General features: G+C 40.8%; 3 protein-coding genes, 1 long non-coding RNA gene, 1 other non-coding gene and 1 pseudogene across 12 annotated transcripts; 5 read left to right on the top strand and 1 right to left on the bottom strand.

Moving 5' to 3' along the window:
* Positions 1-50,194: 50,194 nt before the first annotated feature.
* On the top strand, positions 50,195-113,045 carry TMTC4 (transmembrane O-mannosyltransferase targeting cadherins 4). 2 transcript variants are annotated; one of them, XM_054719921.1, is made up of 19 exons: positions 50,195-50,331; positions 51,120-51,229; positions 53,299-53,511; positions 57,282-57,397; positions 58,547-58,763; positions 65,155-65,242; positions 76,514-76,611; positions 82,433-82,525; positions 82,747-82,911; positions 83,716-83,918; positions 85,236-85,407; positions 85,500-85,631; positions 95,904-95,983; positions 96,856-96,963; positions 97,070-97,211; positions 104,068-104,182; positions 105,445-105,557; positions 110,600-110,669; positions 111,815-113,045. In XM_054719921.1, the coding sequence occupies exons 3-19, from the start codon at positions 53,353-53,355 to the stop codon at positions 111,961-111,963; spliced, it is 2,220 nt and encodes a 739-aa protein (XP_054575896.1). In that variant the 5' UTR covers positions 50,195-50,331; positions 51,120-51,229; positions 53,299-53,352; the 3' UTR covers positions 111,964-113,045. The 2 variants fall into 2 exon arrangements, with proteins under 2 accessions (XP_054575896.1, XP_054575895.1); XM_054719920.1 differs by lacking the exon at positions 51,120-51,229.
* Positions 57,632-57,733, top strand: LOC114232409 (U6 spliceosomal RNA). The gene has a single exon (XR_008556869.1). It is a non-coding gene; the product is annotated as a U6 spliceosomal RNA (small nuclear RNA).
* Positions 113,046-125,605: 12,560 nt separating the features above from the next.
* On the top strand, positions 125,606-176,977 carry GGACT (gamma-glutamylamine cyclotransferase). Of its 2 annotated transcripts, XM_054719918.1 has the most exons (5): positions 125,606-125,660; positions 129,740-129,902; positions 149,390-149,424; positions 152,682-152,807; positions 174,830-176,977. In XM_054719918.1, exons 4-5 carry the CDS (start codon positions 152,774-152,776, stop codon positions 175,300-175,302), a joined length of 507 nt encoding a protein of 168 aa, XP_054575893.1. In that variant the 5' UTR covers positions 125,606-125,660; positions 129,740-129,902; positions 149,390-149,424; positions 152,682-152,773; the 3' UTR covers positions 175,303-176,977. The 2 variants fall into 2 exon arrangements, with proteins under 2 accessions (XP_054575893.1, XP_054575894.1); XM_054719919.1 differs by lacking the exons at positions 125,606-125,660; positions 129,740-129,902; positions 149,390-149,424; positions 152,682-152,807 and adding an exon at positions 159,380-159,418.
* Positions 176,978-177,221: 244 nt separating this feature from the next.
* On the bottom strand, positions 177,222-558,803 carry PCCA (propionyl-CoA carboxylase subunit alpha). Of its 6 annotated transcripts, XM_054719912.1 has the most exons (25): positions 558,635-558,684; positions 540,384-540,486; positions 537,299-537,376; positions 528,292-528,339; positions 528,117-528,185; positions 498,917-499,030; positions 497,048-497,101; positions 450,105-450,236; positions 427,322-427,358; positions 404,031-404,109; positions 398,961-399,063; positions 395,650-395,744; positions 384,478-384,628; positions 354,412-354,555; positions 352,984-353,058; positions 348,787-348,855; positions 347,200-347,275; positions 332,657-332,767; positions 328,273-328,381; positions 306,456-306,558; positions 259,676-259,774; positions 238,572-238,625; positions 190,610-190,750; positions 179,787-179,864; positions 177,222-177,307 (listed from the first exon to the last, which is right to left on the bottom strand). In XM_054719912.1, the coding sequence occupies exons 3-25, from the start codon at positions 537,344-537,346 to the stop codon at positions 177,239-177,241; spliced, it is 2,058 nt and encodes a 685-aa protein (XP_054575887.1). In that variant the 5' UTR covers positions 537,347-537,376; positions 540,384-540,486; positions 558,635-558,684; the 3' UTR covers positions 177,222-177,238. The 6 variants fall into 6 exon arrangements, with proteins under 6 accessions (XP_054575887.1, XP_054575886.1, XP_054575888.1 ...); XM_054719911.1 differs by lacking the exon at positions 540,384-540,486 and having other exon boundaries at positions 558,635-558,803; XM_054719913.1 differs by lacking the exons at positions 540,384-540,486; positions 558,635-558,684 and adding an exon at positions 545,797-546,016.
* LOC129149962 (uncharacterized) lies at positions 208,110-212,736 on the top strand. Its single transcript, XR_008556765.1, has 2 exons — positions 208,110-208,366; positions 212,449-212,736. It is a non-coding gene; the product is annotated as an uncharacterized LOC129149962 (long non-coding RNA).
* On the top strand, positions 500,758-507,077 carry LOC129150076 (ras-related C3 botulinum toxin substrate 1-like; annotated as a pseudogene).
* Positions 558,804-576,716: the final 17,913 nt, after the last annotated feature.

The raw sequence follows: 576,716 nt of genomic DNA, 5'->3' as shown, positions 1-576,716 counted from the left end.
AGCATGACTCAGCCCAAATCCCCCCAGCCTGATGATGAAAATGCTGTGTAGAAAGGTTCCTGGAGTATCTAATACACACCTAGTCTCTCTCTCTCTATCTCTCTATCTCTATCTCTATCTCTATCTCTATCTCTATCTCTATCTCTATCTCTCTCTCAGAAAAAAAGGATCTGCTCTCACACGAGCTACTCCACACAGAGCCAGCCTGATTGTTCTGCATCACCTTTTGCTCACAAATTGATTATGTGTGATGCATTCTAGTCACTTCCAGATACAGCGGGTAAAGCTACAGCCGTCCTTCTACTGTGTGTAGCGACTTTCCCACTCTTCCATAAAATCTCACAGTTAGTGGCTTTCACAGTGAAACCAATCAATTCCTTTAGATGAAGTCTTCCATTCTTGGAAGGAGAGACCCCTTGATCATGTCACTCAAAGGTGCTATGAGTTGGCACATGTACAATGACAGGTTAGGAAAGCACTTAGAAAATAAACACACTGTGCCGATCTAAGAGCCCATGGTGTGTGCTTGGGTTCAATGCAACCCAACACATTTACTGAGACCTTACAATGTTCCTAGCATATTACCACAGAGGACAGTGTCCTGCCGTAGTACTCCCAGAACTGCTTAATTCAAACTAGCAAAAAAAAAAAAACACGTATTTTTGGTTTTAAGAGTGGATATGAAATTGTGAAATACACACCAAGAAGGCAGGTGGATTGAGGATATGTGTGGTAGTATCAGGACCACCATGTTACCCTCAGTAACATGGAAAGAAAGGAAATCTGTGATTGTGGCTCCTATTCCCAGGAAAGAGGAGGGATGGGCGCAATGATTCTGACTCTCTCACTCTTACATACGACTGCAGATTTGAAGCAACTGTTTCCAATCTAACACCATGATCCTAAGCTCTATTTAAATAGCAATTCTCACTGAATGTTTGTGTCCCCTGCAAAAAAAATTCATATGTTGAAATCCTAATCCTCAAGATGATGGTATTAGGAGGTGGGGCCTTTGAGGGGTGATTAGGTCACGAAGGTGGAGCTCTCACAATGGAATCAGTGCTCTTTCTCATGGGGAGACTAAAGAGGTATCTTGCCTCTCCCACCATGTGAGGTTGTAGCAAGACTGCCATCTGAAAGCAGGCTCCCACAGACACCAAATAGGCCAGCACCTTGATCTTGCACTTCTCAGCCTCCAGAGCGGAGAGAAATAAATATTTTTGTTTATGAGCCAGCAGTCTATGGGATTCTGTTACAGCAGCCTGGACACACTGAGCCTACTAAAGGCGGTGCTTACACTGCCAACCACCTAGATACCAAAGGCCAGCAGCAAGCTTTCCAAGGCACACCTCCACCACGCTCACTGAGAAAAATCAGATGTGAAGCACAGTCTAACTTTTGATACAGCACAAATATGCATGTATCCATATTGCTAGCACAGGCTATCTTGGAACCTAGAAGTGTAAAGGGACTGAGATAGTAGGGGACAAGCTAATGCCATATCTTCCAGGACAAATGCCTCTGGAAAGTTTTGTGTGGAAGTATGAGCCCTATCTCCAAATGCCAAGTAAACTGAGGAGATTAGGCATCAAATTCAAGGTTCCCAATTACTTTCACTACAAAGAAATATCATGCTGAGTGGGCAAAAGTGTTTTCTGTGAGCTGACCAATGTGGGTCATTTCCTCAATTCTCTTCCATTTGGACTATATCAGTGTCATCCAGTCGGTAGTGTGTGAACTAACTAAACCTTTAAATGCACGGGCAATGTACAGGCTGTCTTCTGTTCCTAGCAATCAACTCTAAATTCCTCATGAACTTCCCGTCTGCTGTTGCAGGGGGTCCTGAGGTACAAGAAACAGCAAGCCACTGGCATGAATGCACCAATAGCTCAAGGTTCTCAGCACAATGCGTGTCCCACAGGCCCCTAACTTTGGGGGAGTGCCATTTACCCCAGCATCGTAGCTAATTGACAGTCTGTCTGTGGAAGGGTCTTTGCTAGCACTGTCCTCTCAGCACGATTTTAGTTGATGGGATTCTGCAGATACTCATCTTTCACTTCCGGGCATGTCATCCTGCTAAATGAGGAAGCCGGACAACCTTTGGGGTCCCCTCAGGCTCCAGTGCAGAGGAACACATGTACTCTCACCTGACACAGCTCTGCCAGCCTTCTGAACAGCTGCTGTCCGGCAGCAGGAACAGCCTGAATGCCTGGCAACCCCCAGTAGCAGTGGACTCAGATCTCGTTGCCCCCATGCCACCCAGTGAAAGGTTCTATGACCTCTACGGCTTGAGCTCACTGGCAATGGAGATGAACACCTAGCGAGGAGGCAAAGGGCAGAGTGCTGATGTGGAAGCACCACCAAGGAAAATGAAAAACGATGTTTCACTGACCTTAGCCCAACCCTCTGTCCATGGTCTTGGAGAAGTTCCAAGCTTCCAGCCTTCAGAGGAAGCTCTGGCAGAACCCAAATGTGCTCTGTGTGCTCAGAAGTTCATCAAAGTCTCTCTCTCCTTCCAGCCCAGGCCCCATGGTGGAGGGGCAGGGGTACAGGGCGGTTCATGGATGAGAGCGCCAGGGAGTGAGGGAGAAGAGAGAATGAATGGAAAGTGGAGTGATGCCGAGCAGGGGCTGGACCTTTAAGAAGGCTGTACACACATGTCTTTCAATGCACAGGAGGGAGTGTACTAGTAGTGCAGGATTATGGGAGTCAAGGGAGAATAAGAAAGTCCCAGATGGGTAGCAGCCAGGAAGCTCATGCTTGCTCCTTTGCATCAACACTCAGCTGGATGATTTATTTACAATTGAAAAGGAAACAGAAGAAAGACTGAAACTGCTATCTTTGTGGCAGCTGTGTGTGAGGATGTGCGTGTGTGCATGTTTGAGGGGAGTGGGACAGGAGACTACAGGAAAGTGGGGGTGGGATGTTATTTGTCTTAAATAAGATAACTTTCAAATGTGCTTTGCGGGGGTAGGAGGGAATTTTTGTTTCATATTTGGATGATTTTCTTGCTTTCATAATTGTGAAATGCCAGCAGCTTCCTACCCAGATCCCATGCCTCATTGATATGACTTATGAGGGCTGCTGCCCCCCTTGCCTCCCACCCCAACCCACCCAGTTCCTGAAAAAAACTGTGTTAAGAGCAACAAGCATTGCCCAGCCAGTGTGGCTCAGAGATTGAGCGTTGACAATGAACCAGGAGGTCACAGTTGGATTCCAGTCAGGGAACAGGCCCAGGTTGGGAGGAGGGGGAATGCAGGAGGCAGCCGATCAATGATTCTCTCTTATTGCTGATGTTGCTATCTCTCTCTCCCTCTCCCTTCCTCACTGAAATCAATAAAAATACATTAAAAAAAAAAAAAGAGCAACAAGCATTAGAAAACCTAAAAAGAAATGTTGGCCAATACATAATGCTGTGAAAGTTGTGGTGATTAGCTAAATTCCCAGTCCTTACATAGGGTGTATTCACTGAAGTTTAGGCATGGGTCTAAAAATTGTTCTACGTGCCTTTCAGTAAAAATAACGATTAAGCATTCCACATCAGACATTGTGCTAGGTTCTAGATATATAATTGTAGACAAAAATGACTAGGGAGGGGCCTTTCCTTGTGTAGTCTGCAGTCTGGTAGAGGAGAATGACATTGTAAAAACCTTTTCTAATTTAAAATATGGATAAACGCTGAGAAGAAAAAGTGCAGACCACTTTGAGAAAGAATTATACGAGGACCAGGATAAATTATAGGGCCTTTTTGGCTAAGGTCTAAATGATGAGAAAAAGCCAGCCAGGCAGAGGATGTGGGAAGGGAAATCCTATCATGGGGCACAGCATGAAAGAGATTGACATATTTGAGGAAATGAAACAAAGGAAGAGTGGAAGGAGATAGAGACATAGAGGTAAGTAGAGGCCAGATTATATTGAGTCTTTTGGTCATGGTACCAGTTTTGTATTTTGAAAAAAGTTTTATAGTAAAAACTAATAATAATACTGGCAGACACCACCTTAACTTAATAAAGTTAACACGAGTACACAGTGGCATAATAGTTATCGTATGCCTCCTGATACGGTACACTGAGTAGGACTCAATATCATTTCTTTGGTATTCTTGCCAAAAAATGCTTAATGTGAATTAATCACTAAAAGCCATCAGACAACCTCAAAATGAGGGTCGTTCTACAAAACAAGGGGCCCATAATTTTCAAAAAATGTCAAGATCATGAAAGATCAAGAAAGATTGAGGAAATCTTCCAGATGAAAGGAAACTCAAAAACCACTTAACCGTGTGATCCTAACCCCTAGAAATGACATTAGTGGGACAACTGGTGACATTCAGCTACAGTCTGCATATTCTAGAATACTAATTCATTGATGTTAATTTTCTGATTTTGATGGTTGGACTATGGTTTTGTAAGATGTTACCACTTGGGGAAGCTGGGTGAAGAACATATAAGAATTATTTGTACTATTTTTACAACTTTTTCTAAGTCTGAAATTATCTCAAAATAAAAAGTTAAAAAATAAATTGAAAAAATGTATTAAAAATTTTTTTTTTACATTTCAGATTTCCTCCTAGGAATAATGAAAAGCCCTTGATGGGTTTTAATCTAGAGGATGTCTTGATCTAGTTCATGGCCTTAAACATCCGTCTCTGCACTCTCTGTGGGAAATGGGTTGGAGCAGGACCACGGGTTGGTGGTCAGGGTGGCAGGAGGTTTAAGCAAATGACTTCATCTCTCTGGTCCTATTTTCTCAGCTGTCAAATAAGAGTATCGAACTATCTGTATTTACCAAGACACATTAATGACTTACCTGCATTGGAGTCACCTGGGGCACTTCAAACATTCAGATCCCTGGGCCCTACTCCCTCAGGCCATTCTGCAAGAGGAATAAATGGTGGTGTCTCATTCAGCTCCAGCTGCCATACAAATACCATATACTGGGAGGCTTAAATAGCAGATATTTATGTATTTCTCACAGTTCCGAGGCTGGGAAGTCCAAGAATGTGCACACTCTGTTGTCCCTTCCTCTTCTTATAATGGCAACAGCCCTAATAATGAAGGCTAAATTAGGGTCCCACCTTCATTTAGCCTTAATTATTGCCTTAAAGGCCTTGTCTCAAAATACTGTCATATGGAGGGTTAGGGTTTCAACATATGAATGGTGGGGGGAGGCACTATTCAGTTGATAACACAAGGAGCCCAGGAACCTGTCATTTTGCATTAGAAAGTCTCCTGGATGATTCCAATGTCCTACAGGTTTGACATCTGCTGGCCCTGGGGTAGGGATTCTGTAACTCTCCACCTTCATTTCCACAATGAGTACCACTGGCCCCCTGTGGGCTGCTCTGCCTGGTAACTCATCTTTCTCACCAGCAGTGTTTTGCCAGAGCCCATAGTGTGGCTCCAAGCTCCTTCACCACCCTGCAGCTTACCAGCATGTGAACTTCAGCAGATCACTTGCCTTCTCTTGGCCTCAGCTTCCTCCAGTGAATAGTAAAGGGATTGCACAGAAGATTCTCAGCAAGATCCTTAAGCGCTCTAAAACTCTGATCCTTGATGGTAATATTCTAGGGACTTCTATTACGTCCAACCCAGAGTTTAGTAAAGAATTTTAAAAAAACACTCAGGATCCCTGACCCCATGCCAACCAAGAATATTCTACCTCCCAGGAAAATTTTTCCAACAAAGAATGTATTAGGGAAACCATAAAACAGAGTTTTCCTCTTGCTTTGAAGTCCTACATGTTTGCTGTCCCTACCATCAGTCAAAAATCCTTCTCTGTGTTCAGTTCCGGTCCCAAGTTTCTCTCTGGCTTCCTATGGCTCATGAATTTGTTGCCATATGCAATGGATGGTGCTTTCCACAACCACCCACAGCCCATAGTGATGGAGAGAGAACTTTGGAAAGATATTTAACCACTTTAACAGCATGGGTGAGTGATACCTAAGACCTACAGCCACTCATGTCAGAACACCAAGAGGGGTTGAGGAGGGAGAGAAGTTAATCTCTGCTTTGGCCACTCTAGTTAGCTTTGTCCAGCTTAAACATTACTTCTTCCAAGAAAGCCTTCTCTGAACCACTCCAGTCTACATGCTGTCCTCCCTCTGTACATTATTGTAGCACTCATGATTCCAGCCCATCGTCCATTCCCTCTTTTAAGCCCAGAGAGGCAGACATGTGAGTTTTGCACAAGACTGAATCCCTAGTGTCTTTTTTTTTTTTTAAAATACAACTATTTATTCTTTCCTCAGAAAGGACCTGGAGTTACAAACAATGTTTTTAACAAGGGGATCATTTAATTTTCACATTTCTCAATGGTAATTTTTAGCAACATTTTTAAAAGAGGAGACTTAGAATAAATATCAAAGCAACATGCCTAGCAATAGCTAACTCAAGGGGTAAAACTTATTAAGGTCAGCTGCATACATATGTCTCTATCAAACTGAAGCTAAGCTAACAGCATGTGATAATATCACGACTGTGTGAGTAGTGCTTCCTAAATCTGGTTTCTTTTTTTTTTTTTAATTTCTTTATTGATTAAGGTGTCACATATTTGTCCTCATCCCCCCACTCCCATCCCACATCCCTCCCCACGGATGCCCCAACCCCCTGTTGAACTCAACCGTTGGACAGGCTCATATGCATGCACACAAGTCCTTTGGTTGATCTATCCCCCCTCCCCGCAACCTCCCCTAACCTCCCTCTGAGGCCTGCTAGTCCGATCGATGCCTCCTTGTTTCTGGTTCTGTTCTTGTTCCTCAGTCTATGTTGTTCATCATTTCCCCTAGATGAGCGAGATCATGTGTCCCTAGATATATACTTACAAGAACTGAATGTGAGACGAGCAATAATAGTTATGCTGACAGGCAAATGAATCAGTCTGTAGTGAGTTTCTTTCTGGACCAACAGTTCTTTAGAGACCCAATTTCAATGTCCACCAGTTCCTTATGTGTACATGTCGGCACTGACCCCTCAGCTCTGGATGGTGGACAAATGGTAGTGTGCCTGGCCTAGAGTGAGTGCTCAGTAAATATTTGTGGGACCCATGAGTGGGCCATTTTCATCTCATGGACACTGCCGCCCACTGAGTTCTGTTTCAGGGAACATGTATTTATTTCTTGGTTCTAAGATAGACATGGTTCCTTCCTTTTTTTCTTTTTATCCCCAGCACCAACAAAGAGTCTGGTCCATTGTAAGCACTTCAATGCTTGAATGAATGAATGAATGAATGAATGAATAGCTGTGACTGAACTGGCATTTAGCACTGAAAGTAAAAACCTCAGGAGGAGGTTTAAGATGGAAATGAGAAAAGCAGGCACAAATCCCCATGCAACCACCCAGCTATCCTGGGGTGGTGAGGGCTTGATGGAAGCCCCAAGATGGAACTTCTTTCCGTTTATTAGATGACAGCTACAGCAGGTGCCCCTGGTACCACCTCAGCTTGGATTCCTGGCGCAGCTGTAGACAGCAGTTCCGTCACTGCCACTCTATTTACCGTCTGCCCAGGATCTTTACCTTCACCCTGCACCTCTCTCCCTCTCTCTGAGACCTGGGGAGGAGCCCATTCCATCCACTGCCATGCATAGCAGGGGAATCCTGGGAGGAGTCCCTGCCTCCTGGGGCAACCCAGCACCAGAGCCGCAGGACAGATGTTTCTCCAAGACCATCCTTGGGTGGACAGTTCGGCTGCAGCGCTTCAGAACGGCCTGAGTCCGGTCCCCCAGATCAGTGACCAGTCCAATAGTCCTCCCTTCTGGCTTTTTCTTCTTCCTCCTGTCACTCCCCCTGGCCTCTCACTTCTTTCTGACTTTGAAAAATGAGTACGTTTAGGCAGATGGAGGGGAGAGAGTGCACGCTAAGCAGAAAGAGAAGTAGAGTGAAGGCAAAAAGGAAGGGCGAGTAGAAAGACAAAAGGAGGAGGGAGATCATTGCTGCAATTACACTTGTGAATCAGGGTGAAGCTTGTAACCCAAATGGGTCAACAAACCATGGAACAGATGAACGCAGGTACCAGGCCACACTGGTCATCAAACGCAGTAAATGTGGCACGTGGGGCAGGGAAGAGGGAGACCATAAAATAGCCTGGGCACACGTGTGTGTGCGAGGCAGCCGCCCTGGCAGAGAAAGGCACCTACGCGGGCTCTCTCCTGTTTGATAACGTGAAGCTGCATCGCCAAAGCCATCCACAGCGAAGTCGCATCTCGTAGCTTTCCCATCAGTTCCAAATTGACTTGATCAGTTCTAAATAAGAGGACCATTGTGCCACCCTCAGGATGCATTTACTGGGACATAAATATGTAAGCAGTTCTATATTAGCATGAATTAGCCGCGGTAGCCTGTAAATGCCCAGCACAGCGCTGGGAAGCGTGATGGAATTGTGTATCTTCCCCTCCAGTAGGAGCAGTCCAGAATCATCCATAATGTAAAAGCGGAGCGTGCAGCTGGTAGCAGCAGGCTGGATCGCAGGAGATGGTTTCAACTTGTCTTTATGATCATGAAAAACCACCTTTCCATCCGGCCCCCAAAGCAAATACTGTGGTACAGCCCTGGGGGGGGAGCACAGGGTACAGAATCATAATACATAACAGTAAATAATGACCCCGCTTAGAGGCCCCAAAGCTGGACTCTTAGTTGATGTTAAACCCAAACTGATAGAGTCTAAAGGAGTGACAGAGTCTAAAGGAGTCTAAAGGCAGAGACGTAAAGCAGGTGCCACCCGACTGTCTGTGATGCTGATTCAGACACGGGAGATGAGCCCCGGCCATGAACAGGAAGCGGTGCCGCAGCTGGGGCAGCCCCAGGAAGGCGGCAGGCCCAGCGATGGCTCTGAAAAAGGGCCACCACAGAAGGAAAGCTTGTTTGAGGCTTTCGGCTCATCTCCTGGTCATAGAGCTTCCTCAGTGACTTAGAGCGGATCAGAGGAAAAGTGAGGGGAAAGTGGTGTCCTCAATTTAGCCTGTTGTTTTCCATTTCTCAACCACTACAGGCCTGGGATATGTGGGGGTTTTTGCCAATAGTTTTATTAAGGCCTGGCTGTGTGGCTCAGTGGTTGAGCATTGACCCATGAACCAAGAGGTCCCAGGTTTGATTCCCAGTCAGGGTACATGTCCGGATTGTGGGCTCCATTCCCAGTAGGGGGCGTGCGAGAGGCAGCCGAGGGATGTTTCTCATGTTTCCATCTCTCTATCCCTCTCCTTAAAGAAAAAAAAATAAAATAAATAAATAAATAACATTTTTAAAAATAGTTTTATTGAGATACGATTTACATCTTTTTAAAGTGTATAATGGGTTTTGGATTTATTAATTTTTAAAGATTTTATTTCTTTTTTTATTACTTTATTGATTTTTTACAGAGAGGAAGGGAGAGAGATAGAGAGCCAGAAACATCGATGAGAGAGAAACATCGATCAGCTGCCTCCTGCACACCCCCTACTGGGGATGTGCCTGCAACCAAGGTACATGCCCTTGACCGGAATCGAACCTGGGACCCTTCAGTCCGCAGGCCGACGCTCTATCCACTGAGCCAAACCGGTTTCGGCATGTTTAGTAATTTTTAAATTGTTTTATATATATAACAAAATCTGCCACTTTGGGTAGAATACATTTTTTACATAACAAAATTTACTATTTAACCATTTTTAGTGTACAATTTTTTGCCATTAAATACATTCAAACTGTGCAAAAAGGAAGGGAAACTAGAAAGAAAAAAAGGAAGAGGAAGAGCATTACTGCAGTTACAGGGTGCGATTCAGGGTGAAACTTGTAAGCCAAATGGGTCACCATCCATCTCCAGAACTTTTCATCCCCCCAAATATAAACTCTCTACTCATTAAGCAATAAGTCCCCATTCTGCCCTCTCCTCCTCACTCCTGGTAACTTCAAATCTATTTTCAGTCTCTATGAATTTGCCTATTGTAGATTTATTTTTTTTTGTAATGAAATCATACAATATTTGCTGTTTTGTATCCGGCTTATTTGACTTCGCATAATATCTTTGAGATTTATGCATGCTGTAGTATATATTAAAATGTAATCCCTTTTTGTGGCTGAATAACATTCCATGTATGCATGTGCCACATTTTCTAAATATATTCATTGTTGATGGATATTTTAATGGTTTCTACCTTTTGGCTATTGAGACTAATGCTGCTATGAACACTGGCCTGCAAATATGTGTTTGCGTCCCTCTTCAATTCTTTCGGGCACAAACATAAAAGTGCTGAGTTCATCCAGCTTTGTGAGGAACCAGCAAATGGCTTCCCATAGGAGCAGCACCATTCTACATTCCCACCAGCCATGTATGAGGGTTCTAAAACACTTCATATTTCTTCTTTAAACAAAATTTTTTTTATCTGTCCTATTAAGTGTGAAGGGATAGCTCATTATGGTTTTGACTTGCATTTCCCTAATGACTAGTGATGTTGAGCATCTTTTCACGTGCTTATTGGCCATTTGTACGTATCTTCTTTAGAGAAATGTTGTATTAGTTTGCTAGGACTGCCGTAGCAAAGTACTACAGACTGGGTATCTTAAACAGAAATTTGTTTTCTCACAGTTCTGGAAACGAAAAGTCTGAGTTCAAAGTGTTGGCAGGTTTGGTTTCTTCTGAGACTTCTCTCCTCGACTTGTAGCTGGTCGTCTTCTTCCTGTGTCTACACCTGGTCTTTCTTCTGTGTGCCTGTTTGTGTCCTGATCTCTTCTCATAAGGACACCAGCCCCATTGCATTAGGGCCCACCCCATTGACCTAATTTAACGTAATCACCCTTTTAAAGACCCTCTCTCCAAATACTGTCACATTTGGAGGTACGTATTAATTTGGAAGGGAAACTATTCTACTCGTAACAAATTGCCTATTTAAATCCTTTGCCCATTTTTTTTCAAATTGGGATGTACCCACTATGAGTTTTGATGTTGAATATGTAGTTTTATTTTGGAGGGTTGAAGGTCAGGAAAGAATGAGAGAGAGGAAGGGCGCCTTCACCGGTGGCTCAGTTGGTTGGAGCATTGATCTGTACACCAAAAAGTTTGCAGGTTTGATCCCTGGTCAGGGCACGTACAAGAGGCAACTGATTGATGTTTCTCTCTCACATTGATGTTTCTCTTTCTCTCTCTCTCTCTTTCTCTTTTTCTTCCTCTCTCTCTAAAATCAATAAACATATCCTCAGGTGAGGATTTTTTTTAAAAAGAGAGAGAGAAAGGTTATTACTAGGTGTTGTTTTTTTTAACATGTTGCATTTGATCGGGTCTAAGCACATGTACACTGTCCCAAGGACATGTGTGTCCATTTTTCTCTCTATAGAGCTCCAACCATACTATCTCTCACTAAAGTAATGCAATAATATCCATCAGAAGTAAACAAGAAGTCATATATGCCTAAATCATAGTAAACCTGTCCTCAAATGCCTGCTCGACTTAAAATTACTTGGCAGCAAGGGTTACTTCTTACTCAGCTTTGAGTCTGGCTCAGTGTTGGTTGGTAAGTCCTAGTCCTAAGCCTAAAAACATTTCCTCATGTAGTATTATTATCCCCTACCATAGATGAGGAAATAGGGGCTCAGAGGGATCAAGTGGCTTGGCCAAGGTTACACAGTAAGTGGCAGAAGGAAAAGGCCAACCTGGTTCTAGCCAACTCTTCTTTCCACTTTACTGTGATTCCTTTCTTCATAAAGGTGGAAATGAAATACAAGCGTGCTGTAAATGAGGAGCATTCATTCCAACGAGACTTCTGAGTGGGCTGAGCTCCTCTCCGAGAGGAAATTATTTAAAAGGTTTCATTGTCTCCATGGAAACTTTTTTCTCCCTTTCTTTACTCCCTAGCTTTTAAAATAAAAATAAGGCTTTGCTAAAATCAAAGGAGATCAATCCCTGGGTTTGACTCTGCCTACCAAAAGCTTAACGAAGTAAGGGGTCCTGAAGGAAGTTGTGCAATGTATTTTAAAAGTCTCCCATCTTCAGTGGTAGAAAAACAGCTATGTAAACAGGGCAAATTTCTCTATGTGCCTTCAGTTATGCACATTCACTGATGGGAATCCTCTCAGTATTGCTAGTACAAGTTAAAAATTATTGTCTAATCTCAGGTTTTATAATATCAATCAGAAAGGAATAAAGTGCTTTAATTCCTTTTGTACCTATGAATTAAATAGATGTTGCATTAATAGATAATGTAAGAATCAAAATTTTTTTCATGATAGTTCTAATAAAGACATGGGATCTTTTTTAAATGGGATGGGGGCAAAGGTTATGAAATGAAAGTTTCAATACACCTAGAAACTGAAAACAGCTCATGTTTATTCTTCTTGTAATTCTCAATCTAAGACAGTGATGAACAACATTCACAAATTATCCACGCTGATTTCAGCCCTCTGCTGGTGAGATGTTTGTTTTGCACACATCCAAGGCCTGGGCTCCTCTTGATAATAGACAAAGAAGCTTTTCAGACAAGTGACAGCCCAGCTCCACGGGCACTATCAGACAGCTGCCTCACAGACAGAAGGCGTCTGACCTCTTTATTTCTCCATGGTGGTAACTAGGGCCACGATGAAACCAATCGTCTCCCTCTTACGTCCTTTAATGAGGTTTAATGAGCAAGCTCTCCAATGGCTTCATTCACCATCGACCACCAGAACTGTTAAGACAAAGAAGAAATGTATCAAAGGAATTTTGCAAATAGCACATGTTCGTCCCTTGCTGAGATATTTATCTTTTGAGGAAGAACATACAGAGCCTTGTGGTAACTTATTTAATCATTAGAATTTGTTCATTCCATCTTTCTTCCCCAAAAGAAAAAACCGAATCACATATATAGAATGTGTCAGTGAAGTCTTTGTGTCATAAAGGAGTCTGTGATCAAGGGAGTCCCAGAACACCTTTTTATGTCTACATGTTTTTATTTTGTGCTTTATGATTGCAACATGCTAGTTGTTTCATGGGGCACAGCCCACCACAGCACATACTGGGTACGTTAGGAAAATGCATTATACCCTGAGCACCAGAACAAACTCCTAGTAGCATGTTCTCAACACTGAATGGTTGGGGTCATATATTCTGAACAGTTTTATAGTCTAATTCACACATAGCACTCTATGTATAGTTCTGGTGAGGGAATATTTGGGTGGGTTCAGTAACCAGTGGGATGAGATTGACCTCTCTAATCAGGTTGTACAATTTATTGCTCAGTGTTAGTTTCAAGCCTGGCTTATGTGTGGGCTTCTAAGAACAGGGAATCTAGAGCAATAGCACAAAATGGTTTGGGCTGGTTAGTCAGGCAATCTCATTATTCATTTTCTTACCCTACTTTCCCCTTTATCCCTGGTGTTCTGGTAAATATTCAAAACTGGCTCTCAAAAAAAAAAAAAAGCAGATATATAGGTACATACATTATCAATTTTGGTTTTAAGAGATGTGCAATACAATTTACAAATGATAATGAAGTATACTATATTTGTCTTTGTAAATTCCATATAGACATTTGCTTCTCACAGAATGCTTTCGTTAATTATTTTCCAAATTCTGATTCTATAGTCAACCCAGAGTTGCAACTGATAAATGAGTATAGTTTTGACAAGATGTTAGGGACTTTTTTTTTACCACTAAAGTGAAGGTATGTATCAAAGTTTCACTTGATCATTAATGGCCTGATCGACTCTTTTGCTGAATCAGATAATTTTCTAATGCTGGAAGAGTATTTCCTCACCTTTTTGTGCTATTCACAATGTAATGGCTACAGACATCACAATGTTCAAGTTTAACCTGAATTATTAATATTTTCTCCACTTTTAAGTCTAGACGGTCATTAAACCAATAAATCTGGCCCTAATTTGTAGCAGTTGTCAACTTTCATGGCATAAGGACTCCCACCATGGCAGATTTCAAGCTCCCAACTTGACATTGAATGTGACCTTGGAAAGAGATGCACAGAAGCATACCATTATATACTATTTGTATCATATAAATACAATAAGAAATGTAAGTGACCTCAAAAGGCTAGAGAGACAAGAAGGAGGAAGTGATGGGTATGTTTAATATAACTGATTGAATTATAAATGTCTACAACTTAGTTTTTAATAATGGTTGTATTTAACCACTAGTTCTCAAAAGTTTTGGAAATTTAACAATCAGCTTTTGCAAGCTGGTAGGAGCCAGTCCCAGCACACCACTACACCCAACCCCCGAAAGATTAGACTCCAACACCTGCGTTTGGGGGTGCTTCAACGGCAGGTAAGAGTATCTGATTAAAGGTGGCTAGACTCTGCCTCCAAGAGGGCCCACAGGTCTTTATTTATTTATGTCTTTAAAATGCCTGGAACGTGCTGAAAACATTAACGAGGCTCAGTAAACACTGTTGAATTGAATTTACTGCAATTTAGTTGTCATGTCACACATAGTGAGACGTCTCGATGCAGACCGATCAAGAGCTGACCGATCCAGGGCATTGGGTCAACGCTGTGAGGTTTTGGCCTTTTCCTTAGGGCTGGCCCGGCGGCTGCCACAGCCCCAAACACCACACCCTCAGAGTACGATGTGGAAGGAGGGAAGCAGCAGTAACCAGGCTATGAGGTATGCGTCCTTGAATGCTTTTCTGTTTTATCAAGTACATAGAACATGGTTTGTAATGAAAAACAGGTAAAGAAAATGAAGAAAGGGTGTCATTATGACAGTCAAATAATTTCCCTGGTTGCCTGCGAGGCCAGTCCAATGCTAAGAATCAAGTAGTATGAATATTTATTTCGGTTCAAGTATCTTCTTCTGAATGAAGTATAATCATTTCTCTAGAATTCTGTTCTTATTGAACTCCTTGAAGTTTTGCTTTAAAATAAAATAAATGATGATTCTTCCTGATTATGAAGTAATTACCTTTAGAAGAAAATCTAGAAAGGTGGTGTTTATGACAATTAGACTAAACAGGGTCTATATTAGATGATCACAAATCAGATTCTTAGCATAATAGACGTAACTACAAAAAAATCCTTTGTAAAAATCCCCCAGCCCGCAGAACATTCAAATAAAATACAGTAGATATAATAAAATTTCATAGGGAATGTGAGTGGTTCTTAGGAATACACTGTATATATTCCTGGGTTTTGATCCACATTGATATTAACAAAGAAAACAATTGAAAACCATTCACACTCAAAAATGTATTCACGCAACCCTCCGATACTTTGAGGAGCCTCTTCCACCTGATACTCTGAGAGCCCCCGGAAATAAACGCAGCTGACTTTGGGCTCCCAAGGCTCTCAGCCCAGATTCTAGTCACTGAAGAAGTTTAAGATTCTTTCCCACCTGTCACTGTCTAGACACTTCTGTGACAGAGAGAATCCCCGAGTTCAGGAAGAGGCAGCAAATGAAGTGTCAGAAGTAATAGTGTCTGGGGCTGAATCTTTTCAGACTCAGAAAAGAATAATAGGACTTTAAACTTCAACAGACCCTGGAGATTATCTTCTTCACTTATGTTCAAAACTATGTTTTCCATGGTCAGTTTATTCTGGAAAATGGTTTCATACAGATGAAATTGGTGGGAACTTGTGTACTGTGAAATCTCAAAACAAAAACACCACAACTATAATACCTAGCTTTTCTAAACAGAGTGTAACCACGGAACACCCTACCCCTTTTGTTTTGTAATGGAACAGATTTTTTAAATATTTTCATTTTAATTATGGTAAAATACATGTAACATAAAATTTTACCATTTTAACAATTTTTAAGTGTCAAGTTCAGTAGGGTCAAGTATATTCCTGTTGTTATACAACTGATCTCAAGAACTTTTTTATCTGACAAAACTGAAACTCTATATCCATTCATCAAAAACTCCCTATTGCTCTGGCTGGTTTGGCTCAGTGCACAGAGCATCGACCTCAGGTTAGATTCCAGTCAAGGGCACGTACCTCAGTTGTAGATCGGGAGGCAACCAATCAATGTGTCTCTCTCACATCAATGTTTCTCTCTCTCGGTCTCTCCCCTTCCCTTCCACTCTCTCTAAAAATCAATGGAAAAATATCCTCAGGTGAGGGTTAAAAAAAAACAAAAACTCCTTATTATCCCCTCTCTTCAGTCCCCTAGTAACCACATTCTATGTTCTGTGTCTGTGAATTTGACTACTCTAGGTACCTCATAGAAGTGGAATCACACACTATTTGTCTTTTTGTGACTGGCTTATTTCACTTAGTATAACATCAACAAGGTTTGTATATACCACATTTTCTTTATTCATTTGTCTGTCAATGGACATTTGGGTGGCTTCCACTTTGGTTATCTACACTAATAAAAGGGTAATATGCTAATTAGACTGGATAGACTGGACATCTTCTGGAAGTCCTTCTGGACAAAGCCATGGTGGTGGGGGCCAAGGTAGAGGCAGTTAGGGGCAATCAGGCCAGCAGGGGAGAGCAGTTAGGAGGCGATCAGGCAGGCAGGCAGAGTGATTAGGGGCGATCAGGCAGGCAGGCAGGCAGGTGAGCGGTTAGGAGCCAGCCATCCCGGATTGCGAGAGGGATGTCTGATTTTCGGTTTAGGCCCAATCCCTGCTGGTTTAGGCCCAATCCCTGAGAGATGCCCCCACCCACCCCCCGTGCATGAATTTTGTGCACCAGGCCTCTCTCTATATATAAAAGGCTAATATGCTAAGTGTCCAACCATTTGACCATTCGATCAGTAGCTATGACACGTACTAACCACCAGGGGACAGACACTCAATGCACAGGCATGAAAACATGGAACAGACTGATGAATCTCAGAGGGAAGGGGGGAGAGGGGAGGATGGGAAGTGATTAACCAAAGATCTTATATGCATACTAGAGGCCTGGTGCATGGATTTGTGCACCCGTGGGGTCCCTGTGGAGGCCTGGCCTGCAGCCTCCCACAATCCAGGACCCTTTGGGGGATGTCGGACTGCCAGTTTTGGCTCAATCCCCATAGGCCAGGCCAACGGACCCCACTGGTGCACAAATCCATGCACTGGGCCTCTAATTATGAATAATGCTACAGTGAGCATGAATGTGCAGACTCTGTTTTCAATTATTTTGGACATATATCTAGAAGTATGGACCATATGGTAATTCTATTTTTCATTTTTTGAGGAATTGTCCTACTATTTCCATAGCAGCTTCACCACTTTACATTCCCATTTTGCTTTCCCACCAGCAATGTGCAAGGGTGGAAACTCTTTTTAAAGAACATTTAACATGGGACAGAGTTTGAGAAACACGGTCTAGTCCAAATCCATCCTTTTGCAAATGAAGAAATGGAAGCCTAAGAAGTAAAAGATGTGTGCAATATGGTGAGTCATCCAGGGGCTCAGCAGGAAACAGTGACCATTAGTTGAAATTGTGGAGAGAGTTTGATGTAGGAATTACCAGTACTTACAGAGGTGTGGGTCATTAAGGGAACCCACCAGAGATAGGAAAAGCAGTGAGAAGCAATTACTACCCCTGAAGAGGCAGAGAGGAAATTATGTGATTCAGCCCAATGAAACCTAGCACCAGGAGGGTGGACACCAGCAGGAGCTGTGCTCATAGAGGACACAGTCACCTCAGAACTGAGACATGGATGTTACAGGGAAAGAATACCACAACCACTCTCTCCTTCAGCCACTGATCTCCCGCCAGTTTCTTCCATTGGCCAAACCCATCCAGAAGCCATGTGTCAGGAGGACCAATTGTATATGGTCAGTCCCCAGGGCCAGGAGGGGAGCAGAGAAGAGGAGGAAGAAAAGGGGGCAAGGAGAATGGGTATCAAGTAGAAAATTCATGGTGTCTGACACAGAGGGTGTCTTAGGTGGTTTCTATACCATTTACTGTTAAAAATTGAAAAATGTTCAGGACATTTGAAAAGCAAAAAAAATAAAAATAAAAATAAATAATACCAATAATTTCACCACCCACAGATATCTAAGTTAAGTTTCTTGTTTCCAATGTATAATGTGTGGTGAGACAATTTGATATATTAGTTGAGTTTGTCTTCACTGCTGTGCATCAGTAGCTCCAGAATGGCTCCCCAGGAGGCACAACGTGGCTGAACCAGCAGGCTGGGGACAGGCCCTTGACGTCACACTTGCTTACAGCACACTGGTTTCAATCAGATTGTATGTTTATTTGGGGGCTTTTTCTGGGGCTGTTGATAGAAGCTTTGTCTTTTTTGTCCTCAAGACATTTCTAGTATCTGCAGATACTAGAGAGGCTCACTGTTTTTATTTAGATGGCATGCTTACTTGGGGAGGGAGATGATGATTTATGTGGTAGGCAAAAGCTCCCCTACTCAATGCACCTCTTGACAATTCTGTGGAAGAGCTAATGCAGGGGTTCCTGGGGAATGGAGAGAATACCTCACATGTAAAAGGAAGATGCATTGTTGTAGCCAAAGGATGGTCTCTGTTAAATTGTGTTTTCCAAACGTTGCCATCATGATATGTCCTACCCCATGTGTTCTTTGTTACCTGAGCACTTCACCAGAATAGTAACTGGAAGTGACTCTTTGTGAGGCTAGGTCTTTTTTTTTTTTTTTAATTTTCATCTGAGGATATGCATTTATTAATTTGAGCGAGAGAGGTAGGAAGAGGGCGAGGGAGAGAAACACCGATATGACAGTGAAACATCCATCAGTTGACTCTTATACACGCCCAGACTGGGCATCCAACCTGGGACCTGGGTATGTGCCCTGACGAGGAATTGAACCCGTGACCTTTCGGTGTACCTGAGGATGCTCCAACCAACTGAGTTACACTGGCCAGTGACCAAGTCTAGATCTTTAAAATGCCACACACTCATGCCTTGCTGTCTTGGGAAGCTGGTGCTTGGAACCCAGGCACCATGCTGTGAGGAAGCCCATGTGGAGAGATTTTGTGCAAAGGACACACATGGGGGTTGAGCAAATAACCTAGCTGAGATCCTAGCTGATGGCCAGCACCAAACACAAAACATGTAACTGAGGAAGCCTCCAGATAATTCTATCTCCTAGCCTTCCAGTCTTCCCAGCTGAGGACTACACATTACAGAGCAAAGTCAAGCCATCCCTATTTTTCCCTGTCCAAATTCCTGATCCACAGAATCTGTGAACATAATAGAATGGTTATTTTATACCACTGAGTTTTGTAGTTTATTACAGGCAATAGTAACTGGAACAAATAATAATGAAAGCTATGTGTTTTAGTTACTGGATTCTTTCTTGTCCATTCCAAAGAAGCCTCTATGTTTTCTTTCCTTAGAAGACTTCTCTGGAACCCTACCACTCTTCTACAGACTACATCCTGAAGATGGAAAGGAGGAAATTGGTGCTTAGAAAAGAATGGGGGGGGAGAGAGGGGAAGGAGATAGAAGGAATAGAAAAAATACACACAAAAAAGGAGTGTCCCCTAAACTAAAGAACTAGAACAGGGGCAGAGACAGGAACTTACAGCTCACCACCAGGTTCCTCACCATGACCAAGGAAGGTGGCCAATCCTCAGGGAAAAAGGCTGCTGTTGCACATAGAGAGCCTGAACCCCAGACAAAGAGCAGAGCACTGGCAAAGACTTCTGTATCCTTGGTGATACAGAAGTAGCAGAACAAGCAATGGGCTTTGGCAATGGGCTTCTCAAGGGTAACCAGGACAGACCAAAAATCAGCTCCCAGGATAACTATCTCAATATATGACAGCACCAGGGTCTTGCTAGATAATGCCCCAAATAACTGAATGAACTCTTTGCCAAGCAGATAAGATAAGGACTTGGAGTTTAACTGAATTTGATATGAAGAAAATAAGTGTTCCATGACAGATTGCCAACCCCTCCAATTTGCAATTCATAGAAATTACATAGGCATAAAGTAAACAAATACATAGTCGTTGTTGAAAAGAAGGAAACTCTGGATGAACCAGAAATGTAAATAATCCCTTAAAGTTAGGAAGTAGGCAAGAATAAATTAGAGAGAAAAACTGCAACGCAAGATTAGGGTGGGAGAATTCTGTTATAAGCCTCAAGGATACACCAGACCAAGAGGAGGCAGCTCAGAGCCACCAAGGTGAGAGCAGCAGACAGGGCAACCCCAGAGCATCCACACTTCCTCCCTGGGCGTGGCAACAGGCAGCAGTGTGCAGGTTCTCACCTTCCACAAAGCAGTGGGTACAGGAACTCAGGGGGGTCAGTGTCCTGCTAAGCCTTGAAGACCAGCTGTGAGGTAGCCTGACATCACAGAAGCCTCTTCCATGCTCACTAAAGACAGTGTCGGGACAAGCCTCAGTGGCAATTCCCACCCCTCCTCAACCAGTCTACATAAACAGTTACAGCAGCTCTTGTAACAGGAAATTTTAACATTCAACTACATAGTTCAGAATCAAATTATTTGAAGAGAGCCAACACCATAAGACAGAGGAGGAAAAATAAGTGGGAAGGAGAAAGCTCCTAACTAAAGAAGCAGATTGAATTGTGCAATCACAGACAAGTTTTTTTTGTGTTTTTTTTAAGATACAACTATATCAAAGATTTAAGGAAATAATACAGCAGTCAAAAGAATAGAAAGAACCAATAAAAGCTATTGTTCATTAAAAGTATAATTGCTGAAATTGAAATCTTAATATGGTGGAAGAAAAAATAGAATGGGCACAGGTGAAGACTAAGTCTATTAGAAAATGGTGCCATGGAATTTGCCTAAAAGACAAAATTAAACGATTTATAGAATAAATCCAGTTCCATCATTCATATAATAGGAATTACATGAGAAGAACCTAGAGAAAATGAAAAGTAATTAAAAGTTAAAGAAATAATTGGGCCTGGCAGGTATGGTTCTGTGGTTGAGTGTTGACCTATGAACCAGGAGGTCACGGCTCGATTTCAAGTCAGGGCATATGCCCGGGTTGTGGGCTCAATCCCCTATTAGGGGGCATGCAGGAGGCAGCTGATCAATGATTCTAATCATTGAAGTGTCTGTTTCTCTCTCCCTCTCCCTTCCTCTCTAAAATCAATAAAAATATATTTTTAAAAAGAAATAATTGATTAGAAATGTACAGAACTGAAGTAAGACATAAAGTCTCTGAATTCATTGCCCTGTAGGTACATTTTTTAAATGATTTAGACACAGAAATAGAGAACAGTTGTGTCCATCTAGCTTAAATATTGGGACCAAGAATTAAAACCACCTATTTCAACATGACCTGATTTTTCCAGGAAATCCTTGCCCAGAAAGATAAAGCTGTAAATCAGTAAATACTTGCTGTTCACCTCAGGAAATTCCTGAAAACCAATTTGTCCAGGCAAACAGTTTACCCATCTGGGCAAACAATTGTCCTCTCTGGACAATAGTGTTTTCATATGAGCAAACAGCTCATTTGTCAAACAACAGTTTACATATCAATATTTGCTTAGAGCGTCACTGTGTCCACCAATCCTAAACTAGTATTTAGGAACTGTGCCCAATCCCAATCTGTATCTCACCTTCAAAGACATGCCTTAAATCACGTGAGCCCTAAACCCCAAATCCTACAAATATCCCCTGACCTTCTCCTTCTGAAACATTGCCAAGAGTCTCGCAAGGTTATGGTCTCCTTTACAGCAGTAGGTTTAATAAACTTAGCTTTGCTTTAGCAAAAGTTACTTTCAAAAAACATTTTGAGGAGTCAGCAGTTAAAAATCCTTAGAGAAACGTCATTAAAATAAAATAAACCCTAAAGCCTTCCAGGGGGAAATAAACTGGTTTTCTACAAAGGAAAAAAACTCTGGTTGGCCACCATCTTCTTGGCAATAGCAGTGGATACAAGACAGGGGAACAATTATCTTCAATATCCAAAGGAAAATACTAACTTTGAACTTAAAAGCATGTAGCCAAACAAACTATCGTTTACAACTGAGGTCAGTAAATATGGCTATTAGACCAGTCACCTATTTTTGTAAGTAAAAAAAAATTTTTGTTAATCCTCACCCAAGGATATTTTTTCCATTTGTTTTTAGAGAGAGTAGAAGGGAGGGAGGAGAGAGAGAGAAAGAGAAACATCTACATGAGAGAGATACATCCATTGGTTGCCTCTCATTGGTGCCTGACCGGGACTGGGGTTCAAACTCACAACCAAAGTACAGAACCAGGAATTGAACCCTTGACCCTTTGGTCTGCGGGCTGGCACTCTAACCACCGAGCAACTGGCCAGGGATATAAGTAAAATTTTATTAGCACACAGCCATGCCCATTCATTTATATGTTGTCATATATTTTGTCTATAGCTGCTTTTGCATTACAATAATAGAGCTGAATAGTTGCAACTGAGACCATATGGCCTGCAAGCCTAAAATAAAATACTTATTATTTTTACCATTTAAAAAAGTTTGCTGATACCTGATATAAAATAAAGACATCTACAGATATAAAATTTCATAAAATTTACTATCCAATGATCCTCCTTGGAAGAATCACTATGAGAATTATGGGGGCTTGCCGGAAACAAATCAGTTTCACTAAAAAGAGAGATGTTGACAGGAAGCCAGGAAGGCTGGTCAACAACCTTAATTGCTCTAACCACTCACCCTTTAGTTGAGACATTGTTAGCTGAAGCAGCCTCCACCCTTGTTTGTCCCATGTAAGTTTCTGTTATTTCCTGCCTAAGGGCTACATGTATATTTCTGTTTATCCTGGCTAAGATGTTTTCCCCAAAGCCTCAATAAAAGGGATGGCAGAGCCAGAGCAGTCAGTAGTTCTCCCACTAGAGGTGGACTACCGCCTGGCCCCCCATTTCGCCAAATTGAATTTCTTCAAGTCTCCTTTCATTTGTGTGCGGCCCTTCTCCAGAACCCGAACCCTGAACTGGAACCCTGGACCACGCGGGACGTGGAAAGGGATTCCTACAGGGGCTGGGAAAAGGAATGCTCCAGGAGAAGAGGTGAGATTTATAAAGCAACAAGCTACAAACACAGTAGTGAAATGTATTGTTACATTAAAATAAGTATTAAATATTTAAGTTTTAAATAAATTATCCTGTGCAGCGTGAAATTCCATGCAGGTAAGATTTCAGGTTGGAGGAACTAAAGGAACAATACATTCTTATCTTCTTGGTGCAAGTAAGGAGGGCAGAAGATAAAGATAATTCCAGACAAAGTTTATTATTTCTAGACCAGAGGCCCAGTGCATGAAAATTTATGCACTGGAGGGGGGTCCCTCAGCCCAGCCTGCTCCCTCTCACAGTTTGGGAGCCCTCAGGGGCGGGAGGCAACCTGGCAATCAGGGGAAAACGATGCCCCCATCACACCTCTGCTGCTGCCACTGCCAGCAGCGCAAGCTTTGGCCAGCCCTGGTTACCTGTGCCTCGGGCGGCCCTGGGAGGCTGGGCAGCTGCCATCTGAGGCTTGCCTGCACCTCGGCCTGGCCCTGGGCGACTGGGGGGTGAGGGCAGGTCCAGCCTCACTGTGCACCTGCCGCACCCCACCGCCCCCCACCCCCGGCTGGGCTGAAAGGACTGAGGGACTCCGGTGGAGCTGAGGGGGCTGGGTGCTGCCATCTTTGTGATGGTGTGATGGTCAATTTGCATATTCCCTCTTTATTAGATAGGATATGTCTAGATAATTATTCAGTCTAGACAATATTATGTATTTAAGGGTAAGCATTAAAAAATTGGGTGTAAGATACATACCTTTGCAAACTTACAGAAGCTAAACATGCAAAAATGAAAAAAACGAAATACGGATGAACCCAGCTAAAGGCAATGAGAAAGTATAGTAAGAAAAACAAATTAAGAGGACAGGAATAAATCCAAACATATCAGTGAATTCAATAGATGAGGCTCAGATACTTTTTTTAGTTCAACATTGTGTTGTTTATGAGCATACTTTGTGGCTGGCATTATTATAGGCACCAGAGACAGTTAGTGGCTCTCATGAACCTTATGTTTCAGTCAAGAAACAGACCATAAACCAATAAGTATCCTATATAATAAAAGCTTAATATGCTAAGTGTCCGGTCGTCTGTTCAACCAATCAAAGCATAATATGCTAATGATATGCTAAGGCCATTCAACCACTCGCTATGACGTGCACTGACCACCAGGGGACAGATGCTCCAATGCGTAGGCCAGCTTGCTGCTGGGGTCTGGCCAATCGGGACTGAGAAAGATGGGCCAGACACGCCCTAGAGCCCTCCCGCAGTCCCTCCCCAGCTGGCCAACCTCCCGTGTCTCTCTCCAACCCCAATCATGCACCGGGGTCCCTTGGCCTGACCTGCACCCTCTCACAATCTGGGACCCCTCGGGGGATGTCAAAGAGCCAGTTTCAGCCCAATCCCGCAGGGCAGGCTGAGGGACCCCACTGGTACATGATTTGTGCACCAGGCCTCTAGTCTATATATATAAAAAGCCAGCAACCAGAATGCCATAATGACTGGAATGACTGGTTGCTATGACGCCCACTGCAGCCAGTGAACTGGCCCAATGGGGGGGCGGGGCCAGCCAGCCTACCTCCTGAAGCCCCTCCCCCCAGCCAGCTCCACCCCTGATCAGCCCCACACACACCAATCAGGGGTGGGGCTGGCCGGCGAACCTTCCACAGCCCCTCCCCCAGTCACTGACCCCCGATCGGCCCCCTCCCACCCCATTCAGGGGCGGGATCTGATGGCCAATCGCCCGCGGCCCCTCCCCCCAGCTGGCCTGGCCCTGATTGGGCCCAATCAGGGCGGGCCGGCCAGCCAACCTCCCATCGTCTCCTCCTCCCAACAGGCCCAGCCTGATCTGCCCCGATTGGGGCCAGGCCGGTCAGACCCCACCCATGCACAAATTTGTGCACTGAGCATCTAGTGTAATATAATCTTTTAAAAAGAAAAAACTCAGAGTGCAGAGCTGAGAGTGATGTATGTTGGTGACTTTGGAGGCTACTATATGATTCCATTTATATAAAGTTCAGAAGCCAACTAGCCAGTGGTATGAGAAGTCGAGATAGCAGTTCCTGGGGTGCAGCAGGGTATGACTGGAAGGTGTCCAGGGGCCTCTGGAGTCTAATGATGGTTTGTTTCTTGATCTGGGTGCTGATTACACAGATGTGTTCACTTGGTAGAAATGCATGAACTATACAATGACACTTGGTTCACTTTTCTGTATGTCAGTTATAATTTAGTAACCTGATTATTAGCAATGTCAATATAGGTACCCCCTGTCCAAACTCACACCATCTGAATTCAGGAACCAAAGGGATTCAGGCATTAGATAAATCCCTCATTCTCTGAACTCTCACTACTCACATTCAAAACTCTAGATTTGGATAGTGAGGGGCACTTGTATTTACTATTAATCAGAAATTACATTCTTTGAAACTATTTAAACTTATGGTAAATATTTTTAAATACCAACTTTAAAATGTGCAATGGGAGAAGCAAATTTTTGAAAAGTTTTTTTATAGCAAAAACCTTTGAATATAACAGCCTTAATATACTTCTTTTGAAGTATATTGTTCAAGCAGACCAAAAACAAAACAAAATAGGCAAGCAAGAATACATAAGGTTTTAATATATTCACAATTAACAAGATTTTAAAAATTATCTTGTATGTATTCTCAAAGTAGATGTTCATTCTTTTAAACAGCAAATATTTTTTAAAATTCGCTCTATAACAAATCACACCAAGTTCAATACATTTCCAAAAATCAGTATCATACTGTCCCCATTCAATACCTATAATATAATTTTAACCCCCAAATATTTTTGCCTGAAATTTTAAAAACATACACCTGATATAAGGTATATAAATGTTGAATCACTATGTTGTATACCTGAGACTAATATAATGTATATCAACTATAATTAAAAATAAGTTTTTTAAAAATAAAAACATACACCAATTCTGCTCTTGAGTTAAGAGGACATTAAAATAGGAAGAAAATAATAATGTGTCATTTCTTACACTTCCCAAGTGATTGGAGTTTCCTTTAGGACTACTTGTACCTACCCCCAGCTGCCACATCTGCAGTATATTCTACCCTACACTGAGACTGCCCTCCCTCTGCCAGAAAGCTAAGAGTTCATTTTGTTCTTGGCTTTTATATTTTTCTTCAGTGAAAATTTTCTGATTTAAAAAAAAAAAAAAAAGCTTCTCTTTTTCATTCTTCTACTATAAGACTTTTGGATTTTAGCCCTAGCTGGTTTTGCTCAGTGGATAGAGTGTTGGTCTTCGGACTGAAGGGTCCTGGGTTCAATTCTGGTCAAGGGCACATGCCCAGGTTGCAGGCTCAATCCCCAATAGGGGGCGTGCAGGAGGCAGCCAATCAATGAGTCTGTCTCATCATTGATGTTTCTATCTCTCTCTCCCTCTCCCTTCCTCTCTGAAATCAATATTAATATTTTTTAAAGACTTTTGGATTTTAGATTTTGACTCTAGGAAGTAGCTAGTGTATATACATACATATATACATCTTAAAGGATAGAAATTTTAGGGTAGGCTGGAGATCATCAAAGGTTACAGTTTTTAGGGACGTCAGAGCTTGACATGCTCTGGAATTATGTATGGACTTTCCTTCTCCCCTTCCTCTTAGACTCCAGCCAGAGAGCTTTCTGCTTTAAGGGCTCATGTGACCACAATGGTTCCCCGACTCCCTACCTCCATAATCCAGAATAATCTCCCGATCTTCAAGTCACCTAATTATCAATTACAAATCTTAATTACATCTGCAAAGGCCTTTCTGCCATGAAATGTTATATACTTACAGGCTCCAGGACTGAGGGTTGAAATCTTTGGGGGGGGTCATTCTGTCTACCACCACCCAAATTTCCTTTGCTGTCAGGCAGATCCAGAATCTATTGTGCCCAGGGCAAGCCCTTTGTACTCAAGAATGCCTTTTATCTGCTAGACCAAGCTCTGGAATTCACCTCCCACCTTGATTCCTTAATCTGACCCATTGTCCTACCAGGAGCTCGGATCTCCTTGTGACACAAACACCTATTTGAGAAGCTGATTCTTGGGTCTATAGCTGTTAGCTGCCTCCCCAGGTGCTTGCTCAGAGGCTGGTGCTGTGCTACAATTGCACAGCACTCCAAAAACTGGCTACTCCAAAAATATCCTCTGTGTAGTGAATTGGTTTCCACCATGCCCTGTCCTACACACAGGATCACTGCTACAAGCAATTGCCAGAATCACACCTCAGCTTCCATCCTCTCCCCACTATGACCCCCAAAGAGACTCTCCCTTGCTATGCAGCTGGTGACAGAAGAGTATGAACAACAATGGGCTGTAACGTTGTGGGTCACCTGCGTAAGGCATAAATCAGGACCAGCTAGGTTTTCTGTTGGAAATCCAGTAAATATTTTTAATGAAATCAGATTTTGTAATTTGTAGGTGTAGGCTATATGTTCTCCTAAATCTTGCTTATTTGGAAACATTTCTCTCCCTCAAAGGAAGAAATATGTTCTAGTTCTCTTTTCTCTAAGCCCAGATAATATAAACAGCACCAAGAATTTATATAATAAAGGTTTTATATTTCCCACCTAACTCCTCATTTTTATTCGGCTCTCAACTCCTACTCAATGCGATTCCCTAAGGGAGTCTAACTTCTTACCCAATTCACATACACAATCCTGAAGCAAAGAATAGCACCAACTCTGTAATAAGAAAAAGGGACAGGAGGGCAAAGAAATCTGACCACACATAACCAAACATGCTCCTTGACACATCTAGTAGGTGGCTAGATAACTGATGTATCTCCCCTGCTTTGTCTTCCATCCCCCCGAGCCATGCATGTTTCCATACAACCAGACCACCCTGAGCCTGTACACACACACAGTGTGAGATAATTTGTAAGTGTTTGTTCTATGGTCCCTTTAAGAAGGGTTTGTTAACTTCATGTAAGTATCCATGAATCAGTCTACAAACTCAGGTGCAAAGAACAACCCCTCTCTTTATATACATCGATCTGATTTCAGATGCCAATGCTAGTTATGCAAGGCTGGTAGAAATGTAACCTCCATCACTTTCGAAGTTTCTAGCCGGATCCCTGGAGCTATCACAGGGTTATGGAAGCTAGCTGTGATTCTGTGATCAGTCCCCGCTGTTGCCATCCACAAGTGGGATCCCATCTGCCTAAATGACCTGTGTAGCCCAGCCAGTGTGGCTCAGTGGTCGAGCATCTACCTATGAACTGGGAGGTCACAGTTTGATTCCCGGTCAGGGCATATGCCTGGGTTGTGCAATCCCCAGTGTGGGGCATGCAGGAGGCAGCTGATCAATGATTCTCTCTCCTCATTGATGCTTCTATCTCTCTCTCCCTCTCCCTTCCTCTCTGAAGTCAATAAAAATATATTTTTTAAAAATAATTAATAAAAATAAATTACCTGTATAGCCACAGTCACTTCTCCCTTGGGTCCTTCAACATCCTCAGATGTTTATTGGAAGCAGTTAATCAGGACCTTCTTATTGGCACAGCACCCTCATCTAACACAACATGCAAATTTGGAAAGCAATAAACCCCGGATGCACTAACAACAATGCGATATCTCTACTCTGGAAGCAAGTCAGTCAGCCACAGGCCTTCTCTGAACAAGGAATGTCAGCATCTGTTATTATCTGTTAGAATAAAGAAAATAAAGGGAGAAGATTGGGCTGAAAAATCATAAATATCTCAAAATGTTATTTAGCGAATCAATGAAAATACAGCCTTTCTCACTCAAACATGAGTGTTCCAATTTATGCTCACATCCAACAGAAAAGAAAAAAAAAAATTAAAGAATTCCTGAAGTCCGGATGAGCCCCTGCCAATTTCAGTGATTCAAGTTTTTCTTCGCATCCTGAGCTAGAAGCGGGGAATCTACGCTATAGCTGCCAGGACAACTCTGCCCTTTGGGAGCCAAACAGGCTCTCTCCCTTCATGAAAAGTCTGCAGGTTATTTTAGCATCAGTGGACAAGAATGTAAAAGAGAAACTAGTTAGGGGTGGGTGTTTTTCTGCTAGTCACTGCAGGGTTGCATTCTTACTCTTCTCCAACAGAATGAATTACTCTTTCTTTTATTTCCACACATTGTGAAATTTGTAGGTACTTTTAGCACTTACTGTATTCTGCCTTCTCTGTGTGTAAATAAGCAAAGACCACACAGGTGAGCACAGGGGAAGGCTAGTTATTCAGAGCTTACATGGCAGGGAGGCAGCCACTATCACTTGCATTTCAGGGAGACTCAAAGGCAGGCAGGGGAGTGGGAGAGCTTTAGTGTGGAGAAAGGGAAGACTCCCTAACCCCCAGCCACATCCCCGCCTCTCTGCAGCCCGGTGGGTGAGAACTCCGCGTACCACACCACTCTAGGCTGAAATGATCCATTTCTGATGTCTGTAATCCCGACTGGCCTGTAAGTCTTTCCACAACAGGGGTCATGCCTCATGATTCATATGTGGATCTCCAGTGTTTAGTGTGTAGCCTTATGCCTAACACATAGCAGGTTCCCAAAAATGTTGGTGGGTCTAGCCCTGGCCAGGTGGCTCAGTTGGTTGGAGCATCGGCCTGTACACCAAAAGATTGCAGGTTTGATCCCTGGTCAGGGCATGTATGGGAGGCAACCAGTCGATGTTCCTCTCTCCCTCTCTCCCTCTCTCCTTCCCTCCCTTCACACTCTCTAAAAACTCAATATGAACATATCCTCGGGTGTGGATTTTAAAAAAAAAAAATGTTGGTGGGAATAAATCAACCCATGAATGATTAAACTAATTAAGGCACCATCCCTCAGTGGTTTAGTCTTCATTTTCCAAATACAAGATTTTTCCTGGGATCCCCACAGAGAGCTGCTGATATGGCGCAGCACCCTCATCTAACACAAAGAACATGGAAATTTGGGGAGCAATAAACCCCGGATGCACTAACAACAATGGTGATGTCTCTACTCCGGGATGGTACATTTAACTTGTGTTTAAATTAAAAGTGAGCGCCTTTGAGTATTTCCCAGTTCTTAGTACAAGGGCTCGTTATCTCAAGCAAAATGCAGTCTCAGATAACAGTGACAATAAAGCTACGTATTGTGTCTATAAGAAAAATGGTTTCAGTGATACCCTGGTTATATTGTCTTTATTGTTCAGAATATCTGAGCCTGAAAATTCAGAAGCAGAATGATTACTATATTGTAGGATCATGAAGAAGGACATCATTAATTTTTAAAATGTGCAGTAAACTCAGTCCTACCATTTTTGCTTTTGTTGTTGTTGTTTTATTTAATTTATTGGAGTGACATTGGTTCACAAAACCATACAGGTTTCAAGTGTACAACTCAACAAAACATCATCTGCATACTGCATCATGGGCCCATTGCCCCAAGCAAAGTCTTTTTCCCTCCCCTTTGCCTACTTCTACATATCTCCCCTACCCCGTTTCCCTGTGGCTGTCATCACACTGTTGTCTGTGTCTATAGGTTATGCGTATATGTTTTTGTTTTTTTGCTTAATCCCTCCTCCTCCTTTCATTCAATCCTCCAACCTCCCCTCCCCTCTGATGGCTGTCAGTCTGTTCCATGTATCCATGCCTCTTTCTATTTTGTTCATCGATTTAGTTCATTAGATTCCACATATAATGAGATCATATGGTATTTGTCTTTCTCTGACTGGCTTATTATGTGAAATAAGCGCTACTGTTGATTGTAACTGTTTAACAGCTCAATTCTCACAGCTCACTGCTCAGTTGGCATTAGGTGTTATCTAAATGCAATGCATGTCATTCAAGAACCTGTAAAAGAAAACAACACGGAACTCTGTTAACCTTGCTGTCATCACAGTGAGATCTCCCACCACCACCTCCCTCTCCACCCTGCCCCTTCCCTCCCCACCCCCACCACCCACCCCCCGCCAAACTCTCCCTTGAAGTTGAAAAGCTGAGGCTAAAAATGATCAAACACCAATTAAGCCATAATGACCTAAGAAGTATGCAAAATGATGACTTGGAAAGGATTGTCTGCTCCTGAAAGATAAATCATGAATCATGCAAGGGAAAGAAATATTAATTCCAGGTTAAAGTATGTGATTTCAGTGTGGCAGACCATAAGCAGGACCGAATTCATCATTGCTTCTTTCTGTTTCTGATTTCTGTCCATGGCACCCCATCTCCCCACACACCAAGACTCAGCACGTGGCATCAGCTTTGGTGCCTTCTCCCTCGCCCTCAGTGTTCGTTTCCACATTGTGCCAACACAGCCTCCCAAATTCCTCTCACTTGTGTCCCCATCCCTTACTTCCTGCTGTCACATCCTACAAACCTATGTTCAGCCTTTGGTAACTCAGGATTATTAAAGTACCTTCTAGCTGGCTTATTGCCTCCAGATTTCCTCCACTGTAGTTCATTTATTAATCCCCATCACTCATAGGCTTGATTCACAGTGGAAAAACTACGAGTGACATTCCATTCTCCAGAGAATAAGTCACTGATGCCTTGCCTGACATTTAAAGCCCTCTACACCTTTGCCCTGACTTACCTTTCTTCACTGACGTTAAAGTGAGCTCTTTCTGTTCCCCAGACACATTCCTACTATCTAAGGTGGGGCTCCCCAGGGGCCCTGACAGGAGGGTACCTCTGCAGGTGACTTAATGGGGAAGCTAGTCAGGGGAGGGAAAATCCCTAACCCAATTATACTGGTTTCTGTGTAAAGACATTTGGACACACCAAGAGACACCAGAGGGGCACACAGAAGAAAGACCACCTGAGGACACTGTGAGAAGGCAGCCCTCTGCAAGCCAAGAAGAGAGTTCTTAGGAGAAACCAAATTTGTGTAAGTCCCTTAGCCCCTCGCCCCGACTTACATGAATCAGCTCTCGTGGCTGCTCTAATTGGAACCACTCATGATTAGGCACCAATGCTGTGTTGTTCAATAGCAAGCCCCATGTGAATAAAGGCAGGACCCACAAGGGGAAATATAAAATGGGTGAGATGGAGTTGAAGGATTTATTAACAGTTTTATTGCCAAAGTTAAGAGCTGTAATCTTTTTCTACTTATTTAGAAATATATTGCTGCACTTTATGAAAATCCAATAACATTCTGGCAGGTATTATGAAGTGGCTGAATAATATTTGCTTAATTAGATTAATTGCCTGCTATAATTACCTAGATACTTTCTTCACTCTTATCTCCCTTCTTTTTTCTCAGCTCTTTCCTTCCAGAGTGTTTACCAGTGGGTGGTACATTCAAGATTGCTGGACACTGGGAGAGTAGGAGAGAGAAAGCAATTGCCAAGACGTTTGTTACCCTAGAGACATTTACCTAAGCTCCTCCCTTCTTTGTACCCCTTGGCCCCTGTGACCCACTTCCAAAGCAGCCAGCATCACCGCTGAGAGAGACATAAGGTTTGCTATGCAGTTGGAAACCAAGGTGGAACTGGTCTGAGGTGGAAGGGATGAGGATAGAAGTTACAGATGTGAAAAAAAAAAAAAAAAGGGAGAAAGTTATAGAAAACTAGAGGCCCGGTGCACAAATTTGTGCATATGTGGGGTCCGGCAAGCCCTGCCCCCTGATCGGGGTATAGGGACCCTTCAGGGCAGTGCCAGTTGGAGGGGGGGGAGAAGGGGCCCAGGCAGTTGACGGGCCAACCCTGCCCCCTGATCGGGGTGGGAGGGCCGATTGGGGGCAAAGCTGGCCAGGGGGGAGGGGGCCGAAGGAGTTTGGTCAGCTGGCCCCTGGTCCCAATCGGGGTGTAGGCAGCCTTCAGGGCAGGGCTGGCTGTGGGGAGGGGCTTCGGGCAGTTGGCTGGCCCTACCCCATGGTTGAACTCTGGGTTAAACTGGTCTAACTCCCAGTCCAGGGGACAATTTGCATATTAGCCCTTTATTATATAGGATGGGGCATAAAGGAGAGGAGATGCTTAGAGTGGAAGAGAAAGAGAAAATAAGAGTGTTGTGGGTTGAACTGTGTTGTCCTCCCCACCACCACCAAAAGCAAAACACACACACATTGAAGTCCTAACCCCCAGTACCTGTGAATAGGACCTTTGTGGGAAATACGGTCTTTGACAATGTAATCAAGTTTAAGATGAGTTCACACTGGAGTAGGGTGGGCCCTAATCCAACTGGTGTCCTAATAAGAAGAGGAGCATTTGGATACAGACAGCCACAGAGAGAAGACAGTCATGTGGAGACAGAGGCAGAGATTGGAATGATGCTGTCCCAAGCCAGGGAACTCCGGGCACTGCCAGAAGCTGGAAGAGGCACGGAAGGGTCCTCCACTAGAGGCTGCAGGAGGAAAATGCTCTTGTCAACACCTTGATTTCAGAGTTCTGGCCTCCATAACTACAAGAGAATACATATCTATCGTTTTTAAGCCATGCAGTTTGTGGTACACTGTTTCAGCAATTCTAGGAAACGAGGACAGTGTAAAGAGCAGAAGGAAGCCTCCAAAAGGGGTGACTGCTATGGTGCCTGATACATTGGGGGTGCTCAGAAAATGTTTGAATTAATAGACTAGAACAGTGATGGCAAACCTATGACACACGTGTCAGCACTGACACGCGTAGCCATTTCTGATGACACGTGGCCGCTGAGGCGGCCGCATGCCAAGGGTGAAACATTTGCTGCTCCTGAGGATGAAACATTTGCAAAATAATGTTTTTTCCTCAAAGTGACACACTACCCAAGTTATGCTCAGTTTTTTGGTGAAGTTTGACACACCAAGCTCAAAAGGTTGCCCATCACTGGACTAGAATGAGAGTTACTTCCATGTACACATGGTACTGAGAGCAGCAGTGAGAGAGGAAATAAAGTGGGGAACCGATATATCTTTCATCCCTTCGCCCTTGGCTAGCTAAGTGCCTTCCAAAACACAAGTGCTTAACAAATGTGTTGATTAACTGAGTAATTCATTTCCCCCATCGCCTAACACTTATTTAGAGATTCTGGGTGCACAGTTCTGCAGTGAGGTAATTTGTTTCTTGGAATTGGAATAGCGATTGGACAGAACAACAGGGCATCTCATCATGGACAGTTTATTTTTTTAATCTCCTCCTGGTGAACAAAGGACTGAGGGGGAGACCAGGAGACAGAAAAAGAGAAGGGGAGAGGACAGAAAAGGAGCAGAATGAGGAGTTCTTTCAGCTGTGAGTGCAGGAGAAGTTGTGGGTGTAGGTTCTGCATGGTTCATCAGTGGAGAAAATGTCACTCGTCACTGTCCTCCTTTGAGAGAGAACTGACCTTATTTGGAAGAATGCTGAGAACCTGGCTCAGCAGGCATAACATTTTCAGGGTGGGGGAAGATACTTTCAATGAAACCAGAGGAGGAATTTGGCTAGTTTGCCTCTTGAAAGAAAGAGAAGTGGTGATGGTGGCAGGGAGAACTAGAGATGGGGAGAGAATGGCTGAGGAGCCAGTAGAAGAGGGTGATGCTGGGATGAGCTGAAGGATAAACACAGTGGTGGGGCAAAATTAAACAAAATTTAAACAAAAGTTTAAACAAAATTAAACTTTTATGCCTAGAAGATTGGTTCAGGTATGTATTGCTCTCCAGCAACCCACCCTAAGTCTGGACTCACCTGGGCGTTTATTTTGGCCCACATGATGTGAACTGGGTCAGAAGACATCTAGGAGCTCAGTGGACATCTCCTTAGGCCAAATCCATAAATTCATTAGCTGTAATTTCCATATCCACATTATCACAGGTAGCTGAAACTACAAACTAGCTGGGTACTCAACTAGACTAGAATGTTCAAGATGGCTCACCTGCATGGCTGGCAGTGGATGCGGGCAGTTAGCTGGGAGTTTGGGTGGGCACATGTCATCTGGAGCTTCTCACATCATGGTGGCCAAGTTCAAGAGGAGATATCCCAAGGACCAGCATTCTGAGAGAGAGGAAGAAGAAGTTGCCAGTCCTCAAAGAAAAGGACTCCAGTTAATGTCCACTGCATTCTATTGGTTGAGCTGTTGTGGGCCAGCCCAGAATCAAAGGGAGGGGAAATGAACTCCACCTCCTAGTGGGGAGAATGGCAAACAACTGGTTGCCCTGTGTAACTAACCACAGGCAGCTGATGGAGCTGGAAAAAATGGGAATGTCTTCCATGCCCATGTTTGCTTTGCTTCAATATAAACTTATCTCTAATCTCTTTGGGGAATGTACATTGTTTAGGAAAGCTTTGTGTGTGTGGACTTTTTAAAAAATCCAAACAAATATTGACTTTTAGCTCTAGATTAATGTGAGATAAAATAAATAGAGCAGGAGTAGATGCAGAAAAATAGAGGCAGAAAAGACCATGAAAACACATGTCCAAATGGACATAAATACGATCTCTAACACTTATAAATAAATACATATATAAAGCAGTATTATCTTAAGTTACACAAATAGTCATTATGAATAAGAAAAATAGAAATATTTAAAATAGGGGATCTTAGCGAGTAGAACTGAACACAGAGGTGGTACAGAAACCATGAATTTTAAATTTTTTAAAAATAAATATTTTATTGATTTTTTACAGAGAGGAAGAGAGGGGGCTAGAGAGCTAGAAACATCGATGAGAGAAACATCGATCAGCTGCCTCTTGCACACCCCCTACTGGGGATGTGCCCGCAACCAAGGTACATGCCCTTGACCGGAATCGAACCTGGGACCCTTGAGTCCGAAGGCCGACGCTCTATCCACTGAGCCAAACCGGTCTCGGCCCCAGCTGCTTTTTTTAAAAAATATATATTTTATTGATTTTTTACAGAGAGGAAGAGAGAGGGATAGAGAGCTAGAAACATTGATGAGAGAGAAACATAGATCAGCTGCCTCCTGCACACTCCCTACTGGGGATGTGCCCGCAACCAAGGTACATGCCCTTGACCGGAACTGAACCTGGGACCTCTCAGTCTGCAGGCCGACGCTCTATCCACTGAGCCAAACCGGTTAGGGTGAATTTTAAATTTTCAAATACTTTACTGATAATATTTTTTAAACAAAATTAAACTTTTATGCCTAGAAGATTGGCAGAGATTAAATATACAGACAAAATCTATTTGGGCAAGGTATTGAGAAATAGGCTTCTGCAAACTGTTGCAGGAAACATAAATGGCTATGACCTTTCTAGAAATGTTTTTGGAATTTGCCTTAAGATAATCATTACCAAAATGTGAAAAATGTTGGCAAAAGATGTTCAGCATTGTTCATAATGATGAAAAATCAAGACACCTAAAGGCCCTAAATTATAGTACAGACAATGTGATAAACTCCAATGAACATAAGTGATTTCTAGATCTAGATTTAAGGAGCTGAAAAGGTGTCTGTGACAAATTATTGAGTAATGATGTTGATTGCAGAACATGCATTACTCTGAGAGAGAGGAAGAAGAAGTTGCCAGTCCTCCATCACTAGGAGGTGGAGTTCATTTCCCCTCCCTTTGATTCTGGGCTGGCCCACAACAGCTCAACCAATAGAATGCAGTGGACATTTTTAAAGAACAAAAATACAACGTAGTAAACTTAAAGATATTACTGGCTTTATTAAATTATTCATGAATTGGGCAGCATCTCATCTAGCAAATAGAAAGGAACTCTGAGGAGCTGTACAAAATGGAAGGTTTTTATAGGCTGAGGAAGTGTGGGACAAGGCAGTTAAAAGAGTGGATTATTTCAGGCAAGGTCACTTTCCTTTAGGGCAGCAATTTTCTTTTTTTCACTGACTTTTAAAGAGAAAAAGGATAGGGAGAGAAACATCGATTTGTTGTTCCAATTATTTATGCATTCATTAGTTGATTTTTGTATGTGCCCTGGCCGAGGATGGAACCCATGACCTTGGTGTATCAGGACAAGACTCTAACCAATTGAAGGGCAGCGATTTTCAACTGGTGTGCAGCACCCACAAGATGCACAGTGGTGTGCCTCAAGAAATTTTAAAACATGCTACCTGACTATTTAGTGAGGGGCACTGACCTCTTTTCCCTTAGATTGTCAATTAAAAAAATGACAACAATCAACACAACAGTAGCCATCCCATGTGAATAAATTCAAAGTATACTTATTTTTTTGGCAAGTCAACAAAAAGAAAAAAAAATATTTTTTTTGGTGTGCTGCAGAATTTTCGTAATTAGAATACCATGAAGAATAACACAAAGTGCGCTTTGGCAAATGCCAAGAGAAAATAAACAGAATGTGTGTCATCATCTGTTTTAAATGAAATTATTCTATCTAATTCTCTTGAATGTTTTTTCCAGAAATAAGAATAACACAATTCTAGGCAGCAAGCCAAAGTTTTCATATAAAGAAGGGAAAAAGGAAAGAGTCATCTACCTGGGGGTGACTTCTAGTAAGAAGAAAATCAGGCAAAAATGTCACTAAGTGCCTTGAAATTGGTTGAGCCATTTTATCAACCTGGGAGAAAACTGAGGTCATTATCACTTTTAATTTTGCTGATGTCTTGCTTGAGCTCTCACCTGCCCTATTTATCAGAAATTTCATTTATCTCCTTCTGGAAAGCTTCCTTATACCTGCCAAAAATCCAAAGTTTAATTACTCAGCCCCAAAGGACCAGGCAGAGGAACTCTAAGTTTTGCAGATCAAGCCCAGCACCATCTTTCTGAGCTACCACTATGCCGATGGATGCCCGGTTGGTTGTTATGGCTCTTGGTTTCAGATACAGGAGTGCCCTACACTTGGATCTTAAGGTTATATCACCTTTAGTTCAACCACATGCTCAGCCTTTTTTTTTTTTTTTCCAGCATGAAACTCTGCCAGACCAGTTAGATATAAGAAGGCAACAAATGCCCTGACTGGTTTGGCTCAGTGGGTAGAGCGTCGGCCTGCGGACTGAAGGGTCCCAGGTTCGATTCCGGTCAGGGGCATGTACCTTGGTTGCGGGCACATGCCCGGTAGGGGGTGTGCAGGAGGCGGCTGATAGATGTTTCTCTCTCATCGATGTTTCTGACTCTCTATCCCTCTCCCTTCCTCTCTGTAAAAAATCAATAAAATATATTTTTTTAAAAAGAAGAAGAAGAAGAAGAAGAAGGCAAGAAATATTTAAAGCTTGTGCTGAGCATAGTTCACCAGCCCGTCCCACTTGAGGCCTAGGTGACCTTTCCCATCAACTGACTTTAGCTGCGTCAAGGCCAGCTTGACTCATCAGAAAAGCCTCAAGAAAGTGGAATCTCAATGGTGAAAGAGTGGAAGGTGAATCTCATACCCTTTTCACACAAATCTACCCACCACCTAACTCAGGGCTTTGGAGCGAAACCTGTTAGGTTTCTGTTAAATTACCATGGGTAATGGTCCCCTAGTCATCTAACCTTTGTATCACTAAAAGGGGTGGTTAAAGTGACTCCCTTACCCACCCTGTCCCACCCCCAAAATCTCTACTCGAAAGAGACTTGCTGCAGAGGCTATACTAGACAAGTGCTAGCAACTTCTCTGCTATGAAATCCTAAATTCTGCCTAACTAGATATCGTATTAAAAAGCTTCCATTTAAACAGAAAAGGAGGGCAGTTGAAGCTGCCTGTATAACTTAAAATTCCATCCTCTGTTCATAATGTGTGCCAAGACCTACCTCCTTGAATCGGCCTTAATAATTCCAGGAACATGTTAGGCACCAAAACAGCTCATGAAAATGATTTCTCCCAAAATAGTAACGGAGTGACCTGAGACCTGCTCTGGAAATTAAGCTTTTTTCTTTCTTATCATTATAGCCAAGCATTCCTATGTGATCTACACCTTACTTTTTAATTAGACATACTTAGTATCTTCCTTTGTATTAATTATGTCAATCTATAGAGAGCTGACCTCAGCTGGATGACTACCATTGAAATACATGAGACATCAGTTGAGAGATGGGGAAGGCATGTGTCTGACACTGTTAAGAAAAAGTCCTTAAAACTTGAAAATAAGGCCAAAAAAAAAGTAGGTTAAGTAGGTGACGTTTTCTTTTACTGTCTTACTGGGTATACTAGTTTAAATAGTACCCCCACCCCAAATGTATGCCCTTCCCAGAACTTCAAAATGTGAATTTATTTGGAAATAGGGCCTTGGCAAAAGTAATTAGTTTAGATGAGGTCACACTGAAGAAAAGTGCACCCTAAATCCAACCGGACTGGTATCCTTGTATTGAAGACAGGGAAACAGACAGACACACAGGAAAGAAATGCCATGTGAACACAGAGGCAGAGATTAGAGTGCTGCGTCTACAAGGCCAGCAACAGCAAAAATTGCCGGCCACCACCGGAAGCTAGGGGAGAAGCATGGAGCAGATCGCCCGCACAGCCTCCAGAGGGCTGTCATTTGCCTGCTGTACTGACTCTTCGGTAAGAGCTCTGTGTCTGTAAAGTCCATGTTAACTTGTAAGCCTTATCCAGCAGAGATGTGAAAAATGTCTGTATGGTAAAAAGAATAATCCTAAAGGCTACAGTTTTATTGCCCTGTAGGTCAGCCTCCGACATGGTGTGGGAGGAAAGGTCTGTGGCTACCGTGGACCACCAGAAAGATGAACAAGTGTGTCCTAGAGCAAATTAAGCCTAATCCATTGCTAGAGGCAAAAATGATAAAACTGAAGCTGTCCTACTTCAGGCATATGTGAGAAGGCAGGGGTCTTTGGATAAAGCAAAGAGGGCTGGACATTGTGGAATGATTCATTCACAGGGGCTCCAGGAGTCAAAGCAGATCCAAGGGCATTAACCAGTTTTATTTCAAACTCAGCAAAGCTATATCAGAATGTCTTTTCTGGAGGTAATACCTATTCCTCTCATTTTATTGAACTAGTTTTATCATCTTTCTAGTTGAATAAAATATTTTTTATGCTAACATCTATGGGAGACATGTTTTCAGCTTTTTGAAAATGATTCTTTAACAGCAACCATAATTGTCAAGGTCAAGACATCCTTGTGAGGTTACCTTATTCAGTGTCTGAATACAGAAAAGAATTCCTTTCTCAGTACACTTGTCGTTGGCTTGTTCAGCCTGTCCTTGAAGACTTTACTTGATGGGGAATTCATGGTTGCTTATTTAAGGTAGCCTGTTCCATTTTACATATTTACTATTAGAAAGTTAGTTCTTAGACTGAGGCAAATCTCCTTCCAACTCGTACCCGTTAGTTTTAATTGTGCTTAATCGAGCACAGAATGTGACTGCCCTTGGGATAGTTAAGATCATACCCGCCTTGGTATTTTCTCCCCCAGGCTAACCATACTTAGATCCCTATGCACACTAGAGTATTCCTCATAGATAGTGGTATTGAATTTGAAAAATCAAATTAAATTCAACACACTTTTTATTTATTTATTTTTATTTTTTTTTATTTTTAGTTTCAACTGTATTAAGCCCCGGGGACATAGAAAGGGAATCAGATACCATTTATATCATAGTGAAAGAAACAATTCTCTGAAAGGAAATTAAAAAGTTAGAAAGATTTTCACAGCTTTGTGGGATCCACGGAGGACCCAAGGGCAGGCATTCGGAATTCTACATCGAGATTAGAGACAGTGCTCCTTGAACTGGGTCCTAAGGGTAAGTGGGAAGCACTCAGGCGGTCAAAGTAGAAAGAAAAAGATATGAACCAAAAAGCCAGGCAAAAGGTAGGTAAACGTATGAACAAAAAGCCAAAGAAAATTTCTTAATCACAAGGTACTAGCATGCCCTTCAAATTCCATGAGAATTACAACAATGTAAGTATAATTTATTTTTTTAAATGATAATTATGGAAGAACAGCTTATTATTAAAAATAGTAGGCAGGTGGGTATTGGTCTGCACGAAGATCATAAAACTTGAGCTAAATAGCAAGAATTTGTCAACCCAAGGAAAAGGAGGATATTAGGAAGATTTTGTATTTTGAAGGAGAAAAACAGAAGTTTGAACAAACAGTAATTAGATGGGAGGCTACCTTGGGTAACGATTCAGAACATTGGGATCTGGTGTCATGTTGCCCAGTGCCAATTCCAGCTCTGCCCTTGATTTATGCATGACCTTGAGCAAGCTGCTTAACATCTCTTAAGATCCAACTTCCTCATCTATAAAATCAATAGTAATAGCACACCCCAAGGGGTCATTAGGGTCATATAAAATAATCCATGAAAGAAAGCATGTATCACATGCCTGACACGAAGCTATCAGTTAAGGGGAACTATTTTACTTCCTCTTCTAACATCATGCTGGTTTCCTCAGTTGTTTCAGGACTTAAAGTTTAGATTCAAATATAACTATATAGGCTCCATAAGCCTGTTTGCTTAATTTATTATAAAACACCTAGTATTGAAAATGCACATTAAAATGAAAATTTATAGAAATACTATATAAAATATAATGTTTTAAGATTAAGCAACTAAAACCATTTAGCATTTCTCTCCAAAATCTTTTATATATTTATACCAAAAAAAATCTACACTTGACAAATATTGATTGACCTACAGTAGTTCTCAAGAGCTCTTGAGAAATCTGGGAATTCTAAAAATAGAGATGATCACAAACCTGCTTGATTCCAGTTCAGGGAACATGCCTGGATTGCAGGTTCGATCCCCAGAAGGGGGCAGGACATGCAGGAGGCATCCAATCAATGATTCTCTCTAATAGATGTTTCTATCTCTCCCTCTCCCTTCCTCTCCTTCTCAAAAATCAACATTTTTTTAAAAAAAGAAAGTAGTTAGCTAATTAAAGGATAGAGTAGATAGCTAACTTGTTGAACTTTGGTGAATCAATGATAATGTAAAATGTTTCTGAAAAAGTAAACAATACATGAATGGGAGGTTTATGTTCTTTAGTATCATTAACTTTAGCTCAAGGGGGGAAAAGTATCTATTCTAACCTGTACTGTGAATTACATTTTCTTCTTAGCTCTTCAGACACCATGATCCATATAATATGCATATATTTTTTTTCTCTTTTATCTTCAACCTCTTTCTCTCTTCTGATTCTTAATTCTCAGCATACAAACAAAATCTTTCATTTGTTACAAATAAAATCCCCCCTTGACACTTTATCCCTTCCAAGTGCCATCAGCTAAAACACACTGATGGCTATCTATCCAACATCCCCTCCTCTCAATAGGACCTCCAAATTGTCAAACATGAACAATCCCCTCCTCATGTGACTTAGGGAAAGAAGACTGCATACAGTAAACCCTGATGATCAAACTCTGTTTATGCCAAACTGTCCACTTGTCCACATCCCCCGAAAGCCTCTTCCTTCTGTATTTGCTGCCCTGTAAGTGGCCCCATTGGTTAAAAATCGATGTGGAAATCATTCCAGGTTTCTCTTTATACTTCACTCCCTACACATAATCAACCACTAAGCATTGTCAACTGTAATTACTAAATATTTCCCAAATTCCCTTCTTTTTATCCCCAAATATTTAATTTCACAAGTAGCCCTTCTCCCGTGCACTACCATAATTATCTGCTTAGAATCTCCCTGCCTCTAATCTTACTCCATTCCAATCCATTGTTTGCATTGCTGCTGGAGTGGTCTTTCTAAAAACATTTCCTGTTTCTTTATCTTTCCATTGTGTTTCATTACCTTTACCCCCTAAAAGCACTGAAAGCTTTAAATTTTGCTTCTTCCTACTTATATCAGTCAGAATAAACTACAATATGCTGCAGTAACAAACAATCCCAAAATATCAGTGGCTCACCCGACAAAAATATGTGTATTTTTCTGTGCTACAGGTCACCATATGTTGGAAGAGAACTGTCCACTTTGGTTTCTCGAGGACCCAAGCTAATGGAGACTTTACATTGACATATGTTTTCAAGATCATCACAGCTGTAGAAATGACATGTGCTACATTCAATCTGACTCTTACATCTTCCATCCAAAAATGACACATGTCTCTTCTGCTCACATTTCATTGGCCAAAACAAGACACATGGGCTATCCCTAACTGCAAAGAGGATGGAGAAAAGTAATCCTACCATGTGTCTGGGAAGCAAAGAGCTAGAAAAATTTGGCAAGTAATACTAATGACCAGTGCATTATCCATTCATACTCACCTGTCTCCAATTCCTCATGCATGGCCTGCACAATAGGCCAACCAAAATGTATTATACATTTTCATGTCTCTATATTTTTGTTCAGTCCAATTCATTTGCTTAGGATACCCTCCGAATTTATCTGATTTTTCAATAACTATTAATCTTTCAAGAACTAACATAGGTATGCTCTCTTTTAGAAAACTATCCCTTCATCTAAAATTTCTCAAACCATCTGTGGTGAAGACATAAGTTTTTATTTCTAGTCCATCCTGGACCAATACTTTTTAAAAGTACAGTAAAAATAAATAACAAGAAACATATAATTTAAACAAAGACACAGAAATACACAAGCCCAAATAATTAATCAATTCCCCAGGCATTATCAAAAAGCTACAAAGTTTCTAATGACTCATAATGTGTGTACTGATTTCATTGCAGATTGCAGACCAGTAAGAAACATTTCATGGATTGGCATGGCCCAGGAACCATGCTTCTGAGTAGTACTGCTCTGACACACTCCTATTTTCCTCCCTTCTTCACTCTTACCTGCTGGGCCTTGGGCACATTCACAAATCCCTAAACAGCTACATACACTGAGTGGCCAGATTATTATGAGCTCTGAACGCATAATAATCTGGCACGGTGCATGAATTCGTGCTTGGGTGGGTCCAGCCAGCCTGGCCAGGGGGCGGGGACATGGGCAGTTGGCCGGCCTGCCTGCTGGTCGAACTCCTGGTGGAGGGGACAATTCGCATATTAGCCTTTTATTATATAGGATATACACTGAGTGGCCATATTATTATGCATTCAGAGATCATAATAATCTGGCCACTCAGTGTATATAAAAGGCTAATATGCAAAGTGACCCCTCCAGAGTTTGACCAAGAGACCGGGAGTTCAATCACTCGTTATGATGTGTGCTGACCACTAGGAGGCCCTGATTGCCAGCCAGGCCTAGGGACCCTACCCATGCAAGAATTTCATTCACCAGGCCTCTAGTTCCTCTATGAGATACTCACTAAGCCTGGTTGCAATTGTTGGTTTATTTGTCTATTTCCTTTATGCTTCTAGGCCTGTATGCCTAAGGGCATGAGCTGTTGAGCTCTGAAACTTTGGTATCCAAAAGAGTGACCAGCAGATAGCTGGCATTCAGAAAAAAAAAAAAATTTTTTTTTTGAATGAATAAAGTAAATAAATAATTAGCCCACCATTTAAGTAAGTCCCATTTAATATAGACAAGGGCATTACTGGAGTTGAATCAACAAAGTAGACAATTTTATTCAAGCTTAAGATTTAAAAGTAAAAGTGATTCATTAAATAACACGTTTTAAATATTTAGGAAATACAATTTGCCATAAGTGACATTGAAAGAAATTGCAGAGAATTTATTTGTGGGAAAAGAGGATTGTGTTTATTATATTTTACTGAAGAGCACAGAAAGGTCAAGGTAAAAAAATGTGGAACTGTTGCAAATAAGTTAGTAGGTAAATACATTTGAATATCTGAGAAGTTTCAATCTGTGGATAAACCATTATTAAAGTATATGATTACCTATAGGATGTAGTACAATGTGGTACAAGTCTTATTACGCTACTAGAGGCCCGGTGCATGAAATTTGTGCATGGGTGGGGTCCCTCAGGGTGGCCTGTGGGGGGCGGCCCCCAGCCTCACAGCCCTGCAGCCCCACCTGGCACCCCATTTGGCCTGGTGCTGCCCGCTCACTGGCACCGCCCCCACCACCACCACTGGTTGCCGTCTATGGGGCGACCTACAGGGCAATCAGGGCCCCGCTTGCACCCGCCTTGACCTGGCACCACCCGCTCACCTGTTCCACCATCTGCTGCAGTCCCATTGGGGCCGGCAGCACCTCCACTGCCGCCTGCTGCCAGCACCACATCGACGATGTGTGCCATGTTCCGCACCGCCCCCTGGTGGTTAGCATACATCATAGCGAGCGGTCGAACTCCCAGTTGGTCAAACTCCCACCTGAGGGGACAATTTGCATATTAGGCTTTTATTATATAGGATTAGCTGCCCACAAATACTTCCTCCACTCACTTCTCAGGTGGCTCCACTCTCTGCCTTATAACTCTCCTATTGGTGGTACCTTGCTTTAGCTGTGGCAGGTATTAAGTGCATGTATGTTACTTGGGGAGTGGGGGATGGGGGGAGGGCAGGCTAAGTGGGTAAGAATGAATGTCTTTCTTCCATCTCAGTAGCGATGTCAAAAGTTGTTGGAAAAAGATGAGCCATTTTGAGCCTTTGGGAAGGAGGTAAGTACTTTCATCTGTTTGCAGATTTTGGTGGGGTGCTTGAAATATTTTGGCTTCTGGGAAGTCTTGGGTCTCTAAAATGTGTACAGCCAGTCCGGTGTGGCTCAGTAGGTGAGTGTTGACCTATGAACCAGATCACAGTTCAATTCCCAGTCAAGGCACATGCCCAGGTTTTGGACTTGGTCCCCAGTAGGGGGTGTGAGGAGGCAGCTGATCAATGATTCTGTCTCATCGATGTTTCTATCTCTCCCTCTTCCTTCCTCTCTGAAATCAATAAAAATATATTTTTAAATGAGAAATAGAGATGATATGTATCTTTAAAGATTAAAAATAAATTAAAAAATTGTGCAAATGGGGTGCACTGCAATTTGTGTGACTAGAGTCCTCCGGAGTGACGCAGGGCACAGCTGTCACAGTGTACATGGCACCCCTTGATGCATCTACTGATGTGATCCCCTTGACCCTGGGAAGAGCGTAAGTATAAGCCGGGGGAGTGGGGGGGGAGAGGCTGATGGGGGGCTGAATTTCCTTCTTGCTTGCCACCCCAGTTAGAAGTTCCAGCCCAGGAACAGTGTGTGCACTGGAGAGCAGCAACAGCCCTCATGGTATGCCAATCAGAGACTAAACAGTGACAGCTGGGCAAGGGACCCACAAAACCTGTCCTCAAAAAATTATGTACACGCCCTCCAAAAGGCTCAAATGGCTCATCTCCCTCCAACAACTCTGACACCTGCTGCTGAGAAAAAGGGACAAGGTATGAGGGGGAAAAGACAATATTTACTATCTTCTCAGTTCCATTTCGCTCCAGCCCAAATATCAACCTCATTAAGCACTTTAGGTTTCTTTATTATTTTCTCAATTACAGTTGACATACAATATTATATTAGATTCAGGTGTACAACATAGAAATTAGACATTTATATAACTTACAAAGTGAACACCCTGATAAGTCTAGTATCCATCTGACACCGTACATAGTTATTACAATACTAAAGGCCTGGTGCACAGATTTGTGCACCCGTGGGGTCCCTCATCCTGGCCTGCGGGGATTGGGCCAAAACCACTCTCTGACATCCCCCGAGGGGTTCAAGATTGCAAGAGGGCACAGGCCAGGCTGAGGGACCCCATCGGTGCACAATCAGGGCCAGGGAGGGGCCATGGAAGGACTCCAGGGCGTGTCCGGCCCATCTTGCCCAGTCCTGATCAGCCAGACCCTAGCAGCAAGCTAACCTACTGGTCGGAGTGTCTGCCCCCCGGTGGTCAGTGTGCGTCATAGCGACTGGTCGAACCGTCAGACACTTAGCATGTTAGGCTTTTATTATATAGGATTACAGACTCTATTCCCTATGCTGGACTTTACATCCTCGTGACTGTTTTTATAACTAACAATTTGTACATCTTAATCCCTTCACCTTTTTCACCCATCCTCCCAAGCCCTCTCCCAACTGTCAACTATCAATTTGTATCTATGAGTTTATTCATTGTTGCATCATTTACAATAGCCAAGATATGGAAGCAACCTAAACTTCCTTCGACAGAGAACATATGGTGCTATATGAAATGGAATATTTATTCTGCCATAAAAAGAATGAAATCTTGCCATTTGCAGCAACAGCAACAAGGGTGGACCTAGAGGGTATTATGCTAAGTGAAATAAGTCAGACAGAGAAAGATAAATACCATATGATTTCACTTGTAGGTGAGATCTAAAAAACAAAAGATCAGGTTCTTTACACCTCCAGCTACATCCCTCAGTTGTACACCCAGTCTTGGCTCCACTAAGAAACGCCCTGACCACTTGACCCTGGACCTCTGAGCCTCTTTTTCTTCGTCTGTAGAATGAGGATAATGATATTCACTTTAAAGAGTTTTTGTGAGAATTTTTAAAATAATATGTGCAAATGGTTTAGCACAGTGCCTGACATATACTCAGTGCTCAAAAAGCCTGCTTTCTGTGTGTCTGGTGACCCCAGGGCTCCTGTCCAAGCCAAGGGGTGAGGGCTAGTACATCAACCAGCAGCAAGGAGATATTCTCTACATCTTATACTTATTAAACCATGAGACTGTGAAAGGCGGGATCAGCACCAGGTTTACCTTTGTATTTTCCACAGAGCCTGTCCCTATGCTTGGCACATACACTGAGTGGCCAGATTATTATGCATGCGTTCAGAGATCATAATAATCTGGCCACTCAGTGTAGTATGTTATCGTTTTGATCCTGGCTGGCTCAGCACTTACAGAACAGAATACCACTCTATTGTTAGGAGATTCTAATTCTAACTCCGGCATTGCCAGTGACATGCAGTGTGACTTTCAGAAATGAACTGTCCTCAGAAAGACATTCTGAATGCCTGCTCTGCGGAGGGCATGGCAACTGCAGGGGGTACAGTTAAGACGGACATGGTCCTTGCCTCTGTGGAGCTCTAATGATGGAGCTAGACTTTATACAATGGTTAGCACATGGTTAGTTTGTTGCAATTGTGATAAGAACTATGAAAGTATAGAGAGAGGAACCTGCGGGTGCTTGGAGAAATAATTCCAAGGGAAGGCTTTTCTGAGAAGTTTACCTTTGAGCAGAGACCTGAAGGATGAATTAGAGTTAGGAAGGAGTCGCGGAGGAGAGCAGGAGGGAATGCTGCAGGTGTATATGAAAAGCTCAGGATGGAAAGGAGCCCACGCTGTGGGACCATAACAGGCCAAGGTGGCTGAGCTTAGGCAACAAAGCTGACAGGGGCATGAGATGGTTCAGGAGCAATAGGCAAGGGGCCAGGGCACGGAGCAGCATCCGGGCCTTCAATCTAAGAGCAATGGAGAGCAGAGGTGTGCCAGCAGGGGCCACAGTGAGAGTGGATCGTCCTGGGATCAGGAAATAAGGAGGGCATTATCTGTAGAAAATTGAAAGACAATAGTAAAACTCAATAGAACTTATATTCACCATGAACTGCTAATTCTAGCAATGTCAATCAGTAGTATACTAGTAAAAATGTTTAGGCATTGGTCCTCTTGGGAAAATAAAGGTATATATGGTCACCGATATAAAGGATATTTAGCACAATATACACATAATGATAAAATGTGCAAATACCTTTTATTGCAAATTCATATAGTTGGTGGATTCTCATGGAATGCTTGTGTTAGTTTTTGCCCAGGGCTTGTACCTGTATCCAGCGGATGCCTGTAATTCAACCAGGCCTGATTTCACAAATGGAATTGCATCTCCATCTGCTCTTTTCCCGAACAACCTTATTGTCATTCAATATATGTGATCTGTTAAACTATTTCTCGACCTTGTACAGATTAAACCCATTAAACTAAACTCTTTTCGTTTCAGCACTAAGCATAACACATGCTAAGTATGATCTACATTATTAACATTTTCTCTATCACCTTCTTAAGTCTATAGAGACAAAGAGCAAAGCAAATCAAAGCTGAGTCATAATGTTTGTCAATTTCCGTGGTGTAAATAATCCCACGGTGGCCCATTGCACTCCACCAATGGGACATCCCTGAATGTGGTTTAGGCAGGCACAGGCAGCACAGCACTGTACGTAGAGCTGAACGTGGAAAGAAGTGGACAGACTTGACAGACATTTAGCAAGCAGAACCTTGGTGGTTTGTCAGGTGCCAAGGGTACACCCATCACTAGCACAGGGAAGAGGAGCAAGAAGTGAAAGCACGCGATTCCTTTCTGGATGTGTTCTACCTGAGATGGTTGTGTGACACAACCACGTGGAGAAGCTGAATAGGAAACTAGATACATGGGCCTGGAGGTCAGAGAAGTAAGGGCCAGACTCATAAATTCGGGACATATTGATTTAAATCTTGGCATTAAATCATGCAGGGGAAAGGTGTGGCGTGCAAGGAATGGGCGGAGACCTTTAACATATGTCATCTGGAGGTCATGGAGAAGCAGATAAGCCAAGGACACGGGGGGAGCAGGAGGGCAGAGTACCGCTATCACCAAAAGAAGTGCGCGTGTTAAGGAGGAAGAATGAATTTCGCTGAGAGGTCAGGTAACCTGAGGAAGGAGAGTGTCCTCTGGATTTGGTAATTGTTGGTGTTACTGGAGGCAGTTTCGGTGGAGTGTGAAACCAAGACGTGAAAGGGAGCTGGGAGACTAGAAGAATGTGGGCAGGCAGCTCTTTCAACAACTTGGGCTGAGAGTAGGAGAGAGGCAGGGTGGCATGGGAACGGTGCGCGAGGTCCGGGAAGGCTGGGGACTGATTCAATGCTGTCGATAACACAGATTCAGTCAAGAAAGAGGTAGAGGTTGATGTTAGCATGGATTCGGTGATACTGGAAAAACTGCGGGGTAGATTGGAATCTGCGCTTTAAAGAGTAGGTTGGTAGGTTTGGAGGTGGAAAGTGGACACAGTTTCTCTTTTTCTTGAAGCAGGAGACAAAGTAATCTGAGAATAGGGGTCATGGCGGGGGGAGGGGGGGGGCAGAGTGGCAATCCTGTTGGGACTGGAAGTTTAGGGCCAAGTGACGATTCGTGAATGAAGACGGATGGCAGATTTCGCCAGAGCAGGGTTCCTGGGTCAGCAGGAGAATGAAGACCCTGGGACCTTGGGTGAGGAGCTGCTATAAACAAAAACAAAAGCCGCAAGGCCTTGGATGGAAGAAGGCAGTTTCCGGTCAGTTCTGAGAGGCAGAAAGTGGAGACACACATTGTAAGTAACTCCTCCCTGACAGTAAGAAGTCTAGAGTTCTGGTGGTTCCGATCCAGCTCCTTTTCCTGCAGGGAGGCTGCAAGAAGCTCGGGAGAAGACAGGAAAGGACGCGGCGCTGGCCGACGACAGGGAACAGCACGCGCCTCCCGTCTCCCGCAGCCCGCCGCACCCGGCCGGGTGGGACCGCCCCTTCCCGCCCCTTCCCGCCCCGGCCCGCCGGGACTCCACTACCACAACTTCGCTCCCTCCTTTCCCGCCCAGTCGTCCAGTCCCTGCGCTTCCTTCGCCGCCGACAGCCCTTCGGGCTTGACGTCCCGGGTGCACCAGCCAATGGGCTGAAGAGGGACGGCTGCAGCGGTGAAAGTGACGGCAGAAGCAGCCAATGGCCGCAAGGAGGGGGCGGACCGAGCAGGAGTGGGAGAGTGAGCGCCCGCACGCGTGGGGAGCTGCGGGAGGTGCGGGCGGCGGGCGGCGCGCGGCGCGGGAGGGGGGCGCGGCGGGGCGGCCCCTCCCCCCTGCCCAGCTCTGGGCGGGCGACCAAAGCGGCGGGAGTTTCCGCGCCTGGGAGGGAGATGCGGCTGCCGCCCGGGCTCCTTGCAGGTAACGCGCGGGGCGGCTCCTGCAGGGCCGAGTGGGGCGGAGCACGCCGCGGGGCGAGCAGAGTTGGGTGCGGAGTGGACGCAGGGTCCCCGCTCCGCGGCGCCCGAAGCTTCGCCCGCCGGCCCGGTCCCCGCGGCGGGTCTGCTGGAGGAGTTGGCTCCGGGACCGCGATTGCGACCGGGGGTCACGGGTTCGCGGGCCCCGGGCGCCCCGGTGTAAGCAGCACGCGGGACAAAGGGCTCGGCGCGGAGGGTGCGCGCTCCCCTTGCCCACGCCCCGCGCGCGTTTCGGCTCCTGAGTTCCCTTCACGCGGTGCCGTGGTCACCCCGCCTGCTCCGGCGGCGCGGGCGCCCCCTCATCGTGGGGGGTACCGGGAGCCTGCGGCACCTGGCCTCGGGGACCCGCGCCTGGCCGCGGCGCCGGCGAGGGCTGAGCGCAGCCTGGCCGCTTGGCCGTCTGCCCGGGGTTAAAGGCGGCTCCCCTGCAGCGCAGCGAGTGATCACTGCTCCTCGGTGGCTGCGGAGCGGAGCGGCTGGGAGCCGCGTGCCACTGCCGGGGGCCACCCCGCCGTCACTCCTTGCGCAGGCTTGGAGTTTGGGGAAGCCGAGCAGGTGGCCCAGCAAAGAAGTGGGAACCTTGGATACTACGGGAGGGAAGCTGCTAAGAGGCGGGGAGCCAGGCAGAATGGAGACATGCCGAAGGCAGGAACTGGGCATTCCAGGTTCTCCGAGGGCCCTGCAGGAGAAGAGGAGGGGGAGACCCACTCAGCTTTCTTGTTGACTCCCCAGGATCCGGCCCTGGCCCAACAGGGCACCCCAGATGTTAGGGTCCACATCATGCCTTAATCTTCTGTTGCCTGCGCACCAAAAGATTAGTCTGTTACAATCTGAGGCAACAGGTGAGGCCCCACAATTAGTTAAAGAAGCACAAATTATTTTCTGATTCAGTATTCTTCCCGTGAGGCTATTTGACCACCTTTTGTGAAATCATATTCAAATATGTGGGGCTAAAGTAGATACCACCAAAGCCATCTGTCATGTTCACAGCTCTGTGGTGCATTTAAAACTGGGAAGTATTTGCTTTCTTCCACGTTAACTTTTGAAATCAAAGACTACTTGATTATCTCCATATTAAATCATGGGATCTTTCTAACTATTCAGTCTGGTTTATGTATCTATCTTAAGTAGTAGGAGTAATTTGTTTAGCTGAAATGTAGACAACAATGAATGGTTGGGGCCTGCATGAGGACCTGTATTGCGTTTGCAGCTGTAATTTGGAGTTGAGCAATAGTTTATCCTTTCCTTGGAAAAGAAAGAAAAGGCAGCAGCAGGTAGCAGCTGGAATTCCCCCAGCACCTGCAGAGAGCATGCGTTCTATCAGGCGGGGAAGCTCCAGGGACCAGCAAGCAGTGAGAGATGCAGAGCCTTTTGTCTCTGGATTGGAAATCTGAGAAGGCCATCAGATGATGAGTCCTGTTGACTGTTGGGTCTCTCTTGACATTCACGCAGAAGCCTATCAAAAAAGATGTCTTTGACCTCAGAGGGCCTCTGTGGCTGACTTCTTATTGATTCCATAATCTGGGCGATTCCCTGGGAGACCCGGAAACAAATGCAATCAAACGGCCTTCCCAGTCCAGGGGCCTGGGATTCTCCTCTGTCTCAGCATGAAAGGATGGGGGCAGGTCCCTTAACTAGGAAAGACAAGGGCCTTGGTACCAATAATTTTCAAAAGAAAGCAGTTGTGTGCCTGTGCTTGCACCCACCTTGAAGAAGGTACTTGTAATGACGGTAACCATCCCTGGGCATTTATTAAAGCCAGTGTTTCTAAGCTCTAGGTGGATGTCCTGGTTAACCCTCCTGACAACCATGTAAGGTCAGCACAGTATCACCCTCACTTTAGAGGTGAGGAAACTGAGGCCCAGAGAGGTTAGGAACTTGCCCAAAATGGAACCCAAGCAGTCTGACCCAAACATGGTTCTGGTAAATGCAAAAGAACGGACCTATTCAGGGTGTGGTGGGAATGGGGACAGATAACACGTGATTTGGGGAGGTAGTTTGATATTGGTTTGGGTGAATTCCAAGGCAGGATGCTCTCGCTGCTGGGAGGTTACTACGCTCTGCAGAGTCCCACAGGAAGTGGACGCTGAGAGGATAGGTGGCATCCTCCAGGCCAGAGGACTAAGTGGCAAGGCTGAGACAGACATTTCTGGCTTTAACATTTTGCCTGTTTGAAAGAAAAGGTAAAAATAAATGTGTATTTTTAACTTGACCCCTTCACAGGTATTGAAGGTCATAGCCTCACCTAGAATCACTTCCCCTCCTCTTTTTGATACCGCTCAGCCCTTTCTGGAATAAGGTATTACCTCAAACCAGTCAGTCTACAACATTCTCTCCTTCCTCTGTCGTCCGTGTGTGAACCACTGACCTGGCCATCTGTGTGCCCTGCCTCGCTATCTCTATTAAACTCCTCTCCCAGATTTTCATCTAACTGGCCTGAGTTCTCAGAATCCCAGTCATGTTTCATGCCCCCCCCCCCCATCCCCCACATACAATGTGATAAGACCAAACCGTGAATATTTATTGATTTTTCTTGATTGGATGCTAAGATGGTAACTAATTTTTTTAATTTTGTAAACTGATTACACGGCTGTAAAAAAGTTATTTCCAATAGGAGGTTGATAAGTATAGGAGTCCATTACATCAGTGTTTCTCACAGATAATCCAGCATCGGAAACTCAGGGGTTTCCGTTTGCTAGGCTGCAGTTGGGCCCAGGAGAATCCGAATGTGTCCCAGGTGACTTTTCTGCCCACCAGAAGTTTGAAAACTGCAACTTAAACTTTCTAATGAGTGCATGCTCTAGAATTGCAGCATAGTGGCTGTCTAACTCTTACTCAAGGTATGTCCACTGTGGAAGCATTCCTAACAGTGCACTGATAAATAATTATATCACTGTTATTTTTCTCGCAGATTTCTAACCAGCATAATGCTGGAGCCGGAGACTGACAGCCTGCAGTTTTCAAAATGGCCGAGCTGGAGGCCGATTTGGAGCACATCATTCCATCCTCTGTCCCTCCTTTCTGGGCTAAGTTAGTCGTGGGATTTGTTTCCCTCCTGTGTTTCGCACGTAGCTATGATGGAGAGTTTGTCTTTGATGACTCTGAAGCTATTGTTAACAATAAGGTTCGTATCTTAATTCCTTCCTGATAAACTTACGTTAACCACTTGCCTATGTCTCAGTAATCATCTAAGTTTGTGTTGAATTATTTTCTATTAAACTTGGGTTAATGCCTGGGCTCCAATTGTACTCTGGATTCCCCATCTCTTTTAGATAGTGTCTCCTGGATTTAGGGCCCCTTTTATTGCTGGCAGCAGGGTCTCCAACCCCTGCCTCCCCTCGGGCTCTACCCTCCCCATATACCCTCTGTGATGTGAGGCCACAGGCCTCCCACATGTACCAGAGATGCTGTTATTCTAAGATTTCAAGGCAAGCGTGTTGTAGGGCATTGCAGACAGAGTATTTCAGGGTTTGTGATAAATCTCCCGAACTCTAGGGCAGAACTGTTCCAGGAAAAAAGAAAATCACACATATGCTGCAGTGATCATCCACCAAAAGGTACATCCTCAGCAGCAGGCAGCGAGCTGGCTTCTTTGTCCTTCGATGATAGCATCAGGACAGCTGCTGACAGCTGCTGGAGGGTGGGGAGCGCTGCAGTTCCTGCTCATTTCGTGTTCAGAGACTCAAATTTGCAGAGTCAGCAAAATCCCAGCACTTCTGCTCACCAGTGGGTGCTACATCGGTCCAGGGAAAGTGCTATCTCTTTCCCTTGCTACCTAGGGATAGGGAAGAAGATATAAGGTTGTGGGAAGGAAAGAAAAAGATTTCAGCGAGCTTAAAGAAAACCAGAACAAGTGAGTCGGAAGCAGGCAAGGGCCTAGAGGAGAAAGACCATGGAAATGGCCCAGGTTAGAGTCCTGTGACAATCTAGTTACTCAGCAGATGTTTTATGTGTATGCCTTCACCAATGAAGAGGGTTTGAAGGAATATACTAGTTTTTCTCTCTAGTAGGTGCAATTGTAGCAACTCTTTGTACCACTGTTTTTTAATGCTCTTAAATTTTTGCAGTCATGGATTCAACCAAATGTGGGAAAATTCATTATCACATTGAAAATATTGGGGAAAATTGTCTGTGGGACAAACATTCTTTTCCAGGAGGGGTGGGAGGAATGACTGTTTTGCATATATTTTATTTTAATGCGTTGCAACTGATTTTCTCTGTTTTGATGGCACAAACGACAGCATTGTTGATGCTTGTTTTTAATTCAAGTTCTTCATTTGTAGTTTTCCTCAATTCACCCAGCAGTTACTGCAGATGTTTCTATTTCAGTTCTCTTTAAAGCCAGGCTTAAAGGAAAAAGAAGGACGTTTGTAGCCCTAAGCAACTATGTATGTCACACTCGTGGCTTAATAGCTATAGAATTCCTAACAAGGATCCGAGGGTATGACTTGACTTTAAAATATTTATTCTTCATTTTATTGAGAGTTTCTTGACTCTTCCACTTTTGTTAAGTGGAAGGTATTTAAGGTGTTAACTTATATGGGGGAGAACTTCGATAAGCAAGGCCGGGACAGCTTGAGCTCTGTCGGATGTAGGATGCCCTGGGGGGTGGCTGTAGTTCTCTTTCCTTCTGGGTGGGGAAAGGCAGATGAAGCCACGTCGAGGCTCTACGGCACATTGTCTTGGCAGTGTTTTCTAGAGCATCACACTGCCCCTCTGTCAGCTTGCTAGCCGTCCCTTTTTTCTTTCGTGTTTCATGAAAGGCTCTTCTCCATTCATTGGCACCGTGCCTACCGTAATGTGCAGCAGGCTGTTACCGGGTGTTATTGGTGTTAAAGGCTGCTTTCCAGATGCGTCCTTGCAGTGTCGAGTTGCCTTCTTTCATTGAGATGATGATTTTCTCTGAGACGTGAAGTTAGCAGGAATTTCAGACATAACACGTCTTTTCCATAAATCCTTATCAGGAAAAATTTGCCTTCCTGTAGCGCGCCCTGCGTGTGTCGGCTACACCTAATCAAATATTTAGAGCTTCGTTGGTGTTTATTTACTGCTCAAGGGGAAGACAAGAGCCTCTGCCCCTTTCACAACCGGACAGGTGCTTCTGGGACAGTGCAAAAGGAGATGGACTCCAGTTTCGGAACTGAGTGGACTCAGTTGGTGGGTGGACTACAGGGCCTTCCAGAAATATCTGACCGACTCAGAGAGGGTGTTGGTACACTCAAGGCCTCTGAAGCTGACACCCAATGGAAGAGAACTGCCGCCTCAGAGTAGGTATCAGGTGACCAACCTTGTATCTCTTGCCTCTTCTCAAGCCTGTCCCTTTGAGCCAGCAAGCCCTTAAGTAGCCAGGACTCACTGAGCTCCACTGTGTGCCATGGACACTGGGGGCTCCCTGGACCAGCCACGATTTGACACACTTCCTCTGTTTGGGGCATTCCCCGCCTTCTGGTTGTCAGACGCTACAAAGACTGTCCAGTTCAGATACAGACACAGGCGTCGGCTCTCCTGTCAGGGGTACCACCTGTTGGAGTGAGGAGCTAGTCTTGCTCAGAGGTGGGGTCTGGAGGCGCCCAGGCAGCCTCAGGGAGGGGCCAGCGGTGGGAATTGTGGGTGTGCTTCTGGCTGCACAGTCCTGACCTGGTTTCCCAGCCCACCTGGGAGTCCGGGAACCTTGCACTAACTTTAAAGCCTTCCCTTTTTGCTCACGTTAATCAGAGTTGATTTTGGTTACTGCACAGTCTTGACTGATAATATCATGCGGTGCTCAGAACATCGTGATTTCTAGTCCCTAAAATATTCCTGTGTAATTATGCTTTAAAGAGAAAATTAATATCCAGTTTTGTTACTCCACAGTAGCCTGTCTGCCTTCCTTCTTGTTGGACACAGTTTAAACAATCTAGTTTCATATTTAAATGTAAAAAAAAAGAAAAAGATGTATTTTTAAGCATCTGTAGTATAGTACCAAATTACTTTAGTAGCAAGATAGGTATAATTTTTTAAATTACTTAGTGATATTTATCTTTAAAAATTATGTGGAAGTTGTTTTTCCTTTAATATTACTATCTGCTTAGCTCCTGACTAAAAATGAGAAACTTAAAAAAAAAATACATGTTTGTCCACACTCATGAGAGAGGGTAATAGTGATCTCATTTAGCTATATGGTCCATTCATTCATTCAGCATAGATTAAGCATCTTCCATGTACCCCCAGCAAACACCAATGTGCCCCAGGCCTCTCAGAGCCCCAGGCCAGCGGGGCAGACAGATAATAGTCACTAGACTATAAATCGCCAGTGTGCCAGGTGCTCTGAGGATGGGTGCAAGATGCCCAGGACCCACAGAAGGGAAATTGCATCAGCTTAGAAAGGTCATAGCTCAATGGCTGAGATAAGAATGGCAGGAGGAGCTGAGTTGTGAAGAGTTGAGGAGTGACCAGCTGGATGGAAACCTGAACATGCAAAGCCTTTGAGTGGATGGTAGCAAGAGCTGTGTGGGGACCAGACGAAGGCCATTAGCAGATCACTGAGTCCAAGAGATGATCCTGCAGAGGCTGGTGGGAGCCAGAGCACCCGGACTGTGGCATCTCTGTCAAAACGTCAGCTTTGTCGGGGGAGAGGAGGAGCTGTAGCATTGTTTTAAGCTGAGGTGGGTAGAGCAACTCGATTTGCATTTTGGAAAGAGCAATGTGGAGAACGTGTCAGAGGGCCCAGGAGACCCGCCAGCAGGCCTGCCTGTGTCCTAGGTGAGTGATGATGGTGGCTCAGCCCAGGTGGTGGAGGCGTTGGAGAATAGAGGTATAGGGAACTTTAAAGAAGGGGACGCGGTGAGGGCTTAGCTCTGGGTTCAGGAGTCATGACTCCTTTGTCCTGAATGTCCTCTGGTTGTGTTCCTGCAGGACCTCCGAGCAGAAACGCCCCTTGGGGACCTGTGGCATCATGACTTCTGGGGCAGTCGGCTGAGCAGCAACACCAGCCACAAGTCCTACAGACCTCTCACCGTCCTGACTTTCAGGTGAGGTATGGCTGTGGGCTGCACGCGAGGGCCACCCACAGCTTGTGCATTATAATATACCAGGTTGCATGTGACAGGATTCCCGGGGTCTAGGAGTCAAGGGAATAGTTCCTAGGGAAGCATAAGCCACTCACCTCTATGGGCTTCCAAGAAGTACGTGATAATTCTAACTGTTAAGGAGTTGGGTCACAGGAAGACGGAGAGAGCCTGCCTGTGGAAACGTGATTGCAGGGCTTGCTTTGGCAGGAAAGGTGCTAAAAGTGGAACAAAAATACAGAGGTTAGCATGGCCCCTGTCAAGGATGACATGCACATGGGTGAAGTGTCTTATTTTTCACAGCTCTTGGAGGTTGGACCCTGTGCTAGTGCATACCTAGGAAACAATATGAGACAAGGCAACATGTGGCATCACATGAAATTGTCACTTTTTTTCCCACTACAAATAAAAGGCATCCATCTTCCTGCTGTTACCAAGTCAATAGGCAAAAAAAGAAAAAAGTTAAAAACAATCTCACTCTCCCCATTAATCAGGGAGCTGTTTGCATGAAAGAGATTTATTCACCACACAGAGTTTCTATTCATAGCCATTTCTTTGACGCATTAAATACTTGTCTATAGATCTCTCAAAGAAGCATGGAGATGATGAAATGGAACCACTGGTAATGGAAACGCAGTCAGAAATAAGAATCCCTGACAATGAAAAAGTGGTTCATTGTTCAGAAGGCTGGTAGAAAAACTGTAAAGTACTTTTTTTTTTTTTTTTTTTGAATAAGCAAGTTACATGACTATCTTATATCCAGGTTCCTGTGGGGTAGCCATGAGTAATGTGTGATCAATTTTTTTTTTCAGTCTTGCCTTTTTTGCACTTAAAAAATTCCTCTCGCTTTCCCTCTCCACGTATTTTCTGTCCCACTCCTCTGAGATCCCCTTGTCGTCTATTTCCCCCTCTGCAGCTAATTGTTCTTGCCTTCTCTCCAATTTTCTTAGCTTAGCGGCATTGTTTATCTGGGTGTTACTGTAACCAACATTGCACAAAGTCTTTCTCTTCTCCTTTTAATATTTTTACTCACCAGCCTTTTCCTTTAGATGGCTTGCATTTTACTTCAGGTGCTTCTGCGCACCTGGTGTGAGCACCCTTCCTTTGCTACAGGATTAACTACTATTTGTCGGGAGGCTTCCACCCCGTGAGTTTCCACGTGGTCAACATCCTCCTGCACGCCGGCATCTCGGTCCTCATGGTGGATGTCTTCTCGGTGCTGTTTGGCGGCCTGCAGTACACCAGCAGAGGCCGGAGGTTAAACCTGGCCCCCAGGTCATCCTTGCTGGCCGCTCTGCTGTTTGCTGTGCACCCGGTGCACACTGAGTGTGTGAGTATCACCCACCCGCGGCCTCTGCACGTGTGTCGGTGTGTTTCCTAAAGCAGGCTTCCTTTAAATGCTCGTAGGGCTGTGGTGGTGCCCTGCCAGGCGTTTGAGACCATTGAACGCAGGTCCAGCAGGTCTCTCTTACGGAAAAATGCAGAGTCCCCAATTGACGAAGACTTTATAATGGCAGCATGGTTTGCTCGCTGGTGATGCTCTCAGGTTCCCTCCTATACCCACGCTGTGAAGGTATGCATGTTGCATGTTGCCTGGCTTTGGGGTATACAAGCTAGAGGCCAGGATTACCTTTCTCCATTTTCCTGTGTTAGCTGAGAGGTGTATAGTTTGCAAAAGACTTCCTCGTACTGTCGCGATTGTCACAAAAACTCTGTGGGATCAGATGGGGCAGCATCACAGTTTCACTTTACAGAAGAGGAACTGGCCTGGGAGAACAGGTAAAGGACTTCTCCCAGGGCAGTCATGTGGCTGCCGATGTAGGAATAGAACTGGGAACCTGGTTGTCCCAGGTCTGTGCAGAGACGCTGCCGCCATACTCTTGAGTTGAACTAGAAAGTGGGTCCCCAAGTCCTGCTGTGAAATTACTCACGAATTCTCCCCACCTTCCTTCTCCTCTCCTTGGCGCCCCCTGCATTATTCTCTTCCCCTGGACATGTGGTTTGGCAGCTCCTGATGGGCCTGACCCGCTGTCCTGTGGGCCGTGCCTTGATTCCACTGAGCTGCTGCTGAGTATATTTGGTACAAACCATACGGGGTTTTCAGAAACCACGCTACCCCCACCTCCATGGGAACCCTTTGAAAAAGTAAATCATCAATGTTTGCTGAGGTAAAATATTTAATTTTAATCATTCATTCTGTGAGCATGAAGTACCTCATATAAAATACTACATGTACTTTATTACTTCTCCACAACTGATTTCTGCATTCAATGTGTTATTTAAATACCTACACGTTAACCAAGTGCTTTGAGCATCTTGGAATTAAGTTTCAAAATATTGAGCAGAATTCCTGCCTTTAGCGTCTGATTTTATAAATTTTCTTAAACTACCTATTCTTTGGCATTAAGAGGATTGTGGAATTGTTCTTTCAATGTTCTTCTAATATCTACTTTAAAGCTTTAAAAAATTCTCATAATTTTTTACTTCAGCAAATTCAGAGGACTTAATGTATTGGCAAGCTGGGAACTGCTGCAAGCTATACATTGTGTTCAAATTAGAATTTGTTTCTGTCCTAGTTCTCTTTATGGTCTAAGTGTTTGTTGGGATTCAGAAATAGTGTACACATTAATCAGAAATAAGGGAATTTCTGGCAGAAGTACTGATTTGGTACTTATCTGATGTTGTGTGATCTTAAAAGCAAAATCAAACATTTGAATTATTAACCAAAGAAGTTTTTCTAAAACTCTGATTTTAAATATTGAGAAGTTAGTTTATAAACAAGTTTGAAATGCCAACAAGTATAACTGGATGTGCACACACCTCCCCAGATAAATGCCCTCCGGGGATGTTACCACCAAAATTCTACATTTGCGATATTTAAAAATAAGCCCAAAGAAGTCTAGCTTTAGGAGAAAGGGGAGTATCTGAAAAAATTTCTTAATGTCTCCCACCCTTCCATTCTGTGAAAGTCATTCGAATTCATAATGCAAGGAAAAGTTTAGGGTCATTAGAAATTAGCATTCCCAAGACAGATAATTTATATATTCACCTTTCATTGTTTTGACAAATAGTCAGTATTCAGTTTCCTCTTATCTTCATCTCCCTGTTTATTTTCTCCTCTACATGTAACCCAGCTTTAAAGTGAGCATAAAGCAGGACTACCCCAAGGATCAGATGGAGGGAGAGCTCCTCAGCGGGTTCCAGGCCAGGACCGAGGAAGCCGCCCTGTGCTGTGGGCGGGGGCCTGGGCACAGCATCCTCACCTCCCACCCCCGCTGCGCATTGACCTGGGATGAGGATTGAGGATTTGGGAGTAATTGTGCTGCTTCTGTTTACGTTTATTAAGGGAAAGTAGTGGCAGTGTAGGCCCCTCCAGTGTTAGTGCTGTACTAGTAAATGTCCCTATATTAACTTCGATGTGCTTTGTGTCTTGACATGAATATTGAGGATGTTTTTGCACACTGAAAATAAGAACCTGCATTTTCTGTGCCCTGGCTGGGTGACTCGGTTGGAGCATCGTTCCATGCACCAAAGGGTTGTGTGTTCGTTTCCCAGACAGGGCACATACCTAGGTTGTGGGTTCCATCCTTGGGGCGCATGTGGGAGGCAACTGATGGATGTTTCCCCCACATTGGTGTTTCCCTCTCCCTCCCTTCCTCTCTCTATAAAAATCAATAAAAAACATATCCTTGGTTGAGGATTTTTTTAAAAAAAGAGCCTACATTTTCCAGTCTTTGGGGTGATCAGCCATCCACTTTGCTTAAGACTAAGGGGGTTATGGAATAGCCGTAGGCAACCTGAGATCGGTCAGTCACACCCTACAGACTTCCTATCTCATGGTCTCCAGTTGGTAGTAAAATAATTGTAATCCTTTTGGTTGTTGTTTTATTTTATTTTTAAAGTTTTTATTGTTGAAAGTATTACATGTGCTCCCTCTTTCCCCCCATTGACCCCTTCTAGCCCACCCCCGCCCCAGCCCTTCACCACCCTATTATCTGTGTCCATGGGTTATCCATATATGCATACATGTAATCAGTTTTATTTTGCTTTCCAATTCATATGAATGTCTCTTATTTTCAACTATGCCACCCCAAATCACTCTGGGGTATTTGTAGATGGTAAGGGCTCCAACACACTAGTCACCAGAAGAGGGAGGGGAGCTAAGGGAGGAGGTTCCCCAGTTCCTTGTCTCTTTGGAGACCAGGAAGCAGTCCTGGGGGTTCCCTGAGGACACGGTGCAATTGTAAGTTTTCGTTTTCTTCAGAGCATTGATGAAGATGTCAAGTTGCTTGAATTTGGGTATCAGAGAGGGATGCTCAGGCCTCCTTAATCTGCCCATTCAATAAACCCAGAGCTTAACGCTGAAAGAGGTGGGTGGGGAAACATTCCCCTGTCACCTTCTCCTAATTCCTCCCTGCGGCCCCTGTGCACATTGTTCCTAGTGGGGAAAAAAGTGAGCCACCTGCTTTAAGGATTTGGGAGGGTTGTGGGGAGGGGGGATGGTTGGCAGTGATTCCTCTAGAGAACTGTGGGGGAGGAAGAAATTTTAGTCTAGGTTTTTTCAGCTGGTCTAATAATTAAATCAACATGAGACAGATTAACAAGAGAAAATAACCAAATTTAATTACCTATGTATGTATGGGAGCCCCACATACATGAGAAAGTCAGAGATCCCACATACATGAAGATTCAGAGACAGAAAAGGGAAAATGAGGTATAGAAGGCATCCTGCACCAAGGAATGATAGGAGATGCCTTGGGGTATAGGAGAGGGGGAGGGAGAGAAATTTGCAGTCTGATAAGAGCAGATGTTCAGTAATTAGAAGTTTGCCCTGCCCTATAGGTAGTTCATGAAAAGTTATTTCTGGTAATAAGTCATTAAGGGCAAGGCCCCCAATTTAGATTTTTGGATAGTTAAGGGAAGAGCAAAAATTTCTCCTGAGCCCACAGGGTCTCAGCTGCCTTCAGCTCAAAATAGCAGGCCAAAATGGTGCACCGTGGGGAAATTTGTTCTGAACCCCTTCACAATCCTGATATGAATGTTTCAGGTTATTTGTAAGAAAAAAATAGCCTTTGTAAAGAACTTTGCCTGAAAATATGTTATGCAAAAATCAGAAAGGAAGAGTCAAGTCTCTGTACTCATGCCCGTTTCCCAGTTAGATGTGGTGCCTGCTTGGATAGCCTCTTACAATCTTGTCTGTGAAATCTCTTTAATATGTGAAAAATTTACTGTAAGGACTAAATACTCTTCTTACTTTAAAACAATTGCCATAGTGTTTTAAAAGCCGTTTTTCTTTATGTCAAACCATGTAATGTATATTGCGTAAAACTTGGTAGCGTCTTCACCAGCCAGCCAAAGGAAGAATATTTGTTTTAAAAAATAAGTGATGTGTAAAGTTCACATTAGTGAACCTGCATCAAGAGTTCAAGACCAGAATGCATAGTTGCCCTTAGCATTTCATATCTAATCTGTGTAGCGGGAAACTCCTACTAAAAGGTTAGTCTTTTACTGTCCCTAGGTAACAAGTGGTTGGTTGTTTTGGCCCCTGTTCTTGGATTTATCCAAACCGCTTCCTTCCCCTCCACTCCTTTCAAGGAACCTTTTTCTCTGAACCCCCTTCCCAAACCCTCCATGATCTGAGGACCCCTTTTGGATAAGCTCCTCTGGGTTGACTTTGCTTGTTTTATTCTCTCTAAGGAATTAGGGTTCCGGGCCATCCTCAGGCTCTGTAGATAGCCACAGCTGGAAGATGCCCTCCTTTCTCTCCCATCTCTCTCCTGGCGGCAGGCCCACAGGACCAGCTGCTCCATCCCTCACTCACCAAGGTGCTCTGGAGCCCCTGCCTGCCTCACCCTCAGCTGCTGTGTCCTGTTTTCATTCCTTTCTGCTCCTCACATTGACAGAAGCACAATTTGGGATTCATGCGGGAAACTAACCTTTTGCACTCGGATGTCGAGTATGACTCGACACGGTTAGCATCGGTAGCAGGAATCGAGAAAAAAGCAAGCGAGTGCAAAGGGTTAACAGTGAGCCAGGACCTACTGTGTGCTCTGCTCGGTTTCACTGCATTCCTGTTTTACTACATCCCTCATTGAGTGAGCTACAGGCCAGACTGTTCAAGAACTCTCATTGCATATTTACTTCACTCGTGACGTGATTGCACAGTTTAACCCTCTGGCATGCCGGCATAGTCATTCAGACCTGTGGAGCCTTAGTCCTTAGCTTCCTTCTTGGATGTGGGTGGCATTCACAGGTTGGAGTCATCAACCCTTTCAGTCTTCTCAGAGACTTTGGGACACCCCAGGCTGCCACGTGCACCTGCATCGGGAGTTCAAGATCAGAATGTGTAATTGCCCTCAGCTTTCATAGCTAACTAGTGTGGCGGGCAACTCGCAAAAGGCTTTCTTTATAGCTATTGCTTATACACACACTCGTGGTATATATGTAAATATAGTAATTTCATGTTCATTGTATGTTATCTTATTTCCATTTATAGAATAGTCTTTATTCTGTATCTCATATATCATATATGCCCTTTAAGAAAAGGTGAACTTACCAGTCATTAAAGTGATACCTAAAGAATCACTTTGATAAATGTCACATCCAGGCGCTAGTTAGTAAAGAATGCCACATAAACTAGCCCAATACTCATGGGTGGAATTCTGCGTCTTTCATTGCCACGAAACATTTGGAGAACACTAATTGAAGTAATCAGCCTGAAAGAAATGAAACGCGAATTGCATATTGCTTCATTGTCACTAATATAAAGAAGGGAAGGACAGTCGGCAGATGTAGAAAATGGGGGGAGGAATGGTAGAAATGTTATTCTGTTTTTGTCTTGTCGATTGCCTTTGAAGCATTCTTTCCAGATTAACCCACTTCATGTGGTCTGAAGGGAGGAAAAGGTGGCAGAGGCAGCTTTGAGTAATTATTCCTGTCTTTTTCTATCTGCCTGATGACTCTTAACCCTTATTTCCCACCTTCTCTTCATGTTTTGAATCAAATTTTCTTTTTTAAGTATCATTCCCTTTCAGCTGATAGCATTTTCCACGTGACAGTCCACTTTGGAGACATCAGAAGCACAGGTCTCTGCCGCCCTTGGGGACAGGGTGCTAAAGAACAGGGCTTCTGCTGCGTACATGCATCGCTGACTGTGTCCAGCCCACACAATAGCCATCAGTGGATTCAAAGCAATCCGACTTTCTCTTAGAAACAGTTAACTCAAGTCCTAGACCAAAAGCATAAGAAAACCAATCTACACTAATAAAAGAGTAAGATGCAAATTGACCATACCTTTGTGACACCCACCAGCCAATCAGGAGTGAGTATGCAAATTAACCCAACAAATCTGGCAGGTTAATTTGCATATGCCGGTGCTGAGCGGCCAGGGGCGGGGCAGCAGGTGTTCCACACAGCCCCAGCCACTCCGGGCCTCTGGGCAGCGTGGGAAGGCGGAAAGACGGCTCCAGGCCGGAGCGAAGGTGGTGCCAGCAGTGAGGAGAAGGAAGGCCTGTTCTTGCATGAATCTTTGTGCATCGGGCCTCTAGTTCTAAGATAAGACCACAGGCTGTTGCAGGTACGCAGATTATTTTAATAGAGATGGCAGAGTCTAATAAGGTTTTTGTTTTCTATTTCTAAGGAATTTGTATTTCCTAGGTTTAGGATTTGTCAAAAAAGAATTTTTTCTAATGTAAATTTCTTTTTCTTCCCCTTCTTTTAAGGTTGCTGGTGTTGTGGGCCGTGCAGACCTCCTGGGTGCCCTGTTCTTTCTGTTATCCTTCCTGGGCTACTGTAGAGCGTTTAGAGAAAGTAAGCGTGATGTTTGTCTTCTTAATTTTGAGATGGGAAATTATTTGCTTATATAAGGTCATCCCTTTGAGGGAATGTGGGGAAAAGGTGTATGCCCTCTGTAGGTGTCTTGTTTCACTCCATTGCTTTTTTAATAACTCAGAGTTTGTACATCAGTCGTCACACAGGAGCAGCCTGCTGTGCGGCGAGACCAAGAGCTTCTGCCCTAGGCACTGAAGCAGTTGTGATTGATTTTTGTGATTTTATTTCCAGCAAAATTGTAGGAGAAAAAATGCTTTTGGTTCTTTTTTATTAAAACCTCATGGAAGGGAAAAAAAAAATAGAAAAATGCTGAAATGGATAGCTATGCACCTGGAGTGTGAGGTTCTTTTTTTTTTCATTGGAGCATTATTAATACTTACAAAGTCTGTTGACTTTTCTCAAAGACAACTCTAAAGTTTCAGGAAGTACCATTTTATTAATTTTAACATATCTTCCTTTAAAGTAACTACTTTCTATTCTGAGTAGATTTCAAAGACATCAGAAGTGCTTTTTGAAGGAAGTATTAAATGTTGATAGTTTTAACATATGTCGGGCACATTATTTAGGAGGTATAATAAAACCTCCCTTTAATTCTAAAGATTGTTCTTATGAAATAATGGAAAAATTATCAGGACACTAAAAATTCTATCAAGTGAATTGATACATTTATTAGTCTCCTTTAATTGAATATTCTCACAGAATGGTGAAAAAATAAAGACATTGTATATTGTTTTCCTGGGTCCTTTTACAAATCTTTTTTCTGTTCCAATTTATATACATATATTTTCTGATATATGTGTCTGTTTTTAATTCATATGTAAATTATAAAATTATATCTGAGAGCCATTCAGACAAAAGAGAAATTTTTTTTTTTAATAAAGCCTTTGGAAATGTAATACCACAGGTAAAAGTGCTTAATGTGTGATGCGTTTTCAATTAATACTTTGATTCATGAAAAATTAGTCAAGCATGTTTCAGTATTAATGGAACTATCTTAACTCTTAACAGCAACATAACCTTTCTTTTTTCAGTTCAGGAGCATTCTTTTCACATTTATGACATTTTTACTTTAAAATTGGAAGGAGACTTTATAAAGAGATTTGTTATAGGCCTTTCATGTTAAGGATGCAGATGTTTTCGAGAAAGCTAACCTGGGAATATTTAGTGTGTGCACTCCAACAACAGTGGTTGATGTGGCTTCGGCGGAAACCCTTTTAGGAATATGAATAGGTTTTCATTTGGTTGAAGCGACTTAGAACAGTTAGGAGACAGATGGATGGGTAAGGAAGCCTTTGAAGAAGCCTTCCTGATGGCCTCGTGTCTACAGGAAGGCCCGACCTTCCCGGGCTTTGGTGTTCTGTTCACTTGAACCCTCCTTAGGAAAAGGAAAGAGTGGATTAAATGGAGCCTTTGGACCCACCTCCAGACGGGTGTGGCCCCTCGCAGTCACCGACAGCTTCTTTAGTCTTTGGAAAATAGAAATCTGTAGGAGGTTGTCCCTCTACAGGCATCCAGGCCTCAGGGTCTTGACCCTGGAAGTTATTTTTGGCCACAGACTTTTGCTTCCTTTCTGTCCTCTGACTGTGGCCTCTTGCCCACGCAGGCATTGAGTTAAACTGTCTCAGAATGATTTCTTCTTGGACGTTTAAAGTGGGCTGGGTGCTCAAGCTGCACTCTCCATCCTTGTGAGTTGGTTTTCGCTGCTGCTTTCAGTTCCCACCCATTGTTTTCACAGACGGTGCTGGAATGATTCAAATCTGCCTCCCAAGCTTGTTGCGGGTCTGGAGGTGCAGAACAACGGGGACTCTGGAGAGAGGAACTTACACTCAGTTACTAGCTTATTTGGAGGAAGTCCTGTGTCCTACACACAAGGCAGTTCTCTGTCCCCTCCCCAAGAAGGTTCTGTGTCCTGAGCCCCACCCGCTGTAACCTCAGGATTGAGCAGACCAGATGCCCAGCCCTGTCCCTTGCTCTACTCAGGCGGCACCACTGGAACAGCCCCTCCACGCTGCCGGCCGCTGCCCTGTCCTCTCCTGTCCGCAGCTCCCAAACCCCTCTTTGTCTCAGCGCTGATGAAGTTGGGTGGAGCCTTTCCTCGTCTCTGTTGACACAGGCGCTGTGTGTTCAGCCTCTCTTCTGTGTGTCAGATCCTCCGTACTCCTTTTTAAACGTGCTAAAATAGAAACTACTTCTGCCCTGGCCGGCGTGGCTCAGTGGTTAGAGCGTTGGCCTGCACACCAGAGGGTCTTGGGTTCCATTTCTAGTCAAGGGCAAGTACCTGGGTTGCAGGTTCCATCCCTGGCCCTGGTGTTTGGGAGGCAACCAATCGATTTTCTCTCTCTCGCCCCCTTCCCCCGCCTTTCCACTCTCCAAAAGTCCATGGGGAAAAATATTCTCAGGTGAGGATTTTAAAAAAACACAGCTTTTTTGTTTATAGAGAATTAACTTTCTGGGATAATTTTTAAACATCATGTTAATGTCCAACTTCACAAATATGATGGCCGAGTCTTGTTTAAGAGGAGCAAACTTTTCACAAACTAGTAATAGCTTTACAGAGGAGAAACAGTGAGAGCTCCGTGCAAAAATAATTCTGGTTAAGGAATTCATGATGAGACACTTCTGGTTCTGTTCTAAAATGGCACACAGGATTATCAGGGTTGGTCATTCATTCTTTCACCAACAATGAATCAAACAGGAGGGCATCCTTTGTAGCAGGCCCTGGGTCAGGCACACAAAAACTAGAAGGACACAGCCCTGCCCTTGAAGGACGTAGAGCCTGGCATAGTTTGACTAAAATAAAGCTTCCATTATTCAGATTGCTCAGGGAACAGAATATTCTGGTTTCCCATACTACCCTGTCAACTTTTTCCTCCCTGTAGCCTCCTCACCGCAGGTACTCAGTAGGTATCCCCTTCTTTTCGTGGTGTGTTTATGCAGAATTGATGACTGTGACCTCTGTACTGCTAATTTCTTTGTTTGCCCTGGGATGTACAATTTATTATTTTATTGAGATATAATTGACCTATAACGTTGTATTCGTTTTAGGTGTACATCATAATGCTTTGATATATGTATATATTACAAAATGTTCACCATAATAAGTCTAGTTGATATCCATTACCCCACATAGCTATACCTTTTTTTTTTTATATAAGAACTTTTAAGATTTACTCTCTTAGCAACTTTCAGATATACAATACAGTATTAACTGCCGTCACCATGGTGTACATTACACCCCAGGACTTATCTATAATAATAAAAGGGTAATATGCTAATTAGACCGACATCCTTCCGGACAAAGCCAGGGCCGGAGGGAAGCCAGCCCAGGTCCCAGGTGCCTGTTGGTGGCCAGAGGGAGGTTGCCTGGGTCCTGGGTGCCAGAGGGAAGCTGGTGCCGGTAGCTGGGGGAAGGAAGGCCTACTCTTGCATGAATTTTCGTCATCGGGCCTCTAGTTTATTTTATAACTGGCTGTTTGTACCTTTTCACCACCTTCATCCACCCCATCTCCCACCCCACCTCTGGCAACTACTACTCTGTTCTCTCTATGAGTTTGGTGTGTATGTTTTTTTAGACCCCCTCATAAAAGTGAGATCATACAGTATTTGCTTTTCTCTGTCTGACTTATTTCAGTTAGCATAATGCCTTTCAAGGTCTGTTGAGTTGCAAATGACAAGATTTCCTTTTTTATGGCTAGATAATATTCCATTGTGCACATGTGCCACATTTTCTTTATGCATGGTCTGTCAATGGACACTTAGATTATTTCCATATCTTGACGATTGTAAATAATACTGCGGTGAACATGGTGCATGTGTCCTCTCGAGATAGTGATTTTGTTTCCTTTGGGTAAATACCATGAAGTACAATTGCTGGATCATATGGTAATTCATTTTATATTACTAATTTTTTTCATTTACTCTCTATTAAATTTCTTGATACTAATGGACATTGGGTGTGTATATTTTCATCTGGACTTTGAGATATCTCAAACAATAGTCACACATTTTTATTTTCCCCCATCGAGTCAGTGTGGACTGTAAAAAACACTGGGGGAGGAGGGGGGGATAAACACGTCATGGCAATGAGGAATCCTTGGGCCAATTGCTCGTGTTGTCCACATGTTTGCAAGTATTCCACTGGGACCCAAAGCTCTTCTGTGGTGGAAGGTCAGCCCAGCATTTATTGAATACAAATACTAATGCTATTTATGATTTAAATTTATGTTTAAAGTGACCTGGTCTTTGTTCTTCTTGGAACTGAACATAAATTCAAAGAAAGGTCTAACATTAGTTGCATATAAACTTGAAGTTCAAGAAAGGTTTTTGCAGAGAAACAGATTTAATATTTTTTTATAAGGAAACAAAATATTGAGTACTCTAAAATTAATGATGGAACTAGTTCAAAAGCTCTTTCAGAGGATATATATTTTTTTGATAACCTCATTAGCTTTCTTTATAGATGCGATGTCTGTATTATAAACCTTGGGACAATTTTTAACTGCCTGAGTTTAACAACAAGCCATTCTGTACTAACCTCCAGAATCCTGGGGTTTTTATAAAATGAAAAAAATCTGCACACATAACATTTGCCCTTTTGTGGGTGTGTGCTTAAATTGAGTATCTCTAAGCAAGATCTTTTGAAACAGAATCCTTTTTCAAAAAAAAAAAAAAAAAGAAGTTTCCTTATAAAGGAAGCATACATTTTCTCATAAAAAGAAAAAACACTAAGTCAGATGAAGTCGATGGTGCACTAGTTACTATTTCTGAATGCCCAAAACAAAAAGTTTTATTCTTATGATATGACATCTTTTCAATATTTATCTCTCTCTTAAAACCTCATACTTCGAAAAAAAAAAAAAAACCCCTCATACTTCGGATTGGGAACATAATCTCTCTGCGTGATAAACTTGCTAGAATGACCAAAACAATTTTTCAAAATTGATACCTTAAAATACATGTTTCATGGAAGTGAGAACTATGAAGAGAAATTTAATCAGTCTCACTTATAGTGGGGAGGAGGGAATCTTTTCGGGGGTGGGGGGCAATGAATTTGCTACATAACTAGAACAACCATTTTAAATTCTAATCCATTGTAAAAGACCAGATCTTAAATCTCAGTTGTTTTAAATTCTTAAACTTTATTTGCTAATTGCTTTCCTTATCATAGTTCAGGCAGCTGAAATAGAGTAACTCTAACTCTTGAGCTATCATTTCCTCATATTTTTGTTCTGATTTAAGACATCTCTTTTTCTTTGACTTAGAATCGTGCTAGCTTTAAAAAAAAAAAATAGGTCAGTTGAGTAAGTCACATAGTGTAGGCCTCTTGTTTTTGGATTTGGGGTCCTTGCCAACTGAATTGTGACAGCAGTATTCATGTGTGTTCTCTTTCCTCGGCCCTCGTGTTCCTTTGGTTTCTGCATGTCTCGATTTCCCCGGAATGGCCCTGTATTTTAGCACGGCAGTGCCTGTCTTCTTTCATTCTCTGGGGGGAAGCACTGCTTAGTTGGCTCCAACTTTTGGACAGAGAATCTGATGCTCATTGTGTCGCTCTGGCAAAGAGAGTCGGGGCCACCTGTCAGGGTGGCGTGGTTCCCACACGCAACACGACGTGCCAGTTTCAAGGCGGCGGAGATGCCAGGCATTGAGTGGTGAAGAGGGTAGCTGGTATAATGCGATGCTTTTTCTGAAAGATCTTCCCACTGGAAAATAGTGCCAAATCCGAGGCACGTGCTTCATTAAATGGATCACATCTGTTGGCACTTGTGGGTGTTAGCACTGACAAGTATCTTTCCATTAGTGAGTGCATTTTTGTGTTCCGCCCCCTCCCCCCCGCCCCGTGCTCCCTGTACTTCATTAATCTTTGCCTCCATTTACCTAAGTGGTTGAATTATCTTAGATGGTAGAGACATATACAGAAACAAGGAAAATGTTTTCTAGGCCTGTCTCTATTAAATTCTGGATCATAAACTGTTGATGTTTCCTATGCTGCATGATTATCTTAGAGCAAGTTGTCTTCTTAAGTGATGGGAGATGTCTCGTGGTGTAAAAAGAGCTTGTGGTTTTTTTCTCTTCTCCTGGGTACTAAAACTGTAGCAGACTGAATGGAGGTGAGATGGAGAATGCTGTCAAGCAATGCACCAGTTAGAATTCCCTATTTGGGGGAGATTTATTTTAATAAAAATATTCATAAATGCAACTACTGGAGACCACATCTGCCTCTCAGGATTTATTTTTACTGTTTTTACAGTTACTTCCAAATTTAAAATTAAAATAGTCCATTTTTCTTATGCCTTTTTAATATTCCTTATCTAATTTTTTTAAATTGATTTTTTTTAAAAAGAATCACACAATGAAGAATTTAATTTTCCATTGTGAAGAGTTTCAAAGACTAAATTAAAAGTGGAAAGACTTGACTTTGGGCTGTATTCGTTTACATTAAACAAATTGTTAACTTTTTGATATTAAATTACCAAAACGTTAAACTGCTTAACAAATATAATTAAATAAGACTTCCGGTAGACATGAAAATAAATGAAAGTACTGATTGGACAGATATTTATGGAGTGCCAACCATACACAAGGTGGCCTACCACTATCTGTTTCAATTGTTTTATTAAAATGCTCAAGTTTGGTTTGCATTAGTCACTAAATAAGAACATAGTCACAAAAACAGTCCAAATTCATCAAGATTATGCTGTATATTGACAATTAGTCACCTTGTATATTAGCATTCATCACTTTGACAAATAAAGACTCAAACAAAATCTTACTTTGGGGAAATCCCTGGGTAAAACGATACCACAGCAGGTTGTATTGCCAGAAGTCCACTAGGCTGGGTGGTCCTCAAACTCAGGACCAGCTTCCCAGTAGATTGTTTAATCTTTATGTGTCCTTTCTTGTTCACCGCCTTACTGGAAACACTTGCCATGGGTTATCATGCACATACCTGCCACACATCTGTAAAGAGACCCTTTTGACTTATATAACATAGTTGATAAATATTACTTAAGTTTCCAGTTCAGATTCTGGAAAAACTGAAGTGCATGTGAATGCTTAGTCTTACGACTCCTGATAAAATATCAAATGGCTAATCTGGGGGGCAAAGAGTTGGATTCAAATAGGCAAAATCATTTCACATGTCCTGTTTTCAAAGGCAGGCTTGGAATACAGACATAGCCCTGTGCCAGTCATTTCATCTCTGAGCTGGTCTTTGATCACCTGATGTGGACAGTGCTGTGCAGTAGAAAGGCATGAGCCATACATGTAATTTAAAAGTTTGTGCTGGTCACATTATAAAAAGAAATAGGTGAGATGAATTTGAACAATACATTTTATTTAGCCCAATGACTGATTTCAACATGTAATCAGTGTAAAAGTTTTATGAAATATTTTACAGACTTTTTTATACTGAGCTCTTCAGTATCAGGTGAGTGTTTTACAGCTAAAACACGTCAGTAGTAACCAGGTGAATTTCAGGCGCTCATTAACGCTAATGCCCATGCTTCTGGGCAGCGGTGGTCTAAGTGGTTTTCTGAATGTGAAGCCATCACTGGTTTATAACTGAACACTGAAATTCTGTCTTTGATCTGATATTGTCACTGTTGAGATGTGACCTCAATATTTAATAATCACTGAAATTGAAGAAACATCCAGAAAGAGACAGTTGTCTGCATATTTTCACTCTAAGAAAGAATATGCTAACAGCCAAAAGTTTAAAAAAGGGAATGGGCTGTTACCATACAAAGTTAATACCCACCCATCTCCAAGTTACTGAAGGGAAGGCCAGGTGGCCCCCTGCTGGAAGCATTATGGAAAGGAGTCCAACATTTCCATCACTGCAAAACCTCGAAGAAGTACTGCTCCAACTTTTACTTCCTACGTTGTGGTTTTGTGATTTGTGGGCTTATTGCCCCTTTCGGTAGATAGTGAACAGCTATTTCATTCATTGACCACTTGTTGCCTGTTCAGGGGCAGGCAAGCTTTAGCTCAATCAGGATCACCTGGAGGCCTGGTTAAAAGGCCAGTTGCTAGGCTCCACCCTCCCGTTTCTGATTCTGCAGATCTGGGTGGGGCCTGAGCATCTGTTTCGAACAGGATCCAAGGGCAGGTCCATGGACCACACATTGTGAGTAGCACTGGTTTAGGGCAAAGATCCCATTTCTTTTCCCCTGTCTCCAGGACATTTGTCAAAATCTGAGATGTTTTGTTTGTCACAGCTGAAGGCTGGGAATGTTACTGGCATCTAATGGGGAGAACTAGGAGTCCTACTAAACATCCTGCAATGCACAGGGTAGCCTGCACAAGGAATTAACCAGCCCAAATAGTAGTGCTGAGGTTGGGAGACCCCTGTCTTGGGGAAAATGAAGAAAATCAAGTATTTGTAATAAACTGTGTGAAGAATGAAGGGATAGGTTGTGGTAAGGGCAGTGTAGAATGCTGCAGCTGATGTAGGGTGTCAACCAGGGGCACAGAGGTACAGATGCTGCTCTCAGGGGCACCAGACATGCACACAGTAGGCCCATTTGCTGTTTTAACTGTGGAGTAAAACTGGTGAATTGAGAAAGGACGCTACCTGGGAGGGCATGGATGAGGTTTCACAGCGTAAGTGACATTTGACAGCTATATAAAATGGCTTGGGTTTTGCCAGGGGCATTGTAGCCAAGGAGAACTGATCATGGGGGCCCCCAAAAAGCTAGAGAGGTTTTATGTGGCCAGGTCACAAAGCCTTAAATGCCATTATTCTCAGGAGGGTCACCTTCATCCAGTAGGCACTAGGATAAAGGCTTAAAACAAGAGTGTTCAATGAGGCTTTGCTGCTGGTCCGTTGGCCTTGTGGAGAACCTTAAAAGTGCCTCAGCTATACTAGTCAGATAAGATTGTTTTCTATTATATCTATTCTGCCTCTTTGTACATTAAGCCTGGAAATTTTATATACAGAGATTCTGAAGAAAAGATGGAAAGTTCAGAAAATATTAGCCCATGCATCCTTTCTGCTTGATTCCCGAATGTCTCCTGCTACTGGAGCCTGTTTGTGAATGAGAACATTTCTCAATGAGCCGACAGGGCCTCCAGCAGCCTGCCAATGCCAGAGTGGGTGTCGGTCACTCGAGGGTTAGTCCTGCTCGCAGTTCGCTCAGCTGGGTGGAGACCCTCCTCGTCTAGACACTGGAATGTGTGCGGCTAGGAGGGCCTCCCACTCCAGAGCCCATGGCTGTTCCTGGACAGGAAGCCTGGGTATCCGTTAGGACTTCCGTCCTGGGGCTTTGCTGATTGGGTCTTAAACATTCACAGGACTTCTTAATATCACTTCACTCAGAATCTACATCATGACACACACCCATGCCAAATACACTTGGGTTGGTTTTAGTATCTCTCTTCTCTCTCTCCTTCCTCCTTCCCTCTCTCCCCACACACTTAATTGTTGGTTTCATGATCAAGCAGTTTAATGAAAACCAAAGTGTATCTTTTCACTGCATGATGAGCTGGGCACATTTTTCTTTTTTTCTTTTTTTATATATTTTATTGATTTTTTACAGAGAGGAAGGGAGAGGGATAGAAAGCTAGAAACATCGATGAGAGAGAAACATCGACCAGCTGCCTCCTGCACACCCACTACCGGGGATGTGCCCGCAACCAAGGTACATGCCCTTGACCGGAATCGAACCTGGGACCTTTCAGTCCGCAGGCCGATGCTCTATCCACTGAGCCAAACCGGTTTTGGCTGGGCACATTTTTCTGACCAGGTGATGAGCAGCTGCGGCCGGAACCACTGCCTCATGGCCCCCTGAAAATCCGCCTCCCTGGAACCGGGGCAGGTTTGCTGATTCATGTGCAGCAAACGTGTATTGAATGCTTTTTGTGGCCCCACTCTATACCAAGTGGTTTTTTTAGATGTATGGTTTTTAATGCATGCACACAGTTAAGAAAATTTTAAAGATAAGAAAAGGTTATACTATGAAAAGTAAGACTTCCTCCTCTACCCAAATTTTCCTACTTAAAATTATTCAATATAGTTGGTTTCTTGTGTGTTTTCCAGAGATATGTTTTGCATTTGCAAGCATATTTATGTAATTTTTAACATGGGTGTCCAGATATTTCTATCTAAAATTTCCCTCTCAAATGAGGAATATACAGTTAATGTTGCCCCCATTTTATAGGTGATGTCACTGAGACGGTGAGTATAAGTAACTTGCTCCGGGTCACATAGTAGATGCAGAGCTGGAATTTAGACCAGAAGCTCTGGTTTTAAGCAAAACTAAACCAAGATTCAAGGACACACAGGCAAGCTAACCTCGTCCTCCACGCAGGTTCATTTTGCCCCACCGCAACGCTGTGTCTTTTTAGGTGTTTGTTCACTGTCTGTCTAGATGAGGAGGTGAAGGCCTCAGCAAGGAAGAATAGAGATGACCACCACCCTTATCCTCTCCTCTCCTTCCAAGCAGTTCAGCTCTGGCCCCCAGATTGCAGATGCCACCCACCAAACAGTGTCTAGCCAGGCACACCCTCCTCAGAAGGCAATTTAGGGACCAGGGCTTATTACTCAAGCTCAGCCCCACTCAAGCTTCCTACTGCAGCCTTCGCATTTCTGGTGATGTTTTTTCTTCCTGGTGATGCCCGAGTTCCCATGCAGGATGGCAGCCCAGGCTGACCTGTGCCTTTATCTGCCCCGGGTGCGAGGTGGGTGCCAGCCCTCAGTCAGTGGTCCTGCGTTGTCACAGGTCTGAGCCATTCCACACCCCCTAATGCTCAGAGCCCAGACTTCCAGCGCAGCAGTAGCAGAGACTCAGAGCTGCTCAGGCATTCCCATCACTCCTGCCGTTGACAGCAGCTGTGACTGCTGAGGCCCTTATGCATCCAGGTGCAGTGCTCCCGCTCTCAGTGGGAGTTCTCAACATAACTTGTCAGAATGGCCTATTAGGTGATCAGTAGGTTGGGGAGAAGGAACTTACCCCATGGGGACTGTGAGATGAGAGTCTTTGTGGCCAGGACTTTGTTACAATGCCTCCCAAAGGCTCTGGGCACCTGCTAGGGTTCACCTTGAGAGGGGACGTGTGTACATTTAGAGGGTGTCGCCTCATCAGGAATTCAGGGGTCTAACACACACAGCGACAGAGAAATGCTGTCAGAGACCAAACTCCGGTTTTAAATTGTGGCAATTTGAGGTGCATGCTTCGAATTTTTGTTCCTAGTGCTAATAAAACCGAGCTGGGTTGCATGGCTTTTATGTTTGTCATTTCTCTCAATTGGCAGGTAACAAGGAAGGGACCCATTCTACATTCTGGGTGTTGCTGAGCATCCTTCTGGGCGCTGTGGCCATGCTGTGCAAGGAGCAGGGGATCACTGTGCTGGTAAGACCTGCTCTGAACGCACCCTTCCCCCTCCTGTAGAGACAGAGCGAGCCGGCCCTGCCTGTGTGACCTCCTCTATTGCACCCCATTGCCGGCCTACAGTGGTAGACATTTCTGGACCAATTACTTGTGCTCTCACAATCCTGGTGTTGCATCAGGGAATGAACTGTCTCAGCTGACGATCATTAGCGACTGGTGGGAATGGAGAGTGGGAGGTTCTTAAAGAGTGGTGATTAGTCCTCTTAAAGAGGTCCCATGGAAAAAGGTGGGTTTTCTTGGGTGCTTTCATATTTGTGCAGTCCTAAATGCAACAGTGGGCTAACCCCATTAGTGCTTCTGGTCCTGGTTAAAGAAGTACTGAGTGTAGATCACGTTATATTTGGCTTCCATTGGAAATGTGAAAGGAGAGGAGAGGGCCTTTTGAGGAGGAGAGGCACGCACCTCCGATGGTTGATTTGAATTGAAGCCCCTAGAAGGGAGAGGCATTGAAATCCACTTTCCTTTTTTCTCTATTCTAACCAGTGTTCTGCCTTACATTATTAGAGGGAAATCTAGAAATTAGAGATGTGAGCAGAGGTAGAGAAATGGAAAACAAAGGTGTGGGGTGTGAATGGCCCATGTAGGAATACCTTGGGGAAGAAAGGGCATTCAGAGCTATTTGGGGATTGACACAAGTCAAGGCAAAGATGAGTGGTTTTATTGGACTTCGTCCATAATGGTAAGGTTAGCTATCTACAAGATGGTGTAGAAGGAATTACTGTGCCAACATCCTTGAATTTCAGGAATTACTTTTTATTTTTTTTATTTTTATTTTTATTTTTATTTTTTTTAGGAATTACTTTTTAAAAGTGTGCTCTAAGCCAGTGTTTCTCAACTTTGCTATTATTGACATTTAGGGCTGGATCTTTTTTCTTTCCTTTTTTTTAAGTCTTTTTATTATTAATATATGTATATATATATGTATGTGTGTGTGTGTTTGCTATCTATAATAATCCTATCTAATAAAAGAGTAATATGCAAATTGACCATCACTCCAACACACAAGATGGCTGCCCCCATGTGGTCAAAGATGGCTGCCCCCATGTGAACATAAGTTGGCCAGCAGGGGAGGACATTTGGGAGGGACCAGGCCTGCAAGGGAGGGCAGTTGTGGGCGATCAGGCCAGCAGGGGAGGGCAGTTGGGAGGGACCAGGCCTGCAAGGGAGGGCAGTTGGGGGCGATCAAGCCTGCAGGGGAGGGCAGTTAGGGGTGACCAGGCCAGCAGAGGAGAGAAGTTGGGGGCGACCGGGCCTGCAGGGAAGGGCAGTTAGGGATGACCAGGCCGTCAGGGGAGGGCAGTTAGGGGCAATCAGGCTGGCAGGGGAGCAGTTAGACATCAATCAGGCTGGCAGGGGAGTGGTTAGGGGGTGATCAGGCTGGCAGGCAGAAGCAGATAGGGGCAATCAGGAAGGCAGGCAGGCGAGCAGTTGGGAGCCAGCAGTCCTGGATTGTGAGAGGGATGTCCGACTGCCCGTTTAGGCCCGATCCTACCGAGCAGTCGGACATCCCTCAAGTGGTCCCAGATTAGAGAGGGTGCAGGCTGGGCTGAATTTCGTGCACTGGGCCTCTAATAAAAGTATAATAAGCTAATTAGACTGAACAGCCGAACAACCTTCTGGATGAAGCTGGGGCTGTGAGGGCCGAACCGCTTGCACGAATTTCATGCATTGGGCCTTTAGTGTGTGTGTGTGTGTGTGTGTGTGTGTGTGTGTGTACTAGAGGCCTGGTGCATGAAATTTATGCACAGGGGGAGGGGAGCCCTCAGCCCAGCCTGCACCCTCTCCAATCTGGGACCCCACAATCCAGGACTGCTGGCTCCCAACTGCTCGCCTGCTTGCCTTCCTGATTGCCCCTAACCACTTCCACCGGCCAGCCTGATCATCCCCTAACCACTCCCCTGCCAGCCTGATTGATGCCTAATTGCTCCCCTGCCAGCCTGTTTGCCCCTAACTGCCCTCCCCTGCCGGCCTGATCACCCCTAACTGTCCTTCCCTGCAGGCCTGGTCACCCCTAACTGCCCTCCCTTGCAGGACTGGTCCCCCCCCCCCAACTGCCCTCCCCTGCAGGCCTGGTCTCCCAAAACTACCCTACCCTGCAGGCCTGGTCCCCCCCAACTGCTCTCCCCTGTAGGCCTGGGTCCCCCCCAACTTCCCTTCCCTGAAGGCCCGGCCACCCCCAACTTCTCTCCTCTGCCGGCCTGGTCAGGCTTGATCGCCCCCAGCTGCCCTTCCTGCAGGCTTGATCGCCCCCAGCTGCCCTTCCCTGCAGGCTTGATCGCCCCCAGCTGCCCTTCCTTGCAGGCCTGGTCCCTCCCAACTGCCCTTCCCTGCTGGCCATCTTGTGGCAGCCATCTTATGTCCACATGGGGGCAGCCATGTGGTGTGTTGGAGTGATGGTCAATTTGCATATTATTCTTTTATTAGATAGGGTAGAGGCCTGGCACAGGTGGGGGCCGGCTGGTTTGCCTTGAAGGGTGTCCCAGATCAGGGTGGGGGTTCCCTTGGGGCCTGGGGCGGCCTGGGCGAGGGGTCTGTGGTGGTTTGCAGGCTGGCCATGCCCCCCGGTGACCCAAGCGGAGGCCCTGGTATCTGGGATTTATTTATCTTCTATAATTGAAATTTTGTAGTCTTGAGCAAAGGCCAGGCAGCCAGGGTGGGCAGGAAGCTTGGCTTCCTCCATCACCGGGGCAACCCAAGCCTCCAGCTCTCTCCAGCTCCGTGGCTGCTGCCATATTTATTGGGTTAATTTGCATACTCGCTTCTGATTGGCTGGTGGGTGTGGCTTGTGGGTGTAGCGGAGGTACGGTCAATTTACATGTTTCTCTTTTATTAGATAGGATATATTCTTATTGATTTCAGAGAAGAAGGGAAAGGGAGAAAGAGAGATAGAAATATCAATGATGAGAAATAATCATTGATAGACTATCTCCTGCACACCCCCTATTGGGGATCGAGCCTGCAACCAGGGCATGTGCCCTGACCAGGAATCAAACCATGACCCCTGGTTCATAGGTCAATGTTCAACCACTGAGTCCTACTGGCCTGGCATGGGCTAGATCTTTTTTTTTTTGTTATTGTTAATCCTCACCCAAGGATATTTTCCCATCGATTTTTAGAGAGAGTGGAAGGGAGAGGGAGAGACAGAGAGAGAGAAACATTGATGTGAGAGATACATCGATTAGTTGCCTCCCGCATGCACCCCGACCAGGGACGGGGAATTGAGCCTGCAACCAAGGTGCATGCTCTTGACCAGAATCAAACCCATGACCCATCAGTCTGCGGGCTGACACTCTGTCCGCTGAACCAAACCAGCTAGGGCTAGATCTCTTGTCTTATGGAGGGCTGTCCTGTGCTCTGTAGGATGTTTAGCAGCATCCCTGGCCGCCAGTAGGACCCCCTCAGTGGTAACAACCGAAAATGTCTCCAACGTAGTCACGCATCCCCTGAGGGGCAAAATCATCCTCTTGGGAACCACCGCTCTGAACCTGTGCTCCTCCGGGTGTGGTTTGAGGCCCAGTAGCATCAGCATCACCTGGGACTTAATAGAAATTTAGGTTTCAGACCCCCACACCAGGACTGCTGCGTCAGAATCTCCACTTAGCAAGGACCCACGGTGATTCCCATTTACGTTTGAATTTATGTGAAGAAGGATACGGTGAAATTTAGCTATTTTCAAAAATTCGATAAGAACGTGGACATTTTTTTAAAATATATTTTATTGATTTTTTACAGAGAGGAAGAGAGAGGGATAGAGAGTTAGAAACATCGATGAGAGAGAAACCTCGATCAGCTGCCTCTTGCACACCCCCTACTGGGGATGTGCCCGCAACCAAGGTACATGCCCTTGACCGGAATCGAACCTGGGACCCTTGAGTCCGCAGGCCGACGCTCTATCCACTGAGCCAAACCGGTTTCGGCAAGAACGTGGACATTTTGAGGATGTGGACATTTTGAGGATACATTTAAGTGGGAAGGAGGAGGGAGGGCCAAACGTGTGTTTGGCTCAGTGCTCCTGACAGCGAGGCCCCGTCACCCCGTGGTGACTGCCCTACAGCTCACAGGCAGAAGCACCAACAGTGTGAAAAGACAGTGACGGCAGCCGCTCAACAGGGAGCTCTACCTCCTAGAAAACAGTCCACACGCAGGCAGAAATGGTCTCCTGTGACTCACTAAATCATGTGTCGCTTGGGTGAATGAAATCAGGGTTCTTGAAACGGTTAATCCAGCGCTGGCCCGTGTATTGGATAATGAATGGCTCCCAGCATTTCTGGGAGGGGGTTAAGTAGGAATGTCATCCTTGCCCTGAAAGCCATGAATCACCACTGGCTTCTGATGATTTATGATCTTTGCCACAAAAGTCCCGTATTAAAAAGACACAAGTCATTTAGGGGCGGTGTTGTCCAAATACACCGTGTGTATTCTGACCACTTTATCCAGATCGGGCAGCGACAACTGTGGGAAGTCCATTGAAGTGCAGACAATAGAATTCAAGGCTCATCTGGCCGTCAGCCTGTAACGAACTATAGGTATAATAGCTGCAGAAGCAGCCCTCACCTGCTAGAAAGAAACTGTCATGGTGGTATTGGAAGCTGTTAGCATAGGTGGAGCTACAGTATCTCGCTCTCAAAACCCAGTGGCACCACAGAATTGGCGTTTTTATCACTCACCTAGCCGTTGTGGACAGGGCTTCGCGTGGCAGAGGTGACTGCCCTCCGTACCGTGGCCCAGGCTGGCGGAGCCTCTGCCATCTTCAGTGAGTATCCTCATCGTCTCCATCACAGCCAGTGGGAAGGGGAAACCGAGTGGTGGAGGGTGTCCAGGTTTATAACCAAACCTCCAAGGTGGGGCGTTGTCACTTCTGCCCACATTCCATAGGCTGGCACTCAGTCCCATGACCACACGTAGCTGCAGGGGAGGCTGGGAAATGCATCCTGGCTGTGTGCTCGGCAGGAACAGAAAGCTGCACCTGACCCATGTGACTCGGTTGGTTGGAGCGTGCATCATCCTGTGCACCAAAAGGTTGCCAGTTCGATTCCTGGTCAGGGCACACACCTAGGTTGCGAGTTCAATCCCCAGTCAGGATGTGTGGGGGAGGCAACTGATCTATCTATCTATCTATCTATCCATCTCTTTATCTCTTTCCCCTTGCTCCCCACTTCCCCTCTCTCTAAAATCAGTAAAATATATCCTTGGGTGAGGATTGCAGAAAAGAAAAGAAGAATAGCAAGCTGGTGGACAGTTAGGAGTCTGAAGCTAAGGGATCTCCAACGGCCCATCAGAGACCCTTGTACATGTTCTGCTCCTGCTTCTGCTGCACTTGCTGAAGTCAGTCAGCACCTGGGGTTCCTGAGGTGTCATTACTTATGTGGCTGGGTTTCCGAGGTTGGTGGCTGCCTTTGTCTTCTGAGGCATAATAACTGCCCACATAACCACTCTGTTATATCAATTAAGGGGCCCTCTTAGTGTAAAAGAAATAAAAGGGGGAAAGGAACGACTTTTGAGGAGGTCCAAATTTCTAGTTATCCCAAACCTTACAGTATTCTAACATGCCGACTATGAAATTATGACTAACAGGTACACATTAGCTAATAAATTTGACATATTACTGTGAGCTAATTTCGTAGGAACAATGGTTGTTTTTCCAAGAGCTGAAGAAGTCTTCCGTAATCACCTAATCCACTACATTCCTTACCTAGATTTACCAATATAATCGTGCAGTATAATTGCTACCTAATCAGAGTTAGGCACTCGCATCATTGATTGCCTTGTTTTGCCTCCTTAGGGCTTAAATGCGGTCTTTGACATCTTGGTGATAGGCAAATTAAATGTTCTGGAAATTGTCCAGAAGGCACTGCACAAGGACAAGTCATTAGAGGTGAGTGTGTACTTTTTGTCTCCAGCCCTGACATGGAAAATGTCAAGTACCAGCTGATTTAAAATGCCATTTTCAAAGTCCTCCCTGCGAGTCTGAATTCTAAAATAGCCAGCCTTTTGAAGCGCAGTGTCAGCACAGTTCGGGTAGAATTGCTGCACAATTGTCCCTGGCTGGGCCACCCTTCTGTTTGTGACATCAGGGGCTTTGCGGTGTCTTTGCAGAACATTGGCGTGCTCAGAAATGGGGGTCTCCTCTTCCGAATGACCCTCCTGGCTTCGGGGGGAGCCGGGGTGCTCTACGTGCGCTGGAAAATCATGGGCACCGGCCCGCCACCCTTCACCGAGGTGGACAACCCCGCCTCCTTTGCCGACAGCATGGTGGTCAGGGTGAGTTCTGCGTGGGTCCACCCAGGTCCCCGGTCCTTCACCCCCCCCTCCGCCTCTCACTCCCAGCACACCCACAGAATCCCTAATAAACGGAACCCCTCCGTGTTTGTTTGCCGCCGTGAAGGACACATTCCAGGGATGAAACCAGGCTTTTATCAGGCGATTGAGCAGGTGGGAGCCCCCTGTATTTCCATTCTAATCAAAACTGAGTGGTTCCTTCCAACGTCAGGTTTCTCGCCAGCCTCGTTAGTGTCTCCTAACCCCGAGACTTTCGTTATAAAGGAAATGGGCATGGCGGGGTTACGGTAAAATATAGCAATATCAGTGGTATCTTTAAAAGTCTAATGGTGTCGAGACTCTATTGCAAAGGTTGGCTTTATCTGAAGGCAAGGGGGTCAGGGCTTTCATAGAGCAGTGCGTTTCACAGAGACCGAAATCAAGAGGAACAGCATGGAATCCTGTTCTTACGTGGTTAGGCACCTGGGTGACCTCTGGGCCTCAGATTTCCTGGGTCACAGACTTCGGGCCTCACTACGCAAATGGGTCACAGACTGATCCGACATGGGATAACTGTACAGCAGAGTCTGGCGGCTACCCTGCATTTTTCTCTCTTAAAATCTCAATGCACTTCATAAATTGCACATTAGAGCCCCTCACCCACGGTCGAAAGTGGCAACATTTTACTTTCTGTAACTGCTCTCCTGGAAGAGAAGCCTGCGGATGCCTCCGAAGTGAAGTTAGGATACATACGTCTATTTTCAAGTTTAGTATGAAGTAAATGTTTGTTTTCCTTTTGACTGACAGGCCATAAACTATAATTACTACTATTCCTTGAATGCCTGGCTGCTGCTGTGCCCCTGGTGGCTGTGTTTTGATTGGTCAATGGGCTGCATCCCCCTCATTAAGTCCGCCGGTGACTGGAGGGTAATTGCACTGGCAGCACTCTGGTTCTGCCTAATTGGCCTGATATGCCAAGCCCTGTGCTCTGCAGACAGTCACAGGAGAAGGTAAGAGACAGCGCCGAGTTTTAACTTCCACCCTGGGTTAAGTCAGAAGCATTTTTGCTGAATCCATCACTGATCATTTTAACGATTTTGTGGAAGTAATGTCTGAGGACATTTACTTCCAGTGCATATTTATGACGAGGAGGAGTTCACCCATTCGGAATCCATCGCTGGCTTCAACTGGCGGGGAGTGAACTTGGAGGAGGGGGTATGGATGACTGCCTCATCTCGCCCTCCTCCCCTCCGCCTGAAGTACGTAGCATTTTGAGATCCTTTTCTCGGTAGGTGGTAAAGAGTAATTTATGGTCAGAACAGAGAGTGTAATTGATGTGTGTTGTGCCCGTTATTTCACAGTTCTCCTTCAGAAAACCCTGGTGGATGCCATAGTGATTCTTTCTGTTGCTTGGTACAAAATAAACTGCTGCCCCAAAGAGACTATTCTTTTCTCACCAAAAAAAAAAAAAAAAAGGGGGGGGGGGGGTGTTTATTGGGAATAAAATTGGAGGAAAAACAAATGTGTTTCGTGAGAAAGAAAACTATTTAAGATGATTTCCTTTATGTATAAGTATGGATTTAGATTAGTAATATCTCAAAATAAATTAAGGTTCAAGTTTACCTGTGTTTTAAATTGGTTCGTAATTCTAAAGGTCGACAAACTTTTGCCGCAGTTCACTTATACATGTGCAATTAGACTTTATTTTTAACATACTGTAGGCACAGGGTCCAGGAAGGAGCCAGCAAATTTGACCTAGTTTCCGAATTCATCCTCTCGTATCATATGCGACATTAGAAATGACAGCCTAAGTCCAGCCTTCTTCTGCTTGACTGAAGTTTGTGGGGTTGTAACCCCCAAAATGGTATTAGTTTATTTCAGATTTTATAAAGTTGAAGCTAATTAATTAGTATTATACCTCTTAAGTTTGTAGGGGGATTTTTTTTTTCCCCCTATATAAACTATGTTAGACTAATTGGGGCCAATATCGACTGGGCTACTCAGTACCTACATGGTTGGAGGTGTGTTAGGAGTAGGTGCATTAAGAAGGCCTCACAAATATAGTCATTCTAACCTCACTGTTATGAATCGTGTGACTTGTAAGTTTTATCCTTATGCTTGATGCGGAGTGCCTCTGTAAGATTTTTACATCTTCTTTTAATATTGCCAGGCTAAACCCTCTCTGCTGATGACAGCGTTTTGCTGCTGCCAATACCTTTTCTCAATGGATGGCATGGAAAAAAAAGATTTATTATTATTTTGACGTTGAGTAGCACATTTTCTTGAGATAGCTACACATAGCCATTTACGTACCTCTCATTTTCCAGGATCCTTACGCTGGGCCTGGGATTCCTCGTTATCCCGTTTCTTCCCGCAAGTAACCTGTTCTTCCGCGTGGGCTTCGTGGTGGCCGAGAGAGTGCTCTACCTGCCCAGTGCGGGCTACTGCATGCTGCTGACGCTCGGGTGCGGAGCTCTCAGCAAACATACACCGAGAAAGGTACTGGCCAGGAGGGTGCCCGTCGTCACCAGATGGTCGGGTGGTTGGACGGAGTTTCCTCCTGACATTTACCCTGTCTCTCTATTCTGCAGAGACTAATCGCTGCTCTCGTGCTGGGGATTCTGTTCATAAACACGCTGAGGTGCATACTTCGCAGCGGCGAGTGGCGGAGTGAAGAACAGCTCTTTAGAAGTGCCCTGTCTGTGTGCCCTCTCAATGCTAAGGTGTGTTGGCTGCCCTGTGTCTTTACAAAGACGTTACTAGGAAATGTTTTCAGTTCCATAGCTGAATAAGAAGAATGTTTGCCTTCATACAGAATCTAGCATAATTCTGGGTTTCTCTCTCTCTTTTTTTTTTTTGTTCTTTTGATAAAATGTATTAAAATTCCCCTGAGCCAAAATAATTCAAAAGAAGCTATTAGCCGAAACCAGTTTGGCTCAGTGGATAGAGCGTCGGTCTGCGGACTGAGGGGTCCCAGGTTCGATTCCAGTCAAGGGCATGTACATTGGTTGCGGGCACATCCCCGGTCGGGGGTGTGCAGGAGGCAGCTGGTCGATGTATCTCTCTCATCGATGTTTCTAGCTCTCTATCCCTCTCCCTTTCTCTCTGTGAAAAATCAATAAAATATATTTTTTTAAAAAAAAGAAGCTATTAAAACCAAGCAATGTCTGCCCTGGCCAGTATGACTCGGTTGGGCTTCGTCCCGTGCACCGAAAGGTTGCTGGTGTGATTCCCAGTCAGGGCACATGTCTAGGGGTGTTGTGGGTTCGATCTTCAGTAGGGGGAATGCGTGACACAGTTGATCTCACATCGATGTATTTTTCTCTCTCTCCCTTTTCCCTTCCTCTCTCTCTAAAAAAAAAAAATCGATAAAAATACATTTACAGAAAAGACAATGTCAGTGAAGCAAGGGATTACTTAAAGGAAGTGTTACTCATCTCGCTTTGAAGTGGTGGCAGGGGAACTAACACCGCACCTCCAGTCTGCGCTGGAGGCGGGCCACAGCTGAAACATGCAGAGCGCGCTTTCCAAAATACATGCTCCGGCCATAGCATCCACCAGCCTCCACGCCGTCATTGGAAGATGATGGTACCTACAAATGGACAAGAGTTTGGTTCAGGAAGTTTAAATGATGCTATGTGGTAGCACTAGTACACATTTGCGTCGCCTGTGGTTTCCCTGCTCGTGATTCCTTTTGTTAGGCTGGGGGAAAATAAATGTATGGACTTTAAAATGGGCAGTGTTTTTGTTGAAGCAGTCTGGAAGGAATTTTTCCACTTGGGTTCTTCCTGAATCCAAGCTCTTCGCTTCACCGGCTCTGCCGGCTTGGACAACACTAAACTTTTTTGAACTTTCAGTGCCCTTAGTAAAAGGGGCCGATAATGCCCGTCTGTCTCCTTCCTGAAACCTGGCATCTGACGTGGCCTCACAGGGTAGTGAGAACATAGCAGGTGCTCAGGAAATGCTGGCTTTCTTGGCTCATCTTAGTTTTGGTTGCCACATTCACTGACAAGAAGGGAATGTTACTTGCTCAAAGTGGGATACCAAGGGGTTAGGTTAGAAGGATGTCTGTTCATGGATATCATTATTATTAGTAAACTAGAGGCCCGATGCACGAAATTCATGCAAGGGCTCGGCCCTCACAGCCCCGGCTTCGTCTGGAAGGTTGTCCGGAAGTTTATGCGGGTGTCTTTCCGCTGTTCAGCCGTTCAGTAGATTTGCATATTATGCTTTCTATTAGTATAGACTAGAGGCCCGGTGCATGAAATTCGTGCACGGAGGGGGGGTTGTCCCTCAGCCCAGCCTATCCTTCTCAACTGCCCTCCCTTGCAGGCCGGGTGCCTCCCAACTGCCCTCTCCTGCTGGCCATCTTGTGGTGGCCATCTTGTGTCCACATGGGGGCAGGATCTTTGACCACATGGGGGCAGCTATATTGTGTGTTGCAGTGATGATCAACCTGCATATTACTCGTTTATTAGATAGGATAGAGGCCTGGTACAGGGGTGGGGGCCAGCTGGTTTGCCCTGAAGGGCGTCCCGGATCAGGTGGGGGTTCCCTTGGGGTGTGGGGCAGCCTGAGCGAGGGGCCTGTGGTGGTTTGCAGGCCAGCCACGCCCCCTGGCAACCCAAGCGGAGGCCCTGGTATCTGAAATTTATTTTCCTTCTACAACTGAAACTTAGTAGCCTGGAGTGGAGCCAAGCCTGGGGCTCCCTCCGAGGCCGGCAGCCATTTGTGTTGGGGTTATAATTGAAACTTTGTTGCCTTAAGCAGGTGGGCCTGGCCAGGGTGTGCGGAAAGCTTTGCTTCCCCTGTTGCCGGCGGCAACCCTGGCCTGCTCTCTCAAGCTCCATTCTGCCGCCATTTGTTTGAATTCGTTTACCTTCTATAATTGAAACTTTGTAGCTTGAGTGGAGGCTTAGGCCTGGCAAGGGCAGGCAGAAAGCTTGGCTTCCTCTGTTACCTAGGAAACCTTGCTCTCTGTGGCTTTAGCCATCTTGGTTTGGGTTAATTTCCATACTTGCTCTGATTGGATGGTGGGCGTGGCTTGTGGGTGTGTCGGAGGTATGGTCAATTTTCGTATTTGTCTATTATTAGATAGGATAAGGGTTCATTCTGCCTTGGGTCATCAGAATTGGATGCTCCAAATGAACCCTCAGGAGGTAGAAACAAAGAGCTCCCTGCAGCTCTCTCGTTTTTACATTCTCTACGAAAAAGCATTGATTTCAGGTAAAATTATATGAACAAATCTAATGAGAAGTTGACATCTTATTGTGATCTCAAAGCAAAGAATAGCATAAAAGGTACTGACTCCTTGTTTGTCTTTTTCTTGGATTAAAAAAACCCTGTTCATGTTTTATAGCTAAGAGACTTAGGTAAAAAAGTGAATTACTTCAAACTTAGCGTTAATTTGATTTGCTGGCCTACCCATTACTAAAAACAAATTGCCTGTGATTTAATTTTATGCATGTTAATAGATTTGCTTTATTTTTACTTTGGTATTTGAATAGCAGAAATTATGCCTTCTATTTATATAGTTCTTCCCTATAAGGAACACAGATTTCTTTGTAGTGGCTCTATCATTAATCTCCATTATATTCCCTCTAAGGTTTTTAGAGAGAGGATATTATTATTATTATTATTATTACTATTATTTTTACAAATGGGAGAAAGTGAGACATAGAAAATGGAACTGATGTTATCTAGCTTAGTGATCTGGGTGGCTAGATGGAGACCTGATATGATACAGTGCCCAAGCTACTCTAGTAAATGGGAGAGGGGAGAGATGGGACATGTGTGATTTGGAGCCTATCTATGTGTCCTAGTGACATGACTTCATATGTTGTAGGCCAGAAAACACAGGGTGTGTACACATGGGCACACACACAGTTATTCTATGTCTTCTTCAAAATGGACCTGGTGGTGGTAGTCCTTCCTAGGAACTTTTTTTAGTGATGCCATTCAGTCCGAGCAAAGGAGAGATTATATTTTACGTTTTCATTTTCCACTATAAATTGAAATGTTTATAAAATTGTCTTTACTTTCTTTTGTTTAGACTTCAGGGCAGAGCTCTCATTAGGAAGACACTGGTTTCCTTCAACTCCGTTACAGGAGATACAGTTTTTGCACTGGTATCTACTTTATGTTCATTGAATATTAAGTAAGCAGTGAACACCTGGCTCTAGATTAGATCCAGATTTACAAACAGGCTCATCTTTCTCAAAAGATTGCAATATCTAGGCAGGTTGTGCCAGTGCCTGGTCTGCGTTTGAATGATCCACCGTGCCTTTTGTATGGTACGCACTCAATATTAGTGGCTGAATTGAGCCAAATGGAAATTAAATTCCTTGAGCTTACTATGGTGAAATGCCAAGTATCTACTTATGTTGACAGTCATTTTTAGTGTTTTTTTTTAATGTATTTTATTGATTTTTTACAGAGAGGAAGGGAGAGGGATAGAGAGCCAGAAACATCAGTAAGAGAGAAACATCAGTAAGAGAGAAACATCAATCAGCTGCCTCCTGCACACTCCCTCCTGGGTATATGCCCGCAACCAAGGTACATGCCCTTGACCGGAATCGAACCTGGGACCCTTGAGTCCCCAGGCCAACGCTCTATCCACTGAGCCAAACCAGCTAGGGCTCATTTTTAGTTTTTAAGGCTTTAAAGTGTGTGTCACTTTGTATCAACTCTGGGGTACAATTCTAAACTCTTTTAATAATGAAAAGATCACATACCACAATGAGCTATTTCCTTTAAGGAGGGATCCAGGACAGATTATAGGACTTTCAAGTGCTTAAAAGATTTTAAATTTAACGTCAACCCTTGGCAGAATATTTGAAACGAACTTGTTTTGTTGCTGGTGTTAAAACTGCCTTCCGTTACTGTGGCTTTTACCTCCTTTACACTTACATGTCCTTGGGTTGCGGTTGGCTTTATCTTCGGGGGCTTCTGTGCTGGTTCGTTGCCTCAGCACAGGAATCACAAAGGCTGGAGGGAAAGCTCAAGTCTAAATAGGATTTTTCAATCTCTTACCTTCCCTGGAAACGGAAATCACTCATTCTTTAAACACTATTTTAAGTAAACGGTGTCCGGGTTATTTTGTTTTGTCTTTTTATAGTGGGTTATCTAGGCAGCTGTTTTCTGTTCAAATACTTCCCTTCACATAACTCAGAGGATAAGGCTGGCCCCTGGGCCAACCCGTGTGCCAATTCTTCCTTCTGAGCGCTGTCAGATTTTTAAGTCGTGCCACTGAAATGACTGCAGCCCGAATGCCCACAGGGCCCTCGTCCTCCCTTATCTCCCCGCCTGGCCTTGCAGGTGTCTAGCAGAGGGTGTCTGGCAGAACACTGTCTGTGCTGCAGAGGGCACTTGAACTCTTTGTTTGAGCTTTTTATTGAGAAAACAGAATTTCCCCGTAACAAAGGAAAGCAGCGGGAGCTCGGAGAGGAAGAGGTGGGGGTGTGCCTCAGAGCCCTCTTTGTATTCTGGGGACCGCGGGCGGGCGGGCGCATCCCTCCCAGGTTGGATTCTCCAGATTTGGCTCTTTTGTGTGTGGGACTGGAGGTGGAGTAACGTGTCTTGGCTGGGGTTGGGAGAGGCACAAAATCAAACCATGTAGAGCATACTTTTCAACAACTGGCCATGGCATTAACTAGCCTCCAAGCTATGATTTGAAGATGATTATACCTACGGATGGACAGTAAGTTGGGCCAGGAAGTTTAAATTATGCAGTGTGCTGTGCAGTAGTGCACATTTCCGTCACCCGTGGCATCCCTGCTTGTGATTTCTCTTGTTAGATGAGGTAAAAAGAAATGAATGGATGTTAGGATTGGCAGGTAAAAAAACAAATCTCTGTCACATATGTGCTTCAAGACCATCGCACCACTCCCCACCCTTTCAGAAATAATCAGTAGTTATGAAAATGTGCTCTGACTGTAGGTTAGGATTGCTGAGGCAGGATGTGCTCATGTTTTCAGAAGGGATTGGAAGTATTTGAATGTGAGCTACTTAATGTGTTTAAACCATTATTGTATATCAGTCTGCCATAACAACACACCACAGATTAAATGGCTTAAACAACAGAAATTTGTTTTTTCTCAGCCTCTGGAAGTTGCAAGTCCAAGACCAAGGTATCAGCAGGTTGATTTCTCCTGAGGCCTCTCTCCTGGGCTTGCAGACGGCCACCTCCTGGCTGTGCCTTCCCAAGGCCTGTCCTCTGTGTGCACGCACCACTGGTGTCTCTCTGTGTGTCCAAGTTTTCCCTTCTTGCAAGGACACCAGTCAGGTTGGGTTAGGCCCACCCTCAGAACCTCATGTTAACTCAGTGACGTTTTTTAAAAGACCCAGTCTCCAAATACAATCACATGGAGTTTAGGGCTTCAATATAGGACTTTGGAGGGAGAAGTGGGACACAATTCAGCCCTTAACACACGGAAATAAACATCATTTTACTTTAGGAAAAGTAATAGATGGTATGAATGAGTGGGTCTAGAAATGGCTTCATCTTTACCGAGCACCCTAATAAATGAGTGTGATATGGTAAGAAGAAGCACAGGCTTTGGATCCTGGATTCAAATCCAGAACCTCGAAGCAGTCCCTCAACTCGGAAGGGAGGGTGACAGCAGCTGCCTGTCCGGGATGCTGTGAAGAGGAGAGACTCTATGTGTCTATACGTGTGCGGTGCCAACCCCGCCCCTGCCTCACAGCCTCCTTCAGCACCGGCCCCCTGCTGGTGTTTCTGTTATTGTTATTAATCATACTTAGTACCCCTAATGGAATAAGTTTCTATAGCATCATCTCTTCTGAGATTGCTGTTGGCCCTTAATGTTGTAAGCCTCCAAAAGGAGCTTTAGGTGATCCGTAAGCACTTTTGATAATCATCCTCATCACTCCGCATTTCTGCTGCCCTGGTCTGAGTTCGGGTTCCCACTCCTTTCTTTGTAATGTGTTCTGAGCCCGTGGGCTCTTGAGAAAATGCCACAGGTTAGCCACCCTGGTGCCCTCACATTGAGATGACTGAGAATTTCCGGGAGGTTTGCAGCCGTGAGTCCTGTTTCTTCTAGTCTACTTTACAACCCAAATCATCAAAAATTCTCTTTTATAAGAAAATTTGAGGTAAAGTTCTCATAACATAAAATCAACCATTTTAGTTCTTCAGAAATTAAAAATAGAATTACCATATGATCCAGCAATTCCACTTCTGGGGAAATATGTAAAGACTAGAGGCCCGGTGCACGAAATTCGTGCACAGGGGAGGGTGTCCCTCAGCCCAGCTTGCACCCTCTCTAATATGGGACCCCTCGGGGGATGTCCAACAGCAGGATTAGGCCCGATTCCACAGGAATACATCCACAGGAAACGGGCCTAAACCTGCAGTTGGACATCCCTCTCACAATCCGGGACTGCTGGCTCCTAACCGCTCACCTACCTGCCTGATTGCCCCCTAGCTGCTTCCTTGCTGGGCTGATTGCCCCCTAACTGCTCCTCTGTGGGCCTGATTGCCCCCAAATACCCTCCCCTGCTGGCCTGATCACCCCCAAGGCTTTTATTAGTATAGATATGACCTTGCACAGAAAATTTTACTAACCCTGCTTTACAATAAGGGCTTGACTATTGAATCATTAGGACCAGACACCAAGATTTCCTTTCTTTGAATAGTGGAGGGAATACTTATCTTGTCTTTAAGTTGCCTGGAAATTAAAATGAGATAATGACTTAGAAAAGTATAAAAGCACCATATAAAGACAACTGTCTTTTTAATGAAGTGGCAAAATGAAAAACACTTTTTATTCTCCCCTTCCTTCCTTTACAGCTTTTATTTAAACTTTGAAATTTATAAAAATTTCACTCTAATTTTCATTTCTTTACATTCAACATTATTTTGTATTGGTTTCAGATTTTATATTAGTTACAGAATAGTGGTTAGACAATCATATACTTTACAAAGTGTTCCCCGATATTTCTAGTACCCGCCTGGCATCATACCATCATTACAACACTACTGACTATATTCCCTATTTAAGTGACAATGGGTTTACAGGTTCCTTGCAATCTTTCTTTTGTGTTTTTTGTCCTTCCTTTTCTTTCTCACTTCTTCCCTCATTTTCTTTATATAGTATCTCAATTGGCCATCAAAGCTCAGTGAAGGCACTGGGACACGCTTCATCCATTTTACAGACCAGGAAACTGAGGCCAATTCCAGTTGGCTGTGGAACTTGACTCAGCACACAGGAAGCCCTCAGAGCCATGCTCTTTGCGCTTCCTAAGGGGCAGCGGCCCAGCAAACAGAACAAACCTTCCAGTCAGGCTTCCCAGCCTCTTTCTCAAGCACCTCTTCATTGCGGATGCTCCACATTCTTTCCTCTCCCCCCGATTCTTTACTGCCCCCCCTTCTCCAAAGCAGGTGGAAGGCTTCCCACTCACTGCCTAGGCATGCTCTGCTATGGGGCAGGGTGTCACGAGCTTGCTTTTGGGTCAAGGCAGGAGCAGTAGTCACTGCCTCTGAAGTGTGAAGGCCGCCTGAGCGAGGCCCATTAGCACTGGGAGCTTCTCTGAATCATGTCAGTCAGTCCAGTACCCTGCAGTGCATTACCCCTCCACTGAGGTGGCACCACCCCTCAACCCCCGCCTCAGGGGTGAGGGTCCTTGTCCCTCTGCCAGGAGTCCTTCCATGCCCCTTGATCCCTGGCTGGGCCCACCCACGTCTTGGGGGCACTGCAGAACCTCTGTCTCTCTGCAGATGAGGCAGATCCCTGCCCTAGGTCTCCGCAAAGCTATGAATCTGTGGCTAGAGGCCTGGTCTGGGTCTCAGCAACCACATGCCTGCAATGTTCCCAGGGACCCCCGGGAGCGGCTGGGCGAGTCCTGCCACGGCCCCCCCCCCAGGGTGGCATTCTCCCCGGGACCCCCTGGAGCGGCTGGGCGAGTCCTGCCACGCCCCCCCCCCAGGGTGGCGATCTCCCCGGGGAGCGGCTGGCTGGGCCGGGCCACGCCCCCCCAGGGTGGCGATCGCCCCGGGGACCCCCTGGAGCGGCTGGCTTGGCCCGGCCACGCCCCCCCAGGGTGGCGATCGCCCCGGACCCCCGGGAGCGCCTGGCTCAGCCCGGCCACGCCCCCCCATATTTGATTTCTTTATATTTAACTTCTAAAGCTTTAATTAGAGAGCAGTCCAACTTGAATTAGCCAAGCTTAAGAGAGCACAGAGGCAATAGGTCAAACCAAAGAATAATTATTATATGATCTCTGAACACATAATAATCTGGCCACTCAGTGTTTATCCTATATAATAAAAAACTAATATGCAAATTGTCCCCTCAACCAGGAGTTCGACCAGCAGGCAGGCCGGCCAACTGCCCATGTCCCCTCCCCCTGGCCGGGCTGGCCAGACCCCACCCATGCACGAATTCATGCACCAGGCCTCTAATATATATATATACTAGTGGCCTGGTGCACGAAATTCGTGCATGGGCGGGGGGTGTTCCTCAGCCCAGCCTGCACCCTCTCCAATCTGGGACCCCTTGAAGGATGTCCTACTGCTGGTTTACAGGGATTGGACCTAAACCGGCAGTCAGACATCCCTCTCACAATCTGAGACTGCTGGCTCCAGCTGCTCGCCTGCCTGCCTGCCTGATTGCCCCTAACTACTCTGCCTGCCGGCCTGCTCGCCCCCAACTGTCCCCCGCTGCTGGCCTGCTCGCCCCCAAATGCCCCCCCCCCGCCAGCCTGATCACCCCCAACTGCCCACTGTGCCAGCCTGCTCACCCCCAACTGTCCCCCCTGCTGGCCTGCTCGCCCCCACCTTTCCTCCCCACTGGCCTGCTCCCCCTCCCCCTGTTGGCCTGCTCACTCCAAACTGCCCCCCCCCGCTGTCCTGATCACCTCCAACTGACCCCCAATGATGGCCTGCTCACCCCCAACTGGTCTGACCCCCAATGGCCCCTGCCACCCCATCCTGGCCTGATCACCCCCCGGTGACCCAAGGTCCCAGCCCCTCCTTTTTTTCTTTTTTTTCTTTTTTTATTTTTCAGCGCCTCCTTGAGCAAAGGCCAGGGCCAGCTGGAAGCAAGTATCTAGGATTTATTTATCTTCTATAATTGAAACTTTGTAACCTTGAGCGGAGGCCAGGGCCGGCCAGGGCAGGTGGGAAGCTTGGCTTCCTCCATCGCCTGGGCAACCCAAGCCTCCTGCTTGCTCCAGCTCCGTGGCTGGCCACCATCTTGGTTGGGTTAATTTGCATACTCGCTCCTGATTGACTGGTGGGCGTGGCTTGTGGCTGTAGCAGCGTGACCATTAATTTGCATGTTTCTCTTTTATTAGTGTGTGTGTGTGTATATATATGTATACTCACACACACACACACACACACACACAAACTGAGTGGGCAGGTTATTATGCGTTCAGAGATCATGATAATCTGACCACTCAGTGTATATACAATGTGGTGTATATATACAATGGAATATTATTCAGCCTTAAAAAGGAAGGGCATTCTGACAGATGCTACAACATGGGTGGACCTTGAGGACATAATGCTCAGTGAAATAAGCCAGTCACAAGAAGACAAATCCTATGTGATACCACTTATATGAGGTACCAAGAGAAGTCAAATTCATAAAAAAGAAAGTAGAATGGTGGTCGTACTAATGGGGGATGGGTATTTGAGAGAAGAGTGGGAGTCGAGGGTTTGTTTAGCAGTAAAACCAGCCCAGCTTCCTAATTTTTCAGTTTTCTCCAGTGAGTTCTTTAGTTAAACATCTTTATGTACTGGTATCATCTGCTTGTTATCTCCCTTTCTTCTACTCTTTTCTTACATGGTGGGGCAAGCCCCTGGCCAAGTCTGTAGGGTTTTAGCTAAAGTTCTGGTGCAGGGGGCGTGGGGGGTGGTTTTGTTTTAAATACCATTACCTTTTGTTTTCATTTAGAAGATATGATAGTTATCCCTACTCTGAAGAAAGAAGTCTATCAGCTAATGACCAAGTTTTTATCTCTATTTTCAGGTTCACTACAATGTTGGCAAAAACCTGGCTGATAAAGGCAATCAAACAGCTGCCATCAGATATTATAGGGAAGCTGTGAGGTACTGCAGGCATTCTGTCTCATTTATATATATGTACTAGAGGCCCGGTGCATGAAATTTCTGCACGGGAGGAGGTGATCCCTCAGCCCGGCCTGCACCCTCTCGTAATCCAGGACCCCTCGGGGGATGTCCGACTGCCGTTTCACAATCTGGGACCGCTGGCTCCTAACTGTTCACCTGCCTGCCTGCCTGATTGCCCCTAACCACTCACCTGCCTGCCTGATAACCCTTAACCACTCTGCCTACCTGCCTGATTGCCCTTAACCCCTCTGCCTGCCTTCCTGATCACCCCTAACCACTCACCTGCCTGCCTCATCGCCCCTAACCACTTGCCTGCCTGCCTGATCGCGCCTAACCACTCTGCCTGATTGCCCCTAAGCACTCTGCCTGCTTGCCTGATCGCACCTAACCACCTCTGCCTCAGCCCCTGCCGCAGCGGCTTCCGGAAGGTCGTTCGACTGTCCGGTCTAATTAGCATATCATGCTTTTATTATTATAGATTGTTTTAACTTTCTAAAGTTAAAAACCTGTCCCCTTACCCTAGCCAGTTTGGCTCAGTGGATAGAGCATCGGCCTGTGGACTGATGGGTCCTAGGTTCAATTCCAGTCAAGGGCACATGCCTGGGTTGTGGGCTTGATCCCCAGTGAGGGCCGTACAGGAGGCAGCCAATCAGTGATTCTCTCTCATCATTGATGTTTCTATCTCTCCCTTCCTCTCCCTTTCTCTCTAAAATCAATACAAATATATTAAAAGAAAACAAAAACCTGTCCCCTTCACGACCCCAACTTTAAGATACCCTTGCCAATTCCTGAGAGCTTAGTGAAGACCACTGAACATTAACAGATGGCTTGGTTTCTCTCTTCACTTTCAGATTAAATCCCAAGTATGTTCATGCCATGAATAATCTTGGAAATATTTTAAAAGAAAGGAATGAGCTACAGGAAGCGGAGGAGCTGCTGTCTTTGGCTGTACAAATACAGTAAGCATTGTTTTTAGAAGTCTGCTAGTGGCAAAGAAATGAGCTCCTGCCTTTTGGGGCCTGAGCCTTTCTTTTCCTTGTTTTCCTTTTCAAACTGCTCTTCCAGGCCAGACTTTGCTGCGGCGTGGATGAACTTGGGCATCGTGCAGAACAGCCTGAAACGGTTCGAAGCTGCCGAGCACAGCTACCGGACAGCAATCAGACACAGAAGAAAGTACCCCGACTGTTACTACAACCTCGGGCGTTTGGTAAGTGGCCTGTGACTGCAGAAGAAAAGTTTGTTTTTTTCTTTATTTGTAATAAAATGAGGATACTAATACCCCCTACTAGCATTCTCCACAAAGTTCTTTCACTTAGGTTTATCTCATTTGATGGCAGCTATTTGATTTCCTTATATTTAACTTCTAAAGCTTTAATTAGAGAGCAGTCCAACTTGAATTAGCCAAGCTTAAGAGAGCACAGAGGCAATAGGTCAAACCGAAGAATAAATTAGAATTTTTAAAGTCCCTTGTGCCTTGCACTCCTAGGGATAAGGTAACTTCCTGATAAACATTAGTTTCTCTGTTTTGAAATCACAAATAAATACTGAGATTTTAAAAAAACACAAACCTATAATGTGATTTCTTTGATTTTTTATTTTTATTGAATTTATTGGGGTGATATTGATTAATAAAATTATATAAGTTTCAGGTGTACAGTTCTATGATACATCATCTATATATTATATTGTGTGTTCACCACCCCAAATCAAGTATCCTTCCATCCCATTTATTCCCTCTTTACCCTCTTCTACCTATTCCACAGCCCCCTCACCCTCTGGTAATCGCCATATTGTTGCCTGTGTCTGTGGGATTTTTTTTTCTTTACTTAATCCCTTCACCTTTTCCACCAAGCCCCCTAACCCCCTTCCCCTCTGACAGCTATCAGTCTGTCTCAGTATCTATGAATCTGTTTCTATTTTGGTTGTTTATTTTATTCATTAGATTTCACATATACGTGAAATCATATGATACTTGTCTTTCTCAGACTGGCTTATTTCACTTAGCATAATGCTCTCCAAGTCCATCCATGCTGTAACAAAAGGTAAGATTCCCCCCCCCCCCTTTTTTTTTTTTTATGGCTGAGTAGTGTACCATTGTGTAAATGTGCCACAGCATTTTTATCCATTCATCTACAGGGGCACTTGAACTGCTTCCAAATCTTGGCTATTGTAAATAATGTTGCAGTGAACCCCTATTTTCATATATTCTTTCTAATTAGTGTTTCTGGTTTCTTGGGATATATTCCCAGAAGTGGAATTGCTGGGTCTTGAGGCAGTTGCGTTTTTAAATTTTTGAGGAAACTCCATACTGCTTTCCACGGGGGCTGCACCAACAGTACATGAGGGTCCCCTTTTCTCCACATCCTCGCCAATACTGGTTGTTTGTTGATTTATTGATGATAGCCGTTCTTGACAGGTGTGAGGTGATATCTCACTGTGGTTTTAATTTGCATTTCTCTGATGAGTAGTGATGTTGAGCATCTTTTCATATGTCTGTTGTTCTCTCTGGGGAGAGGGGCTGCAAGACAGTAAAACTTCAGCATAATCATGTAAGTAGAGACCAAAAAATTCAATCACACACAAAGCAGGTGGACCCTTGCAAAGTTAATTAAGTGAGAATAAGGGCTAGCTGAGGGACTGGCACAAATCGGGTGTTATCTGAATCCTTGCGTTGGTGGTTACTGCAGGGGTTACTGTCTCTATTTACTGTGTCTTTTAAACTAGTACTTGCATGACATATCATACTTGATTCCATATGAATTCCTTTTTCATTGTTATTTTTGGGGAAAGGGGGGGCTCTTTTTTCATTTCATTGCATGCAAATGATCTAAACCTACAGCCTTCTAGGTTATGCTTTAAAGCCCTAATACTGAAATAGTCTTATTCCTTACCCCTAGTAGCTGCCTGTCACTGCAATTCCTTGGGGTTTGGAAAATACAGGATTTAAGCTAAATGTGCCTTCTGTAAGAATTACATCCCAAGAAAGGAAGTTGGAATATAAAACATAGGTTTTTATCATGTGCTCCAGTGCTTGGAATTCATTCCCACTTCCGTGTAGAAGATCATGTGTACTATTAAATAGGCTGATACTTGTCCTGGCTGGTGTGGTTCAGTTGGTTGGAGCGTCATCCCATACACCAGAAGGTTGCAGGTTTGACTCCAGTTGAGGGCACATACCTAAGTTGTGGGTTAGATCCCCAGTCAACGCATGTGCAAGAGGCAACCCATCAATGTATCTCTCTCATATTGATGTTTCCCTCTTGCTCTCCCTTCCTCCCTCTCCGAAAATCAGTAGTAATAAAATAATTTAAATAGACTGAGACCTTTATTGCTCTCTGAGTATATTGTTTACTAATTATGCTGCCATGAGGTGATCTTCCTCTTTCCTTCTGCCAACTGTTCTTGCTTATTTAAAGATTTTGCTCTCCATTGTTGTTTAATTATCCAGCCTTTGCCTGCTTGACAGCTTAAAAGCATTAAGAGCTTAATCTTTTAACAGCTCAACCAACGCATTTATATATTGACAAATAAAATGAACAAAATAACTTAAAAGTTTCTTTTTAAAAAAAACCTCCTTAAAGTAAAGGCAAAAATAAAGGAATGGGACTATATCAAACTAAAAAGCTTCTGCACAGCAAAAGAAACAATAAAACAGAAAGACAGCCAACCAGACGGGAGATGATATTTGCAAGCAGTAGCTCCAGCAAAGGTTTAATCTCCATAAAGAACTCATAAAACTCAACACCAAGCGAACAAACAAGCCGATCAAAAAGTGGGAAGAGGACCTGGAAATACACCTTTTCCCAGAAGACACACGATATATGAAAAGATGTTCAACCTCACTGGTAATTAGGGAAATGCAAATCAAAACTACAATGAGATACCACCTCACACCTGTTAGAGCGGCCATTATCAACAAGACAAGCGATAACAGTGTTGGAGAGGTTGTGGGAAAAAAAGGAACCTTCATTCACTGCTGGTGGGAATGTAGATTGGTGCAAGCAGTCTGGCGATTCCTCAAAAAATTAAGAATAGAGCTACCATACGACCCAGTAATTCCTTTGCTGGGTATATACCCAAAACACTCAAAATCATGTATTCACAAAGATATATATAACCCTGTGTTCATTGCAACATTATTCATGGTGACCAAGAAATGGAAACAACCAAAGTGTCCTGTGATAGAGGACTGGATAAAGAAGATGTGGTAAATATATACAATGGAATACCACTCAGCCATAAGAAAGGATGAAATAGCACCCTTTGCAACCACATGGATGGACCTTGAGAACATTACGCTAAGTGACATAAGTCAGTCAGAAAAAGCTAAGAACTGAGTCATTTCACTCATATGTGGGATATAAAAGTGAAACTCATGAACACAAACAGCAGTGTGGTGATTGCCAGAGGGAAGGGGCTGGTGAGAGGAGATATTTGACTTTGGGTGGTGGGCTCATGGTGCAATATACAGATCTTGTAACATAGAGACCCACACCTGAAACCTATATGTTCATGTTGACCAATGTCACCCCAATCAATTTAAATGTTTTTAAAATCCTCTTTAGTCACTGTTTAGTAACAGGGGACAGAAATGTATTTTGATTTCTGGATCCAGATAAGAAAAGAATATAATGCTGTTCTCCTGTGAAACAGGAATTGGCAAGAGCTGGATTATTTGGGACATATTACTGATAATAGAGAACTATAACAATAGTGACTGGGGATATTTACTAGAGACATGTCCATTATGCAGGGACTAATTGCATCAGGCAGGATCCATTCAGGAAAATAGAAACCATTGCAAGTTAAGCAATTGTTAAAAGGCCAGAAGAACAAAAATGGAAAGGTGATATTAACTCAGAGAGTCAAGGGACACAAACGGGAGGAAGTGGTGCCACCAGAAGGTAAGAGCTCAGAGAAGGGGCCACCATCTCCGGAGCTACCACAGCCTCAAGAGCTGAGGTCATTAAGGCAGAACCACTGCTTCCTGCCGTGGCACTATGGAGGAAGGGACATAGGCACTTCAGAGATGCTGCCAAGAAATAGAAAGGAGAGAGAGTAGAGGGAAAGCACTGCTCCCCTCTTCCTACCAGCTGATAGTCACCTCTGACTCCTATTGGCAGAATCTTAACAAGGAGCCAAGGAGCAAAGGACCCTGGGAAATGTAGTATGGAGAGTATAGAAGGACAGGCATAGATCTAATAAATATATAACATGTGCATTACATATCCACTTTCTGGATGCATAGTTCTTGCTAAATTACCATTTGTCTCTGCTTTCCTTAAAGCGCTTGTTCACTTGGTATAGAAGCTATAAGAAGGATGAAGGTCAACACGAAATAAAAGTAAATTTCAGTCTGTTGTTATTCTTTAATAAATAGTAATAATAATCCTATCTAATAAAAGAGTAATATGCAAATTGACCATACCTCTGCTACACCCACAAGCCATGCCCACCAGCCAATCAGGAGCGAGTATGCAAATGAACCCAACCAAGATGGCTGTGGCCACAGAGAGAGCAGGAGGCTTGGGTTTCCCTGGCAATGGAGGAAGCCAAGCTTTCCACCTGCCCTGGCCTGCCTTGGCCTCCGCTTAAAGCTACAAAGTTTCAATTATAGAAGATAAATTAATCCCAACAAAAATGGCTGTGGCCACGGAGCGAGCAGGAGGCTTGGCTCTGCTCAAGGCTACAAAGTTTCAATTATAGAAGATAAATAAATCCCAGATACCAGGGCCTCCGCTTGGGTCGCCGGAGGGCATGGCCGGCCTGCAAACCACCACAGGCCGCTCGCCCAGGCCACCCCATGCCCCAAGGGAACCCCCACCCTGATCTGGGACACCCTTCAGGGCAAAGCAGCTGGCCCCCACCCGTGCACCAGGCCTTTATCCTATCTAATCCTCCTATCTAATAAAAGAATAATAGGCAAATTGACCATCACTCCAACACACAAGATGGCTGCCCCCATGTGGTCAAAGATGACTGACCCCATGTGGACACAAGATGGCTACCACAAGATGGCCAGCAGGGGAGGGCAGTTGGGAGGGACCAGGTCTGCAAGGGAGGGCAGTTGGGAGCGATCAAGCCTGCAGGGGAGGGCAGTTAGGGGTGACCAGGCCTGCAGAGGAGGGAAGTTGGGGGCGACCAGGCCTGCAGGGAATGGCAGCTGGGGGGGACCCAGGCCTGCAGGGAAGAGCAGTTGAGGGGGACCAGGCCTGCAGGGGAGCAGTTAGGCATCAATCAGGCTGGCAGGGGAGTGGTTAGTGGGTGATCAGGCTGGCAGGCAGAAGTTAGGGGCAATCAGGAAGGCAGGAAGGCAAGCAGTTGGGAGCCAGCAGTCCTGGATAGTGAAAGGGATGTCCGACTGCCCGTTTAGGCCCGGGATCGGGATCGGGCCTAAACGGGCAGTCAGACATCCCTCGAGGGGTCCCAGTTTGAGAGGGTGCAGGCTGGGCTGAGGGACACACCCCCACACCCCGTGCACGAATTTCGTGCACTGGGCCTCTAGTAATAGTAATAAATAGCAAAATATGTGAGGAATTGTATTGTTGCTTAAATGAAGTTACGCTGGTTTTCCTGGGTGTGTTAGAAAGAATGTCACCACAGATTTTGTCTACTAAAATGCATGTCATTTGCTGGAGAGAACTGACCAAGAAATCAATGGGAACATCAAATATAGAGAGACAATTAAATGTTGGAATAATTAGTAGTATAAATTATTTTAAGGTTTTGAACTTTTCATATCATTTCCTTATTTAAGGGATAAGATTCAGAAACTTGAGTTTCCAAGCCTCGTGGGAAATTCTGACAACCTCTTAAGCAAATGGGTATTTGTAAATGTTTTCATAGTTTATTATATCTCTTTTGCATAATATGCCACCTATTTGCGGTGTGGGTCACAGGGCAAGGCAAAATGTTTCTGTTTTCTAAGGAAAAGACAGACCTGACAGTAAGAAAACAGCCTTAAACTCTGATAAATTGTTATCATTTGTACTCTTTGCAGACTTAAAGGAACCAAGTTCATTCAGATGAGATGTGCATTTGAACTGAGTTAAAGAGGGCAAGAGGGTCACCTGCTAAAAAATCCATCCCTTTCTCCCTTGGCGCACTTTTGGTAACTGTGCCAATTGAGAGCCAGCCATTTTGTCTTCTGTTACCAATGTTAGACAACACTGCCTGTCAAAAGAAAGCAATAGCCCTAACCAGTTTGGCTCAGTGGATAGAGCATCGGCCTTCGGACTGAAGGGTCCCAGGTTCGATTCTGGTCAAGGGCATGTGCCTTGGTTGCGGGCACATCCCCAGTGGGGGGCGTGCAGGAGGCGGCTGATCGATGTTTCTCTCTCATCGATGTTTCTGGCTCTCTATCCCTCTCCCTTCCTCTCTGTAAAAAGTTAATAAAATATATTTTTTTTTTAAAGAAAGCAATAGATAATCCTCTCCTTTCTAAAGGAGGCTAGCAGGCTCCAAATGCCCAGGGGTTCTACAGCACCGCTTACGACTTTTCCAGGGAGATTACAAGTCTGGTCTACTCATCGTTTTTTATGAAGCTTAGATGTAGGCAGGAAGAGGCACACGGTGAAGTTGACACATTTAGCTTGTAATCACATTAAATATTTTGTTTACCCTTAACTAAAAACTTACCAAAGATGGATTATGTGAAGTCTTCCTAGAAAAGGACTAATGATTAGGTTTTTAACTTCTCTCTCATCACTAGCCTGAAATAGGATTTGACACCTGGAGCCACTAAGTTATGGGTTCCAGGTAAGATGTTGTAGGCTTGGGAGGTAGACCACCAGGTTCTAACCCGGCCCTACTATTTCTAGACGTATAACTTTGGAGATGTTACTTAATTACTCTGTGCCTCAGTTGCTTCATATGTAAAATGGGGATAGATATCTACTTCATTGGGATTGTTTTGAGTATTAAGTAAATTGATATGGAAAATTAGAAACTCAATCAATCCAGGTTAGATTTTATTTGATTTGGGGTTTGGTTTCAGTTATGTCTTAGAGAGACGAATAAAAATGTTGGAAAGTTGATTTTTCCGGTCCATGCTTTATTTTCAGTATGCAGATCTAAATCGTCACGTGGATGCGTTGAATGCATGGAGAAATGCCACTGTGCTGAAGCCAGAGCACAGCCTGGCTTGGAACAACATGATCATACTCCTTGATAACACAGGTACAGAAAGGTGAATTACATACATCCGGGGAGTCGTTTCCCGGGGCAGTACCACTGAGTAATTAGGAAATGTAGTTTATTGGGGAGGGTTTTCCTAGTGTGTGCTAGAGTTGTTGTCTTTAAAAATTATGGTGGGATTTAATATTTTGCACTACAAAATGTCTATTCTTCTAGAACATGGAGCTTCCTTTGATATATTAGAATATACATGTCTGGGGAAATGGTACTTGGCTTAAAATTGGTGTGGAGTCATGAAGGAAAATGTGTGCTAACCTCTCATTTCTCTGAAGCCCGTTCTCTGGCTAGGACGCTGGAGGTAACCAAAGTGAGCGGCAATGCGCTGGGCTTGTGCAACGGGCGGTGCTAGGTCCATGCTCTAAAGCTCATGGGCCGTTCTCAAAGCAGATGCCCTCAAACCTACACTCAGAGATTCTTACTTTATATATAATGCTAATAACGGCCTTGACGATCTAGTTCCTTAGCCCTTGGCAGACTTGATCCACTAGGACAGTGGTCGGCAAACTGCGGCTTTCGAGCCACATGCGGCTCACGAGCCGCGGTTTGCCGCTCTGTTGGCTGATGAGTTTGCCGACCACTGGGATAGGGGCTTAATCACAAGGAACAACAACAGCCTGTAATTATTGGAATCGAGAGTCTAGGTCAGTGGTCGGCAAACTCATTAGTCAACAGAGCGGCAAACCGCAGCTCGCGATCCGCATGGCTCGTGAGCCGCAGTTTGCCGACCACTGCACTAGGAGACACTCTGCTCCTCTAGTTTTAAAAATTCAAGCATCTCATAAGAAATGGTAGTTTTCATTTGGCAGACTCTGAAGCCAGTGAGTAGGCCATCTAATCAGTGTGGATAAGAGACACTCACTTGTTTCTAATGAAGGCATAGAACATGTCCTTCAGTATGACACATATCCCGTTATTAAAGTGTTCCTGCGATGTTCTGATTCCGCAGGCTTGTTTTCTCTGATTTGGGTATAATGGGTATCTGGGAGAAAATTAAAATTAGGTTTCATGCGAAATTTAATCAAAAGCCGTTTCTGTATTACGTCAGAATGGCACTGGGCTGCATTGGCTTTGCAACCGATAGGATCGTGTGTGTGTGTGTGTGTGTGTGTGTGTGTGTGTGTGTGTTACACATTTACATTGATTTTCTTAAGTAGTTTATTCATAATCATTGTGTCTAATGTACATAAACCCTGTTAGAGAGAGACCAAAATACTAGTACGTGTTTTTTCCTTTTTTACTCGCAGGCAATTTAGCCCAAGCTGAAGCAGTTGGAAGAGAGGCGCTGGAATTAATACCTAATGATCACTCTCTGATGTTCTCGTTGGCAAACGTACTGGGGAAGTCCCAGAAATACAAGGTGTGTGTAAACTGCAGGCCGTGATTTCTTGCAATTCATGCCAGCCTCTGACAGAAACCATAAACGTTACTTGGGCCCAGTTAAATTCGGAATTAGACCAAAACAGGGGTAGCAGTACACCAGTGTGGCTTGGTCAGTTGTGCTTCCTGGAGAAGTTGCCCCAAAAAAGGATTTGCAGGGTCAAACTCTGTGTTCTTTGTCATCGGAATTCACTACCATTGCTCAAATGTGGGCGGGGAGGAGAAGCCCAACAAGAGGTGCATCTTCGCAGATGCCCCGGCCTCGCCCTGGCGAGACGCTGTGAGCCGGCCCCTTGCAGTGGGGCTGGAGCTCTGGGTTTAGATGTGGGTGACGTCTTCCACACTGCAGGAAATAGCAGCCCATGGAGAATGCAGGACTGGTTCCTGCTGCTTCCAAGTGTTTCCTCATCGAGAGCTAAGTTATAGGTAATCTGCAAGGCCCTAGAAATTCCTGACCAATGAACAACCCAAGGTACTAATTTATCCGGGCTCTATCTACCTGGGTTGGCCAGGAGGAGACTGTGAATCCGAAAAGGTGTGTTGAAGAGGACTCCGTGTTGCTAATACTGGTGATCTCGAGCTTTAATTCTACCAGAATCACCAAGGGAGGGTGCTAGAATGCAGATGTCCACCGTCCTCCCCAATACGTGGTCGGCTGCGTAAGGTCAGGGGATTTGCATTGTTAACCGGCATCCTCGGTATCTAACACGGATGTGACAGAAAACACTTTCAGAAGCACTGCTTTAGTCCGTTCATGAGGGAGGTTTTTTTCTTTTAAAGTTGTGGGCCACATCTGATTTTAATCGCACTAGGCATCAAGGTGGTGATTAATTCATACTTGTCCTGTTATTTACCTCTCCTGTCCTGCTCATTAGGTATCATTGCCAGTATAATTTCCCATAACAACAGTAACATATTACTTGCATTTATCTCATTTTTGAATGTCAGGTTGTTTAATAGCTTCAATACCCATTTTAGCATTTCTAGATTTTACTCCAGAGATGACTTTTTGAAAGGGTTAAGTTTTATTTTTTACGGATCTATTTGTGTAGGGGTGGGGGTGCAGAAAGGAGGTGTGGTGTGTGTGTGTTCCCCTTCTAATGACCTTTCCAGCCATCTGTGTCAGCCTGGGGCATCTTGGGGGGGTGTCCAGGGACCACCCACAGCGAGTCTTCAAGATTCAGCTGAGGTGAGGAAACCGAAGATGAGATCTGAACGAAGAGGCTTGCTATGAACTCTTCAGGAGCTGCCCCAAGGAGGGATGGGGTGGCACACTATGAGCCGTGCGTCAGCCACCACGCCCTGGCTTCCTACATTTTTTAAATTCAAGATTTGGAATTTTAAACCCCTGTGTAGGGTTTTCTCCCACAGAAATGACACCTGTTGCTATTGGTCAGCCATTGCCACCTGTTCCTGCAGAGCCCCGGGTGGGAGCTCTGGAGAGGAGGCCGAGGTGGGGCTCGCGGGGTACACGGAGCCTGGCCTCCAGCTCGGCATGGTCCCCACCAGGACAGATGTCTGCTGCTCGTGCAACTCCCTTTCCACCTAAGCTCTTGCTGTTTCAGATTCTCATGAACTTTTGATGAATCTCTTTAGTGAGCCTGGAGCCTTTTTGAGGTCAGAGTCCTCAGTCCTATTCTTCCACCTCCATTGCTGCCCAGTGTGCTAATGGGCGTTTATTAAGCGCCCCAGTAGTAATTGTGAAATGGCTGAATGCGTCTCACATTTGGCTCTGAAACATTTAAGCTTCCAGAATCTCTGTTGAGACTTCGATGTGCAGAGTGAGTGTTCTCGTTATTATACCCCTGTGAGTACGGGACATCTGTTTATGCGAGCAGCCCCTTTTATCTAACAGCAGTCACTTAACCAGTCCTTAGTTTACTCATCTGTACAACAGAAATGGTGATAGGGAAAAATGCACAAGAAGGTAATTTATAACTATTGAATGGTATATATATATATATATATATACACACACACACACACACACAGACTAGTATATACAATAATTTTAATTAAATGAAATTCTAAGGATCATTAAAGCCAATTAGATTTGATATTACTTATTGCCATTTAATTTCCAATTTATGGCTAATGTACAGCAAAAATGTAAGAATAATGTTTTAGTGCTTAAAATATTGTCTCTCGATGTAATTCCTCTTTCTATATTGCCTGTTCCACAGATTATGTTTACAGAGCAGTTTCCCCAATTCCAGACATTTATGCCACATCTTCATGAATTTCTTTGGTCACATCTACATATTACTTTTTTTTTTAATATCTTTTACTTAATTATCTATTTAAATTTTTAACACAGATAAATGTATTAAAGTGGAAACATAGTATTGCTATAAATATAAGGTAACTGAAAATAAAATAATTTTTCTAAGTCTCAGGTAGGTACTATTGCTGGCCAGGGCTCTGATCCTGAGGTTTGCCTTCTTTTAGCTTCAAAGGGAGAGTAGCAGATGTTGAGGCTGCGGCCCCCAAATCACCACCAGACAGAGACTTCTGTGTGGGATGAACGGGAAGAAAGGAAGGCAGATTACAGGGAACTGCTCACTTCCTATGTGACTTGTGGTTTCATCTTAACTCTGCACTGCCTACATTAGGCCCTGGTTGGAGCAGGCTCCGGGATGTCCCTTGTGAAACTCTGGCCGTGGTTTAAGGGTGCTGCCCTGCCAGCCGCTGTGGCTGAACTGACCTCTGACTGCCCCGTCCGCTCCACCCAGATGTAAAGACCCTCGCTTGTTCCTTCGTAAGGCCTTTCTCTGTCTCACATGTTGCCCCAAACCTTTGTTAAGTCCATCTTGTCTAATGCACTTCAGAAAATAATATTCTTCTCCCTTTCTGTGGATGAAAAAATATCCCTGATTTAACATGTGAGTTTATTTACTTATTCCTTGGCACAAATCAGCATGTTACCTGGGTCTCTAAGCATCCACACACTTCCACAGAAGATCGGTTTTATAAGCAGTTCATTGCTCTCCGGAACAGGGCATTAATCTAAAAGATGAGCATTTCCTGGGCCTTGAATGCCCACAGGCGTTTGTAATCGAAACAGGCCTCCGGCCCAGGGCCCGCATACAGTCCCAGGGGCCAATGAAGCCTCCTTTTAAGGTTGCCCCAGTGCTGTCTGAGAGGGAGGGTGTCTGGCCCACACTCACCGTGCCCCCCAAACCTGCTCTTCCCCCCGGCACCTCTTTTGTCAACGTGCTATCATTTTCCTATCTTCCAGGCTCATTTTTTCCTCCCCCATCACCTCGCTCGTTTTCCTATTTTCCCATTCCTTCCCACCCAGCCTCCTCCTCATCCCTCGGGGTTCAGGCCCTGCCTCGCCAAGAGCAGCAGCCCCTAATGGGGCGTAAGCCCTGAGACCCTCCCTGTGCGCAGCACCCTGAACATTCCCAGACCTGACTTCGGCTCCACGCCATCTTGAATGGTGTCCACACTGATGGGCATTTGAGAGATTAGTTTAATCGGGCAATGAATCTAGCATCCTCCAACTCCTGACTTGATTTTTATCTCTGTCAGCTTTCTCTCGCTAGCACATTTGGCATGTCGTGGAGCATTTTAAACTAGACTCAGATTCCCTGGCTTTCCTATTTCTCAAATTTTAGGTTTTAAATGGGAATATTTGAAAATCATCAGAAACAGCACTGCTACTTAGAAACTGCTACAAATCTATACAATTCATTTTATTTTTCCCCCCGGTGTTCCTGAGAGAGCAGGAAAATCTTAGGCTTCCTTGAAGGAGTTGCAGCTTCTAAAACTTGGAATGTGGGCGCTGTGTCTGAGCTGAGCTCTGAGAGTGATGCTTGCTGACATCCCGTGTGCTGTTATTTTGAGTCTTTATCCGTCCCCCTTGGACGACATTTCTAAAATGCACACGTTCTTCTGCCACTTCCGTCGAGAAGGTGGTGGTTTCAGAGATGTCTGCCCAGCTTCCCAGCCTGTTCCTCAGGAGTGCCACGGGCCTTCATGGAGCAAGGGAACTAGACTGCTTACACTTCATAAAGTGCTAGGACCTGCAGTGGGAAGCCCACCTGGGAAAACCCGCCCAGGGCACAGATAGAAGGAGCAGGCCTGTCCCCACACCTCAGCTTTGTTTAAGGCCCTGACGAGAGCGCGCTGGGCGCTTTGGGAACAGGAGCAGGTGGCGGGAATGGCTGTCCCCGGCAGGTGTCAGTGGGAACCACCAGGCATCTTTATTTCTCCACATGTGGGTAGAAAGGGACCAGCCAGCCAGCCAGCCATGGCCAGGAATGATCAGGGAAGCAAACACTCGGCCGTGCTGCTTAGGACCCCGTTGGAAGTGAGTTCTACACGAGGGGAATGCACATCTATAGAAAGATCGGTTCACGCACATCAGGGGCATTTGGTCACGGTCATATACAACACTGCGACGGCCGAGGTGACAGGCGGCTGCCGAGATCTCCCTCATTCTCTCTGCTCATTCTTTCCAGCTGACGGGGCTGCTTCTGGGTTGTGGGCTGTTGGGGGAGATTAAAAGAGCCCCAACTCCTACCTTGAGTACCCTGGAAATGAGTTCCTTGATGCTGACTGAAAACGACACTTTCAAAAAAAGAAAAGAAAATGACACTTTCATAGGTGTCTTCAGCAGTCCAGCCCTTTTCAGTCTTTTGGCCTTCACTTGCCCTCCACTGCACCCCGAGCTGAGCTACTTGCCTGAAGTCCCAGAATTCCTGCCACTTCGTTAAGGCAGGTGGCAGAGCTCATTAGCATACTCATGTTCTCTCTTCAGCCACCGTCGCTTTCCATTGCTCCCACTCCACTAACCATGACCCTGTCACCTTTGCCCTGTCACACGCTTACCCGACTGTCCTTCCAAGCCTCTTCTCACCAGGGTGTGGCTGTGCTGGGCTTCCCAGTGTCCCTGGAAGAAGGATGAGGTGGTCCCAAAACAGGACATTAAGGGTTCGAAAACCATATGCAATAACAACACTATGCACTGGTTTTGTATTGTGTGCATTACCTTTTTATGTATTTCATTTTTTTTAGGAATCTGAAGCGTTATTCCTCAAAGCAATTAAAGCTCATCCAAATACCGCAAGTTACCATGGCAATTTGGGTAAGGAAACTTTTCAATTTGAATCATATGGGAAGTCTATGTAGTTTTGATGAAATGGGTGTATTTCTGTAAAACTGATATTAGAAGAGTAGTTTTTTCAAACCTAGCCTGTATCATCCTTTCAAAATGTGTGTTTTGTTTTGTTTTGTTTGTTTTGTTTTAAAGAAATCATTACACTAAAATGGGAGGTAAATAGTAGTCATATTTACAGATCTTAGTTATGTGACCAGAACAGCCCCCAAAATCATTCACTCTGATGATAAAACTCGGATTTTCTTTCTTTATGCAAAGGATTTTAGGAATGTTAAACAGATGTGCTGAGGAATTTTGCTCTCTGACTTACAGCCTTTTCCCGTCTTGCATAGTGGACCTTCCATTCTAGCCTGTCCTCCACTTTCTTATGTTCTCCTATGCCTCAGCTAGAAATGCATATGCAAAGATTTGTTCCCTAGAATTCCTTTCTTCCGTTATACATCTCAATAACTAAGGTTTTTTAGAGCACAGTAGGTTGATGTTTAGAATGCTCAATCATGTGACTATTTTTTTCACCAAATCCGTTCCCTACAGACTCTGTAGTCATGACCTATGCATAGTTGCTCTTCTGCCCATCTAGCAAATTGATTTTACCTGCAAAATCATTATAATCTTCAGACGCTTGCCATTCTAATAATTAGGTTTACATTAACTATCACTCTAGGGTCAGACCTTGATGTGAGTGCCCTTATTTTCAACTGGCAAAAAACAAGCTATTATTTGGGGGGAATCTTTATGTAAAGTAAATAGGGCTCTGAGCAATGAGGGAGCCCCGCCCTAGCTATTCAGCCTGGCTTCCTGGAAATTTCGTGGCAGGACTAAGAAACTTAATGCACCCTTCCTTTTACTTTTTATATAATAATGTTGCTCTAGGGAGACGGCTCATGCCTAGTGATACGAAGACCCCCAGGACTGACTGGGGGTGTTTCAACGGACAATCACGGGGGAGTGTGATTACAATAAATAAAGTTTGTGGTACAAGCAATATTATTTTAAACACTGATTTTTGAAAACAGTTTCAGAGGCTCTTCAATATTTCTTTGTAGAAGTGGTTGGGAACACTGCTAGGTATTCAGAGCGTGCCCAATGAAACGCATCTCTTGCTATTTCAGCTGTGCTCTATCATCGTTGGGGGCATCTAGACTTGGCCAAAAAACACTATGAAATCTCTCTGCAGCTTGACCCCACGGCACCAGGAACTAAAGAGAATTACGGTCTCCTACGACGAAAGCTGGAACAAATGCAAAAGAAAGATGTCTGATCCTTTTTCTTCCATTTGGCGTGTGTTTGTATGCATGAGGCCTATCACTAATATTATGTGGTTACATTTAAACATTTAAAAATCTTATGTGTTCTTATTCTGTTTTCTTTTTTCCTATGAAAACAAAGACATGCAAAAAGATGACAGCACCAGCAGTATACTCTTGAATACGTGATGTGGTTTTTGCATTGAAATTGTATTTTTTCAGACCATTCAAATATAAATCCCAAAATTTCCAGAATGAAGTCTTTTTTTAATTAAAAAGAAAAAGAGAAAAATATTGTCTCGAGCAACTTACATTAGAATAAACCCTGCCTTTGGGATGTGTTGTGTAGACTAGCACTTATTAAACATCGGCTGTGAACAGGAAATGACAAGCTGATTCCTACTATTTATATAAGTATCAAATGTGTCTGTATATTAGGCATTTTATTTAATGACAACAAAGGGTAAATTAAGATTTTTGGGTTTCTAAATCTTTTTTTAAAATAATATAGTATGAACTTCATGTGTAAGGAAATATATTTATGTGTACTTTTATGTTTTGAACAGGGCAAATAATTGAGTGAAGAATGGAAATGTTAACATCTAGTACATTTATATACTTTTTCCTTCATAGGAAGAAGTTCACTCCTGCAGTATTTTTTGGATTCTCCAACTCCTGTAGTTTCATAACACAGGAAATTGTGTAGCATTCTACATGAATTGTTACTATTAATAGAAAATCCAAGCTATGCTATAGGCAAAAGCAGGCAGCCTGGTGTCTTTATTTGTTATATCCAGTATTAAGAGGGCTACACATCTATGTAAGTTGCTTTTTTAATGTTTTTAGCTGTAAAGCAGTTTACCATCTGGCTTAAGGGAATCCCAGTCATCACTATATTCAGAAAACGCAAGATGTGTATTTTCTCTCAAAGGAAGCCACATTTGGGGAGTTTGTGGTATTTTTAAGAATTGGATTATTTTTCTATTTTATTTGCTCAGAATAATCATGTTTGTTTTATTTCATTCTTCTATGTATGTTGTTGACCTAATGATTTATGCAATCTCTGATTTCTTATGCAGTAAAATTATTGCACAAATCCTGTCTAGTATGTGGCTTCTATTTGGCTTTAGGGACCATTTAACAGAATCACATTTTTTTTTTTTACCCAGGTTCAGAGGACTGAGTGAATAGATCCCACATTGAGATGAATTTGATTCTCTACACTCTTTCTGGGGGTGCAGGTCCATGTAGTTTTGTATATCAGTAATTGTAACTTAAGATGGTTCCATTACATCAGAAATCAAAGTGCCGGTGATTGACATACATCAGAAAAGAAAGTGCTGTGTTTCAAACAGTTCTGAAATGGTCCCCAAAATAGCAGTAACAATTTATAGATCCGTTAGGGGCAGGAGCTGTCTTATTCTTGGTTAGGTTATAGTGCTTAACGTGGCAGATAACAGATACACTATATGCTTGTTGATTTTTTCTTTAAGCAAATTTCTTTAAAATAGTACTTCTCTTTTGAGAGTAAAGAAAAAAAATATTTCTTGTAAAAGCCCCTCTAGGATTCTTTTTTTCCCCTCTGATACTAAAACTTGAGTGTCAAATGAAGACGTGCAAATCTGGGACTCCAGCCCACCGAACAAACCCCCTTCGCTTTCCCCACTGTCTCCCGGGACTGCACTGCAGCTGTCCGTCTTCTTTCCAGAGAAAACAGTCATGAGTCTGATCGATATTTCAGGAAGTCTTTAACTCTGCAGATTGTGGAAGTGCATCATGCTGCCTCTCTTTTTCCCTTCCTTCTTTTTTAACTTTAAAGCAGCACCCTCTTCATTCCTTGGTTTCCTTCCTAAGGAAACTGAAGTGGAAAACTGTATCCCAGTCCCCCCCTTATTTGGCATCTTCTTAAATTGTAATGTTTTTGTTGCTTATCATCATCAAGGTGGGGTAAGGGAATATCAAAACAAACACGGGGGCCTGGGCCGGCATGGCTCAGAGGTTGAGCTTTGACCTATGAACCAGGAGGTCAAGATTCGATTCCCCGTCGGGGCACGTGCCCGGGTTGTGGGTGCGATCTCCAGTGGGGGCGTGCAGGAAGCAACCGATCAATGATTCTCATCGTTGATGTTTCTATCTCTCTCTCCCTTCCTCTCTGAAATTAATAAAAATTATGTTTTAAAAAACAGACATGGGGGGAGTTGCCAGTTGGGAAAATCTGAGATTCCTAATCGTCATCTTTCGCCTCCCTGATAGTGAGCATCATGAAACCCAGATGGTGATCTGGGGTGGTTCTTAGTTTGTTTAACAGGTGTTACTGCTACAACTCTTCCCTGTTTTAATGCAGTCTTACATTTATTTCTTAATGGATTTTGCATCTTGAGACCCATTATTCATTCCCCTGCCTGACCAAGTAGACAGTACTGAACTGCGGCAGTAATTCCACAGTCCTCATTCCTCTTTTTCTCCCCCTCGGGTGAGCTCCACCCCGGAATGTCCACACAAGTGTCTGTCTCTTTGATTAGTGTGCCTCCTCCCTCGGTGGCCTCTCTTAAACAGAGTACAGCTTTTCAAAGCCCTAGTCCATCTTAACCTCCATCCTACTAGATTTTAGATTAACATCAGCAATCTGAGACTGTTTCTCCTCTTCTGTCATTTTTTATTTGGAGATAATTATAGATTCACATGCAGTTGTAAGAAATAATAAAGAGATCTCATATACCCTGCACCCAGTTTCCCCCAATGGTAACATCTTGCATGACTGGAGTACATTACCACAGCCAGGCTCTTGACATTGATGCACCCACCAGCCTCATTCAGATGTCACCAGTCTTACACGAACTCATTTGCATGATTTGCTCTGTGTGGTTTTTATCACACGTATAGATTTGTGTGGTCACCACAGTGAAGATACAGAACAGTTCCATTACAAGGATCTCTCTCGAGCTACTCGCATGTTTCAACTTTTTTCAAAATACTTTCTTGAGCACTGACTGTACACTAGCAATGCGCTAGCTGCTGTGGATACAATGGAAAATGAAAACAGATGGACTGCCCAGCCGGGAATGGCTCAGTGATTGAGCATTGACCTACGAACCAGGAGGTTATGGTTCGATTCCCGGTCAGAGCACATGCCTGGGTTGCAGGCTTGATCCCCAGTGGGGGCATGCAGGAGGCAGCCAGCCAATCAGTGATTCTCATCATTGATGTTTCTATCTCTCCCTCTCCCTTTCTGAAATCAATAAAAAATATACAAAAAAATAAACAATAATAAGACAGGGGATTCCTGCCCTTGGGGAGCTCACAGTTTAGGTTACCTCAACCTTCTTGTATACCCCGGTGACGGTGACGCATGCTGGTGTAGGCATCTGGGACTAAGCTATTGTTAACAGGCCCCTCTCCAGGGGACTTCTCCGGAGTCGCTCATTCACATCGTTTCCATTTGCTGCTACCTGCCAAGTGTCGCAGGTTGTCAGGACATTTCTTTCCTTCTGTGTTGAAAATTCCCCCTCAGTTTGTAAATCTGGTTTTTTCCTGGAGGCAATGAAACAGAGAATCATCTCAATTTTTCTTGGTCAGTATCTGCTTCCTAAGAACAGATATTGGTTCAGCTGCCTTTGCCTTCTTCTTTTGACCTCCTATTGATGTAAAAACTTTGCTAGGCATCCAGGGAAAACAAAGAGTTCTGCTGAGACAAGAGCTGAGTAACCCTGATTTTCAATAAAGTGAGACATTTACTATTACTTGATTCATTCATAAATACCAAACGTTGATTATTACAGTCTCATTTTAAAACCCCTCACAGTCTTGTCTTAAATGGTCTCTCTCAGCTCTAAATTGTACCAAGAAGATATTAATTTGGTGATGGCCTCTTTCAGGATGACATTCCTCACAAAGTGCTGATCAGAGCTGATCTAGTTCAAAGCAGAAGGAGCAAAGGTCCCGTGTGGGCCAGTCTGGTTGCAGTGAAGCAGACGAGGAAAGAATGGTGGAGACGGGAACCCAGGGGATGCTAACAAATATTACAGGTCTTCACGTGTTCTTCTTTAAACTGATAGGAATCGCAGTTTATATTTACATGGGCTTTTTGAGAGGAACAGAATTGGAGCGGAGAGAGACTTCTTCTCCTTGGCAAATTTCTGCATCATTTGAAATAAATTTTCTTTCTAAATAAAGGAACATGTGTGACAGCACAGAGAAGTCTTTATTCAAGAGAGCCATGGATGTGTTTGTAATAAAGCTGTGATCAGGTTCCTGCTGGGAAAGAAACGCCATAAGGGAAACTCAGGTAACCAAGGTGTTTGCTAAATTGCTTTGCCCAACAGGCAAGAGAGACGCTGAGGAGACTCGGGCCCCAGAGCAATGCTGAGTGAAAAGAATAGGGGAGGCAGCATTTTTTTTCAGATTATTGGCTGAACTACTGGAGTACAGCAATACAGACTCTTCTCTGAAGCGTGTCTTTAAATCGTCAGTGAGTTCTGTGTGCTCTGTGACCCCCTCTTGGTGGGTGTCTGGAAATAGCTGGCATTTGGGTACACAAAGCTTGAATGTGCAATGAAAGCGTGTTACAACTGGATTTGAATCCCGTTCTTCCATTTACTAGTTGTATGAACTTAGGCAAGTGTAGTGGGTTGAACTGTGTCCTCCAAAATTTATGTCTACCTGGAAATAGGGTCTTTACAGATACAATTAGTTAAGGAGGTAGAGAGGAAATCATACTGGATTTAGGGTGGGCCCTAAATCCAATGACTGGTATCACATAAAATGAGAAGGCCATGGGAAGACGGAGGCAAAGATTGGACTAATGCTGCCACAAGCCAAAGAACACCAGGGAGCCACCGAAAATTGAAAGAGACCAGGAAGGATCCTCTACTAGAACCTTCCGAGGGAGGTGGGTCTTGCCCTCACCTTGACTTTGGACTTCTGGCCTCCAGAACATTTCGACATGAAGCCACCCAGTTTGTGGTATTTTATGGCAGACCTAGGAAACTAACACAGCAACTCATCTTCTCGTCCATAAAACAGGGTGTAATATGACCTTTTGCCCAGGATTACTGGGAAGTTTAAATGAGACGAGTTATATAAAGCCCTAGACCAGTGGTCGGCAAACTCATTAGTCAACAGAGCCAAATATCAACAGTACAACGATTGAAATTTCTTTTGAGAGCCAAATTTTTTAAACTTAAACTTCTTCTAATGCCACTTCTTCAAAATAGACTCGCCGAGGCCATGGTATTTTGTGGAAGAGCCACACTCAAGGGGCCAAAGAGCCGCATGTGGCTCACGAGCTGCAGTTTGCCGACCACGGCCCTAAACCACTGCTTGGCACATAATCTACATATACTGTATAATCTATATATATAATGGAAGAATATGCAAATTTGTCCAGGATGCCCTCACCATAATGACCAGCTGGAGTGGGTGGGCGTGGCTTAGTGCTGCACGATGGGGGGGGGGGGGATGTGAGGCTGCGTCAAATAAAATGCATTCACATGCCCTAAAGCACAAACATCCCAGCAGATAACTCAATGCAGGTTATTGTGTAATCACAATGATTACACAATAAACTTATTTTCACCGAAAAAAAAAATAACATCTTCACTTAAAGATGCCCCAGGAAGGCTGCTGAGGCTTTTGTCTGTCCCTTTCTACACCGAAGACGACAGGGTTCCAGGAGGAAGGGCTCCAGTTTCATTTTCTCAGCACCCAGCTAGGAGGCCTCTCTGGAGCGGCTCTCCCCTCCGAGCCTGCGCCCGGGAGCCCCAAAGGGAGGCGGAGCAAAGTGCTTTCCCTCCGGGACCCCACTCTCCCTGGGAGTCCGGTGCGGAGGGCGCTTTCCCTGGGAACCCGGAAATCCGCAGCCAGGCCTGGCAAGCTGCAGGAGGGCGACCTACCCATGCGGATGTGTACACTGGCGGAGGCCACGCAGCTGCCATAGTTGAAGTCATCCTCGATGGAGTGTAGAAATCCCTTTCCACGTCCCGCGTGGTCCAGAGTTCCGGTTCAGGGTTCGAGTTCTGGAGAAGGGCCGCACACAAATGAAAGGAGACTTGAAGAAATTCAATTTGGCGATATGGGGGGCCAGGCAGTAGTCCACCTCTAGTGGGAGAACTACTCACTGCTCTGGCCCTGCCATCCCTTTTATTGAGGCTTTGGGGAAAACATCTTAGCCAGGATAAACAGAAACTTACATGTAGCCCTTAGGCAGGAAATAACAGAAACTTACATGGGACAAACAAGGGTGGAGGCTGCTTCAGCTAACAATGTCTCAACTAAAGGGTGAGTGGTTAGAGCAATTAAGGTTGTTGACCAGCCTTCCTGGCTTCCTGTCAACATCTCTCTTTGAGTGAAACTGATTTGTTTCCGGCAATGGAGGAGCGGGGGTCGTGGGGATCGGAGTTGGCTATGCGGGCAATGGAACCCCAGCTCCCCGCCGAATGACTAGAGCACACGGACCTCAACGGTCCTCGGTCACTTCCTGAGCAGCAGTCAGCCCCAACCGGGGATCAAACCCGAAACCTAAGTAGGTGCCCTGACAGAATGGAACCAAACCTTTGCTGTGGCAGAGGAGCTCCGGCCCACAGCAGGGCCAGGGCAGCCAGAGGGGTTTTGTTGAGGGGCCCTGACAGGCAGCCCGCAGTGCAGTGGGTTAGAACCTCCTCCTGATACAGCAAGGTTGGGGGTTGGATCCCTGGTCAGGGCACAGACAAGAGCAACCAAAGAGAGCATGATAAGTGGAACAACACACTGGTGTTTCTCTCCCTTCCTCTCTCTAAAATTATCAATCAATAAAAATTAAAATTAAAAATAAACCCTCTGGCTTGCAGAGTTGCTACAACAGAAAAAGAAGTCCCATCCCTTCCTGTTCATTCCACAAATACTTCCTATGCTCCTTCCATAATCACACTGGGGATGGGTGTTTGTTTGTTTGCTTTGGTTAAGCCTCACCTGAGCACATTTTTGCATTGATTTTTTTTTTTTTTTTTATTTTTTTTTTTACAGAGAGTGGAAGGGAGAGAGAAAGACAGAAACTAATGTGAGAGACATCAATTGGTTGCCTCTTGCTGAATCCCCAACCAGGGCCCCAGATTGAGCCTGCAACCCAGGTACGTGCCCTTGATCAGAATCCAACCTGGTACCCTTCAGTCTGCAGAAGCACTATCCACTGAACCAAACCAGCACTTTTTTCTTTTTAAGTCCTCCTCTAAGGATATGTTCTTTTCATTGATTCTAGAGAGAGAGGAAGGGAGAGGGAAAGAGAAAGAGAAACATCGATCAGTTGCCCCAGCAATCCGACAGGGATGGAACCCACAACCTGTGTATGTGCCCTCACCTGGAATCGAACCCATGACCCTTTGGTGCGTGGGAGGACACGCTAACTACTGATCCACACTGACCAGGGCCTGGAAGTACATTTAAAAATTTTTTTTCAGATCTTCCCTGGCCAGGTGGCTCAATTGGTTGGAGTCTCAACCTGTACACCGAAGGATTTCCTGTTGGATTCTAGATTAGGCCACATACTTAGGTTTAGGTTAGATCCCGGTGGGTCAGCAGGTGCAGAGGTAGCCTACGGGTATTTCTGTCACATGGATGTTTCTCTTTCTCAAAATCAATTTTAAAAACATCCTCAGGTGAGAATTAAAAAATATATATATATTAAAAATTTTTCAAAAATATTTTTTTCAGATCTAAAATTTTATTTGGTTCTTTTTTAATTTTATTTTTCATTTACAGTTCACATTTAATATCTTATCCTATATAATAAAACCCTAATATTCAAATTGACCAAACTGTGCAATGACTGGTTGCTATGAACTGACCACCAGGGGGCAGATGCTCAACATAGGAACTGCCCCTGGTGGTCAGTGCGCTCCCACAGGGGAAGCGCCGCTCAGCCAGAAGCCAGGCTCACGGCTGGTGAGTACAGGGGCGGTGGCAGGAGCCTTCACGGCAGCACTAAGGAGCAGCGAGCTGAGCGGTAGGGAGCAGCAAGCAAGTGGGCGGTAAGGAGTGAGGGGTCCCAGACTGCAAGAGGGCACAGGCCGGGCTGAGGAACACCCCCTCCTGTGCACGAATTTTGTGCACCGGGCCTCTAGTATTCAATAAAAAAATGATAACCCTCACTTTTCATGAGGTTTTTATCCTGTAATTAACAACCCAGAAATAACTTCAGATTTAAATAGTGATCACTTATGTTCTGAGTCTGATTAGTTCAGGAAGTACTTTAAAACTGTTACACTGTTGCCTGACCGGTTTGGCTCAGTGGATAGAGCGTCGGCCTGTGGACTGAAGGGTCCGGGTTCAATTCTGGTCAGGGGCATGTACCTTGGTTGTGGGCACATCTCCAGTAGGGGGTGTGCAGGAGGCAGCTGATCAATGTTTCTCTCTCATCCATGTTTCTAACTATCCCTCTCCCTTCCTTTCTGTAAAAAATCAATAAAATATATTAAAAAAAAAAAAAAAAAGAACCCCATGGTCGCCTTAGCATGGGCTCAGTTTAAAAAAACAAAAAAACAACAAAACAAAACAAAAAACTGTTACACTGTTTATCAAAACTGGCTTGGACATCCTGCATTTCCAGTCATTTTATTTTTAAACTAGTGGCCCGGTGTACGAAATTCGTGCATGGGCAGGGGGTATTCCTCAGCCCAGCCTGCACCCTCTCCGATCTGGGACCCCTCGAAGGATGTCCGGATGTCCTACTGCCGGTTTACAGGGATAGGGCCTAAACCGGCAGTCGGACATCCCTCTCACAATCCTGGACTGCTGGCTCCAGCCGCTCACCTGCCTGCCTGATTGCCCCTAACCACTGCTGCCTGCCAGCCTGCTCACCCCCAAACGCTCCCCCGCCAGACTGATCACCCCCAACTGCCCACCTGCTGGCCTGCTCGCCCCCAACTGCCCCCCTTGCTTGCCCCCACCTTCCCTCCCCACTGGCCTGCTCACCCCCAACTGGCCCCCCTGCTGGTCTGCTCACCTCCAATGGCCCCTGCCATCCCATCCTGGCCTGATCACCCCCCGGCGACCCAAGTTCCCAGCCCCTCCTTTTTTTCTTTTTCTTTTCTTTTTTTCAGTGCCTCCTTGAGCGGAGACCAGGGCCGGCTGGAAGCAAGTATCTAGGATTTATTTATCTTCTATAATTGAAATTTTGTAGCCTTGAGCAGAGGCCAGGGCCAGCCAGGAAGCTTGGCTTCCTCCATTGCCAGGGGCAACCCAAGCCTCCTGCTTGCTCCAGCTCTGTGGCTGCTGCCATCTTGGTTGGGTTAATTTGCATACTCTCTCCTGATTGGCTGGTGGGTGTGGCTTGGTGTAGCAGAGTGATGGTTAATTTGCATGTTTCTCTTTTATTAGTGTAGATATGTGGCATTTTTTAAGGACCAATAAAGCTTTCTGCTTCCTACTTGTGATAAGTGTTTGAGAAAATGTTTTCCCTGTAGATTCAAATTGAACTTTTACTCATTATTTAAAAACAGTTTTGTCTCAGCAGTTACATTTTGATAGCATTAATTTTGATGAATAGACTTGAGATTTGTCTTGAGGAATATCAAAATGCTCATTTCTAGAGCTTTGGGATCAAGTATGTGGATGATAGCGTTTACGCTATCACAGTCCTGATATACAGAATCTGCCAACATCAGCAAACAAGGTGATAAGGAGGACAGAGCAGAGACCAGGAGGGAGAGATCTATCTTAGGGCCAACTTCACAGGCATAGGTCATTTTTTTTTTAAGCTTCAACAATTCAATTAAATACAAACACTTCCAATCCTGTCTTTAGTTACCAGGAACCTGAGATGAGTCAATTACTCTATGCTTCAGTTGCTTCTAATAAAAATAATGGTAGTGGTTGTTGCTTTTGTTCTTAATTTCTCCTCTATGAAATGTGAGGGTTGGACTAAACCAGTGGTCTTTAAACATCATTAGGTGCTTAACCTTTATTTTTTTTTAACTAAATCTTATACAGAAGTACACTTTAAAAAGGTATAAAAGTGAGCTGCTTTAAATGCTTATGTAAATCCTCATTAAAAAATCTGTATGTGCCCTAGCCAGTTTTGCTCAATGGATAGAGTGTTGGCTTGCGGACTGAAAGGTCCAGGGTTTGATTCCAGTCAAGAGCACGTACCTCGATTGCAGGCTTGATCCTCCGCCCTGGTCAGGGTGCTTGTGGGAGGCAGCCAATCTGATGTGTCTCTCTCACGTCATTGTTTCTTGTTTCCCCCGCTCCCTTCCACTCTCTGAAAAATCAATGGAAAAATATCCTCGGGTGAGGATTAACAACAATAAAAATCTGTTGTGAAACGTAAGAATGTTTGAAATTCTGACTGTTGTGTAAGTAATAAAATACGTTGAATGTTTCTAGTCCTGACGGGGCCTAATAAGGTAAAGTACCTCGGACTGGAGAAGTAAAATTCTGCTCTGCCATTCTTCAGGGTGAAACCGCAGAGAATGGGAGGTGAATAGGAAACCACATGTCTCCCACAGACACACTGATGTCATAATGTGTCAAAGAATCCCCTCTGCTTTCTTACTGAGAAACCCCGTTCTGGAAAAGCATTGACCATCAGAAGCGTTGCTGTTTGAAACCATCAGTAAGAAGGAAACATCCACTCTACCTGGAGGGTCCCAGTCACTTTGACACAAACAAGCAGGCTAGGTTTCCAGGCCAGATACAGAGCTTCATGTAAAGGGTTTCTGGACATACCTGTCCACATCCTTCATAACTTCTAGTCTCCAAGGACAGGACACGGCCCTGGGTCCGTCCTGCAGTGCAGACCTGATGTTGACCCTCTGCCCTCTTTCGCCTCAAGCCTTTGAAACACTTTCCTTTAAATTCCACTGAACCTTCCCCCCACCCACCCCAGTCTCTGAACTATCTGTTTGGTGAGGCATCCCAGGGTTCCTCAGTCTCCCCGCTGTAATAAGCCAATAGACTGACTGTCCAATGACAGCTGTGTGCTAGAGGTCTCAGATTGGGCTGAGACAGGCCACATGCTAGTCACGACCTTGGTCAAGCCATCTAACCTCTTTACCTCACCTGGAAAGTGGAGGAAATTCTCTACCTGGCCTTTACTACGTGGGAGTAAGGATCGTGTGATCATGTATACAAAAGCTCTTCGTGGACGGAACTTCATTGGACCTAGCACTTTTAACAAAGAGGTTCAAATGTAAGAGAAATTGTTAGTCCAGATGACTACATTTCAGCATGTACTACCCAGCGTCCCTGTTTTAACCCTTAGGTTAAAGCGCTCAGGTTTTCAGGTGCACCCGGATATGCATTCAAATATTGACAATCCTGATGATGGCAGTGTGCCCTTGAGTGGGTTATTGAGCCCCTTGGAGCCATATCATATGTAGAATGGGAGTGATAATATCTGCTTCATACTATTGTTCGAAGGACAGAATGAAAATGTGCAGTGCTAAGGCATATAAGAATATTTCGTAAGTACTAATTTCCTACACTGACAGTTCACAGGAATCAAGCTACATTTCACTGTAGGTCTACATTTTTTAGGCACCAGGTAAGCAATATTTCCTTTAGAAAGTTACTGTTTGGAGAGCAGGACCAAATCACTTGATCCTAGTGTTAAGAAGAATAGTAGCAGCAATGTTACCGGGTTAGAGTTTGGATTTGCCTTTTTGCAATGTAATTAGCTTTGTTCATGGTGGATGGCATCTTTGGTCAGATTCCTTTTTCTGGGAGTTCTTACAATTGTGCTCCTATTCCTGATTAAAGATTTATTCACCAAAACTAATAAAACAATCTTATCTAGCACTTCACTTGATTCTTTCCTTGTTATTCCTAAAATTTACAGAAGATGGGCAAGAATAGCGGAGACCATCTCATCTGTAATTGCTTGGGAAGTTTCACAGACGTTTTAGAAGAGATGCTGAATATCTTTCGTGGAGAAAAGGGTCAATGCCTTAATTTTAAATATCGGAGAGCAGTTCACATAATCTTTGAAACATTAATTCCAGAGGTACTAGACTGAATTTGATGTGAATGAACTTATTAGCTTCATGAGGTTGGTTTTTGTCTACTCATTCATTTCTTTGCCATGGATATTGTTTAGCAGTAAGACCTGTTGTATTAAGTAAAATAACTTGGCAAGGTTATGAAAAATAACCCTGCTGCTTTCAAATTGAACAATTTTTTTAGAACTAGGTTTAGAAATGGAAGCAAGGAATCCAATTATTTGCATACTTTATTTTTTGTACTTTTTGCGCACATATTTTCTAAATTAGCCTCTATTTCATGGATCCCATGTTTAACTGTAAAGCCTTTCTGTTAAGTTTGTATTGATTTACACAGGGTAAAGGATCAAAAAGTAAACCAATTAAACATTATTGAATACCTATTCTGTGCACCATGGTGGCAAGGGCAGTGCACTGTATTTAGTCAAATAGAAATTAGGCATCTACCTTCTGACACCATGGTCTGGAAAACAGAATTTGGCAGTTTCCTGCTGAGATTTAGGTAACAAAAATGGCCAAACTAGATGATTCCAGTTAAAGATCATTTGCTAGCTTAAATTATTTCGGTTGATAAAGGAAATGTTTGTTGAGTTTTGAAAGCAGGCATATCATTTACCAGCTGCAGAACCCTGAGCCTGGAGGATGTGGGAGATTGTAGATGGCAGAGCAATGGACCACGGTGAGCAGGAAAAGAGGGGGCGGTGGGTGAAATCTTTTTCAGGGAGTGACTCACCTGTACCATTCGGATGCAATCTGACAACCTCGATGAATCAACTCGGTAACTAACCCCTCCAGAGCAGTTGGCTCACCAGGGCTCCTGTGTAACCCACCAACCCTAAACTGACAAGCCAAGGACTCTTCTAAGCTGACTGAAAACTTTTCTTGAGAAACTGTGCCTTTCGCCTTGATGAGGGGAGTCCCCACCCCTGTGTTTGCCGGGCAGCCGTGTTTGCTGTGGCCGTGCCCTTGTGTGTGCCCATACACGCGTAAATCCTGTGGGATCTAGGTCCTGCTCCAGACTACCCCAACTAGAATCTGCACTTTTTAAATTTTATTTTTTCAATCACAGCTTATATTCACTATTATTTTGCATTTAGGATCTGCATTTTTAAACAAGATCTACAGTTGACTCATATAGACAATACAGTTTGAGAGTAACTGGAGCAAATCTTCAATAAACCATGGTTCTCAAACTTGAAGCACTCATTAAAATGCGCACACCTGCCCCAACCCCCCCCCCGCCCCCCCAGCTGCTGGTTCAGAAAGTCTGGGGTGTAGCCTGAGATTTTGCATTTCTTTGTTCAGTAGCTGAAGCTACTGTTCTGGGACCACATTTTGAAAACCACTACTTTGAACTAGTTGGCTATGAGGTTTTTTTGACAGTTAACTGGTGACTTCATTCCACAGAAGCTGGTCTATGCGTGTGTTGGTGTGTAGCTGATGTGGTGTATTCCCGCCCCCCTACCCCCCGCCAGGCGCTCTGGGTCCCCCAGGGAGTGAGGCAGGCCGGGAGCGCCCGGGTGGGGTGTCAGAGCGAGCTTACCTGTCTGCCCCGGCGCCTCCCGTGTGCGCTGCCCAAGCGCAAGGCACACAGCGGCGTGGCCGGAGCGGGGTGGTACCGCGTCCCGCCTCCAGGGGGCGCCGCCGGGGGCGGCCTCGCGGGGCGGCGGGTCAGTCTCCCCCGGAGGTTTCCGCTCGGCTGCCCGGCCCGCGCTCCCCGCGGGCGCCGCGCTCTGCAGCAGGTGAGGGTCGGGCTGGGGCCGAGCCGAGGGCCCGGAGCTGCCCCGCCTGTCTGCGCAGGGGACCCGGGGACTCGGGCCGGACGTCCCTGCGCGGCGTGCAGCTCCGGGGCCGCGTCCCGGCCCGGCCCGCGGGGTGGGGGAGGTGGGGAAGGAGGAGGGGGCGGGCCGGCTGGGCCGGGACCGGGCGGTTGGGCTCGTTCGGTGGAGGCGGGCGCCGCTGCCAGAAACGGGACCTGCCTGCAGGTGTGCACGGCTGTTGCTAATAAGGGAGAAGGGACTACTTCATGAATAAGGCTTAACACTTTCCGGGATTTGTTTTAATGTTCTTTTATTTATTTTTTTAAAATATATTTTTATTGACTTCGGAGAGGAAGGGAGAGAGAAACATCAATGAGAGAGAGAATCCTTGATCGGCTGCCTCCTGCACGCCCCCTACTGGGGGCCGAGCCCACAACCCAGGCATGTGCCCTTGGCCGGGAATCGAACCAGTGACCTCCTGGCTCTTAAGTCGATGCTCAACCACTGAGCCATGCTGGCTGGGCTGGAATTGTCTTTAATTTTAGAGATTCGTGTTTGTGAAGAGACCAAAAGCTACAAAAGAAATAGAAAAACTTCCGGCATTTGCCAGTTTTTGAGCTTAGTTTTTCCTTTGGAGCCGTTGGTGACACTTAGGAAGTTTTGGAGCCGTTTGTTTCTCTTACCGCCTTGATTACGCAATATGGTTGTTGCTGGTTCACTCTGTTCACCAAAGATAACACAATCGCACTGGAAACCCTAATTAGGGGCACAGTTCACGCCAAGCTGACTTTGTTCATATTGAACTGATAAGAAAATTCCTGGTTGCCCTTTTTTAAAAGCAGGTTATTCATTTGGCTTCATGTCCCGGGGAGAAATCATGTATTAGAAACTAAGGGGTATCTCTAAGTCAGTTGGGTTGACCCATGTAAAGTGTAGGTCTGAATCACGCATGTACATATGCACTTTTTCCTTCAGTTGAAGACTGTTCTCCCCAATCTCACACAATTTACTGAAATGCTACTATGAAGAGCTCCTGTAGTTGGCCCTCATTTCCCCCAAATGCTGTTTTCTTGAACCGACTCCCAGGAGAAACTAGAAACTCCGAAGCACACTACCTGGCGGAGAGCATTGTATTTCAAAAGTGGAGTTGGCAAAGTTAAAATTTCTAATTGGTGGGTTTTTGTTTGGACACATTTTGGACCAGCTGACCTTGCTAACAAGGGCCCTCACTATTAACACTGGTCCTAGAGAGGGCGGTTATTCCTGCTGGCCTTGGGTAAAGGGCAGCAGGAAGTAGAATGGAACACAGGCAGAAACTGAAACTGTTTATGTGTTTAAATTACCTGCTCATTTTTCTCTTCATTTGATCTAGTAAGATCTCTCAAAAGTCCTAACCTGCGTCAGCTGTCCCAAGTGGAGTCATTGAAAGGCTTTGCACCCACATTAGCCAGGGCTTTTCGGAGTGGGTAGGGCGCCCTGCAGGCTGGCATGATGCAGGCAGCCGTGTTTGCAGAGGGACCCATCTCAAGCAGAGGTGACAGTAGGAGGACAAAAGCAAGTGATCTTAGCCAGGTGCAAACTTTAGTCATTAGAGATTTCATTAAGAGAGCATTGGTTAAACGTGACCAGCATCTTGCTTACCAGGGACCCATTCTTTAATTGAGGGTCTCTCTCTTGTCAGCGAAACTGCTCAGGGCAAGAAAGCCTTGTTTAGGTTGGACCTGAGAGCTGTGTAAGATGATATTATTGTAGCCCTCCAGTGGGTGTACAGAAGAGAGCTGGTTACTGGAAGTTTCCGGGTTTGTATGGCATTATGAGGTAACAGACATGGTAAATAGCTGAAGTGCTGAGAAGGATGGAATGCCTGCCAAAGAGGCAGGTTGCTGTTGGAGCCCAACGATGAATTCTCTCGCTGGAGGATTTGGGGAAGGTCACATCTGGACCTTGAGCAGAGAGTAGAATTTTTTTAAAAATATATTTTATTGATTTTTTACAAAGAGGAAGGGAGAGCGATAGAGAGTTAGAAACATCAATGAGAGAGAAACATCGATCAGCTGCCTCCTGCACACTCCCCACTGGGGATGTGCTCACAACTAAGGTACATGCCCTTGACCGGAATTGAACCTGGGACCCTTCAGTCCGAAGACCGACGCTCTATCCACTGAGCCAAACCGGTTAGGGCGAGAGTAGAATTTTTATAGGCAGAGGAGTGTAATGTTGCATTCCTGATGGTAGACACCATGAGCAAAGATAAGAAGTTTAAAATGTAACTATGTTCAGAGATATGGGAGCAAATGATATGTTGAGGTTGGACCCAGTGTAAGAAGGAGTGGGGTCGGGTGAGAGGCGTGCCTGGAGAGAAAGGCTGTGTGGCGATAAACTTTTTTTTTTTTTTTAATCAAGGTTTTGGTTTATTTTTCTTTTTAATTAAAGCAAACAAAAGCAGAGGGAATGATATAATGAACTTCAATATATCCATCAAATAGATTTAACAATTTGTTAAAACAATTGCTTTATTTATTTATTTTTTTGCTGTTGTTGCAGCAGTTTAAATTTCAGACAACACAATATTTCACCCTAGATAGTGCAATAGGCACCCCCCAAAAAAGGGGCATTTTTTTATATTACTACTAGAGGCCCCATGCACGAAGATTTGTGCAAGAATAGGCCTTCCTTCGCTCCGGCCTGGAGCCGCCTTCTGCCTCTCGCCTTGTCACGTCAATTTGCATATTCCCTCCTTATTGGCAGTGGGCACCGCCATCTTTGTCGTGGAGTTACAGTCCATTTGCATATTCAGTCTTTATTAGATAGGATACCATTGTCACTTCCTAATCAAATTAACAATAATTCCTTGTTGTTTTCGAAAACCCAGTCCCCAGTCAAATTTCCTTGATTGCCTCAGAAATGCACTTATTCTTACTGTTGGTTTGTGTGAACTGGAGTCCAAACATGGGCCAAATGTGGTATTGTGTTGAGTATCGTCTTTTTAAATCTAGGACCAGGGGTTTGGCAAACGTTTTCTTAAAAGGGCCAGGTGCTAACTCTCTTAGGTTTTGCAGGCCATGTGATCTCTGTTGCAACTAACTACTCAGCGTCTTGTCCTGCAAAGGCAGCCATAGATGATATGTACATGAATCACTGGTAGGCTGGGCCATAGTTTGCCAACCATTGTCTAAAGCAGAGGTTTTCAACCAGTGTACCGCAAGAGTTTTTAAAACACACAGTACCTGACTGTTTAGTCAGGGATACTAACCTCTTTTCCCTTAGATTGTCAAAAATGACCACAGCCAATACAACAATAGCTGTCTGGTGTGAATGAATCAAAATTATACCTTTTTTTTTTTTTTGGTCAGATGGGTAAAAATATATTTTCTGATGTGTCGCAGAATTTTAGTAATGAGTTTGTGTGTGCCATGAGATGAAAAAGGTTGGAAATCGCTGGCCTAACACAGTGCCTGTGAGTTTCTTTAATGCCAGTAGTTTGTTGGTGTCACCTGGTCGCCTATAGATGCCTCACATTCTGGATTTATTCACCTTTTTGTATAGTATGGTTTAGCTTGCTCCTCTAGCTCCTGTATTTTCTGTTAGCCGGACGTTAGACCGAAAGGCTTAAGTTCAGGTTCATCATTTTTGGCAGACGTAGTTTGAATTTTTTTTAAATATACATTTATGACCTTAAAAGAGTTGGAAACCCTCATTCAGGAGGCTCGTTTCTTCTGCATTAGTCTTTGCCCGGTGACTGAGAATACACTTTTTCCTTTCTCTTCTTGTTTTCCGTTCTTGAAGGAGAGGCGATAGCTGCCATTTCTCAAGGAGGCTGAGAGAACTTTGAACCCCTCTGCTGGGTCAGCGGGAACTTGCCTTCTTCAGGGCATCCTGTGGCCTCTCGGGCAGCCAAACCACATTTTGTCATTGAGTGGAAGTAACTTCCTTCCTTTGGCCCCCATCCAAGGCCTAGAATGCCTTCCAGCGGGGGCTGGGTGATTTGATTTTGTTTTTAAGCCCCTTGTCACATAAACAACGTTCCTCACCCACCCTCCTCTTCACCTCACCCCCAGCAGGACTGAGAACGGGATCCCTGGCTTCTGGTTATGCCCTAAGGTGGGAGTACGTATCCTGGGGTCCTGTTTGGAAGGATTCTGAAGTCAAAAGCTTTTCAGACTCTCAGGCTTAATATGTCGCTGGATCCCAGGGTCACACGGTTTTGAAGAAACAAGCTTACAGGTGAGAATTGTTTTTCCTCTGTTCTTTAGTGTCTGTTGCTCTTTAATTCCAGAGCACCAGAGAAAGTATGTTGACAAATACTGTGAGGAGGGAGTCCTTGTCTTTTTGTCACTTAAGACCAGGAGGGGAAACTGTTCGTCTCTGTACCCATTTTTCCAGACACCGCCATGGGGGCGTGGTCTTTTTCTTATTGGTTTGTAAGAATTCTTTATATACTGAGAATGCTAATTTTTGTCATATAATATGTTACAGCTGTTTTCCCCATTTTTTAAAACTTTGTTTACAGTACTTATGCTCTGCAGAAAATTTTAATTTTATATAGGGAAAAAATAAAATCTCTTTACAGTTTACTTGCTTTGTGTTTTGCTTAGAAAGATAATAACCATTTCAAGGTTATTTAAAAAAATTTTTGCTTTAACACAGATAAATGAACATGTAATGAGAGCTTAAGAACATGTGATTCTGAAAAAGAATAACATTAAAGGGGGCTTTTTCTACCAGATAATATCATATTAAATGGATTAAATATTAACATTAAGATAGACCCTACATTGATAAGTATTGAAGTTGGGGGGTGGGTGTTTGGGGGAATCATTATATCATTATTTTTATATGTACTTGACTTCTCATAATAAAGTTTTCTTAAAAAAAAAAAAAGAAGAATAGTAGGGTAAAACTGTCTTTGCCCCATTGGTTCATATTCAGCAACTATTAATTGTCTGTATGCTAAAGGGTATTGTGTTAATAAATGCACAAGATCTTGGAACTTATATTTCTCACTTAGGAGACAGATATTGTCATGGTTAAGGGGACCGACTCTTTGGTCAGACTCCTGGTTTTAATCCTGGTTCTGCCATTTATTAGCGGGGTGATTTTCAACTTTTTTGTTTTAAAAAATGGGCATAACAGTCATGTCCACCTGATAAGGTTGTTGGGAGAATTGACTAAGAAAACCCATGAGAAATTCCTTACATAGTACTTGGCGTTCAGTACATACTCAATACATGTAAACTCTGAAAAGGAGAAGAATGCAAATAGCAGGGACTAAGGTGGAGAGGGGTTGGTGCTGAGGGACTCTATGTAGTAGGGTCATGACCTCACATGGGTTGGTTAAGTGGGGTCCGGAGAGAGGAGATTTGGAAGGCCGCATATTCTAATGGAATGAAGTGCCCTTCACCGGGGCAGCAGAGAAAGGGCACGCGCACAGGCCTAAGGACTGGGAGACGCGCATCTGATTTTGCGTTGGGTTCCCGGTGCTGCTGGATCTCACTGCCTGGAAGGAAGGCATCAGCGGGGCTGAGTCCCACCCTGAGGCCCTGGAGGAGAATCTGTTTTCTGGAGCTTTCTGCGCGCATTCCTTGGTTCATTGCCCTCCACCTTGAAAGGTAGACATCTCGCATCCCTCTGAGCCCTCCAAGGCGGTCACAGCTCGCTCCCTGCTCGGAGCCAGGAAAGCTTCTCTGCTCTTAAGGACTCGTGGTCAGATTGGGCCCATGTGGATAATCCAGGATCATTTCTGCATCCCAAGGCCATTGGCTTTAATCACATCTGAAAAGTCCCTTGTGCGTTGCACGGTCACATGTTCACAAGTTTTGGGGATTAGGACGTGGACATCTCTAGGGAGGGAGGGGCCTGTATTCATTCACCCCGCCTCCTGATGCATTAGCTGCTGCAGGATCAGGACAGCTTTCCAGGCATTTGGGGCCGTCAGATGCGTTACTCCCAGGTGCTCATCGCTGTCAGAGCCTGTTTCCACTGCTCCTCCACACTGGGGCGGTGGCTCTGCTCTAGACGCTTTGGGCCCCTCCTTCCTCAACATTAATAACACTTCGGAGGGACAGGAGTCATTGGCTCCCCAGGTGAAATGTCACCCGTTCTTCAGAGCTCGGCTGATGGGCTGTCAGAAACCTTCATGGATTCCCTCCTGTGCCCCCGTCCTCCCCACGGGTCACACCTGTCTCCGCACCCTGATGGGGCTTTGCTGCTGCAGTTGCTTTACCTTTTCGTTCTTTCTGTTGTTCTTACCCATGTAATAGTTTTTGCATGCTAGCCTGACACAGTGTTGGACTATTTTAAACGCAATTCAGACTGAAATGTTTAGCATTTTCTCATCTATTAATGCTGATTACATGAGAACCAGGACTTCCTCAGTTTGATTCCCCAGTAGTGCCTTCCACAGAATGGGCAGCCAGTCAGAAAGAGCTCACTGCCGTCAGTGGGGGGTGTTTTATGGAACTCTGACATTTTGAGTTATGCCGGAGTAAATTGGAGAGGTACTTCGCACATCATGCTGTACCCTTGTCCATTTGTTCAGATTACTACATCTGCTTTTTAACTTTTTGAGTGTTTAGCTCTTCCTGTTGTCATCTCTACTTAGGAGCATGCAGCAAAGTTAATGAAAAGTATTAATATTCCTACAGCTCATGATGGTTTTACTAACTTATGAGCATTGAATGAGGTCTGAAAAGCATTCTTTAAGCCCCTTATTTCTTAGTAGAATCACAATTGCCTGCTTTGAATTACTCTTTCTCTCTTGATTTGGTTTTCTATAAAGTTAGATGCAGATTATAAAAAACATAATGAAAACCATGAGGGGGGATTAGTATAAGTTTTGACGTTTCCAGAAAGTCACGTAAATGAAATTATATAGTATGAAACCTTTGAGACTGGCTTTTTTCACTCAGATGTGTGTATCCTTTCTTATTCCCAAATGATATTCCATCTTACAGACGTACCACAATTTGTGTATCCAGTCATTGTTGGAAGACATTGGATTCTTTACCGTTTGGGGGGATTATGAATAGAGCTGCTATAAACATTTTTATATGGGTTTTTATTTGGTCAAAAGTTTCCATCTTTTGGGGCAGATCTCGGGAGTGGGATGGCTTGGTCATCTGGTAAATGTCTGTTTAACTTTATAAGAAACTACCAAACTGTTTTCCAGTGTGGCTGTGCCCTGTCATTTGTATCCCCATCCAGAATGTATGGGAGTTCTAGTTGCTCCGTATCCTTGTCAGCACTTGATATTGTTGTGGTTTTTTTTTTAAATTTGAGCTATCCTAATAGGTATGTTGGTTTTATTTTTTCATTATTTTATTTCAGTTTTTTAAATATTATAAAAAATCAATTCTAATAATTCTTTAATAAATTACTGAATTAAGCTTATTTTATGTACCTGTTATAAAAATAAATATTTCTGTTTTGGGAGATAGTCTACATTTAAAAATAGTAAGTATTCTATATTGGGAAAAAAGTTAAAAGCAGAATATGTAGATAGGACTCTTTCTTAAATCTCATCATTGATACATAGTATATGGCAAAGGATTCCAGAATAGTATCTGAATACATGATGCATTTTGCAGTAATTCATTCATTATAAGCATCTTATGCATGTCCCATTCCTATTTTGCCATTAGTAACCAATAGTTAATTGCTTCATGCTAGGTTAGCTTAACTGGTGACTCATTAGTTACAGGAGAATAAATGATCTAAGCAGAGAATAATTTCTTTGAATGCCTTTTAACTCTAGGGAGCACCGTTGTAATGCTAAAGCGGACTGCTCCCATGTGTCTGCGGCAGTAGTAAAAGCTTGTATTTGAATAATTTAGGGACCATGGTCCCTGGTCACTATTGCTTGAAAGTGTGAAGTTGACTACGGGCTTAATTACCAAAATGTCACTGCTAATGTTGTCGTCCCTCCTGCCTAGCGTTAGATGGAATTCTGAAAGTCTCGGTGCCCAAGGTCATTACTTCGGGAGGGACTGTCTTTAAACTCAAGTCTCACCCACTAGTGGCTATGCTGTGAGCTTCTGGTCGGTGGTATTACGTTTAAAAGCAGAGTAGAAATTACTGTCATGTCATTAGGAGGATGGTGTGCATACAGGGTTTTCTTTGTCACTAGGATCTCTCTGTTTTTTGCTTGCGAACAGTTGCTGAAGGGTTAAACCTGTTGAGAGACCTTCCTTTGTAACATAGAGGCCTTAGAAAGAAAGCCTGAGCTTGACCAAGAAAGGAAGATTGAGGACAAATTCTCCAATGGGCTTGAGGTTGTGGTCTGAAGCCTCACAGGCCAAGTACTAGGAAAATCTGTTTCCACATGTAAAGTAATAGGATAGGTTTCTGTGGTTAAGTCATTTTTTATTTAAAACTAACATATTAATTGACCTTTACATCAGTTAGGACTGGAATAAATAAAAAACAGTGAAGGCTTAGAAAGGATGTTACTTCCATTGGACCCAAGTATTGTTTTGTTTAAAAAGTTATGGGTGTACTATGCCCTGGCCAGTGTGCTCAGTGGTTAGAGCGTCGGCCCATGCACCGAAGGGTCACGGGTTCAATTCCTGGTCAAAGGCACTCACATATCCCCACTCTGGTTGGGGTGCATGCAGGAGGCAACCAATCAATGTGTGTCTTTCACATCAGTGTTGCTCGCTCTCTCTCCCTCCCCTCTCCTCCCCCTTCTTCCCTCCCTCCCACTCTCTAAAAATCAATGGGAAAAAAATCTTCAGGTGAGGATTAACAACAACAACAAAGTTATGGATGTCCTTTAAACTTTATGCTTGTTAATATTAATAAAGTTTTATAAATATGCATGTATATTTTGGGGGGCTGGGTTGGAGGAAGGAATAATAGAAATGTATTGGGGCCTTAAATCCATGGTTTTAGAATACCAGACTAATACACCTGCTGCCCCCTGGTGGCAGCATATTAAACAGTGCAGTTCAGAGGTTAAGGAATTCTAGAGAGTTAAGGCGGTCCATTCATTAAGAGGATCATAGAGGGAGCCGGAGATGGTTTCTCTTTCCAGTTCTTCTCATAATTACTAACTGTATTATCTTAAATTGCTTGGTTAAGGTCTATATTTCACTTTCTTTGACTGTAAAGTGTAATTTGTAAAGTTCCTTCCAGCTTTAACAACTTATAATTTTCCAATGATAATAGCAAATATTATATAGTGAAAGATGTCAAGTTCCACGTTTTCTTTTAGCAGGTGAATCCTGCTATAAGTCCCAGATAATTATTCAAGTAGCAGGCGTAAGTCCTGAAGCTTGACATGGATTGGGCTCTATCTGTAACAGTCCACAATTGATCAGCTTGAGGACCCTGCATTATTACGACAGCTTACCAATTACATCATTTAACAGATAATTTTCTCATGTTTAACTGTGATAAATCATAACATAAAATTTACCATCTTAACTATTAAAGTATATCATTTATCAGATAATTTTCTCATGTTTAACTGTGATAAATCATAACATAAAATTTACCATCTTAACTATTTAAATGCAGTTAAGTATATTCACATTGTTGTACAACAGAACTCTGAAACAATTTCATCTTGCAAAACTGAAACTCTTTACCCATTGTTACACAGTCACTCCCCATTTCTCCTCCCCCAGGTCCTGGCGCCCACCATCTACTTCTGTCTCTATGAATGTGACTGCGCTAGGTACCTCATACAAGTGGGATCATACAGTATTTTTTATTTTTTTTTGCGACTGGCTTATTTCACTCAGCATAATTAATGTCCCCAAGGCTCATCCACTTTGTAGCATGTGTCAGAATTTCCTTCCTGTCTGACTGAATATTGTATACTAGAGGCCTGGTGCATGAAAATTCATGCACTGGAGTGGGGGGGGGGGTTCCCTCAGCCTGGCCTGCCCCCTCTCACAGTCCAGGAGGTGACCCGGTGATCAGGGGAAGGTGACACCCCCATCACACCTCTGCTGCTGCCACTGCTGGCAGCACAAGCCTCGGGCAGCTGCCATCCGAGGCTTGCCTGTGCCTCGGACCAGCCCTAGGTGGCTGGGGGGCTGAGGGGACTGGGTGCCGCCATCTTGTGGCTGTGGGCACCACCATCTTTGAGGGCGTGACAGTCAATTAGCATATTCCCTCCTTATTGGCTGTGGGCGCTGCCATCTTTGTGAGGTTGTGATGGTCAATTAGCATATTCCCTCTTTATTAGATAGGAATAGATACCACATTTTGTTTATCCAACACTCGGGTTGCTTCCACCTCTTGGTTACTGTGAATAATGCTGCAATCAACTGTGGGTGAGCTACATCATCTTTAGTGTGCAGTGTTTAGTAATGCAGAGAGGGTTATACAACTTTTTCTATGCACAAGAGATTAAACTTCATTACAAAGAATACCATTTAATTATTCTAAATAGGATATGGCTTTTTCTAGGGATCACTAAGTTAAAAAGGAACTAACATTTACTGGACACAAGCTATATGCCAGGCACTTACCTCTCTGTAATACCTTCTGTTGTTTTTTTTCCTTACAATAATTCCGTGATTTCCCCTTCTTTCAAAGGGGGATTAACATTTATTAAAGTCACTGTGTGCCAGGATTTTTATATACATTATAATAGCAATCACTGACGTGGCATTATTATCCTCAGGTCATGTAATGAGGCTCAGGGATGAAATACCTCGAACACAGTCACCCAGCTAAAAGGTGGCCAGGTTTTACCTGAGAATCATGAACTGTATGTCTACTTCAGACATATAGGTTCTTCAGTCTACACCATGCTTTTTCCTGCCTCCAGGCATAACACTACACACCTGCAATCTGAAGGATATTGAAATAATATCAAGAAATTATACTGCCAGAGGGTTTTGCAGGGTTTGCTGCCTGAAAACAACTGAGAGCTATTAGGCAGTTATCTTGTTTTAAAACAGCTTCTCAAGTTGTGAAGTATTGGGGCTGTGATTTTTTTTTTTCCAGTTTTATCTAACAAGTACTTCCCCAGCTAGCCTATCGGTAGTTACACGTGCAAAGGGAAGTTGTTCACATTGTCAGGCGTGCTGAAGCAGACCAGGCCTCACAGTTGTAACTCATCCTCTTGCCGGTCAGCGCTGTGATCTTTGGTCATGACGTCTAGAGGAGACTCTATTTCCTTCCTGAAATCTCCCCTTTTTTGGAAGTCCAACATGAACACAGTTACTTTAAAGAATGATGTTTTCACAGAGATTTTGGATTTTTAATTTCAGGTGTGTCGTTAACAAGCCAATCTAAACAAGAGTAACTGTGAATTTGGGGAGCAATGGGCAGAGGGTCCAAAGATTGGGGATACTGTTGGTGGAAGTGAACAAGCCATGGCTTGTGAAATATTATATGTAACCAAAAAGTATTCCAGATTTACTTCACTCGTGTCTTTTCCTTGCATCATTATGCTCAAAATTAAAAACAGACATAAAAAGCATCTTTTAAACCTATGTGATTCCTGAGACTGCACCCGCCTGGGGGTGTAGGTGAGTCATGCTGGAAGGTGTGGCCGGGCCTCTGGGCCCATCTCCCCATGAAGACCCGGCTTCCACTCCATCGGGGCACAGCACGGAGCATCTACAGCCCTGTGCTGTGTTATGCTGGCGACACCAGGTGTTGAAAGTAAAAAATGTAATTTATTCCACATGTTTCTAATGGTTATTCTTGTTGCTCAATACTGATGCTTAAGCTAGACCTTGAATCATAAGAAAGTAACCATATAATGCTCTTAGGAAAATTGTATTCAGTGATATTGTTTAGGGAACAGTCTCATAGTTGCATACAATAATGGCAAAATTTAAAGGGTTAGTATGTACAAAACTTGGAAAGGGCCACCATTAGTTATTCTAAGATTTTTTTATTATTATCTTTGTTTTTAGGTGTTTTGTTTTCCTTTTTGTATAGCTTGAATACTGGAAGCATTTTTTTTAAAAAAAAAAACACAAGATACAGGTTTGTACACATGTTAAATCTTTAATATTTGGAAAATTTGCTTTTCTGGTTAATTGAACTTAACGTATAAATGAAGATTAAACAAAAATACTTTCTAGAAAATCATGTGAACATGAATTAGTGTACCTTCCCTGTTTTTACAGTACACAGAGCATAATGAATCCTCTGTAATCCAAAATTAATAATTTTCAGTAGCATCATTGTGGAAATGAAAGACCTTATTGACAATAGGCAAGACATGGAAATAACTTCAGTGTCTGTCAAGAGATGAAAGATAAAGAAAATGTTTGTGTGTGTGTGTGTGTGTGTGTGTGTATGTATGTATATATATGTGTATACACACACTAGAGGCCCGGTGCACGAAATTCGTGCACTTGGAGGGGGGGGTCCCTCAGCCCGGCCTACGCCCTCTTGCGGTCTTTGAGCCCTTAGGGGATTTCCAGCTGATGGCTTAGGCCTGCTCCCCACAGGCCTTAGTGCTGCTGTGGAGGTGGGAGAGGCTCCTGCCACCGCCACTGCACTCGCCAGCCGTGAGCCTCTTCAGGACTTCTGGCTGGTTCAGGACTTCTGTGGGAGTGCACTGACCACCAGGGGAAAGCTCCTGCATTGGGCGTCTGCCCCCTGGTGGTCAGTGAGCATCACAGCGGCTGGTTGTTCCACCATTAGGTCGATTTGCATATTAGCCTTTTATTATATAGGAGGATATATATATATATATATATATATATATAATATCCCATTATATATATATCTACTTATATATTATGCTTTTATCCATATATAAAATTCACAAGTGATGACCATGGGAATATACATAAATAGTATCCAGCTATAAAAAGAAGGAAATCATGCCATTTGCAATAGCATGGATGAACCTGGAGGAAGTTATTCTAAGTGAAATAAGCAAGACACAGAAAGACAAGGAGAGCAGGACCTTGGATAATGTCAGTTCATTATAATCATGATGAGAAAAAAAAGTGATTCCCAGCCGGGGCCTCTGTCTGTGTGGAGTTGCACGTTCCCCCATGTCTGTGTGGGTTTCTCCGGGTACTCCGGTTCCTCCCGCATGCCAAAGCTATGCACACGAGGTGAACTGGCCTGCCCACATCGACCCAGTCTGAGGGAGTGGGGGGTGGGTGAGTGCCCTGCAATAGAAGGGCATCCTGTCCGGGGGGGGGTGCCTGCCTTGTGCCCTGAGCTGCGGGATAGGTTCCACCCACCGTGACCCTGAACTGGGCTGGAAAAGAACTTTCTTACTTGTTTTTATTAATCTTAAATGATGAATAACTCAAACTAATGTCAATGTTCAATGTTAGAAGTGTTTTGGGTCTTTACTTAGAAGTTTGGTCATGTTTTTGTGGTGTTTTGCAAGAATTTTTAGCATATGCAGTGCCTGGCTATTTAGTCACATGTACTGACCTCTTTTTCCTTAGATTGTCAAATTTAAAGAATGATAACAGCCAACACAATAGCTGTATGGTGTGAGTGAATCAAAATTATACCTATTTTTTGTCAGGTTGGCAAAAAATATATATTTTTTGGTGTGCTGCAGAATTTTAGTCATTAGTTTTTGTGCCATGAGTTGAAAAAGGTTGAAAATCACTGGCCTGTGGTAAAATTGGTTTCATTACACATCATTTCGCTTACAGTTGCAGTTTCCAAGAGCCTGTCAGTGATACTAAGTGAGGACTTACTGTACGGGATAATGTCACTTAATGTGTGGGCTCCAAAGAGTGGAAGTCACAGAAACAGAAGTAGAATAGTGATGGGGGGGCGGGGCAATGGTAAATGTTGGTGAAAGGGCATACAATTTCAGTTACAAGATGAGTAAATTCTGGGGATCTAAAGTACAGACAGATGGTGACTATCCTATATAATAAAAGGGTAATATGCAAATTGTCCCCTCGACCAGGAGTTCGACCAGAGTTCAACCAGGGGGCAGGCCTGGCCTGCCAACCACCTGGGGCCCCTCCCCCCAACTGGCCCCACCCCCAATCAGCCCCACACACCCCAGTAGGGGGCGGGGCCGGCCGGCCAACCTCTCATGTCCCCTCCCTCCCACCTGCCCCGATCGGGGAGGGCCAGCACGACCCCACCTGTGCACAAATTCTTAAAATTTTCTGAGAGTACCTCTTAAGCAAATATACACAGAAGGTAACGAGGTGAGGTGATGGATGTGTTAACTTGATTGTGGTAATTTCACAATGCATATACACATCAAATCATCACATTGTACACCTTAAATAGATGCAGATTTTGTGAATTACACCTCAGTAAAGCTGGGAAAGGAAAACTGAAAGCCTTCCCGGAATGGGAAACGCTCGCTGGGAAGTCTGTGGTTTCCCAAGAGGTAGGTCACCAGCATCACCTTGAGAGCTTTTTAAAAGGTTGTGTTTTAGTTCAAGTCGAGGTTTCTGCCCCCTGACTTCAGACTTACTAAAGCCACCCCAATAAAGTCCCCCCCCCCGACCCCCACAGGAAGGGGAGGCTCAGGAATAAAAATGTTCACATTCCTCCTGTGTTTCAGGAGCTCAGCTGGGTTTGGAAGCCCCAGCTGCAAGATCCAGTCCACTCCCTGGCCTGAGCCGACAGCCGCACTCACCCTGCTGGCCCAGCCTCCCCACTATCCCTCCTCACCCCTGCAGCCATGTTCTGGCTCCCAGGGGCTCCCCCATCCACCCAGTTCCCTGCCCTTCCCACCTGTGCCCCAGCTCCCAACCCAGTTCCTGCCTGGAATGCCATCTCTCCCACCCCCTTCCCTCTTCTCGCCGGGGTGACCTTTACCTTCAGGGTCAGTTCAGAGCCCAAATCACACACAAGCAGAATTCATCTCTTCATGACGACACTGTACAAGCACCTTCACTTGGTCACCCAATACAGCATATTCAAGTAGTATATCTTATCTTTTTTAAAAGATTTTTTTTATTTTAGAGTTTTTTATTGAGGTGACATTCCCATAACACATAATGTTGTACAACCACCACCTCCATCTAGTCCCAGAACATTTTATCATCCCAAAAGAAAACCCCAAACACATTAAGCAGTCACTCCCCCATCCTCACTCCCCGCAGCCCCTGGCAGCCACCAGTCCGCTTTCCATTTCTGTGGACGTACCTGTTCTAGGTATTTCAAATCAATGGAATCAAACGTGTGACCTTTTGTGTCTGGCTTCTTTCACTGGGATGCTTTCCAGGCTCATCATGTTGCATCATAGATCATATGATCACATTAGGTGTAGTTTCCTAGGGCTGCCATAACCAGTACCACAGACTGGGGGCTTAAACAGCAACCACACCAGAAGTGTATCTTCTCACAGTTCTGGAGGCAGGAAGTCCTGATCAAGGTGGGGGCAGGTTTAGCTTCTTCTGAGGCCTCTCTCCTTGGCTTGCAGATGGCCACCTTCTCGCTGTGTCCTCACATGGCCTGTCGGTGCTAATGGACCCATGGTGTCTCAGTGTGTCCAGATTTCCTCTGACACCCGTCAGATTGGCTCACCCTGAAGACATTATTTTATTTTATTTTATTTATTTTTGTTACTCTTCACCAAGGATTTTTTTAAAAAAATTTTATTGTTTAAAGTATTACATATGTCTCCTTTTTCCCCCATTGACCTCTCCCCGGCCAACCCCACCCTCCAGCACATGCCCTCACCCCCCTAGTGTCTGTGTCCTATGGTTATGCTCATATGCATGCATACAAGTCCTTTGGTTGATCTCTTATCCCCCACCACCAGCCTCCCCTGCTTTCCCTCTGAGGTTGGACGGTCTGTTTGATGCTTCTCTGTCTCTGGATCTATTTTTGTTCATCAGTTTATGTTGTTGATTATATTCCATAAAGGAGATCATGTGAGAGGGTTTTTTTCCCATGGATTTTTAGAGAGAGTGGAAGGGTGAGGGAGAAACAGAGAGAGAGAGAGACAAAATTAATGTGAGAGAGAGACATCGATTGGTTGCCTCCTGCATGTGTCACAACTGGGGCACCTGGGGCCAGAGAGGGATTGAGTCTGCAACTGAGGTATGTGCCCTTGACTGGAATTAACCCTGAGATCCTTCAGTCCGCAGGCTGAAGCTCTAACCACTGAGCGAAACTGGCTAGGGCTGAAGACTTCGTTTTAACTTAATGACTCTTTTAAAGACTCTATCTCCAAATATAGTCACATTCTTAGGTGCTGGGGGTTAGGGCTTTAACATGTGGATTTTTGAGGGGTCACAGTTCAGCGCCTTACGATTAGGATATCTTGTTTACAGCTCCATCTGTACACCATTGTCCACCGCAGAGTTCTCCGAGCACATGCTCTGGCTTCCTCCTGGACATTGCAGCTTGCAGAACTTCCATAATTTCTTATAAGGCCGGTCCAGTGGTGATGAATTCTCTCAGCTTTTGTTTGGGAAAGTCTTTATCTTTCCTTCTTTTCTGAAGAATAATTTTGGGGGATGAGGCAGTCTTCATTGGGAGGTTTTTATTTTCCTCTCTTTTAGCACTTTGACTATTATTCCAGTCAACTCTGACCCATAAGGTTTCTGCTGAGAAAGCCACTGATGGCCTAATGGGCATTCCTTGGTGGATTACCCTTTTGTTCTTTCTTGATGCTTTTAGGATTCTCTCTTTGTCTTTGATTTTTTGACAGTTTTATTATAATATGTCTTAAAGAATATCTTGGGGATTGAAATAATAGAGTGATCTATTAGCTTCATGAACTTGGATGTCCAACTTTCTTCCCAGGTCTGGGAGTTTCTCAGCCTTTATTTCTTTAAATAAGTTTTCTGTGCACTTCATATATTGGTTCTTTTGATGGTGTCCCATAATTCATATAGGCTTTCTTCACTCTTTTCAATTTGTTTTTCTTCTTATGACTGGGTTATTTCAAAGTTCCTATCTTTTAACTCTGTTTCACTGAGCATCAATAGCAGAATAAATCAAACAGAAGATTTTCTCTATTGCATTTTTTTCCATTTCATTCATTGACTTCTTTAGCTCCAGAATTTAGTTCTTTTTTATGATTTCTGTTACTTAAAATTCTCATTTTTTTGTATGTGATTGTTTTCCTGATTTCAGTGAATTGCCTTTCTGCATTTTCTTGTAACTCATTAAGTTTCCTCATAACAGCTATTTTTGATTCTTTATTCGGTGAACCTTAGATCTCTGTGTGTTTGAGTTTGGTTACGGGGAGAGTATTGTGATCCTTTGGTGATGTCATGTTTCCTTGATTTTTCATGATCCTTGGAGTTTGCATTGCAGTTTTCACATCTGAAGTAGCAGTCACTTCCTCCAAACTTTATTAACTGCCTTCAGGAGAGAGGTACCTGCCATCAGTCCTGCTAGAGATTCTGAAGCCTTCTCACCCTTGTGTGAATACACCTACTCCATGCTCTGCTTCCTCTGGGCAGACTTCTGAAGCTCGGTATGTTTTCTCTCAGTCTTACCGTGCACCTGGCAGGCCAATGATAGCCTCTCGCTTGTTTTCAAGAAGGTGATGCAATAGCTCAAGCTTGTGGTTTCTCCCTGGCCTGCTTCCTGCGTGTGCTTCCTAGCCGTCCACCAAATCCTGCTCTCAGGAGCACACGCAGGGAGCAAGCCACAGAGCGGGGGAGGTGTGAGTGAAACACACGGGATGCTGGGAGTGCTGCAGGCCATCTGAGGGATCCTCGGGGGACGCTTCGCCAGTGGCGTTTGGGCTGGCTTCTGATGGAGTCCACAGTGCAGTCCCACAAAGTCTCTCTTCTCCATGAGTGACTTCAAATCAGGGTGCTCCGGTGTTTTGAATTTCCAGTGTACAGGTGTTGCATTATTTTGTTAAGTCTGTCCATATTTCAGGTTTTTTGGTACTGTTGTAAATGAGATTTTAAAAAAATTTCAAGATCTAGTTTTTCTCTGCTAGTATATAAAAATGTAATTGGTTCTTATATATCGACTTTATATCTTCAGACCTTGCTAAATTCATTTATTAGTTACAGTAGTTGTTTTTTTTTGTCGATTCTTTAGGATTTTCTATGCAATCATATCAACTACAAACAAAGATAATTTTATTTCTTCTTTTTTTTAATATATATTTTTGTTGATTTCTGAGAGGAAGGGAGAGGGAGAGAGAGATAGAAACATCCATGAAGAGAGAAAATCATGGATTGGCTGCCTCCTGCAACCCCCTACTGGGGATTAAGCCCACAACCCGGGCATGTGCCCTGACTGGGAATCGAACCGTGACCCCTTGGTTCATAGATGGACGCTCAACCACTGAGCCACACTGGCCGGGCTAATTTTATTTCTTCTTAAAGTGCATTCCGTTTATTCTTTTTCTTCTTTTACCACCTGGCTAAACTTCAATTTCCAACATTGAGTAGATGTGGGAGAGTGGACATCCCTGCCTTGTGTCCAATCTTAAGGAGGAAGTCTTTGATTACTCACCATTAAAAAGGATGTTAGCCTGGTAAAGGGGGCCAAATATATGGTGACAGATTTGATTTTGGGTGGTAAACATACAATGCTGAGGATATATTGTAGAATTATACACTTGAGACCTATATAATACAGACCTATATTATAGAATGATACACTTGAGACCTATATAATTTTATTAATCCATGTCACTTCAACAAATTTAATTTTAAAAAAGGATGTTAGTATATGTCTTTCATAGGTGTCCTTTGTCAGATTGAGGAAGTTCTCATTCACAGTTTGATGAGAATTTTGATCATAATTTTGTTGAATTTTGCCAAATACTTGCTCTGCATCTATTTAGATCATCATAAGGTTTTTCTGTTTTAACCTGTTTATATAATGGTTCATTGGTTGACTTTCAAATACTAAACTAACCTTGCATTGCAGGGATGAAGCATTCCTTGGCAATGATGGTATTATCTTTTTTATATTGCTGGACTTTTTTTGCTGGTATTTGTTTAAGATTTTTGCGTTTATGTTCATAAGAGGTATTAGCCAGTAGTTTTCTTTTCTATGAATGTCTATTTGGTTTTGTTATCAATACTATTGGCCCCATAAAAGGAGTTGAGAAGTGTTCCTTCCTCTTTTATCTGGAAAATTTTATTTAATAATTGTACTTTTTCTTCCATAAATGTTTGGTAGAATTCACCAACAAAGCCATCTACTTCTATGCCAGGGTTTTAATTATGAGTAAAAGTTCATAACTAGATATACAGCTATTTAGGTTACTATTTTTTTCTATAGTGAGCTTTGGTAGTTTGTGTATTTTAAGAAATTTTTCCATTTCATCTAAGTTCTAAAATTTATTGCTATAAAATTGTTCACTGTATCCCCTTAGTAGCCTTCTAATGTCTGTAATATATATAGTGATGTTCCCTCTTGGATTTCTTATATTATTAATTAATATTTTATCTCTTTTTTTTTTCTTGGTGGGAGTGGGAAGATCTATAAAAGTAGTGAGAATAGTTCAGTTGTTCCTATCTATCACCCAGATTCAATAATTACCAAGATTTTGCCACATGTACCTCATTAATTTTTTTATTTACTAAAGTACTTTAAAGTCTCAAATGGTATGGTATTTCATAAACCCTAGATACATCCATATGCATCTATAAAAAATAAGATACATCCATATGCATTTCTTATGGAATCATAATGCTATGATTCATACCTAAAAAAATGTCAGGTTTCCTGGTATCATCCTTTACCTAGACATACCTATAAGGTTTTCCTGATTGCCTCAGAAACGTCATTCTTCAGTTGACATATTCAAATCAGAGTCCACAGGTCTGCACATTACCCAGGGCCCTTAGGTATCTTCTGTCTCTTCAGCTAAGGGAAATCACCATCACTTTCTTTCTTTCTTTTTTTTTTTTTTAAGTCTCCCATGGAATGCCCTTTTTGCTTCCAGTTGGTTTCATTTAATTGCTTTTCATTTAAAATTTCATTAATTATTTTTCATTTAAATTTTATTTAATATTTTCTGTGATTGGAGATTCTTCCATTTGAGAATGACTGTTATGACCTGGAGCCTTCTGCAGCCCCGGGGAATCTGCCTGCACTCCCATGCCCTGGGGGAGCGAGGAGGGGTGGCCACTTCCCTCTCGAAGCCCCTGAATATCCTGCTTCTCTGTCCAGCTCAGGCCAGGCCACTCCTATGAAGCCTTTGATCTCCCTCACCTGCAAATGCCATTAAGTTTTAGGGAGCCCTTCATTCTGTGTCTTCCTCTTGTTCACTGTAGTTTCATGCGTGTAAGCCTTTTTCTCACAAAGGTGTTGTCTACTCTCTTACTGTGGGTTTTTACATTTTAATGTACATTTACCAACGTATGAGCTGTAACAGAAAAGGGAAGTCATATAGCTGATGGATTTTCTACCAGGAACACACCATGGGACCAGCAGCTAGATCCGGGTGGCCATGCCCGTCAGGCATTGCTTTCCTCCTGGGGAGGTGGGGGGCGGGGACCACTGCCCTGCTGTCAGCGCAGAGGTCAGTGCGGCTGTTGTGCGCCTTCATGTGATACAGTCACAGAGGAGGCAGTTTGTCTGACTTGGCTTGGCTGGTGAGGCTCATCCAGGCTGTTACGTGTAGTTGTTCATTTGTTCTTGCTGGATTTCCCACAGTATTACAGTTTACTAGACCATTTTACTGTTGAAGGGCATTTGGGTAGTACAGTGGTCGGCAAACTGCGGCTCGTGAGCCACATGTGGCTCTTTGGCCCTTTGAGTGTGGCTCTTCCACAAAATACCACGTATCCTAATTAAGTTAATAACAATGTACCTACCTATATAGTTTAAGTTTAAAAAACTTGGCTCTCAAAAGAAATTTCAATTGTTGTACTGTTGATATTTGGCTCTGTTGACTAACGAGTTTGCCAACCCCTGGGGTAGTATGTCGTTTTGTGCCGTTCGAGTGTGCTGATCGGGACCATCTTACCGTGTCTTTCTGGTGCAGCTGTGTCCCCGTTCTGTGGAGCCTCTGCCTGCAGTGGAGGTGCTGGGTCACGGGGTAAACACAGGCTCAGCTTTCATCGACATTGCCAACGGTCTTCCACTGAGGTCGCAGGAGATAATTTTTTAAATAATAAATTTTACCATGTCACTTCCCAGGCTTACTTAATACCCCTCAACGACCGCCATCACACAAAGCTGAAATCCGGAGTCCCTAGTGACCTGGGCCCAGCCCCCCTCTCTTGCCTCTTCCCCAGTTCTCATGGCCTCCGGCTCTGGCTCCGGCTCCCAGGGTCAGACCACCTTCTCCTCCCCTGCCCATCCCCTGCCCCGGGCCGGCCTGTTTCCTGTTCTCCTGGCGGGCTCTGCTGCTGGGGTAGCGCTCTCCTTCAGGACACAGGATACCCTCTTCCCCATGCCTGTCTCACTGGCCTCCTTCCGGTGTCTTGTCTTTTAATGTATTTGTCTCCCCGATTAGACTGCAGCCTTTTAGATCAGGGACCGTTGTCTTGTTTATATTCATGTCCCTGGCACTTAGCATGATGCCTGACCCACCACAGATGCTCAAATGGTACTGAGTGGGCGAGTGAATGAATAACCTTTCAACTGGCCTGGAATTACTGAACTCTGGCAGATAAGAGTAACATAATCTTGGTGGCTGGTGAATCACTCCTTGCTTTACAAACACTTCAAATCTGGCTTGGGTCTTTAAAGTTGTAAAGAGAAGATCTTAAAAGCACAGCCCCTGCTATGTGGCAGACAGGTGGGTAGTAGCAGTACTTTCACATTGTCCCCTGGCCGTTTGCTGTGAAAGCCGGCGAGAGCGGCAGTGTTTTCTACCACCTAGAACCTCTGTGTTCTCCTCCTAGTTGACCGCAGTGTGTGCTGGGGGAAGGTATGTGGATTTTGGATTAAGCCTTGACATTTTTTTTTTAATTTAATTTTTAAATTTATCTTTATTGTTGAAAGTATTATAAATGTTCCCCTTTTTTCCTTCCATGTACCCCCTCCACGCCCCCTTCAAACCCCTCTTTCTCCCCCCCATCCCCGCACCCCTGACCCGGCCATTCCATTTAATAGCTGTGCTATTTTACATAACTCCTGAGCCTTGGTTTCCCATGTGTGAAATGGGACAATAACACCTGCCTTTCAGGGCTGCGGAAGGATCGAAGAGAATGTATCAGTTCCCAGAAACCCACTGACAGCCCCATACAACTCATTTTCTTCCTCTCTCCTGGGGAAATAGGAGAAATTAACAAACTGGGCTCAAGCCAGTTTCCACTTGGTCCACATGTGTCTGTGCGCCATCCCATCTACCAGAGATATCTGGGCGGGGCTGGGTTGCATTCACAGCTCCCCCTGCCCTAGAGAGGAGGGGTTGGCCTTGCAGCCTCGCTGGCGAGCAGGCCAGAGGTCAAGGGTCCTGTGGGGAGGAAAGGGACCGGCACCTCCAGAGCTTGCTCTCTCGCCCACAGGGAGGCACGGGTCTGGGAAGCCTCCCCTTTCCTTCTTGGGAGGAGGTGTAGCCCTCCTGGGCGAGGCTGGCCTTCCCGAAGCCTGGCGAGCCAGGGACCAGCTCCGTGGAGAACTGTCTCTACTCCAAGATGGGGCCGAGATAAATTCCTTAACTCAAAAATAATTGAAATCATTGCTGTATTAAAACAATGCTCAGTTTGCATGCATTTTGAAGGACCATGTCCTTTGGGCCGCTGCGGCACGGTGGGTCCTCTTCTCCCCACCAGAAAGGCTCTGGGGTGGAGAGGAACCGCCTCCCTCCTCCCCTGCTGTTCTGCACCAGGTTCACGCTGGGCTGGGCGGTCAGGACCAGTGAAGAGTTGCAGTTGTGAGGGGTCTCAGCTAGGAGTTTGCCTAACCCTTAATGATGGGGTGGTTTGTGAAGCATGGTCCTCTTGGGTGGGGGGCCTCTATTTTCTTCTTTGGGGGGAACTCCTGAGATATTAGCAGACTGTGAATACCAGCTCTTTATTATGATTGAAAGAACACTATAAGCTAAAAAAAAAAAAAAAAGTCTCATAATGAAAACCAAAGCCAGTGTCCTGTTGCTTTCAAGTAAGTCTGAAAAAGTGTTTAAACTGAATGGAGCAGCATCTATTCTCTGATGATCACAAGGGATTTTTTTTTATTTTAACAGGGATTTTGCTCTCCCGGGAGTGGACTGTGTGTTGGCTTTTAAGTGCTTTTTAAGAGCTTTTTAAGAGCCAAGTATAGACCAACCTGTGCTTTTTAGTAATATTTAGGGTCCTGGGATCCAGCCCCAAGCCCTAGAGAGAACCCTGAGGATCACCTCCAGGGCCCGGCTCTCAGTGTAATACATACATTTAAAGCAGGATTTGGGGGGTCGGGGAGAGGATATAGTGTATAAAAGGGTTGGATTCACTTAGTTCAGTGATTCCAGTTCCCCTCGAAGCCCCTTTGACTCCCACACAACATATTTTTCTAGAAGTTTTGGCATCAAAGAATTCTGACTGCTGTCAGCAAACAGTGACCAGCTGTGTTTAGTACTCGTAGGGATGTGAGTAAATGGATTCACTAAAGTGTTTAAAGCATATTCAATAACATGCTCTTAATTTCTTCTCCTACTCGCCTCTTCTAATTCAGAGTTTTCACTAATCTCACAGCTATTTTTATTGAGTTTTACGTGGGGATAATTAGAAAAGCACTAAAAGATTTGGATGCTTTGGGGACAGGTAATTAATCAAAAAACCCATCAGGCTTATTTTGTGTTCTGTGTTTTGGGTGTGTTTTTCTTTAAGTTTCCTTCAAAAAAATGTTTTAAAATGGGTGTGTGCACATGTATGTGCGTGTTGGGGTGATTCTCTGCTGGCACTAATGGAGGTAGTTAACCTTTCTAGGTTTGCATTCCTTCTGCCTACCTGACATTCTCCAGGTAACAACATTTTTGCTGTTTAATAATATTTTTGGCAAAAGGAAATTCTGAAGGTAAATCTGTTATTGCTACCAAAAGAATTGAGCCCTGACTTGGAGAGCCCACTGGAAATGGGGTTTGGATTATATCATGTTACTGGGCCATGGGCAGGCAGGGAAGCGGGGTGAGGGGCATTAACAGCAGCAGGTGAGGCCCCTGGGCTGGTGGTTTCTGAGTGCTCAGGGTTCCTGTTATAGTGCAGGCGGTGTTCCAGGACATCTAGCAGTTGGATTTGGCAGCCATTCTCTCAGTCTTCTTGCTGACTGATGCATTCTGTCCCCAGTCACTGGGGGAGGCCCTTGGTTGGCTCTCCTGGGGACCTGGGCCCCAGTGGAGCCAAGCCCACCACACCTTCCATCTCCTGCCACCTGCTGTGCCCTTGCCACACTTGGCCTGGACAAGGCAGCCTGAGGTCAGCAGTGGATTGGCTTTGACCTCTGACCCCTTGGCTCTCTGTCCTGTGCTCTCTCTGGGAGACTTGTTCCTCCAAAGCTATGAAATACTATATTAGAGAGAGGGGGCCTGGGCCCAGGCCTAGCTAGGGGCTTCACCTGCATTTATAGCTGTTTTATTATCACTTTGGGGTAGGCCTGACTTCTAAGATGGTTATCGAAGAGTTGTTTAAACAGGTATATGTTCTCCTCTTTCTAAAATATTTAGCTAGCAAACTACCTAGAAGGGAATGGCTCAGTGTGATATTTTTAAATTATTATTCTGTGATGCTTCTAGTTTAAATTTAAGTTGTGTTCCCAAACTCCTTATTTCTCACCCAAGTAAACAAAACAGTTAAATAAAAGCCATTTTAAGTTAATATAACCTTAAAATGTTCCTGAAAAACAAAACCTTTTAAATAATATACTATGCCCGGCTGGCATGGCTCAGTGGTTGAGCATCGACCTATAAACTAGGAAGTTGTGGTTTCATTTCTGGTCAGGGCCCATGCCTGAGTTATGGCTTGATCCCCAGTGTGGGGTGTGCAGGAGGCAGCTAATCAGTGATTCTCTCATCATTGATGTTTCTGTCTGTCTCTCTCTTCCTCTCTGGAACCAATAAAAATCCTCCTATATAATAAAAGGCTAATATGCAAATTGTCCCCTCGGGAGTTCGACTGACCGGGAGTTCAACCTCTCACTATGACATGCGCTGACCACCAGGGGGCAGCGCGGAATGAAGGAAGGCCCTGGCTAGCAGCCAGGGGAAGGAAGACCCCGATTGGCCCTGATTGCCAGCCAGGTCTAGGGACCCTACCTGTGCACGAATTTCATGCACCAGGCCTCTAGTATATAAATAATACACTAGGATAGTCATTACCTTTCCCTCCATTGCTTACTGTCTGAGTTGTCACCAAGAGAAAAAAAAAATTACCATTTGGAGGCATACAAGGTAGAATGGGAGTTACCTGCCTTCAACCAAACCCGATGGCCCTTCCGATGCCCATCAGAATGGACTGCGGTTTTTGACAACATGCAGATTCTTAGCTCTCTCCTTTGACTGGGGTCTTGTTCCAAACAGAAAAAATATATTTTGAACAACTGCCAGCAAGCCATTTAAAAGCTGCACTCTCCTCTAGCAGGCTTGCAAAAATACTCTAAAAGGCAAGTCGCTTGCTGCATTTCTTAGTAGCCAACCTCGGAAGCCTCTGCGTGGTCAGACAGGCCCTGGGTGGGTGCTGACAGCTGGTGAGGCCCAAATACTATTCCCAGTCCTTGCCCCTCGGAGGGCCCTGCACCCTCAATCACACCAGGACTGCTCTCCCTTTCTGCTGCCTCCTCCCAGGACCCCAGGCAGCAGTTACAGACAGGTCTGTCCGCTTGTTTCACTGCATGTTGGGTTCCAGAAAGTGAATGAGTTTAAGGGAGGCCACCACAAATCTGCGTCAGAAATACTTTGGAACTATTTGGATGTTTGGAAAAATGCTGAATAAAAGATACGTGTTTGCTCTTGATTATGGACTGTGAAGTATTTTGAACTCAGATAAGAATATAAACCAGTAATAATAATTCCAGACTGAGTGGCCTACAAATTGCCTTCTTCCCATGACCTCATTTAATTTTTTTTAGATTAACTTTCTTTGAGGTATAATTTACATGCGAGAAAATTCACCCATGAAGTGCACAGGTTAGTGATTTTGACAAAAGAGAAGAACATTTCCATCTTCCTGCCCCCACTGATCTGGGTCTGTCCCTAGAGGTTAGTTTTGCAGGTTCTACATGGCCTTTCATCTCTGTAAGGTAAATGCATGCTGACCACTGCCCCTGCTCCCAGCGAGGCAGGGGCCAGGGCAGGGAATAGCTGGCCCCGGGGGAGCCTCAGGGTCCGGAGCACTGGGCTCTCTCCCTCGACCTTGCCGAGGCGAGTGGGCGTCTGAAGGAAATGGGGGCAGAGCCCGATTCCCGGAGATTTATACCCAGAGCAGTATTTGAACTTGTGTTTTTTTGTGACAAAGAGAAATGGAGAAATTCCAGACTGAAGGCCTGCAGGGTCTCTCTGGGAATTTGGACTGAGAGGAAGAACCACTTGCTTTACTGTAGCAGGTATTAAGTGCCTGCTGCATGCACGGAGCTGTGCTAGACATGGAAGATGTGAAGAGGAGGTTCAACCCCCACCCTGAGCTCGTGGTTTGAGAAACAGTTTAGAGAGAAATGCAGGGTCCCTTGTTCAGAAAGCAGAAAGAGTGCAGGCATAAGGCACGAAGTAAGTTTTCCCCTTTCTTCTGTGGTCTCTCTCTCTTGACTTGTCATGGTGTTTTGTTTTTTTTTTTTTAGTTGCTATTTTATTTTTTTAAAGAAGAATGGTGTCAGGCACCTGTTTCTTTTATAAAAACCAACAAACACTTTTATTGATTTCTGAGAGAGGAAGGCAGAGGGAGGGAGAGAGAGAAAATCATTGATTGGCTATCTCCTGTATATCCCCTACTGGGGATCAAGCCCACAACCTGGGCATGTGCCCTTAACCGGAATCGAACCCAGGACCCTTCAGTCCACAGACTGACGTTCTATCCACTGAGCCAAACCAGCTAGGGCTATTATCATTTATATTTTGTCATTTTACCATTGTTTATTATATTAAATTCTTAGTATTGAGCTTATCATTCATATTTATAATTGTACAATGTCCATTTTAAATTTAAATGCAAACATAGGAGTATTTAACTCATGTGGAATCACAGAAATGATATTTCATAACTTGTGCATGCATATGTCTTTTATTCTTACCAGAACTAGAAACTCTGCTCAGAACACTCTCAACTGTATTTCACCTCTTGACATATGTACATTCTACCAACACTGCCCACCCTCAGCTCCTGACGATGGAGCAAAGACTGGGAGGAAGAGAAACGCGAGGTACTCTGAGCCCTCTTGCCCTCTGTGTCATCATCCTCACTGTGTGTGGCGTCTGGTACACAGGAAGATAGGGTAGGCTTTGTGGTTGTTACTGTTTCTTAGAACTCCATTGCCTTCTCCTGCATTCAGAGCAAGTTCTGCTTGGAGTGGAAAGTGTGGCCTCTCCGGCGGACCCAGTCAGAGATGTGAGACGTTACCTTGTCCTCACTGAATCCCATCCATTGTGGGTCCCCCAGGGTTCCATGCTCTGGGCACCGAGAATGGGTATGCCTGTAGGGCTGCACGGACCTCCCCTGCTCACTGGAGTGCGCTCTAGTGTCATCAGGCTCCGCTTACACAGGTACAATCATTAGGAATTCCAGCACTGTGGCCGCTTTAGACTGCGGATTCCCCAGCCCACTGCCCTGGCGTTGGTTTGGTGCCCAGTAAGTACCCGAAATGCCTTCTCGAGGAAGATGCAAATGGAACCTGGTGTGGGCAGTGGCCCAAGCTGCCCTCTGGTGGCTGGAAGTTGTTCCGGCCTGAGTTTTGGGCGGGAGGTAATCAGGAGCGTCCCCCTCCTGGAGCTGAGAGCTCATTTTGTAGGGCAGGAAGGCGGTGTGAAGGCAGACACACCTGTGGAAGTCACCTCACCTCTGTCTCAGATCCCCATCTGTACAATGGGGAGAAGCTAGGGAGTGAGGAGATCTCGGAGTTGTGTTCTTGAAAATACAAGTGAGACATATGGCATGGGCCAGGCACACAGTAAGTGCTCTCAGCCACAGGTGGCCAGCAGGTAAAGTCTTGTTCCCGAAGCCTCACCCACAGGGCAGGGAGGCTTTTCGTGATGACGACTCTTGCACCTCTTCTCTGGGCCTCAGACCTGCTGTCGGGCCCCGTGCTGTCTCCACAGCATTCCACTCTGACTGGTGGTTCCAGGCCCCGGCGCTTCCTGCTGGGAGCCGTGGGAGCTGGCTGCACCTCCGCTCCCAGCTGTGCCTGGTATTTGGAGCCGTGGCCCTGGCAGGCCTGGCCAGGTCACCATCCTCCGTTTCCATAGAACCCTTTCCCTGACTCAGTGTTTGGGAATTTTCCTGCTGGTCCTTCCCAGATGATCAGAGAGGGCCTGCGGGCTGGTCATCTCCCTTGTCGATCACTGTGTTTTTAAAATGACAACACAATTACCATGAAGTGGTGTGGCAGTAAAATTTCTTCTTTTAAAAATTTCTGGCATGGCCCAAGAGTAAAACCCCACAGGATGGGCGAAGAGGCAGCATGCAGAGGACCAAGTGAGGCCGGGAGACCCTGCGGGGCCCGTTTGTTTGCAGGGTCCCGTGAAGGGGGAGTTTAGGGAGTGATGGGAGTAGAGGCCCTCACTTCTTGATTTCAAAGCTGCCGCCATTTCACCGGAGCTGCTTGGTTAATGTAAGGAAGGTGTTTGCCATAAACATCTCCGGGGTATTCAGCAGGGTTGGCTGGGCAGGAAGCGCTTGTCATTGCTATAAAGCAACTAGCAAGCCAGAGAGTGAAAGCATCGCAGTGCCCACAGGACGCGACGGAGCCCTGCCTGGCCGTCCCCCGCCCGCCCCTCCGAGGGGAGAGGGACGTGACCTTAGAGCGCTTCATGCTCGCAGGCCGAGCTCCAGTTTAAAGTTCAAGGCATTTTGTTTTTTCACCTGTTTCCTACAGTTCTAAGAAACTTCTGAGGAATTAATGTGTAACTATATCAGACACACAGGCGTTTTCTCAGGGGAAAATAATGTTACAGTAGGAAGGGAGAGAAGTGGCTACTTGACTGAGATGTGAGGTTTCTGTAAAATAAAAATCCTCTTTAGAGCAGTCATGCACGGCGTCATCTGTGCTTTTACTGAGATCCAGCCACACTTAGTAACGTCTGCTGTGGCCTCGGAAGGACCAGGGCAGCCGTTGGCTCCACTGAAACTGGTCCTCATCTGTGACAGGGGGCCCCTCACAAATTCGGTGGGACAGGGCTCTGCTGGAGCCGACTTTTACGGAAGATGTTGAACGATGAGAGCTAATTTATACAGCAAGTGGCGGAAGGACAGGTAAGAGGGAGCTTCTGGCAGGTCTTTGGGCAGGTGCTTGTGCTCGGGAACAGTCCATCGTCCAGCCAGTGGAGTGCACAGCAGGCTCCTTGGAGGCCTTAACTTCAGGCGACCCCAATCCAGTCAAACAGTCTTAACTTGACAACAGGCAGGAAGCATTGTTAGTGGTTTGATGTTTTGTTTTGTTTTATATATTTTATTGATTTTTTACAGAGAGGAAGGGAGAGGGATAGAAAGTTAGAAACATCGATGAGAGAGAAACATTGATCAGCTGCCTCCTGCACACCCCCTACTGGGATATGCCCGCAACCAAGGTACATGCCCTTGACCGGAATCGAACCTGGGACCCTTGAGTCCGCAGGCCGACGCTCTATCCACTGAGCCAAACAGGGTAGGGCTAGTGGTTTGATGTTTTATCGCTTGGAGAAAACAGTTTGAAGTGATTACATACAGCTTTTACTAACATTTCTTCATATCATTAAATTTTAATACAGACAGGATGAATATTTTATGGAGACACCTTTTTTTAAAGGTTGTTTTCATAGTAGAAGCTGGTGTCCATGTAAATCCTTTTGCAAATTGGTTTAAGAAGAGTTAAATACTAGCTCTTTTCTTGTTTGGTTTACTTGGTATGTGTGTGTTTCTAAATGTGGTCTAGGCATATGCAGTCGTTGTAATTTGTAAACTAGCACAATGAACTCTTAAATTAAATCCTGCCTTTTACACTCTTACCACCAGGTGGCTTAGATTTTTCCTGCTCGATTTTTTTTTCTAACAATTATGCGAAGGACTTGTAATCACTTTCAATTTCTGCTTAAGTGATGAAATATGAAACTGTAGGTGGACTGTGTTTCAAGAAAGAAAACTGCTGAATAAGTGACAGGCATTTCAAGCAGTGCCAGGCCAGATGGACATTTTCATGAGTGTTTTTGTTTTCTTAAATATTGACAATGTTAAACTAGCCAAATTTTGCTGAAGTGAAACTTTTTTAGACCCTGAGCCTGTTCCACCTCTGTGCTGACTCCTGGATGGCCACATTATTCCAGACCAGCTGGGTTGGGCTTTTTGATTCCCAAGTGGCCTCCCACTCAATACTTTATAGGTTGGTAAAGTTGTTTATAGAGATGCTGCTTGAATTCCTTTAGAATCAACTCTAAAACCCAAGAGGAAAATTGCTAAATAGAATGTTAATTAATGTCTCACGTCTTAATGATGAGGTACTAGAGGGAAATCGTGCGTGGGGGATGGTGACATAACAGGGTGGGCAGTGCTTTTAGACAGCACCATCTGGCAGTAACTGTACCCACCCCCATGTTCCCGAAGCACCCTGAGAATGGTGGGTCTTGTCCCATGAACACAGAACCCACCAGTTTCTTCGCCAGGACTTCATGGGCTGCTCAGCTCCTATGCATTCCAGTTTGCCCTTCAATTCTCTAATTTATTAACTTTGACAAGTAACCTCTTGCTTGTACATGATTTTATTCACAATTCGTTTTTCTGATTCAAAGTGAACATGACTGCCTTAATCCTCTAATGGGAATTAATTGCTTGTTTCAGTGTTTAACTCTGATCCTTTCTCAATCCCCACGGGATAAGTTTCTTCCTGAAGGATCTGTGTTTGTTGTTCTGAACACAATCAGAAAGGTAATGATGTTTTTCTTGTGAAAGGAGCCAGAAGTGCAGAATATTAATTTTATTTTTTTATTACATAAGTAACTATTCTCAAACTAATATAAAGGATTCAATTCAACAGATAAAAAGTAGAAAATTATATTTTGGTCATTCTAGTACGCTAAATTATTTCCTAGAAAAGGAGTTTAATTTTTATTGCCAGGCTTTCATTTATGAAAATAAGCTGCCATCTTCTTCAAGAAGAAAGTTGCTGAACTGATTTTCTGCGGAGTCGCAATTACCATCCTATGGCCCAACCATGATCATTTCTATGTAATATCACCTTCCTAGGTGTTTTTGGCTCTGAAAAATCATTAAAGCCACAACCAATACTTGATATGGCTTGATCCCCTCTTCCATTTATTATGTAGAATATTCCTTTTTGTTTTATTTTTTAAGGGGCTTTATGAGAAAAATATAAGCTAACACATGTTTTCATATGATTTTGATAAAGGAAGAAGTTGGGGTAGAGAACTTAGGAGGGGACACGGTCAAGGGGAAGAGACTATTATTCATTGGGTGCTGCAGCCTGGCCTACAGTCGGCAGTCAATAGGGATTAGTTGTTATAGAGATAGGGGGAACCCAGTTTAAATAGCAGGAATAGAAGCTCAGAGTTGAAATAGTTTTCCCAAAGACTGACAGTTGCTAACTAAGGGTGGAGATGAGAATTTGATTTAGGCCTTTCATACATTGTGTCCTTAAATGTTCATCTATACAACACCAAGGCTGCCCTGCCTGGTCTCTACTTCCCATTAAAGTGGAGATGGAACCACTATTGTGGTGCACTCTTCAGTTTGTTCCAGAAAATCCCAAATGACTCACCTACAGCTATTTCTATCCAGTATTTATTAAATCAAACTCTTGCATTTTATCCAAGACTATGACCATAACCCAGTGCCATAGAAGGAACTACATGGCAGAAGGGGACAGGGTTGAAGACACAGTAACGTGTGAGCCTCAGAAGGTAGCATCCCCTTCTGCAGTGGCAGTACCACCCCGTGTAGCCTGGCCTAGGGGCATGGTGATCAGGAGGGTCCTGATGTGCTCCTGGCCCGAATGACACAGCACATTCTGAGTTAGCCCTGGCTTCAGTTCTGAGAGGATCTAGCCAATATGATAGACTTTCAACATGTTCTATTGGTTGTGACACAGCGGCCCTTGAAAACTGTGTGAACATGACAGACAAGGAAGATGAGTATAGGGAGATATGGAACTTAAAAAAAAAAAAAGGAAAGAAAAACTAAACCCAAATGTAACAGAAGAAGGAAATAATAGGTATTAGAGCAGAGATGAACAATAGAGAAAACAACAAAATTGGCAAACTTTTAATTAGATTAACCAAGATAAAAATAGGGAAGATACAAATAAATATAAAATCAGAAATGAAAGAGGGGAATGACAATCCATTTCACAGAAATAAAGAGGTTTATGAGAGTACAGTGAACAATTGAATGCCAACAAATTGAATAACCTGGATGAAAAGGATAAATTCCTAGAAACACACAAACTACGAAGACTAAATAATGGTGAAATAGAAAATCTGAGCAGACCTTTAACTGGTAAAGAGGTTGACTCAGTAATAAAAAACCTCCCAACAAAGAAAATTCTAGAACCAAATGGCTTCACTGGTGAATTCTACCAAACATGTAAAGAGAATCCACACCAGTCCTCTTCAGATTCTTCCCCAAAATTGAAGAGGATGGAACACTCAGCATTACCCTGATACCAAAGCCAGACAAAGACACTATAAGAAAACTACAAACTCATATCCCTGACAAGATTGATGCGAGAATTCTAAACAAAATACTAACAGAATTTAACAACACATTACAAGGATTATATACCAAGACCAGTAGGATTTATTCCTGGGATTCAAGGATGGTTCAAAATAGGAAAATCAGTGTAATACACACTGCACTAACAGAATGAGGTTGGAAAAAACCACACAATCTTCACAATTGATACAGAAAAACATGACAAGGTTCAACACCATTTCATGAAAAAACATTTAAACTATATAGAAAAAGCCCATGGCTAACATCATATTCAATGGTGAGAGAAAAACCTTTTCCTTTAAGACAAGGATGTTTGCTTTTACCACCTTTATTCAACATGGTACTAGAAGACATACCTGGGAAAACCAGGCAGAAAAAAGTAATAAAAGACACCCAAACTGGAAAAAAAAGAAGTGAAATTATCTCTGTTCACATAATCTTATATATAGATACCCTAACATTTCCACAAGAAAACTATTAGAACTATTAAAGAGCAAATTCAGCAAAGTCACAGGACACAAAATCAGTGCACAAAAATCAGTTGCATTTCTTTATATTAACATTGAACAATCTGAAAAAATAAAATGCTTAGGAATAAACTTAACTAAGTAGATAAAAGATTTATACTCTGAAAACTACAAAACATTGCTGAAAGAAATTCAATAAATGGAATAGCATCTTATGTTCATGGATTGAAAGACTTAATATTAATTCTTATCAAAATTCCCAACTGCATTTTTGTTTGCAGAAATATAAAAATCCAACCTGAAGTTCATCAGCAATTTCAAGGGACTCCAAATAAGCAAAGCAATCTTGAAAATGGACAACAAAGTTGGAGATCTCATACTTCCTGATTTCAAAACTTACTGCAAAATTACAGCAACCAAAACAGTGTAGTACTGACATAAAGACAAATATATAGACCAATGGAAGACAGCCCAGAAATAACCCCTTGGAATATTGCCAAATGATTTTTTACTAAGGTGTCAAGACCAATGGGGAAAAGACAGTGTTTTCAACAATTGGAAAACTGGATAGCCACATGCAAAAGAATGAAGTTGGACCCCTTGCATTATACCATATACAAAATTGAATTCAAAATGGATCAAAGACCTAAATGTAAGAGCTAAAACTACAAAACTCAGGTGAAAACATAGGGCAAAACCTTCATGACATTGGATTTGGCAATGATATCTTTGATATGACAGCAAAATCATAGACAACAAAGGTAAAAATAAGTTGAATGACATCAAAATTACAGCAAAGGATACAAATCAACAGAGTAAAATGGCAATTTACAGAATGGGAAAAACACTTGCAAATCATATATATATGTAAGAGGTTAATATCCAGAACATACAGAGGACACCTAGAACTCAACAATCAAAAATAATCTAATTAAAAATGGGTAAGGATTTGAATAGACATTTCTCCAAGATGGATACGCAAATGGCCAATAAGCACATGAAAAAGATACTCAACATAACTAACCATTATGAAAATGCAAATCAAAACCACAATAAGATACTACCACCTCACACCAGATAGGATAGCCATTATTCTATTAAAAAAAAAAAAAAAAAAAGAAGTGCTGGCAAGGATGTGGCGAGATTGGAACTCTTGTGTACTATAGGTGAGAATGCAAAATGGTGCTGCTATTATGGAAAACAGTGTAGAGGTTTCTCAAAAACTTAAACATAGAAATACCATATGATCTATCAATCCCAATTCTGTGTATACTAGTATACCCAAAAGAATTGAAAGCAGGAGCTTGAATATGTACACTGAGTGGCCAGTTTATTATGACCACCTGACATTTGTAGGCAAATTAGCCGTACACTGCATCGTATGGGATATGGAAGCCGAAGACCTGTTCGAACACCTTTGCTGTCTGCAGTTACCAAGATAAAAATGTCTCCAATTCGCACAGGAACACAAGGATTGGACAGTCGAGCATTGGAAAAAAGTCATGTGGTCCGATGAATCATGTTTCCAGTTGCATCATGCAGATGACAGAGTGAGAATTTCGTGGAAACATCATGAAAGCATGCACCCCACATGCATGAGTACAACCCTTCAAGCTGGTGGGGGCAGTGTTATGGTTTGGGGCATGTTTTCCTGGCATGATTTGGGCCCTTTAATTCGTGTGGAACAACGTCTGAATAACACAACATACCTAAGTATCGTTGCTGATCAAGTTCATCCTATCACATTGATGGCGTATCCCAATGGAGGTGGCTTCTTCCAACAAGACAATGCGCCATGCCACGGTGCTCATATTGTGCAGAAGTGGTTTCAAGAACATGAGGGAGACTTCACCTTGCTTAGGTGGCCCCCACAATCACCAGATCTCAATCCAATTGAGCATTTTTGGGACGAAGTTAAAAGAGCCATCAGGCAGCTGGTTCCACAACCATCAAATCTCACAGAACTGGAGAGTGCTATTCATCAGGCATGGTGTCAGATTCCTCGTACCACCTTTCAACATCTCGTGGAGTCAATGCCAAGAAGAATTGCCGCAGTACTGAAGGCAAAAGGTGGCCCAACGAAGCACTGATGGGGTGGTCATAATAATCTGGCCACTCAGTGTATTTATATGCTCATGTTCATAGCAGCACTATTTGCAATAGGTGGAAGCAATTACAGTAAGTGGAAGCAACCCCCATGTCCATTGATGGATGAACAAAATGTGGTATAGAAAATCAATGGCATCTTATTCAGCCTTAAATAATGTAGGGAGGAAATTCCATCACATGCTACAACATGGATGAACCTTGAAAACATTATGCTAAGTGAAATAAGCCACAAAAAGACAAATATTGTATGATTTTAATATTGTATGATTGTATGATTTTGGTACCTAAGTAGTCAAACTCATAGAAACAGTAACATGGGTGGGCTGGGGAAGGAAAATGGGGAGTTACTGCTTAATGGGTACAGAGTTTCAGTTTTGCAAAGCAAAAGGAGTTCTGGAGATGGATGATGGTTGTATAACAATGTGAATGCACTTAAAACTACTGAAGTGAACACTTAAAAAATGGGGACTTCTGAGCAAGATGCTGGAACAGGGAAATGCTGTGCTCACTTCCTATAACCACATCAAAATTACAACTATATTATAGAACAACCATCCTTGAGAACCACCTGAAGACTAGCTGAGCAGACGTAATATAACTAAGGACATAAGGAAGAAACCACGATGAGACTGGTAGGAGGCAGGGAGAAAAGAAACAGGCAGGTCCCACACTCACGATTTGGCGATTGAGAATCAGGAGGAATAGCTTAGCTATGAACGTCCCCCTTGAAGAGCGAGGGGTCTTAGCCTCACACCCAGCCTGGGATACCAGTGCCAACATGATGAGTCCCCATAATATCTGCCTGTGAAAACCAGTGAGATTGTATCCGAGTGAGATGGAGGATTACTGGAGTCCCAGGCATTTCTCTTGAGGGGCCTGCACAGGGACTCACTTGCTCACAAACTCCCAGCACATGGGCAACAGCTCAAAAAGCACCAGGGACATATAGAGAAGAAGTGAATCAACTGGATTCAGACTGGAGAGGGAGGAGTCAGGTCAGCTCTCTCCAGAGACAGAAGCACTGGCACCATTGCTCCTTCATTGAGCCCATCCCCATGCAGCTGGCAGGCACAGGTGGGTGCCAAATCTGAGCTCTCCCATTAACCTGGCTAGCACTGTTCACCCTGCCCTGGTGATTCCCTAAGACCCGGCCCGCACATCTCACACACCTGGCCCAATTCGCTTCCAGAAGCTTTTCCACACAAGGGGCCCGCCTTGATGCAGAGTTTCCTAAACTAAAGGACCACAAACCCTAAACAAGCAGCAGCAGGCCTTGATGTGCGCTTTACCCCTTGCTAAGTTGCCTTAAGCCCAGCACAAGTGGTGACTGGACTCAGCTTCCATTGTATCGCCCATCAAATGGCCCCAAGTCTGTGATAACTGCAGCCAGTGTTGGTTTGGAATGTAACTTCAACTAAGCAGCCACAAGCCCAGCGGCACAAGTTGTGTCTGGCCTTGACTCACATTGTCATGCCCACCAAAGGGTCCCAAGCCTGGCACTAGTAGCAGCTGGCTCTGGTTCATAGGATAGCTTCTACCAAGTGCCTCTAAGCCCAGCACAAGTGGCAACCAATGGCAGATCATATTGTAGTTCCCACCAGGCAGCCTCCAGCAGGGCACTAATGGAGGCTGACCTTGGCTTGCAACAGATCCCCTCCCAAGAGTCTCCAAAACAACACACCTGATGGCCAGATCTAAACCACACCAGAGCACCACCCAACCAAATCCACAAATGATACACCCAAAGGGCAGACTTGGTTAGCACCAGAACTCCTCGAAAGTGACGCCCTATTCATGGGATCAGCCCCACACAACAGTTTTATCCACTGTAGTCACAGCCAACCCTCACAGTCAGGCTGAATGTCAAGCCCACCCACTGATGTGTCAACAATCAAAGCTCAACTACAAAAGGATGGCACACACAACCCACCCAACGGACACTCCTGGAGCACCTGGCTCAGGTGAGAAAGGAAACTGTACCATTGGGACTCACAGGACTATTACATAAGGTCATTCTGCAAAGACTGGGAGAAGTGGCAAATCTACCTAAGTCGTAGAAACAAACAGGGAGTCAGCCAAAATGAGACAAAGAAACATGTCCCAAATGAAAGAACAGGACAAAACTCCAGAAAAAGAACTAAACGAAATGGTGACAAGCAATCTACCAGATACAGAGTTCAAAACAGTGGTTATAAGGATGCTCAATGAATGTAGGGAAGATTAGATTAACTCAGAACTTATACAAAGAGATAGAAACCAGTCAGAAATGAAGAATACATTAGAGGGAATCAGCAGAGGACTAAATCAGTGGACTTGATGGAAAACAAGGTAGGGGAAAACATCTAATAGGAAGAGCAAAAGATATTTAAAAAATGAGATAGTTTAAGAGATGTCTGGGACAACAAGTGTAACAACATTCTCATCATAGGATTAATGGAAGGAGGGGATAGACAGCAAGGGATTGAAAGCCAATTTAAAGAAATAATGCTTAAAAACTTCCCTAACCTGGTGAAGGAAAAAAACATACAGTCCCAAACAAGATGAACCCAAAGAGGCCCACACCAATACAGATCATAATTAAAATGCCAAAGGTTAAAGACAGAGAATAGAATCTTAAAAATAGCAAGAGAAAAAGCAGTTAGTTATGTACAAGAGAGACCCCATAACATAATCAGTTGGTTTCTTAACACAAATTTTGCAGCCTGGAAGGGAGTGGCATGAAACATGTAAAGTGATGAAGAGCAAAGACCTACAACCAAGATTACTGTAACCTACCGGGCTGTCATTAAAAATCAAAGAGAGAGAAGAGTTTCCCAGACAAGAAAAAACTAAAGGAGTTCATGACCACTAAACCAGTATAACACAAAATATTAATGGGACTTCTTTAGAAAAGATCAGAAACACAAGAAAATATAGGAAAGAAAAAATTCTAACAAGGCAATTAATAAAAAGAGGGAGTCAATCAACAATCAAGCTAATACAAAAATTAAAAGGCAAAAAAGTAGGAAGATCATGTGCACTCAATAAATTGAGGGATAGAGAAGACAAAATCAACAAGGAAAGAGAAGCCTTAAATGACACATTAGATCAGATGGACTTAATTGATATTTTTAGAGCACTTTATCCCAAAGCAGCAGATTATACATTGTTTTCAAGTGCACATAGAACATTTTCCAAGATAGACTACATGTAAGGCTACAAAACAAGTCTCAATAAACTTAAGAAGACTAAAATAATATCAAGTATCTTCTTCAAACACAATGGCAGGAAACTGGAAATCAGTAGCAAGAAGAAAATTGAAAAACATAAAAACACATGGAGGCCAAATAATATGCTATTCAATAATAATAAATGAGTTAACAGTGAGATCAAGGAAGAAGTCAAAAGATACCTTGAGACAAATGAAAATGAAAACACAGTACCCAAAATCTATGGGACAAAGCCAAAACATTCCTAAGAGGGAAATGTATAGCAATATAGGCCTCCAAGAAACAAAAATCTCAATCTAACCTTACACCTAAAGAAACCAGAAAGAGCCCTAGCTGGTTTGGTTCAGTGGATAGAGCTTCAGCCTGCAGACTGAAGGGTCCTGGGTTCAATTCCAGTCAAGGGCATATGCCTGGTTGTGGGCTCGATCCCCAGTGGGGACCGTGTGGGAGGCAGCCGGTCAATGATTCTCTCTCATCATTGATGTTTCTGTCTCTCCCTCTCCCTTCCTCTCTGAATCAATATATGTATATATATATATATACTAGAGGTACAGTGCTCGGAATTCATGCACGGGGGGGGGGGGGGGGGGGTGTCCCTCAGCCCAGCCTGCACCCTCTCCAATCTGGGACCCCTCGAGGGATGTCCAACTGCCCGTTTAGGCCCGATCCCTGGGGAAGCGGGCCTAAACAGGCAGTCGGACATCCCTCTCACAATCCAGGACTGCTGGCTCCCAACTGCTCGCCTGCCTGCCTTCCTGATTGCCCCTAACCACTTCTTCCTGCCAGCCTGATCACCCCTAACCACTCCCCTGCCAGCCTGATTGATGCCTAACTGCTCCCCTGCCAGCCTGTTTGCCCCTAACTGCCCTCCCCTGCAGGCTTGGTCACCCCTAACTGCCCTCCCCTGCAGGCCTGGTCCCTCCCAACTACTCTCCCCTGCAGGCCTGGGTTCCCCCTAACTGCCCTTCCCTGCAAACTTCCCTCCTCACCCCTAACTGCCCTCCCCTGCAGGCTTGATCGCCCACAACTGCCCTCCCTTGCAGGCCTGGTCCCTCCCAACTGCCCTCCCCTACTGGCCATCTTGTGTTGGCCATCTTGTGTCCACATGGGGGCAGGATCTTTGACCACATGGGGGCAGCCATCTTGTGTGTTGGAGTGATAGTCAATTTGCATATTACTATTTTATTAGATAGGATAGAGGCCTGGTGCACGGGTGAGGGCTGGCTGGTTTGTCCTGAAGGGTGTCCCAGATCAGGGTAGAGGTTCCCTTGGGGCGTGGGGCGGCCTGGGCGAGGGGCCTGTGGTGGTTTGCAGGCTGGCCATGCCCCCCAGCGACCCAAGCGGAGGCCCTGGTATCTGGGTTTTATTTATCTTCTACAATTAAAACTTTGTAGCCTGGAGTGAAGCCTCCTGCTTGCTCTGTGGCGGCAGCCATTTCTGTTGGGTTTTATTTATCTTCTATAATTGAAACTTTGTAGCCTTAAGCGGAGGCTTGGGCCAGCCAGGGTGTGTGGAAAGCTTGGCTTCCTCCATCGCTGGGGGCAACCCTAGCCTCCTGCTCTCTCCAGCTCCGTGGCTGCCGCCATTTCTGTTTGGATTTATTTATCTTCTATAATTGAAACTTTGTAGCCTAGAGTGGAGGCCTCGGCTGGCCAGGGTGTGCGGAAAGCTTGGCTTCCTCCATCGCCAGGGAAACCCAAGCCTCCCTCCTGCTTGCTCAGTGGCTGCAGCCATCTTGGTTGGGGTTGATTTGCATACTCACTCCTGATTGGCTGGTGGGCGTGGCTTGTGGGTAAGGAAGGAAATAATAAAGATCAGAGCATAAAAATAAAGGAGAGTCTTAAAAATTTCAACAGGAAAGATCAATGAAACAAAGAACTGGTTCTTTGAAAAGAAACAAAATTGATAAACCTTTAGCCAGACTCATCAAGAAAAAAAAGGGGGCCCAAATAAATAAAAGGAGAAATGAAGGAGAAATGACAACGGACATCACAGACACAAAAGTGTATAAGGAAATACTACAAACAATTACATGCCAACAAATTGGACAGCCTGGAAGTAATGGATACATTCTTAGAAACATACAATCTCTCAAGACTGAATCAAGAAGAACAGTAAATTTGAACAGATTACTGATTTCTATTCCATTAAAAGTTATCAAAAACCTCCTAACAAACAAAAGTCCTGGACCAAATGGCTTTACAGGTGAATTTTACCAAATGTTCAAAGAATTAACACCTATTCTTCTCAAACTATTCGAAAAAAATTCAAGAGGAGGGAAGACTCCCAACCTCGTTTTACAAAGCCAGCATTACCCTAATTCCAAAACCAAATAAAGACACTATAAAGAAAGAAAATTACAGGCCAATATTCCTGATGAATGTAGATGCAAAAATCCTCAACAAAATATTAGCAAACTGGATCCAGCAATACATTAAAAAGATCATACACCATGATCAAGTGGAACTTATTCCTGGGATGCAAGACTGGTTCAATATTTGCAAATCAATGAATGTGATATACCACATAAAGGATAAAAACCATATGGTCATATCAACAGATGCAAAAAAATTTTTTTTTACAAAATCCAACATCCATTTATGATAAAACTCTCAACAAAGTGGGGATAGAGGGACTATACCTCAACATAATAAAGGTCATGTATGACAAACCCACAGCTAACATCATATTCAACAGTGAAAAGCTGAAAGCTTTTTCTTTAGGATCAGGAATAAGAAAAGGATTCCACTTTTACCACTTTTATTAAGCATAGTACTGGAAGTCCTAGCCATATAAGAAAAAGATATAAAAAGAATCTATATTAGAGAGAAAGAAGTAATACTGTCATTATTTGATGATAATGATACTATATATAGAGAACCCTAAACAATCCACAAAAAAGCTATTAGAACTAATAAATGAATTCAGTAAAGTATCAGTATATAACGTTAATATTCAGAAATTTGTTGTATTTTTATACACCAATAACAAATGTTCAGAAAGTGAAATTAAGCAAACAATCCCATTTACAGTTGCATCTAAAACTCCACAAAAAACCTAGGAATAAATTTAACCAAGGAGGTTAACCCAGAAAACTGTAAGATATTGAAGTAAGAAATTGAAGAAGATACAAATACTGGTAAATAGAAGCATAAACCGTGATCATGGATAGGAAGAATTAACATCATTAAAATATCCATACTACCCAAAGCAATCTACAGTTTCAATGCAATTCCTATGAAAATACCAATGGCATTTTTCTAGAACTGGAATAAATACTCCTCAAATTTATGTCACCACAAAAGACCCGGAATAGCCAAAGAAATCTTGAGAAAGAAGAACAAAGTTGGAGGTATCACACTACTTGATATCAAACTACTATACTACATGGCTCTAGTAATCAAAACAGCATGGTACTGACATAAAAACAGACACACAGATCAATGAAACAGAATAGAGAACCCCAAATTAAACCAATGCCTATATGATCAGTTAATCTATGACAAATGAGCAAGAACCTACAATGGGGTAAAGACAGTATTCAATAATGGTGTTGGGAAAATTGGACAGATACTGGAATGAAATTAGACCACCTTCTCATGCCATATACAAGAATAAACTCAAAATGGATTAATGATGTAAATATAAGACTTGAAACCACAAAATTCTTAGAAGAAAACATGGACAATAAATAAAATCTCTGACATTTCTCTTAGCAATATTTTTTATGTATCTCCTTGTGCAAGGGAAACAAAAGAAAAAATAAACAAATGGAACTACATCAAACTAAAAAGTTTTTGCATAACAAAGCCATCAACAAAATGAAATGGAAGAATGTATTTGCCAGTGATACATACAGTAAGGGGTTATTATCCAAAATATATAAGGAACTCATACAACTTAATACCAAAAAGATAATCCAATTAAAAAATGGGCAAAGGACCTGAATAAACATTTCTCCAAAGAGGACATACAGATGGTCAATAGACATGAAAAGATGCTCAACATCACTAATCATCAGGAAAATGCAAATTAAAACCACAAGACATCACCTCACACCTGCCAGAATGGCTATCATTAATAAATCAGTAAAAACAAGTGTTGGTAAGGATGTGAAGAAAAGGCTGCCCTTGTGCACTGTTGGTAGGACTGTACGTTGGTGTAACCACTGTGGAAAACAATACAGAGCCCTATGGAAGGGTGGGTGCTATAGTGGAGGGCTCCCCAGGGAATAGACTCAGGTTCCTTTATCCCTGCTAATGCCCTAGATGCTATTCCAATGACTTGGAAAGACAAAAGATAGGAGAGGGCAACAAAATTCTAGAAGGTAGAAAACAGAACTAAGTGGTTACTGACTTAGCAGCTTGGAGAAGCCAGAAACCTACATTCCTAAATGGTCAGAAGCTAGCCAGCTGATGCCGGGAGTGCAGAGAAGCATGACTCATGAGCCATGCGTGTGGAAAAACATTAGGGCAGGAAAGGAAGAGAGGCTGAGTCTGAGCAGAGGACAGGTGGGGGTTACTGTCCAGAGAGGCTGAGCAAAAGGCTTGGTATTGGGAACTCCAAGCCCAGCTGAGGGTGGGGGTGAGGGGCCACCTTGAATATGGGATCAAGGAAAAGTCTGCATATCTACAGATTGTTATCTGGGGGCCCCTCAAAACCTGTCTCCAGAACCCTCACACAAGGCCTGCCAACCATCAGGCTCCCTCCCCTCACACAGAGCTTCAGTTTCCTATATAGTGTCAGTTTTTGTGTTTGTTTTTAAATCTTCACCCAAGGATATGTTTATTGATTTTTGTAGAGAGAGGAAGGTGCGGGGGTGGGGGACGAGTGGGCAGAGAGAGAGAGAATCATCAATGTGAGAAAGAAACATTGGTCAATTGCCTCCCGGACGTGCCTGACTAGGAATCAAACCTGCAGCCTTTCTGGTGTACAGGGCGATGCTCCAACCAACTCAACCACCCAGCTGGGACTGGTGTCTCACTTTTCAATATGAAAGGCTAGGCAAGGATTATGAGACCTTTGAAGAAAACCTTTTCAAGAAGCATACCAAAACAAAAGAGGAATTTAAGAGAAATAGAGACATTGGAGGGAAAGATGAAAACTTAAACAAAAACTCATAAGATCTTCCCAAAGATGATGAGAGATGGTATTATGCTGTGAATGAACAGGTGTTAACAAAGTGAGAGAACAAGAAAAAGACTTTAGAAATAAATAGGATAAAAATACTTAAAATTTGAGGAGAATTAGAAGATAAAGTAGAATATAAAGAGCAAGTTGGAAGATTAATCCAGGTTATGCGAAATCTGAGTACTAGAGATCCAGAAAAAGAACAAGAAGGAAGACTAGGGCCCGGCCTGTGTGGCTCAGTGGTTGAGCATCAACCTATGAACCAGGAGGTCATGGTTCGATTCCCAGTCAGGGCACATGCCCGGGTTGCAGTCTCAATCCCCAGTGTGGGGTGTGCAGGAGGCAGCTGATCAATGTTTCTCTCTCATCACTAATGTTTCTCTCTCTTTCCCCCTCTCCTTTTCTCTCTGAAATCAATAAAAACATATTTTTAAAAATGAATAAGGAAGGCTAGGGAAGAAAATTCTCCACGATCCAAGATAATGAGTTTTCAGGTGGAAATTCTTGGCACAATGAATGGAACAAAACAAAACAAAATATATGAAGACACATCCTTATAGAATCTCAGAATCCCAGGGATAGAGGAAGACCTGAGAACCTCCAGATAGAAGCTCAAGTCCTATACAAAGGACTGTGGATCCCAGTTTCACAGGACTTCTCAGCAAGAACTTGAACGATTAGAAGACACAGGAAATGCCTTCACAGTTCTGAAGTTACTTATTTGTGGAGTTCTCTGCCCAGCCACACTGTTAATCAAGGGTGTGAAATAATAAGCCTCAGTGAAGTGAGAAAGCCAACCAAGAAGGGGCCCTGGGGCCCAGGGAAACCCAGGGTGGCATGAGGGATGCCCGATGGTAGCAGTACCCAGGCTGGAGCAGCACAGCTTCCAGGAGCCAAGGCTGCAGGGACAAATGAACTATGGGTGGTCAAGGCTGAAAGGATTCTTACAGGGCTTTCGGAAAATGTGAGGCCAAATTACTGTCAGAGAAACTTGAGTGAAGGCGGGGTGGGGGGGGGGCGGGTTGCGGGGAGAGACAAGAGCTAAAGCTATTTTTCCAAGAAAAACAAAAAGTTGTCCAAGGAAGGAAATTAATCATAGTACACTATGTGCCTTATCTGAGAACAGTGTTTACATAGTTCTAATGCTGAATATGGATTTGACCAAAATTGAGATGTGAGTCTATTGGAGGAATGCGGGGCAGAGACCACGTGGGTTTGGGGCGTGGGTAGAGAGAGCTTCTTTAGCAATAATAACCCGCAAATGTGGAATGCAGGCTTACCAAATGTGCAGGAACCACAGCAGTCCTCTGAAGCAGGCAGATAGTATTCCTTTTAGAGCCGAGGAAGCCCAGGCTCACAGAGGTAGAGTGGTTTGCCTAAAGTCACAGTTTAAAACTGCTAGAGCCAGGATTTCAACCCAGGCAGGTTGGTTCTAAAGCCTGCACTTTAAAATGATTTGCTCACCTGCTTTGGGGTACAAAGGCAAGACATGATTTAAAACATCAAGAAGTAACAATATAAATAACTATCAATCCTACCTAATAAAAGAGTAACATGCAAATTGACCCTAACTCCGCTACACCCACAAACCATCCCACAAGCCACGCCCACCAGCCAATCAGGAGTGAATATGCAAATAAACCCAACCAAGATGGCTACGGCCACAGAGAGCAGGAGGGAGGCTTGGGTTTCCCAGGCAATGGAGGAAGCCAGCTTTCTGCCTGCCCTTGCCAGCCTAGGCCTCCACTCAAGGCTACAAAGTTTCAATTATAGAAGGTGAATTAACCCCAACAGAAATGGCTGCCGGCCACGGAGCGAGCAGGAGGCTTGGCTCTGCTCCAGGCTACAAAGTTTCAGTTGTAGAAGGTAAATAAATTCCAGATACCAGGGCCTCCGCTTGGGTCGCCAGGGGGCGTGGCTGGCCTGCAAACCACCACAGGCCCCTCGCTCAGGCCACCCCACGCCCCAAGGGAACCCCCATCCTGATCCGGGACACTCTTCAGGGCAAACCAGCCGGCCCCCACCCGTATACCAGGCCTCTATCCTATCTAATAAAAGAGTGATATGCAGATTGACCATCACTCCAACACACAATATAGCTGCCCCCATGTGGTCAAAGATCCTGCCCCCATGTGGACACAAGATGGCCACCACAAGATGGCCAGCAGGGGAGGGCAGTTGGGAGGCACCTGGCCTGCAAGGGAGAGCAGTTGGAGGTGATCAAGCCTGCAGGGGAGGGCAGTTAGGGGTGACCAGGCCGGCAGAGGAGGGAAGTTGGGGGCAAACAGGCTGGCAGGGGAGCAGTTAGACATCAATCAGGCTGGCATGGGAGTAGTTAGGGGGGTGATCAGGCTGGCAGGCAGAAGCGTTTAGGGGCAATCAGGAAGGCAGGCAGGCAAGCAGTTGGGAGCCAGCAGTCCTGGATTGTGAGAGGGATGTCCGACTGCCCGTGGGATCGGGCCTAAGCGGGCAGTCGGACATCCCTTGAGGGTCCCAGATTGGAGAGGGTGCAGGCTGGGCTAAGGGACACCCCCCAACCCCCGTGCACGAATTTCGTGCACCGGGCCTCTAGTCCTATATAATAAAAGGCTAATACGCAAATTGACCAAACAGTGGAATAACCGGTTGCTATCATGTTCACTGAGCACCAGGGGACAGACGCTCAATGCAGGAACTGCCCCCTGGTGGTCAATGTGCTCCCACAGGGTGAGCACCACTCAGCCAGAAGCCCGGGCTCATAGCTGGCAAGTGCAGCGGTGGTGGCGGGAGCCTCTCCCACCTCTGCTGCACTGCGAGAGGGTGCAGGCCGGGCTGCCCCCCCCCCCCCCAATTCAGTGCACGAATGTCGTGCACCAGGCCTCTAGTATGGAGATAAATATTAAATGCAGCAGCTAAAAGGCTTAAATGTGTTGTCTCAAGGTAGTAAATGGTAGGGAATTTCATTTTTTGTGAGAAGTTATTTGACTTTTACACTATGGACATATGGTACTTTTAAGAATTTAAGGAGCCCTGACTGGCGTGGCTCAGTTGGTAGGAGCTAAGTCCTATGCACTGCAAGGTCATGGGTTCAATTCCCCGTCATCACATACCCAAGTTGTGGGTTTGATTCCAGTTGGGGTGTGTACAGGAGGCAACCAATCGATGTTTCTCTCACACTGACAGTTCTCTCTCCTCTCTCACTTCCTCTCTCTCCAAAATTAAAAAAACAAAAACATGTCCTCGGGTGATGATTAAAAATATATGATAATAGTAATAAAATGTTACCGAAAGGGGGGAAGCTAGAGCACCAGTGATGGGAGGGTGGGTCTCCCGTTTTGACTGGTTTGCCCCGTATGCAGCCTGAGTCGTCTTCACCAATTTGAGACTCGGCTCCGTAGGACTCGATGGTTTCCAGGTTCTCCCCCAGCTCCTCACATTCTGGCAGTGAACAAGACGAGCAGTGATTTGGAGAACAGGTAGCATAAAGAGAGCCAATGAGGGTAATGTGACAGAACTGAAGGATTGGATAGGTGCTGCTTCAGGTCAGCTGTTCAGGGAGGCGTCTAAAGGGCCCGGAACCGAGTGGGCAAGTAGTGACTGCAAAGGCCCAGGGTGGGCGGGCGTCATTCCAAGGGCGGCTGGAGGGAGATGAGGGGCAAAAGGCAGCTGCACCAACAGGGCCATGGAGTTTGCAGCGAGATGGACCGTGACTGCGATGGGTACGGGCTGGAGGGAACAGAGAAGCGGGCCCTTTAGGGAGCTGGGGGACAGTGGTGACGGGGGTGAGAAACTCCCGCTCCTGGGTGCGTCCTGGAGGAGTAAACAGATTGAGCTACAAGACGGGATGCCAGTGTGGGAGACAGAAGTCAGGGATGGCTCCTTCCCGCTCTGATCCAAGCCCACCCTCCTTTCCAGATCGCTCCTCAGGCCGCCTCTCCATACACAGTCCCGCCACCCTGTCTGCCCTTCCTCCGGTCTCCTGTCCTCCCACCATTCTCCACGCAGCAGTCCTGCCACCTGCAGCTCCAAAGCTTCTGTGCACCTGTGCCTCCCTCCTCTCTGCACTTCAGTTCCAGGCTCTGCCTGACTCACTTCTTGACTTTCCATGCTTGAGGCAGGCCTCCCCCTCAAGTCCCACAAGCCTAATCTGTCCTTCCGCCTTGTCAGAGTAACCAGCCCGGAGCTCCCATCAGGCCCCGGTCCTGCTTGAGGTGTCCCAGTGTTGTCAAATGCCTGGACTGCATGTGCCTGCCAGCCCTGTTTTCCCCACGGCCACACCTTTCCAAGCACAATTTCCGGAACCCCATGGGACTCCCGACATTCCACAGGCTGGTGACAGAACAAGGCAGTAGAGGGGGGTGAGTGGGTGGGCAAAAGTCCCATTGGGAATGTCCTTCCTCCCTGAAGAGGCAGGGAGACTGGGATGAGACCCCAGACCAGGCCTTGTTGGCTGAGAAGAAAGCACAAGACCTATGAACTAAGCGTGGCTTCTCCAAGGGCCACTTGCCACGCGATGCATGTCCAGGGGGTGACCCCTCCAGGTGTTTCTGGCTGGTTGTAGCTGCCGCTGGCAGATGGACACATCCTTTGTTTTCCTGCACAGGGCGCCTCGTTTCCGAAGCCTGCACAGCACCGGGCAAGTAGGGCAGGGAAATGCCAGGCTTTGATGAGGGGCCCACCCGGCTCAACTCTGACTTATTTCCATTCCTGTCTGAGTCATTTTTACACAAATTACTTTTGTCAATTACATAACAGTCTGTGGCCCAGGCCCAGGCAAGCAGTAAGTACTTACCTTCACCCCGGAGCCAAGGTCGCTGCGTGAGTCACGGTGAGTCACAGGGAAGCATCATTGCCCTCCAGGACCTTGAAAAAGGCACAGGAAGCTGCTTGTTACAGGGCTGCTGGGTCATGCTGTCAGGACGAGGATGTAAAGTCAGTGCTGCCACCTGAATTCTCTCTTGTAGCCCATCACCGGTGACTATCTTATACACACACACGCACTTTTATTTATCATTACTCGTATTTTTTTCTGTGATATATATTGTGTGCTTTTTAAAGTCCTATTAAAATGATTAAAAGTGGCCCTACCTGGCTTGGCTCAGTGAATTAAGTGTTGGCCTGCGGACTGAAAGGTCCCGGGTTCGATTCTGGTCAGGGGCACATGCCTGGGTTGCAGGCTCAATCCCTAGTGTGGGTGTGCAGGAGGCAGCCGATCAATGATTCTCTCTCATCATTGATGTTTCTCTCTCTCTCTCCTTCTCCCTTCCTCTCTGAAATCAACAAAAATATATTTAAATAAACAAATAAAATGATTAAAAATGAACTGCTCTGGAAAACTGCAGTTCTCAGGGCTCGATCCCAGGACAGGCTCCATCTGGCAAGTGTGTTCTCACGATGAGTGCCTTTCCTCAGAAAATGACTAACGGGTTGAGGTGTCTCCTGGAAACTCAGGCCACCACAGGGTGGTCAAGAGCAGTGGGCTCTGGGCTGTGCTGGGGTTGGGAACAGCTGCTCCAGCGGGAACCAAAGTATTTACTCTCTGGCCTTTGCAGGCAAGCTTCCAACCCCAACTGAGACCAAAGCCTTGCCGGTCTCTGGCACGTGTGCCGACAGCCTGCCTCCTTTCTCCTCCGCAGGCCTCTGCCCGATGGCCGACGTGTTCGTGTACGGGACCCTGAAGCGAGGCCAGCCCAACCACAAGGTCCTGCTGGACGGCACCAACGGCTGCGCCACCTTCCAGGGCCGGGGCCACACGGTGGAGCCGTACCCGCTGGTGATCGCTGGGGAACACAACATTCCGCGGCTGCTGCACCTGCCGGGGCGCGGCCACCACGTGCTCGGGGAGGTCTACACTGTGGACGAGCGGATGCTGCGCTTCCTAGACGAGTTCGAAGGCTGCCCCGACATGTACCAGCGCAGGCGGGTGCGCGTCGCGGTGCTCGAGTGGGAGGGCGCCCCCCAGGAGCCCCCCGCCGCTGAAAGGAGCCTGCAGTGCTTCGTGTACAGCACGGCCACCTACCCGCCCGAGTGGGCCCAGCTCCCGTACCTCGACAGTTACGACTCGCAGGGGGCGCACGGGCTCCGCTATAATCCACGGGAAAACAGATAAACGCCGAGGAATGCCCTCTAGCCAGGGGACAGACACACAGCCCTGAGGATGGTAAGATTACCTCAGTTTGGTCTGCACGCACTGAATGCAAAAGCCTAATGATGTCCTTTTAAACAAATATTTGTGAAACTCAATCTGTGGAAAAAGAAATTCTCTCTTTTGGTGTCAGCCAATTTCCTAGATAATTTTGACATACCAATAATAAGATTGTGCCCTGAAATCTGTCCATCCAATACTGCTTTATTGCTTGCTGCTTAAAGAGCATTAGGTGTTTGAATGTACTGGGTAAGAAAAATTTAGGCTTTTAATTCCCCTAAATGGCATTTCAGGAACTCATATGTTATCATCCTTTTCTTTCTTCTTTGTCTGCTTTGCTTTAATCTGAAGATGACATTTAAAATGAATGTGAAGACTTTGTGTTGCAGCTAGATTTTAGCAGCCCTACTCTATTGATTCTGACCTGTATAGCACCAAGAAAAAAAAAATGCTGAGCTGATCTTGGATGTCTCAGTGTAATAAATAATAAAAGAAACTCAAGAAAACCATGCTGCATTTTAGAGTAGTTTTGGAGAACATACAACATTGTTCTTCACAATTTTCAGATCAAGCTTATTAAAGAGACTATTAAAGATGATCATTTAAAATTAAACTAGTTTTTTTAGAAAATCAAATATAAAAGTATTGGTGCCATTTTTGGCCCTTTTCTTGGCCCTTATTTGGTAGAAGGTTCTTTTCCTTCTAATCTAGCAAAATAATGAGCACCCGCTTGCTGGCAGACACAGCTGAACACCCTGATTTCAGATGGAAGCTCCCCCAAGCCCAGTGCCCAGCGGCAAGCACTGTCCCTGCTTCTGAGGGAGCGGCATTTGGGGGTGGGCCTTTGGAGAAGAACCAACACATTAGCAATTTGTTCTTCAGGCCTGACAGAAAGCGTAGCTTCCAAATACAAACAGCACTTAAAATAATTTTAGTGAGGCACGAAGTAGCAATTACTACCCACCTCCACCTCGTGATCTGTCAGCGTAGATTCAGATCAGTGCGCGACTGCCTCTGCTTGCTTACCAGCAAAGTGTGAAATGTATTCCAAGAACTTCAGAACCGAATGAAAATGCAGCTGCTGATCTCAGAAACCTCGTCTCCTCTGGGAGAGCTCACTCACTCTTCAACTTAATGGTAGACTGTGATCACTAACTGCATCTGGCACAAAAACATGATCATTATTTTTAGCCCCTTTTTCCTGATTGGAAACTTGCTTCACAAAGACACAAAAAGGCAAGGATGGGTATCAGCTGATGAGTTTGTGGCAGCCCCACCCACTGCAGTTGGGGTGAGGGGGTTCTGGGGGGAAGAGGGGCCCTGTGAGTCATCTCTCCTTAAGGTGACGTCCAGGGATCCAGCAGATCCAGTACTTACCCATTAGAGCCATGCAGGGGGATTTCCATGATCATCATCAGTGCTGTAGGAAGTTACAAGTAACCACAAACAGGAGTCCTCAACCAGGATGAGCAGGCATCCAGATTATAGGGTGGCAAATGCTAATCTACTAAAACTGAAGACAAAGAGCTGGGATTTATATAAATATTTTAAAGGATCACAATGAAATGCTAGTATTTAAAGTCCACGGGCACGTTGTCTTCATTCAAAAAAAGGGCAAACTAATATTTAGACAAACGCTCAATTTTATTGATTTAACTTTGACACTAGGAAATCTCATAGCAGAAGTACAAATCATATGTACAAGTATTTATAACAGTAAAAATTTCCATTGGTGATTTTTTTGGCAGAATGTTGGTTTTGACTATATGTGGAATAAATATGACCATGTAAAATCTGCTGCACAGGGGTGTTCCCGCAAAATGCTTGAATAAATTGAGTGAAAGAATAATAATACAAATGGCTAATTAAACTGGGTGATGGCTGAAAGGCTATAAATACTTCACTGCAGTTCCACGAGCAGATCTCCTTCTCCAACTGTGTCCCCAGCTTTACAATGCACCGATTTCACCTTGAATAAAAATTAAAAAAAAAGAAGGGGGTAAGAATGATTAACTAGACCAGGAGGGAGCAATGTTGTTATCGTTTCTGGAAGTGGAGAGACGGCCTGACGGGCTGGGAGCACAGGTAGGACTCCAGGATCGCACAGTCAGAGGGGACCTCGTGCTGAGGGACGGCCTCGTGCAGGGCCCTGACTCACCACCTTGCCCTCCCCTGGTGCTCCTGTCCTTGTCCTTAAGTCGCTGGTGCAAGGGAATTTCCGCTGGCTGGCCCTTGCCCTGGGTGCACACAGGGGTCTAGGCAGCACCCTAAGAGCCACTAGTGTTGATCCTGGATAAGCTCTCAACACCCAGTCCTCCACAATCTCTGTTGTTTTAGGTTGCAGAAATGTTCTCTTTGAGTTAATGGTATACTTAGTTTAGTGTAACAACAACAACAAGCCCAAAACAAAAGATAATTATACAAGAATCCAAACAGGTACTAATTCACAGGAGAAACTCCCTAGCCTGATCAGAAACCTCCTTCTGAAGGGAAATGACATGCTCAGAAGCCGTGGGCTGCACTGATAGTACTTGGCGGTGTGACATGGAACAAGCACTGAGCTCCCACGATGTTGCTAGTGTGCCCTTTCATTCTACTCATTTCCCCCAATTTTAATCAGGTTTGCTTTCCCAAGTTGTGTTCAGATCTCAAATAAGAGGGCAACGGGTTGAACTTCGATTACTAGACTAAAGAACTTGCTTCTTTGTGAACCTTTTCTCTGGGAGGAAAAATGGCCCCCAGGTAGGAACCACCAGCCCCTGGGCTCCCCAGGGCCTGGTGCTCTGGGCTGGGGGTCTAGCTAATCCTGGTGCCCTGCTGGGGGGCGGAGGGAAACGGGATGAGCAGGAAGCAATGCAGCTAATAGGGGTCAGGCCACAGACAAATTCGCCCAGAGCCCAGTGACACCCTGAGAGCAGCCCTGGGCTGCTGACCAGGGAGCAGCTGAGCCTTCACGGTGACGCCCAGGCCACAAGGACGTAAAACACACTGACAGACACGAGCCCCTGCTCCTTCAGGGAGCTGTGACCAAGTTCATTTCTGCGTTAGTACCTCAGTCCATCAATACAGGCCCTTGACATGCATCTGACAGATTCTGCTTCCCCCCAAATGAGGGCAGGTTCTCGTCACAGATGGAAATCTCATGGTGCTAATGCAGTGTCAGTGTTAATCTCAAGAAACAAACGTAACAGTTTCACAAGAGCAGAAACCAATATTTTCTTGTTCACCTTATAAAAAATTATCATGTAGCCCTAGCTGGTGTAGCTCAGTGGATAGAGCATCGGCCTGCGGACTGAAGGGTCCCAGGTTCGATTCCCATCAAGGGCACATGCCTGGGTTGTGGGCTCAATCCCCAGTAGGGGGCGTGCAGGAGGAGGCAGCCGATCAATGATTCTCTTTCATCATTGATGTTTCTAATTCTCTCTCCCTTCTCCCGCTCTGAAACCAATAAAAATATATGTTTTTAAAAAGTAATCATGTAGAAAGCATGATTCCTTTTAAAAAAAGCCACAAATCATGCCTTTCTCCTCTTCCAAAACCATGGAGATGGGACAGCTGTATGCAGCCCCCTCTAGCCTGGCCTCGCCCTCCCACCGGGATGGACTGGAGTCCTCAGCACGTTCTCTGAGCATCAGTTCATTTCTCTTTGGGTGACAAATGGAAGCTGTGTCCCCCTGATGCTGATTTCACTGTGAGCTGACAGCACCTCCATGGTCCGCAGGTGAGGCCACAGTGCAGGACGTGGCCGCCTGCCCCGCCGTCATCACCGCCCTGCCCCCCTCGCTCCAGAACTTTACCCAAATTGTCCTTCACACAGGATCATTCTGCTACAAATGGTGTCTTCATAGTCACAGAAAGGATAATGAGGTTATTGCTTTAAAGGCCTTTTCTATTTTCTTCAAGGAGAAAATACATTTAAGAAGTTTTTACTCTTAATAAATTTCAGTACTAATACATCATCTCCTTTTTCTCCCTAAATCATTACATCCCACATGTGTACATGGGGCTTTTAGCTCCTCTTGATCTAAAATTGAATTGTTCTCTTTGTGGAGAAATTATCTTGAAGAGTTACATTAATTTTTGCAATCTCTAAAACCATTTCCTGCTGTGTCGCCTAAGTCTCAGATAACTAACTGCCTCCAAGACAGATGTAAACATTAAAAATTAAAGACCCCTTAATTTGAAAGACATTAAGGTGAAGAACAATTGTTCCTTGACTATCTGAACACTATACAGACTCTCTTGGAAGGCCTGCTCTCCACAAGCCAAGGACACACCGATCCAGGGAGGAAAGAGCTCCAATCTAATGTCCCTCATCTGCGGGAGGGCTGGGTGGGAAGAGATCACGCCTGTGGTCCCTTTCAGGCCTAATCGTCCAAGATTCAAAGGTGGAAGTTCTGCTTCCTGTCACAGAGCTGACAAGAGCTGGCAGGAACTTGGGGACATACCTTGCCAGTTTTCCCAGCTGTCATACTGTTCTGCATTTTCATGGCTTCAATCACACATATTTCCTGACCTTCTGATACCTGGAAAATGAATAAAAATGGACAGAAGTTTTAGCAGCATTCTAATTTTACAACAGTGTTCAAGAGTGAAGCCGTTAAGAAATTCTTCGTCCAACATGCTAAAATTTTATCCAAACCGTAACAACAACCTCAGATATATACTTCAAATCCCAAATCCCTCTTTGGGGGATAGCAGAGAAAGCCATGCCTGGGAATGAGAGATATGGCAAACAGGCATGCTTTCCACTCACACGCAATCAATTGGTAAATCTACAGAGAGAAAGACCTGTGGTTCCAGAGGCTGAGGAAAAGGGGAATGACTGCTGATGGGTGGGTACACAGCTTCCTTTGGGAGGTGGTGAAAATGTTCTTGGACTGACTGTGGTGATGGTTACACAACTCGGTGAATAAACCAAAACCACTCAAGTGCATACTTTTAAAGGAATGAATTATATGTGCATTTTATCTCAGTAAAGCTGGTATCAAAAAAATGGAGTTTCTCTCTACAGACCTGGGGAGCTGGGAACAACAGCCAAACATCCGGGCCCCGGGGACCATGGTCCCAAACCTCACAGGGCAGGGAATGACTTCTAGAGCTGTGCCCATTCCTTGCCGGGACACTGGGAGCTCCCACTGGCCTGGGCTCCAGGGCTCAAGCTTGGTATGGTGATGTTTGCCTGCTGTTATGTGGGAAATCCAGGCCGAGCTGGGTATAAACGCCCTGGGTTTAACCTGGGTCTTCCACCCAGGATTCAACTGTAACTAAAAGCCATTCTGTTTTTTTCTCTGCCCTTGATGGGTAAGCACCAATGGGCTGGGCTGGGTTTTCTCCTATCTTTGTGAAAAACAACCTCCCAGTCTTTGAAATGGGAGAGTCCCACTTCCTAGGACAACCGACGATGTAGGGGGCTGGTGGGCATCTGGTGTGGGGCTCCTGGGCTCTCACACCACTGCAGCTGTGCTTGCCCAGCGTTGCAGAAGTGCCTGGAGAATGTTCTTTCCTGAAATCCCCAGATGATCTCCAAGCCCTGTCCGGCCCCCCGTGGGGCACAAGCTGTCTTGCTGGCAGGCGGCACTGCCTGAGCCCTATGCATGCATTCCTTTCCTCCGCTGATCAGGTGGTGGGCAGCTTTTTTCTGGCACAGAAACGTAGGAAGAGAGGGGATGCCAAGCTTCGGTGCTGGCACGGAGGAGAGACTGTGCTGCAGAGCTGGGCATGAAGCACTGTGCTCGCTGCCCTTTTTGATTCATTTTCACCTGGCATCTGCATTCCATGGAGAGGAAGAATCAACTCGAGAGGGCTGTTCTTTCAAACTTAGTGTTCTTCAAAACGCAGAGGAAGAGAAGTGAGGGCAGCTCAAAGACAAGGCGGATGCCCAGGCAGGGTGTCAACAGCTACCCCTCAAGTTGTCATTTCAGAGCCTTGGGATCAGGCAAGATGGGGGAAGGGCAAGTTCCCCCAGAGGAGTACCTGCCATGTAGCTCCACACAAAGAGCCCTGGTGGACCCAGCCCAAGGCTTCTGAGACCCAGGCTGAGCGTCAGAGCTGACCTCAGGACACAGCACTCCAACCCAAGGACTGGGCATTCCAACAGGGCTCAGGGGGTTTGGGGAAATGGATCTGAAATTCAACAATGAGAATTCCATCCAAAAATTAGCAGTCAGCTCTCCCCCTTAGGGCTCTGGTAGCTCTTTCCTCCACAGATGGACTAGTGCCCACACCCCATGGAACCCCCGCCTCCACACACACACACACACACACACACATACACACACACACACACACACACACACACACACACACACAGACACGCTCCACCAGCCAGGCTTCCTCAGTTGGCTTGCTCAGAACCCCCTTCTCCCTGTCCCGGGCCTCATGGGCTTCTCTTAGGCGGACACAACCTTGCTCCTCTGCTGCTTGGCATCTGCTGGCCAGAGTGCCCCTCACTGCTTCTTAGAGAACTTCAAGTAAGTGATTTCACAGTTAATGCAAATATGAAAAAAGAAATGAACCAGGAGATTTCCAAAAGTTACCCCAAGGGTAGGCTGGCCTAGGCCAATCTGACAACAATGCCCTAGGAAACTTGTGGAAGGACAGCTGGGCCTGGGCCACAGCCACACTCAGGTTAGATCAGGGCCTGCTGGAGCCCGGGGGCAGCGGAGACAGAAAGTCTATGGGGCCCACTAACAGTCTTTCTTAGCTGGCCCTGGATGCTTGCAGCCGTGATGTGTACAAGTAGCTACAAGTGGTAGGTCCCCAATTGTTTACCAGAAAAACAAAACCTCTGACGTAGCCAGAGGTAATCAGGACGGGGGGAAGTCCCAAATTTGCAACACCCGCTTCGCTCTGATTGTCTGATTGCCTGGCTCTGGCAATTTGATTAACAGGACTTCACAGAGAGCGCCGACTCTGCCGCGACTGCCCTTCTGCCCTCCCACAGCCAGCGCTGTCCTGGCTGGCACAATTCCACCCCACAGCTTCCTCTTCACTCCTGGTTTCTCTCCCCAGTGTTTGCTGGTCTCCACCTATATTACTGAGCTGTAGATGGAAATTGAAGTAATTCATCTCTCTCTGTGTTCACGTAATCTGCTGTGTAGTCTGTTTTCACTCATTTGTCCCTAAAAGAGAGAACTCTTGGAAGTTGTTTCTTCACCCCTCAGAATGGTGAGAGATGTTTCGGTCAATAGAATCATTTTATACCTGCACATGTGAACTTGATCTCAATGCGTTACTTCATTCCTCAAAAATCCAAGTTGGGTAAGAAATGTGGTACAAACCACATAGCAAAGAATGCAGACGGGGCTGTAAGGAGAGGTTCCAGTCCAACAACACCGAGAGGGCATTCCCAGGCCTCTCACCTCAGCAACCTGGAAGCCTCCTTGTGCAGAGGTACCTCCCCCACCCCCCCCCCCCCCCCCCCCCGCACTCGGGAAGGCTGGTGTACCTTGTGGATTTCCCCGCTGCTCGGAAAGCCGGGCATTAATTGTGTGAGCACAGGGGCCATGTAAAGTCAGTTTCCACCCCACAGCTCACATGTGAGGGCCCCGCTCCTGAAGGAGCTGTGTGCGCACACTTCCCTAACACTTTTGTGAATCATCTGATAAAGACTTAATGATTATGACAGGATGTCTCCAACGTTGGGCTTACAAAATGGTCACAAGCCCCGCAAGTCTTTTTGATCAACCTAGTCAGCATGATGTACTTCTCCGCTCCCTGTCTAATTGCTGTAAAGTTTGGAGGCCTGAATCCTATATCTTTCACCCGGCTTATTGCGTCCTCTCCTTTGACACGGGGTCAAGGTTCACATTCGCATCTGATTATGGGCGCGCACTCATTAGGCAGGAGCCGGCCTTGCTGCCGCACGAGTGAGTGAGCTGGAGAGAGGACTCGGCCCAAGTCCGGGGCAGATTTCAGCCCGCTCAGGAGGCCTGGATGTCGCCGGCCTGCTCTGTGCCGAAGAGCTTCAGACATCTCCAGCTGATGATTAATTGTGAGTGATGGGAAATAAAATCCAGTAAAGCCAGCTGCTTGCCATGGTCGGCAAAATGACTCTAATGGATATAGGCTGCCAATTTTCCAGTTTTACTGGCAAGTCTTCCAAGTGTAATTAAGGGAAGTTATAAATGATATGGAAATCTATCAAGTTCCATTTATTTTCAGAGGACTCTTTCCCCCAGAGACTTTTATCTTCAATTAAAGCTCCCAATAGCCTTCTACCAAGTTCCTTTCACTTCTTCCCCAAAGATTAAAAGACACACAACCTTCTGCTGCACATGTCGCTCTTGGAAAACATGTTAAGACTGGGACACGTTCGGCAACTTGTGTTATTCAGACAGCAAGTGCAGGAAGAAAGCTCAAAAGAAGTGCAGGAAGAGAAAGGGAAGAGAAAGGGTGAGAGACCTGCACCAAACATAAAAGGAAGCCCCCAAAAGTACAGACTTGAAAGCTGTGCTCAATACCAGATATTCATCACAAGGTGGGGTAGCTCACTAATGTTATTTGATTTGGAATAAAGGCATGAAAATGATGGCAAAGGCCTAAAATTGGAGATGTAAAGGATGACTGCACAGTATTCCATTTCTCAATTTCATCCTTCAGAGCCACAAAATGGGGGCGATACAGTGACGGGATGAGGTTTACAGTAACAGCTGTGGTCTTCCCACACGAGGGAGGCCCTTCTAATGGGCTGAGGTCTGTTTAGAACAGACGGGGAGCAACAAAACACGGTTCCCTATTAGGAGTGTGCCGTCACATTTCTGATAAAGAAAACGATTCTGGCCCAGGGTCGGATTTCCTTTAAGACGGTCCCTCCCCTCTTTTGTGGTCCCAAACCAGGGCCAGTGTTAAAAGTGTGATCCTTTAAATATAGGCAGGAGGTCAGAAACGGTGGAGGGGCTTTCCCCTGGAAGCCCACTCTCCAGCAACTGTAAAGAATGCATAGGAAACTGTGCCAGTGGCATATGGCTTTCTACTGTGCTAAACATTCATACAAGAGACAGGTTCATCAGTCATTGGAGTATCTGGATAAAAAATTAGCTCCTGATGGATGGTATTTTGAGCTTACCTGCTGCTAGTACATTACCAGAGAAACACAGGTTTTGAAACCCACATGACATTAGAAACTGCAGACCATGAAATACGACACATGCAGGAGCACATAATGTACGCCAGATTATACAAAATAATAAATAAGCTATTTAAGCCCTCTGCCTAAAATTGGGCCCGCTGCAAGGAACCCTGGGTCATTTCTACGCAGGCCAATTAATGCACAGCATCTGCTGTATAGAAGCAGGGCACGAAGCACTTCCGAATGATTTCAGCAATTAAAAGAAAACTGTTTCCTGCCTGTTCAGACAGCAACTGTTTCAATGCAAGAGTGAGCACCAAATCACCGCGTGCAGCTGAAAAATTAAGTCCCCTTTTTGGGGAAGAGGGTGGGTGGGAGGAAGAATTTTTATGGAAAAGGGAGCCTTCTTTTGTTGTCCTACATTCTGTGTTTTTCTGCCAAATTAGACAGAAGGCTCGGAGGGCTTACCGGCCCGCTGCAGTCTCCCCTTCTGCTGCACTGGGCCCCCCGAAAGCACGGATCAATATCAACCCTGCTGACGACTCCACAAAAGTGAAAATCCTTCAATTACATTTTTAAAGGCAGTTCTACTTAGAACACAGGTGCCTGAATGCAATGCATTTTAAAGCCCTTAGATCTGAGGAAAGACGCAGTTAGCCACAGGAAAAAGGCATCTCAGCTTTGGTTAAAAGGCACTGCTAGAATCTGATTGTAATAACTTCCTCTTTCTGAGCTGGTAAGATAGGCTGGTAAATATCCCCTGACGAAGAAATGTGCATTCACATCCCAACATCTTCATGTAAAGAGGGAGGGAGAAGACACCCAGGGAGGTTGTGCAGTATTTAAGCAATAACGGAATGAACCATCGTCAAATTACAAAGAAAGAGAAGGCAGGTGACGGCAATGCCTCCAAACCCCTTATCTCCCTCCAATCTGAGGTCTCCTCTAACGGGTTTGTGCACCAGCCACCTGACTCAGGAGGGCACGAGCAGGAGAAGTAACATACTCCACCAAAGCAGATGGCTCGGAGGGCCTGCAGGCCCCCACCTCTGCCCATGCTCCCCGGGCTCCCGCTGGGGCAGCCCCCCTGGAATGGTGCAGTGGGTCTCAAAGCAGGGAGCTGAAAGGCTTGGGGAAAGAATACAGAGTTGTGGCCAATATTAAACATGTCCAGTTTTTCTTAAAATTCCTTAAAATGAAGAAAAATATTACACCCTACTGCCCTTTAAGTTAGCTCAAAACTAGAGCCAACGCCTCTCGTAACAAAGAGAACTAGTGAAAATTGATGTCACTTACAATATCTTTAAGAAATCAGTCTGGATCCACTATCTCTGTGAAGTGTGCTGTTTTAAAGGATTCGGAGAAATTTTTTTTTTTTTTGCAAAAGGGTGAGGAAGGATATTTTGAAACTTGGTCCAGTTGAGAACTTTTATCTTCAAAAATGTTTAAAGCAAAGCTAACAAACATCTCCTATAATCCCAAACAGGTCATTCCTAGAAAAATTCAATCAAATGCCAAATTTGCAGAAGACTCTCCTATAATATTTAATTTGTTGATTAATCTATAAAAATATTTTCTTATATTGATAATTATCATTACGTTGTAAAAATTCCCAAATTTTTTACTCCAACAATAATTGTCCCTAATGTTTAAAAGTAAATGCTACCTGGAAAAGATTAAAAGGCCACATTCAGGACAGTGGTTACCTGAATCCAACTGGAAAGAACACAGGGCAAATTCACTGCATAAGCAGTGTTTTAGTGTTAAATAAAATGGAAAGCAAATGTGGTAAATTAGGCAAGCAGAGAGCATGCTATTGTTTATAACTTTCTGTATGTTCATACTATTTCATAACAAAGTATAAAAGTGTTAAATACTGAATTATGAATCTACATGTGCTTTGAAATACAATCTGAGGTTCGGATGAAAAATTGGCACCTTATCAAATAAACTGCTTGAATAACTACTGCTATAAAATATGTAAATTTAATTATTGCAATTATTTCCTGATTGTAAATCAAGGTATCCAAAAACTGGAAAATCTATCAAACAGCCAGGTCAGGTCCTCTGCCAGGGAAAGATGCGATTACTGATACTGGGCTGCATGGGGTACACAAGTCACTGCCAGGCAAACACACATCAGGAGGGCCCAAGCCAACCCTTTTCATCGGGAATACCTAAGCGCAGAGGAGGTTTCAAATCCTGCTTACTCAAGACATGAAAAATAAAGGTCTTGCACCAAGTTTATTAGCGATTTCTCCAAGATCAGCTGTAAGCTCAACTGCAGGTGGTTTAGGGACAAAGAGGAGGTGTGACTCTCATGCTCACCCATCCACCTGCTCGGGTGCTCTCCCCTGAAGGAGCACATGCAAAGGAGGAAAAAAAATCAGGGTGAAATCTGGGTGATGCTCCCATTAATGACCCTAAGTTTGATGTTTTCATTGGTACACTTTATACTACACCGATGTGGTTTTTTGGCCTAAGTCACTGTTTATGAGAACAACAATCACAATTACCTGCTACTGAATATCAGTCCTGCTATAAAGCACATCGTCCTCATCTTGGCCCCCCAGATATTCCATCTGTCTCACTAACACTGGACTGGCTAAGTGGCAGGAAAAACCAGCAACAGGTAATTGATGTCAATCTACCATTTTACCTGGTCTCACAAACTAATAAATCAAAAGTAATAATTAAGAAAGAAAGAAACATAAATGGTATACAGCTTGCTTCTGGGTCATGTCCCACTAAACTTTGGATGTATTAAATAAGATAAATATTTCTGACACAAATCTGAGATGACTGCAAAATCTAAACATAACTAGAACAAATCTTAATTAAATGCAATATTAAAATATCCCATTGGGTTGCCTCATGGTTATTTTTATTTTTTGTTTTCTTTCTGATATCAAAAGGCTAACAAAACAAATGTGCTCATGATGACTTTATTTTTATACTTCAAAGTCAAATGAAAACTGTGCAAAAATTTCAACAGCTAGAAGTCTAATGCTGGAAAAAGAATGTATTCAGCCATTATTCTGAAAGAATATATATTTAATATTTTTGTTCAAGAATATCATAAAGATAGAAATGAAAATAGTGAAAACATGTTATTAAAAATGCTAACTTTGATTATAGAAGTGCCCCCAGGTTATGATAGTGTTAAATGTACAGAAAAATGGCTATTTTTCAAAATGAAATGAAAATCAGTCCTTAAAAATATTTTCACAACTCTTATCAAAAAAGCATATAAGACAGGCGTATAAAAGTCATCTGATCACTTGTTTTCTGGATTAAACGTGTGATTCTAGACTTTTATGACCCAGTTCTGCTTAGTTTCTAATTGGTTTGTTTGTATATATGCATTTTACTGTTTATTAACTAGCATCACCGCCCTGCATGTTCAAAAAGGCTATTACATAACCATTTAAAAAGATGTCACTACCAGACTTAATGCTAAATAGTACACAGCAGACACTGGAAAGTATTAGGAACTTTTGCTGTCTGAACCTACTGGCAGCGTGCAGAGTGAGAGCTGGCTTCTTCAGCCCACTCTCTGCTTCTCAACTGCCACCCAAAGCATCCTGTCCTGAGATTTTTCTCTTAACTTTGTCCAAATTGCTTACTTCACAACCGAGATTTGTTATTTATTATTTATGTGACACTTTTGTGGAACACATTATTGCCAGGCTCCCCAGTCTAAGATTTGTGAAGTTTTATTTCAGCTAAATGTAAAAATTACAGATAACTGGAATTTAACCTACACAAAACATTTCAAAGAAAAGAGAATACTTGTAGGCCGAGTTGTTTTTTCAGTTCCTTGTTTTCCTTGAAAATACACAGATGATTGATTCCATTCTCTTCCTATTGATAAAAGTGGGACCTTGGCTCAGCTATTGTTATTGCTGAGAACAGCACAACATGCCCTGCAGTGTTACAATAATTTTAAACCTCAAAACTTAAAAGGTACAAGTATTATTTTCCTACAGCGGCCTTGAGTAAGTGGCTTGCCCTTGGTCCAAGGGAAGTTTCTTGTGTTTTAATTACACGAGGCAGATTTAACTATATGAGTAGTAAGAGCTGACAAATAAACGTCTCGCCCTGCATTTGGTTTAGGTATTAGCGTTTTGGGACATTTTTCACAAATAGTAACTCAAGAGTGAACACTATTTTATCAAAACATAATGTCACAAAATATAAAAGGAAGTTCTGCCAGAGCCAGAAGTGGCTCTGGGAGGTGGAGAGAAATAAAAAGAAAGCATTTGCTCTCCCAGCCCAGCCTAGGCACATGCGCACAAAGAGCATTTATACGGAAGGTGAAGGATACAGAGATGGGGAGTCAGTCCACTGAGGGTATACCCCCCCAGCCATGTCCTCTGACTTTAAAGGAATACGTTCTCAAATTAAGCCATTCTTGAATACCCACATTTAATGACTGGTGGTGGTTTTCAATATCTGAGCTACCCCAATGAACCAAAAACGAATACACATTGTTCCATTTGACTAAATGCCCTGCTTTCCCACATTAAATTATTAACCAGGAAATGAAAAGCATGAGCCTAAACCCTTCTGATAGCTGGAGAAGCCAGAGGAGGAGGGAGCAGTTGTTGGAAGCAAGAAGGCTGCACGCTGCCTGTGCTCCACCCCAGCACTGCCCCAGCCAGGAGGCCGGAGCACGTGGGGGAGCAGGCCTGCCACCTGCACGGCCCTCCACGCTCAGCAGGAGCCACCTCCCGCCTCTCAGGTTTTGACTCAGGTGTTGGAAAAGTAAGGATTGCCATTAAACACTCATTTTTTAAAAAGCACAAATGTGATTTCACGATTAAAACCACACAATTAGGACTGACAAGCTCAGTATACAGCCCATGTGGCTTCCAGAAAAAAGCTTAAGAAGGAAGATGAAAAAAACAACCACCACCACTCACATTGTTTACCTATGGCAGATTCCACTGACGGTGCTGATGGTGAGTGTGAGTGCACACAGCTTACTGCCAAGGCCGGGGACTGTCTCCTTAGAACCTAACCCTTTAGGATGAAGAAATACAAAGCAAGCCCCTCCCTATATTCATCACATATATATGATTTTAAAGTATCATCTCTCCCAAATCTTTCCAGGAATGTCAATGTTTCCTAAATAAATGTAATGATTCAGAGCTCCTTAGCCTCTTTTATGATTTTCTAGAAAAGCTGATCATTCCATTTCTATATCATCAGGTAAAACAACTGTTGTCAGTTTTCCAACTTCATGTGTCAATTTCAGGGCTAATCATTTCAATAACTGAAACTGATTATTTTTCTTAATATTAATTTATTATAAATTCTTTTCTAGTATCCAATGACAACTAAGTGAGTTTTTCCTCAATGTTATTTTGTTAATAAAGAAATACAGAAGCAGTTTTAATGTAATTTTTACGGGAAAATATATAAACCCCTGTGACTTAACTGAGTCACAAAATGGAATTACCATCTCATTCATGAAAGACTATCATGTTTGGCCCTTACTGATGGTGGCACATAAACAAAAATGCAAGTATTAGCATGCCCCCTAGAAACCTTCTGGTTAAATCTTTGTTTTCTTTTTACTTTTACTGTTAATAATTTCTAACCATGCTTTCAGAAAATGCATGGATCCCACCAATTTGTCCACAGCACACCATCGTGAGACCGAATGTGTGAGGAAATATTAAGAGAGCTTTGATTTGTGCCTTCATGTCACAAAATTGAAATGAAACACTTAGAATGGGGATTCTAAGTTTTATTTATCAAGTTAGGGAAGCGCTCTGGTGCTACATGATTACAGAGTTAACTTTCCTTAGTTCCCTCCCCTTTTTCTCCATAAACTATGCCAAAAATTCCCCATCGGAAGGATTATAGTTTGCTATGAGTTTTCTTCAGGGATGCTTAACGCACAGAGAGCTAAGAGAGTAAATAGAAATTTTAAGTAGGATACTTCTGAAACTCCAAATTTGCCTAATAACTGAATGAATTAGGCCTTATTTCGGTTCCAGTTCCAGATCATTTGAGGGGAGGGGCACTCAGATACTGTTACTAATCTGATTCAAATGGGAACAGTTGGGCAAAATATGCACAAAAGCTACTTTGCTGTTTTGTGGGCGGTAGTATGACTCGAGAAAGACCTGCACCGGACGTAGCCACGCTTCAGTCGGCCCCCGCCCCACAGGCAGGCATGCTCCTTACCATGTCCCCAGGCTTGACCGAGACGGCCACCACCATGCCAGGCATCGGGGAGCGAAGAGTGCTGCTTGTATCCTCAGCCACTTTTTCCAGCATAAATCTGTTCAATTCTGCGGCGAGTTTGGTTAAGATATGCACCTTGTACTTAAGGAAAAACAACATAAGTGAGCTTAAATGATGAACGCTTTTCTCAAAAGTAGCATTCATTCAAAACCAGCTTTTACCTTTTAAATTTAAATGATAATACCTTCAAAGTCACAGGCTTTTTAATTATTGTACATAAAAACAAAGTAAATTAATCTGTTTCTGGCATATGTTATGAGCCACTTATTTAAGAGATTTCTTGAAATAAGAACTCCTCTGTAATTAATTAGTGATAAATAGTCATCATTTTGTTACATGAAGAAAACATCTGAACACTTTATAAAGGAAACTGAGCATTTTCTGTTTTCCCTTCACCGCTTACAAAACTTATCCCAATTAACGCCAGTTCCGTGAGCTGGGTCAGCCAAAGGGAAAAAGGGGCGACTGTGAGCACACACCAGTAGATGGCAGCAGACTGCTGTCTCTAACGCCCCACTCCCTCAAGGGGGCTGCTGTTCTACGTATCAATAACTTAAGACAAAGGGTTTCATTGTTCACTTTGGGCAAAACAATACTTAAAATTCAATTTTTTTCTAGTGACATAAAATGTTATATTCACGACTGAAAATGTTAGCCTTTCTTTTTAGGCACGGCATTATGTAGACTTTCTGTAATAAGGTGGTTAGGATAGATACAGATGAAATATGATGAGAATATCTTCTGTATTAAGGGATAATATAACAAGAGTTTAAAACCATTGAAAGAAAATGATATGCACAGCCAAGTATTTTAACGGCGCCGTTTGTAGGTGGCTCACAAACAATTAGGGGTGCACCAAAGGCAGTTCAAACAGGACATTTCTGGTGGAGAGAATTTCTGCCCAGCAGGAAAAATCCTGGATCTCTGTGAATAAACAGGTGAGCCTCAGTTTGGTCTACGTAAACAGAAACAAGATAAAATGGTGGGGGGACGTGTTCGTCGGTGAAGTGGGAAGGGCCACCTGAAGATTCTTGGATCCCTCCCAGATCGCATTCCCCCCGGGGAGACAGATTGCAGCATCCAGGCGGCCCCATTTTGTTCAAAAAAGCTGCTGTAACCTAAAGCCTCCTGTGGGCATCATGATGGCAGGGATGCAAAAGCAAAATAGAATTCCCCCTTTAATTCGGTGCAGGGTTGGCGGAAATCTTTAAGTGTGCTCTTTGCGGGCCTATTTAAAGAGGGGGGGAGGGTGGGGGAGGGCCCCAAGGAAGCGCTTTGATGGCCTAAGTCAGAGCAGATGAACGGCACTGTGACAGGTTGAAGAATAACATCTTTTGCATGTTTCTTTACTCCTGAGTGTGTGTTTTGCAATCAAGACATACAAGTGTCTGCCAGCTTCTGAAGGATATGATCCTTAAGTGAAATTACAGTGCAAATAAAAGCTTTTTTGCTCCTATTAAAATTCATCTGAATCATAAGTGGCAAGGGAAAAAGCGAGAAGAGTGCGCTCTGCTGTCAGCCTAATAAACATTCCAGGCAGAGAGGGACTATTTATCAACGAGGAATTGTACCTCCAAGTCCTTCATTACAGGAGAGAAAGAGAGGGGAGAATATAATTGTACCAAATTGCACAGCTTTAGTGTCTGTGCTGTCTGCCTTAGAAAGGAAGTCCAACATTAGAAGCACCATCAACAAAAAGTTCCTCTTCTAGCTGGCTGCACCCTGGCGGCTCCTCCCCAGGGAGTGATCAGCATTGGGCCCAGTTCTCTGGTTTTCAGTGCAGCATGCAGATCTGTTTTTTTTTTGGTGGGTTTTGGTACACAACTTGGCTTCAAAATGTAAGCACTAAATTCAGGGAAAGTATCTTTCTACACTGAAAATAAAGAATTTATCACATTTCACAACAGTGGATACCCTTAAAAACTAATTTTAGCTACTAGTATATTACAAACAAGCCTTAATATAAATAAAGAGCTAAGACTGTCCCAAGCTCCATTTTGCCCCAGAAATGACAAGATCCTGACTAAAACTGGATCCTCTTACTATTTTTATAATTTTCCTATCTTTCAGATTCCTTTCTCTGTAGGACTCCTGCTTTGCTTGGAAAGAGATGTAAAAAAGCCACAAAACTTGGGGCCTTTAGATGAGGTCTTTGTTATTGATGAGATGTTCCTTTTCCTTTTGTATTTGTTTATTGTTCTTAAAATCTGTTTGGGGATAAGTGACTTATTGTAATCACAGGCAAAAAAAAAAAAAAAAAAATAACAACGGGGTAAATGCCTCAGGAGAGGCCTGGCTGCAAATAGTTGGCTTAGAAATGACCTCTCTGAATATGAAAGGAGGAGGCATCGGGGAGGTTCTCTTTTTAAGATTACCTTTGATGTTGTCCTGACCCCTTGAGCATGCCCATGCAAACACGCCTTCTTAAAACAACCTCTTGGCTCGCCCGTGCGGCGTGCAGGGGGTGCTTGCCAGGACGGGATCTAAGTGGAGTGCAGCATATGGGCCCATCAGAATGAATTGCCGGGTGAGAACCGTGAAAGGTTTTTGATGCCCCAGAAAAGAAGTCATTTAAGAATGTACACTCGGGCTTTCAAAGTTTATGATCAAAACTGCTATTTATTGGTTTCCCTGAATTCTTAGGGGGCACGGGCAGAGCAGCCAAGTAATTGAGAGATTTCAGGAAAATGCCCTATGACGCGTGCAGTGCAGCCTGGCTTTACGCGAGGCATTTCAATATTCCTAATGGGCTCTGTAAAATGTCCCTGGAGAGTGTGGATTTTAAGCCGTTGTTATTGTTTTCAAGCAGAAAAACCACGAACTTGATGCTTTGGGAGTAAAAGTCCCTGATTGTAGAAGGCTAGTGGACAGCACGGAGAAGCGCAATCCTAGTAGCAGCAGAGGGGATCACCCTGCAAGGTCATGAGGATCGTCTGCCTGAGGGATTAGGAGCTGCTTGCTGGTTCAGTAGCTTCGGGTCATCAGCAGACGGAACCTCACTCTGGGTTTTGGGAGGTACTCTCCAAACCACAGTCAAATTAATACGTTCTTGAAAAAAACACCTCACCGGGTAAGTAGAACAGGTGCTCCCCAGCTTAGCCTGGCCAGACTCCTCAGTCCACACACACAATAAGGGGAGGGACCAAGGTCTTACCTCATGATCTAATTATGGTAAAATAACCCAAGCCCAGGTCTCTAAGCAAATTAATTTTATGGTGTCTACAATGGTAAACCATGTCTAACAAGAAAATTTCTCCCAAAAAGTTCAAAAGAAAGAGAGAAAAAGGGATCACACCAGACATGAAAGGACCAGGAAGAAAACTATAAGAGATGGACAATGAAAATGAACATAATAGAATTGTTTTTAAAAATTAACATACAGCTCTTAACATGAAACCTGATAAAAAATAAAAAGGAAAAGATGGGAGCCCAGAGCTGTGGTTGTTGGGGGAGGAGGGAGCCAATCATGGTTTGGGTTAACAAAAACACCCTGCAAGTGGGCACGCCCACCTCTGCCATTCACAAAACAGTCTGGGACACAAGCAGCCCTCACTAGGGATGCACCCCACTCAGATGTCACACAAAACACCATCTTGCTGGTGTCTGCATTCGTTTAGTGTGTGTAGCTCCTTATGGAGTTTAAATCCATGTGCTTCTCTCGAAGGCCTCCAGCTTCACAGCGAGTTTACATATCCCACGTTCTCAGGTGTCTGTATGATTTAGGGGTCTGTGGGCTCCTGGCAAGATGAGTGCTGTTGGTTTGCTTTACCTATTTTTTTCAGTTGTGATTTTTAAGCCTTTAGCTGCATTGCTCTTAAAGTAACACAGCTCCAGTTTCCATTTCTACGCCATTCTCCCAACAAGGAGGATATATGAATGAACCGTATTGCTTTTTCATGTCAACTGGGGGCCATCTCAGCCAACACTGCACCAGAGTAAACACTGAACCTTAAGTGAGGAACCTTTACTGTGGATTATTTTACATCAATTGTCCTAACGTCCTGAAGCATTAGCCATATACTCCTGTCCAACGGCCCTCACTTACTTAGTGAGGTGGCAGGTCCATTTCTTCAAATACAGGACTCTTCTTATTCAAAGTTCTGTACCTTCTGGTCCCAAGGGTCTCCAACATTAAGATGTGTCTTCACTTTCAGAGTGGGGCACTGAGAGCCAGCACTCAAATATGCCCCTAAAGTCTACTTTCCTGACTTGAGCTACAGAAAAACCGCCAGTGTTTTTAAAGAAACCGAAAGGACTAGCTGCAAAAATGATGTATCTTTTAAAACAACAGCATGCTAGAAAAAGAGAAAACCACTAATGCAAATTAAAACCCTTAGGTGGCATCAGAAATGTAATCCAAACTTGTTTTGTTTTTCTTGCCTACGTTCCCTGTGAGATACACAATGAACACTTGAGGAAAACCATAGCAAGGGTCCAAAGCCAGGCAAAACGCATTCCCCTCTACTTTAGTATTAGACCCGACCCAACCCAACCCGCCGAAATCTCCACAAAACAATACTGGAGACACAGACTTAAAGCCTGAGGTGTCCTGACGGAGGTACAACCCAGGTGAAGGCACCGCCTACAGCTGCCGGCGCCGGAGCAGCCGGTTAGCACAGAGCCGTGACAACTCCATCGGCACAGTCTCAAGGTAGCTGTCAATCAGGATGCATCATTTAATCCAACAGCACTCGGAGGACTTTCTCCGACAGCCCACAGGACGGCATATCTACAGCTCTATTTATACCAGCGCCCAGTGGTGTTTACAATGCTGTTGTAATTAGAAAAGATGCAACAGGCAGCAATATTATTGAGATTTCCATTTTGCAGTATTGCCCTGTAAAGTGTGATCTTGCTTCACAGAGTCATGCTAAATGACAAAAGGCTATTTTCTTCAATCTCCTCGCTCAGACAGCACTTCATTTGCAGCTATCTATAATTAGATTAATGGTGTACTGCAGTACAAAGCAGGCCCACTTCACATCAGATAGCATATGAATTAGGACAAACACTTATTTCAATTCCAGGCAGAGAAAGCAATGACTGGGGTATTTAGCATACCCTTTATGGTGGAATGAGATGTTAATTGTGTACCATTACCTCTAAACTGCTTGCTTGTTGTATAAATCACTGTGTTAATTGATGCAGAGATAGAAATGTAGCCACAGGCAAGAAAGCAAAGGAATGAGGGTTGAAGATGGTGGATAAAGGATTATCGAGTAAAACCATATGGAGATGAGGTTCCTTTGAAACCTTTCCTTTCTGCCCCTGAGCAGGGTTTCTGAAAAGTACAGAAAAACTTGCGGTAGTGGAAAAGAAATTTTAATTTTTCACATTCCTTTTAAAAACACAAATTTCTTTTTAAAGTTGCTGGCTGTCAGAATTCCAAGTAAGAGTTATGTGAAATTAATCTAAATGTACACTTATGAAAACGTGGAATGTGCAGTTTTCAAATAGTCAGAACTCCCTATCTGGGTTTTGGGCTCATGGGTTAATAAGTAACACTTGTAAACTACCTGAAGCGGACGTTTCTGACCCACCCACAGGGCTAAATAAATAAATAAATAAATAAGGAGAAGCATCTATGCAGGCTGTGAATCCAACAGAACAGAACCATGTCACTTGCCACTGAAATAGCCATTTTAACACTGTCACCAAAACACTCAAATCTGACTACTGCAGTTCATGATTTCACATCGGTAGGAGATCTTCTTTTTTTAAAACTAGCAAAAAGTAAACAAAAGCATATGTAATAATTTAAAAGTTTCGGTCTTACTGCAAAAACGCTATTCTTCCTGTTTCAAACATTCTATTCAGCACTCCACAGCTCTTATTGGGGTAATATGAGGTCTCAAAGGCACAAATATAGAAACCAAATGCTACAAAGTCCAACTGTTAAAGATCCATAAAGAAACATGTTCTTCAGAATTTCATAAATCAATTGCATGTGCCCGATGTATGTGTTCACAATCTCTTTAATGGCAAAGCAACAGTAAGGTGCAAATTACTGCTGTGCATTTTTTCACAAATTCAGCTGCTTAGTAATTAGCACTGTTATAACAAAATTTTACACAGAGAACAAATGCAGCGGGTCAGTTAATAGTGCACATTCTCAACTTCAGAGTAACAGTTCATATATGTGCACATTTGAGAACCCCTTTGTATCGTTTAGCCTTGTGAAATCCAAATACCGTATTAACTTGCAAGACAATAAAACAATGTCCCAAGAAACTAGATGTCTGGTTCAAGTTATCACCACTGAAACCTGGGGAAAAAAGTCTAGAGCTCCTTTGTTGATGGCAACAGTCTACCTTTCACGATACAGAGTAGCCATGTCTGACTGCAAAACTGGGAACACCTGTATTGCTACTGGAAAACCAACAAGCTAAGGTTTAGGTCCTTATGCTAAAAACTATTTTTTTAAAAAACAACTGTGAAGAAACATCAAGGACTCTTGCAATGGAAACAAATGCCAGGCAAATAGTGTGAACTACCCTGAAATAACGCCTCCCAAGCATGCAGCGAGGTGACATCATGGAAATGCATGAAGGAAAAGACCCGGAGCAGTGTTCAGGCCTGCTCCCAATCATTAATCGCTTGTTTAAACTAGGGCAGCACAGCCCGCAGCAAAATGCTCAAACGCCCCTCATGTGCGGGTCAGCGATGCTGGTGTTAACAGGAGAAAATATATGGTTACTGATATTGCATCCCAGTTCCTCAGCATTTGCTCCCTTTAATTGAAAGGCAGTTAAACACAAAGTAAATCATTCAGTTAGCTTAGCTGTTTAATGACATATAATTGATAATGTCAATATGTTGCAGTGACATAATGCATCACTTTCAACACTAGCTCACTTACATTTATGAATCAATCTATAGTCAAGGTTTTATTTTTTTTACTGCTGAGTTGGTTCTTGAACTTCAGTCTTGCTGGGCCAGTCAATGTACCACAAGGAACAACAATCTCATTAAGGCCAGTTTTCCAGGGAAGAATCGCAAAAATCAGGGTGGGAAGAAAATTACAAAACACACACCAAAAAACAGCAAAAAAACATGAAACCCATTTCAGCACCTCAACTTTCAAAATGCTTGCTACAAAAGAGAAGGTTTTCTTAGAGAAAAGGAGAACTACCTTAAAGCTAATATCAAAACCTGTGACGGAATGAGTTAATTTGTGTGTATCTCTGGCTTGTTCCCAGAGACAATTTTCCCTGGAGAAAAACATATGGGAATGTTTGTCAATAATACAAAATTCGAATCCAATTTTTAAAAGTTTTGTTCTTTAATCAGAAACACAGGGTCTTTCCAACTCGTAATGTCCTAAGAAGCTTTTCTTTTTTTAACAATGGCGCTGAAAATTGCAAATTAAACATTAAGCCCAATACTTAATAGGGTTAATATCCTCAGTTGTGCTCCACTGAGGTCACTTTCCTTGTTATTTGCATCACTGTGTCTGTGCCTTAAGACAGACCCAGAAAAGATGGAACAAAAGACGCTGTGGTACAGGAAGCCAGCCCCCCTCCACCTGCGGGAACGAGTGCGCTGAGGGCAAGCCCTCGGTGGGGTCTGGAGGAGCGATCTGTTAATGGGGCCACTTCCCCAGTGCTTGGCGCTGTGGGGATGCCGCGTGCAGGTGTGCCATGATAAAGGGACCCAGCCTCTGCTTTGCCCAGGTGCCCACAAGCTGTCTAACAAGCAGGTACAAAGGTAATTTGCTGGAATAAGTGGCACTTTTGCACACACAAAGGCAAGTCCATTGACAATGCACTGTACGGAACTCACAAAATAGACCATGTGTGTTCTGTTTGATCAGGAGTCTCCGTGACACATGACAATAATGAGTCATTTCTTTCCTTTTTACACCAGAAAAATATTACAGATCTTTAAAAGCCTTGTATTCAAGTACATAACAATACCAACATCTGTTAACAGCACAGGCTGTTTCTATTCTGTATCCTGGATTGTTTTATGTAATTAGGAGTTTATAAGGTACTTGGTAAGAAGGTACCTTTTTAAAGCACTATGTAATTTGGGGTACAATGAAGTGTTCTCTTGAAAATCTATAATTAGGGCAGTATCAGCTTACGGAAAAGTACAGAAAATGTTATAAAAACACAATTATGTAAATAAGCACATAGGTAGGAAAGTGTACCGTTTCACTATGGTCTCCATCCCACTTTTTTCCTATTTGAATTGTTCTTTGCTCATCTCAAGTTAAGGTTATGCTGTGTATAGGGTGCAGAATAAGTGAGCACTGGGAAAATGACGGGGAGGTTGGCCTTTCCCTGAAAGTCCTTTTGTCTTGAGTTGGAACACCAGGCTGGGAAGTGTGCCAGTGCCAGGGACTCATCAACACACCTTTGACCTTATATGGTTTTTCAATAAAATAATTTTGCTATTATGAATTCACTAAAGAAATTCAGAATCTAGTATGTCAAGATGTTGGCTTGTATTTTTCAGAAATTCAGAAACAAAAATATATAAAGACAAAGGAGACAAAAGTAGAATTGATACTAATACTGTGGAGTAAACTGTTGGTTGAGAAGATCAAAGGGGAAAACAACTAATGAGGATCATAGTAGGCCACCTCAAAATATTCCACTTTGGCTGTAAGGATTGTTTGAGTTGAAAGCAATTAGTACTCTAATAGCGGGGCATAACCTTCCTGTCTAAAAGCAGGGCATAATTTCCTTTGTAAAGTTAGCTCTCTCTACCTTACCAGGATGAGAGCCATCCCAGTGCCAAGAAGAGAACTACTCTAGAGATCACTGTTAGCTTGCATAACGAACCTTATCCTATCTAATAAAAGAGTAATATGCAAATTGACCATCACTCCAACATACAAGATGGCTGCCCCCATGTGGTCAAAGATGACTGCCCCCATGTGGACACAAGATGGCCGCCACAAGATGGCAGCAGGGGAGGGCAGTTGGGAGGGACCAGGCCTGCAAGGGAGGGCAGTTGGGGGCGATCAAGCCTGCAGGGGAGGGCAGTTGGGGGGGACCAGGCCTGCAGAGGAGGGCAGTTGGGGGTGACCAGGCCTGCAGGGGAGGGCAGTTAGGGGTGACCAGGCCTGCAGGGGAGGGCAGTTAGGGGTGACCAGGCTTGCAGGGGAAGGCAGTTAGGGGTAACCAGGTCTTCAGGGGAGGGCAGTTAGGGGTGACCAGGCCTTCAGGGAAGGGCAGTTAGGGGCAATCAGGCTGGCAGGGGAGCAGTTAGGCATCAATCAGGCTGGCAGGCAGAAGCGGTTAGGGGCAATCAGGAAGGCAGGCAGGCGAGCAGTTGGGAGCCAGTAGTCCTGGATTGTGAGAGGGATCCCAGATTGGAGAGGGTGCAGGCAAGGGCTGAGGGACACACCCCTCCATGCTCGAATTTCATGCACCGGGCCTCTAGTTACTAAATATCCCTTATTTATCATACATTCCAAGTTACTTCCCCACAACTTACTCCCACCCCAGAATCCCCTCCTCTTCCTAGTCCTCTTCTCCATATTTTATTGCCCTTTGTAAAATGATATATAGCTCTGAGTTCTAACTGCCTCCATAGGTCACATTTCTTTGTGAACTCCCATATATAAATACATAATATAATCTGTTTTTTCTCTCTTGTTAATCTGGCTTTGTCAGTTTAATTCGAAAGGCTCCAGGCACCGAATCTAAGAGGATAGATGAGAAAGTTTTCCTTCCCTACACAACCCAACAGCCATCGGTCCAAAGTCCTGGGAATGATTCACTATCAGGAAATTGGAGCAATTTTGTAGTTTAGAAATATGACACATCTTGGTAGTTTAACCTGAACTGCTAAATGGACTTCTGGCATGCAGCATATAGTACATTATACAGAACATACAGTACTGGAGGGTAAATGAGACCTGTAAACCCACATGGTCAATCTAGGGAAGTAGGGATATGGCCATCATGTCGGACACAGCAAGGGAGAGTGAAAAGCACAAGTTTTTAAAGCCAAATGACATGAGTTTGACATCCTAACAGATGTCACCTTTTGGCCAACTGATCTAACTTCTTAGAACAAATATCTTCATTTCTAAAATCAAGATAGTACATGTATCAAATGATTGGGGGATTAAATTGACAAAGACGTGCAAAGTAGCAAGTACCTCACTGCATAGATTTACCAAATATGATTTCCTGTCTCCTTCCCAAACATCTCTAATTGTCCAAAAAGAGACAGTAGTGAATTTTTTTAAATTGCATAAGACATCTCATATTAGTAACTTCTAATGGTTATAGTTCTAGCTTTATGGTTCTACATTTGGGAGCAAACAGATTAAATCTTCCAAACACCACATCTCGCTCTAAAATAAAAGAAGGGTTCTGATATTAAGAGAACTTCTAGATCAGGCAGTGCTGGACTCTGTGGGTATCTCTTCCTTAGACACATAAAGAGATGCACAGTGAATCAGAGAAACAGTTTGCTTTATTCATTCAAAAACCACTTATCAAGCATATCTGGGCAATATAAGAATACAAAATAAATAGGAAAAAAATAGTTCCTGACCTCAATCACCATAATTTAGCCAGAGAGAAAAAAACCCCACATGAATGACATGATATAAATATAAATATATGAGTCCTACAAAGGATGTAATCAATATGAGATAGGCTCTTGGTTTTAGTCCCTCTTTTAAAGAAACCCTCCCAGGTTGGAAGGCAGGTGAGAATAGTAATTAGCATCTGAAATCATATATGTAGACTTCTAACTCCATCACTTGGGAATTTGGGAAAGTTATTTAAACTTTCCATGTCTCAGATACCTTATTTATAAATTGTGGATGATAATAGTGCCAACTTTAAAAGGTTGCTATGAGAATTAAGTGAATTCTTATATGAGGAATGCTCAGAACACATATTAAATGCCAAATTAGTATTTAATAGCCATTCTTGCTATTGTTTATGTTGTTTTTGTTATTATCAATAATATACATGTCTACAAATAGAGCAGAAATTAAGTGAAAGGAAAAAATACCCGTTTTTCATACTTGAATCTGGTCAGAACACTCTGGCCACCAAATGTGTGAGCATTTTCCTCATACCAAACAATTCTCCAGCTTTCTTTGGACACCAACTGGGTGTTCTGCAATTCAATTCCGTTCCGACACTACTTGGGGATAGGCTAAGGACTCGGTCCCACATAACTGCCCTCCACTTCCGATGCCAATCGCCAGTCCAGATTGCCACCTGTGCTTCTCACTGGCTGGCTATGAACAGGAGGTTCGCACAAACCCCTCCTCAGGCTTGATACTTTGTTAGAATGGTTTATACAACCCAGAAGACAGTTTACTTACTAGATTACATGTCTCAGATAAAAGGATACAACCCAGGAACAGCTGGAGAGAAGAGATGCACAGGGCATGGCATGGAAGAAGGGGTGCAGAGCTGCCATGCCACCTCCCAGCAACTCCACATGTTCACCAACCCAGGAGCTCTCCACACACCTTCAGGCAGAGTTTCTTATGGAGGCTCATTTGTAGGCATGGTTATTAAATTACTGGCCATTAGTTATTAACTGAACCTCCAGTCCCTCTCCACTTCCTGGATGGGGTTGAAAGTTCCAACCTTTTAACCACTTGGGTGGTTCCCTGACAACTAGCCCTTCATCCTTAGAAGCTTCCCAAGAGTTAACTCATTAACATAAGCTCAGGTGTGGTTGAAAGGGGCTTCCTTTTACCTTAATCACTCATCTCACTTAGGAAATTCCAAGGGTTTTAGGAGCTCTGTAACAGGAATGGGACAAAGACCAAATATATATATTTCTTATTATAAACCACAACAATATCTCAAGTCAAAATTCAGACACCAGAAATCTTGGCAGTTCCCTGATAAGACTGTCCTGTTTAGGTCTAGAATATATATATATATTCTCCTATATAATAAAAGGCTAATATGCAAATTGACCTAACGGTGGAACAAACAGTTGCTATGACACACACTGACCACCAGGGGACAGACCCACAGGGGGAACGCTGCTCAGCCAGGAGCCGGGCTCACGGCAGTTGCACATCCCCCAAGGGCTCCTGGACTGTGAGAGGGCACAGGCCGGGCTGAGGGGCTCCCCTCCCCTGAATGCATGAATTTTGTGCACCGGGCCTCTAATCCTATCTAATAAAAGAGTAATAGGCAAATTAACCATCACTCTACTACACCCACAAGCCACACCCACCAGCCAATCAGGAGCGAATATGCAAATAAACCCAACCAAGATTGCTACAGCCACAGAGAGCAGGAGGGAGGCTTGGGTTTCCCCGGCAATGGAGGAAGCCAAGCTTTCCGCCTGCCCTTGCCAGCCTAGGCATCCACTCAAGGCTACAAAGTTTCAATGATAGAAGATACATAAATCCAAACAGAAATGGTGGCAGCCACGGAGCTGGAAAGAGCAGGAGGCTAGGGTTGCTCGGGGCAATGGAGGAAGCCAAGCTTTCCGCACACCCTGGCCAGCTCAGGCCTCCACTTAAGGCTACAAAGTTTCAATTATAGAAGATACATAAATCCCAACAGAAATGGCTGCCGCCACAGAGCAGGCAGAAGGCTTGGCTCTGCTCCAGGCTACAAAGTTTCAATTGTAGAAGATAAATAAACCCCAGATACCAGGGCCTCCGCTTGGGTCGCCAGGGGGCGTGGCTGGCCTGCAAACCACCACAGGCCCCTCACCCAGGCCGATCCACACCCCAAGGGAACCCCCATCCTGATCTGAGACATCCTTCAGGGCAAACCAGTTGGCCCCCATCCATGCACCAGGCCTCTATCCTATCTAATAAAAGAGTAATATGCATATTGACCATCACTCCAACATACAAGATGGCTGCCCCCATGTGGTCAAAGATCCTTCCCCCATGTGGACACAAGATGGCCACCACAAGATGGCCAGTAGGGGAGGGCAGTTGGGAGGGACCAGGCCTGCAAGAGAGGGCAGTTGTGGGTGATCAGGCCAGCAGGGGAGGGCAGTTGGGAGGGACCAGGCCTGCAAGGGAGGGCTGTTGGGGGTGACCAAGCTGGCAGAGGAGGGAAGTTGGGGGTAACCAGACCTGCAGGGAAGGGCAGTTGGGGGGACCAGGCCTGCAGGGGAGGGCAGTTAGGGGCAAACAGGCTGGCAGGGGAGCAGTTAGGCATCAATCAGGCTGGCAGGGGAGTGGTTAGGGGTGATCAGGCTGGCAGGCAGAAGTGGTTAGGGGCAATCAGGAAGGCAGGCAGGAGAGCAGTTTGGAGCTAGCAGTCCTGGATTGTGAGAGGGATGTCCAACTGCCTGTTTAGGCCCGATCCTACTGGGATCAGGCCTAAACAAGCAGTCGGACATTCCTCGAGGTGGGATCGGGCCTAAACAGGCAGTCGGACATCCCTTGAGGGGTCCCAGATTGGAGAGGGTGCAGGCTGGGCTGAGGGACCCACCCACACGTGCATGAATTTCGTGCACCAGCCCTCTAGTATATATATATATTATTGATTTCAGAGAGGAAGGGAGAGAGATAGAGAGAGATAGAAACATCAATGATGAGAAAGAACCATTGATCACCTGCCTTCTGTACGCCCCACAATGGGGATCAAGTCCGCTGCATCCTGGGCATGTGCCCCCACCGGGAATCGAACCGTGACCTACTGGTTTGTGGGTCGACGCTCACCCACTGAGCCATGCTGGCTGGGCCGAAAGAATCATCTTCAATGTATCTTTTGCATATCTTCAGTTATGTGCATTTCACGTTTCAAAGTTTTGGAAGTGTTTTGGTATCTCTGGTTACTCTGGCATTAATTTTTCTTTGACCCCTTTGTTGCTGTCCCTGAATCAGATCACGTACATTAGGGTGAGATTAGGGAACATAGATTAAAGGCCTCTCCTGTTCCATAAGTAACCATCTGATACAAGGGTTCTCTTTAAATGTTTAGAGTTTAGATGACCTAAAACCAACCATAACTGCTCAATATCTGGGCAACTGGGGGAGTATTCACTTGATCTCTTGGCTTATTAAAAACTATGGGGGAGCTCAAAAGTCGCAGAAAAGTTGGCAAGGTAACTTCAAGTGGAATGCATATGCTATTATACAAATTGATTAATTACAAATCTCTTGTAAAGACACAATTAGAAATATATCCCAAGGAGAATTCTAGACTCAACAAATGATAACAAATATAAATGCTAGATCACTTTGGCCTTTGGTCTGGCATCTGCAAGAGGAAATTATACACTAAACAAGTTTAAGTTTTATTTGACTTTAAACTTTTCTACAATCTTATTCAAATATGGAGGGTCTGATAACTGCATTCATTTTAAAATGAATCGCTTCAATCTGAAAAAGTTCCCAAAAGAAAATATATTGAACCAAAACTATTTATCTCCTCTCCTGGATAGGGGGAACCCATTCTTGCCAAATGTCTTAACGTCTATTAAGTTTAGAGCTAGAGTGATCTGAGGAGGGGTCTCAAATATTGTCTATCTTATCTCTAAAAAAAAAAAAAAAAAAAAAAAAAGAATCTGTTATTCCTTCCTCCAAATGACAGAAACATGATTTAATTGAATACTTCTTCAAAACTCTATATTAGATATTCATAAGTTAGAGAGGACAAAATCCTAGTCCAAGCAACCTATGAATCAGAAACACACAAAATATTTTTTCTTTGTTTCTTCTGTGTTGTTTGGAAAATTGTCATCTGTAAAAGAAAAATACTGTTTAGTTAATGTCAAATATAGTTAATATTTGTTTACATCCGGAAGTACAACAAAGTTCCCATGGTCTTTGATCTTGTTTCTGTCACTCAACACAATGGACAAATATATCTCTTTGTGGCAAAATACTCTGCAGCAAAGGTGGCAATGAGCACCAGTCTATCTTAGAAACACTGGCAACCAGGCTCTTTATCATGAGAAGGATGATACTGTCCTAACAAGAAAATCTGTCCTGTGGCATATTACAGGCTTGCCTATTATCCTGACAATAGATGCATGTCGCCACCCCAGCAAGAAGAGGCAAAAGCAGATAAATATGAAAGTGCCACTGCTGAAGACTGAGATTCAGTGAGCTAGTATGAGGAGCCCACAAACCTGGCAGTTTCTCTTAGGGAAAAATTTACGTGGTCTTGAAAACCTCAAAGAATTCTTCCAAAATTTTCTTTTTACCTGGACAACACTGAAATTCAGATAGAGGTTCATAATCCTTTTCTTGCTCACATTATCACTAATGTTGACCTTGCAAAAATGTCCTCATAGATGGAAGAATAAAGGAAATGACTTGGCATGCATTTAATTTGAAGATTCTTGGAGAATTACAGGTTTCTTGACAAGAGCCCAGACAAGTCTTGGCCACTCTGATCATATCTGCTACCTCATGACTGGGTAAGTCAGCACGCGTGGAAACTAAAATAAAAAGTTTAAGTGTCAAAGAGGATAGACAGGCTACAGTGCTTTACCATTCTATAATTTTCACTTCTTATTCAAGCCACGAATGGCAGGCTTCTCGATTATGTACTTCAAAGCCAAATTCAGGTTAATTTTTCATTTCCTTTGTACATTTTTCTTATTTTTATTTTCATAAATTATATACTCCACAATGAGAAGTGACATAATTTTTTGCAAAGATGGTTTCATCTTGTATGAGAAGGAAATTAATTTCCAGTGCAATAAAATAAATTGTACATCCTGATGACAAAACTTCCGTGACTATTGATTACTTGACTTTTCCCAAGAATGCCCCACTTTTATGCTATTTTTGGCTGTGTTAATCAGGGGAGAAAGGACTGTGGAATGAGAAACAGGAGACCCCGCACATCCTGAGAGACAAGACGTTCTACTCCCAGCATCCTGTGAGATCTCATGCCCTTGGGTTTCCAGGTGGGATCCCAGGATCTGAGAGCTCAAGCCCAGAACTCTAACTGTAGTTTCCTGAACACACCATGCAGTTTCGTGGCTCCATGGCTGTGTTCACAGCGTTGTGTCCTTCTGGCATACCCACCCCACTCCCTTTCCTTGGCTGACTCATATCATTCCTGAAGTTACAGGGGAGGTGTCATCGTGTCAGAGGCCTTCCCAGAGCTCCCAGGTTACTGGCTCTCATGGCACTGTGGCTGTCTGAATGTTTTTGTTTATTTTTTAAAATATATTTTATTCATTTTTTACAGAGAGGAAGGGAGAGGGAGAAAGGGTTAGAAACATTGATGAGAGAGAAACATCAATCAGCTGCCTCCTGCACACTCCCTACTGGGGATGTGCCCACAACCAAGGTACATGCCCTTGACCAGAATCGAACCTGGGACCCTTGAGTCCACAGGCCGATGCTCCATCCACTGAGCCAAACCAGTTAGGGCTGTCTGAATGTTTTAACATCTACCATCTTATATTGAAATTACCAGCTTAAGTACCTATTTCCTTTACCAGACAAATAGAAAAAGAAAAATAGCAATTTTACAGTGGAAAACCCTGACAAACGGCACTTTAATCAAGTAAGCAAAGTAGTGTCACCAGTAACGGGACAAACAGAAACATGTGCCTCCTGAGATCTAGTGAGAAGGACACAACAGCACTTCTGTGATATACCTGCCTAAGTGTATATCTTAATTCGATTATGAGGAACCGCCAGACAAACCTAAGTTGAAGGACAATTGACAAAATAAACGGCCTGTCTTAAAAATATAAAGGCTGTGATCAACAAAGAAAGACTGAAAAACTGTTCTAGACCACAGGAGACCGCAAGGACATGAAAACCAAAGGGAATATGTGATTCTGAATTAGGGTCTGGACCGGGAAAAACAATTTTTTTCTTTTGCTATAAAAGGTATTAGTAGGAAAATCAGCAAAATTGGAAAGGTTTGTAGATTAGTCAATAGTACTATATCACTGTTAACTCCCTGCACTGTGGTTACATAAAAGAATGTTGTGGTGTTGTCTTTAGGAAATACATGCTTAAATATTGTTAGCAACTTTCTGCAATGGTTCACAGAAAAATAATTAGAGAGTAAAGAGAGAGAGAAAAAACACAATAAACTAACCATAATAAAATGTTAACATTTGGGGAATTGGTGAAATTATATGGACATTCTTCATACTATTTTTACAACTTTTATATAAGTTTTAAGTTACATCAAGATAAGTTTAAAATTTTTAATTATAAAACCTAAAGGAAAAGGTCCTTTTAGATAAGAATAATAAAGTACGGGTTTTGAAATGTGTCCACTATGCTCAGGGTAGATGAGAAAATCTAAAGTAATTACTTTTAAAGTGAAATCAGTGGTTACACAGAGTGCTAATTGGAAGTTGGCACAATTCCAGGTTACCGACACTATCTCCCAAATTAACCCAACAAACTGGTCAGCAGAGCAGTAGGAGGTATTTTCTTCATTGTGTTGTCATAAATGAGAAGCAAGAGCACTGCATATAATGCCAAGCTACCTACCTGCTTTACAAATAAATATTTTTCACACAGGCTTTACAAACTAAAAGACCCACCTCCACCTTAAAGGCAATCATCCTACAAGTACCCTACACAAAACATAAGGGACAATACATTGTACTAGGATTATAATTTGCAGTCTACTGATGCTCTCTGCCAGCAGCGGTATCATCTCTGTGGGGCTGGTCATTACAGAGATATGGCATCTCTATGACAAGATTAGGTTAACTGTGTGAGAAGAATAAGACTTGTGCCTGTCCATCATCAGGAAGTTGAGCACGATATTTGGGGAACATGCACACACAGAGGTAAGTCATGGGACCAGGCATAACGTGGAGGCTAGTGAGGGATGTGGGAACTGCAAGGGATCACAAGGGAGCTCTCTATAAAGGCTCCATGGCATGAAAGGAATTAACTTACTGGCCCACAGGAGATACTTACAGGAAAGCAGATTTCAACCCAACACAGAAAACAACTTCTAACAGAGCTCTCCACCAATAGAACAGGTGGCCTTGTGAAGTAGTGAGCCTCTTACCTGAATATATTCAAGCACACCTAAGATATACTCTCCAAGTACTACAAGGACGCAAGTTTCTTACATCATCTAGGTTCAATCTAGAAACAACGAAAGTCCGTTTTCTCAATGGCAGCATCCCTGGCCTCTATCCACTAGATATCATAGCACTCCCCACTCCGTTTTGGCAGCCAAAAATGTCTCCAGTTTTGCCTCAGCTGAGGCACTCCTACCAGCAAACTCCTCTGAATCTATGTGTTAAGTGAAATACTACAGTATTTCAGAGGGCCTAAGGTAGCCAGAGAAGGACTTTTGGAGAAGGTAAGATTTGAGATAAGTCTTGGAGTAAAACAAGTCTGAAGAAGGGTGGAGGAAACAGTAAGCTTTCTTTGCGTAGGGATGGTATGAGTCCAGATGTGGAGGAAGTGGGAAAGAACAGGCTATAGCGAGATCATTGGGAAGCCAGTTGGCTAAGCAGAAGGGTTCAATAGTAGATATGGCTAGAAGTATTTGTTAAGTTGTAACGTGTTGAAGGAATTTCCAATCAAAGTAAAAGTTGCTTAGGTTGGCATCTCCACCTATCCAAGCCATAGGAAAGTTAATGTTGAATGAAAACATGAAAGATACAATGTTCTGGGAGAATGGTGGGGTGCTGCAGAGTTAGGCAATATACCATAGTACCTACTCCTCCATTTTCAGAAATGAAAGTTTGCTTTCTTATCTGCCAATGTTCTTTCTATCTGAATGACGCATCTGACTCGTATTTTCAAGTCTACTTTAAAGAGAGGCTGAAAGTATGTGTGTAGGGGCAGGGGGTATAGTACTCCCAAGCACTGAACTAAAATGCATCATATTTCCTGAAAAATGGTAGAATGTTAACATTCTTCAATAGTCAAGCAACACACACATGCAAAGAAGGTGGGAATTTGCAATCGTGTGGATGACCAGCACTTCAGCCTCGATTCTGTTTGGTTCTATATTTCCAAATCCGGACCTCAAGAGGGTTTCTCAAGTCACGCTTGAGTATGAGAGAACTGGGCTGCAGCATGACGGTGGCAGAGTTTGGTCAGGGCTAGTGTTAGCCTTGAGAACCAAGCTAGTTTTAGAGGTTCGATTCTCCTCTTGGTGTGGGCTCAGAAGTACCTAGAAAAGCTCTGGAAGGACTCGGGCTCGGAGGCTCTGTTGGACTCTTGAAGGCTCTACCAAGGACACTTGTAGTGCACTTCCAGTGGAGAGGCATTGGCTGGCCTGGCAGTGCAGCGAGGCGGGCAATTCACACCCTATGTCCATCCAAGAGGCTCCGGAAGTCTGAGAACGCCAGGGATTCCCCCGGTGGTTAGAAGCTGAGGTTGGCTGGCCCCTTCGTTTGTGCGCACTCAACACCTTTCTGCTGATTCCACTCTCTTGCTGTTTAGAAAAATAACAATCTATTTGAGCAGTTATTGAGGAACAGGAGACTACAGGTTTTCTGTAAGAAACATACCGAACCACTTCCTCGCCAAGCAAATGAACCTTTTCTAATTCTTCCCTGCATTCCAAAAAACGTCTGCAATGGCACTTCCCATTGACCTCGGCCTGGCTCTTTTTGGGGTATAATCCCCATTACTATCTAGAATCATCTACTGTTGCCACTTTATCTTTCAGGAGGATGCGAAGCCACTCTATTCACTTTTAAAATGTAGGCTCACATGGTGCCTGAGGTTCCAACAGTAGGCACTCAAATAGGCCAAGACACTGCAGGTCCCCTCAATAACACAGGTCCCTCCTCCTGTCCCTGCAGGGGTGGGTGGGCAGAGGAAGGAGTGAGACCCAGCCATCAGCTCCTCTACCTGGGCTATGGGAGCAGCATGAATGCACTGGCACATTCACCCCATGGAACACTCCACAGTGACACAGGATGGACAAACAAACAAACAAACAAAATTTAGGCTCACATTCAAAATAGAATATTTTTATTTTTAAAAATGGAGAAAAAGAGACCAAAATATTTACATTTAGAGGAGATTTAAAATAAAAGCATTACAAATGCAAATGAGTTTGTACAAATGAAGAGCTTTCAATCCAGGCTTCCTGCTGAGCCAGCCACAAACCGGCAGCACCTTCTGCCGAGCATCTCCCATTAAATGGAGAAGCTTTCTGGGGGCTAAGAGAAAGTTATTAAGAGTGTGAGCTTTGGCTATTATTTCACAATTGAGTTACCCTCTATCCCAAGGGCAACATTTTGCAGCTGTTTGCAGTGAGTCAGTACTTTCTTTTCATTCTCTGCTTTTTAAATTCTTTTTCTCTTCTATTTGGGTAAATTACCCTTTACATTTTTGCCTGTGACTAGAGGCATAAGAACAAAGTTTGAGTCTGCCTTTTAAAAGGCAAAAGTGAAAACAGCAGTCGTGATGTTAATTCATTGAAATGAAAGTTACAAAATGATCAACAGATAAGGCATACACAAAATAAGCAGCAATGCTACTTCGAGGTGACTGAAAACACTTTTCAGGGGGCGTTTAGTGGTTATGTTTACACTTAGTCTCATAGCATACATTTCTGTCCCCTAGAATTAGCAATATTTGTCAAAGATATTTAGTACTCTTGACTTGGGGTGGCGAATACACAGTACAGTGTAGAGATGATGGGTTGTAGATTTGTGCACCTGAAACCTGTATAATCTTGTTAACCAGTGTCACCCCGATAAATTCAATAAAAAGGGAGAAAATTCTTGGTATAATCTACGCCATGCTACAAATTAGACCCATCCCAAGAGTGAGTGTTTCTCACATGCTTGCGATTGTACAGACCCATGGTTGTCAAAGCAGGGTCCCTGGACTGAGCAGCATCAGGGGGAACCTGTTAGAAATGCATATTTTCGGGTCCTACCCCAGATTCAAGGAATCAGGATTCTGAGGGAGGGCCAGGTGTCCTTGTTCTAAGAAGCCCTTCGGGGGATTCTGACACTCAGGTTTGTAGTGGCTCAGAAGGCTCCCGGGCTAGGTGTTGGAATCTACTTCCTGTGTGCTCTCTTCGTCTCACTCTCTTCCCCAGTAAAACTGAGAAATTATGGTAACTAATCTTATAGAAGGGCTGTGAGGAAGAAGGTCGTTAATAAACATGTTTATAGTGGCTGCCTGGGATGGCGGTGGGAGCAGTGGTTGTCTGCAAGCAGGTGGAAAGGAACTTTGGAGTGATGGAAATGTTCTAAAACTGAACTGTAGTGATGGTTGCATGACGATAAATTTACTAAAAATAATAGAAGTATAATTTACAAGGGGCGAATGTGATTGTCTATAAAATATACTTTAATAAAACATACAAAGGTTTAGAAGAGTGCCTAATCAGTTAATCCACTCTTACCAGTTAAGCCATTCAAACAGGTATCAAATCGCACTTTCTAAAAGAAACTAATCTCCAAAGTGTGAGGGTCTTATTCTCCTTTGATGTCTTGAGTGGAATCTGTGCTGTTAGTAACTCAAAAATAAATTAGGCCTACGGCTATCATTATTATGAAGATTTTACAGATGGAAAATGATATCCCATAGAGTACAGTAATACATCAATGGCAAAAAGGTATGTAACCAATTCAGTTACGTCACTCCCTAGATTTAACTTTCCTTTTAGAAAATGTCGGATGTGTATATTTGCTCCCATTCATAATAGCAGGCTTCATTAGTGCCATCTCCATTTCAATGAGCAATGAGGCATCATACACTGCATTGACTATGATACTGGCAAGAACAGTGATACAAGGCAAAATACAGAAAAAGATAGAGGTGGCCTTGAAACCCATATTTTAGTGCCAGATTTTATATGTAAATAGGTATTTAATAAAATTCATTGATTTTGCTGACAATTGACAATGTTGAACTTTCCCTGAGCTCTGTCCTTCAGGAAAACAGAGATGATTGCAGAATCCGTCGCTCTTCTGTGTCTGGTCAATGGCTAAAGGGAGGAAGCCACTCGCCCGTTATGACTTAGACAAGACTGTCCACTCTTCCTCGTGAATCCCACACGACTCAGGATCACTCCCCTTGTGTACCTGCCTCTATAAAACCCAAGCCCCTCCTTTTGAGCCCTTCCTCATTAACAACTGTTCTCCTTCTTGCAATGGCCTGGATAAAATATCTCCTCAACTGTCCAGGGCATTTTGTTTTTGACACAATAAATATAATGAACAAGTCTGGCTGGCCTTTCTATCCGCTCTTGGCTAACAATGTTACTTTAAACTGCAGGTATTACTCCTAGAGTACACGAAGGAGGGGTAAAATTAGTTTGCACGTACAACTACCTACAACTGATCACGTAGGGCAGAGGTGGACACTCTGTTTTCTATAAAGGGCCAGATAAATAGTAAGTATTTTCGGTTTCGCATGTCATATGGTGTCTGTCACTACTCAGCTCTGCCACAGTAGTGTGAAAGCAGCCACAGATAAAACATAATTGAATGGGTGTGATTGTATTCCAATAAAACTTTATTTACAAAGCAAGTGCTGGGCTGTTGTTTACCCCTGAACTAGAGCACTGTCTCTCAAAGGTATTCCAAAGAACACTACTTTTAGGGCTTATTAATAGGTCCTAGAAAAACAAGAAGATGGGGGATAAAAAGGTGTCCCGTGATAAAACAGATTTGGGAAAATTGGGAAACAGGTTTCCTCACTACAGTCCTTCTCAGCAATTTTAAAATGCTAATATGCACTGTAAATCTCCATGAGATAACCCTTGCAATATTTTTCAAAAACTCAAATCAGAGTTACTGTTTCTTTCTTTTTTTTTTAATATGTATTTTATTGAGTTTTTACAGAGAGGAAGGGAGAGGACTAGAGAGTTAGAAACATTAATGAGATTGATCAGCTGCCTCCTGCACACCCCCCACTGGGGTGTGACGGCAACCAAGGTACATGCCCCTGACCGGAATCGAACCCGGGACCCTTCAGTCTGCAGACCGATGCTCTATCCACTGAGCCAAACTGGTCAGGGCCAGAGTTACTGTTCCTTAAAAGTAGTTTTTAATTGATAGAATTAGTTAACTAACATATTTTTTTAATTTTAACTATATTTTAAAAGTACCTACGTATTTGAAACATCTGGGTGGGGTCACCTTTCTAAAATGTATTACAAAATTCATAAAAGACATGATTTAGCTTATTCTAGTTGAAACAGGTCCTCATAAGTAACCTGGACCTGTATTTCCTATAAGATCATAGTTTTCTGGTGTTTTTGTGTTTTTAATTAGTAAAGACTAAGAAGTCCTGATTCAACCTTCAAAGTTTGTTTCTAAAACAAATTAGTATCCTAATACGTATCATTTTAACCTTTTTTCATGTCAATACAGTTCATATTGCATTTTTCCATGTTAATAAACACTGACCTAATCATAATTTTAATGGCTTTATATTAATATTCTACCATATGGAATACCATAATTTCTTTAATCAAACTCCTGTTGATGGACAGTCTGGCAGTTTTTAATTATTTTGCTAATATAAACAACACTGTGGTAAATATCACGGACATATATCTTCGGGAACTCATCCAATTAATTCCCATGGTGGACTTGTCTCAGTCCTTTCCCACTGAAGTCATCCTAGGTGGCAGTATATATAGCCTCATATAAGCCCCACCTCTATCCCTGGTGCTGGCTGATGGAACTAGAGGGCAGCAAACCTGGATTATGCAGTGACCACAAAACAACTAGATAAAGTGGGCCAGTTAATCGGGGGAAACGGAGACATATGTAAAACTTTAGACAATAAAGAAAAAAAGAAAAAAATGGGCCAGTCAAGCTTTCCTCTCTTGGGAATGAGGCAATTTCCAGCGAGAGCATGACTTGGAGAATGGCTGATAGGTGTCAATGTGAAGTCCTCAGGTACAGGGCAGACCGCAGCCTGTAGAGGAAGTGAAAGCCAGGGGAGAATGGAGGTGCCCAGACCTGTCAGTGGTGGTGCCCGGAGTGAGCATCCAAGAGCTGCTCTCTATGGGCCTCCGGGTCACGGCTGCACCATCAGAGAGCCCTGAGGTTAAGTCCTGTTTCTGGGACTGGCTATGTACCTGGGAAGATGACTTAATATCTGTACATCTCCAGTCCTTCATCTCAAAAATACAAACAGTAACAATATTTACTTCGTGAGCTTAAATGAGAAGATAATCTAAAATGCTTCACACATATTAAGTGCTCAATATATATATTAGCTCTCATAATTTTATGGTATTATTATTATCATCTGAGTCACCTTGGATCCAAAAACCACCGTTCCTCTCCCTCTGCCTGTAGTTCTCCGACCCCTGCTACCTTTTGGTGACATCACCCACTTCTACTCAAAGTCTACATATGCCTGAATATCTATAGGAAGAAAAAGAAAAATGCAAACATCTCACTGATCTCAATAACCTCAGGCTTTTATCCCTAGGAGAGTAAACAGAATGTTTAGAAGATGGGAGTGCAGGAGTGATCACAATACATCAAACGCTTTAGGTGTGTGTTGATGAGCTCTTCTATTTCTTCCTTAGGAGTTTTCTATTTGGGGAGGACATAATCCCATAAAGCATCTGAGTACTTTCCTTAGGATGGGTCAAAGTGCCAGGGGTTTCAGGAGGACGTCGATCAGTTCCTGCAGACCACTGTGTAGTTGCTAATGACTTAAAATAGGGCCACAGTTCTTACAGTTTCAGCATTAGGATCATAAACACAAACGACCACCTGAGACCACAGAGGACCGGATATGAGCTACTTATAGTAAAACTAAGCCAGAGACAAGAATAGCAGGAAAGCTGCCTATTTTCTTGTAGTGAGGTCCTTTGAAGTAAACTATTTATTAAACATTATATTACAGTGCCTGAAACAAAAATCTTTGAAGGCACTTATCCTACTCTGCACAGTGGCCCACTGCTAACGAGTTGCTTCCTTTTCCTCTTAGGTTTTGTTTTTTCATTTGTGAAACCTGGATTGTTTTCCTCCATCTATGAAACTAGCTGGCACAAAGCTCTACTTCTGGCAATCATGGTGATCAATAGAAAGAGCATTAAAAACATATACCAATCCATCACTTTCTCATCATCACTACATAAGAAAATGTGCTATTAAAAGTTGCTATATAAATAAGTTCAACAACTTCTTCAAATACTAGGTTACAGGAAATGACAAAATAAAAGAACTAGTAATGACAAGAACTCAAACAATAGGATGCATGCTTTGTTTCAGCTAGCATTCTTCTACTTATCAATTCATAAATCCCTTAGGTATTCCAATAACAGGCACATCTTAAAGAAATGTTCCAGAGAAGAGCAAAAGGGCAATATAGTTTGTTTCTCTAAAGCAATCATTAAAGTAAGAGTCTTCAACCTGGAGCAGGAGCAGTGAGAGGAACTCGCAGTAGGCCAGCACCTGGATAATGTCTCCAATGATATGGCAGACCCTGGCCAGCTCACAAAAGGTGCCAGGCTCAGTGTGTGCAGAGAGGAGAAAGGACAGCGGCATTGCTGGACATAGGACTTGGTCTGTCTCCATGTGGCTGGGAACGGCAGGAAGCTTTTTAAAATCTAGAAATACATCAAAGGGCTAATGCAGATTAAGCTCTGCTCCTTTTTTTCTAAAAGGCTCACTCTTGTTCCTAATATAAAGACTTAGATGGTATTTCTTTAGATCATAAAGCAAGTTGTACTTTTAATGATGGATTAAAAATTATAAAAGTGAAAAATGGCTTGTTCTTACCATTCTTTTCTTTCTTTCTTTTTTTTTTTAAAGTGATGAATGCAGGAAAAGACAAGTCTAGGCCAAATTCATCTCTTGCTGACCTTCAGGGGTATTGAGTAAGCCAAGTATGATGTTAGTACAAAGTCAAATTTGGATAATGTAATCACTTTTTGTTAATTCCAGCATTAGAAACATTAGATAATAGAATAGCACCTAATGTATGTAACTTTAAAAAGAGTAGGAAACTTCACTCCAAAAAAGTGAAAGGTAAAATAAACTTATGTGAAAACTGGTATTTTGAAATAGAAAAGCTTGCTAATGTCAACAGAGTAACTATTACTAAATCGATGAACACTTTCACAAAGGAAAAAGGAGTCCACTGGGCTCCTTAAGTAGACTAGACCCTCAAACCTTCCTACATCTGCACTCGTCCTTGCAGACCGTCCCTCCAGCCTAGAGAGGTAGCTTTCTTCCTGGCCGCCAGGAGCCACTACACCTGAACCCTGGACCCGTTCTTTCTCCCGGACCCTGCTTCATCTTTTTCTCCTTTCCATACGCGCCTTCTCTTCAGCCTAAAAACAGGCGTGAGTCATTCCCAGTGAGAAAACAAATTCTCCCTCGACTCCACATCCCTTCTGGTTCTCCTGCCTTCCCTCCCACCGCCCGGTCCTTGGTCTCCATGACCACACTTCCGTGCCCACCAAGCCTGCTGCAGGGCAGCCGTCCTCCCCACCACTGCACCCAGCCGACATCCATGTTAGCTACCGCAGGGAAAAGGACTGTTTCAGAAAGGTTCCTATTAGAATGAAGAAAGAGAACAAGTCACACAGAGTGAGTCAGACGCTCGAGATCTAAATTAGATGCCCTTAGGAAACAGCTGTGGCCACTAGAAAGCTCCCAGGATCATGTCCCATGAAGGTAAACAACTTCACTCCTGGGTGCAACACTAGTTAAATTTATTTTGAGGTTACTCTGTGCCAGGAACTATACTAAGTGCCATGTATGCATTCTCTCATTTAATTCTCACAACAGCAGTAATGTAGGTGGTATTACTCTCATGTGACAGACCAGGAAACTAGGCTTAGAGAGAGTTAAGTGAGACTAAGATCAAATAGACAATAAATGTCTGCCTCACTTTAAAGCATGTGCCCTTAGTCATTACCCTAAAAAGGCTATTAAAAATAGCCTTTACTTGTACAATAGTTTTTATATTTAAGCAAAATTAAGTGGAAGATACAAAATTTTCTATATACCCCTTACCTCCACACATACACAACCTCCCCCGTTATCAACATGTAAATTACTTTTTATATAAATAACTGAAGTAATAACTATAAAACCCAAAAAGAAATTCAATAAAGGAAGCAAGATCTTTACATTTGTGGAAAGAGACTTAAGACCAAAAAAAGGGGGGGGCTCTTATTTTTTAAAAGGGAGAATAAAGTGACAAACGTCAGAATACACAGTTTGCATCCTCCCTCTTATCCAATTTCCTCCCCCATCCCAACCAGCACTCAGCATCCTCGGTTTGCTATGAGGAGCTAAGCAAGGTTATTTTGTGGACATATGAATTCGTGCTCACGACACTGCGTACACCAGCTGGCTGCCATTGGATGCGTATTTGTGATTTACACTTTTGTCCTATTGAACTTGGTCCATTTTCCCAGCACCTAGAACATTGTTTGGCACATTGTATGCTCCCAACAGATACTTGTTGAATGAATGAAAGAAGGAATGCATAAAGGAATGAGTAAATGGATCACAACTTCATGTCTATGCAAAATAGTAATGGTGCATAAACAAGGGCTTTTCCTCCCCGGCTTCTGCTAATTTTGAACTAGTGACTTGAAAATATGCTGAACATGTTTTTCCTTCTACACAACATTAGTGCTAATTAAATACAGTGTCAGTTATTATATCCCTTACAAACACACGTAGGCGGTCTACAGGATTAATACTAAATGACTATGGAATTAAAGCACTAGTATTTGAAGCTTTGACAAATATTTTCACTACCTGAGTTTCCAAAGCAAAATGTCAGTTCATAAGCAACAAGAGGAAACTGCCCAATAATATGCAAATTATTATTTGGTTTTAAATCTCAAAATGCTATAAGATGCCTATTAAAAAATTATACAAACAGCATTAACTTTCTCGATGCTGATTATTTCTTTTTCTCTCTTTATGTAATGACCTTCCTGCACAGTATGTGCTAGCATAAAAAAATAAAAAGCCTAGGGGAATGAAAGGAACTGCTTGCTTAATATCAAAACATTTGATTTGAGAAAGGAGGGGACAACAATGTAGTAGAAAACATGCAATAATTAAAATGATGTGCTTTGTTTTTTCATTAAGGCTATATTTGCTTAAAAAAACACACAACTAATACATAGTTTTGGCTAATTTTGCATTAATTATGAGCTCTAGAGAAGAGGACTCTTAATAGAGAGTATTTAAAACAAGCCCCTTCTTTACACCCACTGGATGGCTAGAATTTAAAAGATCGACACCAGATGTTAACTAGATTTATTGCAGTGAACACTTTGCAATATGTACAGATATTGAACTATTAGGTTGTACACCTGAAATTAATATAATGTTATATGTCAATTATACTCCCATTTAAAAAAGGGATAATAACATGTTGATGAAAATATAGAAAAATTAAACCACTCACACATTGCTGAGTGGGAATGTAAAATGGTATAGCTTCTTTGGAAAGCAGTCTGGAAGTTTTCTATAAAGTTAAACATAGAGTTGCCATATGACTCGGAAATCCTACATGTAGGTAAGGAAAAAAGAAAATATATGTCCACACAAAAATATATACAATAATGTTCAATGGCAGCATTATTTATAATAGCTAAAAAAATAGAAACAACTCAAATGTCCATAGTGAAGAAAGGATAAACAAACTGTGGTATATCCATACAATGGAATAATATTTGGCAAAAAACAACAACAAAAAATGAAGTACTGATGCTACAAGATAGAGGAAACTTTGAAAACATGATGCTAAGTGAAAGAAGCCAGTCACAAAAGATCACATATTGTGTTTTTGTTTCTAGGAAATGTTCAGAATATATATAAAGACAGAAAATAGATGAGTAGCTGGCAGGTTTGAAGGAAAATGGGGAGTGACCACTAATGGGTACAATGCTGCTTTGAGGGTGTGTGTGATGAAAATGCTCTAAAACTAACTGTGGTAATGGCTGCACAGCTCTGCACGGACACCATTGAATTGTACACTGTATATGGGTGACTTGTGTGAAATGTGAAGTTTAACCCAATAAAGTTGCTTTTTGAAAAGATCGTAGAGGCAGCCATTTGAAAATTCTCTATGAATCAAGCAGTTAAAGTACTCTGGCCACTGGCAAAAGGTAAAAATGGGAAGTATAAATATGCAAAAATACCTACAAGACCAACAACAAAAATAACAATGTTGCAATAAATTTAAGGATATTACTTCCATGGGCTAATACTCAGCATTATATAGTAGGCAGGATGCTAATTATTCCAGTCAAAAATAACTATTTTTTCATACATAAAAGAAAAATGTGAGTTTTTAACTTAGAAATTCTACTTAAAAAATCAAATTAACTTATTTGCATTTGAAATTGAAGAACAAAAGAGGTTTCCTTTCTAACAGTTTCGACCTATTTTAGACAGATATTTATTAAATATTTATTAAAATGCTTTGGCTCGAAATAATACTATAGACACCAGAAAGAAAACAAATATGAGCAATTCAATTCTATACCTTCTGTTCAATAAAACTCGCTTCTTCGTGGCAGGTGGTACAGAGAACTCTACCCAGGGGGTTAATCAAAATTCCCTTAGAATAATTGGAAAGCATCTGCATTCGCCCCCCACCCCCAGAAACCACAAAAAGTCACAGTAAGCAGAACATATAATCTTGATTATTAGCACTGAGCCTGTGGCAGCACAATGTGCTGCCCCCAGAAATTAAGTGACAGGACACAGTATCATTGTGTGATAAGCCAGTGATGTCTCCCCAAACGAGACTGGAAAAACTCAAGGAAATCAAAAGATAGACAATGATAATAAGTTGCACGTGTGATGTTTTGCTGCTGTTGTGAAGCAAACTGTACACACATTGTGACAAATGTAATCATTCTCAGAGCAGGATGGTGCTGGGAAAGACCTCAGGGGTCACTGACCCCAACCTTTCATTCTACAACAAAGAAAAGGGGGGCTTAGGAAGGTCACACAACCAGTTTAAAGCATTACTGGGACTAGAAATGAGATCTTCCAGGTTCTTGGGACGAAATATTTTTCCTGTCTGGGTATAAGCACTACAGCGGGAGTTACCTAAGAAAAGGAAAATCCTTAGGAACTTCTGAGAGCTCCGCTTGTGAAACTCCACAGAGACGTGCTGTCACTAACCATCTGTGGAAGTCCACGACCAGAGAGTTTGGGGACACTGGCACTTCCAATCGAATGCCCCGCGTGCCAGCCTCAGGGAGGCAGGACCACAGTTCTCTCTAGTTTGGGTCTGGAGCTGGCGCTTAGGCGGTGCGGCTGACCAGCTGCAGGGGTCCTGCTGAGGGAAGACAAGGGGCGGAGGCTCAGAAGAGGGAGGCAAGGAGGTGACGCGGGAGGTGCTCTTGTCTCACCAGGTTTCCCTGGGCACAGGTTACCACACACACCGGACTAGTTTGGGGAGCATTTTGACTAACTAGCTTCCTAATTATTCTGATGCCACCATTCAGCCAATGTTCTGGAGAGAAGACTTAAAGACTTGGTCCCTGGAAGCACGTTCCTCACTCCAAGTTAATAAAGGCAAGCTCTGGTTTGGACGACAGTCTGTGAGCTTAGTTACTGTCCGTTGGTTCCCTTGGATCTGATTATTTCCAGGTTGTTTGTGTATTAATCATCTTTTTTCTTTTTTTTAAATTTTCTGTATCTTATACTGTTTTGACATCTTCGGCGCTTACAGACCTGGGGAAAGACTGCCTCTCCTAGGGCTTGTAAAGACAGGGAAGAGCTTACTTGGGAGCTCAGCTTTAGTAGTTAAGCTAAACACCCCCTTTATCGAGCTCACACACCACGCCACGATTTCTCTTGCCCTGATCTTTTCAGGGCCAGGCACCAGACACCTAGAGGCCTTCCCTCCAGCCCAGTGATGGGCAACCTTTTGAGCTTGGTGTGTCAAACTTCGCCAAAAAACTGAGCATAACTCGGGTAGTGTGTCACTTCGAGGAAAAAACATTATTTCGCAAATGTTTCATCCTCAGGAGCAGCAAATGTTCCATCCTCGGCATGCGGCCGCCTCAGCGGCCGCGTGTCATCAGAAATGGCTACACGTGTCAGTGCTGACACGCGTGTCATAGGTTCGCCATCACTGCTCCAGCCCAAAGCCCACCGACATTAATCAAACTTGACAATCCTACCCTGCCATACCCTGCCTTTCCTTCGGAAACCCCAAATAAAGCTACTGCCTACGCTTTTGTCTTGCTCCTTTTTGCCTCCTGATCAGCCCAGGTGCTTTCCCCGTGGCCTTGCACGGCACGGGGTGCCCCCTTTTCTTGGGAAATGTAAGCAAGTCTTTCAGTTGGCACCCACTCACCTCCATACATTAAAATCCTGCAGGTACACTTCAGGACCCCTGCAAAGTGAAGACCACATCTGCAGACCACATAGTGGGGATCCCTGAGAGTGAGGACAGGAAGCTGCTGCCTGGGCACCGTTCTTACCGCCTCAGAACCCTGCCTTCGAACCACAAGAGCAGCTGGGAGACACAGGCTTTATCAAAGGCTCAGACACGCCGTGTGTACACAAGGGGCACACAGATGTATTTATACAGGTTTATTGTCAACACACTGACAAACTGATACAATAATAGCTAATTGATGATGATATTCTGAGTGGCTGTGGAATGAACAGAGATGATCCAACAAGAAAACCCTTCTGATGGGCGAGCTTGAACTGTAAAAAGAGTGTCCTTTCTTCAAAAAGGAAATTTAAATATAATCAAGAATATATAAAAAAAAACCATAAAGGAAGTCCTTTGGATCATAACTGCAAACAATGAGTAAGGGAAAACTTTATTTATAGGAATGGTAAATTGGTCAAAATTTTGTGAAGACCCAAATGCACCCAAAGAGAGTTGTCAATATTAGGATTAAATAGTCAAATAATATACTCGACATACTCAACATATGGGGCCCAGTTCTTTCTCTAAAATGATCAAGATGCCTGTAGTTCTTTCAATTTACAAATTAAGGCTGGGTGAGGTCATCTAGAATGAACAGGGGCAATAGCTGCTTATCCACCGGACATGTAAGTTGGAGTATTAGAGCGCAGTGTGAAGGGTTGGGAGATGCTCACAGATATTTCTATGCCCTCCCATAATTATCATCTAGAGCACAACTCTCAACTTCGGCACTCTTGACATTTTGGGTTGGATAATACTTTTGTAGGGGCTGTCTTGTTTATTGTAGAATATTCAGAAGCAACCCTGGTGATGCTTGCCATAAACTTAAGGAAATCCACCCACTAGATTTCAGTAGCAGCCCACTGCTTGTAACAACCAAAATGTCTCCAGACATTCCAAATATTCCCTGGGGAGCAAAATCGCCCAGGCAAGAACCACTGGTCTGGACTTGCCACACTGCAAAACACACGTGGGGAAGCAGAGGAACCGAATCTTCAGCATCTGCCTGTTAGGTGGCTGGGCTCTGAGTTCAAGCACACCAGGAGGTTAACCCTCTCCCTGCCAGCTGCTCTCTGCCCGGCAGTCAGTGCCAATCAGGATGTGCAGAGGGCCAAGGGAAAACCTAAATCCAGCCACCAGATGCTGGTGTGAAGGAGCCAAGGTTTGTCCTGAGATCTGGGTATGAATCCTGTGGCTGCTCTTAATGGATGAGCTGCTCTGACAATGCTCTTCATTTCTGTTGGTTTACAATGGAGGCATTACCTCATCTCTAAAATGGGGGTTCTGCTGATGATGTCAAGGGGTGGTGAGGACTAAATGAGGTAACAAGCATAAAGCGTTGGGCATAATGTAGGGACTCAAAGAACACTGTCTTATTGGCCACCATTTTAAAGGTTGTTTACTGGGCAGCTGAGACAGGACAAGGGAGGTGCAGGCTCGGGACATGGAGGGATCTAAGGGTGACAGAACTTACTATTTCCCTGTCCTTACATTAGGCAGCGGTTCTATTTCAAACAAGGGCACTTAGCTGTTTCTCGTGTCCCTGATGCTTGGCAATTACCTAGGGCAGTGGTCGGCAAACCCATTAGTCAACAGAGCCAAATATCAAGAGTACAACGATTGAAATTTCTTTTGAGAGCCAAGTTTTTTAAACTTAAACTTCTTCTAATGCCACTTCTTCAAAATAGACTTGCCCAGGCCATGGTATTTTGTGGAAGAGCCACACTCAAGGGGCCAAAGAGCCGCATGTGGCTCGCGAGTCACAGTTTGCCGACCACGGACCTAGCGGAATTAACACTGACACCTTAGTAATTACCTTAGCTGTCCCCCACAAGCTTGAGAGCTTACACCATGCTGGCTTGGGAAGGCTATCTCTCCAAATGCATACCTGGGATACTGATTATTTGACTCTCGCATGCCTTGCCAGGCATCCTGCCATATACTTCCCATGCAAAGGGGGAAGTGCCACAAAATATTAAGGAGCTATGCAATCAAATGCACTGGGAAAAATAGGAAAACATTTATTTGCTGATGCCACTGTGATGTGATGCCTGTAACACACTCTATTTGATACATCTCAACCAGGGACAGGACTTTTACAAATTTGAGGAACAAATGGAAAGCAGCAGCTTCTGAGATAAGACTCAGGATGTGACGGTCTTTGGTAACCAGCACAGCTATTCCAATGGTAAAAAGGATCCAAATAAATGGTACCAATTGTCCTAAATTTCATGAAGGGACATCCATGCGATTCGGTTTCTCCTCCAATATGAGGAAGAGTAAGAAAGAGTGACCTGTACACACGCCCACAGAGCCAACGTTCCTAAAGCAAATGACACGTGAGGCCAGCTCAAGTTTGTTGTCACTTTCCCTGCACAAGGCATTTGAGTACGTAAGGGTGTGTATGACTTTGTAAGCTTCAGGCCACTGAGAAGAATCACATCTGATAAAGATATTTCATCTCTAGAACTATACTTATTAGTGACATGGGAAGGAAAACTCTGAAACTCCAACTGTTAATCCCCACCCCTGCGGCCATTTGAAATGTCCGGAGACAGCATTGGTTGTCACATCTGGAGAGACGCTCTGGCATCTTGTGGGAAGAGGCCAGGGATGCTGCTAAACACCCACAGTGCACAGAGCAGTCTCCTACCACAGAGAATTATCCAGTTCAAAATGTCATTATTGCTTAGGTTGAGAAATCTCACTGTAAGCCAAAAATAAATATTATCCATGTCTTGTGATGGGAGACTTGAAATAAATGAGACTAAATCTAAAATGCTGTGCAGTTGATAAACTTCAAAGATACAGTTGAGCCCTGGCTGGTATGGCTCAGTCGTTAGAGCATCAGCCTGCACACCGAAGGGTCGAGGGTTCGATTCCCGGTCTGCATCTATCTGGGTTGCAGGTTCAATCCCCGACCCTGGTTGGGGTGTGTGCAGGAGGCAACCAAGAGATGAATGTGTGTCTCTCCTTCGATGTCTGTCTGTCTCTTTCTCCCTCCTTCCCTCTCTAAAAATCAATGGAAAAAATATTCTCAGGTGAAGATTAACAACAACAAAAAGATACAGTTGATACATACTATAAATTTAATTATCTTTAGGTCCTATCATGTCTTTCCCTAGTTAAAAAAAAATTATGTGCCCTAGCTGGTTTGGCTCAGTGGATAGAGCGTCAGCCTGCAGACTGAAGGGTCCCAGGTTTGTTTCTGGTCAAGGGTACATTCCTGGGTTGCTGGCTTGATCCCCAGTGGGGTGGAGGGTTGGGGGCGTGCAGGAGGTAGCCGATCAATGATTTCTCTCATCATTGATGTTTCTATCTCTCCCTCTCCCTTCCTCTCTGAAATCAATTAAAAAAATAATGTATTTTGAACATTTACTCTAATCAATTAATTAGTTCAAATAATCAAATGCTTTCCCCATCCTCTCATTATATGAAGAAACATTCAGAACACTGTTCCTAGACTTGACTCACACCATCAGGAATGTAATGTATTTTGGTATCCATTTCTTACACCAGATACTAATTCTATGTTAAGTGCCAAAATATATTCCAAAACATAGTCCCTGGTGTATTTTAAACTGATTTCTTATAAATGCAGATACCAGGCCTCACCTCAGACTTTGGGAATCAGCCTCACTGGGAACGGAGCCTGGGAATTTGCATTTTCACGGGATTTCCAGGTGAATCCCATACATGCTTATGTTTGAGAACCACTGACAGCTTTTTTTTTTTTTTTTTTGCTTCTACGAGAAAAGAGCTGCCATTTCCACATCACACTCTCCATAAGTTAAATAGCAACAATCAAATAATCCATACATACTGGATCAGCAGTATGTGTCCTGCACCACAGGGGCCAGACGTGGCCTTCCCGAACTAATATCACTTCAAAGCGAGGCTGGTAGAGCACAGAAGGCCCGTTAGAGCCATCATAAAATGTCCTCCATCAGAAGTATTTTGACTTTCAAACGCAACACACCCAAGTCTTCCCACTCAAGACTGTTCTTGGTGAATATCCTTCTTCTTCAAGGAAGCAGATATTCTTTGCTGCCACACAATGCAGACTTAAACGTGTGTTTTATATTTAACATTCAATGACAAATAACACGTTAAGTGTGTGTGTGTGTGGGGGGGGGGGGATGTCCATAACCGTAGAATGAACAAAAATTAGACTTTCCAAATAAAAGAGAAATATTTTCCCTCTGAATTTCTCTGTAGATTGAGCACTAAGTGGGATCTCAATGCATACTGCAATTTCAGGTGAGAGCATGTCTCCAAGCAGAAAGGGGAGGAAAAAAACAGGGCAAATGAAGCAAAAGGAGAGTGTGTTTTCGGGGTGCTATAATAACAGTGGAGCTATCGCATGCCTACTATTTTCAGGCCTTTTTTCAAATATTTTCTTATTTAACCCACACCACTTTCATAAAAGTAGCTATTCTACTGACGAGAAAACTATGACCAGAGAAGTTAAGTAACTTGTTCCAGTTCACAAAACTAGTAAAAGTGGGAGATCTGAGATTCAAACGCAGGGAAGCAAACTTTAGTTAGAATTCCTTCCCCTATCCCCACCCACCCAATATTCACTAACATCCTGGTAGTGGTTGATGAACATATCACTCACTAATCACAAATATTTGAAATGGACATTTCAAAGAGTGTGGTGTGTCTAATTTTTTACAACTAAATCTAAGGTGCTGTATGGCTTATTTATCTTAGAAATTAAATGGACTGGTTTGGCTCAGTGGATAGAACGTCGGCCTGCGGCCTGAAGGGTCCCGGATTTGATTCTGGTCAAGAGCACATGCCCGGGTTGCAGGCTCGATCCCGAGTGGGGGACATGCAGGAGGCAGCCAATCAATGATTCTTTCTCACCATTGATGTTTCTATGTCTCTCTCCCTCTCCCTTCCTCCCTAAAATCAATAAAAATATATTAAAAGAAAAGGAAATTGAATGGACTCAAATAAGCTTTCTAAAACCCTAAAGCGTCAGACAAACGTAAGGCATTCTGTTATTCATTAAAATTAATTTGATTTGGAGGATCTTTGGCAGATGGCAGCAGGATTTTCAGACACTTTGAAATAATTAGTGACACCCTAGGATACTGTGAAACCATGATTGAGGTTACACTAAATTGGCTACCAATAGCCACATATAATATAAATTATTTGGACAATAGGTAATGCTATGTAACTGATTATATGAGAGAGGCGAGGAGCCTCCCCCTTAGATGTGGCCATTTCCCAGGGGTCCATTCTGGGCTTGTCCTCTCCTTCACTGTCCCCTTGAGCAATCTCATCTATTGAAGGACTTCAGACCTCCCCTCTACATGTTGATAAAGCATCAACTTACATTCTTAATATTAGTCTTATTCCTGATCTTTAGACTAAAAATTTCCTTTACATCATAAATGTTTCTTTGACATTTCAAACTTAAAATAGTAAAAAATCCAACTCATTATCTATTCTACCTTTTTTCTGGTGTAATCCTCAGGTCATTGCATCAGTTATCACATGTAGAAACCTCAGAATCATCTTGAAGTCTGCCTAATACATACAGCCAAACTCTGGATCCTCAAGAGGAGCCTCTCAAATGTAGCTTTTTCTTTATTTGCCTGTTCCCACACATTCTCTTTAAAATCAAAACAAAACAAACCTCGGGTGATGCTGACACTCTTTTCAAATCCTGCAGTGTCCGGGGAATAAAGGCCAGTCTCCCTAGCCTGGTCCTGCAACATCTAGCTCCTGTGGTTCTAGTTTTCTCTCTCAGGTCAATCCTGGCCACCTGCCTGCCACCCTCACCAGTCAACTTGCCTTTCCTTGAACATCTGGGCAACCATGACTCTGTATCTTCATTTATTTTATTCCCTTCACTTTCTCTACCATTTCTACCTAAAAAATGCTATCTCAGGGCCTTTGCTATTCCCCTCTATCTGAAATTCCTGTTCCTGTTGCAACTCTCTTCATCTTTAAAGTCTTAGTGTGGTCTATATTTCCTCCCTCCCTCCCTTCCATTCACTCCTTCACGAGGGGGCTTTTCATAGTCCCCCACTTCCTTTCTCCAGGCCCAGAATACCTCTATTATCACTCTTACCACACTGATATTTTTATATCCTTAGTTGACAGTGAGCTCATTGCTGGCAGGGATATCATTTTCTTTTTGAACTGCCAGAACTCAATGACTAGCGCATAATAGATTATCAATCTACTGTAAGATGGAACACTACCATCTTACATGTAGTAAGATGTAATGTACAGGTAAGATAAGATGTAATGTATGGTGACTACCATGACTACAAATAAATGTTAGGCTTTATGCTCATTAAAGAATTATAATGTCTAATAAGATATGAAATGCAGAATATCAATCAGAGATCTATGGTCTATACTTTACCTACTGATAACAGTTTTTGTATCAGAAAATGAAAAAGAGCCCTAACCGGTTTGGCTCAGTGGATAGAGCGTCGGCCTGTGGACTCAAGGGTCCCAGGTTCCATTCCGGTCAAGGGCATGTACCTTAGTTGCGGGCACATCCCCAATAGGGGATGTGCAGGAGGCAGCTGATGGATGTTTCTCTCCCATCGATGTTTCTAACTCTCTATCCCTCTCCCTTCCTCTCTGTAAAAAATCAATAAAATATATTTTTTTAAAAAGAAAAGAAAATGAAAAAGAGTAAAGCTAATAGATCTGCAATGTTCTCTACTGCCATATCAGCCTGTGCATAACCCACCTGGGCACTAACCCATGTACTCATGATACTGGTTTGTCAATGTTGACCCACAGCCGGTATGTTATTTAAGGGTAGAGACCAAGTTACGTTCATCTAGCACACCTACAGCATGTAGTGGAGCCAGCAGTCATGACTTCTTTTTAAATTTTTGTTCAAGATGCATTATGCCTGGGATATTAATAATTGCACTTTCATGGCATATACAGCATGCTAATTTTAAAAGACTATAAAGCAATTAGTTATATTCCAAAAGTCTGTTCTTATGTTGGTTACATGGTACACAGAACATGTTTCCATAAAAATAATGTTCAAGATTAAGATTGCTTTTTAAAGCCCATTTCATAAAATCTTATTTTGCCCACATTTTGGCAGAAATTGTGCATATTTTGGAAAAGTGCAGGATGGGATACTATAGATTGACTTTTTTCTTAGCATTAGAAAATGAATCCAAAGAACAGAGAGACTTCATCCACCCTGGACAAACTCTAGCCTGTGGCCACCACCTGCTTTCTGTGGCTGGATGGGAAAGGTCGGGAATAAGGAGAGGTTTACCCAATAGGGGGGAGTCCTGTGCATATGGGATGGAAGTGGCCATCTGATGAAGACTCTGGGCCCTATGTCAGACACTTCCCATCCCCCTCCCTTTTCCTCATCCAAAGAAATCAGGACCAGTGCAGGTTGGGTGTGGTGGGCAAGTCCCAAGGGGAATTCAGCCAGCCAGATGCTCTGCCAAGGGGTAGGCACATGTGGAAAGCCTAAGCCAGCAGGACTCCTTGCGGCTGCAAAGGCAAGAAATTCCAATAAGCCATCATGTCACTCCTGCAACACCACTAATACAGAGAAAGGGATAGGACAGAGACGGGAGGAAAGGCAAAGGAACATCAGAGATGAGTCAGACATGGAAACAGACGAAATGCTCATGGATTTTAAAGTACAGAATACCGAGGTCCTCTGGAAGTTTGTGTTTGAAAAAAATACTAACAAAAAATGCATGATATCACTTACTGCTCAAAAGACTATTGATAAAGGAAAACAATAATAACAAACCCAGTTCTTTTCATTTTCCAATTATTTGGATTTCAAACAAATGGGAGTTTACGCTATTAAATTTCCATATCCAAAAGTGGGTTTTCGGAAGAAGCAAAACCTTTTGATGATGTTTATATATCTATACTAGTAAATATGAATGATGCAAAATTTGAGTCCTATGATATCAGATGACAAGATACAGCCCCAACTTCAGCTCTTGCTAATTAAACGAATCAATTAAGAGACTGCAGTTGCAACTGTGTAGCTGCTGTTCTATAGTAGCAATAACAACTCCACGGGGAGGTCTTGTACTGCATTAAAATGCTGTCCTCCACAACTCCATCTGATATTATTAGAAACAGTTATTTGTGTCTTGCTGTCATATTAGTAGCAAAGGCAAATTATGGAAATATGCAGACCAGAATGGTCCCAGTATGAGATCAGGTTGGGTTTTCAGCCTCCAAGGGAACAACTGCTGAAATTCCAAAGTTCCCCAAAGTTCTCTAATGGAACTGATAAATCTATCAGCACAGCATCCACTTAGAATCTAGGTAAGGGTCACATATTTACATACTTTCCTGCTAAGTTGATACAATTCAACTAGATGAATTATCATATTAAGTTTACCCTCCTGAGTTAAACTGATGGAGTTCAAAATTGTTTTCGATGGTTGTCATTAATCGCTGTTACTTCGTAAATGCTTACTTTGAAATCTAATTGTGCTAGTGTATCAAGGGTCATATTAATAACATTCTTAATGGTAAATCTTCGTAAAACATGTTTATTCTACTGATATTATCACTCCAGCTTTCGGGGCTAATAACAAGTAAAGTATATTTATTACCAATAAAAACTTAATTTAAAATGTATACTTTGAGATTTAAATTAGCTTTAAGAAATTCAGCATGATTTGGTTTCATTAAGATCTCTGGCTAAGCTTCAGAGACATATAATTTGATAGTTCCTCAAGAGTCCTTGGGTAAGTGCCAACAGCACAGCTCTGAAGAAGCTGTTCGATGTAGTCTAAGCTTATTTTCTTTTTCAGGCAATATGCATTGTTTCTACAAGAAAAAAAAAGTCTTCCTGAGATACGTTTGGCGTAATAGTACTGTGCTTTAAAAATAATGGTACTTTAAAAATGAAATATAAACAATAGAATAAAATGTTAACTTTTGCATTCTTTATTTTTTTTAAATAAATCTTTATTGTTCAGATTATTACAGGTGTTCCTCTTTTTTCCCCCCATAGCTCCCCTTACCTGATTCCCCACTCCACGTCATGCCCTTACCCCCTGCCACCGTCTTCATCCATAGGTGTAAGATTTTTGTCCAGTCTCTTCCCGCACCCTTCACAACCCCTTCCCCCGGAGAATTGTCAGTCCACTCCCTTTCTATGTCCCTGATTCTATTATATTCATCAGTCCATTCTGTTCATCAGATTTTTTATTCACTTGACTTTTAGATTCACTTGTTGGTAGGTATATATTTGTTGTCATTTTGTTGTTCATAATTTTTATCTTTACCTTTTTCTTCTTTTTCCTCTTCTTTTTTTTTTTTTTAATATATTTTATTGATTTTTTACAGAGAGGAAGGGAGAGGGATAGAGAGCTAGAAACATCGACGAGAGAGCAACATCAATGAGAGAGCAACATCCACCAGCTGCCTCCTGCACACCCCCTACTGGGGATGTGCCCGCAACCAGCTGCTCCTGCACACCCCCTACTGGGGATGTGCCCGCAACCAACATGCCCTTGACCAGAATCGAACCCGGGACCCCCGAGTCTGCAGGCCGACGCTCTATCCACTGAGCCAAACAGGTCAGGGCCTTTTTCCTCTTCTTAAAGAATACCCTTCAGCATTTCATATAATCCTGGTTTGGTGGTGATGAACTCCTTTAGCTTTTTCTTGTCTGTGCAGCTCTTTATCTGACCTTCAATTCTGAATGATAGCTTTGCTGGGTAGAGTAATCGTGGTTGTAGGTTCTTGCTGTTCATCACTTTGAATATTTCTTGCCACTCCCTTCTGGCCTGCATAGTTTCTGTTGAGAAATCAGCTGACAGTTGTATGGGTACTCCCTTGTAGGTAACTAACTGTTTTTCTCTTGCTGCTTTCAAGATTCTCTCTTTGTCTTTTGCTCTTGGCATTTTAATTATGATGTGTCTTGGTGTGGTCCTCTTTGGATTCCTCTTGTTTGGGATTCTCTGCACTTCCTGGACTTGTAAGTCTATTTCTTTCACCAGGTAGGGGAAGTTTTCTGTCATTATTTCTTCTAATAGGTTTTCAACATTTTGCTCTCTCTCTTCTTCTGGAACCCCAATAATTCAGATGTTGGTACGCTTAAAGTTGTCCCAGAGGCTCCTTACACTACCTTCATATTTTTGGATTCTTTTTTTCTTTTTGTTTTTCTGCTTGGGTGTTTTTTGTTTCCTCCATATTTCAGATCTTTGGTTTGATTCTTGGGGTCCTTTGATCTACAGTTGAATTTCTGTATATTCTTTATTTCAGACAGTGCATGCTTAATTTCTGACTGGTCCTTTTCCATTTTTTTTGGCATTCTCATTAAGGTCCTTGAAGGTCTCACTAAGCTCCTAGGAGGTCTCATCAAGTTTCTCGGCAGTTTTTAGAAGATTCTTGAATATCCTTATAAATGTGGTTTTGAACTCTATGTCCAGTAGTTTGCTTTCCTCCATTTCTTTCATTCATGACATGTTTCTTTGTCTCCACATTTTGCTGCTTCCCTGTGTTGATGGAGTGGAAGAATTGCTGTGCTGGAGACACGCTTATGGGGCAAGACTTGCTTCAGTGGGGCTTTGGTGCTCACTGAGTCTGCTCTTGAATGTGTCACTTATGGGTGTGAGTAGTTGAAATCTGGTGTCATCTCACACTGACCACTAGATACACTAGCTTCTGGATCTCCAATGGGGTGCAGGTCAGCTACTGTCTGAGGCCACCCAGCAGGAGCTACAGTGAGAACTACAGTTTTCTCCTCTTTGCTTGGGGTTTGGAGGTTTTGGAGCTGTTTGACCAGAGCTGCAGTTTGTTAGGTTAAGCTGCGATAGGGCAGGCCATTTATATGCAAAAGCCGCTGTGTGGAGCTTGGGTGGGTTTGTAGATTGTGCAGGGCGGGGTCTAAGGGAGTCACTAGGCTAGGGCGTGGCAAACAGCCATGGCCGCCAGTCAGCCATCTCTGTGTCTCCGCATTTCCAAGTCCCCGTGTCCCGCGCCACAGCGCAGTAAACAATGATTGCTGGGCGCACCTCTGTAAGAAAGCCACACTCACTTTCCGACCCAATGGCAGACAGTCCAGCTTCTCCCCGTAGGAGTTTGGGTCCCCAGCGTCTCCCCAGAAACTGGAGTTCAGAGTAATCGGGAGCTTGTATCCCTTCGGGTTGAAAAAAGCAGCGCACCCAGTCACCCACCGCCAGCCTGATTCGCGCGCCTCCGTACCTCAGCTTTTCAGTGCTTGTGCACGTCTCAATGCTCTTTTCTCTTTCCTTCTAGTTGTAGAACTTCCACTCAGCCAGCTTTCCCGTGGTTCTGGGTGATAGACGTTTTGTCTTTTAGTTGTAGTTTTGAAATTGTTGTGCGAGGCAGCAGTTTAGGTGTTTACCTATGCCCCATCTTGGTTTTTCAACTTTTGCATTCTTTAAATAACAAAATATGCATCCTTTTTGTGAAGCACAGTTTAGGTAAGGAATTCTGGTTAAGTAAAAACACTGGACTGCTTCCATTTTGTTTGTTTGTGTGTGTGTGTGTGTGTGTGTGTGTGTGTGGTGTGTGTGTGAGCTTATATTATACTATCCGATGTACACAAGCTCATAGCTTCACCAAAAACATGGAACAAAACAAAACTAACAAAACCCAGACAACTTACATTGAAATAAATGTAGGTTTTGGAAAAATTCTGACATATAGTAGTTTACCAAGTAAGTGTGTATTATAGACTAAACATTTGGGTCCCACAAAATGCATATGCTGAAGCCCTGAGCCCCTATGTGATGGCATTTGGAGGTGGGGCCTTTGGGGGGTGATAAGGTTTACATGAGGACATGAGTGTGGGGCCCTCATAGTGGGATTATTGCCCTTGTAAAAGAGGAAGAAAGATGAAACTGTTTGTAAGGATAACAGCTACAAGGTGGCCAACTGCAAGCCAGTAAGAGAACCCTCACCAGGAATCTGCTGCCACTTTGATCTTGAACTTAGCCTACAGAACTGTAGAAAATAAATGCCTGTTGTTTAAACCACCCAGTCTATGGTATTTTGTCATAGCATCCTGAGCTGACTAAGACAGTTGTTCTCAGCAGTTACTACAAAGAGCTCCCTGAATTATACAATAAAGCAGTGTGTTTTTTAAGGCCCTCTGACGGTTAACAGCTTGACTTAAAGTCAGAGAGACCTGATTTTGCATTCTGATTATACCAGCTATTAGCATAGCTGAGTCATATGCTCACTATTGTGTTCCAAAATTTAGGCATAGGCTTCATGGGTGTTTCAGCATGTTTTGAGTTTGGACTTCATAATACCAATCACATAGGTGATGATAACAAGTATAAAAATTCTTTGAAAAATAAATGAAAGTACTCAAATCAGGTATATTACATATTAAGGTACAGACTTACGGAAGAGTGTCCTGTTTATCAAATATATTTTAAGTATGTCTGAGTACTTTTTAAATTTTCATAAATGTCAAATATGCTTTTATGCCTATATAAATTGTGTACCTGATTAAACAGTGTCATCCAAAAATTCATGTCCACCCAGAATTTTAGAGTGTGACCTTATTTGGAAATACTGTCTTCACAGACGTAATTACTTGATATTGTAATTCATGTCTATATTCTCACAAAGACAAATGTGTATTGGGGAGTCTTGCCTTTACCATGTGACGAGCTACTGCTATTCCTGACCCGTGAGTCCTGGAAATTGAATCTATATAGATCATTTGGACTGAAGCAGCACATGCTAGCTAGAAATCACTCTATATTTGTTGTAACAGTCCCACTATCTCAAAACCCTTTCTTTCCCTCTTCCAGACTGATCTAATATTTCTAATAATACACATAGAAAAATACACTGTAACAAACTACACTGGCCCTCTGAAGTCTATATTGTAAAATTTTAGAATAATTATTCTATAAATTGACATTCCTTCTCTATGTAAACTATATAAACAAAGTGGACATAGACACTTAGGGATTTGTTAACAAGTAACCTATCATTTACTAGAGGAGGAGTGTAGTGTTAAATACATAAAATTCTCCTTTCCTCTTTTCCTTTGTGTTCAGGTGACTTTTTGTTGGCTGTTTAGGTGGTGTACTAGTATATATATGTGTGTGATTTTTTTGTAGTATGTTTCAGGTGACTGAATATATATATATTTTTTGTAGTATGTTTCAGGTGACTGAATATATATATATATATATATATATATATATATATATATATATTTGTGTGTGTGTGTGTGTGTGTGTGTGTGTGTGTTTTTCTTCTAGTACATTTTCGATGCCTGAGTGCATAAAAGGAATAAAGGTAAAAAACATTTGCTGATGGGATGAGCACTGATCTGAGAGCTGAGAAATGTAAGTACCCTTCTTTGCTCTACCACCACCTAGATATGCAACCTTAAGTAAAACAAGTTACCTTTTTATTTCTTTTTTTCCACATCAAACCCCTACAAAGATCTTTTCTGACGCATTGTTTCCTTATCTGAGGAAGAGGACTAATCCAAGGTCCCAAACCTCCCCTACTTTTTTCTTTTTCTTCATTTGTTTCTATATTTGCTTTCTTCACATTTCCTTTTCACATCCAATATTTTGGTCCCATGCTTGTCAGCTTCATTTGACAAATATGTACTGAATGCTTGCTATACACTAAAGCCCTGTTCTGAGCATTAGGTATAGAGTGATTAATAAAACATACAGAAAGACCTATGCTCATGGGGCTTATTTCATTCAAGTGGGGGAGACAGATAATAAATAAGTTTTTAAAAGTAAAATATATCAAATAGTCATAACGCTAAAAAAGGATAAAGTGGAGGGAAGAAGAAATAAAATGTGGGAGAGAGTGGTCATAAGTTTAAAGAGTGTCGTCACAAGGAGGAGGTGGCTGATGTGTAAAGGCTTGAAGAAAGGGAGGGAACCTATTATGCATATCTGGGGCAGATAGTCTTGGCAGAGAAAAGACAAATGAGATTACACTGAGGCATGTGCCCAGCAGGCTTGAAGAATAGCAACAAGGCCAACTGATCTGCTTCATATTTTAAAAGGATCAGTTTAATGCTATCGTAATAATAGATTGAACAGTGGTGAAGGTGGGAGGACTTTGGCTGCTGCAATAATTCAGAAAAGAGATGATGAAGGCAGTGGAAGAAAGACATAAATCAAGAAAAATGCAAGGTTTTAGTTCAAGTTGACATTTTCTGAGATAAAAAAAAAATTGCAGGAGAAACTGTGAGTTTCTTTTTGCAGGTTGTATGGAGCAAGAACTTAGTTTTCAATACATGAACACTGAGTAGTAACCTATTAGAATCCAATGAGAGAGATCAAGTAGCAGAGATAGCTTAGCATGATCCCTTAGCTAGGAACAGGAAAACTGCCACATGATATAATTCTAGGTAACCATTTAAAAGAATGACATAGATCTTTATGTAATGACATAGATCTAAAGAAGGACATAGATGATTTCTGGAAGAACATATCTATTGTTAATAACAAATACCTCTAGGAGGGAGGTGGAGAAGGGTATAGTAGGGGTAAATGGTGATGAACAGAGACTTGGGGTGGTGAACACACAATACAGTGTATCGATGATGTGTTGTAGAATTGTGCACCTGAAACCTATATAATTTTGTTAACTAGTGTCACCCCATTAAATTCAATTAAAAGGAAAAAAATAAAAATATATAAACAATAAATTAAAAATGAAAAAGTATGCATTACTTTCTTAATAAGAAAAACAAGAAACCACAAATCTTAGGTGCAAGACTTAAAACTTACATTACATAGAGCAAGTATATATACATATACTATTATACATAAACTTTACTACACCTCTACAGGATATATAAACTATAAATTCACATTATTATTAACATCCTTCCTACTTCAATGGCTGCAAAATCACTACTTTTTAAAAAATCCAAGCCACAGGCCTCTCCTCTGATATCCTCAATAAACTCACAGAGCTAATGGAAACATTCCAAAGTGAATTTAGAACCTGAACAAAGTACCCAAAGCACATGAACAGACATTTTAAAGATTATAAATGATACCTAGTAAATGAATACATGGAGAAATACTAAAATATAACAGCCATAAACAGAGATATGCTAATTAAAATAAGGTACCTTTTATAATAGTAAAATTATTTTGAAAATTATATCTAATACTATTAATAATACATGAAATTAAAGTAAAAAGTAATAACTGTAAAGTAAACTCTTTTCACCTGATAAGAGTTAAATAATTTTGAAAATTATAACTAATACTAGAGTGCAAAGTGATCCTATCTAATAAAAGAGTAATATGCAAATTGACCATCACTCCAACACACAAGATGGCCGCCCCCATGTGGTCAAAGATGGCTGCTCCATGTGGACACAAGATGGCTGCCACAAGATGGCCAGCAGGGGAGGGCAGTTGGGGGCAATCAGGCCTGCAGGGGAGGGCAGTTGGGGGTGACCAAGCCTGCAGGGGAGGACAGTTTGGGGGGACCCAGGCTTGCAAGGGAGGGCAGTTGGGGGGGACCAGGCCTGCATAGGAGGGCAGTTAGGGGTGACCACACTGGCAAGGGAGGGCAGTTTGGGGTTACCGGGGCAGCAGGGGAGGGCAGTTAGGGGCAATCGGGCTGGCAGGGGAGCAGTTAGGCGTTGATCAGGCTGGCAGGAGAGTGGTTAGGGGGTGATCAGGCAGGCAGGCAGAAGTGGTTAGGGGCAATCAGGCAGGCAGGCAGGTGAGCGGTTGGGAGCCAGCAGTCCTGGATTGTGAGAGGGATGTCCGAGTGCCCATTTAGGCCCCATCCCAGCGGGTCCCAGATTGGAGAGGGTGCAGGCTGGGCTGAGGGACACACACACTCCTGCATGAATTTCATGCACTGGGCCTCTAGTATTTTTATAAATATGATGGGTGCCTTTTAGAAGAGATATGAAATCACTGGCACTAACCCATAAAAATATTCATGGTTTTGACTCAACTTAAAAAAAATGTATCTTATACATTTTTGAAAATACTTTATAAATATTTTAAAATAATTCAAAATGTCAAAAAAGCAAACATATGAAGTTGTTCATTAGGACACCAATCATAATAGCAAAAATGAAAGGTAACTAAAATACTAAGCAATGGGATTCATGGAAAGTAAAATATGTCACATCCACTTATCAGAATGTTAACTACAGCTTCATTAAAACAATGCTGATATTTTATAGCAATATGAAAAATTATTAATAGGATCACAAGTGAAAAAAATTAAGATACAAATACTATGGTTCAATCTCATTAGAAATGTGGACTTGAAATGGCCTAATGTAGAAAGGTAGGTGGAAAAGTAAGCAAAAAATCCCACCAATGTCACTATTTTCTAAAGCATCTTTATATATGTTCTTATTTTTATGATGATAATATTCAGTAGAAAAATAAAGCACTTGAAATACCCAACAAACTGCAATATTTTTTAAAAACTATTTTCTCCTTAAGAAATTGCTAAAAATAGTCTATCATGGAAATTTCTCTAACACATTAAAGAACCCATTTCTTATACAAAGACATCTCATTTAATAGCAAAATAAAATCATGATGAAGCCAAGTTCAAATACCTGGGCTAAAAATAGTTGAACACATTTTTTCCCTCTGAAAATCAGGAGAATACACAGGGTAATAATTCTTTCATACTTACCACTGTACCGAGAAATTGAATGCTCATGTTTCCACCTGCTTCTCGTGAAAGACACTGGGGAAAAAAAGAGATATAAAATGAACTCACATCCACACAAAAATGTGTACCTGAATGCTCATAGCAGCATTATTCCCAACAGCCAAATAACTCAAGTGACCATCGAATGATAGATAAAACAAATTAGCAATGGAATATTATTTGGCCATAAAAAGGAGTGAAGTGCTGATACATGCTACAACAGAAACCAAGCACAAAGGATCACATATTATATTATTCCATTTGACATGAAATGTCCAGAATAGGCATATCTATAGAGACAGGAAATACACTGATGCATTTTGGCCATTCTTTGCAGAAGACTCTCAGCTGCATTTCCAGGTTGTCAATAACTCTGGCCCCAGCTAGCACAGGTTGCAGATTTTCTCTTAGTTTGTTGCCTAAGAATATGCCAAATATCATATTTGGCATTTTCACCAGAGCAAATTATTTTATACCACCTTGTCAAGGAAAGTACTAGAATAAATTTTTGATGACCCAAGAAGTAGAGGGGGAGAAAGTGAAAACTGGAGCTTCATAAACTTGTTGGCACTTAAGAACAAAAGCAATGAATATGTACATAAACTTTGGTATGTCCTATTAAAAATACACACAACATGCTTCCAACTCTAGAGCCGGAGGCCAAGTGGCAGAGATTGCCAATGCCAAGTCTGAGTGGTTAGAAAAAGTAGTAGATTCCAGGGTGCATTAGATAAGTTTGTCCAGGAAAGGGAACCTATCCTCAGGCTTCTTTGACCTGTTCAAGCAAAAGCCAGACCTGGTGCTTCTTTCTATGAGACATCTTTGGAGGAATCATCTGACAAAACTTCAAGAAGTGGCTGATACCTTGGTGCCTAAGTAACAGATACAATAGGAATTCTTTGCAATGTCCCATGTGAAACATTTTGTCAGACCCAAACTCGAGAAACAAGCCCACACTGAATCAAGGAAGAAAAGTTTAGAGAAAAAGACCTACATGTCTATCTCCCAATACTACACTGTCTTGATACTGCTGTTTCATAGTCTTGAAATCAGATTGTATAAATCTTCCAACTTTGGCTCTTGTGATTTGTCAAATAATAGAATTTTTTGGTAGTAGAAAAAAAACCATAAAATTTACTATTTTAACTATTTTTAAATATAAAGTTCAATAGTGGTAAGTATATTTACATTGCTATGAAACAGATCTCAAAACTTTTTCATCTTGCAAATTTAACACACTATACCCATTAAATAACATCTTCCCTCCCCTCACCCACATCCCCCTGCCCCCAGACCCTGGTAATTACCATTATACTTTGTGTTTCTATGAATTTAACTACTTTAGATATCTTATAGAAGTAGGTTCAGTATTTGTCTTTTTGTATCTGACTTATTTCACTTACCATAATGTCAAGGTTCATCCATGGTTGTAGCATTTGACAGGATTTTTTTTTCCTTTTCAAGGTTGAATAATATGCCATTTTATGTACACACCACAGTTTGTTTATACACTTATCCATGGATGAACTATTGTGCATATGCTGCAATGAATATGGCTGTGCAAATACCAGTATCTCCTAGCGATCCTACTTTCAATTCTTTTGAATATACACCTAGAAATGGGATTACTGGGTCATATGGATGCACTATTTTTTTAAGAAGAAACCCCCCCATACTGTTTTCCATACCAGTTGCACTAATTACAAGTCCAACAATAGTGTACAAAGGTTCCGATTTCTCTATGTTCTCACCAACACTTGTTCGTTAGTAGCCATCCTAATGGGTGTGAGGTGGTATCTCATTGTAGTTCTGACTTGCACTTCTCAGATGACTAGCATGCTAAGCATCTATTTATATGCTTGTTGTCCATTTGTACAAGATCACTGGAGAAATGCCCATTCAAGTCCTTTGGCTATTTTTTAATTAGGTTAGGTTTTTTTTGTTAAGTTTAGGAATTCCTTATATATTCTGGATATTAACTCCTCATCAGATATATAATTTGTAAATATTTTCTCCCATTCAATAGGATGCCTTTTCACTGTTAATTATATCCTTTGATGCACAACATTTTTAAGTTTGTTGTCATCCCATCTGTCTCTTGTTGCCTATGACTTTGGTGTTATCCAACAAAATCATTCTTAAGTCCAATGTCAAGAAGCTTTCTGCTTACATTCTCTTCTAGGAGTTTTATATTTAGGCCTTTAATCCACTTTGAGTTAATTTTTATATATAGTGTAAGATGTGTCCAATTTTATTCTTTTATATGTGGCAGATTCATCGTTTTAGAAGAAAAACCTAGCATATATGACTATCACATTTGTTTCCAACTCCCATTTGTCCTCTGCGTTAAAGACTCAGTTAATTGTTAACTGAACATCAACACCTGGATAGCTAATGCACATATTAAATATACCAAATCCACACAGAATTCTTGATTTGTCTTCCCAAGCTGCACCTCCCTGAGGTTTCCCATCTCAGTAAATATTACTATTCATTCATCTGTTGTTCACCCTTAATTCTTTAACTTTCTTTACATCCAGTATCTAATCCAACTGTCAATCTTTTGTGCCTTCCCTCCTAAATATATGTCAAATCAGTTCACTTTTTACCATCTCCACTGCTACCACCTTTATCTAAGTCAAGGGTTGGAAAACTCTTTCTGCAAAGAGCCATATACTAAACATTTTAGGCTTTTTAAGCCCAAAGGCAAAATTGAGGATATTATGTAGCTACTTAGATAACAAGAGAAAAAACCAATTTCACAATTTTTTGTAACATTCAAAATATAACTAAGCACAATTTTTCTGTAATACTTCAATGTCACTCTTTAATGAGATTTTACATATTTCATCTTCAAAAATGTCTCTTTCCACAGACATTACTGCCAAATACCAACATCGATCCACAGGCATGTGCTTTTACTTGAACATACTTGGCAATTGGAAAGGCATTTACAGAATTTTGTTAGATTCTTTTCTTGATATTTGCCTTTAGCATAACATTATACTGCAGTTTAATCACTTCCAATTAAAGGTTAGGAATTGTACAGTTAAATGGATTTTTAAATACAGACATTTCCCCTGCTTTTGCATTGAGGTTTAAAAGATGCTGCTGGAACTGTGGTGGTTGAGGGTGCTTCTTGTTCAGAAAAATTTTAATCTTGGTCCTGAGCACACAAAAAATATCCTAATAAATTTTCCCACTGCTAAGCCACCGAACTGCTGTGTGATAGGGAAAAGCAGGGCAGTAAGATTCTACTTCCAACAAAAATTGCAAAAGCAGCCATAGACAAGATAAACAGGAATGAACGTGGCCATGTTCTGGTAAAACTGTATCTATGGACTGAAATTTGAATCTCATATGCTTTTCATGGGTCATAAAACATTACTTTTCTTTTAACTTTTTCCAACCACTGAAAAGGGAATAAGCACTCAACTTTTGAGCCTTGCAATAACGGGCAGTGAGCTGGACTTCTGGTCTATACCATTATCAGCACCTCTTCTGGGAAGACTGCAATGGTCACATAAACAATTTCTCTGCCTCCACCACTGGTCCCCTGTGGTTCATCCTCCTCACAGCAGTAATTTTAAATCACATTATATTATTCTTCTATTCAAAACTCTTCTAAAGCTTCACATAGAAACTGGAAAAAAACCCACAAAATTCTTTGGCCTACCAAAATGCTATATCACCTGGTCCCTGCCTATTTTATTTTAATTAATTTATTTAATAAATCTTTATTGTTCAGTTTATTACAGTTGTTCCTCTTCCCCCCCCCCATAGCCCCTCTCCACCCAGTTCCCACCCCACCCCATGCCCTTACCCCCCATCCTTGTCCATAGGTGTAAGATTTTTGTCCAATCTCTTCCTGCACCCCCAAACCCCCTTCCCCCTGAGAATTGTCAGTCCACTCCCTTTCTATGCCCATGATTATATTCACATTTATTCTGTTCATCAGATTTTTGATTCACTTGATTTTTAATTCACTTGTTGACAGATATGTATTTGCTGTCATTTTGTTGTTCATAATTTTTATCTTTACCTTTTTCCTCTTCTTAAAGAATACCCTTCAGCATTTCATATAATACTGATTTGGTGGTGATGAACTCCTTTAGCTTTTTCTTGTCTGTGCAGCTCTTTATCTGACCTTCAATTCTGAATGATAGCTTTGCTGGGTAGAGTAATCGTGGTTGTAGGTTCTTGCTGTTCATCACTTTGAATATTTCTTGCCACTCCCTTCTGGCCTGCATAGTTTCTGTTGAGAAATCAGCTGACAGTTGTATGGGTACTCCCTTGTAGGTAACTAACTGTTTTTCTCTTGCTGCTTTCAAGATTCTCTCTTTGTCTTTTGCTCTTGGCATTTTAATTATGATGTGTCTTGGTGTGGTCCTCTTTGGATTCCTCTTGTTTGGGATTCTCTGCACTTCCTGGACTTGTAAGTCTATTTCTTTCACCAGGTAGGGGAAGTTTTCTGTCATTATTTCTTCAAATAGTTCTTCAATATCTTGCTCTCTCTCTTCTTCTGGCACCACCATAATTTGGATGTTGGTATGCTCAAGTTTGTCCCAGAGGCTCCTTACACTATCTTTATATTTTAGGATTTTTTTTCTTTTTGTTTTTCTGCTTGGGTGTTTTTTGCTTCTTCATATTTCAAATCTTTGACTTTATTCTTGGGATCCTCTAGTCTATTGTTGGATCTCTGTATATTATTCTTTATTTCAGTGTATGCTTAATATCTGACTGGTCCTTTTTCATATCCTTGAGGGTCTCACTAAGTTTCTCGGAGGTTTCTAGAAGATTATTGAGTAATCTTATAACCGTGGTTTTGAACTCTATATCCAGTAGTTTGCTTTCCTCCATTTCTATCACTTGTGACATGTTTCTTTGTCTCCGTATTTTGGCTGCTTCCCTGTGTTGATAGAGTGGCCTTGTGCGGTATGTGTCCTATAGGTCCCAGTGGCTCAGCCTCCCCAATTACCTGAGGTGGACACTCTTGGTGCACCCCTTTGTGGGCTGGGTGCACAGTCTTGTTGTAGTTAAGCCTTGATTGCTGTTGATATCATTGGGAGGAATTGACCTCCAGGCCAATTGGCTGTGAGGACCAGCTGTGTCTACAATGGGAGAACTGCTGTGCTGGAGACACCCTTATGGGGCAGGGTTTGCTTCAGTGGGGCTTTGGTGCTCACTGAGTCTGCCCCTTGAGTGTATCGCTTATGGATATGAAGAGTTGTAATCCGGTATAGTCTCACACTGACCACTGGGTACACTGGCTCTTGGATCTCCAAGGAGGTGCAAAGTCAGCCACTGCGTGAAGCCACCCAGCAGGAGCTACAGAGAGATCTGCAGATTCCTCCTTTTGTGTGGGGTTTGGAAGTGCCCAGATGAGGCCCAGCTGTGAAGCAATGCAGGCTGCCGCTACAGGGCCTTAGGCCTTCTTTTGGACGCTCTGGAGCTCTCTGACCCAGCTACAGTTTGTTAGGTTTTAGGTTGCAAGAGGGACAGGCTATTCATATTCAAAAGCCGCTGCTCACAGCTTGGGTGGGGTTGTAAACTGGGTGGGGCAGGGTCTCAGGGAATCACCAGGGTGGAGCAAACAGCAATGGCTGCCAGTCCGCCCTGCCCCAGAGAGGTCCCTGGGTCTCTGTGTCCCTCAGCCCCATGCAGCAACAATGATCCCTGTGAGCACATCTGAGAGAAAGCTGCCCTTGCATTCCTGCCCGATGCCAGACAGTCCAGTTTCTCCCCATATGAATCTGGGTCCCCAGATTCTCAACAGGAACTGGAGTTCAGAGCAATCGGGAGCTTGTCATTCCCTCCTGATTGAAAAAACAACAGCGCACCCAGTCGCCAGACTGGTTTGCATGCCTCCGTACCTTCGCACCTCCTACCAGTCTCAATGCGGTTTTTTCTTTTCTTCTAGTTGTAGAACTTCCACTCAACCAGGTTTCCCTTGGTTCTGGATGATACTTGTTTTGTATATTAGTTGGAGTTTTGATGTGGTTGTGAGAGGCAGCAAGTACATGTGTTTACCTATGCTGCCATCTTGGTTGTTCTCCCTGCCTATCTTTTTCCACTCTCCTAACTATACTCAAGACATTGGCCTTCCTTCTGATCTCCACACAAACCAAGTTTTTTTCCTGTCTCAGGGCCTTTGTACTTCCCATTCCTTCTACTTGGGACTTTCCCCCCTAGATTTTTGCATAGCTGCCTTCCTCTCCTTAACCTTTTGCACTCGGATGTTGAGTGTGACTTGACATGGTTAGCATCGGTAGCAGCTCGTATGTCAAATTGTATTGAATGTATCAATAATTTGAAATATAAAAAAATCCAAATAAATAAGTTTGTATGAAAAGAAACTCCAGTTTTTTATTCTACTGCCGCGCTTTGTTAAATCTGGGGTATTTAAAAAATTAAATCCCGAGTAGAATAAAGGAATCAAGAAAAAAGCAAGCGAGTGCAAAGGGTTAAAGGTCTCAAATCAATATTCAGACAGGACTTCCTACTCACCCTAGCTAAAGCTATCTCCTCTAGTCATTTTCTAGGAATTATCCTGTTTTATAGTCTTCATCAACCTTTTTAGTACTCATATTACCTTTTTTACATATTTAAATGTTTGGTATCTACACCCCTCCTGTTGCCACATAAGTCTTGGTCACTGCTGTATCTCCAGAGTCAATAGCAGCGATTTCCAACCGCCATGCCAAAAGAATTTTTAAGACATGCAATTAGTCAGGGCACTGACCTCTTTTCCCTTAGATTGAAAAAAAAAAAAAATTGACAACAGACAACACAATAGTAGCTGTCTGGTGTGAATGAATCAAAATTATACCTATTTTTTTTGTCCAGCTGGTGTGGCTCAGTTGGTTGGAACATTGTCCATACACTAAAAGGTAGCGGGTTTAACTATCAGTCAAGGCACATATCCAGGTTGTGGGTTGGATCCCTAGTCAGGGCATGTGGGGGAGGCAACCAACTGATGTTTCTCTCTCCCCCTCCTCTCTCTCTAAAATCAAAGGGAAAAAAAAATATTTTTTGGTGTGCTGCAGAATTTTAGTAATTACTTTATGTGCACCATGAGATTAAAAAGGTTAAAAATTTCTGGTCTGGAATACTGTCTAGGTCATATTTGACATTACTTTCTATGTAAGAGACACTAAAAATATAAATAGTTCATTTTCCTTACCCTACAGGGATTAGACTGATACCCAGGAGAATAAAATTTTATAATACATAAAACAGTAGGTTTTAAAAGTTATATTTTAACATTAAAAACACAATTAAATTGTATCAATGAATATGGAAACCATAGATATAAGTACCAATAAGTTGCCCTTAGCTTTACATTCAGTTTAAAGCAGGATACAATTACATACATTACTAGTGGCCCGGTGCACGAAATTCATGCACGGGGGGGTGGGGGTGGGGGGGGGGAATGTGTCCCTCAGCCCGGCCTCACCCTCTCCAATCTGGGACCCCTCAGGGGATGTCCGACTGCAGGTTTAGGCCCAATCACCGTGGGAGCGGGCCTAAACCAGCAGTCGGACATCCCTCTCGCTATCCGGGACCGCTGGCTCCTAACCACTCACCTGCCAGCCTGCTTGCCCCCAACTGCCACCCCCCCTTGCCGGCCTGGTCGCCCCCAACTGCCCCCTGCCAGCCTGTTCGCCCCCAACTGCCCCCCCTGCCGGCCTGCTCGACCCTCAACTCCCCCCCACCAGCCTGCTCGCCTCCAACTGACACCCCCTGGCCTGATCACCCCCAACTGCTGGCCTGCTTGCCCCCAACTGCCCCTCCTGCTGGCCTGCTCATCCCCAACTGCCTCCCCTTCCAGCCTGCTCGCCCCCAACTGCCCCCCCTCCACCAGCCTGCTCGCCCCCAATTGACTCCCCCACTGGCCTGCTGGACCCCAACTGTCCCCCGCCAGCATGCTCGCCCCCAACTGTCCCCTCGCCAGCCTGCTTGCCACCAACTCCCTGCCAGCCTGCTCACCCCCAATTGACTCCCCCACTGGCCTGCTCGACCCCAACTGCCCCCCGCCAGCCTGTTTGCCCCCAACTAACCCCTGCCGGCCTGCTCACCCCCAACTCCTCCCCACCAGCCTGCTCGCCCCCAACTGACACCCCCTGGCCTGATCACCCCCACTGCCGGCCTGCTTGCCCCCAACTGCCCGCCCCTGCTGGCCTGCTCATCCCCAACTGCCTCCCCTTCCAGCCTGCTTGCCCCCAACTGCCCCCCTGCCAGCCTGCTCACCCACAACTACCCCCCACCCCCCTGCAGCTGGTCTGATCACCTCCAACTGCCCTCCCCTCCTGGCCTGATTGCCCCTAACCACCTCTGCCTCAGCCCCATCTCCATGGCTTTGTCCGGAAAGGCTTCCGGTCTAATTAGCATATTACCCTTTTATTAGTATAGATGGCTATCAGCTTCCCCCCCACACACACACACACACCACACTACTGGAATCTATATACTTGAAAAGGGAGAGAGGGAGAGAAGGGGAGAGGGAGAGAGGGAGAGAGGGAGAAAAGGGGTGAGGGAGAGAAGGAGAGATCCCAAAACCTAACATATCTCAGCAATAAGGACTGATGTAATAGAAAATAGGAAAACAAAATTTCATTCAAAACTGGAATTTGCTGTTATATAGGAAACAGGAACATACATGTTTTCCATAGTCTAGGATTAAGAACAAAGTACTCAAATGCCTACAATAAATCTGAAGCATGCCAAAACAAATACGAACTGACCATTTGATAAGCTAATAGCAAAAAGTAAAATAATGTAAAAATTAAGGCTTATATTTTCACGAAATATACTTCATCCTTACTAAAATATTTTCTCCAAATATTTTACCCTTTTTTTCTACTTTAAGTGGCATTTCATAGCTAGATAAACGTTTCCTTCTTTTCTTATTTTGATAGTCTGCTCCAACGGCTACAAAATATACTGCCGCTTTTCTTTAAAGAAAATAATTTTTTAGAAGACTTTGTTAAGATAATAATTTTAACATTTGTTAAATTATTCACATAATAAAAGCCTTAATTTTTACATTATTTTACTTTTTGCTATTAGCTTATCACATGTTAAATCAATTCATATAAAATTAGCAAAGTTGCTCACTGAAAAAAAAAGCAAAAGCATTCACACACAAAAAACAAATGTTCTAAAAATATCTCCCGAAGATAATAAAATCAGAGGCAATTTCACCTTTTAAAGAGTAATCTCACTGAACAGTAAGAGGAAGAAATAGTAATAGTTTTCTTTTTCCCCTCACTGATTTCCAACCTGATAATACGTTGTAAAGGCCATTACTATGGGATTTGTCTTATCGGTCTCCAGTGCAGCTGCTGGTATTATTTTCCATGTTTACTACAATCAGTGTTTACACTATTCAAAATTCTCTTCTTCTGGCAGCTACTAAAGATCATTTCTCGTTAACAGATAGATGTGTGGGGTGGGGAGGGATTCAGAAAGACATTTTCCTATTATATTAAACATTTAAAAGCAATGCCAAATCATAAAACAAATGCCACCAGAGACAAGAAAACTGCTAGGACTACATTACAAAAGCAGGTAGATTTGCATCAAAATTAAATTTTAAATTATAGTTGTACTTACATCCCAGCTGTTAAATTGTGATGCAAGTTTTTGAAGCCTAGTGAAAGGAGTTATTTCTGTTCTACTGGTGGGCTTGTTTCAAAGATGTGTAACTGTAATTGATGTTTTCAGGAACATGAAAAGATGGTTAATAATTACTCTTTCATTTCCTACTTCTTTAGAAAAAAATACCAACCCCTGCGTATTCTAAGTTATATATTTATGTATCCTATACATTCTAAATGGATGGTTTCATATTGCATTGATGTTTCCAGAGTAATCACATGCATACAGGACAAAATAACAGCTAATTCCTTCTAAAGGGGTAGAGGTAGGGAGAAGTATCTAAAAAACATGGAAAACATTTCTTTTGGAACTAAAAACGTCAGATGATTACTTTCAAATCAAAAGCATAAGCCACTTTAATATTCTAATTAAAATACTTTAACTTCTATACATATTTACTAGGATTAAAACTAGTTCTCAGCGATTATGGGAGTTATTTTAAAAGCTGAAAAAAGGAAATAGCTTATTTTTAACTTCACTTTTTCTTTCAAGTGATGTGAAAATCAATTCATTTTCTTCAAACACAGAAAATTATGCTTAAATTTTAAAAATCTATTCAAATTCTGTGTGGACAAGCATTTGCAAATGTATCACAGATAGTTATGCAGTCTGAAAGCACAGTAACATCTCTTCTATCATATTTATGTTCTTACAGAATATTCCTTATTGGCCCACTGAGCATTTTAAGTTATCATGTTATAGAACCTATGTAGCACTGCAACCAATTCACAAGTAACCCATTTAATCTGGTATTCTGTAGTAAATAACATGAGGTTCCTGGGACACTATTCCAAATTTGTCTGCTTTAACATAGAAAATTAGTTCCACTTAGTTGAATATCAAAGACCTATTCAGTGTAGAATGCAATCGTGCTGTAATCAGCTTTGTACTGTTATATATAATAAAATTATCTTCTCTTGAAAATATTTAAACAAGAATATGAGAAATAAAAAGAAAACAGGCTTCAAAGGTACACCATGAATAGCTTCACAGCACACAAATGCAGAAATTGTTAGACCTTAGCAGGATCTCAAGATATTTTCAAAAGTAGTTAGCTACTCTTCAGGCCTGTGGACAACCTGCTGTGAGCAGGTGGATGGAAGAAATCATTCCACACAAAGAAACAGGCCAATAGCAGTTAGTCGGCTCTGCTTGCAAATGTTCAAACAACATGACTACGCAAAGTGAAAATCTAGTGTGTAAAATGCCAATAAGAAACAATATATTAAACCTGAGCAGACAAATTATGTTGTAAGAAATGAAAACTATTTGAGTTATTCAAAGTAAAATTGAAGAGCCTTTCAAGTGTAAAAAAAAATTACTTCGCAGGAATAGTCACAGTAATTAAAAAAAAAGTTATATTCATTCAGCACGCTCCACACTATGAAGGTGCTAGGGTATATGAAGAAAACAGCGAGCTCAACACGTACAGAACACAGCAAATCACTCTTCTGTTTCAAAATAAGTGTAATTCATCTACTTCTAATTTTAAAAGATAAAAACCAAAACTGTAATAACACATGAGGAAGCACTAAAAAAAAACAAAAAAATTTCTCATCTAGTTGACAATCTTTTAAAATTTTAATTTAGAAGCTTAACAAAAATTAGTACCATTTAAAAAAAATGGAATGATTTCCTGCATATAGTATATAATTTAAGTGTTGGGAAGGAAATAAAAAGATACGTTGTGTGAAACTATTACTAAATTAGATTTTCTATTTTATTTAATTTTAGTTAATTTAAATACAGAAGCAGTGTAATATATTTTTCTGTTAAACAAAACTTCATTTTTAGGTAGGACTACATTTTACCTTTAAGTTTTCCATTATGTAAGCTACTAGAGGCCCGGTGCACGAAATTCGTGCACTGGCAGGGTGTCACTCAGCCCAGCCTGTACCCCCTCCAATTTGGGACCCCTCAGGGGATGTGGGATCGAGTCGGATATCCCTCTCACAACCCAGGATTGCTGGCTCCTAACTGCTCACCTGCCTGCCTGCCTGATTGCCCCTAACTGCTCCCCTGCTGGCCCGATCACCCCCAACTGCCTTCCTCTGTTGGCCCAATTGCCCCCAACTGCCCTCCCCTGCTGGCCCGATTGCCCCCAGCTGCCCTCCCTGCCAGCCTGGTCATCCCCAAATGCCCTCCCCTGCTGGCCCAATGGCCCCCAACTCCCCTCCCCTGCCAGCCTGGTCGCTTCCAACTGCCCTCCCCTGATCTTGTAATGACATGGGGGTGGCCTTCTTGTGATGATGTGGGGGCACCCATTTTGTGATGACATGGGGGTGGCCATCTTGTGACAACATGTGGTGTCCATCTTGTGATGATGCAAGGGCGAGACACCACCTAGGCTTTTATTAGTATAGATTGTTGTTGTATACATGTCAGTCACATGTGTCAATTCTGGTATCACATTAATCATTTTTATATTGTTTCATGGATATGTTGAGTTAAATGAAATGAATTAGTAAAATTAATTTCACTTGTTTTTACTTTTTTTTTTATCCTCACCCAAGGATATTATTTTTCCATTGATTTTTAGAGTGGAAGGAAATGGGGGGAGGAGAGAGGGGAAGGGAGAGAGAGAGAGAGGGAGAGGGAGAAGGAGTGGGATACATCTACATGAGAGAAACACATTGACTGGTTGCCTCCTTGACCCGAATTGAACCCTCAACACTTTGGTCCATGGGCTGATGCTCTAACCACTGAGCACCCAGCCAGGGCTGTTCTTACTTTCTTAATGTGGCTACTAAGAAACTTAAAAATTGCATATTTGGCTCATATTAGATTTCTATTAGAAATGCTATTTTATTCCACAACTTTTTAAATTGCTAATTTGGAAATCAGAATATATTTTTCCACAAAATAATGAGAGATTATTTTTATTTCTCAGCCTAGGCCATTAAGATCTATCTAATAAGCATAATTACTAATGGACTCTACATTTGTAATGAAAATAGTTAAAAAGTTATTGTAAATGGGTAAAAAAAAAAAAAGTAAAATTTTATCATTTTATTTTCTTTGAATGATGATATTTGAGGAAAACTTGTTTTAATTATTAGATAAAGAGCTAGACAAAAAGTTATAAAAATTCTGAAGAGTACCTAAGTGTCTTCAAGATGTTTCAATGTTTCTATCCCCAGTTCTTTATTATCAACTAGAGGCCTGGTGCACGAAATTCGTACATGGGGGGGTGTCCCTCAGCCCGGCCTGCACCCTCTCATAATCCAGGACCTCTGGCTCCTAACCAGTCACCTGCCTGCCTGCCTGATTGCCCCTAACCACTCACCTGCCTGCCTGTCTGATCACCCCTAACCACCTCTGCCTCAGCCCCTGCTGCGTGACTTCATCCAGAATGACGTCCGGAAGGTCATTTGGCTGTCCAGTCTAATTAGCATATTACACTTTTATTATTATAGATAGATTACTTTATTTCAAAATATATGACCCTCCTCCTTTCAAACAGATGCTTCACTGCCTCTATACTTGAAGTTACTAACAATTATTAGTGACCCTGGGTGAGAGAGGGTATAAACAATGTGTGCACAAGCCTCTGAGCAAGAGAAATCAGAAATAGCCTGAGGTGGGCCTTTCTTTACACCTATCACCTAATGAAAGCAAGTAGGAAAGACATTAACTCAACTGGAAAAGAACACACTTTGATAAGATCCTTCAGTGAGCAGGTCCCTGGGAGCCCTCTTGTTTTTCTTTGCTGTCACAGAAACTACAGTGATTCTGCATCTGCAGAGATCAAACAGCCATGTCATCTAGTAGAGTACTGTATATGCAAATGTTGAGAGATCAGGAATTAGAAAGAACTGATAAAATGGCCAAGAAGGCCATCTTATGAACCTGGCTTAATTCGGTGAAGGCTTAGAAGAAATAAAATCTAAATCTTAAAATCAAGGTATGGATAAAACAGATTTATTTGTGAAATTACAAAATACAGGGTGACTACCCATTCATCCTGTCATCCACAGTTATTGAGTCTCTACATGTGCTAAGAATTCAGCCAGGCAGTGAGAATTCAAGGTCAAATCAAAACTAAAATAGGTGGTTTAAAACAATTAAAATAAGTTAGTAACCTATAAAATTAATTATCCAAATGATGGTACATGCCCAAATACAATTTCTTTTTAAAGAAATTAATGGGTAATATTAGTCTTATAAAGTTTAATAATAAAAAAAACCAGGAAAATAATTAGACAATGGGATCTGATTGAATGAATAGACAGCAAATTCCTAAAGCAAAGGTATTCCCCAAGAATTTCATTATCTAATCAGATAAAGATATTAAGTGTTACTACGTATGTAGTCACAGGAATTCAGCAATAAAACAAAATATTTACTTATTCTTAAGTATGATTCTAGACTAGGATCCCTGGTAAAACATGCTAAGAAACTGTGAAACCAGGAATCACCCATCTTTCACTTGAAGAGATTATGAAAGAAGTTAAAAAGGGAAATAATCCAATCAGAGGAAAATAAGTTTCACTCATATGTGGAATCCAATGAACAAAATAAACTAACAAACACAATAGAAGCAGACTCATAGAACAGACTGATAGTTGTCAGAGGGGAGGAGTGTTGCAGGGCTGGGTGAAATAGGTGAAGGGATTAAGCAAAAACAAACAAATAAAAACACACACACACACACACACACACACACACACACACACACTCAAACACAGACAATAATATGGCAATTACCAGAGGGAAAGCGGGGTGGGAGGTAGAAGAGGTAAAGAGGGGTTAAATGGTGATGGAAGGAGACTTGATTTGGGGTGGTGAACATACAATATGACATACAGATAATGTATTGCAGAATTGTACACCTGAAATCGATATAATTTTATTAACCAATGTCACCCTCAATAAATTCAATAAAAAGAAAGGGAGAGATGGAGGAGTTGAATTCTGGTTGAACACTTGAAGCTATGTGAAAGGGGTTTCATGAGAATCACTTGGCTTTCCATGTATCTCCTGGATTTTGAGGGACACATAGAGAAGATAAGCAATCCTTTAGGTGACAGAACAAGAAGAGTAGATTTGGTGAGGCAAGGATCTAGTAGTATAACTATTTCTGTGGCTCACATGTTGGTCCTGCAGAAGAGATCCAGGCTGGGGCACTATGAGAGACCCTGCCCAACAACAACACCTGGAAGGATAAAAAGCAGGATGCTGGGGCAGCTGGAAAAGACAGCACAGGCATTAAGGGTTCTGCAGGTGAGGCATTCCCCCAAATCTACAAAAGTGTCCACTAGCCAGCTTGGGACATTTGTCAAGCCCTAAAAGAATGAACAACAGATTACATCTCCCAGGGTCAACATAGTTCTTCCTGCTGTGCACCTCTCATCTTTACCCCATACTGCAACTTTGAAGTGATCCCAGATAGAGGTAAGATGTGGGAGAGGATACAAAGAAAGAAAGAAGAAAGCACCTCCCTCATCTTCCCTATAAAAACTTCTTCATCTAGAAGCTTTACCAGTTTTGACATTATAATGAACTAGAATTTTAAACACACTCGCTCCCAAATAGACTATTGCTTGCTTATAACCTGATAGCAAGTTTACACACTGAGAATTATGCATAATATTATACAGGGGAGGAAAAAAATAAGTTAAGACAATGGGTTTAAAAGAACAATTATAAGAAAGTTGCTTCTATTTGTACTAAAAAAGTTCCATTTATGCAATGAATTGGCTAGACTATAAAACAGATGGGGAAGGGCAAATATTGGGAAGTACTCTGAATGCTTTTTCAATAACTAAATAAATCCTGTTCCAGTATGAGATACCACTCCATGCCCATTAAAATAACTATCATAAAAACAACAACAACCAGAAAATTACAAGTGCTGGGGAAAATGTGGAGAAATTGAAATTCTTGTGCATAGCTGGTGGGAATGTAAAATGGTGCTGCTGCTATGGAAAACAGTATGGTGGTTCTTTAAAAAATTAAACTAGAATTACTATATGAACCAGCAATTCCACTTCTGGGTATATACCCAGAAGAAAACTAGGGACTCGTATTTGTACAGCCATGTTCATAACAGTATTATTCACAATAGCCCAAAAGTTGAAACAACCCAAATGTCCATTGACAGATGAATGGATAAAAAAATTATGGTATATACATGCAATGGAATATTATGCAGCCTTAAAAAGGAAGAAAGTTCTGATACGTGCTAGCACATGGATAATCCTTAAAGACATTATGCTACGAGAAACAAGCCAGTCACAAAAGGACAAATACTACATGATTTCATTTATATGAGGTTCCTAGAGTAGTCAGATTCATAGAGACAGAAGTAGAATGGTGGTTGCCAGGGGCTGGGGAGAGTAGGGGGTAGAAGGTAATTGTTTAGCATTACTTTCCTCTGCACAAAGTTTCAACGGTATCGCCACTGATAAGTGAAAAGCACAGACTCTTTAACCTTTCATTCATAACTTGGCTCCTCCAATCTATTTCCCATGCTTATTAGCTCACATTACTTCCCTACCTGCACGCTTCCCAATCCCATTTCACGAACATGCTTTCCTAAGTTGTATCTCAACTATCATCTGATACCCTTGTTTTGCAAAACATAAACTTTTTAAGTAGTAAGGATTCCCTAAAGATAAATGAAAAATGAGAGAGAGTGATTGGCAGAGAATTTGTGAAAGCAGAATTTCATATAAATGGGAAAATCATCATTTTGCTTATATTTAATTGAGAAACACTTCATAGAAAACAACAGCCTTTTAAAGAATATTGGGGCTGGAAAGGTGAGAAGGTAGCTAGCAAGTAAGTGGCAGAAAAACATGACTCTAAGTAGTGCTGGCACAACTGGTTATCCATTTTAAAAAGTAAAACTGGATCTTATAGCATAAACAAGAATCAATCCCAGAGAGATTAATTGTGAAAAAAAGCACAATTTAAAAGATTTATAAGAAAATATAAGCAACATCTTTATGAGCTTGAGAGTAGAAGAGGGTTTTTTAATCCAATACAAAATACACAAACCATAAAGGAAAAGAGTGAAAATTCTGATATTAAATCTGTGATTTAAAACTTCACTTGGATAATTTAAAAAGGTAAAAACACAAACTAAAAACTGGGAAAAGTTTTTTGAAACACATATAAATAACAAAGGATCACAATTCACACTATATAAAGAACTTTTATGAATCAATAAGGAAAAGACACTTCAATATTTAAAAATAAGCAAAAACCATGAACAGGCATCTTGCAGAAGACAAAATAGGACTGTCAATAAATATATTTTAAATGCTCACTGTCATTAACAGTCAGGGAAATATACGTTAAAACCACAAAGAGATACCATTTAAATCCACTAGTCAGGAAAAACTTAAGTAAGTCTAGATATCAAGGTTCACTAGGATATGAAGAGCAATTGTTAAGGGCACAGATTTCTGGGTTCAAATTCTGGCTTTTTCATTTATCACAGAATGCCATAGGAGAGCAATTTATCTCCTACATGTCTCAGTTTCCCCAACTACAAAATGAGGAAAAACACCAGCACATGTGTAAAATACATTATTATTAATATCATCATCACTACATTGTGCCCTTGACCGGAATCGAACCCAGGACCCTACAGTCTTCAGGCTGACACTATCCACTGAGCTAACCCAGCTAGGGCTCCCTTTTTAATCTAGATGGTGGGAAAACAGGTTCATTGCATTAGTCTTTAGCTTTTGCACTCGCTTTTTTTCTTGATTCCTTTATTCTAATGCTAACCGTGTCGAGTCACACTCGACATCCGAGTGCAAAAGGTTAATACATATTGCTTTGTGTACATAAAGCATTTAATAATAAAAAGATTAAATGTCTGTGCAAAAATCCAGGAAAAAAGAACAGCAGTTATTACTGTAAAATCGCTTGAAATACCTGTGGTAATATCCATCCTATTGTTCTCCAAATTTACCATAAACAAGTACAAGAGAAATCCAAATGCACTGTAGTAGTAGCTCTGTAGTTAATCTGCTTAAAGGTACTGAGCCCAGGAGGTCAGCATAGAGCTGTGGTCAGCAAACTGCGGCTCTTTGGCCCCTTGAGTGTGGCTTTTCCACAAAATACCATGGCCTGGGCGAGTCTATTTTGAAGAAGTGGCATTAGAAGAAGTTTAAATTTTAAAAATTTGGCTCTCAAAAGAAATTTCAATCGTTGTATTGTTGATATTTGGCTCTGTTGACTAATGAGTTTGCCGACCACTGGCATAGAGGAAAAAAGGAGTTAGGAATGAACCTTGAAGATCTGCCTATGCTTAAGGGCAGGTGGAAGAGAAATAAACAAAAAGCACTTTGAAGCCACCAAAAACTATAGGAAAGAACTATTCCTATAGTTCTTTCTCCTATGGTTCTTATAAATCTACGAAAGGCCTGGTGCACGAAATTTGTGCACAGGTGGGGTTCCTAGGCCTGGCCAGGGATCAGGGCCTATCAGGACCATCTCGCCCAGTCCCAATTGGGGCCGGGCCGGCTGGGGCCTGCCAGCTGCCACATGGGGCCTACTGGGCGGGGCCAGAGGGATGGGGGGAGGGACCAGGGAAGGTTGGCTGGCCATGGGAGGTTGGCTGTGGGAGCGCACTAACCACCAGGGGGCAGTTCCTGCATTGAGCATCTGCCCCCTGGTGGTCAGTGCATGCCATAGCAACTGGTTGTTCCAGTGGCTTAGGCTTTTATATATATAGATTTGTCATACAATGCTCTTTATTCTGACTGGTAACATTTTTCAGACAAAATGATTTTCCAACTGTTCCTCTAACTGTTAGAGTCTAACATCTCCTAAGTTCTCTCTTTGCCTCCAGTCTCATTATTCTTCAATCTACTCTCCACAATGCAAAAAAAAAAAAAAAAAAAAAGCTCTTTCTAAATTCCAATTCTGTTCATACCATCACTCTTTAGTGGCAATTCTTCCATGGGTCCCACTGGCTAAGGATAAAGCAGAGTGAACACTATAATTAACAAGGCTTCAAATGACTTGGCCTCCTACTTACCACACTTTTGCTCATCATTTGCCAGCTCAATCTCTGATTACAAAGTTTTAAAGTGGTGGTTCTCAAATTGTGGACCCTGGATCAGCAGGATCAGCATTCCCTAGGAACTTATTAGAAATGCACACCTAGGCCAGACCTACTAAATCGGAATAACTCTGTGGGTCAGTTTAATAGTTTAAGTTTAAACAAGTCTTCTAGTTGGTTTTGAAGCACACTAAAGTTTGAGCATCATTGGCTTAAAGCATGAATGAAAGGTAAATTTCAAGAACTCTACTGGAAATAAAGGTATTATTTCAAGAACTCTATGGGAAAATTGGAAAGTACTCTTGGCATATTGGTTAGAAGCATAGAGTCTGGGGTCACACTACCAGGATTCAAACTTCTGCTCAGCTTCTTCCTGCTTTGTAATCACGGAGCAGTTCTTTAGCTTGCCTCAGCACAGGGTAATGTTTAGGAGCACAGGTCCTCAGTAAGACTGCTTGGATTTATGGTAAATCCTGGCTCTACCTTCATTACCTGTGGGTCCTTGAACAAGTCATTTGACTTTCTCTGAGCCTCAGTTACTTCACTTAATGAAAAAGTATAAATAATAGTACTTACTTCATGCAATTTTTGTGAAGATGAAAAGAGTTAGTACTGTGCTTAGAACTGAACCTGATACATAATAGGCACTATGTGTTATTATTCTGATGATAATTGTTAGTAATTTCATAGGGGCCTTGTTATTTTTTGGGAGATAAAAAGAGTCAACTAATGCCCACAGAAAGTAAATAAAATGTACCTGTTCTGATAAGGAACAATTTTCCTTACTTGACTTTTTAGGTACATGACTTTTTTTTTTTTTTTCAGTATAGCATTCACTTCCCCCAGTTTATTTCCTTCCAATGAGAGAGCACTGAGCTAGAAGCAATGACCTCTCCAAAAAGTCAAGGGGTCTGCCTTGAAGCGTTATTTATTTCACATTAACTTTTTTCTTAAACAAAAACTTACAAGAATAAAAATGAATTTACTGAACCATATTCCTATAGTCCAAAAAATACTTCTGGGGATTATTGTAAATACATATCCAGTGTTAATTTAGCTGGAAGCTCTACTTGTAAAAGTGACATTAAGATACATATCCACATAGTCTTGAGAAGGATGCTGAAAATATCATGATACAAAGATCTGGACAAGAGAACTTTGTGTGTCTCTCTACTCACTACAGAGAGGCCAGACTATGTCCCCCAGCCAAATCACAGGGAGGCCTGAGCCACAGCACCTTCGGTGCAGAGCATAGTCTATGGAACATAAACAAGCATAACAAAACCATGCATTCAGAAGACACACTAACTAGATCTAAGTGATGCAAAATTATGCAGTGATTTTTTTCAAGGGTCCAAAGCATTTAACATCATATTTAGAATATGAGAGAAAATATACTGGGACAGGTCATAAAACCAAATTTTAAATATGGGGCTCATTACTGAGAATTTACTGTTCCTTTGAATCAAACAGGTTGAACCTGGCTTGGAAATTAGTTTAGTCATCAACTATTTAGCAGGGGTTCTGGAATCCTCTGCTGCACAGTCTCTAATAGAGATAGAGGGACATATGAGCCTGGTGTAGAGCAGTCTCTATCTGTGATTTTCTTTATTTCTTTAGGTTTTAAAAATCTATTTCCTGTGTAAAATCAAGTTAAGAATATGTCAAAACACTTTCATAAAAAAAAAAAGATTGGGAATTTAATGCTATGGAGGGATTATGATTTTTACTTGCATGTGACAGCCACATGTTCTATTGTGTTTGTTGGTGTGTTTTTTTTCTTTCTTGGAACTCTAAACCTCAACTATGAGGTGAGCTGAAGGAATTTGGTAGAATCTCTTTTCACAGCTTCCTACTTTAAAATGGAGGTCACAGAATACAAAGAACATTTAATCAACCCTGGTTTTCAAGACATCTCCTCAATGCAATAAATTTTATATTGGGGGTAAAAGAAAGGTTAACAAATTAAGATTACTCAATTTTTAAAAGGTATCAACGTGCTATGGCAAGTAAACATCACATTTCTGATAATCTGATACTACACATTTCAATTACACAGAAAAGGAAGGTAATGAAATCAGTCATCTTTTACAACTGAAAATCCACAATGGCAAAGAAAACTACTAATCTAATATTTTTAGAAAAGCATGCAGAATGCGTTATCTATAACAAAATATAATACACTAACCTTCCTGAGTTGTCTGAAAAAAGAAAGCAGTGTTTTCTCTGAATAAGAATTAACTCAAGATTCTCTAAAATAAGAAAAACTGTTTCCAACCATAAAATGTACACGATAGATAAAATGCAGCTTTTCCCTAGCATGTCTGTAAGTATTAACCACACAGACCTTGAGAAGGATCTCTGACATAATACGGTCCTCTAGGTAAATCATCAGAACACTTACCTGTATCGTCCTCTGAGTGCCATCAACGTTGACAGACAATAAGGGTGAAGCCAGGTTCCATGTGCTGGTCACATTTAGTTTCGACCCATCAACTTCCACCTGTTGTGACACCAAATAAGACTGTTACCAGGAAGAAAGACAGAAAACTGATCTCAAGTTCATTGCTACATGCAAAGCAGCAGCCATTTTAAACAGATGGCTCCCAAACAACCTGTCATGTTTACTGCTCCCACCATGAAAGACAGGGTCCAACAGTGTCTTCTCAGCCATCTCTGGGGAGAGGTGAAGGGCCTGAGCACAGCTGCCTTTGGGTACTGAGGTTTCAAGTAATTTCCAGTAAGTAACAAACAGCCTTCTAACTCTAAACCTATCCGGACATGCTACATTTACTGCAATTAGACAAGTAATGCTTATAAATTCCAGTGACATTTTGCAACCCACACAACAGGGCCTGCATATAATATCCTCTCCAAGGACCAAGAAAGAACTTTTCTGTGTTAATTTTAATGAAGGACTATGTATTGTTATCTTAATTAAACAGAAGCTTTAATTAGGTAAAATTCTTTGGTACTGAGAATTAAAAGTCCATTTTGAACTTTGTAAGTTCTGTCATATTTTTGCTGATCATCAAGTTATCAGTCATGAAGATACAAAAAAAACCCATGATCTTTTAAAACAGATATTCTTAAGAGAAAAATTTTAACTTTCAAATAAATAACATAAAAGCAACTGAAAGAAAAATAAATAAAAGCTAATTTAAAAATGAAAGTACTATTAGTTATTTCTTCCTTTTTACTCACTCATTCCCTAACTCTTAAATGAGCTAAAAATGAGATTAAAAAAAAAAAAACATTATTATTTTAAGTCTACAGTAAACAACCTAACAAAGAGATATTTAAGTTTGTTGAAGTTTCAAAATAAACCTTTAGCAAAGCCAAGATATATGATGCCTAAAAATTCCCACACTCACTTAATTCTCTTGAAAGACACTCACTGATTAAAGAAAACACAGACTTTATACTGTATTTGTTTGAATAAGTACTTATATATGTATATTTTCTCTATAATGTGGTCATAAAATATAGAAACAAAGATATGCTACTGACTATGTAATGAAATATCAATAGGACATATATGGGGTAGGCAAAAATAGGTTTACAGTTGTTCATCTGGAAAAAAATACAATCTCTCTATATAAAAGCCTAAGCAACCTTTAGTCTGAATGACCGAAACGACCAGTTGCTATGACGCAAACTGACCACCAGGGGGCAGATGCTCAGTGTGCTCCCACAGCCAACCTCCCACGGCCAGCCAACCTCCCCCTGGCCAGCAAACCTCCAGCAGTCCCTCTCCCCGTCCCTCCTGCCCGATCTGGCAGGCCCTGCTGGCAGCTGGCAGGCCCCAACCGGCCCAAACCAGATCAGGACTGGGCAAGATGGCCCTGATAGGCCCTGATTGCTGGCCAGGCCTAGGGAATTTCGTGCACCGGGCCTCTAGTAGTTAATAAATAATAATACAAGAATAAACTTTCATGTACTCACAACTGTAAACCTACTTTTGCCCACTCCTGTACTATCCACTACTTGTGTTTTCAGATTTAGTGGTCTCCCTGTATATACAGTATCATTTAATAACTGGGGGTGGCGGGGGGGAGAAACAAAGAAACAAAAAAACACACACACAAAAAAAAACACAATGGCTTTGGAATGAGACTGACCTGAGTCTCACTTGATATATTTTTAAATTTTATTCTTGAATTACAGTTCATATTCAATATTATTTTGTATTAATAACTATGTATGGTGCCAGGTGGGTATTTGAAATATGGGGGGGACCACTTTGTAAAGTATATGAGTGTCTAACCACTACGCTGTACACTTGAGTCTCACTTGATAGATGTTTTACTAGGTTAGAGTTGTTTACTAAAGCTGGAGTATAACCAGCCTGAGCTTTAGTTTCCAAACTATAATAATAGTAAAAATATCTGTCCAACTATAAAAATTAAGTAAGTTAACATATGAAAGTCTCTACCAATATACCTGTCATGGTAGTTCCTAAATATTTTCTTCCTTCCCCTGTCTCTAATGGTTTTACTACCCCACCCTTAAGTAAGTTTCAAAAATAAGGTCAGATAATCATACTCTCTCATACATTAATTACTATTAAAACATATGATAAAGATCTGAGAAGAAGAAAGACTTGTAGTTTTGATTAAAGCAGCACTAATACATGTTAAATGATCCTATTTCGCCCCTCTCCCCAAATTAAATATCTCCTTATAATGAAAGGTTTCCAAAAGAAACTCTCAACAGACAGAGGTTAGAAACAGTAAGTGCTAAAAGAATCTAGATGCTATAAAAAAAGAATTCTGAATAATTATTAAAAATCTGTATTTGATACTAATTTCAAATCCAAAGGGTTAACAATGAAACTGCAATTGCCATCTTTAGGGGATATGAAGGGGAAAAACAACAACAACTAATCTACTCAAATCATGTTAGAGGAAGAACAAATTTACTACAACCTGAAATAAAACATTTTTATGACTGTTCAAACAAAATGTGCTATATCCATACAAGAGAATATTATTTAGCAATGAAATGAAATGTTGATACATGCTACAACATAAATGAACCTGAAAACATAATACTGAGAGAAGCCAGTCACAGAGGACCACAGTTATATAGTTCCATTTATATGAAATGTCCAGAAGAGAAAATCTATAGAGCCAGGAAGTGGGGGAGAGTGGTGGAAATGGATGGGGGGTTGAGGGTGGCAAATATGGGTAATGGGCCTTATTGGGCATTATAAAAATGTTCTAAAATTGACTGTGGTGAGAGTTACACAACTCTGAATATACAAGCCAATGAATTGTACAATTTAATGGACAAATGGTAAGGCCTGTGAATTATCCTATCTAATAAAGAGAGAATATGCTAATTGACCATCATGCCCTCACAAAGATGGCAGTACCCACAGCCAATAAGGAGGGAATATGCTAATTGACTGCCATGCCCTCAAAGATGGCAGCACTCACAGCCACAAGATGGCGGCACCCAATGCCTTCAGCCCCGCTGGGGCAGCAGGCGTGCGGCACAGCCGGGCCCGCCCCCAGGCGGGTCCAGCCGCTCTGCGGGGCTGCCTCCCTCAGCCTCCCAGCCCCCCAGGGCTGGCCCAAGGCGCAGGCAAGCCTCGGATGTCAGCTGTCCAGCCACCCAGGGCTGCCCAAGGCTCAGGTAACCAGGGCAGGCCGAGGCTTGTGCTGCCGACAGTGGCAGCAGGAGAGGTGTGATGGGGGCATCGCCTTCACCTAATCTCCAGGTCACCTCCCCCACCTGAGGGCTCCTGGACTGTGAGAGGGGGCAGGCCGGGCTGAGGGACCACCCCCTGCTTCAGTATATGAATTTTCATGCACCAGGCCTCTAGTATTTTAATAAAGCTATTTAAGAAGTAAGTAACAAAAAAATAGGGGAAGGAATGCTATTCTTTCAAAAATTAGAAGCAGAACTTTTGTGATAAATTAAAGATGACCTAAAAATGGATATATATGCATATAAAATGTTCATAAATTAGAAGAGTTTTAGTATTATTAAATGTTATCTCCTAAATTGATCTATATAGTCAGTGTAACCAATTTTTAAAATCTAGCAGGCTTTGTTTTTTCAGTAGAAATTGATAAGTTGATTCCAATTTATATATAGAATATTGAAGAATTTTGAAAAACAAGCAAAGGTACAGTAATCAAGACACTGATGTAAGAATAGACATATTTATTAATAGAACAAAACTGAGAGTTCAGAAACCCACACATAAATGGCTAGTTGATTTTCCCCAAAAAGTGCCAAGTTAGTAAATGTGGAAATATAGTTTGTCAACATATTGAACATCTATAGCAAAAAAAAGAAAACCCCACACCATCAAAAAAAAATTCAAAACTATTAAAATTAAATGTAAAACCTAAAACTTCAGAAAGAAAACATGAGAAAAAATCTTTATGTATGACCTAGGGCCAAGCAAAGATTTCTTAGGACACAAAAAATAAAAATCTAACAAGAAAAAGTAGATGAACTGGAATTTATCAAAATTATAAATTTCTGTTTGAAAGACACATAAGAAAAGGAAAATCAAGCCATAAATTAGGAGAAAATATCTGCAGAATACATTTCTGATAAAGGACTTATATCCAAAATACACAAGCAACTCTCACTTATAACTCAATAAGAAAAACAACTAAGTTTTTTTAATGGGCAATAAATTTTATCAGAGACTTCACCAAAGGAGAAAAATAAATGACAAGCACATCACTGACTGATCATTAAGAAAAGGCAAATTAAAACTGTAATGAAATTGCACTACATAGCCATTAGAATGGCTAAAATGAAAAAGTGATAAAAATACTAAGAGCTGATAAAGATGTGGAACAATTAGAATTTTCATTTATTGTTGGAAGAATGAAAAATAGTAGACCCACTTCAGAAAACTCCAGAAAAGTGAAAAGATATATACATACAAAGAACTACACATGAATGCATAGAGATTCATTTATGATAGCAGAATATATATCAGAATGTTACGTCAGCCACAAACTGAAATAAAAAAAGCCCAATAAACTGACTAATGGATAACCAAATAAAGTATATCTATATAATGAAAAAGTAATTAGCAATAATCATCTCAAAGGCGTTACACTAAGGGTAGGAGAATAACTTTGACTACTAGTAAGAAGAACTATGAGGGAAGATTATGGGGTGATGGAAGTGTTCTAAATCTTGATTTTGGTGGTGATCACACAGCGATATATTTTTGTCAAAACTCAATCAAACCATCAATTAAAAAGAGTAAATTTTATATAAATCATACATCAAATATGACTTTAAAAATTGAAAGACAGGGAGAAAAAATCTACCTCTTTAAAAATTGAAAATAGTATTTTGAACTACATTTGATAGATCTTTCCTTCCTGAAAAACTGAGTTCTCTCCCTGCATCCTCTGCTATTGAATGGATAGATGTAAATGTTAACTTGGCAAGTAGGACACAAGGAAAGTTCCTTCCAGACAGAAATGTGAAAATTAAAAGAGGCCCTTTTCAGGCGCCCGTGTATTACATGAAGGAAAGATAGCAGGAAAGATAAAGATATCAGAGATCAAAGTCCTTCCTCATTCCTCTTCTGCATGGACCTTGGGAACAGACAGTGCAGTGTAGAGAGATGGGTGAAAATATTCCAACAGGTAACAAGTATGTACTCTAAAAACATACAGGCTGGAGGACTTCTTCTGGAAAACAATCTAGGAAAAGCTATAGGCTCTAGTAAAGCCCATTACTAGTTTTCATGGCATTCCTAATGTGGTGTCTGGTGTCATAGCAATAGTGCACCATTGGTGAGGCTAGATATCATGGTAGGAACCCAGAAGTCCCTACCTGTCCTAGTAGGATGACTAGAGAAGGTCTAAGTCAGAACAAAGACCATGTATTACACAGGGGACTCCGTGACTGTAAGCAGCAAACAGTAACCAGGACTGTGGGTAGCAGAAGCCTCTTCAATGACAAACAGGATGAATCATTACTCAGCAGTCACCAGTCCACATTCTCCTTGTGAGGACAGTGTGGGTCTGAGTTATCTTTACCTCCATAGTTATGAGGGAAATCTGACCACCTCCCCAAAGGCCCCTTTGACTTGCACCCAGAGGCTACACCTTAGTGGAAGCTGGAGGAAGGGGAAGAGGCCTGAAGCACTGTGGCACCTGAGACTGTTTAAACCAAGAGTCCAAGATTCTGTTTATCGCCAAGTTTCCCCCCCTTGCCCCAACTACAGGTAGAGGGCTTATGAGAAGATTACATCTGATAGAAAATAAACATTTCCTTGTACACCTGGTAAGTAATGAGTATAATTTTGCAACTTCACTATATAATTGAAGAAAGGAAACTATTATAGTTCCAAATCATAAACTATGAAACATATATGCAAATTTTAATGAGGAAAGAGAACATGCTGGAAGCCATCATATGCCTTCTCAGGCCTCAAGCACTAAACAGATTTCTCAAAAAAACATAATTTTGAACAGCAGATGCAATTATTCTATTGAATCTATCATTCAATGTGTGAAATCTAGATGTAAGTAAAAGCCATATTAGAGGTAGAAAATGGTTCTTTGAGCCACATTTTAATACCATAGAAAGGTAGGGGCAAAATTAACAGAAGAATTCTTGTTACTATATCTCACATATTGTTCACACCTAATTTTTTACCCAAGAGTGACTGAAGCAATAGATGTAAAGTAGCATTTCCTTATTCTCACACAGAACATGCCACTCTATCTTTTCAATGCCAAAAGCAAATGGGAAATGAAACCTAGCATAAAGAAAATAACATATTTAGTGAGAGGTCATTCAGGTAACAAGCTTAACAAGGAAAAGCTGCAGGTTACCCATGCTTACACCCAACCATCTACCCTAATGCAACATAAACAATAATCAGAATAACCAATATTAGATCTTTGCATACTAATTGCAAAAAATTATTTTTATAAAGAGAAAATGGTAAATTAAGAGCATATAACACAAGAACTACTCAAAGAAACACAGGAAGAGTTCGGATAAATAATTCTACAAAGTCTCAAAGACATCCATAGGAAATGTGACCCCTCTTTTAAAAAAAAATGAGCTCAAAGAAGAAAAACAAAGGTTCAAAGAAGAGATTATACAACAACAGAAGGAAATGAAAATCAAGCTGGTAGAACCCAGGGAAGAAAAAAAAAAAGAAGAAAATAACATTATAAAGATAAAAGCCATGTTAAGAAACAACCAAAAATAGAATGTTACTAAAAAGACAAGCACAAGGAGAAATCATATAAAACAAAACAGAAAAGACCAACAATATAAAAGAAATTTATAGAGAAGACAATAGATATGAAGAAGGGAGAAATGGAATCCAAAGAAAATGCAAAAGTCTTATTCAAAAAGGCTTTTAAAAATAGATATAAATTCAAAGATATGAAATGTAAAACTTTTCAAAATAAATAAAAGCTTGAAGATATAGAATGATGTTTATGGAACTTTAAGAATAAAGAAAAATTATGTGGGTATTTTGACAAAGATAAGAATTCATGCACAAGCAAGAAACAAACCTCAGGTCAACCTAATTTCTCAAGAGCAACATGATCACAGAAGACCACAAAGTCATGTGGTCTCAAAACTAAAAATAAAGAATGCTGTCCCCCAATTTTATACCCAGCCATCATGCTCTTAAAATACACAGAATATAAATATAAATGTAGCATGCAAGAACTTAGTGCCCCTTCTTTAAAAATGAGGCATCTCTATACATACTAACATGAAACGATTCCAAAGAATAGTGTTTACAGAAAAAAAACACAGAAACAAAAACAAAAAAAACCAAACCTGCATGTTTGTTTTTAAAGGCATCAACTATCTCGGAACTAAGAGGAGCAGAGGGGCTGAGGGAAAGGGATGAAATGGAGACTTGCTTATCAATGCAAACCCATTTATATATTTTTTTAATTTTGCCCTGCCCACATACCATATTATATATTTAAAAATTTTAGCCCTGGACAGTTTGTCTCAGTGGTTAGAGCATCAGCCTGCAATCAAAGGTTGAGAGTTCGATTCCTGGTCAAAGGCACATACTAGTACTTTGGCTTCAGGGTCCCTAGCCCCTGTAGGAACACATGTGGGAGGCAACCAATTGATGTGTGTGTGTGTGTCCCTCCCTTTCTCTCTCTCTAGAAATCAATGGAAAAAATATTCTTGGTTGAGAAAAGAAATAAATACATATATACATTCATACATAAAATAAAAATTTTAAAGTGAGGATAAGTATAAGTAGTAATTTCCTCTCTCATTGTAGCATGCAATCAATACCTACTTTAGACCTTTCAATAATAGGCACACAATAAAAGGTTGCTATTCTTTCAAATTTTCCTTTTGGCTAACAGAAAAATATTTATTTCAATTTGTCTGGTCATAGATTTACTGATATCATCTAGGGGACCCATTTTTGCAATTTATTTCAAATCATCTCTCTTTCTCAACCCTCTTTTTTATCTGAAAATGGGGAGCCTGAACCAGCAATGCTGAATGAAAACCTCTTCTATATCTAAATTCTATGATTTTATGGTTACAAAGCCCTTTTATTTAAGCTATATTTAGTCAGTTAATTGTGAATATGTCATAATCCAATATTAGAAAGGGATATTTTGTTTTGCTCAAACACCCATTCAGGGTTGAAAGTTTTCAAGATCTTTCCTTTAACAATAAAAGCTAACAAAATAAATAAAATTCAATGTGAGAATAAAAAGAAAAATAGACCACAAGTGAAGTAACAAATGACAAATTACTCTGGGCTCAAATAAAATTTCACACCTGAAAAGGCAGATAATATTGTAGAAATGTTCCAGCACTATGAAAACACTAGAATATTTTAGATTATTTTAAATTCTATCTTTTTTAAAAAAATCAAAAGATACAACATTTCTGTTTAGAAAGTAACATAAAGACTTTATGTCTTTAAATTGACCTGGGAGTCAAAGTACACCAACTTTACATGAATTATCACCTACCAATGACCCACACTGTGGCAGATGACCTCCTCTTTCTTGAAACTGAAGCCATCAGTCCTCTTATTTCCTTGCATGGACCATCCTCCTCCCTTGACTTCTCTCTCACACTGACTACTTCCCTTCTGTTTTCAAGCATGGACAGAACCTCGTATTTTCACTGCATGTGCACTTGAACCACTATGCTCTGAAACTACCGAGCCATTTCTCTCCTTTTCTCTGACAGGTTCTAGAACAAATGCGCTATACCTATGTTCTTACCACATATCTTTCCCCTTCTATAACCTTCTACAATCTAGCTGCTAAAAGTATATTCTAAAAGGTCACAAGTCTATTTCAGGAATTTTTATATTCTCTTAACCCTCATTATTCTTTACTTCTCAGCAGGAAGGCAAAACTCTCTGAGGCACTGAGCTTTAAGCTAAGATGTAGAGTGAGGATGAATTAGAGGTGACATAATCAGCTTTCTATTTTTAAATGATAACTCTAGCTACAGTTTAGAAAATGAATTAGATAAAACAAAAATAAAAATTATGGTGACCAGGCCTTAATTATTGGAGAGTAACATAACCTAAGGAAGTAAAGTGGGAAGTGGGAATACAGCAGTTAAGATATGAAATAGTCACCAAGGAAAAAAGAGAAGAGTGAGCTCACCAGAAAACATCTAAACTGCTACACAATCAATGCTGATGGCTCAGCTGCAGCGGGACATGATGCCCATGTGTTATGATATAAACCCACCCCTGGTATATGACTTCCCCACAAATGCTCAACCACTTTGTGTGATGTAGCCATAAAGAGATGGGGAGGCTGAGTTCATCTGAGTTTGGGCTTGATGGAAGAATGAAAGGGGTTGAGAAAGTAAGATTATTTGTAAGTGAATGCAGGGAACCTAAGATGGATAAAGGAGGAAAACAGGAGTGGAGCTCTGCGGATGGAGAGAAAATATGAGGACTTGTGCATGGAGTCAGAGACAGACCATAAACTGGTTGCTAGTCTTCAGATGCAGGGGAGGGACCCTAAAGGTTGCCAAGAGGAAGGCGAGGTAGTGATGTAGAACAATGGTGTGAACTTCAAAGTCCGAGGGTTTTACAAGAGCAAGGTGAACAGTGGTCTAGAATGACACCAGGAGAAAAACGATCCCACCTCCCTTCTCTGTTGATGACAAAGCAAGAGCGATACAGAGGGCACCAGTGGAAAGGGTTGAGAGGAAATAAATTGTATCAAATCACAGGAAATCGATTTAGGAGTAATGGATGACTGGGGAGGCTTTCAAAAGCCCAACTCTCCATCATCACCACCACAGCCTTAAGCCCAACCTGCCATCAACTCACCCGGACTACTTACTACCATAGACTAGTCTTGCCACATAGAGTCTTCCACGTCTCCAAAGCGTTTTCTCACTACAGGCAGAGTAAACTTTTGTAACCACAATGCTTATCATTTATAAGCTCGGGGATAAAGGGAAATAAAGAAAATTTGACCAATGGAGTTCCTGCCTGCTTTTAAAAAATGTAAAGAAGTGGCTTCTCCCCGGACCCCGGCGCGTGCAGATGGCGGGAGCCGTGCTCGGAGCAGCGCCCCCCCCCCCCCCCGCCCCACCCCGCCCCGCGGATAGGGGGCGCCTAGGGCCCCGGAGCGGCCACAGGGGCAGCGACAGCAGCTGCTGGGGAAGCAGTGGGCGCCCTGGCCCAGGCGGCGCAGCCAAGAAAAGCAGAAAGTGAATTGCAAGCCCAAGAACCAGGATGAACAGGAAATCCCTTTCCATCTCCGGGAGCCTGAGGAGCCGCCAGGAAATGAAAACCCCGTCAGTAACAAGAGGAGGAAGAAAGAGGCCCGGGCGGCCTTCAGAAAGACGGTGGAGGAGGCAAGGGGAGTGGATCCAGACAGCGCGGTCTCCAAGTTCAAGCAGAAGTGGGAGTCCGACCGGGCCTGCATCCAGCGCACGGAGCAGGAGGCCCAGCACGTGCTGTTCCTCAGCAAAAACCAGGCCGACCGGCAGCCCGAGGCGCAGGTGGCTCCCAAGAAGGAGTCGGAGGGTAAGTGTTCCAGAAGCGGCGGCGCGATCAAGCCCGGAAGGAAAGAGGAAAAGGCCGCGGAGAGGCTGAAGCAGGAGCTGCTCGGAGACACCGTGAAGTTCGGGGAGGTCGCCTGCAGCCCCCCCCGAGCTGACCGCCACGCCCAGGAAGAGCGTGAGCGCGGGCCAGCCTGGCAAGAAATCACTGATGCTGGCGATGCTTTCGAGCCCCGGCGGTGTGTCCCGGCCTCCACCCACCTCCATGGCCCGACAGCGGATCCTGGCGGAGGAGAGCGGGCTGTGCGGGCCTACAGGGCGATAAGGAAGCGGCAGCAGCTGGGCCTCAGTCAGACCACCTCCCTCCCAGGAGGAAGCCAGAGACCGGCCTTTGAGAGACTAGGGTTCCTGCACTGGGTGGGGGTGAGGGGCATGGGGTCCCCAGATCAAAGTCCTTTCCCTGGACGCACCCCGGACATAGCCTGGTGCACCAGGCCCAGAGTTCGGGAAAGGGCTCCAGTCTTCGCTCTCATTGTTTCCTCCCTAAAAACCACTCTTTCAAGCGAGACCATCCGCCAGGCCCCTGTCCCCCGGGACATCACTGTGCTACGCCAGCGCCTGGCTGAGTCACAGCCAGTCACAGCGGCACTGTTCCCAGGCCTGGCGGCGCCCTCGGCTGCTGAGCACACACAGGTCCAGGCTGAGACAACCGCGGGCCAATCCCATGACCCCATCCCTAAGTGCCAACTGACTGTGGACGCCGTGGCCTCGGGTCCTGGGGTTCACCAGAGCAGCACAGCCGGACTTGAGGCAGGAGGGGGCCAGTGCACGGGGCTGGGGAGGAGCGGGGGCAGGACCCACGAGGGGTGGTCGGCATCTACCCCGCCGGCTCCTAGATGCCGGCTCCGGTGCCAGTTAAGTCCCCACAGAGGCAGCTGGAGTCCATGCAAGCCTTGGGTCTGAGGTGGGGACCAATGACAGCACCACACCAAGGGGCGTGGGCAGCAGGAAGCATTTCTCACCGGAAAGCCATGCTTGGGGGAGAGCCGCCCGGGCAGTTGGCAGTCCTCCAAACAAGACCTGGTATCTTTCGACACTGATCTGACTTGGGTTCCCAGCTCTCAGATGCCAGGTGCTCTCTCCCTGCCTGATATGGAGTCATTTCTGTCAGAGACCACTGATCCCTCTGGTGGGGGGGTGGTACTCAGAGACCAACATCTGGGTTCTAGGAATGCTCACTGATGCTGAGATGTCATTGTTTCTCAACCATTTTTGAAGACAGGCCTTAGAAATATAATTTTAAAAATGTATATATATGTAACTTTAAAGTTCTGAATTTGTATTGATACTTGCTATTAAATTTTAATATTTTAAGTTTAAAAAATGTAAACTTCAAAAAGATGTGTATACGGCAACCTTTAGTATGAGGACATCATGTGTCTCAACATCCTGTAAATGTTTAAAGATTATATTTTATTTAAAGTATTGCTATTATATGTTTGAATTAATCAGAACAAGGCAGTAATAGGTAGAATTCATGAAATTCATCTCAACATGCTCTATTTTCTAACAACTTCCCCCCAGCTTAACCAAAGAGATGGGTTTTATTGAAAATTATTCATAATACTATTATTTATGATGCTTAAAACGACACTTCAAAGATATGATTTCTTTTCCTCATTTCAAAAATCATTTCCTCACATTTAATAATCTACCTGTAACTTTGCATTCCATTAAAAGCATTTAACTGCATTTGTGGTACAAATAATGTTAATGTGGAACATTTTCCATGAGTTGTTTGGAACATTCAATTTTCCTATCTACGTAATCAGAAGGGGAAGAGAAAGTGCACACCCTAAATTAATTTGACATTTGAGAGAGATTACTTACATCCTTTACCATTAAAAACAAAAAAAGCACTTCCCCAGCAATACCTCATGACAATAAAAATATTACAGCTTCTACTGCAATAGGCACCTGCAAAACGTTTTTTTCAAGATGAGAAATGTAAAACTTAGAAAACAAAATATTTGCCAAAAAAGCATTTCCAAAAATAATATGAATTTGGGAAGATTCAGGCAGCAAGAGGTGTTTCTGATTCACCATAGAAGTTGTCTTTTTTGTCATACTCAAATTTTAAATTCTTTTTTTGTCATCAAATGTTAAGAAGATTAGCATTGTGCAGAATTAAATCTAAGATAAAAATCAAGGTATTCAGTATTTGAAAAAGACTTTGATCATATATCTTGCTTCTATTTTTGCAAACAATGTGAAGGGGGAAAAGGTTTGTTAATTAAACTATAACTAATTCTCAGAAGGGAATAACTAGTTCCTGCCCCTTTAATAGGCTTTCACAGTGTAACTTAAAAATAATCACTCAGCACAAAAAGTGGAAAAAAATCTGCAATTTTCTCATTTGACTGTTAGGCTGGAAAGGATCCTAGAAATAATATACTCTGACCCAAACCTCTCCTCCTATTTTAGATATTTGGAAATTAAAGAACCATGCAAATGATGTAAGTTATAGAAGCAATTATCTTGCAATTCTCCTCAGAGCATTTCCCCTAAGTCCAGGTGTCAAAAGCAAAAGTAACAAACGTAATCTAAATACTAAGATATAGCACTTGTATTCAGTAGACACACTGCATATTTATACCTTGAAAGGAAAGATTTTCCTAGAGATAAAGATGTTTGTTGTTTCTTTTTGGATCTTATCTCTAACTACTGACAACAACAACAAAAATGATTATTAAATAGTATATCAAATATATGAGGTATATCCACATTCCCCAGTAACAAAATGCAGTTAATTAAATTGGGATATTACCACTGTTTAACATTATTATAGTTCACTGACTGCTACATAAACTCCTGCTGGATATGTGAAACACAAATATATATATTTTTAATTCTATAAGAGGTTGAGAATAAGAAGCTTATAATTTTCTTATTGTTTAGATTTAAAGACTCTGCTAAGTTACTTGCTCCACCACTTGCTTCTCAGGTAAAACACGACAAAATTAACACAAACATTTTTTTATTCTGTGATGATAATTAATGATTCTTAACATTTTAATATGAACTAGAACTGTCTTATATCTTAATATAATAAAAAAGCACAGGTATGCTTCATCCTGCTCTTCTATTTGCTAAAATAATTTACTATTCCAAAATATAGTTATGTACCTCTAATACCCTTTCAGAGGGAAATGAGATGCTTGTTCTCTGAAAACAAAAGGAGACAACCATTTTTCCTAAGTTTCTTCTTTATCACTATCTCCTTGGAAACAATCTTTTATTTTTCTCCCAAATATATAAAAATAACAAAAACATCAAGAAGAATTATACATAATAATGATGACCTGTTAATCTGTCACAAAAAGATTATATTAAATATGCATGTGCTATAAATGTAATTAAATTTATCTCAAAGGATGTGAATTGCAAAAACAAATTTTAGGTACTGATCTACAATCAGCCAGGCTGACTAGTTTCTGTTTAATTATCACCTCATTAATTGATCAGAAACAACATTAATTTCAGTTGTATGTGGTTTTTCTTAAATCTTACATTATGTTGCCAACAGTTTAATTATAGTAGTAGTTTCTTTTGGACTGGTGTGCTAAGGTCATTCTCCGCAGATAATACTGTAAATTATATCAGCTTAATGAATAACTCCAGATAGATGAGTTTAGCATAAGGAGCAACTTAAGCTGCCTTTACGTCTACCAAGCCTGCCAAATCATGGTGGAATCCTGTGCTTTCTATGTAGTGTTGTCATCAATAGAGTAATTGTATTTGAACCTCAGCTCCACAAATTAGCTAACCATTCATGTCTCAGATTCCTCATATGTAAAATATATGCTCACAGAATAGTAGTGAGGAATAAATTAAACACTTAGACTAACTAGTACCTGGCACATAGTAAGTCCTCAATAAATGCTTGTTGTTGGTAGTTCAACTTAGTGATACTATGCACTCCTCCCACAGTATCGACTATTCTCTATCTACTTTTCTTCTTTTTCAAAAATACCTACTTTTATTTGCTCTTCCATTTTCTTGTGCTCCATTAAAACATCCTCCATTATTTATCCTTTTAATTCCATCTGATTCCTATTTGCTCCTCTTTTTGCTTTTCATATATATTTGGCTACCACATGTGTCTCCCATTAAAATCCCATTTTACCTAAGCTGGTGGCTCACCACCACAGAACCCACACATGATCAGGCTATAGGTCATTTACAATAATGTCCAAGTCCTCCCTCTTTCTAAATTACCATATACTGCAATTGTAAGATGCTATTTCCTATTCCCACCTCCCTTATATTATCTATCTTTAACTTTTTAGCATTTTAGTACTATCCTTAGGCACAGAAAATTTGCCCCAAAAGCCCATTTCTCCTGCCATCCAAAGGTTATCTAGCAGGTCTGTACTCTTTTCTCAGTCTGTGGCCATCATTGGCATTATTTCCAATGCACATACTAAGATATGTATTATCTTTTTTCTACATTGCAATACCAATAACATATTTGACAATTTTATACTTATATTTTAAACTTGTGGTGGCAAATTTACTCCCCTTAAATCCTCTCATGAATTATAAATCCAATAACAAAATGTTTTTAAGCATGAATAATAAAAGTTATGGTTTTTTGCTATTATGGTTTAGCTCAGTTTCTTTGATAGATAAAGGTGAGATATGGGAATTGATGCCCAAAACTACTCATCAAGTCCATCCAGTGAATAAACTAGCAAACATCCTATTACTCTGTAAGTATCAACCATATCTGAAGGAAGACACTGGTAAAATTTAATTACCCATTAAGTTGATCATAATAAATAATGCACTTGGAAAGAATCAATGGCACAGCTTATTAGCTCTATAAACTAGGGGCATAATCTTACTACTAATAATAAGTAAGGTTAACTGAGTTACCAGTATTTTTTCATTGCTCCTAACAGAAAATAGAAAAATGGTGCAATCAGTTTCTATTATTAGAATGAATGGTCATGGAAAGTATTTTTATTTTGTTCCTTTTCTGTGAAATAACTTCAAATATACATAAAAATTGCAGCAATAGTACATCAAGCTCAGATTTGCAAGTTGTTAGCAATTTTGGCCCGTAAAGAATAAGTGTTATGATGTCTCAATGCCCCTTAATATTTTAGCATGTATGCCCAAGTACAAGGACACTCTGTACTGTTCAACCAGCAAATTAGGAAGTTAATATCGATCCAATATTATCATCGAATCCACAAGCCCTATTCAAATATCGCCAATTGCCCCGATAATGCCCTTTATGGCATGTCCAGGGTCTAATTTTTACTCCAGCATTTAGTTGTCGCATCTCTCTGGTCTCTGTCCCTCTGCAACAGTGCCTTAAATTGGCCTTGTCTTTCACGACCTTGACATTTTTTAAGAGTATACACCATTATCTTGTAGAGAGTCCCTCCATTTGGGAGAATGCTTCCTCATGATTATGCATTTTTACCAGGAATACTAAAGCAGTGATTCTGTGCTTTTTAAGCATCATACCAGGTGGCACATGATGTTCCCAGTGAAGTGGCTTTGTCATGGCTAAGATGATTTCTGCCAATTTGCCCACTGTAACGTTAAGCACTAATACATCTAAATCTGTTTCTACGTATATCTACCTATAAAAAACATGAGTTCACACTGATCCCTCTGATTTCAATCCAACACCACAAGGTACAGTTTAGCCTCCCCCCATTCTATATTTGTATCTCTTTTCTTTGACACTGAGAAACTGCCTTCCATTATACAACCTAACTAACAAGTTTGCTGCTTCTTTCTTTTTCAGTTTGTCTAATAGATCTATAGATATGTATATGTCATCTTCCCTAATTATGCCACAATACTTCAAAGAATATATATTAGAAAAAGAATATGATAAGTGTTTTACCTTAAAAAAAGTCAACTGACTTGTCACTATGTGAAATTAAAAAAAAAAAAAAAGGTTTCTCCTTAGAGAAAAAAAGGAACAGTATACCAGATGAACAGTGACACAGGTCAGAGAACTTAGGACAATGAAAGATCTTCAGCAACACAACAAATTTTTTAAAAGAGCACCAACTGCCCAGCTGGCATGGCTCAGTAGTTGAGTGTCGACCTATGAACCAGGAGGTCATGGTTCAATTCCCAGTCAAGGCATCTGCCTGGGTTGCTGGGCTCGATCCCCAGTGTGGGGCGTGCAGGAGGCAGCCAATCAATGCTCTCATCATTCATGTTTCTGTCTTTCTTTCTCTATCCCTTCCTCTCTGAAATCAATAAAAAAAATTTTTCAAAGAGCACCAATTTGTATGATGTGTGGTATGTGCCTTAAATTACTCCAGAAAATTTTTAAAAAGTAAGCAAGGATATATTAAACAAAAACAGCACATGGTACTCATTGTACTATTCTCTAAATTTGATATATACTTCATAGTAAAAAATTAAAGAATATAGATTATCAGGTCAGGCCTACTATTTGGGCAGTCTTACTTGATTCTGAAGAATTCCAGTCCATATTGTCAGTTAATCATCAAGTCAGTATGGCCACAGTGAGGGAAGGGCTACAGACTGATTCATACCACAAGTAGAGCTAACAAAAGCTGGTTCATTCTAAAAGATACTACATTCACTAAGTTTTGCTTGCTTGGCCCTTTCTCCTCCCACTATTGCTGAAATCTATATCCCCAAGTTCTGTTATCAACTACTGAGCCAAATACAAACTCTTTTATCATACTTTTCCTACTTAGCAGCCCATCCAAATAGAAAACCTTCCCGGAGCCCTATTGCCAATCAGCTACAATTCTATTTACTTTCACTGACCATTTAAAAATGTGGCTTTATCACACCTTTCAAGTTTTCTCAGCTCAAAATCTTTCTTGGCTTCTTGTTGCTTAATAAATGAAACTTCTCATGTGGCCCTTAAGGTCTTTGGCACTAATGGCCTCAATCTAACAACCTGTCATTCCAATTTTTCTTCCCTTTTTCTCTTCCATTCAACAAATATGCATACGCCCTATTCCCTAAACTTTGCTCTTACTATTTTCTAAACTTGGCATAGTCAATTCGGTCTAGTTGACTGTTACCATCTATTCCTCATTACCTCCTACAGGTGCTATTTACTTTGTGAAGTTTGCTCTTAACTTTCTGCTTCATCTGCCTTTCGTCCTCCATACCTGCCTAAACCCCTAGTCCTTTGCTATGTTGGATAGTGTCTTTTCTGTCTTTGACTTTCTATAAAATTTTGTATATCTATGCATTAATTAAATTATGCCTTATATTCCAATCAGTGTAACACCTCCCAACTATACCAGAAGCTCATAAGGGCAGGTTGGTGCCCTACTCCTTTAACGTCCCTCATGAAGTCCCTCAGTGCTTTGATGTTGAAGATTGGTGGATCTTTGGTAAATAACTATTATATTAAAAAATAAAGCCCAGCCTGGCTGGCATGGCTCATGGTTAAGCATCCACCTATGAACCAGGAGGTCAAGGCTCAATTCCCGGTCAGGGCATATGCCAGGTTGCGGGCTTGATTCCCAGAGGGGGGCATGCAGGAGGCAGCCAATCAATGATTCTCTCTCATCATTGATGTTTCTGTCTCTCTCTCCCTCTGCTTTCCTCTATGAAATCAATAAAAATATATTTAAAGGAGCTTAGGTGCATGAAAAAAAGTCTAATTAAATGAGAGAAAAATCTAACTTTTATTTATTTAATAGCTACAAAGCTATCAAAGCTGTATTTTTAACTTAAATATCATAATGTAAAGTAGATAAAACCATGATGACTCACTGTCATATTCTTAATGCACGTTATTCAGATAAGTGGCTTTTATTTTAGATTAGAGGCCTGGTGCACAAATTCATGCACCAGTGGGGTCCCTAGGCCTGGCCTGCGGGATCAGGCCAAAACTGGCTCTCTGACATCCCCTGCAGGGTCTGGATTGCGAGAGGGTGCAGGTGAGGCCAAGGGGCCCCACCAGTGCACAATTGGGGCCAGGGAGGGACACAGAAGGTTGGCCGGCCAGGGCGGGACCATAGGAGGGCTCCAGAGCATGTCCAGCCCGTCTTGCTCAGTCCCAATCAGCCAGACCCCAGCAGCAAGCTAACCTACCAGTCAGAGCGTCTGCCCCCTGGTGGTCAGTGCATGTCACAGCGAGCGGTTGAGCAGCCTTAGCATATTATGTTTTGATTGGTTGAATGGACAACCAGATGACCGGACACTTAGCATATTAGGCTTTTACTATATAGGATTGTTGACCACTGACAACATAGTTCTAATTCAGAATTCCCCAAAACAGATTTTGATAAGGCTAATAAATTAACTATTAAGCAAAAATATTTTAGTCTTAATGCCCCATAAATTGTTGATAATATTTGTATTTAAAAATCCATATGTCCTCATAATGGAAGATTAAAGTTATTTCAACTACACAAAAAGCTCCATTAAGCACTTGTGTGATACAAAATCTATACATGCTCTGGTATATTAGAAATGGACACCCACTCACACAAACACACCCAAGCATATTTAACATAGAATATTTAAAGAAAAAGAATTTTAAAACAAATTAAAATTATATTCCATTTTAGGGTTTCATTTTTATTTATACACACATACAAAAATATCTATTCAAATTGTTAGATAAATCCTTTTAATTCTGATGACTTTGAACAAAGTGTTCTATTATTTATAAAACTATACTCCCAAATTAAAAGGAGAATACGGCTGGTATTTTCCCAGGAACCTGGAAAAAGGGTTTGACCAATATATCAGTTTTGGTAGCAGTTACTAGAAATAATACACCTACCAGTTTATTACCAAACTGATAGCCAACAAAGAAAGGAATGAGTGGAAAATTACTGGGAATAGTACAAAAAATTAATGAGCAAACTACATTCATTCCTAAAGACCTTCAGAGATACAAACTGAAAAGGAAATGGTGAAATTGTTTTTATATTTTACCTAGTGGCCTGATGCACAAATGAAGATTTGTGCAAGAATGGGCCTTCATTCCCCTGGCTGCCAACACCGCCTTCGCTCTGGCCAAAGCAGCCTTTCTGCTTGGGCCCAGAGCCACCTTTCTGCCTTCCCATGCTGCCCAGAGGCCTGGAGCCGCTGGGGTATTGCAGAATGCCTGCATCGTCACCATGGCGATGACGCAAGTGTCTCGCCCCATCCCCAGCCACTCCTCCCGTGCCTGTGTATGCAAATTAACCCACCATCTTTGTTGGGTTAATTTGCATACCCACTCCTGATTGGCTGGTGGGTGTCTGAAGGTACAGTCAATTAGCATGTTACTCTTTTATTATGTAGACTAGAGGCCTGGTGCATGAATTTGTGCACCAGTGGGATCCCTTGGCCTGGCCTGCAGGATCAGGCCAAAATGGGCTATCCAACATCCCCTGAGGGGTCCCAGATTGCGAGAGGGTGCAGGCCAGGCTGAAGGACCCCACTGGTGTATGACTGGGACCAGGGAGGGACACAGGAGGTTGGCCAACCGAGGAGGGACCTCGGGGAGGGGAGACCAGGGGGGCGGCTCCAGGGTGTGTCCGGCCTATCTTGTTCAGTCCTGATCAGCCAGGCCCCAGCAGCAAGCTAACCTCCTGATCGGAACATCTGCCCCCTGCTGGTCTTAGCGAGTGGTTGAGCAGCCTTAGCATATCATTAGCATATTACACCTTGATTGGTTGAACAGATGAATGGATGAACAGACACTTAGCATATTAAGCTTTTATTATATAGGATTCCTTAAAAAGCTATTTTAAAAATCTAAAAAATGTCAAGCAATGCTCCTTTGAAATAAGGATCAACTCAAATCAATTCTCAGGACAGACTAAAAGCACGGTAAAAGAAGCAATAATCTGAAAAATTACCTTGGTTTCTCAACCTCTCACTAGCCAAGGATCCACATTTAAACACTTTCTAAAATGTTTACTATTACTTGATTGTAATAAATATCAAGGGGCTTGGATCAACAGTGGTGTACAAAATTTACATGAACTATTCATCTATGTAAAAACCTATAGACAGAAGTGTTACAGTAACTGTTTTCAGCCCCTACCTTTCAAGCAAAAGCCTCTAGCAAGCATCTTTGTAGATACTCCTTTGCAAAAGGAACCTTTGATTGAATGAAACAAGACTCAACTCCATTTTTAACACAGGTAATTGTACATTATTTGGGGGTAGGGAGAATACCAAAAACACAAAGAAATACCTACGTGAGTAAACATAAGCTAAACAATACAGTCATGCCCTCTCCTAACTTACCAAATGAAAACATTTTCTTTATGGAAAGTATTTCTAATGAAGAAAAATACATCATTACCTCTAGCACAAAAAAGCTAAGATCAGTTATGACACAACACCTAAAACTGTTAACACTTTTGTGAGGGGTGGTCTGCAAATAGTTAAAACAGGCACAATGATCCATCTAGTGACTAAAAATCCCACCTTAGAGTCCTCCCTGTCAATTAAGGAGGCGTCTTTAGAAAGCTCCTATTAAAATCCACATTAGAAATTAGCTCATTTGTACAAAGCACACAGATTACTTTACTAGCTTATGCAGCTCTCACTTTAGATGAGTCATTTTTGATAAAAGGAACTAAAATTTTTTTTAAAGGTACTAAGAAGGAAATGACAGGTATAAAAAAAAAGCTCATATCAGTAATGGGTGAGGTCAAAGCATATTAAACAAACAAAACAATAACCCTTCTGTAATGGAAAATTTCAAACACAGAAACAGTAAGAACAGCTTATATATCCACCTCCCATGTTCAAACCTTATCCACTTAAGCCAATCTTGTTTCATCTATATTCCTACTGATTTGCCCACATACTCCAAGACTATTTGGAAGCAAATCCTAGACTTACTGTTTCATCCATAAATTCGATAGTTTAACCTAAAGTACTACAACATGGATCAAGCTTTTGGTAACAAAGTTAAAAAATAATAATAATTGAATTATCAGTAATAGTTATCTTCTTTTTATTCTACACATGTACTTTGGTTTCTTTGAGTCCTAGGAGGGGTTGGAGAGGTAGAAAGTGGGCGATGGAGCAGATAGCTGTGAAAGATTACCTGAAAAACAATCAGGTAGAATAAAGCATATTATGCTTTCTATAATTTCTATTCATTGAAGGATGAGGTCAGAATGAAGTGTTCCTGTTAGTCTGGGTCACAAAAGTAATTCAAGATGCATATAAAAATGCTTATTATCATTCAAGTTCTCAAACCCATTCAACCATTCAGCCCTTTGCTTTCTGATAAGACTGCCAACAACTATGCCAATTAGTGTCAATTGCAATGTTAGATTTCCTAACATCTGCACCTGCCTACCAGTTAGTGTAGTGGGCAGAAAAAAAGTGACTGATGGTTACAAGTTTCAGACACACTAAACGCTGTTTCTGTGTTAACATTTTCCAAGTCAACAAATTTACCAACTGGTTGTTAAAAAAAAAAAAAACCAACACACACACACATTTTGCAAATTATTTTCTATAGATAATTTCTTCTTTTTTGGGGGGTGAGGAGAGCAGGTTGAGTTATTGTAAACTAGAGCAGTACATAATACATTTTAAAGCTTATAAGTTTTATAACTAGGAATAATACATAAGAAATTTAGTGAATTATATCTTACTTCAAGGTTTCACAAATGCTAAATTTATGCATTCATTTAGACACATGATTAACTTTTAAAAAGCCACCTATTCATATTTTGAAAATTTCCTCACTGGAAATAAGATTTTTGATTAAAATTTCTTTTAGAATTTTCAAATAAAAAATTAAAGTACACATAAAAGAACAAAGTATATTTAACATGGAAGAAATCATGAACACCTGAGAATCTGATATTAACTATGTATTTTCATATTAATTAAAGTATATATTTCATTTTTACTTTTTAAAGTTTAAATAATTATTCATAATTAAAAACATGCACTACTGTTGAAATATCCAGAACAAAATATAATCACTAATTTATCCTCAGATGAAAACGCTTCATTTTGGCTTATTATAATTAGTAGCAACATGGTGTTTTTTAAATTTCACAATTGAAGCAAATTGCATGTAAATAAAAGCTACTGGAAGTAATATAGTGGTTAAAAACAGTGCATTACTAAAGAGAAATAAAAATTGCATGTCAATATCTAAAAGTATGGAAGATGTATATAATGTAGTACCTTCTATCTAGTGCCATTATTTAAATTGCTACTTTTCCTCAACAATCTATTCTCTGGCTCTAGCAAGTAGGATAAATGGTAATTTTACCTGCCAAATTTGGCACAAAAAAGGACAAGCAACTTCATTAACAGAACAATGCTTTCAATATCATTTTTTTCTTTTCCACTCAGTGCCAAATAGAACAATTCAAATCAAGAAATCTAAGCAAAATTACCTCCTCTTGTTGAAGTTTTACATGCTTGAATAAGCAAATAATATAGACAGAATGCTAGCAAGAACATCCTTTCTGTAAATCAGTATATGTCTTCTATTGTAGCTCAATTCAAAGCTCAACAGAAAGGAAACACCTCACCACTGAAGTACAGTTCTCGATGTGTATGTAGTTCAGTGTGGTATGAATATATGCTAATTTAAAACTCAATGGGATAGACTAATCCTAAAAGACTTGATTTGGATTAAACTTTTGGTTAAAATCCATTAATGCACCTAAACCACTAATGTGGAATGACTCAAAACAATTCTTTCTTTCAATCTTTGATACGTGAAAATAATGGAAAACAACACCCAGATGAGCAAACTTGCCAATCACCACTGCTCTCACATTTCCTCTGTGTTTTTAATATCTGGCTATAAAGAAAATCATAAATTCTTCGAAACCCTGTTTCAAATCTGATCATAAAAACATTAAGCAACAACTCTTCTATTAATCCCACTGAACCTGTATGATGAAAGGGATACATTTAAGCCATTTCTAAGTAATCATTACTAGATTTTTAAAGCTAAACATCAGCATTTTCTTTTGGGGGAAGGGGTCCAATTGGGTGAACTTGGTAAGCACTCACAAGATTTTCTATGGTTATTTACAAAAACGGATTGTACTAAATTTAAAATATATTTTTACTAGAGGCCCGGTACATGAAATTCATGCACTGGGGGGTGGGAGGGGAGGGTGTCTCTCAGCCCGGCCTGTGCCCTCTTGCAGTCCAGGACCCCTCGGCCCTCTCGCAGTCTTGGACCCCTCGCTCCTTACCACCTGCCTGCAGCAGAGGCGGGAGAGGCTCCCGCCACCACCACTGCGCTCACCAGATGTGAGCCCGGCTTCTGGCTGAGCGACACTCCCCCTTTGGGAGCACACTGACTACCAGGGGACAGCTCCTGCATTGAGTGTCTGCCCCTGGTGGTCAGTGTGCATCATAGCGACCAGTCATTCTGCCGTTCAGTCATTTTGCATATTATGCTTTTATTATATAGGACTAGAGGCCCGGTGCACAAAGTTTGTGCATGGTGCGGGGGTGTCCCACAGCACACCCTGCACCCTCTCCAATCTGGGACCCTTTGGGCAGTCAGACATCCCTCTCACAATCCAGGACTGCTGGCTCCCAACCGCTTGCCTGCCTGCTTGCCTGATTGCCCCTAACCGCTTCTGCCTGCCAGCATGATCACCTCATAACCACTCCCCTGCAAGCCTGATCAATGCCTAACTGCTCCCCTGCCGGCCCGATTGCCCCTAACTGTCCTCCCCTGCCCTCCTGGTAACCCCTAACTGCCCTCCCTTGCCAGCCTGGTCGCCCCAACTGCCCTCCCCTGCAGGCCTGGTCACCCCTAACTGTCCTCCCCTGCAGGCCTGGTCACACCCAACTGTCCTCCCCTGCTGGCCTGGTCGCCCCCAACTGCCCTCCCCTGCAGGCCTGGTCCCCTTAAACTGCCCTCTCCTGCAGGCCTGGTTCCCCCCAACTGCCCTCCCCTGCAGGCGTGGTCCCTTCCAACTGCCCTCCCCTGCAGGCCTGGTTGCCCCCAACTGCCCTCCCCTGCAGACCTGGTCCCCCAAAATTGCCCTCCCCTACTGTCCCAGTCACCCCTAACTGCCCTCCCCTGCCAGCCTGGTCCCCCCTAACTGCTCTCCCCTGCTGGCCTGGTTCCCCCAACTGCCCTTCTCTGTAGGCCTGATTGCCCCCAATTGCCCTCCTTGCAGGCCAATTGCCCTCAACTACCTTCGCTTGCGGGCCTGGTTCCCCCTAACTGCCCTCCCCTGCAAGCCTGGTCCCCCCAACTTCCCTCTCCTGCAGGCCTGGTCCCCCCCAAATGCCCTCCTCTGGCGGCTCGGTCACCCCTAACGGCCCTCCCCTGCTGGCCTGACTGCCCACAACTGCCCTCCCCTGCAGGCCATCTTGTGTGTTGGAGTGATGGTCAATTTGCATATTACTCTTCTATTAGATAGGATTGATTTTAGAGAGGAAGGGAGGAGAGATAGAAACACCAAAGATGAGAATCATTGATCGGCTGCCTCCTGCATGCCCCCTACAGGGAAGATCGAGCTCACATGTACCCTGACTGGGAATCGAATTGGGACCTCCTGGTTCATAGGTGGACGCTCAACCACTGAGCCACACTGTCCTGGCAGATTGTGCTAAATTTAGTCTCCAGCTGGTTTCCTCACTCTTGTTCCAAATGATAACCATACATAAACATTGTCAGCAGTTTTAATAAAAAGCTAAGTAACAAAATGGGGCAATTAGTAACATATGCCCACCACATGTAAGAATGATAAATATGACTAAGAGCAAATACATCCATGCAGAGCCATGCCCAGTCATTTGCACTAAATTTTAAACTTTGAAGCAATGCCTACTTTTTTTTTTTTTTAGATTTAAATACTGAGTTAGAAACAAATGACATGGCTTATTTTATAATTTCCCACTTAGACATAAAATATCTTGACAAAAAAAGAAAACAACTGAATCAGAATAGAAACTCCAGGAATAGTAATATGCAGATTATGGATGCCCTTGGTTCTCTTTTCTGTTGCCTTTTTGCCACTTGTTCAGAAAAATGAATCTAAATCAGTGAAAGGGAACATGCACTGAGGGCCTAACATCAATCAGGTATTTTAATAAACATTAAATTTACTGCATCCTCAGAGCAATCCAACATAGAGATGTTAACTATATTTTATGGATGACAAATCTGAGGCTTAGAGAAGTTAAAATAACTTCTCAAGGTTCCACAGCTAGCAAGGTAGCATATCCAAACCCAGGTTGGTCTACTAACACCTCAACTGAACCAATTTAGGTATTTGTTAAGTTCATTTGGAGGGAAAGGCCAATAGCAAGGGTCGATATTTTATTGCAAAGAACAGTCATTATAATATTGGTGTGGTGATTCCATGATGCCTGGAGTTTTTAACAGTAGAGTGTCTATAGATAAGGGAAAGGCTCTAATGGAGAAGGGACAGATGCCCCAAAACACTGGATCCCTTCAGCCCTGCACCGTAACAGTGTAGGCGCACCCTACGGTGGGGTAAGGAGGAACTGCGGGTTCATGGGCTCGCAAACCACAGCAGGGGTCTGAGGTGGGAGGTGGGAGGGGAAGGGGACAGCAGTATTGGTCCACTAGTCTCACTTGATAACATTTCCCAAAGTGAATCACCTAGAGGTAAAGATTACCCCCATAACTGCTCTGCAAACACTGTGTTGTAGCCTCAAATAACACATCAAAAAATAAATAATACATTTTAACCAAAGAGTATCAGAATCTTAAAATACTAATCGCTACTGACAAGTCTTGTCAATGTATTTGTGTATATTTTATTTTGTCTTAATTTTAAAACTTTCCATGAATTTTTCATACAATGGGAAAGAACTGTTTGCAAAGTAAAAGCTAATTTAGATTCTTTTAAAAAACAAAATGGCTATATTTAAGAGGGAAGAGACATTGTCTCTCAAGTGCCTACTACATGCCAGCCCCTATACCAGAGCTCATTTGACTTTTACAAAAGCCCTGGGGAATATTAACCCTATTTACAGATGAGGAAAACAAAGGCTCAGAAGAAACAGTGAACTTCTACTGGTTTCACAGTCAGCAGTTTCAGGGCTGGTATTTAAATTCAAGTCCATCTGATTTACAGCCTTTTCCTATATACCACTATTTATATAAAATACTACTACTGCAGTGGCTGAGAGAGATTAAGTAACTTTCCAGTTACATAACTGGTAAGTGACTGGTAAGGGTTATCTTCGTTCAAAACTGTTTTTTAACATACAATGTGATGGCCTTGGCCAGCTTTGCTCAGTGGTTAGAGCATCTGCCCATGGACGAAAGGGGTCACAGGTTCCATTCTGGTGAAGGGCACATACCTGGGTTGCAGGCTCAATCCCTCCATCCCCACCCCAATCTTGGATCTGGGCATGTGCCAATCAATATGTCTCTCTCACATCTCTCTCTCTTTCTCTCTCCCCCCCCCCACTCCTCCCCTCTAAAAAAAATCCTCATGTGAGGGTTAAAAACAAAAAAATACAATGTGACATCATTGTTTCTCTACTACCCCTTACCTAGTCCCAAACTAAAGCTGTTAGTAAATGCTGGCAGTTAATTTTTTAAAAAAATAAGTTTTTATTGATTTTAGAGGGAGAGGAAGGGGGAAGGGGGAGGGGAAGAGCGACAGAGAGAGAGAGAGAGAAACATCGATGTGAGAGAAAAACATTGATCAGATTCCTCCCATATGCACTCCAAACCCAAAACCTGGGCATATGCCCTGACCAGGAATTGAACCAGCGACCTCTCAGTGCATGGGAAAACAAACACTCAAGCAACTGAACCACACTGGCCAGAACCTGAGAGTTAATTTTTACAACTAAACATAATGGATAAAGAATATGATTGCCTATGTCCCTACAGTCAATGTAATTGATGCTTCTTTTTAATAAGATGGCCCAGTTTGCAGAACAAAAAAAATGTGATAAATGTAATCCTATATAATAAAAGCCTAATATGCTAAGTGTCTGACCATTAGTTCAACCAGTCACTATGATGCACACTGACCACCAGGGGGCAGACGCTCCAACCTGTAGGTTAGGCTGCTGCTGGGGTCTGGCCGATCAGGATTGGGCGAGACAGGCCGGACACACCCTGGAGCCCTCCCGTGGTCCCTTCCCGGCAGCCAACCTCCCCCAGTCCCTCCCTAGCCCTGATTGTGCACCGGTGCAGTCCCTCTGCTTGGCCTGCGGTGATCGGGCTGAAACCGGCTCTCTGACATCCCCCAAGGGGTCCTGGATTGTGAGAGGATGCAGGCCAGCCTGAGGGACCCCACCAGTGCACAAATACATGCACTGGGCCTCTACTATCGCTCTATCTATCTATCTAGCTACACTAATAAAAGAGTAAAATGCTAATTGACTGTACCTTTGCTACACCCACAGCCAATCAGAGCGAGTATGCAAATTAATCCAACAAAGATGGTGGTTAATTTGCATACACTGAGAGAGGGAGGAGTGAAGACTGAAGAAAGCTGAAAGCAAGGCGGCTGCGCAGGCGGGGTGGGCGGCGGTGGCGGCAGCGGACGGGGCGGGGCTGGCAGTGTGCGCGGGGCCACGGCGGCGGCTAGCGGGGCGCACAGTGGTGGCTGCGGCGAGCGCGGCCTCAGCGGCGGCTAGCAGGGCACACAGTGGTGGCTGTGGTGGCCTCGGCGGCAATGGGCGGGGCGGGGCAGGTGGTGTGCATGGCGGCAGCTGTGCACGGGGCTGTGGCGGCTGTGCACAGGGCCACAGCGGCAGCTGCGGTGAGAGCGGCTGCGGCGGCCTCGGTGGCCACTTGCGGGCCGTGCAGCGGTGGCTGTGGCGCACATGGCTGTGGCGGCCTTGGCTCCGCCCGCGAAGCCCTGTTCTTGCAGGAATCTTCCTGCAACAGGCCCCTAGTATATATATAAAAGCCTAAGCAACTGTTACGACTGGTTGACCGAACAACCAGTTGCTATGATGCGCACTGACCACCAAGGGGCAGACGCTCAACACAGGAGCTGCCCTCTAGTGGTCAGTGCACTCCCACAGCCAACCTTCCCTGGCTGGCCAACCTCCCGCAGTCCCTGCCCCGGGGCCAGCCCAGATCGGGACTGGGCAAGATGGTTCCGATTGGCCCTGATCTCCAACCAGGCTGAGGGACCCCACCCATGCACCAGGCCTCTAGTGTTATATAATTACTTCAAATATTAGATATAAGGTTCCCTAACAAGTTGTCTTGAAAATTAATATAAAAGAAAAATCACAAATGTTCTGTCCTTTGTATTTGAGATTTCATATTTTATCAAGATTTTTAGGGTGTATGCAAGAATTAAAATTCCCAATTCCACAGAATTTTACTAAAAGGCATCATCATTCAAGAATACTTTAAATAAATCAGATTTTTTAAATTACTAAATTTACTTAAATTTAATAAAATACTCATTAGTCACATGTCCGTAATTCTCCTAACGCTAGGATTTCTACAAAATAGCCACCAGTTCCAAAACAATATAATCAAGAACTCAGAGATCAATTCTCAACAATATATTGGCCCTTTCAATTGAATCCTTATCTGATTTAGTGTTAACACTGCTCAAAAATATTTTTAAAAATCTGTTTTTATTAAGCCTTTCTTTATCCTTTTTTCATATCTTCAATGGTAATATAACTCTGACTACTGCATTTTAGAAATTGGCACAGTTATGTAGAACAGGGTCTGGTGAGTAAGATGAAAAAGATCAGTTGTGGCTAAGCAACAGGCAGAAAGACAAGCCTGAGATTCTACAGATTCTTGGATGGAATACTGAAATAAGACACCAGAAGAATTTGTGATACATATTACTATGTATTTTTCATTGTGACCTGTGGCTTTGGGACAATTTTAAGCTTCAAGAGTCTAAATTAACTTTGTCTTTCAAAAAAAAGGAAAGTGTAGTAAGTAAAGAGTACTTAGCGTTTTTTACACAAATCAGGATGTTAGAGCAAGAGAAACTTTTAGAGATGCAAACCTGTGCCCAAGAGTGAACATCCCAAAACCCCCTGAAGCATTTCATCTTTAAATACAATGAATGACTAGGATTCTGGAAGGGATCACAACCCCCTGAAATGTAATTAGAATTGTGAGCACAGAAGATAAAAGCTGCCTTGATGATAAAGACGGCCAGACCCCAGACACAATAACTGGCAAAGAGAAGAGCATTATATTCAGGGTAAATTCAAGGAGCTATTCTAATGAAATGTGAAGGTTTAGAGGTAATTTTTTTAAACCCCAAATATTAGTAGTAGAATACATTTTATAAATATATAATTTTACTATAGAGAATATATTTTCATATTTTCAACATATTTATTGAAGGCATACCACAAGTCATGCACTGGAGGCAGAGGAAAGCAAAACACAGTATTAGTTGATTTATGGCAACCTTGTTGGTTGATTTTCTCTTGTTTCAGTGGTTAATATTATAAGCTCTGCAACAACCACCCTATTAACATAGTCAGTTACCGGTTTTTACCATATATTGGCATTCCTATTTCGGGTATGGAGAAGTATTCCACAAGTATGCCATTTTTTGGTTCATGCCTCTCATAAGCAAAATATGCAAACAAATAGCTGCTCTGATGTCCGACCGAGTGAGATCTATTGCACAGACCTCTGACTTCCACCAATAACCAACAATGATACAAAAGGAACCTCAGTGAAGAAAGTGATGTTTTCTTAATAATAACAGTTGTGTAAACATAAGGTCTTCTCAGTTAAAGGGAAACCGACATCAAAAAGCAGTAAAACATAGAACCTTAAACCCCTCTTTCTTTGAAGAAACCTGTTTGAAGCGAGGTGTTTCTAGTTATGGGTGAATGAAATGAGAATTCAGCCGCAACAAACGGACATCCAGTCATATGAAGGACTAATTAAATCCATCTGAGAAGCTGCATCTAAAACTGCCTCACACATTTCAAAGGAAAGCACTGGTCTGCCTTTTGCGAAGACATCAAAACCTTCAGTCACGAATACCATACATGGAGGCTCAACAGCGATGTTATTTTTATGGACTACGAAGCTCCATAAAAGTAATGTGAAGAGTTTACACTATTTCATTAGTGAAAAGTTAGGGTTAAGGCAGAGCATTTTTACTTCTCACTATCTGAAATTTCTTTCTGGCTTCAACTCCAGTTTAATATAGATCTACAATACCTTAAAATAAAAAAAGGGAAAAAAGAAAAAAACGGGAGATGTGTCACTATTTAAAGTGTTTCATATATTTGTTGAGTGGAAGTGATTTTTTAAAATAATAAAATAATTAGCCATGGTTGCACAGTTAACTTTTTCCTGATGTAAAAGCCTGGATTTTGATATTTAGTTAGGATTCTTGAGTAGTTAATAAAAACCAGCAGGAGTTCAAAACTTTGAACATACTGATTTTACAAAAATATTCCATTGAACAGTCATTATTTAGACAATGAAGTGATAAAGCAAAGTTATATTAAGGATTTGGAATATCATCCCAACAGAATAAAGTAGCCTTGGTAGCTATCTACCAAGCCTTTCTAACTTCTTGTAATTGGTTCTGGTGAGCTCATATAATCATACTAGAGGCCTGGTGCACTAATTTGTGCACTAGTGGGGTCCTTCGGCCTGGCCTGTGGGATCGGGCTAAAATTGGCTCTCCAACATCCCCTGAAGGGTCTCAGATTGCAAGAGGGCACAGGCCAGGCCGAGGGACCCCATCGGTGCACGATCGGGGCCAGGGAGGGACGCGGGAGGTTGGACAGCCAGGGAGGGACCGTGGGAGGGCTCCAGGGCATGTCAGGTCCGTCTCACTCAATCCCGATCAGCCAGACCCCAGCAGCAAGCTAACCTACTGTTGGAGCATCTGCCGCCCTGGTGGACAGTGCACATTATAGTGACTGGTTGACTGTCTGCCCCCTCGTGGTCAGTGTACATCATAGCAAGCAGTTGAGCAGCCTTAGCATATCATTAGCATACTAGAGGTCCGTTGCACAAAGATTCATGCAATAGGCCTTCCTTCCCCTGGCTGCCAGCACCAGTTTTCCTCCGGCACCTGGGACCCAGGCCTTTGCTCCAGCCGGAGTGGAGAAGCCAAGCCTCTTCAGTCTTCAGTCTTCGCTCCGTGCCTGCATATGCAAATTAACCCACCATCTTTGTTGGGTTAAATTGCATGCTCACTCCTGATTGGCTGGTGGGTGTCGTGGAGGTATGTTCAATTTGTGTATTTCTCTTTTATTACTGTAGATTATGCTTTGATTGGTGGAACGGCTGACGGGCAGACTGGACACTTAGCATATTAGGCTTTTATTATATAGGATTGAGCAATCACACTTTTCCTTTTTTTCTTTAAAGATTTTTTAATTGATTTTTTAGAGACAGAAACACTGATCAGCTGTCTACTGCACACCCCCTACTGGGGATGGAACCTACAACTGAGCATGTGCCCTGACCAGGAATTGAATCAGCAAACTTTCAGTGCATGGGACAATGCCCAACCAACTGAGCCAAACTGGCCAGGGTTTAAGGAACACTATTAGATGTGACAGTAGGCGACAAGCTTCCTAAATAGGGGAAATTCAATACTTCAACTTTTTTTTTGTAATATGTACAGAGGGAAAACTAATACCATCCATACTGTTGCTAAATTTAGAGTTTCTTCCCATTGCAGAGAGCTCAATAAAAAGAGAACTAGCCATCAGGAGACCCGGGACTTTTGGTTTTGCTCTCTTTATTTACCAAGCAACCTTGGGTGAGTCACTCAATCTCTCAGGCCTAATGTGCTCAACTTTTCAATGAGGACTTGGCTTAAAGGAGCCAAATTCTTATAAGTCCTGAAAACAGTTCCTTAAAAAATTAAAAATAGAACTAACATATGATCCAGCAATTTCACTTCTGGGTATTTATCTGAAGGAAATGAAAACACTAACTTGAAAAGATACAAGCACCCCCCTCCCCCCATGTTCACTGCAGCATATTTACAATAGCCAAGATATGAAAGCAATCTAAGTATCCATTAATGGATGAATGGAGAGAGAGAGAGAGAGAGAGAGAGAGAGAGAGAGAGAGAGACAGAGAGAGAGAGAGAGAGAGAAATTATTATTCAGCCATAAAAAAGGAAATGTTGCATGGATGGAACCTGAGGGCATTATGCTAAGTAAAATAAGTCAGAGAGAAAAGACAAATATCATATATAATCTCACTTATATGTGGAATATAAATAAATGAACGGATAAATATATAAAAACAAGTTCATAGATACAGAGAATAGATTGCTGGTTAGCGAGGGTGGAGGTGGGTAAATGAGAGAAGGGGAGTCTCAAAAGGTACAACTTCCAGTTATAAAATAAACAAACCGTGGGGATATAATGTAGAGCATGGTGACTATCCTATATAATAAAGAGGTAATATGCAAATTGACCCTCACACCCTCACAAGATGGCTGCTTACGACCAGGCCAGCAGGGGGGTTAGTGAGAGAGAACCAAACGACTGAACAGCAGGCTGTGTGGGGCGACCAGGCCGGCAGGCGGGGGTTAGTGAGGGACGACCAAACGACTGAACAAGCAGGCTGCGTGGGGCAACCAGGCCGGCAGGGGGGTTAGTGAGGGACGACCAAACGACTGAACAAGCAGGCTGCGTGGGGTGACCAGGCCAGCAGGGGGGTTAGTGAGGGATGACCAAACAACTGAACAAGCAGGCTGCGTGGAGGGACCAGGCCAGCAGGGGGGGGTGCAGTGGGGGCAACCAGGCTAGCAGGGGGGGCAGTTAGGGGCGACTAGGTCGGCAGGGGGGGGGGGGGATAGTTGGGGTGACCAGACTGGGAGAGGGGGCAGTGAGGGGCGACGAGGCCGACAGGAGGAGCAGTTAGGGGTGACCAGGCAGGCAGGCAGGTGAGTGATTAGGAGCCAGCGGTCCAGGATTGTGAGAGGGATGTCCGACTGCCAGTTTAGGCCCAATACTGGCAGTCAGACATCCCTGAGGGGTCCCAGATTGGAGAGGGTGCAGGCTGGGCTGAGGGACACCCCCCCCCCTCCATGTACAAATTTTGTGCACTGTGCCTCTAGTGGTTAATAATATTATATTGCATATGTGAAAGTTGCTAAGAGAATAATCTTAAAGTTCTCATCACAAGAAAAAAAGTTGTAACTGTGGTGACAAATGTTAACCAGACTTATGGTGATCATTTTGTAATATATACAAACATTGAATCATCATACTGTATACCTGAAACTAATGTTATATGTCACTTATTCCTCACTTAAAATTTAAATAAAAACAAAACAAAATGTATACTCAATCCAGAATTATTTAAATTTAAGGAGTGAAGGTATGCAGAGAAAAGAAGTGTTGTCCATGGGAATAGGGAGGAAAGCAGTCACTGCACAGTGACCCGGCAGAGGCAGAGCTGGCCTGCTGAGCAGCATGGCCCTTTACACCAGCCTGAGGTATATAAGCCAAACCATGTCCTGATTGTCGCTGCATCTTAGTACACACACACTGAGGACAGGCAGGCTACTTTATTACAAGTCTCTGAACTTTAAGAATAGTCACAATGATTTCCTGAACAGCAGTAAGAAATTGTATGAAATATTATGCATCTCTGAAATCTCACCTTCCACCTGACTTCTTTAGGTCTCAGGTTGGCCATTATTTCCACCCTAAAAGCCTTCCACAACCACCTCCATGTCCAGGTTAGGACTCCCCAAGCTGTTTTCTGCAGTGCCTGCCCCTCCCTGTCATCACTCACCTACTGTACTTGACTGACACAGCCTTTGTCCTTGTCACCCTAAGAGATGACAAATTCTATGAAGAGTCAGATATTATCTCTCTTGATTACCATAAGTTCTTCAGGACCTGTGTTGTAGGATGTACTCAATAAACAGCCATTAAACTATAATACAACTGAAATGATAACTGTGTAATGGCTATAAATCTATCAAAATTCATCTAATGGTTGAGTAACTCAGCAAAGGTACTTCGACAGTTTGCTTCACTGTTCATTTTATTTATACATAAGTTTAAGGGGCCAATAAATATCATGCCAAATGCATAAAATGTTTTTTAAATAAAATTTATGGTAGAAATTTTATCAGTGCCGATAACAGAGTACTATACTACTGTGAATATTTTATAATGGTTTATAAGATTGAACTGATTCAACCCTAATATCTGGTGTCAATATTTTTTTAAATATTTTTATTAATTTCAGAGAGGAAGGGAGAGGGAGAGAGACATAGAAACATCAATGATGAGAGAGAATCATTGATTGTTGCCTCCTGCATGCTCCCCACTGGGGATCCAGCCCATGACCTGGTCATGTGCCCTTGACCAGAATCGAACCCGGGACCTTTCAGTCCACAGGCCAATGCTCTATCCACTGAGCAAAACCAGCCAGGGCTCTGGTGTCAATATTTAAAGCTTTATTCTAAATAAAATTCTTCAGAAGGTGGCTGAAACGAGCGGATTACTAAAATCACTTGAAGGCTTAATTATAGTATTTGCCAACTCTAATATGGTAACAAACAATACCATTTAGTGTGTTTCATTTCTGAAGTAACTGAATTTTACAACCTATTTTTTTCTTCATTTAGTCTCGAAACAAGTTACTTGACTCTTGAGCACAACATGACTGAGTCATTCAAGAGCGTACAGGTGCAACTGTGCACCCAATTAGACAAGCAATTTTCCAGATTGCATGGCCAGGAGCCTCACCTTTTTAGGAAAACTCAGACCTAGGGTTCAAAAGTGCAGTACCATGCCCACTGAAGAGAACTGCATTTTAAAAATAAACAAATCAAGCTGTGCAACATTACTCTTCAGACTTGATTTTTCTACAACCTCACTTAACTGACCCCCTCCTATCAGACATCAAGCTGATTTGACCGAGTTTGCTTTGAAAGGATATTCTTTAGCTTGAGGTAATGTCATCACATTGGAAAGTAAGTTACTTTTGGACCTTCTTCCTTCAATCAAGTGTAGGGGAGAATAACTCCATTCCACAGTGATGACTTAGGAGCCATGAAAATCACTATGAATTCTGAGACCCCGAGCAATACTTTTGGAGGAAGCTCTTATTACCTTTGCTATTAGTAAGACATACACCTCTCTATCTCCTCTATATAGTAATCTCTCCGGTACTTTATACACCTAAGGAAGGGAAAATGAGAGGCTGTGTGGGAGGGTCTCTCCAAATCTGTTCTTACCCAATTTCCTTTCTCACTCACTCATTGTACAGTTCTTTTTTTGCTTTTTCTAGTTTCTTAATTTAGATAAATGTCTAAACATAGATAACTAAGTGATTGCCAACAACTACCTCCAAGTTCAGAGTGCTAATTAAAGGAGTTCCAGTAATTGCACTTATAAAGGGTGAGGCAAAAGTAGGTTTACAGTTGTGAGTACGCAAAGCACAAAGTTTATTCTTGCATTATTACTTACTAATTATTGTTTTATTTTCCAAACAAACATATTTTTGCCCACCCTGTATGAGTAATCCCAGAGCTCTTCATTCAATGAGCCAGCTGTTCATCTCACTACTTCCCTAGATCGCATAGGCCTTGCAGAAGTTTCTTGGTAGGTGATTAAAATCCCATTATTTCAGCAGTCCCACGTCTTCCAGACCCTTCCGCTGCAGTTTTGAAATCTCTTTTTTGCAGATTTTTTAAAAGAATAGAATACATATATATAGAATTCAAGATTCAAAAAGTACTAAAGAGACTTCTAGTATAAGGGCCGCATCCTTCTCTCTCACTCTTGTCATGGGGTCAGCCATCCAGCTCCCCAATTGAAAAGCAGTTATGGTTGTTTCTTGTGGCTCCTTCCAAGCATAAATACATACATCCTTTTTTACACAGGTGCATGTACATTTCTTTTGTCACTTCATAAATCAGCACAGAGAATGCTCAGATCCTTTTTAATGACTACACAGAGATTCGATGTTATGGTTGTACCACATTTATTTAATTCTCCCATTGTGCTGGGCATGTCCGCTGTTTCCAATCTTCTGCAATTATAAACAATACTGCCATGAACATTCTTGTACATCTCCTACATGTGAACATATCTGATAGGATAATCCCATTTTGTCAAATTGTTCTCCATGGAGGCTGTATAATTTATACTCCCACCAATAATGTATAAGGGCCTATTTTTCTACAACCTTATAAAGTTAGGAAATTATCAAATTTTTTATCTTTGCCAAAACATAGGTGGAAAATGGTACATTAACTTGAATTTCTCTGTGTGCTTTATCACAATTTTGCATGTGTGCAGAAGCCATTTATATGTCCTTTGCTGTAAACAGTCTTTGAACATTTTTTCACCTGGGTAGTTGGTCTTGTTCATATTGATTGTAAGAGTTCTTTATATACTAAGAACATTCCCTCCCCGCGCCCCCCCCCCCCCCCGACTAAAATGAGCTGCAAATTTTCCCTCTAGCCTGTTGGCTTTACTTACAATGGTTTTATATTTCTTGAAGAAAAAATTAACTTTTTAAAATCAATTACCTGGACTTATTTTCTGAGTAATTTTTTCTCAAATGGAAAAATAATTTAACCAAGAAAACACATGTTTTAGCCAACAGGAAAATAGTTCATGTTAATACATTGTTATGTTTTTCTGTTAAAAAAAATCATCAACAGAAAATACTTTCCTCAAATAGGATAATATTTCTGTTGCTTTGTTTAGTAAACTTTTTTAAAATGGTGGGATTGGTAAAGAGTGTAAGTAAAAAAATTAACCAAACAGAAAAGTAGTTTATGCTGAGGGGTGGGAACATCCGGGAAGAGGTCAATGGGGGGAAAAGGAGACATATGTAATATTTTAAACAATAAAGAATTTTTTTAAGTAGTTTACATGATCGTAACAGTTAATGGCTGTCAAAAGGGAAAAAGGTTTTAAATAAAAAATATTTTGCATGACTTAAAAACTTCAATTTTCTACTGTTTATCACATACTATAAGGCCATTTTCTAAATACAATTGCAGTCCTTTATTATAAGCCCCTAATAGTATTATGGTATTCATTTTTTAAATATGTTTTTATTTATTTTTAGAGAGAGAAAGAGAAGAAGGGAGAGTGAGACACAAATTAGCTGCCTCCCACACACCCGCTCCTAGGGATTCTGGTCCCTGACTGGGAACGGAACTTGCGACCTTTCAGTGCATGGGACCACGCTCAACCAGCTGAGCCACACCAGCCGGGGCTACGGTATTCATTTTTAAAGGCTATTTTTCTTTTCTTTTCTTTTGTTAATCCTCACCTGAGGATATTTTTTCCATTGATCTTTTAGAGAGAGTGGAAAAGAAAGGGAAAGACAGAGATAAACATTGATGTGAGATAAACACCTCAATTGGTTGCCTCTTGCATGTACCCTGACCAGGGCCCAGGCCTGGGAGGTGCCTGCAACCAAGGCACCTACCCTTGACCAGAATCGAACCCGGGACTCTTTGGTCTGCAGGCCGACACTCTATCCACTGAGTCAAATCAGCTAGTGCAAAAATATTCTTTTCTTTACCTGTCAGCCTACTATTTAGCCATACATTTTAACAAAAAGCTTACATTAGATATAAATGTAATAGTGAGCTGACTTTATTTGCTGAACTCCTTTTCATGTTCAAGAATAAGAGTGTATTCTAAAAACTGACCAGAGAGGCAAAAGGACAGATGTAATAATATTGTATTTTTTTCTAGGCATTTGAAAATTATTTCTTTAAAAGAACCAAAACTCTTAGTCTCTATAAAATGTCCAGTAACTACAAATGTGATAAAAAAAACAGATTATGATGTAAAATGCAGGTATGAACTAATATTAAAAATACATTTAAGACTTTAGTTTACATGAGTATTTGGAAACAATGAAAATGTTATTTGGTACATGAGATTATTTACTGATAGGTGCTGAGTTCATTTAATTCTTAATTTTTATGAAATGTTATATAAAAATACTTATATAGCTCTACTTAATACCACATTTTTCAAGCGCTATCTAAATATGAAAACAAATTGCTGGAATGTCTCCTTATTCAAGAAATCTAGAACAAAATACATAGAGTAGAACAAATGAGAAAGGGTTGGCTATATTTGAGAAAGAAAACCTCAAACAATGCATATATAATTATTCCTTATTATGCACCCATATGTAATTATTATTTTTCATCCTATGTTCATCACCATATTCTTTCTTTAAGAAGAAAAATATAGGGTGGTAATTTCAACGATATGAATACTACAAAACATTTCCTTCCCTTCACCACAGGCATCTAAAGATGAGACAGTTTTACCTCAACCAAAATGAACATTATTAAGAAAACAAAATGAAAGCACAAACTCTTTTAGATGCAAAATCTTATCTATCTCAAACCTTGTATTGCTCTAAAAATTACTTGTGTAAAACTGTAACATCACTGCTAAAGTCAGTATTTTGAATTTTAACACTAATTTGAAAAATAGATTAATATCTACACAGGTAGTAAGATACTAAAAATGCTTTCTAACATCTACTCTAATTGTGTACTTTTAAAAAGTGGGTACAGCCCTAGCCAGTTTGGCTCAGTGGATAGAGGGTTGGCCTGCAGACTGAAGGGTCCCAGGTTTGATTCCCGTCAAGGGCACATGCCCGGGTTACGGGCTCGATCCCCAGTAGGGGGCGTGCAGGAGGCAGCCAATCAATGATTCTCTCTCATCAATGATGTTTCTATCTCTCTCTCCTTCTCTCTTCCTCTCAGAAATCAATAAAAAAATATATTTTTAAAAAATCGGTACATTGTGTACATAATATTGTGTACATTTTTTGTGATTTATTCATGTTCTTGCAATGCCTTCCATGATTCCACTAAACAGTATGACTTTCAACATATCACGAAGAAAATTCTTGTTATCATGTAACAAAGTATTCTGGTTAGAAATAAATGTATTATTCCTTGTAATAACAATGATTTATCCACAGAATGGCAGAGCTAATTTCCCATGACAGTGATACTATTTCTCAGAATTTTGTCTAGCAAAACTACTTTGTAAAGTTAGATGCAAAGAGGTACTAACTAGTTCATGGGCCTGAGAATCACACCGACCTGGGTTTCATTTTATATTTTACTAGGGGCCCAATGCATGAATTCATGCACCTTGAAAGGCTGTGGTGGGCAAAGGGGCAGGTCTCAGCCCATCACTTGTGCCCCCCCACTCCGGCCCTTCCCACCGTGGCCCCCGGTCCCCTGTCTGCCGGCAGCCCCACTCCCACTGCCACCGCTCCCATACGCTGATGGCGCCGACCCCACTCGCACCCACTGACGGCGCAGAGCGATTGGGGCTGGCACCAGCAGCGGGTGCGAGCAGCAGCTGCTGTCCCGATCGCCCCTTAGGAGCAGGGGGAGGTGAAGAAGCCCTCAGGGGCAATCAGGGCCAGCAGCTGCCACTGACATCCACTGATGGCACCTAGCGATTGGGACCAGCGCCGGGCACCGGCTGTGGGTGTGAGCGGGGTCGACATTGGCAGCAGGTGCGAGCGGGGCCCTCGCCGGCAGCAGGTGCAAGAGGAGACTGCCGGCCCCAATCGCCCCTCAGGAGCAGAGGGAGGTGGAGAAGCCCTAAGGGGCGATCGGGGCCAGCAGCCACTGCTCGCACCCACTGCTGGCACCAAGTGATCAGGGCTGGTGCCGGGGACTGACAGTGGGTGCTAGTGGGGATGGCACCAGCAGCAGGTGCGAGTGCCAGGTGGGACTATGGCGCGTGGGAGCAAAGAATTTTCAGTTACCCCCAGAGGCTCGCCCTGATGACAGCAACTGGCGCCCCGCCTTGGTCTGGTGCCCCCGCTCACCTGCTCCACCATCCTGCCACGGCCAATGCCCGCCATGTTCTGCACACATCTGCACACATTCTAGTGGTCAGCACACATCATAGCAACTGGTTGTTTGGTTGTTCCACCATTCGCTCTATTTGCATATTAGAGTTTTATATATATAGACACTCACAAGCTATGTGACTTCAGCTCTCTTACTTAGTCTTTTTTAACCTCAATTTCCAAACTCATCTGTAAACTGGGACATAATGTTTATGAATTCCTTACCACAGTGCCTGGGCAAGGCACATATTTAATCAAACAGACCAAAGTAATCTATTGCTTTGTGAAAATAATTTTGAGTAAGCTAAAATAAGGATCAAAAACAACAATGCAACTAAAACAAGACAGGGAAATCCTCTTCTCACTCTACTGTTTAAAACAATTAAAAATAAAATTAAGGATGCACCCTGGCCAGGTGGCTCAACTGGTTGGAGTGTAGGCCCATATACCAAAAGGTTGTGAGTTCAATTTCTGGTTAAGGCACATACCTAGTTTGCAGGTTGGATCTCTGGATGGGGTCCATACAGGAGGCAACTGATTGATGTCTCTCTCTCACATCAATGTTTCTCTCTCTCTCTTCCTAAAAATCAATAAAAGTAAAAAAAAAAACCCATATCATCAGGTGAGGATTAAAAATAAGAAGAAATTATTTATCTATAGAAAATATCTCTGATTTTTCAACAAACTATGTCTTCTTATAAGAGTTTTATTATTTTACCTCTTATTTTTTTAATTTTTTAAAATGATTTTGAGAGAGGGAGAGAGATAAAGAGATAGAAAAATTATGAGGAACATCATCGATTGGCTGCCTCCTGCACGGCCCCTACTGGATCAAGCTTGCAACCAAGGTACATGCCCTTGACTGGAATCCAACCTGGAACCCTTCAGTCCACAGGCTGATGCTCTATCCACTGAGCCAAACTGGCTAGGGCGACCTCTTAAATTTAAATATTTTATCCATTTGGGGTTAATTTTGGTATATAAATTCATTTTTTATATGCAGCTACCCAGTTGTTCCACCAACAGTTGTTGAAAACACTATTCTTCTCCTCATTGATTTTATCTTGGCACCTTTATGAAAAATCACTTAATTTTTATGCAAGTACTATACTGACTTAATTACATGATAGTTTTCTAGTAAGTTTTGAAAGGGGTAAGTGTGAGTTCTCCAAATTTGTTCTTTTTTTTCAGGATTGTTTTGGCCGTTCTGGGTTCCTTAAGTTTCATATTAATTTTAGTACCAGCTTGTCAATTTTTGACAAAAATAAAGTTTGTATTCTGATAAGAACTGCACAGAATCTGTACACTAATTTGGAAAGTAATGCCATCGTAACAGTATTAAGTTTTTCAATTTATAAATGTAAGATGCTTTCTCTTTATTTAATTTTATTTAATTTTTTCAAGAGTCTGTAGTTTTCACAGTATAAGTTTTGCCATTCCTTTGTTAAATTTATTCTAAGTATTTTATTCTTTTGATGCTCTTGTTTATGGGATTTTAATAATCTTATTTTTGGATTTTTTTACTGCAAGTAAATAAAAATAGAATTTATTTATTTAGTATCCTGTACCTTTGCTAAACCTATTCATAAGTGTAATAACTTCTCAGTGAATTTATTAAGATTTTCTATATATAACATGTGACTTGCAAAGTGCTTTTCATAATTTTTACTAATTATAGTTGGTTTGCTGCACAGAACTGCCTTTTAAGAAGTGGATCTCTGCCATTTAACTTTTAGTATAAATTTTATCAATACATAACTTACTTGAAATTGGAAAATGAAAAGACTGTAATTTAAAACTGCAAGAAAGTTTTACAACTATCAAAAAGTTAGTTTTTCGGAGATTCCAAAATGGTGGTGGAGTAAGTGGAAGCTACACTGACACTCTCCCAGGACCAAACTGGAAATACAACTAAAATATAGAAAAACCACCCTGAAAAATCAGCTGGAAACTAGCCAGAGAGAACCTTGATAACCAAGGGTGGAAAGTGGAGACCGTATAAAGACTGGTAGGAAGGGCGGAGGCATGAAAGGGCTGGCCGGGCTCCCACTGACAGCATCGAAGTTCCAGAGGGATATTTCAGCTGTGGGTGATTCCCACTGAGAATTCTGGGCTCTAAACCCCAAACTGGGCTTCCCGGCCCAGAGCATCAGAACTGAGAAAGGTGCCTGTGAAAAGCAGCAGCGTTGCGGTCGGTCTGGAGAGATGTCTGGAAATGCAGGCACCTTTTCTTATGCTTATTGGCCATTTGTATATCTATCTTCTTTGGGAAAATATCTATTCAAGTCCTTTTAAAATGGGTTGTGTGTTTATTTGTTTTGCTATTGAGTTGTTGGAATCCTTTATATATTCTGGATAATATTCCTTGTCAGATATACACAAACTAGAGGCCCGGTGCACGAATTTGTGCATGGGTGGGGTTCCCTCTGGGTGGACTGCAGGGGTCGAACCAAAACCCACAGTCCAACACCGCCCACAGTTCCCACCTGCCACTCCTGCTCATCCCAGCCCCACTGCGCCTGCCTCAGGCTCGCACCCAATCAGTCCCAATCGGGAGAGGCTCGTGCTGCCATAACAGTGCTCAACAGCCATGAACCCTGCATCTGGAACCCTCCCAAAGGGAGTGGCCTGCAGGATCAGGTTGAAACTGGCTCTCCGACATCCCCTGAGGGGTCCTGGATTGCAAGAGGGCACAGGCCAGGCTGAGGGACCCCACCAGTGCACGATCAGATGGGGGAGGGACTGAGGGAGGGCTCCAGGGTGTATCCAGCCCATCTCACTCAGTCCCTATTGGCCAGACCCCAGCAGCAAGATAACCTACTGAATGGAGCATCTGCCCCTTGGTGGTCAGTGCACATCATAGCAAGTGGTTAAGAGCGGCCTTAGCATATTATTAGCATATTACGCTTCGATTGGTTGAACAGTCTACTGGTCACCGGACGACTGGACACTTAGCATATTAGGCTTTTATTATATAGGATATTTTCTCCTACTCCATGGATTGCATTTTCATTCTGTTGATTGTGTCCTTTGATGCACAAAAGTTTTACATTTTGATGTAGTCTAATTTATCTTTTTTTCTTTTGTTGACTGTGCTTTTAATGTCATATTCAAGAAATGATCATCAAATCCAATGTCATAAAGCTTTTCTCATGTTTCCCTCCAAAAGTTTTATAGTTTTAGCTCTTACATTTAAGTCTCTTTTATTTTTAAAAAAAATCTTTATTGTTGAAAGTATTACAGATGTCCCACATTTTCCCCCATTAACCCCCTCCACCCTGCTCCCACATCCTCCCAAGTACATTTAGGTCTTTAATACATGTTTAGTTAATTTTATATTTGCTTTAAGGTAGGGTCCAACTTCATTTTTCCTTTGTTTTATTTTATTTTTATTGACTGATTGATTTATACATACTTAATCCCTTCTCCTTTTCCACCCAGCCCAGCACACCCCCTCTCATAGTCCTATTTGTTTAAAAGACTCCTTTCCCATTGAATGGCTTTGGCATTCCTATCAAAATCATTTGACCATATAACGAAGGGTTTATTTCTGGGCTTTCAAGTCTACTCCATTGGTCTATGCATCTGTCTTATGCCAGTATAACACTATTTTAATTACTGTAGTTTTGTTTTAAGTTTTGAAATCAGGAAGTATGAGCTCTCCAACTTTGTTCTTTTTCAGAATTGTTTTGGCTATTTGGGGTCCCTTGAGATTCCATATGAATCACAGGATGGATTTTTATATTTCTGCAAAACTCCAAGGGATTTTGATAAGGATTGCACTAAATCTGTAGATCACTTTAGGTAGTATTGACATCATACCAACATTAAAAGTCTTCCCATCTATGATCATAAAATGGCTTTCCATTTATATGTGTCTTCTTTAATTTCTTTCAGCAAAATTTTGTAGTTCCTAGTGTAATATAGTTTCCAGTGTACAAGTTTTTCTCCTCCATAGTTAAGTTTATTTCTAAGTATCTTATTCTTTTTTATGCTATTGTAAATTAAATTGTTTTTTGTATTTTTTAAGTCTTATATAAATGGTATCATCCAGTACTTATGTTTTCACAATTTTCTTTTCCACTATTATTATGGTACATATATACATAATAAAAGTGTAACGACATGTAACGAAACAACAGACAGCACCTTCAGGATAGCTCTCATCTCTGGGGAGGAAGAGGGCAGAAATGGGATGATGTACAGAAGGGATTTAGCTGTTATCTATAATTTTTTTTCTTTTTTAATAGGAAACCATAGTAAAAGATTTGTATATTCGCCATACTTTCCTAATTTGATATATCTTACAACTAAATGTTCTAATTAGATAAAAGAAGTGTGAAAACATGTGGTATCTGAAGCATTACTGTGGGCTAATAAGCAAATATGACTTTGCCTGGACTACCTCTGGGGTCATTAACCTAGACTGTCACCTCTAGGCTAATTCATTTTCTCTTGGTGTGGCAGTAGGTAATCTAGAAAACCAAGTAAACAGTCACAGTTCTCACCTCTAAGACGCTAAAAGCGGGGGTTCTACACTATTAAAATCTTCATACCAATGAGCCTTTACTTGCTCCACACAATTCAACTTGACTCCTTTCATAATACATAAATATGCTTTAGGAAAAAAGAAATATACTATCAGGAGTACGCTCTTTTCATTAGGTTTAATGCTTCTGATAATAGCTAAGCCAATAAATATGGGAAGTAGATTTTGATAATATATAACAAGGTGGATATTTTCCGGGGAAATTTTTCATGCATTAATTTTGATGTTTTTAAAACAGCCCTACTTTCTTCATGAGCTAAAAAATGAAACAGGAGATAACAATTCAAAGACACCACTTGAACTGTCAGGCCAATGGCCTCTAGTTTTCCAACATGGAATCTAAACAAGCACAGAGAAATAACAGTTCAAAGAAGTAACCAGAGCAGTTTTCTTATTAAGCCAAGGCACGGCTTAGAAAAATACAGTGTTAGGATATCAGATTACCACTACAGTGGTTACCACTACAGTGGTGACTCACAAATTATGCTAAAGTCTACCTTTTTGAAAAGTTAACCTTCCCGAAGGAAAATGCTACATAATAATATTAGTAGTCTCTACTACACAACATAATTTGCCACTCAACCTGATGTATGGTTATCTGTCCACTTACAAAACTATTCTTTAAAACAATCACATGGAAAGAAGGAATGTAAAGAATCACATAAGTTCCTCACAAAATATATCATAAGACAACTGTTTACTTCCATCACAGCTTTCATTTTCAGAGAGTTGAGTGAAACATCTTTTAGTAACAAATGCTTTAGTAGTTTTAGCATACAGAATGAGTCACAGAGTTTAAACAAAACCAAGGAGACTGCCCTTAATTCACGAAGTAACCTCATTTACTTGTGATGCCACCACATAAGGACGTCAGCTTCTCCAGTGTAGCAGCTTAGCACTTATCTAGCACACAGCCGGTACAGTCTGGCCTAAGTACTTGTTGAATAAATGAATTCTCATTAATTCTTGACTTCCGGCATTTTTTAGCTGGGATCAAGAAACTGCCGTGCACCTAAAACCTCAGCAGGTCTTATTTCAGTGAAATTGTATTATTATGATTTTCATATCCTGTTTAAATCTTTTGACAAAAAGTCATTTTCCCCAAAAACAAAATGACATTTCAATGCAGCTTAGCCATGAGAAAAGGAATGTAAATTAATATAGTATTTATTGTGCTAACTATATAGTAGTTTCTGGGTTCATGTTGAAACTAAAAAAGGACACAAGCGAAAATAGAAACTTCATGGGTTTTTTTCTGGCAATCTCAAAAACAGAATTTAAGCATATTACTTATACCACAGTACAAACACTAAATCTTATTGTAACATTATTCAGTACAGACAAGAATTAAACTAAAGCAGTTTTGTCATGGATATCATCCTAGGGTTTTAAGTTCTTCAAAACAAAAGGAATGTCATCATAAGGTAAATTTAGCCTCAAGAATGTCTCACAACATGAAATCTCAAGAAAATGTTATATGAGGCTTCAGATTATTATTTTAAAAGAATGGTGACCTACCACAGCTATCATACATTTGGAATTATAATTAAAGATACTCTTCTCTATTGCAAAGCCAAAAGTATCTCAATAACAAAAGAAAAAATGAATCAGGTGTCAAGAGGTGGGTTTAGAATGCGACTAAATCTAGGAATGTTATTTCCTAATTACCATCAGAGAAAAAAAATTTCCATTTACATTCAGCTTCCTAAAGAAGATGAAACAAATACAAAGCTATGTTATAGATTCAAAAGATGTAAGTCACTGCAGAAGTTAAAAATTGTTTCAAATATTCATAGATAATTTCAAAATTATACCACCCCCAAAAAAGAAACTTACCGAGAACATTTTCCCATTGTTTGATGCTACAACAGTATGAACTTCATCATTCAGTTTTACTGAAAGCTCCCAGTTAGCCACTTGTGGTTTAACAATAGGCACTCTGAAGTAGAAAGAAAAGAAAAACACTTAATAATTTCATATTTTTATTTCTCAGTAAACTGATTTTCTTTTGAGATTAAGTGTACAGAGTAAAATTCCCAAAGACCGTATTTCAGAACATTTTATTTTAAAGGTTCTATTCTTGAAAAAAACTAGAGAGATTAAAAAACAAACAAACACTAAAAAAAAAAAAACCTCATACACAGACACTCCAAGGACAACAGCAGTCATTCTGGGATAATTGTGGTTCCATCATCTATTTGAAGTACCCTCATCTAGTCTATGAATTTCAGTGGCTTTATTTGTGACAGTCCTTCAAAGATTAACCTTCCTTAAACAATATTCATTTCTTTTCAATATCTGGTTACTGTCCAAGACTGTTTTTAAAATACTACAATGCTAGACCTTTCTTTTTTTTTTTTTACTGAGTTTGCAAAAACAAAACAAAACAAAACTGTACATAATTAGCATATACACTTTGGTGAGTTGGGACATATTTATTCGCTCATGTTACCATCACCACAATCAAGGTAATAAACATTCCCATCACCTCCAAAACCTTCCTTTTGTGTTTGTTTGTTTTTTCATTTATTTGTTTTGATAAGAATACAACATCACTAATGCTTGTCTTAACACAGAGATTTTTTTCTTGTGCATGATCAATGTTACATGGTCCAGAAAAATTGAATGAAGCAGCCGGAAATAAAAACATTTTTAGAATACAAATATTTGGCACATTTATTTTATTTTTTGTTAATCCTCACCAGAGGATATTTTTAGAGAGAGTGGAAGGGAGGAGGAGAGAGAGAGAAACAGCAATGTGAGAGAGACACATCAACTGGTTGCCTCCCGCATGAGCCTAGACCAGGGCCAGAGATCAAACCTGAAACCCAGGTTCAATGCATGGGTCTCCACTCTAACCACTGAGCAAAACAACCAGGGCCCACACATTTTTTTAAATTTACAACATTTTAATGATTTCTGAGTTAAACTAATTTAAATATTGTATGTTTACATTATTTGTAGTTGTGAAGTAATATGTACTAAATACTAAATATGTAGTATCCAGACTCTGGCTTAAATCCTAGTTCTGAAAACATGTTGCAAGCTATATTTTAATTTAACCCCCCATACCAACCAATTTCAAAAGTATTTTCTGTGTATTTGATTTTTTTAAAAAGTTATAGTCACAAAAACTTTGAATATAATCAAATCATTTCTAGACATATGTTTAATGGAGAATAATTAATCACTAAGGTAAATATTTGTATTTGACCCACTACTTATTTCCTAAAGATGAAAAAATGTTTTCAATACTATAAGAGTGAAAATTAAAGTGAAATATGCATCAGAAAAACCAGTAATAATGCATATGAAGGCCTGGAAGAGTCTTTTTGGCACTTTGAAGAAGACTGTTTCAGAACAGAGCATCACACTTGAGAACTGGAAAGAACAACAGGGGAGCATGCAAGAGGGAGAGAAGGAGGGGAGAGAGAAAAGAAGGCATGGCCCAGAGAGAAGGAAAGGGAGGACAGTCCTTCTGTGCTCCAATTCCACTCTATTCCAAGGGGCATTTTTTTGTTTATGTCTGTTTCCCCTATAGGCCTGTGAGCTTCTCAAAGACCAAGATCATGCCTTATTTTTATATATCCCAAAGCATGCACAGGATAAGCCCTGTCACTCAAGGGACACAGCATGAACTACTGAAGAAGAGTGAACCTTTGTTAGGGGCAGGAGGGAGAAACAGAACAGTGGAGACTAGTTATAAGAAATATTAATCATGCTCTGTTAACTGTGATTGTTTTGTTCTGATTAAAGAAAGCACATTCTAACCTGGCTGGGAATTGTACATCCAGGGACCTGGGTATTAACCTGGAAATACAGTCCATTCTCCTTATCTGAGAATTGCCTATCATCATGAAAAGATTAACAAACTTGTTGCTGAAACAATGGGCGTTGCCTGCCTTTAGCAATCCCTCAGCCCTCATTGCCTATAATCTGTAGCCATTTTACCCAATTTTATTCCTTTTGCATACCCATTGTTACTCCTTTTGCCTATTTCCTTCCAGATATAATCTTTGTCCTTCTACCCAATATAAGCAGTTGGCTTAAAGGGGAGAGAGGGGATGAAAAGCAGACTTTCATGGATGACCTAATGTTCTCCCATACTTCTGGCATTATTGGAATAAATGTTCATACATGAGTCAACCCTATCTCTGCTTAACTGACTCAACTAGTGACAGGCAGCCCGGACCATTTATTGTCTGATCTCACCTTGAGCTCCCAGATTACAACCTGGCTGCATTTGGACTGCGTAGATGACCTCACTAGACTTCTCTTAGTTCACCTTCAACTGGGGTTATCACCCTGACCTCTCAGGGGTATTACAGAACAGGGCAATGTGGCTTTCTGAAATCTTTGCAGTCCTGATAATTAGGTTACTCTCCTACTCCAAATTGTTCCAAGACTTTCTACTTCAGCTCAGGTTAAATCTTAACTTACTACCATTCAAGTTCCTTAAAATAAGACCCCACTCTTTGTACCTATTTCTGATTACTCTCTGATTTGATTGAGCCAAGTGCTTAAACTGCTTCACAAACCAAACCAAACCAAGCCAAGTTAAGAGGAGCAAGAGAAATAAGCACAGAGGTTAAAAACTCACTCTGGTGACTTCCAGCTTGCCATTTATTAGTTTGACCTAGAGCAAACTATTCAAGTCTCAGTTTCCTTATCCTATATAATAAAGAGGTAATATGCAAATCGACCATCGTTCCAACACAAGATGGCCGCCCCCATGTGGACACAAGATGGCTGCCACAAGATAGCCAGCAGGGGAGAGCAGTTGTGGGTGATCAGGCCAGCTGGGGAGGGCAGTTAGGGGTGACTGGGCCAGCAGGGGTGGGTAGTTGGGGGTGACCAGGCCTGCAGGGGAGGACAGTTGGGGGGGAACCAGGCCTGCAGGGGAGGGCAGTTGGGGGGGGATCAGGCCAGCAGGGGAGGGCAGTTGGGGGGGATCAGGCCAGTAGGGGAGGGCAGTTGGGGTGACCAGGCCAACAGGGGAGGGCAGTTAGAGGTGACCAGGCAGGCAGGGGAGGGCAGTTAGGGGCAATCAGGCTGTCAGGGGAGGGCAATTGGGGAAGACCAGGCCAGCAGGGAAGGGCAGTTAGGGTTGACTGGGCCAGCAGGGGAGGGCAGTTGGGGGCAACCAGGTCAGCAGGGGAGGGCAGTTAGGGGCAATCGGGCCGGCAGGAGAGCAGTTAGGCATCGATCAGGGTGGCAGGGGAGTGTTTAGGGGGTGATCAGGCTGGCAGGCAGAAGCAGTTAGGGGCAATCAGGCAGGCAGGCAGGTGAGCGGTTGGGAGCCAGCAGTCCTGGATTATGAGAGGGGTCCCAGATTGGAGAAGGTGCAGGCTGGGCTGAGGGACACCCTCCCCTCCCCCCATGCACCAATTTCATGCACTGGGCCTCTGGTGTATAAAATAAGGATAATCATATTATCTGCATCAAAATGATGTATTGAGGATTAAATAATGTGTGTAAATGTTAACTTTTATTGTTATCATTAGTCCCAACTCTAGGCCTATTCTCTTATTTTACCTCATAACTGAAATCCCTTTAAGGAAACTGAATTCCTCTCTCTGCTTCTCAAACAGACTGTCTAAAAGAATTTCTCTCATAAACTGTTCCCTAATTATAGTATACACTTCAGTGATCTCCCTTGTACTTAACCTATATTATATGCTTGATATTTTCATAATTTAGTGGCCCAATGGAGGTAATTCTTTCAAGTAAATGTGGAGACACTTTAGTTATGATGCAACAAGCCTCTGTTTCCAGAGGAGTAAGGAAGTTGTTGATCTTGACATCCTGTTGGAACCCAAAAAGCATTTTCCCACAGAAAGTGATCTTACAGCTGGTGGGGAGATGGAGTTGCCTCTCTTCGGAACCTAACTACTATTTATTTTTCCATTCTTTTATTTTGATCCACATCTGTTTCGTATATGTTATAACCTCCCCAAGAGGGAACTTGCAGCACGGGCTCTTGAGTTAAAATGCTGAGGTCTCATCTCAGCCCATTCTCTTCCTAGAAATGGCCCCAGGAACTCAGTCAATCCTTTTGAACCCAAATTTCCACAATTGTAAAATATGGATCAGAGCAAAGTTGGGAGCGGGAGGGTGGTAATAGAGGAAAACTGTTGTTTCTTCTCAGCACAAAAGCCCTGAAGTGGCACTTTTCTAAAAATTTCTTTCAAGGTGACATGTTAGTAAGATATAGGAAAGAGGTTCCACTGTGAACGCAAAATCTTGAGCTACCAAGAAAAGATCATCAATGTGGAATCTCTTTATGAATTTGATCTTCCACAAACAAAATTTGCTGAGTCCTTCTGGCTTTACATTCGTTTCAAAGTACTTTTGTTTGTAAATAGAATGGATGGGTTTGGGCATGTATGTCATGTCCAATATAAATACCAATAAACTTTAATACACTATAAATAAAAATAATAACACATACCAACCTAAAAGTACATATGCTCTATTTCTGCAAAATTATTGAAACTACATTAACAACAATTGATAGCAATTCTACTGTTTATAATGGTAATTATTATGTAAAGTTATATTTCAAATTTTAAAAAAGAATTACATTTATCTAATAAATCCAAACTAGTCTCAGAGATGATTTTTATAAAAGACTCTGAAAAGAAGGAGCAAAACTCATGGAGCTTCATGCAGCTCTTCATGGCAATAACACACAGAAACTAGCCTCCTTTCCTGAAGTATCTAAGGGAGAGCAGCTACCACCTGATCAAAAATTTCATCTGTACAACTTATTAGTTACTTGCAAAGCTGATATAATTTAAGCTACTACTACTTCAAAACACAACCTCCTCCCTCCCAAAAAAAGGGAAAAGGAATTCACATAAACAGCTGCTCACAAAGCAAATCAAATAATAGCTCTCACCCAGACCTGTCTACTTTGATTATCATCAACCAGCCAGAAAGAATATGCTCAATAAAACTAAATTTTTCTACATTTTATGACAAAAACTGTCAGTTGATTGTCACAAATGCTAATGCTAATACATTTAGCTTATTGAAATATTTTAATCAAAAAAGTACTAATGCAAATACACTGTTTTAACATGTCATTTTTTTAAAGCAGATTTTATGTAAACATAACTATCAGGATCTTTAGTTAGCTGGGATTATAAGCATCTCAAAACCATATTATCAGACACTCAGAAAAGCTGGTTTCAACTGTGCTATTACCTATTTAGGAGTGAAATACTGAGTTAAAACAATGTTAGTGGTCAAAGAATCATTAAGCAATCCTTCATCATAACTTTCACAGTGGGTGGTCTGTAAAATGATCAAGAATAATATGCTGCATTCCATAGCCACAGAGGTCAGCTTCTGCATACAAATCTTTGCAGGAAGAAAAAGGCCTTCAGAAAAGTGGGCCATTCATCTGAACGAAGTTCAGAGAATTTCCAGCACGGTGAAAAGCTATGTTATGCAAGCACATAGATGTATTCAGTGGGGGTAGACAGAACCAGCTCCATGGAGACTACAAAGGAGCCCTCCCATGGCTCATGAATAAGTCGAGGAAATGATCAGAAAAAAAAAGAGAGAGATGTTTAGACAGATGGCCCACTTTAAATGCCTGAGACAGGGCATAAGCAATTTTAATGAAACTTTAGATCTAGCATATGAATTGTTTCTTATTTCCTCCAGGAAAAAAAAAAATCTAAAGAAGACAAAAATTCAGCAATTCACTGAAAAACCCACTTTTAAGCAAGTTGGGATGGCGAAAGAGTCACAAATACAAGTTTTATTAATGCAATAAATTCATACACAATTTTTCACAGAGCCATCAGCTATCAAAATGAATATAAAAAGCACAGAATGAGCAGATTAAAGGAATTTTAAACAGAAGTCTACTGCCAAACCAAACAAAAATCTAAGCCTTATTATGTGAGAACTTACAACACTCCAACATTAAAGTTTATCATTGCTGAAGAAAGATAAAAGCAGCATTTCCAGAGAACCTCTTCAAAGCTAGAAATTGTGACAGTGGAGGAATGGAATTCTGCCTGCACACAATTTAAAATGTGTACATTCAAATACATACGTCCTTGTAGAACAGCGTATGTCTCAAAATAGTGTCTAGAAATAGGGAACACACCCACATTTGGTGTCATTAGCATTACAAATTACTACACAAATAACTGAATCTAGAAATGAATAATAATCTTCTCATAATTATATATATGTTCCTATTATGCACACCCTATCCCCTTCTTCCACCAAGGTTCTCAGTTTAAACTTTGGACACAACCGGTCAGGAAATGCAAGGCTGTATAGCTATCACCCTGCAGTTCTTAGTGTCTGACTGATCACTGACCTCAAAAGCTATGTGACTATCCTCCCTGTGTCTCAGTTTCCTTATCAGTTAGACAAAGATAATAAAAATACCTGACATGTTGATTAAATGAGATAAAAGGAATATAATGTTTAGACTAGTGCTTAACACAAAAATGCTAAAAAAGAGTTACCATTGTTATAATTTGGTGCAATATCTGAAATACTTTATTATTTCAACAACCCTGTTTTTTTTAATATTAATATACAATTTACACACAGTGAAATCCACAAAATCTTAAGTTCTACCACTTACCTTTCCAGTGGAAATGCCCCCTCCCCCAAACAGTTCAACTATCAATTAGACCAGCAATTTTCAACCAGTATGCAGCAATATATGGTGTACTGCAATTAATTTTAAAATGTGTAATAACTGACTATTAGTCAGGGGCACTGACCTCTTTACCCTTAGGTTGTCAAATAAAAAAATGACAATAGCCAATACAACAATAGCTGTCCGGTGTGAATGAATCAAAATTATATATATTTTTTGTCAGATTGGCAAAAAATATATTTTTTGGTGTGCCACAAAATTTTAGTAATTAGTTTACATGTACCAATAGATGAAAAAAGGTTAAAAATTGCTGAATTAGACTAAAGCTTCATATAAACAGGCTCTAAAATTATGTGACTCTTATGAGTGGTATTTTGGTTTGTGTGGTTTTTTGCCCAATATAATGTTTTTTTGTTTATTTTTTATAAATATATTTTTATTTATTTCAGAGAGGAAGGGAGAGGGAGAGAGTGATAGAAACATCAATGATGAGAATCACTGATCAGCTCCCTCCTGCACGTCCCATGCTGGGGACCAAGCCCATAAGCCGGGCATGTGCCCTGACTGGGAATCGAACCGTGACCTCCTGGTTTATAGGTCAATGCTCAACCACTGAACAACACTGGCTGGGCCCATTATAATGTTTTTGAGGCTCATTCATATTGAATAGTCCATTCTGTTTTTATTGCTGAGTGGTGCTCTATTGAACAAACACATCAGTTCATCCTTCTGTTGAAGAAATTTAGGTTGTTTCCAGTTATGGGCTCTTATGAACTTTCTTTGTACAAGTCTTTTTTGAGGACATATGTTTTCTCGTGGGTAAAAAATATATAGAGAGAAAGAAAACACTAAAAAAATCTGTACTTACACTAGCAATGGAATTTGCTCCATATCCTTGCCACCATTTGGTGTTAATCTTTCTACTTCTAGCCAGACTAGTGGCTGAGAAACCATATCTCATAGTTTATTGTGCATTTTCTTTATGACTAATAATGTTAAGCACCTCAACATTAGTGTTTATCGTCCAATTTTTTTCAAGTTTTTGCCCATTTTTCATTAGGATGTTGGCCTTATTATTATTGATTTGGGTGAGTTATTTATTTTGGATAGAAAGCCTTTGTCAGAATTATTTATTCTGTGGCTTATTTTCTTTTAAATGTCTTACTATTAATTTTCTTTAAAATGTCTTACCTTCAGCAGTTGTTGTTTTTTAAATTAATGGACTCAATTTTTTAGAGAAGTTTTAGGTTTTGAGAAAAATAGAGCAGTAAGTACAGACAGCATATATATATATATATATATATATATATATATATATATATACACACATACATACATACACACACACACACACACACACACACACACACACACACACACACTAGAGGCCCAGTGCACGAAATTCGTGGATGGGGGGCGGTGTCCCTCAGCCCAGCATGCACCCTCTCCAATCTGGGAACCCTCAAGGGATGTCCGACTGCCCGTTTAGGCCTAAACGGGCAGTCGGACATCCCTCTCACAATCAGGACTGCTGGCTCCCAAATGCTCGCCTGCCTGCCTTCCTGATTGCCCCTAACCACTTCTGCCTGCCAGCCTGATCACTCCCTAACCACTTCCCTGCCAGCCTGATTCATGCCTAACTGCTCCCCTGCCAGCCTGTTTGCCCCTAACTGCCCTCCCCTGCAGACCTGGTCCCCACCAACTGCTCTCCCTGGCAGGCCTGGGTCCCCCCCAACTGCCCTCCCCTGCTGGCCTGATCGCCCACAACTACCCTCCCTTGCAGGCCTGGTCCCTCCCAACTGCCCTCCCCTGCTGGCCATCTTATGGCAGCCATCTTGTGTCCACATGGGGGCAGCCATCTTTGACCACATGGAGGCAGCCATCTTGTGTGTTGGAGTGATGGTCAATTTGCATATTACTCTTTTATTAGATAGGAGATATATATATATATATATATATATATATATATATATATAAAATTAACTGAAGTCCACAGTTTATATAGGGTTCACTCTGTGCTGTACATTCTACAAGTTTGAACAAATGTATAATGACATGTATCCACCATTAAGATAACATATAGAATAAGTTCACTGCCCTAAAAAAATCCCATGCTCCACCTACTCAACTTGATCTCCCTCCCCCCACCCCCAAATCCACTGCAAACACTGATCTTTACTGTTTCCATAGTTTTGCCTTTTCAAGAATGTCACAGCTAGAATCATACAAAATGTACCCTTTCCAGACTGGCTTCTTTCATTTACCATTATTGATAATATTTGTTTCCTTACTGGTATAACTAAAGTCCAAATTTTAGAAATTAAAATTAGCCCTAACCGGTTTGGCTCAGTGGATAGAGCATCGTCCTGCGGACTGAAGGGTCCCAGGTTCGATTCCGGTCAAAGGCATGTACCTTGGTTTCAGGCACATCCCCAGAGGGGGTGTGCAGGAGGCAGCTGATCGATGTTTCTCTCTCATTGATGTTTCTAACTCTCTATTCCTCTCCCTTCCTCTCTGTAAAAAATCAATAAAATATATTTAAAAATAAAATAAAATAAGACATCATTATGTCTTCTAGCATGATAGAGTCTTATTTAAGAATATTTCTTCTCATAATTATAAACTATATTTATATGACTGTTCCAATTTTAGTGACATAAATAACCCTTGCAAGTAGAGATGTAAAGAGCTTCTGGCAGGTAGAAGGGGTACACATGTGTGAACCAGTATTCTTCCCTCTTTTCTTCTCTGCCTTTGAATATAATGTAATGCTAAAATAGCACAGAGAAGTCCCAGTTTCTGTAAAACTGGCAGTTTAGTTTATTCCCAACTAACCCTTCTCCAATTATATACTCTGGAGAAGATATACAACATATAAGAACTTTAAAAAATTGTAAACAGCCCATTGACATAAAATTCATATATCATAAATTTAACCCAGGGTACAATTCAATGGGTTTTAGTATATTCACAGAATTTTGTACCTATCACTGCAAGCATTTCAAAAATATATTCAAAATCCTAAAAAAGGAAACTTTGGACCAATTAGCATCACTCCACATTCCCCCTCCAATTTCTATAGCTCTGCACAACCACTAATGCGCTTTCTATTTCTATAGAATTGCTTATTTCTAGCCATTTCATATAAATTGAATCATAAAATTTCTGGTCTATTGTGACTGCCTACTTCACTTAGCATAATGTTTTCAAATTTTATCCATTTTCTATAAAGAATCAATACTTATTTATTATTAATCCTCACCACAGGATATTTTTCCAATGATTTCAGAGAGTGGAAGGGAGGGGGGAGAGACAGAGAGAAACATCGATGTGAGAGAGACACATTCGGATTGGTTGCCTCCCACACACACCCGGACCAGGGCCAGGGGTTAAGCCTGCAACTGAGGTATGTGCCCTTGACCAGAATCGAACCCGAGGGCCTTCTAAGGGTCGATGCTCTATCCATTGAGCCAAACTGGCTATGGCTACATTTATTTTTTAATTAATGAATAATATTCCATTCTATAAAGATACCAAGTTTTATTTAATATTATACCTATCCATTGGGCATTTCATAGACCTTAGTGCTGTTACCACTTTTGGCTTATTGTGAAAAATGCCACTCAGAATATTTGTATGCAACTTTTTTGTGGACATATGACTTCACTTCCTTTAGGTATATACCTAGGAGTGGAATAGCTGGGTCACGTTGTAATGTCTTAAATTTTGAGGAATTGTCAAATTACTTACAGGTTTGCAGTATTTTAGTCATAAAAATCCCTCCAGGAATGTATGAAGACTCCAATTTCTGTATATTCTCACCAACACTGTTATTTTCTATCTTTTTTATTATGGCCATCCTGGTAGGTGTGAAGTGGTATCTCACCGTGGTTTTGATTTTCATTTTCCTAATGACTAGTGATGTTGAGCATCTTTTCATGGACTTGTTGGCTATTTGTATATCTTATTTGGAAACTTTTCTACTCATGTATTTTGCCCATTTTTTAATTGGGTGTCTTTATTATTGACTTATGAGTTCTTTATATATTCTACAGAAAAAATCTATCAAATATATGATTTGCAAGTATTTTCTCCTTTTTTGTAGGTTGCCTTTTCACATTCCTGATATTATCTTTTAATTTATCTTTATTGTTGAAAGTATTACCGGTATTACCTTTTCTCCCTCCCCCTCATTGAAAATATGTGCAGAAGCTTCTTATTTTGACATAGTCCCTTTGTTTATTTTCTCCTTAGTTTCCCTTGCCTTACGAGATGTATTGACAAACATACTGCTACAAGAGATGTATGAGATTTTGATTTTAATAGTATGGAGTTTCTTCAAAAAATTAAAAATGGAACTGCCATTTGACCCAGTGATTCTACTTCTAGGAATATATCCTAAGAAACCTGAAACAGCAATCAGAAAGAATGTATGCACCCCTATGTTCATAGCAGCACAATTTACAATAGCTGATTGTGCCCATCAGTAAGATGAGTGGATAAAAATGCTGTGGTACATTTACATCATGGAATACTATGCAGCAGTAAAAAAGAAGGAACTCTTACTTTTTGAGATGGCATGGAGGGACCTAGAGAGTATTATGCTAAGTAAAATAAGCCAGTTAGAGAAAGACAAGTATAACATGATCGCACTCATATGTGGAATCTAATGAACAAAATAAACTAATGAACAAAATATATCCAGAAACATAGACATGTGGAACAGACTGTGGAATCTCAGAGGGAAGGCGGGGGTGGATGGGTAGGTGAGTGGGAAGAGAGCAACCAAGAACTTGTATACATATTGCATAACTCATGGGCACAGACAATAGGGTAGTGCAGGCTTACAGAGGTGGGGGGGGGGCAGGCTAAAAGACATCAGTGGGGGGTGGGACATATATAATACTTTCAACAATACACTGAGTGGCCAGATTATTATGATCTCTGAACGTATAATAATCTGGCCACTCAGTATATATATATATATATACACACACACACACACACACACACACACACACACACACACACACACACACACTAGAGGCCTATTGCATGAAGATTCGTGCAAGAATAGGCCTTCCTGCCCCTGGCTTCGCTCCCAGCCGCCCAGGAGCCTGCAAATCCTTGCTGCCAACTGTCCAGGACCCTGCAAGTCCTTGCTCCCGGCAGAGCACCGCTCCTGTAGCTACCTCCACCCCCCGCCCTCCCCCTCATAGCAGGCGTTCCACCTTGCCCAGCCGCTCTGCACCTGCATATGCAAATTAACCCATCTTTGTTGGGTTAATTTGCATACTCACTCCTGATTGGCTGGCTGGTGTTGTGGAGGTTCAGTCAGTTTAGATATTTCTCTTTTATTAGTGTAGATTAGAGGCCCAGTGCATGAATTTATGCATGGGTGGGGTCAGGCCAGCCTGGCCAGGGGGAGGGGACATGGGCGATTGGCCGGCCTGCCTGCTGGTTGAACTCCTGGTAGAAGGGACAATTTGCATATTAGCCTTTTATTATATAGGATATACACTAAGTGGCCAGATTATTATGCATTCAGAGATCATAATAATCTGGCCACTCAGTGTAATGATTTAATTTTAAAAATAAAATAAAATCTTCATCTATTATCAAAGTGTCAATTTCTACTTTTTGAGATTTCAGTTTTGGATCATATATTTGAAAACTGTAATTGGATACATATACAGCAGGTTCTTGAGTAATATTGCATTTCAGGTCATTTTGTTATAATGTTGATGAAAATAAATGATTCCCAGCTGGGGCCACTGTCTGTGTGAGTCTGAACGTTTTCCCCATGTCTGTGTGAGCTTTCTCAGAGGATTCCGGTTTCCTCCCACATCCCAAAGATGTGCACATGAAGTGAATTGGTGTGTCTAAACTGTCCCAATCAGAGTGAGTGTGAGTGTATATGAGCGCACCCTGTAAAGGATGGGATTCTGTTCATGGTTGATTACCATCTCGAAAACTGAGCTGCCCAAACAGACTCACCACCCACAACCCTGAACTGGATTAAGCCAGTTGGAAAATAATTATCTTGTTTCTTAATCTTTCCAAAATATATGTATACCTCACATTTATTTCAAAGTTTAATATTAAAAGTATATTGGGTATTTACTTAGAAATTTGCTGATGTTTCTGTGACCAGAAATATGTCATAGGAACTTAACTCTTGTTTATATCAGTCTAAGAAAAACTGGTTTTGTTATGTCATTTCTCTTGAAGTCAGTTTCCAAGAATCTACCAAGACATTGAGGATTTACTGTATGCTCATAACTGTTACAGCTTTCTGATGGATTGACTCTTTTATCATTATTAAATATACCTATTTGTCTCTTGTAACAATTTTGTCTTAAAATTTTGTCTGACAGTAGTATTAGTAATATTAGTATAAATATATTTGTCTGGTGTTTCTATAATTTTACTTTAAACCTATAGTGTCTTTAAATTTAACCTGTATCTACTGGAGAAAGCATATACTTTGTTCTTGTTTTTTACCCATTCTGCCAATATCTGTCCTTGATTAGTGTGCTTTATCCATATATACTAATATAATTACTCTCCAGGTTGGATTTACATTTGCCATTTTTATTTTTCTTTCTATATGTCATTATCTTTTTTGTTCTTCAACTCCCTCTATTAATGCCTTCTTTTCTTAAATAGACATTTTCTAGTGTATCATTTTAATTCACTTAATGTTTCATTTACTATTTTGTAAAGTAACCTTCTTAGTGGTTAACCTGAGGATTACAATTAGCACCTTATCTTTAAACACTCTAGTTTGGATTAATGCTAATTTATTGCAATAGCATACAAAGAATTTGCTTCAGTATAGCTCCATTTTTTCTGCCTTTATCTTTGTATTGTCAGACAAAGAATATCTGTGTATATTATATGCTTTAGATTTATAATTATTGAATTATTGTATTTAAATTATATCAGAAAAAAGATGTTACAAAACAAAAATACATTTATACTATATTTTATATTTACTAACGTAGTAATCTTTACTAGTGCTCTTTATTACCCATGTGTATTTGCTTCTGTTTAATGTCTTTTCATTTCATTCTGAAGTACTTTCTTTCATATCTTTTTTAATTGATTTTCGAGAGAAGACGGGGGAGAGAGAGAAACATCAATAAGAGAAGAAACATCCATTGGTTGCCTCCTGCACACACCCTGACAAGGAATCAAACCAGAAACCTGGGTATGTGCCCTGAACTGGAATCAAACCAGCCAAATTTTGGTGTACATGGCAACACTCCAACAAAGTGAGGCAGGGCCCTTTCATATTTCTTGAGGGGTAGAACGGCTAGCAACAAATTTACTCAGGTTTTATTTACCTGGGTATTTCTTAATGTCTACTTCATTTTGAAGAGATATTTTTGCTGGATATAGAATTTTTGATTGACATTCCCTCCCCCCAACCTCTGCCCCCAGTACTTTATATATGCAACCTATTCTCTTCTGGATTCTATGCAATCTGATAATATGTGAAAATCTTATTGAGGATCCCTTTTACATGATAAGCTATTTTTCTCTTGCTTTTAAGATTCTTGTTTTTGACAGTTTAACTCTGATGTATGTAGGTGTGGATCTCTTTGGACTTATCCTACTTGGAGTTTTCCAAGCTTCTCCACTGTGCAAATGAATGTTTTTCATAAATTTGGAATTTTCAGCCATGATTTCTTTAAATATTCTTTCTGTTCCTTTATCTTCTAGTCTCCTTCTGGGACTCACAGCATATATATGTTGATGCATTGATTGTATCCCACAGGTCTCTGAGGCTCTGTACATTTTTCCTTCTGTTCCCCATACTGAATAAATCAACTGACATACCTTCAAATTTGCTGATTATTTTTGCTGCCAGCTCAAATCTGCTGATGAGTCCCTGTAGTATACTTTTCATTATAGGCACTGTATTTTCATCTCTGGAATTCCTATTTGCTTTTTTCAGTCATTTCTACCTTTTTATTGCTATTTTCTATTTTACAATACATGATTACCATGCTGTCCTTTAATTCTTCATATCTGGTTTCCTTTAGCCCTTTGCACATGTTTTTAAGAGGTCAATGTCACTGAATACTGTGCAAAACATTTGGGGCTCCTCCTGGACAGTTTCTATTTACTTTTTATCTTTTGAACGGACCATACATTTAATATTTCTTTGCATGTCTTGTAACTTTTTATAAAAAACTGGACATTTTAATAATGTGACAAACCTGCAAATGATATTCCTTTCCCTCACCAGGACAACAACTTTGCCGTTTCCTCTAACTTTGCCTAATCTTCAGAGTTGATAATTATCTTTGTAATATCTTCTTACACCATTCTACCCTAAGCCTCCTAAAGGACAGGAACTGTTTTGCCATTATTCTAAGCCCAAGCATCTTATAATATGGAGTGCTATTTGTTATTTTTGGAGTGATCTAATAACTAACTCTGTAGGTAAAAAAAGCTATCATTAAACTGTATATTCAGGAATTTACTCTACTGAAAGAAAGTGACCTTTGTAAAATACATGGTTAAGAACATTAGTCCTGTAGACCAATGCTATCTAGATCCAGGACTATTAGTTTCATATGAGCACTCAAAATAAGAATTAGTCCAACACACTGCAGAAAACCAGAAATTACAAAGAACACTAAATCAAGGATCAGAGAATTGATATATATATCAATGTACACACACACATACACACACACACACACACACACACACACATATATACACATACATATATCTACTTTTAAAAGTTTCAAAAAAAGGTAAAATAAAAAGATGGTTTTATAAAAATAGGCAGCTTAATTCTGAGTTTATCCTATACATTAATGTGGGATTGTATAATAGTATATTAGGATATTTAAACAACTACTATGCTAATATCTTCTAAAATAACAATGCTTTCAAATAATATAGGTTACCAGTCTCTGCTGTTCCTTTTCTTATACATTTTTCTTATATTTCTTAGAATATCCTAAATTCTTAAAATTTATTCACAGAACAAATTTCACTGAAACTATTATTTGGGATAAAGATGAAAATGTACAAGTATAAATAGAAATTTAAATATATTCAATTAAAAGAATCAAGATCTAAATATATGCATTTCATCTTCTGTAATCTATCATTTTAATTTACTTACTTATTTTAAGGAAAAGGTAGATAAACACAATGCCCAAATCCATCTCCTAGAAGAGACTCTCAATCACACAACAGTACATTACTTCATCTTTAATCAGAGACATAAATCATTATGGTATACACACAAATAGAGAAAAAAGAATTATACTAAAAAATGAAGTAATGTCTTTAAAAGATAAAGTTTTTCCACTTGCTAATTCCATTACTCTTTTAAATTTTTACTTATCTCACTGACAAATCTCTCAAAACCACCTTTACTAGTAAGTCCTTTTTTGGAACAGGGCTACATATACAAATATACAAGTATTCTTCCACTGTCTACAGAAAATTTCCTTACACAGATCAGCTAACTTGGATTTTAATATTAATCTTTGAATTATGTAAATTAATCATTTGACATTTTATTCGGAATGTAGTGATAGTGTTGATTTAGTTTGATCCAAAAATCAAGAATTTCATTATCCTGTAAAATATATCCTGAGTTCAAAGTATTTAAGGGGGTTAAACAAAATGCAAACATTTAATGCAACATTAAGCATGTGAAATAAAAACTTGATTGCCTAAAGAAAGCATGCTATGCTGTTACCCTGGTGACAGGTTAAAAAAGGGATTGTGAGCTGAATAGCTGTATGATATGAAATTAAAATGTTTCACATTGAACAATCCAAAATGAATTGGGAAAGGTTAGAGTAGAGGAGAGAGAAATCAATTCTCCAATGGCAATGGTGAATGGGAAAGAAGTATGAATAGGATTTGCCAGTGGGGTGCAACAGCTGCCAAATATCCTGCAGCCAAAGAATTACAATAATACTGATGAAGTGTGCAAGAGCTTTTGGAGTCATTGCAGGGAACAGAGAAATTCTCCTGCAATAATGAGGCTATTTTGTCTTCCATTCAGCTCTTATCGTAGAATTAAAGAGATATATCTTAAAATGTAATATTTGGCAAAAACTGTATAAATATGACATTTCATCCACTTACTCACTATTTTGTGCTTAATCTCACATAGCTTTCTAAATCATCCAGGACAGTCTAATTAAATAAATGAAAATATCATAACAGATACTAAAAGTAAGGCAAGCATAAAGGAAATTAACTAAATTGATGTTTTCTCCCCTTTTGCTACTTTTACTGAATTTATTGCTCAAGTGAAAGTAGATATTTCCAGAGGCATAGTATGATTATGTATGTTTGTGAATATATGTCCTAAGTACTATTTTTTATTATACAGTCCGTTATTAAAACATCAACTTAATAGTTATAATGAAGTAGCTAACTTGAGAACAAATATGAAACAAGTATAATATAAAAGTTGTGTTTTAGTGTCACAGATGGTGAAAATGTGTTAATAATTTGATATATCCTTTTAAATTCAGAGACATTTAAGTAAAAGAGCCAATATGTAATTATAAAAATAATTGCCTTTACTTGGGAATTGTTTTCATATAGCTATTTTTTTGTTTCTTTTACAATTATATCTTTCAATGATTAAAATCATATTTCAAAACCTTAAATTTTTTCTTCTAATTGAAAACTTAATAATGGGTAAATAAATTATAAATCTAAAACCAGGAAAGGATACTTTTTTAACAGAAAAAAAAAAACACAAAACCAACACACAGATAATTTCATCTGTCAGGTAAAAGTCACTAAAAAATTGATTCTCCATTTTATCAGGAAGCCAGATGAGAAAAGAAAATGCAATACAAATGTAGACACAACGACTGCTATTCAAGTGAATATAATTTCCCATTATGCTACTGTGACTAAAAGAGTTAAACTGATGACAGGCTCTGTAGCCAGTCAAGATACTTGATATGTTCTACAAAGTATGAGCTCAAAGTGGTGATTACACACAGACTCCATACACCCAGAGTAATCCTCCACAAAGTGAATGCTTCATTTTTAAACCTTTCAGGCGGAAATATTTTCATCAGCATAACCGTAGCCTATAGTGAAGGTGTTCCTTTTCTTGAGTCTTTAACCTCTGCTCAAATACCAAGAGAAAAATAGAAGGCTAAAGTAGAAACCAGAAAGTAAAAGTGTCTGCCTCATGCAATTCAAATAGGAACTGAGCTGAAAAAAATTTCAGGAATTGTCCAATCAAACAGGGCCATTTCTCAGTGGAAACCGGAGTCAGAAGTTGAAACATTTGCACAAAGGCTTGTTCCACCTTGATACTTGATAGTAGCACTGGGACCAAAATCCTGACTCTTGACATCTCAATGCTGGTTCCACTGCACCATGTCAACCATTGTGAAATTTCAGGTGAAGAAGCCAAAAGAACCACAGAATGTATTTATTTAACATACACACATCTACTCATGTGTATGTGTTGTGTGTGTGCATGCAAGGCACACAAGTGAGAGAGGGAAAAGAAGAGGAGAGAGTAAAGGAAGGGAGGGAAGCAGAAAGAGAGAAGAGAGTGGGTGGTGAGAGAGGGGGAAAAGGGAAGAGATGGAGGGGGAGAGAAGGTCACGTCCCTCACTAACCCCCTGCCGGCCTGGTGGCCCCACGCAGCCTACTTGTTCAGTTGTTTGGTCATCCCTCTCTAACCCCCCTGCTGGCTTGGTCGTAGGCAGCCATCTTGTGAGGGTGTGAGGGTTAATGTGCCTATTACCTCTTTATTATATAGGATACCTGCATCAACATTTACTTTCAAGTACCTTAAAATAGATGAAAACAAAAACTGCCCACCTCACCTCAGCATGGCTTAACCCCCAGGACTGACATCTAAAAGGGAGTAGAGGTCTTAGTCTGAGCCACAACGCCTGCCAAATTCTCACACCATGCAAAGCAATGCAAAACAGCCCTCTACTAGGGAAGAGAGATTTGGCCACCAGACAGTCTACCACCAGGAAAGTGGCCCTGGCTCTCCCCAGAAGTGATAAATGAGTCAGACAGTTTAATAGGAAGATTAAATCATGGAATTAGAAAGTTTAACTGCTGAATCATAAGAAAGGGTGCAGGGCAATTTGCATAGTTACAAAACTTAAGGAAATAAAGCAACAGATGCATAAATACTAATGGGGAAGGAGGAAGTAGAGACACCTACAAAGGGCAGAGTGGCCCTCACTGTATCTGAGGAGCTTGGGATGGCAGAGGTGGACTAGAGTAAAGCAGAGGAGTAAAGCAAGCTTAGAAAAGTAAATCCTGACTTGTGAGCAATACTTGGCCTTCAGGAAAATAGGCTTTTTTAAGCAAAACTAAATAAAAGATTACTGAAAGGGGCAAAATTGTTTTCCTTACTATTTTTTCCTCCAATCATTAACTGTTAGTGACACAAATTATTATACCAAACCACAATGCCAACAAAATAATTTTAGCTTCAAGTAACATGAAGTGATTGCTTAACACAACTTTTAATGATGCATTTCTGTCAATAAAAGTGTTTAAGAACAGAACAGATAAAAAGAAAAATAACTCCATTGTAAGTCAGCATATGTTTACGTAAGATTTTAATTATGCTCGCCAAATTTGTTATAGTCATCCTAAGAAAAATTGCTATTGTATCTCACATTAACATTTTTTTCTAAAATGCACTGCTATCTTTTTGCTATCCAAATACTGTGGGTACATATTCTTAATGTCTTTTTCCAAGTCATAAATGATGAAAGAGTGAAACCCATAGAGAAATTGGGAAAATAAAATCAGCAGCCAAAACAAGCAACACAAAGGAAGGGCTGCAGGCCACTGGGTTTGGAAGCATAAACATTACAGGAGCACGCCCATGACAGAGCAATATGTAGCCACACCTGGAGGCTAACACTAGACTGGATTCCCAAGCCAATAATGAAAACATGATTCTGAAGCCAAAATGTGAGGATACAATCACCTTACATCAGCTTTGCTATCGGGGACCTCTTCTGTGAACAAACAAAAAGAAAGTCACTTTGTCTACACAAGATTATACTTTGTCAAAAGATCACTATAGCCCTGGCTGGCATAGCTCAGTGATTAGTGTTGGCCTGCACATGGGTTTGATTCCCAGTCTCAAGGGTATGTACCTGGGTTGCAGATTTGATCCCAAGAGTGCATGACTCAACTAATCAATGTGTCTTTCTCATATTGATGTCTCTCTACCTCCCCTTCCTTTCCTTATCCTCTCCCCTCCCCCCTCCCCTCTCCCCCTCTTCTCTCCCATTCACTCGGGGGGAGGAACACAATAAAAAAAATATCTTCAGGTGGGGATTAACAATAACAACAAAAAAGGCCAGTATATTTATCTAGATGTTATAGATCTCTGTTTTTATGGGTGGTACCAATTTTATAATAAACTGGCATACTAAATAAATGATAAGTTCAGTAGAAAAAAAATTAACCAAAAATAAAATAATTGCTTGTTATATAGGTAACATGTGCACAAGTATCTACATAACTAAGCTCTAGCCTATGTATTTTATTAGTATAATTTTTTGGAACTTCTAAAGTGTAATGAGTTCACCAGTAGTAGCAGGGGAGGAGGATTCTGGGATGATGGTGAAATAGGAATAATTATTGGGTTAAGGTATGGGGCACTGACTGTATACAGATGTAATTCTGTGACATCAACATCCATGCCCAGGCAACCACTTTGCCTTTCCTAGAAATTTCAAATAAAAGAAATCAAATATAGTCTTCTTTAGCTGGTTTCTTTTTCTTAGCATGATTTTATTTTTAGATTTATGTATGTTGATACATGTATAACATACTTTTTTCTTTTTTATTGTTAACCAGTATTCTATTGCATGGTTATACATTTATTTATCCACTCACCATTTAACGCAAATTATTCTAATGGTGTGTGGTAGTATAGTATTGGGGTTCTAACTGGGATTCATCTAATTATTGATGATATTAGACATCTTTTCATGAACTTACTTACCATTGATATAAATTCTTTGATAAAGAATCTAGGCCAAAATTTTTTAATTGGGTTGTTTGGCTTACCATTGAATCGTAACAATTATTTACATATTATATATTCAAGTCCTTTATTAGATAACTCTGAATACATTCTGCCATTTGCTATCTTGTTTTATAATTTTCTTGGTGGTGTCTTCTGAAGGGCAAAGAGAGAGATAGAAACATCAATGATGAGAGAGAATCATTGATCGGCTGCCTCCTGCACACCCCATACTGGGGATCAAGCCAGCAACCCGGGCATGTACCCTGAACAGGAATTGAACCATGACCTCCTGGTTCATAGGTTGAGCTGAACCACTGAGCAACACCGGCCGAACTCATATTAATATTTTTGAAACTAATAAGATTCATCCTAAATTTTATTACTATAATACTTCTCAAAACTTTTATCAAGATTTACAAAGTATGCCTTAGCCGGATTGGCTCAGTGGATAGAGCGTCAGCTCTCACCTGGTCAAGAGTATGTACCTGGGTTGCAGATTTGATCCTGTGAGTGCAGGAGGCAACCAATTGATGTGTCTCTCTCACATCAATGTTTCTCTCTCTGTGTCTCTACCCCTCCCCTTCCATTTGCTCTAAAAATCAATGGAAAAATATCTTCAGGTGAAGATTAAAAAAAACAAACAAACAAATAAACAAACAAAAAAGATTAACAAGGTAATAAAACAGAAATAATAAATACAAATTACTTGAACAGTCTTCCTGTAAGTTTTCAGAGTATTTTCTTACCTCTAATAAAGTCCAAATTAAAGGGGCAAACATCCTTTTTCTTTTTGAATTTAAAAAATTCATTTGAACCAAATTGAAGCAATACTATTTTTAAGCACTAAAACTTTATTATACTTCAAACACTCATAAGAATGTCTAGAATTGAGATTAGTTAGATCTTTAATTAGTAACTTCCTGTCTTTTAGATAATTAATATTTTTCTGTTCATGTCTTGTTTTAAATGATCTAACATACCTTGAATTTTCATGTTCTTGAAAATGTTGTGCTCTTAATTGGGATGCCACAAACAATGATGATGCTATTGCCAATAACTGGTTTCTCTCACTCTCTGTTAACTTGTGTCCTGAGGGAAATCAATCAAGCAATCAATCAAATACATAATGTCAACATCTATGCTTCATCTTTTAGAATTATGAATCATTCAAACAAGTATACTATCAAGCATCTCTTATGGAGCTAGTATTATTCCAGACATTGGAGCCTGCACGAGAAATGGGGGAAACAATATTATTCAAATGAGACCAAAAAAAATCCTGCTAACTAGAAGTTTATAGTCTAATTTCTAAAAGAAAGAAAAAAGGGATATTAAGCAGGCACAGAACGAAACAATTACAAATAAAAAACCATACTCAGATCTCTAGGAAAAACTTAAGGCTCTTCACATCTGCTTCTCCTTATCACTCCTCACCCAAATTTTACTTCTAAGTAGAGGATAAAGGAAAAGTAGAAAAGGAGTGTGGTTGGTCAATGACATTGGCTAGGGCATGTTTTGTAGTGTGAAGGATTAAAGGAAAATAAAGGTGTGACATTCTTGCATGAAGTCAGGGTTTGAATCCCAATCAACCAGCCCACCAATCTCTCGCTCTCTCTTCCCCTCTTTAGTTCCTAGCAGAATATAGTGGACCTGGCGACAGTGGTCTAGCCTAACAAGGCTTAGGAAGGCTCCCTAGTCTGGCTGAGTCTTGTGCAGCAGGGAAATCTGCTCTATTTGCACAAAAGTGTGTGAGTCAAGGCAGGATTCTATATTCCAGGGTCTGCAGGTTAAAATGTCCCCTAAGAGTTGTAATTTCACCACAATTTCTAACACTATTATTTACCACAGTACTTACTATACACAGATAATAGAGTATTAAATGGTACAGTATAGGCAATTTGAATGCTGAATCATCAACAAGAAGATGATACTTGTAAAATCCATAAAAGAAAAAACACTTGGTTATTTAAATTCATTTGAAAGAAATAAGGCAATTCAAACATTATGTTTAAAAAATCATTTAAAGTAGCAATGACTACAAGTATTCACCATTAGAATGCAGGTACTTTCCAGATCTGCAACACAATTTTCTATGTGGAGGAGCTTCATGAAACTCAAAGGTGCAGTATTTCATGAAACTGAAGGGAAGGGGAAGCTCCAGTGATGCCCCAGCATGCAGCAGTGATGCCCCAGCATGCAGCATCTGCCTATTTCCTCATTGTAAATTCTTTCTCCTGGGCTAATTACAAATTATCGACATTATATCAAAAAGGATGGATTAGGAAGAGATGTGCACAGTGGTTCTCTCAAGGCGTTTGGCAGCCCTAGAGCCTATGGAATAGGGTCCTTGGAAAGGTGTTTCAACAGTGTAAATGCTACCTTGTCCGTGAACCAGCTTTGATTCCCTAAATCAGAATTGGTTTCCTTTTTCCTCTACTCTTAAGACACTTTGCTTATATCTTTACTTAGCAATTATTTTAGCCTATCCTGTAATTAGTTCTTTACATGTTTATTTCTCTTGTGATGTAAGCTCAAGAGCACAAAAATGTATTATTTGTCTTTGAATTTCTTCTAGAGATTATATCTATTATTTGTTGAATGATTTTAATGACCGGATCTTTAAAGGCCACACGTCAGTTCATATATCATAGTACTTAAAGGTAAAGAAATACAAAGAGAAATATAATTAATGGTATTCTTCTTATATTGAATTAAATGTCTATAAAAATTTTACAACTTCTCAGGTGATTTTGACCATTTCTTTTGATGAGGCTGCCGATTTCAGTGTAGTAATTCAGCAGAGAAATAAATCCAAAATGTTCACTACAGCCCAACAGAAATTATAAGTCTTAAAATACTTTCTTTCTCTTTTTTTCTTTATTTCAGAATCAAAATACTTTCATCCCCATTTTCCATTTATTTTTTTTAATCAAAGGAAAAAACAGCTTTGCAACAATATAATAAAATAAACTGACATGAAGATCAAATTTTTTGTGTATCCTATTTTTAAACTTCACTCACAATCATTTCAAAGTTCAACCTAAGAACCTTTAGGAACACTGTCCTAGTCTACAAACAAACTTGGGATAGTAAACACCTATAATAAAAAATTTCTATGCAGTTATAAAAATGGGCACTTGCGTATGCATAGGCCTATGATAGCTGGACAGATGGGAAGCAGATGGGTAATCCCAAAGGGGCAAAGTGACCCTGCCTCAAACATATGGAGAAGATCCTGGATTAACTTCAGTTGCCACTTCCTGCTGCTCTTTCAGGCACATATATCAAACAATCAAAATGACACAGTTTAATACATTTAAAACCTGCTCTGGAGAAAAATGGGGGGAAAGAAACAGAGTAATCTGAAGATAAAGAACAAGAGATAGTAGCCATTCAGAGAAGAAAGAACTGACATGAAAATCACATGAGAAAATAAGAGGTAGACATGAAGAATGGTAAATATAGGTATGTACTTTAAAGTCCTTACAGGCAACATGACAACATACAGCATACTCTGAAACCTCTGTGATTTATGACTTTAAATCCTTCCAAAATTGAATGAGTACTAAAAGAAAAGTTGAAAGCTCTAAATTCAATTTCTGGTTTTATCATATTACTGTTTTTTCAGCCTTCATCTCTCTGTGCTTTGGCTTCCTCACATGTAAAATGAAAGCTGAAGTTAAAAATTGCTAAAGACCATTATAATAACTTATAAGAATTTAAAAATTATTTTCCTATCTTGCATAAGCATAATAAACACAATTATTGTGAAGTGCTGATAATTTCCTACCAAAAAAAGCAATGTAATATATTAAGTTTATCACAAAAAGTTACAATATTAGGTTCTAGGTAAATATCTGAGTTCCCTTAAAAATTTGGAACATTACTGCTAAATGTACAGCACAGAGTAATCAACTCCAATTAGAAATTTTAATTCCCCATTTTCTTCTCTATGTCATATATGCATATATAGAGAGACACACATGTAAATGTGTGCATTTATAAGAACCCATACACATATACAATATGTCTGTTCAAAAGGTTCCCTGAAGTATTGCCCTGCTGTCTCCTCTGCCTACTATTTCATGTCATATCACCTCCACAGATGGATTCACCAGGCAGACACAAAAGCATCTGAAAATCCTGATTGAACCTAGAATTTGTATAGTTGCTAGGGATACAATAAAAAGCAATAACATAAGTGGCTCCTGACTTCATGGTAGCAATAAATATTAATGAAATAATCATGCAAATATAAAACTGTAATATATTAAGATTGTATTTTATATTTATAAAAATTTTAAAGTTCAGAAAAAAGACTGATGATTCATTAGTCTTATTTCAGTTCCCAAATAAAAAACATTCCCCATTTCTCTTGGTACTAATGATAAAACCCTGCACCATTAAAGTTTTGGAAAGAACAATCAAAACAATAATCTCCATTTAGTCTTATGAAAATACGGTATTGTAAATTCTGAGGTAAGAAATTGCTTTGTAAATGTATTCAATAGTTCAACTACAGGAAGTTGACCTCAATCTAAATACATTTTCTAAAATGATTGAGACATTTTATCTAGTAAAAGACTTTAAATGGATATAAAGAACATGATATTTGTGAGAGAATATCTAATTTTCACATATCCCTAAGTTCATTAGAAATATATGTAGAGGCTTCTTGCTTTCACATGAATAACATTTCTATTAAGTCTCATGTAAGTCATGTTCTTTCTTAATATCATTTTAACTATGTTTTCAATGCTCACTAAATGGTTTTCTCTGTCTCGAACTTGATGAGCAATTTTCCTGCTACTTGGAAACACTCACTGATAACTATGCAGTACTGAATTTCACATTCCACTCATTATTTTACTCAAAACCAATTTTTCAGAATACAAACCATCATTTTCTTAGACATTTTCATTTTTATTAACAGGAATAGCAACTGGTATTCTGAAATTCTCAGCGCTAATTTTCATACATAATAGTGTTTAATTATTTTTTGTTTGTTTTTTGTTTGTTTGTTTGTTTAATTATTAAAGAACAGTTCCTGCAGAACTCTTCTGACTTGCAGAAATCAGAAAATCAGGTAAGCTAATTCTCTGCCTATATGTTTGCTTCAAAACTGGGCTAGTACACATTCCACATAGTTTAATTCTTCACTCAACAAAATTATAGATTACACATTTGTGAATTACTCAGGAATACTCAAAATTATAACTGTCAATAGCCTAGGATATTCTAAGTATGTTAACAAATCAAGTATAATATGGGCCAAAGACCTTAATTTCAAAATAGAAAAAAGTATACATTACAATAAGTAAAAAATAATAACTTTAATATTAAAATACTTCAATGCATACAAACCTTTAAAGCCATCAGGATATACATCAGAAAGAAATTTAGTGTTGATGTCTCCTTTTATAAAGCGTGAGTTGATTATTACCTCTCGAAGTAACGCAATATTATGTATAACACCTAAAAATAAAAGATCAGATTGAACTGGAGAACAGTAAGTCAGTTAAAATCTAATTCTTATTATCAGGAGAAATTTATCACCACTTTCCTATGATCTAGCAAGAACAATACAAATTTAATCATCTCGTTCACTTCAAGTAACAACAAAAAAAATCTGAACTTGAGGTAGCAGTAAAACTCTAAATGTAAATTTAAGAAGCTGGTAATTGCTAAGTCAATTCAATGGGGAAATAAATATCTTTTCAATAAGGGGTGGAACAATGAGATATCCATTTAGGAAAAAAGAAAACAGCCTCAACACTAACTCACACCATACACAAAAATTAACTCAAGTTGAATCACAAACTTAAAAATAAAACCTAAAAATGCAAAACATAGAAGAAAATATAGGAGAAAAATCACTTAGCATGAGGCAGGCAACAGATTCTTAGATAAGTACACAAAAACCATAAATCATGAAAATAATCAACATGTTGTATTTCATCAAAATTTAAGTCTGTTCTTCAAAGGATATAGTTAAGAAAATAAAATGGCAAGCCACAGACTGTGGTAAAATATTCGCAATACATATATTAGACAAAATCTTGTATCTGGAATATATAAAGAATGCTAACAATACAATAATAACTTGACAAACAAACCAAGATGAAAATAGAAGCAAAGATCTGAACAGACATTTCACAAAACATATACAAAAGGCCAGTAAGCACACACACAAAAAATGTTCAACATCTCTATTGCAAAAGAAACACAATAAGATATCACCAAACACTAATTTAAGTGGCTAAAGGTTGAGAGATGGTGAAGATGTGAGAAAAAAGAATGATCTGTCATACCCTGGGGTGGGGAATATAAGTTGATACATCTACTTTGGAACTGTTTGGCAGTTTCTTAAAAAGATAAACATTAATTCTCAAGTATTTACCCAACTTAAAATAAAACCATATGTCTGTACAAACACTTATGCACAAAGGTTAACAGTTTTATTTACAATAGTCAACAACTGGAAATTATCTAAATGTCCATCAATAGGTAAATGAATTTTTTAAATGTGGTTTGTCCATACCATGGAATTCTACACAGCAATAAAAAGAAATGAATCACTAATATGTACAAAGATAAATCTCAAAATTATGAATTCAACAAAACCAAAAATAATGCATACTATATGAGTATTTACATATATAAAAGCCTAAGCGACCATCCAACCATCTGACCAGTAGCTATGATGCACAATGACCACCAGGGAGCAGACGCTCCAACCGGTAACTATGATGTGCACTGACCACCAGGGGGCAGACACTCAACACAGGAGCTGCTAAGCTGTGGTGACTCAGCAGCTTCGGTTCTCGAGTGACGTGCCTGGAACCAGAGAGGAGGGAGCCTGATTCCGGGGTGCGTCACCCGAGAACCACCCTCTCGCAATCTGGGACCCCTCAGGGGATGTCGAAGAGCTGGTTTTGGCCCGATCCCTGCAGGCCAGGCCGAAATGACCCCAACTGTGCACGAATCTGTGCACTAGGCTTCTAGTATTAATATAAAATTTCAGAAAATGTAAAACAGCTTACAGTGACAGAAAGCAGATCATGTGACTACACTGGGGGAGGATTGAAGAGAAGATGGATTGCAAAGGCCCTAAGAAAGCTTTTGTATATTTTGGATATTAAACTTTTGTTGGAGCTACTATTTGCAAATATCACCTCCCATTTGATTGGCTGCCTCTCTGTTTTGTTGTCAGTTTCTTTTGCTGTGCAGTAGCTTTTTAGTTTGATATAGTCCCATTCATTTATTTTTGCCTTTATTTCCTTTGGCTTTGGGGTCAAGTTCATTAAATGTTCCCTATGACCAAGGTCCATAAGTTTGGTACCTATATTTTCTTCTATGTAACTTATTGTTTCAGATCTTATATTTAGGTCTTTGATCCATTTTGAATTGACTTTTGTACATGAGGACAAACTGTAATCTAGTTTCATTCCTTTGCATGTGGCTTTCCAATTTTCCCAGAACCATTTATTGAAGAGACTATCTTTACTCCATTGTGTTTCTGGCTCCTTTGTCAAAAATTATCTGTCCATATACATGTGGTTTTATAACTGGACTCTTTATTCTGTTCCATTGATCTATGTATCTGTTTCTCTGCCAATACCATGCTGTTTTGATTATTGTAGCTATGTAGTATAATTTGAAGTCAGGTAGCATGATACCTCCAGCTTTGTTCTTTTTTCTCAAGATTGATTTGAATCTTCACCTCTCCCAAGAAGATATACGAACAGTCAATAGATATATGAAAAGATGTTCAATATCACTAGCAATTAGGGAAATGCACATCAAAACTACAGTGAGATACCATCTCATATCTGTGAGTGGCCATACAAGACAAGCAATAACAAGTGTTGGAGAGGTTGTGGGAAAAAGGGAACCCTCATTCACTGCTGGTGGGAATGTAGACTGGTACAACCACTGTGGAAAGCAATTTGGCAATTCCTCAAAAAATTAAGAATAAAGTACCATATGACCCAGCAATCCTTCTGGGTATATACCTGAAAAACTCCAAATCATGTATTTGCAAAGATACATGCACCCCTATATTCATTGCAGCATTACTCACAGTAACCAAGACATGGAAACAACCAAAGTATCCAGCGATAGAGGACTTGATTAAAATAATGTGGTACATATGCACAATGGAATACCACTCAGCCATAAGGAAGGATGAAATATTGCCATTTGCAACAACATGGATGTACCTTGAGAATATTATGCTAAGTGAAATAAGTCAGTCAGGAAAAGCTAAGAACCATAATATGATTTCACTCATACGTGCGGTATAAAACTAAAACCCATGAACACAACAGTGTGATGGCTGCCAGAGGGAAGGGGGTAGGGGGAGAAGGAGGTCCTAATATATGGTGATAGGAGAAGATCTGACTTTGGGTGGTGGGCACACAGTGCAATATACAGATCTTATAACACAGAAACTCATACCTGAAACCTATATGATCATGTCGACCAATGTCACCCCAATAAATTTAATGTTAAAAAGCTATAATAAAAAAAGCATAATATGCTCATTAGACTGGACGTCCTTCTGGAAGACGCTGGGGCTGGGAGGGAAGCCTGGGTCCCGGGTGCCTGCCAGTGGCCAGAGGGAAGCCCGGGTCCTGGGTGCCGGAGGGAAGCTGGTGCCGTCAGCTGGGGGAAGGAAGGCCTACTCTTGCATAAATTTCGTGCATCGGGCCTCTAGTAAATAAATAAAATAAAATCAGCTTGTTGAGTTATGCAAGAAAAAAATAAATAAAGTAACTACTATGGGCATTTATAAAACAAAAGAAAACTTTTGGAGGTGAAAGAAATGTTCACTATCTTAATTGCGAACATTTGATGATTTCACGAACATATACATGAGAAGTTTATTATATATCAAGGAAAGAAGAGAAGGAGAATAAAGGAGGAGGAGGAAGAGGAGAAAAGCTTCTGATCTAGTAGGAAAAACTGATTTAATAGGAAAAACTAAGCCTAATACACAATGTCTACTACAAAGTAAATATAAACTACCACAAGAGGGACATGAATGATATTGGGATAGTTTTATGATATAGAAAAGCTTTATGAAAGGAGTACTTGATCTTGGTCATGTAGATTACAAAGTTATTAAGTAGGAATGAAAGGAACTGAAAAGAGGCAATTCAAATCTAGGGAAAACAGGCTTCCATAAGAGGAGCAGGGCAACTGAAACATAATAAAGCTAAAGTTGAAGCAAAACTGAGATTTGTTCATTCCTTCCAGCTTCTGTATAGTTCTAACCTGTACCATTATGCTGTGAAACAAACCTAGAAAGACTGACTCTTATCTTGCTATTCAAATCTTCTTGAGCCCTCACTTTTACAAAGATCATGTAAGCAAAGAATCTCTCAAGTTCAAGTACCAAGTCCATCTCTGGGTAAGCTATGTAAGCTCTCAAAGTTTCAGTTTGAGTTTCAGTTTCCTCATTTGTAAAATGGTGATAATAACTGAACCTATTTTGTATGATTGTCATGAGCTACAAATAGGATAATGCTGAATGCAATGTCTGCCACTCAAGAAGGTATATTATCTTTGTGCTCATTATTATCCTTTGATATGAGAATTATGAGAATGTAGAGCAGAAGGTAATATATAATTAATAAACATCAGACAGAAGTATTGCATCCTAAGCCCCAGCAGTGATCTACTTACCTAATTTCCAATTTCATACTCTGTAAGAATGAAGCTCCACAAATCTACATTGGTACCAATTTCTATCTTGAGGACATAGCAATCCTAAAATGAAGGGTCTCAACAAACTATGCCCTGCAGGTCAAATCGCCTACCACCTGTTTTTGTAAATAAAATTTTATTGGAACACAGCAGTGTTTACATATGGTTGTTTTCATGTTACAACAATGGAGACAAGTAGTTGCAACACAGACCATGTAATCCACAAAGTCTAAATATTTCATCTCTGGCTCTCTACCAAAAAAGTTTGCCAATATCTGCTATTAGGTTTTAACAATGTTGATATTCTGAGCAAATTAATCTACATCTATCAACATGTACATCTATCAACATTTATTCTACACCTACTACTCATGTCACAATAAGATATCACAGGAAGAAAAATAAGAGCAATTATACAGAACCTGTTTTTAGCGACTTTCAGTAACCAGTGATAGAATTTTTAAAAATTACAAGGAAAAAGGAGACTTAAAAATAAGAAAACTGTGCCCTGGCCAGGTGGCTTAGTTGGTTGGAGCATCATCCCATGCACCAAAAGGTTGTGGGTTCGGTCCCCAGTCAGGATGTGTACAGGAGGCAAATGATCAATGTTTTTCCCTCACATCAATGCTCCCCTCCCTTTTCCTTCCTCTCACTCTAAAATCAATAAAAACATATCCTTGGGTGAGGATTTAAAAAGAAAAGAAAAGATTCCCTGGCCAGTGTTCTCAGTGGTTAGCGCAATGAAGGGTCTTGGTCAAGGGTACATACTTGGATTGCAGGTTCGATCCCCAGCCTTGATCGGAGCGTGTACAGGAGGCAACCAATCAATGTTTCTCTCTCCCTCTCTCCCTTTCTCCCTTCTACTCTATCTAAACATTAATGGAAAAATATCCTTACGAGAGGATTAAAAAAAGGAAACTGATCCAGAGAGATTGGATAATTATCTAAAGTTAGTATAATATAAATTAAAATAATAATACGTTAAAAAAATTTAATATTGTGACAAACTGCTGTTTTCTCCTAAAATCTGCTTTTCATGTTTTTGACAGTAACAGTCTTAGCTGAACAAAAGACCACCCAGACACAGACTGAACTTGCCTGTCTACCTCATAGCTAGACATGACACACTAATTCCTCCACAAAGGACTGAAAGTTAAAGTGATGTATCCAAATCTGGCCTCACTTTCTTGAAAAAAGAATTGCTTGCTTGGACTTCCTTTCCTTCTCTCTTCCTGTGAGCTCCTGACATGGCTCGAACTCAGATTTGCCAATGTAGATGAAGCGGAGCAAGCAAGATGGGAATGTGCATGTGAGTATCGGTGTCTCCTGAAATGACCACAGAACACTAACTGGCCCCATCAGCATAAACTAGATAGAGTGTTACATGAGAAGTAAATAAATTTCTACCCCTTTCATACCACTGTATTTAGGAAACTTTGTTACAGAAGGTTACACCATACCCTAATCAGATGCATTAGGAAGAAGGCTGTATCTTTACAATATGACTTCTTATCTCTAAGGCAATCAATGTCAACAACTTAATACATACTTCTAGGCATTTCTCTATGCATCTCTTTATTATAAACCATACCAACAATCATTTGAAAAGTTCTGAGCATCTCTGTTCTCAGAAGATACTATGTGCATAAAATTTTATAAAATCCAATTTTCAATCTCTTCAAACTCCTTCAAAATACTTAGAAAAAGTCCCACAATTCAAATATTAATATCATTCCTTTAGCTACACAAATACTCCATGGAAGAAGTTATTACATACAATGATTTAATAAATATCTTTATAACACACACCCAGGAGAAATGCAGTTATCCTGACCTTGTTCTGAGGGCAATGACTGAGTCCACACTCAATCACTAATGTTTCTAAGGCCTTTGTAATTATTTATCTATTGGGAAAGTATTTGAAGGTATAAGAAATTTCAGGTGAAACCAATAAACCTAAGAAATCATTGCAAAATGTGACATCTTCCTATATTATTGGTGATATTTAGATAGAGAAAAATGAAGAGCAACTAAAGGCTATATGCTAGGGTGCTTAGAAAGACAAAAAGGCAACAAGAATTTAAAAATAAAAGATTCCTTGAAAGAGGTCAGGCTATCAAAGGGAAATGAATCCCTTCATTGTATATTTTACAAACAAACTAAAACCCTTTTGATGAAGAAAAGGGTGATAATTTGCCATAGAGACTTACATGCCTAGGAAATGAAAGGAGTTCCAGGAAAAGGAAAGTATTTCTGACTTACACTAATTTTCCTGGCTGGGAAAGAAAATAGAGAAAGATGTAGAAGGCCACAAACAGGGCAATATTAGGGAGGAACTTAAATTATATAAGACTTTTCATTGCTGTAAAGCAAATGTATACCACAAATATTTCTAACTAGAGGCTGAAAGGACCCATGGCCAAAGTGTCTGAGCAAAGTGAAAGAACAGTGTGCCTGAAGTTAGAGAGGGGCATTCTGGGTCTGATGGCCATACAAAATACAAAGATTTCACTTTACCTTGAGAGTGACCAGAATGGTTTAAATAGGGCAGATATGACTAGTTATACATTCCATGAATCACTCAAGTTTCTGCTGGAAAAGGGATTGGGGAGGGGCAAGAGTAAAGATGGGGGGAAACCATTAACTGACAATTGCAGGAGACAGGTTGAAAAGTGGCAAAGCCTCAGCCCACAGCTGGGATGCAGACAATACAGATGAAGAAAAGTAGCCAGATGTAAGAGACATTCAGGATGCAGACAGAGCTTGGTGACTTAGCGGCTGTCAAAAGTGAGGGAGATGAATCTGCACAGCACCCAAACTTCTGGCTCTACATGATAGAAGATGTCATTTACAAAAAAGGAACAGGTTGAGAGGAAAAGTTTGGGCAAGTTAAATTTGAGATGCCCATGAGATAAGATTGATGAAGTCTAAAGGATGAGTTCAGAAGAATGGGCAGATTAGAATGTACATACAGAAGGATACAGATGTCATGGAGGTGGACATGCATGCAAATGTATCCAAAACAAAGTGAGAAACAGAGAAAAGCAAAATAAATAAATAAATAAATTCATGTATAATTTACAGGAAAAGATTAAAGTTAGATCAAGGTATAGTTTTAATTTTATTTCTAAAAAACGGTGTTCTGCCCTAGCTGGTCTGGCACAGTGGATAGAGCGTCAGCCTACAGACCAAAGGGTCCTGGGTTCGATTTCGGTCAAGGGCATGTACCTTGGTTGCAGACTCCTCCCGGCCCAGGCCCTGGTCGGGGCGCATGCAAGAGGCAACCAATCGATGTGTTTCTCTCACATCGATGTTTCTCTCTGTCTTTCCCTCTCTCTTCCACTCTCCCTAAAAAATCAATAGAAAAATATCCTCAGGTGAGGATTAACAAACAAAAAAAAAAAAAAAGAAAGAAAGGTGTTCTCATGTACAGAATTCAGAATGTTTTTATTTATAAGCTTTTTTGCATAAGTAATGAACAACTTAGAAAGACAATCTAACTCGGGATTTTTATCCTTACATCATCCAGTTAAACAAAAATAATACTGTTCACTTGGTACATGTCATATTTAATTTTATCGGCTTTCTTGTTACAGCCTAGTATTGGTATAAATTTTCTTGCTCTCTGGGTGCCCAATACCCATATAGATTACATCAGGCTCTGTCTTCAGTAAAATACAACATAGCTTTCAGAAATAGTTAATGATAATGTGAACAAAAATGAGATTATTTTCTGATGTCCAGTGATCAATTTGTGACTGATGACATCCAAAAAATTAAAATGTATGCAATTTTATAGGGTAAATGATATGTTGTATTTTCATTCCAGATTTAAAGTTTAAAAAGTGCTTATTTTAGAGAGCATAACTCAAAAGAATTAAAAGCAAATATTAATTTACATATTGGATATCAAAGAACAGAGCCACTCAAGCACACAAAGTGAAGCATGGACTTCTAAAAAATCTTTCTACTTGAATAGTCAGTACAGCATGAAAATATATTCTTTTCTTTTGATAAAGGACGTTTCAGGAATATAATTAATATGCAAAAATATTTTCTCTTTAATATTCTCTGAATAAAATATTACATATTACTGCCCTAGCTGGTTAGCTCAGTTAGAGTGTCATCCAAATACACTTAGAGTGTGGGTTTGACCCCTGGTCAGGACACACACAAAGAATCAACCAGAATCAACCAATGAATGCATAAATAAGTGGAACAACAAATCAATGTTCCTCTCTCTCTGTGTCTCTCTATTTCTCTCTCTCTCTCTCTCTCTCTCTCTCTCTCTCTCTCTCTTTCTTTCTCTCCCTCCCTCCCTCCCTCCCTCCCTCCCCCATCCTGCCCCTTCCTCTCTAAAATCAATCAATAAACTTTTAAAAACTTTTTAAAAATTAAATATTACATCATCCCATACAAAATCAAACCATTATGTGTTTTTCTTTCCTAACAACTATAAGGTAAAACACTGGCTAACGTCAGACGACCAAAATCCAGATGCCTTAACTGCTCCCCAAACTACTATATATTAATTAATTCTAAAACCAAATGGGAATAAAAAAATTATTTTATACCTAAAAGCTCAAAGGACCAGGTAAGTGGAAAAAAATCATTGAACTGTTCAAAGATATCCCACATAGATGAAAGTTACCATTTTATACTTAGTTTACTTTCTTTCCATGTCCCAGGAAAGACAATCCCGTTTAAACTGGTCCTTGTTCAAACAATAAGCAGACGGTAGAGGTACTCTCTGAGACGTAGTCTATAATTTTAACAATATTATTAATCACATACTCATAAAAATTATGACTCTGAGTTTTGGACTGGGAATTGAGGATGACCTCTGCCAAAGGTCACGCGGTCCCATCTGCATGGGGAATCATGACCAGCACAGAGGAGGACCCCTAGGAGCAGCCTTCTCCTGACTACCTGCTGCTTCCAAAACACTGGCCAGACATTAGCTCCACACACTGCCAGGATCAAACAGAGGCAAAGCCACTGCTTACTGCATGGGACACAGAAGTTAACTTTCACTCATTTATTTTTGCTGTAAAGATTCTTTATTTTAACAAAAACTCACAATCAACTTGGGGTGGAGGGGAACATAATTAAACAACTAAACAGTTATCAAACTAGACAGTAAGTTGCCCTTCCTTTTCTGTCCTTCATAACGTATTTTTTAAACCTCTCTATCCTTTAGAATTAGTGAGATGAATGATATATAATTACAAATTGCAAATGCATCTGTTTTTATTCCTTACATGTTACCTTTGGAGAGAGGAGGGTGTATGCTCCTCTTCGCCTATTTTTAAAACTTTTTATTTTGAATAATTTCAAAATTATAGAACCTTCACAAAAGTAGGATATAAAGAATTACTGTATATCCTTTTCCCAGATTCTCCAAATGTTAACATTTTATCACACTTATTTGTTTTGTCATTCATTTTTCCTCCCTCCCTCTCTTTCTCTACACAGATTTTTTGGTGTTTTATTTTTTTTTTTGTTTTATTCTGAAACATTTAGGGCAATTTGCAGACAATATGCATTTAACCTCTAAATACTTTAGTGTATATTTCCTAAAACCAAAGTAAATCTCTTATGTAATCACAGTACAATGACCAAATCTGAAAATTAATATTGATAGCATCATTACCTAATCTAAAGGCCTTATTCAAATTCCATCAATTGTCCCATTTATGACCTTTACTACAAAAGAAAAAACAATTTTTTCTGGTCCAGGAACTAATCCAGGATGACACATTGCATTTAGTTGTCATGTGTCCTTAGTTTCCTTTGATCTAGATAAGTTGATCCACTTTTGTGTTCCTTGACCTTGACACTTTTGAAGAGTACAAGCCATTTATTTAGTACTCTGTCTTTCAATGTGGTTTGTCTGATGTTTTCTCCTGATTATACTCACATTATACATTTTTGAAAAGAATGTCACAGAAATGATGTGCTCTTTTTAGTGCATCATATCAAGAGGCACATGATGTTGATCTGTCTCATTACCAACGATGTTAATTTTGATCTTCTGAGTAAGTTGCTAGGTTTTTCCATTTTTAAATATACTATTTTCCTATTATACTTAACTAATTTTCACCCATTAACTTTAGCATCCATCACTAATGATTTTTACCTAAACAATTTGGGGTTTGCCAAGTGGTTTTTTTCTACACTTGTTAAAATTCTACTGTAAGGGAAGAACTGTGCCTTCTCCCTCAATTATCGTTTTCATCTATTTATACCTATAAGAACTCCTAGACTCTTATTTTATTCCATGGATTTTAATAAATTGCTAGCATTATTTATCTTCTTGCTGAAGTTTCCCCTGATTGGTCAGTGGGAGCCTCTTAAAGCTGGCTCCGGTATCTTTGCCGTATCATTTTTGCACACTTAATTACTTTCTTATACAAGATATTTTAGGCTCATCTTATACTCTTCCTGAAATCAGCCATGTTATCAATGAGTACTGATTCCATTCATGGGAGAATGGTATTTAGAAAACAAGATCTAGATGCCTGGTGTGCTCAATCAAGGGCAATTTGTCCCCCAAGGCATATATAGCAATGACTGGGAATGTCAGTTGTCATAACTGAGGAGATGCTACTGCCATTTAGTGAGTAGCGGCCAAGGATGTTGATAAATATCCTCTGATGCACAGGATAGGCCCCCACAACAAAGAAGTGTCTACCCCAAGATGTCAATAGTGCTAACATGGAAGAACCTGAGCTAGAAAATATATTTATATATGGGCATACACACATGCATGTTCACAAACATACACGTATACAATAACATATATTTATATACTTATTTTTCAATCTATGGCAAAAAACTAAGAATTCTATTTCATTTCAACACCATAAGGTTAATTCTAACCTTATCCATTTCCACATGTGTAACTCCTTTCTCTGACAGTGAGAAACTTGGCTCTTCTTATCCAAAACGTGTTTATTTCCTCAATCCCAGAATAGACGCAAACTGGTTTTCAGAACTCTAACCTATGAACTAGGAAAAACAAACCTCCTAACTAGAATTTAATATTTATTTATACAGATTTTATCTTTAGCTTATCAATCAAAATACTGTTAAAAGTTCTTTAGGTTAGCTGTTTTCTCTCTCCTTCAGCATGAGTATATGATTCATAGACTCCTGTCCATTTGCTTCTCTTTGTATTCCACTTGAGTTTTTTCCCTAAAACATTAATGATTTTACTTATTTTGAATATTACTATAGATCTAAAAGTCAGAATTATACAAAAATGTATAATCAAGGAAGTCTCTCCCTTTATGCCATGTATTTTGTTTCACGCCTCCCAATCATTTCCAGCAGATCCCAATCATTTCCAGCAGATCCTTCCTCGATCTCCTGTAGGTACATCATCTTATTAGTTCTGGTCTTGTGTGTATGTGTTTCCACAAATGAGCAGATGTATTTATTTTCCTAGTCATCCACCGATATCTATTCTCCCTTCCTTCCCCTAATAAAAGAAATGCTACTTTTTAGCTTAATATATGGCCATTTGATATCAACTACATTTCTCACCTTCCTAGCAGCTATGTATGACCTTATGATTCAGCACCAATAGGAGGGGAGCCTTCCTATTGGTTATGTTCTGAATTTAAAAAAAAAAAAAAAGTGCACATAACCTCCACTGCCCTGCCAGCTTCCTGCTGAGGCCAGATGATGGGCACAAACACAGCCACTTTGGACCCCAAAATGAAAACCATTTGCTGTGAATATAAGAATCACCTTAACAGCCCCTGACAACATCCTAGATTATTACACGGGAAAGAAATTAAACTGTATCTTTCTTAAGTCACTGTTTTTTATTCTCTTTGCTATAGTTGTTTTAACAATAACCTAATTTAGAAGATCCTTGGGTGGAAAGAAAATAGCACATCCTAGGAAATGAAAACAATAGTGAAGCAGGAAAAAGGAGGGCATGAGAGAAAGTAATAGAAATGAAACTACTGTGGCATCCACGCGAAAGGCAACAGGAAGACACTAAACGGGTTTTAATAGGGAAGTGATAATTGGGTTTACACTTTAAACAGTTTCTTCAGTCCATCCTGAGGAATGGGTTGGTGCAGGTAAAGAGCAGATACAGAGAACCGGTTCAGGAAGCTATGCGCCGGTCCATGATGTAGATAGTGGTAGCACAGGACAGCAGGGCCGAAAAGGAAAGAGAATTAGGAGTTCTTTTTGATCACGTGTACAGCCCCCTCGGAATACCTTCTTAGCCTAAGCACTCATCTTCTACAAGGTGTTTCCGGCACACTGCATCCGGAAAACCTGTTTCCTCAAGGATTAGAAGAGGTAGTACTCTGATATGTATACAACCCCATCTTTATGCTCATCCAAACACAACTAAACATATTTTAGGATGGGAAGATGGTTTAACTAATATGAGATTGCACTAACATTACTCTTCAAATTGCTTTTTTACTTTACCAGCACATATGGACATGCCTTCAAGTCATAGTTACCTAGTATTTCACAGTGAAGGTGCACAGTAAGTTACTCAATTCTTCATCCATTTGGTCAACACTCTGGTATGTCAGAATTTAGGCTACTACAAACAATGCTGTTGTAAATGTCCCTGTAAACATCATCTCACAATTCAGTTTTTTAACTCTCTAGGAAAGATTCCCAAAAACTGAACAAGTAGGTCAAAGGGTATGTACTTTTATTTTAACATCTAACGCCAGATTGTTTTTCCACAAGATAATAGCAAGTCACACTCCAAAGATGCCTGCGTGTGCCATCCTTTTATTTCACCTACACAGTAAGTTACCAGTTCATTAAAAAATGCTGCTACTCTAGGGTGTTGTTTGAAGGAATCACATAGTGAGGTACTCTCAACTGTCACCTATGAGCCCTAATGCAGTACTCACATTACTTTCAAAGGACCAAAAGGGAGTGGTGAGAAAAGTAAGATACCCTCCCCACCTTTGAATTCCCACTCTACTTTTTCACTCCACTATTAAGACATCTACCAATTTATATTATATTTATCTTTCTGTATTTTTCAAACCAAGTTTATTAGAAATTCCTTGACATAGACATAGTTATCACTCAGTCTTTCATTAATTCATTAAACAAATATGAATTAATCAGCTATCATGTGTCAGATACTGCTAAGCACTTGTACCGTAATTTACAAGTAAACAAGATAAACACCATTGCTGCCCTCATGTACCTAATATTCTTAGGGGATAATCCAACATTTAGCAATTAATTACACAATTGATTCTTCAATTAGTTATGATAAATGCTTTGGAGAAGCAATAGGACAAAGTGCAATGAAAGTTTATAATGCTGCACACAGTACTGAGAAGGACCTAAAAGGGGCTTTCAATATTGTTTATATATGGTCTTTCCTACATGATTCAGTCATAATTCTAAGTGAACTTATATTTCACACTTTAAATTTGATATTAAAGTCCATTATCCCGAAGCTGATGATAATTTATGTTGAGCTAAAGTAAAATGATCTTCTGATTACGAATGGAAAGTTGCTAATAACATTTAAAATGCAATTTACTCCTTAAGGGGAATAAGTGTAACTCTATTTTAATTCTTTAAGTGTAATGGCTGGTCCTAATGCAGTTAATCACTACATACCCTAAAGGCTTATAGAATCTCACTTTGTTAGATATTAGAACTATCCTGTATGCACATGAGGTAACAAAATTGTATTTCCTAGAAAATATTCTATAATTTGCTCTAGTTCATAGAAGCAAAGATCTCTTCTTTTCTGCTCTCACGTTAGTCAAATGTAGGCCACTATATTTTCTATCTCCACACATTTTCAAGTTTCATACTTCAAAAAACCAAAGACAATAATAATATATTATACAAATGTTATATTATACAAATCTGCTGTCAAACTGCACCCACCAGAAGTCTTCAGTATAAAGAACCATTTTACATATAAAAAACTGTATGTTCATCTAGGAAAGATCATAAATTAAGCTAGTAAATGAAACTTATGATCTAAGATATATATGTAAAGTATACGAGTGCTAAAAAAAATGAAATACTTATTCTTAATTAGTATGCCAGTTTAATTAATTCAAGCTTTTTTTATTCCACTTAAACAAATATTGTACCAAATTCACTAATTAGTAAATCTTCAAGCTATTTTCTAGAATTGCAGAGATAACAGGACCTAAAATGTTTGTTTTTACCTCGAATAACATAATTATCCAGTGCATCTTCCATTCTCTTCAGTGCTTCAGTTCTATCAGAACCATATGTGATTAGCTAAAAGCAAGCAAACAAAAAGATTTATATAGATATATAGACCAATCCATTGAACAACTCACCTCCCATAATATCCCATATTATCTTTCAAAACTTCACAGTGGTTCGGTTTATATTAAGTATATCAAGATTTTTCTAAGTAAATAAATATTAGAATCAAGCTATTTCAGACTTTTCTCCTACAGTTCACTATCACAGTAAAGAGTTATTTGAGATAAACAAAAATAAGCATAAACTTTTTTAAAGGAAAGAAAGCATCTGGGATAGTGGAAGATTAGGAAAGAGGTTTTCGTGTTCCCCATTTTTCTGTGGGTTCCAAGTTTGAAACCTTGAATAGCTAATATTTACAAATAGCATAATATAGAAGCAATGGGTTCTTGTACTAAAAAATTTACTGTCCCATATGACTTTGTGCTTATTTACATGTATCTTATACAAATTAGCAGTAAAACTGCACCTTAACTATTCATGAAAGAATTTTCTGATTATTACATTAGTCAATTTGTAGTTTGCATTTTAGTACATTCAACACATTTATATAATACATTTAGTACATTTTAGTATTTTCAATAGCCAGGATGAAAATTCATTTGCAGGCCACTTTTCTGAACAGATATGCATTCATCTAAAATGAAACTATATTCATTTAAATTGATCTGTAATATTTTAATGTGTTTTTTATTAAATAGCATTTCTCTAACAAACAAAATACCTAAAGTTCATTTAAACAATACAAGTGAAAAAAAAGGAAAACATGGTTTGTTTACTGCAACTACATTAAAAAGTCCCCCAAAATATGGAGAAAAACATCTTGAGAAAGAAGATTTATAATAAAGAAGCCATTCTTCAATACAAGTCTAAAAGTTTAGAAAAAATAGAATTTCCTCAATAAAACCCACAATTTTAACAACTGCGGTCAAAATTTTACATTTTATAAGATCTTCAAATTCTGAAGATTTTTAAAAATTTAAAGATTTAAGTGGAGCTAATTTATTCCAGAAAGTCAAATTTAAAAAAGACAGGTAGGCATAAAAGAAATCCTATACTCTTACATACAATTTAATTATGTGAAACCTACAAAATTTGTGATTTATAAAATTTGAAAAGGTAAAAAGTACTCTGACATACACAGCCTATCACCCAAACTTTGACATCACCTGCCATTCTTAGTTTTATCTCAGGCAATTTTCAGGAATGGCCAGAAAATACCTTAACTCCTTTTTTCACTGCAATAGGCTGGGTTGGTGTCACTGGTTAGATAAGTTTGTTATTGGCAGGTAGTAGTTTTATTTGAGTTGATGGGGGAAAAAGGGGTGTTGGAAACAAACATGATACTGAATTTCTCTCTTCAAAGAAAATCTGTTCTGCTTTCACTTTTCCATCAGTACACAAGTCCTTGTTTAATTATAATACCTGATTCAGATAAAGAACCAATTTCAAACTTCTTAATTAAATAGGACTATTGCCCTTCAGAATAAAATTGAAAGAAGCCATTAAAAAATAGAACTAACTTTGGAAATCATTGGATCATAGTAAATGCTAATATCACTTCCTGGTTGGATACCACTGTCAACCCGGACCTGGAAGACAGAAAAAAATCAAAGTAACTTCATATTGTACACATATGTTTCTAACAACAAATTTAATTTCCATGGAATAGACTGATAATTTCAATCTCGACATTTAGCTTCTGGAAAATAGAACAACAATATAGAAATATATAGAGGCCAAATTATCTTGGTCTGCCAATATTCAGTCATACATATTTTTATTTTCCCACTAAATGAAGAAACTAAGAAAAGGGGTTGGAGAGGGAAGCATTTCTACATCACTATCCTGCTATGCGTTTGTAGCTATTTGACGGTGTCTCCAACTGAAGCATAGCATGAACGATGCTCCCACTGCACCGTCTGAGAGTTCCAGTGAGGACCCCACTCAAGCCATGCAACAGGACTTGGGGGCTCAGCTCATCAGCCCCACAGGAAAGCTGGTCCTGAGCCTTTCATGTCTGCAACACTTTCCTTTGTTGTCTCACCCTCTCAACTGTAAAACACTTTTTTTCTCTTACTGTTAGTCCCCTGAGACTTTACTGTTTACACAGCTTTTTTCATGGCTTTGCGTTGTAAGGACACAGCCCCAATTAGAGTTCTGATTTTGTGATTTTCATGGGAGGGGGTGTGGAATAGTACAAGTTCAAAAAATTCTTTTGAAGAGCCTGATTGCTGTTAACCAGCCAACAAGTTAGTACATCGCTGATTCTTGTTTTCATCTCCCAGTTTGATATCAGCAATAAGGCGCAGAGGTTAGCCATGTAAAACTTTTTAAATGAGCAGTTGCTGAGGATGAAATAGTTATTAAATTATGGTGTCTAAGTTTAGGAATCTGAAGTATTTAAAAGCTAATCAAAATACTTAAGACTGTCAAGCATGTCCTAGGGGTCTTGAGGATGGAAGAATTTAATCGAAGCTGCAAGAACAGCAGGACTTTGATGCCCAACATTGTAAAGGGGTGGGAAGAGAGAAGCGGAAGCTCCTCACCTGTGGGAAGAAGCCTTCCTAATAAACAGCAGCTCATCTGTCTGCAGCAAGGCAGAAAAAGGTCAACTCAGCGGCTGTTAGGCCTTTAATATTTTAATTTAGGCAATTATCAAGGGACCACATGTAGAACCTCTTGTCTAGGATATCCACATGAGGGTATGATGATGGCTTTATTATACAGTGACATCAAAAGATAAAGCATAGTTTCATCCCCTTAAAAAAGTCACACTGTTATTATTCTCTTTGTAAGGTTTTAGAAGACAACATTATCACTAACCCAGAGTACTTTTATTCCTGTATTTGTAAAACACAAACATTTTCTTTGCATTCACATTCACATAGGAAAACCTTAATGTTAAATGAAAGTCAATCTGGGCACTTAAAAAATAAACTTGGCTTTCTATTTTCTGAAAACATACTTCAGGACATAAACTGAAGTTCTATGAAATTCACAAGCAGTGTTTATTAAAACTAGAAAAGAATTAACGGGGCAGCTGTGAAAGCAATAAAATTATAGTCTACCTTCTCCCCACATTTAAATAGCCCCAAAATGGCAACTGGTAATCAAGTTACATATCAGAAGACATCTCTGAACTTGCAATTTTTAAATTTGAGTGGCAAAAAGTTAAAGAGCTAATTTTACCACCATGTATTATTTAAAACCTTAGCACACTTGCTAAAGCTGTATTTAAAACTGAAATTGGTACAAGTTCTAAAACTTTTTACTTTAAACATATTCTATTATTTGCTACATAAAGTGCTATAAAGCCAGTGTGGAACTTTGATGTTCAATCCACTGAAAATTAAAAGGCAATAAAGAATATTTATTACATTCTCCTATAGTTCATAACTTAAAAGTTTAGTTGCCTTGAATAACAGCATCCTAAGAGTTAGGTCACCTAGGGCGCCCAAATATAATTTTGTCTTTGTTATTTATTAACATTATAATTACAGAAGGTTATGTCATTTTCCTTTAAAAATAAGTAGGGTAATATCAAAATGTATTACATATAATCAACACATATCTCTGTATAAGCAAATCAACATTACCAACAAAAAAAACTCCCACTTATAATTTACTGCTTTTGCATATTTTTTCAAATAATAATCAGCTTTCTAAAATGCCTAACAATGAATTAAAAGTCAAATCAAGTCTCCTTTCCTCCAAGTGAAACAAAGGCTCTACAAAAGAATATATTTTGCTTTTACACTAAAAGCTTTAAGAACAAAGTCAGATAAAATTATTCACAAATTTCTGAGCAGAACAAAATTGCAGTCTGCAAATAACAAATTTACAAAATATGGTGGCCAAAGATAAAAAGAAAGTCTTCATATTTGCCATATAAATAAATTTTAGGCCTAAAGAAGCATGTGAAAAGTACAAACCGTACGTTAACTCTGAAGTTTGTATTCTTATGACCAAAATGGTAAGAAACACAAAGGTTTCCTATGTTAAAAATGACTGATCTACTTTAAGAAGGCAAGAAGGGAAACACCCAAGCACCCATATAGGAGAGCCTCAAACCACTGCTCAGAAACCTCTGGCATCATTTAAATGTCTCTCCTCTGTACCAACAGTGGCCCCATCTCCCACCCTTCACTCCCGATTCACCTCTCCCCCTCAGCACAACTCCCAGCCCACCATGTCTACCTGACAAGTGACAGCCCAAGCTGATTAAATGCTTCCAAGGAAGGGGAATCGTGGGCCTCCATGACAGGCCAAAAGTGATCACCATGGAGATACATAATTACAGCTGTCAACGCATCTACTGTCCTGCTGACATCAATTTGATTGCTCCCAGCAATAATGATAGACAAAGCTTAGTGTGCACTCTCCCGCACCCAATCACTTTATCTATTCCTTGGTCCATTTAGCTGACATGCAACATTCACGCAAGCAAATAACAGCAGTAAGCAGAACATTTAAGGCATTTTAATTGTTTTTTCTTTCTATGGATGGCTCACAACCACAAATGTTATTACATAAAACTCCTGCTGCAGCATTAATTGAAGAAAGATTTGGAGGGACAAAGACCGTAGGGGGTATAGTTTGTCCATTATCACTTATACTTTCAACAGGTCTCACGTTCGAAAATTGCAAATTGCAAAAACTTGCGAGGGCAAAATGTTTGACATCCTGCTAGCTATTACAACATGGTGAAAACTTCTAACAACTAGAGTTATCATTAAGAATTCTTACTTAATACTTTTTGTTTGATTAAAAAAATGTTTAGATGTGTCCCCATAATACTTGTTTTCTCATCTGCTATTTAACATCACATAATGCCTGTTAAATCTTTACAATTTTTTTTCTGCCTTCAGGCTTTGAACACAGCATGGAGTCTTCGACCCTAGAAAGGGTCAAGTCCCTTTAGAAAGCACATGGGCAAAAACAATTTTAAAAGTGAAATAAATCATATATCCAATAACATCTTCAAATTTAGAATTCTTCCTGTAATCTTTCACCATCTTCATGCCAGTAATCAAACTGAATAATCATATTCACAGATGGTACAGCCTTGTCACACACCAGCTAACACCATGTCATATATATGTGCACTTATTACCTTGATTAAAAGAAAGGGTATGTCCTTGTTCTTTTTATGCAATAAAAACTATTTAATGAACTATTAAATATAGAAGAACTATGGAATAAAGTGGACAGTGATCAATTTTCTTTAACTGGTGTAAATAATATGTATTTAAAGTCAGTGACACACCAAAATGAGGTAGCTTGTTTTCCTTAATCCATTTCAATTAACAAGCTGATTTTGGGCCTGAATTTCCTGACATTTGACTATATAGGGAAGCTGGATTAGATTTATTGAAAAGGTTCTATTGTAACAGAAAAGTCATTTCCCATTCTTAGGATTCCGTGCTCTTATTAATTACAATTTTTGAAAGAATTGGGAACATTGTAAACTATTATTTATTTAGATTAGAAGTCAGATGTTTCCAGACTTCCCCTGTCAAATGGATTCTGACTTCCTGCACATTATAAAGTACAAAATATTTTTTTTAAAAAACCACACACAAAAAAAATTGTAATTCCCCATGAATTTCACTTGTCCTTCAATTTACACCCTTTGGTGTTGACATGCTTTAACATAAAAGTATGACATAAATCAAGATTTTTAAGCCCTCACTTGGTATTACAGTTTAATGACTTACACCAGGTAGATGTATTGGTTCTTGGTACTGAGACAATCTCCCAATAGACGGTAAACCAAAAGACTTGTAGGGGTCCTGGAAGTTCAAAGGAAAGGAAGCACAGTCTTTGAAATATAGATGAGCACAAGGTTAAATATTTACACAATGAAGAAGCATTTATAGGTCTATTTTTCCATACACAATACTTATCAAATCACAGATTTCAGAATATTACTGTCTTATACTCACTCTAGACAACTTAGAAGTGTAAAAATCAAACAGAACTGTAAACAGAATTTAGCTTAACCTTGATTATACATTATTAAAATTGGTAAAATTCCAACTTTTTATAAATCTTCTTAGAAGGCCTTGGGCAAAAATAAAATAACTTAGGTGCTACATCAAAACACACTCAAGTTCAGAACAACAAAAATAGTACAATAAAGATATTTGTTTTTCTCATCCTCAGAACAGCTCACATATGGTAAAATCTGATAATTTTGTTCTTTAAATAAAGACCTGAAAAGAAGCTTTGTACATGGTAGTAGATATGTGCTCAATTGTAAATACCTTAGAGCATCAGGATAAAAATTACATAAATTCAGTGTCATAACCAGAAGGAAGAATAACACTTAAAATATAATAAAAAAGCATGAACAATAACCAAGCCACAACGTATTTCTCAAGATCCTTAAACAACACTTCCAAACAACTTCTGTATTCTTAAACTCTGATACTGCTGGTTTATTTTTTATTTCAATAGACAGGCTTCATGTATAAAGTAAAAGACAGTACGTTTTCTTACATTCCAGTTTTAATAATTTGAAAATAGTATTTTCAGACATTGATTGCTTTATTATTTGACTTATAGTTATCTTTATAAAATAATGTAAAAGTACTGAACTGAGTGCTTATGAGTAAAATCCATAATTAAAATTATGAAGGAAAAGTTTTATCAAAAGCTTTGCAATTTAAATTGCAATTGTTACTTTCATGTAATCATAAGGGATGAAGTTTTTAGGAAAAAGAAACTTGGAAAAAATTTAAGTAACTATTGAATTAACAACTAATGTGTGCTCAGGGTAGGCTCTTAAAAATATGGAAATAAATGCTGCCGTTTATTTCAAATATGGTTTGAAACAAGCAAACAAACAAGCCCACGGTCCACTGAAGCACAAGAATATTAAATGCTTTGTTGCCCCTTAAACTGATTGGTAGCTATTTTTCCATCTAGGAAAAATACATGAAAATTAATTAATTCAAACCTTTTAAACTATTTTGAATTATGTCAAAATGATCTAACCTTATTTTCTGGTTCAATTCTGGATTACATAATCAAATATTTGACAAGGATTATAAAACCCTAACTTTACTTTGTTATTTAACTATACCTGGGGTCTCGTGACTCAGATACAACCACCCTCCTTCATCCCAACATCATTCATTTACCTCAGCATACACCCGACATTCAACTGCCCAGCCGTTGATGGGAATATCAGCTTGTTTGTGCCTGAGAGGGTAACCCTTGGCAACACGGATCATTTCTTGGACTAGGTCCAGGCCAGTAATGCATTCTGTGACAGGATGCTCAACCTGCAAGGCCAAGATCTGCCAGTCAATAGGTGTAGGAAAAGGTAAATAAACAGAAATAAGCAAGAACAAGCCCAATAATTTCTGGGTAAAATAATGTTAATTACATTTAATCATATTTGACTAAAAAACTGAGAGAATAAAATTAAAGAATAAACACAATAGCGTGCAAAGCATGATAAGAAACACTAACAACTAAAAAGTATTTGTAAACTATCTGTATCACTTTTCCCAGTTTTTACCTAGAAGTGGTCCAGCAATGTTTAACACTTTAAATTTCAGTTAATTCATAACCGAAAATTACATATTTAACTGCAGTCCTCAATGTGGCTGATAATCAACCTATTCTGCTACACTTAGCATGGCATCTACAGAGGCAGATTATGATTTTCCAAAGCACTAGTCTAGCCTAAGTCTCACCCACTTGCATGCTTTCACTAACCTGTCCTGACAGGCAACCCGATTAGCGTACTCTTACATCAATGCAGTGTAGCAGAAAGCAGCAGATGGATCCTGCAGGTTGTTTTCCCTCCAGACCTACGTGGGGAGTGCTTAGCATGCACAATAGCAAAACTGAGCCAGTGAAATCACTCTGCTCTCTCAGCAAATTGCTGGTAACTACCTTGGATGATGCTGTCATGGGGATCCCTGGCCTTCCACACTAACACATGGAATACACATGTACAAAAACATGCACTGACAGAGAGGGATACTAACAGGGATACACATCATTGTAAATCTGATCAATAGCTTACAAGTTCCTAAACTGAACTGAGCTAAAATAAAGCCACTTATGGCACCGTTAAAGAGCAGGTCATCTGTCGCTCACCTAAAGCCTTGAATAAGTTTGAAAATTTTAAATAGAACTTTGGCCACATCTGCTGCTTTGATATCAATTTATTTTCTCATAAAAATTAAGCATGTTCTAAACGTACTTCACAATAGTTTTTGGGTTTTTTTCATGATGCTATATTTCTGACACGGGAAAAGGTCAGTGAACAAACGAATTGTCTTCCCATCTTCAACTACACTAATTGAAGGACAGGATTTAGTCATTATAATAATCCTGAAGCTTATCATAAGCAAACAATGCCATGGTCTTAAAAAAAAAAAAGCTTTGTAAAAATAAACAGATGGCATCCATAATTAGCTCTGTGTGTGTTATGAGTTTGTTTACAGTTTCAACAACATTTTAAGACATTTTGACATAATTTTAATGACAAATCATCACTAAAATAAGCATCTAACCTTTGTAAAATAAATGCAGCACTAAATGAAGATCTTTTTAGATAGTATAAATATATATTTTTGAAAGCAAATTATGGTTTTATGAGAAATAAGATTCTATAGTATAAATAAGAAAAAATGTAAAGCCTCTATTATTGGTAGAAACAAATTTCATGTGAGAAAGCATCATTCCACTCTAAATATTCAAGAGGTGAACCTACTATGTGCCAAGGGCTTTATATCAATCCTACTGACACATCTGTTAAGTGAGAAAGTAATTTTAAAAGCTAAGTGAAAGTACATACTATACACTAGGCCAGTGGTCGGCAAACCACGGCTCGCGAGCCACATGCGGCTCTTTGGCCCCTTGAGTATGGCTCGGCGTTAGAACCACTTCTTCAAAATAGGCTCGCCCAGGCCGAAAACTGACTTCTGTGCATGGGCCACGAAGTTTCAATCGCACTGTTCGTACCCGCCCGCACGTGGTATTTTGTGGAAGAGCCATACTCAAGGGGCCAAAGAGCCGCATGTGGCTCGCGAGCCGCGGTTTGCCGACCACTGCACTAGGCAATTAAATATAAAATGAATGAGTGAATGAATGGACAGCAAATCGAGAGACATACCTATCACAAAGGATAGAGGTAGGGCTGGAATTTTTGTCCCTCCCAGCATGTTCTGACCTTCCTGATCTTCCTCATGGAAAATGTATGTAAAGCATGTAGTAAATATAATCAGCTAGATAATTATGTGCTGTTATCCTTTATAAAGCATATTATTATAAAAGTTTAAAGAACCAAATTAATTATAAGGCTCTGTTTTACCTTAGAAGGCCTCTTAATAACTATGTAGAAAAAAAAAGTACATTGGACCCATGAATGGAATACAAAAATGGATCCACTTTAACCCAACAGAGTTATATAACAGAAACATAACAACATTTTACAATCTAAATTAGTGAGCTGCAAGTATTTCAAAACAAAATAATTAAGTAGATAACAAATAATAATTGGATACTCAAAGCAAAATCATTAGTTACAAAATTTTTTTTAAATATCCACTTAGGTTCAAGTATTGGTAAAGTCTACAAAACATTCTAACATGTCTAAATTTTTCAGGTAACAGAAACATATCTTTTTAAAGTAAAACTTATCATTTTAAACCTTTTCTAAAGAAATTTTTCTAAATACATTTTAACTAGCCGATTTGGCTCAGTGGATGGAGCGTCAGCCTGCAGACTGGAGGGTCCTGGGTTCGATTCCAGTCAAGGGCACATGCCTGGGTTGTCGCTTGATCCCCAATAAGGAGTGTGCAGAAGGCAGCCAATCAATGATTCTCTCATATCATTGATGTTTCTATCTCTCTCTCCCTCTTCCTTCCTCTCTGAAATCAATAAATACATTTTAATACAATTCCAAAGTTATTAAACAGGACATGTGAAATATTTTCTGTACACCCTGTATTATTATTTTCAGGGATCTTATAAGTGCAACATAGTTTAGATAAACAATTTATAGCTCCCATCCCTGAGAACTTAAAAATAGTTTCCCTCTGCAAGTTCAACTCAACACCTAGACATCAGAACAGAGCAATATGAAGAAACAAAATGGCTCCCACGTCAAAATATTCAATAATAGTTTTTAAAATATCTTTCAAAAAGAAAGGAGGGAAGAAGGGAAAATTAATAGAAAGTGAAAGTGGCTAACTGGAACAAAAGGTTATAAAAAGAAAACAGAGTCAAAGATGGATGTCTAGTAAGCCAGCAAGTACAGCTTGTCCCACCTAGAAGAAGAAAAAAATCTAACTATAAAAATATGATGCTGATAAACATTTATTCTGAGAGCTATTATGTGTGTATGTTGGGGCTGGGTGGGTTCCTGTGTCACTTCTGCCTAGGCAACACTGAGTTAACCTAAGTTAAACAGGCTTTCTTTTTAAGAAAGATTACTCAAACTCAATCTGCCCTGGAACTCAACAAGAAAAAGATACTGTATAGTATTTATTTAACCACACACCTTCTTTTGCAGAGCATCTTTATGGGTTGAGAATTATATGGAACACACTTTCAGAAAAAAAAAATGTCTTAAACATTCAAAATATAAAACTGAATTTCCTTATTGTGAACCTTTCCTCACCAAACACATTTAAAATATATATATTTTATTGATATCAGAGAGGAAGGGAGACGGAGCTAGAAACATCACTGATGAGAGAGAATCGTTGATTGGCTGCCTCCTGCATGACCCACATGGGGGACTGAGCCCACAACCCAGGCATGTGCCCTGAACAAGAACCAAATCTGTGACCTCTTAGTTCATAGGTTGACACTCAAACCACTGAGCCATACTGGCCAGGCCAAACACATTTTTGAGAACCTGGTTCATACATAGTTTTATTACCCAACAGAAATGTGTTCTAATTCTAAGAAACATATGAATAAAGGGATCCACTAAATCAGTGGTTCTCAACCTTTCTAATGCCTCGACCCTTTAATACAGTTCCTCATGTTGTGGTGACCCCCAACCATAAAATTATTTTTGTTGCTACTTCATAACTGTAATTTTGCTACTGTTAATGAATCATAATGTAAATATCTATGTTTTCCGATGGTCTTAGGCTCTACAGCAGCGGTTCTCAACCTGTGGGTCGCAACAGGTTGAGAACCGCTAGCAGGGTCACCTAAGACCATCAGAAAACACAGATATTTACATTACGATTCATAACAGTAGCAAAATTACAGTTATGAAGTAGCAACAAAAATAATTTTATGGTTGGGGGTCACCACAACATGAGGAACTGTATTAAAGGGTCGCAGCATTAGAAAGGTTGAGAACCACTGCACTAGATAGTATGATTATACATCAAAGGTTAATATATTGACATTCTAGTACATAAATCTTGTGATTTAGTCAGCAAAAGTAAGATGAGAGAGAAAAATATCAATGTGAGAAAGAACAAATAAACAAAGAAGAGGAGGGAGGGTGTAAGGTAGGGTAGAGAGGTAGGAGTGGGAGGGGGGGATGAAGGGAGGGAGAAGAGAAGGACACATGAGAAGAAAATACAAAGGAGTAAGCCTTACAAAATTAGAATTTCTGAATCCTCAAAGGCAAATTACTGATTGGGATATATTCATCAAGGTATGCCATCCTGCAGGGTCTACTAATAGCTGATAAGTCAATTTGTACTGGCAATACCCCATCTCACCATGAATCATTTGTTCAAACAGATATAAACAACTACAATCACCAAATGCCATATTATGGGACATAATCATACTAAAGGACTAGAATGAGTAAGTATTCTACATGCTTACATTAGATGGTCACAATCAGCTAGCTGTTTATAGATCTATTTGCTATTTTAATTTAATTTTATCTTTTTCATCACCATCAAGTAGTCACTGTTGTCAGTGTTTGTGTCTAGACCGTTTGTCATTCCCTCTTACTAATCTGTTGCTTCAAATGTATTTCCCGAAAAATAAATAACTGAGCTTATCAAATGCAATGAGGTAAATTAGGTTTTGCTTCACCTCTGAGTTTTTTTTAATCCACATCCAAGGATATGTTTATTGATTTGAGGGAGGAAAAAACATCTATGTGAGAGAAACATTGCTCAGTTGCCTCCCTAACGCATCCCAACCAGGGATCAAACCCGCTACATAGTTATGTGCCTTGACAGGGAATGGAACTCACAACCGTTTTTGGCATATTGGACGATGCTCCAAATAACTGAGCCACCCGGCCAGGGTTCACCTCTGAGTTCTTAATCAAATTTCAATAGTAATGAATAATCTTTCTGGCACTGTGTTGTCATTTATCTGCCTCCATGATTAAATAAATATACTCATAAATTCTGCCACTGCTACTGTAAACTTTAGCCTTATTCCTCATTATATAGAAACTAGGGAGTATCTAAAACTAGTGAGTGAAAGTATAAAATATTTCCAGGATCTCAAAGTATCTCCATATAAAATACCTTATTAATGACAAAGGGAATAAATAGTAACTGCAGTGGAGAAATGTGAGACACACCATCTTAACCAAGCCAACGCCACCTGTAATGGGATAGACATCACCTGTCTCCTATGTGATGCTCATAGGTAGACAATAACATTTCTGAGGCATTCTTGCCAAAAATGCATAACCTGAATATAATGAGAAAACAGATAAATGTAAAATGAAGGACATTCTATAAAATAAATTGCCTGTGCTAATAAGAAGGGGAAAAAAGTAAAGGTCATAGTTGACAAAAAATGACTAAGAAATGTTCCAGATGGAGAGAAAGTAAAGAGATAGGAAAGGTAAATGGAATACAGGAACCTGAACCAAATTTTTTTTTCTTTTACTATAAAAAACTAATGAGATAATTGGTGAAATTTGAATACGATCCACAGATTAAATGACAGTAATATATCACTGTTAACATCTTAATTTTGGTAATGTAAAAGAATTTTCTTGATTTTAGGAAATAAAGACATATTTAGGAGACAGGAGCGCCAGGCTTAAAATTTACTCCGAAATGCTTCAGGTAAAGAAGACAGACGTAGATATATAGATACAGATATAGATATAAGAATAAAGCAAATGTAAATGCTATTGAAAGGTATTCAAACATGCTTTGTAATATTTTGAAATTTTGCAGTTTGCTGAAATGCACAATTCTGTATATCTGAAATAACTTCAAAATAAAAGTTCATAAAAAATTAAAGCAATGTCATTAGAGTTTTTGTTTTTATATTATAAAACATTTTAAATAAAGAAAACTGACTTAATCAACATTCTTTTCTCTTCAATCAAAATATTCCCATTGTATTAAATAATCAACAGCATGTAATTTGTTCAATATATTACCTCTGACTTAAATTTTTAAATATTTTATTGTGTTACTTACCTAGTAATTCCTAAAATTTTAATAAGTAACTTGGTAACAGACAAGTATTCCTCAAACGAAGCAGTATGTAATTGCATACTTAACTTCAAATGAAAATTAACATTGAGGGAAGTTTAAAAGAGGAAAGTCACAAAGAGTGTGGAGAGAAGTCATATTGATGAAATATGTGTTAATACAAACATTACAGAGGAGGGGAGGTGATAAAAAGTATTCAAAGTTCCTTAAATGGAGAGATATTTGGTTGCAATTGTCAAGTGGTGAGTGGTGGGCCAATTGCTTAGTCAAAACAGAAGCTGTCCCCAAAAGTGGAGTCCCATCGTGCATACCATAACCAACATCTCTGTACGGCACTAAAATTTACAAATCCCTTCATATGCGCAAACTTGTTTCTCAACACTCCATTGTCACTTTACAAAGATACAGGAGGCATAAAGTGAGTAAATATTAAGAAGTGCTAATATTTAATAATGTTATTTTAAGTTAATAAAATTTTAGGTAACATCTTTATTAAATACATCAAGTCTAAACTGACATAGTACAAAGAGTTAGTTGGTAAAAGCTATCTTTAGTAAGCAGAACTTGATTCAATTCAGCAAAGCAGCATAGGTGTAATTACCTGTTGAAATACGAGGAAACTGTCCTGTTATCCAAAATTGAGTTTCATACGGTATTTGGCATAACAGCTAGCTTTGTAGTTTGTTATTTCAGCCCAAAAGGATAACTGATGCCATTATTTTTGGTTCTGCTTTTTTGGTTCAGAGAGATTCTTTGTACAGAACAGAATCTAACACGTACCTATTAAAATTCTAAAGCATTACCTCCTGAGAATACAGGGTTTCAAAATAAAGATCTAAAGTTATTAGATTTTGATCCACAGAATTCAAAGATAAAAAGCATGTTGGGAAATTGGCCCCAACTCACCTTGAAAATAATGGCTATATTAAAGAGTGCCCATGCAACAGAACTAATTCTATTATATAAAGTTTCCCTGTTGACCCCAAAACAAATAATAAACTAAAGAAAAGATAAGGGAACTGTTATGGGCTGAATTGTGTGCTCTGCCACCGCCGCACCCCCCAATTCATATGTTGAAGTCCTCATCCCTAGTACTTTAGAATATAACTATATTTGGAGACAGGGTCTTTAAAGGGGCAATTAAATTAAAGTGAAGTGAACAGGGTGGGTCCTAATCCAATATGACCGGTATCCTTAGAAAACATCAGCACACAGACAACAGACAGTACAGAAAAAAGACTATGTGAAAACACAAAAAGACAGCCATCTGCAAGCCAAAGACAGAGGCCTCCAGTAGAAATCAATCCTGCCAAGACTTTAATTTTACACTTCTAGCCTCCACAACTGTGAGAAAAAAAATATCTGTCATTTAATCCATCCAGTCTGTGGTATGTCTTACAGCAGCCCTAGGAAACTAATACAGGAACAAATTTGAAAAATTAAAACTAGGTAAGAGTCCAGAACTCAAAAAACACCAAAATGGTTTACAATATGCTTTTTCTTTTATCCTCACCCAAGGATATGTTTATTGATTTTAGGGAGAGAGTAGGAGAAACATCGATCAGTTGCCTCCCAAACACACCCCAACCGAGAATCAAACCCTCAACCTAGGTATGTGCCCGAGGAATGGAACCCCACAAACTTTTGGTGTTCAGGACAATACTCCAACCAACTGAGTCACCAACCAGGGCTACAATATGCTTTAAAGCAAAAAACTAACTGAGAGTGCCTGACAAGTTTACCTATTCCGATCTGTATAATAAAAACTTCTTTCCTTCAACTTTCTAATAAGACTCAATAAATATTACGGAAAGTATAACATACCCTCCTTTGTATTCTCAGTTTCCTAGGAAATTTATGCCAAATATTCCAGATTATCCTAGATCTACTTAAATCCAGCCAGTCTAAGAACCCTGGCCTCTATGATTTTAAATATAATAAAAAAGTTCAAATTCAGCCCAGATCTATAATGTCCCTTCTGGAAAAAAATGGAATTTTAAAAATCAGTTAAAAATCCATTTCCCTACAATTTTTCCTATTTCCACCAATTATTCTCTCAATCACACACTCCAACTCCACAAAAGATCAAATTGTTTTAGTGTGGAAAGTCCTGAGTATTTTTTAATCTATAACTGTTCTGAGATTAGAATGTTCTATTTGTTTAGTTATAGTCACTTTGAAACCAGAATTTGAATTGCAATAATTCTTCATTTTTAAATTAATAAAATAACACAGAATTTACCCTTTTATCAATCAAGTTGATTAAAAAGAGCTTCTAAAATCCTTCTGAAATATAGTCATATATTATATAGAACCATCTCTGATGGGATGTGGAGATGTCTAGCCTCCAAAGAATTTCAACAATTCTATAGGACTTTTTCTTCCAATGAGGAGGAATATAGGGGCAACCTAGGGGTAGCAATCTGAATCTGTGCCAGGGACCGGTGTCCTAGTGCACATTCTTCTTCGCCTATAATTAAGTCGCTGCCCTTTCCTTAGGCAATAACCTGCTTTCCTAAAAACTCCCAGTTTACAAGGGCCACAAATCAGAGGAGAGGTCACTAGCACCACCCAGGCCAGGCCTTTAGCTGTAATCTTACTTCCCCATTCTAACTAACTTAGGTAGGGCTTCAAAAGCCCAAAAGTAAGGAAACAAAGAATTTAGAAATCCTATCTAATAAAGAGGGAATATACTAATTGACCCTCACACCATTGCAAAGATGGTGGCGCCCACGGCCAATAAGGAGGGAATATGCTAATAGACTGCCGCGCCCTCAAAGATGGCGGTGCCCATAGGCACAAGATGGCGGCGCCCAGTCCCTTCAGCCCCGCAGGGGCGGCAGGTGAATAGGCAGGCCCGGCCGCTCTGCACGTCTGCCTCCAGAGTCCCCTCAGCCCCCCAGCCGCCCAGGGCCAGCTCGAGGCGCAGGCAAGTCTCGGATGGTGGCTGCCCAGCCGCCCAGGGGCGCCCAAGGCTAAGGTAACCGGGGCCGGCCAAGGTTTGTGCTGCCTGCAGTGGCAGCAGCAGAGGTGTGATGGGGCGTCTCCTTCCCCTGATTGCCAGGTCGCCTCCCACCCTTGAGGACTCCCAGGCTGTGAGAGGGGGCAGGCCAGACAGAGGGACACCCCCCTCCAGTGCATGAATTTGCATGTACCAGGCCTCTAGTCCTATATAATAAGAGTAATATGCAAATTGACCATCACTCCAACACACAAGATGGCTGCCCCCATGTGGTCAAAGATGGCTGCCACCTTGTGGAAAAAAGATGGCCGCCACAAGATGGCCAGCAAGGGAGGGCAGTTGGGAGGGACCAGGCCTGCAAGGGAGGGCAGTTGGGGGAGATCAACCCTGCAGGGGAGGGCAGTTAGGGGTCACCAGGCTGGCAGAGGAGGGAAGTTGGGGGCGACCGGGCCTGAAGGGAAGGGCAGTTGGGGGGGACCCAGGTTTGCAGGGGAGAGAAGTTGAGGGGGACCAGTCCTGCAGGGGAGGGCAGTTGGGGGTACCAGGCCTGCAGGGGAGGGACAAACAGGCTGGCAGGGAAGCAGTTAGGCATCAATCAGGCTAGCAGGGGAGTGATTAGGGGGTGATCAGGCTGGCAGGCAGAAGCAGTTAGGGGCAATCAGGCAGGCAGGCAGGCAGGCTAGCAGTTGGGAGCCAGCAGTCCTGGATTGTGAGAGAGCAGTCGGACATCCCTGGAGTGGTCCCAGATTGGAGAGGGTGCAGGCTGGGCTGAGGGACCACCCCCTCCCCCCATGCACGAATTTCGTGCACCAGGCCTCTAGTATATATATCAGGAGTAATCTCATTGTATTAGTTGTTCAGGCTTTGGATCTTCGAATCCCCTGAGACAGCAGTGCTGCTCTAAATAAAGGGTTTTTCCTGAATCTCCGGGTACTCACTGTGTATTTTACAGTCACCTGGTAAATTCTGCAACATAATTTGGTCCCCTGACCAAGAAACACGCAGCCAAGTTGCCCCTTTGAAGCACCACTGTGCAAGAGCTGGCAGGTGGGCCCACTTGACCAAGCCCCCCAATGACGGGGCGGTGCGCCTCCAGTGCCTTACTCGGTCCCAGTCCTCTCTGGGTTCCCGCTCATGCCCCAGTGGACTCCAAGGAGGACAGGAAAGCCCTTTCTGGAACCAGACGTCTGACCAGTGACTTTTCCCCCGGGGACCAGTGTGAGTTCAGTCCTGTCTTTCGGGACAGAAGAAGTGGCTGGTCACCACTTAGAAAAAATATTTGCCCCAGTTCAGGGACTTTCCATGGGTGGAAGTCAAAGCTCAGACTGACTGGTGTGTGAATGTGAATGTAAGAGTCTGCAGGAAGCAAAAGTTACGTTGTGTTGTCCGGTGTCTCTGTTAACTGAGAGGGATTACACAGTTTAACTGCAAACATGGGGAGTAGTTCCTCTAAACCCACTGTCTTAGAATGTATCCTAAAGAATTTTAAGAAGGGCCCAGACTGCTGCCTGCAATGCAGACATCTCTTCGTGAAATCAGGGGCCCCCAACCTATGACCAAGGATGGGAAACAGAAATTCTAGGCCTAAGAGATACATTCTCCCAAAATAGCCCATTGGAAAGAATGCTGAGATTCTGGGGAGGGGCAGTTCCTGAACCAGGGACAGAATACATTGCTCTTGGTGTGAACTTTTAGTGTGTTGTGCACGCCGGTATCAGAGTGTTTGCTGATGTTTTGTGTCTCTTTGTTTAACCTGTTTCTTAGCTAGTGAGATTTCTGTCTGTATGACTATGATGTAATTCTGGCTATCTTTTAGGGACTTTAGTTTGCTCTTCCCTGGTTTATGAATATAGGGAACCCTCTGTGTAGACTTTGTGCCACTCAGAACCAAAGGTCATTTTGCTGTGCTGGGTTAAAATTTTAAGATTCTAAAACTAATTTGAAAGTGTAAAATTTTAAGGTTGCACATATGTTAACCCAGGGAAATTTAAACAAAGGCCAAACCAATAGCTAATTTCGTGCCTGCCTGTGACGTCACAAACCTGCACAGGCTGGCCGAAGCAGAACAGAAGCTGGCTATGGGGTAATCACAGCTTTACCACTTCTGCACCCTTGGGGGCAAGGCGGCAAGGGATGGGCAGGCAGTAGGCATGTCTTCCGAGTATTTTCTCTATAACATTCAAAGTATATTCTGTACTTCTGTGGCACTATTAGAATATAACAATTTATTAGCCAGATTGAAAAGGATTAATTCTGTAGTCAAGACCAAATCCTTAATGTTAAAACCCATTTAAGATTAGATAATCTTTAAATTGGGTATTTAACTGACAGATAACTTTGTGACATCTCAAGGGCCCTGAGGTGACACAAAGATCTACTCTCTCTCCCTCAAAGAAATATTCTTGAACTAAATTAGACCAATACAATATACTTGAAATTACTTAAGGAAGTAAGCTATGCAGGCTGGGTTAGACAACAAGATTAATGCTTCCATGATAATGGGCAGTTCTTGAATAAGGATGGACCGCATTCCAAGGGTGACTCCCAGGTCCTGGGGGCATATGACTCCCAGGCAGATTATTATGTCCTTTCTTTAAATATAGAAATATACACTGAGTGACCAGATTATTATGATCTCTAAACACATAATAATCTGGCCACTCAGTGCATATATATTTATATATATTAGAGGCCTGGTGCGTGAATTCGTGCATGGGTGGGTCCGGCCAGCCTGGCCAGGGGGAGGGGGGACATGGGTGGTTGGCCAGCCTGCCTGCTGGTCGAACTCCTGGTCGAGGGGACAATTTGCATATTAGCCTTTTATTACATAGGATATATACTGAGTGGCCAGATTATTATACGTTCAGAGATCATAATAACCTGGCCACTCAGTGTATATAAGGAGTAATCTCATCGTATAAGTTGTTCAGGCTTTGAATTTTCGAATCCCCTGAAGCAGCAGGCTGCTTTAAATAAGGAGTTTTTCCTGAATCTCCGGGTACTCGTTGTGTATTTTCCAGTCACCTGGTAAATTCTGCAACACCATGGCAAAAATAGATTCCTCCTTCACTGTAGCAATCACTTATAAGCAACTGTATAAAATCCAACAAAAGTGGGACAATTTAGCTCTCTGTTCTCATACATATGGAAAAGCCAGCTATGTTTGAGCATTTAATCCCATAAAATATTATTCTATTCTATTTGGGAGTTTTCTAACTTTTATAAACTTTGTAGATTATATAAAAGCTGCTTTCCCAAAACTGAAATCTAAAAATAACCTAGAATTGAAAATTAACAATTATACACGCACACACATACACACACAACAAAGGTATATTCAGGTCTCAACATACCATTTTTATACACTCACCTTAAAAATAATGACTACTAGTATATTCAAGACAAGCAGTGAAAGCTGCCCAGTTATTAATTTGTGGTTCAGAGTACCATCTGAAAAAAAACACACAAATTTATAACTGGGCCAAACTCAGAGGAAGAAAGAGTAAAAATAACAAGATATGCCAATGACACCGTCCTACTGAAAGTAGCAATGATCTGAATGACTTCTGATGAACTTTTTCCTGTCAGCCTTCTTCACTGTTTGATCTTCAAATCCATGCATTGTAATTAAAAATACGACGGTGTGGGTGATCTTAACTTTGGTCTCTAATGACACATCTTTGCCCTTGGTCATCTTTCCTAATTCTTTCATTGCTGCCCTACCTAGTCTCAGCCTTCTCTTGATTTCTTAATTGCAGTTTCTATTTGAATTGACCACTGAACCAAGTAAGCAATATCTTTAACAATTTTAATGTCCTAACTTAAGTAGTATATTTCTTCTGTAGTCATGGTTTTTGTCTCCTTGATATTCAGTACTCCTACAGTTCATTTCTAAAAATACATGTGATTTTATTATTCAAATGAGGTAAAAGCATTATTTTTAAAAAGAAGTAAAAATTAAAAGTAATTATATCAGCACACAAAATCCAACAGAATACCAAAAAGAAAATCACTACAATTAAAATTTATTCCAGGAGTATAAAAGAAATGTACCAAAATAGTCTGTGTTGTTAATAAATTAAAAGATAAAAGACATATTTTCCTTATCAATAGTAGTTGGTAGACAACTAGCAGTTCTGGCCACAATTATGGAGAAAGAAAAAATCTTACAAGCTTCTAGAGAAAAAAATTTTTATCAAATTATCAAGAATCAGAATACATCTCAACATCAATGGTATAAATTAAAAGAAAGCAAAACAAAGCATTCAAAATGCTAAAGAAAAATTTTTTCCAATTCAGAATTCTATACTCAAATTTTAGGGAGGAAAATAGGAGAAAACCTTTTAGGGAAAGATTTCTTAGGTATGATACCAAGAGCACAATCCATAAAAGAAAAACTTGGTAAACTGGGCTTCATCAAAATTAAAAAAAATTGTGCTTATAAAAAAACAAGCCACAGGTTGGGAGAAAATATTTACAATCATATATCTGCATCAAGAATGTAAAAAGAATTCATACAGTTCAATAATGATAAGACAAACCACTTTAAAAATGGGCAAAGGATGTAATTGGACATCTCAACTAAAGGAGATACATGACTGAACAATAATAACATGAAGCAAGATTTTATATCACTAAGCATTAGGGAAATGCAAATTAAAACCATAATAAAATAGTACTTGTATGCACTATGATTGCTATCATCAAAAATACAATAAACTACTGTTCAAGAGGATGTTGAAGTGCGAAAAAATAAGAACTCTTACACATTATTCATGAAAATGTAAAATGGTGCAGCCACTTTAAAAAATATTTTGACAGTTTCATAATTTACCATACAGCCAGCAATTCCACTTCAAGTATATATCCAAGAGAAATGAAATAATTTGTCCACACAAGACTTATGTCAGAACTAGAGGTCTGGTGCATGAAATTCGTACACGGGTACGGTCCCTAGGCCTGGCCGGTGATTGAAGAACGAGCGTCTGGCGTGGAAGGACAGGTCCCAGCCAACCTCTGGGCCCTGAGCAGCACCTGGGCCCCCGCAAACCCCCAAGTCCCCATGTGGAGATGCGGTGAGCATGGCTGGACGCCGAGGACTGGGGCACAGTGTGGACCTCTGGGCCGCCCAGCAGCGCTGCATGGAAGCTGGGCGGGCAGTATGCTCTCTTCCGGCCAGCCTTGCAGACCGGCTCCTGCGCAAACCCACGGGGAGCCCAACCGGCCCCTGCGGTCCCGGCTCACCCGGAAGAGGCCACTCAGGTGTGGAGCAGGCTCCTCGTGGGCGTGCATCACCTGAGCATGGGGGCTTCCCTGACTTGTGAGCCCTGGCGCCCCGGGGGGAAGATAGCAGGGGGAGTAAGAGTGAGCTCAGCAGACACCCCACATTCTTACCACACCTCCGTCCCCATCACTCCTGCCTCAGGTAGCCGGTGAGAGATCACAGCACACTGCCGACCCCCGCCATGTTCCGCACCACCCCCTGGTGGTCAGCACACATCATAGCGAGCAGTCGAACTCCCAGTCTCCCAGTCGAATGACCGCCGGAGAGGACAATTTGCATATTAGGCTTTTATTATATAGGATGTTCATAGCAGCATTATTCATAATAGCCAAAATTAGAAACAATTCAAATATTCACCAACCTGTGAGTGGATAAGTAAAACATGATATCCATGCAATGAAATAGTATTCAGCAATAAAAAAGAATGAACTACTGAAACACACTACAGTATAAATAAACCTAAAAAACATGCTAAGAAAAAGAAATCATTCACGAAATACCACACACTATGATTTAATTTACATAAAATGTCTAGAAAAGGCAAATCTTTAGAAACAGAACGTAAATTAATGGTTGCCTGGAATGGAGATAGAAAAAGAGAGTGACTATAAATGTGCAGAGGGATCTTTATGGGGTGATGGAAATGATCTACAATTGTATTCTGCTGTTAGTAGCACAGCCCTATAAATGTACGAAAACTCATTGAGTGACTTGTTGCCTAGTCTGTAAGGGCTGCTATAACAGAATCACATACATTGAGTGGCTTACAAATAACAGAAATTTATCTCTCATAGTTCTTGGAAGTACAAGATCAAGGTGCCAGCCGATTCAGGGTCTGGTGGAAGCCACTTCCTAGTTCATAGACATCAGTCCTCTTACTGTGTCCTCACCTGGTAGCAGAGGGATGGTTGTTCAATGGGGCCTCTTTTATAAGGGCACAAATCCCATTCATGAGGGTCATACCTTCATAACCTAATCACCACCCAAAGTCCCTACCCCTAAATATCATCACATAGGGGGGAGGAATTGTTGGGGGAGATATGTTTTAACATATGGATTTTGGAGAGAAGGGATATAAACATTTAGTTTACTGTATTTGTATCTTTAAAATGGGTGAATGTTATGAAATCCAAATTACACCACAATAAAAGCTTTTTTTCAACAATAAGTTAATACAGTTATTTCCATTTATTCAAATTCTCATGAAATTTAGCTCCTATGTACTTATTGGTTCTCAGGACGCTACTGAAAGATATACTCCAGGAAAAAAAAAAAGGAATAAACCAACTGTGTTTAAGACAAAAATCCAGGTCAAAAAAAGAAAAAATATTAACCAATGTCACCTCAATAATATGTATGCATGCATACAAGCATAACCCATGGACACACCCATGGACATAGACAGTAGGGGGTTGAGGGCATGTACTGGGGGGTGGGAGTGGTTGGGAGAGGTCAATGGGGGGAAAAGGAGACATAATGCTTTCAACAATAAAGAATTTAAATTTTAAAGGAAGGAAGGAAGGAAAGGGAAGGAAGGAAGGGAGGGAGGGAGGGAGGGAGGGAGGGAAATAATTCCAGGAAAAAAGAAATCCAAACAAGAAAAGTGAAGGTAATCCTTAAGACAAGAAAAGAGTACAACTCAGCTAGAAAGCCAAAATGCAAACGGAGACAGGCCAGACTATAGCAGATCAAAGGGAGCTAGGATTTCTACAGAATGGCGAGTGACAGAAAACTCAATGTATTCTAATATAATGAAATATAGGGCAAGTTTGTAGGTAAATCAGTGATAAACATATGAAAAACTAAGCCCCACCACCTCATAAAACTAAAACAAAATGGTGTAGGAAAGTAATCTTAGGTAACAACATGGACCACTGTAAACAGCATTCACACTGTGGTCATAATAAAATACAAACATTGAGCTAACCCCAAGCATGATAACAAAGTGGTAAGAGAACGGGAAGTGTGCATCTGTATAGTGAGTGTGGCAAGGCAGGCAATGACATATGTCCACTTTCACAAAGCAGGGGGGAGGAGGGGTTGGCTGATAGAAAAAAAAATAGAAAATCCAGGACCAATATAAATATACCTATTAAAAAGATATAAAAAATATTAAAAGAATCAACTAACATCCCTAAAATTGGTCACAGCCATGGAACCAGCTCCCCTGTGAGGGGAGGCCATCACTGTCCCTGCACAAAGGCAGAGACAGCTTTCTCCCGCCTTTTCCTCCAGCAGCAGTGCTGGCTGCTCCTGCACACAACTGAAGTTCCCCACATCAATTCAAAGAGCCTCTCTCTTCCAAATGATTTTCATTGCTCCTTTCTTTCTTTTCCTTTCTTTCTTTCTTTCTTTCATTTTTTTTCTTTTGTGTGAGTTTTGGTAGTTACTCAATAGTTGGTATTGGGTCAAGAAACCAGTAACATGTTAATTCAGTTGTTTCAGACCCCATAATTTTATACTCAAGTGAAAGTTCTTGAAATATAAGAATAACCTGATCAAACATCTAAGAATTAAAAGAATACATTACCCATTGATATCTTTCAAAAATAAGTCCTTGGTTTAAAATAATAATAATAAAACACAAAACCTAACCATGAGGTGAATCAAAATGAAGAACTGATTAACCTAGCACTGGTGACCATGAAAACAAGTTAAAATACAAAAGTCACATGAAAACACTGAGAGACTCATGCTTACAGAAAAGCAAGTAATGTAATAATGTAAAACTAACAATAAAAACAGCAAAAATGGAGACTTAGGGAGGAAAGATAGCAGGCTTAAATATAAATATGCCAATTTCCATTCATTTTTGCAAAAGGGAAACAATACATTCTTTCCCACTGGGATATGAAGAAATATCATGACAAAAATATAAGTGGTTTTTATAATAATTTTTTCTTATTAAGAACATCCTTTAGAAATTAATATCTCTGTGAAAAATTAGAAACGTTTATCTAATAGTCCAGTAAATCCATTTTAATTTCTTTTGTTAAATGTAAATAAAGTAAGCTAATTCAAAAACATCTTATGAGAAAATAAGAATAATGAGAAAGGAAGGAACTGTCTTCTTCAATGCTATATTATAATATATATATATGAAACCCTAATATGTAAATAGACGAACGGCGGAACAATCGAAAAACCGAACAACTGGTTGCTATGACGTGAGCTGACCACCAGGGGGCACGCACAGAACATGGCAGGCATGGACTATGGCAGGATGGTGGAGCAGGTGAGTGGGGGCGCTAGACCAAGGCAGGGCGCTGGTCACTGTCATCAGGGTGAGCCTCTGGTGGTTACTGAAAATTCTTCACTCCCGCACACCACGGTCCCACCAGGTGCTCGCACCCACTACCAGTGCTGGCCCCATTCGCACCCACTGTTGGCACCGGAGCCACCGCTCGCACCTGCTGCTGGCACCTGGCTCCAGTCCCGATCACTTGGTGCTGGCAGCGGTTGTGAGCAGCAGCTGCCAGCCCCAATTGCCCCTGAGGGCTTCTCCACCTCCCCCTGCTCCTGAGGGGCGATCAGGGCAGCATCCACCACTCGCACCTGCTGACGGTGCCGGCCCCACTCGCACCCCTGCTGGTGCCGGCTCCAATTGCTCCTCACCATCAGTGGGTGCAAGCGGGCCGACATCATCAGCTTGTGGGAGGGGTGGTGCCAGGAGCAGGGCCGCTGGCAGACAGGGGATCAGGGGCCGCAGTAGGAGGGGCCGGGCAGGGGCACAGAGGATGGGCCGAGACCTGCCCCTGTGCCCACCGCAGCTTCACAGCCCACAGTTCCTTTCAAGGTGTATGAATTCATGCACTGGGCCCCTAGTGTATAGATAAGATGTCTAAAACAGTATGGTACTAGCACATGAATGGGGAGGAGGGGAGAAGAAAGAAAGAAAACAGTCAAGTATATAAATCAGTATACATATGAGAATTCAGTGTATAATGAATGTGACTTGTAATTAGTGCAGAAAAAAATGATTATTCAGTAATGGTTGTGGCAATCAGGTAGTCATTTAAAAAATATATACCACATGAAGTGAAAATTTCACCAGGAAAAATAAAATAAGTACTAGAAGAAAACATAGAAGAAAAATATTTAATTTATCATAGGGTAGAAGAAGCCTAAGCACATCACAATATCGAAAATGAAAAGAGATTTAAAAATTCAACCACAAGATAAAAATAAAAAATTTCAGCATAGGAAGAAAAAAACAATATACAAAAACAAAAATATAGAAAATAGATAAGAGAATAACAGCTACAAATCATATCTGTTATGTTTTTATAACTATACTAGGGGCACATATTCATGCACCAGTGGGGTCCCTCGGCCTGGCCTGTGCTCTCTCACAATCCGGGACCACTCGAGGGATGTCAGAGAGCCCCCGGTCCCCACAGGCCATGCTAGACATATGTGTCTAGTATGCATATAAGATCTTTGGTTAATCTCTTCCTGCCCTCTTCCCTCCCCACTTCCCTCTGAGATTCATCAGTCTGTTCCATGTTTCCATGCCTGTGGTTTCCACTCCTGCATTGAGTGTCTGCCCCCTGGTGGTCAGTGCACGTCACAGCTACCGGCCGGCTGGTCGACTGGTCACTTACGCTTTATATATATGGATTTATTTGTTAATCCTATCAGGAAATATAGGCTTCTGGAAGAAACCAAATAAATGTATTGATAAAAATGTGGTAATGGAGAGTTACTTTTCCAATGCATCACTATTTTTTCAAGTATTTGTTTCTTTTATCAAGTATTACTAATTCTTATTATTATCATTCAATAAAATAAGAAACAAAGTTATTTATGCAAAATTATATTTTACTTAGTTCATTAAAATAGCATTTGAACAAAATCATATTTTGAGTAGAGTATCTCACCTTCTAGCTAACCATCTTTCATATGCAGAAAAAAGGGAACCGGTGAGATGTGTATGGGTGGACATATATGTGAGCTTCTACGACAGTAAGTGAATAGACTAAAGAAAATCACGTGGTAAAGGCACACAGAGGTCAAACTGAATGGTGCATTCAGGAAAAGGGGTCTCTCCTAACCAGTAAGGCTTTAGCAGGAAAGAAGGCTCCCAGGGGAGATTAAGGACACAGGGAAAAGGGACTATTGATGATGAAGTATTTGAATTTTATCTTTAAGCAACCAAAAAACCAGTGACTTTAAAAACTGACAACAAGCATTTAGGCTATTCTGATACATAAATTCTGATCAGACTAAGAAAAATAACCTGTCAATTGAACCAAGTATTCATATATCAAACCTGGTGACTTTCTCGGTGTTATATCTCTTTAAGGAGAAACTCCATTTATTATATCAAATTTTGAAACCTAGGGTCCTTATGGCATTGATTAAATTTAGTTTTAAATCCTAGCTCTAGAAATCACCCCCCCTCCACCACCACCACCACCCCCATCTCTTTCTACATACACACCAATACCATCCTCAGAGACCTAGCCTTTCCCTTGGATAATAAACAGTCCTCAAGGTAGCAAAAGACAGTAGCCTGGACCTAAGGCCCACACAGTGTGTATCCCTGGCAAGCTGAAGATGACATCTTGACCTAAGTTATAAGTTATGTTTCAGTCCCTAAGCCCTAAGGTGAAATGACCTCCTCATTACTTTCTCATGAAACCAGACAGAGGGACACCAGAACAGACCTCAGAGCTGTCCTCTAGACCTGAAGAAATGATTCATTACCCTTACCTCACCTCCACCATTCAGCTTCCAGCACACCCCAATCACTAACCCACAGTATCTTATGATTTTGCCCCGTATAATCTGCAACCTATACGCCACTGGGGAGTTGAGGCTTCTGAGCATTAGCTTCCTGCTCTCCTGGATGGCACCATTCATCAATAAAATAGCCAATCTTTCTCCACTGCAATTCTCAGTTTCTAGTGTTTGGCTCTGCTAGTGCCCGGAGGATGAACTCTTTCTGTTCTCTAACAATTGTGCTCTTAAGGAAATCCAGCAAAACATACTTCTCACATTTCTGTTACCAGAAAAAAAAAGTTTTAGTTCTGATTCTAGAAAAAGTGACAGTTCAATCAGGAAATTTTGAGGAGGTGAGAGGGGGGATTATAGCCCTCCAGTCTCAAACTGAAACACTAATTAGCGATAACATATATCTTACAAGATAAAGAACTTGGTGAATGTACCTTAAACATTATAATTTAAAGTGAGTAGCAAAATTTGAAAGAGATGATCTAGTAAAAGAAATTTTGAAATATTTAAATGATATCAGAAAGAAGTCTTTGAAATATGTAAGAACGGCTTTCTACACACTTTGAAATCCTAGATTCTTCTCTCATGCCTCCATTCAGTTCAGCCTCTGCCACCAAATATTCCCCAGCACACAAATACATTCTAAAAGTGCCAAAATTCATTTGTTTGGTAACGGAAAGGATTACTGTCACTAAAAGTAAATACAAAAAGGAAAAGAAATATTAAACATTAACTAGGAGACACAAATATATCAAAGTGTGATAGTAAATACAATAGAATTTAGTACTGGCAGATCTCATGAGATGAAATTCTTCGATTTAAATTTTTTCCTGAAATTTATTTATAATCTTTTTTGACGATATACAACGTAATTTCCTACCAAGCCATCCAAGATACAATACCTAAATGAAATTGACTGAATGAATAGAATTACTTGTTATAAAGATCAACTTTTGGTGGTCCTATATCAAAACAACAATGAGGCAAACTTGAAAATACTTATGGGCTGAGATAAATGAGCGAGAAACAAATTTTTTTTCTCTTTAAAAGCCACAAGAACATAGTAACAAAATGCCCTAAAAAAAGGACACTGGTTATTAATTCAATAAGTTCTGGTACAGTACCCAAACTAAACAAATTTAATACCTCTTTTGTCTGGAATAAAATACAAATGTTTTGTAGTCACTTCAAATTGCCTTCAGATTCATATTACAAGCTATTATTCTCATCATGGCATAATAAAGTCTCCATTTTAATCAAAAACATGATTTCCCAGCTAATTATCTAATTAGATAATTTAGTTATAAAGAAATACTTTTAATCAAAATTAAATTAATTTCAAAAAGGGTAAAATTCTGTAACTTCTGATGACATTCACAACAGAATATAGGTTAAATAAGGAATTCCAAAAGGAAGTATCATAAGTTTTAACCACTACTGAGTTAATACCTATATAAATTCTATAAATATTTATATTACTCTCAAAATGCATCTATATAATTTCTACCATAGTAAATTAAAAAATCAGTTCCATTATTTGATAGTTATACTTTATAATTACAATAGGGCAATGTTTTTAGTTTTGTACACATAACATAGATTAAAATGCTTGAGATATTCATATGAAAATGGTGGATGGTACTCAACCTTCACTCCAAACTCCTTCTAGGGTACTCCCTTATTCTACAGAAGACAATAGGATAAAAACTCTATTCCCAGACTCCCTTGCAGCTGAGGTTCTCAGTGCAACTGGAAGAGATTTTGGATGTGTCTATCAAACTCATATGCATGAGATTTGAAAGGGAAAAGTAAGGCAGCAGTGAGGCACAGGCCATGATTCTGCAGGTTTCCCACTGGCAAGAATGGGTGAGTTTAGGAGTTTTCTGAAACCATATTCCAACATGTAGTTACTAGTGTTTGTTGTTGGTTTGGGGTGAGGGGTGTTAAGACTCGGGGCACACATTTATCTAATCCACAGGTATAATGTACCTCTAAATCCATCCTCTTGGGACTTGTGCTCACAATTACTTGGGCCTAGGTAGCATTTAGGGATGGGCGTCTTTTAAAAAATATTATCAAAACACTAAGAACAGGTGTCCTCAATCTACGGCCCGCGGGCCACATGCGGGTGTTTTTGCCATTTTGTTTTTTTACTTCAAAATAAGATATGTGCAGTGTGCATAGGAATTTGTTCATAGTTTTTTTTAAACTATAGTCCGGCCCTCCAACGGTCTGAGGGACAGTGAACTGGCCCCCTGTTTAAAAAGTTTGAGGACCCCTGACTAAGAACATAGGAAGAAATTATCAGCCAAAATTCAACAAGGAGACATAAATCCAATACTCAACACCATTTTTACTTATAGGCATTTAACATTCCAGGAAAATACAACTACATATCTAAGCTATATTTCTGGTAGCATCGAGAAATTAAACGTACAACTAAACCACAAAGACCAGGGAAAGGACATTGATAAATCATCCTCGCTTTAAGTTGAGGCCATGAAGGAATGCAACCTCACGGTGAGTGAACTAGAATAAAACAAACTATTCTCTAGAACTGCAGCTGGCCTTTGTGTGCCCTCAGGAGTCCAAGGAACTTCACACTTAGAATACTGTACCCACAAATTACTACTGTTCACAGGCATGTGGCAGAAAAATTGAAAAATATCTACATGAAAGAATACATCATTCTAGTTTTCAATTTGTTAATAAGAACAATTTTTAAATAATTAGTATACAGTTAAAGATGAGAAGGCATACAAGGAACCAGACATCACAACCAAGAAGCAGCACAGACAACAGTTCCCACAAGTCATTAGGCTTCGGATACTGAAATGAACAGACACACACTACAAAACAAATAAGTAAATTATGTTCAAAGAAATAAAAGCTAAATTTAAAATTTTGGTTAGAAGATGAAAAGAGATAAGTTTGAAACATTTTTAAAGAACCAAATAAAAATTCTAGAACTGAAATATGAACAAATAAAACTAGAAATTAAATGGGTAGTTAAGTACAGCTCAAGAGATAGTAAAAAAGATAGATCAGAAGAAAATGTCCAAAAAAGATGAAAGATATCAAAGAGAGTAAGAAATACAAAAGATATATTAAGGTCTAACATAAAATTTTCTATATATAAATGACTGGAAATCAATAAGGAAGGGAAAGAGATTATGTCAAAAGTGATAATGGTGGAGAATTTTCCAAAAATATTTAAAGATATTAATCCATAGACTCAAGAAAGTCAATGAATTCCAAATACATATGTGCATTTATCAAAGAAAATCTTAAGAAGAAAGAGAAGTTCATAAATGCCATTAAAATATAAAAGTAACTAGAGGCCCGGTGCACAAAATTTGTGCACGGGTAGGGTTCCTAGGCCTCAATGGCGATCAGGGCCAATCTGTGTGGTGACCAGTGGGGCGATCGGGGGGGGCCCCTGCTGGCACCCACCTTGGCTGGCCTGGGGCCTGCAGGCTGGGGGCAGCTCCTGCATTGAGTGTCTGCCCCCTGCTGGTCAGTGCATGTCATAGCAACTGGTTGTTCTGCCATTCAGTCAATTTGCATATTAGGCTTTTATTATTTAGGATTATCTCCAAAGAAGCAGTTGGTAGAATTAGAGCTGAAGTCTCACCAGATATAACCAAAGACAGAAGAAGAATATCTTCAATGAGTTGATACAAAATACTGACAAACTAATTCCCAGAGTAAAAACAGCTTTCATGAATAAAGATAAATTAAAGTCACTAGCTGTCAACAAAGAGTTTACCACAAGCAAACCTGTGAAATAAGGAATATATTGGTCTCCGACTCTGGTTCCTGCTAATATTTGGTCTTTGATCCTGGTTCCTGACACGGAGTTTCTTATAATTTCTTGACTGAGCAGAGCACCTTCAGTGCTAATGAGATAATTCTTGGGCTCCTGGATGGAGGTTGGTCTCTAAAAAGACTAAGCCAAGATTAAAAGCTTGGAATTTTCCATCCCACATCCATCCTCCAGAGAAAAGGAGAAGGGTTGGAAAATGAGTTCATAATCGATTATGCCTAGGTGAGGAAGCCTCCATAAAAATTCTGGGTTGGGAAACGCATCCATGGCCAGAGGGTGGTACACTCCCATTGCATGGGGACAAAGCTCTGTGTTTGGGACTCTTCCACACCTTGCCCTATGGATCTCTGCACCTGGTTGATCATCTGTATCATTTATCATATCCTTTACTACATAATAAGCCAGCAAATGTAAATAAGTATTTCTCTGAGCTCTGTGAGTTGTTCTAGCAAACAATCAGACCTGAGGAGGAGGTAGTGGGAACCCCGATTTATAGCTAGTCAGTCAGAAGTACAGGTGAGAACCTAGAATTTGTGACTGGCATCTTCAGTCTTGTGCGATGAGGCCTTAAGTTGAGGGATCTGATGCTAACTCAAGGTAGATTCAATTTAACTGCATTGAACTTTAGTACAATCAGCTAGTGGCAGAGAATTGGCCAGTATGGGAGAACACCCATGCATTTGGTGGTCAGAATTATGAGTGTGGTAGTAACAGTAGAGAGTAAAGAAAAAAACCAGAGTATTTTCCTTACAAAACATTTAAAGAAATTTCCAGGAGTAAGTAAGGAGAAAAGAAAAAGGTTAAATAAGTGGGTAGAACTAAATGAATGCTAGCTATTTAAACTAAAAAGAGAATGTCCTGTGATGGATAATTGCACAGTTAACCAGGAGAGGGTTAAAAAAAATTAAAATACTCAAAGGTCCTTACACAGTCTGGTATGGCAGGTGAAAAGATACTGATTGATATCAAACTTTAATAAGATAAGGATGTATGCTATTACATATGTATAGGTCCTACCAAATGATTAGAAGAAGTATATATAACTCCCAAACTAATACAGGCACAAAATTAAATGATAAATATTGCAAAAGCAAACAAGAAGATGAAAAACTACAGAGTTGGAAGAAAAAGATAGCATTTTAAAGACTGTAAATTTAAACTCAAATATATCACAATTTACATTAACTTTCTATGGAGCAAATGGTTTGGAGATAAGATTTGGTTAAAAAAAAAATTACCCACTGCTTACAGTGACACATGTAAAATATCTGAATGTAGATAAGTAGAGAGTAAAAGGATGAAACAAGATATATCATGCAGAATATAACCACTGGGGCCGAAAATTATTTTGGGCCTAGACTATTAGGTTCCCCACCACTAGGAGAGGAACAGGACCACTGAAGAAATCTGCCTTTAAGATACAAAGAATGAGTTAAGACCAAGGCCAAAAAAGAACAACAGAAAACAATCCTTAACATATTCACCAATGATACCTCTGGTAAGAGGTTGATATCCAAAATTACTAAAGAACTTAATAAAACTCAATACCAAAACCACAAACAATTTAATTTAAAAATGGGCAAAAGACCTGAATAGACACTTCTCCAAAAAGGACATACATATGGACAAGAGACGTATGAAAAGATGCTCAACATCACTAATCATCAAAGAAGTGCAAATTAAAAATAAAATGAGATATCAACCTCAGATATCACCTGTCAAAATGGCTACCATCAATAAATCAACAAACAACAAGTGTTGGCGAGGATGTGGAGAAAAGGGAACCCTCCTTCCTGCACTGGGAATGCAGATTGGTGCAGTCACTATGGAAAGCAGTATGGAGTTACCTCAAAAAATTAAAAATGGAACTGCCTATGACCCAGCAATTCCACTTCCGGAAATATACCTGGAAAATAAAAAACCTCAAAACACTAATTCAAAAGAATATATGCACCTTTATATTCAATGCAGCATTCGTTACAATAGCCAAGATTTAGAAGCAGCCCAGTGCCCATAAGTAGATGAGTAGATAAAAAAAGCTGTGGTACATGTACACAATAGAATATACTACTCAGCTGTAAAAAAAGTGATCCCTATGGGTCTCCTGCCTGGAATGACTCAACTCCATCCCCAGCCACAGTAAAGTCCTAAGGAGAGTTGATACCATTTCCAGGCACAAGCACCACTTATCGCTCTCTCTACTATCCCACACCCCTTAACCTTCAGCCCGCAACCCTCACTCCTAGGCAACCGTTAATTTTCTGTCACTAGAGACCAGCAATTTTCAACTCATGTGCCATAAGAATTTTTAAAGCATGCAACACCTGACTATTTACTCAGAAGCACTGACCTCTTTTCCCTTAGATTGTCAAGTAAAAAAAAAAGGCAACAGTCAACACAATAATAGCCATGGTGTGAATGCCCTGTCTTGAACCATCCTATATAATAAAAAGGTAATATGCAAATTGACCATCACTCCAACACACAACATGGCCGCCCCGATGTGGTCAAAGATGGCTGCCCCCATGTGGACACAAGATGGCCACCACAAGATGGCCAGCAGGGGAGGGCAGTTGGGAGGGACCAGGCCTGCAAGGGGGGGCAGTTGGGGGCAATCAGGCCTTCAGGGGAGGGCAGTTAGGGATGACCAGGCCAGCAGGGGTGGGCAATTAGGGGTGGCCAGGCCTGCAGGGAAGGGCAGTTGGGGGGGACCAGGCCTGCAGGGAGGGCAGTTGGGGGGAACCAAGCCTGCAGGGGAGGGCAGTTGCGGGGGACCCAGGCCTGCAGGGGAGGGCAGTTGGGGGGGACCAAGCTGGCAGGGGAGGGCAGTTAGGGGCAATAGGGCCTGCAGGGGAGGGCAGTTGGGGGCGACCAGACCAGCAGGGGAGGGCAGTTAGGGGTGACCAGGCCTGCAGGGGATGGCAGTTGGGGGAGTGAACCAGGCCTGCAGGGAAGGGCAGCTGGGGGCGACCACACCAGCAGGGGAGGGCAGTTAGGGGTGACCAGGCCTGCATGGGATGGCAGTTGGGGGTGACCAGGCCAGCAGGGAGGGCAGTTAGGGGCAACTGGGCCGGTAGGGGAGAGCAGTTAGAGGTGACCAGGCTGGCAAAGGAGGGCAGTTAGGGTGACGGGGCCAGCAGGGGAGAGCCATTGGGGACGACCAGGCCTGAAGGGGAGGGCCATTGGGGGTGACCAGGCCTGAAGGGGAGGACAGTTAGGGGCGACCAGGCTGGTAGGGGAGGGCAGTTAGGGGCAATTGGGCTGGCAGGGGAGCAGTTAGGCATCGATCAGGCTGCCAGGGGAGTGGTTAGGAGGTGATCAGCCTGGCAGGCAGAAGTGGTTAGGGGCAATCAGGCAGGCAGGCAGGCAGGTGGGCGAGCGGTTGGGAGCCAGCAGTCCCGGATTGTAAGAGGGATGTCCGGCTGCCCGTTTAGGCCCGACCCACCGGGATCGGGTCTAAATGGGCAGTCGGACATCCCTAGAGGGGTCCCAGATTGGAGAGGGTGCAGGGTGGGCTGAGGGAAACACACACACACACACACACAACCCGTGCATGAATTTCATGCACCGGGCCTCTAGTAAATATATAGGACCTATAACAGAGTTGCATCTTACTAGTCACATCACATACATAGTTAGGTTCCGTCTGACTGGTTAATTCTTGGTATCAGAAATCCTTATATACAAGTATAGGCACCTGATTTTTTAAAAAGTAACTTTGGAGCACAAAGGGTAGGTAATTATTATTTTTTAAATAAATCAAAATTATACCTTTTTTGTTACATCAGCAAAAATATATATTTTTTGCTGTGCGGTAAAATTTTAGTAATTAGTTTATATGTGCTACTAGATTTTAAAAAAAGGTTGAAAATCGCTGCTATAGACCATATGTGTTTTATCTTTAAAAATTTTTTATTGTTAAATATAACATACAAAGAGAAAAGTATATACAACACATGTATGTACAGCTTAATGAATTATTGACACATGTGGTTTTGAATTATGTACTGGATTAAATCGTGTCTCCTGAAAACGTTTGTCTGCTCAGAACCTATGAATGTGACCTTATCTGGAAATGGGGTCTTGGCAGATGTAATGAAGTTAAAATGAGGTCATACTGGATTTGAGTGGGGCCTAAATCAATGACTAGTATCCTTACTAAAAAAGGGGGGTGGTCTTTGGACATAGAAACACAAGGGATAATGCCATGTGATGATTGGAGTTATGCTGCCAACAAGGCAAGGAATGCCAAAGTTTGTTGGCAGCTACTAAAAGCTAGGAGAGAAGCAGAGAACAGATTCTTCCTGAGAGCCCCCAGGAAGAAACCAACACCTTGATTTCAGACTTCTGGCCTCTTGAAACTTGAGAAAGTAAATTTCTATTGTTTCAGCCACCCTGTTTCTGATACTTTGTTACTAGAGCCCTAGCAAACTAATACAAACTGCAAAAAACTAGAAACAAACTAAATATCCACAAGTAAAAGAAGTAAAACAGATAAATAGTAGCATTTTCTTCAAAGGAGTACCATTTGGGTGTTACATAAAACAACAAGGTTGATTCTCCTAAGCATAATATTGAGAAAAGAAGCCAGGTACAAAAAAATTATCCTACATAATAAAAAGGTAATATGCAAATTGCATCACTCCACTACGCCCATGATTGGGCCAGCTGGAGGCGCGGGACTCAGGGTGGCCGATTGACTGGCGGGAGGAGCAGGGGGCGGGGACTCGCAAGTCCCCGCCCCCCGCTCCTCTCACCAGCCTAAACGCCCAGCGCTGTGGGAGGACCCATGGGGCCGGCAGAAGGCGCCGGTGGCAGAACTCAGGGTGGCCGATTGCATCGCTGCCGGCATCAGTTTTCCGCCAGCACCAGTTTTCCTCTGGCCACCTGCCAATCGGAGCGCCTCCAGCCAGCGCCATCGGCCACCCCGAGTCCCACCCCCAGCCTTTGGGAGGCGCTCCAATCGGCGGGTGGCCAGAGGAAATGGCGCCAGGTGACCGATGGCGCTGGCTGGAGGCGCTCCGATCCGCGGGTGGCCAGAGGAAAACTGGTGCTGGCGGAAAACTGGTGCTGGCAGCCAGGTGAAGGAAAGTCTGAAACTTCGTGCAACGGGCTTCTAGTGTAATATATGATCCCACTGATTTAAAGTTAAAAAAAAAAAGAAACAGGCAAAATTATTTATACTACTTAGGTGTGTACATTTCAAAGGAAGAACTACAGAGAAATGCAGGGAGGTGTTTAGAATAAGGTCAGAATAGTACACAGCTCTAGGAAAGGAGAAGGAGGAAGAGCTGAGAAGGGGAGAAGGGGGGGGAGGGGATGGGAGCAAGGCCAAAGTGCTCACAATTTTGTACTTCTAGACCCATATTATGCTTACATGGATTTTTATTTATAATAATTTGTTTAACTATTAGTTTGTATTTTAGGTAAGTTTCTCTATGTTTATTTATAGTTCACAATTTAAATAAAAGAAAAAGGAAAGTGTGAAGAAAATCAACCCAGAAGGAAGTATATCCCTAAAGTCAACAGCTGTAGGGGCAGCCACTAGATTTCTCAACCTTGTAACTGGCAGAAATGGCTGTTCTGGAAGCCAGGTTGGTGATGTTGTTCTGAGAGTCATTTTTAGAAGCTCATTCTAGGTGCCCTTCTTTCATTATCCCTTCCAAAGATGTGTAAGTACTTAATCCCTTTCTATTTATCATATCTAGAGTAGTTCATCGAGAGAGGTTCAATAAAAAATTTTTAAAAAGTAGAATTTCCCATATGAAGTATTAACAGTAACAAAACAGAAGGCTAGATCCTGGCCACCAAATTAACTTGACATTATCCATCATTCCTAACAGATGTCATAGCAAAGCATAAAAACTAAGTCTTTATTTAACATTTTCTGAAGTTGATTTTTAACTTTTATAAAATACAAAAAGGGGTAAGCGAGGAAGATTTAAGTATAGAGTCATGGAGAGGAATAAGAAACTGAGTTTTTGTTACCTGGAGTCTGGTATTCATTTCCAAGAAATAAAAATTCTTCTTTGAGTCCACAAGGAACTCTACGGTTCCAGCAGAAGAATACTTAACTGCTTTGGCAAGAGCTACAGCTTGCTCTCCCATTGCTCTCCGAGTCTCAGAATCCAGAAAAATGCTGCAAGTACAGAAAGAGTGAAATGTTTTAAACAAAAATCAAGTTATCTTTTGTGTACATTATATAAAAAAAGTCCTTAAAGTACACACAGATCTGATCATCTGTATCAATTTAAGATTTCATATTATATGCTTCACATATACTTATACTAGAGGCCCGGTGCAGAAAATTCGTACACTGGGGGGTGGGGGGGGAGATGGGACGCGGGGTCCCCTCAGCCCAGCCTGCACCCTCTCCAATCTGGGACCCCTCAGGGGATGTTTGACTGTTGGTTTAGGCCCAATCCCTGTCGGACATCCCTCTCACAATCCGGAACTGCTGGCTCCTAACCGCTCACCTGCCTGCCTGCCAAATTGCCCCTAACCGCTTCTGCCAGCCAGCCTGATCAGCCCCTAACCACTCCCCTGCCAGCCTGATTAACATCTAACTGCTCCCCTGCCAGCCTGATTGCCCCCAACTGCCCTCCACTGCTGGCCTGATCTCGCCCCAACTGCCCTCCCCTTCCAGCCTCATCTCACCCCCAACTGCCCTCCCCTGCCGGCATGATCTCGCCCCCAAATGACCTCCCCTGCCAGCCTGATGGCCCCCCAACTGCCCTCCCCTGCAGGCCTGATGGCCCCCAACTGCCCTCCCCTGCCAGCCTGGTTGCCCCCAACTGCCCTCTCCTGCCAGCCTGATCTCACCCCCAACTGCCCTCCCCTGCCAGCCTGATCTCCCCACAATGGCCCTCCCCTGCTGGCCTGATCTCACCTCCAATGGCCCTCCCCTGCCAGCCTGATCTCGCCCTCAACGGCCCTCCCCTGCAAGCCTGGTCCCCCCCCAACTGCCCTCCCCTGCTGGCCTGATGGCCCCCAATTTCCCTCCCCTGCAGGCCTGATGGCCCCCAACTGCCCTCCCCTGCCATCCTGATCTCACCCCCAATGGCCCTCCCCTGCCGGCCTGCCAGCCTGATCTCGCCCCCAACTGCCCTCCCCTGCCAGCCAATTTTGTTCTGATTGGTCGGTTTCTATGCCAGTCAGCGTGAAAAGCTCTGCCTCCTAGGCAGCCATTGGCTCCTCACAGTTCACCCAGATTTTGTTCTGATTGGTCAGTTTCTATGCCAGTCAGCGTGAAAAGCTCTGCCTCTTAGGCAGCCATTGGCTCCTCACAGTTCACCCAGATTTGGTTCTGATTAGTCGGTTTGTATGCCAGTCAGCATCTCTGGGCCTATCAACAGGGCCTGATCAGAAAGACAGGGCTGGTGGAGTCCTGGAGAGAAATGGAGTCATGGCTGCTGGCCAGGCCCGGAGAGAAAGAGAGAGGCAAGTGCTGATCAACAGCTGCCACAGCTACGGATGAGACCCTGCTTCTCTCTTCAGGCATCTCTCTGGGCCTGATTCACAGCCCCCTCAGCAGTCAGTGCTGGGTCACCGCACCTGCAGCCATAGCAGTCAGTACTGGGTCGCCACGGCACCCAGCTCTGACTGCAGGACTGACTTCTGGTTGGTCGAGCCTCCAGTCATTGTGGATGTGATGGACCCAGGGTTTTTATATATTAGGATGCTTACTGTATTAAGCACATATTTAAATAAATCAACTTGAGATTTTTATAAAGCATTTGAACATCCCACATTATATTGCAACTTCAATCAGTTTATAAAATATACAACTACTTCAGCTCAGTAATTTTCAATTAGTAAAATTTAACATATATATTCAGAATCATTTCAACCTAAGATTGGGAGAAAAATAAATTCTTGGAAACTAACATATACAATTGATCCTTGTTATTCATAGACTCCATATTTACAAATTTTCCTATTTGCTAAACGTTACTTCTAACCCCAAAAATTAATACTCCCAGCACTTTTGTGGTCATTCACAAACAAGCTCAGAGTAGCAAAAAAAGTTTGAGATTCCCAACATGTCCCAGCTGAAATCAAACAAGGTGACACTCTGCCCTCTTGTTTCAGCTCTCATACTGTAAACAACTATCCTTTTCACATTTTCTTTAGTGCCACTTTCTCATTTTTTTGGGGGGGGAGGGGAAGGCCTAGGATGATTTCACTGTTTAAAATGGCACCCAAGTTTTAAGCTGAAGTGCACTCTGGTGTTCCTAAGTCCAAGAAGGCTGTGATGTGCCTTATGGAGAAAACATGTTGGAAAAATGAGCTTCCTTCGGGCATGCATTTCAAAGCTGGGGGCCAGGACTGTGAGTTCCACAACAATGTGTCAACAATATACATTAAACAAGGTGTCTTTCAACAGAACACACATAAAACAATCCTGCCTAATAATAGACAAATATGCAAATTGACCATACCTCCAACACACCACAAGCCACTCCCACCATCCAATCAGAGCGAGTATGCAAATTAGCCCAACCAAGATGGCTACAGACACAGAGAGCAAGGTTTCCTAGGTAACAGAGGAAGCCAAGCTTTCCGCCTGCCCTTCCCAGGCCTAAGCCTCCACTCAAGCTACAAAGTTTCAATTATAGAAGGTAAACAAATTCAAACAGAAATGGCGGCAGAACGGAGCTTGAGAGAGCAGGCCAGGGTTGCCGGCAGCAACAGGGGAAGCAAAGCTTTCCGCACACCCTGGCCGGGCCCACCCGCTTAAGCTACAAAGTTTCAATTATAACCCCAACACAAAATGGCTGCCAGCCTCGGAGGGAGCCCCAGGCTTGGCTCCGCTCCAGGCTACAAAGTTTCAATTGTAGAAGGAAAATAAATTCCAGATACCAGGGCCTCCGCTTGGGTTGCCAGGGGGCGTGGCCGGCCTGCAAACCACCACAGGCCCCTCGCTCAGGCTGCCCCACGCTCAGGCTGCCCCACGCCCCAAGGGAACCCCACCCTGATCAGGAACACCCTTCAGGGCAAACCAGCTGGCCCCCACCCCTGTACCAGGCCTCTATCCTATCTAATAAAAGAGTAATATGCAGATTGATCATCACTGCAACACACAATATAGCTGCCCCCATGTGGTCAAAGATCCTGCCCCCGTGTGGACACAAGATGGCCACCACAAGATGGCCAGCAGGAGAGGGCAGTTGGGAGGCACCTGGCCTGCAAGGGAGGGCAGTTGAGAAGGACCAGGCCTGCAAGGGAGGGCAGTTGGAGGTGATCAACCCTGCAGGAGAGGGCAGTTAGGGGTGACCAGGCCGGCAGAGGAGGGAAGCTGGGGCAAACAGGCTGGCAGCAGAGTGGTTAGGGGGCGATCAGGCTGGCAGGCAGAAGCGGTTAGGGGCAATCAGGAAGGCAGGCAGGCAAGCAGCTGGGAGCCAGCAGTCCTGATTGTGAGAGGAATGTCCGACTGCCCGTTTAGGTCCGATTAGTCGGACATCCCTCGAGGGGTCCCAGATTGGAGAGGGTACAGGCTGGGCTGAGGGACAACCCCCCGCCGTGCACGAATTTCGTGCACCGGGCCTCTAGTATTATATATTAACCAGGTGGTGAAAATGTTGTAACTAGAAGCTCAAAGGCACCTAATCCTGTATTTCCCCTAGTAGCATTGCTTCAGCATTTACAGATTCATGTTTGCAGCAACTTTATGGAATATAATTACCACAAATAACAAAATTTGATTGTATATCTGATAAAACCTCAAAACTTTTGTTTTGTAATATCAAAATCACATTCCATCAGGAAAGTAAAGCTGAAATGTTTTCAATAAACCCTGAAAAGAATACTATTGAATAATTTTGCATTTGCATAAATCTTGCTTCTATACAAGATAGGCTCTGAGAAATAAAACACTGAATACTTTCCTATTCGTGTATTAAAACTGTTCTCCACTTGGGGTGGTGAACACACAATACAATATACAGATGCTGTAGTATAGAATTGTACACCCGAAACCTAAATAATTTTATTAATCGATGTCACCCCAATAAATTCAATAAAAAAATTTTTTTTAATTTTTTAACTGTTTTCAAATGAGTAAGATTAAGATGACATTTTATAAAATTTTTATTATGGAACAGTATAATTTATTTGCATGTACCTATTTTCGTCTGTAATAATAGCCACTCTTGTCTTACCTATGCTACATGTCCACTTTTCTACCAGGCCAATGTATTTATTTTTAGCAAATCCCAAATTAGGTATTATCTATAATAATAAAAGTATAATATGCTAATTAGACCAGACATCCTACCGGACATCCTTCCTTCTAGACAAAGCCGTGGCGGGCAGGGGCCAAGGCAGAGGCCCACAGCCGCCACCACAGCAGAAGCCGAGGCAGCTGCCATGGTGGTGGGGCCGAGCCCCTTGCACGAATTTTGTGCATCGGGCTTCTAGTCTATAATAATAAAAGCATAATATGCTAATTAGACCGGATGTACATCCAGATGACCTTCCGGACAAAGCCGGGGCTGTGAGGGAAGCCCGGGTCCTGGGTGCTAGAGGGAAGCCAGTGCCGGCAGCCAGAGGAAGGAAGGCCTACTCTTGCATGAATTTTGTGCATCAAACCTCTAGTTATTTATAAGAGGTGAATAAGATTCATAACACCTGAATCCAATGATTAATCCTAGCATCACTAAAAGGGAAAAAGTAGGAATTACACTTCTCACATGTGAAGTATTCTTGCTCTACCTCCCCCCGTCCCACCAATCCAGCCTGACTCTATTCTAGGTTCTAGCTCTAACCAGCAGTTTTTAAGAGATAGTGATATAACATGAATGTTCGGTAAAATACACTGTGGAGATGCATGCAGCTGAAACCAGAATGTGAAGAATAGGGCAGGAAAATGACCAGATCTTGGCTAAAAAGAAAGTGGGCATTACAAGTTAAGAGAATCTTAAAGATGTAAAAAAACAATCAAATGTAATGGCTGGTCCTTATTTGGACCCTGATTCCAAAAATTAACTGTAAAAAAATATTGATGAGATGATCAGGAGGATTTGAATATTAAGTTGATATTAAATGCTAGTAAGGAAGTTTTACTAATTTTTTGAAGTATGATTATGTTACAAAAAAGAATTTATCTCATAGAAACAGATATGGAAGTCTTTATGGATAAGATTAGAGGCCCAATGAACGAAATTCATGCAAGGGGCACGTCCCCGCCGCTACACCGTGGCTTTGTCCAGAAGGAAGGACATCTGGAAGTATGTGCAGTCTAATTAGCATATTATGTTTTTATTATCTACATTAATAAAAGAGAAATATGCAAATTGAACATACCTCCACCAGCCAATCAGGGGTGAGGATGCAAATCAACCCAACAAAGATGGCAGGTTAATTTGCATACACCGGTGCAGAGCAGCCGGGCAGGGCAGGATGCCTGCTATAAGGGGGAGGGTAGGGGGCGGAGGGAGCTATAGGAGCGGCGCTACGGCCGGAGTAAACACTGAAGGCTCTAGCCGGAGTGAAGGCGGAGGCGGAAGGCGGAAGGCGGAAGGCGGAAGGCGGCAGCCTGAGCAAAGGCCCCTCCCAGGTGCTAGAGGAAAACCAAGTGCTGGCAGCCAGGGGAAGGAAGGCCTATTTTTGCACGAATCTTCGTGCAACAGGCCTCTAGTTATAAATAGTTCTCCACTACCCTAACAGATATAGGCATAAAAGACATTTTAGCCCTAGCTGATTTGGTTCAATGGATAGAGCATCGGCCTGCGGACTGAAGGGTCCCAGGTTCAAATCCGGCCAAGGGCACATGCCTGGGTTGCGGGCTTGATCCCCAGGAGGGGACATGCAGGAGGCAGCCAATCAATGATTCTCTCTCATCATTGATGTTTCTACCTCTCCCTCTCCATTCCTCTCTAAAAGAAATAAAATATATTTTTTAAAAAAGACATTTTAGCAGTAAAATTAATGCAACCAAAAGAAAGAAACCCAACTAAAAATGAGTATCATAGCATTTGAAGAATCTCTAGTGCTGTTGAGTAAAACTATTTTTGTCCTGTCTGGTCTTGTCTTTTCCCTAATCATAAACTCCACTAGTGATACACAGAGTTATAAGCAACCTCATCACTACACTCAAAGCACAGTGCTCAATTCTCACTTTAAAAACTGAAAACTATATATTCCAATTATGTGAGTACTTCACAGTACACAAATAGATATCAAGACACTATTAATTATCAGTTCTGGTGTTTTTTTATTTGATTCCTACTGCTTTAAATTTTCCTCTATATTTTCTCTACATAGATTAGATGCTCATTTGAAAAGGATGGATGGATAGACAGATAACAAAAATCATGATTCAAGGTTTCAAGTTTGAGAAAAATTTTTATCTCAGGTAAGACCTGAGTGAGTTTTAAATAAAAAGAGAAAGTTAATTATATTGGAAGTAATATAACAGAAAACACAAAGTTGCAAAAAAGGAGTATCAGAGACTACTGTTATTTGACCAGTATCTATTGTCCCCTTCTTCCACATGACTAGAACTTTAGCTAAGCACATGGTTACTCAAGAAAAAAATATGAGAGAAACCAAAATGGCGGCACAGGTAAACACCTAAACTGCTGACTCGCACAACAATATCAAAACTACAACTAAAAGACAAAACGGACACCATCCAGAACCACAGGAAAGCTGGCTGAGTGGAAATTACACAACTAGAAGGAAAGAGGAAAGCACATTGAGACTCAGAGGAGCTGCAAAAGGCTGAGGTATGGAGACGTGCGCGTGTGGAGAGGATGGGCGGCTGACTGCACGGGCGGCTGAGTGCGCGGCTGGCTTTCTAAAGTGGGAGGGAGACGGAAGCTCCCGACTGCACTGAACTCCAGTCCCGGGCGAGAATCTGGGAATCCAAATTCATTTTGGGGGGAATCTAGACTGTCGGGAAAAGAGAAAGCACACTGAGACTCAGGGGAGCTGCGGAAGGCAGAGGTCCGGAAGTGCGCGCACGCAGAGAGGATTGACTGCTGAGTGCACGGGCGGCTGAGTGCGTGGCTGGCTTTCTAAAGCGGGAGAGAGACAGAAGCTCCCGACTGCACTGAACTCCAGTTCTGGGCGAGTTTCTGGGAAACCAGCCTCATTCGGGGAGAAACTGGACTCTCTGGCAGCGGGCGAAACTCAATGGCGGCTTTCTCTCAGAAGTGCTTGCAGCGATTACTGAGGGACACTGAGACCCAGGGGCCTCATAGGGCAGGGCTGATGGGAAGCGAAGGCTGTCTGCTCTGCCCTTAGACTCCGCCCCATCCAAGCTGAGAACAGAGGATTTTGCAAGTCTTCTCCCTTAAGGGTGTCTCCAGCATAAAAGTTCTCCCAGCGTAGACACAGCTGATCCTCACAGCCAATTGGCCTGGAGGTCAATTCCTCCCAGTGATACTAACAACAATCAAGACTTAACTACAACAAGGCTGTGCACACAGTCCACAAAGGGGTGCACCAAAAGTGTCCACCTCAGGTAACTGGGGGAGGCTGAGCCCCTGGGCCATATAGGACACCTACCAGACAAAGCTACTCTACCAACTCAGGGAAGCAGCGAAAATGCGGAGACAAAGAAACAGATGACAAATGAAAAAAATGGAGGAAAGCAAACTACTGGATATAGAGTTCAAAACCACAGTTATAAGGTTTTTCAAGAATTTCCTAGAAAAGGCCGATACATTTAGCGAGACCCTCGAGGATATGAAAAAGGACCAACTAGAAATTAAACATACACTGACTGAAATAAAAAATATTATATAGAGACCTAACAGCAGACTAGAGGACTGCAAAAATCAAGTCAAAGATTTGAAATACAAAGAAGCAAAAAACACTCAACTGGAAAAGAAAAAAGAATCCAAAAATTTGAAGATAGTGTAAGAAGCCTCTGGGACAACCTCAAGCATACCAACGTCCGAATTATAGGGGTGCCAGAAGAAGAGAGAGAGCAAGATACTTTAAAAATATTTGAAGAAATAATGACAGAGAACTTCTCCCACCTGGTGAAAGAAATAGACTTACAAGTCCAGGAAGTGCACAGAACCCCAAACAAAAGGAATCCAAAGAGGACCACACCAAGACACATCATAATTAAAATGTCAAGAGCAAAAGACAAAGAGAGAATATTAAAAGCAGCAAGAGGAAAACAGTCAATTACCTACAAGAAAGCACCCATACGATTGTCAGCTGATTTCTCTACAGAAACTATGCAGTCCAGATGGGAGTGGCAAGAAATATTCAAAGTGATGAATAGCAAGAACCTACAACCAGGATTACTCTACCCAGCAACACTGTCATTCAGAATTGAAGGTCAGATAAAGAGCTTCACAATAAGAAAAAGCTAAAGGAGTTCATCACCACCAAACCAGTATTATATGAAATGTTAAAAGGTATTCTTTAAGAAGAGGAAGAAGAAGAAAAAGGTAAAGATAAAAATTACGAATAATAAATACATGTCTATTAACAAGTAAATCTAAAAATCAAGTGAATAAAAAATCTGATGAACAGAATAAATTGGTGAATATAATAGAATCAGGGGCATAGAAAGGGAGTGGACTGACAAATCTCAGGGGGAAAGGGGTGTGGGGGGTGCAGGAAGAGACTGGACAAAAATCGTATACCTATGGATGAGGACAGTGCAGGGGAGGTAAGGGCAGAGGGTGGGGTGGGAACTGGGTGGAGAAGAGCTATGGGGGGGAAGAAAGAGGAACAATTGTAATAATCTGAACAATAAAGATTTATTAAATTTAAAAAAAAAGAAAAAAATATATTTCCCAGCTTTCCTAGCAAAGTGCCTAACATCAGATCACTGCCAAGTAATCAACACAGGCAGGTTCTAGGAACCTTCCTAAAGACACAACAGAGCATTCCTTTTGCCTTTTCTCCCCACTTCCTTCTTACATTCTGGTCCTGGGCCATCAGCTAAGGGCCACGCTCCATGTAGGCTGCAGTGGACAGTACTCTACAGCATGGTAGCTGGTTTCTAAGTGTGGTGTTCCAAGAAACAGGAAGTAGAAACTGGCAGTTTCAGGCCTGGGTACAGCCTCACTTTTATGTAGTCTACTAGAGGCCCGGTGCACTAAATTCGTGTACAGTGGGGTGGGGTGTCCCTCAGCCCAGCCTGCACCCTCTCCAATCTGGGACCCCTTGAGGGATGTCCGACAACCTGGGGGGATCGGGACTAAACAGGCGGTCGGACATCCCTCTCACAATCCAGGACTGATGGCTCCCAACTGCTTACCTGCCTCTGCCTGATTGCCCCTAACCACTTCTGCCTGTCAGCCTGATCACCCCCTAACCACTCCCCTGCCAGCCTGATTGAAGCCTAACTGCTCCCTGGTATGGCCCGATTGCCCCTAACTGCCTTCCCCTGCTGGCCTGGTCACCCCCAACTGCCCTCCCCTACAGGCATGGTCACCCCCAACTGCCCTCCCCTGCTGGCCCAGTCACTCCTAACTGCCCTCCTCTGCTGGCCTGGTCCCCTCCAAATGCCCTCCCCTGCTCTCCGGGTCCCCCCCAACTGCTCTCCCCTGCTGGCCTGGTCTCCTCCAACTGCCCTCCTCTGCTGGCCCAGTCACCCCTAACTGCCCTCCCTGCTGGCCTGATCACCCATAACTTCCCTCTCTACAGGCCTGGTCCCCACCAACTGCCCTCCCCTGCAGGCCTGGTCCCCCCAACTGCCCTCCCCTGCAGGCCTGGGTCCTGCCCAACTATCCTCCACTGCAGGCCTGGTCCCCCCACAACTGCTCTCCCCTGCAGGCCTGGTCCCCCCCAACTGCCCTCCCCTGCTGACCTGGTCTCCCCCAACTGCCCTCCTCTGCCAGCCCGGTCACCCATAACTGCCCTCCCTGCTTGCCTGATTGCCTATAACTGTTCTCCCCTGCAGGCTTGGTTCCCCCAAACTGCCCTCCCCTGCAGGACTAGTCCCCTCCAACTCCGCTCCCCTGCAGGCCTGGGTCCCCCCCAACTACCCTCCCTTGCTGGTCTGGTCTCCCCCAACTGCCCTCCTCTGCTGGCCTGGTCACCCCCAACTGCCCTCCTCTGCTGGCCTGGTCACCCCTAACTTCCCACAATTGCCTTCCCCTGCAGGCCATCTTGTGGCAGCCATCTTGTTTCCACATGGGGACAGCCATCTTTGACCACATGGGGGCGGCCATCTTGTGTCTTGGAGTGATGGTCAATTTGCATATTTCTCTTTTATTAGATAGGATTGGTCAACTAGTCACAGAGCACAGAATCAAGGGGAGGGAACATTGATGGCCCCAACTCCTCAACAAGAGAAGTAGCAAAGGATTTGGGACTCTATTTTAAAATACTATGCCATACCATATTTTAACAACTAATACAATTAAAGTGGAATTTGATTTTTACCATTACTCTGTGATTAAAAATTCATTCATATTCACACCTACTCTTTTCAGAAACTATACACCCTTTATATCAAGTCACACTGGCTAGGCTGATGAAAGCCACAACTGGCTATATTCCTTAGAGCCTGTTTACTAAAAATAGCAATGTACACTAACTGAGGGTTTTTAAGAACTAAAGTAACACCAGAATATATAGAAATACCAACCTGACACCAAATTAAAAATGAAGTTCCATGAAAGATGGCTTGGAAAAGTGTCCAAAGTAGTTCTGATAAATTATGGAATTTCTAAGAACCATGCCCAGGAGCCTTGTCATGGTAGGATAAATTCAAGAAATTCTGGATCAACCTAATTTTTTTATCCCTTTGATGGATACAATTTTTTGGTGATGTGTTTTCTAATTAAATTTACTGGGGTGACATTACTTTGCAAAACCATACAGGTTTCAAGTGTACAGCTCAATAAAATATCAACTTTGTGAAACCATCATCAACAGGAGAGCCTACAAGGCATATACCCCAGAAATTCCACATGCCCAGAAACACCCACAGGGTCTATATTACCTACAAGCCTGTGGGCATCACAGCTGGTTATCCAACCAACTTCCATCTCTAATAAAGCCCCAACTTATATTTCAAGTCTCTTACTTTCATGCACTGAAGTACTGAGAAAGGTCAGGTGGCAAAGTCTTAATTATAAAAATATAGGTTTTGCCATGACTATTAAAGCAAGTTTAGCCAATAAAATGAAAAGGAAATATATAAAAGCAGACTATTATAAATACTCATGGAGAGAGACCTACCTTGGCGCTTCTTCCACCACTTTCTGATTCCTTCGTTGAATTGAGCACTCTCTTTCATTGAGCCACAAAGCATTCCCATGTTTATCACCTAAAACCTGAAAAAGCAATACCATCTGAAAAATATATATAGCCATACCCACAGAGCATGTGTTAGTCCAGCTAACATTTTATCCATGCAACACCCCTTGGCTTTTAATACTCAAATCTCATAGAACATATTCATTCCTCTTTTAGTTAATGTTAATAGAAAAAAACTTTATATTTACAACCTCAAAACTCAAAACATTTTAATCAAAAACACTTGAGATAAAAATTCTCATATTACATTTTGAAAGCAGTGGGTAAACTATTAGCATCAATTATACAAATTTTGTGAAGGACACTGAGTGTCAATAAGGGGATAGATATTCTAAATGTCCTCATGCTTAGGAGACCCATGAGTGTTGTTACAAACATCTGTTATTAACAGGATTAACTGTCTGTTAATCAGGAAATGCTTTTCTATTTATACCCAATACAAGTCCGTTACTTATGTATGGATGCTTTTATTGTGTTTTATTTCTGGTATAGGAAACTAGTAAATGATCTGGGGTTAATATATAGCATACAATGATTTTTCCCATCCTATATAATAAAAGTGTAGTATGCAAATTTCCCCTGGACAGTGAGTTCTTCTGGGAGTTCGACCAGGGGGCAGGGCCGCCTGGGGGAAGGGAGGGAGCACCCGGCCAGCTGCTGCCAGCCACTAGGGACCCTACCAGTGCATAAATTTCATGCACTGGGCCTCTAGTTTGTAATAATGGAAAATAAGCTGGGATATCAGATAACAGTATACCCAGGGAAATTTTAATTCCTGACAACAATGAAAAAATTAATAAAAACGTGCCCCAAATACTGCAAAGGACATACTAGTACTTAAAAAAAACTCTGTTTAACAGAAATTCATATTTAACATGTATCTTATCAGCTAAATCTGGCAACCCTAAAACAGACTCTTTGTTAATGTTTTTGCATAGAATGTTTGATTTTTATGATTGGGATAATCTCTTTTCAGGATTAAAGAGGAAATGCTTATTACTGAATGCATATATTAAACAGAAGTAAAAGCTATTCTATAAACCAAAAAACTAAGCACCAATTTTAGTTCTAAACAGCTATGCAATCTCCCTGAATAAGTCATTCAGTTTCCTCATGCATTATAAATAGCAGCTAATATAATCTCAGTATTTCATATGGGTACTGAAAAATAAAACAAAAAAGGAGATCATCTTTATAACAGATACGGTAAACTATAAAATAAAGTTAATATGACTGCAAAGTTAATTTTTAGGAATAAAAATCAATCTATTTAAACCTCAAGAATGATTTCAAACAAAAGGAAAACATTGTAGTAATAAAATATCAACAAGGTGGAATTTTATTTCTTTCTATGGCTCTTAAAGATAGCTGCAATAAGTACATCTAAAATTACCACAAGAACCTCTTAAGAAATCTCTCAGCTTTAATTGCTGGTTCTCAGTTTTTACTATCTTGTTGAATGGTGGTATTTTATTGCAGTGTGTATCCCTTTCTCATCATTGTATGTTGGATGAATAGGTGTCACAGGCTGTCTTTAAATTCAGAGGGTCTCCCACTAGAATAACTGCCCTTAAGAGACTATATACAAGAAGTCTCAACCAGACCTGGACCAAGTCTATAGACAAGATCCTGGTCTTGGAAGGAAAGTGGGTATATTCTGCTTATGGAAAGGACACCATCATTGGGTGTAAGAGAATAAGTTGTGGTAGCTAATATCCAAAGATGGCCCACAACACAAATCACAGTATTCACATCCTGCACAATCCCATATGGCAATGTTCTAGGCAGACAACTAACTTGAAAAGTGTCACAAAAATGATTCTGTCCAGAAGACATACACATTACATATAACCGGCAAAGGACTCAAATAAAATAGATAAATAGTTCTAACCACTCAGTAATTTTTAAAAATCTAATTTAACCCTTTGCACTCGCTTGCTTTTTTCTTGATTCCTTTATTCTAATGCTAACCGTGTCGAGTCACACTCGACATCCGAGTGCAAAAGGTTTTTAAAGGGGAGAGAGGCAAGTATGAGACTTGAGCAGTAACTTCACAAAATAAGATATCCACCTGGTCATACACTTATAACAAGGTGCTCAATATCAGTCGTCATCAGGGAAATGCAAATTAAAACAGAGATACTGCTACATGTCTGCCAAAATGGCTAAATATCTAAAAATTTGAGAATACCAAGTGTTAGAAAGAATGGCAGCAATGGAAACTTTAATACTGTATATTGCTTGTGGAGTATACATTAGGACAACCACAGTATCTACTAGAACTAAGCATAACCTTACCATGTTATATACTGAGGAGAGTTATATAATGAGGAGAGGAATACCTCTCCTCAGTATATCCAAAAAAGAATGTATACGTCCATAAAAAGACATAGCATTTTATTCATAATATTAAAAAACTAGAAAAAAACATGATACACCAACAAGAAAATGGGTAAATTACAGGTTATTCAAACAACAGTACAGCACAGAGCAATTTTTTAAAAATGAATGATAAAATAGCCTCATGAAAGAATCTCAAAGAATGATGATGTGCAAAAGAAGCCAGGCACAACCAAGTATATATTGCCTGATTCCATTTATATAAAGTTTAAGAACAAACAAAAATAATCTATGGTATGAGATGTTAGAATACCTATTACTTTTGACGATCAGGAGCGGGATTGTCTTCTTTTTCTTCTATGTTTTATTTCAAAAAACCCATTTTGTTTTTGCAACCAACTCTTACAACCACTTTAACAGTTTCACTAAAATCTTAATTTAAGTAGCAAATTTGATTCCCTCATCTCTATACAACTAGCTCCTAGAAGAATGCCTATCACAGTGAGCCACACAGACATCTTGTCAACTGAAATGATACAGAAGTCCAGGTCAGGCACTTTTCTTTTTAAAATGCCCTAAAATGGCCTAATCTCAGACGACTGAATGAGTCTCTTAAGTGTAATATATTTGCCTGCCCAGAGATCTTGGGACAGCTTCTATCTGGAGCTGGGCTTTTATATCATTCCACATCCTGACATTTTGGCACTTTGACAAAAGCATACCAGATTCCAAACGTAGATTATCAATTTATGTACTTTCTCTATTTTATACTTATTCCAACATATCAGAACTATTCACAATCATTCTAACTGGAAGAAAGGATATGTTTCTAATAGGAATAAATGACATATTTAAAGTCATAATAATTAGAAATTATCTTAAAATGTACCAACCTGAATTTCTATATGACGAGGGTTATCAATAAATTTTTCTATTAGTAGTCTATCATCACCAAAACTAGAAGCAGCTTCTTGAGATGAAAACCTAAAACCATCCCTGTAAAGGAAAACAGAAGAACAGTCAAGCACACAAACAAAAAAATATAGCCCTTAATATAAAATAAAAATAATTAAATACTTATTTTGGCTTACCTCTGAACAAAGCAGGGGAAAACTCCCTTAGTGAACAAATAACTAAGTTAACTTTGGTTGAACTACAGCTCTTCCTCTTACTAGCTCTATAACCTTGGGTGAGTGATTTAGCTTCCCTGATCTTAGATTTTATATCTAAACAGGAATACTGGTACTTATTTCACCAACAGCTAAACCTGAGATTTTAATAAACCATACTAATCATATAAAGTTCCATTTCTTCAACCCTATTCCTATATAATAAAAGGCTAATATGCAATTTGATCCCTGGACCAGGAGTTCGACCAGGGGACGTGGCCAGCCAGCCAACCACCCAAAGCCCCTCCCCTAGTCACCCCCCCCCCCGCCCCATCGGCCCTGATGGGGTGGGCTGGCCAGACCCCACCCGTGCACGAATTCGTACACCAGGCCTCTAGTATACCATAATTCCACTAATAAAAAAATATAAAAGTACATATCCATTAGACTCAATAGTCAGATGCACACAAAAATGTAAATGACCTGGCCAACTGCACAGCTGGAGCAGAACTACAGACAACAGGAGGCTCCTCAAGAACATTTCCTGATATTTTAAATATACCTTTAAACACAATTGCCTCCCTCACAACCGTATAGACAGGGAATAGATGCAATGCAGCATGATATTAATAGCTGGTGACTGTAGAAGATAAATACATGGGGTTTTTTGGACTATTCTCTCAAATTTTGCATAGGTTTTACTTTTCCAGGATATAGAGAAATATTTAAAAAATGAAGAGCATGGCCCTAGCTGCTCTGGCTCAGCGGATAGTGTTGGCCCTCAGACTGAAGGGTCCCAAGTTTGATTCTTGTCAAGGGCATGTACCTTGGTTGTAGGCTAGATCCCTGGCCCTGATAGGGGTACATGCAGGAAGTAACCAATTAATGTGTCTCTCTCATATTGATGTTTCTCTCTCTGCCTCTCCCCAACCTTTCCACTCTTTCTAAAAGTCAATGGAAAAATATCCTCAGGTGAGGATTAACAAAAAACAAAAAAAAGCATATATCATTAAATCAAATAGTGTCATGCTTTTGTTAATCTCAACAAAGTTTCAGAGATGATTTATTTATCAAGTTGAAGAGAATAATATTTTAGGTAGAAAATTTGTGTATGTACTTTTGTGAATTGATGAGCATATTTAAAATCAATATGCCATTTACCAGCCAAAAAATGGTTAAATTATTTACCAAATGATGCCCAATATATGAATGAATACAGTGATCACTGAATTCTAAATTAAAATCCACAGGTCAACAGCAGCACAGCAAACCTCACTGCCAAGAAACTAGAGCAATCCTCAGCATAAAAGAATATGTTACTAACATTAGCTCTGGAAAAATAACTGATAAGAAATCTAAGAACCTATGAAAAATAAAGGCTTTCAGTGAAATTGCTATGTAAGTTAAGTGCCATACATACAAAAGGGAAAACAAGGAGAGAAAAAACTGAAGTTCATAAAATCCAAATTTCGTATAAAACCATTAAGTTGTGTTTAATATCTTTATTACATCAGTCTTTCCTACAAAGATGCTGCAGCAGACTGTCTTTTCCAAAGATGGTCACAGTGACCCCTCCCATTCCATGTGCTCTTCTAAGAATCTTGCTGTTCCCTCTTGAAGTGGAATCTAATTCCCCTCCTAGGGAATTTGGGCAGAAATATGGTGGAAGGGAACCTATGTGACTTCCGAGACTGGATTACAAACAGTGAAAGAGCTTCCTTCCATTTGTATCTGAAACGAGTGCCCTTGGACCACTGGGTCCCTATGTAAAAAGTCCAAGGCCACCACACTGTGAGGAAGCCCAAGCCACCCATGAAGTCTACTTGGCACACAGGAGTTACATTTAAAGCAAAAGAGATAGCTTCAACATCTGAACTTCAAAAGACAAATAAAATGGATTATGTGGTAAAAATGAAATTAAACATGCTCCTCCCCTTATACTTGCTTCCACCCACACAAAGCAACCAGCTAGCATGACTTCAAACATTTCACGTAGTTAACCAATGCTCAGTAATATACAGGTAAGTCCCCACTATCAAAAGGCATCAAGCCAGACAGAATTCCAGAGAGGCTAAGAACCAGACCCTTCAATTAAGCTTTCTTACTATTTTGAAGATAAAAGTCCTCACTCTGGCCTTAATCTCTCAGTCTTTCCCAAGAAATTTTCAATAAAGCGTTGTTGCAGCAAATGCATTTAATGCATATAAATCAATACTAAGACCAAGGAGAGAGTAAGAGCAAAAAAATAAGGTAAATAGTGACTACAAGTAAACCTTGAGTACCCTCATCCTCTGCATCAACTCACTCAGCAAATCCTGTTGCCTCTACTTTGAGAATTAAATTCTTCTCTTATCATCTCCACCATTACACTGATGAAAGCCACCACCACCATTTTTCTTGCATGGATTATTGCTAAAGTCTCCCAACTGATTTCCCAGATTTCAGAGTTCATGATTCTACTGTCCGTTAAGTCTATTTCAAGATAGCAACCAGTGATTCTTTTAAAACTTAAGCCACAAAATCTTGATAACTGATTAACCTGGATGATATATATATAAGTTCATTATATCTTCTACTTTTTTATATGTTTGAAATGTTTTATAATTTTTAAAAAGTAAATAATATCAGGAATTTGTTCAAGTTCCATTAAAGTGACTGCTTTACTCAAAATCCTCCAATGCTCCTTGTCATCTCACTAAGAATGCTCTACAACATCCTACATAATCTGCCCCCATTCCACCCAAAACCCCTTGACCCATCTCCTACTCCTCCTTCCCTCCCTCCAACACCTGGCCACCTTGCTGCTCCTGGATCTCTCAAGATATGTTCCCAGGTCAAGGCCTCTGCCCTTGTCTGGGTCCTTTCCTCCTTACTACAATATGAATTCTCAGTGGGAACAACCCTACATCTTGTTTAGAATGAGAATTTCCTCCAACCTTCTCCAGATCTCTTGAGTTCCTCCTTTATTTTTTACACTCCTTATCACCTTCCACAATAGTATGTGATTTACTTTGAATTTGTTTATTGTTTATCTCTTTCTATCAGTATAGGCTTTCTGGACCTTGTTTATGCCATGACCCCTTTTGCAGAATCATGCAGCATATGAACTTTCTGTCAAAATAAGGCGTAAAGTGATTTAAAACACATAAATAATGTACAGAATTGCACAGGAAATAAATTATATTAAAATACAGGTATCAAAATATTTTTAAAACAATTTTGGGATATAATGTATATGGTTCTTTATTCATCAATAAGCTCCAACAAGTCTAATAATCAGTATAACCTAGAAATATCTATAACTGTAATGTGTTAAGATAATACTGTATGTGATTTCCTAAATGGTGAAAAGCTCCAGACATACTACTACTACTATTATAGTTGGCCTATATTGGAGGAAACACTAAACTGCCATTAGATGATAATGAAAGAAATATGTGCTTTTATAAACTCATCCAGCTGCACGAACAGTCCCTGAATTCTACGAGACTTTGAATTCAAAGGTTAAGAATTCCTGAGCTAGTGTATAAACTGTATGGAGGAATTAATTACTTTGTTTGTTTCTGTTCATTGCTGTATTCCTGGAATGTTATTAAAACACAGTAGACTCTCAACAAATATTGCCATCCATGCAATGAGTTTATTCTTGCTGGGTAAGCTTAAGGTGGGAGAGGAGAATGTGATATTACATCAGTCAATATTAGGTATCAGTGACACTCTGAGAGTGAGACTGAGGTTTAAAGACCTGCATTTGTCATATATCATCACTCCACATCACAAGCCAATTACTTTCTGACACTTAACCAAAGACACAATGGTGTTCTGAGACACTTTTCTTTTAGCGTTAAAACTATCTAAGTCCACAATGTGGCATCTTCCCAAAAGATTTTAATGGCTAGTATATTGCCTCCTTGTTCACTTTAGAACTTAATTTCTGACTTAATGTTGTATTGGATGACTTTCATACCAACTACTCCAGATTGCTGTCTTGTAGAGATTTTGAGGAATGGGAAGGAAAAGAGAAAGAAAGGGAGAAAGCAAAATTAACAGCTTGGAAGACCAATTTACTTCTGGGTAAAGAGTAGAAAATGCAACAATAATTATTCAGTGATATTTTTTTTTACCCCCCCTCCAAAAAATGACATAAATCTCTCTTACTACCAATCCTGAAAATAAATAAGACTACAAATCTGAAGAGTCCCCTAAAACCTGCTCATATTAGACAGTTTTTCAAAAAGTTATTTTGTATAATCAATGCTTTGTGTTTTTTAATTACTGTTTTAAAAGATACTTTTAATTTCTGGAACTACTAATTAAAATGTCCTAAATTTACAATGGAGTGCACTGTAAAATGGACATACAGTAATTTCAAATCCAAAAAGAAATATATTTTACGCTATAGGAGTATAGAAGTATTTTACTACTTTTATAAACAAGGAAATGAAAGCAAGTACATACTGAGCAATAAACAAATGAAATTATGACACCTTTTAAATATATGGTTTAAATCTTTGGCTGCACTTAGAATTACACGATCAAATGTTAGTAACTTTTGCCTAGAAAATAGAATCATAACTGTAAATTTTAAAAGTAGACTGTAAAAATGAAAAGGTAATCCTTTGTTGATGTTTAATAAAGTAAAAACCTGTCTATAATAGAGTAATCATCATGAAAATGTAAGTAAGAAAGTTTCTGCATAATTCCAATTTTTCCCATCTAAAATTGGGAAAGAGCAAAAATTAGATGGTGATTGTAATTACTCCATTATGTTTTTGATATCTGTTTACTAGTCAGTTTAATAAAACTCTAGTAACTGTAATTTTCATCAAAAGTATATTTTGGACAGCATCTCACCTGGTCTCTTCATCATCCCAAGCGATTCGCATGCCTTTCCCACCACCACCTGCTGAGGCCTTGATCATGACAGGGTAGCCTAACAGCAGGGAAGAATTAGACAGAAGTTCAGACTTTGATCATTTGGATGCAGGAACATGACAACTGACCACATGTTCAATAACACAAGAGACAATAACTAATTTATTTAAAAATTCCTTTCTTTAGAGTCAGAAAGATAACACCCTATAATGATCTTGCACATATTTTTTAATGAGTGTGTTCATTTAAAAAAAAAGAGACTATCAATAAATATAACATTTTCACCAATAATGAAATCAAAAGCTAAGAAAACATAAATTATTTGACAATGAATTCCAAAACTGGGAGTAAATACAGTATTAACCAACCAGGGAGTAAATATAGTATTAACCAACCAAAGATAACGTGAAGCAACTTATATAGCATTAAGGAAACACACAAATACACACACATACACACTCATATGATTCCCCAAAACTGCTGCTTGGATGCATAACAAACTAAATTCCCTTGTTTCAAAAGTAATGATTTATAGTGCTTGAGGTATTTTTATCTGAAAAGTCACAGGAAACCCCTGCAGCTTTTAGCAGCAAGAACTGTCATGATGGTTTTGGGAAAAATCAAGCCCTGACTAGTATATTACAAAAGTTCCAGATCTTGCTGACATCAATTGAGAAGCTATTGCTCTAAATCCATTCATTCAACAGGGAATGCCTAGACTGGTGGGAATTAGTAAAATACAACATAAGGCCCCAAACAAAGGACATTTCCAGGTATAGTTTTATAAGAGAAAATAAAATCATAAAATTGTTGTTAGTTAGCAAGATTTAATATTTAGACTAGTTATTACAAAGTAAAATTTTTGACAGCATGAGTCATCTATAACAATTTATCAAGAGAAGTTGTAAAGTCTTGCTTAGAGGTTTTCTGAAAAACAAGGTGGAGATACTCATGTCTGAGGCCACTTGTTTAGGATTGTTTCTGAAAAAAGAAGAGGTCAGTAGTGAGCCTTTAAAGGACTCTTCCTGGCCTGTGATGCTCTAAGAGCACTGAACTCTCTCTATAGGATCTTGGAAAGGGAAGAGAGGGCCAAAGGTCATAGACCTTTGACCTCTAAACCATAAAACAGCACTCTTAACTTCAACTTAGTTAAAAAGGCACTTGATTCCTAAATGTTTCATAATTAATTTGATTTTTTAAATTCTGATGTTGGTTAATTCGATTTTTAAAATTCTGATGTTGGTTATAGCTTTATGCAGGAGTAGCACTTTAAAAGCAATGCTAAGTGTAGTGAGAAGAAGAAAGATTAACATACAGTTTTCACATTGGGAGCTTTATATTCTAGGATGAGGAAAAGTACCCAAATAATTCTATCATTAGGAATTCAGAAGAGAAAAGAATCACAGGAAGTTAAGAGAAAAGGAATTAGGAAAAGCATATTCTAGAAAGCCAAAAAGAAAATTAATATACCTTCATTCTCACATCACATCAGAGAGCCATAAAAAGAAAACAAAGTCCATTTGTACTTTCCCTGATGAAGTTATATTTGGTTAAGATGGTGTTCATTAAACTTCCTCATGAAAAATGTCATTTTTTGTTTGTAATTAGAAAATGATCACACTTTTATCTCCATTATCATAATTGCCAGTATGCAAACTGCCATCATCTCTTCCTAGGACTCCTGTAATAGCCCCCTATCAAACTCCCCATCATTAGAGGTGGTCCCATTAAATTACACACTGGTCAGTGAAATTCTTTAACAATATATTTAGCTTTACTTCTCTCTCCTGCCTAAAACATTAGGTGTTTACATTTTACTAAAAAAAACCAAAAAACTCAGTTGTATAATGAAATAGAAATTATGAACTCAAGGATAGAATCATAGAAGTTAGAGAAAGATGGACAAACATATACTTGTTGAATCAGAATACCAGAAAACGCTATGCTAGACTTGCCCAAGAAAGCGCAAAATAAATAAATAAATAAATAAATAAATAAATAAATAAATACTTAAAATATATTAATCTGAACATCAATTAATTTACCTATCAAACAAAATAAACTTCAACATCCTTTAAATAAAAATAACAAAATCCAAACATTCACAATGTCTACAATACAATAAAAAATTAAGAGACATGTGAAAAGGCAAAATGTGATCCACATCAGAAGGGAAATAGTCAACAAAAACAAACTCAGAAATAAAAAGACTTAAAACAGTTTTTACAAATACTATTACAAATTGCAGATATTACAAATACTGTCTGTATGATTTAAAGGATTTAAAGGAAAAATAATCATGATGAGGAATGAAGTAGAAAATATAGAACATTAAAATAAAATTTCTAGGTATAAAAATAAAATGGCTGAAAGGAAAAAAATCAACAATGTATATAAAGAATTATATGCACCATGACCAAGTGGGATATATTTCAGTTATGCAAGGCTAGTTCAACATTCAAAAGCCAATTAATATAATCCATCACTAAAGAAGAAAAGAAGACCATATAAGCAGATGCAGAAAAAGCATTTGACAAAATCCAACACCCAATGAGTTCATCAAACTAGGAATAGAAGGAAATTTCTTAGACTTCATAAAGAACATCTACAAAATACCTATAGCTAATCTCAGACTTAATGGTGAGAATCTAGATGCTATCCCACACAGGACGCAGCTCCACTTCAGGGAATTTGGCACGCCGGACACAGCTGCCTGGGATCCCTGACTCACAGCACATTCACACTAAGAGCCAGTGACCCCAATTGTTGGTGCATGCACACACAGGGACCCTGATTCTCAACGAGAAACCACACAAGGCAACAGAGACTCTGACACTCGATTCTTGGTGCAGACACAGGGAAACTCTGACTTCTGGCACATGCTAAGGATCTCATTTCCGGCACATACCAACAGTGTGGTGCAGACAGGGCCCCTGATTCTAAGCGTGCACACGAGACCACACGGAACACTGGGGATACTGACCCTGGGCAAGTCTGGTTCCCACCAACCAAAGGCAGCCATACGTCCTAGTGTCAGAGCACTTCAGTGAAACTCAGGTGGAGCGAAGTCCCCACAGCACACGGCCCAGGTCCACGCAAACGGAAGCTTGAGCTTTCTGGTGATAGCCAGAATGGGGAGATGAAATAACTCACAGAGGAAAGAAAATATGGAGTCGCCAAAAAAGGAAATTAGTGAAACTGAAGCTTGCAACATGACCGAAAAGGAGTTCAGAGTAATGGTCGTGGAATTTATACATCGGATGGATGAGAAAATCAACAACTTATGCAAGAATCAGGAAGAAATGAAAAGTGATATAGCTACAATCAAAAACACCATGGAAAGTTTCAACAGTAGACTACAAGAAGCAGAGGACCGAATTAGTGAGTTAGAAGATCAGGTACAGAAACAAGCTCAATCTGAACAGCAATTAGAGAAAAAAATTAAAAAGCAGGAGTAAAGCCTAAGGGAGCTTTGGGACAACATGAAACGAAGTAACATGCGTGTAATAGGGCTGCCAGAAGGACAAGAAGAGCAGCAGGGATTAGAAAATCTATTTGAAGAAATAATGACAGAAAACTTCCCAGATATGGGAAAGATAAAAGTTACGTAAGTACAGAGAGTCCCAAGCAGGATCAACCCCAAAAGACCCACACCAAGACATGTCATAATTTCAATGGCAAATATAAATGATAAAGAGAGAATCTTAAAGGCGGCAACAGAGAGACAGAGAGTTACCTACAAAGGAACACCCATCAGATTGTCAAATGATTACTCAACAGAAACACAACAAGCTAGAAATGAATAGAAGGAGGTATACAAAGTGTTGCAAAGCAAAGGACTGAATCCAAGAATACTATATCCAGCAAGACTATCAATCAAAATTGAAGGGGAAATCAGGAGCTTCGCAGACAAAAAAAAGGCTCAGGGGGGGTTTATCACCACCAAACCAGCAATGCAAGAAATGCTAAATGGAATACTGTAAAAAGAAGAAATAAACAGGTAAGAAGGAATAGACACAAAAATAGATATGACTACAAACAAATACCTTTCAGTAATAACTTTAAATGTAAACGGACTCAATGCTCCAATCAAAAGACATCGAGTGGCTGAATGGATAAAAAAACATGATCCATATATATGCTGTCTACAAGAGACCCACCTCAGAACAAGAGACTCACACAGATTGAAAGTGAAGGGATGGAAAAATATCTTTCAGGCAAATGGAAATGAAAAAAAAAGCTGGGGTAGCAATACTTATATCTGACAAAATAGACCTCAAAGTAAATGCCATAACAAGAGATAAGGAAGGCCACTTCATAATACTAAAGGGAGAAATCCAACAAGAAGAAATAGTTCTGGTAAACATATACGCACCCAATATAGGAGCACCCAAATACATAAAAAAACTCCTGGAGGATATCAAGGGAGAGATTAATAGCAATATAATCATAGTAGGAGGCTTTAATACCCCACTATCACCATTGGACAAATCCTCTAAACAAAAAATCAGCAAAGAAACATCAATCCTAAATGACTCACTAGACCAGATGGAATTAATTGACATCTTCAGAACATTTCACCCCAAAGCCACAGAATATACATTCTTCTCAAGTGCACATGGGTCATTTTCAAAGATAGACCATATGCTGGGTCACAGGCAAAGTCTCTTCAAATTCAAGAAGATAGAAATTATATCAAGCATCTTCTCAGATCACAGTGGCATAAAACTGGAAATCAACTACAATAAATACAATCCAAAGAAATCAAACACATGGAGACTAAACAGCATGCTATTAAACAAGGAATGGGTCACCAGAGAGATCAAGGAAGAAATAAAAAACATCACGGCAACAAATGACAATGAAAACACAACAATCCAAAATCTATGGGACACAGCGAAAGCAGTCTTGAGAGGGAAGTTCATAGCTCTACAAGCCTATTGCAAAAAACAAGAAACAATGGTAATAAATTACCTAACCCTACAACTCAAAGAGCTAGAAAAAGAGCAGCAAGAAAAGCCCAGTGTAACCAGAAGGAAGGAAATAACAAAGATCAGAGCGGAGATAAATGACATAGAGACCAAAGAAACAATACAAAAGATCAACAAAACCAAGAGCTGGTTCTTTGAAAGGATAAGATTGATGAACCTCTAGCCAGGCTCACCAAGAAGCAAAGAGAGAGGACCCAAATAAACAAAATCAGAAATGAAAGACGTGAAATAACAACAGACCCCGCTGAGATACAAAGGATTGTTACAAAATACTATAAACAACTCTATTCCAACAAACTGGACAACCTGGAGGAAATGGACATATTTCTAGAAAAATATAACCTTCCAAAAATCAATCAGGAAGAATCTAAACAGCTCAATAGGCCAGTAACTATGGACGAAATTGAAGCAGTCATCAAAAAGCTTCCAGCAAACAAAAGCCCAGGGCCTGACGGCTTCATAGGAGAGTTTTACCAAACATTCAAGGAAGAACTAAAACCTATCCTGCTCAGACTATTCCAAAAAATTCAAGAGGAAGGAACACTTCCAAGCTCCTTCTATGAAGCCAGCATCACCCTAATAACAAAACCAGATAAAGACAACACAATGAAAGAGAATTACAGACCAATATCCCTCATGAACATAGATGCCAAAATCCTCAACAAAATTCTAGCAAATCGGCTCCAGCAGTACATCAGAAAGATCATACACCATGACCAAGTAGGATTTATCCCAGGAATGCAAGGATGGTACAATATCCACAAATCAATAAACGTGATACATCACATAAACAAATTGAGAGATAAAAATCACATAGTCATATCAATTGATGCAGAAAAAGCATTTGACAAAATCCAACACCCTTTCTTGATAAAAACTCTCAACTAGGTGGGAATAGAAGGCTCATACCTCAACATAATAAAAGCTATATATGATAAACCCACAGCAAACATCATACTCAATGGACAAAAACTAAAAACATTTTCCCTAAGAACAGGAACAAAACAGGGATGCCCACTCTCACCACTCCTGTTTGACATAGTACTGGAAGTATTAGCCATTGCAATTAGACAAGAAGAAGAAATAAAAGGCATCCAAATTGGAAAAGAACAAGTAAAGCTGTCTTTATTTGCAGACAACATGATATTGTACATAAAAAATCCGAAAGACTCCGTCAAAAAACTAATAGACTTAATAAATGAATTTGGCAATGTAGCAGGATACAAAATTAACGCCAAGAAATCTATGGCCTTTCTATACACCAATAGTGAACTTACAGACAGAGAGACTAAAAAGGCAATCCCATTTACCATCGCACCAAAAAAATTAAGATACCTAGGAATAAACTTAACTAAGGAGGTAAAAGACCTATACACGGAAAACTACAGGACACTGAAAAAAGAGATAGAGGAAGACGTAAACAGATGGAAGAACATACCATGTTCATGGATTGGTAGAATCAACATCATTAAAATGTCCATACTACCCAAAGCAATCTATAGATTCAATGCACTCCCCATTAAAATACCATATTTCACAGACCTAGAAAGAACTCTCCAAAAATTCATCTGGAATAAAAAAAGACCCTGAATAGCCACAGCAATCCTAAGAAAGAAGAATAAAGTAGGAGAGATCTCAATACCAGATTTCAAGCTGTATTACAAAGCCACTATTCTCAAAACAGCCTGGTACTGGCACAAGAACAGACATATAGATCAATGGAACAGAATAGAGAATCCAAATATTGACCCAAACCACTATGCTCAATTAATATTTGACAAAGGAGGCATGAACATACAATGGAGTCAAGACAGTCTCTTCAATAAATGGTGTTGGGAAAATTGGACAGATACATGCAAAAAAATGAAGCTAGATCACCAACTTACGCCATACACAAAAATAAACTCAAAATTGATACAGCACTTAAACATAAGACGGGAAACCATAAAAATACTAGAGGAATCCACAGGCAGCAAAATCTCAGACATATGCCAAAAAACCTCCTCACCAATACTGCCCCTAGGGCAATGGAAGCTAAAGAGAAAATTAACAAATGGGACTACATCAAAATAAAAAGCTTTTTTACAGCAAAAGAAACTATCAACAAAACAACAAGAAAGCCCACTGCATGGGAGAACATATTTGCAAATGCTATCACTGATAAAGGTTTAATCTTCAACATCTACAGGCAGCTTATACAACTTAATAAAAGGAAGATAAATGATCCAATAAAAAAATGGGCAACGGACCTAAATAGAATCTTTTCAAAAGAAGACAGAAGGAAGGCCAAGAGACACATGAAAACATGCTCAATGTCACTAATTATCCGAGAGATGCAAATCAAAACAACAATGCGGTACCATCTCACACCTGTCAGAATGGCTATCATCAACAAATCAACAAACTACAAGTGTTGGCGAGGATGCGGAGAAAAAGGAACCCTCGTGCACTGCTGGTGGGAATGCAGACTAGTGCAGCCACTGTGGAGAACAGTATGGAGTTTCCTCGAAAAACTGAAAATGGAACTCCCATTTGACCCAGTAATCCCACTCCTGGGAATATATCCCAAGAAACTGGGAACACCAATAAGAAAGGATATATGCACCCCTAAGTTCATAGCAGCACAATTTACAATAGCTAAGATCTGGAAATAGCCTAGGTGCCCATCAACAGATGACTGGATCAGAAAACTATGGTACATCTACACAATGGAATATGATGCTGCCATAAAAAAGAAGGAATTCTTACCATTTGCAGCAACCTGGATGGAATTGGAGAACATTATGCTGAGTGAAATAAGCCAGTCAATGAAAGAAAAATACCACATGATCTCACTCATTTATGGATAATAAAGAACATTATAAACTTGAACAAAAAGATAGATACAGAGGCAGTAAAGCATCAAACAGTCTGTCAAATTACAGCAGGAAGGTTAGGGAGAGGTGGGGAAGATAAGAGATCAATCAAAGGACTTGTATGCATGCATATAAACATAACCAATGGACGCAAAACTCTGGGGAGTGAGGGCATATATGGGAGCGGGGTGGGGGGGCAATGGTAAGATATGTACACATATAATACCTTAATAAAAAAATTGAAAAATAAAAAAAAATTAATTAATTTAAAAAAAAAGAGGTAATATGCAAATTAACCCTCATGGCCTTACAAGTTGGCTGCCTATGACCAGGCCAGTAGGAAGGTTAGTGAGGGACGACCGAACGACTGAACAAGCAGGCTGCATGGGGCAACCAAACCAGCAAGGGGGTTAGTGAGGGACACCAAACATCTGAATAAGCAGGCTGCGTGGGGTGACAAGGCCAGCAGGGGGCTTAATGAGAGACGACCAAACGACTGAACAAGCAGGCTGTGTGGGGCGACCAGGCCAGCACGAGGGCAGTTGGGGGCGATTAGGCTGCTGGGGGGGCAGTGAGGGGCAACTAGGCCAACAGGGGGTGGGGGGGCAGTTGGGGGCAACCAGACCGGCAGAGGGGGGCAGTTGGGACAACCAGGCCAGTATGCGGGGGCCAGTTAGGAGCAACCAGGCCAGCAGGGAGGGGGAGGGGCAGTTAGGGGCAATCAGGCTGGCACACCTAGGCAGTGAGGGGCAATTAGGCTGGCGGGGGTGGGGAGGGGAACAGGCAGTTAGGGGCAACCAGGTAGGCAGGCAGGTGAGCGATTAGAAGCCAGCGGTCCAGGATTGTGAGAGGGATGTCCGACTGCCAGTTTAAGCCCAATCTCCGGCAGTCGGACATCCCCCAAGGGGTCCCGGATTGGAGTGGGTGCAGGCTGGGCTGAGGGGACACCCCCCCTCCCGTGCATGAATTTCATGCACCGGGCTCTAGGACTAAATAATAGACTTTCTAGAAGATAAGTAGGAGAAAAATCTAGGTGACCTTGAGTTTAGCAATAAATTTTTACATACAACACCAAAAGTGAAATCCATGAAAGAAAAACATTGATAAATTGAACTTTATTTGCAAAATATATCTGGTAAAGAACATGTATCTAAAATATACAGAGCTCTTAAAACTCAACAAAAAGAAAACAAACAACCCAATTTAAAAATGAGTAAAAGATTTGAATAGACAACAAAAAGATTTGAAGATATAAGATGGCAAATTAGCATATGAAAAGATGTTCAACATGATTTGTCATTAAGGAAACGAAAATTAAAACAAGATACTACTACATACCTTATTAGAATGCCTAGTATCCAGAACACTGACAATATCAAATGCTACTTACTGCTGGTAGGAATGCAAAATGACCTTACCTAAAGCTAAATAAATATAATTTTACCATATGACCCAGAGGTAGGTATATACTCAGTTGAGTTAAAAGTTTATGTCCACACAGAAACCTGCACACAAATGTTCATGACATCTTTATTCATAATCACCAAAAACTAGAAACAACCAGGATATCTTTCAAAAGGTGAAAGGATAAACACACTGTTGTATAACCATACAATGGGATTTTGCTGAACTAAAAAAAAAATACACATGAGCTATCAAGCTGTGAAAAGACATGGAGAAACCTTTAAATCCATCTTGCTAAGTTTAAAAGGGTAGGATTTTAACTACCGTATTTTCCAGCGTATAAGACACTGGGCGTATAAGATTTTCCTGGGTTAAAAAGTCATCTTATATGCCAGAAAATATGGTACCTGACACTCTATTCCTGAGAGAGACTTGGGCGAAAAGCCTATTTACTATTACTGTATTTTCCGGCGTATAAGACGACTTTTTAACCCAGGAAAATCTTATACGCCCAGTCGTCTTATACGCCGGAAAATACGGTATGTGACTTTCTGGAAAGGGTAAGACTATAGATATAATAAAAGAGCAGTGTGTGTCAGGGGTTGGGGGGGTTGAATAAGTGAAGCCCAAGGGAAACTATTTTATATGAAACTGTAATGATGGATACATGTCATTATGTATTTGTCAAAACTCATAAGTATACAACAGAAAGAGTGAACCTTAATTTAAACTAAGGACTATAGTTAATAATAATGTATCAATGTTGGTTCACTAATCTTAACAAATGCACCACATGAATGCAAGATGTTAATAATTGGAGAAACTTTGTAAAAGGCTGGGGTTGGGGGTATATATGGAACTCCATGTACTATCTGTTCAATTATTCTGTAAATATAAAACTGTGCTTTAAAAAATCAAGACTACTAATCATTTAAAGTAGAGGGGGGGGCAAACATTTGAAAAAAACAGTTCATAAAAGCATATTAATAAATAGTCATTAAGCATGTGGAAATATGCTCAATAATATTAGGTATTAAGGAACTAGAATTTTAAATCACAAGGAAATAAAACTACACATCCATTAGAATGACTTAATTTAAAGAGAAAAACAATATCAAGTGTTTTCCAAGGATGGAGTAACTGGAACGCTCAAACACTGCTACTGAAAATGTAAAATGAGGAAATGGACATTTTCAAAAGGAACAGAAATGTTCTATATATTAATTGTTGTTACATTTGTTAAAATTCATTAAGTTATGCACTTAAAATTGATGTATTTTATTATTCATAAAGAATTATTTTATAAAGCAGTCAAACAAAAAGAACAAATTGCCTATAAAGTAACAAAAATTAGATGGAGAGCTATGTCTTCAATAGCTACAGAACACAAAACAAAGATTTCAGGGCTACACTGATAGAAAACTACTATCAACCTGGATTTGCCTATACAGCAAAACTATCTTTCAAGAAAGAATGCAAAATAGGACTATCATGTAAACAAAAACCAAGTTAATTACCTGTAGAAATTTCTAAAGGGTAAATTCCAGAAGGAAAAAACAATAACACAAAAATAATCCTATTTTCAAAGCCAGAGATGAAAGAAGAAACAATGAACAAAGAAAATAAGCTTTGGGGTAAAGCTAAATAAACACTGGGTGCTTATATTCTAATAGAGGCCCAGTGCACGAATTTGTGCACAGGTGGGGTCCAACCGGCCTGGTCCCAATCGGCAAGGCCGGGCCTTTTGGGAGGAGGAGATGGCAGGAGGTTGGCTGGCCGACCCACCCCTGATCGGGACCCAATCAGGGCCCAGCCAGTTGTGGGGAGGGACTGTGGGCCGATCAGGATGGTGGGGGTCCATCAGGGGCTGGGCCAGCTGGGAGGAGGGACTGCAGGAGGTTGGCCGGCCAGCCCCACCCCCTATTGGGGTAGGGGGGGTAATCAGGGGTGGGGTCAGCTGGGAGGAGGGGCTGCGGGCCTATCAGGGTGGTGGGGGCCCATTGGGGGCAGGGCCGGCTGGGGGGAGGGGCTGCAGGAGGTTGGCCGGCCAGTCTCACCCCCTATTGGGGTAGGGGGGCAATCAGGGGCAGGGCCGACCAGGGGGAGGGGCTGCAGGCAGATCAGGGTGGGGCTGGCCAATCGGGGTTGGGGCCAGCCGAGGGGAAGGGCCGCAGGGGAGTTGGCCAGCCGCCCAGCCCTCAATTGGGGTGGGAGAGGCTGATCAGGGGTGGGGCCGCGGGAGGTTGGCTGAACCGGCCCCCCCATCTCCCCTCCGCCCCCCCCCATCAGGCTGGTTCACTGGCCACAGTGGGTGTCATAGCAACTGGTCATTCTGTTTTTTTATACATATAGATAGTAATATGTAATTAGTGAGGTAAATAAAGAAGGAAAATATTAGAAAAGGCATAAGGGATCAACAGGTAAACAGCATTATTTATTTCTTTGGTAGGAGAATAAATTTTATACTGAAATTTCAAATAAGTGAATGCTTAAAAACAGTTTAGATTAAGAGAACAGAAGATACCTGAAGAAATTATTCCACTTGAATTTTCTACAATAAACACTGAAAGAATAGAAATAGTGTGTAAAATTTCCGTCCCAGTGGAGAGGAATGGGAGGAGAAAATAGAATAAAAGAGAACAAAAGAGATTTAAAAACTATTCATTATAAAGAAACCAGGAATAGAGAGAAAACAAATATCCCCCAAAAATGGAACAAACTTAAAAAGCAGACAATATAAGTAAATAAAAAAACAGTAGTAAACACAATAAATGTACATGAATTAAACTCTCTGGATAAAAGACACTGCCAATCTGAATGGAAGAAAAAGAAATATATCAGTTCATATACTTACAAGAGATACACCTAAAACAACAGTTGATGGGTTGATTGAAAAGATGGAGGAACACACGGAAAAGAGCAAAATAAGTTGGTTTAGACATATTGATATCACATAAAATCAGATTTGAAAGAAAAAAAATCACTGCATTTTGATAAAAAGTAAACCTAGCCAAGACACATGACACAGTCATATTACCTATTAACTTACTTTAAGACTATATAGAGGCAAAATTTAACAAGCACAGAAAAAAATGGAAAATCCACTCATAAAAAATGAGAGATCAAATAGCAAAATGTCACTAGAAGATTTGAACATCCTGTTAGGAAGGTTTGACCTATTATTGGTCATTGATAAAACAGGGCATACAATAATTTGAGAATATATACTCTTTTCAGTCACACATGGAAGATGTATTTAAAGTGACTCGCCCTGGCTGGGTGGCTCAATTGGTTGGAGCAGTGTCCCATACACCAAAAAGATTGTAGGTTCAATTCCCAGTCAGGGCACATACCTACCTTGCAGATTGGATACCCAGCTGGGGCACATACAGGAGGCAAAAGAACAATGTTTCTCACATCAATATTTCTTTCTCTCTTCATCTCTCTCTCTAAAATCAATAAACGTATCCTCGGGTGAGGATTAACAAAATACATATCCTATATAATAAAAGGCTAATATGCAAATAGACCAAATGGCAGAACAATCAAACAACCAAACAACCAGTTGCTATGACGTGCGCTGACCACCAGGGGCGAGTGCAAAACATGGTGGCCATCAGCAGCAGGCAGCAGAGCGCAGAACACAGTGGGCGTCGGCCGCAGAGGGATGGTAGAGCAGGTGAGTGGGGGCACCAGACCAGGCAGGGCACCGGTTGCTCTCATTGGGGCGAGCCTCTGGTGGTTACTGAAAATTCTTTGCTCCCGCATGCCGCGGTCCCACCAGGCACTTGCACCTGTTGCCAACTCCAACCCCATTCACACCAGCTGCCGGCGCTGGAGCCACCACTTGCACCCACTGCTGGCGCCCAGTGCCAGCCCCGATTGCTCAGTGCCTTCAGTGGGTGCAAGCAGTGGCTGCCGGCCCCGATCGCCCCTCAGGGCTTCTCCACCTCCCCCTGCTCCTGAGGGGTGATAGGGGCCGGCAGCCACCTCTCATACTAGCTGCCTGCGACCGCCCTGCACGCACCCACAGCCAGCACCAGAGCCACTGCTCACACCCGCCGCCGGCACCCAGTGCCAGTCCTGATCGCTCGGCACCATCAGTGGGTGCAAGCAGCAGCTGCTGGCCCTGATCACCCCTGAGGGCTTCTCCACCTCCCCCTGCTCCTGAGGGGCAACTGGGCAGCAGCCACCACTCGCACCCACTGATGGCACTGATCCTGCTCATACCCATCAGCACATGGGAGCCGCGGCAGCGGGAGCAGGGCTGCTGGGAGACAGGGGACCAGGAGCCATGGCAGGAGGGACTGGGCAGGGGCATAGAGGATGGGCCGAGACCCGCCCCTGTGCCCACCGCAGCCTTATGGCCACAGTTCCTTTCAAGGTGCATGAATTGGTGCACTGGGCCCCTAGTCAACTTATAAAACAAGGTTCTCTGTCCAGATCACCAGTTTAGGTCATTCCCCTTTTCTATTATTGGTAATGGATAGTTGACTTCCTCTCTCAGCTTTCTGCTTAAGGTCTTGCCCCTTCCTAAGGGGAGCCTACACCCAATGGGTAGTTGATACAACTGGCCAATTTAAGACAACCATAAAAGACCAACAAATATTCAAAGCTTTCTATAGGATTAGCTAAATCCTTTGTTGAGTATGCATCTCAACCCAATTCAACTTCTCCTTTAGTCCAGTTTCCTTTGTTCCCTCACATTGTTGGTCCCAAGGGTATTTTCCCAATGAACTTCCAGAGTTTGCTTACAAGAGAATCCAAAGGATAGCAGAGGAATATATATGGAAGGCTATCATTACAGTGTTCTAAGCAAGAAACTAGTTTAAACAAAGAGAGAAGCAATAGAAATGGAGAGTTGATGAATTCATGATTTAAGTGATGGTAATGGTGCAAAAATTGCAAATCACATAATGAAATATAACACTGAACACTGAAACATGGAAAAAGCCTCACTGCTAATATCAAAAGTGAGACCTCTCTACTTCCTGCCTCTGTGATCTGTGACTATTGCAGATGCTAAAACCTCCATCAGGAAATAAGGCTCCAACAGAACAGAACTCCTTCCCATCCCACTACCTGACCAATGAGGAATAAACACTTAGGATGAACAAAAATAAATCTTTGTTGTTTAAGGTCAACAGGGTGGAATACTAGAGCTCTGATGAACTAATGATAATAGATTCAAATAAAAACTAGCACATTACTAAGAGTATTCCAAGGAAATATAATTCAGAATCTACTGGGAAATTTGGCTGCTGTGCAAGACTTTGCTACATTCAAAAGTTCCTTTTGAGACTACAAATAAGGAGATAGTTTAAATTCATGCACTATGGGGAAATGAATTCCATTACCAATACATTACCCATGCTGTGTTTATTTGGTCATAATTTTCTACTGATTTTATTGTTCTCTTTTAATTAAAATTAGTTATGTTAGTTTTATCATTATCAATTTAGTTTTGGTATACCCTTTGGATTAGCAGACTTAACACTGAGGTGATGTACATTTACTAGTACATCAATATTATCTGGGCTTTAATTATCCAATAAGTAGAATGTAAGCATGTATGTGTTGCACTCCAACTATGAATTATTTATATCTCTACTATGAAAGATATATATAATCTCTTCAAAAAAGTTCCTGTAGGTGATCCTTATTATCACTCAGTTTCTTCACTGGAAAATAAAAAAGAGCCTTTTGCAACAGAGTAATAAAGAAAGGTATATACCAATAAGAATACATAAATACAGTAATAAAACAAGAGAAAGATGATAGACTAAAAAGAACAAAAATAAACAAATAGTGGGAAAAAATATAATATGGTATAACACAGAAAGAGAAGTTGTGAAATTATGCTTAAAGCCAAAATGTGCATGTTGGAGTAATAAAAGAAAATTTAAGCAGCCAAATGACAGCTGAAAGAGAAAGGGGATAAAGAAAGAGAAAGGGGATACAGAACACACGTTCCCATCTCTCAGGGACTATCATTCTGACCTCAAATGACCACATTACTTAAATAATAGGAAAACAGCAAAATAAAGAACTCATTCTTTAATATAATTCACACACACACACACACACACACACACACACATACACATAAATAAATAAATAAATAAATAAATAAATAAATAAATACAAACACTTTAACACCATTTTTTTCAACATAGTTGTCCTTAATCATTTCTTATTAAATCTCCTTAGGCTATCAAAGATATCTTCTACTGAGGACTAAATTGGAAAATAAATTAACAGGATATGATTGTGAAAAGGGTATAAATTGTAATATTTTTCCATAGGTTTCTTCAATATGTCTTTAACCACAGTCATATACATGTGAAAATTTTTCTAAGCAGCATGAAATAAATAGAGGAAATAAAAGATTTCAGGGCATAGGCAAGTATTTTTATCCCTCTAAAATACTAACAATTTGTTCTTCTATATAAAAACAAAACAAAACAAAAAAACGCATGCCACTTTTGTTATTGATATACCATCCCAAAAGGAAAACAGCCAGGGCAGAGAAGAAAGGAGGTCCCTGTTCTTACACATTAATCAGACACAGAGTTGAGGCAGTCAGAAGACTAATATCAAGGAGAAACATAAAGGAGAACCTAACTTGCAAAACATGAGTGGTGTCACTACCATCGGTTAATGTCAAGGCAATAATGTTCAGTAAAAGACTCTCATACATTTGAATTTTAGAGTCCTAAAAAACTTCCATTAATCCAGCCTAATGAATCCAAGGACAGCCTACAGCAATTGAATAGCACTTGTCATTAAAACGCACATACTAAATTTACTTGAATGATCTTACTTTTTTAAAAATTATTATCTATGTGCTGAGAGTTTATCATGATATACTTAATATTCATGCTCTTCCCAGGTATCTCCATTACAAAACTACAGATTAAGGGGGGAGGAGGGCTTAAGAAAATTATTGTCAAATATTATCTACAAATGTTGTGAAAAAAATGTTTAAAATGTGTGATTATACTTAATTCACTTATAAACTTACACATATATTTCTATCTGAATTCATTCACTGAATAACCACTTGCTGAATACATATTATGTGATGATCATTATCTTAAATAATAGAAATACAAAGGAAACCAACACATGGGCAATTTTACTATAAAATATTAACTAAACAAATATAAAACTATCACTTGCAAAGAAAAAATAAATTATTTAATACAAGTATTCCCACACTATTTGAAGAGAAAAGCAATTCATCAAGATAATTCAATAAAAGGGGGAAGGAGTTACTTCTCAATCAAAGACCCAGGAACATTGCAATATAAGGAACACACTTTATGAGATGCTTCTCCAGTTTGATGTTATTTTTCTCCTTTCCTCTAAAAATTCTGAATCATTCACTTTTCCTTTTAATAAATAGTTACTTGAGAAAAAAATGTGTATTCTTCTCTTGTTGGGTGTTCTATATTCATATCTGTAAGGTCTAATTGGTTTTTAGTGTTGTTCAAGATCTCTATTTCCTTATTGATCTGCTCTGTGGATGTTCTCTCCATTATTTAAAGTGTGAAATTGAACTTTCCAACTGTTTTGTAGAACTGTCTATTCCTCATTTCAATTCTGTCAATGTTTACTTCATAGATTTTTGGTCTTTGCTGTTTGGTACATATATATTTATAATAGTATGTTTATAATAATCAGTACGTAATGTCTTCGTCTCTTTCAAAAGTTTTAAACTTAAAGTCTATTTTGTCTGATATTAATATAGCCACTCCAGCTCTCTTTTAGTTATTACTTGCATGGGATATTTCTTTCCATCCTTTCACTTTTAATTTATTTCTGTCTCTGAATCTATAGTGAGTTTCTTATTGACAGCATATAGTTGGATGATGTTTTTTTATGCTATCTGCCACAGTGAAATATCATTTCACACACACTTGGATGACGACAATACTAAGGAAGGAAGGAAGGAAGGAAGGAAGGAAGGAAGGAAGGAAGGAAGGAAGGAAGGAAGGGTATCAACTATTGGCAAGGATTTGAAAAAACTGAAACCCTACATTGTACATTGCGGGTAGTAATGTAAAATGGTTCAGCTGCCATAAAAAAAATAAATAAATAAACTGTGATGGTCCTTCAAAAAGTTAAATATAAAATTACCATATAACCAAGCACTTCTACAAAATGTTTAAAATGTTTAAAATATATACACTCACACACATATATATGTGAGTGTATATATATATACATTATATATATATACATATATATATATATATATAAAACAGAAAAAAATGAAAACAAATGTATGTACACTCATGTTCAGAGTTGCACTATTTCCAATAGTCTAGAAGTAGCAATGGCCCAAATGTCATTTCATAAGTGAATGAATAAACAAAATGCTATATATACATACATGGATTATTATTCAATCATAAAAAGGAATGAAGTGCTGATACATGGTAAAACAGGGATGAACTCTATGTGAAAAAAACTAGACATAGGTCACAGGTATGATTCCATTTATATGAAATAACCGGATTAGATAAATCCATAGAGACAAAAAGTAAATTAGTGGTTGCCAGGGACAAGGGAGATAAGTAGTGAATACTAATGGATACAGAGTTTCTTTGGGGGGCTAATAAAAATATTTAGAAATGCCTCTGGACGTGGGAGGAGGGGTGAGGGAAGAGTATGAGGATTAACTTGTAAGGAGGATGAGGGAACTCTCTGGAGTGGCAGTAATGTTCAATATGATGGTTGGGTTTTGGACTACACAGATGATACATGCAATGAAAAGCCATTAGAGGGTTTAAAAGATCAAACATATACCGACTTAAAATTTGTTTATGTTATTATATACAAACTTCTCCTTCAGATAACAAAATTTTATGGAAATATTGAATTCAGTTCTTGATATTTATGTTGAAGTATTTATTGGGATGCACACTAATAACTGCAATGTACTTTGAAATGCACCAAAATTAAGATGAATTAACAAATGAATAAATTAAGTGATAAAGCAAATCTAGCAAAAGATAAAAATAGTGGAATCTTGTGGTTGGGTATAGAGGTACACAATGTAAATTTCTTTCAAAATGTCTTATGGTTGAAATTTTTCAAAATAATATATTGAAGGAAAAGTTAACAAAGAAGAAAAATATCCAAAAGTCATAAATACTATGCAGTAGTTTAGAATATAGGTATGACGGAATGATCATGTGGCAATATTAGAGTATCTATCTTCTCTCAAAGACATAACATTTAAGCCAAGAGGTAACAAGGAGCCATTCATGTGAGGACATCAGCAAGAGTATTCCAGGCTCCCCTCCTCCTACAAAAAATAAACAAACAAAACATCTTATTCTATGGCCCTGAAGTTGGGTGTGTTCAAGAAAGCCAGTGTGACTGAAGTACAGTAAAAGGAAGGGAGTAGTATAAAATCAGATTGGAGAGAAGGAAGGTGCCAAATTAAAGATTTATAGTCAGGGTAAGGAATTTTTATTTTTATCTTAGTGCAATGAAAAGCCATTAGAGGGTTTAAAGAAGGGATGGGGTGAAATGAGATAAATGTGTCCCTATTATTTAGAGTTTTAAAATATCACACTGACTGCTATGTGAAGAATGGCTTTGAAGTGTTTAAGAAAAAGTACAGTCCCTGCAAGGACAATGGTAGTTTGGAAGAGAGTGTTAGTAGTAAAGATAGTGAGCAGTGAGTATGAGAGATATTTTGAGTGAAGAGTGGCAGTATCTATTGACAGACTGACAATACAATGACAGGAAGAAAGGCACTAGGATGGAACTTGGGTTTTAGTCACTGAGTGAATGAAGTGACATTTAATGAGATGTAGAAGCTATAGAAGAACCAGGTTTGGAGCCTGGTGGACCTGAGGATCAAAAAAATTTAAATTAGGCATGATTTGTGATTTTAGGAAAGACAGGCAAAAGAAAAGAATGAGAATAATCTGGAAGTTGTTAAAGGACAGGTTTTAGATTTACAATTTCTTTTCCTTTTAAGAAACAATTTTGGCTTAATTGTATTAAGGGCCTTTGATCCAGTAAAAAGATCAAACTTTAATGCAAATCAAGCTCACTGATTTCTGTTGTCTATCTCTGGGGTTAAAGATAAACTGAGGATCAAGAGTCCTGTATCTTTAAACTTAGAGAGGTCAAAGAAAAAAATCAGGAAAGAGAATGAGAAAGACAAGAAAGGCCAAAGAACAAGTACTTGGAAGTAACATATTAAGTCTTAACTGTCTCACACCCCGTCTTGAATTCCACATATAACATGCTTACCTGTTTTACAGTATTTTAAACAAAGTGGTGACTCACGTTTTAGCTATCATCCTTTAATCCCATTAGTTTAGCCAAAGTATAATGAAAAATCCATGCTTTTAGAGCTAAATAAACCTAAATTTAAAGCAGGCCCATCTCTCAGTAGTCCAGTGACCTTGAGCAAATTACTTACCATTTCTAATTCTTAGTTACTTAAATGTAAATGAAAATAATTAACCCAAGAATTAGCATTAGAAATAACATTCACAAAGTGCCTTCCACCGGGAAAGAATGCTCCATAAACAAGAGCTACTATTATGTAAAAGACACCTAATTCAACAATGCTCAATGCAGTTAGTTTCTTCCTTTGGCAGAATAGATTTACTTCTTTTCTTGTTTCCAGAAGAGAATTAAAGACATCAGAGAGAAGGGGCCATGTAAAAGATGACCAATTTCATTTTACCATGTAACACAGAAAGAAGGAAAATAGAGAAATTTACGAGTAGCTATGACACATGGACAATTCACAACTTGTTTAAAACTAGGAATATATTTCCCATGGAAGCAATGATCAATTCATCTCTTAAGATGAACTCACAAAGGCTCATCGAAATCATGTGTAGTTAAAATGTTATATATCTCAATGAAATCAGTAGAAAACAAAACTGATGAATCACCAAAACAATACAGGAAACCAAGAGTCTTTAATAATAAGTAATTTCATTTCTTTTGGAAGCTGGCCACTTGAGAAAAAAGGTTTTATGGGAGGTTTCCGTGGTAATTCAGGGAAATTCCAAAAGCTTTATAAAACTGATGACCCTGGTTCTTTATTATGTCTTATTTCACTTCAAACTGTATGGCTTCCCTTTCTTTCAGCATAAGCAAAACACTAGCACTCATATACTTAATAACCATGATTGCAATCATTTATTTTACAAATGGGAAGGATTAACTGGGGAAGAATTAGAAGACAGGAAAGAAGGAGTCATAAAAGATGCGCCCAAATATAAGTGCCCAAATATAAAGAAAAGAGCCTTAGATTGAATCAGTAGTGAAAATCTGAAAGGTGAGTAAACCACAGCATTAAATATTAAGGGAGGAAAACCAAGTTATGAGAATTGGTCAGAGTCCCATCATGACTCACTGGTTATTTTAAAGGTCACTGATTATTTTGAAAAAGTAGAAACAAGACATGAAAACAAGCAAACCAATCTGGAGCCTGCCATTTACACAAAGGAAATGCTCAAGAACTGAAGATTCATAATGTAAAATGTGGCACGTCAATGAAATTCAAGATTTTCTACTCATCCATTTTTATTTCTCCAAATTCCTCCAACTATTGCCCATTTTATGTAGATACTATTGTGATAATATTATATTATATCCATTATGTAGATAATAACAATAGTATCTAAACTAGAATTAGAAGATAACTTTTGAAATTGAAAAGTATACAATGGAATGACATGAAGTTATTTTAGGAAAGTCTCCTCAAAAGCCAGCAGGTATGCTGCATGCCTCTGAGGAATGCCAGTGATTTCAAACCATAGAGAGAAGCTTTTGATTGTCTGAAAAAAAAACCACACAAATCAGTTCCATGTTGTCCAACTTCTTCAGCAATCTAGCAGATCTTCCTGTGAAGTACTGAAATGCTCTTTGAAAATGATGAGCCTGAAGAAATGATTAGTGACGAGATGTTGTACTCAGATAAAATATGATTTTCTAGGGCCTACTCTTAAATCCAGGACCTGTATTATTAAGGAAAATGTTTTCAAAACAAACTACAACAAAGCACATGTAATTATGATCCAACGCCAAATAATTTAGCCAAACCCAACCAGAAACAAGATGCAACAAGCCAAATATCTTTTTAGATCACTGAAGAACCGATAAGCTCATCTGTCTCTATTATAAAGAAAATATCCTATATAATAAAAGCCTGATATGCAAATTGTTCGACCGCTTGCTATGATGTGTGCTGACCACCAGAGGGCGGCTCGGAACATGGCAGGCGTCAGCGATGCGGTGCTGGCAGCAGGCGGCAGTGGAGGCGCTGCTGGCCCTGATGGGCCCCGACGAGAGTGGGACTGCAGTGGGATGGTGGAGCAGATAAGCGGGTGGCGCCAGGCTACGGTGGGTGCAAGCGGAGGCCTGATTGCCCCACTGATCGTCCGGCAGACAGCAACCAGCAAATCAGGGCTGGGCCCCGAGCTGGAACAGGGAACTGAGGGTGGGTGGCGGCAACCAACCTCCCGCGGCACCTAGGCAGGGGGGTTGCAACCTCTCGCTGGCTACCTGGGGGTGGGAGTGACAAGGATGGAGGTGCAGTGAGAATGCGGGGTTTCTGCCGAGCTCGCTCTCACTCCCCCTGCTACGCTCCCTCGGGACGCCAGGGCTCGTGCTCCAGGGAAGCCCTCACACTCAGGTGCCGGGCACCCACGAGGAGCCCACCCTGAACCCACGCGGTCTTTTCCGGGTGAGCCAGGCCACAGCCGCCGGGACTGCAGCAGCTGGTCGGGCTCCCCGTGGGTTCGCGCAGAAGCCGGTCTGCAAGGCTGGCCGGGAGAGAGCGCGCTGCCTGCCCAGCTTCCATGCGTGCCACTGGGTGCCCCAGAGGCCCATGCTTTACCCTGTCTCACACCCCTGTGGCATCTGGCGTGCTCACCACATCTCTGCAGGGGGACTCGGGCGCCGTAACTCAGGCAGAGGGGGGCAGGTGGGGGCCCAGGGGCCAGGTGCTGCCCAGGGCCCAGAGGTCAACTGGGACCTGTCCTTCCACGCCAGATGCTCGTGTTTCAATCACCAGCCAGGCCTAGGTACTGCACCCATGCAGGAATTTCATGCACCAGACCACTAGTTCACTAATAAAAGTGGTCACTTTCAAACCATAAAGATATTTCTACAAATCACAACTATGTAAACTTTGCCAAATCAAATGCTCTCCAAATGAATAAAATAAGTCTAAATGATCAATCTTAATGAGAAAACAGAACTAAAGAAATGTTCATGTAGGAAGCTACAAAACTTGGCCCTATCAGTGTAGGAATGCTAAGAAGATGCTGTGAATTCCTGACTACCAAGTATTGTCTAATTTTATTTCATTGTCTTGCTAATCCATGATAGCAATGTACCCTCATACATTTCCTTAATTAGCTAAAATTGAAAATACAATAATTGTCATGAGCTCCAGTAATATTTTTTGAAAATACAGAGTTGAGAAACACTGCCCTGGTACAATTGTGCCTAAAACAGCCAAGTAAAATAGTCATTAAAATGTCCTTCAGTTTACCTTTCACTCCAATTTAGAATACTCAGTTCTAACTTCTCACATACTATTTTCTCTTTCCTAGCAAAATTGGTGATATTTAATATCTTAGGAAAAGCAAAAACTAGAAGAGCCTTGTTAAACATGATATCTTTGTTTTAACCATATACATCCTTAACTTTAAATAAGTTTCATTCAACTCCGTACATATAAATTTACATTACATTCAAGCTCAAGAATTCTTAAGACAATTCCTTCTTTTAATTAGTCAGTGATTTCATCTAATAAAAGAACTATAATTAAGGTCAAATTACTCTTTAAAGTTCACTTTAATAAATAGAATATGGTAATTCGGCAGATAAATTCTTCCCGGGTGACAACTAATCAGAAACCTAAACTATTAAAATATTATTTGTTCTATGGGAATTTCTTATTATTTACTCAGCCATATCTGCTAAAAGACATAGAAACTCTACCAAAGTTAATTTAAGAACTTACCAATTTCCCTTGCAATTCTGACAGCTTCATCTGCATCCTGTAAAAGCAGGAAATGAGACCCAACATTAATCCCATCAGCCATTGCACAATGTCTTTAGGGCAGTCATATATTGCACCACTGTCTCCTCTGATTCATTTAATGTTCAATTTTACAACCTTCTAACTCTTTTCATTCAGAGAAATGTAAAATTAATACCATAAGTGGAATGTAAATTTTACCTCATCATCATTATATTAAGAAACTCAAAGCAGTTTGAAATGAGCTGGCAGGAAGCACTACCAGAATTGCCAAATGATTTGGTGCAGTTGCTGAAGTTTAACGGCAGAATTTAGATGTTTACAATCAATACTAAGCCATAAATCAGATCATTAAAGCTTGTCCACAGCCAGCTTGTTTCTGTCTCTCTGATATTTATATGTCATGTTTTCCTAGATTCTGTCAGCAGGGGGAGTTGATTCTCTATTGTTAGGGAGAAGCTCAACAGATTTTCCAGAATTAAAAAGGTAAATTCCCAGTATCTATAGAAATTAACAATCGTCCCATTCTCCCCCACCCCCACATAAAAAAAAAATCCTTTAGAAATATCCATTACTTTTTCTTTCTTCTTTTTTATTTCATACCTTTTCACTATTTTATCTTTAAAAAACGAAAATTCAACATGAGGGGAAAACTTCCAAAAAGCCAAGAAAAGAAAATGCATTCCAAAACAGTACAAGGTAAGAGTTTATGAATGTAAGGATTAGTTACTGCTAAATATCAACTAATGCCACTGAAACGACAAAACCTTTCCTTGAATCTAAACCATTTCATTGATCATTAACGCTCATCTAACATGCCTCATATAGGGCATTCTTGAAACATTTCCCCATATAACAACAAAGAGAAAGCTGAAAAGAAGGTGTTATACATCCTCTTAGTAAATTTAACATTTTTTATAAATCAGTGACATAAACTAACTATCACAAGGAATGGCAGTAATTTTTTGAAACCACTAGCTGGTAAGCATGCCTGAATTTTTTAGAAAATAACTTTAAAATATTAAAGAAAAGGCATTTTTAAAGCTTTTAAGCGAATACTTTAAAAATGTAGAGTAACCAAGTCAGAATCCTTCCCCAAAAGGGGGAGAAAGGGATGTTTATAACTGGTTCATTTATGTCTAATAAAAAAAAATCTTCCTTAAAAGTCTTCAGTACCTAATAACATCCCCCTGAATAAGGAGGTTGGCAGGGGAAGTTGTCAGAAAAATTTAATTTCCTTTCATTAGCCAGTCTGCTCCACAAATAGGTGCTTGTTAAGTTCAAAGCAGTCCTGAAAGCGACATCAGTTTTAAGTCTTTTTTTTTACTCTAAGCAGTCACATCTGCTAATGAGATTTTCCAAAATAACAATTGTTTTCAAGTCAGAGATAAATCTATACCTCCCATTCTATGCCCTCGCCCCAAAAAAATCAAGGTTTACTGCCTTATTACACCTTGCTGTTTTTGCTGACCCTACATTCTCCAAATTTTAGCTTAAAGGGATAAAAATCATGAAAAGGGTCATTTAAGAATGTTAGTGGTTTCCACACATTGAGTTTGAAGGTTCTTTGTTGGAGCCAGTGACAGTTATTGGAGAATACTTCCCCTTAATAGCCTCTCTGTCAGGAAGTGTTAAACCTGCCAAATGCGGACAATTAGTGCCTCGCGAACAAAATACAGGAAGAGTGCTGGCCGATGGAGACTGGATTGTAAGAAGCAGAGGAAACTTTAAACAAGTCTTTTCTTTCAAAAGTGTAATAGTATATTTGCAAAAGATATTCTGTGAGAAAATCAACTGCTATCTAAAAAGTTCGTTACCTTGAGAAATAAGGCAGATGCTAAAAGATAATTCCTAGAATTCATTAGTTATATTTTAGCATTATTTACATATATACATATTATGAATGTCTGTGTATAAAAAGAGATATATGTTTACACATAGCAAATCTTCTAAAAATGCTTTAACTGCCACAAATCCAACACTTCTATAAACTGTCACACAAAAATCTTGTCTTTCAACTAATCACTACTGCTTTAAGATTTCCTACTACGAAAAGCAAATTCTAATAAATGAACTTTCAAGTGAAATCAAACTACCTTAAAAATTGATTTTTCACTTGTCATTCATTCATCCAAAAATGTTTTATTGAGGACATATTATAGACTGGACATTAAAAATCTATTATCAGTTTCAACAATAAACTATTAAATACACTCAGCTCCAATACGTTCTTCAGCACATTTAGTTTTATTATTGGGCTATATAAAACTAATTTCAAAGAAACAAAAAGCACCATGTAGCTCTAAATTCAATGACACTAATTGACATATCACACAGTATAACTTCCCTATACGGTTATAGGCAGAAAAAAATTTTTAATAAAAAATTTGAATCAATTTAAAAAAAGACCAAAAATCATCAGGAAATATGAGCATATAATTAAATATTAACTTTATATAAAATTAAATCTAAAAGGATAATATGTAAAATATGTTCAACTTTTGTTATAGTTATACAGAGAGATACAAATTGAAGCAACGAAAGGTACTTTTCATCTAAGTTTGTTAAGAGCAAGCAGTGATGACCTGAAGGTAAACAAGCAGCACACTCACTACTGATATAGTATAAAATGGGGCTATCTTTTTCAAAAGAAATTGTCAGTATCTATCAAAAACTTGAGGACATACGTCTTTCATCCCAGCAGTTTTGTTTTCTTATGTTACCCTAAACACACAAACACACACACACACACACACACACACACACACACACACACACACACACACACGAAGAGGTATGCAAACATTCATTATTTTCATTTTATTGGTGGTGTTCAGATTAGAAAAGAAAATGGGGGAGAGATTAACCAAGGAACTTATATGCATAGCCCAGGGACACAGACAATAGTCTGGTGAAGGCCTGAGGGGGGCAGGTCGGGGTGGAGGGGGTCAATAGGAAAAAAAAGGGGGGGGGGACATCTGTAATACTTTCAACAATAAAGATAAAATTTTAAAAAAAAAGAAAATCAGAAAAACAAGGCCTTCAATAGGGAACTGGTACCTTATTTCGTACATATATAAAATGGAATATTACACAGCCTTTAAAAGAATGAGATTGATCCAGGCATTCTTATTCATCTATTTACTCGTTGATTTAGTAAATATTTACTGCGCAAATACCACATGAAATAGTTGTTGCCCTTGTGAAACTTTCAGCCTTTTTCTTTGAGAGAAAAAGAGTAAACAAATTAATTTAGAATTGAAATAAATATTACATGGGAAAAAACAGTACTAAGGGAGAGAGTGAGAGGGGGGAACTTATATAAACTGCTCAGAAAGAGTCCTTCCTAAGTAAAATTCAAATTAAAACCTGGAGATAATAAATTCAGCATTCCTACAAAAACAATAGCTAGCCACCACACCAAGGGAAGATTTGGAAGAAAAGAACCTAGACAAAAGCAACAATATGTACAAAAACCCTAGATTATCCAGGCACTTAATATGTTCTAGAAATAAAAAAAGACCCAAGAGGTGAACTGAAGCACAGTAAGGAAATGGCAAGATAAACAGAGGTAGAATGCCTGGCCTGTTCTGGCAGGGACTTAAGGAATTTGGTAGAGTTCCAAAAGCCTTGGCTCTATATAGAGGAATGATGACTCAGGTTTAAGTTTTAAGAAGATAATTCTACAAGGGATTAAGAAGTATAAATTGGCCGAAACCGGTTTGGCTCAGTGGATAGAGCGTCGACCTGTGGACTCAAGGGTCCCAGGTTCAATTCCGGTCAAGGGCATGTACCTTGGTTTCGGGCACATCCCCAGTAGGGGGTGTGCAAGAGGCAGCTGATCGATGTTTCTCTCTCATCGATGTTTCTAACTCTCTATCCCTCTCTCTTCCTCTCTATAAAAAAATCAATAAAATATATTTTTTTTTAAAAAGAAGTATAAATTGGTAGTTATAAAATACTCACAGGGATGTAAAGTATCTCACAGTATAGGAAATACAGTCAATATTATAATCACTATGTCTGGTGCCAGGTGAGTACTAGATTTATTGGGGGAATCACTTTGTAATGTATATGTTTGTCTAAGCACTATGTCATATACCTGAAACTAATACAAAATAATGAATGAAAACTTTAATTGAAAATTAAAATTTTTAAATTAAGCAGAAATACATTTTAGTCAACCTGCAGATGCATAAATGAGGAATAAGTTTTGTTATTAAAGGAAAAAAGAAAATTCTAAATATATGCAAAATTTAATATGTATTGTAGAAGGGAAAGAAAGTTATCTGTAATATATATAGTATGACCATATCTACATGAAGACAGAAAAATACATTTGGATGCTCATAAAAACTTGCATTTGGGCACAAACAAAAAACTCAGCTTTAGTTACTACTTGAAAGTAGGATTGAGAGTTGAGGAAAGAAAGAACTTTTACTTATCCTTGTATAACCTTAGATACACATTAAAAACTTTTAGCATAAAGATCAAAATTTCATACTTCACACTACTTTCATAATTTAAAAATTAAATCAACCACACTTGAAGGTGTTGTCCAAATTATCTAATTAATGATTTCCAGGCAACAAATGTTATCAAAACAAACTAGTATTCCAAAAATCTGCTTAAACTTTCCATAGCTCCCCATTGCCTTAAAACCAAATTTAAACTTCTTATCCTGGTTTAAATACTTGATCCTGCCCGGGCCACCAGTTTCATCCCATCACTATCAACTTTGTACTTGACTCCCTACCTACCGCAAAGCCCAGGCATTCTCCCCAGCCTTTAAACATCCTACTAGGCTCCGCCAGAAACTCCCTTCTCTTCTACCTCCTTTCGCCAAACCAACTCTATTACTATATGCCATATTCTAGGACATGAAGACACAAGAGGGAAAAAGAAAGGCACCCTCCCAGCCCTCCTGCAATTTACAGTCTAGTGGAAAAGACAGACTTTAAATATGATTGCACAGCAACTAAAAAAAAAAAATCATTATTGAGATGCATGTTATACAGAAGTAGAGAGGGCTTATGACAGCAGGGGATCTCTAATTCAAAATCAGAGTTCCAGGACACTTCCCAGACATAGTGACTCTGAAAGGAGGCCTAAAGAATGAAAGTATGATGGAAGTCAGCATGGCTGGGCCTGAAGAATGAGCCTACAGCAGAGTTAAGCAGGCCTCACAGGCCACATTAAAGACTGAACTTCAGTCTAAAAGCAAGGAAATGAAGCCTCTCTCTGCCTGCATTTTGAAAAATTTTAGCATATAATATTATTACTATGTGTATTTCCTACTCTCTGTACTTCCCTATCCCATTAAAATGTAAGCTCCATAAAGGCAGAAATCTCTATCTAGTTAGTTCAGTGATATATTTCAAATGCCTAGAACGGTGCGCACAGCAGTTATTCAATAAACTGTTGTTAACTGAAAGGATGGAATGAAGGAATGAACAAATGAATAGTTTAGACAGAGGCAAGAGAATGTGAGTAGTCCCAGGTGGGAAGCAGTACTCTAAGTGAGAGAAAATTACAATTTTTCTCTTAAACTCAGGGGTGCATGCTTCAGGATTCACCTAATGTCACCTTATTTAGAAAGCCTTTCCAGTTCTTCTCCATCAGGTTGGATGCCATGCTGTGTGACCACATTACACTCTGTTCTTCAATTATGACAGCCCCTGTTACTCTTTTATATATATAGATATATCTTTATTGATTTTTCACAGAGAGGAAGGGAGAGGTATAGAGAGTTAGAAGCATCGATGAGAGAGAAACATCGATCAGCTGCCTCCTGCACACCCCTTACTGCGGATGTGCCCGCAACCAAGGTACATGCCCTTGACCGGAATCGAACCTGGGACCCTCCAGTCCGCAGGCGGGTGTGCTATCCACTGAGCAAAACCAGTTAGGGCAACCCCTGTTACTCTTAATCTCCATGAGAGCAATGACTAGCTCTGTCTCACTCTCTATTGAATTCCCAGAGCTTAGCAAATCAACACAATCAACACAATATTTGTTGAATGAATAAACTACCCATCAGCTACCACAGAAATAAGTCTGCTATGATAATGCAATCTCTTAAATGTTCTATTCCAATGCCAATGTTACAACTACTCTTCTCCAGAGCATCAATGTTATAAGTGAGTCAACTTATACTCACTTATAAGGAGATGTAGTGGCTTGTTCAAATTCACATATCTAATGATATACAGCAAGGAAGTACCACACAGTAGTTCAGGGCAGGGGCTCAAGAACCAGACAGACTTGGGTTTTGGCCTCAGTTTAGTTAGGTTTCACAGAACCTATTCTTAAAAATCATATAGCTAGGGATACCCTGCTGTTTTTAAATAAATATCGCATTAATTTAAACAATTAAATTTTACATGGCAATAAACGTTCAAGTTGAAGGGCTACAAGTTTAAGTTATACTAAAAAGTAATACAAAGCAGGTTCATTTCAATTTACAGATATGAAACTTTATTTAATAAAAATATGAATTAAGTATTAAACTTTATGTTATCAAATACACTTGATCTTTATTTATATAAAATACATTTCCTTGAAGCAAAGCATCATTCTTTCTTCACAAATCCAACTTGGCAATATATGAAGATAAAGCAAAACTCATTCTGTTTAACACTCTTATCTTTAGAGCATTCTTGAGATAGTTCTCAGAACTTTTAATTATATGATATGCAATCAGTATATGAAAATACTAAAGGGATTTATTTATTTTTTTAATATATTTAATTGATTTTTTACAGAGAGGGAGAGGGATAGAGAGTTAGAAACATCGCTGAGAGAGAAACATCGATCAGCTGCCTCCTGCACACCCCCGACTGGGGATGTGCCTGCAACCAAGGTACATGCCCTTGACCGGAATCGAACCTGGGACCCTTGAGTCCGCAGGCCGACGCTCTATCCACTGAGCCAAACCAGTTAGGGCCAAAAGGGATTTAAAAAGCAGGTTCTGTTCAAGTATTATTGAATTACATTCTATAATTTACTTAAAATTTTTTCTAACAGGTGGAATAATCCCCCTAAAAATGGAAGAAAATTATAATATAAAAATTTTAATAAAACAAAATTGATGCTACTGATTCCCTTAGATAATTTTCAATCAAAATGTTTAGAGTAGTTTTGGATTCATATCAAAAGTAATATAATTGAGCCCTAACCAGTTTGGCTCAGTGGATAGAGCGTCGGCTTGCGGACTCAAGGGTCCCAGGTTCGATTCCGGTCAAGGGCATGTACCTTGCTTGCGGGCACATCCCTTGTAGAGGGTGTGCAGGAGACAGCTGATCGATGTTTCTCTCTCATAGATGTTTCCAACTCTCTATTCTATCCCTCTACCTTCCCCTCTGTAAAAAAAATCAAAATATATATATATATATATATATATATATATATATAAAGTAATATAATTGAGAAAATACAGAAAAATGAAAAATGTATTAGCAATAAGATGGCTTCAAATCGGGAAGTAGAAAAAAGGAACAGTCCAGCAATATCACATGACTCTATTCTTCTAAACCAACAATTTTCAAACGCTGTTCCACAAGAATTTTTAAAACATGCAATACCCGACTATTTAGTCAGGGGCACTGAACTCTTTTCCCTTAGATTGTCAAATAGAAAAATGACAACAGCCAACACACAATAGCCATCTAGTGTGAATGAATAAAAAGAGTTTTTTGTCACATCAGCAAAAAACACACTTTTGGTGTGCCACAGAATTTTAGTAATTAGTTTATGAGTGCCATGAGATAAAAAAGATTAAAAATCACCATTCTAAATGATAAAAATCCTTGTGGTTCATTCTCTAATCCCAGTTTGTTTTGAAGGAAGACACACTTAGGGTCTGAAGTTATGGAACACTTTGGAACACGGACGAGGAAAGGGTTTCAGGAAAGTAATAAGATATACAATTCCAAAACAGCAGTTCAAGAAATGGAAAACGAGGAAAAAAAGCCAATGGAACCAGTAACCATTGCTTTTATTCCTCTATTTCAGCAACTTTTCATTGAGTGAGCTCTATCATCCAACCCAAGAACAAACAATAAAAAATTCTGTTTTACAGAGACATGATGAGAGGGATGGGTGATATTGCTATAACAAAATAAGTAGAGCACACACAAAAATATAAAAAGGAGCTCACAAAAATCGGGTGCATTTTCTGCAAGCCAAATATATTTGTAAACTCACCTGGGAGGCAGCAAACCCAGCAGCTAAGAGTAAAAGTGCTGGAGTCAGAAAACTGGGCCCCAACACTGGCTCTGTGACAGTGAATAGGTTACCTACCCATGTGCCACTCTGGGATTTGGTTTCCACATCTGTAAGATGGAGATAATAACTGTATCTATCTCACAGGGTTATTGAGAAGATGGAATTAGTTAAGGCTGAAACGTACCAGAACACTCAATTAAGATTGGCAATCTTAAATTGGGCAGGCCACCATCCCAAACTACCAAGATTGTTCCTTTCTAATCTTGGTAGTTTGGGGTGATGGCCTGCCTGGTCTTGGTTTTGTATCCTGTGGTCATCATTCATCTTCTGAACCCGTATAACATAGAACTAATACTAGCACTACAATACTGCAAAAAAAAAAAAATGTGCATGCATCTCCAGTGCACTTCACTGGTTCAGATGATCTGGGTCCTCATTATTGCTGGTGGGCAGGGAAGCAAAAGCTATAACAAAGACAGGCAAATTCAAATAGATCTCCTTGATGCTAAACAACTAGTTTATTTCCACAGTAATGTTAGTAACAAATACTGACTCTGCTGTCCATGATTCTGATCACACTTCTTTCTCATTATATACAGCCTACTTACCAACCCTGAATTTTGTATTTACTGGGTGAGAGTCCTGCTACTCATTCTAATGGGAAGCTACTTAGGAGTTTACTTTCCTCTGCTGGCTCTAGAACAAATCAGCAACTGTTTTTGCAAAATCAAATCAAATCATTATTTCAAGACACTATGGATAACTCTACCTATACACAAAAAAACATCTTCGAACTATTCTGCATTCATATGTAAAGTAAAGTAAAACTTTCCACAATCCCAGGTTCAGGAAATAGGTTCTAGCTGACTGTGTTTTCCAGATAACTGCAAGTCAAGCAGAAGACTTTGTTTTAATATATTTTTTAATCTTTCTAAAATTTACTATATGTTTCTACAATTGCAAAACAACACAGTAAATATAACCGATTTTTTTTCAAAACTATGAAGTCTTTGTGGCATCATCAGAAAAGTTATTCTTGGTTTAGCAGAGAAAAGGGATACTGTACTTTGTAATTACTAGGACACAGCTTTTCAATTTTTGTGGTTTTCTTTTTAATGATTTACTTCACACTAGTTTCTGTTCTTGTTATTCCGCTCTTTCAGCTAAAGCAAGAGCACCATTTTTAAAATCTGGCTAATTAGCTGTCCTGGCCAATTTGGGTCAGTGGTTACAGTGTTGGCTCTCGCACTGAAGGGTCTCGGGTTCAATTCCCAGTCAAGGGCATGTATCTCAGCTAAAAGCTCAATCTCTGGCTCTGGAAAGGCATGTGCAGGAGGTAACCAATAGATGTGTCACTCTCACATCAATGTTTCTCTCTTCCTTTTTCCCTCTTTCTCCACCCTCTCTTCCACTCTATCTAAAAACAATGGAAAAATATCCTCGGGTGAGTATTAAATAAATAAATAAATAAATAAATAAATAAATAAATAAAATAAGTAAAATAACATAAAATCTGGTGAATTGAGTGATAAAAATACTTACTACTTTAAACCTACACTTTACGAACCTCATTCAAATACATTACTATACTCTGCTCTGAGATGTAAATGGGTATTACTTTCTCTCTCAGGACAACAGGAACTCAAGACAAGTTTAATGAATTTCCCCCAAGATGATAAGCTGATAAGGATTACAATCAAATGCAACAATTTAATCATTAGTGACTCCTCCCTCTGCTTCACACCTGCCATCTAACAGATCACATGATCCAATAGATTCAATTTCTCCCATCATTCTCCACACCATCTACTTTGCTCCATCCTGATATATTATTTCAGGTCCCTTATCATTTCTTGCCTGGATTAAAGGAGGAGCACTCTAATTCATCTACCAACTTGCTCCTGTACATTTCCTGTATCACAAACCAAAGTAAGTTTTCCATTTCCACAACTGTATCATGTTAACTTTTCTATCATTTAACTTTTCTCCATTCAGAGGCTCCCAAAGCCACAAGAATAAACCTCCAAACCCAGTTGCACAACATTCAAGTCAGACATATCTGAATCCTAAATCTATCTCCAGCTCATTTACTACAGACCCTCACACTGCATCCCAGCAGTTTTCTAAAGCCCCCACGGTCCCTCAGCTCCAAGCTTTCACAATAAGATTATTTTCACTGACCATAGAGCTGTGTCTCCATCATCATCCTCACTTTTTAGCTAACTCATTACTACTCAAACTTCAAGTATCACTTAGATATCACTTCCATTGGAAGATCTGCCATGATATCCTGAATGCCCCCTTCTACATGGGCCCCATGCATTCTGAGTTTAGCGTTATTAAAACGTATTAAATTGCCCATCTATTTGTATGTAGGTCTCCCAGTGGAGACTTGAAATTCTTTGAAATCAGGGTCTGCAGCTTGTTATTCTTTGCCATACAAGTGGGATGGGATTCCCAAACCTGTCTTCCAATAGCTTCAGATGTACACTTTTCACTCTGCTCTCATATTCCAGAGATGGAGTTAGTAAGATGTTGAACAAAATAAAACTTGTTAAAGGCAAATACCTGATACCAGATGACTACTTGAGAAATACACTTTAAAACAACATGAGTTTCTCCCTAATGAAAAGGATGATTCAAGAACAAAACATAAGGAAAACCATTCCAGAAGACTCCTTAAGTACTGCACACCATGTTTGAGTTTTTTAAATTTTCCAATTATAGTTGACATTCAATATTTTATTTGTTTTAGGTATACAGCATAGTGGTGAGGCATTTATATAACTTACAAAGTGATCCCCCTGATAAGTCTAGTACCAACCTGGCACCATACATACTTATTTTAATACTAGAGGCGTGATGCATGAAATTCATGCACTCAGGGGGGTCCCTCAGCCTGGCCTACGCCCTCTTGCAGCCCGGGACCCCTCACTCCTTACTACCCACCTGCTGGCTCCTTACCGCTTGGCTTGCTGCTCCTTAGCGCTGCCACAGAGGTGGGAGAGGCTCCCGCCGCCACCACTGCACTCGCCAGCTATGAGCCCAACTCAGGGCTTCTGGCTAAGCGGCGCTCCCCCTGTGTGAGCGCACTGACCACCAGGGGGCAGCTCCTACATTGAGCGTCTGGCCCTTGGTGGTCAGTGTGCATCATAGCAACTGGTCATTCCACCATTGGGTCGATTTGCATATTGGTCTTTTATTATATAGGACTACAGGCCCGATGCACAAAATTCGTACAAGAGTAGGTCTTCCTTCCCCCAACTGCTGGCACCAGCTTCCATCTGGCACCTGGGACCCGGGCTTCCCTCAGGCCGCCAGCAGGCACCAGGGACCCGGGCTTCCCTCACAGCCCCTGCTTTGTCTGGTCTAATTAGCATATTATGCTTTAATTATTATAGATTATTGCACATGATTTTTAAAAGAGTGTGGTAAACCATCTCCATGTAACCTCCATAAAACATTCTAAATATTCAAATGAGGAAAAAAAATCTAAAGATAAATGTAACAAAATGAAGCCACATTAATTTGCTCAAGTTAGAGGTGAAAATTACTTGGTGAAAGAAAGTAGAATATAATATAGTTGCCAAGAAAAAGAATTTAATCTTAAGTATACCACAGGCTAATATTTTTAAACCCTAAGGATTTAAAACAGAAATGTCTATAAGTAGCACATACATTCTTCCAATGCAAAAGTATTGCTAATGTAGTTGCCAAAACCACAAGGTTTTCCAAAAATGTACACTGAATATCTGCATCAGCAAACCTCTACCTGCATAGATATCCTCAAAGGTTATCTTTTACCTAACAAATCTAAGTTACAAAATGTAAAAAGTAGTGTCATTCCAAATGAATATGGAATTACTACACAAGAAATCTCAATTAATAATCACATCTGAAAGAAAAAAATACCAATAGTCTCATATCGGAAATAGCAAACTGGAAATAAAACTAATATTCAAACTTAGAGAAACAAAAGGGTTAAAAACACTTTTAAATGCTTATTTGAAAACTATAACCTGCAAGTTCAATTGTGGCTTAAATTAAACCAGACAATAAGTGTTAAGCACTGTAAACCATAGTTAAAGTTAACACAGATAATGAAAACCTATCATTATTTGAAAATATAATAGGATCTTTAAAATCACCTAAAACACACAGGGAGATAAAATTGAAAAGATAACTATTTATTTTCTTCTACTTTTTCCTATTTTTCAAATTAAAAGCGGTTGCAAATATAGACTGTCAAATGCAACCTTCCTGAAAAAAAAACACAACCAAAATAACTTGTTGAACAGGCAAAACCAAGTGAATTGCCTACTACAGTAAAGGTTACCATCTCTTTGAGCTTCCACAGAAATCTGCTAATAGCTACAGTTCAAGGTCCTATATGCAAAAACTGCACTGCTCTGGGGATGCAAAGCACAGAATAGGGAATATAATCAATAATATTATAATAACTACATATGGTGCCAGGAGGGTTCTGGATATATCGGGGTAAACACTTTGTAAAGTATATAATTGTACACCTGAAACTAATAGAAAACAATAGTGAATGTATATTGCAATTTAAAGATAATATTTTTTTAAATGTAGCCTTTCTCTGATACCCACCTGACTCCCCATTCAGAAGCCTCCCCAACGATAATGATCAGAAAAATCTCACATTGGGTAGAACTCCAATTTCCCTTTCAGGAATTTTAGGAATGAGGAACATTTTAATTTCCCTTTTTTTAAAAACACATTTTTTATTGATTTCAGAAAGGAAAAGAGAGGGAGAAAGAGATAGAATCATCAATGATGAGAGAGAATCATTGATCTGCTGCCTCTCCATGCCCCCTACTGGGGATCAAGCCACAACCCAGGCATGTGCCCTTTCTGGGAATTGAACCATGACCTCCTGGTTCATAGGTTGATATTCAACCACTGAACCACACCGGCTGGAAGTTTGATTTTTTTAATATATGCTTGTAATATATATAACTTTATTGTTTGAGCTAGAAACATTGATTTGTTGTTCCACTTATTTATGCATTCACTAGAGGCCCAGTGCACAAAATTCGTGCACGGGAGTGGTGGGGATGTCCCTCAGCCCAGCCTGTGCCCTCTCCAATCTGGGACCCCTCGAGTAGGATCGGGCCTAAACGGGCAGTCGGACATCCTCTCACAATCCAGGACTGCTGGCTCCCAACTGCTCACCTGCCTGCCTTCCTGACTGCCCCTAACCGCTTCTGCCTGCTAGCCCAATCACCCCTAACCACTCCCCTGCCAGCCTGATTGATGCCTAACTGTTCCCCTACCAGCCTGTTTGCCCCTAACTGCCCTCCCCTGCAGGACTGGTCACCCCTAACTGCCCTCCCCTGCAGGCCTGGTCTCCCGCAAATGCTCTCCCCTGCAGGCCTGGGTCCCCCCCAACTGCCCTTCCCTGCACGCCCGGTCACCTCCAACTTCCCTCCTCTGCCGGCCTGGTCACCCCTAATTTCCCTCCCCCACAGGCTTGATCGCCCCCAACTGCCCTCCCTTGCAGGCCTGGTCCCTCCCAACTGTCCTCCCCTGCTGGCCATCTTGTGCTGGCCATCTTGTGTCCACAAGGTGGCAGCCATATTTGACCACATGGGGCAGCCATCTTGTATGTTGGAGTGATGGTCAATTTGCATATTACTCTTTTATTAGATAGGATAGAGGCCTGGTGCATGTGTGGGGGCCAGCTGGTTTGCCCTGAAGGGTGTCGGATCAGGGTGAGGGTTCCCTTGGGGCATGGAGTGGCCTGGGTGAGGGGCCTGTGGCGGTTTGCAGGCCAGCCATGCCCCCTGGCAACCCAAGCAAAGGCCCTGGTAGCTGGGATTTATTTATCTTCTATAATTGAAACTTTGTAGCCTTGAGCGGAGCCAAGCCTCCTGCTTGCTCTGTGGCCGCAGCCATTTTTGTGGGGATTTGTTTATCTTCTATAATTGAAACTTTGTAGCCTTGAGCAGAGGAGGCCAAGGCAGGCCAGGGCTACGGAAGCTTGGCTTCCTCCATTGCCGGGGAAACCCAAGCCTCCTGCTCGCTCCATGGCCGCAGCCATCTTGGTTGGGTTAATTTGCATACTTGCTACTGATTGGCTGGTGGGTGTGGCTTGTGGGTGTAGCAGAGTGATGGTTAATTTGCATATTACTCTTTTATTATATAGGCTTGGTTGATGCTTGTATTTGCCCTAACTGGGGATGGAACCAGCAATCTTAGCATATTAGGAAGACACTTTAACCAACTGAACTATCTAGACAGGGGAACCCTTTGATTTTCTGATCAGACTTAAAAACGTTTAGTATTAGAAGAAACCTTACTGATTATTAGCAAAAATTTCCTTGTAACAAAATATACTCAAAAATTTTTTGTTCTATGTACATATGCCAAAGTTCACATGGAAGAAGACAGGCATGCGACCTATACGTTCATCATAATGCTAGCTCCAGGAGCTAGTGAGTTCAGGTTTCATCAAATTAGTATCCAAATAGGGCAAAATTTGCCTAGCAACCCTTATTACAACCTTCAGAACTTCCCTCTCTGTCTTGACTTACTTTGTTCAAGGGAGTCTGAGTCTGGGAGAGATCTCCTCTCCAAATCACCACGGCACTACCCATTGCCAGGTGTGCAATTAGAGATGGCCAATTATTAGGTTACTCAAATTCATGTTCTTATCTTTCTAAATGACATAATTTCACTAGGGATCACTTAGAATTATAGCAAACTCTTTTTTTCTTTTAATTTTATTGTTGACAGTATTATAGATTTTCCAAATTTCCCCCCCCCCCTTTACCCACCTCCTCCTAGTAGACGCTTTTCTGTAAACCTTTGATATGAATGGTTCATTTGAGAAGCACCTTATAGAAAAAAAAAAAAGGAAGCAATATCTCAAATACCTAGTGTTCTGCTTTTTATTATTATTAAAATGAGGAAGCTTCAAAAAATAATTCAGATTCCAAAACTGTTTTATTACAGGGAAGACAAGTTCATAGGAAGAGGAAAGACATAGGAAAAGCCCAGTGAAAAATTCAAACTTTCTTAAACCAGGTCTTTATCCTGCTATTCCTTTCCATCCTATGCTCCTCCCTTTTCCTCTGTCCTGCTCCCTTTTTCTTCTGGCTGGCCAAAAACCCTCAAAGCATCATTTCCTTTTTAAATTAAGCCCTGTTAGAACAGGGCAAGCCTCTATGGCTGAATTAAAGCCTTGGTCTCATTCTGAACTGAGAGGCATTACCAAAGGTTTTCCAAAGCCTACACAAAACAGAAATTTACAGAGAAGTTGAAAATACTCAAGGAAAGTATAATCTGGGGTCCCTAGATTTCTATCAATTGACTCATATTTCTAGTAAGAACCTCACATAAAATATTAGATTAAAGAAGAGAATAGGAAGACCATGAGAGGGACTTTGATATTTCTAATTACAATGGAAATCAGAGACTTAGAAAAACTGTAAATGATGGACAAGGTCCCTGGCAGGCTACTACCAAAATCTTTCCACTGGAAATAGGTTATGCTAGCAAAGAAAGAATAAGTCCATTGGAAACTTCAGAGATGGGCTCTTTAATACCTTTAGACAGCACTTAGGAGTAGACCCGAAAGCATTTGTGACCCTGGCTCTCTCCTCACATTTTGTGAGCAGCCCTAAGCTAGAAATAGAAAATATCATAAACAAGCAAAACCTGGATGGAACTACCCACATTGTCAGATCTTCAAATCAAGTACCTATTTCCCATTTTACCCATTAACTCAAAAGAAGAAATTTCACTAATTATTAATACAAGTAGTACACTAGTAACCTTAAACCCTGCCATTGTTACACAAGCTTTCTCTCTGAGTCAACAAAGTGCTCAGATAATGTGTATCTCTGACACTCTTCACATTTCCCATGTCCCAGCCCACAACAGTCACCTTTGCACTTTTATTCAAGGAACATTCCTTCTTCCTATGAGACATTACATTCACTGACTTCATAAGAATCTACAGTACAAATAGAAACTCCAGATCAAATCCTCTACTAATGACCTCTTCCTTGAACATCCTGAGGACTCTGCCATTCTTCATCAAGATAGAATTAATTTAGATTCAGATTCATTACTACCCTTGTGACTAGATCAAGCCCAAATTGAAGATTTCAAGAAATCCAAATTTATTGTTAGAAAAACAAAACAATTATATTGGCAGAAATATTAGGGTTGACAAGCTCAAGGTTCATAATGATCTATTCAAACCACTACACAAACTTGCACAACTCTCTAAAATGAGAAGGTAAAGAAGGACTAAAATCCAAAAATTGACAGACGGCCTAATGAAGCAAAGATTTGTCATATATTGCTCAGTGTCTTTCAAGGCTGCAATCAAGGTGTGGGCCATAGTGCATTTTCCATTGGAGGCAAAACTGGGACAATTTTAAGCTCATTCCCATGGTTGACAAATTTATTTCCTTGTGGCTATAGGACAGTGGGCCCCATCTTTCTGCTGGCTCTTGGATGGAGATCAGATGCTGGGATCCTTCGGACACTTAGATCCTTAAAAACTGCCAGTAATTCGTTGCCATGTGGGATTCCTCAATATGGCTGCTTACTTCATCAAGCCAGTAATTAGAACCTGTTCTCTAGTCTCCTACGATGGAGTCTTATATGACTCCATCACCTTTTCATATAATATAAGCTAATTAAAAGAGTTATATGCTATCACCTTTTGCCATATGCTATTAGTTAGAGAAATATATCACAGGTTCTACCAAAACTAAAGAGGGAATTAAACAAAGTGTTGGATGCCTGGCAGCTCCTCAGAAAGTTAAACATAGAATTATCACATGACCCAACAATTACACTCCCACATATAGGTATACCTCATTTTATTGTGCTTTGCTTTACTGTGCTTCACAAATGTTGTGGTTGTTGTTGTTGTTTTTTTTAATTGAGGGCAAAACCCTCCACTAGCAAAAATATTACAACTCTTTATTGCGATATTCGTTTTATTTAAGTGGTCTGGAACCAAACGCACAATACTTCTAAGGTACGCCTGTACATAACCAAAAGAACTTACCGTAAAATAGGTATTCAAACAAATACTTGCCCACAAATGTTCATAGCAGCACTATTCACAATCACTAAAAATGGAAACAACTCAAATGTCTATCAACTACTGAATGCATTTTTTAAAAGGTGATATCATATATGAAATATTATTCAGCCATCAAAAGAAATAAAAGATTGATACATGCTATAAAATAGATCCTATTTTTTTTAAATCCTCACCTGAGAATATGTTTTCATTGATTTTAGAAAGAGGAAGGGAAAGAGGGAGAGAGAGAGGGAGAAGGGGAAACATCAATATGAGAGAGAAATATCAATCATTTCCCCCTCTCCCTCCGCCTTACATGCCCTGACCAGGGATCGAATCCACCACCTGGGTATGTGCCCTGACCATGAATCAAGCCTACAACCCTTCAATGCATGGGACAATGCTCCAGCCAACTGAGCCACACCAGCCAAGGCAATCCTGTATTCTTATTTGTTTACTTTTAACCCTATCTAAGTCCTTATTTTCATATATTTATAGTTATAGAATTTCTTTTGAATTTCTTTTTTCTAGATTCAAATTCTCTGGAGAAATTCTTTATATGCTTATCTATTTCCTCCATATTTTCCTCAAATTTCTTTATATATTAAAGTTATTTTATATTTCTTATCAGCCAACTCCAGAATCTACAGCTTATGTGGATCTATTTCTATTATCTGTTTTTCTTTTCAGTTGTGTTCCCTTTCTTTAGGTGTCTCATAAATGTGTACTGAATGACAAATAATGTGCATACAATGGTGATTTGTGTAAAATGTATCTTCTAGAATATTATTCATCTAACAAGTATTTAGAGCACTGACTATGTACCAGGCACCGTGTGCAAGTGGCACAGTAATAAACAGAGCACAATCAATCCCTGCCAGCAAAACAAGGAGCTTACAATCCACTGTAGGAAGTAGACATTTAATCTATCTTTAAAATAGCCAAAGGCCCCTTAAAATCTGAGCTCCCAACTTTCCTCTTACCTCTATAAATCTTACCTCTATTACCTCATCTCTGATTTCCTCTCCCTTGATCACTACTGAATGCATTTTTTAAAAGATGATATCATACTATGTAATATTATGTCACATGATTCTCATTATTTATTCAACATCAGGTACACTTCAACCTCAACACCGTTGCACCTGTTATTTTTTTCTGCCTAGTATACTTCACTCTTCTCCCTGATGATAGCCACATGACTTGCCCTGTCATTTCTTTAGATGGTACCCTCCAGCGGAAAGTTCCCTTTCCCCATTCTTTGTCTTATGTTTCACCATAGCATGTACATTTTATTCTTTGTTTATTATCTGTCTCCTTCTTCTACAGTGTAAGATCCATGAGGACAGAAAATTTTTTTATCTTTTTTGTTCATTTCTATATCCTCAGCACTTAAAAAAAAATGTTGGACAAATAGTATGCATTTGTTAAGTATTTCCTGAGTAGGTTAGTGAATGATTGATTGATTTTAAATGGACGGGTGAAGTGCAAGGTACTAAGGGAAAATACAGCAGAGGGCTTAATCTAACCTAGACAATAAAGGAATGCCTCTGTGAGGAATGTATGGTTAAGCCAAGACCTAAATAAGAAGTAGGAGACAATCAGGAACAAAGACAGAAGCAGAATCAACACACTTAAGACAGAATCAAGTACAGAAGATTCAAGAATCTAAAAGATGTCGCATATAATGGGTGCATACAGTGCAAAGGGTAAGCTTTTAAGAGAGAAACAAAGTCCAGCTATTTAAAAGATTTAAATGAGTAGCCATTCAAGAGCATTTAAACACAGCATATGATCCCACCTTTTGAAAGATCACTCAAGCTGTGGTGTCCAAAATTAATTGGAGACCAATTAGGAGGTTGATGAAGTAATCCAGAATAGATGATGGTAACTGGAACTTCGTGTTAGCATGAGGAAAAAAAGAAGTAAACGCATCAGAAAGATGTTTAAGTAAATTCTCTGTAGCTGTATTTATCTAGAATGACTCTAAGTACTGAGCTTGAGAAACAGAGTGAAAAATGCCAGCACTTTCACAGGCAAGAAAAAAGTGAATGAGAAGTTTACAGCAAGAGTCAGCAAACTTTCTGAATGGGCCACGTATTAAATATTTTAGGCTTTCTGGGCCATACGGTCTCTGCCACAATTACTCCATGAGCATGGCTGTGTTCCAGTAAAGCTTTATTTACAAAAACAGGTGTGCCTGGAGCCATGGTTTGCCAACCCCTGGTTAGAGAGAAATGATGAGGTCAGTTTTTAACTTGTTACTTTCAAGGTGCCTCATGGGCATCAAGTTGAACTATTTAAGAAGCAATTGAATATGCAGTTCTGAAGTTCAGAAGAGATATCTAGAAGAGATTTATAGGTTTGAGATTGGGGGGCGGGAATGGGCTGAGAGAGGTCAATGGGGGAAAAAGGAAATATATGTAATTCTTTCAACAATAAGGAATTAATAAATGAATGAATGAATAACTAAATGAATGAAGAAAAATATACTTCAGATTGCCCAGGGTGAGTTTGTACAATAAAAGAAAATGTCCTGCCCTAGCCCGTTTGGCTCAGTGGAGAGAGCATCGGCCAGCAGACAGAAGGGTCAAGTGTTCAATTCTGAGTCAAAGGCACATACCTCGGTTGCAGGCTTGATCCCCAGTCCCAGTCAGGGTGCGTGCGTGAGGCAACCAATCAATGTGTCTCTTTCATATCAATGTTTCTCTCTCTCTCTGTCTCTCCCCCTCCCTTCCACTCTCTCTAAAAATCAATGGAAAAATATTCTCAGGTTAGGATTAAAAAAGAAAAAAATGTCCTAACAGAACCCAGAATAAAACCAGCATTTAAGGAATAAAGATAGGAAGAATGATCAGCATGAAAACTAAAAAAGGAACATTCAAAGCAAGCCTAAAAATACAAAAACAAAACTAGAATTGAGTAAAGTGCCAGAAGGTGAATATTTCAAGAAGAAAGGTGTGACCAAGAGACTCAAATGCTTCAAAGAGATGGAGATAAGAATAGAATTAAAAATTATATACTGAGGCCCTGGCCAGGTAACTCAGTTGGTTAGAGCATCATCCCAATACACCAAGATTTCAGGTTTGATTCCCCAGTCAGGGCGCATACAAGGAGCAACCAATGAGTGCATAAATAAATGGAAAAACAAATTGATGTTTCTCTCTCTCTCTCTTCTCAAATCAATAAATTTTTTAAAAATGTAATATTATATACTGGATTTAGTGAGAGGGAGAGGTTGCTGGTAGCCTTTGCAAGAGAAATATAAGTGGGAATGAAGAAAGAAGCCAAACCAGTAAAGATTGTGTTTGGGGGTGGGGGGTGGGGTGCTGTGCTGAACAGATTAAGAAGTACAAATGACAGTTATAAAAAGTCACTGGGATGTAAAGTACAGCATAGGTAATATAGTTAATAATCTATAATAATAAAAGGGTAATATGTTCATTAGACCGGACGTCTTCTGGACATCCTTCCTGACAAAGCTGCGGCCCAGGGGAAGCCAGCCAGGGTCCCCAGTGCCTGAGGGTGGCCCGGGGGAAGCCAGCCGGGGTCTCGGGTGCCTGAGGGTGGCCTAGGGAAAGCCAGCCTGGGTCCTGGATGCCTGCAGGCAGCCAAAGGAGAGAAGCCCGGGTCCTGAGTGCTAGAGGAAAGCTAGTGCCAGCAGCTGGGGGAAGGAAGGCCTACTCTTGCATGAATTTTCATGCATCAGGCCTCTAGTTTTATATAATAAAAGCCTAATATGCTAAGTGTCTGGTTGCCCATTCAACCAATCAAAGTGTAATATGCTAATGATATGCTAAGGCTGCTCAACCACTCGCTATGACATGCACTGACTGCCAGGGGGCAGAGAGTTGACCGGTCAACCAGTCACTATGACATACACTGACGCTCTGACCAGTAGGTTAGCTTGCTGCTGGGGTCTGGCCGATCTGGATTGAACGAGACATTGAATCGGGCCAGACACGCCCTGGAGCCCTCCCGCGTCCCTCCCTGGCCCTGATCATGCACTGGTGGGGTCCCTTGGCCTGGCCTGCACCCTCTCGAAATCCAGAACCCCTCAGGGGATGTCAGAGAGCCGGTTTCAGCCCGATCCCGCAGGCCAGGCTGAGGGACCCCACTGGTGCATGAATTCGTGCACTGGGCCTCTAGTATTGTAATAACTCTGTATGATATCAGATCGGTACTAGAGATATAGGGGTGATCACTTCATAAATGCCTAATCATGTCATACACCTGAAATTAATATAATATTGTATGTCAACTGTATTTTAAAAATATTTTTAAAAAGATTAAGTAAGAAGTATAGAAATGAGGGTGAGGAGAATTCTTCTAAGACATGTTGGCTGTGAAATGGAAGAGAGAACTAAGATAACAACTGAAGAGAGACAAGGGTTATAATGTTCTATGAAGAGAAGGAACACATATTTCTTTCCATTAAATTGGAAACACAATCAAGGGATCATGGGTATCTCATGTATCACCACGTCCTTCCCACTTAGCCAGGGATCAGTACATTTCTTGAGTGACCGAGCATTTTTTATCTCAATTGTAAAGGAAAGGAGCTGAAAGACAAAGGAGAGCTTTAAGATACGGAACAGAGAAAATTTAATCAGTGAAGACTGTAGTCCCTAAAGGCTATAAGGGTTATGAAGAGAGAAGGGGGGAGGGAGGATGGATGAATAAAGATTTAAGTAAATATGAGCAAGAAGCTGAAAATATTTTTCTTCTTTAATTTTGTTTCAATTGCAGTTTACATTCAATATTATTTCATATTAGTTTCAGGTGTAAGCATAGTGGTTAGAAGGAAGCTAAAAATTTTATTAACCAGGGACCGAGCTTGCTAGCTATCCTGCAATGCATGAAATGATCCTGCACAAAGAACTCCCCAGTCCAAAAAGGAACAATAAGAAACACCGAGATGGAGACTTCTTTCAGACTAACTCCAGTCACAAGGTTAAAGTCTACATAGGGTTGGGGGTGGGGACAGGGAAATGGACATACTCCAATATCTGCATTCTGCCTTAGAAGCCTTCGCCTACAGAAGCTGCTTGCTAGTTAAGGAGTTATGTTTGGGATCTATAGTCATTCATAGTTATACTACTTTCCACCAGGAGCATATTTACACTGCACATTTTATGCATATGAACAGAAGCTCAATATTAAGATATACAGAACATCATAAGGTTTCAAATATTAAATATATACCACCATAAATAAAATCCAGAGATCTAACAGCACATTTTTAAATCACTAAGTTTTTTCCTGTGAAAGTATAAGCCAATATCGATCATTAAATACAATACTTAAGTGGCTTCTTCCTCTTTTTAACTTATGCCATTTAAAATAATTCAAGTGTAAACAACATTGACATTTTAGCTACACATGTATATTTATAAAAGCAAGAATTGCATTTTATCTTACACTGAGAACATGTGCTATAAAGACTAGAGTAAAATAGTTTCTCACCTTGACTACTCCATCAAAGCCAGGAATTGTGTTAACCTTTGCTTTCTTAGCTAGTAATTTGCTTTCAATCTTGTCACCCATAGCTTGAATAGCATGTGTGTCAGGTCCAATGAAAACGACATTTTCTGCTGCCTGTGGAGAAATAAAGTAGAAATTTGTAACAAAAACATTATGGTGCTTGATATGGAGTCACAATTTTTTAAATGAAAGACCTATATATAAACTTACTAATTATTTACATACCAAAAACAACTTGAAAGTAAGCATTTCAGCCAATATATTAAAATATATAATACTGTATTGTGTATAGTAAATGTGCACAAAGATATATGAAAGAAAAAGTTTAGGTCAAGAAAAAATAAAAGCAATAAGAACTCTTGTTTGATATTAACAGTATTCTTTGGAAAAGCAACTTCTATGGCATTATATTTATATACTAGAGGCCTGGTGCACAAATTCATGCATGAGAGGGGTCTCTCGGCCTGGCCAGCGATTGGGGCCGATCGGCGCCGTTTCTCCCAGTCTCGATCAGCGGTTGGAGGGAGGGACTGCAGGAGGTTGGCCAGCTGCAGGAGGTTGACTGTGGGAGCGCAATGACCACCTGCATTAAGTGTCTGCCCCCTGGTGGTCAGTGCATGTCATAGCTACTGGCCAGTTGTCTGGTCATAACGGTCACTTAGGCTTTTAGATAGATAGATAGATAGATAGATAGATAGATAGATAGATAGATAGATGATAGATAGATAGAACCCTATGACCCAATCTAAACAGTAAGTTTACTTTTTAAATGCCTTATAAATCTTTGTATTCTCAATATAGCACAATGCATAGTTCAACACAAATATCCATTTTAATTGAATATCAACTCTGGGCCAGGCTCTGCGCTAAATGTAGGGGATAATATAAATGAAAATCACAAGATATCAGCTAATTCAAGGGAATGTGAACAGATCACTAATTCCTCAGAGAAATAGAAAAAATACAAAATGTTTATATCCTTGTGACTACAAGAAAGAAGTCAAGAATACAGTGGGAATTTACCAGATGGAGTTATGGTTTCAATAAAAATTTCTCTGCATTGCCCTGGCCAGTTTGGCTCAGTGGATAGAGCATCGGCCTGTGGACTGAAGGGTCCCGGGTTCGATTCCGGTCAAGGGCATGTACTTTGGTTGCAGGCACATCCCCAGTAGGAGGTGTGCAGGAGGCGGCTGATCAATGTTTCTCTCTCATCAATGTTTCTAACTCTCTATCCCTCTCCCTTCCTCTCTGTAAAAAAATCAATAAAATAAAATAAAAAATTTCTCTGCATAAATACAGAAATGGATCCATTCTCTGTGTTTATCTATAATAATAAAAGCATAATATGCAAATCGACCAAACAGCAGAACAACTGTCTGGACAACCACGCTATGACACCCACTGGCACCAGGCCAGCCAAGGCAGGTGCAATGCGATTGGTCGGGGGCCCGGCCATCGCCTCATGATTGCCCTGCAGAGGGAGGCCCAGGCCACTGGCCAGCAGGGCAATCTATCAATCAGGGGGCCACACGATCACCCCAAAGAGGGAGGCCCAGGCCACCGACTGTTGGGCTGCAGCGGGTGGGAGGGTCCTCCCTCTGTGGGGATGATCCATTGTGGAGCCCTGGCCAGGTGGGCGGGCCTACCTCTTTGAGGTGATGGATCGCAAGGACATAGGCCAGGCTGAGGTACTTACCCCGCCCCCGCCCCCGAGTGCACAAATTTCATGCAACAGGCCTCTAGTATTATAATAAACAAAATGCTAATGAAGAAAATACTAATTAGGGAACAAAAAAATACTATATAATTAATGCCTTTATAGGGCATGGTTTAGAGAAGTAAAGGAGGGGTTTGCTGAGGTACAAAAATGAGGTCATTAGGTAAAGAATTGAGGTTCAATATGAAGAAGGAAGACTAAATTGTATGCTGGGCATCATTAGAGTAAGGTGCCTAACTGCTGGTTTTCCCATGACCTTCAGTCAGCATAAAGGATAAATAGAGCATTTTACATTTCATATTCTATCTATTGGCATTGCTGTCTGAAAGGACTCTTGGCTTAGGACAGAAGCTTCATTCTCCTGATGAGACTATTACCCAGAAAACCTACTGCAATGCAGTGTGTTACTCAGATCACTCTCTCAGCCATTATGGTCCAAGCAGATTAAATCCACCCTTAGGAGAAAGTAGAACAGAGAAGCAACAAAAGGAATATGAGGAGACAAATGTGTGGTAAATGAGATGACGACTTCAACTTTGCACAGGCTGAGTGCAGATGCCTATGAGGTAGTCAAGTGGCCATATTCAGGAGGCAGAGAGAGAAGGCTAGAGGTTATAAGTCCAGGCTGACATATGGATTTTTAAAGGCATCCAAAGTAGGAGGCAATTAAAAGTTGTACATAAAATCGTTCAGATAAAATGTGTACAAAAGCTAATGCCTTTAAATCAGAATGTATTCTTTCCCCCTCCAACCCTCCCCCCACCCCCGTCCAAAAGCAAGACACAAGAAAGAGGCATTTTTAGATTCTGAGTTTAAAGCATCTTTTTCTTTGTGTGACAATGAGGATAATAACCACCTTGCAAGTTTGATTGAAGGACTGAATAAAATAATAATGTAAAAATACCAAGCTGAGAGCCATACTTAGTTCTTGTCCCCTGTCCAGAAGTCCTAATAAAAAGAGAACACTAGAATAAGACAGTGAGGTTCGCTGGATCCCAAAATACATTATAGGAACCCAAATACCTACAATTGCCAGTGTCACAAATGGCAGAATGCTAGATAAGAAAACTTTCAGCCACAGAGGATGCTCCATCAAATGTTTGTGTAATTTTAATAGTAGAACCTTATCTTACAAGTCTGGTTGAAAGATTTTTTTTTTATTACAAAAAACAAACAAACACACACATAATATAAAACACCATGAAAAGCAGAGCTGCTCTGTAAGAGGGGAAGTGGTGGTAGGCCTACATCACCACATTCTCTGTGTCTCCATCCTGATAAGCTAGTCATTTTAGACCACAGCAATAATCATATTCATTCTTTTTATCCCAAATCTACAATCCACTAAATACTAAGTCATGAGAAAATAATCATGTTTCAACTATCAATTGTTTTACATATTCTCATTTGACAATCTAAAATGAAGGTATTTTTATTATAAATGCTGTTTTAAATACCACTATGACAGGCAGATATAATCAAGTAATCAGAATGCCTACACTGACAAAGAGTTGGAGAACATAAATGAGAACACCTAAAATACATTATGATTATACAGTAAAACTTCTGATTAACAAGAGCCCAAGGACTAGGAACCACTGATTTACCAGATTTTTCTCAAGCATTTTAATTGGAAGAAAATGACCCCCAAATGCAAAATTACCAGGGAAAAAAGCTCACATCAAGTATTTAGTGACTATTCTTTGTCCATTCAACACAATAAAAAATAGCTAGTAGTAAGCCAGGTAACTACTTGAATTCATGTTTCAATGAACTAACTTCCTATATATCTATATATTTTGGTAGTACTCCCTGTGTTAGCCTTTAAATGGAATTAAAGCAAAATTAAAAAGCAGTATCCTGCCCTGGTCAGGTAGCTCAGTTGGTTAGAGCATCATCCCAATACACCATGGTTGCTGGTTCAATCCCCAGTCAAGGCACATACAAGAAGCAATCAATGAACGCATAAGTAAGTGGAACAATAAATCAATGTTCCTCTCTCTGTCCAAAATTAATAAATTATTTTTTTAAAGTAGTATCCTAGCTGACTTCCATAATTCTTTGACCAAAAAAGCAAGGATGAGGTCAAAATAAGACAGTATGGTAATTGCAAAGTGATGGAGCATGTTTGAAAAGTCCTGAGTTCTTTACCCAATTCATTTGTGTGATTTAGAACTTAAGGCCAGAATTTACCCTCTAGTAACTTTTTGACACACTTCTGTTAATACTGTATCTTTTGTCATTCATCTAATTATACATTTACCTTAAGTACTAGTGAGTCTTTTTAACATGCCATAGCAATAAAATTTACTTCTAAAAATATACTTTTTAAGAATCTTTATAACTTTACCATAAATGATAAATATAATACCTGAATATAGATAAATGTCTTTCAGTCGTGAAAAATGTGGGCATTTTTTCATCATCATTGGAAAACAATTTAAGAAACTATGAAAAGCTGAAATTAAGATTTCTTTAATTTTCTAAATTCTGTGATTTTATGTTTCTGGTCTAATTTTAAAAGAAGAATGGGAAAAGAATGGGTTTTGAGAAGTATGTTAGGGAAATAATGAGATTTAATTTACAACTGTCTTTATGTTATAAATGAAAGACAAATAATCTTCATCTGTAAAAATTAAATGTGTGACACATAATTCATTCTTAGAAATACCAAAACAGTAAATTGTTTTACTATGAATATAGATTTTTTTTTAAAGTATACACTTTTTAGTCTCACCAAGAATTAATACTTGGATAACTGTAAAACCAGTGTCAAAAGGAGAGAGATAGCCATAGAAAACCTGCTGAACTGCCCAAAGGACCCAGACTCTGAACTTGAATGTATTCCCTGCTAAAAGAAAAAAGGGTTTCTGATAGAAAAGGTTAGTTCAAGAATTGGTGCAGCATGTGACATAAAAACACTGAATCAGAGAGAAAGCTTTCAAAATAATTATCTTAAAAAGTACATAGTTACAGATAGAAAGGGCTACCCATGAAATATGGTGAAACAATATGAGCATCAAAAAGAATAACAGAGATATTACAAGGTTAGTTCATTCTTTTCAGGACCTCAGAATAAATCTTTTCCTGCTATTGCTATCTCTATTGAACTTCTTGGACATGTATCACTGATTTTAAAACATAAATACCTCTTTTAAAAGCAACACAGAGGAAAATTAATTTCACATGTAAGACTATGCAAAATATCAAGGTAAAATACCATACAATGTTTTTATAAGAAAAAAAATAAGGACTAGAATAAAACCCATGGAGAAAAAAAAACACGCAAAGACATGCCAACACAATATCAAGATTTTTACCTATTTCAAAACAACTAAAAGACATTTTAAAATTATATAAAACATGAAATAACATAAATCAGAATTGGAAATGCTTAAAAGTGAGGTGACAGACCTCAGGATAGAATTAGAAATGAAAAAAATCATTTCAGAAATGATGACTAAATTAGAGGGAATATAAGAGTCAATAGAGAAAACAAATAATGCCTAAACAAGAAATAGAAAGTGAAAGGAGAAAACTATATACAAATTTAGATATAAAAAAATGAAGAATTTTTAAAATAGTCAAGAGAAAATGACAAACACTAAAGATAAACAAAAGCCACCCTTCATATAGATCAAAGGAGTCTTTGAAGAAAACTAAAGCAAAGAAAAATACAAAAACTATAATTCAAGAAAACTTTCTTAAAATTGAAAATACATATCTAAAGAGTATACTATAGCATACCTGAGAAATTCAACCCAGAATGACCATGATACATTCTAGTAATGTTATTTAAGAAAAAGGGATGAAGAAATATGACATGTTATTGTGTATACTTTTTAAATTATCATCTAATTTTGACAGCAATAATTCATGCCTAAAGAAAACTCCACTGAATAAGATATTCAAGAAAAGAAAGTATGAAACAAAGATTTTAAATCCAATAAGAACAAGTATAAAGGTCAGGGAAAATATAAGAAGCAAGAACTCATGACTTCTTTCTGAGGAACCTAATAGGACAGGTTTGCAAACTATGATCTGCAGGACACATCTGGCCTGCTACCTGTTTCTGTACAGTCCACAATCTAAGAATAAATTTTACATTTTTTATTGTTTTAAAAAAACAAATTTTTAGAAATACTATATAATGATATGTGACAATTATATAAAACTGAAAAACAGTTTTATTAAAGACCAGCCAGGCTCATTAGTTTAGATGTTGTATGACTACTTTCTCACCACCAGGATAAGACTGAGTACTTAATATGAGATCGTATGGCCTACAAAGACAAAAATATCTGCCCTTTGTCCACTCCTATACTACAGGATGAGCTTCAGGAAACCAAAATGACTAAAGACATCAACAGAAAGGGCCTGTGGTTACTTGTAGAATAAAAATTAATGAAGGCTAAGGAAAGAATACACTACATAATAGCTATATTTTCTGACAATATACAGATAGTACAACTATTTTTAAATGAGAAAAAAAGGAGATGATGTGTAAAACTTTAATTTTTTCAGTAATATTAGTATTTATATTGTCATTGTGAAATTGCTATGTGTGCACTTCAGATTAGATAAGTAGTTATGAATCAGAATTCTAAATAAGGAATAATGAAGATACAGAAGTAACAAAAAAGAATTTAAGTAAAAGTTCTGCTACATGCTAGAAAAAATCTTCTATTTTATTGATATAGCATGTTTATTATATATTAAACTTGTGTTATATAATTTGGGGTTAGGGTGAGCATTATTATATTACATATATTGAATATATTGACATTACATATTCTGTTAAGGTAACACATAGTTAACACAACACATGTTATCCTATGTAATAAAAGGGTAATATGCAAATCGACCTAATGGCGGAACGACCGGTCGCTATGATGCACACTGATCACCAGGGGGCAGACGCTCAACACAGGAGCTGCCCCCTGGTGGTTAGTGCACTCCCACAGGGGGAGCACCGCTCTTTGCTGGCGAGCGCAGGGGCGGTGGCACGGCACTAAGGATGGCTGACTGCTGGCTTAGGCCCACTCCCGTCAGTCGGACATCCCCCGAGGGCTCCTGGACTGCGAAAGGGTGCAGGCCAGGCTGAGGGACTCCCCTCACCCCAGGCCCTGAGTGCACGAATGTGGTGCACTAGGCCTCTAGTATGTAATAAACATATATAACATAAAATGTTTTTAAAAACCTGTTAATATACATATTTTTTTTCCTAGCCCCACAAACTAAAAAGGCCTAAAAACAATGGCCATCAGTAGCAATGACCATGCCTGGCACCCAACTGTGGTCTCTAAATACCATTAAAATAAACCAATGTATTTTGAAAAGATGGCTGATTAAAGGTCTGGAGCAGGAAACGTAAAACATGAGCCTAGAATAACTTGTCAGAACAGAGAGCAAGGAAGCTATAAAAGATTATGAGGGTCAAGTCAAAAAGACTATGAGCCAATGTCGACTCCACTGACCAAAGAGGGACAACTTGAACTTCACTAATAATTCCAGCAGATTTAAGCCCACAAAATAGGTTTAAATATATGCCTGCATAATGACACTTTTTAAAAGAACTAGTTAACTTTGAAGAATAAGGAATCAATTAATTACATCAAAAACTAGTAAATAAAAGTAAAGGGCTTTTTTTGACTTATTAAATAAATAGAAAATAGTGCATTCTCATGTTTGGCTGGGATGCCTCAGTAGACCATTATTTTGTACAAAGTGAAGTGGTAATGACTACTGCCACTATAGGTTACGGTGGAAGTACAAAAACGTCAGCTTCACAACCTTCACAGGATCACTACTTCCAAAACACTCCAATTTTGTTTTTTTAATGAGGCCCAAGAAGAGCTCATGAGGATGGTGGCAGAAGGGCTGGCTGAGGTAACACATAGTAAGGGATTCCCGTCTTACTAATTTTTGAAAAGAAAAAGGATCTTCCCAATGCCGTGAGCACTGTTGAAGGACTGACTGGCTTGCTGGCCAATCCACGATGAAACCAGAAATCAACGTACAGAATTCATCCTCCTCCTACTTTGCTTCTCTCCCTTTCACCACCTACACTTACCTCACCTGTGGCAAATTGTGCTCACTAAGCTTTTGGTCACAGGGTATAACACTATGTTTGTAAATGTGCCAGACCTAACCTGCGAACAGATTTCTTATTTAATGTAAACTGTTGTTTCTAATGAAGTCAATTCTGGTACTTCTATACAATGTTACTCACCTTTCCTTTTTTTTAAGTTACAAAAAAAAACACAAAACTTAGTTTAATACAAGGAAGGAATTTTAGGCAAGTTGGCACCTGGGCTCCAAAGAACTATTGTATAAAAGGGAAACCCTCCTTCTCTCATATTCTGAAATACTTGTGAAAACTATTTTAGTGGTTAGTTTTAATCTGCACTCAGTATTTGTTAAAATAATCACTGAAAATAAAAGAGAAAGAACATCTGGGCTTCCGGGCAAGATGGCAGCATAGGTAAACACGGTACTGCAATCGCCTCCTCCCACAAACACATCAAAATTACAACTAAACTACAGAACAATCATCATTCAGAACTGCCTGAAATCTGGCTGGATGGAAATCCTACAAGTAAGGAATTAAAGAAGCCACATGGAAAGTGGTAGGAGGGGCAGATATGTGGAACAGACTGGCCCCACACCCATATGTGGCAGATAAAAATTAGATGGAATATCTGGGCTACAGAGGTCCCCCGGAGTACTGAGGGGTCCCGCCCCCACACTAGGCTCCCCAGCTCAGGGTTCCACAGCCAACAAGAGAGGTCCCCTTAACTTCTGCCTGTAAAATCCAGCAGGGATTGAGACTGAGGGAGATGGAGGGCTGCTAGCCAGGCAATTCCTCTTAAAAGGTCAGTGCATGGACTTACTCTGATTCACTACCTTTGAGCTTCAGAATGGGGCAGCAGCTTGAAAGGCACCACAGACATACAGGAAGGAACTGAACTGTCCAGCATCCGGGCAAGAGCTAGGGGCAGCTTTCTCCCAGACAAAAAGTACTGGCAGAGGCCACTGTTCCTTTGAAGAGCCCTCCCCCAACAGATCAGGCAGGGGATGCCATATCTGAAACTCCATCAACCTGCTCACACTGTTTGCCCCACCCTGCTGATTCCCTGAGGCCCACCCAGGCTGTTTCCAGTGGCTTTTCCATATCAATGGCCTATCTTGGCTCATGCTTCAGACTTTCCTAAAATCTCTCAAACAAGTGGCATGGCCCGTGCTTCTCACTAAGCAGTCCCTGGCCTGACACTAGCAGCAGCAGCGTTGCTTCATAGCTTGGCCTCACCTCGGCACCTCCAAGCCCAGCCCAAGTAGTAGCCATCTACCGATAGCTTTGTAGCTCATGCCAGCTGGCCCCAGGCAGAGCACAGGTGGCAGGTGATAATGGCAGACACTTCCTGGGAGGTCCAGAGCCAATGTGCCCAGTGGGCAGATTCAGACCATGCCAAAGCATCACCACCCACCACCTCCACAAGTGACACACTCAAGGGGTGGACTCAGCAGGCACCAGTGCCCTGCTGAAGTAAGTCCTGTTCTGTGGGGTGGGAGCCTGCACAGATGTTACTCCACAGTGGTAAGAGGTCAGTGGTCACAGCTGGTCCTTGCAGCTGATCGGCCTGGGGTAAACCCCTCCCATTTACGTGCCAACAGCAAAAAAGACTCAGCTACAAGAAAAGGGTGTACACAGCCCACATGAGGGGACACACTTTGAGTGCCCATCTTGGAGGATCAGGGAAGCTGTGCCATTGTACCCTACAGAACACCTAATACAATAAGCCCCTCTAACTAAGCCTGGGAGACAGAACAGCTCTACCTAGTACACAGAAACAAAAACAGAGAGGCTGTCAAAATGAGGAGACAAAATATCCCAAATGACAGAACAGAACAAAACTCCATAAAAAGAACTAAACAAAATGGAGATAAGCAACCTACTAGATGCAGAGTTCAAAACACTGATTAGAAGTATGCTCAATGAACTTAATGAGAATCTCAACAGCATAAAAAGAACCAGTCAGAAATGAAGGATACACTAACTGAAATAAAGAATAATTTACCGGGAATCAACAATAGAGAAGCTGAAGTCCAGAATCAAATCAGCAAATCCTATCTAATAATAGACAAATATGCAAATTGACCATACCTCCGACACACCCACAAGCCATGCCCACAAGCCACGCCCATCATCCAATCAGAGCGAGTATGCAAATTAACCCAAACCAAGATGGCTACAGGCACAGAGAGCAAGGTTTCCTAGGTAACAGAGGAAGCCAAGCTTTCTGCCAGCCTTTGCAGGCCTAAGCCTCCACTCAAGCTACAAAGTTTCAATTATAGAAGGTAAACAAATTCAAACAAATGGCGGCAGAATGGAGCTTGAGAGAGCAGGCCAGGGTTGCCGCCAGCAACAGGGGAAGCAAAGCTTTCCACACACTCTGGCCGGGCCCACCCGCTTAAGGCAACAAAGTTTCAATTATAACCCCAACACAAATGGCTGCGGGCCTTGGAGGAAACAGCAGGCTTGGCTCTGCTCCAGGCTACAAAGTTTCAATTGTAGAAGGAAAATAAATTCCAGATACCAAGCCCTCCGCTTGGGTTGCCAGGGGGCGTGGCCCGCCTGCAAACCACCACAGGCCCCTCGCTCAGGCCGCTCCACACCCCAAGGGAACCCCCACCTGATCCGGGACGCCCTTCAGGGGAAACCAGCTGGCCCCCACCCCTGTACCAGGCCTCTATCCTATCTAATAAAAGAGTAATATGCAGATTGACCATCACTCCAACACACAATATAGCTGCCCCCATGTGGTCAAAGATCCTGCCCCCATGTGGATACAAGATGGCCACCACAAGATGGCCAGCAGGAGAGGGAAGTTGGGAGGCACCCGGCCTGCAAGGGAGGGCAGTTGAGAGGGACCAAGCCTGCAAGGGAGGGCAGTTGGAGGTGATCAACCCTGCAGGAGAGGGCAGTTAGGGGTGACCAGGCCGGCAGAGGAGGGAAGTTGGGGGCAAACAGACTGGCAGCAGAGTGGTTAGGGGGTGATCAGGCTGGCAGGCAGAAGAGGTTAGGGGCAATCAGGAAGGCATGCAGGCAAGCAGTTGGGAACCAGCAGTCCTGGATTGTGAGAGGGATGTCCAACTGCCCGTTTAGGCCCACCGGGATCGGGCCTAAATGGGCAGTCGGACATCCCTCAAAGGGTCCCATATTGGAGAGGGTACAGGCTGGGCTGAGGGACAACCCCCCTCCATGCACGAATTTCGTGCACCAGGCCTCTAGTATATATATAAAAGGTTAAGTTGACTCGTGCATATGCAATACATATAAAGCTCTCGCTGGCGCCAGTTGCACGCATGTGTTTCCATCTGTCATTGTTGATCATGAATTTGGTTGACACTTCTATTATAGAGAAAAGGTGAATAGCAATCTTAAAATATTCTAATTAATTTCCTTTAAATGTGCATGAATTCGTGCACCGAGCCACTAGTAAAGTATAACTGGAGTTGTAGTAGAGCTAAAATCAGAACCAGTGTCCAGAGTTTCCTTTCCATATTGGAGCAGAGTCCTGTAAGAATCAGGCTAGTTATAGTCCATTCGTCCATTGTGTGTGGGGGTCCACATAGCCATGAGCCACATAAGAGAATACCAGGAAGCCAAGCATGAGCCATGAGCCAAGCATGCCAAGAGGAGCCAAGGGAGCAAATTCCTGCCAGCCAGTGTGGCTCAGTGGTTGAGTGTCAACCTATGAACCAAGAGGTCACAGTTCAATTCCCAGTCAGGGTACATGCCCAGGTTGCAGGCTCAATCCCCGGTAGGGGGCATGCTGGAGGCAGCTAATCAATGATTCTCATCATTGATGTTTCTACCTCTCTCTCCCTCTCCCTTCCTCTTTGAAATCAATAAAAATATTTTTTCAAAAGAAAAGAAAGCAAACTCCTTTGTTTAAGGGATTATATATTCCCAAATGTCCATGCCCATTCTGGCCCCCAGGTATGATTGAGAGTAAGCACCTTCCCTATGTCACCCCCACTTTACTGGGCATGCGTCTATCTTCTCTTTGTTGAATTCCTCCCCCAGTATTTTGCGGGAAACGTGACTTATAATGATTGGCCTTCTTTTTGTTTCTTTTCCTGTTATTAATAATTAATTAATTACAACAGTATCAGTTCTATGCTTAAATTATAAATATAAAATTATAAAAGTTATTTTCATTTGTTTGGGATACTAATTGCAAGATCAATTGAAATTTAATGACATATAAACTATACTAGAGGCCTGTTGCACGAATTCGTGCACAGGTGGGGTCCAGCCGGCCTGCCCCCATCTGGGTCGGCCGAGAGGAGGGGCTATGGGTGTTTGGCGAGCCAGGGGGAGGGGCCGCAGGCGGTTGGCTGGCTGGTCCCGCCCCCTGGTCGAACTCCCAATTGAACTTCTGGTCAAGAGGACAATTTGCATCTAGGCTTTTATTATATAGGATTTAGTTATGGTACATTGCGTATGTTGTGAATTAGTTTAACCAAAGGTATCTATGTCTTTCTCATTCAATATTACCAATATCTGAATTTCATTCAGTCTAATGTATATTTTGTATTAAGTGTCTACTTGGCACAATACACTCAAGTAATATTATTAGTTCCAGATGATAGCCATATATAATATTTAAGGAATTAGAGTAGTGGTAACATTCCCTGTTGTAACAATTGGCAGAAGTCAAGTTTTTTAGTTAAGGAATATAGTTAAATTAGGGGCCCGGTGCACAGATTCGTGTATATTGAAAGGAAATTAATTAGAAGAAATACTTTAATATCACTATTCGCCCTTTCTCTGTAATAGAAGTGTCAACCAAATTCACGATCGACAATGACAGATCGAAACACATGCGTGCAATTGGCACTAGCAAGAGCTTTATATGTATCACGCGTGCACAAGTCAACTTAGCCTTATATATATATACTAGGGACTCAGTGCATGAATTCGTGCACCTTGAAAGGAACTGTGGGCTGCAAGGCTGCAGTGGGCATAGGGGCAGGTCTCAGCCCATCCTCCGCACCCCCTCCTGGCCCCTCCCGCTGTGGCCCCCGATCCCCTCTCTGCCTGCAGCCCCGCTCCTGCCACCACTGCTTCCAGGCACTGACAACACCGGCCCCGCTAGCACCCGCTGACAGCGCAGAACAATTGGGGCCAGAGCCAGCAGCAGGTAAGAGCGGGAACGGCGCTGTCAGTGGGTGTGAGCGGCGGCTGCTACCCCAATTACCCCTCAGGAGCATGGGGAGGTAGAGAAGCCCTCAGGGGCAACCGGGACCAGCAGCTGCCGCTTGCACCCACTGACAACGCCAAGTGATCAGGACCAGCACCAGGCGCTGGCAGCAGGTGAGAGCGGCAACTCCGGTGCTGGCCGCGGGTGCGAGCGGGGCCGGCGCTGGCAGTGGGTGCGAGTGCCTGGTGTGACTGTGGTGCACGGGAGCAAAGAATTTTCAGTAACCACCAGAGGCTTGCCCCGATGACAGTTACTGGCGCCCCGCCTTGGTCTGGCACCCGCTCACTGCTCCACCATCCCACCACGGCCGATGCCTGCCATGTTCTGCACTCTGCCACCTGCTGCCAACACCCAACATGTTCCACACATGCCCCCTGGTGGTCAGTGCACATCGTTGTGACTGGTTGTTCAGTTGTTTGATTGTTCAGTTGTTCCGCCATTCAGTCTATTTGCATATTAGTGTTTTATATATATAGATAGGATAAACTTGCTTAATTAGACCTGCTTTCTGATGTAGCTAAACTTTTTCCAGTCCAGTGAAGCAGCCCAACTTCTCTTTCAGGTAATTGTCAACAACACAGCAGTAAATATCAACATGAGCCGAAACCGGTTTGGCTCAGTGGATAGAGCGTCGGCCTGCGGACTCAAGGGTCCCAGGTTCGATTCCGGTCAAGGGCATGTACCTTGGTTGCGGGCACATCCTCAGTAGGGGGTGTGCAAGAGGCAGCTGATCGATGTTTCTCTCTCATCGATGTTTCTAACTCTCTATCCCTCTCCCTTCCTCTCTGTAAAAAATCAATAAAATATATTTTAAAAATATATATATATATATCAACATGAAACAGATTACAGATTATTATTGTAGATCACATAGGGAGAACAAAGGGTAAAATATTTAACTGCAGCAGTGTTTGACTACATTCTGCGCAGTGAGAAAACCTGAAGTCATTTTCAACCTCCACCATGTCTTACTTTTCAGTTGGGTCAAGTTTCTAGACTTTCTAAATCTCCGTTTTCTGGCTAATGAAAAGAAAATAGGATTCCACCGAGTCTCCTACCTACCTACTCCAGGATTTCTGTGGGAATCAAATGAAATGAGGCACGGGAAAACACTTCACAGACATTTGGTTAAAGTGTGAAATGTTTGCACCTGGCTATAAAGCAAGTCATGTTTCTGGGCTGAAGAAACTCCAAGGAGGCTAGTCATCCCTAGGAAGAGGAAGCCGGGTGTTGCTATGTGACATCATTACCCGGAGCCCATAGCAACCATTTTTGGGCTGGGCTGGGCTGTGGACCACATTTTGTGCCACGGGGTCTCAGCAGCATCAGCTGCGATTTGGTGGGCTGTCGCTCCAGGTTGGTAGCAGGGCCTGTGTCCCACATGGGGTAAGCCGAATGTTGTTTTGTAGGCGCCTAGTAGGCAGTGTTGGTTCTCTATAAATGGCCAGTGTGCGTCACAGCAGCTCCTGCATTGAGCATCTGCCCCCTGGTGGTCAGTGCGTATCATAGAGATTGGTCAGACGGTCGGACACTTAGCATATTAGCCTTTTATATATATTGATATAAAACCTTTTGTTTCATGCATAGGAAGTGAACAATGCAGCAACAGAATACTTTGTATTTTTAATATTTAGCAGTAGAATGATTTCTATTTCTATTTTCTAGCTATTATTAAGTCAGAAAGTTGTTAATTTCTTTTGAATATATTTTTATTGATTTTTTACAGAGAGGAAGGGAGAGGAATAGAGAGTTAGAAACATCAATGAGAGAAAAACATCGACCAGCTGCCTCCTGCACACCCCCCACTGGGGATGTGCCCGCAACCAAGGTACATGCCCTTAACCAGAATCGAACCTGGGACCCTTCAGTCCCCAGGCCGACGCTCTATCCAGTGAGCCAAACCGGCTAGGGCTATTAATTTCTTTTATTAAATGTTTTGGGTTTCTGAGATATTTAGGGCAAAGAAGAGGTTCAGGGTACATATTAATAAACATTTAAATAAAACTGAATATCTTTGGAATTTTTAGATAAGCATTAATGCTTATAGGAAAAATATTTTATTGTTTAAAATTCTATTACTATATTCTATATTAACTTTGGAAATATTCTATTTTAGAATGTTAAGTTTTGTTAGTGTTTGCCATTTTTCTAGTGCATATCTAATTTCTTCTTTTTATTTCCCTGTAATCAACACTGATACCTATTTCTATATCTATTTCAATTTCTAATTGATTGTAAAGAAGAAAGCAGTTGGGCAGTTAAGCTTCAACATTCTATACTCTTTGTGCAGACCCAGATACCAAAAAGAGATGAGTTAACAAAAATATGTGTGGGCTGTTAACCATTTTTGTTTTTTCCCCTTTGGAAAATGTAGATGCAATAACATTTCCAGCAGAAAGACTTAAACACTAAGTTCCTAGTATTTAAGAATGCAAATGAAGTATTCTGTTTTCTCCATGCCTGAAGGTGTTATGTAAGAAAACAGTTAAGTTTCTATGATCAGTTCCACAGATTTCCTTTGTCATGTAAAATCTTAGACTGGTTGTACTGGCAAGAATCAAAGAAAAGCAATATAGAGAATACCCAGAGAAAATGAATTCAGTAAAATCTGAGAAAATCTGAGCTAACTAAAAAGTCAGTCTTTGGGATGAATTTGAGCCTCTCTCCTCTAAAGAAATTCTAGTTTTAGAATTAGAACATTTTAAAAAATACTTTCGCAAAATACTGAAAATCAGTTCAACAACATTAAAATTCCTTAGGTGAAGTTGTTACATTTATCACTCAGCTACCTGGCATTTTCAAGAAGTTAAGTTTATTTTTGCTTTGTATTATAACAATAATGATTTCATTAGAGAAGTGGGTAAAAATTTTTAAGTTTTTCTTTTAGAAGTATTTTTTAAGAGGATGAGTTAAGAAGCTTCAAACTTAAACTTGGTTATGTTTTGCTAAAATTCTTATGTAAACTAGTCATAGGAATTATTTAGTGGTAAGATGACAATTTCCTTTATACTTTCTATAAAATATTTTATATTTTTACAATTTAAAATGAGTTGCTTTCGTTTATCCCTGATCCAATTATTTTTATTGTTTCGTGAATATGGAAATTAATGGGTACTACTTTTGTATTGAAAGCTAATATTTTTCCAGTTCAATTTTGAAATATACCTTATAACAACTATGAAATTAGATGAGCAATTTTACAAGTTAAGAAAAAAAATTTAAGATTTAATAATCCTTAAATTAGCATGAGGGGATATTAATGTAGATGCCTCATGACTCACCTTCCTGTTCATTCCTCACAGTCCATTAACATTTACTGCTAGTAGTGAATAAGAATAGTAAGCTGGTAAACTAGTGAGAAAGGCTAGAGAGCTTTTGTTTAGTCAAAATACTAAATATTAAATTTAATTTTTAAAAAAATTTTAATTGATCTGGGATATTCTCTGAATTACGTATTTCCTCTATTTCTTTTGAAAATATTTATGAATTTCTTTTAAAATTTACTACAAGAACAAGTCCTTCCACACTCCTTGCTTAATTTACTGCTTTTCTGGAACACATCAAGTTTTCGATACCACCATTGGATGAAATTAAGAGTCATATGGTTTGAATAAAGCAAGCTCTACCTACAGTTGGGATATTCTTTTTTGTTACCACATTTAATTGCTCTGCTCTAATACAGCCTACATTATAAAGCTTATTTCAAATACCAAATGGAATGTTAAAAAGTAGAGATCATGATTTCCAATTCACTGCATTGAGCAATTAATTTCTCAACTACTCAGCACTAGTTTAACCTGCCACCCTGCTACTTTCATCTTTATTTTTGTTATCAATAAAGATGAAATGAAGTAAAAGTGACAATAAGATGCAGTAGACTGACCCAATTAAAGATTAATTTATCTCTAAATGGGAGAAAAAAATTTAAGTTTGACAGGAGTAAAAGAACAAGAAATGCAATAATACTAACAATAAAAACAATATTTACTTACTTTTAGTACTGTTTTCAAGGCACTGTTTTAAGGCTTACTTTATCCTAAAACTCATTTTGTAAACATTTTAGCCATTAGGTTTTAATTTTTTACAAAGTTAGAAAGTCTTTGATTTATTCTGGAATTATACAGTAACATCTTCCTTTGTATAACCTTCCACAGTTAAAAGGTTTTCTTAATATTATTTTCTCAAAAAATTAGGGCTAACCATGGCCCATGTGGCTCAGTTAGTTGGGCATCATGCTGTACAGCAAAGGTCGCAAGTTAAATTCCTGGTCAGGGCACATTCCCAGTTTGCAGGTTTGATCCCCAATCAGGGGACTTGTGCAGGAGGCAACCAATCAATGTTTCTTTCTCTCTTCTCTCATCTCTCTCCTCTCCCCCGTCTCTAAAATCAATTTTAAAAATCTATACTAATAAAAGGGTAATATGAAAATTGGTCAGGACGCCCTCACAGTAACGAATGAACAGCAGGCTGCATGGGGCGACCAGGCCGGCAGGGGAGGGGGGGGCAGTGAGGGGTGACCAGGCTGGCAGAGGGGGACAGTGAGGGACGACCAAGCCAACAGAGGGAGCAGTTGGCAACAACCAGGCCGGCAGGGGGGGCAGTGAGGGGTAATCAGGCTGGCAGCAGGAGGCAGTGAAGGGAGATCAGGACAGCAGGGGGGGCAGTTGGGGGCAATTAAGCCAGCAGGCAGAGGCGGTTAGCGGTGATCAGGCTGGCAGGGGGGCAGTTAGGGGCAATCAGGCAGGCAGGCAGGTGAGCAGTTAGGAGTCAGCGGTCCCGGATTGTGAGAGGTATGTCCCGGATTAGAGAGGGTGCAGGCTAGGCTAAGTGGACACCCACCCCCTGCACGAATTTCGTGCACCGGGCCTCTAGTAGGACTATAAAACAGCAGGACATAAATAATTATCTCTACTTCATGTGTCAGTAAAATTAGGATCTGAGAGATTAAATCAATCACCTACAGTCACTAAATGGGTAGAGTGATAGAAACAAGACTAAGATCTAAACCGGTGTTTTTATCTGAGACTCTGATGTCTTCTTATGCCCATCTCACATGCTGTGAACAAATTTAGGTGGCCAGTGCTTTTTCAACAAGTCAAAGACCATGTGCTGACTACATACTAGGAAGTGATCATACAACAGGTGTGCCTGGCACAGTCACAGGACACACCTATTACCCCAGTATCCCATCGGACATCATCCCCTTTTCACTCTCAGAAGCATGCTGTTTTGGACAGATCTGGTCTCTGCACACAAGGAATTTATAGTCTAGTAGAACAAACAACACACACCAAACAAGAAAAACAGTAAACCGTAAAGAGAACTGTAAATACATTAAAAGAGGTGAAAAATTAGGCATTTACTATGAAGAGTCCAATGGGGGAATCAAAAAAGACTTTGAAAAAAAAGAGGCAGCAGCTGAGAGAAAGACAACTAGGATTTGGAAAAGTAGCATGGGCAAACAAACATTTAAGTTTACAGAAAAACACCTCTCTCTGGTCTCTGAAAGGTTCTGTAATCCTCAGAGAATTATGATGAGAATACATACAACCAGTGCTCATCCAAAAGGGTCTCCTCTCTTTCTCTTAAGACCTACAACAACCAGATCTCAATTGTATACTTCTTTAGTATCTAGTAACATTTAAAGTCATGCATTCACTCTACAAATGCTTGCCAAGTACCCACTCAGTATCAGGCACTGTTTTGTGTCTAGGGATACAATGATGGACAATACAGAGGTGTAGCATCACTGAGCCCCCTTAGTTGACAAAACAACCAGGAAGACACGATACAACAAGCAATTTAAATCACAATAAAGCATGGGTACTGTGATAGAGCAAGTATAGAGTATTCTAAGAAACTGATAATGGTAATTGGAATAAAGCATACATAAATGGAAACTTTGTTAAGCAACTCAACATAAGTTTATTAGAATGGCATCTCTACATGTAAAGTGACAATATTTCAATCATCAGCTACATAAATAATTAAAGACACAGGGATTCTTTCCAGATATAAATTCCTTCCTCTTTGCATCAGAGATTTTGCTCCATTGAGTTCATATTAAATACTGCTACAATTTTAACATGCTCAGATCACCTGTTATTTCTGTCTTTCTCAGAAAGTCCAACCAGGGCCTTCTTGACCTTCCAGATAAATGAGACCTGAGATTGCAATCTCCTCCCTTCATTGAATCAAGCCTTGCAACTGATGAGAGGGGAAACTGACATCATATATAATAGACTAAGCTTCATTTTTATCAACTACCAGTAAGCATGAACATTAATTTCAGCAAAATTATTTTCTTAAAATATTTTATTAGCCAGTGTGACTCCTTTCAAATGTATGCTACCACCAACCTCACATAAACTTCTGAAGTTCTGAAGTTATGGTTAATATCACCTACACCCCCCTCCCCTTACCTCCCATGCTACTTAAATCATACAAAACAACTGTCAGGCATGGTTTAAAATTACAAATAGTAATTAGAAGCAGTAGAGTATAATGATCAACAGCAAGGACTGTGGAACCTGCCTGAACTCCAATTCTACCTTAAATTACTTGGTTGGCCTTGGACAAGTTTTTTAACCACTCTGTGCCTCAGTTTCTGTATCTGTGCAGATTAAATGAATTATATATGTAAAGCACCTAGGACAAAGGAGACCCACAGTAAGCTGCTACATAAGTGTGAAGGAATTTAGAAGTCACAGTTACACAGCTGTTGGCTGGTGAGGACTCCCGTCCTGCTTGGAGATCAAAGAGGGAGCTAACATAATGATGCAAATGAGAGTTGCTAGTGATTAGAATAAATGGTAGCACTGGTAGTGGTGAGAAGTGGTCAAATTCTAAATTTATTTTAAGGTAGAGTCAGAAAAACTAACCCCCTTCCTGAAATGCCCTTTCCCCTCTGTATCTCCATTCTTCTCCATCTTCAAGGCCTAGTTCAAATGCCACCTTCTTCATGAGAGTTTTCTAGACACTCCTCCTCCATCAAAAGTAATAACTTCACCATCTGACTTCTCCAAAAATTATTTATGACTCTCTTATGAGTTAAACTACTCCCTGTTGTATCTGCCCCTATAAACTTCTTTGGGGTAGTGAACCTGCCTCATCTTTGTATTCACTAGTGTCTACCATATCAAAAGATGCATGCCAAACAATCAAGTTAGATAAATTCTATGTTCCTCCTGGCTCAAGAAGTCCATGATTTTCTCCTATATGTACACTTTATAACTCTAATGATGCCACAATTATGAAACTCAGATTTACAAGGGCACAGAGTTTCTACCAGTATGATAGAAGTTAATTCTTGGGAGGAAACCAATAGCTATACAAATACAAAATACTCTTCTTTACTAATCCTTTCATATACACAACCCTATTATTTGAAGTTTGAATTTTTTTCTCTCCAGCTGTATCCAACCCCCAACTTATCAGAATTAACCACTACCTTCATGTAACACCTACACTAGACTGTTGCAATTATCACATTGCCCTATAAAATTATGTAGTATAACAGACATTTTTGTGGAAGTTAGTCAGCTCACAACTTTCCTAGACTTCCCTTTTCCAAACCACAGCAAAAGACCCCTTGACTGCAGTCTGTTTGAATGATGTGATCTTGACCCCTGAACACTGAAGACTATAGTAAAAAGCAACTACCCCAAACTACATCTATGGCAGTTCCTTTCCTAAGAATGGGGAGAGAGAAAAAAGACACTTTCCTCTTTTCAGGGTGCCAGACCTCAAGTCCATAAGCTTGGAAGCTATGGATTCGGTCAGCATGTCCCACAGGGCCAGGTGAGCAGAGAAGCAGAGGATGAAGTGCACAGGCTTACAGAAAGATTTCAAAGAAGAAAGCATCAACACAAAAAGAAGTAAAACCTGACAGCTGCCTATTCTCTTCTTTCAATACTTTCCTCAAGCCTACCAATGTTCTTACTCCTGGATTCCTCAAAGCACCCCTGTATAATATGAAGAGAGTCCTAGCTGCCCAACAACATCATTAAATCAACTCACAGCCCTGACATTGAATCCCTAATCAGTAAGAGTTAATGCTTTAAGCCCTGGGTTTCTAAACTTTTCAACTGAATATTAAAACTGTTCTTTCAGTCCCCAAATACGATACAAAAAAGGAATCAAAATCTAATATCCATATTTAAATCCCTGGAAAAGCAAATTCTATGTCCTGCTTTATTTTTAACTAAGTTCCTCTGTGTCTAGCACAATGTGATAGGAAAACTTTTCAAGTACAAAATGTTGTTAACGTATTAAACATCTCTACTCTCCTCTCACCCCAACACACACTCCACCAACACTTTTAGGCAGAAATTTTTCTAAAAGTATATCTCCCAATTCTGAATTTCTCTGCAATTCTCAGATCTGCCTCATTCTGTAAGTCAGCTCTGTCCTTAAGCTAGCTATCCTCAAGATCCCAACATGACTGCCAGCAGCACCAAGCCTTCACATTCACCAAAGATCTGGTAGAAGGAGGGAAAGAGAAAACCTGAGCACCAATGCCTCTCTCTCTCTCTCTCTCTCTCTCTCTCTCTCTCTCTCTCTCTCTCTCTCTCTCAAGAATGAGAAAGTGTATCCCAAAAATAAAGTCCCCAAAAAAGCTTCTGGTCATGTTTCATTGGCCCATGCTGGCTTAAACCTTCACTGATTCATCCCCGAATCAATTGTCCAGGAAGATACGATGATCATAACCCTTGTAAATAAATCATCTGTGGTGGAAAAAAAATGTTGGAGAGGCAAACTGTGCCTTGGAATGTGAGTGTATGTGTGCACACATGCATGCCTACCCTACCATAGTTTATTTATGTGGTGTTACTAATACCTGCTAGCCAGACAGAAAGTTTAAAAAGTACATCAGTAATTAACACTGGTGGGAAGATATCAGAGACAATTTAAAATGGCCTCCTTACTAGTAAACTGGAATACCATTTATATTCCCTTTGTAGCCACACCTACCTCCTAACAGCTCTTAGGACTTAAAGGATCAAAGATTCCCAAGGGCTGTCTTACTAGAGTGTTTTTCAAAACTGAATAATCCAGACTTAGGAAAATAAATCATTGTTGGAAGAGGAATGATTCTTGGTATTAACCTCTAAACATAAGGGTAGGGTTGACTGAAAAGTAGATGATTTGCAAAGTATAAATTAGAAAATAGCTTTGTTTTCACAGAGAAATGTATCCTAAAAACAATAGAGTTCCTTGTCATATTTAGTATATAGTTTAAATTTTTCTACTCCTACTATCATAACTACTTTGTTTTAATCCTCACCTGAAGATATGTTTTCATTGATTTTTTTTTTTTTAAGAAAGAGAGGGAGGGAGGGAGAGAGGGAGGAACATGGGTGTGAGAGAGAAACAAAGATCGGTTGCCTCCTGTACAATGCCCTGACCAGGAATGGAACCTGCAACTTTTTGGTGCACAAGACAATGCTGCACCAACTGAGCCACCCAGATAGGGCATCATAAATCTTCAGTCTGATACACATTCTCGTTATAGTAATGAAGAAGTACATAATATTATGTGTACAGGCTTCTCTAACTGCTTAGATTAAAACCCAGCTTCTGCCCTAGCTGGTTTGGCTCAGTGGATAGAGCATCAGCCTGCGTACTAAAGGGCCCCGGGTTTGATTCTGGTCAAGGGCACATGCCCAAGTTACAGGCTTGACCCCAGTAGGAGGTGTGCAGGAGGCAGCCAATCAATGATTCTCTCTCATCATTGATGTATATATCTCTCTCTCTCCCCTCTCCCTTCCTCTCTGAAATCAATAAAAATATTTAAAACAAACAAACAAACAAAAAACCAACCCCAGCTTCTTACAGTGGCCCTAACTGATCTGCCCGAGCCTATCTTTCCAACCTCATTCTCTAACACTTGCCTCCTCATTCATTATTCTCCGGCCACACCAGCTTCCTTCTCTGGAGCCAATGTGCTAATCTCACCCCTGCCTCAGAACATTTACACCTGCTATTCCCTCTGCCTGGAGAGGGCTTACCCAGAGCTTCATGTGCTAGCTGCTCCTTCTCATATTTCAGTTATTACAGTTCAAATGTCGCAACCTTCTCTGCACCCCATCATCACTGTCAACCCCCATCACACACATCCACACCCACCCCACTCAGACACATGCATACCGTGGGCCATGACTCTTCTATAGATGATTGCCTTTGGGTCAGACACTAATCCCTGACCCAATCAATTGTCAATAGAGTGACAGGATCACATGATAAAGAAAGCTTGGTAATTTAAACAACAGGAACTGCATGCAATGAGGCAAAGAGAAGCAAGAATTTAAGTAATAAGTCAAGTATTAGTGACAAACTGAGCTGAAAACAGAAATGATTAACAAGGCAAATCTACCACAATCTCAGTTTCCTAAAAGATCATGAAAGTACTTAGAGCCAAAAAAAGTAAATTATTACACCAATACAAATGTTAGCTGTAGGTTTTCATCTTCTTTCTGTAAAATACAGGTATCAACTGTTTTCCTTATTCTTTAAAAACACATCAAGCATAAATGAATGACATTAAAGTCACTTTTAGCACCTCTAAGAGAATGTAGCCTTGAGATAATATTACTCTTCATATATTACTATTTTTTCATCAATATATAAAGTATACTTACTAATAACATCAGTTATTTACAAAAGCAATAATTATTGCTCAAAGGTACTTTAAGGTACAAATATTATTATTCTGTAAAATTTTTAAGAAGACCATACAAACAAAAATATAAGTTGACAATGACTAAAATGTGACTAAATCTTACCTCTAAATTATTTTTAAAATAGGCATTAAAACAGGATTCACAGAAAGAAAATTATTACAAAAAAAAATAGTAGTTCTGTATATGAAAACAAAAACAAAAAAACAACAACAACTTAGCATTTGCCCAGAAGATGCTGCCTGAACCCCCATCCGTCTAAATTTGGGGTGTCTTAGGAAATTCTGGGTCAGCAATCAAAGCCAGTGCTGACGCACAACTATAATAGTCCACTTTCAAAATTCTTAAAAACCCATTTGGGGGTTGTCAGTAGGAGGTAAATTAAAGCCTTATGTATTGAGAAGCAAATAATTTGAAAAATGTACAGGGGCAATGAACCCTGAAGTTATCAGGCATCAAAATGACTATAAATGTGTTAGGTCTAGTTTAGGTAGATCTAAGTTTTCTACTTTTCAACTATTTTTTTTTTAATGTGTAAGAACTTATAAACTTGCCCTTAAGGTAATCCTTTTCCACTGTATGTAAAACTATTAGGTTAAGTTATTTAAGCATCTTCTTTAGTTTTTAAGTTAAAATAAAATCTCACAATATGCAAGTAACTGAACAGGACAGAGTTTCTGAATCAAATTAAATAACCCAATGATTTTCTGGTAGCAAAATTACATTACTGCATAAAACATTTATCAGATATTCATAAGTAGACAACAAAAAAGAAAACCGGAATTAAAGTCTAGTCATATTAAGAAACTAACCTGAAAAATGTTGCTACAAGTCCTAACCACTTTTAAAACAGAATTCTACCTCTAATATACAGATCTAGTCAAACAGTAAAAGAAGAAAATCCACTTTCATATTAATGATTGGGGGGGGGGAACTCCTTCACAGCTGAATTTTTAAAGACACACTTTGTATAAAAAGACTACTAAGTAGCATGCAGAAACTTTCAGTAACTAGAAAAGTAAAATATAATCAGCATGATGGGAATGTTTATGGAGGGGTCTTTTTTAGTCCTGAGAATGTCTGAAGTCTTGAGTTATTTTTACATGCTCTTTTAGAAAGAACTGATTTCTTATCCTTATGTTTTATATTTTAAAATGGTTTGGAAATGGTAAAAACAGAAAAAATCAATTTTCTTTTTCGACAGGGGGCCCATGCAAGGCTTCCTTTGCCAAGATTCAAACAGATACTTCTCAACACATCATGAGTATGTATCAAGAAGACCATTTAAAGCTCATATTCAGATTTTTTAAATTTTGTTTTACTAAAAAAACTTTAACTAAGATGTTTACTAAAAATAATAGACTTGAGAAATAAGAATTTTACACTGCCTTATTATCTGACCCTAAGTCTACTAGACCAAATTTATCACTAAAACTAGTTAAATGCTCATTATACATGAGGCAATTTGCCAGTAACTGAAAAAAAGCCTACAAAATAAACAAATGAATACTACCTGACACTAGAAAGCTGGCAATGGTTATAGAAGCTTTAGCCTTCTAAAACCATAATCAGAACTCCTGACGATTAATCAACTTTTTAACACTTCCCATCTGTACAAGTGCTCAAGGTAGTGCTTACTGTCACTTGACAAGTTGCTTAGCATTGCAAAATTTGATAATTCATGTCTTACTGAATTTTTACTGACTTGGAAGAAAATAAAACACCAATTAAAAGCAGATGTCACCTTTAATTCTAACTGGCTGACAAAATTCTAAAATTTTTACCGAATGTGGAGACAGAATGCATGTAGATGACAGTTTGGACAGTTAAATATTCAAAGTCACTGATATCCCCCACAAATTTGCAAGTGACTTTCCAGAACTTAATCCCATGAGGCTTTTATCTGGCAAGCATCCAAAAGGAATAGTTTCCAGTAGTTGTAAATCTATTGTTACATTTTGCAAAGTTACAAATGTTGATCAGAACATTACTAAACTAATATTCTCAAGATTCGTGTCTATAACTTCATACCCATAAAAAAATTTCCAAAACAACACTGTTCCATATTACTCTTCTATTAAAACTCTAGCTGACAAAAAATTAATACACAGATGTAATACACTATGTTCAACATGCCTTCATGTTTGGATGATCTAAGAGCTAAATCACAACCAACTGAATTTACCATAGAATAATAATCTAACTTGACTATTGATATTTTTCCATGTCTTTCAATACTGTATTGTTAGTCATAAATTTACTCTCACTTTTTATTCTAACCATGAATTCTGAGCAAAACTTCTTCAATTTATGTTTTGATACACACCACAAAAATAAATAAGTAGACGACAGGGGACCCTACAAGCACACACAACTGGCAATATTAATACCTATTTCCTTGCAATAAACTCAAATCTCCAAAAATATGAAAATACGCTTAAGATGTATAAAGAATTACAACATTTTTAATCTTCTAAAGACAGACTAGTGTTTCCTAACACTATCCCATCTATGCGTGAAGTAACTCAGGATAAAATCCTCAGTTCTAAAAATGCTTCATTATATCAAGTTTTTCTACAGAAAGAAAACTTCTAGATTTTCCCAAACACCTCAATTTCAAAGACAACATTAACATGAGTCTTGTCCCTATGTCCAGAAACACCGACCACAGCCTCCACAGATTACCCTTTAATGATCTACGCAAGCTTTCAAAAGCCAGAACAAGCTGGTACCAATCAGGCAAAGAGGGAAAATTGAATCCCAGAAGGAATCACCACACAGATCCCAATCACAGTAATGAGGTCCCTCGGAGCTGTAAGGCCTATCAAGCCCTTTGCTTTGGTGGACTCAGTGCATAACAATCAGACTTGGCTTAATAGCTAGAAGGGGTAAGGGAGCCAGGTGGATCCTCTATTGTTCACTTCCTAGGTCTAACAGAGTATTTGCACTTTAACAGAAAGTCTGCCGTGAAAGTTGGAAAAAAAAACGAAATGGAAAGGTGGTCACAAAAAGGGGATTTAAGGAGATAGCCTACCTGTGGCAACTTTTGTAGGCCTCATCTTTGCATTTGCATCCAGCTTCATGCATTGCTAATCAGAGATCCACTGGAAGCTTCAGAACCAACTGAAAGGCCTGGCAGGGTATTTGGCTTTCAATTCTTCTACTCTGTTTATTCCCAATATATATTCATCAGGCTTAGAAACAGCTCTTGAACAAGGGCAGCCACTCAGCAATGAAATGTAAATTACTGACATGTGCTGAAACCTGGACTTGCCACCACTAATGAGCACATTAAAGGAAAAAATGCTCACTAGATGACTGCAACCTTTTACTTAACCCTATGTGCACGGAAAGCCACAATTCAACATCAATTAAAGAGCTAGTTGCCAAACAGTAACAGAGCAGCCCTGTCACCACTTTTAATACCCCATACAATGAAAACCTAAGAACAACTTGAAATTTTTACATTTCATCGACTAAAAATATTGTGCAAAACATTATTGTAAACATGTCAGCTTTGGTTAAAGATTTGTGAAACTTATCTAAAAGCTGCCATTATTTCAAACAATTTCAAAAAGTGAAAATAAAATTTCTGGATGTAAAAAAAAAAATCAACAAGGTACTAATCTATTAGTTTATTCACTAATTCAGTCAACAAAATTCTAGACTTAGTGATCTGAAGCTCACCAGGGACCTGGCAAGACCCTGCAAAGTTTAGAAGCTTGTCAAGAAAAACAAATTATAAATCATATCAACTAATGATTTAGATCTCAAAATAAACAAGATATTTGGTTTATATGAACAGGGGCTCATTCATTAGAGTACAAAATATTAGCCTATTCACCATAATCCAAGCTGCAATTTATAGTGGAAAAATCTAAAATAAAATGTGAACAGACATCCAGTATCTATTAACTTTAAAATAAATTGATTTTCATAATTAAAATAAATTTAAATGAAACTTCAAAATAAATGTGGCACTAGAATGAATGAAGGCATTAATATGTTAATTTACTATTCTAAGTTATTGTGTGACTTATTTTTCAAAAAAAACTACAATACAAGCAAGCACTTGTAATATTAGAATGTTTGAATATAATTTTATCTTTCTCTGATGATCTAAAAACATACCAGATTCTTAAAGCCCATAAAAAATTAATCACAACAAATATTAAAATATTTAAAATCTGGTTATGATTTTCTCTTTGTGGTTTTTGGCTAAACTTAATTTTTTCATATAGCAATGTGCCATTAAACTCTAGATTTTAGAACCTTCAGGGCTTGAAAAAACAACAGACTTCAAAAGAACTGATTACTACTAGCATGTGATTAAGAAAATCATTATATTTCTGATTAAGTTTCTTAATCCCAAATTAGAGATAATATCATTGGATACCTACAGATTGAAAGAAAAAAAGCACATATAAAACCACTTTATATAATATTTGACAATCCGCGCCCCCCTCCCCCCAGCAAACAAGAGAATCATTTGTTCACTAGAAAACCAAGACCTCATCCTTCCACTATCAGAGACCAATCCATTTAACAAAGTCTTCTCATTCAAAAGTATACCTGCCTGTACAAAGCCAAAACTTAGACTTTCTTTTACCTTGAAGAAAATGTACTTATCCAGGTAATAACCCCAAAATTATAAAAACATTTGTCTAACTTCCATAGGATATATATTTCTACATTATTGGTTACTTTTGGCACCTCAGAGAGAACTGTTTTTATCTTCTATCTCTTCTTATTCCTTATTTGATATTTTTCACTATCTGTAGTTAATTATCCCCATTGCTGGTTTTCATCTCTACCAAATACTGTTATTGCTAAGACCCCCACACCCAATCGCTAAAATTATACTGGCCAAAGCACCTAAAAAGCAAGTCTTCCAACATGTGTGGATGCTGATATGGCTGCCACATACTGACTCACCAGAACCACCACACTACAGACTCTACTACAAACCACATTACTGCATTCCAGTGTTCTCTTTCTTCTTCTATGTGCTTTTCTTATTTCATCTGCTTCTTATTCCCACTTCTAGCTTTTAAGGGAAAAGCTGAACTTTTACAGACAACTCTTTATATAATCCCTTTGGTTCTGGAAATATTTTATAAGCTAGAGATACCAAAAGGCTTAACAAATTATAAAATTACAACAAATTATAAAAGTATAGTCTTACAAGGGAAAAATAATGATGGGTGACCAAAAAAAAAAAAAAATGTTGAAAACATTTTAAGGTTTTATTTTGTCTTGCTCCACAACAAGTTGTACAATCTCTTCTTCAGAAGTAGCATTGCCCAGAAGTTAAGAGTATAGGCCAGTGATGGGTAACCTTTTGAGCTTGGTGTGTCAAACTTCGCCAAAAAAACTGAGCATAACTCGGGTAGTGTGTCACTTTGAGGAAAAAACATTATTTCGCAAATGTTTCATCCTCGGCATGTGGCCGCCTCAGTGGCCACGTGTCATCAGAAATGGCTACGCGTGTCAGTGCTGACACGCGTGTCATAAGTTCGCCATCACTGGTATAGGCAATGCCTAGGTTTGAATCCTTGCCCTGGCACTAATAGCTGTGTGACCTTGAGCAACTTGCTTAAACTCACCTTCCTTTGCTTTTTATACTTGTAAAGTGAACATAGCACTACCCACCTATAGGGTTATTATGAAAAACAAATGATTTAGTACACATAGACTGCTTGGAAAGTGCCTAGCACAGAGTAAGCACTCAAAAAAAGTTAACAATTTGCTAAGTGTTAGAATTTCATTCACTGATATCATGGTCACAATCAACCTTGTTGCTATACTATTTTATCTGAACTCAATATTTTCTTTTTATTTTCCTCTACTATTCACTTTTAAAAAATTTTTTTCCTCTTAAATGCTTTTATAGCCCGGCCAGTGTTCTTCAGTGGTTGAGCATCGACAGAGGTCACAGACTCGATTCCCAATCAGGGCACATGCCTGGGTTGTGGGATGGATCCCCATGGGGGGTGTGCAGAAGGCAACCAATTGATGTTTCTCTCTCATCAATGTTTTTATCCCTCTCCCTTCCTCTCTCTCTAAAATAAGTAAAAACATTATTTTAAACATATTTTTATTAAATTCAGAAAGGAAGGTAGAAAGAGATAGAAACATCAATGATGAGAGGGAATCATTGATCAACTGCCTCCTGCACACTCCCAACTGGGGTTCAAGCCTGCAACCCAGTCATGTGCCCATGACTGGGAATCGAACCCAGGACCCTTCAGTCCACAGGCCGATGCTCTATCCACTGAGCCAAACCAGCTAGGGCTGAAAACATATTTTTTAAATGCTATTATAAAGGTGGTAATAGCAGGAATGATAATAAAAACCAGACAGTCTTAATATCCTTCACTAATAAATATAGACCCAAATTAAAACTCCAAAGCACAAAGATTACAAAACAAATTTACCAATAATAAATGTGTATAAAAGCCATATTATACTAAGAGTCATATGTAGAAATCTGATATACAGTTTTTATGCAAAAGGATAGAAAATAAATCCTAACAGATATTTGTTAATTTTTTAAGTAATAAAAATATATTTCAAATTAGGTTGATATGACTAGCAAAGAGGTTAAGCCTCCCTCCAAAAGTTTGTCTCATGTAAACATATATAAGCAAGTCCATTAAAACTGAAGAAGAATTATTAATGACTAGTAAGATGGTAAATGACAGGAATTCAGAGATTAAAAAAGTAACAGCCCTTCCCTTGGCATGAAAATAATCATAATAAGGTCAGAAAACAATGTCTAAGTCAGCTGAAAAACGGTAGTCTGAGAAATCTTGCTCTTTCTACCTAGAATGCTCTTTACCTATGAAATCTCAGCTTAAAGATCACCTTCTCAGAGAGGTTTTTGGTGCCATCTTATTTAAAAAGGCCACCCATTCACTTTTGGCAGTGTTTCTCAAATTTTTAGGGCTCAGAACCTCCTCAGAGTTTGAAAAAAATTGATCATTTCAAAGAGCTTTTGCTTATGTGTGTTGTATCTATCAATATTTACAGGTTTAAATTAAAAACTTTTAAAAATATTTAATTTTAAAAGAATAAACCTATTGAAAATTAACAATTAGAATTAGTATTTTTATGGCAAAAATAAATCAGTAAAAGGGGAAATGTTTTACATTTTTGCAAATCTCTAACAGCCAGCTTAATGGAAGACAGCTGGATTCTCATATCTGGTCTGCATTCAATCAGTTATGATAACATACAACACGTAGCCACTGGAAAACTCTACTGCACAATCATGGGAGAATAAGAGGGGGGAGAGCTATTATGAAAAACAGTTTTCACTTGGCAGAGTGTCTGGAAAGGTCTAAAAGATACCCAAGTGGCCCCCCTCCCCAACACCCTGGGAACCAATGCTCCCTGCATCATCCACTTCGTATTTTCTTTATAGCACTCATCATGATCTGACTTGGTTAACTCATCTATCTTCCTCTACATACTAGAAAAAAAACTGCATGGAAACTCGGGTTTTTGTCTGGTTCACAACTAGAACAGTGTCTAGTTCACAACTAGTCTGGGAACTTCCTACTCTTGCCAGAAGGTAAGTGTCTCTTGTAAATGAAATAATGGTCTCTTTTCCATTTTTGTAATCCATTTGAAATTAATCCACATTGATTTTTCACCCTTTGCTAGGTTTGGTTCCTTGAACTCAAAAATATATAAATACCAGCAGTCGTAGCTGCTTTTCCTACTGAACTACGTAATTTTTCCAAACTGTGCCACCCGTTAGTGGATATTCTGCAAGGGCAGGGAATTAATGGTCAAACACAGGAATATGAAAAAGGAAGGACTTAATTTCTCAAATTATTATTCTCTTATAAATAAAACACAAGTGAATCAAAACATGATTCTTTCTTGTGGTAATTAATATGTCCTGGATATAATTTTGTCTACTTTGATGCAAGCAAACATCATAACAACATAGCATGGTAAAGCTCTTTGAGAAATGCAGTCCTATGTAATAAACCTAGCAGAAATAGCCTACCATCATGTGACATAAAACATAAAAATTTTAATGTGATCCCCAGGATAATGAAAGTTACTCCTTACTACTCTAACAAATGGATTATCTTTTTAACTGACATCACCCAGGAGGGAGCTTCCTTTTATATCTTTCTCTAGATTAAGTTTATATACATGAGAAGAGAGCATCTTGACTAATTCTTGTTGTGGACATGCTTGAGTCAAGATGTGAAAAACCAAGGTAACCTGAAAAAAGGGAATGTTTTTAGATAGTATACTTTGATTTTAATTTGGTGCCTATTCTAAAACTGAAGGATAAAGACAAAACGTTGTTTTCTTTCTCCGGGTCATGAATCTATCAAGTGTAACTGAAAAAGAAGAATAAAACCAGACCTTATGATAGCAGGAAAACATTTCAAAGACAATGGCTAAAATTCCCTCATACTGGATGTGAAAGAGAACTTTAAAATCTCCCAGGTTTGCCCTAGCTGATTTGGCTCAGAAGATAGAGCATCGGCCTGCAGACTTAAGGGTCCCAGGTTCAATTCCAGTCAAGAGCACATGCCTAGGTTGCGGGCTTGATCCCCAGCAGGGGGTGTGCAGGAGGGAGCTGATCAATGATACTCTCTCATCATTGACGTTTCTATCTCTCTCTCCCCTCTCCCTTCCTCTCTGAAATCAATAAAAATATATTTTTTTAAAAAACGATATAAAATCTCCCAAGTTTAATACACGTATTCTCCAAGACAACCAAATTAACCCTGAATTCATTACATAGTCTATGATAATCTGGCCTCCCAGAACAATATAGGATAGAAAAACATAATTCTTCTGGACTTAATGAATTTCCTTTTATATTTTTTAAATGAAACATTGCAAGCATAACCAAAAGTAGACAATGGTATAATAAAATCCCCAGTTACTCATCATCTAGATTCAATAATTATTTTTCAACTGATTTTAAATTTATATTTTCAGCAGTAGTGTAAGCAAGTTAGCCTCCTAAATATTATGCTATTATACAATAATAGCATACACTGAGCTAAGGTGTGTTACTCTAGTGCAGTGGTCGGCAAGCTCATTAGTCAACAAAGCCAAATATCAACAGTACAATGATTGAAATTTCTCTTGAGAGCCAAATTTTTTAAACTTAAGTCTTAATTAGGGTACGTGGTATTTTGTAGAAGAGCCACACTCAAGGGGCCAAAGAGCCGAATGTGGCTCGTGAGCCATGGTTTGCCGACCACTGCCCTAATGAAATATACTGGCATTTTATATCTAATATATAAATACAGGATGGGGCAAAAGTAGATTTATAGCTGTTCATATGGAAAATAATACAATAATTAATAACTAATAATACAAGTACAAACGCTTGTGTTTTGCATATTCAAAACTGTAAACCTACTTTTGCTCCATCCTGTATATAATCAACTCTGTTTTTACATCCAATATATTTTATGTGGCATTCTACTCAGCAACAGCATCTCTAAAGCTGTCATTATTAATCAAAACATTTCCTTATAAATAAAACAATGGTTAAGAAAGGCAACACAATTTTTATCAATTGATATGTTCTTATTTCTCTTAACACCTATATTCAACAACCGACTAGTATGTGAAAGATTGAATAAAAAGTTAAGAAAATACACATGTATACACTCAGGGGTGCAGACAAATATATCTTAAGTTTGTTGGGAAGTGAGCACATTCAAAATAAAATATTCTACTTAGCAAATTAGCATATCACACACTGTGCTTCAATATGGTGCTTAAGGAACTCTGTAGCAATATTTTTAGATAAGGTAAAGTCCAGTCTAAAAACAAAGCCCCAACAATCATCTCATTATTTCTGCCTCTTCGCCCACTTTAGAAAGCATGCACTTAAAAGTTTAATTTTAGAATGTATTTGGGGCAATAAGAATCATTAACTATATGTAACAGTGATAATTAATGTTACATCATCTAATCCAACAAAGTCCTCTATTACCTTCACTAGGACAAAAATAATAGTCTTTCCTACTGAATTCCAAGTTTAGGGTTACATGAAAATAAAATTTAAGAGATCACAAAGTTACTATAAATAAAAATTGCATTAAAATATAAAAATGCAGGGAGCCTTTTCAAAGTGCCCTTTCTACAAATATTTTCAGAATTCCACGTTTTAATTCAGCAACTTTTCTCATCTAACAAATAGTTAACAAGTATGTACTGAAAGCTTCTTCAGTGATGCACAAGAATTAAGAAGCAAGATCTACTCGTTACAAGTTGAGTAAAAATCAACATGGTGGATAAATAAAATGTGGTACATCCATGCAATACACTGTTATTTAGACTTAAAAAGCAATGAAATTCCTGACACATGCTATAACATAGATGAACCTTAATGCAATAAGCCAGTCACAAATGGATATATATTGTATGATTCCAACAATATGAGTTACCTAAAATATGCAAATTCATAGAGACAGAAAGCAGAACAGAGGTTACCAAGGGTAAGGGTGAAGGAACTAGGGAGTTAATGTTTAATGACTACAGAGTTTGGTTTAAAATGATGAAAAAGTTCTGGAGATGAATAGTAGTGATTGTTGCACATTGTAAATGTACTTGATGCTACTGAATTGTACACTTAAAAATGGTGAAAGGGCCCAGCTGGCATGGCTCAGTGGTTGAGTGTCAACCTATGAACCAGGAGATCATGGTTTGATTCCCAGTCAGGGTACATGCCTGGGTTGCGAGCTCAATCCCCAGTGTGGGGTGTGCAGGAGGCAGCCAATCAATCATGCTCTCTCATCACTGATGTTTCTATCTCTCTCTCCCTTTTCCCTTCCTCTCTGAAATCAATAAAAATATATTTAAAAAACTAAAATTTAAAAAATCATGAAAGGGGTAAATTTTGTTGTATATTATTTACAATTAAAAACATATAATTAAAAACTAAAAATACATAATTCTTCTGTGTACCCTAAAAATTGACCAAAATAAAAATCATTCTTAATTTCAATTAATGAAAGAAATGTCCTAACTCTCTTCAAACATGTTTAAAGCAAAAATTATGACATTTTCCATGAAATTTATAATAGAGGGTTTGGCAAAGTATGTAAAATGTAGAGTTTATTCTTGTATTATTATTTATTAATTACTGTATTATTTTCCACATGAACTGTAAACCTACTTTTGCACACCCTTGTATATGCATGTGAAATATGATAACTGCAACATAGAACATGATGATGGGACAATTTCAACATTTATACCTCAAATGCTATAATACTAACGCTAAGTAGACCATATAAAATTAAGGATATATATTGTAAGCCCTAGAAAAAGCACCAAAAAATGTGAAAGATAGATCCAATAGATACTTTTTAATGGAATTCCAAACATTAAAATTATATAAAAAAGGTAGGAAAGGAAAACAGAAGGTAAACAGAGAACACAACAAAAAAACAAACAATGAAAGGGTAGAAATAAATCCAGCCACATCAGTAATTTATTAACTATAATAGATTTACCTGAAATTTCATAGTGGTGACAGTTACACAACTCCATAACTATATAAAATCACTGATTTATATATACACTCTAAAAGTTGAGTGTTATGGTATGTGAATTCTAACTCAATAAACCTGTTACTAAAGAAAATAAGGCAAACAAAAAAGCTTAATGGACTAAACACTGCAATTAAAAGATAGAGATGATCAGATTTTAAAAGTATAACCCAACTACATGCTGGCTACAAGAGACAAGTTTTCAATATAGAGTCAGATGGAGAGGATAAATCATGCAATCAGTTAACATAAGACACTTGAGTCTTTAGAGTCAAACACTAAGCAATTGTCCAAGATCACATAAACTATGAAGTAGCAGAGAATTTTAACTCGACTCCAGATTCTGCTCATCACTGCAAGGAGACAGTAAGGAGAGAGAGAAGGAAAGCTAGCATATAACATTCAAATTGTATTAACCCCAGCAAAGGAAAGAAAATCCCAGCCCTATCAAATCCCACATTCTTAACCTTCCTATTGAAACCACATCCCAAACCTCACAACCGTAAATGTATTTACCGTATCTACATCCTTAAAAAACTCCCTAACACTAAAGATTTTTCCCTTTCAGGTATTCACTTTAGAGCATTTCTACTCAATATCACCTTCAAATTCTTCAACAAATATTCTAGAAGCTGAACACTAATCCAAAAATGCAGGAAAAGAAACATGTCCTCAAATATTTCAAAGGACATTCTGTTATAAGAGTTTAATGAATATTCTTCCATAGGTTTTCACAAATTCTTTTGAACATAACATATTGAAGAGTCACAATTAAAAATATATCAGCTCTGCCAGAGTGTCTCAGTGGTCGAGCATCAACGTATGAACCAGGAGGTCAGAGTTTGATTCCCAGTCAGGGCACATACCCGGGTTGCTGGCTCGATCCCCAGTAGGGGGCATGCAGAAGGCAGCCAATCAATGATTCTCATCATTGATGTTTCTATCATTCTCTCCCTCTCCCTTCCTCTCTGAAATCAATAAAAATATATTTTTAAAATATATCACAAAAGTATTGTCAAAAGGAAAGGAGTCATCAAACGTTCTCCTCTAATTCCACGGAGACTTGATTAGTTCAACATAAAACTATAAGAAATAAAAGGTATCAGTGACTGTATTCTATAGCTCTACCAGCTCACTCAAGCATTTTACTTATAAAGTCAGCAAATCCAGCAAATCCATTTACTTATAAAGTCAGCAAATCAGGGAAGACAGTTACTTCCACTGGCATCCAAAATCAAGAGATCATAAAAACGAAATAATTCTGTTTTTAGACCTTAACAATGGTACACGGATTGAGGATTTAAAAAAAAAAGGGGGGGGGGGGGGCCGAAAGCAAATAGCCTCCACCAATAGCATAAATAGGTGTGACGCAAAGGTACTGATCTAAAAAAAAAACAACACTAACAACCCAGTCTACCTGGAATTCATTTTTTTTAACCACCATTTTTTTATTTATTGACTTTAGAGAGAGAGAGAGATCAATTTACTGTTCTTATTTATGCACTAGCAGGAAAAATCCTGCAATAGGGTTTCCTGCTGCACTCTCCCTGGCCCCCGCCTCCACTCCTCCCTTGTCCCCCGGCCCGCCTTCTCCGCCAGCCCACCCGGCTCTCCTTTCTTCTCCCCCGGCCCCGCCTCCGCTCCTCCCTTCTCCTCCCCCCCGCTTGCTTGCTTCTCCGCAGCTTTGCTCCCTTCAGCATCTCTTGGCTTCTTTCTAAGCTGCCTTGATATGCAAATTAGCCACCATCTTTGTTGGGATAATTTGCATACTCATCCTGATTGGTTGGTGGGCGTGGCTTGGTTGGTGGGCATGGCTTGGGCATAGCGAAGGTGCGGTCAATTTGCATATTTGTCTATTATTAGGTAAGATTTGTTCTTTGCTTTGTATATGTGCCCTGCAACCATGGTTTATCAGGACAATGTTCTAACCAACTGAGCTACCTACCCAGGGCTTATAGTTCCAATTCATCTTAGAAAGAGTTTGGAACATTTACTGAGCATGGGATTTATAGTCATACTAGAGGCCCAGTGCACAGATTCATGCACTGGTGGGGTCCCTTGGCCTGGCCTGCGCCCTCTCGCAATCCGGGACCCCTCGGGGGATGTCAGAGAGCCGGTTTCGGCTTGATCCCTACAGGCCAAGCCAAGGGACCCTACCGGTGCAGGAATCTGTGCACTAGGCCTGTAGTATGCATATAAGATCTTTGGTTAATCTCTTCCTGCCCTCCTCACTCCCCCACTTCCCTCTGAGATTCATCAGTCTGTTCCATGTTTCCATGCCTGTGCATTGAGCATCTGCCCCCTTGTGGTCAGTGTGCGTCATAGCTACCAGTAGAATGGTCAATCAGCCACTTAGGCTTTTATATATATAGTCATTTTGATGAAATCTATACTCTCATTTACTAGCTATGTGACATTGGGAAGGCATTTATTTCTGAGACTAGTCTCTGTCCTATAAAACCAAGAATAAAAGTAATAATATATCACAGACTGTCATGAAGATTAAATGAGAATGATGCAAGTGCATATGTAGGTAGATATTTCATACCTATTTTTTAAGAGTATGGGGAAGGGAAGAAACATTCTTTTCTTGTAAACAAACAAAACCTAAGCTCAGCAAATAAGAGTACCCTATATAACAAATTGATAGACAAATTGTAACACAGGCACACAGGTTCCAGAAGAATGGTAGCAGTGGTGGCCTCTAGGGATTAAACTGGGGAATAGGGTCAGAGATTCAGAGATAGAAAAAAACCTTATTTTTCAATGTATACTTGTAACTTAAATTTCTTAAAATTTTAGGTTCTCAAAAATAAAAAATTTTAATATAATAAAATCAAAGATTTGTGTCCAAAATGGAAATTCTAGTAATGTTAATGATAAGAAAATTTATGTACTTAAAATTAAATGTCTACAAAATATACTGTAGTAACAGTTCTCAACCTTTATTAAACCATGACATTTAAAAATAAAAATCATGCACAAAACATACTTTCACAAACTACCCAGATTACAGATTATATAGGTAAAATAAGAATTATATACAACTCTGGGCTTACAAGGTCCTTTTTTCTCCTACTTAACAAAAAAAATTTTTTTTTCAAATATAAGGAGAGCCGAAACTGGTTTGGCTCAGTGGATAGAGCATCGGCCTGCGGACTCAAGGGTCCCAGGTTCGATTCCGGTCAAGGGCATGTACCTTGGTTGCGGGCACATCCCCAGTGGGGTGTGTGCAAGAGGCAGCTGATCGATGCTTCTCTCTCATCAATGATTCTAACTCTCTATCCCTCTCTCTTCCTCTCTGTAAAAAATCAATAAAATATATTTAAAATATATATATATATATATATATATGTGTGTGTGTGTATATATATATATATATATATATATATATATATATATGGAGATTATCAACTGAATCACTTTAAGTTCCCGCTAAACTATTTTTTTATTAAAATAATTTTTATTGATTTCAGAGAAGAAGGGAGAGGGAGAGAGAGATAGAGACATCAATGATGAGAGAGAATCATTGATCAGCTGCCTCCTGCATACCCCCTACTAGGGATTAAGCCCACAACCCAGGCATGTGCTCTTGACTGGAATCGAACCTGGGAACCTTCGGTCCACAGGCCGACGCTTTATCCACTGAGCCAAACCAGCTAGGGCCTCTCTAAACTATTTAAAAAACAAAAATATTGTTAAATAAAATCACTGGCAAACTTGCTAACTTCAGAATTTTAGTATTAGTTACAAAGTACTTACAACACACTTCGCAGCTATAACATCACACCATGGATTACAACCTCATAACTGAAGACCAATTACCTAGCAAAGGGCTTTCTTCAAGTTTCTATCCACACAATAGTCATTTTCCTACAACTTGATCATGTGTTGCCTATATTGCTATAAAGTGGATAGATATCTATAGGCTTTGGCTCAGTTCCCTACAGTTATTTGTCTTCATTATTTGGCTACTATTTGAATGCTCTCACTCTTTCCAACTGAGCCAACTAGGGTATAGGATTTTTTAAAACTGCTCTGTGCTTATAATCAGCCAACCTCGGTCAAGTCCTAATTCCATTACTTACTAGCATAGTGTGATTGTTGGCAAGTCACTGCACAAGACTTTCAGTTTTCCTTTTGTTCAACAGTTAATATCCAACTTCAATGGTTGCATGAATTAAATTAAATCACATATGTCAAAGTATTTGTAAACTACCATATCATGAATATGTATATAGCAGTAAAATTATATTGAATTATTAATTTCCTTAACGGGGAAAAAAACTTAAACCCCCAAATTATACATAAAAACTATCAGATTAATTTCCCCAAAACGCTAATTTTGACTATCTCATTCTCCTAAAAACTCCTCAATAACACCTGCTATCCACTGAAGTAATGATTATTAACACCTATAATGACTAAGATGATTTGCCTGGCAATGCCAGACTTTGTGCTAAGTTTTCTATATATGTTTTTTCTAATTTTACAAAAACTCTACACAATAGGTGTCATTCTCTTCATTTTTACCCTTGAAATTTTTTTGAGCTATTTCCAAATTTTGCTACTATGAACAACTTTACAATTAACATTTTAAAAAGTGTATCTTTACAAACAGCAGTGTGGTGGCTGCCAGAAAGAAGGGGGTGGTGGAGAAGAGGTACTAATATATGGTGACAGAAGATTTGACTTTGGATGGTGGATACAACATACAAATCTTGTAACATAGAGATCCACACCTGAAACCTGTATGTTCATGTTGACCAATGGCACCCCAATATATTTAATAAAAAATAAATATAAAAAGTATATCTTTATACTGAAATTCTTAAGAGTGGAACTATGAAGTCAAAGAATATGCTTTTTAATTTGTATAGATACAAATAAATTTCTGGCAAAAAAAAAAAAAGGTGAAATTTACACTCCCAAGAACAAGACAATTCACTTGTACAATTGCCTACATTGAATGTTATAGCTGTTTTTAAAATTTCTGCTTAGTCCAATGGATTAAAAAGTTACATCTCACTATTGTTTTCACAGTAGTTATATTTCTTAACTTGCTAAGTCTCCAATGAAAAGAGGTAAAAGAATACATTCATCAAACCTCGAATGCTTGCCATAGTTCCCTTCTATGCCCTCAATGCTGAGCATTCTGATAGAACTCACTATCTACCTGCATATATACACCCATCTTTTAAATACATGGGTAAGCCTCAAACATGAAACACAAATTATTAAATCTAACATAAAAATTTCTCATAAAGTGAGTTACTATAAATTATAATGTTATGCTGAACCAATATTGTATGATAACTAGAGGCCTGGTGCACGAAATTCATGCACTTGAGGTGGGGGGGTCCCTCAGCCTGGTTTGTGCCCTCTCACAGTCCGGGAGCCCTGGGGGGATGTCTGACAGCTTAGTGGGCCTAAGCCGTCAGTCGGACATCCTTAGCATTGCCACGGAGGCGGGAGAGGCTCCCACCACTGCCGCTGGGCTCACCAGCCGTGAACCCGGCTTCTGGCTGAGCAGCACTCCCCCTATGGGAGCACAATGACCACCAGGGGGCAGCCCCTGCATTCAGTGTCTGCCCCTTGATGGTCAGCACGCATCATAGTGACCAGTCATTCCACCATTTGGTCATTTGCATATTAGCTTTTTATTATGTAGGAGGATATGCTGTAGATGAGGCCCCTAGCTAGAACCATAAGAAATGCAAAAAATTCACTGTTAACTCATTCTCGAATTGCCCCCATTTAAAATCAAATTGCCCCCCCCTGTGGGGCGTGTGCTGCACCTTGGGAACCAGTGGGCTTGACACTTTTCCTGAGCTTCATTTCTGAATACATACGCATATACCATGGGAATTGTAATCCCTTCTCCGCCTACCTCACTGGGTTGTCATGAGGAGGTTCTGAGCTAATAAACCTAGAAATGTTTCATCAAGTAAGTGATGTCTAAATGGGAAGGGATTGTTATTTCTAAGCTCATGGGTACCCTCACAGGTAGCAGGTGCTGATTAGGGGTGGAGAGCATGATTGTTTCCTGGGACTGTAACTATGGAAGCTTTGCAGAGGGTTCTGTGGGCCTCGAAGGGGCAGGCTCTGGCCAGCAACCCTGTAGCGGTGGTCATCCCTGGAGGCACTGGTGGGGGGCAGGGAGTTAGGGGGGCACTAGGGGGGCGCTAGGGGGGTGGCGAGGCCGAAGGGGAAGTAACTCCCAAACCTCCCCTGTTGGCACCATTCTTTAAATTGTACATGGCTGTTTCGCAGCTGTACCTGCTCAGGGCGGGACTCCAATCTCCTGAAGCGGGGTGGGGGCCGGGCCAGGGCGGGCTAGGAGGGTGGGTTTAGCCGAGCCCCCAGCGAGGTACAGCGCGCTTCCTCTGCGGAGGCAGTCCTGCTGCTGTAGGGGAGAAGGGTCTGACCCTGGAGGGCCGCTCAGGCCTGCCTCCACCCGGGTCTGAAGTTGTAGGGAGGAGAGGCATGCCCGGCCCCAGCAGAGGAGGCCCAACAGTGGTGAGCCACGGGCCCCGGGTGCCTCGGGGGCGCTGACGGGTGGTCACCGGCGTGCTATTGTGGTGGGCACCACTGGGGGGAGTGGCAGGGGAAGAGATAGAGAGTCGGAGGTGCAGGCTGCAGCTATCCCCGAGGCTGGGTCTTCTGCCTGTCCAATCAGCCTCCCGTCCCCCCGGGGGTGCGGAGGCTGGGGTAGGGTGTTCGTGCAGGGAGATTGGAAGAGCTCCCCTTGGCCACTTCCACTTCCTTCTTTGCAGGCTGGGCTCCTGTCAGGCACTGTCCTCAGACCCCCGGGAACTTGGCTCTAGCCACCTGCCCCGCTACGCGCGCATCAATATGCAAATTGGTCGCTACGGGGACACCATCATGAACAAATTAGCATATTACCTCCTTATATGTATAGATATGGGGGAAATATATTTTAAAATACAGAAAGATAGCTAGAACACTATCCCTTTAAACTACTATCCCTCTTTTCCAGGAGCAGGTAGTTTTACTTTTCAAAGCTCTCTCATCAACTCTAAGAATTTCTTTTCTTTTTCTTTTTTTAAAATTTTTTTTTAATGATTTCAGAGAGGAAGGGAGAGAGAAAGAGAGACATCACTGATGAGAGAGAATAATTGATCACTGACTCCTGCACAACCCCCACTGGGGATCAAACCCACAACCTGGGCATGTATCCTTGACCAGAACTGAACCCGAGACCCTTCAGTCTGCAGGCTGACACTCTATCCACTGAGCCAAACCAGCTAGGACAGTGATGGCAAACCTATGATACGCGTGTCAGCACTGACACACATAGCCATTTCTGATGACACGCAGTCGCTGAGGCGGCTGCATGCCGAGGATGAAACATTTGCTGCTCCTGAGGATGAAACATTTGCAAAATAATGTTTTTTCCTCAAAGTGACACACTACCCGAGTTATGCTCAGTTTTTTGGCGAAGTTTGACACACCAAGCTCAAAAGGTTGCCCATCACTGAGCTAGGACAAGAATTTCTCTTCTTAATCCTGACAGTCCTCACAGCCTCTCATCACTATTCCTTTATGGCTCACAATACAAAGAACCCAGAGGGAAAATAGAGAATGAAAAACAGTTTGAAAATAAAATCTGCTTACTCAGCACATTAAAATTACTGAAAATTACTACTTATGAGAATTATTTGTAGCTTTGGTTTTTCCATGAATTATTTAGGCAAAACAAATAAGACATGGTTTACTTAAATCTTGTACAATAGAGATTGTATGACATCTGATCCCACTTTGTGTAAATTAAGGTTAAGTAATAATGTCCCCTAAATGAAATTTATAAAAAATTTAGTATGCTTTTACATTTGGCTAACTGTATACTTTCTAAAGCAAATATAGACTATAACTTCAGGATATTTTTCAATAAATCATTTTTATTTATTGCTATTAATTAAAAACAACAATATATCAAATAAAGCACAAATAGTTTTTCTATAAGCAAAATAAACATTACACAGTTGTTGTTTTTTTAATTCTTTATTGTTTAAAGTATTAGATATATCTCCTTTTTCCCGGGAATTCCATTTTTAATTTTTTGAGGAAACTCCATACTGTTTTCCACAGTGGCTACACATTACACTGGTTTTTGAAGAGCAATAAAAACAATAGAACCAGCCCTGACCGGTTTGGCTCAGTGAATAGAGCATCGGCCTACGGAGTGAAGGGTCCTAGGTTCGATTCCGGACAAGGGCATGTGCCTCGGTTGCAGGTGCATCCCCAGTAGGGGGTGTGCAGGAGGCAGCTGATGGATGTTTCTCTCTCATCGATGTTTCTAACTCTTTATCCCTCTCCCTTCCTCTCTGTAAAAAAAAATCAATAAAATATATATATTTTTTAAATAGAGCCAGAAATTAATGGGGAGTAAACCTCCATATTTGATTCAATTCCAAACATAAGATTAGTATTAAACATAAAAAAATTTTGCGCCCTGGCTGGGTGATTCAGTTGGTTGGTTGAAGTCTCATCCCATACACCAAATGGTTTGGGGTTCGATTCCTGGTCAGGGCACATACCTAGGTTTCGGGTTAGATCCCTGTTGGGCATGTAAGGGAAGCAACCAATGGAAGTTTCTCTCTCTCTCTCTCTCTCTCTCTCTTTCTTTCTCTCTCTCTCTCTCTCTCTCTCGTATAAATATATCAACATATTCTCAGTTGAGGGGGAAAAAAATGTCCCCCCATCTTCTACCAGTCTTCTTAGACAAAAGTTTCCACTAACGTGGTAATCTATCACCACTATGTTGGAAATCAGAATTCTAATAATATACCCAGTTTGGAATAAAATAACTGTCAAATTTCAATGGTTGGTCACCAATCACACATACAATATTTATATGGCATAACAAAATCTGTAAATAAATTCATTTTATTGTGAATTTACCAACTATAACCAGATATTCCAAAAGGAGCATCTTAAATGGCATACTACAATGGGAAAAAGTGTTTTTCTTTGGGAAGAGGGTGTATTTTAATGGTAGGGAAATTATATCCCAAATAAGAATCTTACCATGATGCACACAAAAAAAGAGGATTAGTTATCACTAGCTGTCTTTTTTAATAATGAACAAAAATATACAGTAATACTGCCTTCTATTTACAAAACAGTCCTTTTCGTGATAGTTGAAAAGTTTTCTTGCAGGTTATTGTTTTATAATTATTAATGTAATAATATGTATTTAATCCTCCCAAAACATTCACTGAATTTACTATGTAGAAATCATTAGGACAGATAACAAAAGGGAAACAAAAACTGATGAGACCAAATTTCTTGTCTCAAGAGGACAATAAAATACAAAAAAAGTCACAATTTTAACATAATATGGAAAGTGGTAAACAAAAGAAGAAATTTTAAAAAAAAATCCTCTACTCTGTCTAGCATGGCTCAGTGGTTGAGCATCAACCTATGAACCAGGAAGTTGAGGTTCAATTCCTGATCAGGCTTAATCCCCAGTGTGGGGTGTGCAGGAGGCAGCCGGTCAATGATTCTCTCTCATCACTGATGTTTCTATTTCTCCCTCTCTGAAATAAAAAAAATATATATTTAAAAAATAAATAAATAAATGCTTTAGAAGACAGAGGAAAGAGATTACTTCTCACCAGAAGGATATGGAAAACTGTCTTGGTAGGGGTACCCATGTGAATTGTGCCTCTAAGGATAAATAGTAAGTGGAAATGTGGGAGGAGAGGACACTGGACAAAGAGTGATGAAAGGCAAGGAATAGGAAAGAGCTAGCCATGTTTGGGAATAGCATAAAGTCTGGCTTAGCTGAGGCATAGCCCTGATAAAGGAAAATGGAGAAGGTTAGAAAGAAAATTAGTGAGAAAGTAAAGAGTCATAAACTCTACACTATTTTCTCTAACGTGAAACCCCTGATAGAAATAATCTTTCTTATCTTTATTTATGGAGAATTTAAATACCTCATAATATTTTCTTCCCTGAACTGAAGTCATCTGTGTACTTGTCTTATTTTCTACAAGACGACGATGAGCTCCTCATGAGCAGGACCCACATCTGGTTCATTTTTATGCCTTGAACATACTGGTAGATACCAAATATGCATTTTTTAAAATGATTAGATAATGCATGAATAAATATATTGGTCATGTCATTTAACTTCTTTGGGCCTCAGATACTCCTTTTTACCAGGATTTTACAAACTTTTTTTATAAAGGGCCATACAATCAACATTTTAGGCTTCACAGGCTATTTGATCTGTTACAGCCACTCAATTCTGCTGTTGTAGAGCAAAAGCAGCCCAGAGCACACGTAAATGAACAAGCATGGCTGTGTGCCAATAAAACTTAATTTACAAACACAGGCAGCAGGCCCCACTTGGCCCATGAACCATAGTTTAGAGACACCTCACCTATACAAACTTAAAATTTAATGCATGATATTGTACAAGTACATTTTAAATGTCAGTATTATATAGAAATTATTTTCTTATGTAATGACAGAACCTCAGCCAAAATTTCAAACAAAGAGATAAAAAATAAAAAGTAGGTATAAATAGGAAAATGTGAATCTGAACCTTTGGATACTTCCACCAAATTTGCCCTCTCCTGACACTTGTTACCATTACCATCTGTGTGACCTTAACTCACAATTTCTTTAGGCCTTAAATTTTGTTTCTATTTTACTTTTTTAAATTTTATTTTTAAATTACAGATTACATTCAATATTATTTTGTATTAGTTTCAGATGAACAGCCTAGTGGTTAGTCTATCATATACTTAATAAAGTGTTCTCCCAATATCTCCAATAGTAGCCTGACACCATACATAGTTATTACAATATTACTGACTATATTCTTCAGGCCTTAATTTTTAATCAGTAAAGTAAATTGGTTAAAATAGATAATTCTAAGATAGAACTCCATGACCTTTAGAATTGTTCCAAATTAAATTTATAGATTTTAAGTGAAAATTTTATCTAGAAAATGATTACATTCATAAATAATTTTAATCCATGGCAGAACAAATTACCAAGTATACCACAGAAACAAAGTAAAACATATTAGAATAAACTAAGATAATCTAATACCTAGAATAATAATTGATCTAATGAGCTTTTTGAAACATTATTCATAATCATATTTTAGTATCTGAAAACTAAGGTTTCAGTAACATCTTGAATGTAGTTATAAATACACCTGGAAAATCAGTTTAATAGCAAATACAGGTTAATTCACCTAACCAGGATGGTGCTATCAAGAGGATATTCAGATTGTAATAAAACTTTTCTCAAAATAGAGAAGGTAGTAAGATATGATCTTAAATGCCACAATATACAATAAAATGGGGGAAAAAATAATCTTATTCTGGCTTCACATTCCAATCAGATGGTAAAATAATTAATAAATCACTGAACACCCTGGCATATTTAGTTAAAACTGGGGTTTTTTAAAGTTAAAAGGCAAAGGCAATATATAATAAACTAGTGTCATTAATTAGTTATATGGTGATTTTATAACTTTTCCATGTTTACTCTTCAAATCAAGACAGGTTACAAAATAAAAACTCTTTACTTTTCACAAACTATTTTCAAAGAATTGTTGGGTCAGTTAAAATTCTCTAATTCACCACTACCCATATTTACAAAAGCAACTCCATTACACTGCTTTCTGAAATGTAAATTAACAGTTTTTGGTTCATTACAAACTTACCAAATATTTGGCAAATTCTTTGTTTTCTGAAAGGAATCCATACCCTGGATGCACCTTAGAAATGAAAACAAAAGCACTTTAAATTTTATCATAGAGAGCAGTAAACAAAATATAGAGTGCAGTATGGGTTTACTGTTCAAGGGCTCTTGAGTAAGGTTACTTCTCTCACATAGTGATCAGTTCCCACTCACATTCCTGAGTACAGACTCAGATTCCAAGACACAGCCTGTTTTACAATCACTTCATGCATACTACCTTTGTCCTAACCACAATCAGAGCCATCTACCTGTCCACCTGCATTTGACTACCTATTCAACACAACTCACACTCTCCGTTTTCTGAGGCTAACCTTGGCCACCATGTCTGAAAATTTTTCTAAGAACTGGTGAATCAAAGAATTATGTTAAAGAAAATCTTTTGCAAGATAGATTTGAAAAACTTTTCATTCCCTTTACAGTACCAGAAACTGCTACTTTCCAAAACCCTGGTTACAAGCCAAGTAACATATTTTATTCCTGAGAACATTAATGTACTCAGCCTTTACCAATGAGCAGTTTCTGAAGAATCTAACTAAAATGGAAGTTTGGTTTATACTATTTTTTTACTCTGAATGCTTTTTTCTTCTTACATCTACTCTTCTTTTCCTCCTCAGCCCACTTAGCCATCCACAACCTTTTTATGCTATGCTATGCAAGCCACATTGCTACAGTCTAAATTCTACCATCCTGTTCTAATCAAGTGATTTTTGCCTCTACCACACTGGCCAAACATAAATTTAGCCACTCTGTTATCAGTCAGTATTGAATATGTTTCCAGTAAAACAATTCTGCTATAAGGAAAATCAAATTCCTGAAGAGGTTGGTATCATAATCTAGAAGTAGCTACACATCCAAGATTTTTAAATTCTGAACCAAGGTTTATTTATAAACATGCAACAGAATAATTTAAACTACTGCAGCACAGGATAAAAGCTTCACCCCACCAATCTCATTTTGTATAAACATTCAACTAAACATCGCATTCTGACAAGCTACAGTTAAGAGAGTTTTACTTTCATTATCTCAACTAATAAACTGTAAACATCCATAATATGGGTTCACAAATTCAGCTTCTCATTTAAACATACATTTCTTTCACAAAAAAAAATGTGAAAACTAATTGAAGCACTCCAGGTTAATTGCTAGTGTCAGCTGCTTTCATTAAATTTTAGAGATAACTCTGCATAGTTTTAACCTTATATGTAATTAGTTCTGATATAAAAACACACACAACAACAACAAAACACTATTTCTGATGTCAGAAACCCATCTTTCCTTGGATTCCACTTCATTCAAACAGAATGGGGGTGGGCAGAATTACTGATTTCTCCAAGCAAGTTATATGTAAGCTATTGACATAATCCAAGTAAAATCATTACCAATTACATTATTTATATTTCTTGAAGTATATCTAGGTGTACATAATTTTTAAGTGATGAAAATATAATTTAAACTGGGGCCTTTTGGATCCTGTTTATAATACAGAGTTGTTTTTTTAATGCTCTTATTACATGGAAAGGGTTAATACTCAAAACTAATTGGGATTTCTTTTTTTTTTTTCCCCAGCTAGCAAATTTGGAAATGAACTGAAACTGCTCCCTGGTGTGAAAGCTGAATCCAGCAGCCACCTGCAGGATCAGCGACCAACACTGCCAGATGCCACAAAGCCTTTGATTTCCAGTAGCAAATTCAGCCACATTTAACTCATGTGACATGAACTGCAACAGTATTTTCAATCATTCTTCCTTATTTTCTTTTTAAGATACAAACTCTAGCTTTCTGCTCAACTACATATGAAACAGCTGCAGGAGAGAGATTCGTTCAGACTCACAGCTTGGGCCCTGGTTTTCCTGATGGCTTCCAGGATGGCCTCCATGTTGAGGTAGCTTTTACTGGTGGGAGCGGGGCCAACACACACAGCCTCGTCCGCCATCTTCACGTGAACCTGAAGAGACAAACCTCTGCGTTAGCAGATGCTCCCAGCAAAAAGAACTACCATCATCTACAAATACACACAACACTGCAATGATTGTTTCACGTATCATTTATGGAGTCAGATTTCTTTTTGGATATGCACTAAAAAATTACAATGGAACAAATAAGCTCAGGAACTATATTAACCATAAGTTCATTTATTATAAGCCTGATCCGCTGTGTAACCTAATAATTTCCATAATATTCCCTACCAATTTGATTAAGTAAAATCACGGCAAATAACTAGAGCCTCCTCCAATTTGGTTCTGCTACACATAAATCTTATATCAAAACTACCGTGTTACATGTAGGCAGGGTCGCCCAATATTTTAATAACAAGAGCTCATGCTCAGTTCTAAGCAAGCTCCCCAGGAAGTGGGGATAATGAGAGGGACTGAATGAAGGGATGCAGTGAATGTCCCTGCACAGCATCAGGTCAGCACCACGCACAAATTAAAGCCCAGGACTAAAGAGTTCAATATCACCACACATGAATCAGAAAATTCTGAGAATCACTTAAATACTCTCACATTTAATCCTTATCTACTTTTCCTTTATTCCTAAAAAAAAAAGTGATATGTGCATAAGTCCTAAAATTACTAAAAACTAAGGAATATATGCTCCATTTTGAATACTACTCACTTTACAATGTTTTAAATCTGTTTTTGCTTAATACAGGCTAGGCATTCAATACAGAAAAGAGTAAGCTGCTTACTTCTAAAAGAAATTACTCTTTTAAAATGATGAAGCCACTCATATTTTTGAAATGGCTTTTCCTAACAGTTTTCCAGTTTAAGGAACTTCCAATCAGTTTCAACTTATTTTATAAGACAGATATAAAAATTGGAATACATTCATATACCTAGACAATTGTGATCCACCCTGCAACCCCACCCAAAAGACTAAGGTGGTCCATACTTTTGCTTATTGCTTCAGCTGTGAAATAATTTTTAAAGAAGCACTTTGTTTTAAATGATATCTACAAAAATGTAAACTAAGAAAATCATCTTTTAGAAAGCTCATATTTTTCTTTAACAATTCAATCAACATATTTTCCAATGAAGTAAAAAATTAGATTATGTATTAAATGGTAAAAGATATCTGTCTGAAGGATTTACAGATCAATATCTTAATATAAAATACACACACACACACACACACACACACACACAATCTCTTTAAAAATATCTGCTTCAAGGAAAGACAGCCATGCTCAGGGATCCTAAGTATTTCCATGTTCAAAGCAAGGCTCTCTTTGTGGTTGTCTTTGCCTTGTTTATTCCTAAACTCAAATTGCTCCTCTTCCCTCAGACCAGAATGCCCCCTCCTCCATTACCCTGTGCCCAGTTCAGGTCCTATTAGTAGCAAATTTTTTTGCTATAACTGTCATTGTGTTTTTTTCGATAAGAAATAAATTGAATACTAAATAACCCTTTTAAAAAATAACACGATACTGTATAAATAGAGAACTCTAAAAATCCCACCAAAAATAAATAAATAAAAATAAATAAAGATCCCACCAAAAAAACTACTAGAACTGATAAATGAATTCAGTAAAGTAGCAGGATACAGAATAAATATCCAGAAACCATTTGCATTTTTATATACCAATAATGAACAATCAGAAAAGGAAACCAAGAAAACAATCCCATTTATAATTGCATAAAAAAAACCACCTTGGAATAAATTTAACCAAAGATGTATTACAGAAGATACAAGTAAGTGTAAGCATATAACGTGTTCATAGACAGAAAACATTAACATCATTAAAAGCAATCTAAAGATTCAATGCAATTCCTATCAAGATAACAATGACATATTTCATAGAACTAGAAAAAATATTCCAAAAATGTATATGGAACCACAAAAGAACCTGAATAGCCACAGCAATCTTGAGAAAGAAGAACAAAGTTGAAGGAATCACACCAATCGATATCAAACTATACTACAAGGTCATAATAATCAAAACAGCATGGTACTGCCATAAAAACAGACACATAGATCAATGGAATAGAATAGAGCATGCAGAAAAAAATCCACGCCTTTATGGTCAATTATAACTGGTGCAGCCACTATGGAAAGCAGTATAAAGTTACCTCAAATAATAAAAAATGGAACTGCCTTATGACCCAGTGATTCCACTTCTGGGAATTTATCTGAAGAAATCCAAAATACTAATTCGAAATAATATATGCACTCCTATGTTCACTGCAGCATTATTTACAATAGCCAAGATTTGGAAGCAGCCCAAATGCCCATCAGTAGATGAGTGGGTACAAAAAGCTGTGGTATATTTACACAATGAAATACTACTTGGCTATAAAAAAAAAAAGGAAATCTTACCCTTTGTGACGACATGGATAGACCTGGACAGTATTATGCTAAGTAAAATAACCCAGTCAGAGAAAGACAAGTACCATATGATTTCACTCATATATGGAATCTAATGCATAAAATAAACTAACAAACCAAAGAGAAACAGATTCATAGATGCAGAGAACAGGCTGACCACTCTCAAAGGGGAGGGAGTTTTTTTTGTTGTGGTTTTTTTTTTTTGGGGGGGGGGTGAGTGAAAGAGGTGAAGCAATTAAGCAAAAAACAAACCAAAAAAAACACCTCATAGACACAGTCAACAGTATGGTGATTACTAAAGGGACAAGGGGGTGCGAGGAGATAGAAAAGAGTAAAGGAGGGATAAATGATGATGGAAGGAGACTGAACTTTGGGTGATGAACACACAATACAATATACAGATGATATATTCTAGAATAGTACACCTGAAACCTATATAATTTTACTAACCAATGTCACCCAATAAGTTCAATAAAAAAATATTTTTAAAAGAATGCATTAACCAGGTGGGGATAAAGTATTTAAGGTTAAATCCATACTTATTCTATATATATTTTATTTCCCTCCAATATTAGCTATTATTAAAGATGCACTTAAAGCTTCATTGCTACTAGGTCTTTCCCAAGTATTTCAGCTTCTTCATCTCTGTTAATTTGAACTCCAACAGAACTTAGCACAAATTTTGGCCATTTAATTGCATCCTGCTCAGCAATGTTATTTAGACTGCTTTATAGATTTTATGTCTGTTATAATTTACACATTCTTCTCCTTGATATGATAAGGTCCTGCTAGACAGAAGCTGTGTCTTAAAATTCTTTTTTTTTAATTTCCTTCAGCACAGTGTCATGTGCTAAAAGCTTAAATGTACATGTGAATGGAAATTTATTTAATAGCTTTCATTGTTTAGCCATTGTCTGTGTGTTAGAAGTGTAACTGCACAAAATTAAACCTTCTCCTCTCAGCAATACATATGGGAAATGAGGGTTATATGGGGGGGGGGGGAGAAATGAAAAGATATATTCACACATATGTGTATATTTATATGTCCAAAATTACTACAATGAATATGCACCAAAAAGTAAAAAGAGAATTCTAATTGCATTTGACTTCCCAGTCTTTTCTCTAAATATACTTTTGTAACCATACTGCGTATATAATTTTGCATCCTCTTGTTTTTTAACATCATAATAGACATTTTTTCCTATGTTATCACAAATTCTTTGTAATCATATGAGAATGTAGCTCAAAGCCTAACATATTTTAGGAGATGAATATACTGGTTGAATAAACATTCAAATAAACTAAACATCAAAAGCAGGTCAAGACTGCCTATGGAATTTACAAAGAAAGGCAAAACACACGCCTTTCCTTGTAAAGAAAGAGTTGGTTGGTTTCCTTTCTTCTATTTCTCAGAAACAAACCTTACTTTAGGGGAGAAAAGTATATTAGAAGCTCAACAATCCCACAGTCTAGTCCAGGGTCAGTACTAGCAAAATGCTGGCCAAAGCCATTTGATATGAAAAACTAGAATCTTCAGCTCCCAAGAAGCTATGAATGAGTCAACTATGAAAGGATAGTTTAAAAACTTTTGAAACTCAATTTCAATTTTGCTGTTATTTTTGTACTAAATGTGTGAGGTGATGTCTTTATCTTAATACAAAACAAGCTATTCAAGCACTACAGATGCTTTTCTGAAGGATGACTTAACTTGACTAAGTTGACTAGATGTACTTAAGTTTCAAAAAGTTAAACATTTTGAAAAATATAAATTCCTTTTTATATAGTTCAAATATATATAACAATCATGAACAGTTTAAACTAAGGTAAACTGATCAATTGACTAAGATATTGCTGGATATAGTTTCAAAAAGAAAGACAATTTAAATACTAAGATTCGAAGTAAAACAGTCTTCATAAGCTTTTCCAATAGGAAAGTTTACAAAAGAAGTTTTTAAAAATTATTAGTTTCTTCCTCAAGCATTTAATTTTATATTTTGAACATTTTTATTCTTTAAATAAAGAGAAGAATATTACTTGTATCAGGGTGTGTTTTTCAACTTACAGGACCAAAAAAAAAAAAAAAAAAAAAAAAAAAAGTCATCCTTATTGACATCTTAAAAATGAATTTAAATGCTTGGATATAGATAGATTAAAAATTATACCAGAATTTTAAAACTTTGAATTTGTGGAAAATTTTCTATTAGTCCATCATATGCCTAAGATATGCTGAGAAGATACTGTGCTTGGTTCCCTATCCTTATGAAATAAATTGGATCTTAGTGTTAAAAAGTAGGTTAGACCAGATCTGAGTCAAAGTTTTTAAATACCTTCTAAACTAGTACAAACTGAGAAAGATAGGGAACACAAGCAACTTTGAAGTTGTTTTCATGCCGGGAGATTACTTAAAATCTATCACTTCAACAAGATCTGTAGTTACATGGGCATTATTTACCATGACCATGAATATTTGAGTTTTCCTTGTGATATCCTTCAAGGCAAACACTGGGTAGAACACTGGAGGATGACAAAATAAAGATTAAATGTGTTCTTGCCTGAGAACAGCAGTGACTCACACAATCTGACCAGACTTCAGTATGCAGCAAACCTAACCAAATTCTCTAGCTTTACCAACAAACATAAATTATCCTTACAGACTGAAAAGTTAAGGAAAGGATTGCCAATTGCATCAATCTTGATTTGAAGAACTGGAAGGAATTAATTTTCAAACAACCAGATAAAATCCTATTTCTAAGAAGAAAAAAGAAAAAAATCCTTCTATTTTATATATAGTGTCTAAAGTCTCAAGAGCAATTTGATCCCTAGAAAATTGATTTTTTTATGTCAGTAAATATTATATTTGCTCCGATTTCATTTTGTAAAGCTAAATGTGTGTAGCACTATGACACATTTATTCATGATTACTTTTGTATGGCAAAATTAGTGCGGGGAGGGGGAAGGTCACGAGTGCCACTGTTAAGAACTCCTGGTCTACGCTTTTATATAATGTATGTAACCATAAAAATATGAAATCTTTTAGTGTGGTATTTTAAAACCATTAATAGCATTATTATGCTATATGTGTCATTCTACATGGTCTCCTTCAATCTTGTATATGGTATGTCTTAGAGATGTTCTCTGTCAATATGTAGAGATCTACCTCATCTACACTAATAAAAGAGAGATATTCAAATTGACCGTCACTTTGCAACGCCCACCAGCCAATCAGGAGTGAGTATGCAAATTAACCTCATCACCTCTGTGGAGACTGACAGCAGGGAGGAGGCAGCTCCCAGCACAGCCTGCTTGGCCTTCGCCACGGCGACCTGGGAGCAGGCAAGTGCGGCTGCAGGCAGCTCCCAGCATGGCCTGCTTGTCAGTCACCATGGTGTGGAGCAGGCAGGCCCCGCAGAAAGCAGAGAACCACGAGGAGCAGGCCTAAGTTGTCAGTAGGACATCCCCTGAGGGCTCCCAGATTGGAGAGGGTGCAGGTCAGGCTGAGGGACAGCCCCCGTGCACAAATTTCGTGCACCGGGCCTCTAGTTCTTTATAACTACCAAAGAATGCCCCGATATGGCTCTACCAGTTTCCCAACCATTCATTCCCCCTGCTGATGGACACTTTTCAGGGAGGAATCACCTGCCTGGATGATCAAAATGAGGTTTCCTAACCAGACATCCTGTCAATTGCCCCAGGGCCCCTTCCTGCTCTGGATCTTTCTCTCCTGGAGGAGCTCCCACCTTTTGCAACCATGTTTTATACTGGGGTTTTCTACTGAATGATCCCATCGGCTATCTATCTTTCAGAAATTCCTGTTTCTAGGACTATAATCCCACCTCAATTTTCCATCAGAATATTGGTTTGCTATTTTTCTTTTGTTTGTTTCAAATGTTTCTCTTCCTTGAAAATTTGGGACAGGAAGTGAAGTCCCACCTGCCTGAATTAGAAGTAAGGACTTTTTTAAAGTTTGCATTTCTTACCAGGAAAAGATAACATGTGTATTTTATTTTAATTAAAAAATCAAAAATTGTAAAGAAAAATAATATAGTTTTCTAAAACCAAACAGTTAGTTTAGGACAGTGGTCGGCAAACTCATTAGTTAACAGAGCCAAATATCAACAGTACAATGATTGAAATTTCTTTTGAGAGCCAAATTTTTTAAACTTAAACTTCTTCTAATGCCACTTCTTCAAAATAGACTTGCCCAGGCCGTGGTATTTTGTGGAAGAGCCATACTCACGGGGCCAAAGAGCCGCATGTGGCTCGCGAGCCACAGTTTGCCAACCACGGGTTTAGGATGTCATGAAAGACATCAACAAATCCTAATTGAGAATCTAATCTGGTTTACAAATGGGTATGTGAGCGCTGGCTGGTGAGGCTCTGTGGTCAGAGCATCAGCCTGCGCATCAGAGGGTCTTGGGTTCAATTCCCAGTCAAGGGTACTTACCTGGTTGCAGGTCCAATCCCTGCCCCAGTTGGGCACATGTGGGAGGCAACCAATCAATATATTTGTCACATCGAAGTTTCCCTCTCTCCCCATCTTCCTCTCTCCTCCTCCCTTCCACACTAAAATCAATGGGGAAAAAATATCTTCACTCCTCAGGTAAGAATTTAAAAAAAAAAAGGGGGGGTATGTGAAAGTGAGCATACAGTTCTTAACTTACTACAACCATAAATGCACATGTTACCATTCCTCTAGTCATGCATTTTAATGGTGGATATCTTTTTCATAGTACCTCTTCTACCTATCAAGGCATGCAGAGAAACTCCAAAAGCTGGCTTTCTAATCCAGATTCCACTTCCCAAATTATCCAGTATTGTTCCTGGGTTCACAAAAGTCATAAAGAGCTTTGGGTGGTGGCCGCTGCTGGGCTTCAGCTTCCCAGTGCCAGTGGAGGGCGACACAGCGTGGACAGCGGCCCCGGCACCCCACACCCCAGCACCTGCAGCCGCGCGCCCGCCTGCTGCATCCCGAGCCCACTGCTTCCCTCCTCAGTCCCCGGCCACCGCTGCTGCTGCGGCCCCCAGAGCAGCCCAGATACAGGCCATCGAGTGTGTGGTGGTGGGAGACGGAGCTATAGGGTAAAACTTGCCTACTGATCAGTTATACTACCAATGCATTTCCCGGAGAATATATCCCCACTGTCTTAGACAACTATTCTGCCAATGTTATGGTAGATGGAAAACCGGTGAATCTGGGCTTATGGGATACTGCTGGACAAGAAGATTATGACAGATTACGTACCCTCTCCTATCCGCAGACAGTTGGAGAAACATACGGTAAGGATATAACCTCCAGGGGCAAAGACAAGCCGATTGCCGATGTATTCTTAATTTGCTTTTCTCTTGTGAGTCCTGTGTCATTTGAGAATGTTCATGCAAAGTGGTACCCTGAAGTTCGACACCATTGTCCCAACACTCCCATCATCCTGGTGGGGACCAAGCTTGATCTTAGGGATGATAAAGACATGATTGAGAAACTGAAGGAGAAGCTGACACCCATAACCTACCCACAGTGTTTAGCCATGGCCAAGGAGACTGGCGCTGTAAAATACCTGGAGTGCTCAGCTCTCACACAGCGAGGCCTCAAGAGTGTTCGATGAAGCTATCCGAGCCATTCTCTGTCGGCCTCCATCAAGAAGAGGAAGAGAAAATGCCTGCTGTTGTAAATGTCTGGCCTCTCCCCGCCGCCCTGGCCCCTGGGAACCTTTGTATGCTTTGCTCAAAAACGATGGAGCCTTCGTACTCAATGCCAAGTGTTTGTTACAAATTAGCTTTTCCATAAAACCATTATGAACCAATCAGTAATTTTTAGGTTTTACTTCAACAAAAAGTGTAAGGATTCAAACTTTCACATTCTATTAAAATTTAGCCCTAAAATGACAAGTTTTCTTAAAGCCTTATTTTTCAAAAGCCCCTATTCTTGCTCAGATAGAGTTGCCAAAATTCCTTGTGAACTAAGTTGCACTGCTGTGCTAAGAGCACTAAGCACTAAACTGTTTAAAGGCCTTTGTCTTGGAGACTAGCTTCTGAAGTTAGGAAAGGCAGCCACTTGCTAATGAGTTTCACACACAGCCTCCTCTGTGAAATGTTGCCATTCATAATTTATCAACCCATGTTCCTTACCTAACATTGTACTGTATATCAACTCAACTCTTTGGATTGATCTTCTTTATTTCGTAGTGAGATTTTTAAAAATTCGTATATTAGCTTTTGCTGAGATCGTGAACAGAACCCTTCCTCAACTGTTCATCTGATGAAGTATTCTGTTCTCATGGGCACACTGGGGTGGAGTTCGGGGAACACTTGATGTGATCAAAGGATGAAAACAGTATTTGACAAAATATGAAGTGGAGATTAATTTACACTACATTGGATGCGTAACAAACTGAATAAAAGTGTCACGGGTAAGATTTGGAAAAGGTTAGTTTCTGTCAAATGCAGTCGATGGTGAAAGTTGACATTAATCAGTGTTTTCTTAATATTTTTCCTTTTTCTTAAAACTGTAATCCCTCCCACAACTGGGCATTTAATTCATCTTGGAACTGGTCATTCCCATAGTTGCTAACTTAGTGCTTTTCTTATAGACCCCCTTCTCAATGAGCAATATGCCTCCTTGTATAAAATCTTTTTTGATAATGCATTATTTTTTTTGGAGATTGTAAAAGTACATTCCTGTTTTCACGTTCTTTTATTCAAAGCTAATAAGTGCTTTCCTTAGTTTTCTAGTAACTAGATGTAAAAATCACGTGTTGCATCTCTACAGTTTGAGTATTTTAGATATTCTTAAACTACGAACCTTCTTACCACCACTGTCTTGCCAGATCCCAGCACTGTACCTTGGCCGCTGCTGGCCCCTCCGCCTCCCTGTGTGGACACGCTTCCTGTGCTCTGCCTAACCATGTTCCTTTGGGTGGGAGGTTGTGACCTTGTGCTTGTGCTAACGACGTTCTGTGCAGCTTACCCACTGGCAAGAACACAAAATTGGACCTTTCAACCAATAGAACAACATTTTTTAAATTGACATTTGCAGACTTGTGGAGTGTTTTTACATTGATCTTTTGCTAATGCAGTTAGCAGTATGTTTTGCATGTATGACTTAATAAATCCTTGAATCATTAAAAAAAAAGTCATAAAAATCCTTGATTTACCGTCTATGATTGGTTGGTTTCTCACTAAGAGCTTCAGATAAATATTAAAATCAACCACTCAAATGCTCCTCTCTCCTGAAAACTCCTGGTACTCTATAGGGGGGGAAAAAAAGTTTAATGACGCTGTAACTACTTGTTTTTTATTTCAAAATCTAACCTTTCTCCAAATCTAATGTCTGGCTGGCTTGGGAAAGAAGACATTGGCATGTCTTTTCTGTGTGAAAGAGTAAATAAATGTATTTAACATTCTGGACAACAGAAGATAGACAAACCCTATTTTAATAGAGGTGGCAGCTGGCTCTATGGACAGAAAGAACTAGAAAGAAAAGCTGTCCCAGCAAAACAAAATTTGTATATAATAGAAAGGCCAAGAAAATAAATATCTGAGTATTACTTACACACTCAAAGTAATCAAAACACTTTCCCTAAAAACTTGAGTTCCTAATTCCATTTATGCCATACCGGTCTCTGATTTCCACTATCTTTTTTTAATTTAAATATTCTATGTGGTACCCACCATATCCCTTTACCATTAAATAAACCCAGAACACTTCTCATTCCCTTTCCTGACTCATTCTATTTATCACAAGCACTCTGCTATAGCAGGATATAATGAGACTGACAAATCACAGTCCCCTGCCCTCCATGAGTTCAGTCCACTACAAATAACGGTATTCTATAACAAATGCAAATAAAAGTAATAAAGAAGAGTATATACAAGTTGCAAATATAAAATATGGTTTCATGAAGAATCAGTTATTGAAATATAAAACTGGATTTCTAATAAATGGGAAAAATGAGAAGGGAATTAGCAACAGAGAAAAAACACATTCAAAATTATGTCCAGGCCAGTGTGATTCATTTGGTTGGGCATCATCCCATGCACCAAAAGGTCACTGGTTCAATTCCTAGTCAGGGCACATTCCTCGATTGCCAGATCAATCTCCAGTAGGGGGCCTGCAGGAGGCAGCTAATCAATGTTACATTCTCGCGTCAATGTTTCTCTCTCTCTCCCTGTCCATTCCTTTAAAAATCAATGATTTATTTTATTTTATTTTTTAAGGAAGAACTGTGAAAGGCCCTGGCCTATTCAAAAATCTGTGAAATGGCTTGAAATTAAGGTGGATAAGGAGGCACTGATGAGAGAAAATGGTGAAAGAGAATGATAGAGTAGAAAGAATCAGGTTGAAAGGAATCTTGAATGCCATAGTAAAGAGTTGGGACATTAACCAGGAAGTCAGTGGTTCTCAATGTTTATCTTCTATGAAAAGAAAATAACGTTCATAGGAGGAATGTTATATACTCCTTCATTAACAGCAGGCTGCTGCAGTTGAGCCATTTCAAGCAATTAGCTGTGAGCACTCAACTTTCTCTCCCACTAATCTCAGAGGAAGCTTAACAAGTAGTTCTCTTAACAATGAAAACTTCTTTTCTTTTCCTCAAATGTTACCTAACCAACTTTTCCCATGATTACAGGATATATAGCATAATACATACGGTACAAACACCCATTCAGCTGCATCAAATTCCTTCCCATACTTGTTTTAAGAAACATACTGGCCATTTTAATTCCAGGTAAGATGGAATAAGCATATTTCACCCCATCTGTCCCACTGAATGCAACTATGAAAATCTGAACTGAGAATACATGAATCAACTATTTGCAAACTCTTAAGAGAAAGTAATAGGCAGATCGAGGGAGAACAGAATTCAAATTACTGTAAACCAGAAGTGAGTTTTAAGATTTTCCTTTCCTCCATGATCCCCTTGCCTAATCAACAAAGCGTAATATCCAGAGTAAGGTATTGGGGTGCTGACAGAGAGAACTCCAGGAGAAGCCCTATATTTCTGACTCAAGAAGAAAAGGGAGATCCTAACACAACACTACAGAATCCCCCAGGGTTGCTGGGTTTGGGAAGGGGGAGGAGTGTTCTATTTTGTTTTTATTTTTGTTTTTATTGATTTCAGAAAGAGGAAGGGAAAGGGAGAGAGAGAGAGAAACATTGATCGACTGCCTCCTGCATGTTCCCTAGTGGGGGTTCAACCCAGGCATGTGCCCTGACTAGTAATCAAACTGGTGAGCTCCAGGTGCATGGGTCGACACTCAACCTCTGAGCCACACCAGCCAGGCTGTTATGTTTTGTGTTTAAGCTCAATTACTTTGAGCCCCAACCCTGAAGTAATTCTACGACTACAGCAACTAGGTGGCAAAAATGGAAGCCAGTAGGACCCAAAACATTCAGAGAGGGAACATTCTTCTCCATTAACGAAGCTGCAGTCCCAAGAGAGAGGGTAAATATCCCCATTGTTTTTGTTTATTTGTGATATAAGAAGAAATATAGATTTGGTCTCTGCCCCCAGTTTCTGACACAGAGCTCCTAAAGTCCTTGTAATTTCCTAATAGATAGGTGTGCTGGGACCATCTTTTGTTCTAACATTTGATCTTTGACCCAGTTCCTGCCACAAGAGCTGCTAAGACCCTTGGAATCTCAGAAGTGATAAGAGTGTCTTTATGTCTGGCAGTAAAATGACTGGTGGCTGGGGACCCTTAGATAGCATCAGGATGGGGGGCTGGTCTCCAGAAAGAAAGCTTGATTAGAGAGTTGGAACTGATAAAACTAAGAAAGAAGAGAAATGGAATCTTATGCTCAATTAAAACCACAAAAGCCAATAAAAGAGTGGAAGACTAAAATAGGAACAAAGAACAAGGGCAACAAATAGAAAACAGTTAGAAATACAGTTAATATTAGTCCAACCATATCAATAATCACTTTGAATGTCAATAGTCTAAATGCACCAATTAAAAGGCAGAGATTGTCACAGTGGATCAAAAAACAAGACCCAACTTCATGTTATCTATAAGAATCCCACTTTAAATATAAAGATACATAAAGATTAAAAGTAAATAGATGGAGATACCATGATAACACTAATAAAAATAAAGCAGGAGTAGCTATATTAATTTCTGACAGAGCAGACTGTAAAGCAAAGGAAGTTATAGTTGATAAAGTATGGCATTACATGATGATAAAGGAGTCAATTCTTCCAGAAGACATAACAATCCATAATGTGTGTGTGCCTAACAACAGAGCATAACACGAGGCAAAAACTGATAAAATTGCAAGGAAACACAACAGTGATCCACGGTCACAGCTGGACCTCAACACCTCTCTATCAGAAATGGATAGATCCAGCAGGCAGAAATCAGGAAGGACAGACATAGTTAAATTCAACAATGCTATCAATCAATTGGATATAATTGATATCTGTGCACTACTTCACCCAACAGCAATATACACTTTCTTTTTCACTGAACATTCACCAAGGTAGACTACATTTTGGGCCATAAAATATACCTTAATAAATTTAAAAGAATAGAAATCATACAATATCTGCACAGCAGAATTAAAGTAGAACTCAATAACAAAGATAACTAGAAAACCAAAAGACAGATTAAAAATTAAACAACAAACTTTCAAATAACACATGGGTCAAAGAAAAAATCTCAAGAGAAATTGTAAAATATTTTTAACTAAATGCAAATGAAAATACAACAAATTTGTGGGATATAGTGAAAACAATGCTTAGAGGAAATTTTATAGCACTGAATGACTATATTAGAAAAGCAGATCTAAAAATCTAAGTTTCTGCCTTGAGAAACTAAAAAAAAAAAAAAAGAGCACAATAAATCCTAAGTAAGCAAAGAAATCATAAGAATTAAAGCAGAAATCAATGACACTGAAAGTAGATCAACAGAGCAAGTCAATGAAACCAAAAGCTGGTTCCTTGAAAAAAAATCAATAAAATTTATAAGCCTTCAGCAAGGCTAACTAAGAAAAAGAGAGAGCAGAAACAAATTACTAATATCAGAAATGCAAGATGGGATATCACTACAGATCCCATGGCATTAAAAGGAAAATAATGGAATACTAGAAACAACTCTATGCCCACAAATTTAATAACCCAGGCAAAATGAACCAAACCCTTGAAAACCTCAAGTTGCCAAAATTCACACCAAGAGAAATAGACCTATATCTACTTGAGAAATTAAATCAATAATAATCTTCCAACGCAGATAGCACCAGGCCCACATGGTTTCATTAGTGAATTCTACCAAACATTTAACTAAGAAATTATACCAATTCTCTATAATCTCTTTCAGAAGACAAAAGCAGAGGAATACTTTCTAATTTGTTTTATAAAGACATCATTTCCCTAATACCAAAACCAGTCAAAGACATTACAAGAAAACCAATATCTCTTATGAGCATACCTGCAAAAACCCTCAAAGATACCAGCAACTTGACTACAACAATATATTGAAAGAATTATAGACCATAAACAAGTGGAATTTATCTCAGGCATTCAACATTTGAAAACCAATGTAATCTACCACATCAACAGACTAAAAAAGAAAAAACCCACATGATCCTATCAATATATGCAGAAAAAGAATTTGACAAAATCCAATACCCGTCAGGATAAAAACTCTCAGTAACTAGAAATAGAGGGGACTTTCTCAACTTGACAGAGACTATCTACAAAAAAACTGCAGCTACATCATATTTACTGGTGAAAAACTCAAATATTTTCTAATATTTTCAACCAGCCTGTTTTGTCTTCTGGACGGAAAGTATACATGGGGCTTAACGTGTTAGGTAGAAGGCAAAGATGTTCCCTCTCACTACTGCTTTTCGACATCATACTGGAAGTTCCAGCCAATTCAATAAGAACAGAAAAGGAACTAAAAGGTATAACAAATCATGCCCTAGCTGGTTTGGTTCAGTGGATAGAGCGTGGGTCTGCACACTGAAGGGTCCCAGGTTCGATTCTGGTCAAGGGCATATGCCTGGGTTGCAGGCTTGATCCCAGGAGGGGGCGTGCAGAGGCAGTTGATCAATGATTCTTTCTCATCATTGATGTTTCTCTCTCTCTCCCTCTCCCTTCCTCTCTGAAATCAATAAAAAATACATATACATAAAAATAAAATAAAATAAAAGGTATACAAATCAGGAAGGAAGATATAAGACAACTTTGTTTGCAGATGACATGATTGTCTGTGTAGAAAATTTGAAACAATAGACAAAAAGAAAACAAAACAAAACAAAAACTCCTGGATCTAATGGCAAGGTTTCAGGATACAAGATAATATTTTAAAATGTGAGTTGTTTTCCTATATACCAACAATAAACAAGTAAAATTTGAAATTTAAAACATAATATCATTTATATTAGCATACCTAAAAATAAAATAGGTACAACAGAATATATACAAGATCTATATAAGGAAAATTACAAAACTCTAATGAATAAAATCAAATATCAACTAAATAAATGAATCGATATTCCATGTTCAAGAGATATCTTGAACATGGAATATATTCCCAACTTGATCTATAATCAAGTCCCAGAAAATTATTTTGTGAATATCAACGAACTCATTCTAAAGTTTATATAGAGAGACAAAAGACCTACAATATTAAAGGAGAACAAAGCTGGAGGATTGACACTGAATCGGGAAATTTGGACTGGAAATGCGCGATGTTCCCCTGGGCAAGACGGTTCCCTGGTTCTTGTCCCATGGAGTCGAAGAATGAAACCACAGGCGAAAGGTGGTATAGTAAATTTGGAAATTTATTGAGAAACAAGCACAGACTCCCACATGGGGAGAGGGGAAAGAGTCCCCACTGAGTTTTATCAAGGCTGCAGTTTATAAAGGCTGCTGTTTTTTGTGCCTCGATATCCCCTCAGATTGGTCACTATTCCCCTTTGATTTGGTCCTATAGCAATTCCTGAGCTCAAGTCTCACACATGAAGTATGTCAAGTTCCCTCCTTCTTTTCCCTTATTGTTCTCCTATTCCCTCTAGACTTTTCTTCCTCTTTCTTTGAATGAGGGGTTTCCTTCCCTTTATGCTGTAAATATGTACCTTTTGCTACTCTCAGCTTCCTTGTCTTATGGAAATGTATTCTTTTGCAACTCTACAGCCCTGTGTTTTTTCCATAAATCCCTTAATTTTTTAAAATTTCCTAAACCTGCCTATTTCACCCCTCAAAATTCCTTTCAACACTACTCGACATCAAGACTTACTATAAAGCTACAATGATCAAGATACAATGGTATTGGTGAAAGAACAAACAGATCAATGAAATAAAATTAAGGGCCCAAAAATAGAGCCCCATAAGTGTAACCAACTGATCTTTCACTAATAAGCAAAGGCAACACAATGACTCAAAGATAATCTTTTCAACAAACAATGCTGAAAAAAACTGGACATCCACGTGCAAAATAACATGAATCTAGACAAACTTTATACCCTTTTAAAAATTAGTTTACAATGGATTGAAGACCTAATTATAAAACACAAAACTATAGCCCTGGCCAGTGTGGCTCAGTTGGTTGAAGTGTCACCCCATAGACCAAAAGGTTCGATTCCCAGTCAGGACACATACCTAGGTTGCAGTCTGATCCCCAGTCAGGGCAAGTATGGGAGGCAAGGGATTGATGTCTCTCTCTCACATCAATGTTTCTTTCTTTCTTTCTTTCTTTCTTTCTTTCTTTCTTTCTTTCTTTCTTTCTTTTTCTCTCTCTCTCTCTCTCTCTCTCTCTCTCTCTCTCTCTCTCTCTTTCTCTCTCCCTTCCTCTCTCTCTAAATCAATAAACATACATAAATAAAATAAATAAATACATACATACATACACACACACAAAAAACCTATTAAACTCCCGAAGATAACATAGGAGAAAACCTAGATGGCCTTAGGTATGGAAAGGATACAACACCAAAGTCACAATCCATGACAGAAATCATTGATAAACTGGACATTATTAAAATTTAAAACTTCTGCTTTGGGAAAGACAACATCAAGAGATTCAGAAGACAAACACAGCCTAGGAGAAAATATATGCAAAAGATACATCTGATAAAGGACTATTTTCCAAAATATACAAAGAACTCTTAAAATTCACCAAATAGAAAACAACTCGATAAGAAAAAATAGGCCAAAGACATTAACAGATAGATCACTAATGAAGACATACAAGTGGCAAAGAAGCATATGAAATGATGCCCCACATCAAATGTGATCAGGGGCAATGCAAATTTAAATGAGATAACACTACACATCTATTAGAAAGGACAAAATCTAGAACAGTGACAGCACCAACAAGGATGTGAAGCAACAGAAACTCTCATTCAGTGCTGGTAGGAGTGCAAAATAGTATAGCCACTTTTGAAGACGGTTTGGTGGTTTCTTACAAAACTAAACATACTCTTACACTATGATCCAGCAAGAACACGCCTTGGTATTTACCCGAAGTAGTTGAAAACATGTCCACATAGAAACCTGCACAATGATGTTTAAAACAGCCTTATTTATCATTGCTGAAACTTGGAAGCAACTAAGATGACCTTCAGTAGGTGAATGGGATAACTGTGTCATTATATTTTTATCCAAACCTACAGAGTGTACAACACCGAAAGTGAACCCTAATGTAAACTATGGACTTGGGTAATATGTGTCAATATAGGTTCATCAATTGCAACAAATGTACAATGATAGTGGATACTGATAATAGGGAGACCATGCATGTGTGGAGGCAAAAGGTATATAAAAAAAATCTCTGTAGCTTCCTCTCAATTTTGCTGTGAACCTAAAGCTGCCCCCCAAAAAAGTATTGAGAAAAAATAAACTAAAAAAAAAAAAAAAAAAAGATATGTGGAGACATTTTCTATTAAGAATAATTACATGAAACTCTTCACAAATAGGTTTCTGTAGTTTTTAAACAGCCCTCCCCTATGTAGAACATCCCAGCTGAGTTTCAACCATGTAGCCTAGGGATCCATAACACTTAATTGGATAGTTCGCTGAAATTACTTTGCTATATTTAATTATAAATTCCTTTGTACTAAAATATCTAATATCCATTTGGGGAATACATTAGAGACTTGGAAACTAAACTAATATATGATTAATTCACAGGAAGACTTGGAAGCCACTAAGCAGTTGTTTACAAAAATAGACATTTTAAAATTATTCATTTGCTATTTTATCTGGACTTAACAGTTTCTCACAAAGAAAGACAAGGTTCCTGCCTTTTGTCCCAAGCTACATATTCTCCACTGGACAGACCACACCTCACTCTCTAGACTGTGCTTTTTTTTTTTTTTTTTTTTTTAATATATTTTATTGATTTTTTACAGAGAGGAAGAGAGAGGGATAGAGAGTTAGAAACATCCATGAGAGAGAAACATCGATCAGCTGCCTCTTGCACACCCCCTACTGGGGATGTGCCCGCAACCAAGGTACATGCCCTTGACCGGAATCGAACCTGGGGCCCTTGAGTCCGCAGGCCAACACTCTATCCACTGAGCCAAACCGGTTTCGGCTAGACTGTGCTTTTTAATAAACATATTGAATACATGCATAACTGAAGATTTCAATACTAGACTTATATCTGATGTATTTATCTGAATTGGAGCCTCTCTTCCTTAGGTTAGGCTCCAACTAAAATGAATATATCAGATATAAATCCACTACTGCCATCTTCCTTCTTCAGGGAGCTTTTTATCTTCCTGAAGATGCCTACTGGATTCCTCCCTTTGCTAGTCCTACTTAGTAGTTGCTACTGTAACCACTGAGAACAGCAGCAAAAGTTGTCCAGGTATGGTTGATGCACTGGTTAGAGCTAGAGATCGAGAGCCAACAAATAGGTGACTAGACAAGCTAGCAGTGCTAATTCACAGATTAGGTACCAACCACTGGACTGGCTCAGGGCCTTTGCACATGCTGTCCCATCTGCCAAGCTGACTACCTAGCTAAGAGCTAAATCTCATCTATCAGGTCTCAGCTTACATTTTGCCACCTCAGAGAGAATTCCCCTGAGCACCTTATTAATGGAGAGTCACCCATTATTCTCTCTCAGCAACTAGTTTATTTCCTGCATAACACCACAACTATAATTACTTATTTATATGCTTTCTTATATCTGTCTCTACCACTAGACTGTAAATGCCATGAGAATAGGAATCATATCGCTCATGATCAATACTTTAATTCCATCAACTAACATAGAATCTGGCCCACAACAGTCACCGATAAACACTCAGACTTCAAAGTAATAAACTTCACTTTCTTTGGGGAGAAAGGGGACTTTTCCATACATTTAACATGGGAAGCAATATGCTACAATGCAAAGTGTACAACTTGGGAGTTGCAAAATTCAAATCTCAGCTCCATTGCTTACCTAGCTAACTGAGCTTTAACAACCTACTTTACATCTTGAAGTCCCAATTTTCTCAATTTAAAATGATGACAATACTTCCCTTTCATAATTATTCAGATTCTCTAGTAGACAGTAAATACTCAATAAGTGATAGTTATTACTTAGAATACTGTCTTTCCCTCCATTGAGAGGTCTTAAGTGAGACTGTAATAGATAGGAGTTGTGGCCTTATAAACACTGCAATATCAAAAATACTATTATTTAAAATAAGTTGTACTTTCAACCTTTTATTTAATGTGGGCTTTTTCTATAAGACTACAGAACTTCTAAGTCTTCGTAAACAGATGCTTAACAAAAAATTAATCTATGTACGCACTTGTTCAAGCCATCAGGTAACTAATAACATTAAAATACAATGTTTTTTTCACAAACTATACAGTTTAAATTCACCAGAAAATTTAAATATACAAAAACAAAATGATATATTCATAATATTTCACTATTTTGTTTTTAAATTAAATGTTCAGTATAAAAACACAGTTCTGCCCTTGCTGGTTTGGCTCAGTAGATAGAGCATTGGCCTGTGAACTGAAGGGTACCAGGTTCAATTCTGGTCAAGGGCACATGCCCGGGTTGCGAGCTCGAACCCTAGTGGGGGGCATGCATAAGGCAGCCGATTGATGATTCTCTCTCATCATTGATATTTCTATCTCTTTCTCCCTCTCCCTTCCTCTCTGAAATCAATAAAAATATTCTTTAAAGAAAACATACACAAGTTCTTATTATTTAAAAATACTAAGAAGGCCTTGGGATTTTATGAAGAAAATCTTTCACAAGTCACTTTCCATAGGTTAAAAGAGGTTGGAATGTTTTTATTAAAGTTAAATAGGAAGGTACACGAACACCTATGTGAACAATGTAACTCATACATTATAAATCCTTTTTTTCCTATCCAAATGTAATTTTTGCCTTGCTGCTAAGTAAAGTCAGAGGCCTTCCTGACAGGAATGACTGGTTTACCTTTAACTCCAGGGGGCTAAAACTATCAGTCTTTTAAGAAGCTTTAAGGGGTTTTGACAATTTAACCTGCTGAGCTCACAGCACCCAAGGGAAGGTCTTGGTTGCAAGTTTTATTTGTGATGTGGCTGACCACTAATACTGACTCCATAGATAATGGATTTCAGTAACAACCACCCACAGGTTAACACATTGAGTAGTACCCATAACATTGCTTTAATTAAGTTAATACATGAAGGTCACAGTTTGGTAAAAAGTTTTATTAAATTTGGCAGTGCTTACAATAATAAATAAAAAAGAAACTGTGTGTGTTCATCTGTACAGTAACTCTATAAATCTGCCTATAGATATAATCCAGTTTGCTCATGGATTTATGCTGCATTTCAATTTATTTTCTAAAAAGGAATTCAATTTATTAGTTCCATTTCCCAAAAATATGTCCATTTCTAGCAATCCTAACTGATAGTTTCATGACATATGGCTCTAACCATGCTGGGCACAGAATGGGTTTACCTGGCACAAAGAGACCACCCACTAGAGCAAAGATTTCCACCATCACCACACACATACCCTGACTTTGGAGCATTTTGATGGTAGAAAAGATTAATGTTTTGATTTGTCTGTAACTTCATGTGTTAAATATTAATGTCTTTCTGAAATATTGTAATTATATTTTCAGCGGGAAAAATAAATATATATATTTTGTTGTTTTTTTTTACCCAAACTTTTTCACACAGTACAAAATAAGCCAAAGCGTATTTCCAGCAAATATATAAAAGGGCAAAGCAAAATTTTTAAATGAATTGAAAAGTAAAGTTTCACTGTAAAGTGTTTAAAAAAAGAAATTATACTTTAATACACACATCATAGCAGGATTTATACATTTTTCTGTTTTTATATGTGTTAGTAATTTGAGGTTACTTTATTGAAAAGCAAAGAATAGTAACTGAATTTATACATAGTGAATTCAGCAATAATTGTATTTTTTTAAATACACAACCTGACAGGCACTATGGTAGATAATAATGAATCAGCATGGGAGCCATTTAATATACTTCTTGATTAACTCATTGCCTGTCCAGTTCACACACAGACATGCTTACATGTCATAATCGCCATAATTCCCATCATCCCCACTGCTAACACTCAAGTTCCTTGATTAGTGCACAACTCCCAGACGAGCCATTGCTAATGCTAAATAATTCTCTTCAGCCTCCTGCTACTATTCTGCAGGATCTCCAATTAAATATAATGTCCCTGATGAGCCATATTAATGTGAACAAATTCCTACCAGGAACCCTATCCTATTCCATTTTACCCAAAAATGTAGAGAGTAATTTAGCCAAGCCAAAGATAATCAAAACATTTTAAATTGATATAGTATAATGTTTCTGCAAAATGTTTTTCCAAAGATAAAAACAAAAAAAGAATAGAAAAAAAGAAATGTCTAAACATCTTAAATGCTTTCTTCTCTTTAACAGAAAATTTGATAGGTAGGTACACAGTCTTCTTAATCCAAAAAAGGTTACTAAAAGCTAAGTTTTATGAGAAAAGTAAGCAACAGCAAGCTTTAAAGCAAGTACACCATTTAAAACCTCTGTAATTACCTAATTACCAGAACTCGAAGGTCCAAAATCACATTAATGAAACCAATTCCTTCCTCTCCATTAAATGCAGTATTACAGTCACTATCAGAGGCTTTGCCATGGAACTTTATGTTGCTGGTAAGGAAACTTCATATTGAACAATGACAGCTCTTAGTATTTTTTTTTTTGAGAAAGAATGAAGAATCCTATAGATTTCCTATTACAATCTAATGACTGGAAATGTTTCTGATGTAATTAAAAACAACTGGGGAATATGGACCATGATGGCTATCATAAAATATTCTGTACAAGTAAAAACCATTAAGAAAATGTTCCTTAAATATACACACACAGGTGCAATAAAAGGTCTAATTTTTCAGTTATCATCCCAAAAAAAAGTTTTACAAAGCCAACCCTACTTATTTATTCCCATTTGAGGAGCAATGAGTACATTAGCTGCAAATGAGTCCATTAATGGATTTTGTGAAATAATTTTTTTAAAAATTAAGAACTTGAACTCCTTTCCAAATTGAAAAATATCCTGAAAATCAAATCATGTAAATGAGAAAATAAATACAAAAAATTTTACTTTTAAATTGTTTTAATCTCTACACATATCTAGAATAAAACTGAAGATTCTAACAAAGACATAACTAAATAAATATATATAAAGATGTATATACAAATACGAAAAGATATAAAGACATTCTGACAACCCCATAAAATGTTGATAGGTTTTTCCCTAAGGTCTTTTATACCTCAGCCTACATTAATGTATTCCATCTCCATTTACCTGATCATTACCCTCCAGTTTGTTCAGCTGGAACCAACATACACTAATTACATAGACATCACCAAGTCCTATTTGTCCTCAGTATCTCCCCAGACAGCAGGGAAATATTATCAAGGGTAGGCATGCTAAGTGATGATTCCCCTCACCTTACTGTCAATCATCCCAGAGTGCTCACAGAAAACCCCACTCAATCTCATTACTGAATCCTAAGGCTAAGACTACAATACTCACTAAGAATCATACTTCAAACAGCAGGCTGCCTGGCTAAGATATGAGTCACAATGACTACTTCCCTGATTTGGGGTTTTGGTTTTAATGTAATAAATATCAGGTATTTCTCATTTAAATCCAATGTTATTGTATACCGACAAAGCAACAAAATACTGTAAGTTCAATTTAAGCAATAAAATATTATAAGTTCAATAATCAAAAGTTAAGTACAGAATCAATTTATTCCATTTTTTTAAAAATCAAAACCCTGCCCGGCCAGTGTGGCGCAATGGTTGAGCGTTGACATATGAACCAGGAGGTCACTGTTTGATTCCCCATCGAGGCACATGCTGGGTTGCAGGCTTGATCAATGGGTGTGCAGAAGGCAGCCAATCAATGATTCTTTCTCATCATTGACGTTTCTACCTCTCCCTTTCTATCAGAAATCAATAAAAATATATTTTAAAAATAATCAAAACCCTAACTTACAGGTCTGACACAGATATAACAATATTTTGCTATTTCTTGTGGAAAGACATACTAGTCTTTTTATTTGAAAATGTAGATAAATATCAATAAATTGAAGTTATCTAACATGCACTATGAGGAGTACAGCAATCTCTAAATTCTTTGTTTCTGCTATTCACTAAACTAATGAAGTAGAACTCGCCTTCCCCTTTAGAAAGTTCTACTCACTAAAAGCAAACACTCTCATTCCTTTTATTTCTTAACTTTTCTGGAACTACCCCAATCACAGTAGATTAGTGGGATACAACCCTAGAATCCAATCCATTTCTCTTGCCTTCTAAGTCAATATTAACAAGACCCTCTTCAACAAATTAAGAAATTCTCCCAAATCAGTCCCTAATATCTAATGAATTTATTCCATAGACCTGACTCTTCCTGCTCCAAAATTTTATGGAGTGGTTCCAATTATTTCTGCTTTTATAAGGTATCATATTTTAATATCTGTTAAATTTTCCTCAGAATTTTCTAGGCTACTCTTGTACATTTACTCCTTTATCAATTCCCCCCACAAAAATTACATAATATTTATTAGGATTTAGTAGAAAATGTAGATTAATTTAGAAATAACTAGCACTTATAATGTTCAGTTTACCTATACCAATCAATAAGTCCTTATTTAAGCCCTACAAATTTCATTCTAAATTCATATCATAAAGTATTTTTCTTTTCCATTAATTCTTTTCCATTCATTCTACAAGTTACATTTTTTTAAAGTTGCATTTTCTACCGTGTTAACATACACAGGAAAGCTATAGATTTTTTTATATTTAACTACCACAGAGATATTTCTCACTATTTCTAAAGAGTTATTCCATTGACTACATAATTAGAAATCAATACATCCTTAATATTTATGCCTTTCCTGTCCACCACTTTGTAACTGCACTGCCTAACTGCATTACTGAACAATTCCAGAATGCTGGTAAATAACAGTGATAATATGTGTATCAGTCTTCATCCTGACTTTCATGAGAATGCTTCCTATGAGATATAACCTCTTTATTATGATGAGGCAGTATTCATCTAATTCTGTCTTACAAAGGATTTTACAAGAAGTGAATTTCTTTTAAATGACATTTTATGTTTCTATCAAGATGATCATATAGTTTTCTTCACTAACCCATTAGAATATTCAATTTATAATCTCTAATATTGAACCATATTGAAATGTCATGAATATACTCTGTATGGCTGCAGCATATTATTTAAGTCAATTATTTTTTTCTACTCCATATTAATTAATATTCTTCTGTCAATATATAATAGTCATTGTAATTTTATTTTTTACTTTCTTTGCCGGGATTTTGAATTCTGAATTATTATGCTGGCTTCATAAAAAAGAATGAAAATCAATTTAAACAGTATCAAAATGTCCTCCTTCCTGAAAACTGCAAAGAATTCTTATGAGAATCTCTTGGCCTGGACATTCTACTCCATTCCTTATATAATAACTTAAGAGTCCCTTAATTAATGATTTCTTATCTTAGTCAGGCTCCTTCATGCACAGTTACAGGCCTATACATACTTACTTGGCACCAATTTTGTAAACTAAGTCAAACAAAATAACTGCTTAACATTTTTAAAGGATTAAAAGCATGTTATCCCTGGCTGGTTTGGCTCAGTGGATAGAGCGTCAGCCTGCGGACTGAAGGGTCCCGGGTTCGATTCCGGTCAGGGGCATGTGCCTTGGTTGCGGGCACGACCCCAGTGGGAGGCGTGCGGGAGGCAACTGATCGATGTTTCTCTCTCATTGATGTTTCTAGCTCTCTATCCCTCTCCCTTCCTCTCTGTAAAAAATCAATGAAATATACTTTTTTAAAAAAGCATGTTAAACTCCACTTTAAGAATGGATAGAACAACCAAAGACCAACAAGGAAATAGAAGACTTCAATATCCCAATGAACCAATCAGACCTAAAAGACATCTATAGAACACTCCACCCAACAAAGGCAGAATAGAACATACATTCTCCCTCACATGGAGCATTCTCCAGGATAAATCATAAAACGTAAAAACGGACCATAAAGCAAACATCAAAAAATTTCAAAGGACAGAAATAATAGAAAACATGTTCTCCAACCAAAGCAGAAGAAAACTAGAAATCAGTAACAGAAGGAAACTTGGGAAACTCACAAATGTGTGGAATTAAACAACACACTCCTAAATAACAAATGGGGTCAAAGAAAAAATCACAAGAGAAATCAGAAAATATTTTCCAAAATGAAGATACAACATACCAAAACATATGGGATTCAGCTGAAACAATACTCAGAGAAAAATATATAACTACACACCTATGTTAAAAATACCTCAAATCAATATCCTCATTCTACCTTAAGAAATTTTTGAAAAGAGCCAACTAAACCCAAAGCAAGCAGAATGAAGAAAATACTAAAATCTAGAGTAAATGTAAATGAAGTAGAGAATTTATAAAAGAGGAAATCAATGAGGTCAAAAGTTGGTTCTTTGAAAAGATCAATAACCTTTAGCTAAAGTGACCAAGAAAAAAAGACTCAAATGCCTAAAATCAGGAATGATATTACTACTAACCTCATAAAAATAAAAATAAGAAAATACAATAAACAATCATATTCCTATAAAATAGATAACTTAGATGAGATAGTCAATTTCCTAGAAAGACATGAACTACAATTACTCAAAAAGAAATAGAAAATCTGAATTAAAAGATTATAATAAGAGACTGAATTAGTAATCAACACACTACCCACAGAAAAGCCAAGTCCCACATTGCTTCACTAGTGAAATCTACCAAACATTTAAGAAATAATTAGAACCAATTCTTCACAAACTCTTCCAAAACAACAGATGAGAGAACTCTGATACCAAAAAGAAAAAAAGAAAGAAAGAAAAAGACATCACAAGAAAACTACATACCAGTATCCATCAATATGAATGAAAAATTCTCAACAAAACACTAGCAAACTGAATCCAGCAACATAAAGAACTATCACCATGGTCAAATGTGATGATTTACTCTAGGAATATAAGGCTGGCTTGACATCCAAAAATTAATTAATGTAATACACCACATCAATAGAATAAATAACAAAAACTACATTATCATTCCAGTAGACATACAAGAACATCTGAAAAATTCCAACACCCATTCATAATAAAAACACTCAACAAACTAGGACTGGAAGGATATTTCCTCAACCTAATTATTGGAATCCAAGAAAAATCCCAAAGCCTAAATCAAACTTAATTGTGAAATACTGAATGCTTCCCACCCAAGATGAGGAGCAAAATAGGATGCTTGCTCTCCTCACTTCTATTCAATATCATTCTGGAAGTTCAAACCAGGGAAATTAGGCAAGAATATGAAATAAAAAGCATCCAGATGAAAAAGAGAAAGAAGTAAAACTATCTCTACTTGCACATGACATTTTAAAAAGAGAATATCCTTAGGAATCTATTTTTAAAACTATTAGAACTAATAAACAAGTTCATCAAAGTTGTATGACACAAAATCACTATACAAAAATCAATTGTATTTCTATACACTTGCAATTAATACAAATCAAAATAAAAATAATTACAATTCTAGTAGCATCAGAAAAAATACTAATATATTTAGGAATAAATATAACAAAGTAAGTATACAATTTATACTCTAAAAACTGCAAAACATTGTTGGAAGAAATTAAAGTGACCTAAGTAAGTGGAACGACATCAAAGGAAGTATGTTCATGGTCAGAAAGACTTAAAAGTGTTGAGATAATACTACCTCCCAAATTGATCTACGGATACCACATAATCCCTTTAAAAATCCTAACAGGGTACAGCCTTCCACTAGGACTATCTTCCCTTCAGAAGCTATTCTCTACAAATCTTTCAAAAGAAAAATAAGGGCCTGGAGAATCCTATCTAATAAAGAGGGAATATGCTAATTGACCTTCACACCGTCGCAAAGATGTTGGCGCCCACAGCCCATAAGGAGGGAATATGCTAATTGACTGCCCCGCCCTCAAAGATGGCGGTGCCCAGTCCCCTCAGCTCCGCCCACCTGCCTCTGGAGTCCCCCAGACCCCTCAGCCTCCCAGCTGCCCAGGGCTGGCCCGAGGTGCAGGCAAGCCTTGGATGGCGGCTTCCCAGCTGCCCAGGGCCGCCCGAGGCTCAGGTAACCAGGGCCTGCCAAGGCTTGCGCTGCCGGCAATGGCAGCAGCAGAGGTGTGATGGGTGTCACCTTCCCCTGATCTCCGGGTCACCTCCTGCCCCTGAGGGCTCCTGGACTGTGAGATGGGACAGGCCAGGCTGAGGGAGCCCCCCTCCAGTGTATGAATTTTCATGCACCGGGCCTCTAGCAACACATAAAAGATAATTCATTACTTGATAAAAGACTTAATGGCCATTCTACTTTTTCCTGCCTTGACCATTTCCCTCAGGAGTACTTTACACTACTTGTTTACTCTGTTCTCATGCCCCAGATGCAGTTGTAATATTCTCATCAGAAATGTGAACAGTTTTCCTAGGTAAAATCTGACTTGAGACTTTTCTAGATCAGTCTTTTATTTATTTTTTATTTTATTTTATTGATTTCAGAAAGGGAGAGAGAGAGAGAGATGGGAACACCAATAATAAGAGAGAATCTTTGATCTGTTGCCTCCTGCATGTCCCCTACTGGGGATCGAGCCCATAACATGGGCATGAGCTCTGACTGGGAATAGAACTGTGACTTCCTGATTCATGGTCTATGCTCAACCACTGAGCCAGGTGGGCTTAGGTCAGTCTTCACTTCTCAAAGACAGTATCCATTAGAGCCAATACTACAGCTAACCTTGGGGAGTGGCTGGGGGATCTCAATAATCTAAAGAACTGAGTTTTCACTCTCTGAGAAAGGAGCCATGCGTGAGATGAAGATTAAATGGAAAACTCCCAAAATAAGGCCAGGATTCTCAAAGATTACATCCTCAGTAACAGGGGGGTGGAAGGGATTATCCATCTAAATAGGAAGAAGACAAATACTTAATATTATCAACTAAGGCTCAAAGAAAAAGGAAAAGTCTCCTCTGGAAATTAGAAACTGTGGGCCTATTCAACAGAGGAAAGGATGTGTATGTATAGTTTCTATCTCTCTCCCCCTCTCCCTTCCTCTCTGAAATCAATAAAAATCTATTTTTTAAATAATTATATGAATATATATATATATATATATATATATATATATATATATATAAAATGTTATCCATCCCAGTAGTAACCTCCATGAGAATACAACCTAGAGAATTAGCTATATTGTGGTATAAAAAAAAATAAGGAAACGGTTATTGTCAAACTTGAAATAAAAACAGAAATTGTGGCCCTAGCCAGTCTGGCTCAGTGGATAGAGCGTCGGCCTGCAGCCTAAAGGGCCCATGCCTGGGTTTCGGGCTCGATCCCCAGTGGGGGGTGTGCAGGAGGCAGCCGATCAGTGATTCTCTCTCATCATTGATGTTTCTATCTCTCGCTCCTTCTCCCTTCCTCTCTGAAATCAATAAAGAAATACATTTTTTTAAAGTAGTGTACAAAAATGAAAAACAGTAACTTACATTGAAGTACAATTACTTATATTTCACTCCATAAAGTTCTAATAATTTACATTCATTTCCCATGGGATTTTTTTCTACTCATAGTTCATCACTGCTTTAAAAAAAAAAATGCTTGCTTACTAAAAATCCTCAATAAAGTTATATATCATTTACAGCTTTATGCTATACTTTCTTTTGTTCATGTCCAGTTAGAATTAGCCTACCTTTCCTTTATCAAAATTTCAGCTGAACACAGTAAAGCACTCAGGAAGGTTAAACAATGATAGGAGTCCCTTAGTGATACGGGAGTCAGGCTGTGGGGAAATGTGGTCTTATAAGGCAGCACGGCATAGACAGTTCATTAATCTTTGAATCTAACTTCCTCATGCTTTACTTAAACCTATTAGGTGACCAGCAATCAGTCTAGCAATTTCATTCTACTAGGTTTTTAAAGCCTTGAAAAAACCAGTTGAGACCAGTTTTGCTTAAAAGAAGAGTACTTAAATAGAGGTGTGTGTGTGTGTGTGTGTGTGTGTGTGTGTGTGTGCGCGCGCGCGCGCGCGCGCGTGTATAATCTTTTCAGGTCTCAGGGGAGGAAAGCTACATCTTTCACCTTTTTTCTATTTGACCCAAAATAAGGTTCTGATTCAAATAAAGCATAAATATACTTACAGAACTAGTATCAACATCACTGTGGATGGCGACCGTCTTAATGCCCATCTTCTTGCAAGTTTTAATAACCTATTTTAAAATATATCAATGTTATCTATTAACAGTGATTCACATTTAAAGGGATTTAGTAATAGTAAAATTCACCAAGTAAAATGGAAATTAAAATTCTACTCACCCTACATGCAATTTCTCCTCTATTAGCAACAAGAATTTTATCAAAAGTCTGAAGAGAGAAAACACACATAGGAAGATACTGTTACTCTCACTTTGGGACCAGAAAACAAGTTTTTTCACAACTTGATATGACAGTGATGGCGAACCTATGACACACGTGTCAGCACTGACACGCGTAGCCATTTCTGATGACACGCGGCCGCTGAGGCAGCCGCATGCCGATGATGAAACATTTGCTGCTCCTGAGGATGAAACATTTGCGAAATAATGTTTTTTCCTCAAAGTGACACACTACCCGAGTTATGCTCAGTTTTTTGGCGAAGTCTGACACACCAAGCTCAAAAGGTTGCCCATCACTGGGATATGATCTTAATAAACATTACTTCATAGAGTAGTACTAAATACTATATACATGTTCATTTACAACCAGGTTGCTACTGAAGTCATCTAGTAGGATATGGCTGTATAATTATTCTGTTAAAGAATCAGTTGACTAGGTTCAATAATTCAGAAAGGGACCAAGGGGACATTTATAAATTCTCTTGTCAAAAGATAACCTTTAAATGATATTACAGAATACGAAAAACCTTTAGACAAAATTATTTGACAACTTCATTTATTTTCTGAATTCAGGGCAATTCTAAGTGTCATGAATTGTTTATCAAGGGAAAGTCAGATATTCATATGCCATCTCTATTGATTTGGGGTGGAGAATTAAACAGTATTTTTAATAACTCGGAACAGATACAAATTATGCTTATATCCAAAGATTCCAAGCAGGTTATGCTATTTGAATACAATGTTAAGTTTGAATAGCCATCAAATTTTGAAGCAGCTGAGGCCACATAACAGAAAGAGCTCAGCCAGCATGGCTCAGTGGTTGAGCATCGACCTATGAACCAGGAGGTCATGATTCAATTCCCAGTCAGGGCACATGCTGGGGTTGCAAGCTTGTTCCCCAGAATGGGGCATGCAGGAGGCAGCCAATCAATGATTCTTTCTCATCATTGATGTTTCTATCTCTCCCTCTCCCTTCCTCAATGAAATCAATAAAAAATATATTTTTCTAAAAAAGGAAAAAAATAGATCCATTCTGTACTTCCATTTCTAAATTCTAAATCCAGTTTTGCCACTAATGACCTATTTGACTTTAAGAAAGTATCTGCAGGTCTTGATTTCCACATATATAAAATGATAGCATTCTAATAGGACACTATTTAATAAAGTTCTCTTCTTACTCTAAAATTGTACAAGCTAATCCTTTTAAAGAATTGCAAATATAATCAGAAGTAATTTGAATGCAATACATTTTATCACACAATCATTTCTGAGTGATTATTATAAGTTAAATGGAACTATACAAAAGTTTTAGTTATATTTCTAAAAGAAAATATAAAGTTATATATAATCTTAAAAGTACTCTTATGTAACTTAAAGCACTATTTTAGCCCAATAGGGAGTGACAATTTCAAAATTGGAAAAGGCCTTCAAAGTCTTGGTTTAACGTTATGTCACAGGTAGCTCATTCCACCAAACTGAGACAAGCCTCTCCTTAAAGATAGATAAGTAAACTCCCAACCGGATAGAAGCCTGAGTCTTTGAGAGCCTTGAATAGATAGGCCCTTCAAATACCTTAATCTCACCTCAGGCTTGAGGCTGTAAAATCACCTACTTTTCTATACCCAAATGGTGATGAGTAAATCCCTGTAAACAGTAAACATATACTAAGAAAAAACTGTTTATATTTCTTTTTTTTTTCTTTTCTTTTTTTAAAATATATTTTATTGATTTTTTACAGAGAGGAAGGGAGAGGGATAGAGAGCCAGAAACATCGATGAGAGAGAAACATCGACCAGCTGCCTCCTGCACACCCCCCACCGGGGCTGTGCCCGCAACCCATGTACATGCCCTTGACCGGAATCGAACCTGGGAACCCTCAGTCCGAAGACCGACACTCTATCCACTGAGCCAAACCGGTTTCGGCTGTTTATATCTCCTGAACTGCAATTTTAAATAATGTGAATGTTTACTAAGTATTAAATATACTACAGCTGATAAAAACAGCACAAACACTGGAAGTTACACAGTAAGCAACTGTTAAAGTAAATATAACAAATTATTATAACATTATTAAGTTGTATCCAAGAAGCAGAGTAATGGTTAAGAGCCAGTCTGGAGGTTAACTGCCCAGCACGTGATCTTCCTGTGTGTATTCTTCTGTGAGAATTCTTGAGCCCTATTTCCTGGTATGTAAAACAAACAACAGCATCTGGAGGTTTTAAAAATATAAGTCAGTCAGAGAATGACAAGTATCACATGATCGCACTCATATGTAGAATATAAGTAACAAAATAAACTGATGAACGGAGTGGATCCAGAGACTCGAAGCATGGAACAGAGTGTGGAATCTCAGAGAGAAGACAGGGGAGGGTGGGTGGATGGGTGGGAGGTAATCAACCAAAGACCTTGAATGCATATATGCATAACCCATAGACACAGACAATAGGGTGCTGAAGACCTGGGGGGAAAGAGGGAGAGGAGGACCTGGAGGGGGTCAATGGGGAGGAAAAGAGCACATATGTAATACTCTCAACAATAAATAATAATTTTTTTAAAAGAATATGAATTGACACCCTCAAAGTGTTTGGAATAGTGCCTAGCACAATATATACTCAATAGGTGTTAGCTATAACTATTGTTATTACCCCTTTGGGCACACACCAGACTCTTAGGAATCTTTAAGTGTGACCCTATCTAACAGGAAGAAATCAATATCAAAACAAATATTTGGCCCTAACCGGTTTGGCTCAGTGGATAGAGATCAGCATGCGGACTGAAGGGTCCCAGGTTCGGTTCCAGTCAAGGGCATGTACCTTGGGGGTGTGCAGGAGGCAGCTGATCAATGTTTCTCTCTCATCGATGTTTCTAACTCTCTATCCCTCTTCCTTCCTCTCTGTAAAAAATCAATAAAATATTTAAAAATATGTATATTTGCACCTGACATCTTTTTCAGGGCTATGATTACTTTTATGTGCAACTTAACTGGGCCACAGGGTGCCCAGAGTAAACATTATTTCTGGTTGTGTCTGTGAGGGTGAGGATGTTTCCAGATGAGACTAACATGTGAACCAGTGGACTCAGTAAATTACATGCCTTCTCCAATGTGTGTGGTCATTATCCAATCTGCTGAGGGCCTGATAGAATACAAAGTAGAGGAAGGAAAATTCATTCTGCCTGACTGATTGAGCTGGAACATCGGTCTTCTCCTACCATTGGCTGGGACTTACTGTACACCATCCGCTCCCCTGGTTCTCAGGCCTTTGAACATCAACTAGTATTATACTGCCAGCTGTCCTAGATCTCCAGCCTTCCTAATAGTGTGAGCCAATAAATCTCATCCATATCTCCTGCTGGTTCTGTTTCTCTGAAGAGACCTTATCAATCCAGGACTACTGTTTCACCAATTAGTACACAAGTTCAATAAAGATAATTATATCAATTAATCTTTTAAATAAATAACAGATGCATATGGTTCAGAATTTCAACGTTAAAAAAAGAGGATATACTGTAGAAAGCCTAAGGTAGCACTGAAAAATTACAAGTAATTTTTGGTATAGCTCAAGCTCAAAATATAAAGCTAGGGTAAAAAGGCCAGAACATGAAGGAACTTACTAGTACATGCCACTTAAGGAACTGGGACTCTATATGTGGAGAGCTGCATATAAGGCACTCTGAGGATACTCTAAGGGATTGGGGGAGGAGGGAAGCCATTTAAATCAGGAAACTGAATACTTGAAGGTGGAAGGGCTTTCATATACCATGAGAGACAGAGAAGGCTGTTCCACCATAACTGTGCTAATTAATGTCATTTGGGAAAGCAATACATCGAAAATTTCCTGAGGATTTTTTAAAGTTATTTTCTTTTAATTTGTTCTCTCTCTATGCCTCCTTCCTTCTTTCCCTTCTCTATGTTTAGATCACCATTGCTGGGATCTAAAACTACAAAGGACACTTCACTGCATTCAGACACCAAGAGATTGGCTGAGCCGACCCCTTCCACTGAGTACTTTTTGGAGGAATGATGGCAGAACTCCAGAAATGGAGTTGCTCACCAAACACTTCTGAGAAGGGTAAATTCACCAGCTCAGAAGAACAGGATTGAGTTTACACCAAGCTTACACTTACTATTTGTGAATTTTGAGCCTCAGTTTCCAAATGTACAAAATTAAGTTGTTAAGAATAATATTAGGGGAACCAAGATGGCGGCAGAGTTAAACAACTAATCTGCTGCCTCACACAACAATTTCAAAAACACAACTAAAAGACAAAAACGTCTACCACCCAGAACCACGGGAAAGCTGGCTGAGTGGAAGATTTACAGCTGAGAAGAGAAAGGAGCACAATCGCTGAAAAGCTGAGGTACGGAGGCACGCGAATCGGGCCGGCGGGCGGCTGGGTGCGCGGCTTTTCTTCAACCCGCAGGGAGACAAGCTCCCGATCACTCTGAAATCCAGTTTCTGGGGACACTCGGGGACCCAGACGCCTACGGGGAGAAGCTGGACTCTCGGCCATCGGGTCGGAAAGTGAGAGTGACTTTTTTGCAGTGGTGCGCCCAGCAATCATTGTTTACTGCGCTGGAGCGAGGGGCGCAGGGACTTGGAAACGTGGAAAGGCAGAGACGGCTGACGGCAGCCATTGCCGTTGGCCACGCCCCAGCCTAGTGACGCCCTGAGACCCCGCCCAGCCCTGAGGCTCCGCCCTGAGGCCCCGCCCCGCACATTCTACAAACCCGCCCAGGCTCCACTCAGCGGCTTTTGCATATAAATGGCTTGTTTTGTGGCAGCTTAACCAACTACAGCTCCAGACTGCTCCAAAACCGCCCAAGCAAAGGAGGAGAAAACTAGCCCTTGCTGTAGCTCCTGCTGGGGAACACACAGTACACAAGGGTACACCAAGAGTGTCCACCTTAGGTAACTGGGAGGCTGACTCGTTGAACCAATAGGACACCTAGTAGACAAAACTACCCTACCAACTCAGGGAAGCAGAGAATATGAGAAGGCAAGGAAACAGATCACAAACCAAAGAAATGGAGGAGAATAAGCGACTGGACATAGAGTTCAAAACCACTGTTATAAGGTTTTTCAAGAATTTCATGGAAAAGGCCGATAAATTCAATGAGACCCTTGAGGATATGAAAAAGGACCAACTAGAAATTAAACATACACTGACTGAGATAAAAAATATTATACAGAGACCCAAAAGCAGACTAGAGGATTGCAAGAATCAACTCAAAGATTTGGAATACAAAGAGGCCAAGGACACTCCTCCAGAGAAGCATGAAGTGAAGAGAATTCAGAAAGTTGAAGATAGTGTAAGAAGTCTCTGGGACAACTTCAAGCGAACCAACATCAGAATTATGGGGGTACCAGAAGAAGAGAGAGAGCAAGATGCTGAAAACCTATTTGAAGAAATAATGAACGAAAACTTCCCCCACCTGATGAAAGAAATAGACTTACGAGTCCAGGAAGCGCACAGAACCCCAAACAAAAGGGATCCAAAGAGGACCACACCAAGACACATCATAATTAAAATGCCAAGAGCAAAAGACAAAGAGAGAATCTTACAAGCAGCAAGAGAAAAACAGTTAGTTACCTACAAGGGAGCTCCCATACGATTATCAGCTAATTTCTCAACAGAAACCATGCAGGCCAGACGGGAGTGGCAAGAAATATTCAAAGTGATGAATAGCAGGAACCTACAACCAAGACTACTCTACCCAGCAAAGTTATCATTCAGAATTGAAGGGCAGATAAAGAGCTTCACAGATAAGAAAAAGCTAAAGGAGTTCATCACCACCAAACCAGCATTATATGAAATGCTGAAAGGCATTCTTTAAAAAGAGGAAAAAGAAGAAGAAAGATAAAAATTATGAACAACAAATACATATATATCAACAAGTGAATCTAAACGTCAAGTGAATTCAAAATCTGAGGAACAGAATAAACTGGTGAACTTAATAGAATCAGAGGCATAGAATGGGAGTGGATTGATAATTCTCAGGGGGAAAGGGGTGTCTGTGTGGAGAGTATGGGAAGAGACTGGACAAAAATCATACACCTATGGATAAGGACAGCGGGGGGGGGGGGAAGGAAAGGGAAGAGGGGGGGTAGGAACTGGGTGGTGGGGAGATATGTGGGGAAAAAGGAGAAACAATTGTAATCTAAACAATAAAGATTCATTAAATTAAAAAAAATAAAAATAAAAATAAAAAAAGAAAAAAAAAAAAAAAAAAAGAATAATATTAAGCAGCTGACATTTAGGGCACATGCATTCTATATGCCGGGTACTATGACATATCCTTTTTGTGCACTATCTCATTTAATCCTCATAATAGTCCTAGGAGGTCAGTTCTGATAAAATCCCCATTTTTACAAATGAAAAGAAAAAAACAAACAAACAAAAACAACTGAGACTTGATTTGGCCAAAGCACTTGCCTAAGTCACAGTTTAACTAGTAGTAAAGCACGAGTTCACCTCCAGATATTCGTGTCAAAAACACACCACAATGTGATATGATCAGAGTATTATGGCGCAAGCTTTAAACATTGTATTATTAATGCCAAAGATCGCATTTGTTATGGCAGGCATACCATAGTGCAATACTGGCTCCACTAATTTAAGGCCTACTGAAACCTCCTGATCTTTTTCTAGCAAATTGCTATTAAGTTAAATCTTCCCTATTCTCATGAACATACATGAGACAAACTGACTTGTTAAACTCAAGTCAAAAAATAATCTTTTTAGTAATGATTAAATTTCACCTGGTTTAATTTTGACTTGATGTGAGTCTCTGATAAAATGTGGAGTAAGAAAATAGTCAAAGGCAAGTTCAAATGAGAATCAGTTTATGTATTACCAGCCAGGCTGGAGTGGCTCAGTTGGTTGGACATCAAAGGGTTGTCAGTTCGATCCCCATGTACAAAAAGCAACAGATCGAAATTTCTCTCTCATATCAATGTTTCCCTCTCATTGGCACAGCAAAGGAGAAGGCAAAGATAGCAGACAGCAGATCTGATTTCAGACATTTACAACAAAATAGGGACCTGCTTAGTGGATCCCAAGAGAAGGGGGCGGGCCCTCTTTAAATGTTCTAAACCAAGATCATTATACAAATGCATTCATTTATTTTTAGTAATTATCAATGGCCACCAATACGGTAGGCATTTTAGCTATTCTTGTAACCCTCACTATGAGGTTGTAGCAAAACTACTAGTAAGTATCAAAACAAAGTCTGCCACACATATAGACACTTACCAACAGACATATAAACAATCTTAAAATGTGCTCAGGGAATGAGCACATTTCCTGGATAAGCTCTGGGAATATGGATAAGCTCAGGGAAGTCTCAAGTTCTTGCACTTTATAATGCTCCAACAGCCTGCATGAAAACTTCACATGAGGCAAATGCATCAATATTCTGATTTGGCTAACCATATTGTCAGACTCAGAGCCATCAAGAATTCTCCAACCCAGTGACTGAACACAGGACCATTTCATCAAGCACAGGTTCTATCCTTAAAGGTCAAGAATGAAAGGCCAACTAGATGGTTACTCTTCCAATTCAAGGGCTCAATATCTATAATATATTAGCTAATTATATTATACCACTAATTTCTTCAATGTGGGCCCATTTCTAACATGATTACCTAATGAGGAAGGCTATGCGTGTTTATAGAGAGAAAGATGGCTGAATCACTTGTATTTCCCTCCCCTCTGGAATGTGGCCTCTTGAATAAATGCTATCTAAGCACTCCTACAGTGTTCCTAATTAGGACAGCCATTACCTTTAGATGGGAATGCAACAGGTGTGCAGAAATGTACATACATACCTGCACCCAAGGCATACTGTCTATGCTGAAATGGGTTTTTTCCCTACTAATCTATAGATTTCATAATAGGGAGCTTATCAAAGCTAATTCATCTGGACCTATGCCATTCAATAAAGTAACCACTAGCCACATGAGGTTACTAAGCACTTCAAATGTGGCTAATCAAATTGAGATGTGCCAGAAGTGTAGATTATACACTGGCTTTAGAAGTCTTGGTACACAAAAAAAAAAAAAATGCAAAGTATCTCACTGATACTTTTTTTTATCGATTATATGTAAAATAACATTTTAGACACTTGAGTGAAAATACATTAATCTCACCTGTTTACATTTATTTTCTTAACGTGGCTATTAGAAAATTTAAAACTACATATGCCCTGCAACTTTGTCCACATTATATTTCTATTGAACTGTAATAATGTAGACCCTTACTCTCCCCAAACCTCTAGATCTCCTCAGTAGTTTTCCATGCTTCAACAGATGATTTAGAAGACATCAAGGCTATTTAATTGTCAAATAACCATTCATATCAGTTCTACTTTCATGACATTCAACTTGAACCATCTCTTCTTAACCAAAACTCTTCTTCTGCCCTCTTTGATGCCTCTATTGTCACACTAAATCATGTTTTATCTCTAATCACCACTTCCAGTCCCTTTATCTCTCCTATTACCCACCTCAAACATTATATCAGGATTTTAACTCGAATTACCTTGTCTAAAAATTTACAATATATATAATTGCCTTCAATCAAAACAAATCTTAAATATAAAGTAAATTTTTAAGAATCAATAGTTTAAAATCTCTCAACTGCCCAGTCTTTAAGAGGAAAAAAACAAAACAAAAAACCTCACATTATATTAGTTATTCTGCTGAAAACAAGGGAAACACATTGTAAATTTATTCAATTGTTGGCATAAATACAAAATGAAAGACTCGGGCTGTGGCTCACAATGTAAAAAGGAACAAAGATTGAACACCCATAAAACCTATGATGTTAGAGCAAGAAATCATTATACAGCATTAATAAAATTTAATCAGTCCACTGAACACAGTGTGGAAACAAGAAAGTAAAACCATTACAACTTAACCTGTTGAAAACATTTTTTGAATACTTACTTTTTCATTAGAATCATATCCCGCTGAACAGAGACTACGGGTCGCCATTAAGTGCTGTCTTGAATGGTGTGGAACATTCTACAAAAAAGGTGAAATAAATTACAGCAATTTGAATGGGCTTCAAAAATATTTATATTTTAGAGGGGTAGAAGGGGGAGAGAAGGGGGAGGGGAGGGGAAGGAGAAGAGGACGAGGGAGGCAAATTTTAATTTTTCCGAAGTCACAAGTCTAGGCTATAATGGTTACAAGATTTAAGCATAGGCCTGTTAAAAGCATTGTGAAGCTTTTTATTTTGAGATAATAAAAAAGTGGCACCTCCCATCATAACACTAATGTTTATGCAAAGACATGATTTGGGGTGAAAAAAATAATAATAATTTGCCAAGAGGGTCTCACCACTCCCTGTGTTCAAATAAAAATGCAGTCTCCCACTGCCTTCAGCAGAAGAGCTATAACGTAGTAACTTTTCTCTTACATTACATTTAATAGGATAAAAGATATTCCTTCTCTTAAAAATCATGTCCTATGCTTATAACCTCAGCCAATGCAAAAAACAAATTGAGGAATGAGAAGCAAAAGCTACCTGGGAATTTCTCATATTTATTCTGCTGCAAGGTAGCACTAGGATATTTGCACAAGAACGTAAATAGCATACCAGCTTTCTATCAATTTTATAAAGTGGAACTCCCTAATACTGTAAGGTCTATAATGGTCTGTTGCAGGAACATGTTTCTATATCCTTTTACAAAAGGCAAAAATCTTATGTGTCTTTAATCTCTACCAAATAAAGGATGTAACTGATTCCTGGTGGCAAAAATCAAATGTGAGTCTTCCAGAGACAAAATGCAATCTGGGATAGAAAATTTAGGTATTTTAATTAGCTTTGGAGAGTGAAAATAAACAGTGATGTTTTTACTTCTGGGAAGGGAACACCTGGAAAAGCAGCGTACCACCTGGGAAAGAACTCCGGGAGAGGAAGTGAAGGAACCTCAGTTCTCATCCTAGCTCTACAATTTGAGCAAACCACTTTTTTAACCCCTCTGCTCTCTTAAGAAATGTAAGATTAGGTTACTTTTCTCTAAGGTCACTTACTAACCTAAGCCACTCTTATTCAAAAAACGAAAGCTTAGTACGGAGGTATCTAACATGTACAAGCTTTTGACAATTGAAGGATATGCAGTTACTCCAAACTCAACATTTGGTCCACGAAGATGTTGATGCAGATCTCACTTACTGCTCAACTACCCTGAGAATAACTAACAAGCAAACATGCAGAGCTACTTGGTAGAAATAATGCTAATTACAGGTGACCCTTGAATAACTGGGGGCAGAGATTAGGGATGCCCACCCCCTGTGCAGTCAAAATACGCATTTAACTTTTCATTCTACAGTCTGTGCTTCACATCAATGGATTCAACCAACCTCAGATATTTTCCATCTGTAGTTGGGAATGCAAAAATACTGACTCCAAGCCCTAGCTGGTTTGGCTCAGTAGATAGAGCATTGGCCTTTGGACCAAAGAGTCCCGGGTTCAAATCTGGTCAAGGGCACGTACCTTGGTTGCAGGCTCCTCCCTGGCCCGGGCCCGGGCCCTGGTCGGGGAGTGTGCAAGAGGCAACCAATTGATGTGTTTCTCTCACATTGATATTTCTCTCTGTCTTTCCCTCTCTCTTCCACTCTCCCTAAAAATCAATGGAAAAATTTCCTCGGGTGAGGATTATTAAAAAAAAAAAAAAAAAAAAAAAGCCCTAACCAGTTTGGCTCAGTGCATAGAGTTTCAGCCTGCAGACTGAAAAATCCCAGGTTCGATTCCAGTCAAGGGCATTTGCCTTGGTTGCAGGCACATCCCCAGTAGGGGGCGAGCAGGAGGCAGCTGATCGATGATTCTCTCTCATTGATGTTTCTAACCCTCTATCCCTCTCCCTTCCTCTCTGTAAAAAATCAATAAAATATTTTTTTTAAAAAATACTGAATCCAATATGCATTTGGTTGAATCCGAGGATTTGAAACCCCCATACGAAGGGCTGACTGTGTTTATTGAAAATAATCTGTGCCAGCCCTAGCCAGCTTGGCTCAATGGATAGAGCGTCAGCCTGCGGACTGAAGGGTCCCAGGTTCGATTCCGGCCAAGGGCACATGCCTGGGTTGCGGGCTCAGTCCCCAATGGGGGGCATACAGGAAGCAGCTGATCAATGATTCTCTCTCATCATTGATGTTTCTATCTCTCTCTCCTTCTCCCTTCCTCTCTGAAATCAATAAAGAAATATATTAAAAAATGAAAATAATCTGCGTGACGGAAACCAAGATGGCGGCATAGGTAAACACCAGAACTGCTGCCTCGCACAACCACTGCAAAACTACAACTAAAAGACAAAACGGACATCATCCAGAACCACAGGAAGGCTGGCTCAGTGGAAATTCTACAACTAGAAGGAAAGAGAAAAGCACACTGAGACTCAGAGGAGCTGTGGAAGTAAAGGCAGGGGTACGGAGGCGCGCGCAAGTGCAGAAAAGGCAGGCAACTGAGTACGTGGCTGGCTTTTTCAATCCGCAGGGAGACACAAGCTCCCGACTGCTCTGAACTCCAGTTCTGGGTGAGACTCTGGGACCCACACTCATACGGGGAGAAATTGGACTGTCTGGCAGCGGGTGGAACTCGAGGGCAGCTTTCTCTCAGAGGTGCTTGCAGCGATTGCCGCGGGACACTAAGATCTGGGGGGGACTCTTAGGGCAGGGCTGACAGGAAGCCATTGCTGTTTGTTCCACCCTGAGACTCCACCCCACCCCAGCTGTGCGCAGAGGCTTTTGCATAAGAATGGCCTGGTCCTTTGAAAACTAAACTTACGCCGAAACCGGTTTGGCTCAGTGGATAGAGCCTCGGCCTGCGGACTGAAAGGTCCCAGGTTTGATTCCGGTCAAGGGCATGTACCTTGGTTGCGGGCACATCCCCAGTAGGGGGTGTGCAAGAGGCAGCTGATCGATGTTTCTCTCTCATCGATGTTTCTAACTCTCTATCCCTCTCTCTTCCTCTCTGTAATAAAATCAATAAAATATATTTTAAAAAAAAAAAGAAAACTAAACTTACCTAACAAACTGCAGCTGAGTCAGAAAGACCCAGAACATCCAAAAGAAGGCCCAAGGTCCCGCAGCAGCTTGCATTGCTTCACAGCTGGGCCTCATCTGGGCACCTCCAAAACCCAAACAAAGAAGAGGAATCTGTAGATCTCTCCATAGCTCCTGCTGGGTGGCCTCAGGCAGAAGTTAAATTAGCACCTCCTTGGAGATCCAAGAACCAGTGTACGCAGGGGTCAGAGTAGGACCGTTCAGATTACAACTCCTCAGATCCATAAGGGACACACTCAGGGGGCAGACTCAGTGAGCACCAAAGCCCCACTGAAGCAAGTCTTGCCTGATAAGGGTGTCTCCAGCACAGAAGTTCTCCCATCGTAGACACAGCTGATCTTCATAGCCAATTGGCCTGGAGGTCAATTTCTCCCAGTGATACCAACAACAATCAAGGCTTAACTACAACAAGACTGTGCACACAGCCCACAAAGGGGTGCACCAAGAGTGTCCACCTCAGGTAACTGGGGAGGCTGAGCCACTGGGCCCTACAGGACACCTAGCACACAAAGCCACTCTATCAACTCAGGGACACAGCCAAAATGCGGAGACAAAGAAACAGGTCACAAATGAAAGAAATGGAGGAAAGCAAATGACTGGATATAGAGTTCAAAACCACGGTTATAAGGTTTTTCAAGAATTTTCTAGAAAAAGACGATAAATGTAGTGAGACCCTTGAGGATATGAAGAAGGACCAACTAGAAATTAAGCATACACTGACTGAAATAAAAAATAATATACAGAGATCCAACAGCAGACTAGAGGATCACAGTATCAAGTCAAAGATTTGAAATACAAAGAAGCAAAAATCACCCAACCGGAAAAGCATAAAGAAAAAAGAATCCAAAAATATGAAGATAGTGTAAGGAGCCTCTGGGACAACTTCAAGCGTACCAACATCAGAATTATGGGGGTGCCAGAAGAAGAGAGAGAGCAAGATACTGAAAACCTATTTGAAGAAATAATGACTGAAAACTTCCCCTACCTGGTGAAAGAAATAGACTTACAAGTCCAGGAAGTGCAGAGAACCCCAAACAAAAGGAATCCAAAGAGTACCACACCAAGACACATCATAATTAAAATGCCAAGAGCAGAAGACAAAGAGAGAATATTAAAAGCAGCAAGAGAAAAGCAGTTAGTTACCTACAAGGGAGCACCCATAAGACTGTCAGCTGATTTCTCAACAGAAACTATGCAGGCCAGAAGGGAGTGGCAAGAAATATTCAAAGTGATGAATAGCAAGAACCTATAACCAAGATTACTCTACCCAGCAAAGCTGTCATTCAGAATTGAAGGTCAGATAAAGAGCTTCACAGATAAGAAAAAGCTAAAGGAGTTCATCACCGCCAAACAAGAATTATATGAAATGCTGAAAGGTATTCTTTAAGAAGAGGAAGAAGAAGAAAAGGGTAAAGATAAAAATGATGAACAACAAATACATATCTATCAACAAGTGAATCTAAAAATCAAGTGAATAAAAAATCTGATGAACAGAATAAACTGGTGAATATAATAGAATCAGGGGCATAGAAAGTGAGTGGACTGACCATTCTCAGGGGAAAAGGGGTATATGGGGTGCGGGAAGAGACTGGACAAAAATCGTACACCTATGGATGAAGACAGAAGCGGGGGATAAGAGCAGAGGGCGGGGTGGGAACCAGGTGGAGGGGAGCTATGGGAGGAAAAAAGAGGAACAATTGTAATAATCTGAACAATAAAGGTTTATTGAAATTTAAAAAAAAGAATCTGCGCATAAGTGAACCCACACAGTTCATGTTGTTCCAGGGCCGACTGTACATAGACTCTAATAAATATGCATTACACATTAGATCTCTAGGATAAAAACTTCAGAACTCTGTCTCATTAGACAAACTCATGAAGAATGGACTAAGCTAAATTTGGCCTAACTGGAGACAGTTTCTATCCCAGAACAATCCAGAAATGTCTAAGTGGCCAAGCTCTAAGAAATGTTTGGGTTGGCTGACTCAATGTATATTATCTTTACTTTCAGGAAACTACCAATAACATAAAACATCTGTACCACAAAACTCTTAAAACTAAATCAACTCTATTATACACTACACCTGTCCAAAATGTAGAAGACATAGCATTATACTTAAGTGCTCAAAACTGGTCTTTTGTCATCTTTTTATTAGTATTTAAAAATACTCAGCCCTGAAAATCTAACAGACTATATTTTACCACCATTATCAAAAAAGAAGACATATAACTGTACACATGTGAATTTGTGATAAAGTAGCCCCAAATTTTAAAAAACATGAATGCCCCTCATTAGCCAAGTAACTAGAAATAGAAATAATACAAGCAGACAAAACTATAACAGCAGACCAACTACTATGGAGAAAAGTGTTTAGGCCTTTCCCATATTGAGTCTGAACTGGTTTGTAGACGGCCCCATAAAAGTTATCTTTGTTCCTGTTTACTCCTGGTGGAGTTTCATGGAAATTCAAGGTTTTAAAGGACATAGGCAAAAATTCAGACAATTTTGTAGAACTACAATTTTTTAATACATGGAACAAGTTAGCAGCAATCTGCTAATTTGGACTTATACACAGAATTTTAATGTTTATTGTTTTTGTTAAGCATAGAATAAACTGGCTTCAAGCCCAGTCCAAAATTTTTTTAAATACTTCCTAGCAACAGGAGTTCGAGGAAAAACTTTAATGAACTCCATTTATTTATAAAGACTATTTAGCTTATCACAGCCAAAAGGAGAAAGGTCAGCATGTGCAAAATTACTTCCCCATAGCATAATGCATTGGTTCTCTTCTTCGAGAATAAATATTTCCTGTATTTTCCACACTTAGAAAGGAAATGCCTGCTCACACATGGGAAGTTAGCATGACCTTCAAAGTCACAAGACCTGGGTCAACTCTTTGCTCCACTGCTTTATAGCTATGCAACATGGAGCAAATCATTTCTCTAGCCTCCAACCTATAAAACGTAGGTGATGCCCTGACCGGTTTGGCTCAGTGGATAGAGCACCGGCCTGTGGACTCAAGGGTCCCAGGTTCGATTCCGGTCAAGGGTATGTACCTTGGTTGCAGGCACATACCCAGTAGGGAGTGTGCAGGAGGGCAGCTGATCGATGTTTCTCTCTCATGGATGTTTCTGACTCTCTATCCCTCTCCCTTCCTCTTTGTAAAAAATAAATAAATAAAAATAAAAATAAATAAAACGTAGGTGATGACACCTCCCCTGCTTTTCTATGGAGTTGTTAAAAGGATCAAAGGAGCCTTTATAAACTGTAAAGCACCAAGGAAATATAAGGTATTACACAAAAACTAAATCCAATTATGCAAGAAAAATGTCTTTCTTTCTTAAATTATACCAGATCATTTGGGAGTTAGCATTAAAATAATAATACAGTAATTAAGAGCTCTTGTCTAGTCTCAGACAGATTCTGACCTGGGTTTGAATGTTGGCTCTGACATTTATTAAGTAGAAAGGAAATGTCCTCATCTATAAACTGGGCATAATAACAGTACTTACGTAGGATATAGGCTACTTTAAGAATTAAATGAGAATGCATAAACTGTCTAGCAGTTTTGCATATATCACAGTAAGCATACAATAACTGTTAACCAAAAAAGGGGAGGGAGAATGTACAGCTTTTAGACAAACTGGATGCATGCCTTCCAGCCCTTACAAACAGGGAAATGAAAATATCCTTTTCTAAACTAAGACAGCACCTACTTTCACATTGTAGACATGACCTCAAGTGACAGTTCAAACTGGTAAATTCAGTAGCAATTATCTCAAAGAACAATTTAAACACTAGTTCTGTACAAAACTACTGTTGTTCTTAACATACCTACAGTGGTATTCAAGTGAATACTAAAACAATTCTGTGAATTCTTTACCAGGATGCATTCTGCTTCAAAAAAGAAACTATCCTCAAATATATGATCAACAAATCTTACCAAGGTAAAAGTACACATTGGTTTGTGTACTCTCTGCCATGTTTCATGACACGGAGCTGGGAAGCTGCGTATTTCAGCATTAACAGACCTGGAATGACCTTCAAAGGAACTCCCTCTGAAAACGCTAATGGAAGTCAGGCTTTTTCACTTAGGCACAGCTTTTTCTTTCAAACTAACATTGATTACATATTTAGTGGTAATATTCGGGACCTCACTGGCCATTCCAGTCTTCAACTATCTGCCAAAGACCTGTTAAAAGCAAGGCTGAACACCTGATATTTGAGAGAGGGGATCTAATCTCAAGATTCTTGGGCTGTGCCTCCATAGTAAGCTAAAGCACCAAGTAACTATAAAACTTCATCATCATGGCTCCCGTACCAGACCCTTCCTCCCACCCCGCCTACAGTGGATGTCATTGGTGCCCATCCAGAGCCTCTTCACCACTCAGCACAGGGGCCCCATCAGGTGGATAATGAACTACTCATGGCTCACACCTACTCCCAAGTCTGACCTATTTGCTTCGTCCAAACAGGAGTTCTCATCAAGCCCCCACTCTCACAGCCAATGACTGATTAACACTAAATTCCAAAGGCCGACCGCCCTCACCTCAACATAGGACCAATTGGGTAATGCAATCTGTGCTTCACAGCTGGCTGTCCTATGTGGCAGACACTAGGCACGTGTGGCTACAGAGCACTTGAAATGCGCCAGTCCCAAATTGAGGTGCTCCAAGAGTAATATACATATCAGACTTGAAGACTTAATACCAAAAAAAGTAAAAGACCTACTGAGTTCTTTATATTTCCATATTGAAATAATTTTAATACATTGGGTTAAATAATATATATAAAAGCCTGCCAAAACCGGTTTGGCTCAGTGGATAGAGCGTCGGCCTGCGGACTGAGGGGTCCCGGGTTCGATTCCGGTCATGTACCTTGGTTGCGGGCATATCCCCAGTGGGAGGTGTGCAGGAGGCAGCTGATCGATGTCTCTCTCTCATCGATGTTTCTAACTCTCTATCCCTCTCCCTTCCTCTCTGTAAAATATCAATAAAATATATTAAAAAAAAAAAAAAAGCCTAAGTGACCATTACGACCGAACAACCGGAATAAACTGCCAGTAGCTATGACACTTACTGACCCAGACCTTGCTGCTGGGGCCCTGTCAGCCCCAAATCTGGTTCACCCGCACCCGGGACTCAGACAGGAGGGAGGAAGGAGCTCGATTCCTCAAGGAACCGGCCGTTGGTTAGCTTGCTGCTGGGGCCAACCTCCCACGGTCCCTTTCCCCAGCCGGCGCCCCTTCCCCATCCCCCGCTCCCCCATCGGCCCCAATTGCCAGCCAGGCTGAGGGACCCCACGCAGGCACGAATCTGTTTGACATGCTGAGCTAGAACAGTGCTTCTCAAACTTTACTGGTCATGAGCATCACCTGGAGGGCTTATAAAACAGATTGCTGGGGTCCACCTGGCAGGCTTGGTCTAACTGGCAGGCTTGGGGTCCTGCTGGAAAATCAGCATTTCTGAGAAGTTTCCAGGTAATGCTATTGCAGCTGGCAGAAGTCCTGTGCTTGGAGAACTGCTGCTCCAGAGTTCCCCTGCGGATGAGACATGAGAGGGAAGCTAGTCTCCAGCTGGGCCCCTTCCTTGCTTAGCATATTTTCCCCTGCTCTCTTCACTCTTCTCTCGAACACCACCTGCACAAAATCCCTTTTTAGGCTCTGCTTCTAGGAAACTTACCCATCCCACCTCCATAGAACTATTTATATATAACTACAGCTTCACAAAGTTCCAAATTAATAGCAATTAATGAGATTGGAAATATCACTGTATTTTTGTAAAATGAGTAACAGAGAAGGTATTTATTGGATTGATAGGACAAGGTTTGTTTATCCTGATGAACAAATGTTCTTAACTATAAGTCTGGGACAGCTTTATAGCCTACTGCTTCCCTCTTTTCCATTAGTACTATCAAACTAGTTTTTTGTACCCAAAACATGTAAATTTGCACTTTCTCTTTTTTACTAAGTTTGCTAACATGATATAATGAAGGTGTTGAAGTGAGATCTGATTTTAAATCCTGCGTTACCACTTAAATTGTGGTGTGACCGTGGGCAAGTTACTTAACTTCACTCAGCTGGAAAAATGAGAAGCATCTGAAGGTGATTTGATGATTAAATGTGAACTTAGCTTCCCTTCTCCTTTGCCATTTTGAGAAGGTTTCTGGCTCCTTCTCTTTTCCCATATTCCTCAAATGACAAATAAGGTGAACCCACCCCTCTGTATTTTGTAAATTCAATCAAAGTATTGTAATGTAACTGTTATATCTTGACCTTCCCTCCTAAGTTTCAGCCATCTAGATCTCTATAACACTACCATATTCAAAGATATAGGTCAATGATTAAAAATCAATCTTTTTTTGTTAATTGAGATATAACTCACATACCATAAAACTCGTTTTTGTTTAAATATACAATTCAGTGGTTTTTATTTTATTTTTTTTTTTTTTTATACAACAGGTGGTTTTTTTTAGATATATTTTTATTGATTTTTTACAGAGAGGAAGGGAGAGGGAATAGAGAGCTAGAAACATCGATGAGAGAGAAACATCGACCAGCTGCCTCCTGCACACCCTCCACCGAGGATGTGGCCGCAACCAACGTACATGCCCCCGACCAGAATGAAACCTGGGACCCCTCAGTCCGCAGACCGACGCTCCATCCACTGAGCCAAACTGGCTTCGGCCAGTGGTTTTTAGTATATTCACAAGGTTGTGGAACCATCACCACTTTCTAATTGCAGAACATTTTTCATCACCCCAAAAAGAAACCCCTTAGTTATTATCAGTCTCTCCCATCACCCTACCCCACAGCCCCTGGCAACCACTAATCTATTTTCTGTCTCTAGAGATCTGTCTATTCTGGACATTTCATACAAATGAATTCCTAAAATATGTGACCTTTTGTGTCTTCTTTTCAAGAGTCCTTGGTTCCTCTCTTTCCTTGTATCTCCCTTCTAATCCAACAGCAAGTAATATTGGCTGTAGTTCCAAAATATACACCAAATCTGACCAGTCCTCACCAACTCCAGTGCTACCATACCACCCTCGTGCAAACTGCCATCATCTCTAGTTTGAACTTCTCTGACAGCCTCCGGACTGGCTCCCTGCTTCCACTCCTCAAACCTCCATCCCCCTCAACTAGAGTGGTCTTTCCAAATGTAAATCCAATTTGTTTAACACCCTCTAATGGATTCCATTAGGATAAATTTCTACTACAAGTCCCTACATGACTGTCCCACTTATCCCATCTTCTAGCATTCCGCCCCACCCCCCATTCCCTTCACTCCAACCATACTAGCCATATTCATCCTTTTATGCAATTACTAGTGGCCCAATGCACGGATTTGTGCACATTGAAAGGAAATTAATTATAAGAAATATTTTAATATCACTATTCGCCCTTTCTCTATAATAGAAGTGTCAGAGATGAAATAAAATTAGTAAAATATATACAAAAATCCTATATAATAAAAGCTTAATATGCTAAGTGTCCAGTCGTTTGGTGGTCCGGTCAACCAATCAAAGCATAATATGCTAATTATATGCTAAGGCCACTCAACTGCTTGCTATGATCTGCACTGACCACCAGGGGGCAGACACTCTGACCAGTAGGTTAGCTTGCTGCTGGGGTACAGCCTATAGGGACTGAGCTGACAGGCTGGACATGCCCTGGAGCCCTCCCGCAGTCCCTCCTCCAGGCTGGCCCCACCCCCAATTGGCCCCTAACACCCCAATCAGGGGCAGGGCCAGCTGACCAACCACCTGCGGCCCCGCCTCCCGGCCAGCCGGACCCCACCCATGCACAAATTCATGCACTGGGCCTCTAGTAATATATAAATTGATTAATAAACAATAACATGATATAACAACAACAAAGACATGACATAAAAACAACAAAAACAGAGAAACCAAGATGGCAGCATAGGTAAACACCTGAACTTGCTGCCGCGCACAACCACTTCAAAACTACAACTAAAAGACAAAACGGACATTATCCAGAACCACAGGAAGGCTGGCTGAGTGGAAATTCTACAACTAGAAGGGAAGAAAAAAGCACACTGAGATTCAGAGGAGCTGCGGAAGTAAAGTCGAGAGGTATGGAGGCGCACGCGCGGAGAGGGCTGGCAAGTGAGTATGCGGCTGGCTTTTTCAATCCACAGGGAGACACAAGCTCCCGACTGCTCTGAACTCCAGTTCCGGATGAGACTCTGGGACCCACACTCATACGGGGAGAAACTGGACTGTCTGGCAGTGGGAGGAACTCAAGGGCAGCTTTCTCTGAGGTGCTTGCAGAGACTACCAAGGGACACTGAGGGCAGGGCTGACGGGAAGCCATTGCTGTTTGCTCCGCCCTGAGACTCCGTCCCATCCAAGCTGTGCGCAGAGGCTTTTGCATATGAATGGCCTGGTCCTTTGAATTCTAAACTTACCTTACAAACTGCAGCTGAGTCAGAGAGACCCAGAACATCCAAAAGAAGGCCCAAGGCCCCGCAGCAGCTTGCATTGCTTCACAGCTGGACCTCATAGGACACCTAGCACACAAGGCCACTCTATCAACTCAGGGAAGCAGCCAAAATGCGGAGACAAATGAAAGAAATGGAGGAAAGCAAACTACTGGATATAGAGTTCAAAACCACGGTTATAAGGTTTTTCAAGAATTTTCTAGAAAAGGCCGATAAATTTAGTGAGACCCTCAAGGATATGAAGAAGGACCAACTAGAAATTAAGCATACACTGACTGAAATAAAAAATAATATACAGAGATCCAACAGCAGACTAGAGGATCACAGTATCAAGTCAAAGATTTGAAATACAAAGAAGCAAAAATCACCCAACCAGAAAAGCAAAAAGAAAAAAGAATCCAAAAATATGAAGATAGTGTAAGGAGCCTCTGGGACAACTTCAAGCATACCAACATCCGAATTATGAAGGTGCCAGAAGAAGAGAGAGAGCAAGATACTGAAAACCTATTTGAAGAAATAATGACTGAAAACTTCCCCTACCTGGTGAAAGAAATAGACTTACAAGTCCAAGAAGCGCAGAGAACCCCAAACAAAAGGAATCCAAAGAGGACCACACCAAGACACATCATAATTAAAATGCCAAGAGCAGAAGACAAAGAGAGAATATTAAAAGCAGCAAGAGAAAAGCAGTTAGTTACCTACAAGGGAGCACCCATAAGATTGTCAGCTGATTTCTCAACAGAAACTATGCAGGCCAGAGGGAGTGGCAAGAAATATTCAAAGTGATGAATAGCAAGAACCTATAACCAAGATTACTCTACCCAGCAAAGCTGTCATTCAGAATTGAAGGTCAGATAAAGAGCTTCACAGATAAGAAAAAGCTAAAGGAGTTCATTACCGCCAAACCAGTATTATATGAAATGCTGAAAGGTATTCTTTAAGAAGAGGAAGAAGAAAAGGGTAAAGATAAAAATTATGAACAACAAATACATATCTATCAACAAGTGAATCTAAAAATCAAGTGAATAAAAAATCTGATGAACAGAATAAACTGGTTAATATAATGGAATCAGGGGCATAGAAAGGGAGTGGACTGACAATCCTTAAGGGGAAAGGGGTGTGGGGGGTGCGGGAAGAGACTGGACAAAAATCATATAATTATGGTTGAGGACAGTGGGGGGTGGGGGTAAGGGCATGGGGTAGGGTGGGAACCGGGTGGAGGGGAGCTATGGGGGGAAAAAAGAGGAACAACTGTAATAATCTGAACAATAAAATTTAAAACAAAATAAAAATAAAAACTCAAAAGAAATAAAAAATATATAAAAACAAGATATAAAAACAACAAAAACATGTTATAAAAACAACATTGATAAAAACAATGACTGATAAATTGATTAAACTTATTCTAATATCTCCCTGTATATCACATTAAGAATAAAAACACTTTTAGAATGCTTGACTAATTTCCCTTGTGATGAAGTATTTACAACTTTAATGTCACATGCTCTTTGAACTCAAGAGAAAGCAGCATATAACTGACCATGTCCGAAAACGGGTTCAGGTAGGAATATTCCTACTCTGTCTAGAGTTTGTCCTTGTGATTTGTTAATAGTCATCGCAAATGCTGGCATCATGGGAAATTGTCTTCCAATTAATTTAAATGGGAGTCCAGTGTCAGACAAGGACAAATATCGCACATGCGTGAGTCATTTATTTTTAAGTTGCCAGTGTGTGTCATATGTACCAGCCTGTCAGTCGGACGGTCGGACAATGGTCAGTCACTTAGCCTTTTATATATATAGATACCAAACGTAGTTCCACCTCAGAGCTTTTGCCTTGGCCTTTCCCTTGGAATGTTAGTTCCCCAGATAATCACACAGCAAACTGGGTCAGTTTCCTGTCCATATGCTCAGAAATGTCTCTCCTATTTCCTTAAGTAACCACCTCCAACACCAACACCACTCTTTATCCCATTATCCTTTTTTTTTTCCTTTCAGAGTACTTACCACTCCTTGAATTTATCTATTTATGTGAATATTGTCAGTATTCTCTACTCAAATATAACCACAATGAGGGCAAAAATCATTCACTGTTATATTCCCAGCACTAAACAGCGTCTGGCACATAGTAGGTGTAGGGATTGAATGGTGGCCCCCCCAGAATAATGTGTCCATGTCCTAGAACTTGTAAATTTGACCTTTTGGGGGGGGAAAAATATATATATATTTTTTGCAAATATATTTAAGTTAAGGATCGTGAGATGAGATCATCCTGGATTCTGTCCTGGCCCTAAATCCAATGCTAAGTGCCCTTATAAAAGAAAGAAGAGATGACACAGAGGGAAAAGGAAGAGAAGGCCATGTGAGGACAGGAACACAGATTACAGTGATATGGTCTCGAGCCAAGGAATGTCTGGCGTCAACAGAAGCTCAAAGAGGCAAGAAAGGATTCCTTACTAGAGCCTTCAGAGTGAGCATGGCCTTGTGGATACCTTGATCTCAGACATTTAGCCTCCACAACTGTGAAAGAATAAGTTTGTGTTGTTTTAAGCTACCACAGGTATTGTCTCATGTATTCTGTATTCCTTTTCCTGACTAAAATTATAAATCCGTATCTCCCAACATTTTTGAAATCCACTTTTATTTTCATTTTATATTGAACCGTTTATGGTCTTTTTTTTTCCAAATTAAAAAAAAAATCAATAGACATTAAAAATAAACTACTTTTTAAAAATCATACAATACCCTAATTTTCTCAAAAAGTATATATCTGCTTCAACTATTGGAGTATCTTCAAAGTATTTTCAAAGTAAAACAATATTTCTGCATATGACATTCCTCCATGTTACTAAAATCATTTTCATTAAAGACTAAAGACCTTATCAATTTCTTCCTTCAATCTTTATTTTTATTCCTTGATTTTATTTTATTCCTTTATTTTATTCCTCTGTACACCAGGAACATAGTGAAGCAATATGTTTTAGTTTCTCCTGATCTTCTCAGTGTGTACCTTAGTGCCAGGCACTTAGTATATGCTCCAAAAACACTTTTTGAATGGATAGAAAACTGTATATCTAGATAGATAAGTGAATGAATGAATACTATACTGCCTCTCTCAAACCATTCCTCTAAATCCAATTGTCTCTTCTACCTTCTTTCAAATCCTAATTTAGAGTAATACAGTTATTTAGTCAATAAAATAGTCACCCCTTGGAATCCATGGGATATTGGATCCAGGATTCCCTGCTGATACCAAAAACCACCGATGCTCAAGTCCCTTATATAAAATGGCACAGTGTATGTATATAATTTATATACATACAAGTAGGCTACAACAGAGTATACCTATGTATCACTTCATTCATGTGGATTCAGCATATAACAGTGCTCAGAGGGTGGCAAATTCAAATCCTGCTTTTTGAAACTTTCTGGAATTTTTCCCCCCAAATATTTTCAATCCATAGTTGGTTGATTCTGTGGCAGAATGTGTGGCAAAACCCGCAGATAGAGAAGTGCTGACTCTATAACTTACCCACTATATTCTTCAAAGTTCACTTACTCCCACTCCAACTTTTACCTCATATCACTGACCCAAAAGCCAGCCACTGGTTTCCCTTTTTCTTCCTAGCAACTCAATATATTGATTTTGCAGTCATCTAACTCCTGGTACCAAAGATGAAATACTATGTTTCTACCAAAAAGATTCTTCCCAAATTTCCTTTGTCATCCCTGTTCTCTCCTTTAGCCACTTTTTAATAGGAATAATTTAAACAACTTATTTTCCTTCATTCTCTTCATTAAATAACATCCTCATCTTTCCTCCTTATTTAGAAAAGAGTTTTAAAAGTCACTCCTCGGGAAGGCAGAGAGCGGGGGAGGAAGGAAGGGAGCATTAACCCACAAACTTATATGCATAGTATATGCATAGCCCATGGACACAGACACTAGTGTGGTGAAGGCCTGGGAGGGGTGGGTGCCAGGTGGAGGGGGACAATGGGGGAAAAAAAAAAGGGGGACATCTGTAACACTATCAACAATAAAGATGAATTTTTATTTTTTTATTTCTTAAAAATATATCTTTTTATTTCAGAGAGGAAGGGAGAGGGAAAGAGAGATAAAAATATCAATGATGAGCCCTCCCCGGTTTGGCTCAGTGGATAGAACGGTGGACTGAAGGGTCCTGAGTTTGATTCCTGCCAAGGGCCCATGCCTGGGTTGTGGGTTCGATCCCCAGTGTGGGGCGTGCATGAGGCAGCCAATCAATGATTCTCTCTCATCATTGATTTGATATGTACTAGTATATTTATTGATTTCAGAGAGGAAGGGAGAGATAGAAACATCAATGATGAGAAAGAATCATTGATTGGCTGCCTTCTGCACACCCCACACTGGGGATCGAACCCGCAACCCAGGCATGTGCCCTGACGGGAATCGAACCATGCATGACTTCCTGGTTCATAGGTCCATGTTCAATCACTAAGCCACGCTGGTCAGGCTAAAGGTAATTTTTTTTTAAAGTCAGTCCTCCATTCTGAACCTCTTAAGAACAGAATAAAATCCAAAAGCTGATATATAAATACACAAATGTCCAAAAGAATTTTATCGTGCCAGAAACTAGTTTCTATAATAGTCTTAGGCAGACATCTATAAGCATGTTGGACAGATTTGCCTCCAGGCGATTCTAAAACATTTAGATATGCTTAAACATTCCTTTCCATGAATGGGGGGGGGAGGGGGAGGGGCGGGGCAAAGAATCATGGATTTTAAGGAAACATAAAGCCTAAGCATTCAAGCTTTGAGAATTCACCATATAATGAGACCATCATTCATATGAGACAAAAGCCAGGTTTGGAATTACACCATCCAAGGTTCAAATTCTACCTCAGCCAACTATGTCCATGAGCAAGTTACTTAACTGCTGAGTTTTCTTTCCTCTTCTGTAAAATTGGGATGTTTTACCTAGTGCTACATGGATAAGGGGTAATATATAAGGCATATAAAAGTTCAATAAACTGTAGCAATTACCAAAACCCAACATCCTGGAGCCACTGGAAAAAAAATGTAGACAAAAGGAAACATTGGGTACTTAAATAGAATGTGTTTAAAAAGCTGATACACAAAACAAATAAGACTAAAAGGTGAACTCTACATATACCCTAAAAGCAAGCAAATCCTACCAACTGGCCAAAAGAATGGTTAGAATTCTCTAGACTAGAATTTAGAGTTAGTAGTCTTCTTTCCAATCAAACAAATGGCCTGCAGAGGTAGAGGGAGAAATGGGAGAATAGAATCTTCAAAAGGTTCTGCTTCAAATATAGAGTCAAACATTTCAAGTTCACCTAAGAGAAACATGGAGCAAAACTAAGTAGCAGCTCAACTACCCCTAAAGCAGGGGTGGAAACCGTTTTTCTGCAAGGGCCATTTGGACATTTATAACAACATCTGCAGGCCATACAAAATTATCAACTTAAAAATTAGCCTGCTATGGATGGAACTGGAGAGCATTATGCTTAGCGAAATAAGCCAGTCAGAGAAAGATAAATATCACATGATTTCACTCATTTGTGGAATATAATGAACAACATAAACTGATGAATAAAAACAGATCCAGAGACAGAGAAACATCAATCAGACTGTCAAACCTCAGAGGGAAAGTAGGGGAGGGTGGGGGTAAGGGGAGAGATCAACCAAACGACTTGTAAGCATGCATATAAGCCTAACCAATGGACACAGACACCAGGGGGGTGAGGGCATGAGTGGGGGGGGCTGGGGGGGGAGCGGGCAATGGGGAGATAAGGACACATATGTAATACCTTAATCAATAAAGAAAAAAATAAAATAAAATAAAATAAAATAAATTAGTCTGCTATATTTGGTCAAATATTTAATTAACTCACCCCTAATGCCTTGGCAGGGCCAGACCAAATTATTTCAGGCAGGCCCTATAGGGCCCTCGGACATTCCTCACCCCTGCCTTAAAGGGATAGTGAACTTCAGAGTTCTTCCCACCTCCAGGAGGAATTGTTTACTAGCAAAAGTAACTCTCTATTCCTGTCGGTATTGTCACACATTCAGCAGCACCTATTGTGTCAAGCACTGTGCTAAGAACACAGAAACAGACAAGATGCAGTCTCTACCAACACACTGAAAAGAAGAAACAGGATAAGAAAAATCAAAACTTAGATATAATACGGTTAATATATAACAAGTATATAGCAGTAAACACAGTAACAACTTTCCTCTCAGCCTCTCCAATTTAACATACGGCAGTGTAATCCCTCCCACCTCCTACATGAATGGCTTCCCATTGCTATAAAATAAAGACCAAACCTAATGTTTGGTCTATAAGGCCCAACATGGTCTGGCTCTTTCCTACCTCTCCAGCACCAACCACTCTCTGTACCTAAGCCTCAGAGTTTTTTTCCCAGTTCTACCTTGTCATTCCCTCTGGCCACAGGATCTTTGCACATGCTGTTCTCACACATATAACACTCACGTCTTCTATCTTTGCCTAGAAAAGCCACTTTGTCCTTCAAAATTTGTTTCACTTTTCACTTCCAAAGGAAAACACTCCCTTACCTTAGGCAGTATCCTATCTAGTAAAACAGTAATATGCAAATCATCACTCTGCTACACTCACAAGCCACGCCCACCAGCCACGCCCACCAGCCAATCAGAAAGCAAATATGCAAATACACCCAACCAAGATGACTGCAGCCTCGGAGAGCGGCTGTGGTTGGAACTGGGATATTGGAGCCAGCGGGGGTCCCCCACAGGTGATCAGAGCCAGCTGGGGACCCCTGCAAGCAAACAGAGCCAGCTGGGGGTCCCTGCCCAGGGCCCAAGCCTCAGCCAAAGGCTTTCGGCATTGGCTGGGGGCGGAGCTGGGCCATTGGAACCACCTGGGGTCCCCTGCAGTGATTGGAGCCAGCTGGGGGTCCCTGACCAGGGCCCAAGCCTCAGCCAGAGGCTTGCAGCCTTGGCTGGAGGTGGAGCCCTGGGGTCGGAGACAGCTGGGGGTCCCTGCCCAGAGCCGGAGCCTCAAACAGAAGCTTGCGGCATTGGCTGGGAGCGGAGTGGGCGATCTGAGCCAGCTGGGGGTCCCTGCCCAGAGCCCAAGCCTCTGCCAGAGGCTTGCGGCCTTGGCCATGGGTGGACATAGGCGATTGCACCAGCTGGGGGTCCCTGCCCAGGGCCCGAGCCTCAAACAGAGGCTTGAGACCTTGGCCAGGGCGAAGCTTGGCGATCAAGCCAGCTGGGGGTCCCCTGCCAAGGGCTGGAGGCTTTAGGCCTTGGCAGGGGCGGAGCTGGAGATCACAGGAGATAGGTGTGAACTACAGAGGAAACACCTTTTCTGACCGCTCATTGGCTAAGCTCCCTGTATGCCACTGGTAATATTCTTAGTAACTTGGGTATAAGAATCCAAAAAGGTGATCTAGGGCTTTTCCACCACACTCCTGGGGAAAAAAAACGAAGGTCCGCTGCTGGAGGCCTAAGAAATGTCATAACCTGCCAACCGAAGAGTCCAGGTTAGATTCTGATCAAGAGCATGTACCTAAGTTGCAGGCTCCTCCCTGGCTGGGGCCCAGGTCAGGGCTCATGAAGGAGGCAAGCAATCTAAGTATTCCTCTCACTTTGATGTTTCTCTCAGTCTTTCCCTTTCTCTTTCACATTCTCTAAAAGTCAATGGAAACATATACTCAGGTGAGGATAAAAAAAAAAAGAAAAAAGAAAGAAAGAAATGTCGTATTCTATGAAAGACACATCTTGAAAATGCCTAAAGAGAGTTGTCATTTTTTTCTTGGTGAAGGGACTGGAGTCGTGTTGATGAAAACACCTTGGTGGCTTTGGTGACTGGCAGTGGCTCCAGCAGCGGGGTGATGGGGCTGGTGCCTTTCCCTGATCAGCCTGGTTGTCTCTCACAAAGGGAGGCCAGACTGCAGAGCGGGCCTAAGCCATCAGTAGGACATCCCCTGAGGGCTCCCAGTATGTGAGAGGGGGCAGGCTCGGCTGAGGAGACTCCCCTTCTCCCCGCTGTGCACAAATTTTGTGCACCGGGCCCCTAGTAGTATGATTAAGAGCACAGGTTCTGGAGTTCTAACTCTGACACTTACTAGTGCTGTAGTTTTTAGCAAATTGCATAACACTGTGTGCCTCAATTTCTTCATCTGTATATGGGATTATATGGCTGTTGTGAGGACTGAATAAATTAATTCAAGTAAAACATCATAACAATATCTAGGATATACACTTCAATATCTTGACTTGGTCAAATCCCTCTCTTCTATTTTCTTATATTACCCTGACCTCTCCCCTACCATTTTATACTTGTCTCTCCCTAATGGACTAAAATTTCTATTAAAGCAGAAACTGTATGTTTTCTCCTAGAGATAGAACAAAATAGTATTCAATAAAGATTTATGGGGGGAGGGGAGTAGCTAAAAGGAAGAAGCTAAGGCCCAACGAAGTGACATGTCTCATTAATACCATTCAAAACTTGATCTATGTGACTCCAATGCCCAGACTTTTCCATTACACCATGCTGCCTCCTATGTAAATGCATAACAGTCTTGTAACTGCTTGATGGGGCCAAGAAAGATTAAAAGATCATAAACAAAATTACAAAACAATAAATTGTGTGCCAACACAAAGAACATTGTGTTCTTTGAGATTCTGAATTTGACACAAAGCTGATACAAGTGCAGGCTTACTTCCATTGTCAAGAACAGCTCCAACTCGCACACTGCTCACCAGGATTTCCTCCCAGGTTGAGCAATGAGAGAATAGGATGGACCAGATCATCCCCAAAGTGTCTTCCCATCCTAAATTCCAATGACAATAAATCAAGTTATGTGTCCATTTTTAAAATGCCTTTTAAAAGAAGTTTAACAAGCAGGCTGAAACAGGTGGCAGGTGGTTTTCAGGAAAACCTTCATTTTAAAGAATCTGTTCAAGTGACTTAATAAACCCCATTAACAAAGTAAGTTGGGAAGTCTCTGCTTAGAAATTATGAGACTCCGTGTTGACAGCCACACACAAACACTCCGACATATGAGTCAAGGCTGCTTACCATGAAATCCCTAGGATTTCCAGAACAGTGGCAAAAAAAAAAAAAAAAAAAATGTGTTTAAAATGCGTTCTAGAAAAGTACCAAAGGCAGGCTGACCACTACCATGGAAAAGAAAAACAAATTCACAGGATGCATGTGCTGTATGAGGTGATGCAATGCAATTAAAACAGTCTTTCATCTCAAACGTAAAAGGTAGTAAGTAATCTTGACATCGTGTGACACTTTAAAAGTTGCGATAAACTTACAACCCTAACTCTACTTCAACAGCAATCCACAGTGTCCCTTCAAGCAGGAAAGAGGCGAGAGAAAATGGAAACCGTACGGGCCACTAAAAAGACACCTTAGGGCAAAGGATCGGGTGCACAGGAAACGCAAGGTGCACGCAGCCAGAGATCTGTCAGCCGCCCAGGAGAGCGAGCAGAAAGCACGCCTGCCGGCTCCCCGGCCCCTCTGCCCTCCACCACCCCGGAGTACCCGCGGCAGCAAGGGCGCCGGCTCTGCCCGGCCCCCCCGCGGAATCTGAAGGGGGAGGGAATGAGCACCCCGACCGACCGCCGAGGAATCGGGGCCGCGGGGGTCGCGGGAGCCACTTTCCGCCGCACCGGCCACCGCCGGGCGGAGCGGGGCTGGGAGCCCAGGGAAGCCCAGACCCGCCGGAGCCCCGCCGTCGCTCCTCACCTGCAGGGTCCACAGCGCTGCGCTCCGCATCAGCTGCTGCGGCGACCGCTGCCCACGCTGTCCCGCCGCGACCAGCGAGCCCAAGCTCACCCACAGCCCCGCCATTGTCGCCCCTGCCGGCCGGCGCTAGGCTGACCTCTCACCTCGCTGAAGGGGGCGGAAAAGGGGAGCGCCTATGCTTCGGCCAATCACCAGCCGGGGATCCGAGGCCCCGCCCCCGTCGCGCGGGAGGGGCGGGAGCAGCGCTGGACCAACCACGGGAGCCCGGAGCAGGGACTCCGGGAGGATGCGCGCTGGGACCTGGAGGGAGGTGGCGGGGCTGGGGCGCGGGCCTAGGGCAGCGGGCGTCGGTCTGCCCGCCCTACTGAGCCCCGGGAGGGAGCGGGGCGGGGAAGACCCATGAGTTCAGTCCACCCTTCTTGGGGTCACCCCGTACTGTACCAGCATCCACGTGCAGCCAGGCCACTTCATAGCAGGTCGTCTCCGCCTATAACCTGCAGTCCTGAGGGTTCTAAATTACAGACCTGTGCTCAAACTACGTTCCTGTTTGTGTGAAAGCATAAAAGTAAGGTTTTGGACGTGTGCGGCAATGTAGAGAACGCTCTAGGTCCAGGACTAGATCTGAGCTCTCCTACCTCTGCCTCGTAATACTTGCAAAATCGGGGAAATTAGCCATAACTATTAGTTTATGTTGCTTGCAAGCGGGCACCCTTATTAGTCCAACTGCTAAGGGCCAGACCTATGCTGGATGTCTCAAATTCTGTCTCATTTAATCTTTACAAGAACTCTAATGGCAAAAAAAAAAAAAAACACCCTAATGGCCCATACATTATTCCCATTCTGAGAAACTGAACTTAAAAGTCACTCATCTAGTAGATGGTGAAACTGGGATTTGAACCCCTGTCTAGCTGTCTTCGGGGACTAGGCTTATGTTTATTTTATTATAGAAGTTTCATAACATACACCAAAGAGAGAAAAACCATATTACTATCACCCGGGCACACAGCTTCAATAAATCAATATTTTGTCAATCTTGTTTCATCTACTCCCCCTTTTTGTTGTTATCGTATTTTAAAGCAAATCTCAAACATGTCATCTCACCTATAAACAGGGCAGAATTAGGAGCTCTGGTCTTAACTATTTTGCTACTATTACAGAGTCACCTTGAATGAGTTACAAAGGTAGGAATGACCTTGAATATGATACCGTATGGCAAATGCCAAAGGAGCTATAAACAAAATGTTTGGGGATATCAAAGCAGTGACATTTAGTGGGATTTTAAAGGGTAGGTAGGAACTTTCATGACAGGCAAAATAAAAAGAAATATCAGTTCCACAAGATTTCTCACTTTGAGATCTATGCTGGACTCATTTCCTACCCAGAAAACCTGCTTTTCTTTTCTTTCTTTTTCTCCCTCCCATTTTTACCCTTTGGAAGTTACTGTGGTTTGTTTTGTTTTGTCTTTGTTACAGTAGCCAAATATGTGTCCTAACTAATAGAACACTACTATGTATCTTTGTCCTCTCCATTTAAAATTATAGGTTGTAAGGAAAATAGCTAAGATACTTGAGGACATGAAGGATTCAAACTCTCCAAACATGTTAACTCTTCCTTCTGAGCACACTGCTAAGCAACATTTCCTAGCTTCCCTTATGGTTGGATGTGGCAACATACCTCCATTCTTAGAAGGAGCCTTAGTATCTCAATGACTAAGGAAAACAGATCCTTCTTGCCTTCCCACACTGAACTGTGACATGAGCAAGAAATAAACTTTTTATTTTCTTAGGCCATCGTGATTTGGGGATTGCTGGAGTAGTCTACCCAGCCTAATACAGTATCAATAGAGGAAAATTAAATGGAGTAAAAAGGACTTTTGTATGTATCGGATGGCAAAAGGTAGTATGTAAGAGTAAAAGAGATTTGCTATTGTGGCTCAGTTGGTTGAGCATCATCCTATGCATCAAAAGGTTGCGTGTTCAATTCCCGATCAGGGTGCATGCAGGAGGCAGCCAGTTGATGTTTCTCTCACAATCAATGTTTCTCTCTTTCCCTCTCCCTTCCTCTCACTCTAAAATCAGTAAAAACATATTTTTTAAAAAGATTAAAATAGATACTTTTTATGAAAATGGAGTGAAAGAATATTTAACATTAAATTACATAATTCATAAATTTTGACAATGAAGACCTCTTCAAAAATCAAAGTGTTAAAATATTTTTCATGCCGGTTTGGTTCAGTGAATAGAGTGTAGGCCTGCAGACCAAAGGGTCCTGGATTCGATTCCGGTCAAGGACACGTACCTTGATTTCAGGCTCCTCCCTGGCCTGGGCCCTGGTTGGGGCCCATGCAAAAGGCAACCAATAGATGTGTTTCTCTCACATTGATGTTTCTCTCTGTCTTTCCCTCTCTCTTCCACTCTCCCTAAAAATAAATGGAAAAATATCCTCAGGTAAGGATTAACAACAACAACAACTATATATATATATATATATATATATATATATATATATATATACATATATATATACATACACACACACACACACACACACACACATATATATATATATATATATATATATATATATATATATATTTCACTATTACTATGAATAAATTACCCTACTGCTTTAAAAAATTTGTCAGAATAGCCCTAACTGGTTTGGCCTGCGGACTGAAGGGTCCCAGGTTCAATTCCAGTCAAGGGCACATGCCTGGGTTGCAGGCTTGATCCTCAGTAGGGGGCATGCAGGAGGCAACCGATCAATGATTCTCATCATTGATGTTTCTATCTCTCGCTCCCTCTCCCTTTCTGAAATCAATAAAATATATATTTTTTTAAATTTGTCAGAATATCACCTCATACCTCTCAAAATGGCTATCATCAGTAAATCCACAAACAAGTGTAGGTGAGCATTGGGAAAAAGGAAACGCTTCTGCACTGTTGGTGGGATTATAAATTGGTGCAGCCATTAGAGGAAACAGTATGGAGGTTCCTCAAAAAAATTAAAAATGGAACTGCCTTATGACCCAGCAATTCCACTTCTGGGTACATATCTGAAGAAACCCAAGACACTAATTCTACAAGATACATGCACCCCTATGTGCATTGCATAGTTATTTACAATAGCCAAGATACAGAAGCAACCTAAGTGCCTATTAATAGACAAGTGGATAGAAAAGTGGTGGTACAGCCCTAACCGGTTTGGCTCAGTGGCTAGAGAGTCGGCCTGTGGACTAAAAGATCCCAGGTTCAATTCTAGTCAAGGGCATATACCTTGGTTAGGGGCATATCCTCAATAGGAGATAGGAAGCAGCTGATTGATGTATCTCTCTCGTCAGTGTTTCTAATGTGTCTCTCGCTTCCTCTCTGTAAAAAAAATCAATAAAATATCTTTTTTATAAACAGTGGTGGTACATATATACAATGCAATATTAGTCAGTCATAAAAAAGAATGAAATCTTACCATTTGCGACAGTATGGATAGATTATTCTAGGTGAAATAAATAGACAGAAAAAGACAAATACCATAAGATTTCACTTACATGCAGAATCTAAAGACCAAAATAAATGAGCAAACAAAAGAGAAACAGACTCAAATACAGAGAACAAACTGATGGTTGCCAGAGGGGAGGGCAATTGAGGGACTGGGTGAAAAAGGTAAAAGGATTAAGAAGTACAATATTCACAGGGATGTAAGGTACAGCATAGGGAATGGGATAAGTAATACTGTAATAACTGTGTGTGATGCCAGGTGTGTACTTTAAATATGACTGTAAATTATATGGTTGGCTAACCACTATGATGTACACCAGAAACTAATATAAAATAATATCAAATGTCAACCAAAATTGAAAAATAAAATTTTTTAAAATGATAGCTTTCACATAAAATTCCCAATTTCCTACTTCTCTTGAGCTATCAGAAGATTTAACAGTTCAGGGGTCCCCACCCCAAAACATTCAAAATCATCTTCCTTTGCCACACCTTCCTTTACTATTGTCTTTAGATGCTTGTGCTTTTTATCCCTATTCAATTCTTTTGTTGTGGTTATTAATCCTCAGTTGAGGACATTTTTCTCTTTTCTTTTTTTTTTAATATATTTTATTGATTTCAGAGAGGAAGGGAGAGAGAGATAGAAACATCAATGATGAGAGAGAATCATTGACCAGCTTCCTCCTGCATGCCCCCCTCTAGGGACAGAGCCCATAACCTGGGCATGTGCCCCTGACTGGAATCAAACCTGGGACCCTTCAGTCTGCAGGCCAACACTCGATCCACTGAGCCAAACCACCTAGGGCTGAGGACATTTTTCCATTGATGTTTAGAGAGGGAGAGACAGAGAAACATTGATGTGAGAAAGAGACACATCAATTGGTTGCCTCCTGCATGCACCCTGACCTGGACAAGAGAACCTGCAACCAAGGTACGTGGGCTTAACTAGAATCAGACCCAAGACCCTTCAGTCTGCACACCAACACTCTATCCACTGAGCCACACCAGCTAGGGCTTTTATCCCTATTCTTTAGGTGGGAAACCTGAAGCATCTTAATCCAGGAAGTGATATTGTATTTGCATTTTAGAAAGTATTTTACATCATTCTAAAACTAGAATTATAAATACTAGTAAAAGAAACACAAGCTGCTGAAGAATATATACAGTTTGATACCATTTCTCATCAAAGCTTTAAAATATGGGAAACCTCATATTATTGAAGAACACATACATCCTACCTAATAAAAGAGTAATATGCAAATTGACCGTACCTCCACTACACCCACAAGCTATGCCCACAAGCCAATCAGGAGCGAATATGCAAATAAACCCAACCAAGATGGCTGCGGCCACAGAGAGCAGGAGAGAGGCTTGGGTTTCCCCAGCAATGGAGGAAGCCAAGCTTTCCGCCTGCCCTTTCTGGCCTAGGCCTCCACTCAATGCTACAGAGTTTCAATTATAGAAGGTAAATAAATCCCAACAGAAATGGCGTCAGCTACGGAACTGGAAGAGCAGGAGGCTAGGGTTGCCCCCGGTGATGGAAAAAGCCAAGCTTCTGCAACCCTGGCTGGCCTAGACCTCCACTCCAGGCTACAAAGTTTAAATTATAGAAGGTAAATAAATCCCAACAGAAATGGCTGCTGCCACAGAGCAAGCAGGAGGCTTGGCTCTGCTCCAGTCTACAAAGTTTCAATTGTAGAAGATAAAAAGACCCTGGATACCAGGGCCTCCACTTGGGTCACCGGGGTCATGGCCGGCCTGCAAACCACCACAGGCCCCTCACCCAGGCCACCCCATGCCCCAAGGGAACCCCCACCCTGATCTGGGACACCCTTCAGGGCAAACCAGCCAACCCCCACCTGTGCACCTGGCCTCTATCCTATCTAATAAAAGAGTAATATGCAGATTGACCATCACTCCAACACACAAGATGGTCAAAGATCCTGCCCCCATGTGGACACAAGATGGCCACCACAAGATGGCCAGCAGGGGAGGGGCAGTTGGCAGGGACCAGGCCTGTAAGGGAGGGAAGTTGGGGGTGATCAAGCCTGCAGGGGAGGGCAGTTGGGGGTGACCAGGCTGGCAGAGGAGGGAAGTTGGGGGTGACCGGGCCTGCAGGGGAGAGCAGTTAGGGGCAAACAGGCTGGCAGGGGAGCAGTTAGGCATCAATCAGGCTGGCAAGGGAGTGGTTAGGGGGTGATCAGGCTGGTAGGCAGAAGTGGTTAGGGGCAATCAGGAAGGCAGGCAGGCGAGCAGTTGGGAGCCAGCAGTCCTGAATTGTGAGAGGGATGTCCGACTGCCCGTTTAGGCCTGATCCTGATCAGGCCTAAACGGGCAGTCGGACATCCCTCGAGGGGTCCCAGATTGGAGAGGGTGCAGGCTGGGCTGAGGGACACTAGCCCCCAACCCCATGCACGAATTTCATGCACTGGGCCTCTAGTAAGTAATAAAGGGATATCATAATGTATAGGGATGCTAATCTACAAATTTGAGAGACGTGTTGCCCCTCCTAAAGGAAGCTGTATTGGTTTCCTTGGGCTGCCATAACAAAATACCATATACTGGGTAGCTTAAACAACAGAGATGTTTTTCCCACTCACAGTTCTGGAGATTAGAAGTCCAAGATCAATGTCCTGACCAATTCAGCTTCTGGCAAGAGCTGTCTTCTGCCTTTTCATGTCTTCACATAACCTTCCCTCCATGCACGTGTGTGCAAGGAGAGGGAGTGAGAGCGCTGTTATCTCTTCTTATAAAGTGACTAATCCTACTGGTTCAGTGTCCCACCTGTATAACTTTAGTCAACATTTAATAACTTCCATAAAGGCCCTATCTCCAAATATAGTTTCAGTCAGGGTTAGGGTTTCAGCAAATGAATTTGGAAGATTCAGCCCATAACACCTTCCTTCCCATGAGGGTCACACAGAGCACACTCTTCCTCCAGCAATAAAAATGCAAATGTGCAATGTTTCTGCCCAGGGAGGGCTATTATTAGAGACTCTGACCAACGTTTTTCTTGGGGGCTGGTCATGTAGGCACCCTCTGCCTAGCATGTAAGATTCCCAGAAAAAAAGCCAGTGATCAGCATAAACCACATTATTTGCACAGTCTGAGCACAGTGGGGCACCCTTATTAGCGAGGAATCGTGGGAACACTCCAGAAATCCAGCCAAGGGCGGACCATGCAAGCAGGCCCTTCTAAAGATAGTCACTTCAGACTTTCTTCTGCATACTTACTAGTAACAATGACCTCCTCAGCTCTGCTTTATGGCTCCATCTCCTGGATAAAGATTACTGAGATCCCAATTGCTAAACACTAAAACTGAGACAATTATTGTCTACAAATTATTTTGTTTCCGGGTTTCCATATTATTGTCATTCAAGGACAATCATAGCACATTTATGACTTAAAAGGATCTGGAGATTCGTCAACATGCTTATTGGTCATCATATGTTCTTTCCCAAGGTAATCAGTGATAATATCCATCTAAATTAATTGTGTATCAAACTTCAAGAGAGAACCCCACCTCCCTCCCTCCCCAGAGTGCTGATTAGCATAGTAGGCAAGCTCTTCAATCTTATTACCATAGCAAATACAGCTTGGTGACCATCTGAATCCAGCAATGGGGGTGAAGACACTAAAGTATAGTCAAGGATGTTTCTAGTGCATATCCCATATGCCTGGCAACTAAATCCTGGCAAAACCATAAAGACAGAAAGAGAATAGAACCAAAGCTCCTTTGAGCACCTCCAAATGGATTGTATAAAATTTCCCCAATAATGGAATATGAATGTGTTTTGGTAATTGGGTTTGTTATTAGAATGGAACATGAGCTGGAATAATGCATTGTCACATTTTAATCTGTATGTACATTTTCTTGATTTTTCCTAGATAGTTTCTTTCACCTTTTTTAGTTGAAGCTTCCAAATTATTGACAAACTGCTTGTTACTCCTTTTTTAAAAATCTGTTTTTAGCCCTAACTGGTTTGGCTCAATGGATAGAGCATCGACCTGCGGACTGAAGGGTCCCAGGTTCAATTCCAGTCAAGGGCATGTACCTTGGTTGCAGGCACATCCCCAGTGGGGGGTGTGCAGGAGGCAGCTGATCAATGTTTCTCTCTCATCGATGTTTCTAACTCTCTATCCCTCTCCCTTCCTCTCTGTAAAAAATCAGTGAAATATCTTTTTTTTTAATCTGCTTTTATTGATTTTTAGAGAGAGTGGAAGGAAGAAGGAGAGACAAAGAAACACCGATGGGAGGGAGAAACACAGATCAGCACCCCTACCAAGGATCAAGCCCACAACCCTGGCATGTGCTCTGACCCGGAATCAAACCTGCGACCTTCTGGTGCGTGGGATGACAATCAACTGAGCAACACCAGCCAAGGCAGCTTGATCTCTCTTTCCCTCTCTTTTAAAAAATGTATTTTTGTTGTTGAGATGTCCCCCATTTTTCTCCCTTTGCCCCCCTCTACCTGGCTCCAGCCCCACCCCAGGCCTTCACCACACTATTGTCTATGTCAAGGGCCTATGCATCTATACATATAAGTTTTTTGGTTAATCTCTTCATGCTCTACCCTCCCCCTTCCCTCTGATATCTGCCGTCAGAACCAGCTTTTGAGAATCAATTGCTAAATTGTCAGGAATCTTGCCAGATGTTTGTTAAATTCTGTAGCTTGAAGTCAGCCTATGGAAATATTTACACGATGGAAATCAGAAAACATCAATTAGGCACTCCTCAACTCCCATTCTCCCAAAGAAACTGTTGTTCATTTGTCAGCACACCACTGCCTAGAAGGTACCTATCCTTAATATTGCCCTGAGTCACATCTAGGCATATGTCCAACACTACAACTTGATTATGACATAGCTAACATGTACACCTAAGCCAACGGTTGAGTTTGTATTCACTGTCTTTTGGGGTCCACCCAGTTTCTAGGTACCAGTTAGTTTCTAGGTATCAATTGGTTCCCTACATAATTGGACTCAACCACTAAGTGATTTTTTAGATGGCAAACACCTCAATACGCCAGACAACCAAAAATTTGAAACTTACCCCACTGTACTAGAAAGGGAGATTCCTATCTCCACTTGTGGACTTTTCATGGATGCTAGTCTTCGTAACTAAAATTTCACAGTAACAGAGCTTTACCAAGAAATCGGAAACAGATGGCGTATATTTAGAGATTAGCTCACCTTTACAGACCTTACAAGACTGGCATCTACTTACGCTCAACCCCCAGCTCTTTTGCTTTAGATTCAGCTCATAAGTTCTCTACTATGAATTCAGTCACTGGCACTGGACCAATCTCAATAAGTGACACCATCATTCAAGGTCCCACTGGACATTTCTTTTCCTCCGACATTATGGCCTGAAAACTAGCTTCCAGTTCCTTTCATAACCTTGTTTGGCTCCCAAGCAGGATGTTTCTTGTTAGAGGGAGATGGGAAAACAAAGGACATTTCTCAACGTGCCTGGAAAAGGCAGGGAGACAGTACAAACCTGGGCAATTTGGCAACAGCCTGTCCATTTAATTACTGTCCTCAGAAAATTACGACTCACACACACCTGGAGTGATCCCAATTGTTTGTTGCTAGGCACAAGTTGCCCTCACTCTGCCCAGCTGGCATGGCTCAGTGGTTGAGCGTCGACCTATGAATTAGGAGGTCATGGTTCAATTCGCTGCCAGGGCACACGCCCAGGTTGCAGGCTCAGTCCTGTGTGGAGCCTGCGGGAGGCAGTTGATGATGATTCTCTCTCATCATTAATGTTTCTATCTCTCTCTCCTCCTCTCCCTTTCTCTCTGAAATCAATACAAAAAATATTTTTTAAAAAACAAAAACAAAAAAACAAGTTGCCCTCACTCTGAGCACTTATTCTTTCTTGAAGTGGGCACTACGTATTTTGGCTTAACAATAGGCTGAATTTTAGGCTAAGCTGTTTTTTAGGGTGGGGAACTTCAAATGTTGAATGATAATGGTATAAACTCTTGGCAAAATGCTAGACTTAATTCCATTGTAATTATTTGTACAATTTTTTATTAAGATGTGTCTAATATAAATATCAGAGTAGGGACTCTTCCTTTCTTATTCACTACTATATATCTTGTGGCTGGCACACAATGAGACTTTATTGAATTAAAAATATATATATTTCATGAGTTTATATTGATAGTTCAATTCAAAGTTTAGCATTATAGTTCTTTTCTTCTGATCTTTTTCACTTGGAAATCTTGGTTTCTAGTAACATAAATACTTACTTATTTGTTTTATTTTTAATATATAAAAACTAGAGGCCCAATGCATGAAATTCATGCAATGGGCTCAGCCCTCCCAGCGGTGGTGACTTGCCTCAGCCCTCACAGCCCGGGCTTCGTCCAAAGGTAGTCCAGAAGTTACGTCTGGAAGGTCGGTCAGCTGTCGGGTCTAATTAGCATATTATGCTTTTATTATTATAGATTAGAGGCCTGCTGCACAAAATTGGTGCAAGAGTAGAACTTCCTTCCCCCGGCTGCTGGCACTGGCTTCCCTCTGGCACCTGTGCTTCCCTCACAGCCCCAGCTTCATCCTGAAGGTCATCCAGAAGGACATCTGGTCTAATTAGTGTATTTTACTTTTATTATTATATATATATTTATTTTGTAATATTTTATGATATACTAAAGTATAAGATCAACAACCTACACTAATAAAAGAGAAACATGCAAATTGACCATACCTCCACTACATCCACAAGTCACGCCCACCAGCCAATCAGGAGTGAGTATGCAAATTAACCCAACCAAGATGGCTGTGGCCATGGAGAGAGCAGGAGGCTTGGGTTTCCCCGGCAATAGAGGAAGCCAAGCTTCCCGTAGCCCTAGCCTGCCCTGGCCTCTGCTCAAGGCTACAAAGTTTCAATTATAGAATATAAATAAATCCCAGATACCAGGGCCTCCGCTTGGGTCGCCAGGGGGCATGGCCAGCCTGCAAACCACCACAGGCCCCTCACCCAGGCTGCCCCACACCCCAAGGGAACCCCCGCCCTGATCCGGGACACCCTTCAGGGCAAACCAGCCAGCCCCCACCTGTGCACCAGGCCTCTATCCTATCTAATAAAAGAGTAATATGCAAATTGACTGTCATTCCAACACACAAGATGGCTACCCCCATGTGGTCAAAGATGGCTGCCCTCATGTGGACACAAGATGGCCACCACAAGATGGCGAGCAGGGGAGGGCAATTGAGAGGGACCAGTCCTGCAAGGGAGGGCAGTTGGGGGCGATCAAGCCTGCAGGGGAGGGCAGTTAGGGTTGACTAGGCTGGCAGAGGAGGGAAGTTGTAGGCGACCGGGCCTGCAGGGAAGGGCAGTCAGGGGGACCCAGGCCTGCAGGGGAGGGCAGTTAGGGGCAATCAGGCTGGCGGGAGCAGTTAGGCATCAATCAGGCTGGTAGGGGAGTGGTTAGGGGGTGATCAGGCTGGCAGGCAGAAGCAGTTAGGGGCAATCAAGAAGGCAGGCAGGCGAGCAATTGGGAGCCAGCAGTCCTGGATTGTGAGAGGGGTCCCAGATTGGAGAGGGTGCAGGCTGGGCTGAGGGACACACACCCCCTCGTGCACGAATTTCATGCACTGGGCCTCTGGTATTACTAATAATAAATTTATTGAATGCAGTTCAAAATATGTTTGTAGTTTTGTCCTCAGAGTTTATGTGAAAAATGTTACAGTATTCTATGTTCCAAGGTTACTTTTATGTAAGTATTTTCTCAGTGTGATTCTATTCAGTTCTGTTCATTTGTTTCTGATGTGTTCAATGTTAGGTTTTGGTTTTTCTTCTTTGACTTCATTTTATTTTTTAAATATATTTTATTGATTTTTTACAGAGAGGAAGGGAGAGGGATAGAGAGTTAGAAACATCAATCAGCTGCCTCCTGCACACTCCCTACTGGGTATGTGCCCGCAACCAAAGTACATGCCCTTGACCAGAATTGAACCTGGGATCTTTGATTCCACAGGCTGATGCTGTATCCACAGAGCCAAACCAGTTTTGGCTTCATTTTATTTTTTTTAAAATATAGTTTATTGATTTTTTACAGAGAAGAAAGGAGAGGGATAGAGTCAGAAACATCAATGAGAGAGAAACATCAATGAGAGAGAAACTGATCAGCTGCCTTCTGCACACCCACTTCTGGGGATGTGCCCGCAACCAAGGTACTTGCCCTTGACCAGAATCAAACCTGGGACCCTTCAGTCCACAGGCCAATGCTCTATACACTGAGCCAACCCGGTTAGGGCCATTTTATTTTTTAAATATATAAATCATGACTCAGAAATCAAAACTATAAAAAAGGTTACTCAGAGAATTCTTGCTCCCACCCCTATTCCCTGTACCCATTCTACTCATCCTCTGTAAGTAACCATTTCCATTTTTCTTTTTCTTTTTTCTTTTTTTTAAAATATATATTTTTATTTGTTTCAGAGAAGAAGGGAAAGGGAGAGAGAGAGAAACATCAATGATGAGAGAGAATCATTGATCCCCTGCCTCCAGCATGCCCCTCCTGGGAATTGAGTCCACAACCTGGGCATGTGCCCTGAACAGGAATCAAACTGTGACCTTCTGGTCCAGAGGTCGATGCCCAACCACTGAGCCACACTGGCCAGGCTAAAACATGGAAGTTTTTTACTGTGTTTTTCAGCACTTAGAAAATTAGGAGAAAATAGAAAGAAGTAATTTTTTCAACCCCACATAAAAATATCTGGCTTTCAGATATTCTTTGTTTTACATTATACACTCAACTCTCATCAACTCATAGCAAAATTTGCTTTTGATCTCTTATTAGCATCTGTCACTTTATCTGTAGTAGCTCATGGACATAGAAAGCATCTTTCTTTACTAATTTATTACCTGCCACAGAACATAAAATAATAGAATTTAAAGAGTGAGTCTGGGTGTAGTGTAGGCTTATTCTATGCACCAGTCTGAGACATGCTGCTCTCCAGTCCCCCACGGAGCAGAAAGGCAAGAGAGCGGGGGTGTAGTGGGAAAAAATGAGGAAAACAGAGAAGGATTAATGAAAAATTGTAATTTCTAAGTTCAAAGAAATACCACATTAAATGCAGGTGCCTTGCCAAATCAAATGCCATATCTGAAAATCATTGAATACGTGCTCATTAATACTAGTAAAATTGGCTAACTTTTCCACTGAGCTTATAAGCACATTAAGCTCGTTGCCTCTTTCCTTGAATTCTACAATTCTGCTGATAGACCTGCTTTAACTGGAAGGAATAGAAGAGAAGCTAAGTAATTGGCCCTGTATCACACAGTTTGTGAATGTTAGAGCTGAGCCTCGAACCCCCACCTCTGGCTTCAAACACAGGCTGCCCCCCACTGCATATAGAAAATAATATTTGTCCAGTCTACACCCCAAAAACAGGATCTTGTTTTGTTTTGGTTTCGTTTTGGGGGGTTTTGGGATATGTTTTCCTTTCTAAAACCTGAATGGTGTTTTTACTTTTCCATCTCTGCCATCTACATCCTAAGCACGTAAATATTTCCATAAAGAGCTTTCTTGAGCTGGATACAAAACATGTCTTCGCACCTCTGGACTGAAAACTCACCCTCTCACTACAGAGAAGCAAGGCTTGTGTTTGGCCCTCACCTCCTCTTGCCATAGCTCTGTATAACTTTTTTTTTTTAATAAATCTTTATTGTTCAGATTATTACAATTGTTTCTCCTTTTTTTCCTGCCATATCTCCCCTCCACCTGGTTCCCACCCCTCCTCTGCCCTTACCTCCCCGCCACTGTCCTCATACATAGGTGTATGATTTTGTCCAGTCTCTTCCCGTACCCCCCACACAGACAGCCCTTTTCCCCTGAGAATTATCAATCCACTCCGATTCTATGCCCCTGATTTTATTATGTTCACGAGTTTATTCTGTTCTTCAGATTTTTAATTCACTTGACTTTTAGATTCACTTGTTGATAGGTATGTATTTGTTGTTCATAATTTTTATCTTTACTTTTTTCTTCTTTTTCCTCTTTTTAAATAATACCTTTCAGCTTTTCATATAATACTGGTTTGGTGGTGATGAACTCCTTTAGCTTTTTCTTATCTTTGAAGCTCTTTTTCTGCCCTTCAATTCTGAATGATAGCTTTGCTGGGTAGAGTAGTCTTGGTTGTAGATTCTTGCTATTAATCACTTTGAATATTTCGTGCCACTCCCATCTGGCCTGCATAGTTTCTATTGAGAAATCAGCTGATAATTGTATGGGTGCTCCCTTGTAAGTAACTAACTGTTTTTCTCTTGCTGCTTGTAAGATTCTCTCTTTGTCTTTTGCCCTTGGCATTTTAATTATGATGTATCTTGGTGTGGTCCTCTTTGGATTCCTTTTATTTGGGGTTCTGTGCACTTCCTGGACTTGTAAGTCTATTTCTTTCACCAGGTGGGGGAAGTTTTCTGTCATTATTTCTTCAAATAGGTTTTCAGTGTCTTGCTCTCTCTCATCTTCTGGCACCCCCATAATTCTGATGTTGGTTCGCTTGAAGTTGTCCCAGAGTCTTCTTACACTATCTTCTACTTTCTGAATTCTCTTCTCTTCTTGTTTTTCTGGAGGAGTGTCCTTTTCCTCTTTGTATTCCAAATCTTTGACTTGATTCTTGCATTCCTCTAGTTTGCTGTTGGGTCTCTGTATAATATTTTTTATTTCAGTCAGTGTATGTTTCATTTCTAGTTGGTCCTTTTTCATATCCTCAAGGGTCTCATTAAATTTATTAGCCTTTTCCATGAAATTCTTGAAGAACCTTATAACCGTGGTTTTGAACTCTATGGCCATTTGTTTGTTCTCCTCCATTTCTTTCGTTTGGGATCTGTTTCCTTGCCTCCTCATTTTTGCTGCTTCCCTGAGTTGGTTAGGGTAGCTTTGTGTACTAGGTGTCCTATTGGTTTAACGGCTCAGCCTCCCAGTTACCTGAGGTGGATGCTCTTGGTGCAGCCCTTAGTGGACTGTGTGTACAGCCTTGTTGTAGTTAAGTCTTGATTGTTGTTGGTGTCACTGGGAGGAATTGACCTCCAGGCCACTTGGCTGTGAGGACCCGCTGTGTCTATAAAGGAGGAATTACTGTGCTGGAGACACATTTATGGGGCAGGACTTGTTCCAGTAGGGCTTTGGTGCTCACTGAGTCTGCCTCTTGAATGTGGCCCTTATGAGAGTGGTTGAAATCTGGTGTCGTTTCACACTGACCACTAGATGCTCTAGTTTCTGGATCTCAAATGGGGTGCAGGTCAGCTACTGTCTGAGGCCCCCCAGCAGGAGCTACAGCAAGAACTAGTTTTCTCCTCTTTGCTTGAGTGGTTTTGGAGCAGTCTGACTGGAGCTTCAGTTGATTTGGTTAAGCTGCCACAAGGCAGGCCATTTATATGCAAAAGCCGCTGTGTGGAGCCTGGGCGGGTTTGTAGAATGTGCGGGGCGGGGTCTCAGGGAGGGCGGGGTCTCAGGTCGTCACTAGGCTAGGGCGTGGCAAACTGGCAATGGCTGCCGTCAGCCGTCTCTGCCTTTCCACGTTTCCAAGTCCCTGTGTCCCACGCTCCAGCGCAGTAAACACTGATTGCTGGGAGCACCTCTGCAAGAAAGTCACTCTCACTTTTCGACCTGATGGCTGAGAGTCCAGCTTCTCCCCATAGGTGTCTGGGTCCCCCGCGTGTCCCCAGAAACTGGGTTTCAGAGTGATTGGGAGCTTGTCTCCCTTCGGGTTGAAAAAAAGCCGCGCGCCCCATTGCCTGCCACCAGCCCGCTACACGCGCCTCCGTACCTCAGCTTTTCCGCGTTTGTTCTCCTTTCTTTTTCCTTCTTAGTTGTAAATCTACCATTCAGCCAGCTTTCCTGTGGTTCTGGGTGGTAGACGTTTTGTCTTTTAGTTGTATTTTTTAAATTGTGCGCGGCGGCAGTTTAGTTGTTTAACTTTGCCGCCATCTTGGTTCCTCCTCCCATTTCCATTTTTCAAAAATTTGTTTACTCTTTCTTTTTACTTTCACAGGAATAAGTATATATACATATGAATATATATGCGTGTATATAGGGTTTTTTAAAAATATATATTTTATTGATTTTTTACAGAGAGGAAGGGAGAGGGATAGAAAGTTAGAAACATCAATCAGCTGCCGCCTGCACACCCCCCACTGGGGATGTGCCCGCAACCAAGGTACATGCCCTTGACCGGAATCGAACCTGGGACCCTTGAGTCCACAGGCCAATGCTCTATCCACTGAGCCAAACCGGTTAAGGCTGTATATAGGTTTTGATATACTCTAGTTTATTCAACCAGCCTTTCTATTGATGAATACTTGAATTTGCCTTCCAGCTTTTTCCATTACAAATAATTTTGCCATGCAGCCCTGGCTGATGTTCTCAGTGGTTAAAGTGTCAGCCTGCACTCCAAAGGGTCACAGCTTCAGTTCCTGATCAGGGGCACCTACCTGTGTTGCAGGTTCAACCCTGAGGCCCATTCAGGGCACTTGTGCGAGACATCCAATGGATATGTCTCTCTCACATCTATGTTTCTCTCTCTCCCTCTCTCTTTCTCTCTCTCTCTCTCTCTCTCACCCTCCTTCCCTTATGCTCTCTCTAAAAATCAATGAAAACAATATTCTCAGGTGAGGATTAACAAAAATTAATAATAATAATAATAATAATAATAATAATAATTTTGCAATGCAGAACATAGAGCATTTTGCATTTGTGGAAGTATATCTTCAGCTAGGTACCTAGAAGGATCACTGTCTCAAAGGGTAAATGCACACAAAATTTTGTTAAATTTTCACTCAAGAGGGGTTTTGCCATTCTGCAATCCCACCCCACCATCAATGTACTAGTATAAAAATACATGTTTCTCCTCTGACTTGCCAACAGTGTGCTATCAAGCTTTTGAATTTCTGCTGGTCAAGAACTGGGAAAAGTATGAGATTTTACCCTCCTTGGCTAACAAGTTAGACTGGCACAGTTTTGTGGGTGCTGCCAAAAGATATTAGACTTTTAGATGAGAAAAGAGAATCTGTTATTTATCTTTATTATCCTGGTGAGGAAACAAATCTTCTGTTCCAGAGCGAGGTTATTTCTGTCCTAGTCTCTCTGCTATACAAGCATCCTTGCGAAGCTGTCACAAGACGTGTAGGAACCTCATGAAGATTATCTCCCAACTGTCAATCTGACAAGTGAAGAATAGTATTTCAATATATTTTAATTTAAGTTTCTTTTATAGTAAAGAATGCTGAGACATCAAAATTACAACTAAACTACAGAACTACCATCATTCAGAACTGCCTGAAATGGAGCTATGTGGAAGTCCTACAACTAGGGAATTAAAAAGCAAGCCACATTGAGATTGGCAGGAGGGGTGAAGATGCAGAATGGGAGGGATATCTCAGCTTAAGAGGTCCCCCCAAAGGAGCAAAGGGTCCCAGCCCCACAACAGGCACCTCCAGCACAGGGTTCCAGGGCCAGGAAGAGAAGTCCCCATAACTTCTGGCTGTAAAAACCAGCAGGGATTGAGGCTGAGGAAGATGGAGGCTGTAGGAGTCCCAGGCAGTTCTTAAAGGACTCACTCCCTCTGAGGCACCAGGGACAGAAGGGAGGAACTGAATTGCCTGGTATCAGGGCAAGAGATGGAGGGGCAGCTTTTTCCCAGACAGAAGTGTTGCCAGAGGCCATTGTGCCTTTGATGAGCCCTCCTTCCACAGATCCCACAGGCTGGCACCACATGAGATTCCAGCAACCTGGCTCACACTGCTTGCCCCACCCTAGTGATTCTTTGAGGCTCTGCCCCACCCACCTTTCAGGCCCACCCAAGCTCTTTCTAGTGGCTTTTTCATAGGAATGGCCTATCTTGGCTCATGATTCAGACTTTCCTAAAATCTTTCAAACAAGCAGTGTCTGGCCACAGCGTGCCCTATACCTCTCACTAAGTGACTCAGGGCCTGGCACTAGCAGCATCCAGCATTGATTCACAGCTTGGCCTCACCTGGGTACCTCCCAGCATAGCTCAAATAGCAACCACCTGCAGCTCACTTTGCAGCTTATGCCGGGTCACCCCAAGCAGAACACAGACAGCAGCTGACCTTGACGTGCACCTCCCAAGAGGCCCCAGAGCCACCACACCCAGAGGAAAGCACCACCACCCAGTCACCTCCACAAGAGGCACGCCCAAGAAGTGAACTCAGCAGGCCCCAGGTCCCCGCTGCAGGACGTCCTGCTCTGTGGGGTGGGCCCCTGCAAAGCTGTTCCTCACTGATGGTCAGCGGTCAATGTCAGTGGTCACAGCCAGTCCTTGCAGCTGATCAGCCTGGCAGTAAATCCCTCCCATTGGCATGCCAACAGCAATCAGGGCTCAACTACAACAGAAAGGTATACTAGTACACAGCCCACACAGAGTGCACCTCATATGCCCAGGTTGGGTGATTGGGGAGGCTGTGCCGCTGGACCCTACAGAACACCTACTACATTAGGCCATTCTACAAAGCCTAGGAGACATAACGGCTCTACCTAAAACATAGAAACAAACACAGGGAGACTGCCAAAATAAGGAGACAAAGAAACATGTTCCAAATGAAATAATATAGC

This window comes from Eptesicus fuscus, chromosome 8 (genome assembly GCF_027574615.1).
Source record: "Eptesicus fuscus isolate TK198812 chromosome 8, DD_ASM_mEF_20220401, whole genome shotgun sequence".
Taxonomy (NCBI): Eukaryota; Metazoa; Chordata; class Mammalia; order Chiroptera; family Vespertilionidae; genus Eptesicus; species Eptesicus fuscus.
Note: the sequence above shows the minus strand (reverse complement) of the source record. Positions and strands in the feature narration are given on the sequence as shown.

What these genes read in the sequence shown, in the direction of transcription:
- TMTC4 (XM_054719920.1), top strand. Translation starts at nt 53,353, where the DNA reads ATGGCCGAGCTGGAGGCCGATTTGGAGCACATCATTCCATCCTCTGTC. An exon ending in GCAGACAGTCACAGGAGAAG is followed by an intron (nt 83,919 to 85,235) that starts GTAAGAGACAGC and finishes CTCATTTTCCAG; the next exon opens with GATCCTTACGCTGGGCCTGG. An exon ending in TATTATAGGGAAGCTGTGAG is followed by an intron (nt 95,984 to 96,855) that starts GTACTGCAGGCA and finishes CTTCACTTTCAG; the next exon opens with ATTAAATCCCAAGTATGTTC.
- GGACT (XM_054719918.1), top strand. Translation starts at nt 152,774, where the DNA reads ATGGAGCAAAGACTGGGAGGAAGAGAAACGCGAG. An exon ending in GGGAGGAAGAGAAACGCGAG is followed by an intron (nt 152,808 to 174,829) that starts GTACTCTGAGCC and finishes TCTCCTCCGCAG; the next exon opens with GCCTCTGCCCGATGGCCGAC.
- PCCA (XM_054719911.1), bottom strand. Translation starts at nt 558,739, where the DNA reads ATGGCGGGGCTGTGGGTGAGCTTGGGCTCGCTGGTCGCGGCGGGACAG. An exon ending in CAGCGCTGTGGACCCTGCAG is followed by an intron (nt 537,377 to 558,634) that starts GTGAGGAGCGAC and finishes CCTTTTTTGTAG; the next exon opens with AATGTTCCACACCATTCAAG. An exon ending in GTGATGTTGATACTAGTTCT is followed by an intron (nt 499,031 to 528,116) that starts GTAAGTATATTT and finishes TTGTCTCTTCAG; the next exon opens with GTTCACGTGAAGATGGCGGA.